The sequence below is a fragment of the Cydia strobilella genome, chromosome Z (genome assembly GCF_947568885.1).
Source record: "Cydia strobilella chromosome Z, ilCydStro3.1, whole genome shotgun sequence".
In the NCBI taxonomy this organism is placed as follows: domain Eukaryota; kingdom Metazoa; phylum Arthropoda; class Insecta; order Lepidoptera; family Tortricidae; genus Cydia; species Cydia strobilella.
Window position 1 is genome coordinate 47,339,942 of NC_086068.1, and position 486,750 is coordinate 47,826,691.

General features: G+C 37.0%; 16 protein-coding genes across 30 annotated transcripts; 7 read left to right on the top strand and 9 right to left on the bottom strand.

Moving 5' to 3' along the window:
* Positions 1-5,727: 5,727 nt before the first annotated feature.
* On the bottom strand, positions 5,728-60,859 carry LOC134754914 (aquaporin AQPcic). The gene is made up of 7 exons (XM_063691388.1): positions 60,696-60,859; positions 36,191-36,289; positions 30,635-30,756; positions 25,150-25,419; positions 16,356-16,520; positions 12,311-12,436; positions 5,728-7,943 (listed from the first exon to the last, which is right to left on the bottom strand). The coding sequence occupies exons 2-7, from the start codon at positions 36,276-36,278 to the stop codon at positions 7,902-7,904; spliced, it is 813 nt and encodes a 270-aa protein (XP_063547458.1). The 5' UTR covers positions 36,279-36,289; positions 60,696-60,859; the 3' UTR covers positions 5,728-7,901.
* A 1,623-nt stretch (positions 60,860-62,482) lies between these two features.
* On the bottom strand, positions 62,483-79,668 carry LOC134754764 (RE1-silencing transcription factor-like). Of its 4 annotated transcripts, none has more exons than XM_063691103.1 (24): positions 75,815-76,007; positions 74,121-74,244; positions 73,900-74,039; positions 73,475-73,557; positions 73,137-73,248; positions 72,150-72,370; positions 71,916-72,019; positions 71,674-71,752; positions 71,433-71,488; positions 71,263-71,305; positions 70,312-70,451; positions 69,896-69,959; positions 69,171-69,280; positions 68,961-69,049; positions 68,254-68,665; positions 68,000-68,100; positions 67,837-67,915; positions 67,231-67,385; positions 66,230-66,371; positions 65,857-65,931; positions 65,589-65,649; positions 65,238-65,350; positions 64,605-64,689; positions 62,483-64,096 (listed from the first exon to the last, which is right to left on the bottom strand). In XM_063691103.1, the coding sequence occupies exons 1-24, from the start codon at positions 75,958-75,960 to the stop codon at positions 64,038-64,040; spliced, it is 2,793 nt and encodes a 930-aa protein (XP_063547173.1). In that variant the 5' UTR covers positions 75,961-76,007; the 3' UTR covers positions 62,483-64,037. The 4 variants fall into 4 exon arrangements, with proteins under 4 accessions (XP_063547173.1, XP_063547171.1, XP_063547175.1 ...); XM_063691101.1 differs by lacking the exons at positions 73,475-73,557; positions 73,900-74,039; positions 74,121-74,244; positions 75,815-76,007 and adding exons at positions 76,422-76,503; positions 76,737-76,868; positions 76,999-77,169; positions 79,413-79,668 and having other exon boundaries at positions 62,487-64,096; XM_063691105.1 differs by lacking the exons at positions 73,475-73,557; positions 73,900-74,039; positions 74,121-74,244; positions 75,815-76,007 and adding exons at positions 76,422-76,503; positions 76,737-76,868; positions 76,999-77,169; positions 79,413-79,668 and having other exon boundaries at positions 62,487-64,096; positions 64,593-64,689.
* A 14,402-nt stretch (positions 79,669-94,070) lies between these two features.
* Positions 94,071-112,459, top strand: LOC134754850 (multiple C2 and transmembrane domain-containing protein-like). Its single transcript, XM_063691295.1, has 14 exons — positions 94,071-94,432; positions 94,606-94,705; positions 94,855-94,991; positions 95,070-95,216; positions 95,677-95,842; positions 96,078-96,241; positions 96,583-96,802; positions 97,057-97,202; positions 102,250-102,395; positions 103,117-103,184; positions 106,194-106,297; positions 106,894-107,003; positions 107,280-107,377; positions 111,975-112,459. Exons 1-14 carry the CDS (start codon positions 94,314-94,316, stop codon positions 112,101-112,103), a joined length of 1,854 nt encoding a protein of 617 aa, XP_063547365.1. The 5' UTR covers positions 94,071-94,313; the 3' UTR covers positions 112,104-112,459.
* On the bottom strand, positions 112,406-184,369 carry LOC134754841 (multiple C2 and transmembrane domain-containing protein-like). 6 transcript variants are annotated; one of them, XM_063691277.1, is made up of 14 exons: positions 184,083-184,369; positions 139,551-139,683; positions 137,740-137,873; positions 137,012-137,155; positions 133,084-133,267; positions 124,809-125,005; positions 124,336-124,555; positions 122,390-122,535; positions 121,731-121,876; positions 121,286-121,356; positions 115,629-115,732; positions 114,861-114,970; positions 114,400-114,497; positions 112,406-112,703 (listed from the first exon to the last, which is right to left on the bottom strand). In XM_063691277.1, the coding sequence occupies exons 1-14, from the start codon at positions 184,085-184,087 to the stop codon at positions 112,632-112,634; spliced, it is 1,764 nt and encodes a 587-aa protein (XP_063547347.1). In that variant the 5' UTR covers positions 184,088-184,369; the 3' UTR covers positions 112,406-112,631. The 6 variants fall into 6 exon arrangements, with proteins under 6 accessions (XP_063547347.1, XP_063547348.1, XP_063547343.1 ...); XM_063691278.1 differs by lacking the exon at positions 184,083-184,369 and adding an exon at positions 159,913-160,096; XM_063691273.1 differs by lacking the exon at positions 184,083-184,369 and adding an exon at positions 159,239-159,590 and having other exon boundaries at positions 112,406-112,700.
* Positions 172,554-174,296, bottom strand: LOC134755254 (neuronal membrane glycoprotein M6-a). Its single transcript, XM_063691770.1, has one exon. It carries the CDS (start codon positions 174,162-174,164, stop codon positions 173,421-173,423), a length of 744 nt encoding a protein of 247 aa, XP_063547840.1. The 5' UTR covers positions 174,165-174,296; the 3' UTR covers positions 172,554-173,420.
* Positions 174,648-188,198, top strand: LOC134754938 (probable Golgi SNAP receptor complex member 2). The gene is made up of 4 exons (XM_063691420.1): positions 174,648-174,998; positions 175,708-175,813; positions 179,742-179,931; positions 184,700-188,198. The coding sequence occupies exons 1-4, from the start codon at positions 174,865-174,867 to the stop codon at positions 184,906-184,908; spliced, it is 639 nt and encodes a 212-aa protein (XP_063547490.1). The 5' UTR covers positions 174,648-174,864; the 3' UTR covers positions 184,909-188,198.
* Positions 188,199-188,917: 719 nt separating this feature from the next.
* LOC134754969 (EF-hand domain-containing protein 1-like) lies at positions 188,918-274,053 on the bottom strand. The gene is made up of 16 exons (XM_063691464.1): positions 273,964-274,053; positions 267,930-268,118; positions 264,236-264,452; positions 255,870-256,025; positions 240,449-240,612; positions 227,282-227,378; positions 225,205-225,292; positions 222,609-222,759; positions 206,345-206,414; positions 204,690-204,806; positions 202,945-203,167; positions 199,408-199,568; positions 198,086-198,294; positions 196,761-196,968; positions 191,315-191,467; positions 188,918-189,270 (listed from the first exon to the last, which is right to left on the bottom strand). Exons 2-16 carry the CDS (start codon positions 268,115-268,117, stop codon positions 188,995-188,997), a joined length of 2,478 nt encoding a protein of 825 aa, XP_063547534.1. The 5' UTR covers position 268,118; positions 273,964-274,053; the 3' UTR covers positions 188,918-188,994.
* On the top strand, positions 251,540-445,501 carry LOC134754840 (uncharacterized). The gene is made up of 11 exons (XM_063691271.1): positions 251,540-251,698; positions 276,432-276,675; positions 284,224-284,446; positions 293,696-293,829; positions 295,063-295,264; positions 296,736-296,867; positions 297,709-297,983; positions 412,438-412,612; positions 413,463-413,578; positions 417,145-417,259; positions 444,943-445,501. Exons 2-11 carry the CDS (start codon positions 276,460-276,462, stop codon positions 445,446-445,448), a joined length of 2,094 nt encoding a protein of 697 aa, XP_063547341.1. The 5' UTR covers positions 251,540-251,698; positions 276,432-276,459; the 3' UTR covers positions 445,449-445,501.
* LOC134754895 (CD82 antigen-like) lies at positions 302,494-401,812 on the bottom strand. 6 transcript variants are annotated; one of them, XM_063691362.1, is made up of 5 exons: positions 401,328-401,810; positions 372,522-372,593; positions 339,039-339,079; positions 312,245-312,337; positions 302,494-306,688 (listed from the first exon to the last, which is right to left on the bottom strand). In XM_063691362.1, the coding sequence occupies exon 5, from the start codon at positions 306,616-306,618 to the stop codon at positions 305,515-305,517; it is 1,104 nt and encodes a 367-aa protein (XP_063547432.1). In that variant the 5' UTR covers positions 306,619-306,688; positions 312,245-312,337; positions 339,039-339,079; positions 372,522-372,593; positions 401,328-401,810; the 3' UTR covers positions 302,494-305,514. The 6 variants fall into 6 exon arrangements, with proteins under 6 accessions (XP_063547432.1, XP_063547429.1, XP_063547435.1 ...); XM_063691359.1 differs by lacking the exon at positions 312,245-312,337 and having other exon boundaries at positions 401,328-401,812; XM_063691365.1 differs by lacking the exon at positions 372,522-372,593 and having other exon boundaries at positions 339,068-339,079.
* LOC134754122 (leucine-rich repeat-containing protein 74A-like) lies at positions 347,545-349,284 on the top strand. Its single transcript, XM_063690201.1, has one exon. The coding sequence runs from the start codon at positions 347,618-347,620 to the stop codon at positions 349,268-349,270; it is 1,653 nt and encodes a 550-aa protein (XP_063546271.1). The 5' UTR covers positions 347,545-347,617; the 3' UTR covers positions 349,271-349,284.
* Positions 418,213-425,356, bottom strand: LOC134754927 (uncharacterized). 2 transcript variants are annotated; one of them, XR_010128985.1, is made up of 6 exons: positions 425,196-425,356; positions 424,493-424,701; positions 424,082-424,277; positions 423,620-423,748; positions 420,653-422,643; positions 418,213-420,274 (listed from the first exon to the last, which is right to left on the bottom strand). XR_010128985.1 is itself a non-coding variant. In XM_063691407.1 (5 exons), exons 1-5 carry the CDS (start codon positions 425,227-425,229, stop codon positions 422,480-422,482), a joined length of 732 nt encoding a protein of 243 aa, XP_063547477.1. In that variant the 5' UTR covers positions 425,230-425,356; the 3' UTR covers positions 418,213-422,479. The 2 variants fall into 2 exon arrangements, 1 of the variants encoding a protein (XP_063547477.1); XM_063691407.1 differs by having other exon boundaries at positions 418,213-422,643.
* LOC134754935 (uncharacterized) lies at positions 428,059-444,701 on the bottom strand. The gene is made up of 6 exons (XM_063691415.1): positions 444,417-444,701; positions 434,111-434,249; positions 433,672-433,811; positions 433,069-433,224; positions 432,891-432,977; positions 428,059-429,234 (listed from the first exon to the last, which is right to left on the bottom strand). Exons 2-6 carry the CDS (start codon positions 434,242-434,244, stop codon positions 429,083-429,085), a joined length of 669 nt encoding a protein of 222 aa, XP_063547485.1. The 5' UTR covers positions 434,245-434,249; positions 444,417-444,701; the 3' UTR covers positions 428,059-429,082.
* Positions 445,502-445,702: 201 nt separating the features above from the next.
* Positions 445,703-447,929, bottom strand: LOC134755250 (uncharacterized). The gene is made up of 3 exons (XM_063691767.1): positions 447,709-447,929; positions 447,163-447,438; positions 445,703-446,739 (listed from the first exon to the last, which is right to left on the bottom strand). The coding sequence occupies exons 1-3, from the start codon at positions 447,848-447,850 to the stop codon at positions 446,471-446,473; spliced, it is 687 nt and encodes a 228-aa protein (XP_063547837.1). The 5' UTR covers positions 447,851-447,929; the 3' UTR covers positions 445,703-446,470.
* Positions 447,930-450,074: 2,145 nt separating this feature from the next.
* Positions 450,075-451,907, top strand: LOC134753932 (transcription termination factor 5, mitochondrial-like). Its single transcript, XM_063689910.1, has one exon. The coding sequence runs from the start codon at positions 450,308-450,310 to the stop codon at positions 451,856-451,858; it is 1,551 nt and encodes a 516-aa protein (XP_063545980.1). The 5' UTR covers positions 450,075-450,307; the 3' UTR covers positions 451,859-451,907.
* Positions 451,908-459,094: 7,187 nt separating this feature from the next.
* On the top strand, positions 459,095-479,058 carry LOC134754861 (succinate--CoA ligase [ADP-forming] subunit beta, mitochondrial). Its single transcript, XM_063691308.1, has 10 exons — positions 459,095-459,240; positions 468,149-468,337; positions 468,994-469,064; positions 471,640-471,802; positions 472,963-473,103; positions 473,501-473,627; positions 473,952-474,095; positions 475,912-476,039; positions 476,841-476,993; positions 477,371-479,058. Exons 1-10 carry the CDS (start codon positions 459,175-459,177, stop codon positions 477,548-477,550), a joined length of 1,362 nt encoding a protein of 453 aa, XP_063547378.1. The 5' UTR covers positions 459,095-459,174; the 3' UTR covers positions 477,551-479,058.
* A 1,555-nt stretch (positions 479,059-480,613) lies between these two features.
* LOC134754816 (uncharacterized protein K02A2.6-like) lies at positions 480,614-484,939 on the top strand. Its single transcript, XM_063691203.1, has one exon. It carries the CDS (start codon positions 480,812-480,814, stop codon positions 484,817-484,819), a length of 4,008 nt encoding a protein of 1,335 aa, XP_063547273.1. The 5' UTR covers positions 480,614-480,811; the 3' UTR covers positions 484,820-484,939.
* Positions 484,940-486,750: the final 1,811 nt, after the last annotated feature.

The following is a 486,750-nucleotide window of genomic DNA, read 5'->3' on the forward strand; positions in this document are numbered from 1 at the left end:
TCAGCCAATCCTGGCAACTATGTGTTGTGCCTTAACTTCTAATACTCTTAATAGTTTGCCATCTTAGGCCTTAACAATTAAGTCACTAGTTTATAATTTATAATATATACTTTTTATACTGAAAAAAATAGTTTAGTATATCTGTAGATAGAACATCAATCCACGTAGATAATGTTATGAAATGGTTAATTGGTTAACAATCAGTTCACGCTTATTTGCTTTAGTAAACACAAAGAGAATAGTGTATAGAGGGTTATTGTCGTAGTAAATTTTGTAGTCATAGTAAATTTACTGCCATCTATCGACAGTTCGACACATTAAAACTAATAATGAAAATGAATAAAAAAATCAAAAATATAAATATATACGGACAAATGATTTTTTATTTTTCTTTCACTGATATGTTTTCAAATTGTTAAAATCAATCGGTGTCGCCATCTACGCGAGCATAGGCCAAACTTATCTTATACGGAGTTACATATATCTTTGGTGAACATCACACGTATGGTGGATAGCTGATGTTGGTAACCAATCATTATCTAATAGAGACCTAACGTTACTTAAGTATTACTACTTGGCTTTTATAGGTTTATATTGTAAATAATTATTAAGTAGGTACTATAAGTACATAGTTTGTTGATGTAAAATGTATCTCAAAGAACACTTATTTTAATGTTTGTTTATTCATTTATATTTTTGTTATGTGCCGATTCTATGTTTACTCAGAAAATATTTAGTCATTCGTTTAATTTTTGGGGACAATAAGGGGGCGTCTATTAATTACGTGAGGGGTTTTGAGGATGTTTGTCCTCCCCTTCCCCCCCTGGTGAGATGTCGTGAAATTTGTCTCGACCCCCTCCCTCCCCCCCTAATCTCATGTGAGATCTTTTAAATAGGGATGTTGACAATTTTTTAGAACTGTTTTGAATTTATAGATAGACACGTAATTATTATAAAAAAACTGTCAGTCATAGCGTGTAGATCAAAAACTGTAGTAGGTATTTAATTTTCTCTCTTTGTAAAATATATTATTACGTACATATATAAGCTAAAATGATGAATAACAAGGTTTACAAGTGTTATGCAGTGCCTATGTATAAAATAACAATTAACAATCAAGACACTAGAGTTGTTAGTTATTCGTATTCGCCTTTTGATTAAAATACATAGTACATTTTATGGCGAGTGCGACGTGTGTCAATACTCACGATTCCCCCGAGATGTCTATTATGAGCCGTAGGCGAATAAAAGACAAGGGACGAGTAAATAATAATACTTTCACACATTGTTACCATAAACGACGGTTTTTAATACATTTGTGATTTTTTTTTACAACAAAACAAATATTTGTTACATGATATACACTTACAGTTACGAATTTTACAAATACAAATACACATAATTTATTGAAAAAAAAGTATTGTACACAGGTTTATCTTAAAGACTAATAGTTGTTAGTAGAGGAAAGTGGGTTACAAATGCCTGAACTAGGAGTTCCTGTGTTTCAGGCAGCGAAGGATAAAATTAATCAATTTTTAATTATTCACTTAATTATAAATTACTTATTAAATTACACAATAAAAGTCTGATCACCTTAACAAATTTTTGCCTTGAACTTGAATGATATTGTTAATTCTGCACTATACCTATATATTACGTTCAGCGATGATAAATACATTGCAGAAATTAATCACAATAACTGATTTTATACAAAAACACTTAAGGTTACAATTTAAGATTAATTAAATTTTGAGTGCAAATAGCGGACGCCGGTTTAACTTTTAAAATTTTATTTTTTTCTGTTTCAAACAACGCGGCAATGATAGTTCCATTCTGCCAAATTATGAAAAATATTTTTAGTGAAATATCGTACTATACATTTTATTTATTTAATAACAAATAATACGTACTTTCTATCGTGTAATAATATTTTTTGTACGTAATAAATGTCTAATGGCGAAATAAAAAATACATACAGCTTTTGAACATCTAAACTCTTTGTTAACGGTTTGGTGATTACGGTCAGGTTTGACAACTTGTCTGTGGGACTTTCTCACGCCGTGATACGTCACGCGCTCCGATTGGCGTTTGCAGTCACGTGATACTGGGCATTATTTTAAATATTTTTAATTCTTATACCTTTAAACGAGCAATTCTTGTATTTATGTATATATTTCTGGGATCTCGGAAACGGCTCTAAAGATTTCGATGATAATTGCTATATGGGGGTTTTCGGGGGCGTAAGAGCGATCTAGGTCTTATCTCTGAGAAAACGCTCATTTTTGAGTTTTTATATGTTTTGTTTTTCGAGCGAAGCTAGGTACCCCAGATATTTTTTAATTAATTTGTTACGCATATTAACACTTACAAAATAAGATTTTCATCATTCTAATATTCCCTGCTATGGTAAAAACATAACATGTTATATATTCGCGATTCATGTCAACATCCCTATTTTGTATTTTGAGTATAAATGCGTTTGATTTATTAAACAAACCACAAATTGCTTTACTATTTTTATTAAGAGTTGTAAAGACGACGGGGACCAAATCTTTAATATATCAATAGTAAATAATTTAATTATGTATTCATGGTATTTAATGTATAAAATAATTTTGTCAGATTATGGCATACTTTAGTGTACTAATGTACGATTCCCACCGAACGGGCGGAGTCGGCGCACTTGAGCCCCTGAAGTCCTCACGTAATTAATGGACGCCCCCTAAAACGTCAAGTACCTAAGTGATACAGGACCTTGATCATAATTTATTTTATACTATTTTTAAGAGTGCAACATATTATAGGTATTTAAAATTAGACCTTTACAATAGTTACAATACAATATGTACTACATTAGAACAATAATTGATTATAATATTTTGTGTAACATCTCCAGCAGAATTCATTTCCATTAAAATAATAAATGTTGTATTGACGAAAAAAAATTAAAAACTGATAAATTGGACAACTAATATTAATTTGGCGTCATGATGAAACGAAATAAATACCATACCTAATCTTCTTTTGCGCCTAGTCAATTTCAGAAGATTCGGCAAAATAACTGATTTTGCAGTAAATTCTCCTCTCTAAAAACTGCTCCTTTTGTGTGGCTTTAAGAAGAGGGAAGTGTGTCAATCCTCTGACTTCATCATCAAACCATAACGCTTAGCAAAGCCTAGGCCTAGGGTGACTGCTATAGTTATTGGCCACTACTTACATAGCAATTTGCCACTCTTAACAATAAGGCTTCAGTTGGTTTGATTATTTCTGCTTTTGTTAGGAGTGGCCAATTAGGTACTATGATGTGGCCAATAGCAGCCACCCCAGGCGGTATTTAGCTAAATAGAGTAAAGTGAAGTTTGCGGGTGTGTATTTAATTAGATTTCCGCGTTATTGTACCTATAAATGTAATCCTGGTCTCGGACATGCGTGCATTAGTTACGTTCGTTCGTCGAACATTCAGGTCTAGGCCGCAAACACCTACCACCAGTTTGACACTGACATATTTGCAAGCGTGGGCGTAACTTACTTTCTATGCATCTAGCTCGTACTCGCATATATATTAGTGCGAGCGAGATGTAAATTTTTACTTGTTCCAATTCATGACTACTTATTGATGAGTGTTAATATTAGTTTCCTTTAAACGTCGTAATCAACATAAAAACCTACTGTTAATGTAAGAATACGAAAAATATGCATATTTCATATACTTACCTTTTCATCATTATAAGTATTATAACACGTTTATTTTTTAATTTTCAAAATCGGTTCAGAAATGACGGAGTTATGGAGTAACAAACATTTAAAAAAATTCCTTTGAAATCTTGATGTCGGTTAAAAATAGGAAAAAAATTAAATTTGCGTCCATGTTCGCTAGTACCATAGAAAAACCTGGATGTTAATATTAAACATAAGAAAAATAAAGAAGGGGCTTCTTTGGTGCAGGTACCTTATTATTATTATTATATTATGCATACAATACTAACTTGCGGTGTATCCGTGAGTTTAATCTTAATAAAAATAAAGCAAGGCAAACATGTGCCTGTAATAGTGTATATTCAAATATTTTAACTTCTTTAATTCACGCTTTGCAACACAAGCAGTCGCTTGTAAAAATGTTTTCTCAAACATGCTATGTAATATTGATATTACGTTCTTTATATTAGGCTGGGAAGTATCACGACTCCGGCGCGGCTAGACGAGGGGCCTGTAATGAAATTTCATACAAAGTTGCAGGCCTAGGCCGGGAAGTGGCTCTTTTTTAATTTCCATTTCACATATATTTGTGACACAGCATCATGGCATTCAGCCAAAAAAAAAAACTGTAACCAATATTTGCTTATGGTTCGGAATGACATTCTGCCAATACCCCTTAAAAAAAACAATAAACGATAATTAATATATTTTGCAGTTTTATTTGTATCGAATTTACAAACAATATATAAATAAAACATTATTAACAAATTCCAATAATATTGAATTGCAAATTTACCTACAAATACAGATTTAAAATATAGTTGGTCAAACCAGTTTGTCAGTAAATAAGAACAAAAAAACTATACTCATCCATTTCTTTTGGGTGCTAGTACCAGTGTAAGACAAAGATAGTATGATTATCTCTGTCTATGTTTGAAATGAGACAGTCCTTTGACAAACTATATTTCATTTAAATATTAGCGGTAAAAATGTCTACTCAAACACGCGTTGGTGTTTTTTTAATCGTTTTGGAGGTAAAGTTGAACATTTTTCATTGTGTATCTGTAATTCTATTTTATTGGATTTATTGTGCGTTGTGTATTGTATTATTTTATATGAGTTCCGACGAAAATATTAAATAAATACCTGTTAATTATACTCCATGTTTAAGGCAACGATGTATGTGAAGCATAATATCAACATAAAAAACGATGTAATCTTAGTTATGTGGCTAAAACTACAGTCAGAAGGATGCAAGGCGAAAAATCAAAGATACATAAATATACCTTTGAACATTTGTGTAATAAATTGATTAACTACATGTGTAAAATATACGACACGTGTGATAAAGATAGGTACAGGTGGTAGTTATATTTTGTGCCTAGTTTACTTTTAGTTTCTTTAGAATTAAAACTTTGATTTCGTGGAGATTTCTTTATTTATTTCATTGCATGTTTGAGCAAAGCACTATATAGGTACATACATCGGCGTGAAAAGGGGTTGTCGGCCTCATAACTATCCGGCCTCACTACGTTCGGCCGTATATATGCATTTGGCCGGCAACCCCTTACTTCCCGGCCTCTGTAGTAATGTACTATTAAATTTGACTAATAAAATGAAACCACTGGATAGGTAAAATATAGGTAGTTATTTTATTCAAAATTATTTGCTAGACATCATTGTTAAACTGGTACACACGTATAAAATCGACTGTTAAACTTCACTAGTCTAGGCGGGAAGGAATTTCACAGAAATTCTAGTAAGTTGACCGTACCCTTTGACCGCCACAGCCGGCTATAACAGACAAAGGTGACAGTATAAAATTAACCTTAATACATTCTAATAAAGTTTACTATTGCGTGTTATATAAATTAGACGTGGCGGTCAAAAGGGAGATGAATATCCCGGAACCTGAACACATGCAGAGTTGGTACAGTCGAGTTCATAAATATGTGTACATATTTTCACCTTATTGCAGTGGATTAAGGAGTAGAAATGTATACATATTTATGAACTCGACTGTACAATAAGTACAGACGACACTGAGTAATCTCGAATATTACATTGATAAGAATACTTCAAATATTTCACAATGGAAAAATCATCTCTTTAATACTTATATACACTTATCGTACTGTAATGTTATACAATTTCGAACATAGTATGTTTTAAACATACACGGAAGAGATTTAATATTATATAAAAATAGATGATAACTTACACGTGCATCTATTATTTTATATAAGAAGGAAACTTTTCATTCACTTCATACTTCTTCATATTGTATCAGAAGATTCTCATACTCGGTACAAAGTTTAAAATAGGGTGACTGCTATAGTTATTAGCGACTACATAGTAAGTGGCCACTCCTAACGAGTCGAAAAGAAACAAGCCAATGGCCTTATTGTTAAGAGTGGCCAATTACTATGTAGTGGCTAATAACTATAGCAGTCGCCTCTACTAGCACCATTATTATAATGTTCACTGGAAAATTGTTTTATATAGTAAGTGCTAATAGAGGTAGTAACAATAAAATTGAACAATTTAATAATCACTTTAAGGTACAAATAGATCTTACTTAGCTACATTAATAGTAAATACGTATTGGTGCATTGTTCCTACTATTGAATTATGAATGAATTCAGAGGGAATTGAAACACTTTTGCTTAAGAGCCCATAAACGTGCTCACTAGCGCCACTGCTAAATAATTGTGGTTATTTAAATTTAACGGTAGATATTTAAAAAAGGGGGCGCTATGTACTGTTTTTTGTATTTAAGTACCTTTTGAATATATCAAACTAGTTATTTATGTTGCAGGATTCGTCGATCTATAAACTCAAAACAAAAACGGCCGTTTCAACTTTGGACGCATATATTGGCGAATCCAGCAACGTAAAAACTATAAAAATGTATTCAAAAGGTTCAAAATACAGTTCTTAGCAGTCCCCCTTTTTTAAATATCTATCGCTAAATTTAAATAATCACAATGAGGGCTAACGCGTATGAATTCGCCGCTAGGGGCGCTAGTGTAGATGGTGGTCTCCGCCATCCATAACTTAGTTATTATTCTGAGGTCTCCGCAAAGTTCGAAATGTCAAATGTCACTTGTCACTTCAATGACTGACAGCTGTTCTTTAGTCTTTTGGACCACCATCAACAGAGGCGCCAACTGGTGAGCAAAAAAACGATAGGCCTCATTATTTACCAGTGGCGCTAGTGAGCACGTTGATTTGATGTTAGTCCTTGTCTGAGATTTGTTGGGCTCCAGAATGTTTGTTGGGTGTTCGTTGGGAATTCTGTAATCCAGTGCTGAATACACTTGCTTGTTTTTTGCTGATTTAAGTAAATCAATTCGTGGAAGGTTGTACCTAATTATATGTAGGTAGGTACATATATGATGTGCAAGTTAGAGCTCCGCAGATATAGAGCTTAACGAGTTATAAGGTGACTTGGAAGACAATCACACTGATTATAATTATTTCTACCCTCTTGCCTCCCAAAAAGGTCTTCCATTCTACCAATTATTGAATATTTTTTTCAGAAAAATTAAAATCGTGTTTTTTTATTGGTGTGTGCGGCTACAGAATACAAATGCAGATTGTAAAGATAAAATTACTTAATTTAATATAAATAAGTTTATGTGAACTTGGAAAAATGCTAAAGACAGTGTTGTAGCGGTGTAAATAAAAGTATTTTCGTTGCGTGCCAGTTTCGCTTAATTTCATTGGGTTGATACACAGACATATATCTAAATAGACGTCGCACATAGCCAGATTTATATAAAAACTAAGCGTGTCAATTTTAGTGTAGACAGCACCCATGTGCAACAATTTGTATTTTGATTGATTATTTTGTGTTAAGATTATAATTCGAATCTCGAGTGACTAACAAATTCGAGAATACACACAGAAAAAGCTACTAGGATTGAGTGCAAACTATTCTTTATAACGTCTCTATTAACGTCTAAAACGGTTAGAACCAGATTTCAATTTATTCCGAATCTGTGCAATGTGTCGTATAGAACATTATTTTGCGTGTGCGTGTGGTCTAGTCAGCTATACGTCTGCGGGTAGAGCAGTCGGCTTCAATATTGGTGTCGGTAGTAGGGTTGTGTTTCGCTGGGGACGGTGACGCCGACGCCGACGCCGACGCCGAGCGCGGGGCGCGCGCGCGGGGGGCGAGGCCGCGCGAGCGACTCGCGGCTTCAGGCAAGCTCCTCCGCCTTGCCGCCGTCCAGCCGCTTCAGCTGCACAAAACACACATTATTGAACTACAAGTGCCTATGTACTTAATAAATTGATACAGGTGCAACACAGTTCACAATAACCTCCTAAAGCCCAGCCATACAAATGAAAACCAAAAATTTGCCACTGAAATTTGAACCTATGCAGGGAATAGAGTTGATTTTTGTTTGTTCTAAAATTTAACGAAACAAAAGATGCAACTGTTCCAAATGGAAATGCTTTAAATTTCATCGAACTGAAAAAGTAAAATAGGTAGGAACCTGGGCCTTAGGAGGATAATGATTTACTAACAATTGGTATAACGCTACTTAAGGCGGCGGTAAGGCGGTTACGGTTATCACACTGGATGCGATTCGCACGTCGTTCCTATGTTTGAGCGAGACAACGCTATGCGCTTATTATAGCGACGTCCCGCTCGCACATCGGAGCGACGTACGAATCGCATCCAGCCAGTGTGATAAGTTGATAACCGGCAAGCAGGGACATTATTAGGGACGCGTTTTGACTGCATAATATCATATCGACATGGAGTTGAATGGGCTTGCGACGTGGTCGTGATACCGCGACGTTTGCTATTTGTAATTTTGTAGTTTAATTCCAAACAAAAAAATCAATGATTCATTAATGTTACTATTATACACTTTTATTGACGTAACAAAATGTGACCATTACAATTATGTTAAAAGTTATCATCAAGACAAATTGAATAAAGTGAATCAATTAGTCGGCTGTAAACGTAGCATGGCATGAGTTTATTTTATAATAGATTGTAATTGGCCATGGCATAGTAATAGTTGAATCAAGTGCTTTTTAATTATTGGTATAAATTGGTAGGTACCAATGATAGTTTTTAAAACTTGAACTTAAACTTAGTAATACATTATCTAATTTCAAAAAGAAGAAGAATTTAACCCAGTTCACTGGGCACACAAATTTGTCTACCTACTTATATACGAAGCTATCGACAATTGGCATGATGACAGCCACAAATAATCATGGAAATAATGGTTTCAAAGAAACTGTTAATATGATTCTATAAAATGGCCCAATTTCAGTATAACATTAGGATTATTAATATTTTCAATAAAATAAAAGTGCAAAATTCTCCAATCGGCCATTTTGACTGATACCAATCAGAAGCGAGCCAAACCGTGACGTCACCATTCCATGAACTTTTTCTTTGAACAGCATAGACAACCTCATTGGCTTGGCTTTATCTACGGCATCATACGTGCTGTAGCTATTTTTTCAATTTGTTTTGTTGTTAAACCGTAAAATATAGCGGCTTCATATAATATAATTAATATTTATTTTGCTACAGATGAGCCAAAATAGTGTGTAATGTGATGAAGATAAACCGACAAAAAACGGGGAACTAGGTGCGAAGGCCTGAACAATATGCGAAATCGACGCCACACTTACGTTCGCGCCTTCGCGCCGTGATTCGCGCATGAGTGTGGAGGGCCCTTTAAAACTTATGAGTATAGCTGAAATGTGCTTTTCGGAACCAATACAAGTGCACCGACAATATTAAAAGGGATTTCAAAATTTGTCATCATGCCAATTAGGTGCAAATTACGAGCTAGTTCCCTAAAGGTCCCCGTAGCAATGTACCTCTAGCGCGCCGTTCACAAACCGCTCGCGCACTGCACCCGAGCATTAGTTAGCGAGCAGCTCGCAAGCAGGTACAGTCGCGGCGCTTTCGCCAAATCTGGGGCCAATTTCATGAAAACGTAACTTGTAATACGAGCTGGACCCGACGGCAGCTGTCATGTCAGAGAACTGTATTTTTTCATACAAAGCACTTCAATGACGTTGACAGTCGGTTTGGTGCAATGTCTAAATTGTGCAAGTGCAGTCTTGTTGCCTCTAAAGGCCTACACGAGAACTTACGCTCTGCTCCACTGTCCAAGCAGTGGCAGCGGCTGTGGTGGCGGCGGGCAGGCGTCCAGCGCGCTTGCAATACAAGTCATTCAGTTATACATATACATACATAAAATATACATTGTGGAACTAAAATATTAAACTTTATACCTATATATTTTTTTAATTGATTTGATTGCCGCAATGTTTTTGTGCGAGACAAATCTTGGAAGTTAAATTACCCATAGATCCATATTTGACATTTGATTCAGCTTAATTTCGGTGTAAGTAAGTACCTACTTACAATTAAAACCGGCGACAAGTTTGAGTTCGTTAGAATCGTCTCAATGTATTCTTGATGACTTTAAACGCTTCTATGAAAGCTAATAAGAGCTTATTTCAAACCTTTATTTTGTACTTTAAGTAAAAAAAAGTATAACCATAAAAACCACCCAGCAACTCCCACATAGATGAATGTTTAGAGATGAATCCAACTACCCCTTATAAATACGCCTCATGTACTCATAAAGCTGGTTTGGCTACATTGTGTGTTATTTAAAGAAATATGTATACATATTTATAGGTACATTATACAATCATACATACGTACAGTCGGATAATATTGCAAGTATTTATTTCCACTGTGTTATAGATTTACCGCAAAGGTAGTTAACAGGCTCAAATTACTAGTGTAGAGTTAGAAATACTACGATTATACCTACAATTTAAAATGGTTTAGTGGAAATTCCCATACAAAGCGACACGTTTTCAATGCTCTTGACTTGACTTATCAAGTCAAATTGTATGGGGTACCTACGAGTAGAATAAACAATTGACTGTATTATACCTACAGGAAAGTTTATGAGTGTTTATGTTGATTTGAAAAGCTATGGTGGTAATAAAGTATTGGAAAGCGAGGGTGTGCCCCGGGGAGCGCCGCCGCCGCGGCCCTGGCCTCGAGCTGGCCGTCTAATTCACGCCCGATGCTTATTGATATTCACGCCACGCCAATGGCTTCTTCTAACGACTTCAATTTATGTTATTAGCCATTTATCACCTGGGTAGGTCGACTGATGTCACGCAGGTTTTTCTAATTTACTTTCTCTAATTGCAATACTTAGAAATGTATTCCCTTGATAATAATGGCTAATATATACATTCATTTCATAATAATGTTAATAATGTATTTTGCACATAACATGTAAAATTAACTCTACTGAGGTATATTTGTATCTTAGATCAGGGATGTTGCGAATATTCGCATCCGCGGAACTTCTGCATTATTTTCAACATCCGCATCCGCATCCGCATAAAATTGATGCGGAGCTTAATGCGGACGCGGATGTGGAACAGGTAGGTGCAAGAACGTCTTAGCGGCGTAAGTGCTAGGTAATTTCGTCATTAGCCAATAGGAATCTCGTTTCGTTTTTGTGATTCGTCGATCGTGCACTTTAGCCTATGACGGACAGCGACAAGTAAATAATTTTGTGATGACGCACCGATCATTGATCAGTAAACCGGCATAAAAGCCCGTAGATTATCTAGTTCTAAATCAGTGTTTCATTATTCACCCCTCTGTCCTCTCACCCCTGAGCTAAGTCGAGAGATAACCCGAGGTCCCGTCTGGACTAAGGGAAATCGTATGCTGTCCCACTCGTCCCGACGCGTGTGACAACATTACAATTTGTTTTATTTGGACTTTAGTATAGGAACCTATATTCTTGTTCAAATACTGTTTCGTTTTTTTTTTAAATAAAAATGACTAAAGTGTAATATTTGACGTTTGTTATGTGCCTAATCTCGACATCCGCATTCGCATCCGCGTCCGCGAATGTGAGCCTTTAAAATCCGCATCTGCGTCCGCATATGTCAAAAAATCGGCATCCGCAACATCCCTGGTATAGATATCTATGTGCCAAAGTTTTATATCAGCTGTAGGGCCCTCGAAATATTCATAATTATTAGCCATGATAAATCTCTTAAAATTCTACATTATTACAAAATATAACTTGAAATTCTAACACATTATGTCTGCGATGCGTTCCACAACCTTGCGGTGTCAAGGTCCCGGCCGCGGTTACGCCGGAACATGACACCTTCGTTCGGTCCCAACTCTACCTTGGCGTAGGTCGCTAGACGCTAGGTGTTCAGTTGAGTCTTCTAATAAAATAATTAAAATTCACACTGTGGCCAAATTTCAACTTTTCAACCCTTGGGTTGGGTTGGGTTGGGTGGAAACAGGACTTCACTCGTACATATACTTTAAGATCCCAGCGTTGTCAGGTAAGGTCAGGTTTTGGAGACCAGTCCGCGTGGTTCTTAAGGGTTTTGGGAGAGCTGTGATTACTCAAATTACTTATATGTATTTAAAGAATTCAAAACGTTAAATTGGACCGGTCCGTCAGCCGACAAAACCCTTAAGAACAGAGAACGTAACAGTCGAGAAAAACGCTCCGATCGGATAAATTTTTTGGCAGTCCAGGCTTATAAGTTGATAGGTAAGTACCTCCTTTTCATCGGCAGCGACGGGGCGGTACCGCGGCGGCGGGGAGTCCACGGGCGGCGCGGAGAAGCCGTGCACGTACAGCAGCGCGGCCGCGACGCCTCCCGCGACAGGCCCGGCCCAATACACCTGGAAGTCAAAAAAGTCATTTTCAATATCGTTACAACGTTAAAAGTAGTCGCTCCGGTCGATGTTATGCAATTATTAGTCACGGAGAGATTTCGTTTTGGTATATCTACGACCAGACCAGATTCTGTGGGTTTTTAGGGTTTCGTACCAAAAAGGTACAAAAGAAACCCTTATGGTGCGACTCTGTCCGTCTGTCTGTCACATTGCTAAATATCTCGAGAATTGCTCGAGAACTACTGAAGCTATCGATTTGAAATTTGGAATAGATATGAACAGCGCTAACCTTAACATTAACATTGGAAGTGTAATTATTTTATTTTATTTTTATTAATTATGAAAAATGCCTAATATAAAGAGGGGGCAAATAGTCAAAGTCTAGTTACTAGGTCGAGTGGGATATCATAATATTTGAAAGAGCTCGAATTGAACATTAGAAAACTATTTTTTTATTTGATGTTTTTTTTAATACCTACCTTATTGCTTATTTTTAACAAAGACATACAAAAATATTCTATATTCTAGTCATAGTATTAAAATATGCATATGTATTGCTTTTAGGTACATTAATACAATTGTCATGCTTAAACAATTAGTAATTATTTTATTCTACTTAATATTATCAGGTTTAAGAATCTTTATTCTCAAGAAGATATAACAAACCTTCATTTAAATGAGAAATTATATATGTATATTATACTTAAATTATCACTTAAAGTGAATATTTTAGTGTACACTGAGTACCGACCAATTTATTTTTTAATTTGTATTAAGGCACCACTGAGTAATGTTGTGATAGTCAGCAAACGAGCAGACGAGCCGCCTGATGGGAAGCAGTCATCGTCGCCCATGGACATAAGCAACATCACAGGAGCCACTTAAGCATTGCCGACCCTTGAGAACCCTAAATACCCGCTTCTTGAAGAATCCCATGTCGTAGCACAAAGGAAATACCTCAGGAGGCAACTTATTCCACATTATGCACCGTCTGGGAAGAAACGAGCGAGATGCCCGCTTATTCTTGGTATGCCATGTGTCTAAGAAGTGAGGATGAGCTTTGCTCCTTTGGCGGGAGGTGCGGTGATAGAAACGAGACGATGGCACCAGATCAAACAGTTCCTCGGAACATTCCCCATTGTACAGACGGTAGAACATGCAAAGAGAGCCATCGTCTCTCCGAAGACTAAGAGGTTCTAAGCCGTCAGTAAGTTCGGGATTTGCGACAATACGAACTGCCCGCCGTTGGATGGAGTCAAGGGGAAGGAGCTGGTATTGTGGAGCGCCAGACCAGAGATGAGAACAGTACTCCATATGGGGTCGAACCTGCGCTTTATATAACAAAAGTCGGTGACCCGGTGTGAAGTACTGTCTGGCTCTGTTAAGCACCCCAAGCTTTTTGGAGGCCAGTTTGGCTTTTTGTTCCAGATGACTACGAAACTGGACTTCGTTCGTAATGTCGACACCAAGTATCCCGATACTTTTAGCGGTGGTAAGGGGAATGCCCTGAAACTTTGGCGCCGTGACAAATGGGGTTTTTTTGGCGGAATACGCGCAGACTTGTGTCTTACTGGGGTTGAACTGGACGAGGTTACGTCTACCCCATTCGGAGACCTGTTCAAGGGACGTCTCGATCTCAGACACAAGTCGCTTCCTGCACTCCGACACCTGCTCAGGAGGGGCTTTTGCACGACCTGTATAACAGCTATCGCCAGTGCTGTCATCTGCATAGCAATGAATATTGTTAGTTAATAACATATCATTAAGAAGGAACAGGGTAGGCGATAGTACAGATCCTTGGGGTACTCCAGCGTTTATGGGCTTATAATCCGAGCATATTCCGTCAGTGACGACTGAAATGCTACGCCCAGATAGAAAGCTGGAGACCCATGCGCACAACCCCTTAGGAAGCCCGTACGAGGGAAGTTTGGAAAGAAGTGCCTTATGCCAAACCCTGTCGAAGGCCTTTGCGATATCCAGGCTAACAGTTAAATGCAATAATACTTGAGCCTATAAAATAACGTAAAAACTATCTCGTCTCAGGCGCTCAATGCAACTACATAAATGTGGACTTAACTTTTAAAATTCGTTGTCTCAAAGTTCTACCATGATGAGGGCACAGAGGTGCTCTGTCAGTGACTCCTTCTTCTCTTTTCCTTTTGTAGATTTATTGTCGCCTGGAGGAACTCTTTTTCTATTTTTAGGTAGTGTTTTTCCGCGTCTGCATAACTCAGGCACGCCTGATCTATCTTCATCCTTAGCACTGACACATCCTGTGAAAACTGCCCGTCTAGCACTTGCAGTTCCTTCTTTATCTTTTCCAGTCTTAATACTTCTTCTGCTGTTTGTTTGTGGTCCTGTCAGCCAAAGCCTTTGCCAGCATTTCTTTCCGCTTCTTATCCTCCATAATCTTCTGTTTCAGCTGCAATTCCTCCAACTTCACACTGTGAGCCGCCAGGTCATTTTTCATAGTGAAAAAAATACCCCCCCCCCGTTATCTCCGAAGTTTATAACATAATCATAAATATTACAGAAAATATAATCACACTATCGTAAAAACTTTTTTTTAATTATCAAAAAGCATTTTCTAATTTAATTTGCAATTTAAGCCCATTTGCGGGTGTTTGTTATACTTGAAATGTCTATGAGATTACACTAAAAATACCTTCTTTCAAATAAAACAAAAATTGTTGAAATCGGTTCACATGATAAAGAATTAAGTATCCTTGAAAAACCAACATACATACATGCAGGTCGCGCAAATTAGTTAGCCAATTTGCCGATAGATGGCGCTGTACACAATTATGCTTAGTATACTCAAAGAGGATATAATCAGGGGGTGTCACTGCGCAGTTTAGGATGGTTTAGGTATATTTGGCCGGCGCACCGCCCGGGCAGGCGTATGGCAGTGGGCTGCGGGAGCTGCCGCTCCCGCAAAATTGAAAATACGCAATGGCTTCGAAACCTAAATCCCGATCTAATCTGTATAAAAGATAATGTTCTGTTTACGGATGTCTGAATAAACAGAAAAACAAGGAAGCAGAAAAAACATTTTTTTTAATTTCCGGCTATATTGACCGACATATTTTCAAAGGAATAAGTACTTCTGTGGCATACCTACTTCCGTGAGAATCAGACATACTATCTCCGGCTAAAAATTTTATGTTTGCAGAATCAACGTTTGTAATTCCTACATATTTATCTTAAATATAATAAATCAGTAGGTATAGGTACAAAAACTTGTCAAGTGACAACCCCGTGCCGACACTCGCAGCTCGGTCATAAAACTGCGGCGCTCAAAGAAGATTCACGGTTCGTGCGCGGTTATAAGTTTCAATTTTGCTTGCAGGCAGTGAGTGTAGGTATAATTTTGTACCTAAATCTGGCTTTTGTGAAGGAGTGAATTTTCTGTACGGTAGTACTATTAGTTATTCTGTGATATAATAGGATAGAGCGGTACGGTCATAGTAAATTTTGTAGCCACAGTAAATTCACTGCCATCTATCGGCACACGATTACAACTAAAAATAAAAATATCAAAAAATGTATTTATATATGGACAAAGATAGATATCTCTTTGATATGGATAAAATGCAATATTTGCATTGATTATTTTTATATTATTTTAACCCATGTTCTTTCACTGATATGCGGTAAAATTGTTAAATAACAAACGAAACCGTCAACGCCCTCTATACGGGAGTAGGCCAAAGGTAGTGGTGCCATCTGATTGAGAATCAAATTTCGAGGCACGTTTATCCTTAGACTTTATCCATCTATTACGGAGTTATATCTATCTTTGGTATACTTCTGGTCAAGTCTTTCGTGATTCTATTTACATGAGAAAATTGAAAGTTTGTACGGAACCCTCGGTGCGCGAGTTAAACGAACTCGCACTTGACCGGTTTTTTATTTGTTATCTTACCCAGTGGTTGGCCCAGTCGTTGGCGACGAGCGCGGAGCCGAAGGAGCGCGCGGGGTTCATGGCGGAGCCGGTGTAGTCAACGGCCAGCAGGTGGCCCAGCGTCACGGTGAGGCCGATCGCCAGCGGCGCCGTCGGCTTGCCGTCCGGTTTGTTCGGATCGCACACCTAAACATGAAGGTTCACTTATAATATAATCGTCTCATTTAAGTCAAAGCGAATGTACTGATTAATGGGGTTGGCATCTGTCAAAGGTTTGCAGAGATGGCGCCATCATAGCTTGCCCCTTTTTCTATGAGATTTGGCTTAAAGGGCTGGCATCCAGAGGATTAAAAAAACAAAAATTTGACACAATTCTAGGGATTGACAGGGCAAGCTATGCTGGCGCCATCTGCTAATTATTTCGACTGGTCAACCCCATTGTTTGTGTCCGTTGCAGAATTTTCAATGCTATAAAGTCAGCGTGAAAGCATTTTGAATGATAGCGTCGGTACCTAGGTATATTAAATATGTATCAGGTAGTGGCGTGGACGCGGTTTTGCTTGGCTGTTGATATAGGTATGCTGCATGTATTTATATAAATTAGAATCCTAAGCTATTGTGGAACTACATATTGTACATTGTGACATAGGTAGGGTTCCGTACCAAGAAGGTAATGTTTTTGCCAAAAAAATTAAAATAAAACCCGAAACAGTTAGTTTGCGTTGCTTTATATCACAGAGTTCCCATGGCCACCTCCTGTCTCCATCATCAGATCAGCTCCATATATTATTATTATAGACTCTCGCTCGGGAATCGTGAACCCCACACGACAGATTCCAGGGTTCGATCTTCCCCGAAAACTATGGTGCCGCCTTAACAGACTCAGAACGGGCCACGGTCGCTGCAATTACTTCTTAAACAAGTGGGGATGGAAGGATTCAGCCTTGTGTGAATGCGGCGAGGACATCCAAACCATACAACATATAATTGAACGCTGCCCTCTGCACTCATACACTGGAGCTAGAGAAGACCTGCTGCAACTCACACCCGATGCAGCAGCGTGGCTCAACTGCTTAAATGTTGACCTATAACTTTTTAGATTTTTATTCTTTTGGACCCGTTTTATCATTTCGTGATAAAACTGTAAAATTGTATCTATGTAAAGTGTAATTGCCTATTTTGTAAAAAAAAATGCCATACGACTAATTAAATAAATCATAATATGGCATTGTCATCCGATGCAAGATTTCAGCTCAATCGGAAATCGGGAAGTGGGTCAAATCTAGCTTCCAAGATTCGACCCACACTAACAAATGAATGACATACATACATACTAAGTAACAGGGCAAGTTAAATAAAAGCTTGTAAAAAGTAACCCTTATGGTGCGACTCTATCCGTCTGAAATTTGGATGAGTTATGATATGAACAAGGCTAACCCAGACGAAGTAAGTGTTTTTTTACAAGCTTTGTTTAGTTTGACGTGTCCCGTTGTCTGTCTGTGTGTGGGTCTGTAATCGAACCTTGCAAGTTAAATGGCCCTGTAGTGACCCTGCCTATAAAGCAGGAGGTCCCGCCGACCGTCCCGGGTTCAAATCCTGTTACTATAAACGTCGTAATCAACATAAAAACCTACTGTTAATGTAAGAATACGAAAAATATGCATATTTCATATTTTATTACTTACCTCTTCATAATTATAAGTATTATTAACACGTTTATTTATTAATGTTGAAAAACCGTTCTTAATAAGTTGTCTGAATGGAACGGAACGCCTGTCAAAGAAGAGGCGTATTTTCTTACTGCAAGAATGTTTTAAGTTTCCAAAGGCAACATTCGGTATTGTTTTTATAAATATACGATATACAAATAATCGTACATAACGATATTTAGGTAATAATAGTACAATGTTTTAATATTTACAATTTTTTCTATCTTATAGAACATGCATTTGAAAAAAAAACTTTAATTGAAGTGGGTTCAATAATAATAACAAAATCTATTCCAGTCGAATAAAAGTTAGAAAAACACCTCTTCATAATGTCAATGTCAATGATGTCAGTGTCACAGAATTAATAATATAAAAGTTTCGAATTCCATTCCTTACTTGTTGCTTTTCTTATTTTTTCGCAACTGTATTAAAAAAACGTCGTTCGATACACGTGCGGATATGTCATTCTCGGTACTCGTGGGGTAATGACATACTTTCCGCACTAGCATTGAAATGTACCATTTTACGATGTCGATAAATTTTGTCGTATTTTAATTAATCACTAGCACTGGTGCACTTTTGCCCCCGTCAATCCGGTGTTAATAAATAAATAAAAATAATGATATACAACAAATTGTGTCAAAATATTTTCAATGAGGAAAATGAGGACTACTTACGTTTGTATGAAACGGCGATTTCGCGCTGGTCCTTCGTCTGAAGTATATAGTATAATATTTATATATATGTCGTCGTCTAGTACCTACCCACAGCACAAGCCTTATTGAGCTTACTGTGGGGCTAGGTCGATTCCTGGTTTTCCCATAATATTTATATATGTATACATAAAAATATACATATAAAGGCGCGGTTCGCGCCAATTGTTCTCATGTTTATCTTTGATACCTAATCATAAAACTACTATTAACTGACGCCATTGATTGTAGTAGTAATCAACACAGTATCATTGATATTCTTTGCGGTTTTTATATACCTAGTAATGACTCATTTATCTGCTAGATAGTTCTTTGTAATACGTCGGAAAACCATTTTATCTCGAATGATTCAGCGAGTGAGGCTTCCAAGTAAATTACCAAGTTCAGTAAGGGGAAGGGGTGTACCGAAAAAAAAAACTGTAAAATTCTAATGAAAAAAAAAAAACTGATGCAATTGATAAGGATTATTGGAATTTAGGATTACTAGAATAAACTTTAAGCTACTTTTAATTTAAATCATTATCAGTTTTTTAGGGTTCCGTACCCAAAGGGTAAAAACGGGACCCTATTACTAAGACTCCGTTGTCCGTCTGTCTGTCACCAGGCATTCTCATCTCATGAACCGTGATAGCTAGACAGTTGAAATTTTCGCAGATGATGTATTTCTGTTGCCGCTATAACAACAAATACTAAAAAGTACGGAACCCTCGGTGGGCAAGATTGTGATAAGAAGCTTTTTCCTATCGCATTCAGTGGCAGCTTTTTACGGAGCTGTTTTTCATATTTGCCTGCACCATCCCAACACCTGCTGGAGTTGTTAAAGTTTTTTGGCTATTTTATTTCTCTCTTTTAATACACTCTTGATTTGAGCCCATGAATAGTCAAGAGAACGGCATTGCAGGACGTATGGTGGTCTTACTTTGCTCATCGTCTATTACAAAATGCGACTTTTGTACCAAGGAAATTATATGATTTTCGACTTGGCCCGAAAATAAATAACGCAAATTTTCGGTTACTTTAGCAATCCTAACTTTTGTATTACGAATCTATATACTATGTTTCTGTATAGTTCGTTTCACTTAAGCCGCATATGTACCCCAATTTGTCACTTGTTCATAGAGGCCTGCCGCTTCGAGACCTCTGTTCAAGAGACAACGTACAATAGTTATTTGTTATACAAGGGTGCAAAGTTGTATTTTACCCGCGAGTGTGGAATTGAAACACGAGCAAGCGAATTCTAAAATAGAATCCTGAGCGTAGCGAGTGTTTTAACACACGAGAAGTAAAATACATTTGCACCCGTGTGTAACACAAAACTTTTCCCCTCTCTATAGCGAGGAAAGTGCAACATCCACAGGCGTTAGATTCATCAACTGGAATCACTCATTTTTTTTACGATATTATAACAAAAAACTCTGGAAATTCTGTACCCACTTTTACGTGAGAAGTTTTTAAGTAAAATTTTTTTTGACAATGTTGACATTTCTGACGTATGAAATGTCAATGATGCGTTTTGAAATTGCATCGACTTAACTTGTGCGTTCAGAATTATATTTAACATAATTATTAAAAAACAACCGTTTATTATGGAATTTTAAGGTTTATGACTTAAAATCATTAAATAAAGCTAAATCTGGTATTTTTTATTAGATTCTCAAACCATTTATTTAATGATAATTAATATCGAACGAACCATTATTTTTTACGTTTTACGTTTTGTTATCTGTCAAGCTACTTAAACACGCTCCATCCAAGGTCAAATTACTTTCCCCACTAGTGGATAAAATGCGTTTTTCCCTGCTTGTTTTAAAGGATAAAAGACGGCTTTCCGAGCTAGTGAGGGGAAAAATGATTTATTTATATTATGAAATACACGAAACTTCGAGGTAATTTTAAATGTATCGAAAGCAAGCATGGAGGATGTTGAAAATTTTTCTTGCCATTTGGAAAATATTAAATTTCAGTGATCTCTTCTATTCACTGGTGTAACGTCGCATGGCGTAAAACCAAAATTATTCGCTGTACTCCCTTTTTGGCAAAAATTTTTTCGCCGAATTTCACTTGGCAACCAACTTTTCGCCAAAGTTTCATTTGACAAACCAATCGTTGGCATAACCTTACTTCGCAACCATTTCATTTCCCAACCCCATAGTTGGGAAATGAAAATGACGTACTAGGTTGGGTTAGGTTAGGTTGGATTATGTAAAGTTGGAAAATGAAATTCGCCCAAATGAGATTTCTGCGAAAAGTTAGTTGGTAAGTGAAATTCGGCATTACAATTTTCGGCGAAAAGGCAGAGAACCGAATTATTCATATTGGAATATATAATATAATAATAGGACTTTTAACTGCGATTAGAAAGCTGTCGTCATCTTGCTAGGAATGCTTGGAAATAAAATTATAGGCGTTTGACTTTTACAGTTTTTTTTCGGCACAGGCCTTAGATCAATATCCGGAACAGGATTGTAACTATTGAAAGGCCATGTATCAATAATACACATACCTACAGTAAATATGTGTCCAAGAAACCCCGTTTAAATAAAAAGGAGCAAATGCAATGGAATTGCTGACGAGAAAGGCCAGGGGGCCTAGCCAAGATGATAATCTTTTCTGTTAAGCCCTATGGTTGACTGGTAGATAATGCCTATAATAGCATTAAGTCCGCCTGTTGTACACTTTTTATGTGCAATAAAGTTTAAAATAAATGTGTCATTCTCAACCAAAAGGGTACTTATTGTCGCTTACTGTCCTTATTGACAAATAAGGTGCTATTTCCATGAAGATTGAATTTGAAATCAACCTTATCGACTTATTTAGTTGAAAATGTCACGAATAAATAAATAATCGTACACGCCGAACGAAAAGAAAAAATATATCGGGATGACAGATGCTACGAAAAGTCACACGACGAGTTCCAATTGGCTATGGATGGTATAGAAAGGATCGCAATCTCTTATGGCAGAATTGTTGTAAAAGTGACCGCGTTAAGCTTTAAATAATAGTTCCTAATCTCTCCGGTGGCGCTAGTTAGGCTCTGGGACATTAGTATAACCAAATTACGTAGGTTGTTTTTGGTAGTATTTCGGTGTATGGTGGCGCCGCCTAATTACTGTTTTTTGATGGACACTTTTCATACATAGAGATTTGGCTCCTTTATACAGTCTCCATGCAATTGGCGTTATAGTCTATCATCGATTGTCATGTTGGCTAGGCCCCAGCCCCAGGGGAGTCTGAACAGACTAATGAGTCGGTAATCGGTTTTATGTTATTTATGTTATGTAGCTACGTCCAAGGAGAATAAAAAAAAACAGTGCTATTACTTTTATATATAGGCACCTATAGACCGACAAGCGAAAAATATCGTAGTCAATCACGCGACGACAAGAACGCAAAGGAATGAGGCTTCTGGTATATTTTCTTGACATCCTATTAAGTTGTTATCCTCTCTAAGAATTCTGTCGAATTTGTCGCCATATATTCATTAACGGCCACTTGCGCCATCCTACTAACCCGGGGTTAACTCGCATTCGATATGAAAAATAGAGTGTTTAACTCGGGTAAAAGGCACCATTTCCGTCTCGGGCTATTGGCGCTCTCACTGTGTTAGAGCGCCAAACTACCTCGACAGGAATGGGTGCCTTTCAACCCTTGGTTAACAATCTACTATAATGAGAATGTCTATTTATGTGGTAGTGAGAAACACAAGCATGCCCTGCCCGCGGCCCACGTTGGTGTTTTTTATAAAACAGTGAATAGGCAAAGTACTCATGGCATGACGTAGACGTTATAAAATAATTATAATCATTAGGTGCTATTTTAAAAGGCACGTAGCCCGCAGGCGCGAGGATTCGACGTTGAATAATTACCTGCTGGTAGGTAGGTAGATAACGTTTTGTCATTGAGCCGGTAATGAGGTACTTAGTGGATTTTTACACAACCAAAATCAATATAAATTCATGTTACGCCATTTAACTCTATACAGTTGATGATTTAATCACTTTAGGTACCTACACCTACAGTCAGCATCAAAAACAGCGGATCAAACTACGCGTCTAGTCATTCTCTAACTGGTTGTCGGTAAAGTCGGCTTACGGACGATAATTTTGCATGATAACGTCATAAGAAAACATTGATGAAAAATTGCATACTTTTATTTATGAATTGGATTGAATTATTATCACTAAATTATCATTATTTTGTATAATACAAAGAAGGAGATAATTGAAAAATACAAATTTTTCGATAAATTAACATTTGAGATGGAGACCACCGAGAAATAGAAGTTACCATAGAGATCTGTCCACAACGTGGCCGTAACGTGTAACAGATTCCTACTATTGAATGCGAACTGTAGTGATATGATATGGCTGCCTACCCTACCTCCATTTGGAACAGTATTCGAGGGTGGCAGATATTTTAGACGCGTTGTTTCATCCGCTACTATTGATGCTAACTGTACCTACATACCATAACGACGATATTTTATTTCCATTTACTATTTATGTAAATATATACCTACTTAATGTCCTTTTTTATTGTGTCCAAAGATTTAGAATTTAGAAAAACAACAATGCAATAAATATTGCTACAAATTTGGAGGTCGTAGTCGTACCTACCTATTATGACTGCAGTATCTATATATAATCCGTGTTCGTGACTAAATGATGGTAACTATGATTAATAGGGTGCCCTATTGATTTTCCCACAAAAAATACGCCGATTTTTGTTTCGCCGACAACGATTCGCCGACGGGTTCTTTGGTCGAGTAACGGTTGGCAGAATCTCATTACGCATTATAGTCGTTTGCAAGAGTATTCAATAAGCAGATCATTGATACGCATATTTACTATTCGTAGAATAATCATTTAGAAACTGTCACAATTACCTGAGAAACCATTGGTCAAAACACAATAAGTCGAATGTTCATTTGGCATTAATATTGATTAGCAGGACCTCCCAGCGATTACTCCGGCACGACCGGCACCCGTGGACGGAATTGAGTAATTCTTTTTTTGTTTGAAAGAAGTTACCTCCGAGATATTCCCATAATTGATTCTGCGAGGTTCTGATCTGATGATAGAATCCATAAGAAATTGAGCTAGGAAACTCCTCAATTTTTAAAGGCACGTATGGTGATTTCGATGTTTTCTAAAGTAACTCAAGCATTTCCTCCCGAAAATCACCGATTTGATGCAGTTCAACTGTAGCTTTACCACGAGTTTGAGATGTAGTGTGTTCGTTAGCGAATACTACATATTCGCTAACGTCTTCGTAACTTACTTTTTATACATACATAACGCATATAAGTACTTAAAAAAGGATCATATTTTATTTCATCCTTTTTGAAGTCGGTTTTCTTTTTTTTGTAAAAAGTTTTTATTTCAAAAATAACGATGTATAAAATGTGAAAAGGTTATTCGACTAAACATTGCTTAAACGAAAAAATTACTCTGCCAAATGAAAATCTTCCAGTAATAGTTCTGCTAATTTACACAGAAGCCAACTGAACTGTATGTGAACCAAGAGTCTGCGTAACGTTAGTCGACCAAAAGTTACATCTACAAATAAATCTCACTCTGCGAACCGATGTTCAGCGAATCGTTGTCTGCGAATCGATAATCTGCTAAAAATTGCTCGGAGAATCATTAGGTACCCGATTAATAGATCGAGTAGAAAAACCCATCATGTCGACAATTCGTCCAGCTCTAGGTTTTGTCCTAAGTAGATTATCTGGGGGCACGGTAGAGCCCTCGCCAAGACGAGCAGAGCGAAGCTACATTTTCTCGAAGCGCTTCGTCGTTTTTTTGAACCCCTCATACCCCATAACTTAGGTTTGGATTATACTAGGTAAACAAAATTCTCGGGATATGATGTCATTAGTGGACTTATTAAGCATAAAAAAATTCAATTACATAGCTAGCTTAGATTTTATTTATATCTAAAAAACCCCGATTTGATCATCAAAACCTTTAGGCTACTTCCTGAAATCCTAGGAAGCTGATATTTGGTATGTAAGATAGTTTTTATATGGGGAGGGATTAGGGGATGGAAGATTGTCATAAGCAACTTACTACAAAAATAAATGAAATGCCACCAAAAACATTTTCATGTAAAATATTGGCAAGACGAAACCATAAGGCTCGCACTGTCAAAAAATTATCACTGCTATCAGATGTCTTGTAGAGGAGCTTGCAGTGCGAGCCTTATGTTTTCGTCTTTGCAACATTTTACATGAAAATGTTTTTGGTGGGATTTTCTATTTCTACTTATAGACATTACAGATTGTTACAGGCATGGGCTCTGTGAAGCAAGTTGACTCTGGGTTTTTACAGATGGGTGATGTCTGAAATACTGTCTTAAATTAAATACAATTTATAACAAATAACTACTTACTCCACATACAACGAAGACGAGTATGAAGCCTAGGAAGAACTCTATGCCGAAGCCCTGAAGCGGAGTAACGTCGTCGCCGAGGGCGGTGACTCCGAGCTTGCCCGCGGCGCGCTCCGGCGTGAGCGCCTTCAGCAGACCGGAGCCGGCGGCGGCGCCCGCGCACTGCGCGATCACGTACAGCACCGCCCTCGTCGGTTTCACCCGGCCCGCCGACGCTAGGCCCGCCGTTACCGCCGGGTTCACGTGCCCTCCCGAGACGTGACCTATCGCCTGCACACAATCATCATATTAAGTTTAAGATTGGTAAGCTACAAGAGATAAAGCCATTGTCGACGCTGCTACTTGTTAGAATGCGTCAAGTAGGAAAGGTCTCAAAAAATAGAAAAATAAACTAAAAAACCGGCCAAGTGCGAGTCGGACTCGCGCACACACACGTAGGGTTACGTACCATTACGAAAAAACGGCAATAAAATTACGTCTGTTGTATGGGAGCCCCACTTAAATATGTATTTATTTTATTCTGTTTTTAGTATTTGTTGTTATAGCGGCAACAGATATAACATCATCAGTGAAAATTTCAACTGTCTAGCTATCACGGTTCATGAGATAGGTACAGCCTGGTGACGGACGGACGGACAGCGAAGTTTTAGTAATACTGTTACGTTTTTACCCTTTGGGTACGGAACCCTAAAAAAAAGTAAAACCGACTTCAAAAAGGATAAAAAGGATAAAATAAAATATCAAGCCGTTTTATATGCTCTAGCAACTGATACGTTTGATGTCGGTGCCCAGCCAAATTGTAAAAGCTTCAACACGCCGTCAACCAGAATGCCAACCCTGGTGTAGTTCGATGAGAAAGAAAGAATCAGTATTGTAACTATTTGGCTTGGCACCGACTTCAAACGTATCGATTTGTAGCGCATAAACGGGATGATATTTTTTATTATCCTTTTTGAAGTCGGTTATACTTTTTTTTAAAGATTAATTTTATTTCTCCTTTTTTAATTTTTCTTACGAGTCATGCATCATTCTACAAAACTCGTTCCTGTGGCCAAACTGTCATATCATTCAACATTTTTGCGCTTTGATCTGAAGCCATCATGATTTTTCTGTTGAACCTCATGGAACCTATCATCAGAACTAGACCTTGACACAAATGTTCCTTCTGAACTTACTTGCTTAACAAACATAACGAAGAGGCAAACTCGCCAAAAGTGATATATGCGTTGTTAAAGAGGTCCCGTTCTGGTCACCATCAGCAGTTCCACTACATCAAATAGCACTGTGTTCGATGAAAATGCTTGGTTTATTGATGAAAATACTAAAATCGATATAATGTATTACGCCTACATGATTTCAGGAGATCCCTGGATTCCTCATGGATCTCATTTTGACAAAGACGGGACCAACTAGGGACTATATCCATTTAAACAAAAATAGGTGGCAAGACTCGGGACGAGTGAAGAATGACATTTCCGCACGTGTATCGAACGACGTTTTTTAATACAGTTGCGAAAAGATATGAAAAATAACAAGTAGGGAATTCGAAACTTTTATATTATTAATTCTGTGACATCATTGACATTGACATTGTGAAGAGGTGTTTATACGATAATTTTGGAGGTGCCAGAGTAAAACCAACCTAAAGGTAAGGCACATTGCCTCTGATTTGTGCCTTACAAGGCGGGATGTTACAAAGTACCTACCTACCGATCTAGAATGATTATTGATTATCTATTCCAAGTTTTGTGTTCGCTTGTATACCTTACCGTAGACGTAAACGGCACACGGTTTTAGTTAACATGGATGTTGAAGGGAAGGCAAATCGTGGACGTCAACTACCACCCACGGTAATTTAAAAGTGACGGCATCTACTTATTTAGGTGAACTCCCCAGCTTTGTCGTGACGGAAGAACGTGCCGTGACCGTGGGCGATCATGGTAAAGTATAAAAAGCGACTAATGAAGTCTGAACAGAAGAAGAACTTCCAACAATGCCAGTCAACCTGCTAACAGAGGCTTAAAACTACTGTACACACTAAGTCAACACAATTATCGCCTTAGCTTAGCTCTCGGTGCATAGATATACGACTAAAGCAAGCAGAGTTAAATCAGATGCTTTAGAGAGAGTAAACGTTATCTTATACATCTGTTTGCGATTACTGTTAAACATTAGCAAATGTCGCTGGCGCGTGGCTTCGTTCAGTAAATTATTACAACATGATTTATCTTATCTATGATGCTGTTGATATTTTTTGATCGATATTGTTTTAAGGAGAAGTTTTTTGGACGGATTTATATCGAGATATGAGCCAAATATTATGTAGTTGGTTAGTCAAATTCAACGGAATAGTACATACTTTCCCTTTTTTATAGTCACACGTTGGAACTCGTATTTCAAAAAGTGAAATACCACTAAGCGCCACTTGCACTATCCCACTAACTCGGGGTTAAGCGGTTAAACCGTTAACCCAGTGTCAAATTGTACTGGTAACCATGGTAACTCCAGGTTTAACCGGTCAACCCCGGGTTAGTGGGATGGTGCAAGTGGCGCTAAGACGAAACATTCTGATTAATACCGGGTATTCAGAAAGACTCACCGGAACATACCACCACCGAACACTACATTTACATTTTTATAGCTTTCCGGTATTTGAGAGAGCAAATTTCAATAGAATCGAAGAGGAGTGAAGTACCTAACCTAATACATTGGGCTTTTCTGTACCCTACAATTTTAATATTTCCGATAACTACGTCGAAACCGGAATGTACTCGTACATCACAATCAGAAATTAGGCTCCAGTGTCTTTCGGGCTTAAAACTAATAAGTGTTCCGTCTGTCAAAACAAAGTTTTGGACGGCACTAAAAAAAAAAAACATGTATATATATAGACAGTGTGGAAAGAATTAATCCAGGGCCCATGGGCCCTGGAGGGAAGTGCTTTAAAACCTTAAGTTAGCTTATTTTGCTCAAAAGAAACAATATTTTATTTTTTTAAAGAAACAAAACTGCATTCAAAAATTTTTTAGAAATTCGCTTGTTTCACCCGGGAATCGAACAGACTATAAATTAAAAAAAAAATAAACACGCTATTTTATTCTACTATTCGATATATCCAAGAAACATTAGGCCTTACACTCGTCTGTCGTATAAAATATCCATAAAATCGAATATTTAGTATTCAAAAATGTTGAGACAAGCAAAATTAAAAAAAGAAATGAAAAATCTTTGAATGCAATTTTGTTAATTTTCAAAGATAAAAGTATGTTTCCTTTAAGCAAAATGAGCTAACTTAAGGTTTTGAGGTACTTTCCCTCCAGGGCCCATTTATTCTTTCCACACTGTATATCTATATACCTATATGTACCTATGGATAAATGTTTTTTTTAGAACGCCATGTTTTGACTTTTGACCCATGTTCTTTCACTGATATGTGTTAATATTGTAAAATATCAAACGGCGTCGCCATCTACACGAGTATAGGCCAAAGGTAAGGTTCGTTTCGAGCATAATTTTTTCTTGATTCTCGATACTTACACACTATAACTTTTCCAACACACTTGCTCAAAACGACGTTTTTATTCCACCTATTTTTGGCTCATAATCCTAAATATTAAACACGCGTGCTTTTTAGTATATTATAACACTCGTGCTTTTTCATTATATTATCCGACTGGGTTAAGAAGGTAACTGATTGCTAATAATATGCATGGAAACGGAGCCTTCTTAATCTGGTCGAGTGATACATTTTTTTTAACCAACTATTAGGTTTCAAATGTTAGTTTAAAGAGGTTTTATCTCACCAAACATAATTTATAGATTAAATTATCTCATAAATTACATTAATGAATAAACTTAACATTTTATCGATTTGATCTCCATCCGTCGGTTAGAAATACGAAAATATTAGCGTTTTTACATTTTTTTAATTGGCTGTTTGTCGATTTCAGTCGATTTCGTTCGCGCCTTTGCCTTGCGCGCGCAATGGAGTCGTGCGTAAAAAAATAATAACGCGCCAGCCATTTTCCGTATTTGTCATAAAATTGGAATACTTTTGCATGTTTTTAGTTTATATATTGTCGAAAATGTCATTTTCAAGCATTGAAAATATTTTGAAAATGAAGAACACATAAAATTGACGCTGCCAGTAATACTAATAGAGGCAAGAGCCGAGCCTTTTACCATCAAAATCGGGTGAAAAATAATTGGCGGCATATGAAACTTTTATACAATGGAAAATCAGCAAAACAGCCCAGTCTTTCTTGGAAAACGTGTTGGTAGCTTACTATAATGAACTGGCGAATAAGTGCCTACAAGCCCAGCACGCTTTGGTGCAATTATTCGATGTTAAAACTGTAAGCCACCATTTTGAAAATTGTACTTTTACTGTTTTGACAAAATAAATCTAATTTATAAGTTTCGTTTTTTCCTTGCAAGTGTGTCGAAAAACGTCGTATGATACGCGTGTGCATTGGTCATTACACACATCGGCTTTCTTATTGCACAATATCGCCTAGGTGTGTAATGACCAACTTAGCACACTTGTATCATAATGTACTATTAACCGTCGGCGTCTAGTCAGCGCTATGAAATGTGGTCCTAACTGTTCATTGATGATATGCACAATGCGTTGAAAAGTCCAATGTACCTATATTAAAGTAGACATAACACATGTTATGTTATCATGACCATTTTAAAATATTTCCGATATCACAGGATATCAGAAGCAAAAGTCGAATATGGCTCCAGGTTTCAAAGGTGTGATATTTCTCGTGCATTGCGTTGACAAAACGACTTGATTATTAGAAAGAACAATAGTAGTGGGTGTAAAACCGGTAGTTTCAAGTGGGCTAAATAACGGTTATATTATACAAGGTGTTTTAGAAACCCAATATATACCTACGTTTGAGGGCATAAGCGGTAGGTAGGTAGTACGGAATATTGACTTAGAAGTGCCTGGCGGGCGATTTTTGAATTTCGATCGCTCGATTTCGTCACTGGAAAATTGGAGGAAAACGGCGAAATGCTGATTTCCAATCTAGTGGTATTGACACTATTGACCACTCGTTTAGTAGAATTTAAATACCTAGTAGTGGAGATATTATTGAACGAAATACACGAAATCTAGCGGTCGAAATTCAAAGATCGGCCCCTTGATTCTATTTTAAGACAAAGATTTCTTTAAGACTGAAAGGTTATTTTGACTTCACCAGATTGGCAAGGCTTTCTTTATGCTCTGAGAAAAAGTTCATTTTATTCTGTTATGAGATCTGAACTAGGTACTGTTAGAGCATTTGCATCTTGTCCGGTCCGATATCGGGTCAAACGTTGTGAGAAGACTTAAACTTTGTAGGCAGTCACGGACTTTAATTGGTGAGCCATTTAGGTTTCCATCTAATTTGGTTGTCATTACTAACGGTATGAAATGTCCAATGTAAAGTAATCCCTAAAGGGCTCAACAATTAAAGTCAGTGAGTGTACTCACTGAGACGATGGCGAAGACCGCGAGACCGAAGGCGAGCGCGATGAGCACGATGTCTGTCGCAGTGTTCGACTGCGCGATGTTCACGCAGGCGCCGCAGCCGAACAGGTTGAGGATCAGGTTTCCTGTACAATATAACTTTATAGAGTTACACCAGACTGTGCAAGTGTTATTTATACGTCATTATTTCATACAAGTTTGACGTTTAAAATATACCACTTGCAGTGCAGTGTCTGGGCTATCTAAATCACTGCCAACTTAGCTCGATCTAACTCTATCATATAAACAAATCTTAATTTCATGAAACACATGTAAGAATACCTCATGATTTCTATGTATAATAAATTAATAATGATAACCATGAGAGAACATATTATACATATTATGGTCGTAATAGATATAAGTATCTGAGCACTTTGAAAATGAGCGAAAATTTCATCATTAGACCCTTCATCTTTATCGATTGAGTTACGTTTGATCATATGATACGAGTAAGAATCTAGACAGATGAGATGAATTTATTTCTCTTCTATGTTTTTAAAACATAGGAATGTCGCTTCTATGAAACTACCTGTCGATTTTGTACGGTCAGCCCCCAAAGCACTGCCCACCGACCATTTTTTTTTGTTAGGAGGGAAAAATGCATTACGCATACCACCCGGGTGCGGGGGGTGACCCGAGTGGTTATGTGGGACTCCCGTCTAGGCTAATGAGGCCCACGGTGCACGGTGTACCCACTAAAAAAAACCCCATATGCCGCCTCGCCGCCCTATTGGTGGGGTTACAGGAACGCTTGCGCTTGTCATCCGCGACCCCACCGGCGGTACCCGCCCACGAGCGCGGCTCCTTCGCGAATGCCCGAAGGCCCTTCACGCTAGGCGCGCCAGATAACTTAGACGCGCCTTCCTCCTCGGCGTCCATTCTGTATTGTAGCGGACCCCCCCCGAGCCCGCCACAAGGAAGCCACAGCGACAGATCAGGTCTTTGGTTCTGCCGCAAAACCACAACTCGGCTGTAGAGGACAGGGAGAACGGCACATCGTAACACCGACACTCCTCTTCCTCTGCAGCCCCACCAACGCCGCTACAGCGGAACGGCCCCGCCAAGTTCGCAGGGGATAGGGAGAGTGGCGCATCGAAATACCATCACTCCTCTTCCCCTGCGATCCCACCTCGGCCGCCGAGGATAGGGAGAACGGCTTACCACAATACCGACACTCCTCTTCCTCGACGGTCCACCTTCGGCGCATCACAAGCGGGCTTAACCAGCCCACTTGGAGCGTCCTCCTCGGGCCAGCCCGCGCCTCAAACAGGCCGGCCCTGGTTGCCTCTTCGCTTCACCGTGGGTGACCAAGCCACAAAAGGAGATATACATATAATCTCCATATATAGAACAAGTATTGTTCTATATTCATTATACATAAATTTTAAACTGTTGCAGATATTTTTGAACGCGAACTGTCCAGATATACTTATCTCTAATCTGTTTGGAAAAGTAACCGAGGGTGGCAGATACTTTTGGCGCGTTGTTTTACATATATGCTACTGTAATGGATGCTGACTGTACCTACAAACAATTGATACAATATTATAAACTGCAATAGATATCATACACTATAAAGAAAAAGTAACCAAGTCCACATGTCGAAATAAACCATCCATAACCAAATATTTCATAAAATAGTTTGATTTGTTTCCTATTTGAATTGATACAATATTATTATCAATTAGACTTCTATAAACAAAGAAAATTGCGATACAATTTGTATTTTCTTAACAATTATAAGGCGCTTCACCACACGCAACAGCGATACCTAAGTATTATTAATACTTCTATTATTTAGTGAATATCACCAGAAATATATGTACCTATAAGGTAAACGCAGCTATCAACGACCCATCGAAAATCTGCAGGTATTACCGATCTATTTAAGTAATTAGATATGTTTTCGTTGCCAGAACCATTTCAGCGGTAGGTAGGTAAACTTCCACAAGCGTTTGTTCCTTGGGTACCAGATAGTTTAACGTTATTTTTAAGTAGTAGTTCGAAAAAAAGATAAAATATGCAAATCACGACGCGGGTGGCGTGGACGCAGGTTATGTCATACTGGCGCTTATACTTTCAAGTAAGTACATGACTTTTCTGTTTTAAGACATTTATTTAAATAATTGACTACTGTACTTTACTTTTTATTACTAAATGTATTCATTCAATTGTAAATTCTTGTTTTTACATCACAATTTGTCTAAAAAAAGACTTAAAACCATAAAACTTTAAATTAAACTAGGACGGTGATAGCTTCACAACTTTTAGTTGTAGCAGCTATCAACGATCCGTAAGTCGGTAACAGCCACAACGTTATATTTAATTTTTCATTCTTTTATATTATTATAACATACCAACACAAGTATTTTTTATGAACCCGTTTAAACTCAAACAATTAGTCTTTTTAAAAATCTATTACCGACTTACAAGTTGTTATCTAGTTTTCTTATTTCAGCGTTGTAAAATTACCCACAGCTATGATATTATTGAAGGACCGATGTTGTGTAGTAACAACATTCATGTGAAACTTTTTATTACTTGAAACTGCGTATATGTGCTTATATTTTTTTATGTTACATAATTACAAACTGGTTTGTAGTCACAAGGTCAATTAAATAAAAATAATATTTTTTTATGAGTCGGTAATGCATTTTATGTTCCACATATTTTATCACCGACTCATAGGAATCGGTAATAGCAACCATAAGCAACTATTACCGACCGACCCGACCGTAGATATATACGAGTAATTTCATATCATACTTACTTTTGTGACATGATAGGTACCTATTATTATAAATACACACACTCAAACTGACCCAGATCTATCTCCCCAAAGCGTGGAAGTTCCTAGAAAATTCTGGATTTTTTTTGTTCATATTGAAAATAGGAATTTTTTATGTTCCTATAAAAATATTAAAAATACTTAGAAACTTTTAAAATAATACAATATGGAAACTATGTCACCACACCAGCCTAGATATATACGTCTCACTGCTGGGCACATACCTTCTCTTATAACGATCGGTAATAGCTGCTTAAAAATCGTTAATAGCTTCACAGCCATTATTATGGGTCGGTAATAGCAACAATCGAATCTTTAAAAAAATATTTTTTACATCATAATCCTTTATTTAGTTTAGGTACAGGTAGGTTAGTAATTATCTTTCCACCTCAACAGCTCGAACATGCCTACTTTCGTCACTCCCTGGAGTGACGAAAGTGCGACTTTCCTCACTCCAGGGAGTGAAACAAAGTAGCTTTTTAATTTAGTGTAGGCCATGAACTGCCACTTCATACTTCTATTACAATTTTTATTTTATTATTTGTTTCTCTGTATTATGTGGAATATTCTGTGTAATTCGAAATACATTTTAACCTTTAATATGTTCTCACTACCTAGGTGAAAAATTATGTGTGCAACACGAGAGCAAAGTTATTTTACATCTCGTGTTTTCGAGTCCCTCGCTACGCTCAAGATTCTAACTTAGAATCACTCGCTTCGCCCGTGATTCAATTATAGAATCTTTCGCTTTCTCGGGACTCAAAATAAACACTCGCAAGAAAAACCAGCTTTCCTCTCTTGTTGCACAAATAACTATTTTCTACTCGTCGAGTATAACCTGTGTATTACAACTTCATATGCAACACTACAACCTTACTCTTTTCAACGTTGGATAGTCTATGGCACTTCCGACTTAAGCGTAAGAATTTTATCAATACGGTTTAGTCAATTATAAAAATTTTGAAAATAGAACTTCATACATTTCGATAAAATATTTCTTGTTTAAGGAGACTCGATTCAATGCAAATTAGCTTAGCATACACGCTGCTGCGTCGCATCTGCTTTGTGATTGGTTGGCCAACAGAAACATTTTATTATATGTTGTAGTAGAAACAATTGCTTCATAAGTCAGAAACGCGCATGTGACACCCTTCATATAGCAACATCCATACCCTACGAAAACCGCTTAGCGTTGCTTGTTAGTCTGCATAGGCTACGGTGACCAAATCGAGAAAAAAACTGTCTTAAAATTAAATTTAGCTTGAGCAGGTACCAGGGCCTCATGAGTTACGAGGAGGTGTCGTTGACCAACCCGCCGGGGGCTGGTATCGTATGAAGGTATCGCGGGCTGCGGCAGCTCGCGTATCTTAGCTGTATACTTTTGGTTTGTTTACCTATATGATTCTACCAGTTAAAAGTATTATTTTTTTGTCTCGTAGAAAAAGTATTGTATACAATAGTGATATAATCAAGCTATCTATTATATCACGATTGTATAAAATACTATTTATAAATATAATATTAGCATATAAAAATGGAAAAGTATACAGGTTTATACTTAAAAACTATGGTCGATTCTAAAATTGCCTTAAGGGGGGCGTTAATAGCTGCATTTACCTTAAATTCTCAAAAACTACTCAAGCAAAGTCGATTAGGGAGGTACTTAATAGTAGTCAAACTTCAAAGGCAAGGTAGCTTTTTATAGATTGTCCATTATCATCGCAATTGACAAGTTATTTGTTCTACAAGGGGCCAAAGTTGTTGTTTAACCCCTCGTGCTAATATTGATACCCGAGCAAGTGAAAGATTCTAAAATTGAACCACGAGCGTAGCGAGTGGTTCGAATAATTAAATCTTGAGCGTTGCGGGGGTTTCAAGGCACGAGGGTGAAACAAATTTTGCCACCGAGTGAAACACAACATTTTTCACCACACCCACACAAGAAAAAGACTAATTGTAAAATATCAAACAAAATCAAAGCAAATCGATTTAAAATGAATGTTATTAAATATTTTGACAGCAAACATAAGAAAACAACTCAAAATTTTCATTTGATTACTTTGCCTCACATGTGAATAAAATGCAACTTTCTTATCAGTTTTTGAATAATCGAGAGAGCCTTACCAGCTGGCGTGGTGAAAATAACTATTTCATCACACTTGCTCGAAAAGATTTTATTTCATGCAGGTGAAATAAAGGACAAAGGCCTAAGACATTGCTCCCTTGGGAATTATGGATTGTGGAAAAAATGCTAAACTCCCTAGGAAGTTTAATAGGCCGTATTACCCACCAATATTTCATTAGGTAAATTAATATTTTTCTTTATGTTTAAAAATAGGTATTTAATTTGATTAATTTAATAGCCGTTTTTAAATATTTTTACACAATTTTCAGTCGTAGCTGAATACCGGATGGATCTGTGCCTTCGAAGCTTAACCTGTCAAAAAATGGGAATATGGCGGACGAATTTTTGAAATGTCACCGTATTTAAGAATGATTTCGCTAATATTTAGTTTTTTCTCCGCAAGTGTCATTAAAAACATTGTGTGTAATTCCGGGGTTAAGAATATTGCAAACTCGGGCCTTTAATTCACTCCTGCCTGCGGCTGTCGTGAATTAATCCCCTCGTTTCCAATATTGCACTTACCCCTCAGTGCACAATGTATTAATATTTTAAGTATGCGGCATTAATATCTAGGAATGTATTTGTATCTCTATGTTTTGTTTACCTATGAACTCGGCCAATAGCGCCCTGCTGATGCCCGCTGCTCCTCCCGCCAACTCGTCAAAGCCGAGCTTCGTGCCCAACTCACCCATGACTGTTTACGCTGTAAAAATTAAAAATATTACTATCTTTTTTGTTAAATGGTCTATAAACCCATCCCGTGGATCGAGCGGAGCTTTCAACAAAATGTAGACGCTGTTAATGATATGCTCTGTTTATGCAGGAAACGCGTAAATTAGTTTGTGATTAAATACGCTGATAAGTAGGTATGATTCTCGACGCCCCTTCATTACTCGAAAGGTTTACGACATAGTCCGCTAGTTTAGTAAATCAGTTAACATTCGTTTGTTACGACGATTAACATTATTCAGTGAATTCGTCCGCGAGTTCGTTGTGTGGACAACAAAGAGCGTCGGTGATTCGGCGATAATTCACCCGTCTAGTGTAATGAGTGGCTAATGGCCGAATAGGTACGAGTAGTTTTGTGGTGGGACGCGAATTATTCTAATTAGTACAGGGTTCACGCTCCGAATGCGCCCCATCATCCCGCCGAGCGCCATAATGATTCACGCGACATTGCTCGCGTGACAGTTTAGGAAATGGGAAATCTAATTTCCGCATTGGTAATTTTGACGTTTATACATTTTTGATATGGGACCTAAATTTAATTGGTGGTGGCCATTTCATGTTCCTGTGTAAGCATAATTATAGAGCGCTGTGTAGGTAGGTATAATGATAGATATTCATATTCTACAATACTTAACTAATTAACTAATTTCTGTTTGGCCCAGTGGTTGACTGGTAGAGAATGCCTCAACACATTAAGTCCGCCTTTTGTACTTGTTCTTGTGCATTAAAGTTTAAAATAAATAAATAATAAATAATACTAATTGTACCTATGAATAAAACAAATTACGATGTACAGTCAACCATCGGAAACTTGGCCACTGTAGAATCATTTATAATTGATAGATACTTTTTAAACTATTATGTTTAAGGTACCTGAGGGTAATAATAAGGCCTGGCGGGTTATAAGGCCTTGCCACTTGCCAAAATCATGTTTAAAATGTGCGGACCCGACCATGGCCTTGTCAGGTGACACTTAGTTGACGATCAGAAGCAAAAAATTCATACTTTCTGGCTAGTTAAGTAGTCACCCGGCCGCCAGTGTTGCGTAATTGTGGCACTATTCACATATATGGTCCCGAAAAAAATGTATGTAGTTTCTGTACTAATACTACGCTTATCAATGGCAATTTACAATCATTTACTTTCTTATTTTTTTTTTATATTGTGCTAAACGTGTGAATAACATGTGACAATCCCATTATTTTTTATCCTTGTTTGTTTAAGAAACGATATTGGCATGAACGTCGAATAATCCACATACATTATTGGTGGGTAATACGGCCTACAATAATTACCTTTTCCCCTCACTAGCTCGGAAAGCCGTCTTTTATCCTTTAAAACAAGCGGGGAAAAACGCATTTTATCCACTAGTGGGGAAAGTAATTTGACCTTGGATGGAGCGTGTTTAAGTAGCTTGACAGATAACAAAACGTAAAACTCTCATAATAATGGTTCGTTCGATATTAATTATCATTAAATAAATGGTTTGAGAATCTAATAAAAACTACCAGATTTAGCCTTATTTAATGATTTTAAGTCATAAACCTTAAAATTCCATAATAAAGGTTTGTTTTTTAATAATTATGTTGAATATAATTCTGAACGCACAAGTTAAGTCGATGCAATTTCAAAACGCATCATTGACATTTCATACGTCAGAAATGTCAACATTGTCAACGAAAATTTTACTTAATAACTTCTCACGTAAAAGTACAGAATTTCCAGAGTTTTTTGTTATAATATCGTAAAAAAATGAGTGATTCCAGTTGATGAAGATGATCTAACGCCTGTGGATGTTCCACTTTCCTCGCTATAGTGAGGGGAAAAGTTTTGTGTTACACACGGGTGCAAATGTATTTTACTTCTCGTGTGTTAAAACACTCGCTACGCTCAGGATTCTATTTTAGAACCACTCGCTTCGCTCGTGGTTCAACTATAGAATCCTTTCCCTTGCTCGTGTTTCAATTCCACACTCGCGGGTAAAATACAACTTTGCACCCTTGTATAACAAATAACTATTAAGCCTTATTATCCTATATGGGGAATGACAGGCTAACATGAGCCATGGAAAAAATAAATATTATTGTTTTTTATTTACCAATTTGCTATATTTTATTATAATTTTCGTTTATATGGATCGATTATAAAGTATATCTCTAAGACTGATTATTATTATAAAGTTTACTTACGAAATTGTACTTATAAATTTGGGTGTTAATTCAGGATTATTTCACCCAATTTCCACATAAACTGTTATTTAAGCCTAATTAAATCTCATGTGCTAAATACATGACGGCTATTATAATTATTTCAGTTGTTAACCTTAAGCCGTGTGTGCGTCCCCTATTAACAGTAGGTACCCACTGCGCGTACGGCTGCACATAAATAGGAACTCGCCGATACTCCGCGCTTTGGCCCTACTGAATACGCTCCTGGCATCAGCACCAGTGTGACCTGCTGGCGTGGCGATGGGCGGATGTGTGTCATGAGTGCTGAGATTTTGCGAGTTGATGGATAATAGGCAGTCAAGTGTTAATAAATGTTAGTTTTAAATTATAGTATGTACCTATTATGTAGTTTCACAGCGTATAACTTACACAAGTTTATCGGGCCTTCCTCAGAATTAATTTAAATACTTAATCTACCTATAGTTATACCATTGGGCCTGCTGTCTAGGCGGTTAGCCCTGGCCGCGACCCTACGTCTTACCATAAGGGGAAAAGTTTTGTGTTACACACGGGTGCAAATGTATTTTACTTCTCGTGTGTTAAAACACTCGCTACGCTCAGGATTCTATTTTAGAACCACTCGCTTCGCTCGTGGTTCAACTATAGAATCCTTTCCCTTGCTCGTGTTTCAATTCCACACTCGCGGGTAAAATACAACTTTGCACCCTTGTATAACAAATAACTATTAAGCCTTATTATCCTATATGGGGAATGACAGGCTAACATGAGCCATGGAAAAAATAAATATTATTGTTTTTTATTTACCAATTTGCTATATTTTATTATAATTTTCGTTTATATGGATCGATTATAAAGTATATCTCTAAGACTGATTATTGTTACGAAAAGTTACTTTACTTACGAAATTGTACTTATAAATTTGGGTGTTAATTCAGGATTATTTCACCCAATTTCCACATAAACTGTTATTTAAGCCTAATTAAATCTCATGTGCTAAATACATGACGGCTATTATAATTATTTCAGTTGTTAACCTTAAGCCGTGTGTGCGTCCCCTATTAACAGTAGGTACCCACTGCGCGTACGGCTGCACATAAATAGGAACTCGCCGATACTCCGCGCTTTGGCCCTACTGAATACGCTCCTGGCATCAGCACCAGTGTGACCTGCTGGCGTGGCGATGGGCGGATGTGTGTCATGAGTGCTGAGATTTTGCGAGTTGATGGATAATAGGCAGTCAAGTGTTAATAAATGTTAGTTTTAAATTATAGTATGTACCTATTATGTAGTTTCACAGCGTATAACTTACACAAGTTTATCGGGCCTTCCTCAGAATTAATTTAAATACTTAATCTACCTATAGTTATACCATTGGGCCTGCTGTCTAGGCGGTTAGCCCTGGCCGCGACCCTACGTCTTACCATAAAAGCAAACTACACATTGTTGGTAGGAGCACATTACGACAAGCATTAGTAACCAATATCCATATACGAAACTAATATGAATAGTATTTTTTGCCATTGGCCGGGACCTGGACGACCAGTCGTCGCCTTCGATACTTATTGAGCAGTACGACACGAGTCACTTCATTTACGTTACCTTGTTTGCTCATGGCTCAAATATACGTAGTTGTCGCTAATATTTTATGAAAACATTGGTAATAAGAACATAGCGCCTTTTTCGTTTTCTAGTCTTCTATACATTTGAAGAAATTCCATGCCTGTATTTGTGTTAATTATTTAAATTGTTAAATTCACCGAACAACTGAAGTTTGAGTCTAAAAATGGTAGTTATGGTCGTATGCATTGTTATAATGGAACTGTATTTTATATGATAAGCCAATCAATTCTCCAACAAGTAATATGCTTGAAATTATGTAAATCTTGGTTATATATTATATAATCCGTAGCGACATTTTACACTCAATAACATTTAAATGTTAAACTAAATAGGTAAGAAAGGGTGTAATGGAGCTATCTACTACTTTTTAAAGTTGTTAACTATCCTCGAAGCGAATGCCCATGAGACATAACTATTACTTGTATTATCACTTCAATCACCTGCTTTTATACCTGTCTACCCCTTAATTCATATTTACGGAGGTGACAAGCTGGGTGACAATGAAAGTTAATGTAGAAACATTCCAGACACAATAATTGTTCCAATACCTCCATGTTTTTTGACCTAAATATATCGTTGTGGCTCAAATATTATGATTAGATATGTAGTTACAGATAAAATAAAGTTAACGATGTCGATATCGACATGTGGGAACATTAGCTGTAGGAGGTTCAAGGACTATTCATGAACAAATATTTGAGTGAAATGGAAAGTAGGTACCTAACTCGCTTCAGAGCAACTTTTTTTATCTAGGTATTTTAAATCAGTAAAGCGACTTATCTATTTACTCTTATATCTATTGAAAAACATATCATTTAGATTTAGATTTAGATTTAGATTTATTTATTTCATAATATTAAATTACATTATAAATTATTTTAACTTAATCTATACGAATAAAAAAACAAAACAAAACATAAAAATATAAACATTATAATGTATGTAAAGTAATGCAGTATGTTAGGTAAGTATATGGTTAATTTCCTGAGGGCTAGGGACTAATTTAATATGTCGGCCCTTACACGTCACGTTTGGAACCGTAGGTACTTAGTTGTTTGTTTAGAATTTCATTTTAACTTCCTTGATTTCATAATTAAACGCGAGCGTGTGTTTATAATACATTTGCGTATCGCGTACGCGTATGTGCTGAATTTAATTTGCCCGTGAACATCAAAATGACACACACGTTACGGGGTTTGTAATATGTGCGTTTTAATGTTTATCTCTGAGGAATTCGTACATATACCTACTGTACATGTACATACAGTGGAACCTTGATAGCACAAATTGCAAGGGAACTGCGAATACTGAGAGAGGTTTTGTAAGTTCTGATTCGAATTAAAGTTGTTCTGCGGAGTCTGTGGTGAATGAAAACAGAGGAAACCGGACTAACCGAATAAGACCTAGTTTCTCCTCACCTCCTGACTCAGAGATGGAAGATCATATGTCAGCATTGTCAGCCAATGACGTAAACATCAGCGGCTGCGTCACAGAATAAATAATACTTAGTTCTACGTTCTGTGTCAATTATTGCGATTAGTTAGTTAGTCAAAGGCAACGGAGCTTCTTAGGGATGCAACCGGGAGGAGTAGGTATATACATGTATATATATATATATATATATATATAGTATAGTCGCACCAGTAGGTACGTTTAAGTTTTTCTGTTGCTTTAACTTGTGTGCGTGTGTGTGTGTGTCTAGGTGTATGAATATGTATGAGATCGTGTGAGTGCAGGTGATGATGATGTACCTATTTTTCGGAACTTCATATACATATATAGGTACTGTAAAGCATAGTAGGTATGTATCGTATTTTTCTTACACAATAGGTGTTTTTCTTATACAATAGGTCCTGTAAAGCATAATATCATATTTTTCTTACACTTAATTGCATGCTAACATATAGATAGGTAGGCAGTCATTATTTTCTAATGTTATACCAGAAATAATAAAATCTGATAAGTAGGTACTTTAAACTCAATATATCAGAGCCTCTTGTCACCTGGTAGTTTAGTATTTTAAGCCACTCAGTTAATATTTTTTACACTTATACAGTTGTAAGTTGTACATATTTAGTACTCTGGTTATTTTATTGTACACATATGCAGATTGCGCTCCAAATTGTCTCTTAGCAAATACATTATATAAATTATTGTATCATTGCAATGCCCTACCATGGCCCGTATGAGTATGACTCTAGACTGAATGTACAGCGAGCTACAACATTGATCGGGCAAGTCATGAATACACTTTTGCAGCTCGCTGTACTTTGTTATTAAGATAAGTAAATAAGTTTTTTTTTTTTTTTAATGAAATGGGAGGCAAACGAGCAGACGGATCACCTGATGGTAAGCGATTACCGCCGCCCATGGACACCCGCAACACCAGAGGGGTTGTAAGTGCGTTGCCGGCCTTTAAGATGGGAATACGCTCTTTTCTTGAAGGTTTGAAGGTCATATCGGTCCGGAAATACCGCAGGCGACAGTTCATCTGTACTACACTATGGTTGCATTAAATGGTTATGACTATGAGTATGAAAACTTGCGTGGGCTAAATCTAGGACAGCTTTGACCACGTGCCTGTATTTCTTGCAGTCATAACTGTAGTCTATAACGTTTATGATTTGTGTACGGAACGCGTCTGTTGACGCCACTGCAAGCCTTGGACAGATCGTAATAGTGCATAGATATTCAGTGACAACATGCCAACAAATAGATGTGCTATAACTTTATGAGCAGAGCGGGATAGCGAAGAGGTTGCTACAAAGTCTTCATTTTTCCTGACGTCTTACAGGCCTACTGAATGTTTATTTGTTTCTGTAATACTCATTTATGTAGATACAGTGAGCAGCAGAAGTTGCTAAGCGGGCGAGGTGTTCCAAATTACCTAGACATGAAGTCGCGTCAGGATAATTTTGAACACCTCGCCCGCTTAGCAACTTCTGCTGCTGACTGGACCTACTTCCATGCCTGTCATTACCCCATTCATTCGGACAGCTACTAGGATATAGCGGGACTAAAAAAGTCCGCAGGTAAATGTGTAAAAATGTACGTATTGTACTAAAGTCCGTTTGGGATCTATCATAGGATTTTTCATGACGACCGTGTAATAAATAGTAACATCAAAGACCTATATGTAACACTTAGATTGAAGACATTACCTATAAATAATATCGAACACCCCTATGATACTTATTTGTTGAAAGGAAGACTCAGGGTTGGACCAAGGCAATAATAAAGTAGATTCCTAAGATACGTTTGTATAGATTAGAGAATATAACTTATCAACGTTATTAGACTTATTGCTATTTAAATATATTAAATATATGAAAAGTTAGGTCTTATTATTGATTTCTATAAATAATCCGTATCTCTATTAATTCACTAGATACATAAGTATTTACCAATAGGCTCAGGTACACCATTGACGTGGAATGAGACCGACTACGAAGTGGTTCATTAAGATCCATAAGATCCCTCGTGACAAAGCAAATTAGACTGGTAAAGCAGATAGGTAGCACGACGCACTAATAATCAGATTAAGGGCCAGTTGCACCAACCACAATTAACAGACTGATTAACGTCAAGCAGCAGAGAACTATGAAACTTTCCATACAATAAAATTTAGCGAACGGTAAAACTCTGACAGACGGTTTGGTGCAACCAACCCTAATTTGGAATTACATCGGTTGCAGTTGAATGGAGCACTAAGTAGGTGTATTCCAAGTAAAAGGTGTAGCGCTTTATCTAACATGGGGCAAGTAGTCTTTTGGGGATACCTACAACGTAACAAATCCTTGATTTGCAACGTCCCAAAGGGCAAAGCGTTGACTAAACGTGTTACTGTCAGCCTTCGTGACTCCATAATTGTCAGATGCGCAGTACCAGCGGCCTTTACCTGCATGCAATCATTACCCATTGCTGTAGCGAGAATTATTTATTAATTATTCATTACCGTGTAGACCTGGTGAAACCCATGCAGCCTGCGAGGCCTTATGACATGCACCGGACACATTGTGAGCGAATAGGAAATGATACAATCATTAATGCTAAAGGCATGCAATAATTGCATATAAATGGAAACTACATGTAACGCGGGTTAATCTACATTTTCCACGAAGGTTACTTAGTCATAAAAATATCCATGCCCCGCAAGAATATCACTAGAACTAATTGTAACAAGAATATTTTATTAAACCGGTTTGTAATTTTGCGCATGTTTTCTATTAAGATCAACGTATTAACTAAGAAAATATTGTCACTGAATATTGTATTGGGTTTTTATATTAAATGCACTGTTATAAAGACTGCGGGAGGATGGTTTCTTTTCTTAGTTTAAAAGTAAAGCAACTTTTCGTTAGTTTCGGTATATAAATTATGTAAGTACTCGTATTATGTTCTTATTGAGTTTATACGAGTAAGTGGAATAATGAAAGGTCACTACATTTTATCATTTTATATTTAAAAGTAGATCTCGTAGAAAAAAAATTGTACCTAATAATATTAAGTCAGTATTTATATCTTTTTTAATAACATTTTTTTCTACTTCTTCAGTGGCATGACTACGGTTAGGTACAATCAGCATCAAAAGAAACGGATCAGACTACGCGTCAAAAGTATTTATTTTATAATAGCTTAACAAAAACATATAAGTATCCTTGTATATAGCACAATTAGACTGTGACAGATACTGTAGATCGCGAACTGTAGAGATACCTACATCTACTATAAATACCAGGGAGTTCTGTTATTGGCTATGCTTAAGTTCTCATGTTTTTTGTATATTATTTGATGTAAACGCTGTTGAACTTCTCAATAAATAAATATCTCTATTTGGAAAAAAATGCAGAATGGCAGGTAATACTTATACTTAAGGGGCCCACTGACTATCAGTCCGCCGGACGATATCGGCCTGTTATTTGTTCGGAACTGTCAAATTTTTGTTCTAACTGACAGGCCATTATCGTCCGGCGGACTGATAGTCAGTGGGCCCCTTTACTTATGTTATGGAGCGTTCGTTGTTTCATCCGTTACTATTGATGCTGACTGTACGACGAAACTAAGTGTTCCGATAGTTATAGTAAACTGACGGTTTAGCGCAACTAAGTATTCCATAATTAACTTATCAAGAGTATCGAGTTTATTTGTCCTTTGAGATTTGTCACCATTGTTTCACATAGTAGCATTGTCCTATTTAAATAAAGTGTTAAGTGACTGATACGACAGACATAGGAAGCTAGAAATGGCATGTGGAAATAAGGTAATGGCCGGCTTCCCTCGGAGGAGGCGCGGGCGGCGCGGCGGACCGGACTCGTAAGATCATGCTCATAAATGCTTCCAAAAATAGATCCAGACGTACCTTGTTTAAAGAAAGGAGAATTACATATGTACGTGCACAGTTAAGGATATTGACCGAAGCAGCGCTTAAGGAGATTGTGAATGGAATTTCAAGTCAGCTTCCATTGAGTGTTATGCCAAATGTCTCACCTCACCGTTATTTCTCGTTTTTGTCAAAATAAAAGTACCTACACAATAATGGTAATTGTCGTTAGGATATTAATTTTATTGAATGCTGGATGTTTTGTTTCCGCGTAGTGTCCCACGCAGGATCCTGCGGCAGGCACGCCGAGGCACGACATAGCGATGCTCTTAGAGTCCTCGTCAAGACATGCTCAAAGCTCGCTGCTACAAAATTACTATTCACTCGTTGGTATCGAAAGCATTATAAATTTAATAAGTAAGTATGTATATTTAGAATAAGTAAACATCCATAACATACTTACTTATTAAATTTATAATGCTTTCGATACCAACGAGTGAATAGTAATTTTGTAGCAGCGAGCTTTGAGCATATGATATACGTATATTATATATATACGTATATAATAAGTGTACAGGAGTGTAAAGGTTTTTAAAGGGTCGGCAACGCGCGTGTAAAATCTCCGGTGTTGCAGGCGTCCATAGGCTACGGTAACCGCTTACCATCAGGCGGGCCGTATGCTTGATTGCCACCGACGTGGTATAAAAAAAATAAAAAAATATCATATGCTCTCTATAGTCTCTTTTCTCACACGCAATTGACAACGCAAAAGTGATTAATTCACCATACATATACAAGATACAAGGTGCCCACGAGGAACCCGAAAAATTTTACGACGCATTAGAGGCCAAAAAAAAATGTTAATTGTAGGTCGTTTTTTTTTTGTATGTACATTTGTACATATAATGTAAATGCTATTGGTAAAACCACAGTCTATAAAACAATACAGTCATTCGACGAAGGCGTCTAGACAGGGCAATGTGCGGGGTGCGAGGGGCGAGAGCTGGGTGGCGCGCACCCGAGCTGCATATATCGCCATTGTTGGTAGCTCGGTACTACTTACAGAGCTAGCGTGTCTTATTATTTGTCACATATTATTTTGGTCAGTTCTTGTGCGGTGTCGGCATTTACGTAAACATCAAAGGCGTCTTTGTAAAACCTACTTTTCTAAAGTGCTACTTGCCAATTTTTGACATCTGTCAATAAGGATATTCCCATATTGGCAAGCTAATCCCATAGTGGCAAGTTGGCAACATTCCTCACTAAAAAGGCGGTTTGCACAAAGTAACAATAAAAATATGTTTTTAAAACTGGTTTTTACTCTGAAACGAGGCGAATCCCCTTTAAAAATTTCTCGGGTTCCTCGTGGGCATGTTGTATACATATATATGTAGCTATGTATATTTTAATATACCACTCAATTCTAACAATCCAAACCTATTAACCTAAAGCACAGCTAGAGTGATCAAAGATTCGTTTTCCGTTATTGACATCCCAGGCAGCGGAGCTATTATCTCGGACAATAAGTGACGCCCTGGGGCTACGCTCGCGTCGGAATTAAATAGTACAACAGCTAAAAAGATAATTAAGAGTATCGTAATTCCACGAAAAAGGTTATGAACGATGCTGGCGTTATATTGTAAATTGAGATGTACAAAGTAAATAGATGGTTAACCAAGGGATGAAATGGTGCCTTTCACCCGAGTTAAACACTACTTTTCATTTCGAATACGAGGAAAGTAAAATACATACATGTGCATTTAAAACAAACATGGCTAAGTATAAACTACAGTAGTCTTTCTTGAGGGCACTTTCCATTAACAATTTAGGTAAAAAATATATTTATTTATGAAATGGGGAGTTTATTATCAGAATGGAAATTGTACAACAAATCCATTTTAAACCAATTTTTTATTGCTTATCGTAAAAAAGTTAAAAAGGTACTTTGAAAGTACAGTGCTCTAGGGCAGGAACGTATCGTTTTCTGCACACTTTTTAAAACAACAACGACCCACTTTCAGAGCATGACACAAGAAAAAGGATTTTATTCTATAAACTCGAATAATTTATTGTTTATAACTATTATTGCTTTCTAAAACAATTGAAAGACATATATATAGGTACATAACATATGCTACATAAAACAAAGGCGGGGTAGTTATGAGGTGTTTGCTTAGGTACTTTGTGACTTAATGAAACCTTAGACCCCAACGTAGGCAACGTAGTCCAGAATAATAGCCATAATAGCTTCTCCCTATCCGCCTGAGACAAGCGGCAAACCTGTAAAACGGCATATACGTGCAACGCTTGATACCGCTTATCAGCAAGTGTTCCAGTTAGTTTAGCGAAATGAGATGGAAATCTGATTCTTTACGCACCGCTTACAACCTTGCTCATGACAAGCGGAGTCGGATATTTCTTATACATTTACATAACACTAGGTACATACTTCAAGTAGGTATGTACTCAATCCAATACACATTACTTGACGGTTATTATGGTACCTACTCTAAATATAAACGAATACAAGCGAATACTTTCTCAAAGGAATTTCGCACTGACATAGGTAGTAAACTGACATGCGTAGATATATTATGTAACCTACCTACCTAGTTTAAACACATTTTCCAATAGATTAACAGCCATAATTGAAAAAAACTTCAATACTTACGTCTTATCATTATTTAACCTAACATTTAAAGTCTGGATTAACCAACTATCAAATTATTTGCCCATTGATAATAAAACTCGGCAGAAGGGAATCAAATTAGGTAAATAGTAGGAAAAAAAAACCGGACAAGTGCGAGTCGTACTCGCCCACCGAGGGGTCCGTACAAATTTAACTCATTTATATTTTTTTATATTTAACAAATTTATAGTTTTCAGATTTTTCTCTGTACTTGTAGTGTAAGACGATATTACTTGCCAAATTTCATAGTTCTAAGTCAATGGGAAGTACCCTATAAATTTAGATTCCCTTGAGAGTGTCGAAGTATACGTTTTGGTACCTTTTCTACGTTAACTTAGAAGTTAGATTATTTCACAGCTTAGACCTGAGTATACATTACAGACAGACAGACCGACGGACGGACGGATGGACAGACAACAAAGTGATCCTATTAGGGTTCCGTTTTTCCGTTTTGAGGTACGGAAGTTACAAACCCTAATAAATATGCCTCATTTTTTGAAATTAAGTAATTTTTATACCACACTTAAGTTCATTGACATTAGGTAGGTATGCATTGCATTGGTCACCATCCCTGAAGTACTTTAATCTGTCCTCATAATAAATAATAAGGACAGATTCAAGCGACTAATCAAAACCATTGGTCCATTTTAAGTTCCTAATTACTTCTATGATAATTTTATCCACTATGTCGTGTAAAATAACAAAAAATAGGGGTATATTATAGGTACAATGAGGGCTTTCGTTTTTTTTTGCTCCTCTGTTGGCGCCTCTGTTGATGGTGGTCCAAAAGACTAAAGAACAGCTGTCAGTCATTGAAGTGACATTTGACATTTCGAACTTTGCGAAGACCACCATCCACACTAGCGCCCCTAGCGGCGAATTCATACGCGTTAGCCCTCATTGCGTGTATCTACTTTTACAATGCTAAAATATAGTTCAATTAGTGGCGTAGGTAGAGATGTCTGAGTACACCGGCCGAACTTGAGGCCCGCAGTGTCAATTATCCGAAGCTTTTTTGTTTCTTGAGCATAAATGATCACGCGGCCAACGTACCAACATAATTGTATCCCAGAACCGAGGAGGAAAACGACGGGGTTATGCTCTGGAGAGTCCGTGACTCAGTTATTAAAAAAAAAAACTTCGGTATATCGTTTCGTTCAAATGGGCCGGATAAGAAAAGGACGGAGTATATACAAATTCGACTTCCATTAATTTTTTGTTGATCGTCAGACACGCTCTCTAAGCACAATGGTGGAGCCTGCTTGTAGGAATGCTACGCCCACCTTTCGACTTGAGTTTCCCACTTGAGATTTTGACATAGATAGGTTGATGTGTGATAAATTACTATCTAACCCGAAGTTTTGATACCGAAATTAGAAGTCGAAGAAAAGTCTTATGGGTACCGGTACCTATATACTGACACAATATTTTTTAGAGTTCCGTAGTCAACTAGGAACCCTTATAGTTTCGTCATGTCCGTCTGTCTGTCCGTCCGCGGCTTAGCTCACTGACCATTTGCACTAGAAAGCTGCAATTTGGCATGGGTATATAAATTAATCACGCCAACCAAATGGTAAAATAAAAAAAACTGGCCAAGTGCGAGTCGGACTCGCGTTCCAAGAGTTCCGTACATTACACAATTTAAACCATGTATTTTTAGAGTTCCGTACCTCAAAAGGAAAAAATGGAACCCTTATAGGACCACTCGTGCGTCTGTCTGTCTGTCCGTATGTCACAGCCTATTTTCTCCGAAACTACTGGACCAATTAATTAAGTTGAAATTTATTTATCCAACCGGTACCATTTAAAACAAATAAGGTTATTGAAATTAATTAATTAATTCAAGGACCATTTTATTGTTAAAGTGAATATTTTCGGAAATAATCGCTCAGAAACAAACAAAAATTGTCCCCTTCTTCCTCTCTAACTTTTAATCCGTGGGTCCAAAAAAACATGAAACTAAAGCTTAGTAAAAACTGTCCATAAAAACTATAGCGAACAGCGAACATGATCGATTGAGCCGTTTTTGAATTTATGCAAACAAGTTTTCCCTTGTTAGTAAAAAGATGTACTTACCTACCTACTTAATTACAAGTGCAGCGAAGGTACCTAGTCCCTTTGCTTGTAATGTAACTTATGTACGAGTACAAGCTGCAAAATTACGTGGACACATTATAAAGGGAGTTTTAGTACTTATACATAAAGTGGCCATGCACTTTTACAGCTGGGTGTTCAATTCATGATACCAACTAATAGCAGTCTATTGTGATGGACTGATGGACAAGGTAACCACGGAACCCTACGTTGAGCAATGAGCATGGCCCGACATGCTCTTGACCGGTTTTTAGGGTTCCGTACCTCAAAAGGAAAAAACGGAACCTTTATAGGATCACTGTCCGTTCGTCCGTCCTTCCGTCTGTCTATCTGTCAAGACCCTTTATATCGAGAACGCGTGGAGGTATCGAGTTAAAATAAAAACCATATACTCAAATCTACAGTCCATTGAAGCTGTAAAAAAATCGAACTACTAAGTTAACGTAAAAAAAAGATACGGCTATTTATGCCGCACAAAACGTATATTTTGACACTCAAGGGAATCAATATTCAACGACGAAAGATCATATAAAAACTCTTGGTAGAATTAATTCTTAACCCATTCGATAAAAACCAGGTACATAATTTAGACAGTCTTGCATTTTTAAATTCAGTTCTATTTCTGTGTGAGCTTTTATTACAATACTGGTATCATCGGCATAAAAATACTGCGTTCCACCAGTGAGGCATTGTAGTAAATCATTGATAATTCGTGGTGCTATTATCAATACAGCTTATACGTATGATTCTGTATGCTGTAAGTGATTCAAGTTAAATAATTATACAACATGACTTAATAGCATGTTGTACTTCTCATTCCATTCAATAGAAGGCAAGCCTTTGATAAAATAATTGTATGGTGAATTAATTATTACTGGCAATTAAATCGCAATCTTTTAAGGAAAACGAAAAGTCATATGCGAAATGTTTGTTACCTAATTTGGATTTTAGATGATTCTAGTTAGCCAGACACTTTGATTTAAATAGGTCGTCTTTGGGAACATCGCCTATCTAGAATACCTAATTGCAGCGAAAGGAATCTGCATTAGATCCTTTAAGATGTCAACGCTGTGAATCCTTACACCTTTACTGTTATGGGGTTGGCGGCGCTCATGCGACACCATTAGAGTTGCAGGTTGTTCAAACGGGCCGTTTGCCTCCATCACGGCTCACGGCATAAAAAATGAGAGAATCGGCATGAATCACTGAGGTATCTACGATTCTACGCGCTCAGTAGCCAGTGTTTTTTGCTGGTCTCCACTCCTGTAACTGGTTGCGCTTCCAATGTCAAGGCTGTCTGTCACGATCTCACTCAATTGAATATGACGATGCGGTAATACGTAATTTTGTAGTCGACCGTAATTTTTGACTAGGTATGTGTTGTTGTCGACAATGGAAAGCATTTTGGCTGGTTGGAGATACGAGTATGTTTGTGAAGTATCTCCAACCAGTCAAAAGTTATATCTTTAGTGAAGGATTTGATTCGATAGTTGATTCCAATACAAATGTAAGTATGCGAGCAGGTTATATCTAAATATGTAATGTTTGAAACGCGTTTGGCATGTTGTTTAACCTTATGCATGTGTGTGGTGGTCAACAATCATGTCGTTCAAACCCCGGTCGTAACGTATAGAACAGAAAAACACGTTCTCGAAAAAACGCAAAAAAATTACTAATACCTAATTTGGTCAGGATCATACACAAACGAGAGGTTAAACAGTATCGTATCCTCTTTATTAGAATTTATAGGATAAAGTAAAAACAGACTGTTCTTTCACGCAGCGTTTAAGTTTGTACCTAAGTAAGGTAGGTACACTCAGCGTCAAATACTTTGTAGCAACCAAAGTACTCAAATAGGTCGGTACACCATATATTTAGTACCGAACTATTTGGCTACTTTAAATGCTACAGAGTATTTGACAATGAGTATACTATGAGGTAGGTACACTTCTTGCTCATAAGTTATCTGAACAGGTAGTACTATGTTCATGCAGCTTGCGTGACCTGCACTAATTATCACTTAGATGCCTTAGATCATTAGCTTTTTTATGACTACGCTTGTTTTATGCACAGTAATTCTTATTATTAACCGGGTATCAACACAAACAAAGCAACATGACAAACTAAATCGTTATTTGCTAATTATTCTTTTATTTATCATTAATTTGTAATAGGGTAGGTAACCATACAAATAAAGTAAATAATTTATTCATAACAATGCGATCATGCATGATCAATCAACGGTGAGAAATTTCTGGTGATAAGTTATTACGAAAATAAGCAGGAAATGAGTGTCGATACAATGACGTTTTTTTCTTATTGTTCGTGAGTGATAAATTATGGGGGTTCAAGGACAGTCTTATAAAATACCTAAATGAAAAAGCGACGCTAACATCGCCGGAAGTCCGGTCCGCATTTCCATATCGTATTTCACGGCTCGGACCGCCGGCTCGCCTTCGCTGCAGATTATATATTACTATTACGTAATTTTTGCACCGTTTTGGGTTATTTATAAGAATAACCTTTTGCCCTATCGCCTAAAGTGAAACGTTATGTACTATGTACATATTTGCACGAAAACATCGTAAGTCATAACTCACACTTAGAATGTGGTTACGTAGCAGAACATTTAGTGTTTTTATGCAATTTTTTTTTGAGGTAGAGACAAAAATGTGATACGGTTTTCTATAAATTACGCTTCAAGGTAGACGTATGTCTACCTACGTCTACCTACGTTGGTACGCATGTACCAAAAATACAGATGATATGACTGATTTTAAATAGGTACCTAAATATTGCCAGCTGGTCAAAGAAAATATGCCTTATCTTGAATGGTAGGTACGTAGCTACATCGTTCAAGTGGCGGTAATTACTATCTAGTGTAAACAGGCTTAATCTTTGTTTTATTGCTAAATAGTTATCACCACACAAGCTAATGGTTATTTTTATGACACTCAGAGATGACAACGTCAATCTCACGTCAGGGATACGCTAATCAAGGTATAGGGGAAAGAAAATTATGCATCTTTTGTTTGCTTTAGCAACCTTGGACTCTTATCAAAGTTTCAGACATGTTTCAGATTATTCATTCTTAGAACACATTTTATTTGAAAATACTTAGTTCTTGATTCTTAGCCGTCCGTGTGATGGGCGACTCGAATAGTACGTCAGATTGGCTACGCTACGCCTGTAGTACTTGGGTTATTGGAGCGGTTTTGTTCGTCTCGGTGTAATTGTCATGTAAGACAAATGTACTCAGAAGCCGCCCGCCATTGCGTGCCAGGGCCAATCGTCACTCCGACATGAATACTTGCCAGCAGCTACATGACATGCCGATGCCGCATGGCTATCATTTCTGCATTGTTGTAATAGATATGAAAGCGGGTGAATTTTATGGTCTTAACAATATGGGACAGATAGTTGCATTCCTATGGCGTTGATAAAGCATCAAGTACAACAGTACAAAAGTAGGTACCTAAATTAATTCAAAAGCTGGGCTGCTGTACTGAAGGTTGCGTCTTTTCGTTACTTACTCAGTTGCAATAAGAGAATTATTAATTTAAAAAACCGGTCAAGTGCGAGTCGGACTCGCTCACCGAGGGTTCCGTACTAATTTAATTATTTTTTTATTATTGTTTATTTTTTTACAAATTTACAGTTTTCAGATTTTTCCCTATACCTACTGGTAGTGTAAGACGATATAACTTGTACTTGCCGAATTTCATAGTTCTAGGTCAACGGGGAGATCCCTACAAATTTTGATTCCCTTGAGTGTCGAAATATAGGTACGTTTTTTGCGGCATAAACGGCCGTATTTTTTTTGTTAAATTGACTTAGAAAGTTTGATTTTTTCACGGCTTCAAGGGACTGTTGACTTTAGTATATGGTTTCAATTTCAACTCGATACCTTCACGCGTTCACGAGATAAAGGGTCTTGACAGATAGACAGACGAACGGACGGACAACAAAGTGATCCTATAAGGGTTCCGTTTATTTCTTTTGAATAATGCCAAGATCAGATTTACGTTATACTTATTTTATGTAACTAAGTAGGTATTATTATATAACATGGATGAGTCGAAGTGTAGTGCCGTTCCCGGGAACGGCACTACTCTGACGCCGCGCCGATGGGTAGGTATTGTGAGGGGCGGCGGCGTGAAATACCTATTCGAGTACTACACATTGTTCCGCCAGCTCATGGCTAATCAATTATCACGCTTTGGACATTAAAAATGTAACACCACTGCGATAATTACAACAAGATTGCCGATATAACTTTTGATTTTCACGTCTCAATGCCAGCCCTAGTTAGGTACGCGGTGCAAAGTAAAGTTTACAATGCCAATATGTATTTATTACACATACAATATACATCCATGTAAGGATATGCCTCGGTTGATATAACAATTATTAGATTTCTGAGAAAATGTGTAGGTACTTCGGATTGTGTTCAGGTTCAGTCCAGGCTCCTAGATATATATTATAGGCATTACAAGGCCGCAGAGTTGGGGCGGATTTGGAAACAATAATGGCGTTACACGTTAGAAGTTCGCAAATTGCAGGCATCTTTCACTGTCACTCTAATTACGCATTAAAAGGAGTAAAAGAAAAAGATGCACGCAATTGGCGAACTTCGGTGTTCGTGGTGGGCCCTCTGAGGTTGTCCATAGTGATTCAAATTCAACACGGACGTTACGGGACGATAGTGTTGGTCAAGTTTTTTTATTCAGTAATCAATAATATAATTTAAGTGTATTGTTTTTTTATAATGTTTCTGATTTTTGGTGTAAATTTAATGTTATAGTGTTAGTTAGTATTAACTCTATAATATATGATATGTATATGATAGTTATTAGGATATGTTTAAAAATGCTTGTTTTTTGATGTTTCGAATTTAGGTAGGTAGTTTACATTAGTTTTCCATATTACACTATGGTTATGGCTATGGACACACCATTAAAACACAATTAAAAAAAATCTTAAATATTTGTATTATTTATAAGGAAGGCGTACTTTTGTAGAGTAATTTCGGTCAATACCTACTTCATTTAAAGAGCAGACCTGTCACCGCGCCCACAGGTTATATAAGAAATCTCCTTTACAATGCATGTGCTCGAAATGTGTGTTTCCTACGGAGCCATATCATGCGGAAAGTAATACTTTTCCGCACTAGTGCTTTTTGTTTTCAATTTTTTTTACAGTACATATTATATACATATTACTAGTGCGGAAAAGAACACTTTTCGTGCATATGTCGAAAGTTTAAAGGGCCATATGTATTGTAAAATGTTGTACGATACACGTGCGAATAGGTAATTCGCAACTCGTGTCGATTTAAAACACTCCTTTTAATAATTAAACTTATTTGCCATGATATGTTTTTTTATTCACTCGCACAATATAGTAAAACATTGTATGATACACGTGCGTAAAGATGATTTCCGACTCGTATTCCTTTATACACTCGCTCGCTTTGCTCGCTCGTGAATAAAATTCCACTCGTCGGAAGTCATACACTTTCCGCACTTGTTGCATAAATAGCTATTTTCATTTCTCATGCTCTGAAAGAGGTGACCCTTTGTTTGATTGTTGTTCTAAAAGTTGTGCAGAAAATAATACGTTTCTACACTAGAGCATTTTAAGTTTCAAGTACGATTTATTTTTTATTTTTACGATAAGCAATCGAAATTTAGGTATTAAATGGATTTGTTATACAATTTCATTCAGATAATTCCATAAATAACGATACTTTTGCCTAAATTGTTAATTGAAAGTACCCTCAAGAAATACTTTAATTTATACTTCATTCACTATGAGTCATGTTTAAAAAAAACACATGCATTTTACTTTCTTCGTATTCGATATGAAAAGTAGTGTTTAACTCGGGTGAAAGGCATCATTTCATCCCTTGGTTAACAATCTACTATTACATCCCTAAACGCGCCGCGGTTTTCTGCTTAGCCTTAATTTACTGGTAGGTTTTTTATTTTGTGCAATAAATGTCAAATAAGTAAATAAATCGGTTACCAAAAACAAAATGTTATGTATATAAACGGCAAGTATACGAGTATAAATAGCATGCAGGTACTCTCATGTGTAGCTTTTGTTTGAAAAGTTGAATAAACCTAGTTCCATAGACATGTTCAAAAGGTACTTCAATACAAAATACAGTACGTAGCGGTCCCCTTGGTTATATTTCTATTTAAATAATTACAATCATTTAGCAGTGGCGCTAGTGGGCACGTTGATGGGTACTTAAACATCTAAATATATATGTATATATGTTTTAGGGTTTCGTACATCAAAAGGAAAAATGGAACCCTTATAGGATCACTTTGTTTTCCGTCCATCCGTCCGTCCGTCTGTCAAGATCCTTTATCTCGGGAACGCGTAAAGGTATCGAGTTGAAATTGAAACCATATACTAAGGTCTACAGTCCCGTAAAGCCGTGAAAAAATCAAACTTCTAAGTTAACGTAAAAAAAAGATACGGCCGTTTATGCCGCAAAAAACGTAAATTTCGATACAAGGAATCAAAATTTATAGGGTAGGTAGTAGGTACTTCCCGTCTCCCTTCCTTCCCGTTGACCTAGAACTATGAAATTTGGCAAGTAATATCGTCTTACACTAGTCAAGTCCGGCTAGCACTTGTCCGTTTTTAGGGTTCCGTACCCAAAGGGTAAAAACGGGACCCTATTACTAAGACTCCGCTGTCCGTCCGTCTGTCACCAGGCTGTGTCTCATGAACCGTGATAGCTAGACAGTTCAAATTTTCACAGATGATGTATTTCTGTTGCCGCTATAACAACAAATACTAAAAACAGAATAAAATTAATATTTAAGTGGGGCTCCCATACAACAAACGTGATTTTATAGCAGTTTTTTGCGTAATAGTACGGAACCCTTCGTGCGCGAGTCCGACTCGCACTTGGCCGGTTTTTTAAGTTTGATTTCTGAACTACTCGTAAGTAGCAGCTCACAAAATACACATGTATTCCAAATGTTACGAGTAAAATGGCTGTGACATACGGACCGACGGACATGATGGAATATAGGGTTTTGTTTTTGGTTACGGACCTTAAAAACGGTCGTAAAGTGACAAACGCGCAACTATGGAACCCTACACTGAGCCCGAGATGGTATTCTCCGATTTTTTAAACCTCGTACCTAATTATATACACTAAGTACACAAGGCTAGTTAAAAAAAATTTTGGTGCGCTAACTTGACTAACAAAAGGAAAAAAATAGAAACATATATATTATTTGCTATTGTCCTCCCCAGGGACAAGTGGGAATTAATGTATTCCTATTTGTTCACGTCAGGGACAAATGGATTAATTCCTCCAATGGGTCCGGCCTCGTGCTCGTGACGCTTTTACAAATAATTATGAAAATTAATTATTGCACATTAACATCAGCACGTAACGTATATTTTTAGGTTCTGTCAGCGACGCCAAAACTTTTAGGGTCGGTAAATGTCAGCGCAGCGGCTGGAAAACTTACGAAAGTCAAAGATAGATAGATATAACTCTTATTATATCCTCTTTGCGAAAGTTATTGGCGCTCTGACAGTACGGGGTAAAAACATGTCAAGTAAAAAAAATCTTACCTATATTTGCACTTCCGGCGAGTTTTCATTGAATAGTAAGGCTATATTACCATCAGTTTGGCACTGACAGAAACGCCATCGAGAACGTAATTTACTTGCGCTCGCACTAATATGTGAGTACGAGCGAGATTCATAGAAAGTAAATTACATTCTCGATGGCGTTTATCTCGGTGCCAAACTGATGGTAGCCGTATAGGTATCTACTAATAAAATAAAACAATCTGTAAATTGTTAAGTATGAGGAGATAATATTTTACAGATCTCATCTGTGTATTAGAAATATTTCTGTTCGATAACGGCAGAGTAGGTAGGTAATTATTTACGTATTTTTGTATGTAGGTTTACCTCAGAACTCCGTCATTTCTGAACCGATTAGGAAAATTGTTTTTTTTAATATAGTTGCTCAAAAAGTGCTACTTTTCGTGGCTGTTTAGCGTGCGGAAAGTTGGTTTTCGCGAAATAGTGCTTTTTACTTTTCCAATTTTTTTTAATTTTTACTTGTTCCAATTGATGACTACTTATTGATGAGTGTTAATATTAGTTTCCTTTAAACGTCGTAATCAACATAAAAACCTACTGTTAATGTAAGAATACGAAAAATATGCATATTTCATATTTTATTACTTACCTCTTCATCATTATAAGTATTATAACACGTTTATTTTTTAATGTTGAAAAACCGTTCTTAATAAGTTGTCTGAATGGAACGGAACGCCTGTCAAAGAAGAGGCGTATTTTCTTACTGCAAGAATGTTTTAAGTTTCCAAAGGCAACATTCGATATTGTTTTTATAAATATACGATACACAAATAATCGTAAATAACAATATTTAGGTAATAATAGTACAATGTTTTAATATTTACAATTGTTTCTGTCTTATAGAACATGCATTTGAAAAAAAAACATAATATATAATAATAACAAAATCTATTCTAGTCGAATAAAAGCTAGAAAATCACCTCTTCATAATGTCAATGATGTCAGTGTCACAGAATTAATAATATAAAAGTTTCGAATTCCATTCCTTACTTGTTGCTTTTCTTATTTTTTCGCAACTGTATTAAAAAACGTCGTCCGATACACGTGAGGATATGTCATTCTTCACTCGTCCCGAGTCTTGCCACTCGCCTAATACGGCTCGTGGCAAGATATCTCGGTGCTCCTGAAGTAATGACATACTTTCCGCACTAGCATCGAAATGTACTATTACAATGCATGTGCTCGAAAAGTGCGTTTCCTACGGAGCCATATCATGCGGAAAGTACTACTTTTCCGCACTAGTGCTTTTTGTTTTCAATTTTTTTTACAGTACTTATGGTGCTACTTTCTCGCACTAGTGCGCAAAAAGGACCTTTCGTGCATATGTCGAAAGTTTAAAGGGCCGTATGTACTGTAAAACGTTGTACGATACACGTGCGAATAGGTAATTCGCAACTCGTGTCGATTTAAAACACTCCTTTTAATAATTAAACTTATTTGCCATGATATGTTTTTTTATTTACTCGCACAATGCATAGTAAAACATTGTATGATACACGTGCGTAAAGATGATTTTCGACTCGTATTCCTTTATACACTCGCTCGCTTTGCTCGCTCGTGAATAAAATTCCACTCGTCGGAAATCATACACTTTCCGCACTTATTGCATACGAGTATAGTCCCAAGTTGGTCCCGTCATTGTCAAAACCTAGTTCTGATGATGGGTTCCATGAGTAACCTAGGGAACTCCTCAAATCGTATAGGGATACATATAGAAATTTTAGTACATATTTTCATCAACAAACTAAGCATTTTCATCCAAAAACGTTCCATTTGATGAAGAGGAACTGCTTAGGATGACCATAACGGGACTACGGATATTTCACCATTGGCTATTCGTTATGTTTGTTTTTAAGCAAGTAAGTTTTGAAGGAACATGTGTGTTAAGGTCTAGTTCTTATGATGGATTCTATGAGTACCAACTCCTAAAATGTTGATGGCTTCAGAATTAGACCTTGAAATCTGCAAAAATGCGGCACGGCACCGACTTCAAACGTATCAGTCGCTAGCGCATTTAAAACGGAATTATACTTTAATTTATCCCTATTTGAAGTTGGTTTAACTTTTTTTTAAGTGTACTTTACACCACCTTTTATGAATGTACGAGTATATAGGTACAGTGCAGTGTATTTTGGAGATAAAAATATTAGTACATAGGTATATGCAGTGTAAATTATTATTAGGTAACTTACAAATACGTTCGCAAGATTGCAGAAGGAGAATCTTAAGGGCGGTCTTAGACAAGCGTTTTTTTCTGCGCGTGTACGGTCGTTTCGGCGTTACGCGCTTACACGCCCGATATATTTCGCTAAATTTGGTCTATACGCGTCTACACGCGCTTCCAAAAACGAGCTTAAAGGCGCGTATTAAAACGCTAGTCTCAAACCATCCTAAAACACTTCGCGTTAAATGCATCTTAACGTCGTAAGGGCCAACAGGTCCACTCATAGCGACCCAAGTCATTTTTGAAATGGATATGCTTATAGGTATGTAAATAAAATATGAAGTATTTTAAATAAAAACTCAAATACAATTTTACTCTGTACTTCATAGCGACAATAAATTTTTTGCTACTTGCCTTTGGTTTTCCATATACCAACTTGAATGTATTTTATTTGGCAACAGGTATGCTCAAAAGATACTTGGCCTATCATTGCGTAGAGTTATCTTATCTAACCCAATTACACACTGTCACATTTCTAAATAAATACAAACATAACGAGAACTAGGTAAGCGGTACTCGTAGTAAATATGAAAAAATTATCCTAAACCAAATTAATATAAATGGCAGCTTAAAAAAGGTATAATTTTGATGACTTACCTAAAACACGAACAATGAAGTGTCGTCTAAATACCTTCAGCTAGGCAGGCAAATATAACCACCAAAATATTTTTTTACACGCACGTTTTGAGTTAAAATTTTCTTGCGTGTATTTATTTCAAAAGTTGTATTAGCGTCCATCTACCCCAACCGTTTGTCGCGAGTTTTTGATGTCGTTTGAGCGGCACATTTGAAGAAGCCGCGTTCATGGGTGATAGCTTTATAATCGTCGACAGTAGCGCCACCCATCGCAAGTACTGGAAACAAGGTTGTCTCTTTAAAGTCCACGCCATCTATTGTGAAATAGATGTATATTCTATGGTACGTTATTTTTGGGTACCATATACATGCAAAGACCAAAGAGAAAACGGAACCCTGCGGTTCGTAGGCACCCCAAAAGACACAGTTTTACTTTTTTAGATAAATTACATTTTAGAGTCGTAAGTCTGTACATCAAAGGATATAGCTACGTGTGGCAGTGCCACCATAAACGTACTAAATATTATTATTTTTATAGAATATTGACGTTACACTTTATTTACATAGTTCCGACCCTACTACTAGCATTATTAAATATAGTTGGTCAAACCAAATTGTCAGTAAATTAGAACAAAAAAAACTATACTCATCCTTTTCATTCAGGTGCTACACCTACTTAAGTGCTACTAGTGTAAGACAAAGATGATGAGTATGATTCTCTCTGTCTATATTTGAAATGAGACAGTCTTTTGATAAACTATAGCATCGTGTATTCCAAATGCGGGGAACGCGGTGTTGTATATGTAGTTGGTGGTACGTGTTTTCTATTTACTGTCTTGTGTTTACTGCCTATGTATATCTTAATTATTTTGCATGTTGTGAGAGCATATTAATATACCGGTACGGTAAGGAATTGACATGAACCCTAAGTGAATTTTTGCGTCTGCACGTGATATAGGTATTTGGCTACTTTAGTAATCATTAAATATTTGCTAACTGTACACGTCATCTTCCTAGCGTTGTCCTGGCTTTTGCCACGCCTCATGAGAGCCTGGGGTCCGCTGTGGCAACTAATCCCAATAATGGGGTTGGCAACTGTCAAAGGTTTGAAGAGATGGCGCCATCATAACTTGCCCCTTTTTCTATGAGATTTGGATTAAAGGGCTGGCATCCAGGGTATTAAAAAAACAAAAATTTGACACAATTCTAGGGATTGACAGGGCAAGCTATGCTGGCGCCATCTACTAATTATTTCGACCGGCAAACCCTTTTGGCTAGCTTTCTACCCAGAGGAAACTAAACATTCATGGGATTAGCCCGGTTTCCTCACGATGTTTTCCTTCATTAAAAGCGATAAATATGTAAATACATAGAAAACACCCATGACTCAAAAACAAATCTCGGTGTTCGTGATACAAATAAATGACCGTACGGTGATTTGAACCCAGGACCATCGGTTTCATAGGCGGGGTCACTGTCACTACCGTATCAGGCCAGACAGGTCTTGAACCTTTATTTATTTTACAAATAAAATAAAAAGTCTAGACTGAATTTTTAGTCTTAGCTGTATAAACCAAAAACGAAGTACTAACTTTATTTGCTAACTATTATGTTTTATGAGACTGAAATATCAAGTTGAGCATTATTATTTATTTCACTCAAAGTAGCCATTGGACTGCTCTTGCCTGCCAAAGGGTCCCTAAAACAAGGTTTCTTCCATATTTCGAGATAGATATTTGAGCACAGCCTTAGGAAAAACAAATAATACATATTGTTGCAGCATGCACCTTTATTTTATATTTTATCGTCATCCTTACTAGAGTTACACCAAAAAAAGTCTGCAGCGATTTTGATAGCACACGCAGTGCAAGTGCTATTTATACGTCATAATTTCATAGACGTTTGACGTTTAAAATAACACCTGCACTGCGTATGCTATCAAAATTGCTGCATACTTTTCTTGGTCTAACTCTATCTAAACAAATGAATGTACATAATATAAAGTACAAAACAAAAATATTACATGTTTCACATTAATTTAAATAATTAGGTATTTTGCATTAATATGGATCATCCTTAGTTTACTCGATTACAGACAACATAATCATAATATTTATTAATAATATAAATGACATTTAGCGGCGCGGGGCCTCACGAGACGAGGCCGGGGCGCTGTCTGCTTGCGAGCGCAAGTATATTGCCGCTTGAAAGACTTGTACTTACAACAATAGGCTAGATGACAAATTTTTATTAATGATATCAATCGATCAGTGTTATTTTTAGGATCAAATGTCTATATGGGACCCATTGCATTAAAGCAATACAAAAGTCAGAAATGATAGTCTAAGCCCGACAGTCGTACTTCACTCGCGAAACGCTTCTAACAAAACGATAAGTGAACGTGACGTCAAGTTCACCAAAGTTCACTGAGAGCCCATTTTGAATGTATGGACAACATAAAAAAATTGCGTTTTTGTCGGTGAAATATTGCGTTTATGTATATTGCCTTACAATATTTTTTTGTGATAAATTGCTCATTTGCTATCTATGTTACTAGATTTTGTAATAAAATTCAACATGTGTCATCATCCCTACTGATGAACATTACTTATTTTCTGTTGAGACCATCAAGGTACTCGTATATGTATCGGTATAACTTAGTCGACATATTTATAAAAAATCATAATTAAAAATAGCCGATTATATCGATCTATATTATGATTGAAATCCTACTGCGAGCAAGGAAAATACGTTATCTGCCTCTCTATCGCTCTTAGAGCGGTAGAAAGGCAGATAACGAGAATTCGATTTTAATGGCAGGCGATTTCGATTTTAGAGGCTCTGTTCACGAAAACTGTCCAAGTGTCAACATGAACAACCGCATTACTATCGCAAAACGAAAAGAACTAAATAATGCAATAAATACTGAACCATAAGTCGTGTCATTAAAAAGTAGCCGTGAGATTACTTGATGATGCATAAGTTATTCTATAAGAAATCATGTGTGTAGTAGTAATAATGATCTTCCACAAGTATATAAGATCTTTACGGTTCTTGATTATGTTATTTAGTATTTAACATTTAGCGTACATAATTACACGTATAAAACATTCTTGTTCAAATACGTTCTTCAAAATAAGATTCACACAGTCTAAAAGGGTATTTTTAAACAAAAATACTTCCGTAAACTTAACTAATTATTATATAAAGTAACATAATCTAAGCGTCTAACCTAATAAGATGCAAATTCATTATTTAGAATCACATCGAGAGTGGTAGTAGAGTAGATACACAGTAATTCTTTGCTAGAGCTGATGATACGCTTAAGAAGACATTAATTATTTCGATCTTTTAGAGAAGTTATTATCCTTCGTCGGCTTCAAAATTACACCGCGTTGGAGTGGCTGACACTTTTCGAATCGCTGAAACAAATAATACAATTATAATAACTGTACGTATAACAATCAACATAAACATACAAAATAATAGTACTAACGTCCAAAGCAAACCCGAAGTATGACAGAATAATAACCCGAATCAAGGCTTCCTTCAGTCGCATACCACGTATTCACGCGGCATGGCAACATTTTGTTGGATGTTGATGTGTGCTTTATAATTGTGCATCACCGAGAAAACTGCAGATTCCAGCCTCGTTTTATTGAATTGGCCGCATGGAGCATCCCGCCAGCCTGGCATACTTAACGACGGGAACTAAACGAGCACAATGTAATAACAATATGGTCGTGGTCTATAATTTCAAGGAGCACGAATATTTATGTTCTAATCTTTGTTATTAATATTATTGTATGGACACATTTCTTCGACACATTTTAAACTGAAATCTGTCGATTACATACACGATGGCGTCGGTAATCGTGATTTTCTGGTAAATACAAAACATACCCCAACTAAACTCACCGCGTCACTCACCTCCTTGGCTAACCAGCCCTGACCGGAGGACAGCCGGCTCGCCGCCCGGCAGCTTGATGCCCTGCTTCAGCACCATGGTCCCGTCCTGCAAGTGCATCAACATTAACAAACGCTTTAAAGCGCTACACTATGTCCATATGTATTTTTATAGTATGAACGCCGGTAGCTTTGCAGTAAAACGATTGGCTCCCAATATTGAGGTCGTACTAGTTTCTTGAAAATCATGTATGAAATAAAATTATTTAATAGTTGCTTTTCGGTGAAGGAAAACATTGTATGGTATAACCCGAGGGGCAATTAGTTCGATCACCACACGGGGTTTTACGGTGCTTCCCTCTGGGTTGGAATTGAAAGATCAGGTGGCAGTAGCTTTATTAGGTTGCTAATGCAGACAGCGGCCCTTTTTAGACACAATCTGGAAAGCGCTGAGATTAGGCGGAGGTCTATCCACAGGTCATTAAAACACTATCGTTAGGTCCTTTTCGCCGCCATTGACTTGATACAAAGTCAGTACCTTACCTACATTTAGTGCCCCACACGCCACGAGTTGATATGTTATGCGGGTTGTCTATATGATGACACTTTATTACTTCACTGACGTGGCGGCGAAATGGTTAACCATTATTGTATTACCTTTAACTCCAACAGCCCTTTCTTGGCCATCGCTTCCACTTCCGCCTTGGTCATAACGATCTTCTGCACCTTCACCATTTTCTTTCCAATTTGCATTTGACACAGGTCACCTGCTGAATATATTATGCTTGAATATTTTACTTTAACACAGTGATTACTATTTGAAACGTTTGAACGCCACGCGTGAAAGTTGATATTAAACTGTAACCTGCGCCTGTAGCAATCTTTGGAGGTCAAAAGATTAAAAATCAGACAGTTTATAAGTAAACGTCTAATGGGTTTTCGGTGTAATAAATCATTTTCTTATATAACTTAATTTCTTATTATAATTATAATATTAATTCGACTTACGTCTGGCATTAAGTGGCAGCGGCAAAGGCTTAACTCCCGGTGGTAAGGCTTTTACAGGCACCTGGAACATATAAAGTGTTACAATACATACAATACCCAGGATTCTGAATTCTTATTACTTATGCAGATATGTAATTTAAATATAACGCACAACAATAAAGAATGTTGTAAGACATTCATTGTTTTATAAATGTATTATAATAACATCATTTTCAACATTGTGTTCCCCGTTTAGACCGAGGTTGAGCATGTTTATGAAGCGACTTACTTTTTTCAATGGTTGTCCGGTGGGTGACATTAGAGTATTCGCTTGCGGCTCGGCGCTCGCTGGCGGCGTCGTTGCCTACCATAGAAGGATGTTTTTAAAATATGGAATGTTTTGTACAGTCACCTGCAATAATATGTTACACAAAGAATGCCGCAGAAGTATCTGACACGATCTTAGAGAGTGTCAGATACTTCTGCGACCTTCGAAGAGTAACTGCAGGTGACTACAATGCTTTTATTCTTAATTTGTGATAGACTGATGTTTTTATGTTCACCTTGTTATATAATTCATAAAGTTAATATTACAAGCATCACAGGAAGGGGCGGCGTCTCATAAAAAATACTTTATCAAGCACAAACTAGCTCCGACATACCTGTACCGGAGTGGTTTGGGGTTCTGTAGGAATCTCATTATTCGTAACTTCAGGTTCTTTGGTGGGTTCCTCTGGTTTCTTCTCGGGTTCCTTGACCGTTGGGGGGTCTACTTCTGCGTCCTCACAGCTTTCCTTTGGAGTCCTGTAAGACAAAACTTTGATAGAAGAATAAACACAACCTGGAAGAAATACTGGGCACAAAAAGAAATTCTCAAAGGCAATTACAATCTTAACATGAAAAAGATCATAATGGACTCCTGCATTCTTCCTAGCTTGACATATGCATGCCAAACATGGGTTTACACGGAAAGAGCGAAGAACAAAATTCTATCTTGCCAGCATGCAATGGAAAGAAGTATTTTAAATTTAAGAAGAATACAAAAAACAAGAAATATAGACATCCGCAAGAGAACAAAGATAACAGATGCCCTGCAGTTTAGTCTGAAACAAAAGTGGAGGTGGGCAGGTCATGTAGCAAGATATCAGGATCAAAGGTGGACAAATCTTGTAACAAAATGGCCAGGCCCAGCTGGAAAGAGAAGAGCGGGAAGGCAAAGAAAAAGATGGGCAGATGACATTGTACAGGCTGCGGGAAAAAAATGGATGGATGTTGCCACCGACAAAGAGAGGTGGAGACAGATGGAGGAGGCTTATACCCTTGGGGACCACTAATGTGGGACAAAGCTAAATAATAATAATAATAAGACAAAACTTGATAAGTAAATTGTGCCAAAAACATGAATTCATCAAAACGCCATGCAGTACAGACACTTGCAATAATAATTGGTGTAACAAAGCGTGCAAAATTATTCATATAAATTGTATTATATGTCTTATAACAAGGAGGTTTGACATATTTCTGTGCATGGAAAGGAATTAAAATTAGTAAATGTAGCATTTTAAACCTTCCAAGAATTACAAGTATGAACTTGCTCTGTATTGTCGTTTTTCCTATACTATTTCACTTGTAAAATATGTAGGTACAGTTGTTGTAAACTCACGCGTCCTTGCGCGGGCGCCCTCGTCGCCGCGCGACGGGTGTGGCGGCCGGCGTGCTCGCGGCGGCGGCGGCGGAGGAGGCGGGGGCGGTGGCGGGGGCGGGAGTCGCCGACTTTTGCCGCTTCGGCAGACTCTTGCGCGCGGGCGACTCTTGACTCTGTGTTACATTGCAGTTCTTTATCTTTTTATTAACATAACGGAAAGCTTAATTTGTTAGAGGGCAATCATAGTAAACGCCCTGGCGCCCTGTTCAAAACTCGCAGAAGGCAGGATGGAACTTTAAAATTCATGACATATTTTTATTATTCAAACGAGTAAGGCGTTTAGCACACTGGTTCAGATTTGCATGTCGCTATAATACGCGCATAGCGTTGTCTCGCTGAAACATCGGAGCGACGTGCGATCGGATCCAGTGTGCTAAGCGCCTATCTCGTCAGTACTTATATATTGGTGCGAGCGTGATGATCTCCTAAAAATAGCAAATCAGTAACAGATTTTTATAATTCGGCTCCTTATATTTTATAAAACGGACCCCTGGAAAACTGCTTTGATGGGATCAATATGTAGGTACTGTATATTTGCCAGTTAAAGGCGAAAAAATGTCATACATCAGGCTCTGGTCCAACGAATTCCTCTTCCATATCCGAAACTTCTTCATCATCATCCGCGTCTCGAATAATTCGTGTTCTGTAATTTTAAAATACATATAATAGATTAATTTCAAGATGATAAATGCTCATTAAATACAGTTCCATTATCTCCAATGTTTACCTGTCCCGGATCATGCTGGCATAGTTCTTAATTTTCGATGGTCTAGTTGACCGACGCACTGAGCTGTCTTCAGAGCCGCTCGTGTCGCCGTTCTTGACGGTCTACAACATATTTACAGTATATTAGTTATCAATAACTCATGAATATGTTATTCTGAGTTACGATACAATCATCTTTAACGTATGACTCTGTCTACACATCAAGCGTGTTTACCATGCAATAATCAATACGCCTTAAAGCATGCGATAACTAACCTTGTCTTCGCTCTTGGCGGGAGCGCTCTTTTCGGTCTTGGTGCTGGAGCTAGCTTCGTTTTTGCTGGAGCTAGGTACGTCCTCCTTCGTAACTTTACCCTTGGCCTCTTTACTGGCGCCTTTGTCTTCTTTCTGGGCTATATTCTTGTCGGTCACTTTGGTTTTCTCGGGCGGGTTTTCATCTTCCCTGCTTGTCTTCTTGTCACTGTTGTCCTTGGCGGGTTCGTCGCGGTCCCCGACGGTTTTGTCGTCCTTGGTGCTGGAGACGTTCTTCTCGTCCTTCGAGCTCGTGACAGCGTTCTTGGCCACGGCCTCCTTAGGCTCCTTGTTGAGAATGCGGCGCTCCGCGGGCTTCTTTTCCACTGATGTCGTAAGCTTGGGCGTAGCTTGTGCTTTCTTGTCGTCGCCAGATCTAAAATCGAGTCAGTATATTATCGATTAATTCAAATCTATTCTCTTAATATGATTTCACTAAGTGATTTGTTGTTGTTGTTCTACTTACTCAGTTATCCATGTGGTTTCTCTGCTAAAAGATACTACTTATATTATTTTGCTCTGTCAAAAATATTGCAAAATAACATTGTTTCTCCGAATGTATCGTTTGCAAAATGCATTGTTTACATGATGTTAAAAACTATAAGATGCAAACGATGCAAGTCGAGAACATAAAAATATTTGTAAGGGAACAAGTCTGCTCATATACTAACCTTAGTTTTGGTGTGGAGGTATGAACGGGTTGCCGTTTGCTCTTCACTTCCCCTGCTTTTGTCGGCTTGCCTTCTACTCTTGTAGTTGTCTAAAACATGGTTATATACAGTAGTGACAACTATAAAACTATTTACATGTTGGTAATATTGGCAAATTTTCGCGTTTACTAGTACACATACAATAAATAAATAAAATAGAACAGGGCCTACCCTTTTGAGCTCTTGTAATTCCTTCTCCAGAATGCGGAGAGACTTGTCGCTGGAGCCGGCGTTGTTGGTGGTGCTGTCAACCTTCGCGGCCCTCTCTTTCTTCTGGGGGACTTCATATGTACAATTCTTTAGTGACTCAATTTATATATAACAATATAACCCTTTGTCCGCCTAAGACGACCACAAACGTGCACGGTTACCGTTTTCTATTAACCTTCATGCATACCAGTGAAATTTACTATCAAGTGTTATATAAAATAGTCATGGTGTTCAAAGGCACGTCACATATCAGGCTCTGACAATATGTCAACGGTTGCGTTTAGTTTCCACGACTCTTTTCATACATATTGTATGGGTCGCGGTAATAAGACTGCACACTTATTTCATGAGAATGACCCATCAAATCAATGTATAAACGTGGGAATATTTTACTTGTCAAAAAATATTTTATGATACAAGCTTTAATCGCTGACTGTACTTATCATTCAACTGTTTTTCATAAACCCAAATACATAGAGGTTGCGTCGTTTTATCACAAAGTTCCTCTGGCAACCTTCGCTCTTCTTTATCAGATAAATTTAATTATACCATAATATTGTATGTATTGTCACCCAACTTACTTAATAGAAAGTAGGTCTAATTCAACTAGCATGATTTTATTACGAACAACCGGACAGGTGAAACTAAATAAAAGCTTGTTAAAAAACTTAAAAGAAAGGACTTACCAACAGATTCTTCTTTTACACCTGCCTTGCGTTTCATTGCCTCAGCCTTGCGCAAAATGCTTATCTGTAGGAATATTACACATATTTGGATCAAATCACATTTTAATTATGAGAAGAGAACATGTTTAGAGTTAGACCAAGCTAAGTTGGTAGCGATTTTGATAGCTCAGACTGTGCAAGTGTTATTTTTAACGTCAAACTTGTATGAATTTATGATGATGAAATAACACTTGCACAGTCTGAGCTAGCAAAATCGCTGCCAACGTAGCTTTGTTCTAACTAGGATATTTTATAGGTGTAACTAGAGGTTTCTTTGTGTTCAATGATACCTCGCAGGTTTTTCCTTATTAATGGGATGCGTGTGTGTCGGTACGGTACGGTACATTGAAGAATGAACAAGTAAGCAAGTGCCGTACCTTCTCGTCGGCGGCGGGCAGGCGCGAGGAGGTGGCCTCGGACTTGGTGGCGGGCGGCGGGCGCCAGGCGGGCTCGCGCGGCGCCTCCGCGCCCTCCACCGCGTCGCTGTCTGTGTACACACTCACACCTGAACCTGATGGTGTACCGACTTAGTCAATTTCAACTATTGATATTGTATTCTGGAGAAGCATTTGTCAGTAGAAAAGGTGCGAAATGAGAAACGTATATATCGCGCATACATTTTTTTCTACTGACAAAATGGGTTTACCAGACTATGGAGACGACCGAGTCGCAATTTTGCGTTTGGATCAATCAACAGTTTCTTGTAGCTCTTTGCTAGTCTTATTTTTATGATCTAATAAATGATATAATCCCGAAGCGAAACTTTGGTCCCGATAACTGACAATAAATCACAGAATGTTGGCCTTTTTACCCTGAAAATGGATGTATGGTTGAGGCCGACATTATATAATTGTACCATCGTCGACACAATTGATTTATCCATTCGTTAATCTTATTGCAATGACTTCAAGTGTACCAATCGCCAATAAGGGCTAACGCGTATGAATTCGCCGCTAGGGGTGCTAGTGTAGATGGTGGTCTTCGCAAAGGTTAAAAATTTCAAATGTCACTTCAATGACTGACAGCTGTTCTTTAGTCTTTTGGACCACCATCAACAGAGGCGCCAACTGGTGAGCAAAAAAAACGATAGCCCTCATTGAGTATGTTGCTAATAGTACAAAATAAAGATACTGGTACGTATGTTTTCGTCATAATGACTTCATCTGTATCAAAATTTCCCATGAGATGAGACAGAATATTGAGAAAAAGTCGATTGACTAACTGCAATCCCGTTTCCAGATTTATATAGCAAGGGGATTTTGCATAAGCGCTTTACATATAATATACATTTGATATAATAAATGCAATTTGATGTTACTTGCCTTCAGAGTTAGTAGTAATGATTTGTCCAACTTCAATTTTTTTCTTGAGCTGCAAAACAAATACCTTTAAATAAACGTTTTCTTATTTCAATGTCCTACAAATCACATAGGTACCTACTTGTTTTAGTCATGATTCTAGTGACTAATGAAATTGGACTTATTGGACATAAACATACCATATAGCCATCCGCTTTCTTTATTTCTACCACCATGTGGTCGCCTTCCTCTTTAACTGTGAAAAAAATATTTTGATTGTTATGTATACCTGGATATTATTTATAATTAGTATAATTACAAAGTTTACAGGAAAAAGTGTAAAATCTTTTGGAGTCTACCGCGAGATTCGTGTTTCGTGTGTCGTGTTATCTGAAAAATAAACATTATAAATGGTAGATGTAGGTATATTAGGTATATTACCATTGAGTCCGTTGTCATCGTCGTCATCGTCGACGTCCGCGTCCATCGCGTCCGCCTCCAGCGACGACTCATCCATCTCCTGCACGTGCAAACTTTGTTTAAAGCGTGGCCGCGAAAACTATTCACTTCGAGACCCCTATTCTTAATGAATAACTAATGTATCGACATCACAGAAATTCATACGGCGTTTAAAAAAAAAACGATAATAGGTATTGAATGTAATATAAATAGCGATGTTATACCTTGCCAGGCCAAGCTTCGTCGTCGTGCGCCGCGCTCATGTGCGCGTCCAGCTTCTCCTTCGACGTGAACACCAACTCGCAGTAGTCGCACATGAACTCTATTCCTGTCCCAACAAATATGTACCGCGTTAAAGATAGTTCAAACAACACTGGCACGAACTCGAGGAATATCATATTATTGAGTAGTGAAGGGAACTATTATACCGTCCATCATTTAAGAGTGTAGTTAGGTACCATTGACGTGGGTCCTGATGTGCGTGGTGACGGCGTCCACGTTCTCGAACTTCTCCTGGCAGAGCGGGCACGTGAGGTTCTGCGTGGCGTGGATGGCAGAATGGTAGTACAGCTCGTCCTGAGTGCGGAAGCTCTCGGTGCACTGCTTGCACCGGAACTCCGCATCGTCGCCGCGCCCGAGCGCTTGCCGCACCAGCTCCTCGTGTTTCAAGCGGAGATGCCTGCGACCATAGAGTAACTGATACTAGAGCGTTACTGTCATAGTAAGTTTTGTAACCCCAGTGAATTCACTGCCATCTGTCGACACACTTTAAAACTAAAAATGAAGATTTATAAAAATACGATAGAATGTATTTAAATATAGATAAATGATTTTTTTTATTTGCATTAATTATTTTTATGATTTTGACCCATGTTCTTTCACTGATATGCGTTAAAATTGTTAAATAACAAACGAAACCGTCAACGCCATCTATACGACTGTAAGGCAAAACTAGTAGCGCCCTCTGAACGAGAATCAAATTTTCTTGATTTTCGAGGCACGTTTTTTCCTTAGACTGTATCCATCTATTACGGAGTTATATCTATCTTTGCTGCGACACATTTCTCTTAGGGCAACTAGTATTGTGAATATTTTTGTTTTTAGTTTGTAATATAAAAACAAACTTTCTTGCGGGTCGGATCGGTCATTCGGGCTCTGAGGAATACGGGGTTACATCGTAGTTGAGGTAATGCACATAGAAGCACGTCATAATATATTGGACTAATAGAGTAATGTTTTATTGTTCGAATTTAAATTGTCGTGAGTGATACTAACATTAAGCAAATTTTACCGTTTAACTCACATACCTATCACTTGCGCGAGTTACACCCTAAAATTACACAATACCTACGTAATAATTATTGTTTCCATTAGTACGCTTTTTAACCGTATTACCCCCAACTTAATTAGAGTCCATACAGAAGAGGTATGTCACAATCACGCACCTGGTGTAATGATGCGACTTTACGAAGCTCTTGTTGCAGTATTTGCACGGGTACGCCCGGTCGCCGGCGTGTGCCCTCACGTGCCGTGATAATTTAGACACGGACGTAAATCCTGGAAATGACATAAACAATGTTTATTCAAAGTAAGCGGAACAGACTCAAGGTCTGGAAGTCAGCAGGGATACCAATAGGAAACCTTTAAATTGTAATACCATGCCGACTTCCAGATAGTTTAGTAAATAAATTGCGCATGTTCATAGCTTCAACTTTGCTAAAAAAAAATGAGTGGGATGAGGTGAGGTGCCCTATGCAGTTACGCACTCTACTTCAAGACTCACGCTGGGGGCAATACTCGCAAGAGAATTGTTTGTTCCCGTGCACGACGTCCTGGTGCCGGACCAGAGTGTTCCTTTTGTGAAACCTAGAAACAAGCAACACGGTGATAATGCATTTGTAATTATACTTACAGTGGTTATATATATATCAATGACAACGACAACGCTCATTTCTCTCATGTACTAAGTGTGTGCTGAACTAATAGACTACGATATTTCTCGATTCTTTTTCATGAATGCAAGACTATCTCAGCGCGTTAGCCACCTGGCACTTTCTTAAACACATTTTTGTTAGTAAAACTCTCCCTAAAGAGAATAGTAACCAAATTCTGTATTGTTAACACCAGACATGACATTCATTCGGTAGTTTCATAGGCATAGTTCCTGTACTGAATGAATAAAGGTAAACAATACGTTAATAATCTTACTTTCTGTCACATATTGTGCAGACATGTTGCCGATTTGCATAGCCCTCGTGCCTTTTTTTGTGGGCTTCCAGTTCCACGGTGGACAGGAATGTGGCGGGGCAGTTTTCGCACAAATGTAGCGGTAAATTAGAATGCATCATCTGAAAACGACCACGATAGTTCATTTACTAGAGGCTAAAATATGGTTAGGTACAATAAATCGGCGAACCATATAGTTTTACCTTTTCGTGCCTTTTAAGCAAAATAAGCCGTTTGAATTTTTTATCGCAAGCAACACATTGGAACGGCATTTCATTGGAATGCCGTAGTTTGTGTGTTAGTAAGTCATATTTGGAGAAAAATTTACTGAAACAAAATAAAAACTTTGAAAATGTTTGGTTTCTGCTGAGTATTTTCAAAGTAGGTAACATAAATAACGTAAGTATTTATTACAAAACAGTATAAAACAGATATCTAGATGTTGCTGTCATAGTGCCATAGCAACAAGACCAATAGTGGAAGCAGCTCGACCCCAATTTCAAAGAAAAGCCGCAAATCGATGTACAGGTTAGCCGTTTGGCACACGCATACTAGAGGTCAAAACAAATTTTTTTGACCCGCAGTTCCTAAAAAAAATTCCCTTAGGAGGGGAGTGGTGAAACATTACTTTTTTTGTATGGTTTTTTTTTTTTTTCAAAAACCTATCGTGTGTAGTATCATACGAAAGGGCTTTTTGAGGCGATTCTAAAAATATACCACATCGTTACATTTCAGCCATGTTAATTTAATTAAAACAAAAAGAATTTTCAAAACATACCAAGTTTGGGTTCCTCCAGATACGATATGGATGATTTATTTTGTACAATATACCACAAATGATACGTGATATCCTCATATTCAACCCCAAGATAGCAATTTTGAAAATAATATCATTAACAATTTTTTTTTTAATTTTTCAATTTTACAAACTGACACAGTTCTACTTCAATACCTATTTTACGAGACTTATGGAACCGTAAAGTAGATACGGTACATATTAATCATAAAATGATACGTAATATCCATATATCCATGCAACGGGAAATACCTTTTTAACCCTTTAACTGCGCCTTTTCATCATAGACTATTGGCGAAACAGTCTTTAGGTTACTTTTCGCTCATGTCGTCGCAAATATGGACATATTTGGTATCAGTGTGATGTCCTGAACACAAATATATGAGACGAGAAGCGCGAAAGTGGTGGGGGTAGTTGCTGTGACGTCAAAAAGTCGGCAGTACAAAGTTTTTTACTTTTTTTTTAATCATACCATGTGAAAGGGTTTTGTGAGTAGATCACAAATATATAACATACTGTAACATTTTCACTACTTCGTCTAACAAATTATTAGAAAACGTTCAAAAATTTCACAATCCACAGTTGACTTTAAACTGCTCTAATTTGAAAATGACTGAATGGATCATTCCAAAATATATACCAAGTGACTGTGAATATCCTATATATAACGTTAAAAACTAATTAACCAGATATAACCAAAAATAAGAAAAGTACATCAAGTTTAAAAAAGTATAATTTTCTGTTACATTAAACTGCAACTATTATTAAAACAAACAAAATACCGGGCTATTTACATATATTTTTGAAATGGTCTTTTCACTAGCTTTCATTTGATACCCATATTGCTATAGCAAGAAAAAAAGACAAATCCCTTTTTTTATTAGCGGGCGCCATTTTCAAAATTTATATAGCCCATATGAGATGTGGTTGAATTCGTCAGAATTGTGTTAGTGACATAGGCTATTTAAATTTTGAAAATGGCGCCCGCTAATGAAAAAGGGAGGGGAAGGTTGTTTTTTTTTCTTTAGCGTACCTACTCGTACATCTTTTATCGGACAAAAGGTATGTTAATCGTTTCAGGTAGAATACGAAAAGACTTACGCATCGCACTGTTCGCATTGTACATTTCTGGCGCGGTGCTTCCTGGCCTTGTGTATGTCGAGCAGCTGGTGCAGCGAGTAGCTGCTGTCGCACTCGTCGCACGGCCACGAGCCCAGCCCGCTCGACCGCCGGCGCACGCGCACCATCACACCCTTCCTTACCGCTGTCTCCCACCAACACGTTTATTTTACCCAATGTATAACACACTTTAAACACATTCAAATGTCATCATATTTTACACAGCTTCACATTTCACATACTAATTAGATAATAAATAGAAAAAAACAAATGTATAGACATTCTATAATTATGTCCACAATGTAAATTACCATGTAAATTATATTTTGATTGTCAATGGGGTGATAAGGGCGAAAAAATATCTACGGCCAATCCAATAAAAAATAATTTTTATTTGAATTGAACCACAACTCAAAATTAATGCTGGCTAATCATGCTGAAAAAAACAATGCTAGAGAACACAAAAGAATAACATGATGGAAAATATTGAAAGCTATGAACACACGCAGATATAAATTAAAAAAAGTATGAAAATAATTACAGAAACAAGTAAAATATGTGCGATCACGAGCTGAGGAGAATGACTTACCTGCTTTTTTAACAGATGCACTTTCTTTGTCTCCACTAGGTGTTACTTTGATACGCTCGGATCCATCACGAGAAGCATTAATCTGTCAAAATATGTTATGTTTAACATACAATGCACAACTGATATAAGAGATTTAGTTTAAGCTATGCTGAAAAATTATAGCTTAAACTAAATCTCTTGGCCATTTATTTATTCTACCCTTAGGGTATATACATATAATGCACTAAAAGTAAATCTGTGTTATTTTGAAAATCTACCTAGAAGTTGAGGAAAAGCTTAAATGAATGTTAATTGTGTATATGGAGAAAAAGTAACCTTTATGTTGAATGTCTCTTCATCTTCATTATCATTTTCGAACATATCTTGAGATGTAACTGCGATTGTCGCTCCTCCTTCTACTACAGTGTTAATTGTCCTAGACGCTGTTCTTTTCGTCAGTTGAAATATCTGTAAGACAAGAATTATATTACACATTAAATCCAGGGTCAAATTAAAGTACAGTATTTTTGTATAACACCTTTGCAACTATCTGTTGTATACAGAAGTATGTCACAACAGATTTTTCAGTTTAGCTTACCTTCATAAGTGGAGAAGGCCAATTGACAGAACTGATAGGGACCCCATTTTGGACAAACTGAAGGCACGACTCATCGGCCCGCCGACAAATTTGTTTGAAGTCATAGCAAATGTCCATGAAGACCCTGCAGCGCTCGCAGATGTAGGAGGGCATTTTATCTGATGGAAATACCTGTGGAAAAAGTACGAATTTATATTTGAAAAAAAAAAAAGTGCAATACCATATTTATTTATTCAATGAATTTGAATTTGAAATAGCCTTTATTCCTGACTCATAGTTTTTACATTTTACAATTATATTAGTATATGTATCTATATTTTATTTATTTATGCTATTTTTTTTGCTTCTTCTTTGTCAGGCTGTCTTTGACATAGGCCTCCTCCAAGCGGCGCCACTCCTCGCGGTGTTTTGAGAGTCTTATTCAATACTTGTTACTTAAAAACCTTGGAAAGAAGAAAATCTCAAATTGTGTCATGTTTTAAAGCAGGCAATATTAGGTTTATGGAGGTTTTGTTAGTGCATTGGTTTGTTGGATATGTTAAGCTTTTTTAGGGCTCCATACCTCAAAAGGAAAAAACGTATACCTGAAACTACTGGGTCTAAAATTTTGAAAGAAATACACAAAATAGTTCTTTATGACAGGATTAGAAATGTGCAGTTAAGCGTGAGTTGGACTTAATTACTTAGTTTTTGATCTAACCCCTAAGGGATTTTTAAAGACACGTTTCACATAAAAAAATACATTGTTACAAATTGTGTAATGTACGGAACCCATGGAACGCGAGTCCGACTCGCACTTGGCATTTGATAGTATATAATAATATATTTTTACTAGTGTAAAAAGGAGGGTAAGTTTTATTTTGACACCAAAAATAAACTATTTGTATTCTATTCTAAAAGTGGACACAGACTAAAATATCAAAGTGAAGCAAGCCCAGTTCTGGATCTCATAAACTAAGACGGAGACACACCAGAGAAAGAAAGAAATAACCTAATAAAAAATTAAACTGGATGCCATGAATACAAATCAATCACATAGCCATTGCATTTGAGCATAAAGTGTGTCTTTTCCTACCAGAATATCAAAGTTCAGCAAGATCCAAAAAATAGATCTTAAACTAAAGCAGAGATACACCAGAGAGAAATGTTCCGAACAAACATTTGAAATGGATGCCATGAATAAAAGTAAATCACATATCTATTGATTTTGAGCCTAAAGTGTGTGTTACCCAGAACTTAGTTTGCCAGTTTTTCATATAAAGTTTTGCTTTGCTGTTTTCAGGTTTTTGTAAATATATACTGAACTGGCATTCTTTGCCACGGCATAGCCACAAAGTATTTTTAAAATTATATGGTAATTTCAAACTCCCCTCTTCATCCTATTACAGGAGTCGGCAAACTTTTGAGAAGAACAGCCAACTGCAGTAGAAAACACAAGTTTTAAGAATCTCAAAGAGCAGTAAATGTTGTTTTCAGTGGTCTAAAAACTCCAAATGTGATTTGTTTGGTCCCTTGAAGAGCTGCAATCATACCTCCAAAGAGCTGCATTCGGCTTGCGAGCCGCGGTTTGCCGACTCCTATCCTATTACATTCGCAGATGCATCCTAATGGATGGCTTAGTGGTTACTAGAGTTGCCATAACATATACTAGTTTTAAATTAAACACTGCCAAGCACCCATTTTCAATATAAAATGAACCTACCCAGCGAGTTATTGGCTATGAATGTATTAAGTAACAGCAATCTAACTTTCTCACTAGGAGGACAAACTAAACCAGGATGAAAAATGGTAATTGTAAGTATAGTTTACAACCTGTTTAATTAGTTGGTAGGCCCTGTGCTCTATTTATTATCCATTTGAATGCTCAAGTAAATTATTACTATCAGATTAGTTTGGATCAGGTTAAATTGAATTAAATATATATTTTAGGTAAGCATGATCCATCCTAGTGAGATTGTGGTCAAATGCTCTTTTTGTAATAAATAATAATAAAAAAAAAACAATCCTTACATATAAGAATTTGTTTAATTTTTAAGTTTAATTAAGCAATGACAAAATTAAGATTTGTATTCCGAAATTAGATAAATATTATAAAATATTTGTAAGAGTACATTTCGCTAGATGGCGGTTAGGATGCACCAAGCAACTTACTTCATAAAAGCTTGCTCTATGTTAATCAATACTTTGAGCAATAGTAAAATATAAAGTAAAACTTCGTTTTCATATGTCTATATCTAATATTAAATAAACTATACGCGTATGCAAGCTCAGATCAAATGCTTTTATAAAGCGTGCAACGCCATTTCAATGTCGGTAAACTAACCCAGCAATTTCATTGCGGCGTCTAGTCAACTAAGCTGTACGCTGAATTTTATAATCTAGAGAACAATTTAATAAAAAAATCCTGTATTTACCTCTATAGAAACGCATGCCATAATTTTCAAAGGAAGGGTCACCAATATGGGGTCCCGACTTCGATCATATAAACTGGTCAATGATGAGTCCTGAGTTAAACAAAATCTACACAGTTTTTTGTCACTTAAAGATTCCTTTCTTTTCTCCATTTTTGTTTAATTCTAATGCTTCAATACTACATAAAAATGCTTTTAGCACAAATGCACTTCACGAAAACCAACGCAAAATGGAAAACTATAACGTCTATAACAAACCACTGAAACCACAAACCACAGACAAATATCGAAACGCTAAGCGCTTGCCATGCCGCTTAAGCGCTTAGCGCCACCTAGGGATTCACTATTGCATTCTTAGTTCTGCTACTCAACAAGAGATGGCACTTTTATAAAATAAAATAAAAAACCTCTCCACAGATAAAACATAAGTTTATACTACAGACATATTTTATAGACAGAAGTAGTTTGTTATAGACGCGCCACCGAGCGACCTAAGAGAAAGAATATTCATATAAAATGGGGTTGGCCGTTCGAAATAATTAGCAGATGGCGCTAGCATAGCTTGCCCTGTCAATCCCTAGAATTGTGTCAAATTTTTGTTTTTTTAATGCCCTGGATGCCAGCCCTTTAAGCCAAATCTCATAGAAAAAGGGGCAAGCTATGATGGCGCCATCTCTGCAAACCTTTGACAGTTGCCAACCCCATTTGGGCAGCATAGGATTTTTTCTCTTTCACTCTTATAATTTTCGGTATTTCGCCATCGCCTCCTACCTATGATGCCACTCGGTCGGTGATAAGGACAAAGCATGGCACTATTTTCTCTTTCCTCTTATAGGAATCGCAATAAAACTATCTTTCTCTATCAAAGAGTGTCAGGTGGTGTCGGGCCCTTGGTTTGAAACAAGACAGTCCTTTGACAAACTATGCGCAGTCAAAGCGCTAGTGTGGATGGTGGTCTTCGCAAAGTTCGAAATGTCAAATGTCACTTGTCACTTCAATGACTGACACTCAGAATAATGACTAAAGCATAGAAGTCGGGCAAAAATGCTTCGCAAATATGTATACCCGTACTTTACTTCCTTACGAATTAGATAATGTGCCGAAAAGAGATGCATATATGCTTGTTATTTCTCATTTACGTACGGTGTCATAAGTTTGATAATTTGCTAGGGATGTAACTGTGTCGACTTTTTATATCGATAAATTATGCATAAGTTTATGTGCCGTGTAAAAGAATAATCACGAAATTGGCAAATTGATAATAGTCTGGCTAATGAAAGTTGAACCTGAAAAAACGCGGCAATTTCAAGAAATCTGTAGCAGGCGGCTCGTTGAAATGAAATGCGTGGAATACAAGGATCGCATAACTTTTATACTTTTTATAATTTTCATATTCTAAAAATCATTAAAAAGTATAAAAATTATGCAATCCTTGGAATCAAAGAGCCGCCTGATATGAGGATTAATGCATGTACCTAATATAGCTTTTATCTCATTTGCAGTCTACCACGCAGAACCGTCTAACTATACCTCTCGTTTTTTTATCATTAGAAAGAAGGCGAGCGATCTTAACGTGTCGTTTTATCGAAAAACACTTTGAAAATAAGTCACAACAAATATAATATACGATCATTTACATACTTTTAATAAATAAATAATAATAAATAAAAAAATTAAATCATTTATTTCGACCAACTTAGGATCATATCACATTACATTGGGACATTACATTAAATAATAAAATTATAAAATTATAGCAGTTAAAATTAACATTAAAATTAAATTAATTAATAAAATCATAAATATTACTTAAAATCTAACCTAAATAATAATGCCCGGTCGAGCCTTAGGAAGGCTTGGACACCAGCACGTGAATCATCTGACAGTGATTCAAGTACTGGCAATCAAACCTCTCCGCAAACGCCCTCAAGATGCCGCTGGAACTAGCCCGCACTCTGCGCACCAGGGATGTGCAGCGTTTCCTCATTGTAGCGTAAAAACAGTCTACCCTGGCCTCCGCGAACATCCCCGACGCACTACAAAAACGAGGTAGTCCCATCAGCATCCTGAAGGCGTTGTTATATTGTATACGAAGAGCGTTGTACTGTTTTTGCGTATAGCACGCCCACAGACTTGCAGTGTAAAAGGTAGTACAGAATGCTCTAAAAAGAATCTTTTTCACCTCAATGGAGCAACTAACAAATCTGCGGGCCACCATATTCGCTCTAACACACAACGCTCTCCGTTCTCTTTCTATGTCAGCATCATCTTTCAAGTCAGAGGTTACTACATGCCCAAGGTATTTGAATCGGTTCACCCTATTCAGTGGAGTTCCGCTTAACTTAATAGGTGGCACTGGTGGTAGTTCTTTACCTCTAACTTAAAAGACCATGCATTCACTCTTTTTGACATTATACGTCAAACCGTGACTGAGTGCATATCTCTCACATATGCTTATTAGCTTCGCCAGGCCACAAGGAGAGGCACTCAGCAGCACCATGTCGTCTGCATAGCTTATATTATTCAGACAAGTATCGCCAATGTGGCATCCGACAGTAGTGCTGCTGAGCTCCTCCACAAGTGCATTTATATACAGGTTAAAGAGCTTGGGCGAGGTCACCCCTCCCTGCCTCACGCCACACTCCAACCTGTATGGCTCCGAATAAGCGCTCGACCATCGTACTACATTCCTCTGGTTAAGGTACCAGTATTCAAACATTCTACGAAGCTCAACCGGCATTTTCGTGTTCTCTAACTTCCGCCAGAGGACGTTTTGCTTTTGCTTTCATAAGTAAAATATTGCTATATTTATAAAAAAACTTGTCAATAAAAAGACACGTGGAAATGGTTTACCGTTTTTTCTAATGCTAAGATAAGTATAGTTTCTAGTCATGTACAGTCAGCTGCAGAGAAAAGGCACCCCCCTGCATACAAAGTTCTGTAAATTAGTATGGACGTGGGGTACCTTTTCTCTGCAGCTGACTGTACGAAATAGGAAATGAAAAAAAAAACGTTCGTGTAATATATTTTTTTTTATTTAATAATAGGGAATATTACGCGAAACTCGTAGGTGGCGCCACTACCACAATCTGAGGGTCTATCGCGAAACAAGAAAATCGAACTTTCGTTATCTAACATCTCTGTCACTCTTGCGTATTCGAGCGATAAAGAGGCAGCTAGATAACGAAATTTCGGATTCGAGTGTTCCGGTAGGTCCCCTGAAAACTTGTCAAAAACCTGTTAAAGGTACAGTATGAATAAGTTACTCTACGGTGCACTAAAAAAGCTAGTGCTGCACTCTGGTGGCAGAACATTGCAGTAATATCCCCTATTCCTCGTCCTTTGGAAATCTGAAATAAAAAGTTGAGTTTTTGTGACCAACAATATTAATAAAAGGAACATTCATCAATGATCATTAATGTCTTTTTTATTAGGGCTCCGTACCCAAAGGGTAAAAACGGGACCCTATTACTTCGCTGTCCGTCTGTCTGTCACCAGGCTGTATCTCATGAACCGTGATAGCTAGACAGTTGAAATTTTCACAGATGATGTATTTCTGTTGCCGCTATAACAACAAATACTAAAAAGTACGGTCACCTTGGTGCGCGCGTCCGACCCGCACTTGACCGGTTTTTAGTATTAAACTATAGTCCGGCAAACACAATCTGTCAGTAAGTAAGAACAAAGAAAACTATAGGTACAGTCGAAGGCAAAAATATCGATCCAGACAAATGGCTTAAAAATATGTGAACACGATTTTATTGTCTGAGCGTACACATATTTTTAAGACTTTGGGAATATGGGAATGTATATATATTTATGCCCTTGACTGTACTCATCAATTAAAATGAGACAGTCCTGGGCCAAACTATAAGAAAGCTGTAAATGTCGATAGGTTATTGATCTGAGGTCGATACATCACTATGCCAAAAATATAACCTTTCATACTTAGCAGAAAAGTTCGAAAATATATGCAAAAATCTATATAGACTTGAATGCAAGTAATAATTACATAAACAACATATCGATTTCTATGTTTAGGGTCAGGTACTATAAATTAATTTCTTCAAAATTGAACAAAACTAACCGATTAAAGGTTATCGGTTCGTGCGTATTTTCTTTTCTTCCTGTATGCGATTTACAGCCCTCGATCACACAAGACATTATCACAAAGGGAACTTCAAACCATTACAAATAAAAACTCAGCACGTTTTCCAACAATCTTTCAGGAATAGCAACAATATAATTAAAATAAACCAAGATGACCGCTGAAACATCCCGAAATATTTCAACTAAAATAATAAGACTATGTCAAGTTGTTACAGTTGTCACCTACCTGTGAAATAACGAACATATATTTTATTTGGCTGGATTATATTATAGAACCACATAGGACCATTTGACATTTCCCTCAGTTTATCTTATGACAATACTGAAAAAAACGAAAGAACTTGCGGATTGTCGTCTCACTCACTCATAGACAAAAAGTAATAACGTGTTGTGAATACGATATCTTTTACCAAGCTTTTATTTTTGCCCGGCTTCTTTGCTTTAGTCATTATTCTGAGGACTGACAGCTGTTCTTTAGTCTTTTGGACCACCATCAACAGAGGCACCAACTGGTGAGCAAAAAAACGATAGCCCTCATTTAGTTAAAACATTTTATCAAGCGTTGTTGGATTTCGACTGTAAGCCTTAATCATTAAATCGAATTTAGCGTGCGGACAGATTCAAGCGCTTTTTTAAGTGAGACCCATAAGTGAGAGTGAGAAAGAGATATTTCTTTCTCGTACCTTTTTAGGGTTCCGTACCTCAAAAGCAAAAACCGGAACCCTTATAGGATCACTCGTGCATCTGTCTGTCTGTCTGTCTGTCCGTCTGTCATAGCCTATTTTCTCCGAAACTACTGGACCAATTAAGTTGAAATTTGGTACACATATGTAAGTTTGTGACCTAAAGACGGACATGTAACGTAAACACCACTTTTGGGGGTAAATGAGAAAATTAAAAAATAAAATTTTTCAAACTACATCGTGTTACATATCAAATGAAAGAGCTCATTGTGAGAATCTCAAATATATATTTTTTTATAATTTTAGGATAAACAATTTAGAAGTTATTCAAGAAAATAGGCAAAAAAATGACCAATCCTCCCCTTTATCTCCGAAACTACTGGGTCTAAAATTTTGAAAAAAATACACAAAATAGATCTTTACCTATAGATTACAGGAAAACCTATTAGAAATTGCAGTCAAGCGTGAGTCGGCCTTAATTACTTTGTTTTTGATCCGGGGTTTTTTAAAAACATTTCACCCTTGGAACGCGAGTCTGACTCGAACTTGGCCGGTTTTTAATTTATATCTGCGTGTGTTCATAGCTTTCAATATTTTCCATCATGTTATTCTTTTGCGTTCTTTAGCATTGTTTTTTGCAGCATGATTAGCCAGCATTAATTTTGAGTTGTGGTTCAATTCAAATAAAAAATATTTTTTATTGGATTGGCCGTAGATATTTTTTCGCCCTTATCACCCCTCATTGACAATCAAAATATAATTTACATGGTGGACATATAGAATGTCTATACATTCTATACACGTAGGGTGGAGAGTGAGAAAGAGATATTTCTTTCTCGCTCACACTAATGGTGCGGCTCACCGTGACCATGGTGCGGTGCGGTGCGGTAGTGTGTTAGGGCTATTTATCCTTTAATCATACATGGTATATAGGTTATAGGTTTTCGCGGGCTTGGTTTCCGCAACTCGACGTCATATAATGCGCCTATTTTGCGTGATGGGTTGACGGCACTACTCCTGCCAACCCAACTCCTCCAGGAAGCCTAGCAGACCCTTGATGTTGCCGACGACTTCTGGGAGAGACCCCGGCGAGCCGAGGTATTGTGCCCGGTATTCTGCCACCCCTGAACATTCGAGGATGACGTGGGCGGCTGTCTCTTCTGCCTCCATGCATGCCCTGCAAAGGGGGCTATCTGTAACACGCATGGTTAGTAAGTGCTTGTTAAGTGGGGCGTGGCCAGTTATAGCTCCAGTTAATAGCCGGAGCTGTGGCCTCTTCAGCAGTCGCAGTCCGTGACAGACCTGGGTTGATCGTCGGGAGGGCTTCCTTCGCCTGTCTGCAAGTACCTAGGTTAGTCCAGTAGTGTTGGTGTTTTACCTTGGTGTTGTGTCGCAGCATGTTCCGGAGCCAGGCATATGGCAGAGGTAGGATTGGCTCCGGTCCTGCCACCTTCAGTTCCGAGCCTACTCTTGCTAATATGTCGGCTGCATCGTTACCTCGCGAGTTGCTGTGTCCTTTAATCCACTGCAGAGTTACGCTATTAGTGGTACATACCTCTGACAGAGCTTTGTGGCATTCGTAGATTAGCCCTGAGGTCAAAGTATAACTTTGCAGGGCTTGTAGTACCGACCGACTATCGGAGCGTATGCGGATGGGGTAGTCCAGTACTTTCCTTGAGACGATTGCGTGTGCTGCCACTATGATGCCCATACATTCTGCCTGGAAGACTGTGTTATGTGTACCAAGTGGTGTCGAGATGTGTATGTTTAGGTCCTCTGAGAATGCCCCAGCGCCAGTGCCTGGCCTTGTCTTTGATCCATCCGTGAAGATTCTCAGCTCCCTTGGGTTGAGTCCCTCACGGGGTTTTTCGTATAATTGTATTTTGTACTTTTTGTCGAAGACGAATTGCCTGGGTATCCTGTCAGTCACCGCCTCAATTAGCGGTTCCTTACCTATGGCCTCGTAGAGGATCTCGGTGTGTGGCACCCTAGGCGGTCTCCAGAGATTAGATTTTTTGAGACGTACCGCCGCAGCTAACGCTTCCTGTTGTATGAAGATGTGCAGCGGCGGCAGGCCCAGTAGGGCTTCCAGGGCCGCAGTTGGTGTTGTCCTCATGCAGCCCGTGGCCGCCATACAGGCCAGCCTCTGGAGTCGTTGTAGTCTAGCTTCCACTGTGGATAGTTTGGTGCGTGGCCACCATACTATCGCGCCGTAGCTTATTATTGGTCGTATGATTGCCTGGTAAAGCCATAGAGTTATCCTGGGAGTTAGTCCCCAGGTTTTACCCACCATTCTACGACATTGCCAGAATGCGATTGTAGCTTTGTCAATTTTGCCGTATTACTCCAATTTAATTTGCTGTCGAGTATTACCCCTAAATACTTTACCTCTGCAGATAGTTGGAGTTCTGTATTGAACAGTTTGGGAAGGCGGTAGTTTCCCAAATTGCGTTTGTTGGTGAACATAACCAGCTCCGTCTTGCGTGGATTGACTGTGAGTTCGTTGTTATTGCACCAGCGCTCCACGATGGCTAGTGCAGAGCGGGTAACCTCGCATACCGTACCTGAATGGTTGCCGCTCGTTAGTATCACTATGTCGTCGGCATAGCCGATTGTGTAGTAGTGATTGTTGTTTAGTGTAGTGATCAGGTCGTTCACCACTAGGTTCCATAGAAGTGGTGATAGGACTCCGCCTTGGGGGCATCCCTTTGCCACTAGTGCCTGTTGTGTCTCACCTGTCCCGAGTTTGATGACTCTCTGGCTCAACATGTTGTTTATCCATTTGGTCATAACTGCATTCGCTCCGTGCCTTACCAGTGCTGCTGTTATGCTGCTAAACCTGGTCCTGTCGAAAGCTCCCTCTATATCAATGAAGGTTCCTAAGCACATGGACCTGCTTTTAATCGCCACCTCGATTTTGCTTACCACTGCATGAAGTGCCGACTCGGTCGAATTGCCAGGGCTGTAGGCATGTTGGTTGGGATGTAGGGGCACATTACTCAGCACCCTCTCCCTCAGATACCTGTCACACAACCTCTCCAAGGTTTTCAGCATGAAGGAGGTCAGGCTGATGGGCCTAAAGGATTTAGGATCTGAGTAGTCGCTTTTACCTGGCTTTGGTATGAAGATAACTTTGACCTCTCTCCATCGTTTCGGCACGTATCTGTGAGTCAGGCAGGCGCGCAGAACGGTGGTCAGCCTCAGGGTGAGATGTTCCCCGTCCCATTTAAGTAGCGCAGGGAAGATCCCGTCCATTCCTGAAGACTTGAAGGAGTCAAAGCTGTTTATGGCCCACTGCGTGCGCTGCAGGCTGATTACCTCGTGTGTCTGTAGCCACTCGTCCTCTGTCGGAGTAGTCTCCTCTTCCTCCATACTCACTGGGTGCGATATAACGCAGTCCGGGAAGTGTGTTTGCACCAGGACCCGCTCCGCTTCCTCCGGTGAGTTGGTGAGAGAGTTGTCTGGCTTACGCAGGGATCCTAAGGTAATAGTCGAGTTGGTGGAGAGGACCTTCCTTACCCTGTTAGCTTGCATGGTGGTCTCAATGTCAGTACAGAACTTGCGCCATGGGTTTGTGCTTCTGTACCTGAGACGTTTTTTGTACGTGGCCTTGGTGGACTTGTAGTTATCCCAGTCCTCGTCAGCGCCAGTTCTCATAGCTCTGTTTAGTTGCCTCCTCATCTTGCGCCTGAGTCTCTCCAGCTCAGGTCCCCACCAGTTGTTCTTCCTTCCGCTACCTGTCGGTGGGGTGGATAATGGGCATGCTTGATGGTAGCAATCCAGGATAGTGTTCGTGAGGATGTCTACCTGTTCTTCTATTCTCGCTGTGCCTACCAAATTGAGGGGACCCTCCTGCTGTTCCAATGCTGCGCTTAAACGCAGGGTGTAGAGGTCGCGATTTGTCCTGCGTGGGTCCCGCCTGGGTACTGCTGAGAGTGTTTTTACCTGAATGTCAAATCGAATCCACCTGTGGTCTGAGCACGATACCTCCTCCGATACATGCCAGTCCGAGACGAGTTTCAATGCTTCTTCGGTCGCTAGGGTCAGATCAATGATTGTTCTGCTCCGCCTGTTTATGAATGTCGGTTGTGAACCTGTGTTAAGGAGGTTGAGGTTTGTAGTGAATAGGTACTCGACGAGCTTCTTACCTCTCTCGTTACCTGTCTCCATGCCCCATAGGGGGTGGTGTGCGTTTGAGTCGGTAGCCACGATGAGTTCGAGCCCCGCCTCTTCGCAGTAGTTGACCAGCCTTGCCATGTCGTGAGGTGGTGGGTCGTCCGCCTCCGGCATGTACACAGAGGCTACGACCATCTCCTGCAGGCTGGAGTCTTGCGCCCCGTGCAGCCTTATGGCACACAGGTCTCTGGAACAGAAGCTCGTTAGAGGTTGCGCATGTATATCCTTAGTTGTGTATATGCAGGCCCGGGGGTTGTCCGGACCCGAGTAGACTGTTAGCTTACCTCCTTAGTTACGGAGCCCGCAGACAGAGCCTCTTCTGACCCACGGCTCCTGCATCAGAATTACGGCTGTGGTGTTGACCTCCAACCACTTCCGGATCTGTGCCGTCGCCGTTTCGCTGTGGCGGAGGTTGGCTTGGAGGAACATGCATGGTATAGTTTGTCAAGGGACTGTCTCATTTCGGGCGTAGACGGAGAGAGTCATGCTGTCTTTGTCTTGCACTGGTGCTTGCGCCCAGAAGAAGGGGATGAGTGTAGTTTTTTTTGTTCTTACTTACTGACAAGATTTGCTTTACCAACTATAGGATCCTATAGATGAGCTATACGCGTGCGTCCGTGAGGGACAGAACATACGCAATGCGACAAAATGATTGGTCGGGTTATTTGTTGCCCATAAACCATACTAGATTTACGGTAAGGGTCAAACAAGTAACTGTCAAATTTTTTTTTGTGACACACTTTTATTGCTGACTGTACTTCTTCTCTTTTGCATGTCTATCGAGTACTTCTTAAGACCTTTCTAATGAGCCTAAACTTGATGTGTTTGTGTTTTTCCATCGAGGAGTTCCTTTGGCTATCTACCGACTGCATCATCAGAACACTTCCATGTTAACATATTATTGCATTGTCACCGGAATTACGATAGTACTCCAAATTTCAACTGAATCAGATACCGGGAAGTGGTTCCAATTTTAGGTTCAAGATTGAAGCACTATATATATATATACAAAGGTATATACGCAGTGAAGCTAAATAAAAGTGTGTAAAAAATGTTAGACTGTGACAAGGACAAACAATAATAGCGCTTTCTCTGCTACTCCTACTGAAGGATACATAAGACTATCCCGTTCGGTCATTTCCCCCCACTCCTCATGACCGATCCAGTTATACTAGATTCATGGCAGGATGGTTGTTGAGACGATAGTATCACACGAGACGCGAAGTTAGTTATAGTACGGTGGTTTTTGGTCTAGAAGTCTTCTGGAAATCGATTTTCGTTCATGTCGTCGCAAATACGGACATATTTGGTATCAGTGCATTCAATGTGGTGTCCTGAATACAAATATATGAGATGACAAGCGCGAAACTGGTGGGGGTAGTTGCTGTGACGTCAAAAAGTCGGCAGTACAAAGTTTTTTACTTTTTCTTTTTAATCATACCATGTCGGATATCCAATGAAAGGGCTTTGTGAGTAGATCACAAATATATAACATACTGTAACATTTTTCACTACTTCGTCTAACAAATTATTAGAAAACGTTAAAAATTTCACAATCTACAGTTGACTTTGAACTGTTCTAAATTGAAAATGACTGAATGGATCATTCCAAAATACATACTAAGTGACTGTGAATATCCTGTATATAACGTAAAAAAATAATTAACCAGATATAAACAAAAATAAAGAAAAGTACATCAAGTTGAAAAAAAGTATAATTTTCTGTTAAAATTATTAAAACCAACTAAAAACCAGACATATATTTTTGGAATGGTCTTTTCACTAGCTTTCATTTGGTACCCATATTGCTATAGTAAGAAAAAAACACCCCCCCTTTTTTTTCATTAGCGGGCGCCATTTTCAAAATTTATATAGCTAGTGAAAAAACCATTTCAAAAATATATGTTTGTTTTTTGTTTGTTTTAATAATAGTTGCAGTTTAGTGTAACAGAAAATTATACTTTTTTCGACTTGATGTACTTTTCTTATTTTTGGTTATATCTGGTTAATTATTTTTTAACGTTACATAGAGAATATTCACAGTCACTTGGTATGTATTTTGGAATTATCCATTCAGTCATTTTCAATTTAGAGCAGTTCAAAGTCAACTGTGGATTGTAAAATTTTTGAACGTTTTCTAATAATTTGTTAGACGAAGTAGTGAAAATGTTACAGTATGTTATATATTTATGATCTACTCACAAAGCCCTTTCATTTGATACCCCACATGGTATGATAAAAAAAAAGTAAAAAACTTTGTACTGCCGACATTTTGACGTCACAGCAACTACCCCCACCACTTTCGGGCTTGTCATCTCATATATTTGTGTTCAGGACATCACACTGAATGCACTGATACCAAATATGTTCATATTTGCGACGACATGAGCGAAAAGTAACCTAAAGCCTGTTTCGCCAAGCCACTTTTAGACGGACTTAAGACGACTTCGTTAAATGTGCCATAAAGCATGAAATTTTACGAATTTTACAAGTACCTATGTATCAGTCAGGGTTTTCACTACTTTTCAACTGCTGTTTTGACGTTTTACAAATATTAACACGAAGCCAATAGACATTGTAATGACTAAATATGTAATTGCGCTAGTTTTCGTCCAGCTCTAGTTTTCGTCCACTTGATGAAACTTGAATAAGACTCCTGTACACCATGGCCCAGTGTAGGCCAGTCCAAGGGACGCATTTATGCGTTAGAGGGAGCAAGTGATATTGCTATCTCATTCCACCGCATAGCTGCGTCCCTTGGACTGGCCTACGCTAGGCCATGGTGTAGATTTAGATGTAGTGTAGGGACGCCCGGCCCATTTCCCTGTAGTTGGAGCTGCAGGTTACTGTCCCGGCGGCGTTCCCACACTATTCTCCTCAAATCTTCTTGTTTTACTGCAGAACAGAAGGACATCTTTAAGTTCGACATAATTTAGTTCGTTTTCTTCTAGTGTGTCTCTACCGAATGTATTATGCGGTGCCGCATACATAGTACATTCTGCTAGTAAGTGCAAGCTAGTTTCCTCCCTACCACAGTGTGGACAGGAGGCGTCTGCACTGATTCTCATTATCTTAAGGTGTCTGTTGAGAGTATTATTATGACCTGTAATAATACCTGTTAGTAGTCTCAAGACTGCTCTTACCTAGTTTCAAAAGATACCTGGTTCTCCTGTGATCTATACCTTTAATCATCATCTTCGACTGTCTGCATCCAGTTTCTTCTACCCATTCTCTCTGTGCTTCCATCTCTTTTAAATACCTTCTCGATGACTCCCTTCGTGACATCCGCTGACATAGGCAGAGCCGGTTCCGGACCTATATATTCCGTCTCCGCCCCTATGCTCGCTAGCTCGTCCGCTTTCTCATTTCCTGTCACTCCCTGGTGTCCTGGTACCCATGCCACCATGACATTTCTATACTTGCCTAACGAGTTCAGCTCCTCTCTGGGCCATGGTGTACATGAGCCATAACACAAACCTACCTTGCCGCACAAAGTTGGACTTATTGCAATCCTTAATCTCTAAACAATAGATGTATCTCCATAAAAATGATATTTCGCAAGTTGCGGGTTAAAAATGAAATATATTATTAGCCTGGACAGAAACTAGCCTCAAAGCCAAATAAATATGTAACTCCGTATAAGTAGTCTAAGGAAAAAACGTGCCTCGGAAATCAAGAAAAAGTTATTCTCGAATAGATGGCGCCACACCAGGAGATGCCAACTTTGACATGCGAAAAAAACATCTTTAAGTTAGTATGTGTTATATTAGTTTGTATTGCTTATAATATATGTATTGGCTATTTTAGGTTAGTATTACTTGACCTTAAATAATATTTACGGTTTATTTTATAAAAAAATATAGTTTGAAAAGTAGTGTTATTTTAGTTTCCGTCCACCTATGAGCTAGTTTTCGTCCACAAATGTGCTAGTTTTCGACCACTGCATTATTGAGTTAAAAATCGATTATACATTTCCCCCCTTATTCATATAGGCCAGGAAATGAATGCGCAAAAGAAATAGAGGGAAATGCTTGGAACACAATTTTTGCATTCGTAACTTTATTTGGACTAGTTAGGATGTGAACATATCAAAAGTCCCCGGCCGTAATCCTGGTGCTGGGGGGGAGAGTGGGGTTTGAAGGTTCCATTTTTCGGTTTTTCTATTATATCTCGGAAACTATGCGTCTGAGCGACATGGCCACCTATACAAAATGAAAAGTGATTTACTTTGTTACAAGTTTTATTTCGTCAAGTTTTTCGATATCTTGTATAGTTTTTGAGATATCCGCTCTTGAAGGTTTATTTAGGGCTCTCACTTTTATCTTGATTGTCTACATCAGTGAAGCTGCTAGGCCGGGTTTGGTATCGTTTTCGTATAAATCGGGGGTGCTGAATTCATTTATGGTATCAATATTGACACCATTCCTAAGCAAAACCAAAATTTAAAAAAATGTTTTTTTTTTTAACATCTTCACGCTTAAACCGCGGAACCGATTTCGTAGAAATTTGGTATAGAGATGGTTTAAGTCCCGGGACAGTACATAGGATAGATTTTATAAGCACAATCATCTTTTGAGGGGGTGTGAAAAGTGGGGTGGAAATTTGTATGGGAAATCAATAACCGCTGAACCTATTTAAATAATATTTGGGATGGTCCACATGTTTGATTTAGTTGAAAATGATACCAAACATGACTTCAAACCTAAATTTAAGCAGTATTAACCTCGGGAATTCAACTTCGGCGGAGAAGGTGAATTCCCCTCACACCAAATTTCACCCCTTCAAAGTATGATTTTTGAGATAAAAAATATCCTGTCTCGGGACTTAAAACATATATTTATCAAATTTCAACTAAGTATATCGGTTCAGCGGTTTAAGCGTGAAGAGGAGTTGAAAAAAAGTTATTTTTTTAAAGTTTATATGTTTTTACTTCGGAAGGGTGTCAATGTTGATACTATAAATGAATTTAGCACCCTCAATTAATACGAAAACGTTACCAAACCCGGCCTAGCAGCTTCACTGATGTAGATAATCAAGATAAAAATGAGAGCCCTAAATAAACCTTCAAGAGCGGATATCTCAAAAACTATACAAGATATCGAAAAAGTTGACTTAATAAACCTTGTAACAAATTAAATCACTTTTCATTTTGTAAGTGGCGATGTCGTCCAGACGCATAATTTCCGAGATATAAACGATAAACCGAAAAATGGAACCTTCAAACCCCTCTCTCCCCCCAGCACCAGGGTTACGGCCGGGGACTTTTGATATGTTCACATCCTAACTAGTCCAAACAAAGCTACGAATACGAAGTAAAAAATTGTGTTCCTAGCATTTCCCTCTATACCTTCTTATTGCTTGGCCTAATAAACGTCTACTAAAGTTGACAAGACGCTAATAGTCGTTTGGCCCTTTCCATCATAACAATACGTCGGAAAGGGACAAACGATTATTAGCGGCTTGTTTAATTTTGCCACAATGTTATTAAGTAATAAGGTTATTTTTACCATTTCCAGGGCAGGCTTTAAGCCATCAGGCAGGCCGTATGCTTGTTTGACACCGACGTAATATTAAAAAAAGTTACGTAGTGACGCTGCCGTTTGGTCTACCTCTGCTGGTTTGTTGCTGATATGAGATAACTTTGCATGTCATGGCTGCATTGTACCTATTTTACGAATTAATAAATTATTAATATGTTGTTTTGAATATCCCTCAGTGATAAATTTTGACATCATACTGATAAATTATGGATATTTTGTTTAAAGTTGGTATCAATTACTCGATTAGCTGCTATTCTTATCAGTCGTTGCTTAAATATAAACATATATTAACTCATTAAAACACTCGATTGACACGTATTACACAAGACGGACGCTTTATTTTAATGTGTCGCTCACTGATTATTAGATAGTAGAGTTAACACTAGATCCGGGACATGGACCAGGAAGTTTCCGCGACCCCTAATGGAAGTTTACGGCACCGGCTGTCGGATGTTACCAGTCAAGATAGCGACAGTGGCATAGTCTATCGAAATACACATAGACCATTCAACATGTAATTACCAATAAACTAACTACCCGACTTAGTATCATTATTTTTTGAGTAATAAATTAATAATATAATAAACAAGTCGCAATATTTTTTTTTTTGGCTATAAATATTAACGTTGGTACTTACACGTTTTATGTTCTTGTTATTGTCCATGTTGAGGTTTATTTTATCGGTAGGTGGCGTCCAAGTACTTATTTAAACGCGGTAGCCCCGAATATTAGGACAATCAGGAAGAGATCTGCCTCATCAGTGGGAAGCGTTTCTAACTATGGAAAGGTAAATGTTTTACTTTGTTTATACTCATTGCTCTAATTTACTGATGTTATAAGGGTCACGTACAATAAGACCACCTTTTATCTGTGCACGGGAAGCCTGAATTTCAGTACTCGGTTGTGGTTGTGCTCATAATTAGTCAATTATTCCAGGACTCGTCATCGTCAGTTGATTATGGCAGAGAGTTCGGTAAAAAGAGGAGATGGAACACGCTGGTTACAGTTATGGTCGTGCAAGCTAGAGCTCTACCAAAAACTTCGGACAAAAGTTCGATGTACTGTAAAATCAGGTAGTAACAAAATATTATAGCCGTAGTTTTGATAAGAATATGACGTAATTGAACTAATTGATGACTTTACATTGACAGATTGGGGACCGAAATACATAAAACAAAGCCCGTTGCTAGATCGCAGCAGCCTGAATGGAAGGAACGGTTTCAACTCCATATTTACAGAGACCACTTGTTAAAGGTCTCCTTATGGGACAAAGACAAACAGAAGAGTTTTATGGGCAGGTACTTATATATATTAATATTATAAACTTGGTTCTTGTAGCTTTTCTTGTGTATGCAATTTAGTAACTGAACGAATTTATACAGGGTGTGCGTACTATACTATGGGTACTATATTAATCATCAAAAGTTTGTGGGAGTGTCAAAAGGAGGAGTCTTTTTGTATTCGCTACTGTTACCGGCCTTTCCGCCTATGATAGTTTCTGACCTATCCGCGGTATACGCGGTAAGGTCGGCAAACTTTTTTGTCAAGAAGAGCCAAACGCAGTAGAAATCACCAGTTATAGGTATCTCAAAGAGTCCCAAATGTTTTCAGTGGTTTTATTAAACTAAAGTGTTAATGTTTTGGGACGCTCGAAAAGCCGCAATCGTGCCTTCAAAGAGTCGCATGCGGTTTAAACCCTGTAATAGGATACTTAGTTAGGTATTTCAAAAAATCAGCACCTATTTATTATGTGTGCAGCTGTGTGGTGGATTTGACGACGTTGGACAAGGAGAGGACACATGAACTGCGCCTGGAGTTGGACGATGGCTTCGGTGAAATCCATTTATGTGTTACAATGTGCACCGTTCGCGACGACCCCTTGACTACTGAAGCTGTTTCAGGTGTCTCGTTGAAATATAAAAGCGTGAGTGCATTTTGAGCTCCGCACATGCTTATAGTAGCTGAGGCGTTAAGGCCAACTAACCCCGCACTTTTGTACGTTCTATGTTCGTTAGAAACCTAACCTAATATGATGAGAACATGTAAAATTCATACACTTTTTATTAAAGGCTCTGTACAGAAGACACTGTATAAGATTATCTAAAACGACTTCACTTAAAATGATACATACTCACCGGTTTATAATAATGTTATTCCAGAACGTTCTGAAACTAGTAGGGCAACTGCACGTGACTGCCGTAGCAGCAAGGGGCTTGAGCTCCAAACCAAATGCATATTGCACCTTGGAATTACACAATCAGAGAGTGCAAACACACAGTATACATTCTAGTAGCGAGCCTGTATGGAACAAAAGATATACATTGTGAGTACCTATACCTAAATAATATATTGTGTTGCCTCAAATTTGTCGATCAATTAGCACTGGCGGGATTTTGTCATGACACTATTCTCTATCTGAAAAATGTATCCCACCGCACACATCCGCCGTAAAACCATTAGAAAAATCAATTAATTGTTTACCGTACTTTCCCGGAAGAATATATTTAGTGTGAAGATAGTTCTGATTTTTGCCCCACCAACATACAGCCTATATGAATTTGGAAGTATGTAACTAATAGCGCGAGTTGTGGTTGATTTTTCCAATGGTTGTTACGCCTGTTATGCGTAATGGAAGAAATAGCTGATATTTTTTTTATTTTACAGTGACGTGTACGATATGACCTCAACACTGGATGTTAAAATAAAAGACAACTCGCTCAAAAGCTCCTTTGGTATCGAGCACCTAGGCAAAGTATCCATACCGTTATTTAGGATAACGAATGGCGAATTGCGATGGTTCGCGCTTAAAGATAAGAATAAAAGAAACAGTGCTAAAGGAAATCATCCAAGGGTCCTATTGCAGATGTCTATAGTTTGGAGTCCCGTGAGTTTACTTTCAACATTAACTTGATTCGCTTTAGGCGCTCTACCATATACATTAATGTAATGTACTGCAAATTGGTTGCGAATTTCAATTGTGGACTGTACTGCGGAAGTGTAAATCAATAAATTAATATACAATAATACTTCTGGCAGCATAAACATAGTATAATTACAACAAATTACCTACTTATTTTTCAATTATTTAGGTATTATATGTATGTCCAAGTATTACAAAATTTGTATTTTTTTTCTCAGATTAAAGCAGCGCTAAAGTTATTTTCTCCTAAGGAAGTGAAATATATAGAAAAACCAAGAAAACTGGACATCGATGTTGTGTATAAGAATGTAATTTTCATACAAGATGTGTTTGATTTTCTGCACATAGTCGACGATGCATATAAGTAAGTGACCTATTTACTTTTTTTTATTAGTACATGTGCTTTAATTACTACTTACTACGTATGCTTGCGATTTGTATGCATAGCCCACACTTGCTGCTTGAGCGAGTTCTGGTTTACCATAAGCAAACTAAGATTTTTCAAGGGTTTGAACACAATCTGTGATACATAACTACAAATTAAATATATCTAATACTATTTTCGAACTAACAAACTCGTATACTGTCTAGTTTATTTCCACTTTCTCGATGGTATTAAATATTGTAGATATAATGTTCAAATTATTTAAAACTATTAGAAACAATACTAAAAGTAACATTGTTATTTTTGTCGTTTCTTGTAATGAAGTAGAAATTTCCTAAACCCATTTTAATACCTTTTTGGAGTAAATCAGTAGAGTTTATTTATTTCAAGTGCACAGTTCGATCGACATATTAGTGACTAGTTTGATAGATCGATTAGCTGTCTGATAATTATATCATGACCTTACGTCAACCCAATTTAATTTGTTTATGTGTATTAAAATTGTAAACAATAAGATAAGGTTAGCTGAGAGGAGAGAGTAATGAGCTACGCTGTTGTAATTGCTTATTCTTTTTTCTACCTTTTATATAATGGAAATGATGTGGTGTGGTTTCTAAAGTTTTTGCCATATTTAGTACTTCAAACATCCTAGCATGCATAATTATTGTTATATAATTATTGTTATTCTAATTTATATAGTAATATTTAAAACTGTAGTACTTGTTTCGTTTATATTCCCTAAATTATTTGGGCAATTTGACACTAGAATATTTTTTATACCCTTTTAAGAAGAAAGCTTTCTTATAACAAGTTCGGTTCAATATACAGATTAGTCCCACTTTTGTCAAAACGCAGTTCTCATGATGGGATCCATGAGGAATCGAGGGAACTCCTCAAATGTGAAAGGCATACATATAGTTATTTTTATATTTTTATCAACAAGTCCAGCATTTCCATTTAAAAAAAGTGACATTTGATGAAGTGGAACTGCTGATGATGATCAGAATGGAACTTCAATGACACATTGACTTGGACCTGGACTCGGACCCGGACCCGGGTCTGGACATGGACCCCAACTCGGACCCGGACCCAGACCGAACTCGGACCCAGACTTTAACCCGGACCCCGACTCGGACCCGGACCCAGACCGAACTCGGGCCCAAACTTGGACCCGGACAGCCGGACACGGACTCTGATCTGAACCCAGACCCGGACCCGGAAATGCTACTAGAAAAGTGGGTTAGGTGGTTGGGTGTATTTGAACTGCGATTCTCACAAAACAGAACTGCTATCAGAATAAAAACCGGCCAAGTGCGAGTCGGACTCGCGTTCCAAGGGTTCCGTACATTACACAATTTAAACAATGTATTTTTTATGTGAAACGTGAGTGAAATGTCTTTAAAAAACCCGTAGGGGTCGGATCAAAAACTAGGTAATTAATTCCGACTCAGGCTTGACTGCAATTTCTAATAGGTTTTCCTGTAATTTATAGGTAAAGATCTATTTTGTATTTTTTTCAAAATTTTAGACCCAGTAGTTTCGGAAATAAAGGGGGGGGGGGGTGGTTTATCCTAAAATTATAAAAAAAAATATTTGAGATTATTTAGGTAAGAACTGTTACCCTTATAGAAGCGAAATGCTATCAGAAAAGTGGGTTAGGTTAGGTTAGAACTGCGACCCTTACAGAAACGAAATGCTACTAGAAAAGTGGGTGGTTTTACCTCCTTTTCTACATAATTAGGCAAAAGATGCTGTCTTTTTCATTTCATTGTCTGGAATCTAAGAGTGGACCATCAACAATAAGTAAACTTTCAGCGGCATCCCCCATTGAAGTCGGTTTCTTTTTCCTAAATTTTTTTTTATTACTTATTTATTTATTAAAGTATCGTTCTCTAAACCAAACAATTTTTGATCTAGTTAAATCATTATATTTAAAGATTTTGAACCGACTTCAAAATTCCTATTTTTTATAAAATGTTTGTTACCTCAAAACTGTCACTAGGTATAGTCGTAACGTAATTAATTTTGATGGCATTTCAAACTGTTTTATGAAGTCGTTTTTTTATATTAAACAAAATTTACATTATTTTGCCAATGAATCATTGTATAAGTATAATGCCAAAGTAAGTGGCAGGTATCACGCATTATCCCTACTAATAATCCCTTCATGCTTTAACCACTGAAACGGTGTTCATGACATTTGGCATGGAGATAGTTTTAGTCTCTAGGCTCGAGGCTCGAGGAAGGACATAGCATCGTTTTTATCAAGCTCCATCATCATTCCGCGAAGACGAGGGCAGTACATAGCTGGGTATACATATAAAGGTGTTATGATCCAAATTTCGAAATATTGACGAAACCTTCAATAAGTTCAATGTAATTGAGAACAGGATTTGTTTCAAAGTCCAAAGAGTAGGTATTCTAACGATACAGTGTTATCATTGTACTGGGAAGGTCGAGCAGATAAGTAAGCTATATATCATTATAAGTAGATTTAAATTCATATTATTCTTCTACTTTACAATATTAATCTTGTTGTAAAGTGTCGTAAAATTAGGACTATACCACATGAAAATAAAATAAAACAGTGCAATAAATACCTAGGCATTATAGGTAACCCTGAAAGTTCTTAGAAAAGGCCATTTATATAATACCGGGTGTGGCCTGTAACACGAGCTAATAATTTAAACATAAATTATAGGTACTGCTCAAACGATGAAACTTTTGTTCAATAACTTTTAATCGTTGCATAGCAGGTACTTGGAATTGTGTCTTGGTTTAATTTTGCGGGAAGCAATTTTCGTAATGTTAAGCTTGGATAATGGTGCCTACGGGAATTTCACTTCTTTATTTAGTTTGTTTGTTTTGTGAAAAACTTATACTAGTAAAATTACTCTTAGTTATTTTAGTGTTTTTTCTATGGGATCTTTTGCTATTTGTGGAGCCAGATCATTGCTTGGACTGACAGTTTGTCCAACTAAACATCCATTACACCTGGCGGTGTTAAAGGTAATGGGTGGTTAGGAGTTTAAGTTCCAGGCTTGAGAGGGCCTGGCATCTCTTCTTTACCAACATAAGAGATGAACTATCTCCCAGGTCTCAAAGCTCAGCTGTTAGATGGAAGTGAGGGCATCACGTGCGTGCCATTCGGAGTAATCTGAGCTCACTAAAGTCGGCAGTAATTGAGATCTGGTCCCCTATTAAATATATTTATATATTTCGGTGCTCTGGCGCATGCTAGTGCTGATTGCGGGGAAGGATTCTGTCGTGACTATTATTATAGCTAACTCGTGAGTAAATGTCAAAAAACGTTTACACAAACGCCCCAAGCGGATACTGGATCAACTAACCTTTACGTATGTGTGCGTGGTACACATGCATACTAATAAAAACTATGGCGCCTTTTTCCTTGACCTTTAACAGTGAACTACAATGAGGTTTCTATTATTTCACCTTATTGCAAAGCAATCACGTGAATAATAAATACACCTCATTGTAGTGCACTGTACACGGTCAAGGAAAAAGGCGCCAATATGTAATATCTATTCACATTCAGTGACGATTTACTATACCAGTCTTTTATAAATGGTATCACGAAACAATATTTTAGTCGCAAAAGTAAAAACGCGATGTGTAAAAATGTCGTTTATTTCGCATGTCGCATGCATAACAAACCAAAAGATATTTTCTACGGGTAGCACTTATAGTAAATTAGTTCGAAATAATATAAATCCACTGTTAAAACTGGGACGTAAATAATGTAACTAGTTAGCACGAGCCACGAAGCATTGACGCGTTTCGGAGTAATATTGTTAAGTCGAAGAGGCAAAATCGTTTCTTTCTCCCAGGCGCAACAACAATTTATAGTGATTATACTTAAATTATTAATTAAAATTCAAAAAAATTTAATTTTCTGTGTGACTTTTATAGTTTGACGGTTACTATGACTTTTTTTTAATGTTTCGTTTCACGTAGGGAAATTTTTTAAACATTTTTTCGTGAAACTATTTAGTAACTTGGTGTTAATAAAAACGATTATATTATGTTCATATAAATTAAATTATATTAAAACTATTAAAACAATGTGAGGTACCTTAATAACAAAAAAAAATTAAACGTGTTATACTTGAAACTAAATCCCTTATGGCAGAATTGTTGAAAAAGTGACCGCTTTCAGCTTTAAATAATAGTTCCTAATCTCTCCGGTGGCGCTAGTTAGGCTCTGGGACATGAGTATAACATGAACCAACAAATAACCCGACCAAATTACGTAGGTTGTTTTTGGTAGTATTTCGGTGTATGGTGGCGCCGCCTAATTACTGTTTTTTGATGGACACTTTTCATACATAGAGATTTGGCTCCTTTATATAGTCTCCATGCTTGAAACGGAATTTGTGTTAAAAATGCAGTTTTTTATTTATTTTTAACAATTGCATGCGAGTTTCTTAAGCCACCACAGATAAAGGAGTAAACATGTTTTTCCGCGGTGACACCATCTAGTTGATCTATATGGAACCATCAGGTGAGGAAATTTTGTTGGAAAGTTGATGCCGACGGCGCCGTTTTAAGTATGGATGGTATAGAAAGGATGCCAATCTCTTATGGCAGAATCGTTGCAAAAGTGACCGCTTTCAGCTTTAAATAATGTTTTAATAATTTAATAGTTCCTAATCTCTCCGGTGGCGCTAGTTAGGCTCTGGGATATGAGTATAACATGAACCATATAAGGCAACAAATAACCCCGACCAAATTACGTAGGTTGTTTTTGGTAGTATTTCGGTATGGTGGCGCCGCCTAATTACTGTTTTTTGATAGACACTTTTCATACATAGAGATTTGGCCATATACTACTCTTTGGATTTGGCTCCTTTATATAGTCTCCATGCTTTTAAGTTTCGCCCCCCGTCGTTAACTGTCAACATGTATACCTGTATCTATGCACATTTCCTTTCAGTCATGGAGACTACTTTCAGTTCTGATGAAACCTTATACATCATGTCCGTGAACAATAATATTTCCTTTACAGGCGGTTTTTAGAATGGGACAATCAAGAGCTATCACTGCTGGTGCTGGTCGGTTGGCTGGTCTTCTGGTTCTACTTCAGGCCCTGGACTATCCCGCTGCTTCTATTGGCCCCATTTGTACTCCAATTAATCGTAGGCCGAACTTCAGGTATTCCTTTGCATCTGTGCAGTTAGACCAAGCTGAAGTTGGCAGCGAATTTGATAGCCCACACATGGCCCACACCGTGTAAGTGTTATTTAAACGTCATAATTTCATAGAAGTTTGACGTTTAAAACAACAATTGCACAGTCTGGGGCCCAGACTGGGCTATCAGATTCACTGCCAACTTAGCTTGGTCTAACTCTAGCTAGTTTTAAGGGCCTTAGCAAAAAGTCCATGTATTTTATGTATGCATGTAAAACAATTAGCCTGTGAACGTAGTAGACATATGTTTATCTCTAATTTGATAATAATTCCAGGATGGCAGATACTTATGGAGCGTTGTCTGATCCGCTACTATTGGTGTAGACTGTAGTTAGCATAAATAATATTTATCTATTTAATATTAGATCTAAACGAGCCTGGATCTAAATGCACTACATTTGGCAACCTGTTCGTAACAATTCGTGGTAGAGTTATTTTATCCGTAAACGACAACTTGTGGGGACATATTTACAAGCTTTTTTTCTGATTTTGACCAGTTTCTGATGTCCAAATACGTAATCTGAAATTTAGAACGGTAAAAAATTACCTACTTAATGTTTATTACATTCCCTTGCCGACTAATTAGGCTGAAACGAAACGAACATTTTCAACCACATTGGGGAAATAATGCTTAGGTATCTGTCACAATGTGATGTTTATTTTTACCGATTTTTGTTATTTTTAGATGATAAAGTATTGGTAACGTCGTATAGGGAGTGCGGAGATGCAAGCTTGATGAACACTAGTGAAAGGGTAAGTAGAATGGTGACAATAGTCAAAACCTTTTGATAATTGTTAAGGTGCCGTAAGTTCAGAGAGCGGAGTTTTTGAAAGATCATACTTACCGCTTTTTTAAATCACAATACGGGTAGCCAAATATTTAACTAGCAATCTTGAGGATTTTCTCTAGTGACTTCATCGATGCGAATCCTGATTATTTGACTTTCGATTGATAGGAAAAAAGCACGAATATACATATAGGTCTAAAACGCACTTTAAATAATTGTAACAATTTATGCACAAAAGCTAAAAATATGAAAATTGCTTCTAAACATGGACAATTTAATTTTTGAGGAAACTCGTCGATTAGGTATATTTTTTTTGGTTACCGCGGTCCCGAGCACGCACATCCATTACGCTCACGCTCAGTGAGAGTGAGAGAAGAACACGAACCTAGGAATCTACGGGGCCTTAAGTGTTTGTGAGATGAGAATGTTATCGAATGTGACAGATATCGGATGTAGGATCCTACATCCGTGTAGTCAGGCCGAGGGGCGCGCCCGGGCGCCGTCTTTAGCGGTCACGCACACTAGAACGAGCTTAATGCCTACACATACGCACAGAAACAAATATTATCGGTCCGACAGCTACGGGGGGCTCCGACATGGCTGAATTTATCGGAGGCGTTTTTCCAATATCGGATGTCAGAAGGCGCCGTGTGAAAATGCTTTTACGGTTGTTATGCGTAGTAGAGCAGGAGGGCCGGATTTAGAGGTGTGGAGGCACCGGGGCAACAAAGGAGTGGAGGCCCTGGCCCCAAATAATTTTCCTATCCTTTCCTAAGTCTCTATTGTGAGGGCCCCTCTTTTGTATAGGCGCGGGGCAGTTGCCCCGGTTGCTCTCCCCTAAATCCGGCCCTGTAGAGCAGCGCAGAGATACGATGAGCAATATGAGCATGACAGCAGGAGTCCAATTAGACTCAAGAAAGTGGCAGAAGATTATGTGATAACGTAACTATTTACTACGTCATCCTCATCTTCTATATATGTATACATCGTTCGGGTCGAATAATTGGACCCCTCAGTTTAGTCTTTTCTTATCTTATAGGTGTCTTGTGTGGAGAGTAGTAGTGAATGTATTATACGAATGGGTGAATGTGTTTTGAAGTGCACTGTATTTTAAATCCAATACAGTGCACTTTAACATTGAAGTAACTTTTCGTGAAGTTTGCTGTTAAACTTTGCTATCGCTACAAAAAAATATGTTAATTTTAAAATTCCGCTATTTGGCTCATGAAGAATGAGATTGATAGCGCTAAAATATTAGAATAGAGAAATCTAGAATAGAAAAATATTAGAATAGTAACTAGGTAAATTTATAATAAATTTTCACACTTTCTAAAGCAGTGTCCAGGCGGAACAAATTTTCACACAATTAGATTGACAATTTTAATTGTGTGGTCTGAACGCAAAAATGAAATTCGAAGGCATTGGCTCAGCAATATTAGGCGTGGCTTACTCCGCGATTTCGTCGCGCCGCTACAAGTACATGCGGCCCACACCAATTTTGGTGTCTAGCAGTGGTTGCCGCGCACCGCTACGGAATGGACGCCTGCTCGCGCTTGCGCTTTACGCGTTAATGCGCAATAAAATATCTGTCCTGAATTTTGACATTTGCGGCAGTAATGTCGCGCTGCAATATTTCTGCAGTAATGCTGCCGACTGCATTACTGCCGAAACTATCAAATTGAATATTCTTTATATAAAATGACCTTTTTGATATTATGCTGTCGACTGCATTACTGCCGCAATTGTCAAAATCGATGTCACTGCCCGGATTTTTGACATTTGCGGCAGTAATGTCGCGCTGTAATACTGCCCCAGGAATGCTGGTGTAAAATGTCATAATGGCAATTTATCGAGAAATTTATGACATTTGACGTTTCCTGCAGTATTGTCGCGCCGCAGCCGACTGCATTACTACTTCAAATGTCAAAAACAATGTCCCTGCCCGTATTTTTTAATTTGCGGCAGTAATGTCGCGCTGCAATACTGCCGCAGTAGTGCAGCTGCGGTCGGAATCCAAACGTCGCCTTTAGTTATGATTGCTGAGTGTGTTAAACTATGTTATACGAAATACATATAATATTAGGTGACGGTACTAGATTCGGACGGAGCCAACCTTTGCGGTAATCACGCCCAAGCCACACCTTTCGAAAGAGCTCGGTCCAATCGGCAACGTTTAGGCAAGTTCACCTAAATGAAGTGACAGTGAACCTTCTGTACTTAGTACTATTATTTATTCTTTGCCAATATCACTATGTATTATGTAATTGTGTACGTATGGACGGTAGATGAGTGTGACAATCAAATTGCCAATTTAATTTCTGATCAATTGGCAATAGATATAGTATTGTCCCGTGTGGACTCCCACTGAAAACCGTCCGATACGAGTACAACAACATTAGTATGGATTTTTCTTAACTATGGAATCAATCTGAACAGCAGGGGTATCTTCTCCCTAGTAGATTTTTGTATTTGAAAAGTGTCAAAAACCCGTCTCTCCTAAACCCGGAGAAACTGAAAATTTAGATGAATGCAAGGGAAGGGATAGCAGATAAAGCAAACAAAGCAAGTTGAATAAGGTTTTTACAAGCTTTTTATTAACTTGCAATATACCTATATAATATGTTTGTTAGGGTCCAATCTTGCAAGTTAAATTCAACCCAGTTCCCAACTTCCAATGAAGCTGAAAATTTGCATGTACATATGTAAGTCGGATGACAATGCAATATTATGGTACCATCGAGCTGATCTGATGATGGAGACACGAGGTAGCCATAGGAACTCTGTGATAAAACAACGCACCCTAATTGTGTTTGGGGTTTTTAAAATTGTCTCGATGAGCGTTTAGTTGCCTGTGGAAAGAGAAGTACAGTCAGCGATAAAAGCTTGTACCAAAAATGAAATTTTTGCCAAAAACTTATTATAGAAATAGTCAACAAGGATCATTCCATATGACAAACCTGTTTATTTTTTTCAGCATGACAAAAGTTTACCAGGAAAAATTAAGACTTTACCGAAAGTGTCTATAAAAATTATTGACAACATAGAACTAGTGGTATCGTTTGCGGAAAGAATTTACAAGTAAGTATATAGGTCAGTATAGTTACAGTGATGATAATATTAAGCAGAGCTTACTTACTGATTTTGATAATTTTAACTTTGAATTCTCAGCGTAAACCATATCACATAGGGAAAAGAAAATCCATATTCGAACCTTTAGTAGGTTATGTGTGTCACGGTCAGTATTCATCCCTGGCATTGTTGGTTGGCCCCAAATGGATGAAAGAAGGTGTTGAAAATATTGAAATAATATAATATTAGGGTCGGCAACGCGCGTGTAATATCCCTGGTGTTGCAGGCGTCCATAGGCTACGGTAACTGCTTACCATCAGGCGGGCCGTATGCTTGATTGCCACCGACGTGGTATAAAAAATATATAATTCGGCAACCCGTCTTTGACATCGGACTCTGGATAACAGCATTAACAGCCAGACGAGAGACCCATATCTAATGTGTCGAATGCTGAATTATTTTTTCAGTCTAAAAAAAAATTTAACGTCTAAACAATAATAATAATTGAAATAATGTGTATTATTTGCTAAAAGCCTGAAATAAACGATATTCTATATATTTAATTTTTTATTTAAACCAAAACTAAGGAATCCCATTTTTTTCAGTCTAGCTACGTTTAAGGTGCCATTCCTGAGCTACGTCACAATGGTTTTACTTTGTGGGGCGTCCTTTGCTGTATATTTTATTCCAATAAATTACATGATGATAGTCTTTGGTAAGTATAATAATTGAAAAAAAAAGTCTAGCAATCAGGTGCACTACTATATATACCAACCTAATTACATCTTCCCTAATATATACTTAGGTACTTTACCCAGTTTACGAGTATCATATACATAACGGTTTAAACTTATTTTCAACACCTTTCCGAATTGATTCCTTAATTGGCACGATTAACCCTGTTTTAAGACAAAAAGGTGATCAATTTTGCAGATATTGGCTGCCAATAATAGTTTATAAGTACTTACGTATTCCTTTTTATATTTCACAGGCACATACAAATTCTTCAGAAAACATTTGAATCCTAGTAGAAAACCGAACAACGATTTGGTTGACTTTATTTCAAGGATACCGGACAACGAGATATGGGTAAATAATTAAATATTGTCCGACTAGCAGGTTACTGTTACCTTACTGGTTTGATAAGCTAAGAAAGAGAAACAGTGGGGAAAGAAAGACGCTTATAGGGAATTCACATACTGTTCCTTCTGTCCCGAGCACATTCAGCTATGGTCCTATAAATATTTAAAAAAATTAAATTGCGATTGAAATTTCACTAATCGTTTCAAGACTTATTTAGCAACAACGAACCACTTCGCTCAATTTTGTATTTTGAATTATATTTAAAACAGACGATGCAGGACCGTATTTATTTACGGAAATACGACAAAGTCAATAGGCGCCTATATAATAGTATTTTATCCACATCGATATCATAACCTCCCTATCCGCCAAGACGAGCAAAGCGAAGCCCAAGGGCACTACCTACTTGTTCTAGAAGCCCTTCGTCGTTTTTTTGAACCCTCATAACGGGTTTGGATTATACCAGATAAACAAAATTCTTAGATATAATATCAATAGTGGACTTTAGATTTTATTCATATCTAAAAAACCCCTTTTTCGTCACACTCACTCACTCACTGATGGTGATCATCAAAACTTCTAGGGCAGCGGTTCCTAACCTGGGGGTAATTACCCCCGTGGGGGTAAAACTGGCATTTTACGGGGGTACCTATCTATAAGAAAAAATATTAATGATTATGGAGGGGTAAAATCGAGTTCCCTAGTTAGTCAAAGGGGTCACAGTACTAAAAAGATTAGGAACCACTGCTCTAGGGTACTTCCTGAAGTCCTAGGATGCATTGGTACGTAAGATAGTCTTAGTACACAAACAACAAACAAATTCAAAAACTTGAAATTTTTTGCCCCTAAGAGGGTGAAAAGGGGGGTGGAATTTTGTATGGGGAATCAATAACCGCTGAACGGTTACCTAATAATTCTCCGAATAATTTTTAGCAGATTATCGATTCGCAGACAACGATTCGCCGAACATCGGTTCGCAGAGTGATTTATTTGTAGATGCAAAGATATAACTCCGTAATAGATGAAACAGTCTAAGGAAAAAACGTGCCTCAAAAATCAAGAAAATTTGATTCTCGTTCAGAGGGCGCTACTAGTTTTGGCCAACTGTCGTATAGATGGCGTTGACGGTTTCGTTTGTTATTTAACAATTTTAACGCATATCAGTGACAGAACATGGGTCAAAATTATAAAAATAATTAATGCAAATAAAAAAAATCATTGATTCATATTTAAATACATTTTATCGTATTTTTATAAATCTTTATTTTTAGTTTTAAAGTGTGTCGACAGATGGCAGTGAATTTACTGGGGTTACAAAATTTACTATGACAGTACCGCTCTAGTATAAGTTACTCTATGGTAGATGTAACTTTTGGTCGACTAACGTTGCGCAGACTCTTGGTTCATATACTGTTCAGTTCGCTTCTGTGTAAATTAACAGAACTATTATTGGACGATTTTCATTTGGCAGAGTAATCTTTTCGTTTAAGCAATGTTTAGTCCAATAACACATTTTATACATCGTTATTTTCGAAATAAAAACTTCTTACAAAAAAACCGACTTCAAAAAGGATGAAATAAAATATAATCTTTTTTAAGTATGCATATACGTATGTTAAGTATATGTATAAAAAGAAAGTTACGAAGACGTTAGCGAATATGTAGTGCCAAACTCGTGGTAAGGCTACAGTTGCACTACATCAAATTGGTGGTTTTCGGGAGGAAATGCTTTAGTTACTTTAGAAAAAAACGAAATCACTATACACGTGCCTTTAATATTTGAAAGTTCCCTCAATTCCTCATGGCTCCTAATCATCAGATCAGAACCAGATTAAGAGGCCGGTGTCGATTTTAGAGCAAAAATGTAAAATTGATAGATTTAGTCGTTGAAATTATACACGTTTTGTTACGTAATATCTAAATAACAAGTATTGGTTTCTATTAGCACGTCTTCTCATCTTGCCTTTTAATAATGAGGTCGCGAGCGTGCGTCACCGGTAATATATGAAGAGAAGGGGCATTTTTTTAAAATTCATCAAAAAATTATAGTGGTAAATTATACAAATTGATGTATAAGAATAGTTTCAGCAAATGCTGTAGATTGTTTAAGTATCAAAATTACGTTGAAATTAAGTCGATTTTCAGAGATATTGTCACTTGTTTTGAAGTAATTTCTGGAGAAAATTGAATTCGTTTAACTTTCATTTCCTCGAATTCTAAGTCATATAACAAAAATGTAATCTGATAAAGGTTAAGTACAGAATATGTGTAATACAAATTTACCATTTTTAGCAGTCCAAACTTTACGAAATTTACAAATAAGAGCGAGAAAATCAGTGCTTTACGCGCGTTTACCTAAACGTCCATCAGAAAAAAAATCATTACTAATTTAGTGTCTGTTTTCAAAAAAAATATCAGATAAAAGGCAAGATAAGAAGACGTGCTAATAGAAACCAGTACTTGTTATTTCAATTAGGTAACAAAATGTGTACAATTTCACCGACTAAATCTATCAATTTAACATTTTTGCGACTAAAATCGACACCGGCCTCTTAATATGGGACCACCTTGAAGGTACCTCCTTTCAAACAGAACCAAAAAAAAAGACAAATCGAACCACGGGTCTCGGAGTAAGTAATCGGTGAACATACTTAAAAACCGGACAAGTGCGAGTCGGACTCGCCCACCGAGGGTTCCGTACTTTTTAGTGTTTGTTGTTATAGCGGCAACAGAAATACATCATCTGTGAAAATTTCGACTGTCTATTAGCTATCACGGTTGATGAGATACAGCCTGGTGACAGACAGACTGACGGACAGAGGAGTCTTAGTAATAGGGTCCCGTTTTTACCCTTGGGGTACGGAACCCTAAAACACACCGAATTTTTAACCTAAATATGCACAAAAGCATAGCATAGGTATAGGTCAAATTAAAACTTATACAATATAGGTTTTAATTTTATGGCAACTTCTGTTAGTGAACATAAGTAGACAATTAAATGTATCAAAACCATCTTTATCAGACTCAAACTAAAAGTTATTGTGTAGGTTAGTTATGTCCTAGAGTAGCCATAAATAAGAGAGAAGTTCTGCTAATCAATATTAATGCCAAATGAACATTCGACCTATTGTGTTTCGACCAATGGTTTCTCGGGTAATTATGACAGTTTCCAAATGATTATTTTACGAATAGTAAATATGCATATCAATTGCTCTCTTGCAAACCACTATTATGCGTAATGAGATTCTGCCAATCGTTACTCGGCCAAAGAACCCGTCGGCAAATCGTTGTCGGCGAAACAAAAATCGGCGTTTTTTTTTCGGCATGTCAATAGGGCACCAGGGAAGAGATCCCTCAAAGGGATAAGTTCGCCTTTGTACATCTTATTATTTGTACCATGTAATTTTTAATATGTATATTTGTACAATAAAGAGTTTACTACTACTACTACTACTACAATTTACTCATAATATGTCCCATAATTCTTATTTTAATCCGTCTACATTATGTATTGAAGAGGGTGAGCAATTGATAAGCATATTTACTATTCGTAGAATAATCATCTGGAAACTGTCTTAATTACCCGAGAAACCATTGGTCGAAACACAATAGGTCGAATGTTCATTTGGCATTAATATTGATTAGCAGAACTTCTCTCTTATTTATGGCTAGACTAGGACATGCCTACACAATAACTTTTAGTTTGAGTCTGATAAAGATGGTTTTGATACATTTAATTGTTTTCTTATGTTCACTAACAAAAGTTACCATAAAATTAAAACCTATATTGTATAGGTTTTAATTTAACCTATACCTATGCTATGCTTTTCTTCATATTTAGGTTAAAAATTGATTAAAACCTAAACTAGAAGCAATTACGGTATTTAGTTTTATTTAATATTTAGTTTTTTATGACACAAGCTTACAACGGCAGCAGGATAGATGTGATTCTTAGTCAGTCAACTAACAAGAAGATATATTTTAAATGAAAAAACATATAAACTTAATAATTTTAATATTTTTTATAAATCATCATCTGTATAAGCCAACAATCTGTTTCTAATTATTAATCTAGTCTAGGTATACCTATAGATTTGACATACAAAATGTTTTTCTTTTCAACACACCAACTTGTAAATGTTATTTTTATTCTACAAAAAATCAATTCTAGTTATTATAAAATATGCATTTTTACTACCAGATTGGCAAAGTAATTTGAAGTGTTGTGCTTTGAAACTCTGAAACGTTCAAGATTCCGCTTTTTGAACCTAACTCAATTTTGGAATCTTAACGATTGCTCTAACTTTAACGATGTATAAAATGTGAAACGTTATTCGACTAAACATTGCTTAAACGAAAAGATTACTCTGCCAAATGAAAATCGTCCAATAATAGTTCTGCTAATTTACACAGAAGCGAACTGAACTATATGTGAACCAAGAGTCTGCGTAACGTTAGTCGACCAAAAGTTACATCTACAAATAAATCACTCTGCGAACCGATGTTTGGCGAATCGTTGTCTGCGAATCGATAATCTGCTAAAAATTATTCGGAGAATCATTAGGTAACCAAATCACCGATTGATTTCTTGTATGGTTTGCAGAAAGACTGGAAAGAATTAAGCGTCCCGGAGCCTATGCAGCGAAGCAGCGAGCGAAGCAGCGGACAAAACAAGCTTGTGAGGAGCGTCAGCGGCCCGGGCCCGACCACCGACCTAGACCCCCCCCTATGACTCGCACTAACAAACATTTAGATCAATTATTTATACCAGACATCTATACATTTAGTCAATAAAAAATACTGTATAGCTGTATAGTGTGTGTGTGTTAAAGATTTAAAGCAGTTATTGTTAGTCACTAACTCCAGTAAAATAACTAGTGGTTTTGATAGTATCTAATAGTAATAAAACACACTTTAGGTACCTATCTTAGTAGTATTGGCTAAATGTACTGGCAGGCTTAGTTCAATACACTGTAAATAATTTTAAAGGTATGTAGAAGGTACTTTAGCGTATAAATGAAATAAATTACTAAATAACGTCATGAAAATTTATTTACTTAATCCATTAAACTAAAATCACAATTTGCATTACACCTATATTCGGCTAATGTAGACCTAGACGGCTCTGTGTTACGATATAATGTCGCCGACCGACAATCTTCAGCCTTTTACAATCTTGCACCTCTCCTAAGTCTATATATGGCACCATATATTTATACTCGTACGTAGAGCAGAGCGGACGCCGGCCGCCCTCAAGCTATCACCGCCTCTTCATTATGGAACCTTGTCTGTTAAAATTTGGCTCAGGAACTTTCAGCTCTCGCCACTCCTTCTGTAAAAGATTTCAACGAGGGATTAAATAATACTACGGCAGATAGTTACATTGTGGGAAACAGGACGGCTTTGTGCGACAGCACAGAATAAATAATAGTACGTACAGAAGGTTCACTGTATAACAAAACCCCTGTTTAGGTATATTGAATTTGCCTAAACGTTGCTGAATCGAGCTCTTTCGAAAGGCGTGGTATGGGCGTGGCTACCGCTACGGTTGGCATCGTTCGAAGCGCGTACCGTCACTTATTATTATGTTACGTTTAACGTACTAGTTTAACAGATTTTGAAATTTCCTGCAGTAATATTGCATTCGACTGCAGTACGACAATACTGCAGACTGCATTACTGCCGCAAAATCAAAATCGAAGTCGCTGTCAGGTTTTTGACATTTGCGGTAGTAATGAATTCGGCAGTCGGCAGCAGTATTGCAGCGCGACATTACTGCCTTACTGTTGCAAATGTCAAAATTGATGTCACTGCCAGGATCTTTGACATTGCGGCAGTAATGCAGTCGGCAGTATTGTTGGGCTGCAATATTACTGCTCCAGTCGACTGCGTTACTGCAAGAAATGTCAAATACATAGGTCATTACCTAATACAAAATGTATCAAATTTGGATGTATAAAAATGTATTAAAAATTATCCGTTTCGTAGCGGTGCGCGGCAACCACTGCTAGACACCAAAATTGGTGTGGGCCGCATGCAGAATAATGCAGATGTACTTGTAGCGGCACGGCGAAATCGCTGAATAAGCCACGCCTGGCGAACTATATTACCAATATCGGCTCGCCTCTCTTAAAATTTACCTGAATTATACTGATTGACAGTACTATAAAAAATAGTGGTGAATTTCCTACAAAAATTTGAGCCGTCAGGTAGGTACAGTCACGGACTTTAATTGTTGAGCCATTTAGGGTTCACTTTACATTGGACATTTCATACCGTTTAGTATTGACAACCAAATTAGCTTGAACCCTGAATGGATCAACAATTAAACTCTGCGACCGTACCTACTAAAAATGACATCAATGGATAGTGAGTGTGGGGAATGGGTCTAGTGTACACGGTGTTTCATGACCCACTGAAAACCTAAAAACAGTTTGTTCAGAATCGATAGGAGAATCGATTGCGCTATATTTTAATGGGGGTAATTTTTTTTTTACATGCTCAGTCTACAAGTTTGTAATGCAACAATATCAATAACTAGCATTTGACACGTTATTTGTCAATGAGCAACACTCTTAACTGGCCATTGGTAAACCTTATCTCGTTGCAGTAAGGTATGCAAATGGTCAGTTAACAGGCTTTACGATGGTAAAGAACTAGCAATTGTTTGATGTCACTAAAAAGACGAAGTATCTTGTGTAGAAATTACCAATCGAATAGAATTGTTAAGAAAACTAAACAATGAATATTTATTTTTAATATTTATCGGAATACAGAATGAATACTCAAGATGTTTAAAATAAAAAAAATCTGTTGGGGTGTCTCAGGTTTTCAGTGGCTCAAGTAACACCGTGTATAGTGTTTAGATTTCAAACAGTCCCCTTACGGCTTATCCTTTGTCTATTGTTAAATGAAACCGCACGTGCTACTTACTAGCATAAAAAAATGGTAGGGCCGTTTTAACCGGTTATACCCTATTAATATCTATGCTATAGTCGGAGTACTGTTGTTCTAAAACTTCTTATTACCAATTCTTTGTCATCAGGCACCCGAGACAAGAAGTCGAGAAGATCGTTGTTAGGAACTCTTTCTGGATTGAGCAGCTTCCGCGTGAACTTATACACACCTGTAACAGGAGAACAAATTAAAACCACACCCACAACTAATTTAAACATCAGTTTAATGATACATAAATACTTGCAACTATTCGTAAACCGTATTTTTTGCCCAGGGTGCTAAATGTTGCCATAAATCAAATCAATGTAAATTTCAAATAGTTCACATGGTAGTCAAACTACGACGTACAGTAGTAGGCAGCGCGCAAAAGTGTATACCCATTTTATGAATGGAATTCATTCACAAAGAGGATATGCACTTTTGCAGTTTGCTGTACCTTGAAACTGTCCTTTCCCTCCATCAGAATAATTTTCATTGCTATGTTATAGGTATGTATTTTGTCCATGATTTTATAATGGTCAACTTTACTTACCTAAAACCATGAATAAGTAATTGACTGGTACGAGGTACAGAGCCAGTGACGTCGAGATCAGCAATATCATCGCCAGGTAGCTTAAATACGGGACGCTAAAGAATATTAAGCTGCAAAAGAAAATATACTTAAATATAGCTAATTTTATTTTTAATGTTTTAATTGCACTTTCACACTATCAATAAGTCTAACATACATTAATATTTCAAAGTTTTTATCACATTCCTAGTTTCAAAGTATTTATTATATTGCTAAGTTCAAAGTATTTATCGTATTGCAAATTTCAAAGTATTTGTCATATTGCTAATTTCAAAGTATATATCATATTGCCAATTTAAACGTATTTATCATATTGCTAATTTCTAAAATTTATTAGCAAGCTCACTGCGGTGTGTTAATTAATGAGTTAAGCTAATTGCCGCAGTGAACGTGTTTAGTTAGATCCGGCTTAATGCAATATTCAAATCAATTATAACTTATATTTATTTTTAAACTAAAAGCGCTGGTGGCCTAACGACTTTCAATCCGGAGGTTGCGGGTTCAAACCTCGGCTCGTACCAATGAGTTTTACAGAACTTATGTACGAAATATCATTTGATATTTACCAGTCGCTTTTCGGAGAAGGAAAACATCATGAGGAAACCGGACTAATTAGGTAATATGTTCCATATTTCCATTTTGGCTACAGAACCCCGAAAAAATGCATTATTGCGCATAATGAAAGTGATAAGAAAATCGAACTGATAACGAAAGTGATATAAATCATACTTTTTCATTCTCTCGATAAGTGACACTATGTAGTCGATGCTGTTCTTGGTAGTGAACGTGAGATCTTGCAGCTCGTACAATCGCGCCTTTATCGTCATCTCATCCTAGAACACGACAATTATTATCATATTCTTATGTAATAACCTTTTTTGGGTTCCGTACTCAAAGGGTAAAAACGGGACTCTATTACTAAGACTCCGCTGTCCGTCTGTCCGTCTATCCACCTGTCCGTCTGTCTGTCACTAGGCTGTATCTCATGAACCGTGTTAGCTAGACAGTTGAAATTTTCACAGATGATATATTTCTGTTACAACAACAAATACTAAAAAGTACGGAACCCTCGGTGGGCGAGTCCGACTCGCACTTGTCCGGTTTTTTTACTTAATTAAATATACGGAGGTACTACAATACAAATACGAGTACTAAACTAAATTAATAAGCAGCTTAAATCTAAAATAGGCCCTTGAGTCATTGTACCAAGGATGCTGACGGGATAGGTTACCTATGCTTTTAGATTTCATTTTTTAAGGCAAAATTTGCCCACGCAAAATTAGCACGGTTGGCTGTGCATAGAGGGGTGCTGGCTGGTGCCTACACTTATGTAAGTTATGTATGGTAGCGAAAGTTGGGTATGGCAGAAGAGGCATCAGAGCAGTGGAAATGAGAGCGTTGAGAAGTGTGTGTGGTGTGAGATTACAAGACAGAATTAGGAACAGTGTGATAAGGGAAAAGTGTGGACTGAACGAAGGTGTAGTGACAAAAATTGAGAAAGGTATGTTGAGATGGTTTGGACAAGTGGAAAGAATGAGTGAAAGAATAACCTTCTTTCACTCATTTTTTCCACGTGTCCACAAAGAGAGTGTAAATATAAGGGAGAGGTAGAAACGGGAGTTGGAATTGGCAGACCTCGGCGGACTTTCTCTGATTATATCGGGGAAATCCTGAAGAAAGCCCAGGTCAAGAGCACCCTAAACCGGCGAGCGTATATGAGGAATGTTATGAAAGTGAAAGAAGAGAAAGAGGTATGGCAGGATCGTAGCAAGTGGAAATCCGTGATCTCTGCCTACCCCTCTGGGAAATAGGCGTGACTATATGTATGTATGTAAAATTAAAATAACAGTTTAAGGTAAAGGCGCAATACCGTGGTATTTTGAAATTTTTGGAATGATTCCAAAAAAATGAAGGATATCCAAGCTTATTCATTGCTTCTTAACGACCGAGAATATATTTTTTATTGTAGTGTTTATTAAACTTTCACGTTCGTAACTTTTAAGACTCATTTTAGTTTATTATATTAAAAAAAAAATTGAAACCAAAATGCGCGCGTCCTCTGTTACCATGGTAATGACAGGCTGTGATTCTATTACCGCGAATACAGATTCCATTACCGATGGTATAAAAAGTAGCCATTTTCTACCATCGGTAATAGGAACCCGACTCAAGATACCGGAGGTTAAAAAATATTGCTATTGCAATAAAAGCTATTGGTCACTGACCCCATCAGCTGATGAGTTATTGTAGGTCTTTCGTAATAGGTATTATGTTGTTCATAGGTTCCAGATAAATCTGAATTTAAATAACAGATTTTGCTGTAATATTTGTTCATCTCCTTTCACTATTCATATGATCATAAAAATATAATATTGTCTTCGGTTACCGCGATAGTTACTCATGAAATAAAACTATGAAAACGGATTATATCGCGTATATTGAATTTATAATATATCCCGACGTTTCGAACCCTTTACAGCGTTCGTGGTCAACGGGTGACTGAGGAAAAATTACAAAGTGCAAAGTGTAAATTTTGCATGTACAACCAGCCTTAAAGTTTATAGCCTTAAAGTATATAGTTCATTATTTTTTTCACCTCAGCAGCTCGAACAAGCCTACTTTCGTCACTCCCCGGAGTGAGGAAAGTGCGACTTTCCTCACTCCAGGGAGTGAAACAATGTAGCTTTTTAATTTAGTGAAGGCCATGAACTTCATACTTTTATTAATTTTTTTTATGGTATGGTATGGTATCGTATCGTATGGTATGGTATGGTATGGTATGGTATGGTATGGTATGGTATGGTATGGTATGGTATGGTATGGTATGGTCCATATTAGAATACTTTTTTTTCTGTTTATTCTGTGTAATTCGAAATACATTTTTACCTTTAATATGTACTCACTACTGAGGTGAAAAATTACGTGTGCAACACGAGAGCAAAGTTATTTTACATCTCGTGTTTTTGAGTCCCTCGCTACGCTAAAGATTCTACCTTAGAATCACGCGCTTCGCTCGTGATTCAATTATAGAATCTTTCGCTTTTTCGGGACTCAAAATAAACACTCGCAAGAAAAACCAACTTTCCTCTCTTGTTGCACAAATAACTATAGTATGTGGGTATTTTTGCACTTTGTAATTTTTCCTCAGTCACCCGTTGACCACGAACGCTGTAAAGGGTTCGAAACGTCGGGATGTATTATAAATTCAATATACGCGATATAATCCGTTTTCATAGTTTTATTTCATAAGAAATATGTCAAAATACTATGTTTCATTATGTATAATTTATGACAATGCTGTAAAGCCTGATAACTAAGTCTTGATTTTGTAAAATAAATATGTATTTACGGTATCCTTAATGTGATTTATATTTAGAAAGGACTAAAATACCAATCTTCTCCTACTCGGTAATAGATACTTCTTTAAGAACCTATTACCAACTCAATGAAAATATTGAATGGGTCGGTAATAGATTCCCATACATCCTTAGTACCGAGGATTATGTGATCATACTATCAGTAATAGACTTAACTTAACTTGGAGTATTGTAAAACCTAATTCCGACCCATAAAAACAATAACAAATCAAAAAAAATACTACAACCTTAGTATAAAACGAAAATTACATGAGTGGCAAGTAAATACAGTTAATTATCTTAATATTAATAAAAATGACGAAATAAGGGTTTCTATAGAAACTAACAAGTTCAGTACTGAAGTTTTTATAAAAAACCGGACAAGTGCGAGTCGGACTCACCCACCGAAAGTTCCGTACTTTTTAGTATTTGTTGTTATAGCGGCAACAGAAATACATCATCTGTGAAAATTTCAACTAGCTATCACGGTTCATGAGATACAGCCTGGTGACAGACAGACAGACAGACGGACAGAGAAGTCTTAGTAATAGGGTCCCGTTTTTACTCTTTGGGTACGGAACCCTAAAAAACGAAGGGTTGGTTGAATACTTTCTATACCACGGAAATAGTTCTTTAAACGCGTGAATGGAATAAAACTGGAATGACTATAATAGTTATTTACGATACAAGTGCGGAAAAGGAAATTCGAAACGAGTGGCGATAAATTAAACCACGATCGCAGGGAGTGTTTTAAATCGACACGAGTTGCGAATTACCTATTGGCACGTGTATCGTACAACGTTTTACAGTACATATGACCCTTTAAACCTTCGACATATGCACGAAAAGTGCTCTTTTACGCAATAGTGCGACAAATTAGTACTGTAAAATAGTTTATAAACAATGTCACATAATAAAAATAAAGCATAAAGATGCAAAATTACCACTTTGCCTATAACCGTGGTACACCACGGAATTAGGACCCACATCAAAAAATAGCGCCTATCTCAGCTGTATTTTATTTTACATTTTAAACGTATTTCCAAGCCAACGATTATTTAACGGGTACTCAGAAGTCATGAAGAAAGCTATATAGAACCATTTAACAACCATAATATTAAATAGTTCAATTGCCATAACTATTCGTAAAATACAATAAGATTTAAGCTCCCTTACATTAGGGGCCACTCGTTTGTATGGCATGACCTCTTCTTTCGCTGGAGCATTCCACGAAATTGTCTACCGTTGTCCCGTACGAACGCGAATTTTCTCAGGATTTGCAGGTATAAGAGTTTCCTTTTCTGTGACAAATGGTCAAAAATATGCACAGAAAAATAATCATCTGCTTTAAAAGCCGAAAAAAAGTCGCAATACAGGAAATAAAATGCGTTTGTACGGGACAGCCCGTGGAATGCTCCCGCTACCGTTGCGGAAATTGAAGAATTATCTTCTTTGTTTCATTTACACACGCTACCACCAATAGGTCAGTTTGTAAACTAAATAGGCAGCCTTCGTTTGTGTACAATATTATTTTTTAGAAATTCGGTCGGTTTGCTCATAAAATGCATATTTTAAAATACCACGGTGATAGGCCCCGAATTTGACACCCATGGTAATATTGGTAATAGGCGCCTTTACCTTAGTTCACTCTAAAAATAAGTAAAAGAGTTTGTGATACTGTAGCGTACTTTTACCCAGTGTCGTAAGAAAGGGAAAGTGCGCTCATGGCAGAGGTGTCTCTAACATTTATTGGCTAGACCAAGATAAGTCTGTAACGATTTTGATAGCACACGCAGTGCTAGTGCTTTTTTAAACGTCAAACTTCTATGAATTTATGACGTATAAATAATATTGGTTTTATGAAAATACATGGTAAAAACAAGGTCCAATTTATTTTCTTTTTTTCTATGAATGGAAATATATTCATCACAACATATTTTGAAGGCGCGCGTTACATCTCTCTTAAATACTCATTTATTCTAAAAATTATTGTTGACTTTTGATAACAATTATTTGATTGATTTGACTTATCGAACGAGCGAGCGAAGCGAAGTGATTTGAAGTTCTTATATAGAGGATAGTTTGACAATAACTTAATTACATTTGTTGTAATTTAAATGAAATTGGGTAAATGTGTAGTTGAGGGCATGCTATTTTAGGCATTAAACGCACGCGGTTTTCCATCCTTTGCCTATCGACTAAGTAGGTGCAATCAATAGATGTATCTTTTTGGCGAACTACTAGTTAATAAATAAAAGAAATCTTTTTTAATCCTGAATCATGAACACTGCTATATTACTCTCGTTAGCAATTTTGGCCATTCATACATATGGCTGATATGGCCATACACACACTTTAATCAGGGGACGAACTCCGATATCGCAAATAAAATCTATTATAACATTTATAACATATCGCCAGGTGTTTTTTTGTAACTTGTGGGTTGTGGGGTTCATTCTATTCGGTTAGTGAAAGTTGGTCGTCAGCCAGTATGACTACACATTTACTTTGCAACGCTTAAGGTTAAAAGAAACATCTTGATCAAAAACTCATCATGCTACTTGTAATCACTTGTAATTAACCGGTCAATTCGAACAACGTGATAATTAGATTATTTTAAAATGGATTTTTTATTTTATTTTAAATAATCTAATATGTTTGTCTTACGGGAGTTTTATAGTTAAAACGTGATAATTACTTGATAAGAGACCAATACGAGATCTAATAGATACGTTATAGTTTAGTTCTCAACTAGTTATCTTTAGCAGTTCGATTCGAGAAACCAATTGTCATTTCACGCTACAATTATTGTGAGGTTGTGGGATATCCATTAGATATTCATTGTATGTCTAAGTAATATCTTAAGCAAATCTTAAAGAGATCGTTCAAGAGGACATTCGGAATCGCGGAAATGTCAAATATGACATGACTTTCTTACATATCTCGGTATCGTTTCTGTTTCATATCTAGTGGATATCTAGTTGATATCTAGATCATTGTTCGAATTGGCCCATAAATCCTTATCCATACCTTTTGCGTATCTATTTCTTCATCTGATAAATCGTCATCTGACGTATAAACCGGAACTAGGGCATTGTTATCTGTAACAAATAAATGCATACGGATGATAATAACGGGATTTAGATAACGTAGTTATGCTTGGACTATCTAAGGGAATGCGACGTATTAAGAAATTACGCAGGAGCCCGCAATCTCGTATTTAGGTATGTAAAAAAATTGTATCCCGTTGTAAAATGAATACTTACACAGTAGTGTGCGCCGCCAAGTTAGAGATTTCGTGCGAGACTAAAATTGGATCGTAAGAAAAATCCTGTATTGTAATTGCGTTTTAGATTAATAAATAATAAAACAGTAAACACTGTTTATATAAAATGGAAAACTAAATGTATTTAAAGGTAGTGACGTTGGCATTGCTGATAATTGTAGAGATTTAACAATAAATAGAGAAACTGACTGCAACTTCGGTAGCCAGTCCACTGGTAGACGAAGGCCGCCAGCAACAACAGCGGCAGCATCCACGCCTGGAAGCAGTACCAGAAGCCCAGCCACACGGCCAGCGCCACCACCGACCGCTCGCGGTTCTCCCATTCGAACAAAACTCTACAAACAACAATAATCAGTGGCGTAACGTAAACAAGTAAACAGATGAGGCTTGTGCCATCCAGGATAATACGCCGGATAGCTCTTCATTTTGTCACCATTTTTAAACAACATTTGGGTCTTACCAAAGGTTTCAGTCTTTCTAAGCTTCCAATATATTATAATAATTTTAATATATTATGCACAGGAGCGCGAAAAAGGCACACTACCTTGACGCGTATTTGTAACGCTATGGAAGGTCTACCCACGCTCACCTCGCGTTCAATGCGAGTATGTATAGGTATATGTACGAAAAGTAGGTACCTACAATGTCATGCATATCACGCTAAATCTGTCCAGTCTTTCCTCTTTTATAAGCAAAAATGTGTGCATATAATTTTAAACAGTTTTATCGCTTAGCTACGTCTGCGGCTGACACATATTGTGCCACGCCTATTAAATGTAAAGTAAAAATAGGAAATTCATGAATGAGCATGCTTATTTTAAAATGAATTCTGCAGTAAATGAACTTACTTGTACTGTTCGTTTCCGAGGTAAATTATATGGAAGATATCTTTGATAAATACTAAATTATTGTATATCAATGGAATGTCAAATTTGGCCGGCTTCTGTATATATTTTGTTTCCTTGGGGCTTAATACTCGCATAGATGCTTTGATCTGAAAAGAAAGAATAAAACAAATGAAAACATATCCCGATCACTACGTCTTGTAAAACAAAGTCCCCCTCCGCGTCTCTGTTCGTATGTATGTATGTTCGCGATAAAGTCGAAAGCTACTGAACAGATTTTTATGCGGTTTTCACCTAGCAATAGAGTGATTCTTGAGGAAGGTGTAGAAAATGTTTAGGTTTTGTATAACCCGTGCGAACTCGAGGCGGGTCGCAAGTACATTAATATAATGATTGTCCTATCCGATTCCTATTCGAATTCGATAAATTTTGACAATGTGTAATAATAATTTTATATTTTGTAAAAGAATGAAAGTGCAGTGCAAACCAGTTGAAAAAAAAACCGGCCAAGTGCGAGTCGGACTCGCGCACTGAGGGTTCCATACTTTTTAGTATTTGTTGTTATAGCGGCAACAGAAATACATCATCTGTGAAAATTCCAACTGTCTAGCTATCACGGTTCATGAGATACAGCCTGGTGACAGACAGACGGACAGACGTACAAACGGACAGCGGAGTTTTAGTAATAGGGTCTCGTTTTTACCCTTTGGGTACGGAACCCTAAAAAAGGAAAATACGGTCCGATATGTTGTGTTAATTAAAGAAATAAATCTAACGAAACCTAAATAATTATATTTTCAACACACTTGCTCAAAACGACGTTTTTATTCCACCGATTTTTGTCTTATAATCTTAGATATTAAACACGCGTGCTTTTTCAGTATATTATAACACTTGCTTTTTTAAAAACTGTAATAGATGTCATATATTAAAGAAAAAGTGACGAAGCCCTCCAGTGGTGAAGGCCGGATGTTTTTAATTTATATATAGTAGTGTGACTACTTAAAAACACAAATCAAATATTTAATAAAATAATTTGATTTGTTCCCAAATTTGTTCACTTGCTTTTTTATTATATTATCCGACTGAGTTAAGAAGGTAACTGATTGCTAATAATATGCATGGAAACGGAGCCTTCTTAATTTGGTCGAGTAATAAAAAAATTACACCAACTATTAGGTTTCAAATGTTAGTTCAAAGAGATATTATCTCACCAAACATAATTTATAGATAAAATTATCTCGTAAATTACATAAATGAATAAACATAACATTTTATCGATTTGATCGCCATCCGTCGGTTAGAAATACGAAAATATTAGCTTTTTTTTAAAAAACATTTTAATTGGCTGTTTGTCGATTTCGTTCGCGCCTTTGCCTTGCGCATTGGAATTGTGCGTAAAATAATAACGCGCCAGCCATTTTCCGTATTTGTCATAAAATTGGAATAGTTTTGCATATTTTTAGTTTAATGGTATTTCTAGGTTAAATGATATTTTGGAACATACCATACCACTTTTACTGTTTTGACAAAAAAAATCGAATTTATAAGTTTTGTTTTTCCTGGCAAGTGTGTTGAAAAACGTCGTATGAAACGCATGTGCATTGGTCATTACACACATCGGCTTTCTTATTGCGATTCTTACAATATCGCCTCGTGTGTAATGACCAACTTAGCACACTTGTATCATAATGTACGTATTACATACTCGTATTTTTAGGTAATACCAGGTGGAAATAGATATTAATGACGTGTATTTTCTGGAATTGCGGTACCTAGCCTAATTATATGTATATGTATTTGACAGTTTACAGTAATACTTAGTTTAAAACTTGGGTTCGGGTGTATTTTCCTTACCCAGCACTACCATAAGTCAATACAGTCACAGATAATGAAAATAATGTTCTTTATTAAATACCTATATTTTTACAGATAATAGGTTTGCTTACCGGATTCCACGCTATAGACATTTCTAGAAGAATCCTTGGGCAGTTTCCTTTAGCGCTTGCCATTTTGGAGCGGTTTTTCAGTGCGTACCATCTCTTCTCGTCATTGTTGATCCGTAAAAGAGGAATCGAGATCTTTCCCAGCGTTTCACCCTTCATGCTATTGATGAAAGATTCGTCATATACTGTGATATCTAATGTAGAGGTTATGTCATTTACGCCACTGAAAAATACAGATAGGCACCATAGTAAATAATTTTTTTAATAATTATAGGCTCGTGAAATCCAAGGAAATACAAAAATAATAAAATAATAATAGAACTGGGGTTAAAGATGTGGTTTCTAAAGGATAACAATTTAACGTCATACGCAGTAGGCGTCGGCCTTGCAGTTGATCCCGTCGTCGCCACGTGGCCCACTTCGTTGCAGACGGCTCCAGGTGTGGCTAACTCATATAAAAATCCTAAGATACTTACAAAGTGTAACTCTTGTTCCACATGGGTTCGGAGGTGCCGGCCACAGTGTGCGTCTGGACACGGGCGTTGTCAAGCTCTAGAACGCAGTAGGCGTCGGCCTTGCCGCTGATGCCCAGCGCGCTGAGCCCCCGCGCCCCGTACACCGTCACCGATACTTGGCCCACTTCGGTCCAGTCGTTGTCCAGGCGGTACCAGGTCTGGAAATACCACTAATAAACTAAAGAAATAATACTAATACGTTGTGCGAGATAGCTGCCAGCTCTTCGGTCACCAGTGAAGTCGAGCAGTCTTTTCGATAGCTCTTTTAAAAGTTGTATATAGAGCATTAGGACCCCACAGGCCAAGGGTTTCAACCCCTAAATGGCATAAAAATATACCCGGGGCCGAGACCCCTGTACTTTTGGGCTTTAAACTTTTTGCTTGGTTACTGGTTACGGTGAGGTGGGAAGGAGCCACCGGGCCAGTCTATTTAAATCCCTAGAGCCTTAGATTTGTGCAGCCGTTAATGACATACCTAGTTACGACACAGTTATGATACTTACAAATAATGGCGCCCACATTACTTTAGTAGGCATAACGATAACGATGCGCAAGAGCAGTCAATGCTCCATGGTAATGTCGTTTAAATTGACCGCAGTGCGAGATATCATAAACTCGTTAAAAATAGGTAATTCGTAGCTGCATTCTCGCATGGAAATTTTACGTCCCAGTGCTCGACATGCTAATATCCAAAAGATGTCACCCTTTTGTCACTATTGATAATGAGATTGACGAGCGCTCGAACGTCTACCTTAAATAAATACATACAATTGAAAACTTGTTTACTTATATATGTTCGCTCATTGTAGAGCATTCATAAAAATTTTTTTGAAGTATTAATTTGATGTGCATGTAGGAGTTACCTATAACGCAGCGTACTACGTACGAGTAGGCAAACAACACGCGAACGCGAAGCGGCGCGGCGCGGGGTGAATCAATCCTTTGATACCTATAGAAGTGTCCTACGTTACGTGGGCGATCTCGTTGCGAAATATTGCCTTACCTTATTAGGCCCTAATCTGCGTCGCACATCGGCACATACGAGTATAACGTGCCTCTTTTCTTTTTAATTGATTTTCAACTAGGTATGAATAATTTTCTTACGAAATTATAATTTTAACCGTAAAATAATTCTAATATAACAGCCTCATTCCATATTTGTCTCTGTGTACCCACATACGATTATTTTCTGAATTAGCTTCATGTCTATGGATGGTATAGAACTCATGTCACTGCAAAGTCATTGTGTTGCAAAAAAACTACTTTGATCTGACGTCCGAGAGTCCACAGGTTAATGATAACGATACCTATTCTTTATTTATTTTTATACGTTATTGGAGATACGATGCGAACTCATGTGCGTATATTTATCCTTCGTTTACGTCAGAACACAAAAAAGGCTAAGAGAACCTGATCTCAGTATAAGGCACATTTTTATCATGAGTAACGCAAGGTTGTTGAATCTTTTTATAAAGTAATTTCATGTGACGCCGCCGCGGCCGCTGCGAAGGGCGAGTATGTAAATAGGAAGTTACCTATACCTATAGGACTGAGGTTATAGGTATATGGTAAATGAATAGTTAGCCAACATTGTCACTGTGTTTTTCCTACATTGGATCCGCGATTGAGTCACGATGGAATATAAGAGACATTACGTTATTTTGTTCTCTCGTGTCAGGTTCTCCTGTACCTACTTGGTACAGATAAATAGTAGATTGTTAACCAAGGGATGAAAGGCAGTCATTTCTGCCGAGGTATTTTTGGCGCTCGAACGCAGTGAGAGCGCCAATAGTCCGAGGCTGAAATGATGCCTTTCACCCGAGTTAAACACTCTACTTTTCATTTCGAATACGAGGAAAGTAAAATGCATGTCTTTTTTAAAACATGACCAAGTATAATTTTTTATAGTATTTTTAGGTACCCTACCTTCAGTTAACAATTTAGGCAAAAGTGTCTCTATTTATAGAATGGAGAGTCAAATATCAGAATGGAAATTGTATAACAAATCCATTTAAATTCAAATTTCAATTGCTTATCGTAAAAAAATTCAAAAAATCGTACTTCGAACGTAAAATGCTCTAGTGCAGACATGTATCATTTTCTGCACACCTTTTAGAACAACAATGACCCTCTTTCAGAGCATGAGAAATGAAAAAATATTTAATAAAACGCATTCATCAATTTCATCATGCAATTTTAATATTTTGCATGGTTTACAGAGCTATAAGAACTTGGACAACAGCACGACTTTTTTCACTGAGTTGTGTTAGATATTGCAGATGACTCAAAAAAAGTCGTAGCACGGTACACTTATCACCATGCCTGTCACGTTCTAACAAGTATGTGAGTGCGAAAGTGACGGACTTAGTGATAAGGGAAACCATGCTGCGCGGGCTGGGAAAAATATAAACGATAAACGCTTTCATTTACGTGTTTTTATTTTTTTCAGGTAGGTACCGAATTCAGTCAGTCAGTCAGGGAATAATTGATTAATCGTTTGCCCATTAAATTTAATAAACAAATTAATTATAACAGATATTTTTAAGCAATCTAATTTAGGAGACTTGATAACGCTCACACTCGCTCTTCAAGCCCTATCAGATCAGATATTTCAGGGATATTCCGATTCTATTCATTCATGCCACTAATCGTCACCAAAATGAAGTTCTGTAAGCAAAGGCTCGGCAGCTTCTTGTATTGCATGCTATCTATATGGTTTCAACGAACATTTCAGAACCCGTTGAGTACGAGACAATATCAATGTATTAAAAGTTTTAAATTTGGATGGTGACTGCAGCAGCATTACTGTTACAACGACTGCCACACCGTTCACGGGAGCGATGTCAGTGTCAATGTTCTTGATAAATTGCGTTGATATCGTTGCCGCATCCGTCTCAATTAGAACATTCAATCAGTCACTCATTTTATCAAGAATATTGACAGTAATAGCGTCCGCGTCAACGCTGCAGCAGTTAAGTTGCAACAGTAACGCTGCTGTAATCACCATCCGATTCGATAGTAACCTAGCGTCCACAACTATTATAAAGTTCATTTATAATAATAATAGCTAAGCTCGTGTCACCTTGAACTTGACAAATCGAAGTATCGAACTTTGTATCGCTTATTCACTGCTTTTTTAGGCTTCCGTACCTCAAAAGGAAAAAACGGAACTCTTATAGGTTAGGAGGATATAACCAAACGGAGTAGCCATTAACAGGCATTCCCCTCTGTCGAAAATAGTCGGCCAATGGTCATACACAATGTATGGACTGACGTTTATCTGACATGGCTATTTTGACGTTACATTTGTCGTTCCCCTCCCCCGCAAAAATTGGCAGACTTTTTTGTACAGCAAATTACAGACGTGGCGGCTCCGTTTGGTTATATTATATCCTCCTAGCTTATAGGATCACTCGTGCGTCTGTCTGTCTGTCTGTCTGTGCGTCTGTCACGGCCTATTTTCTCCGAAACTACTGGACCAATTAAGTTAAAATTTGCTAATACATGTAAGTGTGTGACCCAGAGACATGTAACGTAAACAAATAAATTTTAAAAATGGAAGCCACTTTTGAGAAATGTAAATGAGAAAATTATAAAATAAAGTTTTTCAAACTGTATTGTGTTACATATCAAATGAAAGAGCTCATTGTGAGAATCTCAAATATAGTATATTTTTTTATAATTTTAGGATAAACAGTTTAGAAGTTATTCAAGAAAATAGGCCAAAATTGACCAAAAAACTACTGGGTCTAAAATTTTGAAAAAAATACACAAAATTGTTCTTTACCTATAGATTACAGGAAAAACTATTAGAAATGTGCAGTCAAGCGTGAGTCGGACTTAATTACTTAGTTTTGATCCGACCCCTACGGGTTTTAAATTACGGACGACCGGTCTGGCCTAGTGGGTACTGTGGGTAGTGACCCTGCCTGTGAAGCCGATGGTCCTAGGTTCGCGGTAAGGGCATATATTTGTGTGGTGAACACAAATATTTGTTCCTGAGTCATGGGTGTTTTCTATGTATATAAGTATGTATTTATCTATATAAGTATGTATATCGTCGCCTAGCACCCATAGTACAAGCTTTGCTTAGTTTGGGGCTAGGTTGATCTGTGTAAAGATGTCCCCTAATATTTATTTATTTATTAAATAATAAATAACTGAACTGTATAAACCTGAATCTAATCTAATCATCTAATCTAAAAATAAATAAAACTAATCATAAATAAAATAAATTACTTATAATCTTTAATAGAAAAAAAAACCGACATCAAAATAGTTTGAAATGTCATGGATTGGGGAGGATTATTTTTTTTATTACTATAACAATATGGGTACCAAATGGAAGCTAGTGAAAAGCCCATTTCAAAAATATATATAAACAATGGTTTTTTTTTGCAGTTTAATGTAACAGAAAATTATACTTTTATGTACAATGTTTCAATTTGAGTTACGTTTCTTATTTTTTGATATATCTGGTTAATTATTTTTAGACATTATATAGGTAGAGGATATTCACAGTGGTTTGGTGTAACATTTTGAATAATCCATTCAGTCATTTCCAATTTAGAGCAGTTCAAAGTGTGTGTTACTTATATTAGTTATATTTTAGTTACTTATCTAGTAACTTATATTTTACTTTAGTTTTTATTTATTGACATAAAAACTCTTTGCCGTTTAAGCCATGACAATTATCGATAGTTTGTAAGAAATAATTATAATTAACGGATAAACCAAGCTGTTTTTCTTGAATAATAATGCTATAAGTAAAAAATTTCCAGTTTGTTGACCGATACTTATATGTTGATTACTTCAGACATAACGAGACAAAACATATTAATCTTCATAAGGCCATTGTAAGTATGTAAACAACATCAACATGTAAATTAACTTAATAATATCTGTGCCTCAATATATTCCTGTTTTTTATAAAATTTCCATTTGTAGATGTAGATGGTAATATCGTAAGGTTATGTTCATTAGAATCTGTGGAGTGAACTCCCTTCGGTTACTGGTAAAAGTGGTAACGCACATCCTGGGGTTGCAGGTGTATAAAGGCAGCAGTGACCGCTTCCATGAGGCGGGCAGTGTGCTTGTTTGTCACTAACGTGGTATAAGCGTGTTAGTGGATGAGTAGGAGATGACTGTGTAAAGAAATGACCATTCGATAATATAGTTAAATTTTCGTTACAACGAAAATTTAATTATTTGCTCTTGTAGGTAGGTACCTATTTAGCAGATAACCTAAACAAATTCATACAACAAGTGAGTCTAGACCTTAAAAGTATTTAATGTTAGTATTGGGATGTCTCCCAACAGTTTAAATTAGATTAAATTCATACAGCATTGATAATATCTAGATAAAGTTAATTGTTTTTGTACTCATGTGTTGTATTTTTTTTATGCTATCGTGTGTATCGTGTGTGTCAAAAGGGAGGCAAAACTCACAGTTACACACCCTATATGTACTCATCAAACAGTTATCCAACTTAAAGGCCATTTTTGGAATGGTTTATTTCCTTACTATTTTGTCCTGTCTGTATAAATAATGACCCTCCCTATAAATTGCAAGAATAGTTCATTTCTCCAATTTTCGGAATACGACACACCAAAGATTGACAGCGACAATTTTTTTTTCACCTCAGCAGCTCGAACAAGCCTACTTTCGTTTCGAAACAATGTAGCTTTTTAATTTAGTGAAGGCCATGAACTTCATACTTTTATTACATTTTTTTTACGGTACGGTACGGTACGGTCCGGTCCGGTCTCGTCTCGTCTCGTCTCGTATCGTCTCGTATCGTATCTTATCGTATCGTACATATTATAATACTTTTTTTTCTGTTTATTCTGTGTAATTCGAAATACATTTTAACCTTTAATATGTTCTCACTACTGAGGTGAAAAATTATGTGTGCAACACGAGAGCAAAGTTATTTTACATCTCGTGTTTTTGAGTCCCTCGCTACGCTCAAGATTCTACCTTAGAATCACTCGCTTCGCTCGTGATTCAATTATAGAATCTTTCGCTTTCTCGGGACTCAAAATAAACACTCGCAAGAAAAACCAACTTTCCTCTCTTGTTGCACAAATAACTATTAAAATTTTACGTAAGTATCTTATTACACTAATTAGATTCATAGTTTAGCTGTTTGATTTTACCTAGTTATATTTTAATATATTGTGTAAACCAAAGATATAGATGTAAGAAATAGATATAAGTAAAAATATTTTCCCCTCACTAGCTCGGAAAGTTGTCTTTTATCCTTTAAAACAAGCGCGTAAAAAGGCATTTTATACACTAGTGGGAAAAGTAATTTGACCTTGGTTGGAACGTGTTTAAGTAGCTTGACAGATAATAAAACTTAAAACGCTCATAATAATGGTTCGTTCGATATTAATTGTCTATAAAAAAATGGTTTGAGAATCTAATAAAAAATATCAAATTTAGCTTTATTTAATAATTTTATGTCATAAACCTTAAAATTTCATAACAAATGTTTATTTTTTAATAATGATGTTAAATATAATTCTGAACGCACAAGTTGAGTCTATGCAATTTCAAATTAACGCATCATTGACATTTCATACGACAGAAATGTCAACATTGTCAACAAATTTTTTACTTAAAAACTTCTCACGTAACAATACAAAATCTTCAGTTTTTTGTTATAATAACGTAAAAAAATGAGTGACTCCAGTGATGAAGATGATCTAACGCCTGTGGATGTTGCACTTTCCTCGCTATAGTGAGGTGAAAAGTTTTGTGTTACATACGGGTGCAAATATATTTTCATGTCTCATGCTCTGAAAGTGGGTCGTTGTTGTTCTAAAAAGTGCGCAGAAAGTGATACGTTTCTGCTCTAGTGCAGAAAAGTGTTGTACTCCTCTTCGTCCCCGTCCCACGAGCATCACGAGAAACAAAATTGAAAAATAGTGTCTTTATTTCCCCGCCTGGAACAATTGGAAATTGTTCTAATTTTACTAATCCCGCATTGAATCGTTTTTTATCAAAAATGATGTAAGTAAATTGTTGAAATAAATTATTCTTGATTTCTTTTGTTGAATTGTATTTACTCGATATCATAAGGCGGGAACCAAAAGGAATACACCAAAAATATTTTTTTAAACCATACACTTGCGTAGATGAGCAAAGGCAGTATCTTATACAGCCACAGTTAAACGTTTGTACGATATTAAATGGGTTTTTAAAGTCTTTTATCACTATATTCGTGAAAATAAAATTAAATATAAGATAAAATTTGCTTATTTTATTCATTAAATTGTTATTTAATATTGAAATTTCTTTATATACTTTTATTATGTTGGCTAAATGACTGGGATGCCATTAACTATTGGGAGTTTTACAACGAAAAAGTAAAAAATTAAAAAGTAAGAGGCAATCCCGCTGATTTTGATACTAAATTAACCAAATCATTTTAAAATTACTGCAGTTTGTTAAGATATGTGTGTTTCCGTAAATATTGCAATCTAAATATTTTTCGCTAGGGGTTATTTATCTTCACACGTGAAAAGTCTCCGATTGCAAGTAAGTCCTTAGGAAAAAAATAATGGCCGCAGGTCTATTAGGTACTTTAGTTACTGATTTTGCAAAATTGCCTTGTCTTGTTTTGTTTCCTCGCATTCGATATGAAAAGTAGAGTGTTTAACTCGAGTGAAAGGCACTATTTCCATCTCGGACTATTGGCGCTCTCACTGCGTTCGAGCGCCAAACAACCTCGACGGGAATGGGTGCCTTTCAACTCTTGGTTAACAATCTACTATTTACTTCTCGTGTGTTGAAACACTCGCGGGTAAAATACAACTTTGCACCCTTGTATAACAAATAACTATTGTAAACCGACTTCACGGTAGAATACGAGTATGTTATTATTATTATTTTTTTTATTCAGTATAACAATAAACATTGTGTTTGAATTTCTATTATAAATAACTTAACCTAATTAAAAATTAACATTAAATAGTTAAAATTAATAATTATGATAGAACTTGCATTAATTCTAACTTAAGATCAGATCAATGTACAATATTCTGACAAATAAATACATTTCATTTAAATTCATTAAGTACTGTTTTATTTTAATACCATGATTGATTGATTCATCATTTATTTGTCAAAAGTGGGCTTACAAAGAGGTTTTAAAACCATTGACAATATGTAAGCATGTCGAACTATTTCACCAAATGTTTAGTAAGTATTAAAAATGAACGCGCTTACATATTTGTTTTGGGGCGGCGTGACGTGGTGCACGCAGCGCGTGGTGGGCACGCTGTCGAGCGGGACGCCCCTGGCCGGCCCGCTTAGCGTGACAAGCAGGTGCAGGGTACCGTAGCCGCACTCCAGCTCGTGCCAGAGCTCGTGGGTGCGCTCACGCTCCAGCCGCGAGAGGTCGATGCTACATCTGTACGGCAGACGCTACAGTTATTTGTGATAAGTACATATTTGGAAATAAGGCGATAACGTACATACACAAAACGCTTGCGAAAGCGTGTTGTCTTTTTCTTTTATGACATTTTCTATAAAATTTTACTAATAAATCAAAGCATAACAATAGCATTTGGTTATGTGCTATATTTCGGCTCGACAAGGACTAGTAGTCAATTATACACGAAAATATAAAAATATCTTTTACACCGTGTTTTTATTGAATTCCGCTAACTTCAGGGTAGTACACTTAGTACGTTTAAAGAAACTAAATGCCATTTAATTAAAAAAAAAACGTTTTTTTGGTTTCATTTTTTATAATAAGTAATTAAATGTAGCACAATAATTATAGCGTTGTTGTAATACAGGCATTATTATGTAACCAAACAAGTGAAAACTGTGACATATCAATGTCATTTCGAACATCGATCATCGGAGATAGTACTTAAGGAGCCCACTGATTATCAGTCCGCCATACGATATCGGCCTGTCAGTTAGAAAAAAACCGGCCAAGTGCGTGTCGGACTCGCGTTCCAAGGGTTTCGTACATAACACAATTTAAACAATGTATTTTTATGTGAAATGTCTTTAAAAAACCCGTAGGGGTCGGATCGAAAACTAAGAATTAAGTCCGACTCACGCTTGACTGCACATTTCTAATAGGTTTTCCGGTGATCTATAGGTAAAGATCTATTTTGTTTTTTGTTTTTTTCAAAAATTTTGACCCAGTAGTTTCGGAGATAAAGGGGGGGGGGGGGAATGGACATTTTTTGTCTATTTTCTGGAATAACTATTTATCTTACAATTATAAAAAAAAAATATTTGAGATTCTCACAATGAGCTCTTTCATTTGATATGTAACACGATATAGTTTAACAAACTTTATTTTTTAATTTTCTCATTTACCCCCCAAAAGTGGCCCCCGTGGGTAAAATTAATTTGTTTACGTTACATGTCCATCTTTGGGTCACAAACTTACATATGTGTACCAAATTTCAACTTAATTGGTCCAGTAGTTCGGGAGAAAATAGGCTGTGACAGACGGACAGACAGACATACAGACAGACGGACGCACGAGTGATCCTATAAGGGTTCCGTTTTTTCCTTTTGAGGTACGGAACCCTAAAAAAATTACCGAACAACTGACAGGCCGATATCGTCCGGCGGACTGGTAATCAGTGGGCCCCTTTACGTTTAGTAGCAATTGTACAAACTCATATTAAACACTAATCAATATGTAAACAGGCCCTAAGGCAAGTGTACACGCTCGTAGGGGCCTTATCAGTTATTAGATAAAAATAAATTATTGATTATCTCCGAAATGGAGTTAATCAGAACACCGGTGTCTTTGAGAAAATAACTTTATTTAGTTCAGAAATGCACCCTTCAAATTAACGCAAATAAAAGAAAAACACGGTGTATAAATAACATCATTGTCAATTTTTCGAAATAATTTCAATACTCAACACTCAATATTATTAATTTATTAGATTAGTGACCAAAGGTAGGAATTGTTATTGTTATACGTCGTTTAGACTCGATTGATATATTATTTATGTAGCGTACCTATTGTTAGATGTTCATAATAATAATCAGGTTAGGCACAGACAGTTTTGCAAGCGGATAACAGATATCCGATGTAAATTAATTGCAACAACTTCGCAGCTGCAAAGGCTACCTACTCTCAATTCCTGTGGTGTATCGATTTACTTCAAATCCTTAGTATGGTATTTGTTTAAGTTGGCTCAGTATATTCATGTATATTCTTAGTACCCAATAGAGGTCAGTGGATAATGATGTTGCATTTGCATAATTGTGAGAAAAGTAGTTTTCTTTCTATTTAGACTTGAAATAATATTATCTAAATCACGAATGTAAGTACCTCTTTATTTTGGTAGCGTTTTTTAGTGTTCCGTGCAAAACTTTGTTTTGACAAACTGAACACCTTTTTTTTAAATACTACATTAGTAGAAGAAATCGACTCGATACGGAAATAAGATTTTTTATAATTATCAGTTTATTTGTAGGTCTAAGATTTGTCGATCACTATTCACTCGTCGGCCAATAACTGAATCAGGCATGGGCATGACCGGCTGGGAAATGACCGAACGGGATAGTCTTATGTATCTTTCAAAGCGCTATTATTGTTTGTCCTTATCAGTGTCACATTTTTTTAATTCCCCACCGTAAATTTAGTATGGTTTATGGTGGGTAACAAATAACCCGACCAAATTACGTAGGTTGTTTTTGGTGTGTTGTCAGGAATGTTAAAATGTGTTTTTAATTTTGTCGCATTGAGTAATTAGTATGTTCTCCTCGTCACGGGCGCACGCGTATAGCTCATCTATAGGATCCTACCATCTATGTCGTCGGCAATAGGGTAGGTTTTTAACTGTATTTAAAATAAATTATTTCACACCATGCATGAAACAAAGTACTAGATAATTAGAAAAACCAAGATAGCAGTTATTTTTAAACACAAGTTCTATTTAATAAATCGGATAGAAATATAAAAACTGGCTAAGTGCGAGTCGGACTCGCGCACGAAGGGTTCCGTACCATTACGCAAAGAAACGCCAAAAAAATCACGTTTGTTGTTTGGGAGCCCCACTTAAATATTTATTTTACTGTTTTTAGTATTTGTTGTTATAGCGGCAACAGAAATACATCATCTGTGAAAGTTTTAACTGTCTAGCTATCACGGTTCATGAGATACAGCCTGGTGACAGACAGATAGACAGACAGACAGCGGAGTCTTAGTAATAGGGTCCCGTTTTTACCCTTTGACCCTAAATAGTAGGTGAGTTGACCGTGACGCCATTGTGTAATGTTTCATATAAATTTCATATTAGCAAATCATTTTACCAGTTCTAAAAAAGAAACTGATTTGACTAGTAGGAGAATACCCTATAGGACAGCTACCTTACATTCGATCTGACTGGACTCTTTACATTCTAGGTACATCGTTGAAGTAGGAAATGTATAGGTATTAATAATTTACCTGTGTGAGTCTACTTGTGTGTGTCCAATGTATTCGTTATAAGGATGCTACAATGTAGAAAGTCGAAAATACCTTCGAGGTTTTATATCACAAATGTATCTGTTTATGCAAACGAAACAAGTTATTTAGTTAGTAACTAATTAATTACATCATTTCTGTCTCTGTTAACTAGAGATCAAGACCAACGACGGTTGTTAAACACTAACCAAATACAGACATGAATACGTCGTGTAACAAGCATCCGAAAACTCAAGTATTTCGAAACCTAGACCTAAACACAGCTGTCTGGTTAGCTGTGTTTTTATATCCGAGATACTAAAATGACAGTTAGATTGCCCAATTGAAGTACTATTCAATAATCCTGCTTTTGTACCAAATTTGTACTAAAATTGCCCCATTAGGGAGTTTAGGGACAAAAGGGGTACTAGAACTATCATTTTTGTATCGGGGATATAAAAATAAGGTTTACAGATACAAACATGCGCATTTATAGCTGTCGCTTTAGCAATTAACAGTGTTTTACATACATTTCGCATCAGGTACAAGTCCTAAATGCTTTTGTCACAAACAAAATATGGTTGTCCACCTCAGTGTTAATTAATGCTTATAATTTATCAAGAAGTCGCGAGTTCCGTATTGAAATAAGGTGTATTGGGGTTATTCAGATTGTGCGAGTATCGCTTAAGTTAGGAGATTTTTTTGTAAATGAAGGAAACTTACCGGCCCATAAAATTCTTTTGTTTTCCTTTGTGCCACACTGTTACCTCCAACTGGTTGTTATCGTACTGGTACAGGTCGAACCTCTCACACCAAGTTGGCTTAGATTTTGGAACTTGCTTAGATTTGTGAGTTTCATTACCTAATCTGTAACAAAATTTTATGCTAAGGATTTCACTCTTGGTTGCACCATCAATCTATGCAAAATATGAAAAATAGCATCTAGAAGTAACACATTTAACTTGGCTTCTATGCTACTTCATTGAGAATAACCTCATAATATGCCAAAAATAGTCTAGTCAGTTAGGCTATTGAGCATCTCAAATATATACCTACTCATGAAAAACAATGTATCCTCATTTCTTTGTTACTTAGTCAGGTTGGAAACAGAAGGTACAATGCTTTCAAAATTTACTTTCGCAAGTTTTGTGGGTGACGAATCTGCGTGACCCCAGGGTTTGTAACAAACGGCGTGTCCAATCTGTTTTTATGCAATGACCAAGACGGAAAATCAACAGTTTTTTTCACGATAATAGCTGTTTTTTTCCTAAAATTTGTCCAATCTTTCCAAGGACCGTATAGGTAGCGGGGCATGAAGTCTCGTTGCCCACCAATTTTAAGACCTTTTGTGTCAGAAATTGAAGTTTTTGACACTGCTGCTAGTAACGCGTTTTACTACTTTGAAGATTGTATTTATCTCCATCACATCAATATTACAAGTGGTTACTTACTTAAACTTGCAATATAATCCATTGGGGCCGCTAGCGGGCCCATAAGGTAAGTCTTTGGCGTCGACTAATGTTACATTAACAGTAGATTTCCACGATCTTCTGAGAATGTCAAACCTTCTGTTTTTCCATACATACTGTAACAAGATAAAAAAATATGAAATAAAAATTAGGTACACTATGAGTACCTAATATAAAACTTTCAAGCAGGGGAGACATGTAGGTGGAGGCAGCTTACGTGTCGAGCCAACAGTGGCAGAGAGGCTACGCCCGGGTATTGTGTTCGATAAATAAATTTTTGAAAAATCGTAGCGCTTATTCAATATTGCTAAAAATATGAATCGCAATCTTGAGGCAGTTGAGGCCTGTCTCTAGTAACTTAACCGATTCGAAACCTGAACTTTCGCTCGAAAGAAAACATCACGAAATTGCTTTTACAATGTTATTTTTGATCAAACTCATTGATTACTTTTTTTTTTACAATTATACCCGCGATTCCGGGCACGCACGGGCACGGCCGTCCGCTCAGAGGGCTACCGCGAACTACGTTCGACGTTTTGCCTCCCTGTCACCCTTACGTACGAGTTTACAAGTGCGACAGAGAGGCAAGTAGGCAACACGTCGAACGTGGTTCGCGGTAGGCCCTCAGTTCTCAGCGAGCTGCACTGCACCTTAACCAAAAGATCTATAATTTCAAAGATAGATATAACTCCGTAATAGATGGACACAGTCTAAGGAAAAAACGTGCCTCGAAAATCACGGAAATGTGATTCTCGATCACTAGTTTTGGTCTACTCTCGTATAGAGGGCGTTGAAGGTTTCGTTTGTTATTTATAATTTTAACGTATAACAGTGAAAGAACATGGGTCAAAATCATCGACCGAGAACCGAGAACAACACAGATCTGACATTTTCGCGTATTTTAAATATAACCGTTTAACAATATTCAAAATAATTTGTATTATATTATGTATTTAAAGATATTAAGAACTAAATTAAATGATAATACTAAAAATAAAACTAATACATAAATAAAATTAACTTAAACTTATTTAGAGAAGGACTATCCTCATCGGTTTCTCTTGCCCCGAGCAAAATAAATTATGTATATCTTACCTAACCTGACCTTATTTATATTATTCATAAAGACTAAGTAGGTATTAATTGAGACCCCATTACCATTAAATACCTATTTATTAACCTTTCATTATGCTGAAACGAGATGACCGGATCGTACCTACTCCTATTTTATTTTTAACCGACTTCAAAAAAAACAGTAGTTTTTTTGTATGTTTGTTACCTCAGAACTCCGTGTTAGTGTACCGATTTGGAAAATTATTTATTGTATAAAAGTATAAAGTTTCAGATTGTTCCCATTTTTGTCAAACTTCAGTTCTGAGTTGAATGAACTCCTCAAATACATATAGACATAGACATAGACTTAATTTATTGGTAATAAGGTATTGCAGGTCACAATTTTTTGTTACTTATTTCTACACATCTTACATCTTTATATTCTTTTTTTTTATATAGGCATACCTATAGCAATTTTTGTATTTGATAAATAAGCCAAGCATTTGCATTCACAGGTAGTTAAGTAATTTGTCTAAGTAGCTCCAGTTCTGATGATGGCTTTTATGAGGAATTGAGGGAACTCCTCTAATCTTGATAGATTCCGATCTAGACCTTGAATTACATACTTTTATACAAACTATACATTCGTTTCACTTAGCCTCCATCTCGTTCTCATCTCTATATTCAAAAGCATTCAGTATCTACCTACAGGTACAAAAGATAATAGGTATTTAATTTACCTTATGCACTTTTTTCCCATGATCCCTGAGCAGGGAAAGTCCCGAGCCGATGCGCTCCATGAACTCCGTGGAGACTGCCAGCGGTGCCGGCGCCAGCGGGTCCATCGCCAAGCCTTCCGGGACTGCAAATGACCTGCACACAAACATTACGGCACTGCAGAGTTGCACCGATCTAAAGTTTGCTCATTTGTACAGGGTCGCATGTTTTCTAATCACAACATAACGTAAATACTAAAAATGGCATACCGTCTCTGCCAGCCGGCTGAATTTAGTTAAGATTGAAAAAAAAAACTTGTTTGCCGTGCTCTTTCATGTGCTGCCTGGTTGTAAGGGGGGCTATGTCCCCCTTACAACCACTCTGACCTACGCCACTGATACTAAATTACTAATTTAATAAAATTTATTATATTATCTTCACCTGGGGTCCATCCTAATAATGTCAATCCATACCATAGCGCGAACAAAACACAAAATAAAACAAAACACTACTTGTTAAAAACCATTAATTAAACTGAGATTATATTTAAATTCAATATTCTTTGAGCACGCAAAAATACCTGCTTTACAACTTTAAGCGTGTCTGACTTATGGACGTTTCCATTTAAATGACGTATAATCATTTGATCATTTATCATTATATACTAACAGCCGCAGGCGTCGATCTTTATTCAGGTTTTTTCTTGTAGGCATTCTGGACTGCTCTTATGAAAATATAATACTATGAGTAAAACATTAAAACATGCCTGTCTTTGTTAACCCCAAAACTAAATGTGGTTGCTGGTATATATATATATATATAGGTATATATTACTAGCTTTTGCCCGCGACTTCGTGTCCGTGGAATTAGGAATTTGGGTAGCTTATTTTTTTACCCACCTGTACTTTATTGATTCCCTTTACAAACTTCTACCCCCTTTTCGCTCCCTATAGCATGCATAAACAAAAAAAGCAGCAAGAAGCAGAAGAAGAACAAGCAAAATCTATATATATATAAACGTAAAAGTCCTGACTAACTGACTGACTGACTCACTTAAATCAACGCCCAGCCCAAACCGTTGGACCTAGAGAGCTGAATTTTTCACAATAGATAGCTTTTATGACGTTAGTATCCAATAAGAAGGGGTTTTTCAAAATTCATCCCCTAAGGTGGTGAAAAAGGGGTTGAAAGTTTGTATGGAGATCAAGTATTTTTGTGAGTGTGGGACCTGAATCTTTGTATAAAGGCATATTATTAGAATACAAGAAAAGTAATTTCAGCGTTTTTAAAATTAATTCCTTAAAAGGGTTAAAAAGGGGTTGAAAGTTTGTATAGGGTCCAAATTAACTTAAAACAAAATATTAAGCTAAGTTTGAAACTTCGTAAAAAGGTATTTCATTAAAAGAGAAGAAAGCTAATTTCAGCATTTTTGAAAATTCATCCCTTAAGGTGGTGAAAAAGGGGTAGAAAGTTTGTATGGAGGTCAAACATTTTTTTAAGTGCGCGACTTGAATCTTTGCATAAAGGCATGTTATTAAAATACAAGAAAATGGATTTCAGCGATTTTAAAAATTCATCCCCTAAAATGGTTAAAAAGGGGTTGAAAGTTTGTCGTGGTCCTAATTTTGTTTTAAGCTAGGTACTTGAAACTTCATAGAAATATATATAATTAAAAGAGAAAAAAAAACTTATTTCAGCATTATTGAAAATTCATCCCCCAAGGTGGTAAAAATGGGGTTGAAAGTTTGTATGGAGATCAAATATTTTTTTGAGTGCGGGACTTGAATCTTTGTATAAAGGCATATTATTAGAATACAAGAAAAGTAATTTAAGCGTTTTTAAATATTCGTCCCCTAAAAGGATTATAAGGTTCCAAAAAAGTTATTTCAACGTTTCTAATAATTCAACCCCTAAAGGGGGTTAAAAAGGGGATGTAAGTTTATATGTGGTACAAATTTTCTTTTAAGGTAGGAACTTGAAACTTGGTAAAAAGGGCATTATATTAAAATAGACGAAAGCTGATTACTTACACCGTTTTAGAAAAGTTTGTATTAATAGTTTCGAGAGCGAATATTTTTTTTAAATAGTGGACCTGTAAATCTTCTAAGATGGTCGAGAGGGATTATATCGGGAACAAATTTTTTCAGTTAGGGTCTTGAAACTTCGTAGTTTATGAAAGACAAATTTCATGCGTTGTATAATTGACCGAAGCGTAGCGAAGGTCTACGGTTTGACTCGGGCATTTTGCTTTTGTATGTCCGGATGTTCTCCTCTACAGGTCGCAATTCTCAACCGATTCTCGTGAAATTTTGTGACCAAATTCTATGATGATATAGAATTTTTTTGTCGATCCGGTTTGGAAATTTTTCAAAATGGCGGAGTTGTGATAGCTCGCGCCTAAACAAATAGTACGTATCGATATCATAACAGTATTTTCTTTTTGAGATATGTTTACAGATTATATGTCGAAAAATGCAGAAACTTTGTATATCTGGTTTTGGCGGTATTTAGATATTTAGTTTTTACTCGAGAATGAGTAGCTGAATTTCGTCAGCTTAGGTAAGCACTATCATGGCGTGTTTTGCAAACATTCGCTTTTTTCGTTTGCACCGCGTGGTCCCTGGTTCGATCCCCAGTAATTGTATGCTGTGCTACATAACTTTTTGTATTTTTTTACACTTAAAATTGGTTTTTTATTAATTGTTTTTAATTTTTCTATTTTGAAATTGATTGATTAAGTGCGGGCTAAGCGTATTCGTTTCATTTTTACAAGCCCTGAAAAATATGTTTTTTTTTTTTGTTTTTTTTTTTGTTTTTTTAATTTTCTAGTGTTCTGAACGGCGGAGCCATAAGTTTAGTTAGCCATTACGTGCTGCTGACATAGATGGCGCTGATTTTGCGCTAGAAACGACGCATTCGGAGCTAAAATGACCCCTATCTGAAGTGTTTATTTAATAATTACTCATCAGTCCATTAACGGAATGAATGAATGTTTATTTGTATCAAACAAGCGTATATAGGTATACAGGTGTTTCATCTTTGTTTTTGGACGATCCTTGTTTTGCCATGACTGGCGTACAAATATTGTTTATATACTAACTAAATTAACTATGTACAAGATACTATAAACCTAAACTTACAGACTACGATTCTAATTTATAATTCGATACAATTGAAATCATTTGATTTCGATACAATTGAGTTCATTTGATAGATCTTTTTCCATTTTAATGAAATATTATAAAAATAGAATACGCGGTCTTATGAAAAGCTGGAAAATAGTTAAAATGTGGCATTTTTACAGAAATTTTACGACTGTTTGAGACCAGCTCCCTGTGCGAAAATTAAGGCATAAAACGCTCAAATGCGCTCATACCTACAGGCTTTACAATATAGGGTAGGGTAAGCCTGATATTATTTTATTATTTGTTTTTTATACATGGCTCCTGGGGCGCCTTTTATATTGTAAAGATTACATACAGGGGGCCTGCGGCGCCCTTTACGCTGTAAGGTCGGGCTTAGCCCGACATTCAAAGACAACTGTCAGTAAATTCGTAATGTTACAGTAAAGTAACCTAGAGGGCGTTGCGGATGGAATGTTTATTGTTAAAAAAGATCAGAAATTAAATTTAAATTCTTGTTTGAGCAATGATTGCGACTTTGACAAGGCACTTATAACCAACTGATATTTTCAGACATTAATTTTCATAATACGAAATTCTTCGCGCTCTTTCATACAGTTTGCGCCCGACCCTACAGTGTAAAGCCTGTGTGTAAGATATTGCTATATTTTGCAGTCTTTACACAATTTTGATGAAGTGTGACAGTCTCTACTGTTGAGTGTAAATATATTTCGATTTAGACGTCATATTTTTGTTGCATATGCGTAAATATCAACACGTCTTAGAAAATGTTTGAGTTTTGGAAACGATGGTGATAATTCGCAAATTCTGTACAATCACGTCATCTTATGGTGGTTAGTCGTCGGCAGGACAGCCCTAGACACATCCATCTTAAGCTATGCTCGCGAGGTCTACAGCTCACAGAGCCACTAGTTATTAACAAATGATTAACCGTCCCTACTGATATCTTTTGCTGCATAATGTTCTATATTATGCTCATGTAGAATATATAACCTCCAACATACAAATCCACGCATACGAAGTCGCGGGCAACAGCTAGTACATTTAATAAACATTATTTATTTCAATAAATTTAAAAGTCGAAAAATTACTGGGTGAGAGTAATTTTTCCACTTTTAAATTTATTCTAAGCTTAATAGCATCAATCGCAGACGTTTCTGCTTGTTAAAAATTAATTATTTATTTCTTACGAAAAGTTAAATGATAATAGTACATTGATGATTTTTGGGATAAAAACTATCCTATGTCCTTCCCCGGAACTCAAACTATCTCTATGCTAAATTTCCACTAAATCAGTTCAGCGGTTTAAGCGTGAAGAGGTAACACACAGACAGACCGACTTTCGCATTTATAATATAATTATGAATACCATGGATTAATATTAATATAAAATATGTAAAGGACTTGTACAAAACTTACTCCGATTGCAAGGAAGTAAATATCATGGCCGTGGGTCTACTAGGTACTTTAATTACTGATTTTGCTAAATTGCCTTGTCTTGTTTGGTTTCCTCGTATTCGATATGAAAAGTAGTGTTTAACTCGGGGAAAGGCATCATTTCCGTCTCGGATTATTGGCGCTCTCAGACTATTAACCCCTCGTGCGTCATCATCATCTTCCTCGCGTTGTCCCGGCATTTTTGCCACGGCTCCATGGGAGCCTGGGGTCCGCTTGGCAACTAATCCCAAGAATTGGCGTAGACACTAGTTTTTACTAAAGCGACTGCCATCTGACCGTCCAACCCTGAGGGGAAACTAGGCCTTGACCTTGTCGGGATTAGTCCGGTTTCCTCACGATGTTTTCCTTCACCGAAAAGCGACTGGTAAATATCAAATGATATTTCGTACATAAGTTCCGAAAAACTCATTGGTACGAGCTGGGGTTTGAACCCGCGACCTCCGGATTGCAAGTCGCAATTACCGCTAGGCCATCAGCGCTCATAGTAGTTATGAGGCCGACAACCCCTTTTCACGCCGATGTATGTATAGTGCTTTTCTCAAACATGTAATGAAATGAATAAAGAAATCTCCACGAAATCAGTTTTAATTCTAAACAAACTAAAAGTAAACTAGGCACAAAATATAACTACCACCTATACCTATCTTTATCACACGTGTCGTATATTTTACACATGTAGTTAATCAATTTATTACACAAATGTTCAAAGGTATATTTATGTATCTTTGATTTTTCGCCTTGCATCCTTCTGACTGTAGTTTTAGCCACATAACTAAGATTACATCGTTTTTTATGTTGATATTATGCTTCACATACATCGTTGCCTTAAACATGGAGTATAATTAACTGGTATTCATTTAATATTTTCGTCGGAACTCATATTAAATAACACAATAAACAACGCACAATAAATCCAATAAAATAGAATTACAGATACACAATAAAAAATGTTCAACTTTACCTCCAAAACGATTTAAAAAACACCAACGCGTGTTTGAGTAGACATTTTTACCGCTAATATTTAAATGAAATATAGTTTGTCAAAGGACTGTCTCATTTCAAACATAGACAGAGATAATCATACTATCTTTGTCTTACACTGGTACTAGCACCCAAAAGAAAAGGATGAGTATAGTTTTTTTGTTCTTATTTACTGACAAACTGGTTTGACCAACTATATTTTAAATCTGTATTTGTAGGTAAATTTGCAATTCAATATTATTGGAATTTGTTAATAATGTTTTATTTATATATTTTTTGTAAATTCGATACAAATAAAACTGCAAAATATATTAATTATCGTTAATTATTTTACCCCTTGGTATTGGCAGAATGTCATTCCGAACCATAAGCAAATATTGGTTATAGTTTTTTTTTTGGCTGAATGCCATGATGCTGTGTCACAAATATATGTGAAATGGAAATTAAAAAAGAGCCTCTTCCCGGCCTAGGCCTGCAACTTTATATGAAATTTCATTACAGGCCCCCCGTCTAGCCGCGCCGGAGTCGTGATACTTCCCAGCCTAATATAAAGAACGTAATATCAATATTACATAGCATGTTTGAGAAAAAACCTGTACACTCCTTATTTGAAAAACCCCATACTGTAGCCCCTATTTACAATGACAAAATAACAAGGTAAATCACTTTCTAGTTATAAGTTAACTATATTGTATAAATATTATGACATTAAAGGTATTTAAATAACAACAAAATAAACTAAATAAGTTAACTTACATGACGCACATAGGTCAGAATTTTCCACCACAAAATAACACTGCGATTCATGTTTGCTATTTATAAACAACCAGTTTTTAAATAGTCATTTCGGATCAGCTTGCCGAATATCACTTCCTATAAGAGATTAATATTCTCACATTAAGTAGGTACCTATTATAATGGATAAATATTGTTGTTTTCTCTAGATTTCACTATTTTTACGGGGTTTTTATTCGCAAATAGGTCATTCAAGTAAATGCCACCGTCTCATTTGTATATAGAACGAAAGATATTATGTAACTCCGTATAATAAAAATTAAAAATCATATTTTTTTATTCATTTTAACTTTTAGTTTTAATCCTGTGTCGTAAGATGGCAGTAAATTTACTGTGACTACAAAACTTGCTATTATACTCTATTCGATTTGCTAGGACTAGGACCCATCACAACCGCGTACGAGTATAGTTACTGTGTTTGTACTTAGTTGGGACTGTTTGAAGGCTTGAGTGGTGCATGGAGGCGAGTCGCGAACACGTTTTACCTACACGTGATATTTTAGTCGTCTATCCGGCTCACCCAAAGCGGAGTCGCATGGACATCTCGTCTATGAGCACGCGATCAATCGACTACAATCATAACTGTTACAAGTGAATCATAGCCAAATACAGTTAAATTGAGAATGAGTCCATTAGCAGACATCACTGAAAAATACCCATGACTAGCGAATTTCATCACCGTTGAACAGAATAAATTTTAACTTAGTATTATAACTTAGTAACATAATCCGGGCTTTGTAAGAGGAGCTGCAATTCGTAAGTATGGTTATGAATTAATAAATCAGCTAGAAAATAAAAGAGAGGGATTTGGTACGGTTCATATGTCCTAATACTCCTAATGCTAGCTATAACCGATTGACGGACTTAGAAAGTTCACGGAATATTAATGAGGTTACGAGGTAATTTAGTTAGGAACTTAACTTAAGTAACGATGTACCTAACTATTTTGTTCCCAGCTATTAATAGGTAATTATGGTTAAAAAGCATGATTTACACCTTGCTTATAATTAATACTTTTGTAGTTAACAGGTGTGGGTTCGGTAGCCATCACAGCGATTTTACTCGGAAATTAAAGTACGTAAGATATATTTTTGTACAATTGGGAATGGAAATTAGTGTTCTGTGTTAGGCTATTTATTTTTGTAATTGTAATTACATTGCAAAAAAAGTTGTATGGAACCTTCGATTGAATGGTCCTACATGCATGTTACATGGTCGGTTTTGCAGACAATGAACATTCTACCCATAATAATCATGAAGGATGTGAAAACGTTGTAGTGCTAGTGCTGAAGGGCTCCTCGAATTTATGACAAATTTAATAAACCTACTTTAAGTTTTTACTTATACTGTTTTAGGTACTTTTTCATAGAATGCAAGCATATGGGATTGCTGCAACTCCCATAATGAATTTGCACGAACGTTCCTCAGTGTACAACCATGTACCTACCTACCCTACTCTCAACAGATCCATTAAGGTTTAATGGAAATCTCCGTTCGCAATAGCATCCGGTACCTATTGTACAAAATAAGTAATTAGTCCTTTCCATTCAGAGATTTGCGTTAATAACACAGGATTGTTTTGGTTAGATTTAATAAATACTGCTTGATATTTAGCACAAGTCTCATGGATCATTCCAAGAAAAAAAGAGTTGTCAGGCTATATTCTTATACTTCATAATCTTTAATAGGAAGAAAAAACAGACCAAGTGCGAGTCGGACTCGCGCACGAAGGGTTCCGTACCATTACGCAAAAAACGGTAAAAAAAATCACGTTTGTGTATGGGAGCCCCACTTATATATTCATTTTATTCTGTTTTTAGTATTTTTTGTTATAGCGGCAAAATAAATACATCATCTGTGAAAATTTCAACTGTCTAGCTATCACCATGAGATACAGCCTGGTGACAGACAGACAGACGGCCAGTGGACAGAGGAGTCTTAGTAATAGGGTCCCGTTTTTACCCTTTGGGTACAGAACCCTAAAAACGGCTTCACAAAACAGTTTACATTTCACAAACAGTTGCCCCTAGATTATGTACCTACAACATTGTGCATCTCATGACAATTATAATTAGCCCCAATAAGATGTAAAATACTTATCGTAGAGGTTCTATTCTGGTCCTCTTGAGCATTTCCATTTCATCAAACAGCACTGTTTAAATGCAAATGCTTTGTTATTAGATTGAAGAGAAAAATCGCTATTAGTATGCTTTAAATGAGATTTGCGGAGTTCCCTCAATTCTTCAAGGAACCCATCATCAGAACCCGACCTTGACAAAATTGTTTCTTGAAAACACTTCATCAAATGTCACTTATACGATTTGAGGAGTTCGCTTGATTCCTCATCCCATTATCAGAACTAGATTTTTATAAAAAATGGGACCAATCTGTAAATATATACCTATCTATCTATACAAATCGGTTGAGAAATTTCGGAGCTCTGATGATGTAACAAATATTTAAAAAAAAGGTGGACAAGAGAATCCCCTCCTGTTCGAATTTTGAAATATACTAAAAGAGGAAGTTCTCTTCTATTCTCATTTAATTGTGGGGATCTTATTATTTTGGTGTTTTTATCGGTTTTGCGAAGATGACCGAGATTTTGTTTGAAAGGGTGCCTATTGTTTATCTATAGTCAAATAGTTGTTATTATTAAATCGGCAGCCTTGAGAAATTAAGATAACTAATCTAATATTTCTCTTGGAGAGCAGAAGAAAAAATCTAATTCGTCCAAGTCATCTATAATAGATACCATAGATACGTACTACTTAGTATACTTAATTTACATAAATCTAAATGAAGTCATGACTGAAAATAGCACTAATATGCATATGCACAGGACTGCACTTATATGCACTACCTACTTTAATAAATTAATTTAATATAATAATCTTTAATTATGAGAACATTATTTGCTTTTTTAAATGCAATGCTATTTATTAGGTAGAGGTACAGTCACGGACTTGGACGTGGACGGACGGTTGAGCCATTTAGGGTTACATTGGAAATTTCATACCGTTAATATTGACAACCAAATAAGCTTGAACCCTAATTGGATCAACAATTTTATTAAAGTATGGGACCGACCTACAATCGTATAAAAATACGGTAACATCATGAATATCATGATTTTTACTGTGTAAATAAAATAAATCATACTATCTTTGTCTTACACTAGACTAGCACCCAGAAGAAAAGGATGAGTAGTTCGTTTTTTGTTCTTATTTACTGACAATTTGGTTACACCAACTATAATTATTATCTCTTTTACCAAGATTGCTGCTTCCGTTGTCCATAAATAAAGCTAATAAATAACCATAATAGGTTATTTGACTAATTTTTGAAAATGGTTTTAATTGATTGTTTATGACTTAATAATTACACTACATTGATATTTCCGTGAAATTTCCTGTATTAAATATAAAATAACAATGTTAAAGTTTATTTATTTTGAACGCGCCTTAAACGCTGTTTTTGCAAAGGGGCTAATCACGTGACACGTGTGACGTCACACGCGAGTAAACTCAGTAAATGACCTTAGTAAATCTTATGGTTTATGTGCATTGAATTGATTATTTCACTGTCAAATGGTATATAAATGGTGTATAGTGCCGCAATGTTCAAGTACGACTATAAAAAATCCAGATAAATTGTTTGTTTCCGTTCCAACGAATCCCAAAAAAAGAAAAACGTGGTTAAAACTAGCGCGAAGAGACCCAAAGAGCATTTTAGCGCATACAAATGTTTTTATGTGTGAAGACCACTTCGATGTAAGTAATATTTAACTGTAAATAAATATGGTAGTTAAAGCAGCGGATTTTGTTGTATTTAGGTATTTAATGTATTACTACATAACCTCATAACATAGCTCTTTCAGCATTAGTAGGTAGTTAGTAGCATACTTTTTCTTTCAAACTAAAGTGCAGTATGGAGATACTATTCTCGTCATCGTATTCTATATATATATCGTCGTCGTATTCGTATCATCGAAATCGAAATGTTCGTAAATAAACAATTTCTACGTATACTCACACAGCTGTTTTTACATTTCTAAGTTCCGCAGCATAGTAATCCGGATTATCTTTAAAGAAAAGTGCAACCATTAATGCGTCTATGTCTGGTAGGTTGCCGCTATCAGCTTTCACATATTTCGGCTCCATTTTGAGATTCTTATGAATATTGTGCTACTAGATATACGGATAAATCGGAATATATCAGAAAACTGTGGAACAATAACTAAAATTAACTAAATACAAATAAAACTGTTAAAACACTCAAGGCAATCAAGAATGTTTACCCGCCTGTGACGTCATCCGAGCGTTGACCAATCACAGAGCGTTCACGTCCCTGATGAAATTTCAAAAAATATTAAATTTTCTTTCGTTTATTTTCCAAAAACTAAACATAATTTACATTCAAATGTAGTGAAATATACTTTATTAGTTTATTATCTTTCAGGATGACAGCAATTCGTTATATATTTTTAATGTTGTCAAATACCCTATTAAAACACGTGTAACATTAACAGTCTGGGGACTATTGAATTATGATGTCTCATATCACTCATAAATCTCATAATGATATCCTCATTCGGCGGTAGTGATATCTACATACAGTTCAAGACCAAGGTCTTGGTTTTTATACGAAACGTCAATTTCCTGTTGGGTTTAATATTTGTACTTGGGCCGTGTCGCCATCTTTCAATGCCAAGAAACGACCAAGCACAAGTCCGCTCTCTTGGACTGTACCCGCACCGATCAGAGAGCAAGCAATCGTTAATGTTACTGGCCTTAGACTAGTTACACATAGACAGATAGTCCCCATACGGCTAATCGGCCAAAAGTGAAGCCGAAACACGACACACATATAGGTATACAATAGTAGATTGTTAACCAAGGGATGAAAGGCACTCATTTCTGCCGAGGTATTTTGGTGCTCGAACGCAGTGAGAGCGCCAATAGTCCGAGGATGAAATGATGCCTTTCACCCGAGTTACACACTCTACTCTTCATTTCGAATACGAGGAAAGTAAAATGAATGTGTTTTTTTTAAAAACATAGCTAAGTATACATTTTTGTAGTATTTCTTGAGGGTACTTTCAATTAACAATTTAGGCAAAAGTATCGTCAAAGAGGATATAATAAGATAGAGCGGTACAGTCATAGCATTAGTAAATTTTGTAACCACTGTAAATTCACTGCCATCTATCGACATACTTTAAAACTAAAAATGAAGTTTTATAAAAATACGTTTAAATGTATTGAAATATGGATAAATGATTTTTTTATTTGCATTAATTTTTTTTATATGATTTTGACCCATGTTCTTTTACTGATATGTGTTAAAATTATAAATAACAAACGAAACTGTCAACGCCCTCTATACGAGAGTAGGCCAAAACTAGTGGTGCCATCTGATCGAGAATCAAAATTTCGTGATTTTCTAGGCACGTTTTTTCCTTAGACTGTGTCCATCTGTCCATCTATTACGGAGTTATATCTATCTTTGGTATCGTTATTTATCGAATAGAGAGTCAAATATCAGACTGGAAATTTTATAACAAATCAATTTAAACTCAAATTTCAATTGCTTGTCGTAAAAAAATTAAAAAAATGGTATTTCGAACGTAAAATAAACAGTAACATAAACAGTCTGGGGACTATTGAATCTCTGGCCAAATCTGCAGCTAGACGATTGGGCGTCCTCTCTAAGGTCAAGCGGTACTTCACACCGGGGCAGCTTCTTCAGCTTTAAGCAGCTCAAGTCCGGTCGTGTATGGAGTACTGCAGCCACCTTTGGGATGGATCCGCCAAATATCAGTTAGCCGCCTTAGATTCCATAGACAAACGCGCTAGGAAACTTATTGGAGATGCGGGATTGGTAGAGTAGAGGCTAAACTGCAGAGCCTTGAACACCGTAAAAAGGTAGCTTGTTTATCGGTATTCCACAGGATACATTTCGGGGAGTGTGCGATGGGATTACATAATGTAATCCCCCCATCTCCAGTCTGCCACCGTGGGACTAGACGCGGACTTGCGTTTCACCCTTACGTCGTTACTCTGCCACTGATTCGTACTAATCGCTATGCATCCAGCTTTATCATGCGAACGGCTAAGGAGTGGAATTCACTTCCTGCAAATCTATTCCCAGTTCACAATAACTTGGATCTTTTTAAATCAAGATTGAATAGACATCTTTTAGGTAAGCATGATCCACCCTAGACTGCATCGGCACTTACCATCAGGTGAGATTGCGGTCAAATGCTTGCCTTTTTGTAATAAAAAGAAAAATGCTCTAGTGCAGACACGTATCATTTACTTTATACCTTTTAGAACAACAACGACCCTCTTTAAAAGCATGAGAAATGAAAAAATATGTTGCCAGTATATATTTATTTCCCTCGAAGTAGGGAATTTTTAACATCATCCTTACACTTGGTTATTAATAATTTGGAAGTGTATAGATTTGATTTTGTAGTACTAATAGTATTTTTTAATGGTATGGTACGGTACGGTACGGTACGATACGGTACGGTACGGTACGGTACGGTATGGTCCGGTCCGGCCCGGTCCGGTCCGGTCCGGTCCGGTCCAGTCCGGTCTTGTCTCACGTCTTATCGTATCGTACATATTATAATACTTTTTTTCCTGTTTATTCTGTGTAATTCGAAATACATTTTAACCTTTAATATGTTTTCACTACTGAGGTGAAAAATTATGTGTGCAACACGAGAGCAAAGTTATTTTACATCTCGTGTTTTTGAGTCCCTCGCTACGCTCAAGATTCTACCTTAGAATCACTCGCTTCGCTCGTGATTCAATTATAGAATCTTTCGCTTTCTCGGGACTCAAAATAAACACTCGCAAGAAAAACCAACTTTCCTCTCTTGTTGCACAAATAACTAATTCTTTATTAACAAAACAAGTTATTCTTACAGTTGGGCTTACTCACTTCATGGAATTCAAACTTTCCATGAAGTGAGTAAGCCCTATATTCACTTTTTAAGTAAAAATATAACACTTGCGAAAGGCTTAATAAAATATTTTCAAGGTTTTTTGGTCACCAATATATTACCATAATAATGTCACCGATGCACCGTACTTGAAAGTTACAGAATTCTTCATTTATGATTAAAATGAAGGTGAGGTTGAACCGAGGCCGATGACTGCCTTTCTTTAAATTTTCACATTGTTTTTAGGGTTCCGTACCCAAAGGGTAAAAACGGGACGTCTGTCCGTCTGTCCAGGCTGTATCTCATGAACCGTGATAGCTAGACTGTTGAAATTTTCACAGATGATGTATTTCTGTTTCCGCTATAACAACAAATACTAAAAAGTACGGGACCCTCGGTGCGCGAGTCCGACTCGCACTTGGCCGGTTTTATTTTATTTACTAATCATGTAAACATTCATAGCAATCACACTAGATTGGAACTTGAACTACCTAGTTGACATATCGACCTCGGTCCACAGCAGCACCTTAAAACAATTCAATAGATAATAAACTAAGTACAATAATTTTGGATCAGTTATAATTTTATAATGCCAAATATTTATGGATACTTAGTTCACTCGTAATAAGACAGTACTTAATGATTAGTGTAGGTTCCACCATTGTTTTAAGGTGATAAGGTAGAATTGTGTGTACTCATCGACAATATAATTATAACTGTGATAATTAATACAAATATTGGTTGCATAAGCATTACACCTAATCCGGTAACGAATTTATTCTTGAACATAAATGATACGGACACAACACCGCACATAATATACTTACCTACAATACCTACGTTATACAAAAACACGTTTACAACTGCACAGCAATTTAAGATGATTTATTTTGATACAATTAACTGTTGTGTGATAAAAGTGCGCGATTCGGTCTTTGTTTTTTTTTACCACATCCAACGTGGCAATGATAATCACAACTAACTTCGGGGATCTCTCCACCGCGCATTTTTTTTTTCAAATTTGGATCCGTTTCTACTAACAAAGTTGGTGGCCAGAAATCTATCTTCTTCTATCTATATAATATATATAAATGCACGGGTCCTGACTGACTGACTGACTTAGTGACTCATCAACGCAGAGGCGAAACCACAAAAGCTAGAAAGTTGAAATTTGCACAACAGGATACATTTATATTGTGTACAAGAAATAAGAAGAGATTTTGAGAAATTCAACCCCCAGGGGGGTTAAAAAGGGGATGAAAGTTTGTATAGGGTTCAAGTTTTAATTTAAGCTAGGATTTTGAAACTTCGGGAAAAGATATATTATTAAAATACAAGAAAAATTACCTCAGCGTGTTTGAAAATTCATCCCCTAAGGTGGTGAAAAAGGGGTTGAAAGTTTGTATAGGGTTTCAATTTTACTTAAGCTAGGAATTTGAAACTTCGTAAAAAAGTATTTCATTAAGGGGCTACCTGAGGTTTTCATCCATTTTTGACTAGTTTTGAATCGTATCTCCTACTTTTGCACTACATATAGAATTATAAGACAAGCGGCTATCGGTTCTTCAATCTTTTATCTCCATTTTTGTCTACCGGATTATGAAAAAAATGAATACTTATTTATTAATGATTGTTATAAACATTGTCTAAAAAAACACTTTTTTCGTATCTCGATTGCTGTGAAAGATCTTACTTACACGAAATCTACATATTTGGGTTCGTCTTAGACGTCTCTAAAAATTTGTCTAAGGTTTTAATTTTAAACTAATTAACACAAAAGTTATGGCCAGAAAACGAGTTTTTTGGCCTAAAATTGTTCAACTTTGATGCCAAATATTTCGAAAACAATGAACTTTGAAGTAAATATGGGATACTATATTGCTAAAATCCGTTGCTGTTAATATGATAAGCTACAAAAAACATTAGGAAACTAAGGGATTCAAATCGAAGGTCATTGGGGCATGGGATCCCCTTAAAAGGGAAGAAAAATAATTTCGGCGTTTTTAGGTTTCCGTAGCCAAATGGCAAAAAACGGAACCCTTATACACGGTGTTTCTTGACCCACTGAAAACCTAAAAACAGATTGTTCAGAATCGATAGGAGAATCGATAGCGCTGTTTTAATGGGGGTATTTTTTTTCCCCTCACTAGCTCGGAAAGCCGTCTTTTATCCTTTAAAACAAGCGGGGAAAAACGCATTTTATCCACTAGTGGGGAAAGTAATTTGACCTTGGATGGAGCGTGTTTAAGTAGCTTTTGACAGATAACAAAACGTAAAACGCTTATAATAATGGTTCGTTCGATATTAATTATCATTAAATAAATGGTTTGAGAATTTAATAAAAAATACCAAATTTGGCTTTATTTAATGATTTTAAGTCATAAACCTTAAATTCCTTAAGAAACATTTGTTTTTTTAAATGATGTTGAATGTAATTCTGAACGCACAAGTTGAGTCGATGCAATTTCAAAACGCATCGTCAGAACACGTAAAATTGCACAACTTCCAGAGTTTTCTGTTATAATATCGTATTATCGTAAAAAAATTAGTGATTCCAGTGATGAAGATGATCAAACGCCTGTGGATGTTGCACTTTCCTCGCTATAGTGAGGGGAAAAGTTTTGTGTTACACACGGGTGCAAATGTATTTTACTTCTCGTGTGTTGAAACACTCGCTAAGCTCAGGATTCTATTTTAGAACCACTCGCTACGCTCGTGGTTCAACTATAGAATCCTTTCGCTTCCTCGTGTATCAATTCCACACTCGCGGGTAAAATACAACTTTGCACCCTTGTATAACAAATAACTATTATTTTTACATGCCCATTCTACGATTTTAATGCAACAATATCAATAACTAGCATTTGACACGTTATTTGTTAATGAGCAACACCCTTAACTGGTCATTGGTAAACCTTATCTCGTTGCAGTAAGATATGCAAATGGTCTGTTAACAGTGTTTACGATGGCAACTAGCAATTGTTTCATGTCACTAAAACGACGAAGCATCTTGTGTAGAATTACCAGTCGAATAGAATTGTTAAGAAAACGAAACAACTAATATTTTTTTTTAATATTTATCGGATTAAAGAATAAATACTCAAGATGAGTTCAAAATAAAAAAAAACTGTTGGGATGTCTCAGGATTTCAGTGGCTCAAGTGTAGATTCGTCATGTCTGTCTGTCTGTCCGTCCGTCCGTATGTCACAGCCACTTTTCTTTGAAACTATAAGAACTATACTGTTGAAACTTGGTAAGAAGATGTATTCTGTGAACCGCATTAAGATTTTCACACAAGAATAGAAAAAAGACAATAAATTTTGGGGGTTCCCCATATTGGGAACTGAAACTCAAAAAAATTTTTTTCATCAAATTCATACGTGTAAACATAAACATCTATAGATAGGTTTTCAAAAATGATATTGAGGTTTCTAATATCATTTTTTTCTGAACTGAATAGTTTGCGCGACAGACACTTCCGAATCCAAAGTGGTAAAATGTGTCCCCCCCCCCCGTAACTTCTAAAATAAGAGAATGATAAAACTGAAAAAAATATGTGTTGAACGAGATCTAGTAAGTAGTTTTTTTTTAATACGTCATAAATCGTAAACCGCAATTTACCTTTCACTCACGTTTCACATAAAAAATACATTGTTAAAATTATGTAATGTACGGAACCCTCGGTGCGCAAGTCCGACTCGCACTTGGCCAGTTTTTTTAGTTTCATCCCCTAACAGGGTTATAAAGGGGTTGAAAATTTAAATCCATTACAAATGCTTTGAAACTTCTTGGAAAGGCATAATAGCAACAAAAAAGGGGATGAAAGTATGTCTTGGGGTTCAAATTTTATTTAAAGCTAGGAGTTTGAAACTTCGTATAAAAGTATTTCATTAAAAGAGAAGAAAAGTAATTTCGGCGTTTTTTTTAATTCATCCCAGGGTTAAAACGGGGTTGAAAGTTTGAATCTATTACAAATGCTTTGAAACTTCTTAGAAAAGCGTTGTATAAGATAACAAAAAAAGTTATTTCAACGTTCTTAGAAATTCAACACCTATGTGGGTTAAAAAGGGGATGTAAGCAAGTTTTTTAGTTAGGGGCTTGAAACTTCGTAGTTTGTGAAAGACAAATTTCATGCATTGTATGTATAATTATTATCCAATGATTAACCGTCCCTACTGATATCTTTTGCTGCATAATATTCTATGCTCATGTAAAAGACTTATACAGGTTGACCATAAAATATGTGCATTCCCGTTGCCAGGGAGGTTTTGGGATTACACTGAGCAACTTTTACTATGGGACCAATCACGAAATCGTGTAAAAAAATTTACATTCCCATAGAAAATGGACCAGCCAAAATGTATAAAACAGAAATTTTTTTTTGCGATTTCGGGGTGGGTTCCTTAGTAAACGTTGCTCAGTATTATCCCAAAATCTCCCTGGCAACGGGAATGCACATATTTTTTGGCCACCCTGTATAACCACTAACATACAAATCCACTCGTACGAAGTCGCGGGCAACAGCTAGTAATTCTAATATATACTTAATATTATATAACTTTTTACTTAAATAATAACAAATAATATGTAGTTTATGTCATGCAAAATTGTATTTTACGTAATAAATGTCAAATAGTGAAATAATAGTACATTTTGATACAAGTGTGCTAAGTTGGTTATTAATCAAATTCTGGTTATTAATTTTTATTGAATTAAACAATAATTCGTACGTACTTTGAGTTTTGTTTTCCAATAAAGTATATATGAATGGCACTACTTTTGTTTAGTCTTCATCACTTCCGATATCCCCATGAATGGTATAGAGTTGAGCGTAAGGTTGGGGAACGATTTTAAAAGTTCCGTCGCCAAAAAAGTATGGACATTTTTCAGATAATCTGTGCACTGTGGACTTATAAATATGAGAATTCCTTTGGTATGGCAAACACAAAAAGTCCTCACACAAGTCTTCCGGCACTTGTATGTCCTGGCAACTCTCAATGATGCTTGATCCCATAGCTTGCTTGCGAGACCTATACAATGAATCCCTTATTTAAAAAAATGAAGGGATTTTGTCGGCATAAACTTGTGCCAACTCATTAGTCTTGTACTTGGCCATTTCATCTTTATAAATAGCAGGTACCGGTCTGTAATCAACTTGCACTTTTAGTGTTGAATGTACAGCTGTCGGGGTCAGGAATCCTGACCCGCCACCACCAATGACTCAGTAATAATTCAACCAACTAATACGCTGGCAGCTTTTTCGCTCAGCGTATTAGTTTAACTATCCAGCGAGGAAACGCTGCCAGCGTCTTCGGTACTATGCCGCAGGGGCCTTTTTTGGATTTAATATAGTTTTTATTTTAGACTTATTTAGTCTTATTAACCGACTTCAAGATTTCAAAAGGAGGAGGTTCTCAATTCGGTTGTTTTTGTTTATGCTCGCTTGGCTCGCTTTTGACGACCGGTCTGGCCTAGTGGGTAGTGACCCTGCCTGTGAAGCCGATGGTCCTGGGTTCGAATCCCGGTAAGGGCATTTATTTGTGTGATGAGCACAGATATTTTGTTCCTGAGTCTTGGGTGTTTTCTATGTATTTATGTATTTGTATATTATATATATCGTTGTCTAAGTACCCACAACACAAGCCTTCTAGAGCTTACTGTGGGACTTAGTCAATCTGTGTAAGAATGTCCTATATTTATTTATTTTATTATTTATTTATTTATTTATGCTTGTTACTTCATAACTCCGTCATTTCTGGACCGATTTTGAAAATTCTTTTTTTGATTGTAAGTATATACATACAGATTGGTCCCGTTTTTGTCAAAACGCAGTTCTGATGATGGGATCCATAAGGAACCGAGGGAACTCCTCAAATGTGAAAGGCATACATATAAATAGTGATTTTTGTATTTTCATCAACAAATCCAGCATTTACATTTACAAAAGTGACATTTGATGAAGTGGAGAACTTTTTTGAACTGCGATCCTCACAGAACCGAACTGCTATCAGAAAAGCGGGTTAGGTTAGGTTAGAACTGTGACCCTTACAGAAACGAAATGCTATCAGAATATTGGGTTGGTTAGGTTCGAACTGTGACCCTTACAGAAACGAAATGCTACTAGAAAAGTGGGTGGTTTTACCTCCTTTTATTTTTGTTAGGTATATAGGTATAATGTGTATAATGTTTTTTCCAGAATAAATGATTCAGTTGTGATTGTTCAACTTGGAAGAAAACTCATCTGGCATTGACGGAATTAAAATGGTAAAATTGATTATTTATTATTGCTTATTTTACGACTGTACTGTAATATTAATATGCATACCCTAGTAATGGGGCTGTGATCAGCGCCCCTGTATGAAAAGATGAAGTAGGTACTTACGTCAAAGTCTGCAGCATCGAGCGTTGTCGTACATTGCCGTTACTTTTCTCAAGCGCTCGTGTCTCACTTACGACAATATTGTGATTTGATTTAAAATGTAAATTATAATCATTATTCAAAGGTTTCGCTTCAGTTAACTGTTGCCCGTCAGAAGAGCCACTGTTGTCCACCGTCCGTGCCAATTTACTTCCGTTGCGTGGAGAGGGTAGATCTCTCAACTGCGGATCCGTTGTTTGTTTACAATTTTCAATGCTAACGTGAGACTCCTCGTTCGCGCTACATTCTAAATGAGATTTCGTACTGAAATGAACTTTTCTTTTAAACGACATCGCGGTTTAAATTTAAATTAATACGAAAAAGTAAACAATACACATAAGAGAACAAAACGTGTTTGTATTCTCGAGACCGTTTGTGTTTACTATCTCATCACTAAACAAAGTCAAGAATTCTATCGAAGGTTCATAAAAACAGGCAAATAATAAGGTAAAGCCAGAATGACACAATTTTTAGCTGACGACAACGTTCCGACTGAACGATTTGAGTATCCGCGGATGTACTTATCTCTCGACGTCGACTAGCCACTACTATTGTTTGATAAATACGATGACAAACTAATCAAACTGGGAGTCGTTAAAATTAAATTACTTAAATGTCGATCGTTGCACTGTGCTTACCTGTTGTCAGGCAGTCGAGCTTGTTGGAGGTGCACAGACGACTGAATCACAGACCACGAGTCAATTGAGCCGATCGACGGAGGGATTTCCACTTTGCGGTTCTCAACATCTTTGTTTTTTACGAAGGTTAATCCGTGTTCACATGTTTGTAACGAGAATAGTTTCAGTTCTCACGAAGCGCGTACAGCGTAAGAGAGTGCGCCCGCGCCGGCTGCACCGAACAACAATAAGTGACCCCAGCGCACCCGCGCGCCGCGCCGTAAACATACGTGGATTATCTATTCCAATTATTGAAATCGCGTCGAACGTGGCCATCGTAATTAATGCACTTTAAACTGCATTGCGTTAACTTGTTGAGTAATACCGATTATATGTTAAACGATTTTAATGAATTTGATCGAATTCATTGTTCTCTTCTAAGTAAAACTTAGGAGACCCATTCGACATTTTGTGACAGTAGGTACTTACTTAATATGTATCTAGCTTCTCTTCTGGTTAACATAATGGAGAATGCGGTGAGATGGGAATGGTATACGTACTCTATCCTATTGTATTTTAAGGGATCGTTAAATTTAATTACTTATAATTTTAGTTTATTTATAATTTTAGTTTTATTATTATTTTTAAGTCACATGCATCATATCAGTAAAATAATAATAATAAAAATAATGTTGCGCCTGTGAACGGGTTCCAGGGCGCTTTACATGATATTAAAGCTCTCCAAGGGGCCTCTACGTGTTGGATCTATATCCCCACGCAAGCCTATCAAAAGACTGGGATTTATAGCCCCGTGAAATCCAAGGAGATACAAATAAACAAAAACGTTTCATGAGCCCATCCTGGCCCACCGGTCGGGTAAGTTGGGGACATGATAAAGTTCCATATCAAAGACTGCTTGCTCAAAATGCTTCCAAGTAGGTAATCGTTGTATTGGGAATATGGGGATCTTTATCGACAGAACGCACATGCTGAATTCCCCGATTTGATCAGAGAAAGTCCGCCGAGGTCTACCCCTTCCAACTCCCGCTTCTACTTTTCCCTTATACACTCTCTTTGTTAGCCTTCTTTCACTCATTCTTTCCACGTGTCCAAACCATCTCAACACACCTTTCTCGATTGTTTTCACTACATCTTCGTTCAGTCCACATTTTACCCTCATCACACTGTTCCTAATTCTATCTTGCAATCTCACTCCACTGACCACACACATTTATCAGCGCTCTCATTTCCACTGCATTCACTTGGCTCTGATGCCTCTTCTGCCATACCCAACTTTCGCTACCATACATAAGTGTAGGCACCAACACTCCTCTATGCACAGCCAACCGTACTTTTTGCGACACCTGGCTGCTCATAAAAGCGTTAAGTGCCCCATTCAAGCGATCTGCAGCATTCCCTCTCCTTTCAATGTCTTTATCATGCTTACCGTCCCTAGTGAACAAGGTTCCCAGATACACAAACTCTTTCACTTGTTCCACTCTTTCTTGACCGAACAAAGTTTCACAGTTTGTCATATTTTCTTCCTTTTCAAAAACCATTACTTTCGTCTTGCTTACATTTATTTTCATTCCTTTCCTTTCAAAAGACCCATGAATTCTAGTTACCATCTCCTGCAACTCTTCACCCGATGACGCTAGCAATACCAGGTCATCAGCGTAAAGAAGACATTTGACGGGTTTATGTTTACGTTTCCTTTAGGATGACTCACGTTAGACCGGGCCGTGTCCGGGCCGGAGCTTCCGGCGCTTACTTTTCTATGACATGACAGGTGATCACGTGATGCTTTCCATAGAAAACGAAGCGCCGGAAGCTCCGGCCCGGACACGGCCCGGTCTAACGTGAGTCATCCTTAACCCACTCATTCTCAGCCATCATTCATCATTTCTCAAATCATCCAAACTACTGTCCATGAACAGATTAAATTATGAGCCACGGTGACGCTACACATCCCTGCCTAATACTTATCGATGCTAAACCACTCAGTGTACGATCCGTTTACTCTCATACAAGCACTGGAACCCTCATAGAGTGATTTCAGTGGCTGAATGAGACGGCCGCTCAATCCGTACACCGACAGTAGCGACCAAAGTTCATTCCTCACCACTCTGTCATAAGCCTTTTCCAAATCCACGAAAGCGCAATACCTTTTGACCTTTGGCTAAATGCTTTTCGCCATCGCATCGCAAGGAAAATACCTGATCCGTACATCCCATACCCTTTCGGAACCCCGCTTGTGCATCCCATACTTTCTCATCAGTTTCTTTCACCACTCTTTCAATCAATATCTTTGCATACAATTTGCCGACGACGCTGAGCGAATATCTAATTAAAGCTAATTACTCCAAACTTTCAGAAAATACGTGTTATTATTACTGTTATTTTTTGAAATAATTATTATTTAAAAAAATATGGGTCTCACTATAAGGAACGGCCGAGGTGCCCAAAAATATCTGAACACGCACCTAGCGCCTTGACAATAGAGGCGTGTTCAGATATTTGTGAGCACCTTGACCGCTCCGATATATCTTATGGCGACTGTACTACTCCTAAAAATACGTGTGATATTTATGATACCTCATTGCATTCCGAATGATGTATAGAAAAATGTATTCGAAGCGTTTGCTCATATTAACACCCAAAAAATTTCAAAAGTTAGACAAAAAAAGGCGGAAATAAGAAAATATTTCTTTTTTCAAAAAGCTAAATAGAATATTATTATAAAAAAACTTGCAAAACTGTATCTCCAAAATGCAAGTAGGTACCTACGTCCTTTATTGTCATATTGTCAATTTAAAAATAAGAATAAATCAAAAGGCATATTATGAACACTTAAGAAAATTAATTGCCGTTGAAAAGAAACCATTGTTAATTTTTCAATAAGTTAGGCAATTGTTAATGAACAAAATTTTCTCGAACTTTTGCTTTATTGTAAACTAATTTTTTTTAAAAATAATTATTGTAAAAATGTTTCGCATCGTAGAGCCCCATTTATCACTTTATAAAAGTTTTGGAAAAATGTATACTTGTTATGTTATGATATTGTTTTACATAATATTGTCTTCGGTTACCGCGATAGTTACTCATGAAATAAAACTATGAAAACGGATTATATCGCGTATATTGAATTTATAATACATCCCGACGTTTCGAACTCTTTACTTTTTCTTTTTTTTTACTCTTTATTGTTTTACATGTTAAAATTTTACCGTGACTTTTAATTTTTTGTTTCCTTAATTTATTTTAAACAACGTATTAATTTTATTAAAACTTTTATGACGTGATCTTGTTAAGTAAGTGTACCTATGTATTATAAGAAGGGCTCCACGAGACGAAATATTTTTACGCCAATCTTTTTTTTAAATTTACAATAAAGACGAAAGTTCGAGAAAAAATGTGTAAATTAATAATTAGTATTACTTACCTAACATGTTAACAAAATAACATTCTTTGACGTGTCTAAAATAAAATGTTCAGCGTTGAATAAAAAGCATAAATAAAGGAGATGCAATTCTGCAAGTGGATCAAACACATTTTAGAAAAAGTTCACTTCTGTGGACAATATTATAAAAGTTAACGACTGGTACATATTTTTTCTTATTTGACTCGTAAGTAATTACCTACTGAAAAAAATTATCCCGCCTGTAGAGGGAGAGGGAGTAGCATAAAAATTAGGTAGCTTTAAATTACCTTAACTTTGCTATGTATACAGGAAGCATTGAATAATCCATACAGCTGTCTCTGCGCCAACAACGAGTTCGTAGCTTTTGGTGTCGAACCACTCGGGCTGTGGGGCAATGGAGCACGTGGGCTTCTCAAGCAGCTGAGCTCGTGAAGCAGTTGAAGGAGGCAACAGGGGACTCTCGCGCCGGCAGCTTTCTCGCGCAAAGGATTGCTATCGCGATATTCGCGATACAGCGCGAGAACGCTACCTGCGTGATAAGCACCTTGCCGAGAGGCCATGGTTTAGAAGGTAGGTTTTGGGTATTTTTAGTTTTAGTTAGGTTAAGTTTTAGTTGTTTAATTTTTTAAGTATAAGTTAAATACATTAACGTGATTACTAGACGTTAATGTATTTTTTGTATAATTGTACCTATTTATTAATTATTATAGTATACATAATATTGATTTATTGATCAAATTTGTACGGAACCCTCGGTGGGCGAGTCCGACTCGCACTTGGCCGGTTTTTTTATTCGAGACATGGCCAATGTAAGAATGCTCCTCGAGAATGGAGGGTTCAAATCAAATCATGCCTTTAAAAGTTTGTCAAAACCACGAATACCCCAATAAAAAATATGCAAATAAAATACAAAAGGATTCATCAATATATTCATGCGAACCTATAAACAGGTTGGCGACTTCTGGTCGTTTACCTGCATATTATGTAAATCTATGAAGTACATACATACTATAACATTTTGCAAATGTACTTACCATAACATTACGAGTACCTAATGATCTTATAATTTTGTTCGTCCGAAACACAAGCACACGCGATTCTTTAATAACATGCGGCGAATAAGTAACTACTTTAATCTTAAGTCACATTCTTGAACGCAAATCGGCAACTGTACGAGTACTTACTGTTTAAAAACTTGTTAACGTACGCCCGTATTGCACCCAGTGCAGGACTTGGCATTGAAAAGCCATTGGACTTTCAATGAATTTAAATGCAGCCTACCACTAATAAATACTAGCTATTCAAGCTCAATAACATTGGTAGATAGGTACTTACTTCCATGTGTAATGTAAAAAAACAAGTGTTTTAAGTGATAGGAATAAATAAAAGAGATAATATAGTTTTAACGTACCTATCCTAATTGCTAGTATTTTTATAGTAGGTACACCTTGATGCCACGGTTAGTCAGGGTCAAAGACACACCGGTTAGCCAACTGATTTAAGATCTGACTGGTACCTTTCTCTACGATCTCACTGAGCTCAGCGAACATTAGACTTCACAGTTGCAGAATAAAAAGATAGAAGATAGAACTGATACGCATTAAGACTATACTACTTTCACCTCGCTTTCAGTGGACTTGCCAATACTCACTGAAGAATACATACCTAATTAAACAGTCTCTAAACGCGTAGTGCTGTTAGTTACTTTAGATAAAATAATAGGTACGAGGGTGACTAACTCACCTATATTTATGCACCAGTTAGGTTATGTTTATTATATTTCAGGTTCCAGCAAGAAGTTTATTTTAGCTAAGTAAGTATCTGCAACGATTTTGATAGCACACGCAGTGCAAGTGTTATTTATACGTCATTATTTCATAGAAGTTTGACATTTAAAATAACACTTGCACCATAGACATAGTATATATAAAGTAGTTATAGACATGAAACCGAGCGATCAGGGTTAAAAGAAAGACATATTCATGTATTGACAGTTTCATGTATGGCAACATAATTCTTTTTCTCTTTCACTCTTATAAATTTCGGTATTTCGTCATCGCCTCCTTGCTATGATGCCATTACCCGATCATGAAAAAATGCCCGGTCGGTTATAAAGACAAAGCATGACACTATTTTCTCTTTCCTCTTATAGGAATCGCAATGCAATAAGACTATCTTTCTCTATTAAAGAGTGTCAGGCCCTTGACTTGCACTGTGTGTGCTATCAAAATCGTTGCAGACTTATCTTGGTCTAACTCTATATGAATTTACCTACCTATAGTTGCCTACCTACTTGATGCGCGCGTAAGGCGGAAATTTATCAGTAGAAATCAGAATAGCAGGTCAACAAAGGGATTTTAAAATAAAACCAATTGGGTATGTTATTGGGTTTAACCCTTTCACTGGTGCGGCGCGCGGCTGTATCAACCTTCGTGCATTCCGGCCAGGTTTATTACGATGACGCGCCGCACACAATAAACTCGGCGTTCAATGTAATTGCGTAGGTCTTTCTTCTTTTTTACTGACTATGGTTTCATACATGGGCAGATGACCGAACGGGTTGGCCTTTAAGTAGGAGTAAGTACCTAGTAGAGAAAGTGAAAATTGTCATAGTGTCAGTTATATTTTTGCCTACTTTTAAAAAGTCCTTAGTTCCACGCTTCCACGTGAAAACGGTAGACGTCTTGTTATTGTCTTGTGCTACCAAAGCTAAGCGGGCAACAAAAAACCCGACTAAATTACGTAGGTTGTTTGTGGTACCTATGTTGTCAGAAATATTAAACGTGTTTTTATCATATGGAACCTTTTTAGGGTTTCGTAGTCACTAGAAACCCTTACTTATAGTTTCGCCATGTCTGTCTGTCTGTCCGCGGCTTTGCTCCGTGATCGTTAGTGCGAGAAAGCTGCAATTTGGCATGGATACATAAATCATGCTAGGCAACAGAACGATAAAATTAAAACTACAAAAAAATTTTTTTTGCTTTAACCCAATGGTGTGGGGTGTCGTTGGTAGGTCTTTCAAAACGAATATGGGTCTCTAAAAAACAATTTTTGATAAAGTTAATATTTTCTCTAACTTTTGAACCATGAGTCCAAAAAATATGAAAAAACATCGTTTAACAAAGCTTAATAAATACTTTTAATAAAACTATAGTGGACATGATCGGTCCAGCCATTTTTGAGTCATTGCAAAAAGTCTTTTCTTCTTGTTTCGACAGAATAGTAACTACGAAACCCTACACTGAGCATGGCTCGACATGCTCTTGGCCGATTTTTATTTTTTATATGTTAATTTAAACTACCACGATTTTCACTTATAACTTTAAACTGAAACGGGACTTAATCGCGTGCACTTATATTTATTATTTGGCCTTTTTTCAATTCCAATATTAGTTTTAATTCGATTGGATTATGTCTTAATAAAAGGACATCGGAAGATCGGAACTTAGATTAATTTCGTCGCATTGCATGTTCTGTCCAAGTTCTGTCTCTCCCGAGTGCACGCGTGTGATGGCAACTCTATAGAATACTTAGTCTTACCTATACCTACCTAAATTCGTGACGCAGGTGCTTTTCCACTCGGTCGCGTTTATTTTGAAAAAAAAAACTGCTACGAATATTAATCATTTTTGTAGTCATACATTCATAATATAACTTATAAACTGAAATAAATAATATATCTTACACTAAAGAAAAAGTGACCATGTCCACCGGCGGCCGAGGCGGGAATCGCACCCGCGTCTTCAGCTTACGCGGCTAGTTAGACCAAGAAAAGTCTGCAACAAGCACAAAAGCTGTCACTCTGACGCCACGTCACCGAAGTGTCAAAACTGAAATTGAACTTTATTCACATGCACGTAGATCTATGTTGCTCTGTAGTCTGTGACGGATTAATCGGTCTTTGGCGTTGGACCTACGCTGCCGATATATCCGTCATTGGCGTCCAAAAGGTTAATTGGGACACAGAATAAGTGTACATACTGTATTAGCCCTTTTTTGATTAGGGATTATACAAAATTGAACCCTATCACTGAAATAATTTTTAATTTAAATTGCGCTGCAAAAAACACTGCTTACACAGAAAAGAAAAAGAAACAATAATTATTCACAAATCATAATATCATCTAAAAATAAATAATTAGCACATTTTAAACTGTAGAACGACGAGGATCTTCTCACAAAACCTCACATTCATCACGCACAACCACCTGTCTGCCTGCAAACAAATCACACTGAGAGCTGATGCAAGGAGCGCATTCAAAAGGAGCAAAGAACGAACCAGAGGGGAATTCCTACGCGATACAGTACGCGAAGCCGGGACTGCCAGGAGACAACGGTCACGAGGTCTGAAATCGATTCTGGTGCGTGAGGGAACGTACAGACGTACCAATTGCCCAGCCAGCTCGATACAGTTCGACTCCCCGCGCAGGATACTGCAAGCAGTAGTGAGAAGTGCAAAATTACGCCTTAACTCCAGCGAGCTGAAACCCAGTATGCCTAGCAAAAATTTGGTTGGGTATAAAAACGGAACCGTAAGAATACTTTTTGTACTCTCTCCGGAAGTAAGACATAAGATGTTTCATAAGGGTTCCAAACAACGGAGACGGACTCTATATTGCTTCTGACTAGAGTAAAGGAGCTTTATGGTACCTGTGTCATGAAAATCCCTAGAATTCCTGACTACAAACCCTAACCTCTTATAGCAGTCACGCGCTAATGACATCATGTGGTCATGAAAGTTGAGGCGGGAGTCAAGAATAACGCCTAAATCCCGAATGGAATTAACACGGGATATAGCCTCTGAATCCAGAGTATACTCGTAGAAAAGTGGATTGCGAGCTCTACTTAACGTCACGACCGCACACTGTTGTATTAAAAGTCAGCCTATTTTTGATACTCCACAGGTGAACTCTGTCTACGTCTTCCTGGAGAGATAAACAGTGATATATCTTGGACACCGTAAATAATTTTGAGGTCATCGGCATACAGTAAGCATAGGTTATAGGTTTTCGCGGGCTAGGTTTCCGCAACTCGATGTTATATATTGCGCCTATTTTGCGTGATACAATAAGCATCTGGCAGATCCAAGAACAGATGGTAAGTCATCGATCATGATTACAAAAAGCAATGGCCCTGGAATGGAACCCTGGCTGACACCGGACAGAGTCTAAAAGGTCTTTTATACAAAGCATCCGTGCTGCACGTACTGTAGCCTGTCACTGTCATAATGTTCAAAATCAGGCGGGAGATATATTCCCTCTGCCTTGTAAAAGATTAAAACACTGGTATGGTCCTCTGTGCAGTTTCAAGTGCAATCGGGCCATGGCATTTGAAATTAGGTATAAGGTAAATGAAAAATTATTTCTCCTATAGGCCTAGGCTCGCGTCCCTATTATGAACTTTCGTCAAATGTTCCTATATTTTGGTTATGACATCGAATGTGTAATTATTAATTAATAATTATTTAATAGGAATAAATTACTATTATTCTGTATTCCAACATCCAACATAGTAGATACATAGGTGGTTTAAGCGTCAACAGCTGACGAGGTGAACCCATTACAGCCGGTCGAGATCGAGATGACAATAGTTATTTTCACCTCAGCAGCTCGAACAAGCCTACTTTCGTCACTCCCTGGAGTGAGGAAAGTGCGACTTTCCTCACTCTAGGGAGTGAAGAAAGTGCGACTTTTCTCACTCCAGGGGGTGAAAAAAAAGTAGCTTTTTAATTTAGTGAAGGCCATGAACTGCCACTTCATACTTTTATAACTTTTTTTATGGTATAGTATGGTGTGGTATGGTATGGTGTGGTATGGTATGGTTTGGTATGGTGTGGTGTGGTATGATATGGTATGGTATGATATGGTATGGTGTGGTATGGTATGGTATTGTATGGTATGGTATGGTATGGTTTGGTATGGTATGGTATGGTATGGTATGGTATGGTATGGTATTATACGAGTATTACATATTATATTACTTTTTTTTCTGTTTATTCTGTGTAATTCGAAATACATTTTAACCTTTAATATGTTCTTACTACTGAGGTGAAAAATTATGTGTGCAACACGAGAGCAGTTATTTTACATCTCGTGTTTTTGAGTCCCTCGCTACGCTCAAGATTCTACCTTTTTTTTTGTTAACGGAGTGGGCGAATGCTGTTACGCACCGTCCCCCCGGCCGCGAGAAGGCCATTGATGGGGGGGTGTGTGGGACTCGCCGCTCCTGTCCCCTCTCAACTGGCGAGAGGGGAGGGAGAACCTGGCCCTACCCACTAAATCCACTCCGGCGTTTCGTATCCTCTGCCGTTTGTGAGGGCGCCATGGGATCGAGTACACTCTACCATGGCGCTCCCCGGCAGCCCCGGCTTGACGCCAGGACACCCGCACAATGGGAGGGGGATCAGAAACGCTGGATCGCTCGTGATTCAATTATATATAGAATATTTCCCTTTCACGGGACTCAAAATAAACACTCGCAAGAAAAAACAACTTTCCTCTCTTGTTGCACAAATGATATTGTAATTAAGTACTTCACAATTTCATAGCAGACTAACAAAACCAAGTCACGTTGTGTAGACGGTTATGTTATGAGGATTAATTGGTATTGACCCTTGTACTGAACGGAGTCACAGGTTATAATCTCAACTATTTTCACAATCAACAGAGACATACGTACGTAGGTGTGAAATAATATTATGCAGATTAGTATAGCATTTACCAACACTTCCTGGTTTCAATAGCTACCTACTTAGACAGGTACCTAAGCAAGGCATTGTTGTTTCTACCTAGTAGTTGACTGCGAACTGAATCTTGTAAAAATAAGGTCAAAAGCGCGCAATACGAAAACTTAGTATGTTACATACAAACATGAACGCTGAAAACAATACACTTTTTTGGACAGTCGTGTAATAAGGATGGATTACTTACTATGGCACATAGGCACATAGGGAGCCGCACAGCGCCATCTACATCGGCTGTCTTTTGAAGAAAGAAGAAGCCAGAAAGCAAAGCTAGTGTTAAATACGAATATTTTAGCTGGTGGACAATAAGTAAGGTAAAAATACAAGGTTCTAAATGTCCCTATTTTAAATTGTTTTCATTGCTGCTAAAATCCACTGCTTGATTTGGCCCACGAGGGCGCGATTTGACCAGAGATGTGCGAGGAATGTGTTTTTAAGAACCCATAGAATCACTGCATGCTGAGCGAGGAAAACAAATGAAGTCCTTCTATTGGTTCTTAACAAGACACATCCTGGTCGAAACGCAGCCTTTACTTGTAGAAGCACTAACCGTGACTATGTGCGTTTGACTATGTCCTGCTTGCGGGCCTATTTTCTTTTTTGTCCAGTGGTCGTCGTCAAGTCAATGGTTAGAAACAAACTTTTTTTTCTGTAAAGAACCTTTATTATTATAAAAATCATATTAATTAACTACTTATTACTATTGCTAACAACATATGTAAGTCTAGGCAAAATGCATACAAATATTTATAATTTACTTTAACCTAAGGAAAATACTGCCAATTTTCACAAGGAATATATCAATGTGAATCCTTATTAGGTAGATTATCAAGTGCATTGACATGATTCATGACATTACTGGACATACTTTTTTAAGTTCTATCAGTCAAAATTAGTTATTGTACAAAAAAAAAACACCATGATAGAGTTAGACCAAATAATTCTGCATCACGATTTTGATACGCACGCAGTGCAAGTGTTATTTTTAAGTCATAATTTCATAGAAGTTTGACGTTTAAAATAACACTTGCACTGCGTGTGCTATTAAAATCGTTGCACACTTATCTTGGTCTAACTCATCACTACACCTTATAAAAAAAGTCCCCCGCCGCGTCTGTTTATGTGTATGTATGTTCGCAATAAACTCAAAAACTACTGAACGGATTTTCATACGGTTTTCACCTATTAATAGAATTCTTGAGGAAGGTTTAGGTGTATAATTTGTTAAGGTTTTGTGTAACCCGTGCGAAACCGGGGCGTGTCGCTAGTCTTGTCATAAGACACGTGTGTTAAAATTTTTAGACCAACTGGCAAAATTACCTAAAGGGTTAAATTTGTAACTTATACGTATTTTCAGTTCCAATCTTTGGTTATCAGTTCAGTTCGGTATTTTAATATTTTATCGAGTTATTATTCAAGTTGGAACATATCTTAATTTAAATGTTAGATTCAAAAAGATTTATTCAAAAAGGTTTACCAGCTAAAGAGCATAAATTTCCGGTGTACGACGTACGACTACCTATGACACTGTTGGTACATTGATATAAATGTGTATTCATTACGAGAATGTATGTATGGCTATCAGTAGGTACTAGTTATTATTTGTACAAACATTACTTAGTTACATTTTAGTTCATTTAAATATCTATACTTTTCTCCAAGCTTTTTGAACAATGGATTATCTATCTTTGTGCTTGTGACATTTGTTTGGAATATTGGTTATTCTCAGCTGTTACCACCACCATTTTTAATCTCATTTGTTACCAATGGAAACAAAAAAAATCTAATAATTACCATTAATTCACTTTGGTTGTTCCCAGTGGTACCTTTTTAAGTTTGGGAATAGAGATGGGAATAAACCATTCGTTACTAGTGGCAAAGACATGAATAAAGTCTAAGGAAAAACGTGCCTCGGAAATCAAGTCATTCTCGAATAGATGGCGCCACACCTTTTGCCTATACTCGGCAAGATGGCGTTGACGACAATGTTTGATATTTAACAATTTTAACACATATCAGTGATAGAACATGGGTCAGTCATATAAAAAAGAAACATTTAGCCATATACATTTTTTGATATTTTTATACATTTTCATTTTTAGTTTTAATCATGTCGATAGATGGCAGTAAATTTACTGTGACTACAAAATTTACTATGACAATAACCCTCTATACTATCTACTCTCTTTGCTAGTGGTATCAGCTGGGATTACATGGAGTAATTGGCTGAATTTATTAAAAAAATGTATTTGATCAATTGCATTATTTTGTAAAGAAAAATCAATAATTAGTGTTACTTAAATGTAATATTATTTTGTTACATTTACTTAAGCAAGGCTATGTGCAAAGTGCATAGTTGTTGAACTAAAAGAAATTATAGTGTACTTACTGGCATAAATGTGAACTTTAATGGGCCTACGTTTTACACTATTGTACAGTAAGCTGCAGATAACTGACCCCCCCCCCCTTCCCCCCCCCCTGCATAGAAACTTGTTTGCCGTTATCTCTGAAGCTTACTGTACACTTAATGTCAACCAGACTAACAATATGAGAGGATAAAAATATCACATAACATAAACTTAAAAAAAACCAACGTTGGCCAAGAATTTAAATCTATTAGCCGGTACACAGCTGATGTAAAGTGGCCCATAGTTACAGGCGGATGCCAGTCATGTGCACATTGCCAAAAGGATAAAAAGAGAGTACTTAAATGCCAAAAGAAAAAATTGTAAAAGCACCTATTTGAATAAAATATATTATTCTAAATATATAAAAAGGTGTCCACTAAGTGTTCCTTACGATTACTAATACACTTAAGTCAATATAACATATCACTTAAAACTAGAGGAATGTAGGAAAATGGACCAAACTCAAATTGTAATCAGTCTACTTACAATACTTAAAATAGGCTGCCTAAATGGATACTTGCAGATAGCAAGAGGAAATGTTTACTGTGCAACAAGTACTGTAGGAAGTTGATCGCCAAACAATAGTGGCTCCAGCAGTAGGTAAGTTGCAACACAATTAACAATATCTCAAGAGAACACTCATTTATCTGGAAAAACTTTGAGCACAAGTAATTCAAAACATTAAGGTCAAACTTAATTACGCAAAATTGCTTTTAAGTACTATGAGTGCTAAACAACAACACATAGTCATTTTAGATATGTAAAGATGTGAACAAATATTATCTTTCAAGATGTTATATTACAATGTTTCAGGGCTAATTCACTGCTGGTCAGTCTTTCTCAATTACATAAATGTACAGGTGAACACAAAACTGTGGAATTTCCATCTTTCTTTTTATTAACGTCACATTTTAGTAGTGGCCTCCAGAGAGCGCAGGAGGGGTGCGCGGGCTATGTACTAGAAACGATCTTTAGATGCATGCATGTCAGGATTTGTCAAGTACTGCAGCTCTTGTAGTTCTTGGAACTTCTCATGATCTCTAATGTGTGCATAATTAGCAGACAGGCACATAAGGTAGTGTACTAAGCTTAGTATTACAAGAACACAGGACACCATAGCCAAAATAAACATAAATTCTGCCTTCTCCACATAATCTTTGCAAAAAAATTTCATCATTTGTGAATCGCAGATTTTCATGTCTTCTTGTTTCACATTGGAAGGGAACATGAAATCAAACTGCGTGAAGTCAATACACGTAGCCAACTTGATGTTCTCAGGTTTGGAACAGAGCTTCCAGAAGATGGTGAATAAGAATGTCGTTATGACCAGGAATCCCAACAGGACGATCCAGGTGAAGGTTAGTATGTAGGTGATGACCATGAACACCGCGCAGGAGACGCGGCCGCTGACGCGCGCGCGCCACGCCCGGTACACCTTCTGCCGCGTCGCCCCCGTCGTCAAGCAGCCGAGGCACAGCAGCATTAGCCCGAGGGCTGCCATGCACGCGCTGCCGACGACGAATATCATCTTTAATGCTTCCATCCATATCAGACGGAAGTGAAATACTTGGTCGAACATTTGTATTGATAACTGCGACCCTTTGTACATAGTGCCACAAAACACTCCCACGCCCATGCAGCACATAATGGTTGCTATAAGGGTTGCATAAGGCACCCGGGTCAGACACGCCTGACATCCCATTTTGGAGAATACACTGTCACTTATAAGTTATAATAAAGATTCTTATTTCCGTTCTTTGTCCAAATTTTACTTAAGTGATTCATCAACACAAGAGTGTTTGAGTCAAGTCAAGTCAAGAAACACTCGGAGTACAGATAAGAAAGACTTCAAATTGTCTGTGCGTGTGCTGTCTATTCATAGAGTCGTAATTTACAGAACAAAACAAGTTTCTATACTATTATTATTTTTGTTATGCTATTTTGTATTATGCATGAAAGTTACTATCGCAATACATTTAAAATTAATTAAACTAGTTAAGTGTTATTGAGAAGGAAATCAATACAAACGAATTAATAGTTGACACGTCAGTTGATTCAATATGAATTCTAAATCCAGTCAGTCATTCAATCAGTCCATTCATTCCATACTCATTCACTCAGTATCGACGCCCGACCCGACGTCAAAATGACAGATCACTTAACAGTAACACGAACACATCACGAACACGACTCTGTTCTGTTTGTGATGTTGGAGATTTCAAAATTTATCAAAATCGACTTAAAATCTTAAATAATATCGTAAAAAATTACGCTTTGAAATATATAAATTCAACTAATCAACACGTTACCTAAATAAAACCAAGAAAGGAGCACGCCTGCGATAGTTGGCCAGTGTTTGGTTAAGTTTACATGGTTACAATATTTTTTTACATTTTATTATAATGGAAACTCTCTATCATCAAACGACTCAGTTAATACAAGAAGCGTCGGACTTATTTCAACAGTTAGAGAAGGATGTGAACAATGCAGAGTCAATCGAAAATGCCATACAATTAAAAATTAATGCCATTAACGCGTAAGTATACATTGTATATAACCATATGTTGTTATTTAACAAAACCTATAAGTAATAAATATGCTCAAAAATACCTTATTTATAAATTGAAAGTGATATATTAAGTAAGATCTTAGTCTTTATTGTACAATAGAGATCAGCCCATCTAATCAATGGGCAGATTGGGCTAGAGAGCAACAGTAGGTAGTTGTCTTGCGCTTAAATTCAACATCAGTGGTTATAAAAAAGTTTACTTCTTTAAAGTTGTTCAGGTAAAATACAAATAAGAAGTATATACTTCTATAGCAGCATTCACCATAGATATTCAAAATGAAATTTTTTTTAGTCAAGTATCATAATTGGCCTAAGACAGGGGTCGCCAAACCATGGCATTATTTCTTCTTTTTTTTTTTAACCTAAGTGTCCCACTGCTGGGCAAAGGCCTCTCCCCTTGATTTCGACTTCTATTTTCTAAAATTCCTAAAATTTCACCATAAGGACTACTTTAGACAGGCCAAATTAAAAGTTGTGACTTTAAGATATCCCAGATACTGATGATTTCTACTGCAGCAGTCTCTTCTTCTTCTTCTAACAAGTATGCCGAACCTATGATGAGTCAATAATATGATGTTGAAAAACTCTGATCAATGAACTTTGATACAGGATACATTTAAGTGTACATAAATGACATGATATATAAAAATCCTAATATCTTGGAAATATATTCCAGGCACTGCGAAAAACTAGATGTGTTTGTCTTCAAAACTCCTATAAACAGCAGACCAATGGCAAAGATGCGAGTGGACCAATTGAAATATGACAACAGACATATTCAGGTATCATTAAACTAGATGTGTTTGTCTTCAAAACTCCCATAAACAGCAGACCAATGGCGAAGATGCGAGTGGACCAATTGAAATATGACAACAGACATATTCAGGTATCATTATCCTAGATGTGTTTGTCTTCAAAACTCCCATAAACAGCAGACCAATGGCAAAGATGCGAGTGGACCAATTGAAATATGGCAACAGACATATTCAGGTATCATTAAACTAGATGTGCTTGTCTTCAAAACTCCCATAAACAGCAGACCAATGGCAAAGATGCGAGTGGACCAATTGAAATATGACAACAGACATATTCAGGTATCATTAATTTATTTTTAAAGGTTAATATGGGGAAGACCGTCTACAAGCTCTTTAGTTTATTTAACTCTTGTGCTTTTAGAACAGCGGTCGGCAACCTTTAAGCAGGCAGGGGCCACATAGTAGTTAACGTAGTTGACGCGGGCCGCACTTTGTTAATATTTATGACTTTATCAGACATTGTCGTGTGTCAATATTACATACAACATAGCCAGGGAGGCTCGCGGGCCGCACATCAGAGGTTCCGGGCCGCCTGTTGCCTGCCGCTGTTCTAGAAGGACATACTCCACTTACAGAAGATCCACTTAAAGCAGAAAGAGTGAAGCTCCTCCTTTCTGACGGTGTCTGAGTGAAGTATGTATACAAATTGTTATTTTATTTAATTTTTTTATTTCATACATGGAAAACCAACAACTATAAACATTACTATAAGCTACAATAGAATTACAGAGCCAATTACAGGTTCTCACTTATAAGAATTAAGTATACAAAGATCAAATAGAATTACAATTCAGTTACACACACAAGACAAGTACCTACACTACAGCACAAGCCAGATATGAGAGTTCTTGCCCTATTCTTAGCTGTTATTTATTTTTTAATTTAGTTGTAATGTACTTTTGACGATTCAAAAGAGATTGTATAATCCTACTTGATTAAATGAAATTCTATTCTATTCTATTCTATTCTATGATGGTTCTTGACCTTTCTTGATTTCATTATTTATTATGTACTTTAGTGTAAAATGTTTGTGTCCATAACATTGAGATCAAAATATTTATTTTTAAAAAACCAAGATTTTTTCAAAAGTAAGCAAGACAGGTTGGTACACATTAATTAATGGAGTTCTAAGTTGGGTAGAGCTGCTATGTCATTGAAGCCAAGGAAGTGTTTTGTCTGATACATGATTGTGGCTCAGATGATGGAAATTATGATTTTAGATCTTAACCAGCCCATTACAACACTTCAAGTTAGTAGAAAGAATAAGACCTTGGCTTTACTTTGTAACAGTCAATGTACATATTTTTAAATATATATTATTAAACTTTTTGGGGATAGTGACTTATTTACATGGGTGCTACTTATTGGGAAAAATACTTTGTTGTTTAAAGCATATTGCATGACCAGCATGACCACGCATATTTAAAGAGATAATCCTATCTTATCATGGTCAGAAGGGAAATGGAAGTATAGATATACCCATATTACCCGTTTCTAGATTTAATTTTACATAACATTGTTAAATATATTTACCTGTTAGTTTAAGGCCAGGTATGCACTTTGCCGTGTTCGCGTATAATTTAACATTTCTTAAATTTTTCTATACTAAGGAAAGATATGCTAAATTGGCCAAATAAAAAGAGGTGTGTTGCCTGCGTCACAATTGATTTTTATAATGTACAGTGTACCTTTTGTCTCTTTTTCATGTCCACACTATTTGACATTTGGGGACCTCAAGGAATCTCAGCCATCTTGGAAAATGAGACTTCTCTGTGAAAATATGGTGTAAGGCAACATTCATCATATCAGCCCTTTATCGCCCACTGCTGAGCATAGGCCTCTTTTCCAGTACGCCACTTGTCCCGGTCCTGAGCTAATCTCATCCAGAAGTGACCTGCAATCTTCCGGATGTCGTCCACCCAACGAGCCAAAGGACGCCAGGAGCTTCTTTCAACATTATAGCTTATTAAATTCTACACAAAAAGCCCTTGATATCTTTGCGGAAAAAATACATCTTGTTATAGAAAATAATTGCTGAATCCAGATTTAGCGCTTATACCCTTTTAGGGGATATTATCTTAATAGGAAACTTGGAGGAATATGAATTTCACTTTCAGCATCCTCTCAAGTCTGCTGTATTGATTTTTCTTTAATAAAACAAGTGTAAACAGATCGTGAAGGGCAAGAGGAATCTACCGCTAGATACGTAATTTTAAAAAATCCGTCCAGTATCCTGAGCTACAGGGTGTACTGATTATCAGTATTTAATCCCATAACCCTACTTTCTGTTTAAGTCGCAGTCAAGTAAAATGTTGATATTGGGGTAGAATGTGTACATATGTATAGACAAAAGTGGAATTCATATTCCTCCAAGTTTCTTATTAAGAGAATATCCCCTGAAAGAGTATAAGCACTATATCTGGATTCAGCTATTATTTTCTATAATGAGATGTATTTTTTCCGCAAAGTTATCTAGGACTTTATGATATGCTTTAGAATTTAATAAGCTTTAATGTTGCCTTACACGATATTTTCATAGAGAACGTATATTTAGAGTAAAACGCAAATTTCTACAGGATGGTACACATTTTTCCAAGATGGCTGCGAGGTCCCTCCTCGATCCCCAAATGTAAAATAGTGTGGACATAAAAAAGAGACCTTTAATTTAATTAACATATGTACTAAATTTCATAACTGTCCAAGAGATTTCAACTTCAAGGTTAGTCTTAATCCGATTGTCCTAATGAGGGCTAACGCGTATGAATTCGCCGCTAGGGGCGCTAGTGTAGATAGTGGTCTTTTCCATAGTTCGAAATGTCACTTGTCACTTCAATGACTGACAGCTGTTCTTTAGTCTTTTGGAACACCATCAACAGAGGCGCCAACTGGTGAGCAAAAAAACGATAGCCATCATTGTATACTACATCAGTGGCTCCTGTGGAAGTATAAAAGTAATTTCGCTATAACGAACATGCTAATAACGTCTGCATTCAATATTATCCCACCAAAAACATTTTCATGTAAAATGTTGCCAAGACGAAACCATAAGGCTCGTACTGTCAAAAAGTTATCACGTCTCTTGTAGAGCCAAGCTTCTAACTCTACAAGTTCTACACCTTAGTTATAAATATGTGGCTTGGCCGTTTCGCTACCGTCACATAGGCGTAAGGGTAAAAAATTATTCACTAGTCATTATTTTTTATCATACAATAGTTCTTGTAGTAAATTTCAAGTTTTTGAATGTTTTTGTTTGTGTACTAAGACTGGCTTACATACCAAATTTCAGCTTCCTAGGACTTCAGAAAGTACCCTAAAGGTTTTGATGATCATCAGTGAGAGTGAGTCAGTGACGAAATCGTTTTTTTTTGGATATTAATAAAATCTAAAGTATAAGAGCTATGCAATTTAAATTTTTTATGCTTGATAAATACACTATTGACATCATATCCCGATAATTTTGTGTATTTGGTATAATCCAAACCCAAGTTATAAGGGTTCACAAAAACGACGAAGCGCTACAAGAAAATGTAGGTAGTGCCCTTGCGCTTCGCTTTGCTCGTCTTGGCGGGGCACTGCCGTGCCCCCAGATATGATTGTTTTAAAGTTATTTACTTACTAGTCGTTAAGGAACTCTATTGAATTGTACCAAAAAAAAATCCATTTATTTCTGTGTTTCTCAAAGATTTCATAACACGACTATCATTTTCAATAAAATAAAAAAATATTTTGAGACCCTATTGGAAGGAAAAAAGTTTTCGCGATGCCCTAATTCTCCTTTGTATGAAACCTGTTTTGTTTTTTTATTAAGGCTTTGTGAGCCCCCGCCTCCCTATAGAGCCTTAGAGACATACAATATAATTAGAGAGACATTGAGAACCAATGATTTAATTTGTAGTCGTCGCTGAACAACGCCCAGAGCAAGCGGCGGCGTCGCGAGCAGGAGCTGACGGAGCGGGAGCAATTGCTGAGCCGGCGCTTCGGGCCCGGCCACGACCACGACCACACCGTCACCGTCGACTACCTGGCGCAGGAGCACCAGTCGCTGCACAACTCGCACACGAATGTTGACCAAATGTTACACACTGGTAAGCTGTTGTACATGCGTATGTGTGCATGTGAAACAATACAATAACTGAGATGCTAATTGCGATTTCAATTATGTTCTTCCGGCCGACATTTTGCTGTGTAAATTTATGCATATATATTATCCAAATAAATAACCAGTATAGCATACTGCATTGCAAGACTTATTTATATCAAATTAATTCTTCTTAGGTATGTAAGTACATGCTTTAAAATTGTACAGAAATAAGTATGCAGTTCAGCTCTTGTCTGTAATTTTCTGTACAAAAAAGTCTGCCGATTTTTGCTGGGTAGGGGAACGTCCAATGTATATGTAACGTAAAAATAGCCATGTCAGATAAACGTCAGTCCATACATTGTGTATGACCCTTGGCAGACTATTTTCGACAGAGGGGAACGCCTGTTAATGGCTACTCCGTTTGGTTATATCCTCTAAGGTTTAGCTTATATACTCGTATGTATTATTTAAATTGTAACGTTTATCATAACACTTGCACAGTCTGGGCTATTCGTACAAGAACGCCTCTATCATAAATAGCTTAAGAGCTATACATAATATATATGTATACCTACACAACATACATTGTTTAGGGGATAGAACAATGTGACCGGGGCTATTTTTCAGTGTAGGGTTGTTACTAAACCATCGAAACACGACTACGTTCGGCCAGACATTGGCGTGCCCTGCCCACTTGGTATACTCAGCGTGTACTCTTTCTATGTACGTAATCCACCTAACCCTCCGTCGCTTAGTTGTAATACTTGTAATGCAGGCGTAAGCGCCCTATTCGCCGTAGCTACGAGTATTATTTCACGCTGAACTTTACGTGGCTTGCACTACTTGTTTTTATCATGTGACAATAGCTCCTTATTGACAGCAAAAAAGTGGTGCCTTGGCGTGGGAATGTCACATATTTTAGTTGAGGGCCGTGGGAAGGTCCTCATACAAAATATGGCGACAATATTACAAAACTCCTCGTTTATTTTATCGCAACATGTTTCGTTTCTGTGGATTTCTGTTTGCGGCCTAGGCGCTCGATTTTTCCCGTCATGCCGACTGTTCCATCGTCGGTACTGTCAAAATTGAGAATGCATAAACATTATTGTTAAGACATCTAATGGTTAAGAAGGAGTGTCGGTGTTAGGTTAGGTGTTATCTTATACCTACTTAGCGACAAGTAACGTAGAAGTTGCTTTACGGAACAAATACGAATTTAAATAAAATCTGTGAATGCAGTTATGTTTATTTTTAAAATTAAAAGAATGTTTCCTTTAAGTAAAATGAGCTAACTTAATGTTTTAAGGCACTTTTTCCCTCCGGCCCATTAATTTTTTCCACACTGTAAGTGGGTCAAACAGAAAGTTGATACTCTTAATGGTCAATAGTTACCAGCTGGTTTGCATATAAACGACGAAAAACGAGCTTATCTCACATGTTAATAGAAAAAGTACCCTTTTTTACGAGTATACAGATAAAGGTTCAATAGGAAAATTTGGCTTTACATTCTGAAGAGTGCTAAGGCTTCATGTATGTCCATGGGAAAGACGTAAACCTAATTTCTGTGTATCGCTTACATTATATCGTAAGTTACAGAAGTATGTTATGTTTGAAATTGTCTTTTTTACCTTTAATGTAGCAAGAGCGAGTGTTCAATAATATGTATAATCGATAGATATTGTTTTGTAATAATCTGTACGTACTATAGTAGGTTGGTAAATCAGGTTTTAGGTTACTTTCCGTTCATGTCATCTCGGATATGGGTGAGTATGGCATCAATGCATCCAGTTTGATGTCCTGAATACAGATATCTGAAAATATGAAATGACAAGCGCAAAAATGGTGGGGGTAGTTACTGTGACGTCATAAAGTCGGCAGTACAAAGTTTTTTACTTTTTAACCGACTTCAAGATTTCAAAAGGAGGAGGTTCTCAATTCGGTTGTGTGTAATTCTTTTTTTGATTGTAAGTATATACATACAGATTGGTCCCGTTTTTGTCAAAACGCAGTTTTGATGATGGGATCCATGAGGAATCGAGGGAACTCCTCAAATGTTAAAGGCATACATATAGTGATTTTAGTATTTTCATCAACAAATCAAGCATTTACATTTAAAAAAGTGACATTTGATGAAGGGGAACTGCTGAAGATGATCAGAACGGAACTCTTCTATGACACATAGTTCACGTTTGGCGATTTGTCCTCTTGGTTATGTTTGTTAAGCAAGGTAGGTTTTCAAGAAACATTTTTGTCAAGCTCGAGTTCTGATGATGGGATCCATGAGGAATCGAGGGAACTCCTCAAATGTGAAAGGCATACATAAAGCGATTTTTATATTTCCATCAACAAAGCCAGCATTTACATAAAAAAGTGACATTTGATGAGGTGGAACTTTTTTAAACTGCGATCCCCACAGAACCGAACTGCTATCAGAAAAGTGGGTTAGGTTAGGTTAGAACTGTGACCCTTACAGAAACGAATCGCTATCAGAATATTGAGTTAGGTTAGGTTAGAACTGTGACCCTTACAGAAACGAAATGCTACTAGAAAAGTGGGTGGTTTTACCTCCTTTTAGTTAGGCAAACGGTGCTGTCTTTCTCATTTTATTGTCTGGAGTGCACCATCAACAATAAGTAACCTCTCAACGGCATCCCCCATTAAAGTCGGTTTATTTTTTTCAAAAAATATTTCTTTTAAACAAACCATGTGGGGTACCAAATGAAAGGGCTTTGTGAGAAGATTACTACTGACTAACGCAGTGAACATTGGAGTGTGGATGCGACGCTGCATGTCTCATGTTGCCAATATTTATAATAACATTATTTTATTGTTCTAACTAAATCAATATTCAAACAGCCTTAGATGCTCAGCCAATAGCTTCGGTTTTTAAAATTCGTATAAAAAGCAAGCCTATCTTTTTTGTTTTAGAACACTAGCTTCACTCATCACTAGGTATTTTGCAATATTCCTAAATAGTTCTTCAGATTTCCGCATGTTTTTTTGCCTTTTCTGGCCTATGAGCTCAAAAAACGAACAAGAATAACATAGTGTAAGGTCTGTTTTTTTATTCCGTAGACTAAAATGACGTTTCATGTGTATGAGATGACATTTCTTAGTACCACATGAAATGTCATGTTCACGAACAAGTGACAACATATACACGTTGTAACATGAGGAAACCGAATAATTTTAACGGCGTATTCCTGATCATATTTAAAGACTAAAATGTCCTATAAACTTTTCTGTAATTCGCCTAGTTTCAGAATTAATACCAATTAAATAAAAAACAAGTTTTTATTGTTACATAGTGCAAAACACACATTTTTGATAGCGATGTTGTCACAATGGGACGTAGTCTAAGTATCCTTATTAGATGTCAAAAAATGACAAGTAACACTTTGTAGAAACTAGGTTTTACCAAAGATAGATATAACTCCGTAATAGATGGATACAGTCTAAGGTAAAAACGTGCCTCGAAAATCAAGAAAATTTGATTCTCGTTCAGAGGGCGCTACTAGTTTTGGCCTACAGTCGTATAGATGGCGTTGACGGTTTCGTTTGTTATTTAACAATTTTAACGCATATCAGTGAAAGAACATGGGTCAAAATCATAAAAATAATTAATGCAAATAAAAAAAATCATTTATCTATATTTAAATACATTCTATCGTATTTTTATAAATCTTCATTTTTAGTTTTAAAGTGTGTCGACAGATGGCAGTGAATTTACTGGGGTTACAAAATTTACTATGACAGTACCGCTCTAGTATCAGTTACTCTATGGTTTTACTGAAAAAAAAAAGTAAAAGTCCGTTTTAAGTGACAAGTTTACCAATAATATTTACTTTTTATGTACATTTAAAAAATCGAAAAAAAAAATTTTTTTTTTCTTGCGAATTTGACCTAAACTTATTAAATTTTTTCCTTCTTTTGGCCTAAGAAAAGCGTGGTTAAAATCTTTCGGTTTCCTCGTGAATACCTTGTATAACGTAAACACAAGTCATCATCATTACAAGTAGGTAGGTGGAAATGGCCTGTCAGATAATTATACACTATAAGTATATATGCACTGCAATCTCAACACACTATGTAATCAAGGATTCTGATTCTGATTCGGCTTAGGAAAAATGCGACAAAAAGAGAAATATCACTTACCACATTTTATTTGGCGTGTTCTTTTCTTTTTCTCTGGATGCAACTTTTTTTTATTGACTGCGTTACTATTATATGCTGCTGGTGTTTGTGAATCGCGCTGGGAATATAAGCTCGCGGCGTATTAGCGTGACCGCAGAGCATCTGAACACTAAGAGTCGAACAATGGTAATTTTTTACCGAAGTACGCAAAAGATGTCTGCGATAAGTCGGCGCTATTAAATATTAACGACATCAGATCTGCACCGCTACTGAGCCGCGAGCTGTGCCGCTAATAATTACTATTTCTGTGCCGCCATCCGTTAAGGTCGTTTTATGTACATCTTAAAGATTATATTACGGTTTTAATGTATTTGTCGGAATCTAATGCCTCATACATAGTATTTGTCATTTCTCTGAATATTCAACCTTGAAGTCCTTGCAAAGCGAGCTTGATGTGAGGTGCTATCGAGTCATATACGTGTATTATTGTGGAACTTGTTATGCTAATTGATTACTTAGCTTAGCCTTTTCGACCTGACTAGCTGCAGATGCGAATACTTTTAACGCTTCGAATGTAATCTGTCTGAATGTAATCATTGCATGCTGCGAAATCGTATTGATGTATGATTTATTTTCAGGTTCGAATATATTGCAGACGTTACGGTACAACAGGGATACTCTGAAAGGAGCCCACAAGAGGCTGATAGACTTGGCCAACACTCTAGGACTTTCCAATGCCACAATTTCACTCATCGAAAGGAGGGTGTCGCAAGATAAGTATATATTGTTTGGGGGAATGTTCGTCACCCTCGTTGTAATCGTTCTTGTAATTATATACTTGGCTTAAATGGAACGGTATAATTTTGTTTCTTGTTGAGAAGATCGTTGAAGTTTAAAAGAGAATTGTTACCGTAGTCAATTATTTTATGAGAGTACTGGATTGGATAGGTATTATATTGTGCACAGGAAAATCCAAAATTGCCGGTTTTATTAATTCAAATATTGTTAAATAAAATCAATACCTGCCAACGTTATTTAGCAATAACTTTTTTCACTATACATATTTTATTTTGTGTACCATCGTATAATTTAGTTACTAAAGATGCCTTTGAAAAATTGAAGTGTTGTATGTTATTTTAGATTGCGTCTAAGTGCGAAGTGCATTTATGCAGTACACTTTTTGCATAAAGGTTGTCTGATACAATGCTAGGCGTTAAACGAATCGTCCTGTTCTGAGAATTGATCTACTTCTTGTAAAAGTACTGTAGTTACTGTCATTACGGTACAGTCAAGGTATTAATTATCGACACGGACAAAGTGCCAAAAAATGTATACACGACCTTATATTAGGTATATCATTTACCTTACCGTAGGTATATTAAGGTAGCGCGTGTTCATATTTTTGGCACTTTGGCCGTATCGATATTCATTACTTTGACTGCACATGGACAGCCATAGCAAAGATAGATATATATAACTCCGTAATAGATGGATACAGTCTGAGGAAAAAACGTGCCTCGAAAAATCACGAAAATTTGATTCTCGATCAGAGGGCGCCACTAGTTTTGGCCTACTCTCGTATAGAGGGCGTTGACGGTTTCGTTTGTTATTTATAATTTTAACGCATATCAGTGAAAGAACATGGGTCAAAATCATATAAAAATAATTAATGCAAATAAAAAAATCATTTATCCATATTTAAATACATTTTAACGTATTTTTATCAATCTTTATTTTTAGTTTTAAAGTAGGTATGTCGATAGATGGCAGTGAATTTACAACGGTTACAGAATTTACTATGACAGTATCGCTCTATCTTATTATATCCTCTTTGGCCATAGTAACAGCCAAACTAATTCTTATGGTATCAAAGGTGTGGCAATACATTTGGATGCTATTTTGAATTGCATGTTGCTGACTGAGTGTTTATAAAGTGAATGTACAAGTTTCTATTAAAATCGATATCTTGTGTTATTTATGCTCTAGTTTTTATCTGACGATATAAGTTTCGAATTCCTTACTTGTTGCTTTTCTTATTTTTTCGCAACTGTATTAAAAAACGTCGTTCGATACACGTGCGGATATGTCATTCTTCGCTCGTCCCGAGTCTTGCCACTCTCCTGCGGCTCGTGGCAAGATATCTCGGTACTCGTGAAATAATGACATACTTTCCGCACTAGCATCGAAATGTACTATTTTTTAGACAATGTTTAAAAAAATCACAAATAAAAAAGTATTAATTTCTTTAAAAGTCCGGTACACAAAACAGGAGATTAAAGATTAAAGAACCGATAGCCGTTTGTCTTAGAGTCTGTGCGGAAAAAGAAGCGTCGTAGGATTTGAGGGCGTGCCGGTGCTATTTTACGGATTTTGCTATGCTGACAACACGTAATTATAGTACGACACTAAAGGTCATGATTCTTGAATCCTTTTGTTCCGGCTTTTTGCCACAGCTCACTGAAGGGACCCCGGTGTCGGCTCGGCGACCTAATCCTATGAATTAGCACAGGCACTAGTGCTAGTGCCATTTTACCTTCTACCCAAAGGTTAAAACCAACTTGTTTTTATATCTCAGATACTACAGTGATAGTTCGATGGAAATACATGCCCATAACAATTGTCGTATTAGTACAAAACTAGATAGGTTCTAATTTACTCCAATCTGCCCAGTCGAACAGTTATTTTAGCACAAACCTGGATAGGTAGATTGGGTAATCAACCTGTAATTTTAGTATCGGGGACATAAAAACAGTGAATAGGTTGGTCTTATTAGGATTATTCGAATCACGATATTTTACTTCGTCTAAAGTCACTGCAAAATATGAAATACATTTATAAAAACAATATCGAATGTTGCCTTTGGAAACTTAAAGCAGAAAGAAAAAACGCCTCTTCTTTCACAGGCGTTCCGTTCTATTCAGACAACTTATTAAGAACGGTTTTTCAATATTCAATATAAAAAAAAATGTTATAATGATGAAGAGGTAAGTAATAAAATATGAAATATGTATATTTTTCGTATTCTTACTTTAACAGTAGGTTTAAAAAAAGTTTATGAACCTACTGTTAATTTACTAATGTAGGTTTTCGTTATTTTATTAGCGATTAGCGATGTCCCGCTTGTACACCGGAGCGGTGTGCGGATCCTTATCCAATGCGCAAGACCTCATTATTAGCATGAAGTGTCAATGTCAAGTTTAGTTTATTGTGACAGACCCTCTAACGCGCACGGTTCCTATAGTCTGTTTTTTTATTCCGTAGACTAAAATGACAACCACAAATGTCAAATGTAGAAATAATGTGACCAGCTTAAAACAAACAGTGCTGATCTTTGATTTCGGTTTGTGAATAACCGAAAAATATTAAATTAATTTTAGATTCAAAATAATCAATAAATGTAATCTACTCGTTTTACATGATAGGAAAGAAACAATAAATAAAATCTACCCACTACTAATCTACTCAAACATTAAAAAAAATACATTGACGTATCGCCGACCTGACGCTACGCCATTTTGGTATTTTTGGTTTACGTATTCGACATTCGTTACTTTACTCTTAAAGTGATCGGATGTATTCAGTGCATTTCCTCTCGTCTTCATCAACAAAAAAGTACCTCCCAGTAGTTTATTTTCGGTTTGTACCGGTTGTAGCACATCACTATTTATAAGACGTAAAAAAAACTAGCAACACATGAAATGTCATTTTAGTCCACGGAATAAAAAAAAGGACGGTAGATATATGTATTGCGTAATGCACGCGAGCAATTATCGAGCCTTTCGCAAACTGCCTCATTTGCGGCGCTTTTATTACGGCAGATCTATATACTTGTAGGTAAAAAACTTAAGTATATTCCTCTTGCATGCAGTTGTGTACAGTTTAAGAAAACACACAATACAGGACTTGACATTGAAAACTTTAAGCAGACAGGATTAATCAAACTTATTAGTTAATTCGTTTTCATAACTTACGTTATGTAAGAAATTCCCAATCCGAATACTTCACTGCTACATACAAGAAGAGCTTTACCTATTTTTTTTAATATAAGGGTACGCACCTTAATTTAAATTAATATTGTTATTATCTATTCTATGTAATCTTGAAAATAAGTATGCAAATATATTTTATGATAATAAATTATATTTCATTTCATAACCCCGCTTAAAAAATACGTCTGTAACAACACGTTCTTAGGACACAGCGACCATGCACGCACAAAGAGAACCGGACGTGCATATGCCATTGTTACTACTTAGGTCTTTTAGTTAATCATTTGCGGGTGCATTTCGCTCTTACTTGTCCGTACAGGCGAGTTTGTAAATATGTATACGTATCTGCACTCCATTGCAATAAGGTAAAAAAATGTATACACATTTATTAACTCGACTGTTCATGTATTGGTGCGAGCGAGACTCATGGGCGAATGATAACAAAATGACATCATTTTGATGTCAAACAAAACAAACAAAACAGTTTGAATTGGCCTCTTGGTTCTAGAACTAATGCTATTAGCATCTAGCTCACGTAAAAAAGCCCGGTTCACATTTGTCTGACGTGTCGTGTCGTGTTGTGTTGTGTCGTGACGCATGTCGGTTTCATACATTTAATATGGTTGCGTTCACATTTGTTTGATGCACGCTGCGTTTTCCACGAAGGCCGTTTTTGTGCGATGCCTTAATGAACGTAGCGCAGAACATGTGGTCCACGTGGCATGTTCTATGTCAATCAGGAAAACCCAGGAAAGCAGAAATCTGCGTGTACCTGGGTCTGCTGGATTAAAGCAAAACGAGTGTGTGACGAGCTCTTGCCTATCCCTATCATATTAACATAGGTATATCACGGATAAATAACGTGGATAGGAATACTGGTGCATTTATTATGAAAACTTCCATGTCGTTACATCAGACTAGACTAGATTCGCTGATATGTGCAGTTACAGATGAGTGACCACCGTTTTGTCCCTTTTGTCGGGATCGCAGCAGGGCATTTTAGGTTCGACGTGCGGGCACGAGAAGGCTACGTCTTCTAGCTGGCGCGGCGCGCAGGGTCCCGCGGCTGCCGGCGGGGCTCGGCAAGTCTCCACCGGCGGCGTCGGCGCCCGCGGATGCTCCGCCACGCGGACCGCTGCCGGCGATATCTCCGGGATCTCTCGACGCATCTCCTTCGCTCGCTCGTAAGCATCCGGTGCTAACTTCATGTACTCAGGTATCTGAAAGGGACAAAACGCTTTAGGCTTAGAACGCACTGCGATTAAGAGGAAAGGGGACGGCCGCTTCTCCATACAAACGTAGTCCCCATTTCCCTCTCTGGATATTAACATTATTGAAATTATTTTGGCACAATTTGTTCTATATCAACCATAGCTAAACGTAGGGGACGTTTGACTTTATTCGATTTTTGATTATTGCAAATCAAATTTTTAAATGCTCCTTACTATTATAGTAATTAAAAATTTAAAAAAAACATAGCTGTGACTGATATTGATTTACAACAAATTATAATATTGTCTTCGGTTACCGCGATAATTACTCATGAAATAATACTATGAAAACGGATTATATCGCGTAAATTCAATATACGCGATATAATCCGTTTTCATAGTTTTATTTACAACAAATTATGTCAAAATATTTTTCATAATGTTATATCCAGAGACGAAAATGAGGACTACGTTTGTATGAAAAGGTGATTACGATTTCGCGCGGGTCCTCCACTTTCGTCTAAATTTCATGCGGCTTCAGTCTTGCAAGTGCGTGCGCTTATGAAGCATGCCGTCAGCCGTACGTTACACTTCGTACGGTTGTCCGCCGAAAAGAACCGCATGTCGTCGCTATACTTACTCAACCTCATATCTGCAACAATCATTTGATGGAAATGTCGCTTTTCTTTCATTCGGAATACGGGTGTTTTTGTCATCAAATGAGTGTTGCAGATACGAGGTTGAGTCAGATGTCTTGATTTGACCGAAACGAAGGATTCGTGTTAAAATGAAGATGAACCCTCGTAAAGTTGCATAGTTAAATATTTTACACGCTGTTTACGTTAATATTGTTTGTGCTTGAGTTTGGACAATATGTGTACCTAAGCCATCAATTAATATTATGTACAGTCAAGGGCATAAATATATATACATTCCCAGTTTCAAAAATATGTCTACGCTCTTACATCTTAGACAATAAAGTCGTGTTCACATATTTTTGGCCCATTTGTCTGGATCGATATTTTTGCCTTCGACTGTACATACTTTAGTCCTACGACAAAACATAATCAATTAATAATATATCTACATTGAATAACTTGAGTCCCCGGGAATTCGGTTCTCCATACAAACGTAGTTACGCTCTCATTTTAAAACGACTTGCTACATTGCTCTGAAACTTTGTACTTACAGGATTAAGGTATATCTAGGTCTATAATTAGTTTATGTAGCTTCAAATACAACAGTAAAATAACATAATTTTTAAGAAGAAAAAAAAACCGATTTTAATGGGGGATGCCGTTGAAAGATTAGGTATTTAGATATTGTTGATGGTGCACTCTTAGATTCCAGACAATGAAATGAAAAAGACAGCATCTTTTGCCTAATTATGTAGAACAGAAGGTAAAACCACCCACTTTTCTAGTAGGGGGTCCGAGTCCGGGTCCAAGTTTGGGTCTGGGTCCATAACGAAGAGAACAAATCGCCAAACGTAAACTATGTGTCGTTGAAGAGTTCCATTCTGATCATCATCAGCAGTTCCACTTCAACTAATGTCACTTTTTTAAATGTAAATGCTGGATTTGTTGTAGACAATACAAAAATCACTATAAGTATGCCTATCACATTTGAGGAGTTCCCTCGGTCCTCATGAATCCCATCATCAGAACTCGAGCTTGACAAAAATGTGTCTTAAAACTTAACTTGCTTAACAAACATAAAGAAGAGGACAAGAGGCTTCCTGAGGGATCAATGTTAGCAAAGATAATTGATTGTAATAAAGAGGTAGTCTAAGAAAAAAACGTGCCCCTTAGTTTGACATCTAAAACGGATGGCGGTGTACTGAGCCATGTTTTGCGGTCACTGAATTGTAAAAAGTCAATTTTTGACAATCAGAGTTACCACAAAATGTATGGAGCTATACAGCGCCATCTCGTTTACCTGTCAAATTCGAAGCACGAAATTGTCTTAGATTTTACGTATCTTACTCAATTAATGCATCTTTGATGCTAGTGAGATGATGGTACCTACACTTTATTTGAAAATTGCCGCTTACCGCTTTGCAGTCGACGCCATAGGTGCCCAGGTAACCGGGCAGGCGAGGCTTGTCGCCGGTGTCGTCATCGCCCGCACCGACCTGCGCCGCGCTGGGTACCACTTCGTACGCGCACACGTCTGCGGTGCGCCGCGCGGCGCGCTCCGCATGATCCTGGGAAATAGTTAGCTAAGTTTAAGTACAACCCAAACGCAAAATAAACAGACACTGCATAAGGAAACGTTAACGAAGAGCGTGAGTCGTGACATGGATGATGCTATTTTACTTAAATGCTGCACCGGGAACAGCCCTACTGAGTACGTGACCCATATGCTCCATCTTATAGTTGAGTGTATCTGTGAAACGACCCCAAACGTATAGAAACAAGAATAAGGTCAACCGGGGTAATTGCCAGTGCCACTATGGGGTTATTGCATCGTAGAGAAAAAGGCCAAGAACTACTTGGAGGAAAACACTAAACATAGAGGGCGTTTTACCGAATCGTATTCGAATAGTTGGCTGTTTTGAGGACTGATTGACTGACGGACTGCTGATGATCAGAAAGAAAGAAAATAAATTGATTCAGGACGCTTACAGTATTGCTTAAATGTAATACAACACTTTTATTAATCAGTCAATCAGGGCCCCTTTAGTGTGTCCTACCTCCAGTGTCAGTTTGATGTGGTACGTAAGACTATTTTTTGCTACGGGCTACCGTTTACGAGTTATTTACGGAAAACTATAATAAAAAAACAGGCCAAGTGCGAGTCGGACTCGCGCACCGAGGGTTCCGTACTTTTTAGTATTTGTTGTTATAGCGACAACAGAAATACATCATCTGTGAAAATTTCAACTGTCTAGCTATCACGGCTCATGAAATAGGTACAGCCTGGTGACAGACAGACGGACAGCGGAGTCTTAGTAATAGGGTCCCGTTTTTACCCTTTGGGTACGGAACCCAAAAAAGGGACCTTAGCCACAGAATAACTAATAGTACTACCGTACAGAAAATTCACTCCTTCACAAAAGCCAGATTTAGGTATAAAATTATTATACCTACACTCGCCGCCTACAAGCAAAATTGAAACTTATAACCGCGCACGAACCGTGAATCTTCTTTGCGCGCCGCAGTTTTATGACCGAGCTGTGAGTGTCGGCACGGGGTTGTCACTTGACAAGTTTTTGTACCTATACCTACTGATTTATTATTTTTAAGATAAATATGTAGGAATTACAAACGTTGATTCTGTAAACATATTTTTTTTTGCCGGAGATTAGTATGTCTGATTCTCACGGAAGTAGATATGCCACAATTCTTAGAAGTAGGTACTTACATAGGCTAATTAAGCTTAGGAATGCATAATTCATTTTAATTTGGCCTAAAGCGCTTTAGTTTTAATGCAAACAAAACGAATCAAAAAGTTATCAAATTTGATTACTTAGTATTTATGTTATGGTTTAAATTCACCAAAATGACTTACCTTTCAATAACGTCCAGCATTTAAAAAAATGTTTTTTCTGCTTCCTATTGTTCTTCCGTTTATTCAGACATCCGTAAACAGAACAATATCTGTTATACAGATTAGATCGCGATTTAGGTTTCGAAGCCATTGCGTATTTTCAATTTTGCGCGAGCGCCACGTGACACGACTATCGTGCGAGCCGAGCGGCAGCGGCAGCCCACTGCCATACACCTGCCCGGGCGGTGCGCCGGCCAAATATACCTAAACTGTGCGCAGTGACACCCCCCTGCCTTAGCTTAGCTTCACCTTCACCCTCACCCTCCGGTACTTTTAGTATCTTATAACTTTAAGCGAGCAATTCTTATATATACGTATATATATATATATATATACCGGGTGTTTAATGTAACAGGAGCAATAAATTAAGCTGTAGGCTGTACTCTTCAAACTGACCAACATTAGTTCAGCAACTTTTAAACTTGTGTTTTGATTTTTATTACACTAAAGTTTCTTCTAAGACGCAATGTATTGCAAAATTTGTTATGTTTAAAGGGTGACAAGCAACGTCAAACACACAGATGGCAGCGTACATTGAAAATAATATTGAATTAGTATCTAAAATTTCATAATTAAAAATAGTTGCTAAACAAATGTTGGTCAGTTTGAGGCGTACAGCCTCCAGTTTAATTTATTGCTCCTGTTACAGGAAACACCGTGTATATTTCGGGGAACTCGGAAACGGCTCTAACAATTTCGATGAAATTTGCTATATGGGGGTTTTCGGGGGTGAAAAACCGATCTAGCTAGGTCTTATCTCTGGGAAAACGCGCATTTTTGAGTTATTATATGTTTTCCGAGCAAATAAAATAAATAAAATAAAGTTTTATTTCAGGCAACACGTACATTTGTAGAGCTCGGTCTCCCAGATATTGTTGTTTAAGACACCATTCCCTACAACTATGCCAAAATTCGCTTATACGTATTATTTCTCCTATTTTTCCTTCGTTTGGTGGCCTATTAATAATACTTCACCTATGGGGTTTTCGTAAATCAGCGGATCATTTTTGTTGTCACAAATTGGGATTTCGTGTTTATTCCGTCTAGAATGAGGAGATCTTCAAACTTCATAACTGACAACAAAATAAAAATCGGCCCAATTACTCGTACGGAATAGGTAACTATTGCATTGCTCCCAATCTAATGCTGGTGCTTTCTTGTCCAAGCTAAAATCCCATTATTTTTATTATGAGAAATAAAAAAACGAGTGTGAGGGTATTACCTACAAAGCATTGAAGGCCAATAATAGTTTATTGTTAACCAAGGGTTGAAAGGCACCCATTTCTGTCGAGGTAGCTTGGCGCTCGAACGCAGTCGGAGCACCAATAGTAACTTGGGTGAAAGGCACCATTTCCGTCTTGACCACTACTTTTCATATCGAATGCGAGGAACTCAAACAAGACATGGCATTTTGCAAAATTAGTAATTAAAGTACCTAATAGACCTACAGGCATGATTTTTTTCCTTAGGACTTACTTGCAATTGGAAACTAGATACATGTGTGAACATAAATATTAACCCCTAGCGAAAAACATTTAGATTGCAATATTTACGAAAACACATATTTTAACATAGTGCATTTACTTTAAAATGATTCGTTAGTTATAGTATGAAAATCAGCGGATTGCCTCTTACTTTTGATTTTTTTACTTTTTCGTTTTAAAACTCCCAATAGTCAATGGTACCTACTCATTTAGCCAACATAATAAAAGAATTTAAATATTCAATAACAATTGAATGAATAAAAGAAGCAATTTTTATCTTATATTTAATTTTATTTTCATGTATATAGTGCTAAATAACTTTAAAATCCCATTTAATATCGTACAAGCGTTTAACTGTGGCGTCTGTGGCTGTATAACATTATGAGAAGCCGCGATTCGCGCACGAGTGTAGGGCTTTAGGTTTAAAAAAATTTCTTGGTGTTTTCCTTTTAGTTCCCGCCTTATGAAATAGAGTAAATACAATTCAACAAAAGAAATCAAAAATAATTTATTTTAACAATTTACTTACATCATTTTTGATAAAGAAAGATTCAATGCGGGATTAGTAAAATTACAACAATTACCAATTGTCCCAGGCGGGGAAATAAATACACTATTTTTCCATTTTGTTTCCACCTAGTTGCTCGTGGGGCGGGGACGCAGAGGAGTACACCACTTTTCTGCACTAGAGCAGAAACGTATCACTTTCTGCGCACAACAACGACCCACTTTCAGACATGAGATATGAAAAGTATTAATTGTAAAAATGGTAATTAAGGTCTACTTTTTTTTATTAATGTTTTAGTTCGGTTTCAAATTAATTATCTTATTATAGCTACGAGTATAAGAAACTCCTTTAGATATTTAAATCTAAATTGAGTGTTATGATAGTTGGAAGGAAATGGAAGTTTGTTTCTAAACATTAGGTCGGCTGATGCGCCGTGGAGGCATAACTTTCAGGTTGATGAGGAGCTAGCATTACGAGTTTGATAAGAGTTCGTGAAAGCCTTGGAACCGCGCGGGTGCGGGTGGATCGATGGATGATAATTTGTAACGAGGTCGTTATTAACGACGTTCACAGCTTGTTGCTGTTGCCAAGGTCAGAGAATGGCAAACCAGCATGCCCGTTTCCATTTTTAAAATACGATCTTGATTTGATTTTAGTCTCTTGTGTATTCTGCTCGCATCACATATCGAAGTACAAGCGAAATGCACTGTCAAATCGATGTCCATTAGGGTCATATTTTAATTATAGGGGTTCGCCTCCTACTTCGCTAAAATGTCACAGTAAATTAAATTTATTTCAAAACTGCCTTTAAACTCCGCTAAAACTTCACAGGGAAATTTTACACATGTTAAAGAGAAGGTCAAGGTTGTTGTGAGGTTGTGACGTAAATGGGTTCAGGACAAAGAAAACGATTAATAGGCCATGGTTATAGAAGTCGTAGTATATTCATATTTGATGACATGTAACACAGTATCTTGGATTGGTTAAATGACATTGCAAATCAAGTGCAATGGAGTAAAACTGTCAATTGGTTGAAGACAGGTTGAAGAGGAAAGGGGACGAGGTCAACTGACCGCTTCTCCGTACAAAGGTAATCTACTCCTTACTGTCCTCTCTGAATATGAACATTATAGAAAATACTTTTACGCAATTTGATGTGTAGTAACCACAACAATTTTTTTTATTATTATTACAAGACCCTTTAGTGGGTAACGGCAATGTATTTGCCGTCAGACAACTAGAAATTTCTTTTTTTTTCTCAATGAACGCGTTGTTAGTTAGTCAAAATTATAGTTTTCATTAAGCAATATACTCGTATTAACAATCTACGAAAAAAAGGAGAGCGGATAAAAGTTATTCCTTTTCTTGTAAAATGTGAATTCTTTGGCAATATCTTAAATATTTTGATATTGCCTACATACTTTTTAGTATTTGTGTTCAGGACATCACACTGAATGCACTGATACCAAATATGTCCATGTTTGCGACGACATTAGCAAAAATCGATTTCCAGAAGACTTCTAGACCAAAAACCGATGTACTAACTTGTAATCGGAGACTATATGTGTAAAGATAAATAACCCCTAGCGAAAAACATTTAGATTGGAATATTTACGAAAACACACATATTTTAACAAACTAGTAATTTTAAATTGATTTGTTGAATTTGTTCATCATGGTATGAAAATGAGCGTGATTGCCTCTTACTTTTTAATTTTTTTACTTTTCGTTCTAAAACTCCCAATAGTCAATGGCGTCCTACTCATTTAGCCAACATAATAAAGTTAGACCAAGAAAAGTCTGCAGATTTTGACAGCAGACGCAATGCCAGTGTTATTTATACGTTATAATTTCATGGAACTTTGACGTTTAAGAACTTTTTAGAACAACAACGACACACTTTGAGCATGAGATATTAAAAATAAGTTGCTTGTGAGAGTATTCGTAAGTTTTACCGGCATCTTGTATCGTTCGCAATAGTGTGGGTGGTGATTGTAGTGCGGCTGTTCGCCGGGCAGGTACTGCGGGTAGGCGGGGTGCGCGGGCTCCCGGTGCTCGTCGGCCGCGGGCCCGCTGAAGCACACCACCTTCGGCTGGTCATCGCGCGCGGCGCCCGACTTCAGTATACCCTTTAGGGGCATTATTTCGTCGCTTGTCGGTTTGCTGAAAATAAACCGAATTTCTAATTATAGTGTATGGATTTTTGAACATGCTCTTACAATTTTTTTATAAAACTTATTTCGACAGAAATGCGCTAACCCACTATTACTGTTAAACGTTTTTCTAGTTATTTAGATAGCAATCTTGAGGATTTTCGACTTTCGGGCGATATAAAAAAAATCCCGAACATAGTACTATCAAACTCTCCAACTAACTAACTATTTTTCTCTCTCTTAGGGTGTCCTAAACCTCCAGTGTTAGTTTCATGTGGTATTCTTGCGACAACCTGTATATCTATTTTGTAGAAAATTTTATATTATAGATTATTTACGTATAAGCGACTATTATTTGCTATGGGCTACCGTTTACGAGTTATTTACGAAAAACTAAAAATAAAACAACCTTAGAACAAATTATAAGTAACTTTCCCTCTTTAATATATTTTGAAATATTGATCCTAGCGAAAAAGTATACTGATTATTTTTGATAGAAAATTTTATGTAGATTACTTATGTAGTAGAACATTTTTTGCTACGGGCCACCGTTTAAGTTATTTACGAAAAACTATAAAAAGGGACCCTAAAACGCCCCCCTACCCGTTAGCTTCACCCCCACCCTCGGGTACTTTTAGTGTGTTGTTTAATACACCATTCCCTACAACTATGCCAAAATTGGCTTATACACGAATTATTTTCCCTGATTGGCAATGTTTGGTCTTCGTTTGGTGGCCTATACCATACTATCTTAGTCTTACACTAGTACTAGCACTGCACCCAAAAGAAAAGGATGTATAGTTTTTTTTTTGTTTTTATGTACTGACAATTTGGTTTGACCAACTATATGTTACTAATCAACTTTCTGTGCGTAATAGGGAACGTGCATGAACTATAGGGGCAGCACAGGTGGCCCCCTGTTTATTCACGCGAAGTGTAAATGTCAAGTTTAAGCTTCCAATGTAGCCTCTAGGATGGCATAACCTACAATGCACAAGGAAAAGTACGAGAACTGTAGAGGATAGCACTTGACTTGCTTTGTCGTGGATTGTCAATGTACGCGCCTCCAACGCGCACGGGCCCTATTAGACACTAGGCACCTACTATTATACTGTGGTGTGGTGTACCTGAGGCGGGTAGCTCTGAGGCTCTCCTCGTAAGACAGGTGGTCGGTGTTTTGCGGAGGCGTGGCGGGCCTCGGCGGTGTGGCCGAGCCCTCCACCACGTCGAGCGCGGCCAGGCAGCGCTCCATGGCGTTGGGTTCTGCCACCGCCAACTGGCCTTGTTTTAAAAGCTCAGCGCGCTTCGCTGCTGCTTCACCCTCACGTATGGCGTCCTGGAAAACATGCCAAATAATTATCATCATTTGTGGTGGTGTGGTTCATCATTAGTGTCAAAAGGTCCTCTACGTGTTGCCTTCGGCTCCTCCTCCCCTCAGATGTCCGGAACACCATTGTTCCGTGATGGATAAATATATATATATCGTTATTTCCCTTTAGTACCGTTTGCTAACTAAAAATTGGTAACCAGCTTCGAAACGGGAAAGAAATACCAGTTCGTTACTGGCTTGAAATTGGGACTTTTCCATTACCGATTTGTAACCACGTTTGGTAACCAGCTTCGAAACGGGAAAAATAAATACCGGGTTGTAAGTGGTTACGAAATGGGACTTTTGAATTACTGATTCGTAGCCATGGTTGTTGGAGTTAGCTGGAGTTCGTCGGACTGTTTCTTTCCAAACGGAGCATTCGGGCATTTGTAGCTACCTAATGAAACTAACCTACCATGATTGTAAAATTGTTATGGAATAAATTATCTTATCTTATCTTACCTACCTATTGAATTAATGTAATTTTAGATTCTCATTTTGTAGCCAGTTACAAAACTTATTTACCAAACGGTACCACTCTGGCCCAATTCGTAACTGGCTACATACAGGAAATTTTAGATTCCTGTTTTGTAGCTAATTACCAAATTTAGTTACCAAACGGTAACACGCTGGCCCAATACGTACCCGGCTTCAGACTTCTGTAGCTGGTTACAAAATTTTGGTTACCAAACGGTACTAAAGGGCAGTTAAGTTCCCTTATATTTCGCTTCCTGGACAAGCCCTAATCGTCGCCGCCCAAACTTTGGGATTATAATTTATATTTAACCGACCGACCTTAATATATAAATTAAATAACCAGTTGATGAAATTAACTGAAAAAATTTGCAGAAGCTACTTATAGTCGTATGTCATTGGCACATTTTTACACTATCTCGTAGCTATAGCTTCAAAGTTTTTAGGTAAGTATTTAAGGTTAAATAATGTCACGTGACATATTCTTATAAGCGCTGTTAAACTATACACACTGTGTAGGTAGATATACAACCTTTCTTTTGGAGATGAAACTTAAAATTGAAGCTTATTGTATGTATGTCGCACACTGGATTGTTTAATACTGACCTGTAGTTCGTCCTTTAGGTTACCCTCGCGCAAATGGTAGTTGCGCACGTTGTCTATCACCTCCGGCGGGAACTTTTCGGGGTTGGCGCTCATGTATCGGTACACGAACAAGTCGCAGCCGACGATCTTGAACCGGTGCTTGAACACCGGTACAATGGCGCCTGTGACGTCCATCATCAAAAATAATCTGTAGCGATTCTTGTAGAATATTAATCTGTCGTATTTTTTCCTAAGTAATACCTATTATTAAATTCCCAAGCAAACTAGGCAATATCGAATATGTAAAAAATCTTCTCTGGATACTACAGTGTTCCAAATATTAAAGACCGATACATATCAAGCCAGAAGGTTGAGAGGACACTCTAAAAAACTTGTCAAACCTCCGTGTGCTAGCAACCCTAGGAAACACTTCTTGCCGAATCGTGTGGTAAATGATTCCGGTTCGTTACAGCCAAATTACTACATAGTATAAAACAGTCGCTTCCTGCTGTCTGTCTGTCCCTATGTATACTTAGATCTTTAAAACTACGCAACGGATTATGATAGGTTTTTTATAGATAGTGATTCAAGAGGAAGGTTTATATGTACTTGGGTGTCCAAGAAGAGACAAATTTATTTTCAAAATATGTAATTTAACGTAACCATTGAAAGTAATGATTTTGGTTGAAACTAGTCACAAAGTTAATTAAATTATTAGATTGATACCGAATTCTCTCCCACGACAATTTTTTTTTTTAGATTGTTCGCGGCCAGCCACATTACGGCTGTTCAGGATTTTGCATCCGTCTCGTTTGGCCAAAGTACTTCGTAAAAAAATTGGCTTTTGGTATAATTTTTTGGTCCTAAGTCACATCTATACGACTGAATGGAAATTAATGAATGGTTGTACGGAAATATTTCCTTCATGAACATCATTGGGCTTTAGCCGGAACATAGGTTCAATCGTCAATAAATCGTTGAGTATTTTTTTCAGCTAACTTTTATAAACTTATTGGTTACTTTTTTTGGCATGTTCCTCTTTGTCCTTTACATATCTAGAAGCAGTTTGTTGCACATATAGTTTTAAACGTAGTTCGTTCTTTTTACATTCTGGCGACAGACGACTTTGATAGTTTTAATTTATCCGCTGCCACTCTGACGGACGTTAAAGGAGTCTTATCAAAAATAGATTTAGCTGGGTTAATATTTCGAGCTACCGTGATTGTCCTATTTCTAACCGGAATCTTATTAAAACTAATCTCGCCCGTTTCTTCTTAAAGTCTTATTATTATGTATACCTATACTAGATACTAGTTTGTCTAGCTTTTACTTGAAGAAAGTGTTTTACTATATCCTTTTTAATATGAGACTCGTAAAATTGGCAATTCTGAATAATCCTATTAGCAAGTGCTTCATATTCTGATCATTCATTTTGAAAAGCTAATATGCAATAACCTGCATCGAGGTGGTCAGCACCTGCGCTACAAGGACGTGCTCAAACGGCATCTGACGAGCGCTTGCGCCATCGACCCTGAGCGTTGGGAGGAGCTTGCTGGAAGAAGGTCATCTTGGCGTCTCACCAGTCTAGACATAAAACGCCAGTTGCGGAAAGAAAAACCTAAGCCCTCCTACGTGTACACGTTCAACGCAGCTGGCCAACTTTATTGTCACGCGTGCAATAGAGCATTTAAGAACAAGTTTGGCCTGGCCAGCCACATTAGGGCTCACGCTAGACAACGTTATTTGGGGTCGCCGTCGTCGAAAACGATGAGGAGGACTATATGCAATAACGAAATTCCCGCTTTAAATGACAGATAACGAAATCGTAGATGCAACGACACCAAAACATTTCTTTTGTTTTAATAATACTTTTGGCTAGTAAGACTTTGAAAGTTGTCTCTTTACTTCTGGGACAGCCTTTATATACATCAGCAGGGGGTGCAATACCCGTGCGAAGCCGGGGCGGGTCGCTAGATCATAATAACGTGTTCCTAGAATATCAGAATGCCAAAACAGATTATTCTTATAATATAACATTTAAAACTATCGCGGTTTGAACACAAATTAAATCGCATTTACAAACGGGTCTATCGCTAATTTTAATAGGGAAGATGGTTTTAACTTATCGGCAACTTGGGGACCAGTGATCCAGAACTTCCAGAAGTTAAAGCCAAGGGATCTATCTTCGGATGTGTGCGCGGATGTTGTGAGTGTTGCGTGTCGGACTATTGACAATAATTAACATTTATGTGTAGTGGGTGGTTTATTGAAAATGTGATGTCTACCTCAAACTTTAAATGCACTTTTCGTGGGGTAGTCACACAAATCTCTGTTTTGACATTTTGCTGGGACGTCAGTTAGCCGCGACCACGACCAGTGAAACCTGTGTCGAAACGTCGGTAAATAAAGGTAACAAAATAAATTCGCGATAGACCCGTTTGTAAATGCGATTTAATTTGTATTCTTATAATGTCTAAAGCTCAAAATGACTTACGCGTAATTCTTAAATTACCGCGTATCCTTAATATGACTATAATTCATTTAGACTCTATCGCGTTATGATAGATTTTTAATTCTACCATTTCCCCAATTGTCTAAAACTTGACTTGATCATGTTTTAATGAATTTTCAATTATACCATTTCCCAAAATGTCTAAATCCCTAATTAACTAAGTAAATACAAAAACGTCACATTGACAAAATATCTAAATCTCAGTATCTATGGAAAATATTTAAAATTATGTTTAAGTTTACAGTTTTTAAGCAATGAGTAATTAAATTAATTATGAACGGCATCCCCATTTTCGTCTTATTATTTACTATGCAAAACAAACGAAACTTTAATAGAGAAGATTGCTTTTCTCTACCACCAGCTTGGGATCCTGTAATCCATCTGATAAAGGAACAAGCGAAACATAGACTGTGAGACCTTTGTGTTAGATGATGTTAGAGATTCTGAATATAATATGTTTTGAAAAGATGTGTCCCCGCCGAGTTTCTTGCCGGTCCCATATTGGGATACCTTCCTACAATTTAGGAGGGAATTAAATCTTCTCGGGTCAGAGGTGTAGGGTTAGAGCCATGGGCGTACCCAGCAGATTTTAAGGGGTGGGGCAGAAATAGGGTAAGCACGGTCGACGACAAATGGGGAACCGGCGTTACTCACGTCCGCAGGAACTGCCACTATTACCCTGCACGCGTGTCCCCTAGGTTGCGCTAATCAAGTAACAAACTGGCTTCTGCACTTGTTATAACCAAAAATAACCTCACAGCACGATAATCGAGTCGCTCAACCGCGTTATTAGACCGATGTATTGATTTCCACTGTGCCCAACTGCAGTACAAAACAACAAACTCAGCAGTTACAATAACAGAGAACTCAAATAAATAAAAATCTGCATGAATGTGGTTAGGAGTAACAGTAACGGATCATGGACTGAAATTCTCTACTATGTAACAAGCTTTATAAAATGAGTAAAAAGTAAAAGTAAGTTAAACATTTATTACATTTGTTAAACTTAATTTAATAGGTCAGTTAACCCAATAACCAAGACTTACCAATATAAAATCGTTCCGGCGTAAAGTAGGTGGGAAAACTGGGGTCCGATTCAGGTGTCTGCAAGAGCATAGCCTTAAGGAACTTTCCCTCCCTTATGCCAGAGTTGCGGCGCGGGATTTCTCCGATCTTGATCTTGCCATCGGCCAGGCTGTAAGATAGCACAAACTGGCGCCCTTTGTCTTCTGGATGGATCCACTCCAGCTCGCACAGGTACCGGAGGTTCTGAAGTCAATTTTTTTACCCCCATTATTTTCGCTTAGGTATTAGGTATTATTAAGCTGAAATTTGGTATACTTCCTAAACTTTGATGACAATATTACCAAGGCAGTGGCAGTAATATGCGAACAATGGGCTGATATGGGAGCCTAGCCAAGATGCCAATCGTTTGCGCTGTAGCGAACATAAAGCTAATGTCTCTCTGTCGCACTTAATATGTAAGTCATAGAAATTACCTGCTTAGTACCTACTAATATTTGTGGCGTTTCATGCCTAAAGAGTCCTTATACTCCATGTGCAAAAGGACCCTTCTCTGATGAAAAGCCACATTTATGCATGCTCTATGAAAAACATCTACTACGAAGCTGTCGCTAGAAATTGCCAATTTACATTTTATATAGAATAAATGCAGCGCTTTTCACAAAAAATACATTATGAAATAAACAGTACAAAAGAATTCGCTTGCAGCTATTTAAATGAGATGAGTGCAGAGATTGCGTAGGTATGAGTAAGCTTTGTAGAAAATGTAGAAGTTCAAGGGCAATGGAAACCAGCTTATAATTAGGTAGGTGAAGCAAACTTTTTGCAGTGTATATAATACATTATATACACTGCAAAAGGTTCGCTGATTCGTTTTTAGCGTTTTCAGTTACTTTGAACTTGTGCTCGGGGACGAAGAAGCTGAGACTGTTTTCGTATCAAGCTGAATTATAGGGTGGAATCCGCGACATGATCTGAATTTATATATGGGAAACATCAGTATTGATGTAAATGATTTTAGGTAGGAGCGACTAACATTTTTAGCAATACTAAATTAACCACTACAGACCTTTACAACATCCTTAGTACATTACTTATGGTCCTGTAGGTACTTTTAATATCTACCTTTCTGAGATTCGGTCTGTTATGTCAACTTACATTGTTTATTAATTTAGTATTTAGATTAAGTATAGACACTAGTTTTGTTTTATTTTACTTTATTCCTATTTCATAATTGGGTCGATAAGTCGATATAGTGATATATACAATAATCGAAGTCGGAATACTTAGGCAATTTCTGATTACGTGTATTAGATAGGGTAAGGTCGGTATATTTCACCCGGTAGATTCCTATACTATTACCGTGGCTGTTGCGACTTCAAATTAGTAGAGATGGCAAAGTATCTTTCCAACTTTCAGGTAAAGGTATGTATATACAGTACCCATAAGGCCTCATACTCACGAGCGCTTTTCTAACGCGCGTTAAAAAAGCGCCTGAATCTGCCCGCACGCTAATTCGATTTAAAGACCAAGGCTTAAAGTTGAAAATCCAACAACGGTTGATAAAAAGCGCTACCGCCATGTCATTCAAACGCTTTTTTAACGCGCGTTGAAAAAGCGCTCGTGAGAATGAGGCCTAAGTGCAGTAATTACAAAACGTTTTTCTACTACAGCAGTATATAATACACAATTTGGTATCCCATAGACATGTAACATTTAATTAATAGTTTGCAACTTTTTTTAAATAATTAAGAGAGGCGGGACTTACCTTATTGGCGTTAAGGTTATATTTGATGACGTCCTTATGAGGAGGCTTTGGAAGCAGCCCGAAGCAGTTTTGCAGGGAGTCCTCCGGAGTGCCGATTCCAGTGTGCGGCGGGTAAACCTACGAAGACAAAAATCTACTAAATACAGTAACATATACATCAACTACCTTTATTATTTCGTATATGTATAATTTCAGTTCATTCGAATCGCCTATAAAGAGTTCGAACACGAGGTTCGAGGAAGCGAAACAGCACTACGCTTGTAATTCTGAATAGAAAGAACAAGTAGGTACATGAATTAACGATTTTTAGAAAGGTCCGCTTACACTGGTCGGCCAGTTCCATGACTAGGTCCATTTCTCGAACGGTATTAGACTATAGTAGATTGTTAACCAAGGGTTGAACGGCAACCATCTTTGTCGAGGTAGTTTGGCGCTCGAACGCAGTGAGAGCGCCAATAGTCCGAGACGGAAATGGTGCCTTTCACCCGAGTTAAACGCTACTTTTCATATCGAATGCGAGGAAACAAGACAAGGCAATTTTGCAAAATCAGTAATTAAAGTACCTAATACACCTACGGCCATGTTTTTTTCCTTAGGACGCAATCGGAAACTTTTCATGTGTGAAGATAAATAACCCCTAGCGAAAAACATTTAGATTGAACTGCAATTTTAACTGTAATTTTAAAATTATTTGTTAATTATAACACGAAAATCAGCGGAATTGCCTCTTACTTTTTAATTTTTTACTTTTTCGTTCTAAAACTCACAAATAGTCAATGGCATCCCAGTCATTTAAAAGCCAACATAATAAAAGTATTTAAAAAATGTGAATATTAAATTACAATTTAATGAATAAAATAAGCAATTTATCTTATATTTTATTTTTATGAATATAGTGCTATTTAAATAACTTTAAAACCCATTTAATATCGTACAAACGTTTAACTGTGGCTGTGTATAAGATTCTGTCTTGCTCATTTTCGCAAGTGTAAGGACTGTAAGGTTTAAAAAAAAATATTTTTGGTATATTCCTTTTGGTTCCCTCCTTATGAAATCGAGTAAATACAATTCAACAAAAGAAATCAAGAACAATTTTTTCTTAACAATTTACTTACATCATTTTTGATAAAAAAAGATTCAATGCGGGATTAGTAAAATTAGAACAATTACCAATTGTTCCAGGCGGGGAAATAAAGACACTATTTTTCAATATTGTTTCCACCCAGTTGCTCGTGGGATGGGTACGCAGAGGAGTACACCACTTTTCTGCACTAGAGCAGAAACGTATTACTTTCTGCGCACTTTTTAGAACAACAACGACCCACTTTCAGAGCATATGAAAATATTATTAGTGCACGAACTGTCAAATCGTATGGGTTACCATGGCAACACACTAATATTATTAGACTAATACCGTTTGAGAAATGGTCCCCTGCTTGCTTGCTTGTAACTTGTAGTAGGTACCTATTAGGTACAAGTATAAAACTCACTCACTCACAAAAATAAAAGGTTTTAAATTATACGGCGTGCCTAGTGGACACCTTGTAAAATAAGCAGTTATAACTATAAATATTATAATAGGTATTTGAAAAAAAAAGTGATTATTAATAGCGTAGAAATTGAAAAAGAGTGATAATGATGAGACGACTAGTTACCTTGACGAACTCCTTTGTTTTCTTCTCTAGAATCACCACGCGCGGCGGTTGTTCTATGTTCAACATCGTTCTAATTATAAACATACATAGCAATTAGTACAGTCTACAAAAGGTTAATCAACAGCCTTAACAACCTCCCATTATTCCTAGAGGTAATTCTGCTGCATTCATCCATTTCCTTACTTGAATAATACGCTTCACTTGTAACTAAATATAAATCTTTTGAGCCTATTTCAACCTACTTTTACTTCATTTCGATATGAAATTTGTAAGTAGGTAGGTATGGTGACCCTAAGTATATAATTATATTATGAGGCAGAAGGTAGACAGTGCAACTCTTCAGTAGGCTCTAATGAACCTCCCTTATTGAGCTCACAAGATTTATTTTGACGAGAACAACATTTAGGAGCTTACAGTACAATGTGTCACACTCATATCACAAATCCTCTATGATGCGTTCAAACAACGCAATTTAAATTACGGCCAGCATAAAGATAAACTGTGTTGTTAGACAATAGTAGATTGTTAACCAAGGGATGAAAGGCACTCATTTCTGCCTAGGTATTTTGGCGCTCGAACGCAGTGAGAGCGCCAATAGTCCGAGGCTGAAATGATGCCTTTCACCCGAGTTAAACACTACTTTTCATTTCGAATACGTGGAAAGGTAAAATGCAGGTGTTTTTTTTAAACATGACCAAGTATAAATTTTTATAGTATTTCTTAAGGGTACTTTCAGTTAACAATTTAGGCAAAAGTATCGTTATTTATGGAATGGAGAGTCAAATATCAGAATGTAAATTGTATAACAAATCCATTTAAACTCAAATTTTGCTTATCGTAAAAAAATTAAAAAAATCTAACTTCGAACATAAAATGCTCTAGTGCAGACACGTATCATTTTCTGCACACGTTTTAGAACAACAATAGTCTTTCAGAGCATGAGAAATGAAAAAATCTTATCTGTGAAAATGTTATTATTGCGTACCTAATATCAAAGATATATATATATATAATATATATATATATATATATATAATATAACTCCGTAATAGATGGATACAGTCTAAGGAAAAAACGTGCCCCGAAATCACGAAAATTTGATTCTCGATCAGATGTCGCTACTACCTTTGGCCTACTCTCGTATAGAGGGCGTTGATGGTTTCGTATGTTATTTAACAATTTTAACGCATATCAGTGAAAGAACATGGGTCAAAATAATAAAAATAATTAATGCAAATAAAAATAATCATTTATCCATATTTAAATACATTTTATCTTATTTTTATAAATCTTCATTTTTAGTTTTAAAGTGTGTCGATAGATGGCAGTGAATTTACTGTGGTTACAAAATTTACTATGATAGTACCGCTCTATAATATTATATCTAATATTATTGCTAATATTAACATCTTATAATTAATCCATTTTATAATGATATTCAAATTTCGAACATCTCTGAAAAATAAGCGACTTTGTTTTGACCTCGATTTTTATAGGTATCAGTCGAAATGAAGGGTTTATTCGAAATGAAATGTCATCGCTAACAATATTGACAAATCTCGCATGATATCGATTTTATGTTATGGAACGAACGTAAATATGGCCATCATATGGCAGCTGGCGCCGACTTTAGTTTATCTCTGAATTCAAAATAACTACGGTTTCGTGTCATGCCTAAAAAAAGGTTTCATTAACCGCCATTTAAAAGTCAGTTTAACTTGTCGCCAATTTTTTTTGTTTGTTTTGCTGTTTAGAAACTATTTTCGTATAAAATGAGCTATCAAACATCGCTCGCTGAATCAGTGTATAATGAGCGAGCGATATTTCGGAGTCGCTACAGCTACACTTGAGATCCGCAACATCATACAGAGCAATGCCGCAATTAATAAATGCGGTTCCATGAACGAGTCATGAGACCTATTAATATGTGTGAAGATAAAACAGTGTATGTAACTCTTACACTCTAAGAGTTACATCTAACACTTAGAGGATATAACCAGGGGCGTATTTACCCTAGGGCCAAGGGGGCCATGGCCCGGGGCGGCACTGCGGGGGGGGGGGGGGGGGGGGGGCGGCGCAGGCCGCCGCTGGCTTTCAGTTTCGGGTGCCTCAGTGGCGCCCCAATAAAAAAAAATTGTGGTGTTACTGATACTAGACATACTTTAATTTCGTTGTCTATTGCCAGTATTGCCACATCAAAATTTTTACAGCGCGTTTGCGCCCCTTTTCCTTCTACCTTAATTCTTTACCCTCGCGGATTGTCGACGAGTTCTCATGATGTCGCCCTGTGACGTCGCTCTTCACATCGCCCTAAGGCCGCGAGCTTCCGTTAATGCTTTTTGGCCCTGGTCTGCAACAAACGCCGTAGGTCGCGTCCCGCGTCCGGCGTGACGCTGTACGCGACGTACGAATGCTTACTATGGAAATGCACTATAGTGGTCTCTCTCACACGCCAGACGCCGCGGCGGCGTACGGCGTTTGTATCAGACCAGGGCCTAACGCTGCATGCTTGACGTCGGCATTAACGCCGAGAGCGACGTCTAGACGCCGGCCATTGCGTCAGCAATCGCTATACTTCCTACGGTAAATAAAGGCATCGTGTACAACGTCCGTACCTCTGGTGCACGGCGTCCAGATGCTGACGCCGACGTCAACCGAAAACCGTACACTATTAGCACTATAATTATTGAGTATAGTATTCAGAGGCGACCTGGGAGTTGGCGAACGGGTCAGTCGGAGCCTAGCACAAAAAACAAAGCGCGTTATTTTAGTGGGTACTAAATTTCGCATCATTCATTTAGTGGTTAATTACTCAGCAAAACACTGATCAATATACCCAAAAATCATATTGAAAGAGAACTTATAATACCTAGTGGTATTGAATAAAATTAGAGTTCAGACACGATACGACATGGTTAGTTGTTTCAAAGGTGAACCGCAAGGCAGGAGACCGAGATACTGGACAGCAGAGCCCGAAGGGAAACATAAGGTGTATAGTTAAAAAACAAACAGACGGACCGCAAGCAGGGTATTGAACTAAAGACCCTAGGATGCCGAAGGGAGCGCACCACGTAAGGCCGAGATGCTGCAGAGCCGCTATTATAGGTACGACCCAATTTACAGTGTTATTACTAGTGGCTCTGTGAGCTGCAAACCTCGCGTTAAGCTTAGAAAATGTAAAAGTGAAAAATACTTCGTTCGTTGAGTCGTTATCACGGTCAACTCACAATGGTCTTAAGCGCCATATAGATAGACGCTTTTGGCGCTTTTAAGTCCTTTATGCCAATTTCCGCATTTTGAAAAAAATCCTTAAACTGGATCGACAAAAAAATCTATTTAATCATAGAATTTATAAATATGTAACAACAATTAGTACCTACCTAAAATGTAAAATTATTTAAGAATAGATATTATGTAATTTATTGACTTGTAAAATGACTGCCTTTTACCAATAAAACATCTGAATCTGAATCTGGTCACAAAATTTTACGAGAATAAGTTAAGAATTGCGACCTGGCCTTATTACGAAGACCTTCATAAAAATTATGGCGGACTAAAAGGTCAGGTTGCGAGCCCTGAAAAGCTTAAAAGTCGCGCTTTCCAGAAGACCCGAAGAATTCCTAAATTTCCAGCAAGTCGCGCCTCGTTTTAATTTGAGCGAACGCCAAAGGTCGAGTAGCAGGAGAGCCGAGATCACATTGGTTCCAAGTTCCAAGCCAATTCCAATAGCTCTCCTCTCATCCAGCTCGGTCTTCGACCTTGCATGGACGCTCTTTATGCGGAGCTCGGCCTTTGGTGTCACTATAACGTGGTCATTGTTCCAATCCCAAACATTGATTTTTCCCACCTCGACCTTTGGCTTTGCGAGCGCCGCAATTGGACGATCCGGGACTTCAGCACTCTGCAGAGCTCATCTTGGCCATAGGTTTTTGTCCCAGCTCAGCTCCACCAGTGCTTTAAGCTCTGTTCTTCTGCAGTTCGGCCTTCAGCCTCACAGAGCAGCACACCGCTATCGGACGCTCCGGGTCTCCGGCCTTATGCAGAGCTCGGCCGTCGGCATCGCTTACAATTGGCTATAGGTTCGATTCCAAGCTCTGCAGAAAGGCACTGCGGAAAAATTATGCTTTTGTGTTTGTTTCATGGGTCATGGGGGGCGGCAGAGGCCCAATGGCCCGGGGCGCCAAATATGTAAATACGCCTCTGGATATAACCAAACGGAGACGCCTTGTCTGTAGTTTTTAGAGTTCCGTACGAAAAGGGTACAATAAGAACCCTTATGGTGGGACTCTGTCCGTCTGTCAGTCTGTCTGTCATATTGCTAAATATTTCGAGAACTACTTAAGCTATCGATTCGAAATTTGGAATAGTTATGAACAGCGCTAATCTTAAGACATTGGAAGTGTATTTTCTTTATTAATTATGAAAAATTCCCAATATAAAGAGGGGGCAAAAGTCAAAGTCTAGTTACTAGGTCGAGTGGGATATCATTTGAAAGAGCTCGAATTGAACATTACAAAACTATTTATCATTTGTTTTTCATAGTAAAAAAAATGGACTTATGAAGGCAAATGTGAAAAAATATACCATCCCCCCCCCCTCCCCCTTATCTCCGAAGTTTACCAACGAAAATTTTTACATAATAATAAAATTATCATAAATATTACAGAAAAAATATAATAACACCTCTATTTAAAATTTTTTTTTTTAATTATCAAAAAACATTTTCTAATTTAATTTGCATTTTAAGCCCTTTTTCGGGTGTTTGTTATACTTGAAATGTGTATGAAATTACACTAAAATAACTGCTTTCAAATAAAACAAAAATTGTTGAAATCGGTTCACATGATAAAGAATTAAGTATCCTTGAAAAACCAACATACATACAGGTCGCGCAAATTAGTAAGCCAATTTGCCGATAGATGGCGCTGTACACAATTACACTTAGTATAATTCTGGTCAAGTCTTTCGTAATTCTATTTGCATGAGAAAATAAAAAGTTTGTACGGAACCCTCGGTGCGCTAGTAAAACGACGTCTTGACCGGTTTTTTTGGTACAATGAAGTCTACCGATTTTTGCGGGGGAGGGGAACGTCAAATGTATACGTAACGTAAAAATAGCCATGTCAGGATAAACGTCAGTCCATACATTGAGTATGCCATTGGCCGACTATTTTCGACAGAGGGGAACGCCTGTTAATGGTTACTCCGTTTGCTTATATCCTCTAAGATGTAACTGCTACATAATTACAATGCTTAATTATGTAGCATTCACAAACTTCTATTATGCGCCAACTTATTCGTTTAACATAAGTATTTAAATAGTAGATTGTTAACCAAGGGTTGAAAGGCACCCATTTCTGTCGAGGTAGTTTGGCCCTCTAACGCAGTGTGAGTGCCACTTGTCCGAGACGGAAATGCTACTTTTCATATCGAATGCGAGGAAACCAAACAAGACAAGGCATTCTTGCGAAATCAGTCTTAATTAAAGTACCTAATAGACAATAGACCTATGGCAATGATTTTTTTTCCTTAGGACTTTACATGTGTGAAGACTGTGAAGATACATAACCCCTAGCGAAAATCATTTAGATTGCAATATTTACGAAAACACATATATTTTATCAAGCTGCAGTAATTTTAGATTTCTTAGAATGATTTGTTCATTATAGTACGAAAATCAGCGGGATTACCTTTTACTTGTAAATTTTTTACTTTTTCGTTCTAAAACTCCCAATAGTCAATGGCACCCTACTCACTTAGCCAACATAATAAAAGTATTTTAAAGAATTTAAATATTAAATAACAATTTAATAAATAAAATAAGCAATTTTATCTTATATTTAATTTTATTTTCATGAATATAGTTCTAAATAACTTTAAAACCCTTTTTATAGTTGGTCAAACCAAATTGTCAGTAAATAAGAACAAAAAAAAATATACTCATCCTTTTCTTGTGGGTAGCACCCACTAGTGTAAGACAAAGATAGTATAGATTCTCTCTGTCTATGTTTGAAATGAGACAGTCCTTTGACAAACTATAATATCGTACCAGTGCTGTATAAGATTCTGCCTTTGCTTATTTACGCAAGTGTAAGGTTTAAAAAAAAATTACAGTACATATGGTGCTACTGCTACTTTCTCGCACTAGTGCGTAAAAGAGCACTTTTCGTGCATATGTCAAAAGTTTAAAAGGCCATATGTACTGTAAAACGTTGTACGATACACGTGCGAATAGGTAATTCGCAACACGTGTCGATTTAAAACACTCCTTTTAATAATTAAACTTATTTGCCATGATATGTTTTTTTATTTACTCGCACAATGCATAGTAAAACATTGTATGATACACGTGCGTAAAGATGATTTCCGACTCGTATTCCTTTATACACACGCTCGCTTTGCTCGCTCGTGAATAAAATTCCACTCGTCGGAAATCATACACTTTCCGCACTTGTTGCATAAATAGCTATTTTGCTTATTCCTTTTGGTTCCCCGCCTTATGAAATCAAGTAAATATCGAGAAAAGAAATCAAAATCAAGAATAATTTATTTTAACAATTTACTACATAATTTTTGATACAAAAAGATTAAATACGGGATTAGTAAAATTTGAACCATTACTAATTGTTCCAGGCGGGGAAATAAAGACACTATTTTTCCATTTTGTTTTCACCTTGCTCGTGGGGTGGGGACGCAGAGGAGTACACCACTTTTCTACACTAGAACAGAAACGTATCACAATCTGCGCACTTTTTAGAACAGCGACGACCCACTTTCAGAGCATGAGATATGAAAAATAAAAATGCACTTAAAATTGGATAATCAACACATATATTAAGGCAGCTCTCAATCACGATTTTAGAGATGATCCGTTCCGATGTCCTTAATTTTCATGAAAAAAATAAATCACTATTTTTGTATATTGTTTCACCAGCTATATTAAGTAATTACATTTGCTTGCAAAGGACAACACGTGTCAATTATGTTTGTCGATCAATTTACTTTGTACATGTGGTCGTTAATAAACACTTAATAAATTAATAATGCAACATGTAGCAAACGACGTGGGACCGGACAGATTGTCGTGCATAGGTTAAAGCATCGATTGATCAAGTTGGGCAGATTATATTGTATACCAGTAGTGAGGTTTTTAAAATTAAGAACATATTTATTCTTGCCGTGACAGGAAAAATAAATCAATAAAACTTTTTCAAAAGTTGACTATTGCAGAGACATTTCAACATATCCCTGTATATCGTAGGTACACTAAAATAAGTAATAGGTTAATAGGTAGGTTTGTTATAAACTGATCGGCGACTGGCCCTAGTCACACCTGATGGAAAGTAAAGACAGGGCCTAAGATGGAGTTCACCGATTCAGTAATATCCTATTCACTCTTGTTTTAAAAAGACCGAGGTCAAGGTCATATTGATCAGGGAATACAGGGAGCACATTCCATTCTTTAGACGTCAAAAAAAAGAAGGCAAATCGTTTCGTGCGAACAAATGGAACGTTTACCACGAACGGGTGCATTCGCCCCCCGCGCCTGGATGTCCGATGATGGAAAGGGGAAGGTGGGATCAGGTCGTGCAAGTCTTGTGCGCGCTCCCCGGAATGTATCCGACCGAATACCGATAGGCAAGCGACTCGACGGCAATGTTAAGGCTCTGTAATTTGACTTGACAGATTGGTCATCGCTTAAAAGTCGTTGAGCCCGGCGCTCTATCGAATCCAGGGCTGCAACCTGATATAATACGAGTATACCTAATCTTGCCTCTAGCTATAATACATAAAATGCCTATTCCTTGATTCAAAATAGTCGCTGTATCCAAGATCGGTCATAAGGATCATAATCATAGTAACTTTGGTCTGACACACTCGCAACTCACAAATCATAGTTTAGAAATTAGGGATGTACCGGCTAGTCGCCTACTACCCGGCCACATTTGTAGTCGGCGGTTAGTCGGCGACTAGTCGGCAAAAATGCCGAAAAACGGCCCATTATTTGTTACAGAAAAACAGGACATAAACAAAATAAACAGCCAATATTAATCAAATGTGTTGTACCCATTTTACTCAAATGCGTATTTAGGGGGAAAAATGTGCTTTTGTTCATATTAAATTCATATGTAGGTAGTTATGTATGTATATCATCGCAGTCCGTTTTGTAGAAGGTTACAATTACAAAACCGTTATAATTATTACAGTAGGTAGTAATTAGTATTATTTATATTACTTGAGGTATCTTTAATTAAGCTGCTAATATCTGGGAGACCGAGCTTTGCTCGGAAAACATATAAAACTCAAAAATGCGCATTATCTCAGAGATAAGACCTTGCTAGATCGATTTTTGGCCCCCGAAAACACCCATATAGCAAATTTCATCGAAATCGTTAGAGCCTTTTTGAGATCCCCGAAATATGTATAGATAGATATATACAAGAATTGTTCGTTTAAAGGTATAAGATTCCGGACCTACTGAGATGTCATTGTCAACCTCAAAAAAAAACGAGTTTCTTAAGAAAAGTCTATGTTGCTTAAACACTAACACTAACATAGCCATTTTATGGATATACTATGTCCGATATAAACAATTTAAAAAATTTTTTTAAGTGCTAACGGCAACAGAGAGAGAAAGTTTTGCTGGGAGTTTCCCTACAAGAACGAATTAAGAATGAGATAATCCACATGGGAATTATTAATGTTGCTTAGTTTGTGTGATTGCGGAGCACATTGCTCGTAGCGTCAATGGCCATTGGGGAAGGGATTTGTTACTACGAGAAATAAACTCCTGGGAAGGTCCCAAACAAGGTGTACTGCTGGTCGGGGTAATGCCACAAATAGTCGAATTGGGACACCATACGACTAGACATCAGGGCTTTGAACCAGCATGGAACATCTTTCAGTTGATATTGTAAATAGCTCGACGTCTCAAGGTGCAAAACAATTGTTTTTCTAATGCCCCGAACAAACAAAACTACTGCAGTAGCGCCAGTAGCCATACGAATGTAACCTTTATCGGGAAGTTACGATTATGAACTTGGCCGACTAATAGGCCATCTGAGCGCCGATTAGTCGGCTAGTCGGCCCAAACCATAGTCGGTACATCACTATTAGAAATCTAATATTTGATATTTTTATATAAATTATGTAAGGGTTATATTTATGACACTGTATTTATTGTAATATTTCCTGATACGAGTACTGTAACATGGATGTGTTAACAAAATGACGTAGATTCGCGACCATCAGTATTGGTTCTCACGACCGTAGTGGGAACCTCCACGTGCCTGCAATAACATTGTTCCCTTGGCAATGAAATTCTATTCTTGGTAATTATACCATTCTGTAAAGCAGTGATTTTAGCTTTAGTAATTAACCGACTATGTAACTTGTTTATGTGCAATAAAGTGACATACATACATACATAATATGTACATACTGTTAATTTAATAATGAAATTTTCTGATGTGATATTTTAGTCTCAAACCTAAATCTGTTAAACAAAAGGCATTGTTTCTTTTATGCAGTGCGCCTAGCTTCCGAATCCCCACCGAGTGAAAGGAACGAGCCAGCCCGGCCTTCACTACTTGTACTTAAGAGCATCGTCACTTTTTCTTTAATATGTGACATCTATTTCAGTTTATAATTTATATATACATATGTAGTAGTGTGACCAAACAACGGTCACGTGACGTGACAAGGTGACGCGCTCAGACACAATGGCACGCAATGGCCGATCGCTCGCACAAAAGAATCAATGGCTTTTGTTTAACAGATTATACGTTATACGTGCAAATCTAAAATCTAAATCTAAATGGGTATTTCGAACACATACAGAAAGACAGGTGTTTGTATGGAAACATTAAGCAAATCTTACCTATAAATTTAAAAAAAACACCCACGATGTAAAAGCTGCACTGCACGGGTGAAGAGTGATCACAGAGATACATCAGTGTCATAACAAACACAAACACTATAAAAGAGTATAAAAGATAAAATGGATGGACTCGAATATTATGGCATTAACGCAAACGAGCTTACTCCGCTGAACATCGGTTGACGTCGGGATTTCATTGTCGATCTTATAGCCGGAACTACCTAGTCTACCTACTTAGGGTATTAAGTATCTGCATTTTAACTAACGTGAGGGGGGGCCTAGGCCCTTGAATCATTTAGCAATGTCACTATTTCTAGTTCTGAATTTAAGTAGGTGGGGACTTATTTCGGCCTGCCAAATGTAAATAAATAAATAAGGCGAAATGAAACATTAATTAATAGGGTGCGTTGGAGAGATTAGAGTTAAAAGCTAACTATGCTATGGTAAATGTTATACACTAAATTGAATATGGCTCAGCCAAAAAACCGTCCGTATGCCGACGCATGACGGGCGACTTTTCATCTTAGCCCGCATGAAAAACCCGTTCAATCTTAGCCCAACGCAACCTGCTCAATTGCTTTTGTGCGACATTAACCCTTTACCAGGCCGCGAAGAACAAGCGTGTTTTATTAAGTAAGTACTTTATATAGGTTTGCAACCGTATTGAACGTCTTGTATAAAATGTATTTAGAAAAGTCGGATATGTTCCTGTAAACCAGAAAAAAAACGTGGGATATTCAATTGAGCGTAATTGTATTCTTTACCAGGCAAAGGGTGATCTGCCAGTGCCACCCACCTAGTATATCATTTACCATAGCATAGTTAGCTTTTAACTCTAAATCTCCTAAGAGGACAAGTCTATATAGGGAACTTTTAAGACTACGCAAACTCCCAATTTATAGGATGAACACAATAAGAATTTTATTACTAACCGGGCCATTGGCGGAATAGTTCCCACGTATAGTCAACTTTAACATGGCAATGGGATAGTGTCATCCCACATCCTAATTCTGATCATATTACAAAAATGCATGAATGTTTAGCAAAGTATGAGATTATATAACCTTATAACACTCAAAATCTACAAAATATCAAAAATTTGTCCGACCTATCTGCTTTTATTTCTCTGAAATTAAGTAAAGTGTTCTGTTATTACTAGTCAAGTAAATTCAAACGACTGCCAAAGAAACATTATTGGATTTAGAAGTATGTTGTGAATGAGGATATTTTCATATAGGTATAATGCTTTGTAGGAGATGGGTACACTACATAATTCCGAAAAATTTTATGCCGAAGTTTAGAAATTCGAATTTTATTATTCCGATTTTTACATGCTCGACCCATCAAAATACCAACTGTCGTAATTACAAATGAAAATCACGAAGATTTATATTTCCGTAAAGCCGAAAAGCCGAATTTTGTAAATTCCGAACCACATAATTCCGATTATAACAATTCCGATGATGACAAACACGGAATTTAACGTTTACAATTTTTGAAATCACGAATTCCGTTTTGCCATTATTCCGAAATTTTAAATTCCGAACCACATATTTCCGATTATAACAATTCCGACATTGACAAACGCCGAATTTAACATTTACGATTTTTGAAATCACGAATTCCGAATTGCCATTATTCCGATTTAACGTGATTCCTATTTTAAATATCCCAATTTTGTAATTTCCGAATAACGATATTCCGAATTTATTGTTAAATACCTACGTCGTTAAAGTTCTAACCTAACCCACTTCTGGCAACAGTTCGTTTTCTTGGGGATCGCAGTTCTAACCTTATTGTCGATGGCGCTTACGCCGCACAGCATTGTATTTATATCGGAGCATGGTTTATAATGGCGTAAGCGCCATCGACAATAAGGTCCCTTTTTATACCCCCGTCCCCATACGGCTAATCGGCCAAAAGTGAAGCCGAAACACGATTAATGTGTGCGTGGAACGCTCGTGTTTTACGCTCAGCAACACACACATATATACAAAAACCGGCCAAGTGCGAGTCGGACTCGCGCACCGAGGGTTCCGTACTTTTTAGTATTTGGTGTTATAGCGGCAACAGAAATACATCATCTATGAAAATTTCAACTATCTAGCTATCACGGTTCATGAGATACAGCCTGGTGACAGACAGACAGACGGACATGCTCGCACGACGTCATCTTCCAGAACGTTATTTGGGTTTAATACATCGTAGAAAGTATCATCATCCATATTATGTTTTTAGATGTGAAGAAGTAGGGAAATTTTAACATCATCCTTGCGAGGTTTAGACTAGCAAGAACTTGCATGCAATTTACGTTACATTGCCGACTACTAAAGTAAACTGCATTCAACATGTTTGATCAGACACCGCAATGTAATGAAAATTGCATGCAAGTTCTTGCTAGTCTAAACCTCGCTGTACACTTGGTTATTAATAATTTGGAAGTGTGTAGATTTGATTTTGTAGAAAAAGCTTTTTATGTTTCTTTTAGGGATTTTTTGCATTTCTGTACTTTGTGAAATATGGTTTCAATAAATAAGCAGATACGTTTTTACTATTTTTTTATTTAACAAATGTGCATAAAATAATAAAAATCATTGTGTTTCTTTAGGAAACCACGATGCAAGTGAAACTTTTTTTTCGTATTGTAGGCATTTAACTGAAAGTTTCCGAAATTTAAATCTAAAACGAACATTACACAAAATAAAAATAAGAAAAAAACTGAATAAATAATTAATCTTATTTGATTAAAAACATTAATTTTTAAAACAAAAGAATGAATACTGTTTAAATATATAATTTTCTATAATTATACAAGGAACTTCAATTCAGTGTATTCATTTTATTTAACCTTGAGTACTGCGAGGGCCGTTCGAATACAATGACACGAGTGCGATGTAACGTCGCACTTGAAATGGCTTCACGAGGGATGTACGGTACGGACTAGGAATCTATGCCTTAGTTCGGTGGTTTTTGGTCTAGAAGTCGATTTTCGCCTATGTCGTCGCAAATATGGACATATTTGGTATCAGTGCATTCAGTGTGATGTTCTGAATACAAATATATGAGATGACAAGCGCGAAAGTCGTGGGGGTAGTTGCTGTGACGTCAAAAAGTCGGCAGTACTGTTTTTTTACTTTTTTTTTTAATCATACCATGTGGGGTATCAAATGAAAGGGCTTTCTGAGTAGATTACAAATATATAACATACTGTAACATTTTCACTACTTCGTCTAACAAATTATTAGAAAACGTTCAAAAATTTCACAATCCACAGTTGACTTTGAACTGCTCTAAATTGAAAATGACTGAATGGATCATTCTAAAATACATACCAAGTGACTGTGAATATCCTCTAAATAAAAAATGATTAACCAGATATAACCAAAAATAAGAAAAGTACATCAAGTTGAAACAAAGTATAATTTTCTGTTACAATAAACTGCAACTATTATTAAAACAAACAAAAATCCAGACTGTGTATTTGATCAGCAACTATTTCAAAATCAGTTCGCAATTAATGTCTTAATGAGCTGCTCTAAATTGATTTGGTTGGCAAATTAATTATTTAATCGGCAATTCGGCAGCAAAGATAGATATAATTCCGTAATAGATGGATACAGTCTAAGGAAAAAACGTGGCTCGAAAATCACGAAAATCTGATTCTCGATCAGATAGCGCCAGTACCTTTGGCCTACTCGCGTATAGCGGGCGTTGACAGTTTCGTTTGTTATTTAACAATTTTAACGCATATAAGTAAAAAACATGGGTCAAAATCATATAAAAATAATTAATGCAAATAAAAAAAAACATTTATCCATATTTAAATAAATTTTATCGTAAATCTTCATTATTAGTTTTAAAGTGTGTCGATAGAGGGCAGTGAATTTACTGTGGTTACAAAATTTACTATGACAGTACCGCTCTATCCTATTATATCCTCTTTGATCGGCAGTAAGCGATCCACCATTAATCAAATTTTGTTAAGCAGTCAGTGGGTAAGCGGATTACTTCATTTTGGATTACAATTTAACTGATCCGCAAAAATTTGTTTTAACCTAACCTAACCCACTTTTCTAGTAGCAGTTTGTTTTTGTGAATGTCGCAGTTCTAACCTAACCTAACCCACTTTTCTAGTAGCAGTTGTTTTCTGTGAAGGTCGCAGTTCTAACCTAACCCACTTTTCTAGAAGCTAATATCTTCCATTTTACACCTATAATACTCTCAAAGTACCAAAACGGATAAATATCACCATCAAATACGTTAGAACACCGCAATGTGACTGCTAATAATCATCGAATGAAATGCACGCACACGATTCCGCTCCACCTGCAACCCTGCCGATTTTTCAAATCAAACGCAACCCATCTTATTATATCAGATTACCATTTGTTTAATATGCATACGTCTCAATTAAACTGTTAACCAATTTTTAAATCTTGCTGACCAAATAATAATTTTGCAGCTCAACTATTTATTAAGCAGATGGATATTGGTTTATAATGTTGACCGTTTGTGAATTATTTGCTAAACAAGAGTTGCAGCTCGATTTTTATTTATTGCCGGAGATCAGTTTTAAAAATGGCTGATCATTTAATTACTTCCCTAATATGTACTTTCTATATCATTTTGATATATATACTTTTCGGGTAGCAGTTCGGATTCGGACCTGTATGGGTCGCAATTCTAACCTAAACTAACCAAATTTTTGCTGAGGCGGATGCGGATGCGAATATCCGCAACAACCCTGATATGGAAGCCAAGAAAATAGTGTTCGAAGGTGTGTGGTATTCAATGAAATGTACCTAACGCTTCGTTTTATAGATAGCTCAACACATACCTTAATTTCATTCTTTTAGAACCGTGGAACCTACAGGGTGCGTAGACAGCATGCCAATCGTTTACGCTCCGTTGGCGAACGAAACGCAACTGTTACTGTCCTACTAATATGGAATAGAAGAGCGATTAGAGAGAGTTTGTGTTGCTACTAACACAGTAACACACCAACTAAACGTGTGCATTGCACTAGTAAACTAATTAAATTAACATATAATAAAATAAAATTGGTTCTTAAGTTACGTAGGTACCTAATACCGTAAAATGGGGTGAGTAGAGACAAAACTGATATTCAAACCTCGATAACATTTTATTTTTACATATGCAAACTGAATGGTGTATATAATAAGTGTTCCGGACGTTTGTATTTTAGTTTTGTATTTTATTTTGGGAAGTTCCATTTCATAACTTTGACGATACAGGAAATCCCACCTCACTCCGTAGTCCCTCGTAATCGGGGTGAGATGGGATTTCATACAAAGGTGATTTTAGAAGATTGTCGGATCGATTTTTTTTATTATGAGTATTACTATAGCTCCATTGTAAATTGAAATACATTATTTTTGTAGCAGTAGCCTTAAAATCCCATCTCACCCCCTTTCATCTCTTCTCTCCCCATTCATAATCCAACTCTCCCCGCGAACCCTACTCACCCCCTTTTACGGTACTTGATGCTCACTAGATGCAGATTCAAACGGATAAATTTTCATTAAAATCGATGTAGATAATGTCGGCACTCGGCACCCAGTCGCGGGCTTTTTATATTATATTGTTATAAAGGAAAATTAGCGTAGGTACTTAGCTGTAGCCGGGTTATATAATGTCCATTCTGACGTTACATTTTTTATTATCTCTATTTATTCGATTTTGCTTCTTATCAAAGAAGTTATATGTATAGTAGTAACTGACATTGTCAATCTGATCTGGTTTAAATTTACGAAACGAATATCTCAATAAAGGAATACAAAAGTCAATCAAATTAATTAGGCACAATATTTACATTTATTATTATTTATTATTATTGTATTATAGGACATTGTTACACAAATTGACCAAGTCCCACGGTAAGCTCAATAAAGCTTGTGTTGTAGGTACTTAGACAGCGATATATATACACGTAATATATAAATACTTAAAAAAAACACCCATGACTCGGAACATATATCCGGGTTCATCACTGAATAGTGAATAAATGCCCTTACCAGGATTTGAACCCAGGACCATCGGCTTCACAGGCAGGGTCACTACCCACTAGGCAGACAGGTCGTAAGTACGTAACATGTGATATGAACAGACAAGGAAAGCTAGATAAAATTTGTTATTTCTCTGTCTTTTTACAATGGAACGCTTTCTCAGTCTCAGAAGGCCAGTAGTTAATACCAAACTAAAAATGGCACCTTTAAAAAAACATTAGGGGTCACTGACCTGCCCTAATAAATTGAGGTAGTGTGCGAGAAGTATGTTGGTGTGTGTGTAATGGAGTAATTTGACAGAATCAGAAAATTTACCCTCTGCTACGGACTCTTAGGTAGAAATAAAAATATACGTTACTGATAATATCTCCTGGTAAACGGATCGCAGTCGCTGATGAGAAAACGACGACCGAGTACGAAAACCGTCTCTCCCACAATTAGGTCACTCGGGGAGTAATACTCGGTCACCTCTTCGTCGGTCACCTCCATCACAATGGACGGAAATGATACTGAAATCAAATTGCAATATTTTTGAACCATATTCATAAACTGGAAAATATGTCATAGGGTCATTGCGCTAGTTTACGTCCAGATCTAATTTTCAACCACTTGACGAAATTTGAATATAAACATACATTGCTGCACATTTAACTTATTGCAATGCTTAATGTCTATTAACAATATATCTATCTACATAAAAATGATACTTTGCAAGTAGCAAATTAAAAATCAAATATATTATTTGCTAATCCGTCAAGTGGACGAAAACTAGAGCATGGACGGAAAGTAGCGCAATGACCCTAATGTCAAAAGTGACGAAGGCCTCCAGTGCCCGAAGCCAGTTTCGAACCGGCATCTACAGTTTTCGCGGTTGAGACCCCGTCAAATGCCCCTTCCATCTATATTTCAGTGTATAGGAGAAACTACTATTATATGTATATATAATAAATCTGCTAGCACGATTACATTTTACTATAGATACATACTCGTCTTAGGTATTTTAACTGTGTGATTCCACCGGTTACGGTTCAAAATACACAAACGCGCTACCAATACAATTTAGTAGTACTTAGTACTAATCACTTTATTGTACACAACACAGGTTTACATGTCATTTACAGAAACTAAGGTACAAAGGCGAACTTATCCCTATAAGGGATCTCTTCCAGCTAACATTCGAGTAGATGAGGGGAAAATTCAAATTAGACAAACTAACGGAATGCACAATAACATTATATAACTAACCAAATTGTCCAAAAGTAAATAAAATACATAAATAACATTATAAAATAATATACATACTATATATATCTTCTAGGTATGACCGAAACAAAACGGACAATTTGTATTGAATTTTGAGAAAACTTTTCTAGCAAATTTTTATTTAAGTAGAAATAGGTACCTTACCTACATAATAAAAAATCCAAAATCTAACTTACAACTTTTAATACTCATACCGATACTCATACGATACACGATATCATAAATATACACCATCCTCATTGTTACATCATTGTACATCCTACCTAGTGTATCTGGTCTAATTTACTGCACTACAAAAATAACTTTGTATAGTAGACAAACTTAATATTGCGTGCAAAAATAACTATGCAATGCATACACTTTGTAAAGTAGACAAACTTAATTTTGCGTGCAAAAATAACTTTGTATTAATTTTGCGTGTAAGTGACATACTTACTTTCTAGATCGCCTGGCAAGGTATAAGACCCGACCAAATGTTCTGGCTTAATTTTAATACTATTTAGATACTTTACTTTAACCTGTAAAAATAACAGATTGCCTCAAGAACATATTTTTAAATTTTTTAAAAAAATATTTTGCACGCGTCTGGGAAGGTCAAAGACCCGACCTTATTTTCTGGCTTATTTTTTTATGACTAACTAGTAAATCTAAATAGTGATCTAAATTAGATACTAAGTTTCACCTGTAAAAATACAGATTGCCTCAAGAACCTTATTTGGGCCCAGCTTGCCTCAAGGACCTACTCTAAAATGTCTACCAGCTCTCCGTCTAAGTCTAGCTTAAGTATACTGTCGTTTGCTTTGTGCACAAGTTTTTAATGAAGGCCGGTCTATTCATTCTTAAAGAGATCCAGGGAAGTTATGAAGACACTTCTGCAAGTTGTTCACTCATTTCTAGATTAAGAGATTCTTAAGATCGGCGTTTGAAAACTTCACTTACAACCTTTTCAACATTATTATCGCCACCGTATTGTGCTCATCTTTAACCAAAGATAGATATAACTCCGTAATAGATGGATACAGTCTTAAGGAAAAAACGTGCCTCGAAAATCAAGAAAATTTGATTCTCGTTCAGAGGGCGCTACTAGCTTTGGCCAACTGTCGTATAGATGGCGTTGACGGTTTCGTTTGTTATTTAACAATTTTAACGCATATCAGTGAAAGAACATGGGTCAAAATCATAAAAATAATTAATGCAAATAAAAAAAATCATTTATCTATATTTAAATACATTTTATCGTATTTTTATAAATATTTATTTTTAGTTTTAAAGTGTGTCGACAGATGGCAGTGAATTTACTGGGGTTCCAAAATTTACTAAGACAGTACCGCTCTAGTATAAGTTACTCTATGTCTTTAACATTTCATGAACATTCTAGGAGTCTTTGTCATTAAATTAGTGGTATTGAACATATACTGGTAATGGAGTTTTACTTATTATTTACGTATTTATATCCCCAGACGAGCACCTGACCACCGTATATTAACCTTTTGAACGCTTTATGTCATAAACAAAAACGTCACTGTCACGCCAAGATAACGTGCGCAAGCGAGCGAATGTAAACTTTACTTGAAAGTGTCAAGTTTACTTTGACAGCGTCCGCCATAACCCATATAGTGGTCCTTGGCGCTGTGGGCACGACTAGTAACGACCACTTAGAGGTTCTTGGCGTTCAAAGGGTCAAAACTCACCTGGCCTCTCCTTCCACTTCTTGGGCAATTTTCGTTTTTTCAGTAGCAGAGGGAAAGGCTCCTTTCCACCACGCCCATCATGCAGCTCCTGTAATTAGGTGCGGAATCTGTAAGAAACTGCATTTTTAAGAAATGCAACTCGATACATAATATAAGTAATAAGTAATCTAGCTATATTAGGGATTGCATAATATTTTTATTTGTGCACAACATTTTTCATTTATACAATTTATACAATGAAAAAAATATTAGTTAAATGATTAGTCAACCCATTTCGTTCAGCGACAAAATTAAAACGTAATTAATTTATCAGTGTGTCGCGTTCAAACACATTTGACTGATGTTATCTAATGGTATTAATGTAAATTTTGCATGCTAGTATTTAATTTTCCCTTTTACAACGAACGCTTTCATTATTCATGCGGGTTTAAGCTTCACTGCCGCTGGTGTAATGTTCTGTTCTCGAGATTGTGCACGGAACAATAAGTAAGTAGCGTGTTTAAGACAAATGGGTCTACGAGCTTCTTACCTCCTTACTAAATACATACTCTACTCAAGGCGTTGAATTTTGACGATGTTTACCGTGGATTAATGCTAAGTATAAAGGGTTTCTTATTACAGGCAAAAGATGTCTTCTCATACGAAGTGGTCTCTAATCTATATAGACTAATAACAGACATAATAGGCAAAACACCCACCATCAATATTGTAATAAATCGAATCGAATGTCATTGTCATGATATTGCTCTATTTAACTCTATTAGATATCATTGTAGGATTGCATTCGATTCTTGTCATGGGCATATAATACGAATTGATTATCACGCAGCGTCATACGTAGGCGAACAACACGCGAACGCAAAGCGAAGCGATGCGGCGAGGGTGAATCAATCCTTTGATAGGTACCTATAGAATTTAAGTGTCCTACGTGGGTGATCTTGTTGCGGCGCGGTTTACGTCGCGAACGTCGAGCGGCGCGGCGCGGCGAAACAAACCGTTGTTGCATATGGAAGTGTCCTAGGTGAGCGATCTTGAGGTGATGGCGAAGCGGTGCGGTGCGGTGCGGTGTGGTGCGGCGCGGCGCGGCGCAGAGCGGGCGCGATCAATCCATTTGATTTTTAGACGTGAATACGACGCGGCAAGAGGCGTGGCGCATGTAGAAATACCGGATTCTTAAGGCTGGCGTCCACTAGACTCGCCGAGGCGAATCGAATCGAATCGCAATAATTCGCCTCCTATATTTTCTAATGAAATGCTTAATTTGTTCTCATTATCACAGTCAAACGGTCTTAAGTGCCATAGACCCTACTGGCACTTATCCTTTATATCAATTTACACCATTTTGAGCATTAAAAAAAATGTGTCCTGTCTTGGAGGATATAACCAACCAACAAATTAAGCATTTCATATTTTTCATTTTTAAAGCTTATGAAGCTTATCGCGACGTCTACAGTTCTCAGGGCCACTAGTTATTTTATTTATATTTCTTAAATTTTACGACAATTGCTGTAGCACATAATACAAAAATCAACTTTATTATATAGGAATAAGGTCGATATCTTTTTAGCATCAAACTCCGCGCCATCGTTGAATCCGCGCCCACGTTAGACAAGGCCGTCGCATCGAGCCGCTTCGCTTCGCGTTCGCGCCTAGATCGCTCACCTAGGACACTTCTATACGTATCGACGGTTTGTTTCTTCCTCGCCGCGTCGCGTCGCGCCGCGCCGCATTGCTTGGCGTTCGCGAGATAGTTGTTCGCTTATCAGACGCTGCGTTATCCACGCGTGCAAACTGATTTCAGTGGCAGGAAATAGTGTATGTAACTGTACATAATAATGCATTAAACACACGTGTGGTCATTTTAAGAAATTCACTTCGTTCGTTTCTTAAACCCACACTGTAGCAGTCACATAAACTATTTAAAAGACAACAAGACAATTTTAAACAGTTTTATGAACTTTCTGGAGGCAATTAAAGAAAGTTTTACTACGCATTTCTCTTAAAGCTCTATATTTGTAATAAACTTCGTTGGATTGTTATTTCTTACATAACAGCTACCCTTGGATGAGACAATTACCTTAATAGAAATCGTATCATCTTGAAGGAAGTACAACAGTTTATAGTGGGTTAGCTCTCCGTTTTCGGCATCTCTATTGTCCCAATACACGTCGAAACTGAAAAAGAATAGGTATTTTCACTTCTCATGCTCGTAAAGTTCGACTTAAAGTCGTGCGTAGACGACATAAATTTGCTTATTATGTTCTAGAGCATAAAGTAAACTCATCTATTACGACCCTTATTGACTTAGCAATAAAGTCCAAAATCTGCCATACAAACTGCCAGCCCTGACGGGGCGCCCCCGACCGGCTCGCTCCCGACCGGCGTGCCCCGCGCCCCTGACACAACCGACTACAATTTACTTTAGTCTTGAATAAATGTGGTAAAATAACCTAAAATATTAGATATTTTTGTATATTTTACTCACACTCGAAGTGAAAAGCAGTGTATAACTCAGGCATAAATGTCCATTTTTATGCCCTACTTGTACAATCTACTATTATTATCCCGCGGTATCAGTAAAACTAAGGTCTGCTTAAAACGTCACACGCGACTGACAGTAGTAGTGTGCTTGGCCTGCTTGACCGGCGTGTGGTCAACGGCGGGCGACTGACACGTATCATACAAAGTTTTAATACAAACAGCATTAATTAAAATGCACTAAACTCATAAGTAGCTCACCACTACCTACTTTGGAAATTCAACTATATTATTTACAAGACACGCCGCGGCGGGTGGACGGTGGACGCCGTTATAGCTAATATGTTTGAATGCCAGTCGCAATCCGCGTCATCCGCCTTCGTCCTCCTCATAGTCCCCTCCCCACCTCGTTGTAAATACTGCATATTACACTCAGACTATGCACTTCCTTCACATTTGTGTGGGGTATCAAAAATGAAACCAGATTAAATATAGCATTTAGTTTATACACTGCAGTGTATATACTACGGTCCAAAATATACTACAGTTTAAGGCCGTCGTTCCATCGGTTTGCCGCTATCACTTTCACATTTCGCAAGAACGAACGGGAAAGACCATGCGCGTCAAGTGTCAATTTTGATCGAATTTTGTCGATTTTTATTTATTTTAAAAACGTTGCTTTACAATATCGAAATTTAGACCTGTACCAATAACTTCTGAGGTTATAAGAATATTAATGTTGCTTATTTTTTATATATAGTTTCCAGACCATATACTAAACCTAAAAATAATATTTTGTGTCATCCTAGGTATTTGCTTAGGTAGAAATTTAGGTATTTCTTTTTTCAATCAGCATTCTGTAAAAAAAATATTCGAGACGAAATTCTTTGTTTCCCTGTAAAGGAAAAGTGGCTTCCGACGTACACACGCATTTTGTGTCATTTTCATCCACGGGTATAATGGCATTTAATAAATACCTAATATTGATCCTAAAACGCCTAAAAAAATATTAGAGTCGGTAAGTGAAGTGTTGTACTTTACAGAACATTGTTATATGTTATTCAAACAAATCTGTGTCAAATTCATCCACCGCTTTTATTAAAAAAAAATTTTTTTCTAATTAACAACCTGTATCTGCCACAAAAAAAATTCATATTATTAAGTTTACGTCTATAATATTATAATACCACATTGAGACATCATTCATAATTTGGGTCATTTTGATCCACGGTTTTTTTACTATCTGGCAAAATAAAACTCAATTGAGCAAGAAGGGCGTGCGCGGGGAAGGGTACCTACGCGGGTGGGGTGCTTATTATACTTGCCGCAATATCAGCTGGCGACTGAGATCTTAATACTATCTCCTTTACCCTTGTTAAGTTAAGACCAACCAAGAGATGGCATTATGAGCTGTCTCGCCACTTAGTTTTGCGATACAGTGTATTTATTTCATTCGGAGGCATAATTACATTGTCTTATCAATCTTACCGTAGTAGGTATATAAATATAATTAAAAATAAACTGTAGGCTGCACTCCTCATACTGACCAACATTTGTGACGTTCCTAATCAAAAGGTACCACTTTCTCTGACAGGTTATTTGTATAAAGATATAATCAAATTTCGTCTTTATGGTAAACGACAAAGTGGTACCTACCTTTTGATTGAGAATGTCACATCAGCGACTTAAAAATTACTTTTGTTTCGATTTTTAGTAGACTTTTTAAGTTTATTTTAAGACGCAATTTATTGTGATTTTTGTTATGTTTAAGCGTGGCAAGCAACATTAATTACATTGATGATGATGTTCATTAAATACAATATTTTTTCATACTATACTGAACTGTCACCCTATACATGAGAATGAACAGCGCCCTCTTGACAATGATCATATATTACTGGTCAGGCTTTAATATGTGTCATAATTTAGTAAAGTCCCCTTTGTGGATTCTAAGTTTCCGAGTTACAGCAGTTTAGTGAAAGCGTTTTTTTTTTTAAATATAAATTAAGGGTTGAATAAAGAGGAAAGAAAATTTGATTATTTTTGCGCTACGACGCACGGTTTAGGAGATACAGCCCTATAAAGTTTTTTTTATTGTTTTTTTCTTTTTTACATTGTGTTTTTTGTATATTACTTTGGGGTTTCATAAAGGGGAACGAAAATTTAATTATTTTTGCGCTACGACGCATGGTTTAGAAGATCAAGCCCTATAAAAAAAAAACTTTTTTTTTGCGTTTTTTTTGTATAAATTAATGGTTACATAAAGGGGACCGAAAAGTTGATTATTTTTGCGCTACGACGCACGGTTTAGGAGATACAGCCCTATATAGATTTTTTTCTTTTTCTTTTTTATGTTTTTAAATCTTAATTAAGGGCTTCTTAAGGGGAACGAAAATTTGATTATTTTTCGCTACTATGCACGGTTTAGGAGATACATCCCTAAAGTTTTTTTTCTTTTTTTTGTCATTGCGTTTTTTGTTATTATTTTGGGGTTTCATAAAAGGGAACGAAAATTTTATTATTTTTGCGCTACGACGCACGGTTTAGGAGATACAGCCCTAAAATGATTTTTTTCTCTTTTTCTTTTTTGCGTTTTTAAATCATAATTAGGGGCTTCTTAAAGGGGAACGGATATTGATTATTTTTGCGCTACGATGCACGGTTTAGGAGATACAGCCCTATAAAGTTTTTTTGTTATTATTTTTTTCTTTCTTTTTTTTTGTTTTTGTATATTATATTGGAGCTTCATAAAGGGGAACGAAAATTTTATTATTTTTGCGCTACGACGCATGGTTTAGGAGATACAGCCCTATAAAGATTTTTTTTTTAAATTTTGCGTTTTTTTAAATATAAATTATGAGTTGCATAAAGGGGAACGAAAATTTTATTGTTTTTGCGGTACCACGCACGGTTTAGGAGATACAGCTCTATAAAGTTTTTTTTCCTGGTTTTTTTTTTTGTTTTTTTTAAAGTATTAATTACGGGTTTCTTAAAGGGGTTTTTTAAATTATTTTTGCGCTACGACGCATGGTTTAAGAGATACAGCCCTATAATGTTTTTTTTTTTAAATTTTGCGTTTTTTTTTAAATATAAATTATGGGTTGCATAAAGGGGAACGAAAATTTTATTATTTTTGCGCTACGACGCATGGTTTAGGAGATACAGCCCTATAAAGATTTTTTTATTGTTTTTTTTCTTTTTTTCTTTTTTACATTGTGTTTTTTGTATATTACTTAGGGGTTTCATAAAGGGGAACGAAAATTTTATTATTTTTGTGCTATGACACATGGTTTAGGAGATACAGCCCTATAAAGATTTTTTTTAAAATTTTGCGTTTTTTTAAATATAAATTATGGGTTGCATAAAGGGGAACGAAAATTTTATTGTTTTTGCGGTACCACGCACGGTTTAGGAGATACAGCTCTATAAAGTTTTTTTTCCTGGTTTTTTTTGTTTTTTTTTTAAGTAATTATTACGGGTTTCTTAAAGGGGTTTTTTAAATTATTTTTGCGCTACGACGCATGGTTTAAGAGATACAGCCCTATAATGATTTTTTTTTTAAATTTTGCGTTTTTTTTTAAATATAAATTATGGGTTGCATAAAGGGGAACGAAAATTTTATTATTTCTGCGCTACGACGCATGGTTTAGGAAATACAGCCCTATAAAGATTTTTTTTTAAATTTTGCGTTTTTTTTAAATATAAATTATGGGTTGCATAAAGGGGAACGAAAATTTTATTGTTTTTGCGGTACCACGCACGGTTTAGGAGATACAGCTCTATAAAGTTTTTTTTCCTGGTTTTTTGTTTTTTTTTTAAAGTATTAATTACGGGTTTCTTAAAGGGGTTTTTTTAAATTATTTTTGCACTACGACGCATGGTTTAAGAGATAATGATATGTTTTTTTTTTAATTTTGCGTTTTTTTTTTAAATATAAATTATGGGTTGCATAAAGGGGAACGAAAATTGTATTATTTTTGCGCCACCACGCACGGTTTAGGAGATATTATATCTATATATATAGCTATAATAGCTCTATAAAGTTTTTTTTCCTGGTTTTTTTTTAAAGTTTTAATTAAGGGTTTCTTAAAGGGGAACGAAAATTTGATTATTTTTGTGCTACGATGCACGGTTTAGGAGATGCAGCCCTATAAAGATTTTTTTTGTTGTTTTTTTTTTCATTGTGTTTTTTGTATATTATTTTGGGGTTCCGTAAAGGGGAACGAAAATTTTGTTCTTTTTGCGCTACCACGCACGGTTTAGGAGATATAGCTCTATAAAGATTTTTTCCTGTTTTTTTTTGTTTTTTTTTAAGTATTAATTAAGGGATCCTTAAAGGGGAACGAAAAATTGATTATTTTTGCGCTACGATGCACGATATAGGAGATACAGCTAATACAGCCCTATAAAGATTTTGTTTCTTTTTTTTATTGTATTTTTCATGTATTACTTTTGGGTTACATAAAGGGGAACGAAAATTTTATTATTTTTGCGCTACGACGCATGGTTTAGGAGATACAGTCCTATATATTTTTTTACAATGCATGTGCTCGAAAAGTGCGTTTCCTACGGAGCCATATCGTGCGGAAAGTACTGCTTTTCCGCACTAGTGCTTTTTGTTTTCAATTTTTTTTACAGTACATATGGTGCTACTTTCTCGCACTAGTGCGGAAAAGAGCACTTACCGTGCATATGTCGAAAGTTTAAAGGGCCATATGTACTGTAAAACGTACGATACACGTGCGAATAAGTAATTCGCAACTCGTGTCGATTTAAAACACTCCTTTTAATAATTAAACTTATTTGCCATGACATGTTTTTTTATTTACTCGCACAATGCATAGTAAAACATTGTATGATACACGTGCGTAAAGATGATTTCCGCACTTGTTGCATAAATAGCAATTTTTTTATCAAAGAATGAAAGAAAGTCACGGTATTAATAACCAAATTTTACTTTAGTGGTACCTTTTCCCTATCACTGTCACAAATGTATGTGGCGTTCACGTATATTTTTAAGATTTCCCTGCGCAATGTTGCCAGCTCGCTCGCAAATCAAACATGTACTTACAGTTCTTTTGCATAATGGTGACATTGTACAATATCTATGAGTTTTAAATAGGTAAAAGATAATTCGACGCATTCTTTGCTTGCTTGTTGCTTGTTGTTGTGTTGTTTGCGTAACTTCTTTGAATAAGTTGCGTTAATTTGGCGCACAGGCGAAGTAAACATGCGTTGCGTACGGCAAGGTCACGCCGCGGCCCCACCCTGCACGGCCTCCGTTGCCCATTCAGACCGCCCGCTAGCTTCGTTTGAACGCAAATAATATTTTTGTAATATTTGTTTATGCAGTGGATGCAAGTGACACAAATTCATACATCTTATTTATCTTGCATTTCAAATTAATAAGATGTAAACTCTAATATCTTTAATATTCTTTTGTAACGGTGACAGCCTGTTACAACAAAATCATCAAATATCTTATGAAGCTATGCCTTAACCCTTAAATGCATAATGATGTATATATGCATCGTATATTTGATGGTCCGTGGCTCAATATGCAGCTATCCAAAATCACATTTATTACTTTTATACAGCATGACACATCTATTTCAATTTATTAAAAAGTTATACAAAAAATCATACATTTAAGGGTTAATAAGACACAAAATCATTTAATGGACCTATTTAAACGATTAAATTCGACCTAAGTAATTTTTTTTAACTCTAATTTTTTTTTGTGTCATTTAGAATATTATGACATAGTATCAGATTGCAGTGGACGTAATTGACACAAACTATGTTTTCACACTAAAAACACTATCCTAAATGCAACACAGTTACATGTGTTCTCTCGAATATTTTTTTCTCCAAGATAATTCAAAATAAAAAATAATTACCACAAAATAACAAATTACTAGAAAAGCAAATTATATATATGACACAAAACAAAATGTAAGATTTACATCTTAACAAAGTATTCATAAGCGAAAACAGAATTGACTTTAATATTTTTATAACCTAGGGGTCAAAATATAGCCAGCGGTACAGGTCTAATTCGAAAGCGGTCAAATTACTATTTAAGTTAAGATTGTTTTATCTTCTTTTTAGGGTTCCGCAGCCAAATGGCAAAAAATGGAACCCTTATAGATTCGTCATGTCTGTCTGTCTGTCTGTCCGTCCGTATGTCACAGCCACTTTTCTCTGAATCTATAAGAACTATACTGATGAAACTTGGTAAGTAGATGTATTCTGTGAACCGCATTAAGATTTTCATACAAAAATAAAAAATAAAACAATAAATTTTAGGGGAACTTGGAACTGAAACTCAAAAATTTTTTTTCATCAATCCTATACGTGTGGGGTATCTATGGATAGGTCTTCAAAAATGATATTGAGGTTTCTAATATCATTTTTTTTCTAAACTGAATAGTTTGCGCGAGACACTTCCAAAGTGGTCAAATGTGTATGTCCCCCCCCCCCCCTGTAACTTCTACAATAAGAGAATGATAAAACGGAAAAAAATATATGATGTACATTACCATGCAAACTCACCGAAAATTGGTTTGAACGAGATCTGGTAAGTAGTTTTTTTTAATACGTCATAAATCGTAAACCGCAATTTACCTTTCACTCACATTTCGCATAAAAAATACATTGTTAAAATTATGTAATGTACGGATCCCTCGGTGCGCGAGTCCGACTCGCACTTGGCCGGTTTTTTTTGTTTAGTGTCACATAATAAATAACCGAGTAAAGTTGGATTAAAAGTCCTAGCTAGAGGTTACTTTGGGAAATAATTGTATCGAGCGAAGTGTCATAATTCGTGTATCGGAAGCAAAAAATATAATACTCACTCGAGTTTACTTTTGGTTATTTAGTAATGTTCATTTTATGAATTATTCTACAATTTCAAATTTGTTAAAAGGGAAGAGATGTGGTGTTCAGTAATAAATAAATACATCAGATGCGTTGGCAACACTAGCGAGTGTCAGTACTGTCATGGCGGAACGGTGTTTCAAGCGCACTGTGTGGATAAATAATAAAAATTTTTGTTTGAATGTATATAGTTCGTAGTTGGTCCCGTTTTTGTAAAAACCCAGTTTTGATGAAGGGATCCATTAGGACTCCAGGGAACTCCTCAAATCTTATAGGCATACATAATATATCGGTTTTACTATTTTCATCAACAAACCAAGCACTTTCATCCAAAACAGTACCATTTGATGAAGTGGAACTACTGATGATGACCAGAACGGGACTCTTTAACAACGCATATGTATTTCAATTTTGGCGATATAAGTCCTCTTCGTTATATTTGTTAAGCACAATTAAGTAAGTTCTGAAGGAATATTTAATTGTGTTAAAGTCTAGTTCTGATGATGGGTTCCATGAGGTCCAACTCCTCAAATCTTGATAGCTTAGATCCAGACCTTGAAACTTATCCGAAGTGCAAAATTTTTTAGTGACAGTTTGGCCAAACAAATGAACAAACACTAAAAATTGAAAAATAAAATTAATCTTAAAAAAAAAGTAAAACCGACTTCAAACGGGAAAAAATAAAATATTATCTCGTTTTATATTCGCTAGCAAACTGATACGTTTGAAGTCGGTGCCAAGCTAAATAGTTACAATACTGGTTCTTTTGTTCTTATCAAACTATACCAAGGGTTGGCATTCCATTTGACGGCAACTTGACGCTTTTAAGATTTGGCTTGGCACCGACTTCAAACATATCAGTTTGCTGGCGCATATAAAACGAGACAATATTTTATTTTTTCCCGTTTGAAGTCGGTTTTACTTTTTTTTTAAGATTATTTTTTTATTTATCTGTAGCGTGTAATTTGTGCGTGTAATCTTCCCTAGATGTATTTCTGAGTAATGAGCTATTTTGCAGTTCTTAGAGTATTAAGAGTGCGAGAGAGAGGAAGAGATTGGTGACCCAAGGGATGGTGAGCTTCGATGGCCTGTCTAGGTGTAGCTTCGCGTTGGGCCGTAGATCAGGGGAAACTAAGCGAGACACGGCTTCGTGGAGGCCTAAGCCAGGTCCGAGAAGAACTGAAAACCGGAGCCTCACAGCGAGGGGAGTTGCTGGAGAGTAGAGCTCGGGCAAGCACGAATAAAATATCAACTGTGTGTTAATAAGAAAACGGGCTTGAGCTTCGAGACTCAGTTGCAAGAGGGCTAAATTAGATAATGACTAGCGCCAACAAGACGTTTCACATATGCCTACATTGGTACCAGCCTACACCTTTTTTCAAAAAATCCAGTGTGTCTATATGTGCTGATAATTTAAAAACTTGACGAGTTGAATAGTTACAGTTGCGAAATAATCAATTAATCACGTACATACGTAGGTACTGAGTAGGGCACTGACCTTGGCCTGGGCGAACGCTCGAAGAAGACAAGTGTCCTCAAACGTGTGTTATATTAATCCGGTACACGTGATGACATGCCGGCGCTAACCCTTTGTACCGGCGCGGCGTTCACAGAGCAGCTTATATCATATTGCACCACACGCTTATGCTCGCTTTAATAGTTTCACTAATTGCTTCTGATATTAAGTCAACAATTTACTAATTACTAATATATAGTATACAATACATATTTAAAATTTGAATGTAAGTTTTACTTAATTTACCGTACAGCTATTTAGTATTTACAGGTGTTTTTTTTTTTCAAGTTGTCATAATATATTTTTCCTGACCGTCCCACTCCGTCCAATTCAATCCCTGTTAAAGATCAGAGAGGTAGGTACCCAATTTTTTTCCAGTTTTATATTTTTATAATGAGTTCTAAATTTTATTGTTATTTAATTTTACTTGTCAACGTGATTAATATAATGTTATATGATCTGTGCCCTTGCCAAATTACTTCTATTCTATCTAGAACAAACGATCACGGTGGGCTAAGATGCGGACGGACAGACGGACAGACATACGCACTTGACAAAACTATAAGGTCTCCTAGTTCCCTGACAAAAAAGTCAGGCAACTATAAAATGGTGGATTATACGTCAGCTATTTTCACGAACGTCTTCCTGAGAAGTAACTTTATACAGCATTCAACATTTATTTAGCTCCAATTATAAATTCACATTGTACCTCAATATGGTATAAATTAAAAGACAAAATTACAACTGCGCCATGTGTTATAACCAATTTCAGAACCATCGCTAGTGAATATATATCAACACGTTTATAGAAAACCCGCGCAATCGAATAGGTCCATCATTATTAGAGGTAATTGGGAATGTTCATTTAGTGTATGCATAAACACCAACCAACATCTATCCTCTCACTCTCACATGCGTAATGAGTAATGCTTATGCCTTTTTCATTCCGTCGGTGTTCAAAATTAACAGTAATGACAAAATAAGAAGTGGCCTGGAATTAAAATTGGTTGACTGTCAATAGTTGTTCCCATTTTCATATTAGGCATTAAACATCCGTCATTCAAAATCAACGCTGTTCGAATAATGGTAACCTGATTAACCTGAACCTGACTGTTCCAAACGAAGTTAATTGACATTAATAACAACGGAGACTAAACTCGGGGCTTAGAGGATTTCAGATGCAGTTGCACTACTACTATACAGATGCCAGCTCGGCAAGCCGATTACATTTATGATGACTTGATTGAATTTGTTGGATTTGTGAATACTGTTAGGAAATAAATACTTATACCATGCTTTTACGTCTTTGTGTGAAAACAGGTGCCATTCTATGTCTCTTTTTATTATTATGTATATATTTCGATGATTTTAAGTTTTAACTCTCTGGAGGTGCGTAGAGACTGCGTGCGCTTGGTTACTGCGTGTAAGGTGCTCCACAATAAAATTAACAGCACGGAACTGCACAATATTATTAACATTATTTTGTTGTACCTCCTAACAAATCTCGATGGCAAGTATATATGCAGCTGTGGGATGGAACAGGACCGCGCGCGACCGTCGCGCGTCGCCAGTCACCGCTGTGCGACATACTACACTTACTGAACGGACTCCTGCGCACGGATCAACAAGTGGACATCTTCGTTGATCATAGGCCTAAGCTAACGTCCAGGTGCCTCGCCTACTGTGAGAGTGAAGTAAATGACCGTATGACAGTGTATATGACTGGGTAACCGATAATGTAGTAGTAGTAGTAGTAAATCACTTTATTGTACAAAACAAAAATTGATAACATGAAATTCATATAAATTTAATAATGTATTAACAAAATGTGATATAAATATCTAGACATACTTAATTACATTTTGCTAATGTAGCAATTAATTAGCATAGTACTTAGCAAAGTAATTAGCATAGTAGCAAGTGTAATAGGTGTAAACCGTTCTTGTGAATATAAATAAATAAATAGAGTGCCCATGCCAATGTACTGGTACCGCGTCGAGCACTCGTACGTTTACCTTAATATGTATGCATTAAAATGGTTTATTTTGATATGATCCACTAGTCAAGGTCTATATAAATAATAGAGTTAGGTACTTTGTATCTTAATAATGTGTTCATGTAAAAAAAACTTTACGGGATAGGCCTTAGGACTTAGGCGAGTCATTTTCTGAACGCGATTGTTTTTGTGTCCGAGATGAAAATCGGAAGGTAGCATCAGATAATACTTACTATTTATTTTTCCATAAAGAAGTCACACTTCCACACCGAGGCCAACATGAATTCACTGATTCATTTGTTTTTAGGATAGGGTAAGATGGTTGACACTGGATCACCCCATTTTCTAATGCCTGTGTCTCGAGTAATAACAGTGATACATATTTGATTAATGAACTATTTGTAGACATACTTCAAAATCTAAATTTCAAACAATTTAGAGCCAGTAACGCTTTTAACGAAAATTGGGAATTGACTCACTGTGCAACAGGGGGTGGAGTGCCCTGAATCACCCGGTGGGCTACAGTAAGTAAATCAAAGATGGAAAGCGTCTGCTAAATTCTTGGACTCGTTGGTTTTTATGCTCAAACGACTTGCGATCTTCTTGAAAGTATACATTTGATCATTGAATAGACTAAGTAAATAAGTAAAAAAATATTGATATTATAAATTTTCTAATTTCAGATGAGGAAAAATCCTAATTAGACAAGTCCATAAAACAAAGTTTTTCTACTTAGAAAACTTCTCCAGGCAGTTTTAAAACAAAATTATGGGACCCCTCATTTTACCGAATTTTTTTTGACCAAATTTCGTTTCCCAACCAAATTTTACCAACTGCACGTTTGTCAACTCAATCTTTCCCATATAAACATTTGACAAACTTACAATCCGACAAATGATCATTTCCCTAACTGTTACTTAGCAACTTTTATAAGACCAACTGTTTTTTCCCACATGTTTTACTTGGACTATAAATGTTTGCTCTAATTTATTTTTGTCAAATAAATGACTGGACAAAATTATTTTGTCCAAAGATATCTTTACTCAAAAAATGTTTGTTCAAATAACTGTATTGCAAAACCACTACTTGACAAATTATGTCTATCCAAAACTTTGTGTTATAAAAAATGTGTAAACAGTAAATTTAAGTAGCAGAGGCAAGATAGGTGCGACGACGAGCGAAGCGAGGAGGAGTGTATTAAGTTGACCGCGATCAACCAGAAAGGACATGTTATTGTACCTACTATTGTTAGTTACAACCTCACCTATCTTCATAATTATTGATCCTAGAGAAAAATGTTACATAACAAAACATACTTCATTTGATATTTCTTACACGACAAAATAATAAAAATTTGGTGTTATGTTGGCAAAAAAAAATACACTGAAATTTTCGAAGTCCCAAGAGCGGCCCCCCCTTTGCTATACTCTTACCCCTTAATGTCTAAACAATATATCTATCTACATAAAAATTATATTTCGCAAGTAGCAAATTAAAAATGAAATATATTATTTGCTAATTCGTCAAGTGGACGAAAACTAGAGCATGGCTGGAAACTAGCGCAATGACCCTAAGTAATTGACAAAATACAATAGTTTGTCACGTTTTGTTTTTATATTCTTTGGTAAGTACTCATTTCGAGTAATTAAAATTTGTTCAAATAAAAATTGGCAAAAAAAAATTAACTTACATTTGTCATATTTTGTTATGGTTTTTGTATTCTTTGGAACTAATAATTTCGAGTAATTAAAATTTGGTAAAATAAATGTTGGCAAAGTAAGGAAATGTCCAAATAATTTTTTGGATAACGTTCTCTTGGGAAATATCTATTTGCGACTTGTTAAGTTGGGAAATGATTAGTTGGGTTTTAAATTTTTGGGAAAGATAGTTTGGGATATGAAAATTTGGCAAGAAATGTTTGCATTGTCAGTGTTCCTTTAGCGAGCTTTGACCCACTGTCAACCTGATTCGGTCGATTTACTGTCGACCCAGGCCTCAATTTCAAAATAAAGATATAAACTAATGCCATATAGGAGAAGAGAACCAATCCCGTTTTTACCCTTTGGGTACGGAACCCTAAAACAGTACTAAAAAGTAACATTCAGCGGTCGTAGAAGGACGGTTGTTGATAATTATGTGTATCAACTGTCTAGAATGTGTTGCAACACTTACATAATAGACAGACCAAGATAAGTCTGCAGCGATTTTGATAGCACACAGTGCAAGTGTTATTTATATGTACTTACGTCTTTATTTCATAAAAATTTAACACTTGCACTGCGTGTGCTATCAAAATCGCTGCAGACTTATCTTGGTCTGTCTATTTTGTGTTGGTCTAACTTTAATAGGATCTAAGGACAACTGAGTCAACTCACGCGAGCACTTTCCCGTCGTACTCGAGGAAGCGTCGCAGCCGGTCTTCCTTCTTGGCCTCCCGGTGCGGCGGCGGCACGGTCTTCCAGCGCTCCCTCTGCGTGTACTGGTCCACTGGGAGCTCTTCCTCTTTCGATAATTCTATCCCCTGGGATTCTAACCATTCCTGTTGAAAAAGTTTTTTTTTTAAATAAGTAGGGTATAGCGGGGCATGTTATGCAGTCGGGTAAGTTTAGCAGTTGAAATACATGGACCCCCAGGCCAGCAATTTCAATTACAAAAAGATAGGAATGGTGACTGAAGATGAACACATTGACCTATCGCAATTTCCTACATATGTTGCGCACGAGATGGTTAGATAAATGATTTATTTCTTTTTGCACTTATAAGTTAAAACATTGAGGTAAGTATAAGTGCCTAGATTTGCGAGAACAAATGCTACAGGAATTTTGAGTCCTAAGTTACCTAATTTATGTGTTTATTGATAAAAATACCAATAACACAACTTATATAATTTATTATAATTTATACTTATTGTAAGAAAACAAGGGGCTAGTTGTGCAATTTGTGATGGGGCTAAGTAGTTGAACAACGGAAATAATGGAATTATTCATGAATATTATTTAGCTGATTAATGGAAAAGAGAACGCCAAAACACGATTTTAATAGTAATAAATACAGTGAAATTTTAAACATCAGCCATATTTATTTATATAGCTGCGTAGTGACAATATAAGAACTTTTATTATTAGACCAATATCAAAATCGCGAAAAAAAAAAAGCTGTCCCATACAAATCCGCGGCATCACAACAGCTGGAATGTATGAAACAGACAAATATTTTTTTCGCGATTTCGACATTAGGTTATACCTAAATAGTGATCGGTAACAACGTTTTAATTTCATGGCAGCGTTGTTGAGTTAAGGGAATTTGAAAAGTAAAATTCGTCTCAAATTATTAATTAAAGTTATTAACTTTAAATGAACCTTAATTGACCGACTGCTTCAAAAATGTTATTTTCTTTTACTTTAACTCGACCACGCTGCCATGAAATTAAAAACTTGTTATTGTTACCGATCACTACCTATAAATCATTGACATATGTATACAGTCACTACGCAGAGTATGGCTGGTGGTTAAAATTTTAGCCTGTATATATAGCTTATTAATAAATGTGCAGAAACTCGTTACTCAAACAACTTTTAATTTCCTCGCTCAATTCTCCCCATGCTCAACTTACTATCTAGGAAAGTTGAGCATAAGTATTTGACATTTGTTAATTACATAATATATTGAAAATTTTGCTGTTTACAAACAAGAATTTGTGTGATACTGATAACGTTTAGTCCCAAATAAATGTTATATCGACTTCAGTAGTTTTAAATCCTAACAAAAACATAGGTGTGATCAAGCCAAGTTCAATATTAAGAATATGTGTCATTGTTAACTCGCCGACAAAATAATTGAGATCTATATGGGTGCCAAGTTATGTGCTGTGTAGAAAATCCTGAAATTATAATAAAGCATTTGACTTGGCTAGTTTTTACCAACAAATCAAATTTTAGAAAAGTAACATAGTCAAACAATAATAGCCTATACGTAAAAACTCGCCAAGACAAATCCTTTATAACTTCAGGATTTTCTACACAGCGCAGAACTTGGCACCAATATAGATCTCAATTCTTTTGTCGGCGTGTCAACAATGACACATATTCTTAATATTGAACTTGGCTTTTATTTCATATATATGTTTTTGTTGTGATATTATTACTTTATTTACAGAAATTACTATAGTATTCATCATAAAATCAGTTTTGCCCAAGCTGAAAAGGAGACCCTCGCTAACGCGCGGTCAATTGTCAAAAATTTTCAGTTTTTTGACTTTTTCTTTTGTAAACGCCTAATAGTCTACATTTACACCAAATATCAAGTTTCTAGGTCATCTAGAAGTGGGTTAGATTTTGATCCATAAGTCTTAAATAATCTAATAATTCTCAATATATGATTTTTTTCCATCGATTTATAAATAATTTTCAGTTTTTAGATTTTTCCCTCTATATACACCTAAAAGTCTACCTTGATGCCAAATTTCAAGTTTCTAAGTCATCTGGAAGTGGGTTAGGTTTTTGACATATCAGTCACAAAAATGCCGGTTACGTTATTTTATCAATAACTGTTTGAGCTACGTTTATGAAATTTTGTATTTTAGACAAACTAAGGGCCTTGAATAAATGTGCCAAATTTAATAGGTTTCAAGATGTGAAGGGGTCAAAAGTAGCTCGAAATGGTTCGTGTAATATTACACACGGTTGCTGCGTCGCCAGTTTCTTTTTCTTTGAACATGGCTGGACACGCTGACGCGTGTCTAGATTTTTTGGGAGAAAATACAACTATCAAAATTATTTTGAGCCTCTTATCACTTGGCTAAGAGCAGTTTCCGCCTCGGACCACATTTCCCTGATTTCCCCGTTCCACTCTGACCAGTCGCATACCATCGACATTGCCGCACGACAGTGCTAGGCACTGGCTCACTGACTAGTGACTAACACTTAAGTTTCTCCACAAACTTTTTTGTATTAGTAAATCTAGGCTAAGATACGAAGCTACGAAGTTAAAAATTGTGTTCCTTGCATTTCCCTCTATACCTTTTTTTGGGCATTTATTTCCTGGCCTATAAGAACAGCAACCCATTTGCACAGATCACGGGGGCTCATTCCTTGATATCGGACTTGTACATCAATGTGTATACCTAACCTATAGCAAAGATAGATATAACTCCGTAATAGATGGATACAGTCTAAGGAAAAAACGTGCCTCGAAAATCAAGAAGGCGTTCAGAGGGCGCTACTAGCTTTGGCCAACTGTCGTATAGATGGCGTTGACGGTTTCGTTTGTTATTTAACAATTTTAGCACATATCAGTGAAAGAACATGGGTCAAAATCATAAAAGCAATTAATGCAAATAAAAAAAAACATTTATCTATATTTAAATACATTTTATCGTATATTTATAAATATTTATTTTTAGTTTTAAAGTGTGTCGACAGATGGCATTGAATTTACTGGGGTTACAAAATTTACTATGACAGTACCGCTCTAGTATAAGTTACTCTATGCCTATAGCAACGTACCTACCTGAAGTAGTATAATTATATTATAATAGTAGTAATTAATTATGTGATGATAATAATTTATTTTCTGATGTTGACATGTAATATTTTAAGAATATTATGAATTAATGAGTACGAGTATCAAAGTAACCTCAACAATATAAAAATTCCATAGAATACTCGTGGAAACGGTGTATATTTTCATTGCTTAAATGCATCCTTTTTGTCTTTTAGGAGAACCTATTTTCGCTCGAGTCGGAATTATATTCACGTACGACATATCTTCGGCTGTTAGAATGTCTTTAATTGATTACAGGCGCCTATTAGTTATTAGGAAGGCGGAGAACGGTACAGAATGGAGAGCCTTGGTGCACAAAATAACGACCTCATTTCATCGCGACCCTCAGACATGTGCTCATGTGGACGAGGAAGAAGAAGAATTGCTTAAGGGTCGGTTGCACCAAACCGACTGTCACCGTCAAAATGTTAGCTAAACGTTATTGGATGGGATTTTCATACTTCTCTGTTGAGTGATGTCGATCAGTCTGTTAAGTGTGTTTGGTGCAACTGGACCCACTGGCTGCGTCTCACGTAGGCGATCACTCGCAAACGAGAAGCGAAGCGAAGCCAAGGCGTTCGCGTTCGCAACGAGATCGCCCACGTAGGACACTTCTGTAGGTATCAAACTCACATCAAATAATTTGTGGTTATCAAACAACATAATAAAATTACAAACACAATATAACATTAGGTTGCATGTGACTTTGACCATTATATATTACACAGTAAGTAACTAAGTTTTTTTGTCCACTGTCTTCTGACAGTCTTTACCAAATTCTCCTGTTAAAAACATTTTATTATTTTTAATTAGATACTCGTAAGCTAAATTATACCTTATTAAATTATCTTTTCATATCTCATGCTCTGAAAGTGGGTCGTTGTTGTTCTAAAAAGTGCGCAGAAAAAATATAATATAAAAATTGCTTATTTAATTCCTTAAATTGTTATATAATATTTAAATTTCTTTAAATACTTGTATTATGTTGGCTAAATGACTGGGATGCCATTGACTATCGGGAGTTTTAGAACAAAAAAGTAAAAAATTAAAAAGTAAATAAGAGGCAATCCCGCTGATTTTGATACTATAATAACCAAATCATTTTAAAATTACTGCAGTTTATTTAAATATGTGAGTTCTCGTAAATATTGCAATCTAAATGTTTTTCACTAGGGGTTATTTATCTTCACACATGAAAAGTCTCCGATTGCAAGTAAGTCCTTAGGAAAAAAATCATGGCCGCAGGTCTATTAGGTAGTACGTTACTGATTTTGCAAAATTGCCTTGTCTTGTTTTGTTTCCTCGCATTCGATATGAAAAGTAGAGTGTTTAACTCGAGTGAAAGGCACTATTTCCGTCTCGGACTATTGGCGCTCTCACTGCGTTCGAGCGCCAAACTACCTCGACAGAAATGGGTGCCTTTCAACTCTTGGTTAACAATATACTATTTCACAATAGCTAACATTTTTCTAACTATATTCAGATTGAGATAATTCTGTTTTAACTTTGGTGAATTTGACTTTTTGACGAAAAACTGCCTCTCATACAAAAACGTCTTTCAGTGCCTGGAGTAGAAAGTGTTCCTGACTACCTCAAGTAGAAAAGAGTTTCAAAAAGTATTTTTTGGTAAGGTGACATCCTAACGTGCATAAAACAGCTGTAAAAATATAAACACAATTGTAGCTCTGTAGCAGGAAGGGAGTGAAGTTTGTCAAAAAACCCTGGACAAAAAATTCAAGATAATAATGTATGAAAACAACCAATCCTTCAATGAAACAGAACTGATTAGCGTGACAGAAAAATGTAAATAAAGTTCACTTTTTCTTCATAGTAAATGTATGAAAACAGTTTTCTTTAATTTCTGGCTTTTTTGTACATTACCGAAAATTGACCCCCAAGGAAACTATTGATACTGGATAGAAATGAAATCGATTGACATAAAAAAAATACATGTAAAAAAACTTTTTTCATTTTCATACAAATTGTATGGGGAAAGTTTTTCTCGATTTATGGCTTTTCCCCATACAAGCTTTTGATCCTGGACAGGAATGGGATCGATTGGCATCAAAAAAAAAGTTTGTCAAAAATGACCATTTTCTCGCACCCTGTATGTTTTTTCTAAAATCTGTAAAAGCCAATCTTCATTAATTTGAAAACGAAGGAAGGTCTTCTACGACCATTTTCGCCTAGCAACACGGGATCTGGTAGCTGCCCTCACTGACCCAAAATCTATTTCCACCCTGTATTCGCCGGAAACTCACCACACGCCCATACATTGTAATATGATTGTATTTTTATTATACTCGTATGGCCCTATATATACAGATTATTAAAATAAAATAACTGCTTGAATATGTCCATTCCGTAAAAATATATATCAGATCATGCATGGCCGGGTCTTATCGTGTACAGTCTTTAGTTTTTCTTACGGGTTACCAAGTCGCAAATTCAGTTGTGCTAGACAATTTTGCTGAACAGGTATACTGTTTTCCAAGTTACATTCCGAAGAAGCCCGGTGTCCGTTTTGTTAACCTTTTCCCAAGTATTGGCATAGGCACTAGTTTTTACGAAAGCCACTGACATCTAACATCTCATCTTCAAAGCCAAAGAGGAAATTATACATGCTACGAGTATAGAACACGACCACAAACACGGTTGCAACAGTCGACAAGCCGCGACTGCGTGCAGGGGCACCAGGCCACCAAAGAACGCGGGTCACGCACACGACAATAAACACATCTCGTAAGTCCCCGCCCCCGGCCTTGACGACGGCTTTATTCTAAAAGCCATTCGAACGAAGGTTTTACGACGACCATTCGTTTCGCATTATTGCTCTGTTATTGCATAGGAACCACGCTTTGAATCTTAACTTGAATTGATTATCTCTTACGTACTTTTTATGATAATTTTTATTTTTGGGGATTTAAACTTTTGCATAAAGCCACTCAAGTCTTAAACGTGTATTGTAAGAGACCCACATCAAATTTCTGACGTTCGTAACAACTCTTACTACCTAAATTTGTAACGACTTGTCTTATTAAAGTTTGAGTTATGAGACTGTGCTTTAAAGCACTTCAGTATATTGAGTCGTGAGTCGTAAACTCGTGACTCTCGTGAGTCGATAAACAAACACCGCAAATACGGTTGCAGTGCAGCACTTGCAGCAGACGATACACGGGACTTTAAATACTCGAGTCTTCACTTAATAACAATTATGTACTTTATTAGAATAATCTATGACAGTTAACATGCCGTTAATATTAATTTTATAACCACAAAATTTATATAAATATTAATTGTATATGTGAACATAATGTTTTACTTTTGCCTAAAACAATATAACATTAGAATATTATCATAGGTAGGTATTGCAGATTGTAGTAGGGTAAGTAAGCGCCTTGAGTATGCACTTTTGTCTCAGGCGATGCCGCTTGGCACGATTGTTCCTTAGGTCAAACAAAGCCGATTTGATCCGGTAGCCACGAGATCGTACCGTGCCTACCCCCCAAAAAGGGAGGGGGAAAGGGTCGGCTCCCCAGGTCCCATCTATACATATTTCTTCCTGTTTTTAGCAACTAGGGCAAGTAATATATCATTTACGTATAATTTAGGGACGAGGAATTCATTTTCGAAACAATTATTATACCTTTCCATACAAAATAAAAACCGGCCAAGTGCGAGTCGGACTCGCGCACCGAGGGTTCCGTACATTACACAATTTAAACAATGTATTTTTTATATGAAACATGAGTTTAAGGTAAATTGCGGATTACGATTTATGACGTATTCAAAAAAACTAGTTACTAGATCTCGTTCAAACCAATTTTCGGTGGAAGTTTGCATGGTAATGTACATCATATATTTTTTTTAGTTTTATCATTCTCTTATTTTAGAAGTTACAGGGGGGACACACATTTTACCACTTTGGAAGTGTCTCTCGCGCAAACTATTCAGTTTAGAAAAAAATGATATTAGAAACCTCAATATCATTTTTGAAGACCTATCCATAGATATCCCACTATCCACACGTATGGGTTTGATGAAAAAAAAAATTGCGTTTCAGTTCTAAGTATGTATACCCCCAAATTTTATTGTTTTTTTTCTATTTTTGTGTGAAAATCTTAATGCGGTTCACAGAATACATCTACTTAACAAGTTTCAACAGCATAGTTCTTATAGTTAGTTTATCATTCTCTTATTTTAGAAGTTACAGGGGGGGGGGGGACACATTTTACCACTTTGGAAGTGTCTCTCGCGCAAACTATTCAGTTTAGAAAAAAATGATATTCGAAACCTCAATATCATTTTTGAAGACCTATCCATAGATACCCCACACGTACGGGTTTGATGAAAAAAAAATTATTTATGGGGAACCCCAAAAATTTATTGTTTTTTTTTCTAATTTTGTGTGAAAATCTTAATGCGGTTCACAGAATAAATCTACTTACCAAGTTTCAATAGTATAGTTCTTATAGTTTCGGAAAAAAGTGGCTGTGACATACGGACGGACAGACAGACAGACAGACATGACGAATCCATAAGGGTTCCGTTTTTTGCCATTTGGCTACGGAACCCTTATGATTAAAAAGAAAAATGACAAATTAGTACCTTAAAAGGGCAAACACGCATGGAAAAATCATTAAAACATTATATTTTTACTTTTAAAATGCCAAATTCAGTGTTTTTGTACACATTTTTAATCTTTGACTTTGGCCTTAGTTCCATTTGTATGGAAATCGTCACCGTCACGCGCTATATATTTTTTTCTTTCACGAAAACAATGTATAACAGTATAAATACCTACTTTAAAGTAATATTTTCTAAAGTGAAGAATAAATGGGCTACATTGTCAAATTTTTTATTTAGTACAAATCGCCAAACTTGTAATAGCCAAAATTGTCAGAAAAAATTACATAACATTTTCATTTTTTGCACAAAAATCTTTTTTTGTATGAAAAGGTATAACAATTATTTTAAAAATGAATTCCTCATCCCTAAATTATCCTAAAATGATATATATATATATAACTTGCCCTAGTTGCTAAGACCTGGACGAATTAGACCTGGGGAGTAGAGTACATAGTGTATTAGTGAAATATATAATATTTTATTGGCTTTCGTTTAATACCCCACACGTGTATGTGCAATACATAGTTTGGGTGCAAAATGAAATATTCGCAACGAGGCGGGAGTCATTATGATCACGTCATTCCGCTGAAGTAGATGGCTGGCGCCGCTGTCTCCCGGCAGTTTTGGAGACCCAGTACCATGCCCAACAACATACTAAAATTTGGTAGCGGTTTCCGGATCTAAACTATCTCTTCGACCGTTTCCAATAAGGCATAGTACTACACGGGACAAGTAAATAATAACACTTTCACACATACATTGAACGACATTTTAAATACATTTGAGAAAAAAACACTATAAAACAAATATTGGTTACATGAGTATTACACTTACAGTTACGAATTTTCCCTTGAACTTGAATGATATTTTTTTTTACATATAGAAGAAATAGTATATAATAAGAAAGCCGATGTGTGTAATGACCAATGCACACGCGTTTCATACGACGTTTTTCAACACACTTGCGAGGTAGAAAAATAAACTTTCATATTAATCAAACTATAATTGTTAAAACAGTTAGTAAAAGTCTAAAATCTGTCATACTGCCGGCCGCCCCTCGCCCCGGCTGCGGGCGGCGGGCGGGCCGGGCCGGGCCGCGGCAGGCGGTCGGGGGGCGCCGGTGCCCGCCAGTCCGACCAATTAAAGAAGGCTCCGTTTTCATGCATATTATTAGCAATTATTAGCAGTTACCTTCTTAACTTAGTCGGATAATATGTGCCGTTTTCAACCAAAAGGGTACTTATTGTCGCTTGTCAATACGGCGCTATTTCCTTAAAGCTTCAATTTGAAATCAACCTTATCGACAACCGACAATGTGGTACCTTTTAGTTAAAAACGTCACATATAATGAACAAGCACGAGTGTTATAATATGTTTAATATCTAGGATTATGAGCCAAAAATCGGAGGTAATAAAAACAACAAATTTTTTATAGAAAATAGCGGGCGCCGGTTTTACTTTTTTTCCTCTGTTAATTATTTTCATTCCATTCCATTCAGCCAAATAATTTAAAAGTTTTTTAGTGAAATATCGTATTATGTAACTTATTATATCGTGTAACATAACTTTTTGTACGTAATAAATGTCTAATGATAAAATAAAAATATGTAGTTTTTGAACATCCAAACTCTTTGGTGCGGACGTATCGATTACGAATACGAAATTGAAATAGTACATTTCGATGCTAGTGCGGAAAGTATGTCATTACTTCACGAGTACCGAGAGCCTACGGCTCGTGGCAAGACTCGGGACGAGTGACGAATGACATTTCCGCACGTGTATCGATCAACGTTTTTTAATACAATTGCGAAAAAATTATAAAAACAACAAGTAAGGAATAAAAACTTTGGAAACTTAAAACACCTCTTAGTAGGTAGTAAAAGTAAGAAAAAAAACGCCTCTTCTTTGACAGGCGTTTTGGCAGCTATTCCTACCTCTACCTTCCATAGCTATTCCGTTCAATATTCAATATTAAAAAATAAACGTGTTATAATGATGATGAGGTAAGTAATTAAATCATGAAGTATGTATATTATTCGTATTATTACATTAACAGTAGGTTTTTATGTTGATTACGACGTTTAAAGGAAACTAATATTAACACTCATCAATAAGTAGTCATGAATTCTGACCGTGATCGATACGTCCACACCAAAGAGTGGATGTTCAAAAACTGTATATATTTTTATTTTGCCATTAGACATTAGGAATTACGTACAAAAAGTTATGTTACAAGGTAATTTAATTTTATGATTATTTTAATGAATTGAATATATTATGTAAATCCAATTATGACATGTAATATGAAATATTATTATAAATAAATGAGTATGAGTATAAAGTAAATGTTTATTTGTTATTATATCAATAAAACGTTACATTTTATTGATATAATAACAATTTTTTTTTTTAATAATGGACTTGTAAATCTTCTAAGAGGGTCGAGAGGGATTATATCGGGAACAATTTCAGTTTGGGTCTTGAAACTTCGTAGTTTGTGAAAGACCAATTTCATGCGTTGTATAATTATTACCAATTGATTAACCGTCCCTACCGATATATTTTGCTGCATAATGTTTTATATTATGGTCATGTAGAATATATAACCACCAACATACAAATCCACGCGTACGAAGTCGTGGGCAACAGCTAGTAACTGCCTTAATTTAAATCCAAAGTCCATAAACATTACAGACTCACATTTGTACATAATATTTAATTACTGAAACGTTGGTTCAAACTATAGCCGGTCAAGCAAATCTTGTCAGTAGAAAAAGGCGGCAAATTTAAAAAATGTAGGCTCATAAAAGACATCTCGCGACTCGTAAATAATAACACACTTTCCACATTTGGATTGAAATGTACTATTTTATAAGTACATGTTGAAATAATAGTGAAAGACGGCGCATTCAATTTCAGTGCGTTTGCATAAACAATTCAATCTCGTGATTTCAAAGTTTTAATTTGGCCTGACTGCAATATTTACAATGGTTTTCGCCTTTCGATTACGGACTAATTACAACACGGACTAATTTATAACAATATTATTAGAATCCATTAATTTGTTACACTGTAATATACTACATTAAATACATACCTGCGTCTACCATACAAGAAAATGCTCTTGCTTATTAATACACCATTGTAAGAACCGATATCAGTGCAAAAAATTTAACTGTATTGGTTCTTGCTATCGTCGTCTCCCCAGCCCCTGTATTGAGAACTCAAACAGTAAACACCCACCCGAAAGAACTTCAAACAATAGAAACCACGCAGCACATACCACGTTTTGTCACGAGTGGCGCAGGTAATAACGAAGCGTCTCCGGCATCGCACAGCGTAATAATAATTCCACGCGGGGCTCTGGATAGTTTTAGTACTTAAATCAGCTCGGAATCCAAATCAAACTTATCAACAAACAACAGTCCTCAAATCAAAGACAATCAACCGAGAAGGTAAGTTTAATACATTCATTTAATCTAGAATACGGCATGTTTTATTTTATAGGTTATATTGATCTACGTGTTTAAATTTCATATTATAATTAAGAAATTTCTAGTTTACTAGGTTTTCTTAAATATGTCTGCAAATAGGGTAGTCTTTGTCAGATGTCTATTAACACTGCCGAATTGTCAATTTAGGATTTTTAATAGAAGTTTGTTAGATATTTCTGTAAATAATGTTAAGCGAAACATGTTTCTGGTATACCTACGTATCGAGCCCGGCGAGAGCGGAGCGGACGGACAGGCGACAACAATACGAGAGCGCGCGCGGACAAGGTCAACCTTATGATATCGACTTGATAAAAATATGTTCTCTACTCTCACGTAGATTGTTATGCTATATATTATATGTATACTATGCACTATAATGAATATTTATTATCTTAATAAATCTTAAAAACAACTACAATTTTGAAGTTAGATCATACAAATTCAAACCAATAAACGGCAGCCAATGTTTAATTATGTAATAGTAGGTATTACCCTGATTTTACCTTGATCTTCGGTTTTAATTGAATATTAATATTAATAACTAGCCTATGCCTGCGACTTCTTCTGCGTATATATCTTTAAAGTACCCCAACGTTACCATGCGTTAAATACAAAATATCACATAGATATGTACATATAGGTAAATTAGGTAATTTAATATTAGTAGGTACTTAGGGTATACCTCAACGGAGTCAAAAGAGTCAATAACAAATTTATCTACACACATATCAATATCATAGAGCCCTCTATGATGCGTTCAAAAACCGCAAATTATGACCTGCATAAAGATAAACTATTTTGTTACAACAAATGTTTGGTCTGTGAAAATGTCATTATATTATTGCATAATTTAATTACAACATTAATATCGATTTTGTAATTACATTCAAATTTCGAACAACTTCGAAAAACCAAGCCATTTGATTTGACCCCTACAGTGTAATGTAGTGTAGTGTAGGCCTTCAGTGTTTTATTTTGCCTCAAATTGTACCACCACTATTTATTAATAGTATTAATTTAATACTATTAATCTTATTACTAGTTATTACATATACAGGGTGGTTAAAAAATAAGTGCATTCCCATTGCCAGGGAGGTTTTGGGATTATACTGAGCAATTTTTACTATGGGACCAACCACGAAATCGCGAAAAATTTTTTTACCCTCCCATAGAAAATGGACCAGCCAAAATGTATGAAACAGCCGAAAATTGTTTCGCTATTTCGGGGTTGGTCCCATAGTAAAAGTTGCCGAGTATAATCCCAAAACCTCCCTGGCAACGGGAATGCACTTATTTTTTAGCCACCGTGTATAGTACTTAATCTGCATTGAAACTCCCACAGTTCTATCTACTATGCTTACAAAGATTTCCAAAAAATCGAGAAACAGCCATAGTAACTATCGTTTTCTAGGGTTCCGTACCTCAAAAGGAAAAAAAACGGAACCCTTATATGCGTCCGTCCGTCTGTGCGTCCGTCCGTCCGTTTATCTGTCAATACCCTTTATCAAGGGAACGCGTGGAGGTATCGAGTTGAAATTTAAACCATATACTTACTTAAGTCTACGGTCCTTATAAGCTGTGAAAAAATCAAACTTCTAAGTTAACGTACCTAAGTATATTCCGACACTTTCAAGGAAATCAAAATTTAAAGGGACCGTTGACATAGAACTATGAAATTGTGCAAGTAATATCGTCTTACACTATAAGTACCTACAGGGAAAAATCTCAAAACTGTAAATATGTAAAAAAATAAAAAATATATAAATAAAATAAGAAATAAGTTAAATTGTTTCGGAACCCTCGGTGGGCCAGTTCGACACGCACCTACACGTACTAGTACACGTACACGTAATAGTATCGTGTGCCATAATCGTAAGTACACTCTATTACGAACTCCAAATTAGTCGTAGAGAAAAAGCAAAATCAGTCATATTTTCGGAAATAGTTACTTTATATTGTAGATTAATATCAAGTATAAGGACCTAGCCAAGATGCCAATCGTTTGCGTAATCCCAATTAAATTGCAAACAATTTAATTACATGGAATTAAATTAGTAATTAAATTACACAAGTAATTAATGTAATTAAATTGCAAACAATTTATAATTACATGGAATTTAATTAGTAATTAAATTACACAAATAATTAATTACGTACAACAAGTTCATAGGCATGGTTACTGGTGTTACTACCGACGAGGCTAGAAGGCCGTTATGAATGGTGTGGTATATGGAATTTTGAGAGACAAAATCAGGGACTATGAGACGCTGTTGTATGCGGCAAATAGTATTTTATCACAAAATCTGGTTTACGAATCAGCGCTGTAAAATAGCACTTTATTATCTATGTATTTCACAAACGTGCTGTGGTGTTGCGAATTCATAAGAATAATAAGGTGGTAGTCAGCGTTCAAGTGTTACGACTTGCGATCACTGCACTGCAACCTCAACTTATTGCGATGTAGGTAGTCGGGGTCGGGTCAACCGCAACTACACGAAATCTTGCAGTCCGTTTATGGCGGTGCTAATTTTGCGAAATGTCTGGCTATGACAGTTAAACCCACATAAACACACCAGGGTGAAATGTAGCAATAGCGAACAATGTATAGTAATACAATAACGACTATTAATAAGTTCACAAATCATTTTTTTTTCTTTTCCTTACGTTCATCTGCCATCGGCTTCCTTAGCCATAATCAGATTGTATGTACTATATACAGTGTTGCCAAAAAAATATTTTTTTCCCAGGTGGTGGTCCATTAACCACCATTCCTTTTATGTGGGTTATTCTCTATGGTCCAGTTCCAAGATCTGCCACCTTTTGAGTCTTGTGATGTTATTGGTGTTGATTAGTAGGTCTCTGGCGAGTTCATTCTCATGATTTGTTAGTCTTTCTTTATATTTCTTTGAGAAGCTATTTACTTCCTCTTTGATTGTTGGTATATGTAGGTAGTCATGTATATCCGTATTTCGGGCAAACCAGGATGCGAAAGATAATGTTCTGAGAACGATATTCTGGAATCTTTGAAGGATCTTAAGGTTAGAATTGCTGGCTGATCCCCAGAGTTGTATATATACCATACGTCCATATAGGTTTTATAATGCATTTGTATACCAAAAGTTTGTTGCTTAGTGTCAGAGGGGACTGTCTCAAATCAAATATCAAATAAATAAGTCATAGTTACTAAGTTGTCGAAATAAATGAATTTATTCTTATTCTTATAGTTATAGTCATAGAGTAAAACTATCTATATATATTTAGCCATGCCTTTGAGGGGTCGCTTTTACTTTACACTTTAAAAAAAATGGCGGTTTATCTACATCATACATTTTTTCTACTGTATATACTACCTATATTCAACTTTAGCCTCCTCAGGCCCAAGGTCCTACCTAGGTATAGTACTCATCAGTTCGATGAAATTTAAACCCTATTCAATTGGAACAGTCGCTTTTGCTTTCTTTCGTTCAATTTTCTAACAACGCAAAATCAGCTCTATTTCCTACACTATAGGTTTAAATTTCAGTGGCAAAATTTGGGATTTTCATTTGTATGGAACTTAGGTTAGAAAGCGTCTCAGTTACAAAGTTTTCCTTTGCCATTCTTTTTATTCACGCGTCGGATTCTCACATCGACATAGCGATACGAGTGTAATAACTGCTGGATAAATTTGCCCATATTAACGGCATACATTACGCAAGTGAATGTTTTTCTTGTAAATGACCGGCGTGCAAAGGAATTTCCCACTTGGGAACCTAACAATTTTTTTCCAATAGCGCTGATTTTATTTTTGGCACGGTATTCGTACCTACCTCGTATGTAGAAAATCAAAGTCAGTTGTACAAACTTACCTTGGTGAATAAATCGCAAGAGATGGTGTGGAAAACCTTTCCGAACATGCAAATATCTTTGCCGACATCCAAATCCTTCCAATGCCAAAACTCGCCGAGATCATTTTTAGGTATTTTGCCGCGCATTACGCAAGTGAATGTTTTTCTTGTAAATGACCGGCGTGCAAAGGAATTTCCCACTTGGGAACCTAACAATTTTTTTCCAATAGCGCTGATTTTATTTTTGGCACGGTATTCGTACCTACCTCGTATGTAGAAAATCAAAGTCAGTTGTACAAACTTACCTTGGTGAATAAATCGCAAGAGATGGTGTGGAAAACCTTTCCGAACATGCAAATATCTTTGCCGACATCCAAATCCTTCCAATGCCAAAACTCGCCGAGATCATTTTTAGGTATTTTGCCGCGTTTTATCATCCTTCCTTGCCATAAACCCGAATTCTGGAACAAGAATTACGCAATTATTTAGTTTATGAGAGATGATCCAAGAAGCGGATTGAATGATTACGTGAGTTACCTCATTTGACCATAATTTCTAGAATCAATGGTATTAAGAGGATCTATTGAAAATGCGAAGTGGAATACAAGTAAGGATCTATTCGGGCATTTATTTCTACCACTTGCCGACTACTGGCACGATCCAATATAAAGTCCATCCACCAGACCTGCGCAAGGTAGCGGAGCTGTGTGAGGATTTAAAGCGAAGCAAAGGTGTAAAACAATGTGAGCGTTTGCGCCAGATATGGGCGAGGTAGCTAAGCGAAGCACGAATAAATAGCTAAGTTGTGAAACTGTGTGAAGATGAGTGGTAGAGGATAGAAAATTCCTCGATGGCCAGAGCTAGAGCAGTAGGACTTGGCATCGTTCATCGCTTGCTCGCGTCCCTCGGAACTCTTATTTCTTATGGCCTCCGCTAAGCCCACTGTGACCGGGGCGATTATTGAAATGCTATTTTTGAAATACAAGCGATAGAAATTTAGAATCTAGTGGTATTGATTGACCACTCGTTTTCAATTCTATTAGTAGAACTTAAATACCTAGTAGTGGAGATATTATTAAAGGAAAAACACGAAATCGAGCTAATCGAGGCTAGTAAAATTAAAAGAATTCGTATTGGATGAGTTTTCAGTCGCACAGGTGTGCCACAATGACGGTTTGTGTCCGTGTCCATTACTCAGTTAGGTTAGGTACTGATGGTTATACGGCCCCTGCGAGTGGGCATCGCGTGGCGCACAATAGTAGATTGTGTCACAAGGGAGCAAAATGACATATTTACGGCGAGGGCGTACAATTGAATCCTAAACGAAGCGAAGGATTCTATAATAGAATCCTGAGCGTAGCGAGGGATTCTAACATAGAATCCTGAGCGTAGTGAGGGATTCAAGTGTTAACGCCCAAGGTGAAAATAATTTTGCTACCATGTGACACATACTGCTTTTCACATCAACTATGAGGAAATTACATACATATATTAGGTTTCAAAACATTATTATTTTAAGCTAAGATCGATACGGACAAAGTGCCAAAAATATGTATACCGACCTTAGTATAGGTACATACTTCTGGCACTTTGTCCGTATCGATATTCTCAGACGTGACTGTACTGACAAATTAAAAGTACCTACAACTCATAATTATGTACCTAAATATATTTTCAAAGACACAGCAAACAACTAAAATGATACAATGAAAATCAAGTACATTATTTTTGTAGATTTTTCTGATAACAAATTAGCTCTTACCCCATTGAACCAAATCTTCGGAAGAACACTATGAAGACTGAGATCACTTATATTTATTATTATTAGTGTCGTTACCGGGATGCTGCTTAAAACATCTGACACAGATGAAAAGGCCTATTATTATTGATTTAAACTAAGTATTTACAAATTTATACAGAATACAGAACCGCATAATGCTTTGTGAAATATTTATACATTTTTTTTTTAATTTAAACTCTTTAAATTGCATAGACAAGTATGGCTGCGTTTAAGGAGACCTAAAATGTCAAAAAAAAAATTAAATTATTACACTAAAGTTTTTTTACGTTTCTTTGTAAATATTACGCTAATTAATTAATTAATTTAATTTAAATATGATATTAATTAATTTAAAATACGTTAATTACATTTATTGTTTACAATTACAACAAAATATTATTTAAGTTAGAAAAATTGTATGCACGTAATCGATTATAAAGAAATTGTAATCGATTATATGCATACTAATTTCATGTCTTTGTGTCAATATTTCATACTGGCAACAAAATGTCCTTGAACAGAAAAGTGCCACTTTGATCCCTCCTAGCAGGGAAGAAAAGTTCCCTTTTCGAATAGGTGATGTGAAAAGACTATTAGAAGCTCGCAATGCTCGCATTCAGACGCAGACAAATGCGAGCACATTTTGTTAACGAAGCTTTTACTTACAAACCTGATGTTCTGGCTCCGTTGTATGTTGTATCGCATCATATACAGTGTGGAAAAAATTAATGTGCCCTGGAGGGAAAGTGCCTTAGTCGACGTCAAAGATATGTGTACACTTTTGCACCTTGCTCCTTTGCATTACGGCGAAAAATGTAAACATATCTCTGTCGTCGTCGGCTATACATATAATATACATGTACGAGCATTGCGCTTCTTTTTTATGTCATAATATTACTTTCTGCATCAATGATATCATTGATTTCTTTAACAATTCATAGTTGGGCAGTTAAAGCATGGAAGTGATATCGTAATAAACGAGAAATAATTTAATAATCAGTTTGAATATATTTTTACATTTCGTCGCCATTTTACAGATTGTCGTATACAGTAGGGATCAAACAATTAGTTAGCGATATTGACCCTTACGTATGTTCAGTGAATTTATGCTAAATATGATGCTACTTGCAAATGCACAGATGCTCCTATTTAATTTAATGAAAGAGCCTTGCTGCTAATATGTAGGTGAACGAAAACTATCCACGTATATCAGTCTACCTACCTACTGCTTAGTTCACCGAAAGTGACCGAATCCATTATGCGTTATATATTTAGTGTATATTGCCCTATATTCCGCAGCCGGGTTGAGGACAGGATACGCGATGTTTAGAAATATATGTGATATATACATATAATAGAAAATCCAGGTATAAGTAAATATATTCTTCATATGTACCACGTTTTACTATAGTCAAATTCAATCACACGACTATCGTTAGTTTGAATATTTGAGTAGGTACTCGGCTTAACCAGTCAGTTGTTGCTGCTATTTGTGGAACTTTTAGGTATTGCGAAAGTACAAGGACATCATGCGCATAATAAAGTAGAAAAACCGTCACCGTTTGGATAAAGTAAAAAAAAGCAAAATCTAATTGCTTCATAAATACAGCAGCTACCTACGTGTTTATTATTTAAAATTGAGTGAACTACATATTTCGGTAGCGCAATAATCTAATTATGTACGATATGCAGTGTGGAAAGAATGAATGGGCCCTAGAGGGAATGTGCCTTAAAAGCTTAAGTTAGCTCATTTTGCTTAAAGGAAACATTCTTTTATTTTTTTAAATAAACAAAACTGCATTCAAAGATTTTTTGGACATTCGCTTGTTTCACCCGGGAATCGAACCGACTAAAAATTAAAAAAAATAACACGCTATTTTATTCTACCATACGATACAGTTAATGTTAATGATAACATTTCTCCAAGAAACATTAGGTCTTAGACTCGTCTGTCGTACAAAATATCCATAAAATCGAATATTTATTATTCAAGAACATTTTTAGACAAAATAAAAAAAATCTTAAAATATAGTTTTGTTTATTTTCAAAAATAAAAGAATGTTTCCTTTAAGCAAAATGAGCTCCAGGGCCAGGGCCATTCATTCTTTCCACACTGTATATACTGCTTGTGGCCGATTCTGATATAATTTAACAATTTACCAGTTTACCCACCACAATTCTACTGTCCGCGCGCCAATTCCGTGCATTCCGTGCAGTGCAAGTATAATAGGTAAAGAGAGCTCACTTGAAGCATTTTATGGAAACTCATTTGAAAACACCATCTCTGACTTGCCCCCGAAACTAAGTATGTTTTTTTTTTTTTTTAATTTATTTATTCACTTTAAATATTCATACAACTTTTAGGTATATAATAATATTATACTATTATATATATATAAAACTAATCTATACACATCAAATCTCTGCATCTATTTTATACATTACTCTAGACTTAGGTAGTATTTTTTTAGTCTTGGCATACATCTGCCGTGGTTTTCAACAATGTTAATGAGATCATACAGTACATTTTTAGGTAAGGTGTTTAGTATACATGGGAGTAGAAAGTCAGTTACTCTTTTACCGTATACATTGTTACTTTTTGGAGTTGTATATGCAGGTAGATAATCTAAGGTACGCAAATTACTGGAGCGAGTATTTTTATCTAATGATGGTATAATTTCACACTCCTTTGTAACTAAGGACAAGCAAAACCTATCAAAAACGTTAATAACTTTGCAATGTTTAAATAGACCCTTTTTATCATTTTTATACTTTCCTTTAATTTTATTTGGTACAATTGTTTTTAAAAGTGCTGATTGTAGGTTATATATGTAGGTTATGTATGTGTGCGTGTACAACTACATATACATACGTACGTGTACTTTCATCCTACATAATATTAGGTCTACTTGGGCGGTTCACAAGTCAATTTTTTATTTGATTTGGTTTGTAACTTATGAAAAATTTTTGTATTACAAGGTATCAAACAAAACATGTACTTGTAAACCACCCAAGTAGACCTAACATTATGCAGAAAAGGTTTTAAAGAGTGGAATTAATTTAACAAAAACAAAGTAAAGTAAGTATTTTTATTGCTTTCAATTTGGCATACAAAGATAGTACCTAATAAGAGCAGGTGTGTTAAGACCTATCTTAACAAGTAGCAGATAAGTAGGTATTAGCATACCTAAGTACCTACTTACCTAATCTAGACAGATTAAGTCTCTCAATCGTCCTATGATATGTAAAGGTGACATCTACCGAAACTATTGTGTACTAGTATAAATGCTCAATAAGCTGTTAGCTATGTCAATGTATGTAATAGTTCCTAACCAATCCGTAGTGTCATAGAGTGGCGCTGTACTTAACTATATAAGCTTCTACATGTATGTAGATAAACTCACTTTTTCTAACCAGCCTTCTGTAAACATTAAATTTAGATATCAGTATTCCCTGCTTTCATTTGGTCGCCATTACCTCCAACGCTGAACAAGGTGTAAGTACCAAGTTGGTACCAAGTAGGTTAAGACGATTCTCGCTGATTTGGCCTTGAGCGTCTGGGCAAAATGTACCCGCTTCACCCCGCACTCCGCTCACTGCGATCGTACGTGAATTTTGACTCGCGGCACGGCAACGAGGTTCAAAGAATAATAAGACAGTCCAGAGGCGCGCCGATTACTCGTATTTGTGTATCTTTTGACTGCAAAGACTGCTTTGCAGCTATTTTGTCCTTTGACTATGAGTAGATTATGCATTTAGTGGAGGTTGAAAATTATAAGAATAATATATTAATTAATAGTGCGTTTATAGGTTTTTTTATCTCTTTAATAAATTAATAAATATAAATAATGCCATTAATAGTTAACTTGTAAACTAAGTACTACATTTTTAGAATTGATACCTTACTATTAAACTATTGTTTTTTCGAGTAGTTGGTTGATAAATAAAATAGGTAATCAATTTCAAACTATTAGTTATAGTCGGAACTATTTTTTTCCTGTGACTTATAGTTTTTTCGTAAAAAACACTACTACATGCCGTTTTGCTACTAGGTATTTTTGCCTATTTCTACTAAACGGCAATTCGATTAAAATTATCTTTAAACTAAAAAATGTTTTAACAGTTCTGTAAATACAATGTTTTAACACCCCCTGGCACTGACTAAAATACCGACTTGGTTTCACATTACATCTCAAAACTTTTTTGTAGTTGAAGAATTGCGTTGCGACTGCGAGACTTGCATCTTTTACATGTAATGTTTTTGATGGGATCTCATCTCTTTTTGTAGGCAGTCCTTGTTTTCGGGTACTACTTCTTGTACGCCAGCTACCACTTTTCTCAAAGCTCATACCCATCCCACACTATAGGTACTCGTACTGATACCTATACAATACTCATGGCCATACCAAACTATAACTCGTACAATACTCATACCCTTACCCATCCCACACCATACCCGCACTCATACCTATACGATATTCATATGGTAAGGATATGGTTCATCATACATAGCCGTTAACCGCTATACGAGTTTTCGTGCGGGAGGCGATGACTGACGAAGTTTGCGCCTGGCTCGCGGTCCATAATTTGACAGCTTACGGAATTCGATATTGTAAGGCAACGTTTTTGAAATAAATAAAATTCGATCAAAATTGAAACTTGGCGCGCATGGTCTTTCCCGTTCTTTCTTGCGAAATGTGACAGTGATAGCGGCAAACCGATGGAACGGCCTTAATTATTAATTCTGCGTAAGATTTGGAGAAGGATCGAGAACAGGTGAGCTAGACCTAGCAGGGCAGGCCACAGCATCAGCACAGACGACGCGCGGCCCGCTTCGGAAGGATGCAGGATGCAGACGGTCGTCATAATGGGATTGTCGCTCATTTGCCGAGAATATTCCTTTACCTACCCTACCGCTTAGCTCCCCATTCATCATATTGTTAGTGTCAGTTTGTATAACAATAACTCCTTATATCACACAAATTAATCATATAATCCGTCTTTTTGTCAGACAAATACGTAATTGTCACACGAGATATGAGGTTTATAAAGCGTTACAGATACTTATTAAATATGAATGATATACTTACGTACTTTTATGTCCAGTTGAACCTTTGTAATTAAATAAGATTTACTTTTACAAATAAATAAAAAAATATTAAGGTTTCGTTTAAGTAAAATTGCAACTATAAAAAATAGATAATAATAAACTTCTCATTGGATTACTAGTCACGTTCACATTTATCAGTGTTCAGTGTTCAGTGTTCAGTGCCCTCGAAAGGGCTCTTATTTTGTTCACAATAAGAGTTAAGACCAACGAAAACAATCCACTTTGTACGGAATTATTTTACAAGCTTTTTATTAACTTGCAATGTACCTATGTATATATTTATGTATGTTTAACTAGTACGGGTACGGTTCAAATCTTGCGAGGTAAATTTGACCCACTTCCCGGATTCCGATGAAGCTGAAAATTTGCATACATATACTGTAAGTCGGGTGACAATGCAATATTATGGTTCAACCCCCCATAGAAGTTTATATGCAGGTGTCACCTTTTCTCTGCAGCTGACCGTACCATCGAGCTGATCGGAACTCTGTGATAAAACAACGCAATCTAATCTGTTTGGGATTTTTAGTATTGTCTCAATAAGTATGAGTTGCCTGTGGAAAGAAAAGTACAGTCAGCGATAAAAGCTTGTACCAAAAATGATTTTTTTGCCAAAAACTTATTATATAATATAAATAATATTGTCTTCGGTTACCGCGATAGTTACTCATGAAATAAAACTATGAAAACGGAATATATCGCGTATATTATATATCTTATTATAACTTATTATATGTATATTGAGATTATTCTTGTGTGTATTTGCCTACTACTATATTTGGTGCCTAACTGCCTACATTAATTCAATAAAACCGGCATAGATATTACATTATTTCTATGCACACGTATGGGTAAATATCAGGTATGCATCAACATTTTCATTACAATGAAAACATTTTATACTTATTGACCTTAAGGGTAGTTTGTCATTTCGCCTTTGAGGTTGATAATTTCGACATAAGTAATGTAATATAAAACACAATTCGTACGCAACACTGGCATATGGAATAGTAGCATGTCGAAGTGAAACATTATCTTTAATTATTTCCTTCGCTACAGGCAGTATTTTACAGTTAGGGTCGGTCACATCGCAAAATTTCAACAAATCAGAGCGAGTTGGTGAAAATTTAATAAACGCCGGCACGGTTTACGTTTGATTATTTATTTACGCCGTCAATCACTTGGCGTCGGGCATATAAACCCGCGGCGAAAATGGAGCGCGCGGTACTCATCCGGCAAAGCTAGCCCTGGCCGTGGCCGTGGCCAATTACGAGCCACCCGAAATGATTCGATTAGAAGAGCAGTTTTGAAACTGTGTGAGATCTTACTTTATTTTCCCCCGAATACTTACTTCCATATAGAGGAGCTTTTTAATATCGATCTGGCCAAAGACCTATGTAACTCCGTAAGCACAGAATAAATAATAGTACTACAAAACCGAAGCTTGACAGCGGTTCAGGGTCGAATCATGCTATCCCTTTCTAATATAAGGCACTATCCCTTTCGGTTATTTAGGGTTGTCAAAATTCAAGTCATTATCTTATCTGTGGTCGTGCACGCAAAGGTACGTCAAGTTGTGCCAACCCTAATAATTGCTCGGAGCAATGCTGAGCCGAACGGAGGCGAGTTTGCCCGAAGCGAGGAGTTTCGCACCCCTGTCTAAAGTTATATTTTTCCCCTAATTTTAATTTTCCTATTGACTGCTATTTTATTGCACACAACTGTCGGTTGGTTACATACATAAATAAACAAGTGCAAATAAAGAACTTCATAAAAGTTACCTTGACGCGCGGCTCCATGACTGTAATGGTATCGTCTTCGATGAAGTACACGATGTTGACGACTCGCACTCGAAAGGCCTCGTTGGGGTTTTCATAGACGGGCTGCTTAAAGAAGGCGGTGAAGTTCAAGCACCGCTTGTCGTAGTGCACCCAGTGCGGCACCACGGCCGGCAGCGCGGGCTGCTTCACTCGCCCGTAAGTCAGCGACGGGTCGTAGCTAAGGGCATCAAAGACATATCACTATATACTCGCACATGCGCGTCAGATGAAAACCACTACATTTAACTCTAGTACAAATCCCAGTCTATGCAATAGAACATTATTGTTATAGTATTTGCAACATAGCATGCGTACGGTGAGATAGCTGTCATCTCCATATAATTTAAAACCTTAATAAAACGCATAATAGCTGTCACCGTACCCACGCTTTGTGAAAAATACTATACCTTAGTCACTAAGGTTTAGTGAAACGATCGTATTCCGAATACATAGGAATTTCGAGTTGAGGTGGGATTTAACTTTGTTTCGTGAGTTTTGTACAGCAACAGTCAAATGAATACGAGCAGATTAACAAGATACCTACAGAAATACGAGACTAGCATAAAAACTTTTTTTTCCCCTCACTAGCTCGGAAAGCAGTCTATTATCCTTTAAAACAAGCGGGGAAAAACGCATTTTATCCACTAGTGGGGAAAGTAATTTGACCTTGGATGGAGCGTGTTTAAGTAGCTTGACAGATAACAAAACGTAAAACGCTCATAATAATGGTTCGTTCGATATTAATTATCATTAAATAAATGGTTTGAGAATTTAATAAAAAATACCAAATTTAGCTTTATTTAATAATTTTAAGTCATAAACCTTAAAATTCCATAAGAAACGTTAGACTTTTTATAATTATGTTAAATATAATTCTGAACGCACAAGTTGAGTCGATGCAATTTCAAAACGCATCGTTGACATTTCATACGTCAGAACAGAAATGTCAACATTGTCAACAAAATTTTTACTGTTCTTCTCACCGACTCACGTAAAAATCAGAATTTCTAGTGTTTTTTGTTATAATATCGTAAAAAAATTAGTGATTCCAGTGATGAAGATGATCTAACGACTGTGGATGTTGCACTTTCCTCGCTATAGTGAGGAGAAAAGTTTTGTGTTACACACGGGTGCAAATGTATTTTACTTCTCGTGTGTTGAAACACTCGCTACGCTCAGGATTCTATTTTAGAACCACTCGCTTCGCTCGTGGTTCAACTATAGAATCCTTTTGCTTGCTCATGTTTCAATTCCACACTCGCGGGTAAAATACAACTTTGCACCCTTCTATAACAAATAACTATTTTTAATTTCTTGTCAGGTCGTTTCAAAGCTTGAGACCACTTGTATATTCCACAATATTAGTCGCCCAAACACTTTTTTATGAATTGGATCCTTTCTGGTAGCGGATAATAATCACTTAGCGATATCTGATGGGTTCCGGTATTAAAAATAGGGAAACATATTCATAATACATATATTGAAGCAGCTAAAATATATTTAGAAGAATGTGGTTTAATGCGCTCATCCGAAATAGTTATTTGTTATACAAGGGTGCAAAGTTGTATTTTACAGTGCAACATCCACAGGCGTTAGATCATCTTCATCACTGGAATCACTAATTTTTTTACGATATTATAACAGAAAACTCTGGAAGGAAACTGTGTATTTTTACGTACATAAGTCGGAGTCGATGAGAAAAGTTTTAAAGTAAAATGTTTGTTGACAATGTTGACATTTCTGACGATGCGTTTTGAAATTGCATCGACTCGAGATACAGCCTGGTGACAGACAGACAGACGGACAGACGGACAGAGGAGTCTTAGTAATAGGTACCGTTTTTACCCCTTGGGTACGGAACCCTAAACACAATGTTTCTTATGGAATTTTAAGGTTTATGACTTAAAATCATTAAATAAAGCTAAATTGGGTAATTTTTATGAAGTTGTCAAACCGTTTATTTATGATAATTAATATCAAACGAACCATTATTATGAGCGTTTTACTTATCTGTCAAAAGTTACTCAAATTATTTTCCCCACTAGTGGATAAAATGTGTTTTTACCCGCTTGTTTTAAAGGATAATAGTTATTTGTTATGCAAGGTTATTTGGCGTGAGTGTTGAACCATGAGCGAAGCGAATGGTCTAAAGATGGATTCCTGAGCGTAGCGAGGTTTTCAAGACGATAAATAATCATATTGATGGCACGGCCGTACCATCCTTTTCTCGAAGCCACTCAGGCCATTTTCAACGTCCTGTAATTTTGTAATAGCTAAAGTTAGAACCCTGAATTTTCAGTGACGTATAGAGCATAACATGATTTAGATATATTCTCAATAACATGTAATTTGAACATGTCAAAGTTCCTTAGTTTTGTCACTGACACACTCACTCACGATCATCATAATTCTAAGGTACTTCTAGCAGACCCACAAGCTCCAAATTTGAAACGTAATTAGTTTTTAGCGTATTAAGCCAATAAAAACTTTAAAATACTGCAATATCAGTCACGTTTTAAAGATTTAATAACTGCACAAGTAAGTTTGTAATCCTATATAAATATATGGGATAACAAAGTTACGTTTGCAGTGCCTACAATTAGTAGGTTAAGTATAGGTACACTACGTTGTACGATGTGAGTATGAATTAAGATGTGTATAATTATGATATGTGTATACATAGCATGAGTATGGTATGGGTATGAGTACACGAAAAGAAGGACTGCCTACAAAAAGAGATGAAATCCCATCAAAAACATTACATGTAAAAAGATGCAAGTCTCGCAACGCAGTTCTTCTACTACAAAAAAGTTTTGAGATGTAATGTGAAACCAAGTCGGTTATTTTAGTCAGTGCCAGGGGGTGTTAAAACCGTAACAAGATTAGATACCTTTATTTTTTTAATACATACATATAATGACTTGGCAATCGCACACAATGCTTTACTTGTATGTGTATTGCTCAAAATGCATGTCATTAGGGCTAGCGCTATGTTCAAAAAGGATTATTTTAAATAGTTGACGAATTATCCTTATGTCATGCACTATGTAGCCGTGAAATTGCCAAGTCATTATAAGTATGTATTAAAAAATAAAGGTATCTAATCTTGTTACGGTTTTAACACCCCCTGGCACTAACTAAAATAACCGACTTGGTTTCACATTACATCTCAAAACTTTTTTGTAGTATCTTTTTACATGTAATGTTTTTCATGATTTAATTTTGCCCTCTATTTAACATATCAAATTTAAGACATAACACACTCAAATCCAAACAAAATAAACGAAAGAGAAAAGCACACATATTCATCGTGTTCGAAATTCAAATGACTTGAACGCTGGCGGATAAAATGGGGTTTTGCACGCAGATTTCGTGCTATAAACTGAGGTTTTTCGAGCGAGTGAGGGGAAAAGGAATATTCATCTAAAAACCAAACGTATGGTGGTTTATATTGTACGGGTTACACAAAACCTAAACAAATTATATACGTACACGAATTGATAGGTGACCGAAACCGCATGAAAATCCGTTCAGTAGTTTTTGAGTTTATCGCCAACATACATACACACAGACAGACGAGACGGGGGACTTTGTTTTATAAAGTGTAGTGATTATTTTTCGTCGCCTTTGGGTAGCGGAATGCTTGGAAACTCACTTGACGGAGTCCTCGGGCAGGGCGAAGGCATTGCTGTCGACGTCGGTGGCCTCGCCGCCAGGCGCTCGCACCGACGTGTCCGGGAACCGATGACCCTGGTAAAAGCGCAGCGAGCTGCGCATGTGGTGCTGGATCTTCGTGGGGTCCGAGAACGTTAGTCCCGGCAGCTTCGGCAGTCCCCATGCCATTCTATATTTATTTATGAAGTAATTAATTTATTGACCGTATTAGTTATTGACCGCGAGTGAATATACAATACGCTTCTTTTATAGAGCGTGAGCGACTCATTGGTGGCGCTTTCAGACTCCTAATTATAAGGTTTTATTTAACTTGTCATGTTAGTATGTATTTTAGTTAGCGCCACTTGCACCATCCCACTAACCCGGGGTTAACCGGTTAAACCGTTAACCCCGGGTTAGTGGAATCATGCAAGTGGCGGTAGGTGTGTTAGTGTGGGTTAAATCTTGGAAGCAAAATTAGACCTAGCTATATAGAGTTAAAATAAGCAAAATAAAACTATAGAGCAACTGTTGTCATGCTATGAGGAAGTAGTTGTTGGCGTACCGCAAGGAAGCGTACTTGGGTCGCTTTTATTCCTTATATATTTAAACGACTTTCCCACTATAGCGGACCAATTGTGTGTTCTTTTTGCCGACGACGTTACCATATTTTTCTCTTGTGATCGTTCGAATATTACTCTTCAAAGGGATATAAATGTAGCTCTCACGAAAATTATAAATTGGCTCAACCAATTAATTCTCAAATTAAATGTAAATAAAACCAAGCTTATTCAGTTTAGGAACTATGGGACCTCTCCTGTCTCTCTAAGTTTATCGGAATCAGGAACCACTATAGAGGAAGTAAACAGTATAAAATTTCTAGGTGTACACGTTGATTCTCATTTAAATTGGAAGATTCACATCGAGCAAATAAACAAGAAAATATCTAAAAACTGTTACGCTACTATATACATATACTATCAGAGAATTGCTCTGAAAATATAGTTATTAGTGCCTATACTATGGTAACGTGTATCCGCTATTAACCTACGGAGTTATTTTCTGGGGTAATTCTGTGGATGTGAATAAAACATTTATACTACAAAAAAGATGCTTAAAAATAATTTATCCCATGAATCTTAGGGACTCACTTCGGGACGTTTTCCGAGAGAAACGCTTCCTTACATTGACAGGAATCTACATTTTAGAAGTAAGCTTATTTGTAAAAAGCAGCCTAATTACTTTACAGCTCACTCTGCAACTAAGTGCAATGCTAGGACTCAATATAAATATAACATTGTACTACCAAAAACAAACAAATCCATATACAAAAAGAGCACTTTTGTAACAGCTGTTCGAGTATTTAATAACCTTCCAGCTGATATCAAGGCACTTAAAGGTAACCGATTCAGGGTAAGGTTGAAAAACTGGCTACTAGAAAAAACATTTTATAGTTTGAAAGAATATTTTGAATATTAATTGGAATGTAATTAATTTGTAATTATCTTTGCATGTTATTTTAAGTTTAGTTCATAAGTTACTTAAGTATTGCATACCCGAAATGGGTAACTGTTGAAATAAATTGTATCATGATTACCATCTACAAATGTATAGGTACACAGTACTGCAATAAATCATTCTTATTCTTATTCTTATTCCTATTTCTCTATTTCCGGTTAAGCTGAAAATTTGCATACCATATGTTAGTCGTGTGCCAATGCAATATTATGGAGTATTATTAGTTATTCTGTGATTATGGTACCGTCGAGCTCATCTGATGATGGACACAGGAGGTGGCCATAGGAACTCTGCGATGAAACACGGCGACGAAAACTGCGTAACCTAATTGTGTTTGGGGTTTTTATAATATTCTCGTAAAGGGGCCCACTTACCAGTCCGCCGGACGATATCGGCCTGTCAGTTGTTGTTGTGTTGTACGAGAAATGAATTTAATAATATAATATTACAGGATATGTCTACAATGTATAAAGACGCGCGAGGTTTGAGAATTGTATATGGTAGCAGTACAACTTAAAATGCAGTATGATACGCCTCCTTACACCTACCTATAGGTACACTCACTGGTGTTAAGTTTTAACGGGACGAACGATCATCTATAGTCGGCAAGCGATGAAAAAACAGTCGACTTTCGAAGTATAAACCAGTTACATAGTTAACTGAAATAGATGTCATGTACGAATGAAACAGTGACCAAGGCCCAGGGCAGAGCTGGTCAGGTCAGATGCCAGTTTCATAGTCGTCATAGTACGGCTTGAATATATTTAAATACTTAAGTGCAAAATTGAACCCCTTCCAAACAGCGTCAATTGCCTCCCTTGTGTAATTTTAGCGTAGCCGGCAATGCATATTTAAGAGGCATCTGAGTAAGAATTCCGGCGTTTCAGCTATTTAAAGATGGGAACTTAGCAGCTGCAGCGAAGGCTGTGGCTCCGGCATGCAGCCATGCTGCCACTACTGGCCAACTTGCCGCCTCCTCTTTTGTTCACCAGACCTTGAGCTATGGCGTAGGTAAAGCTTGAACACGACAAAACGTGGGCACACATTTTTGCGTATAATTTTTGACACGGGTGAATTAATTTAATTTGTTTGCTTAAATTAAAATCGCTATAGCATGAGGAACATATGATATATGATACCACAATAGTTGTTGAGATATATAGGAGCCAGGAATACTGGAATAACTAATTAAAAAGGCCAATGCACGTCTGTTCGTATTCAAAGATATATTCGAAGACAAGTTACAACTATCACCAAATTATGATATTGAATTATTTATAAAAATCTTAACCTTAACCGCGAGTTCAATGACCGAGCGATCAGCTGTGATACGTGTCTATGTATTTACCTGCGGTACTATACATGTACATATATCACAGTTGTCAATTCTATAATTCGGAATTCGTTTTCATGATAACGAGCTTTAACCAATGACGGCGCCAAATCACTTTGCCTTGGAAAATTCGATTAGGCTAAAGAAATTTGTGAAAATATTAATATATCAAGAATCGATTGCTTGTTGTACGTTTAAAAAATATTGCGGAGACGTTAATGAAAGGAAAGACAACCAGAAAGCAGAAAAACACGAGATTCAAATGAGAAAAAAAAAAGAAACTAGGAACATACAGCGTTCTTACTTAAAGACCGAAACCTATGTTTTATTATGTTGCAAAAAAGGTAAAACTTTGTCAAATGTATGCACAAAAAGTGAAGTCAAGTTAGGTTAAGAGCTAGCAAGAGCATATCTGCACCCAAAATAGTGGTGCTAAATGATATTTGTATGCAAAATGTAGGATATAAAAACGTTAGATAATTTTTAACGTATTTGAGCGTGTTAAGTGTCAGAAGATGGATTTTATAGAAATGCAGACTTCAAACATAACACAGAATAAACACTTTGACTTGTATGAGTTGCTAATACATTCCAGAAGATTGCAAGATAAAAATAATGCTATGTATCCCCATTATTTATTGGTTGCTTATGCGAATCAAGCATAAGGGACATTGACCATAGAAATATATGCAAGAAACATTTGCGAAAATGACTTACACCTATTATAAAGAAATCACAGCTCACAGTTACTATTTTGGTAGCATTCATCGTGTTGTCACTACACTATAACTGTGACGAAGGGGTATTAACACGATAGACATACTGACAACGCCAAAAAGGTACTTTTGGCGGATGGTTCTAAATTAAGGCGGATGGCAATGGACTGAGTCCATTATAAAGGAACATTTGAAAAAGTCACCTGTTAAAGTTATATTATCAACTAATTCGCAAATAACTCGGGCTTGGACTACTTAAACATACGGTAATCATGTCGTGCAAAGTGCCAGTGTCCTGGTCATCAAAAAGTCTGTAACATGTCAAATCCTGAGGCTGAAATGAAATTATAATATATTAGCATGATAAAATACCACCGGAGAACGACGAGTGGTCTGGCCTAGTGGGTAGTGACCCTGCCTGTGAAGCCGATGGTCCTGGGTTCGAATCCCGGTAAGGGCATTTATTTGTGTGATGAGCACAGATATTTGTTCCTGACTTTCCTGAGTCATGGGTGTTTTCTATGTGTTTAAGTATTTATATGTTATATATATCGTTGTCTGAGTACCCATAACACAAGCCTTCTTGGGCTTACCGTGGGACTTAGTCAATCTGTGTAAGAATGTCCTATAATATTTATTTATTTTATTTTATTTATTTAATAAATATAATATTTCGAACTATATTCAATATATATTTTGCTCCAGTAGACCTTTGTTTTCTATTTATTTGTAATTTTATGTGCCAAAATTTTGGCGAGTTCAAGCTCTACACGTCTATTTTCCGCGAACGCTAAATAATTATATCCTTAGATTCTGTTAATATTTAATGTGGAATAATATGGTATAGAATACATGTTGTGATGTATATTAAATGTCACGCAGATTTTTGTCCTTTCGTACCATTGAACTATTATTACTAACGTATATAACCGGCACTGCAAACCAGTGTTTTGCGCCATGAGTTTCTGCCGTTTTGGCATCAAACCAATGAAGCGGAGCGTGAACCTCGCGACCTAAACGCGTAAGCGCCATGAATTTTACGGCGCTTACGACGTATTGGTCGCGTGGTACAGGTGTGATTGCGACTATAGCTCTATAGTAACAATAACTCAGTGTTTCGTACGTAGGTAGGTATAAGTAGTACTTTTCAAACTGGAAGAGGAAACTTTTCAAATTGATAGGTGTCATCTCCATACAATGGGGGTTACCGCGTTTAATTTCGCCGCTAGGGGCGCTAGTGTAGATGAAGGTCTTTCAAAATGTCAAATGCATAGAAGTTTTGGGGGTTTCAAGCTTTTTTTATCGGGTATTTTCACTCCTTATTCATAATTGTGTTAAATCTTTGTCTAATCTTTGATTAATCATGGTAAACAATAGATATAGCTTAATAAATGTTAGTGGTTTAAAAAAGTGCCAACTAAAATATTATGCAAAATTAAACAGGTTGAAAAAATGGCACATTTAGACGTTAAAATAAAAAATACCTTTTCATTTCTCATGCTCTGAAAGAGGGTCATTGTTGTTCTAAAAGGTGCGTGTCTGCACAAGAGCATTTTACGTTCAAAGTAAAATTTTTTTTTTTACGATAAGCAATTCAAATTTGAGTTTAAATGGATTTGAAATACAACTTACATTCTGATATTTGACCTTCCATTCCATAAATAACGATACTTTTGTCTGAATTGTTAATTGAAAGTATTCTCAAGAAATACTATAAAAATGTATACTCAGTCATATTTTTAAAAAAAAACACATGCATTTTACTTTCCTCGTATTCGAAATGAAAATTAGAGTGTTTAAATTAGGGTGAAATGCATCATTTCTGCCGAGGTATTTTGGCGCTCGGACGCAGTGAGATTCCTTGGTTAACAATCTACTATTGTGTATATTAGAACGTATTGATTTTATAAAAATAAGCATAGAGGTATTTTGAGATCTGTTTTTCTGGACCTATATCTACAGTGGCGCCAACTGGTGAGCACAAAAACGGTAGCCCTCGTTTATAACCTAAAATGCGAAATGTCGCAAAATTGTATTGAATTAAGAATAAGAAATATTTATTAGCGCAAAAAAAACATAATACATAAAATATTCATTTAAGCGAAACAGAACAGAATTGTGCTCAGCTTAATGTCCCTAAGTGAATCCTAGGACACACTACGTGACGCTGATTATCAGTGAAGCCTGGTAAAACTAAAACTAGGTGGCACAAATATCCAAGAAAGCATAACAAAATAAATAATCACCGCGTTGAATTGACATCTCTCGGCGCACCATTCCAATTTGAAAAATACTATAAGTAGCTATAATTAGATTTGTTTCGGCACAAGGTTAAAACGCATTTTCCAATATTCAGATCATTCTTCTACCTAGCGTTATCGCGGCCTCTGCCAGAAAATATTCAGATCATTAACTACATTTTAAATACATCGCGATTGTGTTAAACATTATACGATACTTACTTTTACTTTATTTTAAAATCCTTGAATATGAACAATTTCCGCACGAGTAAAAACTTATAAATATTTAGAGAAAGCGTGGTATAAAACAATACTTCAGAATGAATGACAATCAACAACGTCGCTAGGTAACAGCATCAAAAGCCCGCGTTAGCGTCAATCGCGTCCCGTTACCATCCGCCCTAGCGAGGGGCTAGCTAAGCGACGCGACTGATGGGGTATAATCAAAGAGTAGTATAATGGTATAATCTTAAACCCAAAGAGTAGTATAATATATAGGAGACTTAAACCCTCGCAGTGTAGTCTGCGCGTAAAGAGAAGAGTCGTGGCAGAAACGGGAACTAACATTATCAATTTTATATGGCAATCAAACCTTTGACACCTGTCTTGTAAAAAGTAGACTGCTGTCATTGTGTATTTTTATCTCAGAATAATAACTAAAGGGGACTTCCGGTTCGAGCGCCATCTTGATAGTTAGCATCGTGATTAATTACTTTGTTTTTTGCTTATTAATATTGTTTAAAGTGTAATATCGATAGCTTATTATACAGTAAACTAATGTGGTAGTGTGCAGTGAATGGAGAATTAATTTTGAAGCGCGTTTAACCACCATCTTGGAGTCAACGGCCGGTAGTCCACGTGCTTCTTGTAAAGACTAGCTATCGATTTACAAGAGCTAACAAATCACCGTACACTGTCTTGTACAACCGTACAATTTTTGTCGTTTGTAAACCTCTCAATACCTTGATACTGGCGAAATAGTCCCACTGGGCTGAAGCCATAATTTTAAAAGAAGAAGAAGAACTAAAGCATTTTTATATGGCAATCAAACCTTTGACACCTGTCTTGTAAAAAGTAGACTTCTGTCATTGTGTATTTTTATCTCAGAATAATAACTAAAGCATTTTCATTTACAAAAACTGCAAGTAAACAATACTTTCAAAACAGGATAAAACCATGATAAAACCGGACAGTTAGTTGACAACGGAGTGTCCACTCGCGGGTAGTTCGCATTGCAATATTTATTGTGTAAAAGTCACATGTAGGGGAGATGCGGATAAGACGGGGACATGAGGTAAGACGGGGCCACCCACACATAGACGAAACTATACGTCACACTAACGCATCGTAATGGCCGACGGGACGCCCCTCCCGCGCGGCCATCTGTCCGATGTCGGCAGCGAGTAAGAGTGCGTGCGTTTGTTCAGTGCAGGTCAAAACGTGTTTACCGATGTTATCGATCTATTATTTGGGAGCTCAATAACTTGTTATAAAACCGTAAGTAATAGAGCCTGTTTAACGTGGATTTTTTAACGCATTTGTGATTGTATTAATTATCGTGTGGCGTAACTCAAAATGCTTGAAGTTTGGTGTGGTTTTTTTTTACTAATATTTTTGGTAAACAATGGTGGCGAAGGCAAGACGGGGCAAATTATGCGAGGCATGATGGGGCTTAATAATTCCTACCTAAAATCGTCGGAAACCTGGGTTGGGTGTCAGCAGTGTGGACGATGGGCCCACACAGCTTGTGCTGGAGTCGACGACGAAGATTTGGAAGATGTCTTGATATGTATTTCTGTCAAGAGAATTAAGTCCCCATCTTACCCTTTGTCCCTATATTGTCCCTTTTTTTAGTATCCCGTCTTGCCCTACATGTGGGGTAAGATGGTGTATTTGCCATTTTTGTTAATTGTTTTTTTTTTAAATTTGTATGATTAGTTAGCAAGTCTAAAGCTGTGCCAAATAAAACTATAATAAGTAATTAATGTTTGATTAATAAATAACTCAGATATTATTTTAAATACCCTGATTTTTTACTTCTTTACCTTAGCGTCCCCGTCTTATCCGCATCTCCCCTACCAAGAAGTGTTTACCTACATCTATGGTGGTACTAAGTATTCCTTTACTTTATCCACCTCCTGGTAAACTACCTGAACATTTTTTCGGTATATATCTACAATAAAACATATAAACTGTATACTGTATATTAAATAGACACTGGTAGATATACCATAGATGTCGTATACCATAATCCAGTCAAGGTCTTACCATAACATGCCAATCTGCATCTACCTACATAAAATATGTATAGGTATTTAGATTTAGACATTTTTTTACGTAGACACATTACAAGTTGATTTCAAATTGTTAATGCGTGAGTACCTACCGTCATCAACCAAACTTGCATTGCTAGAAATGAGATTGAACAAGAAACGTAGTGACGCCCTTTACGTGCATGTGAAGGAAGCATATTGGTACAGACTTTTTGGCAGTCACAGGACCTTTGGGACAATAAACCTATCGTTGACGGATTGTATAATTAGCTGGTTTGTGTAATCAATGCGTAACATATAAAATACCTTCAGAAAACCGTTTGCACAATCGTCGCCTAAGTAGGTATTAGGGATGAGGTAAATTTGTAAATAATTGTCCTTATGTAGGTATGTCAGTTGACATCTTAAATATTTTAATTACAGTTCAGACTCACAGTTGAGTCTTTGCGCAATGTATCTACGGAGCAACATAATGAGTGTTACCCGTGTTGGGCACGGCCTACGCTGGCTCTCGTCGAGGGCCCTGGCCTACTCTGAAGAGGTGCTCCACGCCCAGACTGCCGGCAGCCCAATTGTAGCCCTGGAATCCACCATCATTACTCACGGCATGCCCTACCCACAGAATCTGGAAACAGCGGTGGCCGTAGAAACTATTATAAGAGAAAAGGTAAAAATTATTTATATTTATAACCGATTTCCATTAGTCCATATTATGTCCACGCAGCGTCTTTTGGTCTTACGTAAGCGAACAGCTCACGAACGCGAAGCGAAGCGATGCGGCGCGACGCGGCGCCGCGGCCCTTTTATGAAACAAACCGTTGATACGTACGTATGGAAGTACCCTAGCTGAGCGATCTTGGCGCGAACAGGAAGCGAAGCGGCGCGGCGCGATGCGACGGCCTTGTCCGACGTGGGCGCGGATTCAACGCGTGATAGTAGAATAATTAGAAAGGGTTCTATAGTTTGATGCTAGAAAGATATCGGCCTTATTACTATTTAATAAAGTTGATTTTTGTATTGTCCTAAAATTTAAGAAATAACGATAAAATAACTAGTGGCTCTGTGAGCTGTAGACCTCGCGATAAGGTTACATACTTACATTACATGACAGTACCGTACAGTACAGTACAGTGCCGTAGCTACAAAATACCGTACAGTACATACAGGACAGGACAGGACAGGACAATGCAATACAATACATTATTATATTTATTATTCTTTTATTTATTTTCCTTCTTAGGTAAGGATTTTTCCATCCATACTAATATTATAAATGCGAAAGTCTGTCTGTCTGTGTGTTACCTCTTCACGCTTAAACCGCTGAACCGATTCAGTTGAAATCCATACTAATATTATAAATGCGAAAGTCTGTCTGTCTGTCTGTCTGTGTGTTACCTCTTCACGCTTAAACCGCTGAACCGATTCAGTTGAAATTGACATAGAGATAGTTTGAGTCCCGGAGAAGGACATATGATACTTTTTTCCCGGAAATCATCCTTTACGAGGGTGAAAATTATCTCACTTCTCAGTGAGGTAATTGATGCATCGCCTGACAATGATGTAACTATTATGCTCAAATTGAATTTACATTTTAGCAAGGCGTTAGAAGTTATAATTGTCCCTCAAATAAGGATAAAAGGAAGTTGGTATAGGGAATCAATAAAAACCGGCCAAATGCGAGTCGGACTCGCGCACGAAGGGTTCCGCAACCATTACGCAACCGTACCATTACGCAAAAAACGGCAAAAAAATCACGGTTGTTGTATGGGAGCCCCCCTTAAATATTCATTTTATTCTGTTTTTAGTATTTGTTATAGCGGCAACAGAAATACACCATCTGTGAAAATTTCAACTGTCTAGCTATCACGGTTCATGAGATACAGCCTGGTGACAGACGGACAGACAGACGGATAGACGGACAGACGGACAGCGGAGTCTTAGTAATAGGGTCCCGTTTTTACCCTTTGGGTACGGATGTATATAAAAGTAAAATATAAAAACACATAAAAAATTATAAAAAATACATATAAACACATAATAAAAAAACCTAACCTAGAGTGCCGCCAGAAGCAAGGCAGGGCGCGCCGTGTCCAAAATTACCGCTTTCTGCATCTGACCCCTGATCCTGATCTCTAGGTGTTGGTCGAGACTCTTCGCTATGAGACCGTTATTCGCTGGCACGACTATAGGAACAATGATCTTCGGGTCAACATCCCACATGGCGGTTATCTCGTGAGCCAAGAGATATATGTACATTATTATTATTCTCTTTATTTATTATTTTTCTTATGTTAGGTTTTTTATAATATGCATATAAAAGTAAAATATAAAAACACTTAGAAAACAATACAAAATACATATAAACAAATTATAAAAAACCTAACCTAGGGTGCCGCCAGCAGCGGGGCAGGGCCCAAGCTGCCGGTGGTCAGGGCCGCAGAGAGAGGAACCGGCGGACTATCCGCGCCGTGTCCAAGATCACCGCCTTCTGCATCTGACCCTTGATCCAACCACCTAGCGAGAGTCTCTCAAGGTGTTGGTCGAGACTCTTCGCTATGAGACCGTTCTCTGAAACGACTATCGGGACAATGATCGTCGAATCAACATCCCACATGGCGGTTATCTCGTGAGCCAAGTCTAGGTACTTACTGGACTTGTCCTTCTCGGCTTTCACGAGATTCTCATCATGGGGGATGGTGATGTCGACGAGCACGGCCCGGCGCTGCGATCGATCTATTATCACAATGTCAGGCTTATTGGCTACAATAGTCCTGTCAGTGATGATAGATCGATCCCAATAGAGCGTGGCACGACCATTCTCGAGAACTGGCACAGGTAAATACTTGTAGTACGGTACTTCGCAGTCCACAAGGCCGTTTAGAAGAGCAAGCTGCTGGTGAATAATCCTGGCTACGAGATTATGTCTGTGCAAGTACTCGCCGTTAGCAAGATGAGAACAACCGGAAATGATATGCCTGAGTGACTCTCCGGGACGGCGGCATGCCCGACAAATGTCGACCGTACCGTCCTTCAGGATATATTTCCGATAGTTGTTCGTCATCATAACTTCGTCCGCAATTGCACAGGCAAAACCCTCGGTTTCTCCGAAGAGGTCCCCGAATCGTAACCAGTTCACCGACGCGAGCAGGTCTACATCGGGTCCCGTGAGGGCCTTGTAGAACCGCCCATGTAGCACCTTACTCTCCCATACCGCCTTGCGGCCCACAGCACTTTGTACCACAGGTTTGTGCCAGTTCTCGTTTGCCAAGGAGAGCGGCGTGAAGTTCCTGTCCACTGCCACCACATCACGATGCATCCCACACTCGTTGTTAAGGAAATAATTCCTGAGATTGCACACCTCGCGGTTGTGGAGATCTTTGGCGTTAAGGAAGCCTCGACCTCCACACTTCCGTGAGATGTACAATCTCATAACTGACGAGCGTGGGTGTAGCATACGGTGTGTGGTGAGTAGTAGACGGACCCTCCGATCCAGGGCGTCCAGCTCGGTCTGAGTCCACCTTAGTATGCCAAAGGAGTATATGAGTATGGGCATTACCCAGGCGTTGAAGGCGCGCACTTTATTGCCTCCTGACAAAAGACTGTTAAGGACTTTTGTGAGACGACTGAAAAAGCGCTCCTTCACCGACCGTCTAATACCCTCGCCCTCAATACCCAACGACTGTGACATACCAAGGTATTTATAGGTTTCTGATTCAGAGATAGATCTGAAAGACATTGTCTCAGAAAGTTGTAAATTTGTTGAATTTACAACCTCCCCCAGCTGTACATGCATAACCGCACACTTATCGACACCAAACTCCATTCTGATGGCGGTACTGAAAACTTCTGTGGTTTTCAATAGCACCATCAAGTCTTGGTTATTTGGCGCAAATAGCTTGAGGTCATCCATGTACAGAAGGTGAGAAATGACTTCACCCTCTCTCCGAAGCTGGCAACCTAACCCTGAATCCTTCAGCAGGGTGCTGAGGGGATTCAGAGCTAGGCAGAACCACAGGGGACTCAGACTGTCACCCTGAAATATTCCTCGCTCGATCCTTATAAAGTCCTGCGGGCCAGGGCGGTCATCCCCACCTCCTGGTTGACGAAGGACTGTGATCCACTGCCTCATACACGCACTTAGGAAGGATATTAAAGCTGCATCAAGTTTATACAGCTCCAATACCCTTCTCAGCCATGAGTGAGGCACCGAATCATAGGCCTTCTTATAGTCAATCCAGGCGGCCGAGAGGGCCCCCCTGTTCCGCCGAACTTGCTGGCATATGGTCATGTCTATGAGGAGGAGCTCTTTAGTACCACGGGACCCAACCCTACATCCATTTTGAGCGGAGGCCAAAATGTTGTTAGCGACAATGTGCGCGTTAATTTTTGCTCTCAAAATGGATGTAAGGAGCTTGTAAAGTGTAGGCAAGCACGTGATGGGTCTGTAGTTCCTTGCTTCCGTGGTACTACCGGACTTGTGGAGCAGGAAGGTTACACCAGTTGTTAGGGAATGTGGTAAGGAACCGAGCTCTAGGGCTTGTTGGAACTGCGTTGCCAACCGTGCGTGCGAGCATCGAAACCATTTTAGCCAGAAGTTGTGCAATCCGTCCGGTCCAGGACTTTTCCAGTTCTGGGTCGTACGGATGGCACAACTTACGTCATCGGGGCTGATGGTGATAGCCCCCATAGGTTCCATGTTCTCGCTCTCACGTTCGACAACGTCTATCCAACCGCCCTCCGTGTGTTCTACAGGCACTGACCAGATGCTACGCCAGAAATCAGTCATGGCAGTAGCATCCGGTAGCCGCACGTCGGACACACGAGAGTCGGCTTCCTCCCACCTTCGGTACACCTTCCTTTGGTCACTTTGAAAAAGACGATTCTGCTGGAATCGATCCACACGCTTTCTGTAGCGGCGAATACGGTTTGCCCATGCATAGACTTTCTGCTTTAGAAAGTCGATGCGCTCTGTGACATTGGCCATGTAGTCGCGGGGCCTGACATCCGTCCCCGCGAACGCCTGGTTCACAAAGCACATTACTCGGGGGCGGTTGTTGCCCCCCCTAAAGCAGATCAGCTTTGCAATGAGAGTCCTAAACGAGCTGATACGTCGCTCGATCCGCGCTTGCCATGCAGGGACACCTCCGGCGGTCCTAGGTGCACGTTCAGCGTCCGGAAACTTGACTCGAGCAACTCGGCACGCCGCGATGGCTCCGCAGTACATGATCGAGTGCGTATCATCTAAATCTTTACTAGTCCGTAAATGTGGCTCTAGTAAAGCGTTTAGGGCTCCCACTAGCGCTAGATTGCGTCTATTTATAGGCAGACGTGGTAATCGTGGCCTAGAGTTGGTTGTGGCGCGATATTGCGTAATCGCCTCTTCCAAAGTTCTCCTCAGTTGCTCATTGGCAGATGTACTCACGCTCTGACTCACAAAATCCCCCTCGTCGGTACTAAAATCAACCCGCGGCGCCCCCGGTGCCAGGTCGGGTGCGGGCACCGGATCCGGCGACGTGGCGGGCAGATCTCGTACCGAGGTGGAGTCCGCGCGAGCAGAGAGAGCCTCCTGGCGAAGCTGATCAAGTGTCGCGTCATCCAACCGCTTTAACCGTTGAATGACGCGCACCTGGTCCGATAGTCGCTGCTCCGATACGGTGATGGTAGGTTCAAGTGCCTGAAACAGAGGCAGCATCCTTGAACGATACGCGGACAGCCGGGTTCCCCCCTCTGTAACCCCATAGTAGGCGCGCATGACGTTCTCATTCATGGATTGAGTCCATCGCATGCGACGCACTACACCACCGGCAGCGGGAGCCGTGGGCGGGGCAGGATGTCCCGCAGGCCCCAAGCGTGCCGGCAGCGGTGGCCGCCCTCGTCGCGCAGGTGGTCGTGGCGGCGGCGGCGGCGGCGGCCCGCACTCGTCGCTCGACTCGCTGGTGTCGGGCGCGGTATTTATTATTATTATTTATACATTACAAATAAAATAAAAAATAAGATACGATGGAATCTAGTGTAAAAATAAAAAAATAATTATTTGAGTCATTATCACAGCGAACTCACAATGGTCTTAAGTGCCTTAGACCCTACTAGCACTTAGGTCCTTTACGAGTCTCAATTTCCACCATTTTGAACATTAAAAAATAAACAAACGACAAAAAAAACTATCTCGGTTAAAAAATACGACCTGCAGAGGAGAACTTCCGGACAATCTGAAACGGAGACCTTCGTTAACGCTCTGTCAAAAAACTAAACCAGTCAGTGGCTCTGACCTCGCGATTAGCTTAAAAAATAAAAATGTAATAATGAAAAATAATTACTTTGTCGAGTCATTATCACAGCGAACTCACAATAGTCGTAAGTGTCACAGACGCTACTAGCGTTTTAGTCCTTTATGCCAATTTCCGCGAGTTTGAGTATTTTTTTATTATCAACTCAAATAAATGTCATATACTAAGAAAAAGTGACCAAGGCCTCCAGTGCCCCAGGCTAGACTCGAACCAGCGTCCTCTGCTATCGCGGCAGGTGCCTGTGCCATTTGTGTGTAATTTATTTTTATTTTTTTGTCTATAGATTACAGGAAAACCTATAATGAAATCAAATGTGAGTTGACTAATCAAATTCGGTATTTCGACATGCCTCATATCCTCTAGCCGCGTCGTATTCGTATCTAAAAATCAAATTGATTGATCGCGCCCGCTTCGCGCCGCGCCGCGCCGCTTCGTCTTCGCGTCAAGATCGCTCACCCAGAACACTTCCATATTATGTACATCTAGCGCGACTAAGTGTGGACTCGCGCGCGAGAACGCAACAGACCGCCTGAGCTTGACTTCAGTAAACTTGTCGTTACTTAGATACTGCAAGATTATTTCCAAAATATCATTTCATTTCATTTAGTACCTAAAGTAAATAAGATATGGTACAGGTAACTATTATTTTGTACCCCTGGTGTTCGAAACTACTGGGTGCTGGGGGTCAAAGGCTATTGCCTTTATTAGGGAAGTGGGACGGCGCATTAGGGAGAGGGGATCCGACGCCCGCGCGGGTTCGTACCTGGTGCAAAGGTTCTCCATCGCAATTCAACGTGGTAACGCGGCTAGTGTGATGGGCACCTTTGCGCCAGGGACAACTCGGGGGGGGACTTTTTGACTAGGCTTAAGTTTAGTCTTAAGTTGTTATTTAATTGTTTTTTTTTTGTTATTTTGACATTAATTGAATAAATAAAAATAAAATAACCAATAAGTTATTAATCTTTTGTAGTTTTTAACAGACTTCAAGATTTAAAAGGAGGAGGTTCTCAAGTCTTTTTTGGACCGATTTTAAAAATTCTTTTTTTGATTGTAAGTATATACAGTATACAGATTGGTCCCGTTTTTGTCAAAAAGCAGTTCTGATGATGGGATCCATGAGGAATCGAGGGAACTCCTCAAATGTTAAAGGCATACATATAGTGATTTTAGTATTTTCTTTAACAAATCAAGCACTTACATTTAAAAAAGTAACATTTGATGAAGTGGAACTGCTGATGATGATCAGAACGGAACTCTTCAATGACGCATAGTTCACGTTTGGCGATTTGTCCTCTTCGTTATGTTTGTTAAGCAAGTTAGGTTTTCAAGAAACATTTTTGTCAAGGTCGAGTTCTGATGATGGGATCCATGAGGAATCGAGGGAACTCCTCAAATATGAAAGGCATACATATAGTGATTTTTGATTTGAACTGCGATTAACACATAACAGAACTGCTATCAGAAAAGTAGGTTAGGTTAGGTTAGAGCTGTGAGCCTTACAGAAACGAAATGCTACCAGAAAAGTAGGTTAGGTTAGGTTAGAACTGCGACCCTTACAAAAACGAAATGCTACTAGAAAAGTGGGTCGGTTTACCTCCTTTTCTACATAATTAGGCAAAGGATGCTGTCTTTTTCATTTCATTGTCTGGAATCTAAGAATGCTTTCAGCGGCATCCCCCATTAAAGTCGGTTTTTTTTTCTTAAAAATTATATATACAATATTTCAATGACCGATGTCGTTGTGGTTCATCGATTATTTTTATTTAGTATACATGGATGAAATGCAGGGATGAAATGAAGAGATACAATAAATACATAAATATCTAGGTTTTACAAAAAGATTATTTGTGATGTAGGAACTTTAACATTTACAATTTCACACTTCACCTTCACGAAAATGCATTACTAAATATATCCATAAATTACAGGGGGCTGTGCCAGCCACGGTGGCCATTCTGAAAGGTCAACTGACCGTCGGCCTGTCTCGGGAGCAGCTGGAATATCTGGCCCGCGCGAAGGGCGTGGTGAAGGCCTCGCGCCGGGACTTGGCGCCCGTGGCGGCGGCGGGCCTCGACGGCGCCACCACCGTCGCCGGCACCCTCGTCGCGGCAGACCTGGCCGATATACCTGTATTTGTAACCGGTGGCATTGGTAAGGCTTTTCAGATTATTATCATTATCACTCCATTTCTTGGAATAGAGAGGATCGCAGATATATGAGCAAGGGACAGATGGAAGACTGTAAAAGAGCGAGACAGGTATTCAAAAACGATTTAAACATTCAGAATTTTTAGGTATTATCTAATTTTGCACCATCCCTATTACGACTAAAATGATTGTGCCGAAGCAGTTCATTAACAAATTGTGAGTCTAGGCATTTTGGGATAGTCCATGGCTTAAAAAAAACACAAATAGGTGCCTATGGGTAAATAAGACATAGGTTTTAGTACTACGAAAAGATTTTTTTTTTTTCTAATTATTCCTTACTACCAGAGGATGGCGGCCGGCGTCAGCATCGAGCGTGTATGCTCGAAACGTGCGCCTCAGCGTGGCCCTCGGTCGGGCAGTCGGGCAAAAGGGAGTGCAGATAAGAACATTTTTAGAAACTGACTGACTGACTCGCTTGTATGCCCGCTCGTGTCCCGACAAATACCAATAATTTATAAACAATGCGGGCAAAGGTAAAAGCATGGTAAATTGGTAATATCTTAAACCAACTTGAATAAGATTTACATTGAAACCAACACGATCCGCTTTGAGCTATGAATATGAATATACGAGGAGACACAGCTGCTATTTAGGTACTGAATATTCTTTCTACGTTTCCACAGGTATGCGAGGGTATTAAATGTATGAGCATTTGCGCCAATATGCGTCCAGTGCCTAATATACAGTGTGACGGCTAAAGTGGCCAAATATATAGTAACACACTTTTGCTACTAAAGAAATAGGGATGTGTTCCGATATATATGGCCATCACAATTTAATTAGATGCTGACTGTGCAGTAACGCGTGATTAAAGATAAGCGCGTGAAGCGCGTCCAAAGTCTAATTCGCAATTCTAAATAGACGTGTGCGCTGCGCCGGCGCGCCGCCGCCACCGGGCTTTTTTGCCACGCCGCCGATAAATGATCGACGTGAAATCGGCGTGACCTTGAGTGTTGTTAAGGAGCTCCCTGGCGCCAATGACCTTCGATCTGAATCCCTGAGTTTGCTAATGTTTTTTGTAGCTTTTCATATTAACAGCAACGTCTTTAAGCAATATAGTATCCCAATATTTACTTCAAAGTTCATTGTCTTCGAGATAAAGTTGAACAATTTTAGGCCAAAAAACCGGTTGAATAGTTGAAATATCATTCGTGTACGAACACACTCATACTCAAAACAAATACCGTACTTTCAAAGCAAGAACTTACTCGTACACTTAAGATTTTCAGAAATACACGATTTTAGGGTTTCGTATCCAAAGGGTAAAAACGGGACCCTATTACTAAGACTCAACTGTCCGTCTGTCCGTCTGTCTGTCCGTCCGTCTTATCTGTCTGTCCATCTGTCTGTCTGTCACCAGGCTGTATCTCATGAACCGTGATAGCTAGACATTCGAAGTAAGTTGCCGCTGTGGGCTTAATGGTTAACGTCCGCCATAACATAATGCTATGGAGGCAAGTATTATGATTTAAAATTCGGTGTGATATTCAACCCAAAAGTGCCTTCTGTTCTGCAGGTGTGAATTAATGTGCCGTAGCAAGGAATTTGTTAATTAGATCGTCCATTCGTCGCTCGCACCCCGCCGCGCTTTTACTGCGCTAATAATTGAATGTGCTACGTGAACGTCAGATCAATTCACGCGTGCCCTATTTCGTCAATATCCAGTTACAATTTATCGGGAATATATTTAGGAATTTCAATGTATGCGTACGAATGATTTCTGAAAATGTCTGGAAATATAGTTGACAGCTTATACTTTGTTATGGACACTATAAGCTGGTTCACATAGAGGTTAAACAACCTAGGAGAGGACAGACCGCCCTACCTAACTCCACACTCCAGTCGATATTCATCCGAGTGAACACCGGCCCACCTGACAGAGTTCACCTGGTTTCCGTACCAAAATTTCAGGATCTCGACCAACTCCTCGGGCACACAGGTCTCGTTTGGCAACTTTTGCCAAATTATATCATACGAGACCAGATCGAAGGCCTTCGATAAATCTAAGAAGCAGGCGTTCACTGGTGTATCCCTGCAAGTATAGTAATGGACAGTGCTTTTCAGACACATAATAGCCGACTCAGTGGAAAGTCCTAGTCTAAACCTGAACTGTGCGTCATTCAATTTAATATGTTTTGCTAAGTGTCTGTCAAGCACAAGCTGTCCAGCACTTTTGCTACAACGGTCGCCAATGATATTGGTCTATTATAGTTTTTCACATCTGACACATCACCTGTCTTGTTTTTAATAAGTGGTACCACAATTATCCTCATTATGTCTGATGGTAAATAAGAATGACTGAGACATAAGTTGAATAGTATTGTGATTACTCGTGGCAGATGTATGCCAGCGTTTTGCAAGTGCTCAATGCTGAGCACATTATTACCCGGCGACTTACCCCTCTTCATACTTTTAATCGCCACCTGTACATCATACTCCGTGAAACGCACATCAGTCGACATGAGGGGCTCAGCCTTGGGCTGATTTACAGACCTACCTAATGGCGATGTCACTTTTTTTTTTTTTTTATGTGATGTTCAGCAAACGAGCAGACGAGCCGCCTGATGGGAAGCAGTCATCGTCGCCCATGGACGTAAGCAACATCACAGGAGCCACTTAAGCATTGCCGACCCTTGAGAACCCTAAATACCCGCTTCTTGAAGAATCCCATGTCGTAGCACAAAGGAAATACCTCAGGAGGCAACTCATTCCACATTCTGCACGTTCTGGGAAGAAACGAGCGGGATGCCCGCTTATTCATGGTGTGCCATGTGTCTAAGAAGTGAGGATGAGCTTTGCTCCTTTGGCGGGAGGTGCGGTGATAGAAACGAGACGATGGCACCAGATCAAAAAGTTCTTCGGAACATTCCCCATTGTACAGATGGTAGAACATGCAAAGAGAGCCAACGTCTCTCCGAAGACTAAGAGGTTATAAGCCGTCAGTAAGTTCGGAATTGCCGACAATACGAACTGCCCGACGTTGGATGGAGTCAAGGGGAAGGAGCTGGTATTGTGGAGCGCCAGACCAGAGATGAGAACAGTACTCCATATGGGGTCGAACCTGCGCTTTATATAACAAAAGTCGGTGACCCGGTGTGAAGTACTGTTTGGCTCTGTTAAGCACCCCAAGCTTTAAAAGCTCACTTTAAAATGATCCTTAAATAAGTTGGCAATATCAACGGGTGAGCACAGACCTTCGACGCTCCCAGGAACATTCGGCTTGGGATTCATACGATTTGTCTCCTTCCAATTTTTTTTTGTAGTTTTTAAGGCGGTTCCCTAAGCCAGAAGGCGAAAAATCTCCTTATATGATCATGTTTTTCAAAGAGGCGTTGATATTCGTAGACGTGGAAAAAATATATGTAGTTATTGGCTATATTATCTTTAATATCATAGCTTCCCAAAGTAACCTCCTACTCGGACTTTTAATCCAAATTTACTGGGTTATTTATTATTTAAACAAAAAAAGAATAAAAACAATCTTAACTTAAGTAGTAATTTCATAGCTTTCGAATTTCGATATTGTAAGGTAACGTTTTTAAAATAAATAAAAATCGACAAAATTTGATCAAAATTTACACTTGGCGCGCATGATCTTTCCCGTTCTTTCTTGCGAAATGTGACAGTGACAGCAGCAAACCGATGGAACGGCCTTAACTTTTTACTCGAATGGTGCGAAGCAAGTATATCCATTTTAATTTGCTGTTAGTTGTTTGGCACCATTTGAGCTTCGCTTTAAACACCTTCCGGGTCTCACACATATACGTGTATATTGGTCCGTTGGAAGGTTTGCCAAACCGCATCCACTCAAGAAACCCAAGCCTCGCCTCCCTATGTGCATCTCGTACATGCTTATTCCAACCCGTTACATAGAATTTTCTCCTACTATAGGTACTATCGGCAAAGCCAGCCACCGATGCATTACTTAATGTTTTAATAATGTCTTTATATAACAGATCTATTTAATGCCTGTGGCTCACCTGACTCACCTCACAGCATCGAGAGTCCGTACAATCATAGAGTAACTTATACTAGAGCGGTACTGTCATAGTAAATTTTGTAACCCCAGTAAATTCACTGCCATCTGTCGACACACACTTTAAAACTAAAAATGAAGATTTATAAAAATACGATAAAATGTATTTAAATATGGATAAATGATTTTTTTATTTGCATTAATTATTTTTATGATTTTGACCCATGTTCTTTCACTGATATGCGTTAAAATTGTTAAATAACAAACGAAACCGTCAACGCCATCTATACGACTGTAGGCCAAAGCTAGTAGCGCCCTCTGAACGAGAATCAAATTTTCTTGATTTTCATGGCACGTTTTTTCCTTAGACTGTATCCATCTATTACGGAGTTATATCTATCTTTGGTACAATTTAACAATGCCAACGGACACTGCATGTTGCTCAGCTGCTTGTCACATAAGTTTTATAGTATGCTATTTGGTCGGCATCCCTTTCTCCCCAGCGTATTTTGTTCGTAACATTACAGGCTATTTCCACTCGTTTTAAGAAGCTCGAGATTATACTTGATTGCTAGGGGAAAGTGTTCCGACCACAATACGTCATGCAATACGCTGATGTCAACAATACTCTGCCAAGCTGACTCAGTTACTAATAAGAAGCGTTAGGTAAGCCAACATTACTATTTGCACAAAACTGACAACCAAGGTCGTGTACAATAGTTATTTGTTATACAAGGGTGCAAAGTTGTATTTTACCCGCGAGTGTAGAATTGAAACACGAGCAAGCGAAAGGATTGTATAGGTGAACCACGAGCGAAGCGAGTGGTTCTAAAATAGAATCCTGAGCGTAGCTAGTGTTTCAACACACGAGAAGTAAAATACATTTGCGCCCGTGTATAACACAAAACTTTGCACCTCACTATAGCGAGGAAAATGCAACATCCACGGGTGTTAGATAATCTTCATCACTGGAAGTTGTGTATTTTTACGCGAGTCGGTGAGAAAAGTTTTTTAGTAAAAAAATTGTTGACAATGTTGACATTTCTGACGTATGAAATGTCAACGATGCGTTTTGAAATTGCATCGACTCAACTTGTGCGTTCAGAATTATATTTAACATCATTATAAAAAAACAAACGTTTCTTATGGAATTTTAAGGTTTATGACTTAAAATCATTAAATAAAGCTAAATTTGGTATTTTTCATTAGATTCTCAAACCATTTACGTAATGATAATTAATATCGAACGAATCATTATCATAAACGATTTACGTTTTGTTATCTGTCAAGCTACTGAAACACGCTCCATCCAAGGTCAAATTACTTTCCCCACTAGTGGATAAAACGCGTTTTTCCCCGCTTGTATTGAAGGATAAAAGACAACTTTTCGAGCTAGTGAGGGGAAAATATATTTTTGGAATGTTGGCTTGTAATTATGTTTGTGAACTCAACCGTACGTAGGTATATAATTTTTCAAAAAAACATATGTATTTCCTAAAGTACACAATATCGCTGATCGTTTTATAAGATAAATCGATAGCTTAAAACGAGTTATTTTATCAGTCCTTCGCGTATTTGGTTTTGGGGACGCCCCGTATAATTCACATTCGGGTCGCATTCTCCGCATTATGCCCAGGTGACACGGGGTTTATTTTACGAGACAACATAGCAAGATAAGATAACAGTGCGCTCTCCTTCTACTTCTACAAAATTTGTTGCAGTTTGTATCTAAATAACCAGGATTTTATTTCTGTACCTACTTTCGTAGTTTACATATACATAGGTTACGCACGCACGACCTATTTCTGCACACTTCTATTCTGAGGCTATTCTATTAGATTTGATAGATCGTAGTTTATTTTATAACTTCGGTTGACTTGTAGAAACAGCATTGTAGGTATTGTGACTATACCTACTTAATTGGCTTATCAAATCTCGTACGCGGTACTCAATTGAAAAGCTATATAATTATGAACCGATTGCAAAACATACTATTAGCATCCCATACAACCATTTTCGGTTGCCGTTAAGACACGGTGAAGACACATTTTGCGTCGACTCCAGAATGGGGAAGAGTCGACGCAGACACATTTTGGTCAGAAAGTGTCGTCGCCGTGTGCACACTAGTTTACGACTAGTTATCCCAAAATCATTCGTTCATTTTGTTCGTTTCAAATGGAAACTGTCAGATGGAAAATACTTAAATAAAAATAAGTGACGTACATTAAAACGCCATCGCTAAAAAGGATTAACAAGACAAGTATTTATTGCTTTCATTTATATTGCAATAGGGCTTAAATTATTATGGTAAATTAAACTGCTCTAGTGATTTGATTTTTTTTTATACCACGTCGGTGGCAATCAAGCATACGGCCCGACTGATGGTAAGCAGTTACCGTAGCCTATGGACGCCTGCAACACCGGAGATATTACACGCGCGTTGCCGACCCTAATACTCCACTCCCTCGTTGAGCTCTGGCAACCTTACTCACCGGCAGGAACACAACACTATGAGTAGGGTCTAGTGTTATTTGGCTGCGGTTTTCTGTAAGGTGGAGGTACTTCCCCAGTTGGGCTCTGCTCTAAATCTGGAATGACATCCGCTGTTCTGTGCCCTACCACACAAAGCGAGATATCATTCACAGTGCCCTATGTCATTAGTCATTAACTAAGTGTAATTTTATCAACGCGCCACGACATTATTTTAGTTTAGCCAACAATTAAATTATTTACTTCTCAGTGCATGTGTTCATAACCACAGTATTTGATGCATTTTAGTACTCCGATGCGTATACTATACTTAAATTATAAAAATAACGCTTTACATACTACTAAACTTGTTAATTATGATGTAAAAATATGGTTTAAGGCTGAGAAAAATTCCAGTCACAAAGTGGTCGCAATGTTACGACTCTGTGTAGACACATGTCGGTGCGTGACCAAAAGTAGTAACAAAGTTACTGCATTTGCAAAATGGCTCCTTGTGTTTATTTGTTTTCAGATATTCTCAAAGCCATGCCGTGGTTAGTAGTGTTGACGGAGGAAAATAAAAAAAAGATGATTTCGTTAGTACCCAGTTGTTGGGTTCTCGACAACGATATATTGTCGCCTAGCTGTTGCCCGCGACTTCGTACGCGTGGATTTGTATGTTGGTGGTTATATATTCTACTGCATGAGCATAGAACATTATCACAGTATTACAATATCCCTATAGTAGCGCGACGAATGTACTTACGCAGAGCAACGAAGGGGAACTCGCGGGGAGGCGGGCGGTGCGGGCCGCGTACCACAAACACGCTTAGTTTGTGGTACCGAGCGCGAAGGGCAGACGCGGGCGTGTTTTTGCTTCAATTATCATCACTATATAATTATTAGTAATAATTATACATATTCTATAATGGTGCGCACAAACTGTTCTGTGTACGGATGTAATTCGACATCGAAATCCCAGAAGGATTTAAAGTTTCATAGATTTTCCCGCGACGAGGGGTAGGTTTTTTTATTTGTGTAATAAGTTGGAACTAAATACCAAAACACCATCTAGTAATCTAGTAATTACCTACTACATTACTATGCGAATACACTATATATTTAAATTTTATAATATAATAGAAAATTAATAACATCCGAAAAAAATGTGTCCCGTAAATATCTAGCAGTGCAACATATGTGCCATTTTCAACCTAAAGGGTACTTATTGTCGCTTGTCAGTAAGGCGCTATTTCCATATAGCTTCAATTAGAAATCAACCTTATCAACAAGCGATAATACCTTTTGGTTAAAAACTTCACATATATAAATATATATTTATGAATAAATAATTATATTACATTTGTAATAATCACAATTATTTTGAATGTACATATGAATAAATGATTAATTGATTACATTAGAATAGTAATAATCACAATTGTTTTATTTCCCATTTTGTGACAACCCTAGCATATTTGCATGTGACAGCGTAAGAACCTACACTAGCGGCGGCATCGCGCGACATCAAAGGCGCAACGCTACTGTAGGGAATAATAATTGTAATACTGTGACATTATGCAGAAAAAGCATAGGGACAGTGACGGTTAATCATTTGTTAATAATTATACAACGCATGAGATTTGTCTGTCACAAACTACGAAGTTTCAACTGAAAAAAATTTTTTTTCTATATAATCCCTCTCAACCCCCTTAGAATATTTTTAAGTCCATTATTTAAAATAAATGTTCGCTCCCGATACAGTTTTCAAAAACGGTGAAATTAGTTTTCGATTTTAATATATGTACCCAATGCCCTTTTACCAAGTTTTAAGTTCCTAGCTTAAAAGAAAACTTGTACCTTCCCTTTTTAACCCCTTGGGGGTTGAATTTTTAAGAACGTTGAAATAACTTTTTTGTAATCTTATATAATGCCTTTCTAAGAAGTTACAAAGCATTTGTAATGGACTCAAACTTTCAACCCCCTTTTAACTCTTTTAGGGGATGAATATTTTAAAACGCTAAAATTATTTTTCTTGTATTCTAATAAGTAATATTACTAAAAGAGTTAAAAGGGGATTGAAATTATGCCTTTATACAAAGATTCAAGTCCAGCACTAAAATTTTTTTTGATCTGCAAACTTTCATTTCAACCCCTTTTTCTCCACCTTGGGGGATGGTTTTCAAAACTACTGAAACTAGTTTTCTTCTATTTTAATAAAATATCTTTATTCTGTACATTTTTTTATATTCCCACTTTTCTGTAAAATGTTGACAAGTGTTTATATGGTTATCATTATATAATTATGTCATCACTTGGATTGCTCATGATGACTTACTAGCATTACGAGCACACGAGACACTAATGGTACAGTTTGACAAACCTTAGTTTTCAAGAGGTATTTTATATTGTCATTTGTTGTCACAATGTTTCGAAACAGTTCGGTAACCGTTATGACACATTGTGTACAGATTTGGTCACAAACTGAACGCAAAGTGCACACAATGTTTCGACACCTTGTTACCGGAAATTGTACACACGGCGACCACACTTAGTTACTGAAACAACTCTGGTCACATTGTGTGCACACTGTTACCACACTAAGTAACCAAAACTGAACACAGTCGCAAAGTGTAATAATTGTTACGACACCGTTTCGACACATCTGACATTTAGTTACTACTTTGATGATTCTGCGACCGGAATGGTTATATTGTATTAGGTACATAATAGTTGTATGGGTGACAGGAGGCGTGCACCGCGAGGGCGAGAACACGCTGGACGTGTCGGCGGACCTGACGGAGCTGGGCCGCTGCCGCGCCGCGGTCGTCTGCAGCGGCGTCAAGTCCATCCTCGACATCGGGAAGACGCTCGAATACCTGGTCAGTTGTACATCTCCTGCCTTCAGCGTAGGGTACCTATTCACTACTAAATTATATTCAGTATAATTAACACACCCTATTCGCGCCTACATTTTTTTTGTAGTCTATGTTTGTAGGTAGGACGATTATAATCTAGTACACTGATATTTAACTTCGAGTACGTAGGTATAAAAGTTTTATAAGGGCATAGCGCATTGTAGCATGTATCATCCCACACACATAATTAACTAAAACTAAAATAATTAGTGATGCACCGAATACGAATACGAATATTCGTATTTGCCGAATATCACTGGTATAATGAATATTCGTATTCGCCGAATATTAGAACACTCAATGCCAGGGACCCGCCACGCGAGTTCTCTGTTCCCTGCGTAGCGGAAAATAAACGTTATCGGCTACGGACGCAGCGCGTAGCCTGCGCTGGCAGTAAATGCGTTACAACGGTATTCGTACTTTTTATTCATAGTTTATTTCAATTTCGTACACGTACACCGTACACGTACACGAAAAGTCACACTTTAAAAACATCGGAGATAGGAAGGTTTGAATTTTTGTTGTATCATTGATCAACAAGTTACCCTATACCTATGTCCAATCTACGTGTCCGATAATATGTGTGTGTGGAATTAGTGTGCCACTAGAGGGAAAAATGGCATTTTGTGCACTGATATCAAATTACATAGTTACGTAATTAATAAGAAAACTTTTGCGAGCTGAAAAAAATATTTATTCAGAAATCATTTTCAACAACTGGCTTTTTTATACTTACCAATTTTTCCCTACTTCTCACCGACTTAAAACCATGAGGTTGGATAAGAAGGAGTTTTAAAGCACAAATAAACTATAAATTCCGAATTTCTTGTACATATACGTATACTTCTTTGATGACAAAGTTATATTTGCAGTTGGTAGTCATGTCGGTGTATGGAGCCAACTGCAAGGTAAAGTTTGTACTTCAAACAACTAACATTGGTGTTCGTAAAATTCTAAAACTGATATACGTATTCATAAAAGTACTATTGGTTGCATCACTAAGAATAATCTTAAAAGTCTAAAGAGGGATAGAACTCAGTAAGTATGTATATTTCAGAGAACGTATATGTAATGCACCAAGACAACCCTTGAAGTATATTACTTAAAATTAAATAATCCTAGAGAACTACAATTGAACAGGGCCACTACTAAATAAAGCTGGTTGAAACGTTGAAACCAGGTTATTATGCGTATCAGGAAACTCAAGGCGTTTGTGTGTGCGCGTTTGGAGAAACTGACGCGTTTCCGGCATTCTACACACGGCGTTCGGGTCACCGAGCACCGTACCGCACACCCTCAGCCGCGCACGCCGCGCGCGTGCTGGCCGCGGCGCGGTCTCTGTGTCTTGAGTCCGGTATCGTCATCGCCGTACCTGTGCCGGAGGAACATGCTATGGATGGTGCGTACAATCACAGATATCAGGAGCCTGTTTAATAAATGTTACAAATTGTAAATTGTATTTGACAGGTTACAATTCTACAAGTTCCTGTTCAATAAAAAATATGACTTACAAATTTGTCATGGTGGAAAACTTACATAATTGTACAATTGTGTCTACAATTTTACATAATTTGGTTCAATAAACATTTTCACTTCACAGGTACAATTTTACAATTTTGTATGGAAAACTACTTTATTGAACACATAATAGTAATCACAAGTTTACATATTTTGTAAATTGTAGTATAATTCTGACAGGTACTCTCATGATGTGTAAAAACTTGATGAGGTGTGCCGGACAATCTAAATAAGAATAAAAAATGATTCTAACAACTAGTGACAGCAATAGTGACCATAGTGATAATGAACGAAGATGAAGAGTTTTTCGTAAAAGGATACATTTTGCTTTTAATGCATGCAAACACTCAAATACGTTAACTGTTCAGCTATCTCTTTCCACTTGTTGATTTTCATTTCGTGAGTTAGTTTTTCACTAAATAATATTCTATTATTGTCGTATATGAGAGACAAAATTGTCATTTTCTTATCGTTGTCCATGATTTAAAATAGGTAAACCGATTCAATAAGAAATGTATTGCGTGAGATACCTACTAAAATTCTAAATTAAAAAGAATGATGTCTACCCTCGTTTATTAAATACTTGTGGCAAAAACTTACATTTTATGTAAATTGTACCTTACTATTACAATTTTGTAAACACAATATTGTCATCAAAAGCTACAGGCATTTTTAACATATGTAAACGTTTATTAAACAGCGTTTATAACTGTGAAAATAGTAAGTTATTTATTTGTATTTTTTTACTTATTTGTAGGGTTTATTAAACAGCACTTGTAAGTAAAATTTGACAAATATGTCACTTTTTTACAAAATTGTCGAATTGTAATGTTTATAAAATGGGGCCCTGATATAAGTATTATACATATTTATCATATAATGATATACCTACTTAATATATGTGAGTTACGACAATACTCAGCAGCGCCGACATGATACCATATAATAGGTAAGTAAGTAAAGAAAGGCCACATTATTACCCTAAAAACCTAGTACAGTTATCTGTGAAGTTTTTATCACAAATTTGATGATAAATAAATAAAAAATAACTATTCTTATCTTACTTAACTAGGTACTCATTTGTAAGCTGTGCACCTATGCAAGCCAACAAATGACACCAACCGTAATGAGCAAAGTAACAGATCTCTGTAGGATGTTACATATGTATGCCTAGTGCACTGGGGCAACATATGGGACCAATAGGAAGGATCATTTCTAAACTACGTTCACAAACGTATGTACTTTCTGTTTATGCTACGAAAACTTTAGACCTACAACGTAACCTGTAACGTTTTCGTAAAATATGGTAAAGTTTTTTTAACGTTTTACTACTTAAATATTTTATTTCACAGAATCGGTTATAAATGAAGCAATTACCCTCGCTTTACAAGAAGCCAAAAGAAAAGGCATCCATGGGAAGGACGTAACTCCTTACATTTTGGCGGCTGTCTCAGAAGCAACAGGGGGCAAGTCTCTCGATACCAGTATCCTTTACTTTCGTACATTTATGGGAAAATACCAAATAAGGAAATTCTCTTTTCTCAAAAATGGACGGCAAAGTTGACGTTGCCGGTTAAAAAGTAGGTCGCGAAGTGCGTTGTTTATGGTCAGTCAAAAAATTAAAAAGTTAAAAACATTGCAGTCTCGATTTCGGGACTGCAATGTTGCATACAAATTCCATTATTTGTCGAGTTCCAAACTTTTTAAAAGTTGAAGTGGCCATATCAAATGCAGGCATAGATCCATTAAACAGCCAAACAGATAATCAGTACTTATTATTATAATGTGTCTCAAATAGGTTGGCGTATTTTCAGCAGAAAAATACACTTTTATTTTTAATTAAAAAAATAAAACGGCGGCAAAGCAAATCTTACTACTTTTTTCTGTGAAAATATATACATAAGGACGTTGCTTTTGTATAATTTTTCTATTATATTTGTATTTATTGCGCCATTTTTGAGAAAAGCACTATATATGGCTGGGCTGGAAGGCTACTTCCGAGCCTCGACAATAATGTACTATTTAACAGTATACAAATATAGAATCGTATGAAAGTTATATTTCGAACCGTCGTCTACACCCCTTGCATGACCTACAGACAAAAGCCGTTAAGTTATTTTAGTTCTGTACAGACTTTTAAGTCATATGAAAATGAAAGGACATAGAACCGAAGTGATCATGAAATAAGTGTAGAACATTAAACATGTTTAATTAGAATTTGGCCGGCTTAGCCTCATACATTAAACCTTAATATAGAACGCCAGCGACCTTAAAATGATAGTAGTGAAGCTAATAGCCACAATCTCTTTCCTTAACGACTCACAGACATGGCCCTCATAAAGAACAACGCTAAAGTTGGCGCCGATATTGCCGTTGAGTTTAACAAACTCAAGAATGTCGACAATTTAGCGAACAATTTGAACATTGGATTCTCAAGGCGTGTAGATAATTCGGCCGGCTCTCGATCGTTCCACAGCTCGTGCAGGTCGCGCGGAAGCGCGCCGCTATCGCCAAGCGAGCCCGCTACGTCCGAGCCTGTGCTCGTCATCGGCGGGGCCAACGTCGACAGGACCTACAGAGTAGCAGAAGATTACATCAAGGTTAGTGACTGCAACAAACATTATATTTATAGTCAATTCTGACCAAACCAATTGTATTCCGTGTAAATTTTATGCTCAATAAAAACTATTACTCCTTAACGCCTTTAACGTTAGCCGTTTTTGTTAATTAGGGCCTATGTCTAATCAAATGGGGTTAGTGATGTAGTTAATTTGAAACTCAACTGGGGTGTTCGAAAAAAATACAGTAAAATTCCATTTAATTATCATATTCCGAGATCACTGGTTTATTACCTACTTACCAAAGATCTAAAAAAAGTTGTACTAAATAATTATTAAAAAAACGAATTTTTAAAATCGAATTTAAACTGCTGTGAGACATGCTAACATGTCGCGCGAATGACTAAAACAAGTGAGTCTAAACCGTGAAATTATTTAGTGAATTTTTAAAATACGGGGATTATACTAATCTTGTAGGAACGATGTTTCCTACAGGGTTTATTCAGGGAATGTAGAATGCGAATGGCAGTGCTTTAATAGTAGTTTATGCAACTGATACATAATGAGAGGCCTTAAAACACAAGTGTGGTTTTATAAAACGAGCGTCAGCGAGTTTCATAATAGAATCACACGAGTGTTTTAAGGCCTAACTATGTACAGTTGCATACACTACTTTATATACACACATATCATAAGTACTCTAAGATGGGTTCAGAAGCCGTAGGGAAATGACCTGCATTGCTACCAGTGCTACCTGTAAAATATCTATAGACTCTAGATATTAAAATAATGCAATTAAAAATATATTTGAACAAATACAGAAACAAACTACTTACTCATATTTTCAACTAAAATGTAAATTACAAACAACTTTTCACAATTCTACTTTCGTAACAGCAAAAAACCAACAAACAAATGACAACAGTAATGGCGGCAATTCGATCCTCCGTCAAGACGATTTTTTTTTTATTATAGACAAACGAATGAAGTCCCTACTCTCATGTCACTCGAGCTCAAATGTCGTGCGGTTTATATTAAAAAAACATACTGAATTGACGTTTCGTATCGATAACTGTTTTAATATCTATGAATACTAGAATAGAGACCCACTTAAGTTCCGGCAGCTGTTCCAAATTTAAACTCATAACCTTACAAAAATCTATAATGTAATAACATTAAAGTACAGATTTTACCTACTACCACAGATAAGAAAGTTCTCATAGTAAAATCTGTTGTAATAATGCTGGTCATTTCCTACGGTTTCTGAACGCATTTTAGAGCACTAACGATATGTGCGTAGATAAAGGAAGTTATTGGTTTAAACTGTAAACTACCCTTGTTTATGAAATGTATGTACCTATCTCTCAAGTTGTTTACATCCATTTTACATCTGACATGGTAACCACACTGTTGTTGATGTTCTCCTGTTCAACATGTTTTTCTGTTTGTTTTGCTTTTATCGTCTTTGTATTCTTATATGTGTGTCTCAATAAATTATTATTATTTTTATTCATATTCTTACTTCTCGAAATATACTTTTACGAATGTAAAAGAAAATGAAAAAATTGCTACCTATTTTTCCCGGAACTGGAATCTATAACCTAGTGCCTGGAAAAATGTTGGTCTAAGATACAAGGTCATCTTGTATAACAACTTCATAGGTATAATTAGGTATAGGTATAATAAGTAACTAGCTGTTGCCCGCTACTTCGTACGCGTGGATTTGTATGTTGGTGGATATATATTTCACATGAGCATAGAACATTATGCAGCAAAAGATATCAGTAGGGACGGTTAATCATTTGTTAATAATTATACAACGCTTGAAATTGGTCTTTCATAAACTACTTATGAAGTTTCAAGCCCCTAACTGTAAAAACTTGTTCTCGATATAATCCCTCGCAACTCTCTTAGAAGATTTTCAAGTAGTGTTATGGATTTAAGCTTTGAGGCGTAAACTACAAGACTTGAATCGCGACTGCTGAGCCTTGAAGCCTCGAACCTTAAAGCCTCGGAACCTTAACGACTCGAACTAAGAGTTCGTGTTGCTGCTTACGAGCAAAGAAACCTCGAGTCTTTTGGCCTCAAGCTTTAAAGCCTCCTAAGTTTTGAAGGTTTAAGTCTCTAAGGTTTTTAGCAGTAAAGGTCTGGAGCAAAAAGTAAAAGCTTTTAACAAATAAAATCAACCTATGCTATAGGGTAGGGTGAAATTTAATACGTTTTTGTGAAATAGGGAAAAACAGAAAAAGATAATTATGACTTATCGCGTGTTTAGAGTTCCGTATAGTCAACTAGGAACCCTTATAGTTTCGCCATGTCTGTCCGTTCGTCTCTCTGTCAGTCCGCGGGTTGGCTCAGTGACAAGTACTAGAATTTTACCTTCTTATTCCTCTGTCCGCAATAATCGCAATATTAACGAAGTCCACAAAGAGTGTGGTGGTATTTTTGGTTATAAATTCTGCAGAAACCGATATGTTTTATTGTATCTTAGTTGTTTAGTTTGCGTTTATGAATTAGTCAATAGCGGTTCAAGTAATCACCCAGTCTTAATTAAGTAATAAATATGTTTTTAAATAATTTTATTTTTATTTCTTATGACTCACTCATATAGGACGGAACGGAACGGGAAAATTTTAAAATATAGTTTCATAGAAAATGTATATGTATACGCAACGGAATCACGGTTCTAATGGACACCCTATATACGTTGCAGGCAGTAAATGCGTTAACTGATGTTAAGTTACTCTTCCGATATAGATAGGTATATCGTAAATTCTCTACACAAAAATAATTTCTGCAAAGAGAGCTCAACGTATGAGCTCTAAGCTTGACACAAGCTTTTAAGGTTCGGGGGCTTGAGCTTAAGTTTAAGAGCTAGAGTTCCCTATGAGGCCCGAGTCTTAAAGACTTCATTTTGACAAGTCATAAAAACTTTGAGTCGTTAATGTTCTAAACCGCTTTGTGAGCAAACCTTTAACGCTCTAGCTTTCAAAGCTTGAGCCTTAAAGGTTCGCGAGTCGTTAAGGTTCAAAAGTCTTAAAGACTAGTCTTTTAACAACACTATTTTTAAGTCCACCATTTTTTTTAAATGTTTGCTCCTGATGCAAACTTTATTACTTAATACAAACTTTTCAAAAACGGTGAAATCAGTTTTCGCGGAGTTTTCGTCTATTTTAATATAATACTCTTTTACCAAGTTTCAAGTTCCTAGCTTAAAATAAAACTTGGACCACATAGAAACTTACATCCCCCTTTTAACCTTCTTAGCGGTTGAATTTTTAAGAACCTTGAAATAACTTTTTTATTTAATCATACAATGCCTTTCTAAGAAGTTTCAATGTATTTGTAATGGATTCAGACTTTCAACCCCTTTTTAACCCTTTCAGGGGATGTATATTTAAAAACGCTTAAATTACTTTCCATTATTCTAATATTATGCCATTATACTAAGATTGAAGTCCCGCACTCAAAAAAAGGTTTCATCTCCATACAAACTTTCACCCTTTTTTACCACCTTGGGGGATGAATTTTCATAAATGCTGAAATTAGTTTTCTTCTCTTTTAATTAAATATCTTTCTACTAAGTTTTAAGTACCTACCTAGCTTAAAATAAAATTAGGACCCCTACAAACTTTCAACCCCTTTTTAACCACTTTAGAGGTTAGATTTTTGAAAACACTGAAATTATTTTTCTCATATACAAAGATTCAAGTCTGCACTCTAAAAAATTTTTGACCTTCATACAAACTTTCAACCCCTTTTTCACCACCTTATGGGATGAATTTTCAAACACGCTAAAATCAGTTTTCATCTCTTTTAATGAAATACCTTTTTACGAAGTTTCAAATTCCTAGCTTAAAATAAAATTCGAACCCTATACAAATTTTCAACCACTTTTTAACCGTTTTAAGGGATGAATTTTTAAAATAGCTGAATTTTTCTTGTATTTTAATAATATGCCCTTAAACAAAGATTCAAATCCCGCACTCACAAAAATATTTGATCTCCAATATCTCCATACAAACTTTCAACACCTTTTTCACCCCTTAGGGGATGAATTTCTTAAAATCGCTTCTTATCTCTTGTAGACATTATAAATGTAAACTGGTGTGCAAATTTCAACTTTCTAGCTTTTGTAGTTTCGGCTCTGCGTTGATGAATCGTCAGTCAGGATACACGTATTTTTATATATATATATAATTTTGTAATTCCCAATCAAAAGGGTACTTATTGTCGGTTGTCAATAAGGCGCTATTTCCATATAGCTTCAGCTTGAAATCAACCTTATTGACAAGCGACAATGTGCTACCTTTTGGTTGAAAATGTCACATATATAGATTAACGTGGTATGACTGAAAGTATGCTCCTTTTATAACTGGGTGTATAAAAAAACACCTTCCATTTTAATTTCTGGTTGTTGTGATGCCTTAATGAATGGAGTGAACTTTTTATTCTACTGGTATAAAATAAAATACACAACCTGTAATAGAACTAAGTAGGTAATTAATGAAAATGTAAATAGGTTAATATGTTTAATAATACAACGAAGCTGTTTAACAAACTGTTTATTAATGCTTTATTATGGTAGTATTAGCTCTCAGTCGCCTAGCGCGTACCTTCGGAAAGTTGGTACAACCCTACTGTACAACTCAAAACAGAACAAGCATCATTGCCTGAAAACGTTTCACACTCTATCGTCACAATAAATAGCTACAACAACATTCTGCACTGTAAACGTATTTGTTCCATTGGTAATCAGGTCAATAGGTGTTCAAAATCCAGTAGGGATAATCAAAACTTATTAATTAACTAAGTAAACAGGGTTTTCATAGCAAAAGCTAACTACAAAATTGGTGTGATGATGATTATGGGTTAGGTAGATTAGCAAAAACAAGAAAGCAGTAGAGCAAATGTCTGAAAAAATTGATAGCTGGGTGCTCGCGGCTGGCCCTCGCCACGTAGTGCAGGTAGGTAGCACGTCAGAGACGAGTCGTACGTCGCACTTATAACAGATTTTTTTCGATGAAAATAACATCAATTATACGATTCTATAAGCCAAGGCACATGTCATTATACCGTTTTTGGAAGAGATGTAGGATTTAGATTGGATCCTAGCTACAAATTATTCAACTTTCCGAATATACCATTTATAATAAGATTGGTTGGTACATTCATATAAATGACACCAATATTAAAAAACTATTTTTTTTCTGCTCAAATTCTCAAAATACTATACTCTAAGCAAACATAATACATAATTTCGTAATCATTATAATGTATATCTATAAAGTTATTTCATAATAGGTAGTTAGACGCAAACAATTGCGTTTTTCGACGCGAAGTACCGGTCCAGTCCGGTGCGCTAACGCTGTGTCTTACGTAAGCGAACAACTCGCAAACGCGAAGAGAAGCGGCGCGGCGCGGTGCGGCGGGCCCACGGCGTTCGCGTTCGCAACGAGATCGCCTACGTAGGACCCTTCTATAGGTATCCAAGCATTAATTCACCCCGCGCCGCATCGCTTCGCTTCGCGTTCGCGTGTTGTTCGCCTACGTAGTACGCTGCGTAAGGCCCGTCGCCGAGTCGCAGACGCGTCCGCCGGCTTACATACCTACACTTCGTTTCGACGCAAAGTACCGGTCCGGTGCGCTAAGGCCCGCCGCCGAGACGCAGACGCGTCTGCCGGCTTACGTACCTACACCTAGCTTCTCTTTTTGTATTTAAGTACGCTCCTTAATATTTGCAACACGTTTCATATAAGGTCCAGATTTTTTAACCACATTGTAAACAGACATTTAATTCTGACACAGCCTTATTTAACATACCTACTCGAACTCACGTCAAGATTTAGCCCTTCAAAAATATGTAAGTTTGTAGGTTTCTGTTATGATGTACCGACATCGTACGTAACTTTCTCTGCCAAAAAAAAGTTTGTTCTTTCAACACTTTAAAAGCATAATCGTAGGCACTACGTCTTTTAAGCTCATATCAGTACTATTTTTTAATCTGTCCATGCACATTTACTCGCATACTACGCATGTACAAATTATGATAATTTATTTACATAAATAGAGTCTGGGACGTGCGCGTGCGGCGCGAGCGCATGCCCGCTCTCCCGTTCCTGCTGGTAATAAGTAAGCTCTCGTCATTACATCTAGGCTCGTCATACAAACGCACATGGCTATTACGTTTAAGTACGCATGGAGAGCGCCCGGACACATTTAGCCGCGCATTTTTTTACAAGTTTTAATAATGAGGTTGTATTACCTATATTTTATAAGTCTTTTGTGATAGATCTTTTAAACATAAAATGGTTACCCGACAATGGGCTTTCAATTATCTTTAAATAAAATTGGGTATTGATGAAAAAAACAAGAAGGGTGTCAGGTTTGTGTTGAGTTTGCTGATGTATGTGTAGATTGAGGTGAGAGGGCGGTGTATGGCTTGCTGGATGCGCCGAGCGCCGACCACTGCGAGGTCGTGTTCTACGGTAAGCGGTGCGGTCCGGCCGCTGCGTACTGTCTACACTCTACGCGGCCGCGGACGCTGTACGGATATTCGTGCATCATCATATTCATTTGTAACATTTCACTAAGGGCTATAGAAACATTATTGTCTATGTAGTAGAAAATTTGCTAATTGTTTCGTATTTGGTTATTTTGTTCGTTGAAAATCTCCTTGTGGAATCAATAAGTTATTAAGGTGGTAAAGCTGAGATATCAAAGTATCGAATCTAATCCATGCAAATGTCTTACGCCTTTATTATATTATTTATTAAAATAATGTGATATTCACTTAACTACAAGAAAGTAATGTGACAAAATTCTACATAATAGATACAAATAAGTACCCAAAAGTTAACCTATTGCTAAACACAATATTTTCTTCAGTACATAAGTTACACAATATTTCTTCGGCCGAGAGAAATAGGTTATGCGTTGCTGTTGACGCTTGATCTGCGCTCTTCTGATCGCCCTTATTTTGTCAGCGGTTCTATGATACTAACGATATAGTTTCACCATTATTATTGAATGGGTATTAATGACGCATTATAAAGTGACTCATAATTTATGTTTTTCATTATGAATCTTGAAACACAAATACAAACTGTCAAGCATAAATATAGGAACTAAACACAAGCTTTGCTCGTAGGTTCAAACTCACCAATATATATATAATTATACGATATACTACTGTCATTCCACACTTGTCCTTTCGTTTGTTCACAACGCCCTTCTTCCGAAAACACTTCACTGGCGGAGTGTCATCATTTAGTCTGGATTTTATCTAGGTACCACTATAAACTTGCAAAAGTTACTGAAAATTTCGGCACTCGACATAAAAAGGAAAAGAGAGCGATTAGAAGTGGATTCGGGCGGGTCGGCAAGCGCATTAGAGCAGTCACAGCTCGAACTCGGAGCGGGTGTGGCGGCGCATGTCAAGACGAACGCGGGCTCCAGCGCGGCGCGCGCGCGAGCCCTCCGCCGCGTGCGCCGCCAGCAGCTCCGCCTCGCACCCGCTCGCCGGAAACGAGCGCCAGCGCCGCCCGAACAGCCGCTCCAGGTAACATCTTAGTCAGATCCGAGTTGCCGCACTGTCTGCCGCCAACGGTCTGTACTCTCCTTGTGCCAACTCGCGCATCTCACAATTGTTGTTCCCGTTAATAGTTTTCGACGCCAAAGGATCGTCGTGCGTGCCGCGCCGCGAGCACGTGTCCGACAGGCGTCCGAGCAGCGCGTCGCGTTCACCTGCTCGCTCGGGACTACCACCATGCGCCCGCACGCCGCCGTTCGCATTCACGGCGTTTACTATCACCGTCTGTGACAATGGCCCGCCATGGATCGGGCTGCCATCTAGAAGTTCACCGGCTCCGAGCTCGCTTCGAATAAGTCTAATTTTTTGGATCATCTCTTTTATCTCGTATCGTAAAATTCCAAGAAAACATAACTTCAAAAACGCGATCACACAGTAACCTAGCACAAACAACGCGTCCGCAGTTCGTCGAGTCCAATTCTGTAATCGGTCCGCGCACGCCGCAGTGTGTGGGACGCAATGGGCGGGCGTGAAAGTGGCGAGCGACGTGCTGGACGTGGCGACAAACAGTGCAGGCGTCGTGGCTGGCGTGTGCGCCGGCATGCGGCAACAGCTTGCGGGCAGTGATGTGCGGTTCAGGTGCGCGAAGTCGGCCGGTCCAGTCACCCCGCAGCAGCGCTGTTCTCTTTGAAGGCGATCCCAGGCTTCCGTAAATTCCGCATCTGTTTCGTAATCTCTAAGCAGACGTAACTTTAGTTGGGGACGCAATTCTCGACAGACTCGCTCAAATCGGAAAGCCCAGTAAACACCGATGGCGGCGTCACCGACAAGCAGCGCCAGAAGAGCAAACCAATATGCGTTAAGCAATCGCTCAGAGAGACGAAGCGCCGCGACACATCCGAGCATCTGCAGTAGACCTGTTTGCACAGGTAACGCCGCGTAGCCATACAGGAACCCTGGTTGTGCGGCGTTAAGGCCAGGGACCAGAGCGCGGCGGTAGTCTGCGAGAGCGCGCCCAGCGGCCGCACAGAAGGCCAACGAACCCAGAAGCAGCGCGCCGTTGCACGCATATATCCAGATGCGGTAATAGCGCATGGCGCGATGCGCGGATGGGTGGGCGGGGCGCGCGGGCGGCGGCAGCGTCATGGTGGCGGACGCCGCGTCATCATGCCGCCCGCCGCGCCCGCGCCGCCGCCACGCGCCGCGCCCCACGCCTCTGAAACAATCATTTAAATTACATTCAGCCCTTGTAGGTAGGACTGTTTTAAACAGATCGACCTAGTCAAACCGTAATCAATAAGGATTGTGTTGTGGGTACTAGACGACGATATATATAATAAACAGATATATATATATATAGAACCCTAAAAATGACAACATTGAAAAATGCCAAATTATTAATAAGTCTTCTTCTTCAGTCGGTCCCTCAATACTGAGGATCGTGACATCATGTCCTACTTAAGTAAAAATGTTAAAGTATAATGTAGTCTAAGTATAAAAATGTCAAGATTCACTGCTTTATTTTGACCGCAGAGCTCTTATTTGTGTGCAGTTGCATTCATATGAGTCATTCCTATAATAAATATGTCCCCGCCTCATGTATGGCAGCGGTCACGTGGGGTGGGGACAAATGGGAATACACCGTGCGGTTATGGGAAAAATGGAAAAATGACCACCCTTAAGGCGTTGAGGGAAGGGATGGAAAAATTCGCATACATCTGGTAGGCCTCCGTGGCTCAGTTGGCACTGACAGAAGCGATTGGACCGGTGTTCCAATGGTCGCAGGTTCGAGTCCTGCCGGTGTAAATTTTTCCATTTTTCCTTTAATTTAAAAATTGATAGGGTACTTCCCGTTGACCTAAAACTATGAAATTTGGCAAGTAATTAGCCTTACACTACAAATACAGGGAAAAATCTGAAAATTGTAAATTTGTTAAAAAAAGTTAAATCTGTACGGAACCCTCGGTGGGCGAGTCCGACTCGCACCTGGTAGGTTTTTTTCTTACAGACATTAGTCGCCTAATGCCAGCGGCGGCGAAGTCGTCGCGGCAATAGAAAAATACACTGAAAAAATATCAACTGTTTACTTATAAGTTATAAGTACGACTAGGTATTCTATAACGGTTCTTTCACACATCTATCGAAAAGGAAAAACATAAATAAGAAACTAAATGTCGGTGAAATCTACTGTCACGTTATCCCATTAGCATATTACCTATTATATATTGTACCTAATTATGGTGCCTCCCTCCAGTATAAAAGAAAGTATCAGTTTATTGCACCAGGTGCTCGCTGCCTCCGTTCTGAAATGGCAGTTCGCTGCCAGTAAGTATGCGAGAACTTGCTTGTCGGATTTTCAGACCCCGAACGTATGCAAATTCAATTTTATTCATAACAGGGTGTAATCCGTCTTGGCTCGGGGCCCGGCGCGCGGCGCCCCGTGTTCGAGACTCCAAATTCACCTTTGTAATTCTCGCATTCTGCTAATGTCGCCTAAACTATTCGCGGATATTATTCTCTACCTACCCAGTACCCACCCACCTACCTAGGTAGGCTGATACCTGCGCTACGTGGTGTTCCAAATTCTGTTGTATTGTAAATCTTTGGATAGCAAAATTTTGACCTTAGCCCAAGGTTCAGAACAGTCACTATTGTATAATAATACTTTTATACATATTATGTGCTATTGTTACAATAAAATAATAAGTGCGCTATAAAATCGTGTCGTTTGTGAATTTCAATTTTATTAGTTTTATTACCAATTGATTAACAAAGCTATTATAGATAATTTTTGGGTATTGTAGTCAACTAGGAACCCTTATACTTTCGCCATGGAACATGCCCATCTGTCTGTCTGTCTGTTAGTCTGTCCGTCCGCGGCTTAGTTCCTGAGCTGAAGTAATCGTTAGTAGCCTTACTAAGAAAGCAATCTGGCATTTCTTTTTTTAGGGTTCCGTATAGCTCAAAAGTAAAAAATGGAACCTTTACAGGATCAATTTGTTGTCTGTCTGTCTGTCTGTTAAGACCCTTTATCTCCGGAGCGCGTGGAGGTATCGAGTTGAAATTAAAACCATATAGTCAGGTCTACAGTCCTTTTATGAAAAAATCAAGCTTCTAAGTTGATGTAAGAAAAAGATACGGCCGTTTATGCCGCAAAAAAGTATGATAATAAATAAAAATAAAATTTGGCAAGTACATAATATCGTCTCATACTACTGAAAACTATACATTTGTAACTAAAGTAATTAAATCATAAAAAATATAGATGTACCTACAAATTTGTACGTAACCCTCGGTGGGCGAGACCGACTCGCATGTTGCGGGGCATTCTACAAGCGGATTCTGATAAAGTAAATATAAATAAATAAGCGTTACGGATGTTAAAAGAAGGATTGTTCACTGTTTTTCTATTCTTTAGCAACTCCAATAACGAATTGATGAAAATTGAACTATTTATTCGATATCGCCATATGCTTAAACTTGCTAATAATATTTGATAGACAAAGTGTAAATAGTAGTAAATGGGCCTTTGAATGCTAAGAAGTCATGCGTTGTTGCACTTAGAAAGCTTTGGAGTACACTCTCAAAGTAACCTTCATGCTGCTAAGGTTTATATTTGCTAGCTTGTACCAGTCACGTTGGTGTGTGCGTCTCATTTTTGGTTATTTCATTCATTTCATCATTTCAATTTTAGTAATTGACCGAAGCGTAGCGAAGGTTTATGGTTTGACTCGCGCATTTTGCTTTTGTATGTCCGGATGTTCTCCTCTACAGGTTGCAATTCTCAACCGATTCTCGTGAAATTTTGTGACCAAATTCTATGATCAAATAGAATTTTTTTGTCGAACCGGTTTTTGGAATTTTTTCAAAATGGCGGAGTGGTGATAGCTCGCGCCCAAACAAATAGCCGTATCGATATCATAACAGTATTTTCTTTTAGAGATATGTTTACAGATTAAATGGCAAAAAATGCAGAAATGTTGTATTGCTGGTTTTGGCGGTATTTAGATGTTTAGTTTTTACTCGAGAAAGAGTAGCCGTATTTCGTCAGCTTATATAAGAACTAGCGTGGCGTGTTTTGCAAACAGTCGCTTTTTTCGTTTGCAACGGGTGGTCCCTGGTTCGATCCCCGGTAATTGTAGGTATGCTGCTGCATAAACTTTGAGGTTTAGGTAGTATAGATTCGTTTGTCTGAGCGGGTTTATGGAGCCAATTATTCAATAATATTATTAAAAAATTCAATTAAAATTGAGAAAATTTTGCCCAACGCCTGTCCATGTAAGTGATCATCCATGTTTAAACAAGATGGTGAAGTTAAGTTTAATAATAACTAACAAAGATGTCACTTTAACACAGGTGACCTAGCTAAGTAGTGCCTAATTTGCTCGATATGTGGTGACATCGTGAGGTCGAAATGGGCCGATTTTTAGGGTTCCTTATCCAAAGGGTAAAAACGGGACCCTATTACTTACTAAGACTCCTCTGTCCTCTCCGTCTGCATGTCACCAGGCTGTGTCTAATGAACCGTGATAGCTAGACAATTTAAATTTTCATAAATGATGTATTTCTGTTGCCGCTATAGGAACAAATACTAAAACGTACGGAACCCTCGGTGGGCGAATCCGACCCGCACTTGTGCGGTTTTTAGAGTTTCGAGCGCTTGATTTCGTGTGGCTCCCTTCAATATATCTCCACTACTAAGCATTTCAATACTTTTAGAAATGCAAAAATCAGCCAGGTATACAGGGTGGTTTGGGTCAGTGAGGGCAATGATTTTATAAAAATAAGCAAAGAAGAATTTTGAGATCTGTTTTTCTGGACCTACATTTACAGTGGCGCCAACTGGTGAGCACAAAAACGGTAGCCCTCATTCATTACTTACTAACAACAGTAGTACATTACCTAATAGTAATAACTTTATCTGACAAAATTCTGCTGACCAGTCGGCAGTACCTTTTTCAACTTTTGTCTAAATAACTGGTTATTCATTATTAATTATAAGTAGGTATACGTAACAATTCATTAAATGACTAATTTTAATAAAAATGAGTACGAACGATAATCGCTATAATCTTCGGTGTAAACCGTACCGATTTTATTAGACTTAAACTTGATGTTTTAGTAGCTAGGTATAAGTTTAAAGTCTTCAAGCTTATTAATACTTGAACTAGTTCTCATGAGTATCAAATTACAAGTATAATGAATGGCTGACTGTATTTTAGAGTATCACATCAGCAACAACAGGGCAAACATCAAATGACTTCGATAATAACATATGTATAAACATATGTAACAAAACATCGAGGCACTTCATTGTATATTTCACGTGATTTTACCTCGGGAGATAGGCGTACATAACCAATATTGGCATTTTTATAGCGGTTAGCGCTGAAAGCCTTACCCTTTCAAAGCTGTCTTGAAATAGGACAAATAATTTATTGTACAGTGATCAAGTCAACACAGCTGCATACAGAAGTACATAGTTAAGTTTTTTTTTCTTAGTTTGCTCGTTAATTTTTTAGGGGCCGTGCTTTTGCGACTGACTTTTTTTATATTGTAATTGTATAATAAATAATACCTATATGTTTTACTTCAGAGTGCACTTCGTTTATAAATTATTTTACAGTACATCTGATGCTACATTACGATACTAGCTGCTATAATAATCACATTACGTAACTACGTCGAAAATTAAAAGGGCTCGATTTAAAACATCCTTCGGTCGTGTTTTAAATTCGCCACGCGTTGCGAATTAACTATTTTTCGCACTTGTATCGTAAATAACTATTATCTACATCCATAATTATCATAACCTCCCTATAATATGTATATTCAGACACGATAAGTTAACGGCCTATATCAACTAACCAGTATTTGTGGGTGCATCGTAATTTTCACTTTAATGTATCGATAACCGATACCTTAATTACATTCAAATTTAGAACATTTTTGAGAACCAATGAAATTTAATTTACCCTCTATTCTAATTTCAAACGTTTTATTCGAAATGAAGTTCCAGTTGAAAACAATTTTGATAAATCTCGCATGTTACTTGATGTCAAACGATATGGCAGTCGGCCCCCTACTCTAGTTTGTCTCTCATTTAAAAAAAACTACGGATGCGTAAAATGCGCCAAAAGATAGAATTCGTTTGTTCGTTCGTAAATACCTATAAAATTACTGTTTTGTTGAAGCTTATGATATTGATGTACATAGATAAAGCAGTGTATGTAGTGTATTTCATTCGTTTCATAAACCCACACTCGTATTTTAATGCTTTTATTATGTAGCAGTCACATAAACTAAATACCATTAGTTTATTTCGTTTTAAAAATAAGGTTGTTAAATTTGTGCAATGTCTAATGAATTAAATAATTTCAATTATTAATTAAGTTAATCAATCATACACTTACATACATGTTACCATTTATTCTAAATAATTTAAATACACTTATGTACATCATTGTACACCTATGATTTTAGTATCAATTCATGTAAATTATTATATTTAGAAGTATCTAATTACAAGAACGATCGATCAAATAATAGATAGGTAGTCTGCGTAGTATAAGTAACTACCTATATTTTAAATTCTTACGTACTTAATTTTGCAATTTCAACCAGCCCTAACCGAAGAAGTGAAGTCTTGCTCTCATTACTGTTAGTTACTTTGTTTAAGTTAAACAATTTTATTGTCTATTCTATTAGCATAAATCGTCTATCCCATCTCCGTGTGTGTAAAACATAGGTAGGTGAAGGTAAATATACTTACAATCCGCCACCCGTGCCTTGGGCGAGGATCCTCGTTAGTCACAGAACCGGTCGCACGACTCTCTGCAGCGCGCCTAGCACGCCTGTCCGCGGCCTAGAACAATAACGGAACAATATCCACCGATTACTGACACTACACTGCCAACCAAACTAGACTAACTAGACAAGGTGAAAGCTTGGATTAATTTTCGGTTATATTAACTTGATGTTATCATGTAACTAATTAGCAATGACACTAGTTTATTAACCCTTATGCATGATTTTTTCTTTTTACCTGGAATTAATATATGTCTTACATAATTGTTTACTGATTCTAGGAAAAATAAAAATAAAAATTAAAACATCGATTTTCACTGCTTAACCAGTATTAGAAGTTACATAGGGTAAATAATAATTTATGTAAATTTATACAATTATTGGTAAAAGATATATCAAAAATCTTACTACCATTAGAAATTTATACTATTTGTAATATACCTATAATAAAGATTTTAAATATAAATAATTACAAACCCCGAAAAAACCGCCTAAATTACATACTAAAAATCATCAAATTTTTCCAATTTTCCGCCATTTCGTGTTAAAAGAAATGTAATTTTTTTAAACTTAAATACTGCGCAAATTTGAATAAAACAACGGAAAGCGTATTAATTTACAATCAAAATAATTATACAGGACCAAATAGATTTTACCTAATTATGCATAAAATTATATGTTTTTTGTTGTGTACATACATACATCACTATGCATTCAAGGGTTAAGTAACGAACTAATGATATGTAGGTACATATGATAAATTTCACTCGATAGATAATCGAATCGATATTCGTAGTTCAATATTAGTGGGTGGGTCCACTAATATTGAACTTAAAGGTACTGATTGTTGTTCATATATGCCTAAGGCGAGTGGCGTCAATATTAACAACATGACAATGTTGTCAGTTGACAACATTATCAGTAACACACTTATCTTATACACATAGCGAATAAATACCAACAATCACATAATAATGATACACTAGTGTAATGTCATAATACGAGTTTATATAAAAAAAGTGACAAAGGCTTCCAGTGTTCTGTGCCAGTTAGGAACCGGCGTGAGATTGTTGGAGGGTCTCTGACAGCTTCTAAACATATGTTTCAGACCTACTCTGTGTTGACTTTATTTGTTACTTCTTAGTTTGCGGTTTTTGGAAAAAATAATCGATCGATACCTTACCATGGAATAGTTAAACAGTGGTTTTGTGAATGTGAATTGTTTTTTTAGACTAGGGGTTCGAAACTGTTATTGCAAGTAAGTTTAGTAAAACATAATTGGTATTAGTTGTGCGAGATACAACCCTTTACAGCCACCAACAAGCTGGTCTAGTCATACATGTCTTTTGAACGATATTTAATTAAGTAGATACGTAAATACAAGTTGACAGTAGAGTAGGTATTAATTGTGTATCTCCAGCAAAGTGATGCGCTGGAGAGGGGTCTGACATTTCACGGCGTTACGTCTAATAAACCACGCACCCACCGTTCCGAACGCTTTCAATGGGCAATCGCTTTATAGGTCACACGAATACAAACTTCTCAAAAGATAACCTTTAAAGCTGCCTTCCTAAACAAAACCAATACCTTGCTTTTAGGCTTTTAGAGCCAGGCGCAAATTTCGTCAGTCATCTCCTCCCGGGCGAAAACTCGTATAGCGGTTAACGGCTATGTATGATGAACCCTCGTGAACGTCAGCTGCCGCTCAGTTGGTGGGCTGAGGAATGGTAGCCATCGAAACGCGTAACACGGTCTTTCCACCGCGATACAACCGGCTGACGATTTGTTTTATTAACAATAGCATCTAAACTATCATCTGACAAAGTATCAAACGGGAGGCGATGACGCCGATGACTGAAAAGAATTTTCTTTTTTAGATGTTCATGTGACCAGCTGACGGTTTTTCCACAGCGATACAATCAACTGACGATTTTGTTTATTCACAATAGCATCTAAACTATCATCTGACAAAGTATCAAGCGGGAAGCGATGGCAAAAAAAATTAATAGACTTTATTTGCTGCCATTCCTCAACCCAACAACGGAGCGGCAGCTGACGTTCACGAGGGTTCATCATACATAGCTGGTAGCCGCTATACGAGTTTTCGCCCGGGAGGCGATTGGTCATGGAAATCTCTTCCTGGCCCGCGGTCTATTTCTGCCTCGAATATTCCGCGAAGTAATTCTTTAAGATAAAAATATTGAATTTTTTGAAACCTTATTACGTGGTAAACGTAGTAGGTACTCGTATCCTAATAGGTACTTGTGCATGAATTCGTTCGTATTTTTACTTACCTAACCTAACCTAACCTTATAAAAAATCAACAGGCAAAGATACCGTCAGCAAAAAATCTCAAATCAACCACTAAAGATAAACAAAAACATAAAATTATAAGTAATAAAATGAAGCGTGTAAAAATAAAATGATCCTAACCATATTGTCCGTTCACTCCGGTTGGGGCGGGGACAGCACAGGCCGCACTCGCAGATCAAATTGAACTAAGAATTGGGACGCCCGCTTTGCCCCTATTTCCTTATTGATTAGCATTGGTAGCCTTATGCTTGATGAGAAAGCCAAAACAACTCGCTGCCTTTCGTTGGAAATATAAAGCATTTCTATTAAATGGATTACATCTTCATATTATACAATTTCAAATAGTTACTTATGTCATTTGTTGAGATGTGAGATCTGAGATGAAAGAAGCTATATTCTTAAATACCATAGTATATGTTGTTTCCAAACATAAAACAAAGCATAACAAACATATACAACATAAACAGAGTGTAGTGAGTACCTATCGATGAAACAATTCTAAAATAAGTTGGTCGTGTGTGTATTTTTTTTAAATCGTGGATTCAGTTAAAGGTTTTTAAAATTGTGCAATGAATTACGAGTATTTATTCATTTTGGAAATGGAAATTAATCGTTTAAGTTAGCGGCGTGCCCAGCACGAATACACCGGGACCCCGAGAGGTAACTTTTAACTGATTGTTATTACAAAACGTTGTTCGGAAATTAAACATTTAAGTTAGCGGCGTGCCCAGCACGAATTCACCGGGACCCTAAGATTTAGACTTTTAACTGATTGTTATTACAAAACGTTGTTCGGAAATTAATCGTTTAAATTAGCGGCGTGCCCAGCACGAATACACCGGGACCCCGAGAGGTAACTTTTAACTGATTGTTATTACAAAACGTTGTTCGGAAATTAAACGTTTAAGTTAGCGGCGTGCCCAGCACGAATACACCGGGACCCCGAGAGGTAACTTTTAACTGACTGTTATTACAAAACGTTGTTCGAAAATTAATCGTTTAAATTAGCGGCGTACCCAGCACGAATACACCGGGACCCCGAGAGGTAACTTTTAATTGATTGTTATTACAAAACGTTGTTCGGAAATTAAACGTTTAAGTTAGCGGCGTGCCCAGCACGAATACACCGGGACCCCGAGAGGTAACTTTTAACTGATTGTTATTACAAAACGTTGTTCGGAAATTAAACGTTTAAGTTAGCGGCGTGCCCAGCACGAATACACCGGGACCCCGAGAGGTAACTTTTAACTGATTGTTATTACAAAACGTTGTTCGAAAATTAATCGTTTAAGTTAGCGGCATGCCCAGCACGAATACACCCCGAGAGGTAACTTTTAACTGATTGTTATTACAAAACGTTGTTCGAAAATTAATCGTTTAAGTTAGCGGCGTGCCCAGCACGAATACACCGGGACCCCGAGAGGTAACTTTTAATTGATTGTTATTACAAAACGTTGTTCGGAAATTAATCGTTTAAGTTAGCGGCATGCCCAGCACGAATACACCCCGAGAGGTAACTTTTAACTGATTGTTATTACAAAACGTTGTTCGAAAATTAATCGTTTAAGTTAGCGGCGTGCCCAGCACGAATACACCGGGACCCCGAGAGGTAACTTTTAATTGATTGTTATTACAAAACGTTGTTCGGAAATTAAACGTTTAAGTTAGCGGCGTGCCCAGCACGAATACACCGGGACCCCGAGAGGTAACTTTTAACTGATTGTTATTACAAAACGTTGTTCGGAAATTAAACGTTTAAGTTAGCGGCGTGCCCAGCACGAATACACCGGGACCCCGAGAGGTAACTTTTAACTGATTGTTATTACAAAACGTTGTTCGAAAATTAATCGTTTAAGTTAGCGGCATGCCCAGCACGAATACACCCCGAGAGGTAACTTTTAACTGATTGTTATTACAAAACGTTGTTCGAAAATTAATCGTTTAAGTTAGCGGCGTGCCCAGCACGAATACACCGGGACCCCGAGAGGTAACTTTTAATTGATTGTTATTACAAAACGTTGTTCGGAAATTAATCGTTTAAGTTAGCGGCGTACCCAGCACGAATACACCGGGACCCCGAGAGGTAACTTTTAACTGATTGTTATTACAAAACGTTGTTCGAAAATTAATCGTTTAAGTTAGCGGCGTGCCCAGCACGAATACACCCCGAGAGGTAACTTTTAATTGATTGTTATTACAAAATCTTCGACGGCATGGTTCTGTCTGCGAAGTCAGGAATGTACTCTCTCTCTCTTCCGGAAATCGTTTTTTCCAGATCACGATTTTTGCGATTCGCAATTTTTACAATTTATTTTTTTCTCAATAGCTTCGTTTCCCGAAAGCATTTCTAACCATTCGCATATTTTCCTATTAATTTTATTTTCCAGTTGCTTTTTTTCTGTTACGTTTTCGAATCATTCGCATATTTCCCACTTTTCTTACGTTACGTTTTCTAACCATTCGCATAATTTAGATATGTATTCTTATTATCAGAGATAGATATAACTCTGTAATAGATGTATTTTTTTGTAAATCAGTATCGTACAATAAAATAAGTCGGTTCCGGTCGGCACTGATTTGCTGGCAGTTCACCTAACACTCGCTTTGCTCGTCGTCGCACCTATCTATTTTCTGTCTTCCTTGATTGTAAACAAATGAAATATATAGTGGAAAATTTTTCAAATGGTTAGAAAACCTAACAGGAAAATAAGCTATTGAAAAATAAAATAAAATGGGAAAATATGCGAATGGTTAGAAAACGTATGGTGCCTTACAACATAATTTGCTAGTTGGGCGTAACAGGAAAATAACATTAATGGGAAAATATGAGAATGGTTAGAAATTCTTTCGGGAAATGAAGCTGTTGAATGTAGTAATGTTTAGTTTTTAGAGTTGCCCAATTTCACAATAGATGTCGTTGTTCTATCGGCTGCTTCGCACTGTTAAGATTTTTCCACAGCCCCGTATATAGTAAATTTGGTTTCGGAATAAATGAGTATTAAGATTTCAAGTGAAGTGTTTCATTACAAAAGGTAGGAAGTGCAGTGCAGTATAGTGAGTGAACAGAAGCTATTGAGAAAAAATAAAATGGTAAATAATGCGAATGGCAAAAATCGCGATCTGGAAAAATCGATTTCCGGAAGAGAGAGTACACGCTCTTTCTGCGACGGTGGCCACACTAGTGACATTAAGTATTAACAAAGATAGATATAACTCCGTAATAGATGGATACAGTTTCAGGAAAAAACGTGCCTCGAAAATCACGAAAATTTTATTCTCGATCAGATGGCGCCACTAGTTTTGGCCTACTCTCGTATAGAGGGCGTTGATGATTTCGTTTGTTATTTATAATTTTAACGCATATCAGTGAAAGAACATGGGTCAAAAACATATAAAAATAATTAATGCAAATAAAAAAATCATTTATCCATATTTAAATACATTTTAACGTATTTTTATAAATCTACATTTTTAGTTTTAAAGTATGTCGATAGATGGCAGTGAATTTACAGTGGTTACAAAATTTACTATGACAGTACCGCTCTATCTTATTATATCCTCTTTTGTATTAAGGACCTAAGTATTCGAACTTTAAAACTATCAACTTGATTTGTTATTACTCTCAATGCTTATTGGTGCGCTCGAAATGCACTACGGCTTTGAATCGCTTATACATATATGTTTTTCTCACTTTTACGCATTACACACATAATAAATAAGTGTAATCCTATACCTCATGAGCAACACTACCAGGTTGCATTCTTCACCATTTTATACAACAAAAAAAAGGTGGAAGCAACTAAACTAAATGGTAGCGCTCCCATACTGAATTAGTGACAGCGAGTTGTTTAAATATTTTAGTCATCTAGTAAATAGTTAGTAGTCGGACAAAAACGGGAAGTACGTAGGCATAATCATAAAGTACCTACCTAGTCCGTGATTTATTGTTCAATTAAAAAATTAAATCCCAAATTCCCCTAAAGATTATTTACTGTACTTTGCAACATTTATCGAACAACATGCATACAATAAGTGCATCTACAATCTACATCTACTATGTAGGTACCTAGTAGTGATCTGAAATAGAGGTTTTTTTTAGTAACTAGTGCTTATACTTAATCAAAGCAATATCGGAACAGGGAAGAAGGCAACCGCTTAAAGCAACAAAAACCAAATTGAAATGTTTTGTTCAAGCAAGGGGAGCATGTAACAATGAGTGGGAGCTGGCAGCGACAGTGGTTGGCAACATGCCAGCTTTATTACTATTGCCTTACAAACACCAGGAAAGGAACCACGTAAAAGTGAGTTCGGAATGCGTAACAATTATGCATTATCATAGATCAGTCAGTCTTCAGTGGTTTGCTTTGAGTGAGTGCTATGTAAGCAAATTTTTTTATGTGGTGCGCTGCACGCGGTCCAAATCCGGGAAGGCGCCCTCATACACTGAATGAGTCAGGCATAGTCCGACGTATGTGGTGCGCCGCACGCGGTCCAAATCCGAATTTTTTTGAAATTTTTACATAATAATAACATTATTATAAATATTACAGGAAAAATAAAATCGCACCTCTATCTTAAAAACTTTTTTTTTATTGACTAAAAACATTTTCTAATTTAATTTGCAATTTAAGCCCATTTGCGGGTGTTTGATACTTGAAATGTCAATGAGATTACACTAAAAATACCTTCTTTCAAATATATATATATTTTTTTTTTTTTAATTTATTTAGGAAACAAACAGTCACATACAGATAAGTTTAAACTTGCAGATATACAATAAGACCTACCTATATAGTTCCATTAATTATAACATACTGATATTGATAACAAGTAGAAACAGGGCTTGTTCGGCACTGCCTATAAATAGGAAGGTACACAGAAGTAACAATTGGATACACAACTAATAAAGTACCTAAGTATTAAACATGCTTACAAACATACATACGTTACATAAGACTATAGAACAATTACAATTTTTTTTTTAAAGCAAAGTTACACTGCTATGGAAAAAGTAAGCTCCGCAGACCACTACTATATTTACCGAAAGACAATGAGAAGATATCTAGATTTATGAAATTAACACTGTAATCATGACAGGCTCGTCTAAAAAAAGTATTTTTGGCGAAATTAGATCTACAAAAATCGATATGGAATGTTTGGGGGTGGCGCGAGGGAATACGAGACAATTTAAAGACAATTTTTTCAAGAAGAGTGGAAGAATCAGTAAGGCCATTTAAGAGTTTATACAGAAACATTTGGTCTATATAAACACGTCGTGTATCTAGTGGCCCTAGACTACGACGGTGTGTGCTATTCTCTGACATATTCAGACCGTGGCGGAAATTGAGCGACTTTAACAACTTTTTTTGGATTCTTTCAATTCTTTTTATGTGAACGGTATATTGAGGGGTCCAGACGACGCTACCGAACTCTAAAATGCTGCGAACGTAAGAGGAGTATAATACTTTTAGGGTGTTTGGATCTTTAAATGGTTGAGATAGTCTGAGTATCAGGCCCAGTTTCTTGTAGGCCCTCTCGGAGATGTGGTCTATGTGTGAAATGAAGTTAAGCTTAGAATCCAAAATAATACCAAGATCTCGGACCTTGGTGATTCTATTTATGATCTTTCCTGAGAAACTATAATTGAAAAGAAGGGGACTTTGTTTATGAGTGAAAGTAATACAGTTGCATTTATCAGGGTTCAGAAGCAATTGGTTATAACCGCAATATGCGGCAAAGCTATCAAGATCGCGTTGCATGTCCAGGCAGTCGTTCTTTGTTTTTATGATTTTGAAATTTTTTGTATCGTCTGCATAAACTAGATGTCTTGAACTAGAAAACGATGAACCCATGTCGTTTACATATATGATAAATAAAAGCGGTCCTAAATGAGAGCCTTGAGGGACCCCTGAATCAATGGTTAAGTATCTGGAAGTATAGCCTCTTAGTGATACTGCCTGGCATCGGTTCTGGATGTAGGATTCAATCCACCTGTAGAGGTCTCCGTGTATACCGAGTTCGTATAATTTGTGTAATAACATAGTGTGATTAATTTTATCAAAAGCTTTTGAGAAATCGGTATACACGGCGTCAACCTGATGACCGTTGCCAATAGCGTTCAAAATAAAATCAGTGAAGGTAATAAGATTGGTGTCAACACTACGGCCACGAAGAAAACCGTGTTGGTCAGGGGAAATTATACGAATGATACAATTTGTCAATTCGGATGCAACTATTTTTTCTAATATTTTGCCAAAAATGCATAATTTAGATATGGGTCTATACTGTGTAACATCATGTTTATCTCCGCTTTTATGTATTGGTGTTATTAAAGCCGTAAATATAGCAAAAACTACCCGTTGACCACGAACGCTGTAAAGGGTTTGAAACGTCGGGATGTATTATAAATTCAATATACGCGATATAATCCGTTTTCATAGTTTTATTTCATAAAGCAAAAACTGTTGAAATCGGTTCACATGATAAAGAATTAAGTATCCTTGAAAACCCATCATACACACAGGTCGCGCAAATTAGTTAGTCAATTTGCCGATAGATGGCGCTGTACACAATTACGCTTAGTATACATACTTCTGGTCAAGTCATTCGTGATTCTATTTACATGAGGAAATTGAAAGTTTGTACGGAACTCTCGGTGCGCGAGTTAAACGAACTCGCACTTGACCGGTTTTTATATATATGTACATACATTGCTGAGAGGCGTAAAGATATTGAACTCTTAATAGACATAATAATATGCAAATGAAATTGGCGCGGGTCAATGTGTCAAGGTCTGCGGGGTGCGTCTTATACAGAGGGGGAATTCGGGAAAGCGTATGATTCGTGCATATTTAAAATAGCGAGTTCGAAATTCAACCTGTTTTTGACAGATAATTTTCAACACTAAAGGCCTGTTTCACAATGTCCAAGTAAAGTATTGGATAGCTAATTAACAAATAAATTAACTGCCAGATAAAATTTCCTACAAAAAAAGCATTTTATCCAGCAGATAAAGCTTATTTAGAGATTGTGAAACGCCAGCGATGATTTTATTCGTCAGATAAGTGGCAAGTAGCTTATTCAGGACTTTAATTGGACATTGTGAAATAGGCCCTAAAACGTCTAAATCAGTTGTAGGCCAAGCAATAAGAAGGTATAGAGGGAAATACTGGAACACAATTTTTAACTTCGTATCTTTGTTTGGACTAGTTGGATGCTGAACCCACCCGTGTCAACCCACAAAAACTTAAAAAAATAGATTTTTAATGCCATATTGTAGCTGGTCCGCTCGACTTTATTTTGCAAAAATGACCTTAGTGATTTGAAATGTATAAATATTCCAAAAGAAGGAAAAAAGGTTAACACAAATCCGTTAACACGTGTTGCCTGATTTACATTAATGCGTGTAGTACCTTAACAGTTAAGTCTTACTTAACTTATTTGTCGTAGAAACGGGGTTTGGGGTCGCAAAAAAATTTTAGTGGTCATAAAGGGTCGTGACACCATAAAGTTTGAAAAACACTGCCTTAACTTATTGCAGTAATGGGCAGAACGCCAAAATGTCAATAATGTCTTAAGAGAGGTTATTACTGCAGAAATCACATTCCATTAATTCTGTTTTACCAGAAGCGCTATGAAGGTAACTATTGCAAAAAATTGTGTTTATAATAAGTAATTTACGAATTTAGTGCACAAATCTGTTATTTGTTGCGTTTTCAAGAGGTAATACTAATGCTAATCGAAATAAGGTATTTATAAAGCGTTAAGCATTTTATTTTTCAGGTAAGTTTGCTGAAATAAATTATACAAAACCGCAAAATGCTGTAGTTTTTCTTAGCAATTCATTTTAAATGTCAATATCAACCATTTGAATGTTTGCACATTCGTAAAATAATGTTATTTTTATACGTATATTGATTTTAAATAACTTGTTACAGTTGAATCATTCTTGCAAATCGAAAAAAATATTGCAAAACAAAATTTAAGTTATACTTATATTAAGTTAGTATTTAACAACAACGAGTTATGTGCTATAACAGTCATGTTAATTATAAGTTAAGACAGATTTACACAACTAGCAATAATGTGTTAAGTATAATGACACATTCTTTAGAAAGTTTCACGTCATGATGCAAATCGCAATAAACAAAAAAGGGATTATTGCGACAAATTTATATTTATTTCGAATATTATAATTATAAATAACTAGTATTCATTGTATTTAAATTGACAAATACAACAGTTTGAACAAAATCTTTAATATTTAGAACAAACACTCAAAAACCACGAAAAAATCTTTAGACGCCATTTTCTCAAAATGTTGCTTATGTGGGTTAACACATTGTTGCTTTTCAGCATCAAGTTAGGAGGTGAACATATCAGAAGTCCCCGGCCGTAACCCTGGTGCCGGGGGGAGAGGGGCGTTTGAAGGTCCACTTTTTCGGTTTTTCACTTATATCTTGAAAACTTTGCGTCTTAGCGACATGACTACTTAAACAACCTATGTACTGTCCCAAACTCAAACCATCTCTATGCAAAATTTCAACGAAATCGGTTCAGTGGTTTAAGCGTGAAGAGGATTGAAAAAAAAAACATTTTTTTTTAAATTTTGTTTTTACTTAGGCATGGTGTCAATGTTGATACCATAAATGAATTCAGCACCCCCGATTTATACGAAAACGATACCAAACCCGGCCTAGCAGCTTCACTAATGTAGATAATTAAGATAAACATGAGGGTTCTAAATAAATCTTCAAGGCCGGATATCTCAAAAACTATACAAGATGTCGATCGAAAAACTTATTAAAACCTGTAACAAATTAAATCACTTTTCACTTTGTATAAGAGTCTTCAAAAGCACCAGGGTTACGGCCGCCGGGCACTTTTGGTATGTTCACCTCCTAACTAGTCCAAACAAAGCTACGAAGTCAAAAATTGTATTCCAAGGATTTCCCTCTATAACTTTTTTTAACATTCTATATATACCATAAAACTATATTTTATACCATCATCAAATAACAATGGTAGCTCTAGCGTAGCGCTGTAATAGCTATACCTAAAATACCTTTATGTAAGTAACATATTAGAAACCTTGACTTAGAAACGCACTACCTAGTAGCTACTTACTTACTTAGTAGCGCTGAGTCAACTTAGAGTTTGGTTTTTGTCCAAGTGAATTTAAGCATTTGACGCCTACGAGCGCTGCTTACTGTGCTTGCAGTGCTACTGAGCGGGTAGTGGATAGATGACACAGATTAGATGTCTTTATTTCTGTACTCTTATACGTATCGGCCTTGTATTGATTGCCCCATATACTCGCAAAAATGTATATGTATATTATGTATTTTATTTACTTTTATACTTATTAAGTTACATACCTACATAATACATGTCATATAAATGTATTTTTTATTACATTCCGCCAATAAACGAAGTTAGATGATTGTATGGAAAGGTAGGTATATAGTATTTCATTGAAGAAGAAAGCGTCATAAAAACCCATACTGAGAGTTTCTTTGGTTATTAATTTGTGAAGGATACACCTCACACCAATACAAAATAAAGTAGAGCGAGTGATAACAAAATGACATTAATTTATCTGAACGGTCTCTAATTTAATTATAAAACCGGTCAAGTGCGAGTTGGACTCGCGCACCGAGGGTTCCCCGTTTTTACCCTTTGGGTACGGAACCCTAAAAATGTAAGTTGTTCAACCGGTTCGAGCATGTGGCTGTACGGCGTAGCGGCGTAGCAGCGTAGCGGCGTAGCAACGTAGCGCGATGCCCGCCGCGAGAGCAGACCGTATTTTCACTGGTCTGATAAACCACTTTAATTTAATAATTCTACACCCACATGTAAATCGTAATAAATTTGGTAAATGAGCCATACACGGATTTAAAAATTCAAAGTTGTTACTCTTGGTATCATCATATCACACAGGTTTAAAATTAGCACCCTCTTATACGGATAATGGTCTATGGAGCTCTTAACTTTGTATGGGCTATGTTTACAGGAAATATGCGAATCTGATTGATGTGTTTGGCGTTATTTTAATGTGCAAAATATCATTAAGATTCGGATTCATTGATTCAAGTTACGATCGGCATTCTGCATTTCATACTGTTGTGTTTATTTACTTACATAAATTTGTGAATCTATTTGTAAAGTTATTTGAGTCACGTTTAAACGTGTCCTTCGATGCCAAAAATAGAATAGGTCGCAATTAATTAGACTTGTTCGGGCGCGCGGCACGGCGCCGGCACCCGTGAAACTTTCACTATAAATGGAATTTATTGTCTGCCTGATAACCGATAACGTTATTTTAATTGACCCTATTAATAACCCACTTAATTAATTATTTTATTAAACTGCGCAAGTAGATAGTCCAATTAATTTGTGTAAGAAGTTTATTTAACGCAGAACTAAACTAATAAGAAACGTAGTAGGTGCAAACAAACAGTAAAATTGAAACACTCGGTGAATCGTTTCTATTTTTGTGCACAGACCGTGGAAACAGGATCGACTTGAGTCGCTACACTGCTCTATGCAGTGCATGTGCAGCATACCTACCAGTAGGCGGTGTGTTGGAATAGAATATGTATGTAAAAGTTGAAAGGTCGGCTATTTAAAACAACGCTCGGAGCCGACCCCTCGCCAGGCACGGTAGGCAGAGGTAAGGAAATGAATGTTCATGTATCAAAAAGTGACCGTAAAAAACAGTAAATAGGCGGCGACACCATACATTGAAGTACCTTACACTTACTAGACCATACACCTAGTATTTTATATAGATGTGCACCCGTGCGACCGTGAGGGACAGAACATACGCAAACTGACAAAATTAAAAACACGTTTTAACATTCCTGACAACATACCAGAAACAACCTACGTAATTTGGTCGGGTTATTTGCTGCCCCTCCCCCATTTTATCTCTACATTATTATACCTCTATGGTTCATGTCATAGAGTCTCCTATATATTACAATACTCTTTGGTCTCAGAGCCTACCTATCGCCACCGGAGAGATTAGGAACTATTATTTACAGCTGAAAGCTGGTCACTTTTGCAACAGTTCTGCCATAAGAGATTGACATCCTTTCTATACCATCCATAGTTCCAAACAATAAATACTAGCAGGACTGACTTTGCAATCCTTTGACATTGACACAACACCGACATACTCATCCATGTTTTTGGTAAACATGATAAAAACGTACGTAAACGCGGGTTACTTGACCATAATTTTCACTGTACCTTTAAACATTTCCTATCACGATGTTCGAGATACAAACATTGAAATCTTATAAATAAAGATACGACAGAGTTCTAATTAATTGGAATACCTACGAGAATTATTGAAGTAAAACGTAAAACTTCTTTAGGCGCGACTAGAGGGTAACTCAGATTTTTTTTCTGAAGAAAGTAACTCTCAGTAGTGACGCACGCACAATAGGACACACGTCGAAGTGCCCACATAGCGATAAACATCATCGTCTAATAAGTTTTACTTCAATCGCACGTTAACATTACACGCACACACTTTTCTTATTTTTTTATTTTAAATTATTGAGCCAAAGCACAGAATAAGTAATAGTACTACCGTACAGAACAGACTAGTACTCCCTAATATGCATATACAGTTATGAAAAATAAAAGTTGTTATGCAATGTGCGTTAAAATATTTAACAGACTGCCTGATGAGCTTAAGAGAGCTTCCTACAAAACCGAAGTTTGACAGCAATTCAGGGACGAATCATGCTGTCCCTTTCTTATGTATGGTACTATCCCTTTCGGCTTTTTAGGGTTGTCAAAATTCAGGGTATTATCTTATCTGCGTGGTCGTACACGCAAAGGGACGTCAAGTTGTGCCAACCCTAATAATTGCTCGGAGCAATGCTGAGCCAAACGGAGCCGAAAAAGGCCGAACGCTCTAGTTTCCTACCCTTCGCCAAAGTTTAACTCAAGGTGGACTATTTTATCCTTGGATATTTATTTTATAGTCAAGTCAATAGTCAATAGTCAATATATTCTTTATTCAAATAGGCCTAGCAACAAGCATTTTTAAAATGTCAAGTTTTAAATATTACCTTAATCTAAATATCAGAGCAATTTATTGATACAGTTATTATTACCTATTCTTAAAAACATTGAATTATTATAGATATGTCAAACTTAATAATAATAATTCACAAAAGGATCGTCAAAGACCAAAATTGTATAAAAAAATACTAGTCTAGAAACTTTCTAGAATAAAAATCTAAATGTCAAAAAATACGGATTACCTAATATAGGTATTCATTGAATTATCAATTTCATTTTATATTAACATAATAATAAATAATTAATTATTTTCAATCACAATCCCACGGTGTTTCATCATTCATGTAGTCTTGTGTGCTATAATAGGCTTTAGAGATAAGTTTACGATTTACATATTTTTTAAATTTATTAACAGATAATTCAGTGATGATATTTGGAATTTTATTATAAAATCTTACACAGTTACCCATGAATGATTTTTTTAATTTTATGGAGCCGAGTGAAGGGTACTGCAAGCTTATGCTTATTTCTAGTATTAATGTTATGTATGTCACAGTTTTTCTTAAAACTAGCAATGTTTTTATGTACATACAGAATATTCTCATAAATGTATTGACAGTGCACTGTCATTATGTCAATTTCCTTAAATTTATCTCTAAGTGAGTCTCTATGGTTCATTTTATATATTACTCGAATAGCCCTCTTCTGCAGAACAAAAATAGTATTTATCTCTGAAGCACCACCCCACAGTAAAATACCATATGACATAATGCTATGGAAGTAACTAAAATATACTAATCGAGCTGTTTTCACATCAGTTAACTGACGGATTTTGCTCACTGCAAAAGCTGCAGAACTCAGTCTATTCGAAAGAGTATCAATATGACGACTCCACTGGAGTTTAGAATCTAAAGTTGTACCAAGAAAAACTGTACTATCAACCAATTCCAATTCCTCGTCCTTCACAATGACACTTGTTTGCACATGCCTTACGTTACTACTAGTGACAAACTTAATACATTTAGCCTTTTTCTCATTTAACAATAAGTTATTAACATTGAACTAATTTACTACTTCTGAAATAGCATCGTTTACATCACTGTAAGCTTGTTGCTGTCGTTTGACTTTGAAAATAAGTGAGGTATCGTCTGCAAACAATACTATATCATGGTGGGTCTTTACAAGGTATGGCAGGTCATTAATGTAGATAAGGAACAGGAACGGCCCCAATATTGATCCCGGCGGTACACCCATAGAGACCAATGACCCCGGTGATCGTTGTCCATTCACATCGACCCTTTGTATTCTACCGTGTAAGTAGGACTTAATTAAATTCAGTGCCGATCCTCTTACTCCATAAAAGTGCAGTTTCCTGATCAATGTTTCATGACAGACGCAATCGAAGGCCTTGGATAAATCACAGAAGATACCCAAAGCATCCTGCGACTCCTCCCAGGCATCGAAGATCTGTTTAATTAGCTCAACACCGGCGTCGGTTGTTGAGCGACCCCGTGTAAAACCAAATTGTTTGTTATGCATTAAATTATTGATGTTAAAATGTTTCAATAACTGAGACAATACTAATTTTTCAAAATTTTTACTGAATGTCGGTAACACTGATATCGGTCTAAAGTTAGTGGGGTCGGATGTGCTACCTGATATAAATAAAGGAGTGACTTTACTGTTTCATTAGATCAGGAAACTCACCGCAATCAACACTGTTATTAAATATAACTACCAAGTCAGGCGCTACAACTTCTAATTAAGCTTATTATTAAGGATTTGACAGCATGGACAGATACTCCCCAGAGGTCACTAGTTTTTTTGACATTAATTGATTTAAACGCCTTTATTATATCTGAGGCACTCACATGTTCAAAATGAAGGTCTCTACTATATTCTGGGACATTATCTTCTAACAATGTAACGGCAGACGAGGGTGATGAATTTAAGTCCTTGGTTGTGGAAACTGGTACCTCGGTGAAGAATTTTTCAAATTCTGTTGCTGCATCTAAACTGGAGTCTACAATTTTATCATCAATTTTCAGTTTAAGATCATTCATTATTTGTGTTGATCTACCAGTCTCCACATTAATTACTTTCCACGTTGTTTTAATGATATCGGAGCTATTTTTTATTTTTTGGCTTAAATAATTACGCTTAGCAATATGGCAATCTATTTTAAATTTCTTCGAATATTGTTTGACATGTTCCTTAAATTCGTCACTTGTATTAAACCGCCGTTCCTCATACAAGGCATACAATGCACGTCTTCGTTGATGTAGCTCTGCAGTAGCCCACTCACTAAAAACTGATGCGATGCTGATGCGTCACTAACCATGACCGATTTTGAAGTAAATATCGCATTAAAATTTTCCATAAAAGTGTGAAAGAATGAATTATACATATTATTCGGACTCATGTTGGAAGACAGAAAGGGTAGCGCCTGAATTAAATTTTGTTTCATTCTTTCCACGCGGTCAGAGGTTACTGGTACAAAAGTTATTTGTTTTCTCAAGGTATTTTTCCTTACAGTCTCAAACACAACTAATTGGCCTAAGTGGTCTGATTCTAAATTGCTGATTACATTTTTAGTGGTAAGAAAAATGACAGTGAAAATATTATCTATACAGGTGGCACTAGTGGCAGTCACTCTAGTAGGCTCCATAAAATGTGGTTGAGATTAGATGATTTGTAAAGATTCAACAATCTACAAGTTACTGTTGAATTTTCCAAAATATTTACATTAAAGTCGCCGCATATAAGTAATTTCTTACTAGAAGGTGATATTTTAAGTAGGACAGATTCCATTATGCTTTCAAATATTTCAAAATTACTTAAAGGCGGCCTATACACACAGACAACAATAAATTGCTCCAATTCTACTGCACTTAGTTCTATAGTCCGTTCAACAGACATGGATACAATGTCCTTACGTTCCTTAAATTTTAACTTACTATTTAATATAATTAACGACCCACCAAGTATGGAACTAAGTCTGGTGAACGAACTTCCCACCTGGTGGTTGTTAAATTGAGGCATTCATTCATTATTAGTTAACCAATGTTCAGTTATACCAAAGAGGATATAATAAGATAGAGCGGTACTGTCATAGTAAATTTTGTAACCACTGTAAATTCACTGCCATCTATCGACATACTTTGAAACTAAAAATGAAGATTCATAAAAATACGTTAAAATGTATTTGAATATGGATAAATGATGTTTTTATATGCATTAATTATTTTTATATGATTTTGACCCATGTTCTTTCACTGATATGCGTTAAAATTATAAATAACAAACGAAACGGTCAACGCCCTCTATACGAGAGTAGGCCAAAACTAGTGGCGCCATCTGATCGAGAATCAAATTTTCGTGATTTTTGAGGCACGTTTTTTCCTTAGACTGTATCCATCTATTATGGAGTTATATCTATCTTTGGTTATACATAAAATATCAATATTAAAGTCATTCAAAAAAAGTTAAATCTGTAAATCTTTTCCTAATACATTGAATGTTTTGATGCACCAGGTGGATATACTTTCCATTTTTGCAGTATTTTTCATTAGATTTACTACAAACTAAATTGCCAGAGACAGATTCTTTTGTCTTAAGAGCTAATTTAAATTATTGGTTATGACTGGAACCAAAACCAAGTTCATACCGGACTGCTCAATAGAAGCAGGATTAACTGCCAAATTTTTGGCAGAAATGTCAAACAAATATGATAGCGATAAAGCTATTTGTCTTTTATAATAATTTGAAAGGTATAACTTACCTTTAGTCCAAAAAACCATAGGCATATGGTATTTGCTAACAAATTTGTTAGTGTCAATTATACTAAACTTACTACTATATGTACAAAGATTATATAGAGATATATTCAACTTATGTCTAGTGTTATTTTCTTGATGTCTTACTAAAAACACAAAGGTACATCACTACTCGAGGGTATCACGGCGGCTTGGTTTCGCGCTGTCAGTAGCAGTTAGCTCTTCTTTCACAGTGAGGAGAGGACGCTAATCGCTGCTGGAGTTCTGAGATATTGGCGTAAGTATATCATTCCCTGGCTTTGGTTCACTGTGGTTTTCATTCCCCTGTATTTTGATATAAAATGTATTATTTAACTTTGGCATACAGTGTTTAGTCACATGAAAAGTACATTAATGTTTACATATATATATCATAATCATAACGGTTTCAGAGCAGTTGATCAAAAACATACTTATTTCTACTCCCCTGGTGCTCATTCCCTTGGCATTTGGACTGGAGTATAAAGTAAAATCAACGTGTACAGTATACGTTCCCAGATACATGTATAGTTACCACATACTGATACTTCGACGTAAATTTAACATCTGTCACTTTTGAAAAAGAAGTTTCCACATTATCATTTTCACTAATTTTACCTTCGGATGGTTAAATGGACACTGGCACGCTAAAAACTTCGCAAAAAATGCAAAGAGGTCAAGAATCGCTAGTTAGTAGGACATAGAGTTGAACCAAGAAAAGTCTGCAAAGATTTTGACAGCACATGCAGTGCAGGTGTTATTTTAAACGTCAAACTTCTATGAAATTATGACGTAGAAAAATAACACTGGCATTTTACTTCTAGGTACTATGATTTTAATTAAAACTGGAACTCCTACATGATAAGTAGAAGAAAAGAAAGATCAATCAATCTTTCTTTTTAAAGCCGGCTTAATTTATTAATCCTCATTTGATCAATTGTTTATCAATCCCCAGGCGGCAGGCGGCATGTGGTGACGAAAATAAAGATTGTGATAATACTGATAATACATACAACCGTGGGAGACCGTATCTTTATTTTCAATGTAAATCTAAATTGTCAGTCACCGCTTTTGGAAATTTGTATAGTACTCGTATGGATAACATATGAATACTATCTTTAGCGCCAAGCATTTGTAAGCAAAAATAAATAATTAGAGTCCTACCAATTAAAAAATCGGATTAGTTTCAATGAAAAAAAAATATGACAAGTAAATTTTATTTTTGCCTAACATAGGCATGGGTTAACGTCAATAACAGAACAGATTGCGTACGTATTAAGTTTAATAGTAATAGCTACAATTATTAGTACGAGTCCCTAAACTACTGGGACGTCAGACGAAGCAATCATTTTTAACGTTATCAGTCAACTCAGGATACGTCGATCTCGACAATCGCTTTTAGCAACAGGAAATTAGTTTTCAACTCGCGTCGCGCTCGGCTGGTCTCCCGCCCGTCCTCCAGCCGCCGTACGCCGCCCACGCGACCTGCAGCCTTTACGACCTGGACCTAGACGAATATTTTACAACATTTAAGGCCCCGTGGGTTCAGGTTCTTCTCTCACTCTCACTGAGCGTAAACGTGAGCGAGACGGCTCGGCTGTGCGTGCCCGGGATCGCGGATATCATGTTTTTGAATTTTAACTATTTGTAAGATTTAACAAAAAAAATGCGGTTTTTAGCTATTGTGCAAAAAAGTCAAAAAATCAGGTTTCGATTCGATGAATTAGTTACTAAAGAAAGACCTCAAGATCACTAATTAACTATTTTTAAAGCGCTAAGATTTTACAATAATAACTCAGCTGGCTCAACACACTGCACTGCACCTTAATAAGCACGCGCCAGCGTAAACATGTAACACAACATACACTCGGGAATAACAAAACGCTTACTTTGTAAGCTTAAAAATTTCTGTATATGTACCTATACGTCACCGTAAAAACCCGTTTTTAGTGAAAACGTGTTTTCCCTAGTTAAAACTAGTTTTCCGTGTCGCCTCAGTGAAAACTAGTTTTAACTGGGATTTTTCAGTCAACTAATTTTACTTAGCACAAAAGACAAGATTTCGCAAAGATCTGCGGCCCGAAGCCTCACAAACGATAAGGCCGCCCCTGTTCAATCATGTGAATTCTTCGAAGAGGCGTAACGACTGTGGTCAGCATCTGAATGAGTAAAAGTTGGAGGATACCTAAAAGCTCGGCACCGTATCGCCACCGCCCCAACTCGAGCAGTTGTTGCTTAGTTTCTTTGAAACTCCATAATGTACCTAACGCACATTTATCGACATCAGAACAGGGCGCGTAGCCAACGTGCCAATCGTTAACGCTCCGTAGCGTATCGTAGTCGTCTCTACCACCCTTCCAAACTAGTGCGACAGTGACAGTTGCGTTTCCTTCCCTACGGAGCGTTAACGATAGCGCGTTGGCTACGCGCCCTGTTTTGATGTCGATAAGTGCGCGTTAGGTACATTGCACCCAGCATCGCCTCGCCTCCGAACAAAAACTGTGCGTAGACAACTTGCAGTAACCAGGCTTACATCTCAGTCACCGCGCTTGCTTCTTGCCGCGCCGTGCCTACATCTCCGAGGCGTTGCGTTTAGTTGAGTTACTTCCAGAGTTGATCATAAAATGGCACTTTTTGACGAACAAACGAGGTGAGTTACGAAAGAGGTGGGTTACAAATTATATTTTTCAAGAAAAAAAAAGCGGAACGAAAAGTGTTAAGAGATTCAAGTTCATGAGAGTGGTGGAAGAGAGAGAGAGATTCTTTGTTTGTGAAAACACAGATAGGTACAATGATCTTACACATGTTTCGTAGTCTTACCATGCTCTGCCAAAAGTGGCGTAACAAATACTATACATTTAAACATAAAACATGCATTATTTCAAAACTTAGAACATGGTCACAAAATAGAAGATAAATAGATACTCTAAATCGAAGTAAGATTTGTAAAATAAAATGATCGCAGTGTGGAATTTAATCTCTTCCGGAATGTGCGACTTGAGTACGACATTAGGAGAATTCCTGCCTGACACATGCCACTGAAAATTCAAACTGTCATCAGAATAAAAGGCGAATGTATTGATAGAGAACATATAGATTGCATAGTAGCGGATATATTTCGGAGTGTTCCGCCTTTGCTAAGCAGATGAAACTTGAATATCAAGTAGATGTTGGTTCCTATAAAAAAAACCGGACAAGTGCGAGTCAGATTCGCCCACCGAGGGTTCCGTACTTTTTAGTATTTGTTATAGCGGCAACAGAAATACATCATCTGTGGAAATTTTAACTGTCTAGTTATTACGGTTCATGAGATACAGCCTGGTGACAGACAGACATAAGAATAGGGTCCCGTTTTTACCCTTTGGGGACGGAACCCCAAAAAGGTGTGTACCAAAAGCCGAACTCGTTATTCCGGGTGATATTTTTTATTTTTTTGCGAAGGAAAAACCTTAGGAGGCTCTTATTTTTTTCGACAATACCTTTATTAAGTCACGACAATATTTAGAATGCGTCACTTACATACTTTAGGAGAAAAAAACAGTATGAGGGTGGGTTGATAAAAAACCGAATCCACAATTAAGTATCAAAATTATGATAAAAATTTCTTCTGTATCATAATTTGCAGTCTTTTTCAATAAGTAGGTATCAAAAAAAAGTGTTAATTTGTTTTTCAAAAAATATTGAGATGTCGAGTGAGTCAGTTTTCCATTTTTCGTGAAATTTTCATTTCATTTCATTTCATTTCGTGAAAATTGAGAAAACCCAGGATCGAGTTGTCATACAGTTTTATGTTTTAAAAGAAAAAACGGGAACCCAGATTAAGACTGAGTTGCATCGTGTAATAGAATAGGGGACCCTTCACCTTCTTTTAGTGCCGTGGGTAGATGATTTCATACGAAGACGACAAAGCGTCAAACACGTGTTCCGGAGTTAGATATTAAATGAGGTGTCTATCCCAGAAACGACCAAATAAAGTATATAAATATTGTATTAAAAGCCCGTCAACAACTACCTAGGGAAACAGCAGAGATTACAAACAACTCGCCGGAATAAGTTTTTAATATTTTACTAGAGTATTTGTCAAAAAGAAGCTTTGTGCATGTTGGCTGCCGCTGCAGCCCTTAAATATGATGACTCGCCGATTCACACGGCTATCGTTGCGACGGCAAAAATCAAAGTTTTGCTTCGAATTAATACTCCATTTGCCACATTTGCAGGATTTGGACCCCCGCAACTTACGTACCGTAAGGTCGGGGTACTTTAGCCCCCAAGGTTACTTTGTTCAGCCATGAATACCTATTTTATTGAATTGATAAATTCTTAAAGAGATTATCTGTTTTTGAGTAAGCGTTTAGTGTCCTTTTAAGAATTTATTAATTCAATAAATGGGTTTTCATGGGTGGACAAAGTAACCTTGTAAGGGCTAAATTACCCCAACCTTACGGTATGTGTCCAAATTTCATTAAGTGGCTAAACCAATTGTTTTTGTGATAGTTTTACGTAGGTTTAGTATTTTTCTAGTAAATAATATTTTGAGTACATATACATATAATCAATAATACTAAAGCGCAATTTTTTTTAGTAAGAATAAATATAGTTTGTATTCGGGGAAATGCTTTCCTCAAATACTTACCGATAAATAAACAAAATTCAACTCAAGGTAGGTATGTCAGACCGAAAGCGACATGAAAGTTCAAGATAAAATAAAATAAACTATTTGTTTCAGTCGACGACTTGCCAATCAATCTTGTTAGATACCTAGTTTGCGCAGCCCAACCGATCCCTAAAGCACATTTGTTATTTAAACCCAACTGACGGTCAGATGTGATAAAAATATAAGTTAATGACTATAGACACGGAACTATAAACATTCCCAATAACTATTTCATCCTTTTTTTATCAGTTGGAATAAGTTTAAAATTGAGTAGAGTGTCTTTTATGTGTTTTCTATAACTAGATCACCTGTTTATGACCCAATGCCATTTGTTTTATTTATTTTATTTGTATTTACAGAACTTTGGTCTAGCAGGTTTTTGTACATATATTCAGGTGATGACTAATAGCACGAAACGTATGGTCGAGGTAGAGAGGCAGATTTTACAATATGTCAACGAATATATATACTTGGGCCAGTTAGTCAGCGACAGAGACAAGAAAGTTGAGCGCCGTGTTCAAAATGCATGGATAAGCTACTGGTCCATGAAGGAGCTAATGAAGGGCGACCTTCCAATGTCACTAAAGTATAAACTCGTTGACATGTGTATTCTGCCTGTCCTAACCTACGGTGCCCATACATGGTCGCTCACCGAGTCAGAAGTCCAAATTGAAGGTTTGCCATCGAGCAATGGAGCGCAGCATTCTAGGTGTCACAAGGACGTATCGCATCCGAAACACTACATTGCGCTCCAAAACACGCATAGCTGACGTGGGGGAGAAGACCGCCAGGCTGAAGTGGGACTGGACGGGTCACGTCTGCCGCATGCATCCGGATAGGTGGGCAGGTATAGCCACCAAGTGGATGCCGCAAAAGAAGCGTGGACGTGGCAGGCCCAGACGGAGATGGCGAGACGACTAAGACACCTTCATCAGTAACTGGCCGGAAAAAGCACAACAACGGGAGTTGTGGAGCTAAAGGGGAGAGGCCTTTGCGCAGCAGTGGGACACTATAACGGGCTAAGAAATAAAAAACAAATGTACCTACGTATAAAAAAGTAATAAATAGATACGTTCCCTCCAACATGATATTGTCGATTTTTAGAAGCAATTTTCCTATTTTCAGCTTTAGCTATGTTTATCAAATAAATAATTTGGATTTTGGAATTTTATGCATAATTTGTTACAAATTTTTAAAATGCATTTTAGACCTAGGTATGTTCGTGATTTTTTTCTATCGAGCGAAAGTCAAAAACTCAGTATTCGAATCAATACAGTCCCTCGAGAAAGGCCTCAATATTGCTAATTAAATTTATGGTAGCCGTATTATGATCCATTAATTAAAGCAACAAGTACCACTTTTTTTTAAATGCGTTTTCTGAACCTACTGCACCTTAAAATATTTGTTTTCATCACACTTGCTCGAAAAAGATCTTATTTCATGCAGGTGTACTAAAGGACAAAGGCCTATATTGTTCCCGCGGGAGTTATTGATTCTGAAAAAAAAGCTATAACTCACTCGTGAGTTATAGCTAAAACTCATTTATACCTCAAGTAGGTATAAATGAGTTTTACTTTGAAAATACTGTTTGTAATATTTTTTTTGTTTATGCTTTAAAATATTTAATTTGATTAATTTAATAGCCGTTTTATAGTTATTCGTGCAACAAGAGAGGAAAGTTTATTTTTCTTGCGTTCTCAAAAACACGAGATGTAAAATAACTTTGCTCACGTGTGACATATATAATTTTTCACCTCAGTAGTGAGAAAATATTAAAGGTTAAAATGTACTTCGAATTTGTAATAGACCCCGAAGTATGAAGTGGCCTTCACTAAATTAAAAAGCTACTTTGTTTCACTCCCTGGAGTGACGAAAGTCGCACTTTCCTGAGCTGTCACGAGCTGCTGAGGTGAAAAATATTTTTTTCACAATTTTCAATTGTGTCTAAATGCCGATGAGTCTGTGCCTTCGATGCCTAAATTGCAAAAAAATTTCAAAATGGCGGATGAATGTTTGAAATGTGACCGTATTTAAGAATGCTTTCACTTAAAATTTAATTTTTTTCTTCGCAAGTGTGATGAAAAACATTGTGTATAACTCCGGGGATAAGAATATTGTTACTCGAGTCTTTAATTCACTAATGCTGGCTGTCGTGAATATACAGACTCGTACAATATTTCACTTACCCCTCACGTTGCACTATTGTATGCATTGTATATGTGTTTGTGACAAAACGATTCAGTTGATATTGGCTGCAGTTGGTTGCTGCGCTCTCATTATGGGAATTGTGTTATCTAATAAACGAATTAATTTCTGTACAAATCAGTATTTTAATATTGTTGTCCTACTTATTCCCCCATTTTTATATATGTGATATAGCTTTATATTACTTTCTTTTGACTGTATACCTAAACGTAAAAATGTGGCCACCGTTTGCCGTTTAGTTGATTAAGACCAAAAATTGAGACTCAGTAGGACAACAGTAGGGGTATGCTTGTTTGCCACCGATGTGGTATAAAAAAAACAACACTATTAATATACTGATTTATACATAAATCAATTCGTTTATTAAAAAACACAATTCCCCTAGTGAGAGCGCCACTGGACGGTCGACGCATTCTTACTCGTATAACTTCAATACACATACTATAACAAATTAAAAGAAATCGTAATTCATGAGTGCATATTACGCCACAATAGGCATGCAAAATATTAATCTTACACTAAAATTATAATTAGCCTATCTTCTTAGCTAACTAATAGGTATACATTTAAACTTATTACAAATCACAAATTAATATATTATATATTATACATTAATAATCGACACATTGTGAAACATATAAATAAAAGTTCAAAATTACAATTAAAATAAATGAAACAGCCATGACGATAAATTATTATATTCATTCGTATATTTTTTCGAAAAATTCCGTTAAGGAATAGAAAGGTCTACTGATTAAAAATGATTTTAAATTCTGTTTAAATTTATCTAAATTACTGCATTCTGTGGTGTCGTTATTTAAAGCATTGTATATTTTTATTCCATTATATTCTGGGCTTCTCTTAAAGTGTACGTAATTATTACATTTTGGTAACTCAATACTAGTGTTACTCCTTAATGCATGCATCTTGTTTTCACCTTTGTACCTGTATTTAAATTTATTTTTATGAATATGTGTGCAAATTAAGTAGATATAAAGCGATATTACAGTCATAATTTGGTGTTTTATAAAAAGAGGGCGACAGTGTTCTCTAGGTTTTGCTTTTCCAATACTTCTAACAGCTTTCTTTTGTAAAATAAGTATTGCATTTACGTGAACACTGCTTCCCCAAACCTCCAGACCGTACCTTAAAATACTCTCAAAATAGGCGAAGTATACCGTCTTAAGGACTGCTGAAGTAAGAGTTTTGGATAAACTTTTAAGAGTATAGCAAGCACTAGCTAATCTTTTTCGTGTGGAGTCTATGTGATTAGACCATCTCAGTTGCTCGTCCAGTTCAACTCCCAGAAACTTTGTATTATCTGCTTTTACTATGGGAAGCGGCAACTCATAAGGTATACTATTGGTATGTCTAGAGAAAGTTAGGTAGTTTGTTTTATCAGTATTTAGTTTGAGACCGTTACTCTCGAACCAAAGAACAAGCTCAGACCAAGTTTCACTAATTTGGGATTTTAACATATTTAAGTCATGATTTTGAAGAATAATACTAGTGTCGTCTGCATAAAGGTAAGTTTTGCCATAAGTTAAATTTTTTGGGAGATCATTTATAAAAATAATCTTCTGATATACCTACCTAAAGTTAACAATTAGTAAGCGTATAAGCAATAAACACTTTTTGATGCGAAAGCAACCTAGAACGATGACTGTGCGTGCATAGCTTAGCCCTACATTACAGTACAGGTGCAATCCCAACCATCTCAGAACAGACATGCACAGAGCTGCTGCAAAGCTTACTTAGGTGGCATGTTGAAGTTCTCCTATACCCTGGAAACAGCCTGGAAATAAAGAAAATCACGAATAAGTATATATGAATAAATATCGAGTGCCTATCTTTGATACAAAGACATCAGCTGCCTGATTCAATTTAACAACATAGATCGAGTTATTAAAATTAAAACCATAAGCACCTATATATCACCACCAGTAGGGCTAAGATGGTCAGTTTGGTCATCATGCCGGCGGCGGTAGCACGGTTCGCACTCGCATACTTGTTAAAACGTGACAGGCATGGTGACAATTGATAAAAAAAAGAACCATGCTGCGCCCGCTGTCACGTTCTAACAAGTATGTAAGTGCGAAAGTGACCCATGACATGACATGACAAGTGATAAAAATGCGACCATGATACCGCCGCAGCAATATTATTTGGTTAAAAAAAAGTAAATTTATATTAATTATATTGATAAATTCGAGATTATTTTATTCTCCTAAAGGATGACTCACACAGCCCACGCTAGAACCGTCCGGTCTCGGGCCGAGGCGCCCGACATTTCTTTTTCTATGACAGTGATCACGTGACGTTTTCTATAGAAAACTGAATGTTGGACATCCCGGCCCGGGCCTGGACCGTTGTAACGTGAGTCATCCTTTATTCATATCGACAGTGAATAGTGTATGTATGCCCGTTTACTATCATATTAGTAGGTATAGAAGTTTGCAAAAAAACAAGTTACTGTAATTACTGAGTATCTGTAAATAATAAATGCTTTTAGCACTGGGTCATTCATTAGGTCATCAACAACATGAATGTGGCTCTACAGCTACACTGTACGATATATTAACAACCGATAAGATCAGTGATTGATGAGCTCGCTGTGCAGGCGATAATTTTCATAATACCGCAGTTTATCTCTTTCCCGTGTTAATTTCTAAATACCGGTAACCTTCAAATGCTTTCAGAAACAGATAATGCAGGCCTCAATGATTTAAGAGCATAATTAAAGTACACTACCCGATCATTACCCGATCTATCGGAATCTAGGAGGATATAATATAACCAAACAGAGTAGCCATTAACAGGCTTTTCCCTCTGTCGATAGTCGGCCAATGGTCATACACAATGTATGGACTGACGTTTATCTGACATGGCTATTTTGACGTTACGTATACATTTGACGTTCCCCTCCCCCGCAAAAATTGGCAGACTTTTTGTACAGCAAATTACAGACGTGGCAACTCCGTTTGGTTATATCCTCCTAGATCGGAATACCTAAGCTATGGCAAAAACCCACTGTAATAGAGATATACACTTTTTAAAACTTACGAAACATTTGACAATACATGCACTTGTACACCGTCGGAATTGCCACGAGGGTCATTACTCATTAGTTCATATATCACGTTATAGCTATTCACTATAAATAGGTGACAGAAAGGAACATTGCGGTGTTAGAGATGCGCTTGAAGAGTATATTTTTCTTAGGGCTAAGCTGCGCTGCATCCTCAAATTGTATGGTCGGCCTTTAGTGAATCCATGAAGGTACCTACAAATCCTACAAACGCGGCGTCAATCAAACTACAAGATAGGCCAAATCTAATGTTGCTCACGCTCAAATGAACTTGAGAGAGAGAGATGAGAACATAGGTACATATTTATGTCAGTACAAATACCTAAGCATTTTCTCAGAAGTCGGTAAGTGAATAACACCTCTATGAGCGTTCCTACAGTTTTCCGTAGTCATGTTTGCATAAAGTCCGATCATGACGAAGCCTCCTCTCGAGCGGCATAATGACTGGCAACCACTGTGGGGTCGACTACCGAGCAGATAACTTATTATTCAATATCGGACCGTTTCGGACACGCATTGTGCTCACTGAATACATCTAGATAAGGAACGAACAAATTTGAAAACCAATAGGTTTATAAAAAATTACGTTAGCAGCGAATATGTACAGTGAGCTGCAGAAATAACTGACCCCCCCCCCCTGCATAGAAATTTGTTTGCACGGGGGGTAACTATCTCGGCAGCCGAATGTACAGTACCTTCATCAATGTATAATACTTAAACCTACCAATGAATTCCATTCATAAAGTGGGTAAGCACTTTTGTAGCTGTGTGTACATACGCTATTTATTATAACAATTAGGATTTATCATAAAAACGCAGGAAATGCTTGAAGATTAGCTTGCAGTTGGGACCCCCTAATTCTCCTTCAAAAGGTATGTATTGAGGATATCACAAGGGGTAACCACATCCATTTGTAATTATTCAAATTTTATTAAGTATAGGTACGTACTCGTACTTTATGTAGTCCGGATAGTATGGGATCGAGCATTAGAAATTCAATTATGGATAAATTATTAATATTATGTCACTTAAAATGGAAATTTATGGTAGAACACCAATGGTTCAACGGACGAGAATGTGAAATATGTCGATATAAGAAGTTTCATACAAAAGTTTCTCTAATATAAAATTATGACTAACAAAATGCCCACATTTGTGTTTTCGACACCGATGACTTAAGTACACAACTTTTGTTAGAAATCTCAATCAATCAATCAATCAAAATATTTATTGTTGGTCATGAGTTACAGAGATGTTATTCTAATGTACAATGGTCTTCATGTCCTGCCTCAGAGAGGCGTACAATATGGAAACTTAATTCTAAATGAGATCATTTATGTAAATATATTAGCTTAAGCTACACATTACAAAATTGGTTAACATAGCGTTTTATATTATTCTGTTAAAAAATCGGAGATGCTGTAAAAACATTTCTCCACAAGCCATTGAAAAAGTTTTCTTTTGAACTCCATAGGCATCAACTTCTTTAGGTGGATTGGTAATTTATTATATATTTTTGGACACATAACCATAACACTCTTTGAAAAAAATGCCGAAGTGGATGTAGGATATCCAATATCATAACCATATTTTGACTGAAGACGTGGTCTTGGATTTCTACTTTCAAACATAATTGGGTTATCTCGCATTTGAGTAAACTTTATCTTGCATTTAACGTTGTTAAGATACATTATTAAAATACATGAAAATTCATGAAAAATAACCATGTTGTTTTTATTTAATACGACATTGAAAACAAATTAGTAGGGTAAGTAACGACAGTAAATGTATGGAGGAGTATGCACTTTAGTCTCAGGCGATGCCGCTTGGCACGATTGTTCCTTAGGTCAAACAAAGCTGATTTGGCTATTGTGGCTACCACGAGATCGTACCGTGCCTCCCGCCCCCCCCCCTCTCCCAAAAGAGGGGGGAGGGGTGACTCCCCAGGTATAATTCGTCCAGGTCTTAGCAACTAGGGCAAGTTATATATCATTTTCGTATAATTAAGGGACGAGGAATTTATTTTTATACCGTTTCATACAAACAAAGATAGATAGAACTCCGTAATAGATGGATACAGTCTAAGGAAAAAACGTACCTTGAAATTTGATTCTCAATCAGATGGCGCCCCTACCTTTGGCCTACTCTCGTATCTTAGAGGGCGTTGACGGTTTCGTTTGTTATTTAACAATTTTACCGCATATCAGTGAAAGAACATGGGTCAAAATAATATAAAAATAATCAATGCAAATATTGTATTTAAAAAAATGATTTATCCATATATAAATACATTTTTTGATATTTTTATTTTTAGTTTTAATCGTGTGTCGATAGATGGCAGTGAATTTACTGTGGCTACAAAATTTACTATGACCAAAGATAGATATAACTCCGTAATAGATGGATACAGTCTAAGGAAAAAACGTGCCTCGAAAATCACGAAAATTTGATTCTCGATCAGATGGCGCCACTAGTTTTGGCCTACTCTCGTATAGAGAGTGTTGACGGTTTCGTTTGTTATTTATAATTTTAACGCATATCCGTTAAAGAACATAGGTCAAAAACATATAAAAATATTTAATGCAAATAAAAAAATCATTTATTTAAATACATTTTAATCTATTTTTATAAATCTTCATTTTTAGTTTTAAAGTATGCCGATAGATGGCAGTGAATTTACAGTGGTTACAAAATTTACTATGACAGTACCGCTCTATCTTATATCCTCTTTGCTATGACGGTACCGCTCTATCCTATTATATCCTCTTTGATACAAATAAATGATTTTTGTGCAAACAATGAAAATGTTATGTAATTTTTTGTGACAATTTTGGCTGTTACAATCATAGTGTGGCGATTTACACTAAATAAAAAATTGGACCACGTTGCCCATTTATTCTTCATTCTGGAATACATCATTTCAAAAGAGGCATTCATACATTTTCTTGTAGGAAAAAAATAATACGTACAAATGGAACTATGGCCAAAGTCAAAGTCAAAAACGTACGTAAATACATAATATTTACGTACAGCCACCTGTGATAATATGTTACACGACGAAGGCCGCAAAAATATCTGACAGGATCTTATTTGTAGAGCTTAAAAATAAAAGTTTGTCACATATTTTTGCGGCCTTCGAAGAGTAAAATATTATTGCAGGTGACTGTACGTACATTACGTACGTAGTATTTTACCCTATTAGGTATAGGCACATGTGTTATCTATCGCAGATAAAGATTTTTACTTTAAGCGAGGTTTAGACTAGCAAGAAAATGCATGCAATTTTCATTACATTGCGGTAACTGATAAAAATTTTGTATGCAGTTTACCTTAGTATTCAGCAATGTAATGTAAATTGCATGCAAGTTCTTGGTAGTCTAAACCTCGCTTTAGAAAAATAAAAACAATAGGCTTTTAACCAAAGAGTATAGTAAGTGTATAGAAAAAGAGAGCCCTCTTCAAGCATTTTATGGAAACTCATTTGAAAGCGCCATCTCCGATTTGCATCCGTAACTAACTATGTATGTGTGCGTGCACATTTACATATGCATCCGTATTGTGTACTTTCGTCCTACATAATAATATTAGGTCTACTTGGGCGGTTTACAAGTCAATCGTTTTTGTTTAAAAGATATCAAACAAAATAACTGTACATAATATTATTATATTAGAACGAAAGTACGCAATAGGGTATTTGACTGTATTTAAAATAAATTATTTTACACCATGCATGAAATTAAGCACCAGAAGATTAATAGAGAAACGTAGACAGCAGTTATTTTTAGGCACAATTTCTATTTTAAAACCCATATAAAACTATAAAGTAGGTAATTTGATTGTGACGTCACATGCTAGTGTTTCATATAAATCTCATAGTAGCAAAATCGTTTTGACAATTCGAAAAAACAAACTGATTTGACTAGTAGTCAAATACCCTATTACGAAGTACAAAATCAAAGAACATAAGTAGACCTAATATTTTGTAGAAAAGGGTTTAAAAAAAACAAAATAATTTATTTTATTTTAATCGAATAGCATAAAAAGTCACAAATATATCGAAAATATAACAGGTATGTCACAAGCTTATATCCAAGGTTCTCAGCCAAGGTTCAAGGTTCGATGACCTGATCTCACTTACTTCTGACGAAGCTCAATGGCTGAGGTGAGAACCTTGGATCAAAATAATTAAAAAACATACACTGTACTTCATAGTAAAACACGTATGTTTATACAACTATAGGTATACAAAATAGTAAAAGACTAGGTGTAAAAACTTGCAGCATCTGATTCTCTCTGGAACTATTCTTCTTTTTACCTTTGTTCATCTATGTGTACAAAGCTGCAAGCTGCATTAGACTCGTCTTCTGTAACTTGTGCCTGATGCTGACTTGCCTGATTCTCAAGCTTCTCAACTGAGCATTCCTTCTTTGACCTTAACATCCAACTGGACTTGATTTTAAGATATTCCAGATGTGTAGTGTCTAAGTAGGATCTTTCAATTTCCGGTAATTTTTCGCCGCGCTTTGAAGCTCCGTACACATTTCGCTTCAGATATTCTTTAAAATAAACACATGAGAAATGTAATGATGTCGTGATTCGGGTCCTTCTTGTAGCTGGTGAAATTCAGGCATAGGTCGTATGTTTTGTCTACGCACGTATCTTCATAGATACAGTATATCTCGTCTTACTTAGCGGAATCAAATCGGACAAATATGTCATCGGACAAATATGTCGTAAACAAAATTAAAATAAGCCTAAAGGTTTTTATCATAGCTAGCCTTTTCATCGCTGGTTGCAATGAGCGCCAAGGATAGTATTTTCTTCTTACCTTCGAGGATATCTAGGCCTTCCGGCATTACCTTGAGCACCGATAAAATTTTAAACCTCCAGGTTTTGTAACATTGAAACTATTGGGATTCTAATTACCCTATTTGAATTTTACTCGTGTTTTATGCTGCTTGCTTGCTTGCTCCGATTTTACTTTGCTCTGCTATGCACTTTAAAATTAATAGAGAAATAATAAGTTTGTATCAATCATATTTCTGTTTACGATATTAATTTTTTCTAACCAAAGAATATAAATAGTATATGTATAGTAAAAGAGAGCCAACTCGCGAGTAAATGTCAAAAAACGTCTACACAAACGCCCCAAGCGGATACTGGATCAACTAACCTTTACGTATGTGTGCGTGGCACACATGCATACTAATAAAAACTATGGCGCCTTTTTTTCTTGACCGTTTACAGTGAACTACAATGAGGTTTCCATTATTTCACCTTATTGCAATCACGTGAAAAATGAATACACCTCATTGTAGTGCACTGTACACGGTCAAGGAAAAAGGCGCCAATATGTAATACCTATTCACATTCAGTGACGATTTACTATACCAGTCTTTTATAAATGGTATCACGAAACAATATTTTAGTCGCAAGAGTAAAAACACGATGTGTAAAAATGTCGTTTATTTTTCATTACTTGCATGCATAACAAACCAAAAGATATTTTCTACGGGTAGCACTTATAGTAAATTAGTTCGAAATAATAAAAATCCACTATTAAAACTGGGACGCAAATAATGTAACTAGTTAGCACGAGCCACGAAGCATTGACGCGTTTCGGAGTAATATTGTTTTATTTCGCAAAGTCGAAGAGGCAAAATCGTTTCTTTCTCCCAGGCGCACTCATTTTCAACAATTTATAGTGATTATACTTAAATTATTAATTAAAATTCAAAAAATTTAAATTTTCTGTTTTGACTTTTATAGTTTGACGGTTACTATGACTTTTTTTAATGTTTCGTTTCACGTAGGGCACTTGGTGAAATGAAACTATTTAGTTACTTTTTGTTAATAAAAACGATTATATTATGTTCATATAAATTAAATTATATTAAAACTATTTAAAAAATGTGAGGTCCATTAATAACAAAAAAAATTAATCGTGTTATACTTGAAACGGAATTTGTGTTAAAAATGCAGTTTTTTATTTATTTTTAACAATTATGGCCTGGATGCGAGTTTCTTAAGCCACCACAGATAAAGGAGTAAACATGTTTTTCCGCGGTGACACCATCTAGTTGATCTATATGGAACCATCAGGTGAGGAAATTTTGTTGGAAAGTTGATGCAGACGGCGCTGGCTTCCATGTATAAGGTACCCCCCTTTTAAGTTTCGCCCCCCTGTTTCTGACAGTAAATAACCGTTGCCAGGTAACAACATTATGAATAAAGAAACGTGTTGACGTACGCGATCATATTCTTTGATATGCAACCTTCTTAATGTTGTATTCATGCCTTTAAATTGTATCAATTTTATAGTGAAATCTGGTGACGTAGTTTGCATAATAGTAAGTCAACTTTACGCAAAAGTAGGTAGTCGATCCAATTAATAGAAATCGCCTCCATCTTTACTAATGTTAACTACATTTCTATGTGTCGCCCCCCGGCTAGGCCCTATTGCATGGAGACTATATAAAGGAGCCAAATCTCTATGTATCATAGAGTAACTGATACTAGAGCGTTACTGTCATAGTAAATTTTGTAACCCCAGTAAATTCACTGCCATCTGTCGACACACTTTAAAACTAAAAATGAAGATTTATAAAAATACGATAGAATGTATTTAAATATAGATAAATGATTTTTTTTATTTGCATTAATTATTTTATTTTGACCCATGTTCTTTCACTGATATGCGTTAAAATTGTTAAATAACAAACGAAACCGTCAACGCCATCTATACGACTGTAGGCCAAAACTAGTAGCGCCCTCTGAACGAGAATCAAATTTTCTTGATTTTCGAGGCACGTTTTTTCCTTAGACTGTATCCTTCTATTACGGAGTTGTATCTATATTTGCTATGTATGAAAAGTGTCCATCAAAAAACAGTAATTAGGCGGCGCCATCATACACCGAAATACTACCAAAGACAACCTACGTAATTTGGTCGGGTTATTTGTTGCCTTATATGGTTCATGTCCCAGAGCCTAACTAGCGCCACCGAAGAGATTAGGAACTATTATTTAAAGCTGAAAGCGGTCACTTTTGCAACAATTCTGCCATAAGAGATTGGCATCCTTTCTATACCATCCATACCCTATTGCTTGAGCTTGACATCTATGACGTGTATGTCAAATGTGACGCATACATTTTCCTTTTTCATACTTTTTCACACAATTTGTTAGTATTTTGGCTACAAGATATTTTGTTTTGTGTTTTCGTTCATTTATTTCATAAGAAAAGATGTCTTACGACGGTTCAGGCGAGGAAGAACAACCTGAAACCGAGATAATATTCGAAGCTCGGAGAGACTCGAGCTCCGAAGAACCTCCCATGTCCGAGTGGTCTTCGCTTATCATGAAAATTGAAGAAGAAAACTTGAAGAAGAAACAGTATGAGCAAGGACTGTATGATCCTGGTAGCGGCGAGATATGTGCCGCCTACGTCTCACAGTCCGATAGCGCAGTTCTCCGTCACCCCTACTACAACTACCCAAGTATCCCCGACCCTGGCGTCATTAATGCACTACTCGAACCCCCGCCAAAAAAAATATACCCTAGCGATGGCCAAGAATACTACTTAGCAATTTGCAAGACCACAAACCAATGTCCTGTGAGAATATTTCACAGAAACTTGGTACATACACATATTAATTTGAGTTACTACGAGGTCAATCCCAACGGAGTCCGCGCCATGGCCATGGCCTTGGAGAAGAATACTTTTGTCACACATTTTGATCTAACTGACAACTGGCTAAACGATGATGCCTGCTTTCATCTGGGCCAGATGCTGGGAAATAATTCTACGCTTACCAGCTTAAATTTACGCGGGTGCCGCATTGGATTTAGTGGGATTCGCAGAATATGCGAAGGTCTTACAACGAATAGGGCACTGAGAGTGCTAAACGTCAGTCACTGCCAAATCGGCGACGAAGGACTCGAGCAACTCGCTCACGTCATAATGCTTCTTTCGGATATATATGAACTAGACTTGTCACATAATGCGATTTCCGGAAAAGGTTGTCTACATTTGGCCGAAGCACTAGAGACGCAAAACAAACTTACGTCAATAAATTTATCTCACAACAATCTGTATTCGTTCCAGTCCGGCCTCTGTAGCGTACTTGAGCTTCTAGGGCAAAATCCGGAATTTGAGTACTTAAATTTATCCTGGAACTCACTAAGTGGACAAAAAATAGCAACTAGTATTAGAAACGTATTTCAATCCAAACTCTTACGCCACGTAGATCTTAATAACAACAAGTTATGCGACACGCCGATTATAACAAAGTTAATAGCCTGGTTTGCTAAGCCGAAGAAGATGAAGTGTTTCGATTTGTCATATAATCCTCTTACCCTAGCGGATGCTGAGCTAGTTATCCATAAGTTTCAACAGAGCAAAATACAAGCCCTTAATTTAGAGGGTGTTAATGTCAACAAACTGTTTGTAGATGTATTAAAAACCATTCAAGCAACAAGGAAAGATGTCGTTGTTTCGCACGGGTACGTGCAAGGTGGCTTTAAGTCCACTGGGCCGGATACGAGAGAGCTCGTATTGAATAGAATTGAATATATAGGGAAAAAAAATAAGAAACGTCAGGTGGATATAGCTGTCGTGATTCTACAGTTTGTTAAAGAAAAAATCATGTTTCTCGAACCAAAAGATTTGAACTACAAATTGAAGCAATTAGGAGTAGTTTTGGACGACGATCTCTTAAACGCAGTTCAGGAACTTTGGCCGGGGGAGCCAACGAAAAAAGGTGCCAAGACGATAGCCTTTAAGCCACTAGCGGATTATATTAAAAGAAAGTGGCCGGACAGAAAGGCACCGCCTACACCGCCCCCCGAGCCTGAACCAGAGCCAGTCGCAAAGAAAGGCAAGAAAAAAGGAAAATGATGGAAAATATCAGTGCCTTAGCAGTACTTCAATGCTAACCTTATTTGTTCTGTGATCGACAGATGATTCGGTCCAGACATTTTTAATAGCTACCTATATTCCATTGAGAAAGTAATTTTTTCGTGTTAGTGATTTCATTTTATTATTCATTTTTAAGAATTATTTACTTAAGTCTTGCTGAGTACTATGTTTATAAGTGTCTTTATTCATTAAAATGTTCTTTTTTTTTGTTAAGCAGAAGACAATTTTATTAAAATGACTAAAAGGAACTCCCACTTGTATCAAGCTACACACTTTGCACAAAATAGGTTGTATACCTGTGTCTCGCATTAGAATGTATGAGAAGATAGAACCTCCTGCAGCGCCTTAGGAGATCAAGTAGTCGGTATTCTGGCTTCAGCCTAGGCTGAAGTTTTAAGGCATTATTTATAAACGGTTGTCGAAACCGTTGATAATCGCGTGTCCCTGTCCGTCATTTTTAACCGACTTCAAAAAAGGAGGAGGCTATCAATCCGACCGTTTTTTATTTATTTAATAAATTTTGTATATACATAAGTACCTATACTTATATTGACCGGGATATAGACCGTGATTACCTTTTGTATTATTTGTGAGCTCCCGATATTTCGACGCAGTTACTTGCATCATGTTCACGGGTGACTGAAGATAGCGGGTGGGTGTCAAAGTTGTGTAGACAGCGCTCTGTCTACCCTCATTCTTGCGCGTCGGCTGCGTTCACTTTCAACGTTACCAACGGTCGCATTCACACTTGTTGGTGGTTGGTGTGTACTCATAAGTACCTATGTTACCTCAGAACATCGTCATTTCTGAACCGATTTGGAATAGTACATTTCGATGCTAGTGCGGAAAGTATGTCATGGAGCGACGACCTGGTGAAGGTCGCGGGAATTCGGTGGTTGCGAGCGGCACAGGATCGGTCGGAGTGGCGAGCCTTGGGGGAGGCCTATGTCCAGTAGTGGACGTCTATCGGCTGACATGATGATGATGATTTGTACAAAAATTAATTCGTTTAATAGATAACACAATTCCCATAATGAGAGCGCAGCAACCAACTGCAGCCAATATCAACTGAATCGTTTTGTCACAAACACACATACAATGCATACAATAGTGCAACGTGGGGGGTAAGTGAAATATTGTACGAGTCTGTATATTCACGACAGCCAGCATTAGTGAATTAAAGACTCGAGTAACAATATTCTTATCCCCGGAGTTATACACAATGTTTTTCATCACACTTGCGAAGAAAAAAATTAAATTTTAAGCGAAAGCATTCTTAAATACGGTCACATTTCAAACATTCATCCGCCATTTTGAAATTTTTTGGCAGTTTAGGCATTGAAGGCACAGACCCATCGGCATTCAGCCACAATTGAAAATTGTGAAAAAAATATTTTTGACCTCAGCAGCTCGTGACATCTCAGGAAAGTGCGACTTTTGTCATTCCAGGGAGTGAGGAAAGTGCGACTTTGCGAGTGAAACAAAGTAGCTTTTTAATTTAGTGAAGGCCACTTCATACTTCGGGGTCTATTACAAATTCGAAGTACATTTTAACCTTTAATATTTTCTCACTACTGAGGTGAAATAGTACATTTCGATGCTAGTGCGGAAAGTATGTATCACTTCACGAGCACCGAGATATCTTGCCACGAACCGTAGGCGAGTGGCAAGACTCGGGGCGAGTGAGGAATGACATTTCCGCACGTGTATCGAACGACTTTTTTAATACAGTTGCGAAAAAATAAGAAAAGCAACAAGTAAGGAACGGAATTCGAAACTTTTATATTATTAATTCTGTGACATCATTGACATTGACATTGACATTATGAAGAAGTGTTTTTCTAGCTTTTATTCGACTAGAATTGATTTTGTTATTATTATTGAACCCACTTCAATGAAAGTTTTTTTTTTCAAATGCATGTTCTATAAGACAGAAACAATTGTAAATATTAAAACATTGTACTATTATTACCTAAATATCGTTATTTATCACTAGACTTATATTGACCGGGATATAGACCGTGATTACCTTTTACCGTGAACATGATGCATGTAACTGCGTCGAAATATCGGGAGCTCACAAATAATACAAAAGGTAATCACGGTCTATATCCCGGTCAATATAAGTCTAGTGAAACTAACCGTGAATCATTCAAAACTCTAATCGTTATTTATGATTATATGTGTATCGTATATTTATAAAAAACAATATCGAATGTTGCCTTTGGAAACTTAAAACATTCTTGCATTAATAAAATACGCTTCTTCTTTGACAGGCGTTCCGTTCCATTCAGACAACTTATTAAGAACGGTTTTTCAACATTAAAAAATAAACGTGTTATAATACTTATAATGATGAAGAGGTAAGTAATAAAATATGAAATATGCATATTTTTCGTATTCTTACATTAACAATAGGTTTTTATGTTGATTACCACGTTTAAAGGAAACTAATATTAACACAAGTAAAAATTTAAAAAAATTGGAAAGGAAAAAGCACTAGTTCGCGAAAACCAACTTTCCGCACGCTAAACAGCCACGAAAAGTAACACTTTTTGAGCAACTGTATTAAAAATAGTTATTTGTGCAACAAGAGAGGAAAGTTGGTTTTTCTTGCGAGTGTTTATTTTGAGTCCCGAGAAAGCGAAAGATTCTATAATTGAATCACGAGCGAAGCGAGTGATTCTAAGGTAGAATCTTGAGCGTAGCGAGGGACTCAAAAACACGAGATGTAAAATAACTTTGCTCTCGTGTTGCACACATAATTTTTCACCTCAGTAGTGAGAACATATTAAAGGTTAAAATGTATTTCGAATTACACAGAATAAACAGAAAAAAAAAGTATTATAATATGTACGATACGGGACCGGACCGGATCGGACCGGACCGGACCGTACCGTACCGTACCGGACCGGACCGTACCGTACCGGACCGGACCGTACCGTACCGGATCGGACCGGACCGTACCGTACCATACCATAAAAAAAATGTTAAAAAGTACAAGGCCTTCACTAAATTAAAAAGCTACATTGTTTCACTCCCTGGAGTGAGGAAAGTCGCACTTTCAACAAAGTACCTTTTTAATTTAGTGAAGGCCATGAACTGGCACTTCACACTTTAATTTTATTTTTTTTGTTTCTGTATTATTCTGTGTAATTCCAAATACATTTTAACCTTTAATATGTTCTCACTACTGAGGTGAAAAATTATGTGTGCAACACGAGAGCAAAGTTATTTTACATCTCGTGTTTTTGAGTCCCTCGCTACGCTCAAGATTCTACCTTAGAATCTTTCGCTTTCTCGGGACTCAAAATAAACACTCGCAAGAAAAACCAACTTTCCTCTCTTGCTGCACAAATAACTATTTTTGTTTGAATGTTAGGTAGTGCCAAGTTGGGTCGTTTTTGTCAAAACCTAGTTCCGATGATGGGATCCGTGAGGAATGTAGGGCACGACTCAAATCTTAAAGGCATATACATAGCGATTTGATGAAGTGGAACTGCTGATAATGACCAGAACAGGACTTTTTAACAAGGCATATTTCACTTTTGGCGATTTGCCCTCTTCATTATGTTTGTTAAGCAAATAAGTTCTGAAGGAACATTTCTATTAAGATCTTTTTCTGATGATGGGTTTAGATTGAAACTTAATACGTACCCGAAGCGCAAAAATGTTTAGTTTGTATGGGGCCCAATCCGCCAAATACATTCCATGAATCGTCTCTTTCCGAACAGACTCTAGTGACATGATAGTTTGGTCAGACAGGAACGAGTCTTACAGAATGATGCACTCATAAGAAAAATTTAAAACTAAAAATGGGAAAATAAAATTAATTTAAAAAAAGTAAACCCAACTTCAAAAAGGATAAAATAAAATATTATCCCGATTTATATATTTATATACAACTGAAACGTTTGAGGTCGGTGCCAAGCCAGATTTTAAAAGAGTCTACACCCCGTCAAATCGAATGCTAACCCACAACAACTGGTGTAGTTTGATAAGAAAGAAAGAACCAGTATTGTAACTATTTGGCTTGCCACCAGTTTGTAAGAGGTAGCTAAGCTAATATCAAGCTTCTAGCGATGAATACATTTTCTGTATTGTTTAGGAGCTAATTCCAATATTACCTATTAGTAGTGCAGTGTTCGTATATTTAGACATTCCATTTTTAAAAGTGTAAAATAACGTAGGATTTGCAAGTTTGTTATTTATTTACTTAGTTAAAACCAACTTAAAACAGTGAAACGGTTATTATTAATCATACGATTAATCTGTCCACTTATTATCGAAATATCATGAATCATGATATATTTATGTTTTTAAACATTGATCATAAAAGGATTACTTAGGCATATACAATTTACGTGCCAAAAGTATCTAACTATATTGTCAAAACGACTCTAAAATCTTACATTCAAATTTAAACCCTGGTGTAAGAACCTAATAGTTTTTAATTTTTGATATTTGTTTCGCGGTTACATATTTTTAAAGTGGTAAAAGTGTTGTTAAGATGTTTTTTTGTCCTAACAAGACCAGCATCGATCAGGGGGTTTATGGAATTAGCAGGCCTAAAAGCGAATACTACTATTAAGTTTGCGAGAAAGTACTTACGGTCAAGTGTGATAATTTGTTTATTTGTTTATTAGGATCACCAACAGAAGATACAATTTACATACTAGTATTAACTTACAAAAAGGGCACATTTTTTATTGATCCCCACTTACAGGCAACTTGCTCCGAAATAATAAATGAAGGAGCTTGAATAATAATACTACTAATAATAATAATAAAACTAAAGCTATGTGGGGGCTTATAAAACAGCATACCTCTTCCACAAATACCATTACTCCTTCAATAGAGAAATTAACCTATGAATGTAAAACTATTAATGAACCACAGCGAATAGCTAAGACTTTTAATAGATTTTTCACTAGTCAGCAATCCCATTCCATGTCCAGTGTTCAGGACTACAAATTAATGACTGATAAGGTATGTAATAGTATGTTTGTAGTGCCCGTTGATGCGCATGAAATAAGGAAAATAGTACGATCCTTAAAAAATAAAAATAAATCGACTAATTAAATCTTGTATTGACTACATAGTATATCCTCTTGTGTATATTATTAATCTTATGCTAAGTACAGGTATATTTCCAAATTCCCTAAAAGTAGCACTTATAAAACCAATACATAAAAAAGGTGCTATGGATAACATAAATAATTATAGACCTATATAGCCCTGTTGTCTAGCTTCTCTAAAATTTTTGAAAAAGTAACTTATACAAGACTAGATAATTATTTGAGTTCTATAAAAATTTTGAATCCATGCCAATATGGTTTTCAAAAACAGAAATCTACTTCTCTGGCAATTTTAAAAATACCTATAGTTTAAGGGCATATGGGATAGAATCAATGATAAGCAACCTTGTATATCTTTGCTGTTAGACATGTCTAAAGCTTTTGACTGCATAGTACATGATATACTTTTGAAGCAATTAGACAACATTGGAGTGCGAGGTCATGTACTTAAATTATTTGAATCCTATTTAAAATAACAGACAACAAGCTGCAATGGTCATCAATTATTGCAAAGAACTCAAAACTATAGTTAGTACTCTTTCGGCTTTTGAAACTACTAATTTAGGAGTACCTCAGGGTAGTGTGCTGGGGCCTCTTTTGTTTTTAGTGTATGTTAACGAGTTTCCTAAAATTGTTGACGAGTTGTGCGTGTTGTTCGCGGATGATGCCACTATACTATTTTCAGGGGATATACACAACATACCTCATATGGAACAAAATATTAACTCAACACTTAAAAAAGTAATAAATTGGCTTCACTCACTAAATCTTAAAGTCGACTTAGATAAAACTAAATATATCCAGTTTAGGAATTATAAAACAACTCTCATACAATTAAATATTACAGAAGGGGGAACGACATTAGAAGAAGTTAGTAATATACGTTTCCTGGGTGTTACTATTGATACTTTCCTTAACTGGAAAGAGCATATTGCACGAATTAATAATTTAATTTCTAGCCAATGTTATGCTTTGTCAATTTTATCGGGCACTTGCTCCGAAATCATAGTTAGAAACTCTTACTATGGCAATGTTTTTCCCCTGCTGACCTACGGAATTATTTTTTGGGGAAATTCTGTAGATGTGCAAAGTCCTTTTCTTTTACAAAAGAGATGCGTACGTACTATATACCGTATGAATACCGAGGAATCACTTCGAAATGTATTTAAAGACAACCGGATACTCACTCTTACGGGTATTTATGTACTTGAACTCTGTCTTTTCGTTAAGAATAATTTTGAATATTTCGCTAAAAAGTCTTCATTAAGAGACAATCTAAGAGAAAAGTACAAGTATAACCTAATATATCCAAAGGCAAATAACACGTTGTACTGCAAAAGCGCCTTCTATACTTCCATACGTGTATTTAATGCCCTACCTATATTAAAATTTTAAATGATAACAAATTTAAGTACCAGTTAAAAAGGTTTTTACAGACAATGTATATTATAGTTTAAAGGAATTTTTCGAAGCGATGGAAACAGCAAGTGATTTGTATTAGATGCTAAGACCAGATGTTACATGTATATAGTTGTTAATTATTTTTAAGGCTATAAATTGTATGCTCGAAACGAGCAACTGTTGATACCTTTTGATATAATGAACACCTTTATGTACCTACACAGTTTACAATAAATAAATTACTTACTTACTTACTTACTAATCAATAGAACTAAGGCTAACATGGAGCTGATCTGACGATGCAGTCGAAAGGTAACCAAAGGAACTCCTCAATGGGAGAACACAAACATATCGAGTGTAGGCTCATTACAAAGGTCTCGAGAAGTAGATAGAAGGTCACGAGAAATAGAAGTGCGTGTTATAAAAATAATTGACAGTACTATTATATACTCCAAACAATTTTCAGGATCCAAATAATAGCGTACCTACGTACCTACCGAACCGCTTTAAACATTACACTATTAAGTAAATTCGGTTAGCGACGAACACGACATTTTAGTAATATATTTACTTACATGTATAATAGTAGTAATTTTTCTGCAAATTGAGTTTTCACTGTTCGGGGCGAACTTTTTGTAAATAGAGATGTGTCTCTATAATGTAAAACTAAAGAGGCAGATTTCATTTCATTTCATTTCATTTCATTTCATTTATTTATTTGCCATAAATAGTATGCACACATAGAATGGTACATTTTTATAACGTGTTGTTTTGTCTCAATACAATTTTACCAGATCGGTGTAGCATAAATAAAAATAAAATATTTACAATAATAAACTAGCATGCGATTCATTTTATCTTACATTAAATTTTACAAAGTACTCGTTAAGGCTATACGGACACAGCTCAATAAGATATTTCTTTAGACTAGGGAAAAAAAGATTTTGGTCGGTATAAGGCGTTGTAAATGTTTGCCGCAACATGCCTATGGCATCTCAGGAACATTGCTGTTTCACCAACAGGAGCCTGAACGTCATGACTCATGAGCAAATATTTTATTTAGCCCATCCCATCACTATTAAAATTGGTTCTCAGCGGATATAAACCAGGATATCGCCGCACAAGCTTACAGAATTCCATAATATACAGCGCGGACAGTGGGTAAACCTAATTGCTTAAATAATTCTCTACACGACACTCGATTTGACATAATTCCACTCAAAATCTTCTTCTTCCTCGGTTCCTCATAACTGAGGGTCGCGCGCGACCACACGAGGTCGTTATTTTGTGCACCAAGGCTCTCCATTCTGCACGATTTTCCGCCTGTCTGATAATAGGCGCCTGTGTAGATCCCTAACGAAAGCGTTACAGTGTCTACGGGTTGGCGGATGTCCACTGCCCCGTCCTCCATCCACCATGCCAACCATAATGCGCCTTTCAAGGTTATCTGGCTCCCGTCTGGCCACGTGTCCAAAGTAGCTAAGGATCCGCTGCAGGCAAATGCCTGATAAACGGCACTAGATTTTCAATTCCGTCAGGATTGGCGCATTATGCGGTGCGCCGTTCAAGCCATACAACCATTTTCAGTCGCAGATTATTGAAAGTAGTTACAATTAGAAAAGTGTCGCAACTGTTACGACACAACGTGACAGTGACAGGTTTGGTTTTTATGTGCGGTAACAGTGTACACACAATGTGACCAAAATGCCTTTTAGTAATTAATAATTATGCGTAGTCAATGTGTCCACACTTTACGGAAACAATTGTGTCGAATCATTTGTTTTCATAATTCAGTGGCTTATTCATGCCACAAAAGCTTATGTTTATCATTAATATTTGTTCCTTTACTATTGCACAGGATTCTGAGGACTGGAATATTAAAAATATGTTAATAAAATTCATTAAATGTTTGTTTACAATCGTTAAATTTTAATTATTTTGGAGGCGCGTTGGCAAATATATAATCTTTGATAAAATAACACGATGTATTTCTTTTTGCAATTCTTTTGCATCCAGTAATTAACAAAATATGACAATATATAAACCTAAAAATAAAGTACTTGACATTATCTTATCAACAGCAATGGCGTGGCCTTTCCATTGTAATACGTTAATATTTAGTTTCACGTCAACTGGATTTTATATCATATTTTATTGAAATTATTTTAACAGCGGCGACAGCAAGTAAGTGAATGAATGAATGATTTGTGCTGCAAGTGGTTACAATCTGGTAACAATGTTACGACACTGCGATGTAACATAGTAACTAAATACGACTGTGTCGACTCGTCCCCATTTTATTTACTCGTGTCAACCAACATACGGCGTAACAAAAATGTTACCAGAATATTTGAGTGTCGAAACATGTAGTAATTGCGGCTAATAATTTTTAAGAAAAAAAAACCGACTTCAATGGGGGATGCCGTTGAAAGGTTACTTATTGTTGATGATGCACTCCAGACAATGAAATGAAAAAGACAGCATCTTTTGCCTAACTAAAAGGAGGTAAAACCACCCACTTTTCTAGTAGCATTACGTTTCTGTAAGGGTCACAGTTCTAACCTAACCTAACCCACTTTTCTGATAGCAGTTCGGTTCTGTGAGGATCGCAGTTCAAAAAAAAGTTCAGGTCCAAGTTTGGGTCTGGGTCCATAACGAGGACAATAAATCGCCAAACGTGAACTATGTGTCGTTGAAGAGTTCCATTCTGATCATCATCAGCAGTTCCACTTCATCAAATGTCACTTTTTTATGTAAATGCTGGATTTGTTGATGAAAATACAAAAATCACTATATGTATGCCTTTCACATTTAAGGAGTTCCCTCGGCTCCTTATGGATCCCATCATCAGAACTCGAGCTTGACAAAAATGTGTCTTAAAAACCTAACTTGCTTAAGAAACATAACGAAGAGGACAAATCGCCAAACGTGAACTATGCGTCATGAAAGAGTTCCGTTCTGATTATCATCAGCAGTTCCACTTCATCAAATGTCACTTTTTTAAATGTAAATGCTTGATTTGTTGTTAAAAATCCTAAAATCACGATATGTATGCCTTTAACATTTGAGGAGTTCCCTCGATTCCTCATGGATCCCATCATCAGAACTGCGTTTTGACAAAAACGGGACTGATCTGTATATATATACTTACAATGAAAAAAAGAATTTTCAAAATCGGTCCAGAAATGACGGAGTTATGGAGTAACAAACATAAAAAAAAACAACTGAATTGAGAACCTCCTCCTTTTCTTGAAGTCGGTTAAAAATGGTTGTATAGGAAGGAATACCCAACATCTTGCGCCAACGCCACATATCAAATGCGTCAATTCTACTCCGAGAACACGCTTTCAGACTCCAGGTTTCCGAACCATACAGGAATATAGAGAAGACCAGGGTGTGCATTAGCTTGGTTTAGATTGCTTTGCTGAATTGCTGATTCCTCTGTTCCTCCAGATCTTCCCTAACCGCTTAACCGCAGATTTTGCGATCTGAGCTCTATCTGATCACCTCTCGCTCACAATCGCCGTCCGAGGCAACACAGCCTGTTTCTGTACGAGTACACTAAACTAATAATTAAGAACATTTTAGGTATTTATTAATATTTGTATAATTTTTGACATTGTATTTCTGTATTTTTGACCTGTGTAAAATTGTGAATAAAATATATATTACATTAAGAACTTACCTCTTCATAATTCATAACATTTTTGTACCTAGCATGTTTACTTAACCTTTTTAGTTAACAAAATAAGCGTCGTTTGGTTATAACAAAACTTTCCGTTAGGTACTTACATTATTCTAACCTTGTTAAATCCAAAACTCCGATCGGAATCTTTTCGAACATAAATCATGTCCGCAAGGTGCGAATGTGTACTCGGGTATGCACGAGTGGTGGCGCGGATCCGGCAGTCGCCGACCCCCGACCCCCACACCCACCCCTCCACATACCCCCAGTGCCCCTGGGAATGGCACCACTGTTTACGAGACACATACGGATCACTTCTATTTTTATATCCCAAGTTTCTCGTGCTACTTCGAATTTGTTTGAAACGACAAGATTTTTGTCAAAAATTTCATTTTTGATGCAAGCTTTTATCGCTGACTATACTTTTTTTTCAACTGGCAACTAATACTCATCGAAACAATGCTAACAAATCCAAACACAATTAGGTTACATTATTTTATCACAGAGTTCGTATTGCCACCTCCTGTGTCCATCATCAGATCAGCTCGATGGTAATACCATGATATTGCATCGTCACCCGACTTACATAAATACAAACACATAATATGTACCTATGTAAAGTTTCAGCTCGGACTTTCGGCAGGACTTGAACCCGCAACCTCCGCAATCCGGGCGTTGCTCTTTTATAAGAGCAACGCCCAGATTGTAAGCAATTGAGCTACGGAAGCCTACCAGAACCTTGCAAATCTTTCCATTCCATCCCTTATGTATTAGTAAAATAAACTAATGGTACTAAAATATTTTGGCAAAAATAAGTGCCTTTCATCCCTTGGTTAACAATCTACTATTATCGCTAGGAATACTCTTGTGAAATTTCGAATAAAAAGGGACGCTTTTTTATTTATTCCAACTGGAAATTATAACTAGGCAAGATGTGATCTTAATAAGTACCTAATGAAGTAGTATAAGGTTAATAATATAATATGTAAACATTTATCAAATTTAAGCACAACATACCAGCTGTAATCTGCTGTACCAAAGATGCATCTTGACTGTACAAGATGATAGCCCAAAGAAAAATCATCCTCCAGTTTGACAGCTGCAGTAGATGAGGCCGTACGGCGTGCTTTTTTGTAGTAGTATAGTGAATTATTTATTAAACGTCAACTTTCGCAACGCAATCAAGAGTTACAGCCTCGTTACAGCATAGTGTATGAAACCGTACAGCGCTATCTGCATTAGCTGACATATTCGAGGCACGAATAATAATACTAATCTTGTACAATCAATTAATCTTTCGCGACTCCTATCAATACGTTTTCCAATAAAAGCCCTTGAATACCAGAAATATAATGAGGGAGTACTTAATATCCACTATCCCTCGTACTCGTAGATTATGAAACTTTGACAAGCAATTATCGTGTTATATATAGATCCGTGAAGCCTGTAATCAATTTTTCGGTTGTTAACTCGTGATAAAACTGCGTTGCTGTTTTATTAAATAGATAACTCGAGTGTTTGCATGCATGTACTTATCAAACTACTAAAATATCTACTCAAAATAATATCCCGATATTTTTACGTAACATTAGGAAATTAAATCACTTCTCATGCGAACGTGTCATAAATCAATACTAGTTAGATACGGTTCATGGAAACGAAATCTTCGAGCTTGCACAAATAAAGTATAATAAATTCGCTAAAACGGCTAAATGTGAATTTTCAACCACTGTCGCTTGTACTCTCGCAACACTGTACCGTGCCCACAGATCTAAAATAATGCTTACGCATCATTAATGCAAAAGATACAGACTATACAGTGACTATAACGAAAAAAAACTTAACCACTTTTGAGATTCAATTAATAGCGGCCGCTTAAATGTAGGAGATGCGATGGGATTGGGGATGCATATCTTATAGTATGCATAGAGTAAGCTGGTCTAGGAGTCATCATCATATACTTAAGAGTAAGTCTCTTGTCGGTGGAGCAATTTCCATGTTTCGCGGTCCTCTGCCTTCTCTTTGAGTACGAGTAGGAGTACGCACGTAAAATTCAAAAAATTCAAAAAATAAATAATGATAAGTAGATAATCTAATTTGCCATTATTCCATGTATAATTTAATAATCTTCCATAAAGTGACATAAAAAGTAGCAAAACTAAGATTAATTAAGTTTTCTAATAATAATAATAACAATTAACAAAAATGGGAATTGCGTAATAATCTTCACGATTTTTACTCATTATTATTCACAACGACGGGACTATCGCGTAAAATAAGTTTTAAATTTACCTCCGACGTTTCAAGGACGGCGTTGTCCCCGTGGTCTCGGAGAAGACTGGCTAAAGTTGACATCAACATCTTCTAGGCGCGCGAGTTTTTCGAACTACCCGCACTTGGTCTTATTTATTAACTTGAACGTTTTGCGCACTAGGGATGTCACCGGTTCGACACACAACACTCACAATATTCGATCCCCTTCTCCGAAACCACGGGGACAACGCCGTCCTCGAAACGTCGGAGGTAAATTTAAAACTTATTTTACGCGATTAAGTCCCGTCATTGTGAATAATAATGCGTAATCTTACAACTCATTGGATAAGAGTACGCGTTTGCGCCGATAAGAATACGCGGGTCAAAAACTACATTATTATACTAGCAGAGGTCACAAAATAATTTTCATTGACCCTCACAGCTTTTCAAAGCCTTAGGTCCTTTAGAAGGGACTTTGAAGACTATTTTTCCACTTCATGTAGCACTTTCTCTTAGGTAAAAGCCCCCTCGACCGTAGAAATAAATCCAGCACATGTTAGAGGGACAATATCACCGAGCGGTACAAAAGGTAATGCAACTTTAAACTAACACGGGACTTAATTGCGTATAAAACTTACGTATATGTGGTCAGCCGCGATATGCTCCTTGACCCTTTCCGCTATAGTGTGTTTGGTTTCCCCAATAGTTTAAATCAATATATAGGTATAGTATGTATAGATAATGTATAGGTAATCAATATAAGCTTTTACTTAACTTGCATTGTATGTATGTATCTATGTAGCTATCTATCTATGTTTGTCTGTACGGATCAGATCTTGCAAGTTAAATTTGACCCACTTCCCGGTTTCCGATGACGCTGAAAATTTGCATACACGTAAATTATTTTATGAAATAATTTAATTTGTGTTTTTTAGATAGTCACACTATTATATATAAATTATAAACTGAAATAAATATCATACACTAAATAAAGTGACCAAGTCCACCGGTGGCTGAGGCGGGAATCGAACCCGCGTCTTCAGCTTACGCGGATAACGTCCTGGACTCCTGACCACTAGCCGGCCGGCCGGCGGGTGACCGGGGTGGTTATTCAGTATAAGTTGACTACAAAACCGGGTCGTTGACCCCGATCCGTATGCTACGTTCATTCGTTATCGTGGTGTAAAGTCGTAGGATACTCGTACAAGATAACAAACCCTGTGACAATATGCAAAGCATGCCGGATGGTCTAGACTAGATCCTCAAACTACATAGTACGTACCCTATACACAAAACATGCAACTTGGTTCCTTCGTGAAAATTTTCCACTCTGCTTTAAAATTTAAGTGCGAGAAACTAATATTTACATCTGCTAGCTAAAACTAAGGCAGCAACAGTAAGAAGTTTTAAAGAATAAGCGAAGTACCTATATATCAAAGTAATTAATGATGGAACCGTTATGAATATGTGAATAACTCACCACTCTCATAAGCTGCCGTTAGCCCCAAATGCACATTGCTCCAGCTTCCCAGTGATTTATTGTGGGTTTACCCACATCACTGTTTAGTGTTAATTAGTGTCTCGCCACTAAATAGATAGCATACGATCGATATGACAGACTAGGGGACTGATTCTGTTATAACGATTTGATATGGTTTTCAACTAGTTTTGATACGACCTTGAGTCTTGGCGTCAGGATCTCATTAGATCCTAAATGATTGGAACAAAGAGACTGCAAACTGAAGGGCGACGCGCCCATTATAGTTATAGAGTAGTTGCTACAGACAAAATGCCTGATGTTTCGAGGCGTAAGGTGCAACGTGCAACCACCCTGTGAGTGCAACAAAATACGACAAGAATACCTCATTGTGCGATCATTTGGTGCCGCAATCAAAGTATGTAAATAAATACTACTCGTGAAATAAACAAAATTCTAACGTTATTTATCACAAGTAGGTAACTAAAACTAAATTTTATAAAAAAAACTAAGTTAAAGTTAAGATTTAGTATCCTTTCCGAAGAATTTCGTATATTCGTACATACCCCCGCCTGTTCCTATCTCTCTCGCACGCGCGTAATTACATTGCTGTCCCGCCTATGATGGCGGCAGTCAATGACACTGTACGAGAGGGACAACAATATAAATTATGCACGTGCGATAGAGATAGGAGCAGGCGCGTACGATGTACGAAATTCTTCGTGTTTAGCGTCTTTACTTTATTATCCATCAATACCTTCATCTGATGTCATATCGATATAAAATATTGACGCATATCACAGCACTATTTACAGCGATTTCTGTCACTTCAGACAATAACATGTCAAATATACTGACGCGGTTGATTCCTATAGAAACCATAGACTTGGCCATATCTATCTGTACCCTATACCTAAGTCTGTCACACACTCTACTCACACTAAAGACTGGTCCTCTGTGTATTAGAAAGTCTTTATTGTTAGTGGTAGGTCCTACTCGTAAGAAAGCTAAGGTACACGTCCCAGTGGTCGACAATGTCGAGTCGAGTCGACATGCTAATAACGTAGGTTTAAAGATGACATGTATACTGGGATAGTGACGAGCACTCTGGCGTCTACCTTAATTCAATTCGTAATACTTGAGAAAATAATCCAGTACAGATTTTTACGAAATTCATTCAAGCCGTGAATTGAGCTCTAAAGCAATAGCAGTTGGTTTGGTTTAATTACTCTAGTTTCACGTTAATTGCTCACGAATCTGTGTGATCTGCAATCGTGAAAATGGATTTAGCGTGGGGTGGCACGGCGCACGTCGCACGGCATGCACCGCGCTATCGCCCCAAGATACCGCGTCACTGGCCCGGGCCCGCCTCACCGCCGCTCGACACGCGATCACACCCGTCTCATTAATATGGTTGTTAAACATACCTAGTGTGTACAATACAAACTATTGGTTTATTCAGCCGCGTCAACTGATTTAGCTCATTTAACCAATCGAGTTACTAATGGTTAGGAGTACGGCGAGATAACCAATTAATTTAGCTTTAGCTCGTTCACTTTGAATTGGAATGTTGCATCATGTCGTTTTGTAGCTTTCTAATTGGAAGTCAGCATTTGCGAAAATGAAGATGCTTACACGTCAAATATACCTCCATAGTAGACATAACTATACCTTAAAGTTTACCAAACGCTAAACAATAAATAACATAGTAAATATTAGGGCGGGATTTAGTTTTAGAGAAGTTTTATTTTATTATTATTTATCTGATTGTTGTCATAAGCAAATACCTATACGGGCAAAGTGAATAAAATGATTTGAAGACGCCTGTATTCTTGTGCGATCACCGAGGGTGTGGAGATCAATTTGGATACTTTTTTTATTTTTGTTTATGTTTGTTGCTGACTCGTGTAGTTTACGTGTTACAGTTAGTTTGTTGAATTGGTAACGGTTGGAAAGTTCGTGCCACTCTATCTGGGCCGGTTTTGATGAGAGTTCGCGAACGTCGAGCTGTATATATACCCACACAGCAAGTATGAGGGTTCTACCATCCGGATTAACTGCACTCTATATACTGACGAGGACTTATTTCAAACTAACGGCGTTAAATTCGTATACATATAACGATTATTAATAGTTATTATATAACCTCGTAAGTCCCCGTGTACGTTTACAAGACAAACAATTTTAATTAGTTTTAGAATTTATTATAAATGCGTGTGTCCTGACTGATTCATCGACGCAGAGCCGAAACTACAAAAGCTAGAAAGTTGAAATTTGCACACTAGGTTTCATTTATAAAGTGTACAAGAGATACGAAGCGATTTTGAAACATTTAACCCCTAAGGAGTTGAACGCTAGGAACTTGAAACTTTGTGAAAAGATATTATATTCAAATAAAAGTAATTTCAAAGTTTTTGCAAATTCATCCCTAAAGGGGGTTAAAAGGGGGATGAAAATTTGTATAGGGACCTAGTATTATTTTAAAATAAGAACTTCGTAAAAAGGCTTTATATTAAAATAAAATAAAAGTAATTTCAGCGTTTTTGTAATTTTTTAAACACAAAATATTTTTTGTAAAACTACGAGTAAAAGGGTTAAAAAGGGGTTTGAAAGTGTGTTTCGGGAAATAAATCCACGCGGACGAAGTCGTGGACAACAGCGAGTCTTATATAAATAAAAGAAACTTCAAAATTCAAAAGTACTAAAATTGCCCTGAATCTTACGAATTTAACATAGTAGGTATATGTAATAGAATCTGGATTTAGGGATAGATTGCATTTTGTGTGCCTACATACAAAAAAGGGGGTTATTTTAGTTTTCGATTTAAAGCGACAAAGCCGTAGTCGTAGGTATATATGTCATACACGGTGACCACAAACCACAAATTACTGCACATAACAGTTAATTGTCTCCTCAAATTAATTCAAGTAATCTAGGGTGAGATTACACTTCAACAAAAACGCTACAAAATTATTTCTGTTAACGATAACGATTAGAGTAGATTTGTAAATGCAATGATCGAAAATATGAATGCTTGAAATGATCTGAATATGACTTTTTAGAGTTGTTGTTTAACTCATCGTGGTAATATTGATACCCGAGTAAGCGAAAGATTTCAAAATTAATTGGTTCGAAAACGAATGGATCTTGAGCATTGCAAGTGTAACAAGACACGAGTGTTAATAAACAAACTTTGCCACCGAGTGAAAACCAATTGTTTTCATCACACCATGGCGAGGTAAATACTAACTGTAAAACATTACAAATCCAATTATCAAATGAACGCTATTAAATAATTATGAATAAAAATCATCACTTAAAACCAGCGAATATGAGGAAACAACTCAATATTTGCATCAATTTACTTTGCCCTCTTGTGGATAAAATGTAACTTTTTCTCATGTTTTTTAAGAAGAAAGAGAGACTTTATGAGGTAATGTGGTGAAAAAACATCTTCATCTTTTAGTCGACAAATTAAAACTTGTGGCTAACCAAGGCAAAGTCAATATTAAAATACCTACTATTCTTATCAAAAAGCCTTCTAAACTAGTATATTTTGTTTTAATAATAGGGTATTCCACAATTTTTTATAAAGGTGTCAGTCGATCAGGTTTGTTTTAAGGATCAAATGTCCGTATGAGACCCATAGTCTTAGCAATACAATAGTCACAAATGATGGTCAAAGTCGGGCACCCGCACTTTACTGACGAAACGCTTTTAACAAATTGGCATTACATCGTGACGTCAGCATGTAACGTCGCTATTGCTTAGAAGCCGTGGAAAATAAGGTAATTGCGATTTTGTCGGTGAAATGTAGCGTTTATGTATATATTGTTGCTCTACAATATATTTTTTAATAAAATGTAAGGAATTGAATGGTCCCATTATTTTTTACCTATTTTGAAATTTTTATTTTTTAAACTAAAGTATTTATTTATTATTCCCATATATTTTTTAATTTTCATTTTTTGTGATAAATTGCTCATTTTCTATCTATTTAACTAGATTTGGCTGAAAGGCAGATTTTTTAAGATATTAAAAGTCCAGTAACTTGAAAACCAATGAATTGAGACCCCTTGTTGACTAGGCTTAAATCATTACAAATGAGGTCAGAACCCCTTTCGAGGAATAGGTCGAGTAACCAGTCACCCTGTAAGTTATAACAACTTCCCGAGTGTCTTAATGTCTATGACCCGTAAACCAGATACCATTGATACAATAATGTTTTAGTGATAACAGATAACACACATATAAAATATCAAATACACGGGAAATGCTATTTATTAATTTTTGCCATTCTTTAAATAGAAAACAACTTTAATATATTAAGATGTAGGTACCCAACCACAACAAAGCACAAAGATGGGTTAAGTTAATCCGGATAGGGAAGGTTTACTTCACCGCGGATGAAACCGGGTGCAAATTCAAGTAGGTACCTATGACATTTAGGAGGTCACCGGCACAACCAGGGCGGATCACGTGGATAAAAACCTATCTCCGATATCGCCAGTCCGTGCCTTATCTTCGCCGAACCTGCCTGGCAGCCCCGCTCACCTTTAGCTTTGGACTAAACGATCAGGTTTATCTACGTGCGCTGATCTAAAAGTTTCTAGCTGCTCTAGATTGCAAATTAAAACAGCTTTTTTATTTTGTTCCATAAACTAAGTTTTCATATGTATCTATTCAATTTGTATCGAGCGGTTACATTTTTTGGGCACCAAAGGACGAATAAAATATTGAAGTTTTGGTGATTGTGTGTATAGTTTTCTAAGGGCCACTTGCACCATTCACTAACCCGGGGTTAACCGGCAAAAACTGGAGATACCATGGTTACCAGTACAATTTGACACTTTTTTAGAATTGTGCACCGGAACCTTGAAGGCCATAAACCACTCAGGAAATTACCTCAAAACAGCTGCCCCGGAGATGACACCCACCAGATAACAACAACTATTGTAGTTCATGGAATAAAGAAATCAATCATAATTAATTATCTAAACATATTTCAATCTTTATTGTATTTATAAATTTAATTTAAATTGTAATGAAATTAAATAAATTTTGCAACAGCAACACTATCTGCTGAAGATTGTTCCTATTGGATTATCAGTTGTCACTGATATTGTTACCAGATCAATAATTTTAATGACATACAAAAAAACTATATTATATTCGAGACAATTTTAAAAAACCGGACAAGTGCGAGTCGGGGTCGCTCACCGAGGGTTCCGTACTTTTAGTATTTGTTGTTATAACTGTAGTGTGTGTTTATGTTATTGTTATTGCCGCTGTTTGTTATTAAACTGTTTCAATATCGGCTAGACGTAGTCATTAGTAATAAGTGTAATAACATTGATTTTCCAATATATGTTTCACTTACGTAAAAGCCCATCGACGTGCTCACTAGCGCCACTGGCAAATAATTGTGATTATTTAAATTTAACGATAAATATTTAAAAAAAGGGGGGGGTATTTTAATTTGATGTACTGTATTTTGTAGTTAAGTGCCTTTTGAATACATTATAATGGTTTTTACGTTGCTGGATTCGTCAATCTATGCGTCCAATGTTAAAACGGCCGTTTTTGTTTTGAGTTCATAGATCGACGAATCCAGCAACATAATAACTGGTTTGATGTATTCAAAAGGTACTTAAATACAAAATACAGTACATAGCGGCCTATTTTATAAATATCTATCGTTAAATTTAAATAATCACAATTATTTAGCAGCGGCGCTAGTGAGCACGTCGATGGGCTCTTAAGTGATGGCGGAGTACCGCTTAATGATGTACAAAAATCATGAACACGATGAATAGAGTACCTAATATAAAACACATATGTGCATTACATGATTTTTATGTTTTCGTTCTTGTGGGTTAAGGTAAAATATTTGGAAAACAAAACTATTAAAACGTGCAGTAGATAATTTTAGCCCGTAATCGTTAAAATCATAAATAACAAACGAAACCGTCATCGCCCTCTATACGAGAGTAGGCCAAAACTAGTGGCGCCATCTGATCGAGAATCAAATTTTCGTGATTTTCGAGGCACGTTTTTTCCTTAGACTGTATCCATCTATAACGAAGTTACTCGTATATCTATCTTTGATATCACTTATTAGTCAAATATAGGCACTTACCTACCGGAGGTTGAACTTTACGTAGGGTAGGACGGGGACAATTGAAACACGTTATGATTGAATCGAGTCAAATTTCTTGAAAATTACAATAGGTACCTGTGCATGTGACGCAATACTCAGCTATGCGGTCAGTCATTCTTAAATTCTGGACCAATAGCGCTCAAGCCCGCGAGCAACGCAGTAGTCTCGAGGAGCCGTTCGAAAATTTCGCGGTATAAAGTGAAGGACCTGTGCTCGCATACTGTTTCGTTTATTTTTTTTTACTTAAATGTATTTTAACTACTTGAATTCTTTTGGTGTTTCGGATGGGACTTATGGAATATCTTACTTCTTTTTTTTTTAATAATACATGCTTTGTGAAAAAGGGAGTGACAGTGATTTTATTATGGTCATGATTGAAACATTGTTATAATTGAAACTTTTGACTTTTGTATGAAACACAATATCTTGTTGTTGCATTAAAACACGTTTGATTAAGCTATATGTATAAGGTAATCACAACAAAGAAGTCTATAGTCTTACAAAAAAATTTTGCATCCCTTTCTTTGATCAAGATCTTGAGACGCCGATAAATTGTGAAATGTTTGTAATTTATTTGCGAACTTTAGTTGATCTCATTGAATACCGTGATAGTTATTTAAAAAAAAATAGAAATAACAAATTGTTTTTCATTTTGCCGAATATATTAAGGTGTTTCAAACTTCCCCACATAGTGTTTCAATTAACAACAACAACCTATGGGTACAATTGAAACACTCTTCCACATTCTCTTAAATTCCCTATCATTACGTAACCATGGGCGATAGGCATTTCAAACACATTTTATTTTAAAAATATATAAATAACCTTTAATTCAAACGTCTCCGTCCTACTCTATGAATGTATATAGGTAGTATATGCTACTATATGAAAGTTTACTCATAGGTTGAACTAGAATGGTTTGTAATCCTCAAGACTGAAACCTCGGTACTATCAGGAATATAAGCCCTGTACAATGACAATGACTACACGAAGCTCACACGTAACAGGCTATCGGCTCTAATAGCTGAGGCTTAACCCTATCAAGATGTGCTAACGGAAGCAGTACACGCCGCCTCTTGGCTGCTGTTCGTCACCAACGTATTCTGTCCTAGATCTTCCAATCCATCATAATACATATAATATACTCTTACATACAACGATGGCTTGTGTCATGTGCTCATTTGACGGATATTCTGTCTTAATTTTAGTCAGTTATTTTAAATTATGTCGCATTACAAGAAACGAAAATGACGAATGAATGGAATTCCACGCAACACAAATCAGAATGCTTAAAACCTGACTGGACGTTTTCTAAAATAAATAAATCTTTAGTTAGTTTCGAATTATAAGTTTACTATAGCTTTGGCGTGGAAATGTAGGAATCGTGCAATAGTGCTAACCACCAATAGTTTTTGTTAATATGTAGCTACTGGTGAGAACCTGTAATTGGCTTTTTGTATCATATTTATAAAACCTATAGACCGGTTAACAGCTGTTGGATCTCCGAATAATAATAAATAAATAAATAAATATTGAAAACCTGATTCTTTCAAATCTGGACATTCTTGGGCTCATTCTACTCAGAATCGACACCATTCTTCATCCTGCCATTAAAAAAAGATTTCCCAAAATGTCCATTCCATTACGTCGTGTTTTAGTGTGTACTTTTTTTGTATGAGCGTGACGTACAATTTTCATACAAATTTTTGGGACTTTTTATCATCAGGATTGAATATGCTATTTATTCTGAGTTGAAATAACCCAAAAACACCAGGATCTGTGAGAATCAGGTGTTTAATATTTATTTTAGAAAACTCCTGACTGATTTTTGATACATATTTTAAGCTAACATTAATTTTATCAGTTTAAAGGATATTAGGACCTACAAACCGAAGACAGTACTATAAGTTATTCTGTGCCGATGACACCGTCATCGGAACTCAAAAATAAGGTATAAACAATTTCAAATAAAATAAAAAAAACCGGACAGACTATATATGTTGCTGGTCCAGTAGTATACAGCAAGCTGCCAGTCTCTATCGCAGAAGCGTTAACGCTTAGTTCCTTTAAAACAAGGCTAAAAAACTAGCTAGTCAAGCAAAGCTTTTATAGTTTTAAAGAATTTATAGATTATAAGGAATAGTTAATAGTATAATATGTATAATAAATTATAAAGAATAGTGTAATATCGAATTGTTTAATAATGGAATTTATCGAATCGTAATATTAAATTGATAATGAAGTGATCTGATGTGTAGAAATAAGTTAGAAAATTGTGACCTATTACCATTAAATTATGTCTATGTCTACCTACACAAACATAATGTTAATATTTGACAGTCTACACAAAGCAAATGTTACAAGAGCCCTTATAAAGTCCTTAGCGAATGCCATTAGCACCTTGGTAACTGTCCATTTCGCAAGTTATTGATGCTAGAGCGAAGCATGTGCCACGCACCTTGCGGTGTCACGTAGTCACGTAGATAGGTACGTACCTATACGTAAGCAGTGGCTAACTATTTAACTGCTATCCTGTCAATGCATATACATATCAAACGATAAGTGACATACTAAGTATATGTACATGTATACTTATAGTAGTCGTAAAATTGTATCTTTTATTTTATTGTAAGGTTTCGAATGATATTTCATCTTTTGGACCGAAACTTTAAGGTCTTGTATTTTTAGTATTACAGACTGCTCATTTTTTATCCCACTAACTAGCTAGTTTATGTTCATAAAATTAAACATACTGTGTCAAGAACCTACTTGTTTAGGTATAGCCTCTTCTACTAAACAAAACACGTCTCAAAAATTCGTGAATATAAACGATCCTTTACATTTAAAATCCAAATGTTTTAAAATAACCTGTGTTAATTTGCCCTTTACCTGTCCACAAATACCGCGCGGATTGCGAAGGCGTGAATTATTGTTCAACCACCGTCACATCATTAATGCTATAAATCCGTTACGAGTATAAACACCAATGCTTTGTATGCCCATCCAAATCAGAGTAAATAATCTTAAAAACGCTCCTATGTTCAAATGAATGCATTAAAGATACTCTCCTGCATACAATATTTTTAGCGTATGCACACGAGTATTTAGTATGACCACTAAAATGATTTTAATGAGTACTTAGCTTAATTAAGAGTATCACACGGCACGGCGCTTACCGTTCAGCGAAGTGCACCGAGGTTTGACTAGCCACGCCATGGCTCAAAGTTCGTCCGAATAGGACGGCAACTCTGCAAAAATCACAAATCCCAATTAGTTCCCCCTTGTCACCACTTTAACACACGATATTCACTTCGCTTCGCAGAATCAATTTACAACCAAAGCATGCTCAGAATATGATAAACAAAGCAAATTCATCGAGCATTCCGAAACCCATCAGGCAACGCCGCTACGCCGTAGCTTGTAACACATTTTGTTCGTTGATAGTTTCCTGTAGTCTGTAGACCTCTGACGTGCTAATGACTTTAACAGGCCAATCCGAGTTTTAGTTATCCGATCTATTTCCAATACGATACTGATCTGTCGGTGTCAAAAGTAGTTTTTTAGTCGAAGAAATATCACTTTTGACCCTGACAGACAGATCAGTATCATATTGGAAACAGGTCGAATAACTAAAACTCGAATTGGCCTGTAAGTTTTAAAATATATACCTAATTTTGAAATTACATTGGTTTGATATCTGACCAATGTTTATTGTTTTTTTTTAGAATTTTACTTTATATTCCATGTTATTTTTAATTTTGTAAATATCTGTTATTTAAACATAATGTATAGGTATATTGTAAATGATTGTACTAATGTAACAACCGTACGGTACACTGGCAAGTCAGTTAGAAATTGTAATTTGTTGCGAGAAAATAGATATGGTATTTAATCGAATGAGTTTTCGAATGTGACGTATGTTAATTATGATTGATAGTAGCGGACTAGCACCGCGAGACCGCGAGATGCATTGCGAATAATGTCAAATCATATCTAGTTGACGGTTTAAATAACGTTCGAATATGCCTCAATAGACTTCAATGGATAGAACGAAAATGCTTACGAAACATTTTCAATACGTGACTATTTCCGTACAAGTTTAATATAAAACGGGCAGTGCACCGAGGAATTGTTCGGATTAATCCCTGCCGCTTCTTTCCGCCATCGTCCTACGCGACAACATTACCATCCTCACCACTTAGATGTTCGACATTCCTCAACAATACTGTGCGTTTTTCCAGATACTATATGCCTCGCACAGTACAGCTAAACTGCAGAATGAACTGTCGCCTGCGGTATTTCCGGACCGACACGATCTTCAAACCTTCAATAAAAGAACGTACTCCCATCTTATTCCGGCAACGCACTTATAACCCCTCTGGTGTTGCGGGTGTCCATGGGCGGCGGTGATCGCTTACCATTAGGTCTCATTCTCACGAGCGCTTTTTCAACGCGCGTTAAAAAAGCGTTTGAATGACACAAATGGAAACACGATGGCGGTAGCGCTTTTTATCACGCGTTGTTGGATTTTTTAACTTTAAGCCTTGGTCTTTGAATCGAATTTAGCGTGCGAGCAGATTCAAGCTCTTTTTTAACGCGCGTTGAAAAAACGCTCGTGATTATGAGGCCTTAGGCGATCCGTCTGCTCGTTTATTATTATACGATAATAATAAATAAAAAAGGTTTCGATTAGCATTATTTATTAACGATTATCATCTTGGCTATCCCCCCCAGATACAGATAAAACGACTAATCAATATGCCACCAACTCCTATGTATGTATCATCATCCACACTGGCAACTATCAATGTATATATATATATACCTAAAAATTATTGCATTGGCATTAGGTCTGACATTGATCAGTTAAGTTGGTTAAGGGTGTTCCTGTTAATGCTGTTAATACAGGCTGGCACGCATATCAATGGACGGAAGTCGTCAGGCCAGGGAACTTCCGGTGGTATGGAACTCCAGCCAGACGCACGCAATATACCCACCCTTCCGGTCAACAAAAACACCTTATAAGTATTATGCATCGATGGCATGGCGATCGATAACCCAGAAATAATCTCGAAACAAAGATCGTTTGAACTTTTAAAATTTGGTTGTTATCGATTTGACATTACTCGCAATACATCTCATACACACTAATCAAAATCACAGAGCGTAATGTTTTACGAAACCTCCGCTATATAACGATCTACAAGTATAATACAAATCAGTTGATTTAATTATTTAAATAATTATAATCAAGTATAAATAATCAGACGGGCCATATAATTTTCTTTGGATTAAAACACGAATTATTTAATGTAATTACTACGCTGCGAACTGGCTGCGAAGCTTTCTTATAACAGCAATAACATTAAAATGGACAGTGAAGTTTTTTTTATTGCTTCTTTTAGTTCCTCTTTATGGGTGAGTGTAGTCTGCATATTGCCTCGGCAATAGCCCTATTGGTCCGGTACCGGTAGGGGCCGCATCACTCGCACGGCTACAGTCCTCTAGACGGAGAGCTAGCCCTGGAAAACGATCAACGATTTCAAGAACAACGAAACTAATAAGTTTGTTATAAAAGTAGTATCCTTGTCACTAGGCGTCTAGCAGTTCATCGGTGGGGTGGAGATGGAGGTCGCGTAGCAACAGGGGGTCAAATCCAGTTAAGACTTTAATAACAACAAAATGTCCTTCTTATTTTCGTAATCGAATTAGAAAGCAGAGTGCGAATTCAAGCATAGGCTCGCTAATATTGGCTCAACTAAAATTAGCTGTTTATTTTGTTGTTATAAGTACAATTTACTATTTGGAATAACATGTTATGTAATAACACGTTTTATATTGAATAAAGGTTAAGTAGGTAATTTGTTTGAGGGGAAGTAAGGTTTTCACGAGCCTTCCGGTAAAGTGGCTCACGCAATACGCGGAATACGCCTACTTTTCGGCAATGAGTTTTGTTTGGACGTCGTTCGAATTTCCCCTTTAAAATCTGTTTAGTCGCTCGCAACGCACCGCATCTCGTTCGCAGCAATGTATTAGTACGAGCGACATTGACATCAGTTTCTAAGTTCTAATCGGCCTCTTGTCACCCTAATTGGTCGTTTTTCATATTATAATCTACCTTAAAAAATTATATAACCTTGTGTGACACATGAAATCAAGTTCGGTCCATCCGAGTCCGTCTAAGCTAACTTTGCACCGATTTGAATAGAACACTGAGGACGCGTCAATGATAAGGGTTGACGACCTGTCTGGCCTAGTGGGTCTCGATGGTCCCGGGTTCAAATCCTGGTAAGGGCATTTATTCGTGTGATGAGCATGGATATTTGTTCCTGAGTCTTGGGTGTTTTGTATGTATTAAGTATTTATAAATATGTACAGGTATATCTAAGTACTCACAACACTTACTGCGGGAATTAGTCAATTTGTGTAATAATGTCCTAAAATATTTATTTATTCTTATTTTCATAGAAATGTGTAATTAATGTTGACATTGACACACTTTGTGATTGCAAATGGCATTAAGAGTTATCTTGGTCCGACTCTATAACTTTTCCATAATTTTTTGACCTCTTAAAGAGAGAGATATATAAAAAAGAATTGAAAGTATATGAATAAGCAATTGTATACTTGTGCTTAAACTTTTTGGAAGGTACCTTTTGTTGCGTACGAATACCTATTAAGAACGATTTAGCTTACTAGCTCCCAACTTTTTTTTTAAATTACTGATGGTAGTACCAACGGCCCTCGCTTGGGATACGGATACGGGCGACCGTTGAATATTGGAACTGCACATGAAGGCTCCCGCTTAAGATACGGACATTGAGTTAGGTACGAGTAAATCAATGTTTATTATTACAGGTGTATTATTGTTATTACCGTGTTAAATACAATAATATTTTGTATTTCATTATCGGCTTACTTTAAGTTAACTAAGAATAATTTCCGATATTCTGAAATTGTTTCAGAACATCGGAAGACCGGATTTATATACGGCAATAAAATATTTAGTGCCTCGGGCACTTTATTGACAACACTGCAAATACGAGTACGAGTAGCAAACGGGCAACCATTTGCTGAGCGCGTTATCCACTGAGCGCAGAAATGAAAAACCGACGGTTGACAGTTTGGCGATGCGTTTTTGTTTTGTTTATTTTACATTTAGTCTTCCTAATACTTTTTTATCCGCTGACAGCGCCTGCCCCGCCGAGGCGATGTGCAATCGTCCCATTGCACGGGCACAGACCGTATAAGTTATGATTTTTGAAACAAATTGACATACCTAATTATAGAACGCTGGATTCAAGGCTCTCATAGCATTCGCAAACAAACTATTTAAAAACACTGATTTAAACTTTAACGATTTTTACTGCGATGCTTACGACGTTGCCAGTAAAATAAATTAGTACCACTAAAAATCTGGAACATGGCGTAGGCCAAATAAAATCTTGTCACGGTATACTGACCGCCATAATGATATGAAATTTAATTTGGTTGGAAATTACTATAAAATGGCAGTAGATAGAGTCTGCTCGGAAAGAGAAGAGTCGTGGAATGTATTGGGCCCCGTACATTCCACGACTCTTCTCTTTGAATTATTTCGTTGGAAGGGCACTCGTTTTTCATAACACAAAAGTAATTTTGAAAGTGTCAGTGCCGGCACATCGAGGAAAAAGGAATAAAAGTACTGAGGTTTGCGATTTGTCATGAAACGGAGATCGTGGCCGAGTGCTGGGAAAGTATTTTGGACGATAATCTTTTGTAACACTCTTTCTTTCTCTCTATTACACTATCATTAAATAGTGTCAAACAATATGCATTTATTACCAGCAAGTAAAAAGAAATTTGAAGCAACATTGTTAGGTCTATCAGTCAGACGGTGGTCAAGAAAAAAATCTGAAAAAGAAAGTTTATCTAGTAGAAGGTAGCTTAGTTATTGGATAAAGAGGGGGCGTAAAGTCGGGAAATTAGAAGGGAATAAAAGATATGGCGTGTGCGAGCGAGTAAAACCCACTGCCTTTAACTATGTAACAGAGTCACATAAACTACTATTGGCATGCATAGATTTAACAAATAATGTGAGTACTTGCTAAATTAATGTTTTCCGATTCATATTTTATAACATGTCGCTTGTACAATGGGCTGTGCTCTGAAGAATTGTTTAACATGATGCCAACGGCCGCTTTCTATCACCACACCGCACCGCTCGCCGTCGGCAGGGTGTTCATCCTCACACCCTAGAACTTAATAAATGGTCGCGTACTGTGCGGTTTAAGAGGAATTTCCGTCCGCGGACGCTTCGGCGGCGGAATGAGCTCCCTCCCGAGGTTTTCCCGAGGGGCTACATTATGGGGTTCTTCAAAAAAGGAGTGTAAAGGTTTTGAAAGGGTCGGCAACGCCGCGCATGTAATATCTCTGGTGTTGCAGGCGTCCATAGGCTACGGTAACGGCTTACCATCAGGCGGGCCGTATGCTTGATTGCCACCGACGTGGTATTAAAAAAACTTTTTGTCAGTCCAAATTTTAGTAGTAGTAGTAAAACTCTTTATTGTACAAAAAGAAACATAAAACAAGAGAAAAACGCATCATTTGTACAAAGGCGAACTTATCCCTTTCAGGGATCTCTTCCAGTTAACCTTTGAGCAATTGAGGGAGAATTGGAGAACGGTAGACATCGAAGCTGTACTAAACGGCATAAAAGAAAATATTTAATTTCTATAATATGTGTCTCCATAAGAGTCAGAGGCACGAGACGACATATCAAAGCGTTCGAAGGCTTTACCGTCTCCTCCATGTCCTATTGTATACGTCGAAATAAAATGTCTTTTGTTTGGTTCTTGATTAGGTAGTTGTTGCCAATTAAATGTTTTATCAAATAAGTTAGGGCCACTACGCGTTACAGGGTTAGCCAACTACATAACTCGGAGTTAACCGTTTATACAGTACAGTTTGACCGAGTACCTATAAAAGGTTAACTCCGAGTTAGTTAGCTAACCCTGTAACGCGCTAGTGGCCCGTAGTGAAATATAAGTACAATATTTTTAAAAGAGCCGATTTTAGCATTAACAATTTTAACAAACGTTGATTGTAAGATGAGAGTTTGTCAATTGTTGTTTGTGAAATGATGTAAGATGTTGGTAGGTATGTGCATATTGTTCGTGTCTTATGTCGTAGATATGTACATCGCAGAATCGAAACTGCTGAGTCAAATTTAGTGACAAGTTAGGTACTACATTCATTGATCTCCTTAGGAGGCTTGTTTTAAGAAAAACCGTAATTAGTTAGGTCAGGTAGATAGTTTAGGTCAGGGCAGAAAAGAGTACTTATTCTTTCAAAAATTTATGCTTGGATTTAGATTTAGATTTATTTATTTCATAATATTAAATTACAATAAATTATTTTTACACTAATCTATACGAATTTATATTATGATCGTCAAGTGGAAAATAACAATTGATTATAATTATACAAAAACAATACACAATTATAAACCATTTGAATAAGCAATCGATTAATTAATTAATTAAATTTTTAACAATGTCAAATAAAATAAAATGAGAAAAACAATGTCAATACGGCTAAGCAAGATATCTTATAATGATCGTCAAAATAAAATGAAATACACGTCAATAGAAAAATTAATAAATTAAGGAATAATAAATATTACATTAAATTTGTTGTTTGCCTAAGTACACGTACCTGCCCATTTTATTAATAAATACTTATCCTTTACTTAAGTGAGCATACACGGGCCGATTTGTGGTATTTTCAATGATATATTTATTTATTTGCTTAATCATGTACATTTTATTTAAAAACGTACAAACTTAATATAAATAAATCAGAATTAAATAATTAACCTATAAAACTTAAAAACCTTAACTTTTAAATTTTCAATTATATTAGTAACTAGCGACCCGCCCCGGTTTCGCACGGGTAGTTCAACAAATTTACACAAAACCTTTACAAATTATACATATAAACCTTCCTCTTGAATCTCTCTATTAAAAAACCCGCATCAAAATCCGTTGTGTAGTTTTAAATATCTAAGCATACATATGGACAGACGGACAGACAGCGGAAAGCGACTCTGTTTTATATTATGTAGTGATGTCACTATTCCAGAAATTAACTGGTTATATATTACTATAATATGTTACACGATTACACAACCTTAGCTCAATTTATAGTCTACGTCTTACCTGGACGTACGTCATCCTAAAAATCACTTTCGCCTGGCTCGCATAAGTGTAAACAGAATGACACAAAATGTCCAAAGAACGTACTAGTCAGAACAAACTGGCTCTGCACAGACTTTGCAGTGCCAGATCGTGGGAGTAAATGTAGTTTGGTCACTTCTAAGTCTGTGCAGAGTTGGCTTAGACGGACACTAAATAAAATATCAATCAAAGTATCAGTATTCGCATAAGCACCTTTTCAAAGAACAACACAAGTCACACAAAATAGCAGTGCGGAAAAGTTTAAATATAATTAGATACTTAGTTTAATTATAAAGTAGGTACCCACCTATAAACAATTTTCAGAGTAGAACAGTGTGATATTCCTACATGCTTTAACATATCCTAATAAATAAATAAATATCATTTAATTCAGACTAAAAGTCTAATACCTATACGACTTTAAATCCACGCAAGATCATTTTTGCATGTCCCGAAGCGCCGAAATTACTGAGCAGGTTTGCATGATGTATGAGATAACCAATCAATTCCTCGTGGTTTTAGGTAGGAACTGTCATTCGCGCGCGTTATATTCATTTCAGAACTGTAATTCAGACGTAACTAATTTGTTTTAGTAATTTTTTGACTCGACAAAACGTAGGGCAGATTGTAAATCGTTTAACCGGGTAACAGCGACATGATACACGCAACGTGATGTTGAGAAATTCAAGAGGAATATGCTACGACAGCGTGTGAAGAATTTATAAAGCTTAAGGCGACACAGAAAACGCCCAGTCCATAGTAAATGATGCTCCAAAGGCATCCAAGTGAACTACTAAGACTACAATGCTCTGCGAAGTTGAAGCGGGCATTAATTAAGAGCCGTCTCGGGTTTCGCGGACTCGCACGCTGCTCGTCGCAGGCCTAAATTAACGAGGCCAAACGCCCGCGCGCAAACAAGGCCGTCCATCCGCACACTAAACTTTTATTAGATAAGTATACCTACATTCCAACTGACAAATTGTAAAACAGCTCCAAAACACGGCAATATAAGCTGCAGGTTATGAAAATCGCTGGTTCTGATTAAGTCATCATCATATTTAATTCTGTGATATACTAAAGTAGGTATATCTTGTAGGTAAAAGTAACTATCATAGACCAACCTAGTCCAAACTAAGAACTAAGAATGGATTGGACCAGCCGACAATAGGTATGCCTATACCTATAGGTACGTAAATGCTCCAACGGGAAAAACAACAATAACAAATGACAGGATTTCAGCCTACCTTCTAAATGAGACTTTTAGTAAAAAATACTTTCAAGAATATTAATGCTACGAGAACGAATACATATCCTATCCTCTAAAATTCTAATAGGGTATTTGACTCTATTTAAAATAAATTATTTTCTTCTTCTTCCTCGCGTTATCCCGGCATTTTTGCCACGGCTCATGGGAGCCTGGGGTCCGCTTTGACAACTAATCCCAAGAATTGACGTAAACACTAGTTTTTACGAAAGCGACTGCCATCTGACCTTCCAACCCAGAGGGGAAACTAAGCCTTATTGGGATTAGTCCGGTTTCCTCACGATGTTTTCCTTCACCGAAAATCAACTGGTAAATATCAAATGATATTTCTTTTCGACATAAGTTCCGAAAAACTCATTGGTACGAGCCGGGGTTTGAACCCGCGACCTCCGGATTGATATTTAAAATAAATTACTTTCAGTACATATGGTGCTACTTTACCGCACTAGTGCGATAATTAACACATTACGCTACTATGACGAAAATTTAAAGGGCCATATGTACTGTAAAACATTGTACGATACATGTGCGAATAGGTAATTAGCAACTCTTGTCGATTTATCGCCACTCGTTTCGATTTTCCTATTTTTCGCACTTGTATCGTAATGTACTATTACACCATGCATAAAAAGCACCAGAAGATTAAAACAAAAACGTAGACAGCAGTTATTTTTAGACACAATTTTTAGTTTAAAACCCGTACAAACCTATAAAGAGTAGGTAATTGGATTGTGTCGTCACATGCTAGTTTTTCATATAAATTCCATAGTAGCAAAATTGTTTTGACAGTTCGAAAAAAGAAACTGATTTGACTAATTATAGTAGTCAGATACTCTATTAAGTGTACCTGTGCTTAATCTGTGCCAAATATTAGTAGAAGTTGGTACTTACTAATAGCTGGAGTTTGGTTTAACATGTAGTTGATAAGGGTGGATGATAGCTAAGCCTGCAAAATGAAACGTGTGCACACTAAAAATATAGTTTCCTTTTACTGGCGCTTTACCATAAAAGACGACGTAGCCTTTGGCATAATTATCGGCAAGAGGAGATAAAACATGCCCGAGTTGCTCACTGAACACGTCTTTCTCGGGTAGTTTCAATTTAACGCACACCAGGCGGTCTATTATTGGTTGCATAACGATCAGCACAGTAAAAGATAAAACTTTTGTCACTGTCACGCAAAAGAACTCTAGACCTTGATATTAGTTTAACAATAATACCGTCTCATTTGTCAATGAAACTATTTTTTTAGGAATATGGGTAGATGAAAATTTAAGTTGGAAAAAGTATGTTGATTCTCTTTGTAACAAGCTTAGCAGCTTTGCTTATGCGCTTCGAGGACTGATACGAATTTCCACAAAAAAAGCTGCATTGCAATCTTATTACGCATTTTTTCAGTCGAACATTACTTAGGAATGGTGTCAATGTTGATACCATAAATGAATTCAGCACCCCCGATTTATCCGAAAACAATACCAAACCCGGTCTAGCAGCATCACTGATGTAGATAATCAAGATAAAAATGAGCCCTAAATAAACCTTCAAGAGCGGATATCTCAAAAACTATACAAGATATCGAAAAACTTGACTGAATAAAACTTGTAACAAATTAAATCTCTTTTCAGTTTGTATAACTATGTCGCTCAGACGCATAGTTTCCGAGATATAATCGAAAAACCTTCAAACCCCCCTCTCCCCCCGGCACCAGGGTTACGGCCGGGGACTTTTGATATGTTCACCTCCTAACTAGTCCAAACAAAGCTACGAAGTCAAAAATTGTGTTCCAAGCATTTCTCTCTAGGTATAACTTTTTTAGAGCATTCATTTCCGCCTACAAATATTGTGGTCGATTTGTGTAAGTGCCTTATCAAATATCAAAAAAGTGCGCCCAAAATCGGAATGATGTCATGTGTCGCTTAAAGTATTGAATTCAGAAATAATATATGATTGCGGAAATAATTCGTTTTCCCTTTAAGTGAAATCAGAAAGAATAAATAAATAAAAAATGGAATTGCGTATGATTGAGCATACAGTTGTACATTATTACATACCGTCAACAGTGGTGAATAGGGATGACGGGGTGAATAGGAATAGAAACCGCGAATGGCATTTACCTAAGTTTTTCTTTAACTACCCTCACCAATTGTACCTTCAAAAACGACTATTATTTTCAATCCAATACAATACAATTTGTGTAAATAATTTTAAAGAAATTATCAGGTAAATGTCATTCCCGGTTTTTGTCCCTATTCACCTCGGTTGACGGTATACTTTTATTCTAATAAAAATGTATTTGTCTATTTTGGCCGTCGACGTCGCTACGTATGTATTTGATATTGACTGTACCCACTTGCAGTCTAGACTACCCATACTTACATCACTACATAGTATAAAACAGAGTCGCTTTCCGCTGCCTGTATGTCTATCCCTATGTATGCTTAGATCTTTAAAACTACGCAACGGATTTTGATAAGGTTTTTTTTAATAGATAGAGAGATTCAAGAGGAAGGTTTATATGTATAATTTGTAAAGGTTTTGTGTAAATTAGTTGAACTACCCGTGCGATGCCGGGGCGGTTCGCTAGTATGCATATATATAAGGAAGTGAGTGTTAATATTCCCAGGTTTTTAAAATGTGGAAGTTCTAGTTGAACTCATTTGATGGGATACCACTCGTACCCAGAATTAGAAAGAGTACCTATACTGACAGTTGCGGGCGTGTATTTATTTCATGAGATCACCGGGTTATAATCGTATACTTTTTATGACTTGAAAGTTACGTTTATGTGACGCCATACCTTCTCAATTAAATTTTTACGTCTGAATAAAAATAGTACATTATTGTCGAGGCGGAGAATGAAGACATTTGCTGGCCGGAGTATTAATTTCGTCGACCTTGGGAGTTCATTAATTTTTTTACGAAATGCCAAACTTATGCATCATTTTTTGAGAAAGTACTGTATATAATATAAGTATAGGCCACATACCTTACTAATGTACCAGACGAGTATTCTAGACGAGTTCCTCTGGTTAGCATTTAACACTTTTTATTTCGTTTTAACATCTTTTAATTCCGAATATATTAAGGTGTTTCGTTTGAAACACCTTAATATATTCGGCAAAATGAAAGACAATTTGTTATTTCTTTTTATTTTAATAACTATCGCGGTATTCCATGAGATCAACTAAAGTTCGCAAAGAAATTACAAACATTTCACAATTTATCTGCGTCTGAAGATTTTGATCAAAGAAAGGGATGCAAAAAATTCAATTAAAACAATGTTTCAATCACCATAATAAAATCACTTTCACTCCCTTTTTCACAAAGCATGTATTATTATGAAAAAAAAAGAAGTCTAAATATCAATAATCAACTATTTGTAAGACTTGTGAAAAATGCAGGGACGTTAAAAACGTTTCAACCGTCCCCAAGTACGTTGTTTCAACCGTCCCTACGTCACATGGTTTACTTCTAGGACCAATATTCTTCACAAACAACACTCCATCGCTGTTTAATGGCAGTTAAAATATTTCATAATTCCCATCCAAAACACCATAAGAATTCAAGTAGTCAAATAACATAAGTTTAAAAAATTCAACGAAAAAGTATGCGAGCAAAAAAGTAAAAAAAAAGCAAAAAGTAGGTCCGTCACATTATACTGCGAGATTTTTGAACGGCTCCTCAATACTACTGCGTTGCTTGCGGGCTCGAGCGCTATTGGTCCAGGATTCAAGAATGACTGACCGCATAGCCTGAGTATTGCGTCACATGTCACATACACAGGTATTGTAATTTTCAAGAAATTTGACTTGTTTTAATCATAAACTGTTTCAATTGTCCCCGTCCTACCCTACTATTAATTAATACCTGACTCTTGTACAATCTTACTGTCCACGTTACACACGTACCAACACAGGCATTCAACCTTAACCTGAATCAGAGGATCTAGTTATGATAGTTTTCCATCACATACGTTACTCTATAATACTATAGACAATAGTATAGAATAGCAATTTATTGAGATTGTAACAGCGACCGAGTTTATTAAAAATGCCAGTTACCGGTCGTTCGCTTTTGAATATATTGAAAACCGCTCCGTTTATACTATAGGTTTTATTTTATATTCTGTTTCTGTCACTCGTGTAATTGCCGTTGACCACTTTCCCCAGTGAGTTTCCCCCACTAAATAATAAATAGATATACTGCATTAATAACAATAATAACAGGTCCTGCACCATAGCAAGAGGATTATAAGTGGCTGCTTCTGGCTACCTATTTGTTGTTTGTTTACGATATTTACACCAACACAAACTAAGTATTTATGAATTCACGGTAGATATAATGATGAGGAACTAAATACCTACATTTTTTAACTTTTATTGGCTTAAAAAAGCATTTTAACCGACGTCAGGATTAAAAAGAGGATTTCACCAATTCGTTGGGGTCTTTTTTTAGTACGTTCGCCGTTTTATCTAATTTTTTTTATAACTTCAGAGTTGGTCCCATTGTCATAAGATCAGGTTGATATGATGATGGGGTCCTAGACAAAGCGGACAAGAAAAACTCCTAAAATTACAGGTGTAGTACAGTGACTTGAGTATTTTTTTATATTAGATTTAGATTTATTTATTTCAGGATAAAAATTACACTATAAACTTGCATCAATGTCAAAATCTAGTATTAGTTACTACTAGTATCTAGTGCTTTGCTCTTTGTCTGTGGATAACCTACATCACTAATAGTCAAATACTATAAAATAAATGGCTTTGTAACACGTAAATATCAATCAAACATACACGAGTAATGTCCTACCCATTGGTAAAAGATTTTTTTAGTGGAGCTTTACACTATTTGAAGAATCGGTGTGTCTCAAGGTCCTATCTTCAGTGGTTTTAGTGGTTTAAGTTGAAATTTGGTACACATATGTAAGTTTGTGACCCAAAGACTGCAACGTAAACAAATTAATTTTAAACTAGGGGGCCACTTTTGAGAAATGAGAAAATTAAAAAATAAAGATTTTCTAACTATACTGTGTTACATATCAAATGAAAGAGCTCATTGTAAGTATATCAAATGTATTTTTTTATAATTTTAGGATAAACAGTTTAGAAGTTATTCAAGAAAATAGGCAAAAAATGACCATTCCCCCGTTATCTCTAAAAACTGTCTAAAATTTTGAAAAAAATACACAAAATAGTTCTTTACCTATAGATGACAGGAAAACCATTAGAAATGTGCAGTCAAGCGTGAGTCGGACTTAATTACTTAGTTTTTGATCCGACCCCTACGGGTTTTTTAAGACATTTCACTCACGTTTTACATAAAAAATACATTGTTTAAATTGTGTAATGTACGGAACCTTTGGAACGAGAGTTCGACACGCACTTGGCCGGTTTTTTTCGTAATGGTACGGAACCCATCGTGCGCGAGTAAGACTCGTACTTGGCCGGCTTCTTTAATATATGACATCTATTTTAGTTTATAAGGTATAATATAACTTAGTTCCTCTTTACTCCAAGTTCGAGTTCAAAGCGTCTCCGTTTCGGCTTGGGCAAAAATTCTTTCGTATGTTGTTTTACTCTACACGTAGCATTTATCAAACCGATTTCGTGAAATTTTGTTAACATGTTTGATAACTGTATGGATTTTCTTGCCGCTCCAGTCATTTTCAAAATGGCGAGGTCTACATTTCACAGATCTACTGTTTTATTTTCTAGTCTCTACTGTCGGGTTGATCCTAAAACTGGCTTCGTGATAAGACACCGGACCCGGGTATAATACATATTATCAGCACAGACCGAAATCCTCGCCAGCGGTGGCACTCCCTCGCCCATTTCCGTGTTAATATCAGGCCCATTAATTAACATTCATATTTTGTCATAATTGCTACATTCTTGCTATAATTTGACCGTAGCAGAGAATATTTATTATTATCCTGCCTTATATACTTTCCGCACTGCGTTTTCTTTTATTTCTTATTACCGATTGTTTATTATTGATGTGGTTTGTGGCTATGGTTATATTATTATAATCATTAATGAAGCTGACCTCGTCCCGTTTTTTTCTTAGACTCTATGTATATTATTTGAATAGGTAGGAAAATGATCGGTTGTCGGGTGTCTTTATTTTGTTAACGTTATTAGGTCCCTAGTTAAGTTAAAAATATCAGTGAATGTGTTTGTTACAAACTGACTGTAGGTAATACATTACAGTTACAATATAGCTTAATGGCAATGCATTACCGAGCTGCGACAGCGGGCGGCGGCGGCGGCGGCGGCGGCGGCGTGGCACCTCGCCAGACCACATCCCACTCACTCCGTTTCAGTAATTCGCCACAATGCATGCATGCACTGCACATTATACCTAATTATCCTTCACTGGTTGGTCACCGTCCTGTCATAAGCGGAACCCTATTACGTTATTATGCGAGATCCGTTAACAAAAATAAAATATCACCAGATTAGAAAAGTCTAATGTTACGGAGTCGTTTGATTAGAGCAACTAATACTAAAAAATATTTAACTAAATACTTAGTCCACTTTAAAAATGTAAATGTAAACAAGGTTGGTTTACCAATAAAACATTTTTTTTATGTTACCGAATCAGTTTATGGACATTTCTAAGTAGGTCAAATTGTAAAAAAAGAGGTTAAGTTGTGTGGAAGTGACTAACAGCAAGCGCTCGCTCCGTCACGCTTAGGTCAATTTGGCACGAACGCTTTAACTTGTCGGACTTTACTGAAATTTGTAGGTATTTATTTTTATTCCAACTTCTTGTTTTAAAAAACGGTTCTTCGCGACTTCTACATTTAGTGGCTTGTCTAGTGTACCTACTCGTGGACGTTATAAAATGGTATACCGGTATCTTATACCTACTACCTATTATGCAAGTTCCACATGACTGAATACATCGTTCAATAATAAATGCTATTTATCGCGATTTTTCTGAATCATTCAGGGAGTGAAATTGTGTTGACTAATTATAATTATTGTGGATTTGAATTGGTAACCTATTCAATTAATTCTAATGTTGACGTATGTCAGTAACACGTTATTTTTAATTTTCCTAGGAACAGTTATAACCTCATATGCGCTAGTTGTCATTCATTCAGGGTTGGGCAGTATTTGAAATCCCACCAAAAACATTTCATGTAAAGTGTTGCCAAGACTAGGCGCATAAAGCTTTCACGCTAAAAAGCTATCAGATCCCGTAGTAGGTACCAAGACTTTAACTCTGTAAGTCCTAACTTTATAAGCTCTAACTATATACAGCCAACATCTTGGAGAAACAGTACGGCTTGGCCGTTTCGTTGTTGTCATTATGGACAAATTGGACAATCCCTTAATGACACTTTCAGAACTTGAAAGACTTGTGTTACTACTTTGTACAACAAGTCCACCGAGAGAGTGTTTATGTGACTGCAACGAAACGGCCAAGCCGTACTGTTTATCCGAAATTTTGGCTGTATACAGTTAGATTTTATAAAGTTAGGACTTACAGAGTTAAAGTCTTGGTACCTACTACGGGATCTGATAGCTTTTTAGTGTAAAAGCTTTATGCGCCTAGTCTTGGCAACACTTTACATGAAATGTTTTTGGTGGGATTTCATTCATTTTTGTAAGAGTTGATATACCAGCTAGAAATGACATATTCGTTTATAGAACCTACGATAATACAGGGTCATATAAACAGGCATAATTTTAAAACATTTTAACATTAGGTTTTTATAAAAGTTACGTATTGTTAGCGCCATTTATGTAGGGCCTATATAAATTATAAGTCAGGAATTTTATGTATTATAAATTGTAAATTTCTAGAAATTTTAAAGCATTATTAACATAATCGGAATTATTTTTAATGACCTAAGCGTTAGCGAACGTCTCCGATCCGCTATCCGTTTCAGTTGGGCAAAAATATTTTCTAGTCTCCGGCTGTCCTCCTGTACAAGTCGTACGTTTAACGCGAATTTTTTTAAACAGAATTTATTGAAAAACTATTAAAATCGCTCCCTTGTCACACGCGAGTCAAGAGGTCAAGAAACCGGTATATAAATGAGCTCTCCGAATATGCTTAGCATAGCATACATAGTAAAGGATCTTACGGTCGCGTTACACTGGTGTTTCGAGATCTCTACATTCTCTACACGCATACAAGTCGCCAATAGTTGAGAACTCTTTGATGATACTGTGACATCCGAAAACAAAAAGTCGTATGTGCCTGTAAAATTCCTATTAAGTACACAGAAAAAAATGAACCAAGAAAAAAAATCTTGAACGAAAATTTTAAGGAAGACCGACATAATCTTGAACTAAGAAAAAAGTTTTTGGCTCGAGAATTTATTTCTTGACTAAAGAATTTTTTTTCTTAGACCAAGAACTTTTTTTTGGTTAAAGACAATTTCGGTCTTCCTTTAAATTTTCTTGATTCAAGAATTTTTTGCTTGGTTTTATCAACTTTTTTTTCTGTGTATGATATGATATTTGCCTTTCGCCATAACATTAGACTTTTGCATAGCTAAATATTGAGAATAATTTATAAAAGAATATACTCTATTTTACTCACGTTACATACGTAAATAATGAATAATGATCAAACTTTTTTTGTGTTACAATAATACTATATTATAAAATATAATACTTTCCGATTATTGGAAATACCTCCACGGAAAATTTTATTTCTGCAGCTTAATACTGCACAATCCGGCAATTTTAATTTAATTAACAATACTTTGTTACATGAGAATACGATTCACATGAACGTCGTCAATCGAGTATGTAATGTAGTTTATAAAATAACAAACATAGTTTGCTCACAAAATACACATATGTTCCAAAATAGCTGTTACATACGAACAGACAGACGGAAGACCGGACGGACAGACGGACAAAACAAAACTGTAAGGGTTCAGTTTTTGCCATTTTGGCTACTGAAGGCCGAATGCCCGGAGCATATGACAGGTACGCGCTTCCCACAACGTCTCCAAGTATCTCCATGGCGGACGGTTTGCCCAAAGGTCGAGTTCCGCGAAGATATATAAGGTCAGAAGCGTCCAAGAGAGGCGCTTCTGTAGTGTTCAAACACAAAACTTTAGTACCTACAAGTGTCGAACTGCATGCATGGTTCTTGCAACTTCCAGAAATACCTACTTGCGAAGTGCTCGCCAGCGGCCTTCGCATTCAGACAATTTAACTGCTAATCAGGCTCGATAAAAGATTTTTTGTGTCAATACAGTTTTACGTTTTTTTTTTCTTATCTTTCTATGTTCGCGAGGTTCTACAGCTCACAGCACCTCCCTTGTGTTTAAAGTTCATCATCTTCCTCGCATTATCCCGGTATTTTTAGCCACGCCACGGCACAGCCTGGGGTCCGCTTGGCAACTAATCCCAAGATTACGGTTATGCGTAGGGACTAATTTTTACGAAATCGACTGCCATCTGACCTTCCAACCCAGAGGGAAAACTAATGCAGAGGGAAAACTAGGCCTTATTAGGATTAGTCCCGTTTCCTCACGATGTTTTACTCCATGGAAAAGCGAATGATAAATATAATTTCGTACATAAGTTTCGAAAACTTACGAGCCGGGGTTTGAACCCGCGACCTTCGGATACATGCCAAATTTCAGCATTCTAAGACTTCAGGAAGTAGTCTGTATTTTCTATGACGCGAATTTCATGTGTTTCGGACAGTGAAAATTAAGGTACTATAAAATGCGATGGCTACCGGTATCCTGCTCCCTTGAGGACTAGCAAAAGTAACTTATTTAAGAATGCCTTTAAGAATCGAGCAAGAATAATGACGTCTTCATCGTCGTTGCACGACACATGGCAGGCCGGTATCATCAAGGATACAATTATAATAAGTCAGCTTTTTAATAATAAGCGAAAAGAGCTAAGTGCCTTGAACGCTATTATGATTGATATTAGGAGAGTACTTATTCATAAAATTTAATACAAACCCGTGCTCCTGCGCTCCAGTCGAAATAATGTTTCGATTGACTGAATACGTTCATTCACTAACAAGACTGAACTTACCTTACAATTAGTTACACACATGATTTTTTGGGGGATGTCAATCGATTCTACTTCCCGTGGGTTTTGCAGGTAAGATAGCAATCTATGGTACGTTTCCTAAAAACTTCCAATTTGCGAATATAAATTGAGGCGCATACTGCGATTCAAAACGCCCCCGCCCCATACAAAAAGCGCTTAGCTTGTTTTGCAGCCCGCACGGTTGCGCCAAAATGCATGGAAAGATTCATGTAAATTAAGTTCGTTATTTACGCCGTAAAAATGCGTTTAAATATAAGTTGCCATAGGTACACGTTATATGTTATATCTCGTTATAATATAACATAAGTACTAATAAAAATGTTTATTATTTATTAGGCGATTAAAAAGATGTTGAAATATTACGGTTTTAAACTCGAATATTACAAAAATGTTACAAAAAATTGCGGATATCATATTTATTATAAATTATTTTTCATGCACGTAGCTCATAGCCTACCAGATAGATCTGACGCCTGGCGTGTATGATGTGAATTAGGCATAGATGTAGATCTTTAGAGAAAGATTTCCGACAAACAACTATTATGCCTAATGCCTGCCATACGTATATTCCTAGGTAATACTTAAAGGAAATAAGTTTATGCAAGGAAATTCCTTCTTCAATTCATAAAAACCTGTAAAAAGTATTGGCAGATGTTTCAATAAAATTCATGTAATGTATTTTTGTATTTTGTATTTCAAATACCTGTCACCAAAGTATTTTGTATTTTATATTTCAAATACAATTTAAAATGTATTTTGTAATTTGTATTTCAAATATAATGAAGCCAGTATTTTGTCCAATGCCAAACCCTGCATTCATTGCACCATATCCACGTGTGTAACTGAACTAAAAACTTTTCTTGTAAATTACGCTGCGTCTTACGTAGATAAGCGAACAACTCGCGAACGAGACGCGAAGCGGCGCGGCGGACCCACGGCGTTCGCGTTCGCAACGAGAGTTCCTACGTATATTTCTATATATGAGTATCAAAGGATTGATTAACCTCGCGCCGCGTCGCATCGCTTCGTGTTCGCGTGTTGTTCACCTACGTAGTACGTTACAGTTAAGATCAAGAAAATTTAAGTAGTTATTTCAGGCATGAGCTGCTACTTCCATTTAACTAGTTCACATTAAGTCTGTCTCTCTATAAGAACTAGTTGAGATTGTTCAGAAGCGTTATTATAATACAATGCAGCATCCAAGTATTCACTGAAGCCAAATGTGCATTTTTGAAAGTAGCGATGAAAAATAATAGGTATCTGAATAGATCGTAGAGCCATGGCAGGAGGCCAAAACCACCAGTCAGGACTTAATGTGGTGTGAACTTTTGACAGTGCCAAATGAACTCTAGAAAACCTATCAATAAAATCAATGCTGAAAGACTACAAGAAGACGGTCTTGGGTAAGAGCACGATAGACTTAACTTACTACGTACAGCTATTTGGAACATACAAAACATAAGCTGCACTCCAATTGTTTTTTACCATGGCGTGGCATTATTAGATAACAAATTTTAGAAATTTATTTAAAAAATCAACAATTAGAATATATATTAGTTTAGTTTAGTTTATTTATCACATTTATACAATTTTCACACAGGTAAAATATACGTACATTTCAGCTTGTACTACTTGTCGTATAATGATCGGTTTTTTTTTAATAATAATAATAATAATTAGAATTGAACATAAGTATAAATGAAGTTACAATTAATATTAACAAAACAATGCAAATAGAAATAAATTAAAAACGCTAAAATGTCACAATAGTAAAAAATAAAAATATAGAACAATATCAATACAAGAACACGAGAAAACAATGTAAATGATGTCAATATTTAAAAATAAATAATAAGTCTAAAATATAATAAAATAATAAAAAGGATTATTAAATAGGTCTAGTACTGTATAGTACGCATCAATGTCAAATAACTATATAACAAATTAATTAATCAATCAAAGCATGTTCAATATTTATTTAATTATTTGTATATATTCTTTTACGGAGTAAAGTTCCTTTTCCAACAAAAGGTTCTTCAGTCTGCGTCTAAACGTTTCTTCGTTAGTCTCATTTTTCAAGTCGGCAGGTAGGTGTTCATAGTATGTCGGCCCTATGACTCGTGCGTTTTTTGCTTGCAGTACTGTGCGACGCGGCACTGTCCGGAGTTTACCCGTACTATTAGGTTATATGAGAGCCCCACGCCATACTACCTACATAAGGTAAGGTGGGGTATGACTATCACTTGTATGGAATCCTCATACTGTTTGTCTTGCCCCGAGCAAAATAAACTATGTTAGTCTTATTCGACCTTACCTTAAATATTACTTATCAAATATAATGAAGTATATGCATGGAGCAAAGATATTTTATGAGAATAATAATACCTATAAATTGAATACAGGCATCCCTAGTGAGTCATTGTGCCGTTCCTCAACTAAGCACGTAAAGTTTAAAAAAAATTTTACCTCCACAATTCGAGGCGAATTTTACTTTATTTAGTAACAATAACTTCATTAATAAATAAATCTCAGTCACGAACGGGTAGGAATTAAACTGTTCCCAGTTATTATCGGAAAATTAAATTAGTTTCGGCATCATGACATGACCTAGGAAAGAAACGAATCACTTTCAACTCACTCACTCTAGACTATACCTAAAAAGCATACTTTAAACAATTCCTAATAAGTGTTTACTTACATTCACTTCTGTATCGAATCATTTTTAATGGTAAATTTCATTTTATGATGGAAATGAAAGGGATTCATTGGTGTATTCTACGAGTAAGTAAGTAAATGACAAACTTGCGTGCCACGTAAGCTCTTCAAATATACAATTACAGACATAGGCAAAATAATAGAGCATGAATACGTTATTTCATTATATTATGTATAATTTATGATTTTTATACTGGGGGAATAACAAATTAAGATAAATATTTTAAATATTCCGAACTTAAAATCGTATAATTATTTAACGGGTGTCCATTCGCAATTGGCCTGTTTTAAAAAAAACTACACTCGGTTGCAAAAAATTTAACAATTTCTGATTGTTTAACATTATTTCAATTTCTGTTAAAACTGTAAACGTGACCGCGAAACATTTAATACCATATGATAGATACGCTTTTCCTCCATATATTCATATCTGTGGCAAATTATTACAAATTATTACTATTAAATATTAACTTTTGAAAATACGTACGGTATTGTTGAATGTATCTTACAGTACCTACATAGCTACACAATGATGGATTACTAGGTAGGTTCTTCCTATTTATGAAAATAATCTTAGGAGACTGACTTTTCTATTTATTAATTATTATAAATTCTGCTTCGTAGGCATTTAATAACCTAGCTGGGTTTGTGCTAGCAAATCGCGTGGCTTACAGCGACTAGCGAGAACCACACGCGTGCTATGGCTTGTGGCAGCTTTGGACTAATCTTGAATCTTTGTTCTAGCCAAGCATCTTGCTTTACTTGCTGCGAACAATGAATCTCGAAATTGCGTTATCTAACCTCTCTAACGCTATTGCATATTTGAGCGATTGGCCTCTTGCAAGCGAGGCGCCTTGTGTCAGTGTGCACGTAAATAGATAAAAACTCACATACATACAAACATGAACGCTGAAAACATTACACTCTCTTTTTTGGGCAGTCGTGTAAAAAGTGACAAAATTGACAGCAACTTCTAGACCGCTAGCCAGGAACAGATTTCCATGACCAATCGCCTCCCGGGCGATAACTCGTATGGTGGTTAACGGCTATGTATGATTTATATATAAACCCTCGTGGACGTCAGCTGCAACGGAGTGCCGTTGGTGGTATGAGGAATAGCGCCTCCCGTTTGATACATACTTTGTCAAGATGATAGTTTAGATGCTATTGTGAGTAAAAAAATCTTCAGCCGATTGTATCGCGGTGGTAAGGCCGTGGTCGCATAAACATGTAAAAAAATTACGTGCCATACCGGTCATAGGCGTTTCAATAAACGCCTCCGTTTCCACGCAAACCCAAACTTGGACCCAAACTTGGACCCGGTCATGGACCCGGACCCGGATCTGGACATGGTCCTGGACCTAACCTGAACCAGGACCCGGACTTAGACCCGGACCCGAACCCAGACCCGAACCCGGACCCGTAAATGCTACTAGAAAAGTGGGTTAGATTATGTTTTAACTGCGATCCTCACAGAACCGAACTGCTATTAGAAAATTGGGTTAGGTTAGAACTGCGATTCTCACAGAAACGAAATGCTACTAGAAAAGTGGGTGGTTTTACCTCCTTTTCTACATAATTAGGCAAAAGATGCCGTCTTTATCATTTCATTGTATGGAATCGTGCACCACCATCAATAATTTTTCACCGGCATCCCACATGGAAGTCGGTTTTTTTTTTCTTAAAAAAAATTTCATTCATCATCTAAAATGTGACGAAGTATCAACCGGGAGGCGATGACTGACTAAATTTTTTAGCCTGGCCCGCGGTTTTGGACAGAACATGTGTGCCTACTAATGTACCAATCATGTTTACGTTGTGAAGATTGCCTACTCTTGGTTGATTAATTTGAGTTTTGGATTATTAGACGTTTACTTTACCGTACCTACATAAAAGAAATATTATCAGCAACATCAGTAAAAATCAATAAAAATCGTTTGAAAACAGGCTGTTAAGCTTCAAAACGACATATGTACTTACAAACACTAAAATGCAGTGGTCGAGTGCAAATCGTCGACCAGCCATTAACACTGCAGCTTAGGGTTTGAACTACATATGCTACGAGTACCTACTGTATGTATTGAAGTGTTCTCCACTCTCAACGGTTCTTAGAACGCGGCCTTGCCATTTAAAGTATCGACTATTCTCTCAATAGTCGTCCTATTGGTCACAGTCGCACACAATTCAGGCGGCACAAACCACAAACATTGATTTTATCCGTCAATGTTGTTTATCAATAACCTGTCTGAGAAACTTCCAGATTGGATTAATTTTGTTATATTTGTAGAGCAGTAAGGTATACATAAGTACCTATAAGTAGTATTGGCATCGCAATCCTCCAGCATCCCCAGCTCGAGAGGCCGCGAGAGGAAGCATGGATGCATGAATAAATAACACCCGGGAGCAGACTCACTCCTTTCCGCGCCAACTTTATCTATATTTCACTAAATACGAGTATGTACCTACGCACATAGACACAATTTAGAGCTGCTCTAGTTCTATCGTGTGAAATATTAGATTGAGATCATAGCATTATTAAGCAAGTACATACTTACCTACCTTATAATATTTATAAGATATTGAGAAGTTTATTCCGAACTGTACTCGCATTGTATTTATGTAATTCAAAGGTTCACAAGCTCTTTGTTCGGTTTGAAACCTCACATCAAATTAAATACCTAAACAGGGAGAAATTGAAACCGGGGATGACTATTTATGACTTCTAGTTCTAATTAAACTTCTAACTACTTCACTCAGCAAGCTTCGTAGCCTAAACGCGGTGCTCGAAATGCAAAGTTCGAGATTATGTCACCAGTGCATAATAGTACATTTCGATGCTAGTGTGGAAAGTATGTCATTTCTTCACGAGTACCGAGATATCGAGCGAAGAATGACATTTCCGCACGTGTATCGAACGACGTTTTTTAATACAGTTGCGAAAAAATAAGAAAAACAACAAGTAAGGAATTTTCGCAGTGAAAACTTTTGACAATATGAAGAGGTGTTTTTTTTAGCTTTTATTCGACTAGAATGGATTTTGTTATTATCATTGAATCCACTTCAATGAAAGTTTTTTTTTTCAAATGCATGCATAATACAGAAACAATTGTAAATATAAAACATTGTACTATTATTACCTAAGTATCCTTATTTACGATTATTTGTGTATCGTATGTTTATAAACACAATATCGAATGTTTTAGGTGGCTACATTACATGTATAGGTATATGTACTTTTCGTTCGAGTTTTTTATTATACCTAAATATGATTAAAAATTCGTAAAAAATAAAACAAAAGGGGAATAAATGTGGTTGAAATACATCAGATTGTGTCAAAATCTATTCAATAATGTTAAGTAGGTATCCACAGAGGAAAATTAGAACTACGTTCGTATGGAAAGGCGATTTCGCCCAATCGTCTACTTCGCCAAATCGTTTTAATTACCTACTTAGATCCGTAATTAACATAATTTGGATAGCATTGTCTCTATACGAATGCATGTTATGAAAGTTTATGATTTTTTTGCTAATCTTTATTCTTATTTATATCTATATTTCTATGTATATAGTAGGTATATAGGTACAGGGTATGCAGCAACCTTTATAAATTGCTATCTCGACTATCCCCAGGCTCATAATTAGTTAGAGAGGTTTTCTCTCCAAGGCCGCGCGGCTCTGGCGAGGGACTACGATGGAATAATAAAAATGAACTTTACTGCAATATTTTCTTAATGCAAGCCGCGATACGCTTAGAGATACTTCAAAGGATAATGCCAAGGTTGCACCGCACCGCTTGCACTTGACCCGCTGTAAGCCCGAGAAATCATGCTCAGAACAGATAATACTCTATTGATTTAGTTTCAGTTTCAATACTCGTACTTTCTATCTAGTTATACAGCACTTTTTATGTATGCAGGCGGATTTAATGTTACAGTTGAAATGCAAAGAGAACCGTTAACATTAAGAAAATATTAAATCAATGAAAGAGCACACTAAAATAGTACATTTGCACGTGTATCGAACGACGTAAAACAACAAGTAATGAATAAAAACTTGGGAAACTTAAAACATGCTTGCAGTAAGAAATAACGCCTCTTCTTTGACAGGCGTTTCGGCAGCTATTCCTACCTCTACCTTGCATAACTATTTCGTTCAATTCAGATAACTTATTAAGAACAGTTTTTCAATATTCAATATTAAAAAATAAACGTGTTATAATGATGAAGAGGTAAGTAAAAAAATATACTTTTCCCCTCACTAGCTCGGAAAGTTGTCGTTAATCCTTCAATACAAGCGGGAAAAAACGCGTTTTATCCACTAGTGGGGAAAGTAATTTGACCTTGGATGGGGCGTGTTTAAGTAGCTTGACAGATAACAAAACGTAAAACGCTCATGATAATGGTTCGTTCGATATTAATTATCATTAAATAAATGGTTTGAGAATCTAATAAAAAATACCTAATTTAGCTTTATTTAATGATTTTATAATATATATAATAAACCTTAAAATTCCATAAGAAACGTTTGTTTTTTTATAATGATGTTAAATATAATTCTGAACGCACAAGTTGAATCGATGCAATTTCAAAACGCATCGTTGACATTTCATACATCAGAAATGTCAACATTGTCAACAATTTTTTTACTTAAAACCTTTTCTCATCGACGCGCGTAAAAATACACAACTTCCAGAGTTTTCTGTTATAATATCGTAAAGAAATAAGTGATTCCAGTGATGAAGATCATCTAACGCCTGTGTATGTTGCACTTTCCTTGCTATAGTGAGGTGAAAAGTTTTATGCTACACACGGGCGCAAATGTATTTTACTTCTCGTGTGTTGAAACACTCGCGGGTAAAATACAACTTTGCACTCTTGTATAACAAATAACTATTTCGTATTCTTACATTAACAGTAGGTTTTTATGTAGATTACGACGTTTAAAGAAAACTAATATTAACACTCATCAATAAGAAGTCGTGAATTGGAACAAGTATAAATTAAAAAAAAATGGAAAAGTAAAAAGCACTAGTTCGCGAAAACCGACTTTCCGCACGCTAAACAGCTACGTAAAGTAGCACTTTTTGAGCAACTGTATTAAAAAGAATAATTATGTGCGGTAAATATGTATGTTTTAATACCAAATGTATTTTTTATTAAAAAAAATATCTTGTCAACAAATAACGGTGCGAATATAAATATAGCATACTAGCAAAGTTATTTGCCTAAGTTAGTAAGAACGACGCTTATCAAGACGAAGTTAAAAATCGATTCTGTACCTATAATTCTACGCATATAATTGCATTGATTGCAAGGTATGCATTAAAATTTAATTACAGAAAATTTAAGTGCTACCTGCTAGTGGAGAAAATCCATCTTCGTATTTGTCTACCTTTTACATCACCAATCAGCCGTCATAGAAAATGACGTGTAGGACGCATCGGCCCGGACCCGACCCGGTCTAGCGGGTTATCCTTTATCCTAGAGAGTTATTAGAGCAGATCATAGATAGTTTAGGGAAACCAGCCCTTACTTAACCGACTGGATCCGCAACTATCGATTATCTTATCTCATTAGTCTCACACAGAATATCGTATGAAGATCGACGTGCTTTGCGCTACCCCAAATGTAATAGTTATTTGTGCAACAAGAGAGGAAAGTTGGTTTTAACTTTGCTCTCGTGTTGCACATATAGTTTTTCACCTCAGTAGTGAGAACATATTAAAGGTTAAAATGTATTTCGAATTACACAGAATAATACAGAAACAAAAAAAAACGAATTTGTAATAGAAGTATGAAGTGGCAGTTCATGCCCTTCACTAAATTAAAAAGCTACTTTGTTTCACTCCCTGGAGTAAGGAAAGTCGCACTTTCCTCACTCCAGGGAGTGAGGAAAGTAGGCTTGTCCGAGCTGCTGAGATGAAAATGTCTATTGTTTTCTTCAAAATTGCCGAATGTCCCTTTGCATCGATCGTAATTCACAGTCAGCCCCCTGGGCGAAGTTAAGTTTCCAACAAGCACAAAACAGCCTCGCCAGGGCCGTTTGTTTTCCATTGTTGGCCCTGTTGGCATCATAAATATTTAATGAATTCGATTCATTCGCCTTCAAAGAATAGCAGAAACTATTTTCTTATCGATGATCTAGATCAAGACAAAACGGCACCCACTCGTTTATAGTACTTAGGTATTACGAGTAGGTACAACACAACACTATCTAAGTATTAAGCTACCTTAAATACGACAAGTTTTGGTGATCTTATTCCCTAAATAATTTATTTTTAATTTATATATAATTAAATAATGTACATATAATAAAATGATTTCAAAAATTTGATTAAGATATTGATTGTCACATATGTAAGTGTTATTTTTATTAAATTTAGATTTAGATTAAGACTGTTTTTTTTTTTTATTAAAAATATTTTTAGTACTAAATACATATTAGAATTTAAAACCGAAAGTTCAGCGTAGGATGTAAGAACTCAAATTAATATTGTTTTCAATCTGACTCCACGAGACAGGCATAGCCTAGTGTGGCAGTCATAGGGTAAGAAAAACTTGTACACTTTTTGGCAAATAAACTAATTTTTTTTTGAATATTTATATCAAGTAAAAGAATTTACTATATGTAATTTTGGATTTCGTATGTAACATTTTAATAATTTGCATAATACTTTAATGTCAAGTATAATGAGTAAATATTAAGTATATTGCTAGACCCTTACAGGATTCATGTATGAAGTAGTTTTAAGAACTGTATACTAATATGAGTGCAATAAACAATTCTGATTCTGTATCTATACTTGTACTTAAGTACTCGTCACATAGGACAAGATAAAAAACCTAGAATGTAAGTTAAAAGGTAAACCAAGAAATTAGGTATTATTATAATCATAAGAAAAGCTTAAAGGAAACGTTATACCAGGTATACCAACGGATTTATTTAACCTCTACGTTATTATATATGATAGTCTAATGAATACATCTAGTCTGTACTTTATGCACCGTAGGTACGTTAAAGTGACCTAATTATTACAAAGTTGGTGACAACGGTTAAGTATGAAACTAAAAATAAATAAGTGCAATGCAAATTATAATTTATATAACAGCGTTTTAATCGAGTTTAATTACTATTAAAATGGACCGAATAACACTCAACCTTTCTTTATTAAAATTAGCATTTTCAATAAAAATTAACCATCAAAATTCTAGATGATTGTTGTTGTAAATTAAAATGTCATATGGTGTTGTTATAGTGTCACTTTTTGCATAAGTATCGAAAGTAAACCTATTTCAATGGCGTACTTAACAAATGAAATTTGCAGCTGTTATCCACGCCCCTCATACTCGTATGTCGAACTTTATATAACCCGCACAGAGCGCTACCACAAATACAGATAGGTACCTACTAAATGACAATACTGATACACTTATAAGCTGCAACCAAAATACTTAATGTTATTATTATTACTGACGATGAAAATAGGTTAGTACCTGTTTTTACAAATCGCTATTCATTATTTATTATTGAGTGTAAATAAACACCATATTTATATGACATGATAACCATATGATTTCATAAAGATTCATTACCGAATGATAAATATGCATTTACGCAATAGTTAAGTATTTTCTCTTAACACATAGAAGACATGTCGCACATAAAACATAAATTATTTATATTATTTAGTTAATTATTATAACTCTCTATAAATATTATTAACTAAAAATACTTTACCCTGTAGCATGACGTAGACGTGGCACCGCCCAATTTATTCGTCAAACATGAATTTTGTGCCACAAAACATGTTAGTAAAGTCACACTGAATAGAATCGTTCAACGGTCCAATGTCTGTGACGAAAAACCGAAATAACAAGAACGTTTTCAAATAAGTTCAGCGTAACGATCGCGGTCACGTGCATCAATGCACGTGCGTTGTCATTCGCGTGAATGAATAAAGTGTTATCTGTATGCAGTTTTCCGCGAGGCAATGTGGCAAGCGACTGCGAGTCGCTGCCGGCGAGTCACTCTCCGCCTAGCTGTCAGGGATTGGGGGGTGCGGCGGGGCGCAGGGCGCCGCGGGGCGCCGAGGGGGCGCAAGCTAGCGGAGCGACGAGCGACGAGCGCGAGCGGCAGCGGCTAACAGCGACGGGCGTGCGCGTCTTGCCTCCCGGCGGACTGAACTGTAGGGCTTCAGTGGCGCTAGGGCGGCGCGCCCACGCTCGATACCGCCGCCTTCCTATCGCCCTCCCACGTTGCAACTACATTATTACAACAGATATATTTCTTATATGCATTCATTTTATTTCGTTTTGACCACGACTACAACAGTAAACAATCCTGTTTACTGTATTGTTAAGTACAAACGTGCTAATTCACGCTACAAAAATAGAACTAACTACTTACTTACATCCTGCATTGGATAATATCTAAAAATATATGTTGCTTTTTTATTACCTACTTTAAAGTAATGCGATAATTATGTAATAGGGTAACCACATAACAACTTCACTAGTTTATGTCACGAGCAGTGACATTATTAATATGGACGTGCGTTAAGACATTGTTTAACTTTCAAAACAAGAAAATGACAATTCTTTAGACAGTTAATGAGCAATCTACCTTTAACACAGTAAACAGTACAAAGATGTATTGTTTACGATATACCATTGACATTACTAATTATTAAGACTTCCAAATTGTAATTCATATTTAAATATGAGTATATTTTAATGAATAGAATAACACTGTATTTGATAGAAAAAATAGACTTTTTATTACAACACGGCTGTTAACGATCTGACGTCAGCACTGTCAGCAGTTACCACCATTCAGTAACGAGGCGATTCGTGTACGCTACAGAAATGTACGCGGCCAAGAGCATGTCGGGCCATGCTCAGTGTACATTTCCGCAGTTGCCCGTCCGAATTGAAAGGGATTTGTTTACCAAAAAACTATGGACATAATAAGCAAAAGGGAGTAGGTATCTTCCCTTCAAATAAGTAGTTTCATTGAAAATTCATCCCTTAAGGTGCAGTAGGCTCAGAAAACGTTTTAAAAAAGTCCTAGCGCTTTTTTGAATCACAATACGACTGCCATAAATTTAATTAGCAATATTGAGGGTTTCCTCGAGGTACTGATCGGATCGGACGTATCGATCCGTATTCTGTACCCCTAGTGTCAATTTCATTCGATAGCGTGACGTGACGCACGCGTTTGCGTTAAGTGTCATTTTGTATGAGATTTTTAGTTTTTAAAACGTCCCGCTTGGCGCGCTGTACAAAATCCCATATAAAAATAAACATAACGCAAATGCGACCGCTATTGAATGAAATTTACACTAGGGGTTCTGAGTATTTGACTTTCGCTCGATAGAAAAAAACCGGTCAAGTGCGAGTTCGTTTAACTCGCGCACCGAGGGTTCCGTACAAACTTTCAATTTTCTCATGTAAATAGAATCACGAAAGACTTTTGACCAGAAGTATGTATACTAATCGTAATTGTGTACAGCGCCATCTATCGGCAAATTGGCTAACTAATTTGCGCGACCTGTATGTATGTTGGTTTTTAAGGATACTTAATTCTTTATCATGTGAACCTATTTCAACAATGTTTGTTTTATATGAAAGAAGGTATTTTTAGTGTAATCTCATCTCATAGACATTTCAAGTATGAATGGACAAATGGGCAAATAGGCTGAAATTGTAAATTAAATTAGAAAATATTTTTTGATAATTCAAAAAAAAAGTTTTTAAGATAGAGGTGTGATTATATTTTTCCTGTAACATTTATGATAATGTAAAAATTTGTAATGTATGATGTGTAAAAATGTCAAAAATTTTCGTTGGAAAACTTCGGAGATAAGGGGGGAGGGGCGAATGGTATTTTTTCACATTTTCCTTCATAAGTCAATTTTTTTTCACTACTAACTAGACTTTGACTTTTTGCCCCCTCTTTATATTGGGCATTTCTCATAATTAATTTAAAAAAAATTACACTTCCAATGTGTTAAGATTAGCGCTGTTCACAACTATTCCAAATTTCAAATCGATAGCTTCAGTAGTTCTCGAGATATTTAGCAATGTGACAGACAGACAGACGGACAGAGTCGCACCATAAGGGTTCCTTCTGTACCTTTTTGGTACAGAACCCTAAAAATTACGAACGTGGGTATAAAATGCACTTCAAAAATGTGTAACAAATTATGTACAAAAGCTAAAAACATGAAAATTGTTTCTAAAAACTATCATGTTTGAGGGAACGTATCGATTGCTTTTTTTTATTTAAACGTACAAAAATTTAAATACTATAAAAATATATCCGCGCTCCCGGGCCTGCACTTCTATCTCGCTCAACGAACTAACTGGGCCTTAAGGTGAAAAGGCGGTTGAAAGTTTGTAACGGAAATTATATTGGTATACAAGAAAAACAATGTCAGCTATTTGGAAAATTCGTCTTCTAAGGAGGGTTGTCACGTTCATAGAATTTCCACATTTTCACACAAAGTTAAATAGGTCTATGAATCTACTCTTTAAAGTTTTTGACAAACCGCGAGCTCTCAGTTCGGGGCGAACTACAAGTTATACAAGTACCTGCGAAGGTCACCAATTATCCACTGCTGTACTGTTATAATAAATAATAATAATAAAACATATATATTTTCACCTCACAAAGGATACATTTAACGATATTACGTTTTAAATAGAGTAAAGGACAACTTAGATTTATAATATCCTTTGTGAGAGACTGGAGTCTGAAGTCTGGAGCCTGGAGTGTGTGTGTGTGTTAGAAAAGTAGGGGATTGAAAAAGTATTTGTGTGTCACAAGATGGTAAATATGCCATTTAATGTTATTTTACAAGATCCTCCAATTCATCGTAGGTTAGTCATCAGCCAGGTTGTAAGTTTGGACTTACATTCTTTGAGTGTTAATTTATAAATATCAGTAATTTTGTTAATTCGATTATACAATTTAGGACTCAGGTAGTGGAAATGACGACCAGAATGCTTCATTCTATAATTATGCACTGTTATAACTAATAACATCAACAATATCAACATTCACTACAGAATAATTCTAATAATAATAAGAATTCACTTCATCAACATTCTGTTTGCAGAAATCGCGAAGCGTCTGGTTGACGTAACTGGTGACCGAAGAGCTGGCGGCTTTCTCGCACAACGTATCAGCATTGCGATACAGCGGGGAAATGCCGCCAGCATCCTTGGTACAATGCCTCAAGGGCCTATTTTAGATTTAAGCTAGTTATTAATTTCGTTTACGTAGTACCACTGTATATATCTTGTATGTAAATGACATTCACTTAACTTTGGAATAAGGTTTAAAGATTGTCAATGAACAGTGTACCAGAGTGGACGATGGAGCTTTTCCATGACATTATTGTAATTAATCTGTCGACGATTAGTAAAGCGAAACTCGTCAACAACCTCGTTAATTTGTAATTCGACACGAATATTTTTTAGGGTTCCGTACCAAAAAGGTACCAAGGAACCCTTATGATGGGACTGTCTGTCCGTCCGTCCCTCCGTCTATCACATTGCTAAATATCTCTAGAACTACTTAAGCTATCGATTTGAAAAATGGAATAGTCATGAATAAGGCTAACCCAGACGCATTGAAAGTGTTATTTTTTTTATTAACTATGCGCTGGCAGCCTAGTGGTAAGAGCGTGCGTCTTGCAATCCGGAGGTCGCGGGTTCAAACCCCGGCTCGTACCAATGAGTTTTTCGGAACTTGTGTACGAAATATCATTTGATGTTTACCAGACGCTTTTCGGTGAAGGAAAACACCGTGAAGGAAACCGGACTAATCCCAATAATGAATCATCATGTTTTTTTTTATTAACAATGGAAAATGCCGAATATGAAAGGGGGGCAAAATTCAAAGTCTGGTTAATAGGTCAAGTGGGGTATCGCTTGAAAGAACTCAAATTGTACATTCCAAAACTATTTCTTATCATTTATATAGTGAAAAAAAATTTTTTTTGAAGGAAATGGTAAAAAAATACCATTACCCCTCCCTTATCTCCGAAGTTACATAACATTGATATTATCATAAATATTACAGGAAAAATATAATCACAGTTCTGCCTTGATAACTTTTTTTATTAACAAAAAACATTTCCGAACTAAATTTGCAATTTAACCACCTTTGCGGGCGTTTATTATACTTGAAATTTCTATGAGATTGCACTACGAGTACAAACACCTTCTTTCAAATGAAACAAAAACTGTTGCAATCGGTTCACATGATAAAGAATCCCTGAAAAACCAACATACATACATACAGGTCGCGCAAATTAGTTAGCTAATTCGCCGATAGATGGCGCTGTAAACAATTAAGCTTAATACCTATACACAGTCACAATAGAACACTGTTTGGTCGACGTGACACTCAAAGGCCCACAACGCCCCAATAATAAATAGTACCTATACTTTTATTAAAAAGTCATTACAGTTACATGTCCTCATGTAAGTATAATCTCATCTCATGTTACTACATGAGATATGTAATTAAGTTTGTACGGAACCCTCGGTGCGCGAGTTAAACGAACTCGCACTTGACCGGTTTTTTTTATATTGGTTTAGCTCTCTTGTCCACTTTTGCATATATAGGTAAATCATACAATCTCCTTTTCATTCAATTTATTAATGCCTTTAGAAGCAACTTCAAATTTTATGAGTAAAAGGTTCTCAATTGAGTCGAATGTTTTTACTTATTTTTATTTTTGAACGTCGTTTGGATATTTATTTTTTATTACAAAGATAACTAGCTGAAGTACCCTGCTTCGCTCAGGGAGTTGACGTGAGATTGTGTGGTAGTTGTAATGAAAGGATAAACTTTAAAATATAAGGGGTACAATTTTTTTATTAAAATCATATCTTACCTACTATTTCTATTTACAATACTTGTTTATTAACAACATGTCATTTCGTTGTAAGTATATGTATAAGCCCTGAGGTATATAGCTATGTATTTCCCGAACATTCCACAACTTTCTAGAATATTCCGGGATGTTCCCGAACATTCGAACCCCACGACGAATCTAGTTTTATATACCCCTATCTATAGGTAACTCCATCCATACAAAAAAGACGAATGATCCACAATGTTCCAGAATATTCCACAACATTCTAGTGTTCTGGAATGTTCCACAATGATCTGGGATGTTCCCGAACATTTCGGAATATTTTGGAATGCTCTCGAATACTCTCGAATGTTTTAGACTGTTATAGAAATGCGAAACTTTCAGCCATTATATCTTTAAAACTACGCCCTTCAGATAAAAAACTTGAGGTAAGGAACCTTCTTCATGGAAATACATAAAAAGGCTACGAATAGTCCTCAATGTTCTAGAATATGCCCGAACATGGCATGGAATATTCTCGAATACTCTTGAATGTTCTGAACCCTTCTAGAAATGTTTGAAATATTTTTTTTGTACATTTTATCACAATCTATTCTGAACTTTCATTTATTAACTTAAGGTTTAAAATTCAAAAACAAAGCAAGTTTCTGGTAGGCTAGAGGGCGAAACTTTCAGCCCTTATATCTTCAAAAGCACACTGTTCAGGTAACAGGTAACACGGGAAACTTCTTCATGGACGGGAGATAGAGGTAGAGGGTTACCAGTTACCACACCGTATAACTCCCATGACCGTACCGGGACTCGTTTCTGAGTTTTAGCGGCACGCACATTGTACACTTTCTTTTATAATATAATAATATATTGATTATGCTTCCATATTAGAGTTAGACCAAACAAAACCTGCAGAAATTTTGAGAGCGCACGCAGTGCCAGTGGTATTTATTAATACGTCATAATTTAATAGAAGTTTGACGTTTAAAATAACACCTGCACTGCGTGGGCTTTCAAAATCTCTGCAGACAACTTTTGTCAAAATCTACTTCTGGTGATTGGAGCCGTCAGACCCGTAAGGTTGAAGTAATGGAACTTATCAAATCATTTAGGCTTACATACTTTTACCATTTACAAATCACGCATTTGCACATTTCCTGTATAGGATAGAAATTTTCTATAGGTAATGTCAGTATTGAGGGAGGAAATTGGGGACAATGGTTTTATGTAGAGGCGGTCGTCCACTATCCTCTTAAATCCCGGAGACCAATTCGAGCTTTAAAAATTTCCTCTCGATCTGTGTCTACTCGTCACTAATATAAGTGCGTGCGAGATGTATCTGAGTGTTATTAATTTCTGTAATAACATCAATATAACATTAAGAATCCAATAATAGGCCTATGCATTTTTTATTTTTGCTCATAAGTACCTGCAGTCCTTCGAGGAAACCTTGCCGGAGCCGTTGAAATCAATGTAATCATATGGGTCCATTTCGAACTAATCTAGAACTAAATACTTTATATAATCAGGATTGAACTTCACTTCAGGTAAGTTCGTTTCTAACGACATGCAAATAATAAATTCGAACGCCGCTCCTCTCTCTCTCGGCAAGCTTGCGCGTTGCGCTACGCCGTAGTCCTTATATTAGCGCGCTTCCCGCCGTACCAATATTCCCTTCGTAGAGGTACCTGTGAACTTATTTAGCGCTGAATATTTCCGTCTACTTTAACAATTAGATATAGCTTTCATCTTATTTTGATATGAGTTTGAGTCGTGTCGAGAAGTATCTCACGCGGACGAATAAGTGCGAGCGAGTTGCCTTATAAGAGGACTCTGATTGCTCGTACCTATTGGTTTAAATAAGTAGGTAAATAACAGATTGTTATCAGAATCTAGTAATTGTGCAAGCTTCGAAAAGTAACTAAAATACTTCTTAAACTAATTTTACAAGCAGAGCCTCCGTTTCATTGTACCTATGTTAACTAGTGAAGCGAGCCAGGTTAATATGATAAGCTCTTTGGCATTTATTATAGAGCTGTTAATTATTGAACTTAGCTGACTTGTTACAGTGTTAAAAATAGTTGAGCCGAGGACATCGCCGAACTTACTACTTACATAGAAAATATTTACTTATATATATAAACATATATATATATATATATATATATATATATATATATATATATATATATATATTATTTATTAAAGCTTTATTTATTCCATAATTTTTAACAGTTTTATTTATATTATTTGACATGAATGATAGTTTTACATGGACCCCGTTTGGGTAAAAGCCTCCTCCAACCCATGCCATTTTTCTCGGTCTTTGGCTGACTCCATCCAGCTTGCACCTGCGACCTGCGACCTTATGAATATCTTTGTGGCTTGCCTGATTTACTTATACAAATAAATGGCCTACATATGTAATACCCATGTTCGCAGGCATGGTCACTACCATTCCATTCACTACCGGTCCATTTGTTTTCACGTACATTTTAATGAATCTGCAATGAGCGAGCGTATAATCTAAGTAGATTAGGGTAGGCAGGCTAAAAACTATAGATATATCGCTATACAGCAATATAAATTATAGTAGTGCAAAAACAAGTGGTTGGCAGAACACGGGAGCATATTGCAGGTCGCGTGAGACGCTGTGATACGATCGTCGCCGACGATGGCTGCCGACGGCGTCGTGCGCTGCGTGGTGGCGCGCACGCGGGTCACTCGTGATCTTTGCCCAACCAGTATAATAAGGTGGGCATGAAACTACTAAGAATAATCTTTAATAATAACCGACTTCACAAAACATTTTGAAATGTCATTAATTTTGTTTACGGCCATAGTGCATCTCATAACAATTACCCCATTTAACCCCAAGCGGCATTTAGAATGACTTTAGCTAGCTGCAAGAAAAATTATCTGCATAATGACATTTGGCAAGACAGTTATACATTTTCAGGTTATTTATTTGCGTGTAAAATTAGCTCTGTACTTTAACATAGCCATGTCTAAAGGCCACGTATGAGTTGAGCATATTATTCATCTCGGTATATGACAAATTTGATAATGTGAATGGTCGCTGGAGTTTTTTATTCACTCATGTTCGGCGAGTGATTGGAATGACGCCTTTGCTACCTCACCACTTCGTTCACCACATGTCGCCATTCAATCCCGACAAGAAACTACCAACATTAATATGCAAACATTTATTTCCCTAGGCACGTTCTGTGCTAAAAATATATTATCACCACTGCTTATTAAAGAAGCTAAGGATGTACGGTGCACGCCATCGTCATTAATTTCGTTAATGTCTTTGTTCTAATATACCTGCTGGAACACACTATACTACGCCTTAGCTCAAAAATATGAAAACACGGCCCCATCCGGAGGATAAAAATAATGTAATTTGGCATTAAATCTATCTTTGATTGGCTCGTAGAAGAGCAAGCTTTTATATACTTTTTGAGTGACAGGTGCCAGAGATACGCACATTAGATTAAGAAATATTGTTATACCTAATTTTGGTATTTATATTTTATTTGTAGTAAACTTATTCTAATTCTAATGGTACAGTTTTTAATGTATAGTTGTGTACACACGATGTACGAACGATGTCCGTCCGCATGTTGCGGTCTACCATTTAACTAAGGCGGTTGGTAAGAAGTTATTAAGGTCAGCTACAGACTGGTTGAAGGCTTGGCTGCATGAAGCTAATAGAGCCCGTTATCGATTATAGTCGCAAAAATGTAAAATTGATAGATTTAGTCGCTGAAATTGTACACCTTTTGATACGTAATAACGTAATAGAAATAACAAGCATTACCATGTCTTCTCATCTTGGCGTTTTACAGATACATTTTTTGTAAACAGGCTCACTAAATTAGTAATGATTTTATTTCTGACCGTCTAGCATGAGTTGAGTTCTCGCGCGCGAGAGACTTGAAGTCGCGCAAGATGTATGGAGTCGCGCGCGAGAACACAACTCATGCTAGCAGGTCTGATGGACGTTTAGGTAAACGCGCGTAAACCATTGATTTTGTCGCTCTTATTTGTAAACTTCGTAAAGTTTGGACAGCTAAAAATTATAATTTTGTATTACACATATCCTGTGCTCCACCTTTTACAGATTACATTTTTATTATTATGATGACATTAGTGTAAATGAAAGTTAGATGAAGTCAATTTTCTCCAGAAATAACTTCAAAACAAGTGACAATTTCTCTGAAAATCAAGAGCGGTATTCGACATGCGTTAAGTGACGTTTCGTGTTGAACTTCAGTTGAATGGAAGAAATCGTGTGTTGTCAAATAGGTAAATTTGACATTAGCAATCCACAGTTAGGTGACAACGAAACCAAACCGAACCACGCAGAGTTCAGAGCCATTTTAAACCGTATAGTAGTAAGAAAACAAAGTTGATTTTTGTTGCATAATTTTTTCAATGAATGAGTTTTGGTGTACAACCAAATGATACTTTCCACAGTTGATGAACAAATGATTCATTCCACTGTTGAACTGATGTTGAAGCCGAAACTGACAGTTGTGCATCTCGAATAGGGCCCCAACTTAATTTCAACGTAATTTTGATACTTCAACAAGAATGTTGTAGATACAACATTTGCTGAAACTGTTCTTATACATCAATTTGTATAATTTACCACCATAATTTTTGATGAATTTTTAAAAACTGTCCCTTCTCTTCATATTTATATTACCGATGACGCACGCTCGCGAACTACTAAAAGGCAAGATGAGAAGACGTGCCAATAGAAACCAATACTTGTTATTTAGATATTACGTAACAAAAAGTGTATAATTTCAACGAAAATCGTTACCGGGCTCTTAGGTTAGTAAAAATGTATAAACTACTTTTAGTCCCAATATTCCGCTACTTTCTACTACCTCACTACGTCTTAACCAACCGCCTGAAATATAAGTGGTGGTGGTGGTGGTAGTGGTATAGAAAGCATCACAACATTAAATAAGTCTACTAATTTATTGGGTATTCAAGATCAAAAAAGTATATTACATAACATAAACGAAAAGTCCTTGTTTTAGTTATTTCAGTTAATGTATAAGCGATTCGATGTGCTACGCCGCGTAGCACCGGGCCGCGAATGCTGGGTTAAATGTATTAGTATTACCAATGAAGTTATCGTAGCTGTTATACTCGTATGTATCTACTCTTACGTGCCCGTTTTATAGGAGCGGACTGAAATGGACCATTAAGCTCAGTATTTTCCTGAGATTATCCGGATGATATACGTAGTTGCACTTACATTGCCATTTAATCCAACGAATAGGTATTTGCTTTTTTATCGCAGATTAGTAAAAATTTGGGCTTGGGCTCGTACTCGTTTGACTCGTGAAAGTGAAAAAAGCTACAACGTCCCTATGATGTTGCTACTTTTGTTATTTTACCTACTAGTGGGGATATCATAGCGATATGTCGGATCGTAATATTTGATAGTTATCGTGAGTGACGATTTTTATGCAGTCAAATAGAAGCCGATTCGATAAAAACTACTTGCCTTTAATATGATTTCTTGTTGACGGCCTATAAAGAATAAATAACAGATTCGTTCCTTATAAAATATATACTTTCTTTCGAATTCAATACAAAAGTAGGTATTTGTCGTAGGATTAAGCCAATGTAAAATGATACTAACTACTTATTTAGCGACACAGAACTGGGGATCAGTTTAAGCTGGGTCTAAAAACGAGTTCGATTAATATTAGTCTAAACATGGTAAGTACTTGCAGCCAGGAGGCCATTTCTCGAATTATCATACGATTTGACAGTTCGCGGACTAATAATATTAGTCTAATATCGTTCGAGAAATGGGCCCCAGATGGCGACTTGCAACTTGACGTGGACACTTGGATACACGATAAACCCTCCGTGCGAGCCTCATACTTGCACTTGACCGGTTATTAACAATATTAAGACCTATCATATTATTAACAGTTGGATGGCAGTACGCACCCCTGCGCGACGGCACAGTGCGGCGGAGGCGTCGCGCGCAACATGGCAGAGGCGCTGTGGCGTCTGCGCGGCGGGCGCGCGCGCCTGCTCACCGCCGTCGGCGACGATGCTGACGGCCACTACCTTACCCGGATCGCACCAGGACTGCTTCTGGACGGTAAAGCCTCAAGAGCCTTTTTTTGTCCTTTCCTGGTCCGTCCTAAGGAACCCGGGGTTTGCCTGACTAAATAATAAATGTGGAGATCGCATCATCGCTAATTGGACGATAAGCGACGAGCAATATTTGTCTTTCCGCAATTCACCTATCGGTTCGCCATTTCATGTCGACGTAACCTATTCTCCTACTGTCTTCGTGACACGACGACATACTCGTATCAGTTAGATAGAAAGAAATACTACACAAATAACGGGATTCGAACCCAGGACCAACAGCTTTGCAGGCTTGCTAGTTATTAGGGTTCCGTGCCCAAAGGATAAAAATGGGACCCTATTACTAAGACTGCACTGTCCGTCTGTCTGTATGTCTAACACCAGGCTGTATCTCATGAACCGTGATAGCTAGAACAGTTGAAATTTTCACAGATGATGTATTTCTGTTGCCACTATAACAACAACTACTAAAAAGTAGGGAACCCTCGGTGGGCGAGTCCGACTCGCACTCGTCCGGTTTTTTAAAATCAAGTGGTGAATCAAACCTTTATGAATTAGGTCGGTTTCCTAACAACGAATGTCTTCATCAAAGAGTTGGTAATAAATATCGAATGGTATTTGTATCAGGTTTGTGGGTAAACTCGTTCAGCTATCACTGCTTGCAAGTACCGATCACTATAGACACAAATATGTCGAATTAAATCTTATTTCCCTATATCTTAGGCGACCGACTGACGTCGTTGCACGATTCGTTCTCAATATGGCGTGCATTCGTGCCGCACGAACACGGTGAGGTGCATTTTAAATCACCGCCTAGTGATATATTACTTGAGCACGCTATCCTTCCTGGCCCGCAGGATGCGTGGTGCGAGGTGCCCGAACGCCGACATACGCCGCCATCATGGACGCCCGAGGAGAGTGTCAACTAGGACTTGGGGACATGGCTCTCCATAATCACATCTCTATCGAACTCGTAAGTCTTTAAACAATTACTACATTGTCAGAAGCGCAATTCTTCTCGATTCTGGCTCGTGAGTCGTGCTTGAGAAAGATAAACTTTTATTAAGTACTTATAGGTAAAAAACTTAGCTAAAGCCCCTTTTGCTTGTGTGAGTAATGTGTATTGATAGACGTTCCATATTTGAAATTTGTGACGTAATGTTTGCAGATTCATTATTTGCTTAGTTAAAAAGTTTGTTATTTTTTTTATTCAACATTTAGGATTTAGAATAAGTTTTAATAAAAAAATGATGCGAAGTTGCATGGGGACAAGCGGAGAAATCAATCGTATTCTCCATAGAATCCATAGGTCACTGGTTTACCTACTTTAAAACATATTTTACGCTACTCCGTTTCGTGGTAAAATTATTGTTTTTATATTTTTTTGGGCGCTGTTGGGCACCCGTTGGTGAAATTAGTGTTCCCTACAGTATATCTATCAAAACTATCTCGTTTTGCCAACCCTTATTTTTAATGAATTCCAACATCAATAACGAGGTTTGTTGATTAATTTAGTTCACTCATTATTTATTTTTTATTGAGATTAATGAGAAATAATTGTCAATGCTAAGTAATATATTTAACGCGTTTTTGTAAACTGTACACAACTACATGCAAGAGGGGCTTGAGCTAACTTTTTTTACCTACCTACAGTAATTCGGCGGAAAGTGGCGATGTCACCCACCCCAGCAAGCTGTCAAGTTTTAGTACTTAGGGTAGTGGCACCAATAGACCAACTTTTTAGTTTTTTTATCCTATATGATAGAACGCGTTTCCAGTAGCTAATTTTTAGGGTTCCGTACCCAAGGGGTAAAAACGGTATTACTAAGACTCCGCTGTCCGTCTGTCTGTCCGTCAGTCTGTCACCAGGCTGTATCTCATGAACCGTGATAACTAGACAGTTGAAATTTTCACAGATGATGTAAGGGCCTACACACAATTAGACGTTACGACGACGTGCCGTAGCACGTTGCGGCGTCGTGTAACGTTGCGACGTCGTGACGTGCAAATCTACGGCGTGTAACGTAAAAAATCACGTCACGGCGTTGTGCCGTGGCACATTGCCGCAACGTGCGACGTCACGACGTCGTGTCGCAGGCCGTCGATACGTTGCCGTCGAAATTTGAAAAATATGCCGCAGTTGATCAAGAGCCATATGGACCGCACCAGACTTGTCTTCATCCTGCTGCTATTAAGAAGTCGCCTAAAGAAGAGGCAGAAACAGAAAATACTGGGTCCAACCATTTCTTTCTATCATGAATGATGGAAATCACTTTAAGAGAAAGTATAGTGCGGCGCAGGATTATAACGTTAGTTTTAACGTCACGACATCGTGACGTCGCACGTTGCGGCAACGTGCCACGGCACGACGCCGTGACGTGATTTTTTACGTTATACGCCGTAGATTTGCACGTCACGACGTCGCAACGTTATACGACGCCGCAACGTGCCACGGCACGTCGTCGTAACGTCTAATTGTGTGTACAAAAACTGTGGAAACCATAGTCTAGAATGTATACGAAGCAAAATCATATCAATATATGTATGTATTATTCTATTACGCATCTTATACGCATCTAAAGGTTTATGTTTTAAAGCGGTCATCTTAATAAGATTTCCATACAAACGATGTTTTTGGCGCGAAGCAAGGTGTACGCGGCGACCGCTCACGACCGCATACGTAGATTCCGCGTCTTAGAACTGAAATGTTAGCCTCGGGGAAGTTACAGTTTTTGTGAAAAATACTACTAAGCATGTAAAGTACGTCAGGATTCATCTTCTGGGGGTCGGTCATCTACCCTATTCTATATTTGAAGTAACGGCAAGTTAAAGTGGCTGTGGTTTAACTTTGTGATATCACGGTCATGGCACAGGATTCACGATTTCACGTGTTGTCACAATATCAACTTAAACACCGCTTCAGTTTCCATGTAACTATGTATAATCTATATTTTTGATAACCTGTAAATAGGTACCTATTTACTGTAGATAGTAGGGATATACTACCTATACATATATGAGACGGTAGGTACCTACTTTCAAATAGCAATGTCGGTTGTGTAGGTAATTCCACGGATGTAGATTAACTTCATGGGTAATTCACGTAGTTAACCGTGCTGGCCCGGGGTTGCCAGGTAGTCTCTACAGTATTACAGCATCAGTGCAAACTGCACAAACAATTCGTTGATAAATTGTGTCTACAAATTGTACAATTGAATTATCGCAACACACAAAACATTACTGTAGATACCGCGACGTAGTTTGAGAGCTAGTAAAGTTGCTATCAATGCTGTGTTCAGGCTCGGAACTCGGAACTCTGAAGCTGCTTGTAGTTCAGTACAACGTAAAATAATATAATAATATGTCGGTGACCGAGACAACTTGGGTGAACGAATTATCCCGGGAATGAAATCTAACTAGAATTATTTAAATCTTCTCAAGGCGCTTATTTGGAAATTTTAATCGAAGTCGTCTTTTTAATAACAATAGACCAATAAAATGGAATGCGATTTTGACTCCAATGTATCGGCGTCATTCGTAATGCTCGTAAGGCCGGTCTTTACGAAGTAATATGTATGTCTATTTTATTTAGCGCCTTTTAAAAATAATGAAGACTAAAAAACTTCGTTTATTTCATACAAATTAAATATTGAAAAATTGAAATGGAAATCGAAATTGAATGGTTTATTTTTGGTATATTGTCGTCAATGCACGCGATCAGTGTAACTGACGTTGCTTGTCACGCTTAAAGGGGCCCACTGACTATCAGTCCGCCGGACGATATCGGCCTGTCAGTTAGAACAAAAATTTGACAGCTCCGAACAACTGACAGGCCGATATCGTCCGGCGGACTGATAGTCTGTGGGCCCCTTAAACAAAACAAAATTCGCAAATAAGTACATTGCCTCTTAGAATAAACTTTACAGTGTGCTAAAATAGTAGATTGTTAACCAAGGGATGAAAGGCACTTATTTCTGCCGAGATATTTTGGCGCTCGAACGCAGTGAGAGTGCCAATAGTCCGAGGCAGAAATGATGCCTTTCGCCCGAGTTAAACACTACTTTTCATTTCGAATAGGAGGAAAGTAAAATGCATGTGTTTTTTTAAGAACATGACTAAGTATACATTTTTATAGTATTTCTTGAGGCTACTTTCAATTAACAATTTAGGCAAAAGTATCGTTATTTATGGAATGGAGAGTCAAATATCAAAATGGAAATTGTATAACAAATCCATTTAAACTCAAATTTCAATTGCTTATCGTAAAATAATTAAAAAAAATCGTACTTCTAACGTAAAATGCTCTAGTGCAGACACGTATCATTTTCTGCACACCTTTTAGAACAACAATGACCCTCATTCAGAGCATGAGAAATGAAAATAAAAATACTTTATTTATAAAAATAGCTGAACAAATATTGGTCAGCGAGTACAGCCTACACTTTGATTTTTTTGCTCGTGTTACAGGCCACACCCTGTAAATGCCTATTATTAAGTAGGCAGGTACCTACATTATGTTGATCTGAATGATGTTTGTAGGTGAAGAGACACATGGATATTTTGGAAAAGGCGCCGGTCGTAATCGTAGACGGAAATGCGCCACAATCCACCATCAAGTACGTGATTCAACATTGCAGCAAAATAAACAAACCAGGTAAGTGTACATTTAACACAAGAAACGGCTAGAATACCCGGGGGAAATAAATAAAAATAATGAACCATCATAGACTACAAACTTTAAGGCTGGTTGTACATGCAAAATCGGTTCATAAGGCTAGTTATACAATACAACTATTTTCAAGTAAAGATATATATATATACGCGATAAAAACTACGCCGGCTCCAACCCTACACCTCGGACCAGAGAAGATTTAATTCCCTCCTAAATTGTAGGAGGGTATCCCAATATGGGACCGGCAACAAACTCGCATCAGTTTTATTTCATGAGTAGGTAACTATCGCGGTAACCGAAGACAATATTATAATAAAATGAATATTTAAGTGTGGCTCCCATACAACAAACGTGATTTTTTTTTACCAAATCTTTAAAACGTGAGGGATATTTCAGTATTTTTAAGTTTTTATTGGCTTAATACACTAAAAACTAATTACGTTTCAAATTTGGAGCTTGTGGGTCTGCTAGAAGTACCTTATAATTATGATGATCGTGAGTGAGTGTGTCAGTGACAAAACTAAGGAACTTTGACATGCAATAATTCTTAAACTACATGTTTAAATTACATGTTATTGAGGGTATATCTAAATCATGTTATTTATGCTCTATACGTCACTGAAAATTCAGGGTTCTAGCTTTAGCTATCACAAAATTACAGAACGTTGAACATGGCCTGAGTGGCTTCGAGAAAAGGATGGTACGGCCGTGCCCCTTTGTTTTGCTCGACTTGGCGGGGGCACTCCCGTGCCCCCAGATTGAGAAGATTTCGAGGGCACCTTATAAGTTAAGATCCATCAAGCCGTTAACGCTGCAAGGTGCGTCTAAGTAATGGACATACATACTCGTGCATGTACTCGCCAACACATAACTCCATTTTTCGTCGCATAATTAAATACCACCACAATTAAATACTATAAGAAATTAAAATTCAATTGTGCAGAAATATATTTTATTAATGTATTAATTAAGTTTACAATACTTAAAAACACAAATGAGGAGTGTCTTTTCAAAGGGGCTTATTTTTGTATGGTATTCATAGATAAATTAGCCCTTTTGAAAAGACTCCACAAATAACGCTATACTTGGACGGATCTATAATTAAATTGGATTTGATCCACGATAACAAAAAGAAATTAAGATCAAGTTAAACAATCAATCGATTAAAGTCAGGTGAACACAGACTGATTTGAGTGATTTATGAATTTTTTCGATTTGGTTTTCTATCAAGCAAACTTTAGACTTCTTAGCAACGTCAATAGTTTAAGAGACCGGTGTCGATTTTAGTCGCAAAAATGTAAAATTGATAGATTTAGTCGTTGAAATTGTACACCTTTTGTTATTGTTACGTAATTGAAATAACAAGTACTGGTTTCTATTAGAACGTCTTCTTATTATGCCTTTTATCAGATCAATTTTTTGAAAAGATACTCACTAAATTAGTAATGATTTTTTTTCTGATGGACGTTTAGGTAAACGCGCGTAAAGCACTGATTTTGTCGCTCCTATTTGTAAATTTCGTAGTTTGGACTGCTAAAAATGGTAAATTTGTATTACACATATTCTGTACTTGACCTTTATCAGATTACATTTTTGTTATATGACTTAAGAGTTCGAGGAAATGAAAGTTAAACGAATTCAATTTTCTCCAGAAATTACTTCAAAACAAGTGACAATTTCTCTGAAAATCGACTTAATTTCAACGTAATTTTGATACTTAAACAATCTACAACATTTGCTGAAATTATTCTTATACATTAATTTGTATAATTTACCACCATAATTTTTTGACGAATTTTTAAAAACTGCCCCTTCCGTTCATATATTACCGGTGACGCACGCTCGCGACCTCATTATTAAAAGGCAAGATGAGAAGACGTGCTAATCGAAACGAATACTTGTTATTTAGATAATTTTACATTTTTTGCTCCAAAATCGACACCGGCCTCTTAACTCTTCAATGCATGATTTTTTCTTTTTGCCCGAAATTAATACATGTGTCACATAATTGTTTACTGATTCTGGGAAAAATTATAAATAAAATTAATTTTTCACTGCTAAATCAGTGTTAGAAAATACATAGGGTCAATCATAATTTATGTAAATATACAATATTGGTAAAAGATATATAAAAAAAATCTTACTACCATCAGATTACACTATTTGTGATATACCTATAATACAGATATTAAATATTAAATAAATGCAAACCCCAACAAACGGCCTAAATCACATACTGAAAAACCATCAACATTTCAAATTTTCCGCCATTTTGTCTTAAAACAAATGTAATTTTTTTAACTAAAATACTGCGCAAATTCGAATTAATAATCGGAAAGTGTATTAATTTACTATCAAAATAATTATACAGAAACAAATCGATTTTATCTAATGTTTTTGTTGTGTAGGCTGCATCCATTACTATGCATTGAAGGGTTCTATTCTAAATTAGTGAATAGTATTTTTGACATATCCTGGGTAATGTGAATAATACTATAGTGGTTGTTCGATCGGTACTAGACTCTGACGACGCTAGGTTTTCATGCCAAGTGCTATGTCTAGTGTAGTCCTCACTACTCACTAGTATAGGGATATCAGGATATGTATAAATTCTTACTGCCAAGTTTGTGCAAAGCTAGCGTCGTCAGTCAGAGCAAAGTTCTGTCGGAAGATAATAGAATCGACAGTAACAAAAATCGGCCTTTGTCTATTTCATCTTAATTTGGGACTTTTTTAAACGACTGTTTGATGTTTGAATGTTCCAAGTGTTCCAACAACAAATTGTAAAACAAGTCCTCCAACTGTGAATCAAATCCAGCTAAACATAATTTAACTAACAAGGCACATCAAAAATCTTGAATAAGGACCACAAATATATTTTAGCGAATTTAATTACGGTTACAGACGGATTAGCGCAAGCGGCCCTGAATGTCTGAGACAAGACTAATTACTTAATTACTCGTAACATAATAAAATCCTTAAACTAAAACTCATTATCTACATCAAAGAGGATATAATAAGATAGAGCGGTACTGTCATAGTAAATTTTGTAACCACTGTAAATTCATTGCCATCTATCGACATACTTTAAAACTAAAAATGAAGATTTATAAAAATACGTTAAATTGTATTTAAATACAGATAAATGATTTTTTTACTTGCATTTTTAATTTTTATATGATTTTGACCCATGTTCTTTCACTGATATGCGTTAAAATTATAAATAACAAACGAAACCGTCAACGCCCTCTATACGAGAGTAGGCCAAAACTAGTGGCGCCATCTGATCGAGAATAAAATTTTCGTGATTTTCGAGGCACGTTTTATCCTTAGACTGTATCCATCTATTACGGAGTTATATCTATCTTTGTCTACATATTTTGAAATGCGAGTTGAGTAGATATGCAACATACTTCTGGAGTATTTCATTCTGCACCATATAAATCATTGTAATCAAACAATGTGACTTTATCTCTTCATTATTTTGGTGAAAGTCAAAATGTATAATGTAATTGTCATATCACCACCGACTAAGGCTCATATATGGGACGATACGAGGTCAAATTTGACTATCAAGTTTAGTGAAGTCAGACATCACATCACCAACGTGAGTTGCTCAGTCAATATCTGTCCTGTGTAAGTGTTAGCTTCCATTTGAAGCGGACAAAGAAACATTGTATCATATGCCCTTATACGCCAGTAAACAAATAAACATACAAAATATCCTAAACCCAGACTTGAATACATGTATCGTTTATCTTAGTGAACATGCTTACTCTATAAAAATGCTAATCTTTAACGGACGGCATTGAGATTCAAAATAAGAATCGGAATCATACAGTATACCTATACAGTAGTAATGTTTCAGTCATACAAAATATCTTATTAGTTATTACATTTTTTAAAATTGAAACAAATGTTTTTAACAAACTTTGCTCGAAGTTCTTAAGAATATTATTCTAATTTGAAACTTAATACAATACTAAATATGAATACATTTCTTTAAAACGTCAATTTCTTCTTCAGAAATTTTTATTTTTTGAGATTAGAATAACAAATAAAGAAAATACTTAGTATAGAATATATATTTTCAAATTGTAAATGGCGCTTTCGGATTTGTCTATTTAGGTCACAATCACAACCTATACAACATAATCTTGAATAAAGAATATAATGCACATCTAGGTTAACAGAGTTGACGCCAGAGAAAACGTTCGATATTACATAAAGCGACAGGAATATTAAAAATGAGATTGTAATAATGATCTGTCATTATTACTATTAACCTATTAACATTGTATCAACCAAATCAACACAACAAATCATGTAACAAGGTAATAAATAACCCATTCAGAACTGTAATTTATTTTATTAAATTTTTGCTATTCGAGGGTATTTTATAATTAACTAAAACGGGACTCAATCTTACAAATAAGCCTACAAATTAAGTCCGTCAAAAGAAAATATTTCTCCATAGTCACGAGGGCAATGTCGAAACGTCCGAGATAATATTCACCCTTATTATTCTTGATCAAGTCCCGTTTTGGCTGAGTAATAATAATATGTAGAAATCGTGTAAGAGTGAATCAGTATATTGTGATACAACTTTGTTGCACTTTTATTACAGTAAATTTGAGACAGTTTGTATCTAACACGTAATCTAAACGATATCGTTCTATTGACTAAACTTTATATGACCTTCAGAATATGGTGAAGAGTAAGAAAGATGTGGGCAATAATTCATAATACCATACTGATAAAACTTCATGAAATCCGCAATACTCTCAACAAAAGGAGTCCATAAGAAAACCTTATTTACTTAGCAAATAGCAAAACAAGAATAAGCAATACACAAATATTAATGTAGTCAATAAGAACAATGGGGTCCTCAAGTAGCTCTGCTATAGTGCCTATTGGGATTTGGGTTTATCAAACACTGGTTTCCAAATTGGTACTGTTGAATTTAAACAATAGTTTATTACTTCTCCAACAAAATTAAACAATAATACTCGGTATATTGTCTAAACTAAATTGTCGAAATTTTGGACGATTTTTAAGTTACTGGAATTTTATTTACGTCATAAATCAGTCATAACTAGTCATGGTTGCAGAATTTACCCGATGCCAAATGATTATTGACTACATTTGTACCTTTTCATGTAGGGAGAAATGGGTGACAGGCTATGCAGTGCATGTGAAGAACTAGTTATTCCAGCCGATCTGTCGCTGGTGCTGCAGCTGGTCGCGCAGCTGATGCAGCGCGTGCTCGGGCTGGCTATGCTGCATCTGCGCCACGAGGTTGCGCGCCTCCAGTCGCAGCTCGTACAGCTTCTTTGACTCCATGTACAGCAGAACCGCCGCCACGCCTGCAAAAATCACTTGCTTTCTTGAGATGGAGTGAAAATATCCAATTACCTCCTTATTTGTATTGTTCATTCGGACACAGATTCTTGGGGAGGGTTGCACCACGAATAGTCTACTAACTGATTAAAGTTAAAAGAAGCGCCGGCAGGTGTAACGTATGCGGAATAAAATGTTACTTTTAATTTAACGTCTACATATTTGTCAATCAATCTACTTAATAAGTCTCATAAAGTTAAACCAAGTTAATTAGTCACGAAGCGTCATCACCAATATGGCGCTTGACCGGGAGTTTGAGGATTTGTTTGGATGATTGCAGGTGGATTGGTGTGGTGCAACTGCAACCGGCTGTCACTTCAATAATGTTGAGAGGGGCAAACTAGATGGATAATCGGACTGTGTATACTTATCGTAGGTTTGCCACAGTGTACCAAAATCTAGGTATTCTGTTTTAATGCTTCAAGCATGCAGTATTTCTGTGCTAATTAGTCATTTTCGGGTAGTTCTGACTTAATTTGAGCAGAGTAGTCTAATAATTTAGAGTAGTTTATCTTACAAAAAACATGCTGAGCGGACCACACGCAAAAAGGAAGTAGATATACATGCCAAATGGACAGAGCCAGCCCGAAGGTTTAATTCTTTTTAAAAATTGACCTTAAAGTTAGTTCAACTCTCCTTGATGTTCAACTGTGATAATGATTACAAAAAAAAGGTTAACCAGCATTAAAATGGTTGCTTGGACTAGAAATTCAAATGTTAACTCCTATTTATTCAGTGAATTTTTCCCCAATTCTGACTCCTTTTGGCTTGAACTTGGTGCATGGAGATGGTGAAAGCACAGCCTCTGGGCCCTCAAGAGGTGCCAAGAATCAATAGTTGTAAGGTGCAAAATGTCGACTGATCTTATGTGAGTTCCCATAGCTTGTTGAATGTGAGACATAACTATATTTTTAATTATCCCTAAAGAACAAAGTGACTTACCGAAAAATACGAACGCTACTACAGCAAAGGCATATGACCATGAGACAACATGGAAAGAGGGATACATCAGCCAGTCCCGGCGGTAACAGTTTCCTCCAAACACTGCTACTGCCAAGAACAAGAACACACCTGCAAATAAAAACAATTCATTTATTTCCTTACTTACATAAAAATGTTACCTTTTTTATTATTATAATGATCACAAATGCTGATAAAACAAAAGATCTAATTACACTGTTACAGCAATATAAACAAAAATATTTTTATTACCTACTTCCATTTTGTTGTTAGTAAACAAATAATTCAACAATTGTAACATACTTATTCATATAATATAGCATAAATAAATTACAACAAAGGACTACTTTATACATAACACCTCTATGTTAATTTACACATGTTTGACAAATAAATTATCTTTATCTTTAAGTTAAAAAAGTTACTCTCGACTAAAATACTTACTTGACGCAGCAACAAAGAGAAATGAGAGTGAGACAAAAATCCATTCATATTGTAGCACTGTGCGCAGAGGCCAGCGCACAGTAACACAAGCCAGGAGGACTTGTGCGCTTAGTGAGAATATGAGTGCCAATGTGACAAATGCTTGCACGGCCATGAGCCAGCTGGGCAGCAGGTACTCGCGGATCACATAGTACTCCTAAAATAAAAAACAACAAACAATTACTAACATTTTTAAAGATTGTTGAGTACTGGGATCAGACAATTTTATTTAGCTAACACAGCCAAAAATTTGATATTTTAAAAGCCCACTTTTCTGTAGGTCATTTTGTAGCTGCATGTATAGGTAATCAATATTTTTCTAAAAAATCACTTATGGGCACAATCTGCTTTCATTCAATCAAAAACACCAACCTGACTAAAAATATAGTGACAGCCCATGAAAAGTTTGTCCAGTTGGTACTGTGGCAGACGGAAGCGATCAAAACAATACTCCCACAAGCCCATGCGCTTGAAGGAATCAAACATCTCCGGATATGACTCTATCCAGTATGGGCTCGCAAACGAGAACAGCAGGAACAGCCCGGCAACATAAGTGACTGTTGCCCCAATTAGAGTGGCATCTAAAACATAATCAGACATAAAAGAAACTGAGAGGTTGTGTGTTAGGTTACTGAGCTTACTCATCATAATAGAAATATGACACAGGATAAAAGACGCAAACTATGCGTTTTAAATGCATCCATGCTTTGTATAATTGAAATATTTATATAAAATAGGCATGACAATCCTATTGGAAGTTACAGCATGCTGAATGTCCATACTTATGGCCTTTGGGGGTCTTAAGTATGAATATTCAGCATAAACTTCGATATTCTTGGGGAATTATTATAGATCTCGCGGCTTGTGAAGATTATAATAGAAACAATAACGGGGTCAGTGGCTGATATCAAAATTAATCGGTTATCCATTAATATATAGAACTTAAGAGGATCGTGTTATTAAACTATATTTAATATAATGTATTATACGTAAGTAAGGATAAAAATCAATTCATAATTGATAAATCGAGTACATAACAAACGAACACATCGGTGGGCGTGCCCGGTATACTTACTCGACGCCTTCGGATATTCGTTGTCGGCGGTCATATTGCAAGTTTAGACTTCACAGTAACTATTAAAATTATATTTATTAATACATTATTTTGTACAGCGACTACAGCGGGCATGAAGATTAATTTGTATTACAATACAAAGCAAAGCGTCTACTGTAAACGATATTATAAACTTCCAAATTGTACCACAGACAAACTAAACAATGTGGAAGTGTGGAAGGAAACGAGTGAAACGACTGATAGCAGCGGTTGAAAGTTTACAAGGCTGCCTCTCTGTCGTCGCACTTGTAATTTTTTACCTAAGTGTGACAGGGAGGCAATACGACAAACGTGGTTCTCAGTAGGCCCTCTGGGGCCCGTTTCACAAAAGCTTGTAACTTGTAATACAAGTGGAAGTCCCTTTCTAACAAAAGCTGTCAAAAAGTGACATCCGCTTGTATTACAAGTTACAAGCTTTTGATAAACGGGCCCCAGTGCCCTGTTTATGTTAAGCTTGTAACTTGTAATACAAGTGGAAGTCCCTTTCTAACAAAAGCTGTCAACTGGGGCCCGTTTATCAAAAGCTTGTAGCTTGTAATACAAATGGGAGTCCCTTTTTGACAGCTTTTGTTAGAAAGGGACTTCCACTTGTATTACAAGCTACAAGCTTTTGATAAACGGGCCCCAGGTCTGGTTTTTGTAGTCTGTCAAGCGGTGTTGGCCGAACGTTAATTGCAATTAACCATTAACCAGTATAAATTGAACCGTAAACCGTAACGGACGGTTACAGTTTCAATGATTAATTGCATTAACGTTTCGGCTAACACTGCTGTCAAGCTATTTCCGTCAGTAGGTAAAAGCGGCAAATTTAAAAAATGTAGGCGCGAAGGTATGGCTAAGTGTTATCGTCCCACAGCAAGGGCCTGACACTCTTTGATAGAGAAAGATAGTCTTATTGCGATTTCTATAAGAGGAAAGAGAAAATAGTGCCATGCTTTGTCCTTATCACCGACTGCAAGGGCCTGACACTCTTTGATAGAGAAAGATAGTCTTATTGCGATTCCTATAAGAAGAAAGAGAAAATAGTGCCATGCTTTGTCCTTATCACCGACCGGGTTTTTTTTTCATGGTCGGGTTATGGCAGCATAAATGGGCATTATGGGTTATGGTAGGTAGGCGATGGCGAAATACCGAAATTTATAAGAGTTAAGGAGAAAAAGGATTATGCTGCCATACAATAACCTGTCAATACATGAATATGTCTTTCTCTTACCCCTGGTCGCTCGGTTTCATGTCTATAACTACTATACTATGTCTATGACCGACCGGGTTATGGCAGCATAGGTAGAAGGCGATGGCGAAATACCGAAATTTATAAGAGTGAAAGAGAAAAAGGATTATGCTGCCATACATTAACCTGCTAATACATGGATATGTCTTTCTCTTACCCCTGGTCGCTCGGTTTCATGCAAAGAGTAGTATAATATATAGTAGTTTCATGTCTATAACTACTATCATCATCATCATCATCTCCTAGCCGATTTCGGCCACAGCGACTGCGTTTTACCACTGAGAGCGTCGCTGGTGCGGTCTCAGGTGACTGACATAGGCAATTTTTGCAGCGAATGTGCGACCACACTCGCTGCAGGTCAGCACCCCTCCGACATAATTGTAACGTATGGCCACAGGTGGTCTGGCCTTTAGCCGCTTTCTGGCTTTTGGCTTTATAACTACTATACTATGTCCCACAGCAAAATTGATTTCGCCCCTTTTTCCACTGACAAAGCTGTTTGACAGACTATTAGGGTTCTGTAAGTTCTAGGGGCTTACCGCGTAAAACGAATTTCGTTATGTGCCTCTCTATTGCTCTTCCATATTCGTGCGATAGAGAGGCAGATAACAAAATTTCGATTTTGTTTTTCTGTGCTACGAAACGATTTTATCATAACGACACAGCAGGCAGGCGGTACTCGACCTTTTTTTATGACGGCCACAAAGACAGTTTGCCTATACATATATTATTATACTCTTTGGTTTGCCTTGTAGCTTTTGCTCCGGGCCGGCAAGATTATGTAACTTAAGGCCTGTCCAGACGGGAAACATTTTTCGCCAATCTGGTTAACCTTCTTCACACCTACTAGGAGAGAACTGAGACACCAGCGCTCCGTTCTCCCACCTTCGTCACCGGACACGGCATTCTCCTGCCATTATGCGGTCGCGGCTGCCGCTCTCGCATTGGACTTACCTACTAGTCATTTCCGGAAGTGCCGCACTCTTATGGACGCCGTTTCATCATCATTTTATTGATGTTACGGGCCAATGATGATGATGATATTTATTTCGCTGACTTTCAAAAAGGAAAACGGTCTGTACAAAAAACCCGTGGCAGGATTACAGAGAGCCTACCGCGAACACCAAAGTTCGCAAATTGCGGGCATCTTTCTCTGTCACTCTAATTACGCCGTAATTAAAGGATCGGTTAACTAAATAAGTAGGTACAAACAGTGTTACGTACAAATATTTTATTTCAATACTTATTGTAAAAATGTATAATGTATCTGATAAAGTACAAGGCTGTAAAAGAAATTAAAGAAAACCTTATTATGTAAATAAAACAAAGAGGGTTAAACAAAAATATAAAATAAGTATAGCATTTAAAATTGGACGGCACGTCATTGGTTAATTTGGATTTTACTTAAAGCCCTCTTAGCTTGGGGGCATTGTTCAGGATTTCGCCTCTGGGTCAATGTGGAAACAATGCCTGAAGGCACTAACTGATACTAATCAATCAGCGAAATATTGAAATTAACCTTTTCGACGCCGTGTCAAACACAAAAGCTGTCATCCAGACTCCACGTCACCGAAGTGTCAAAACTAAACTTTATGCATATGCATGTAGGTCTATGTTGCTCTGTGGTCTACGACCGATTAATCGGTCTTTGGCGTTGAACCTACGGTGCGTATATAATGTACATATCGGTCATTGGCGTCCAAAAGGTTAAAGTTGGCAAGAACCGGATGGGCTAAAGATACCCTATCTCCATCTTTTTCACCCTTGTAATTTTCGAGCGATAGACAATGATAGGTAGACGATGTTCGAAATTCAAATTACGTGGCGAGTTCAGCTGAAGCTGCCCTTTATTTATGTATCCTACCAGGCTTTACCTTTAATCTAATAAGATCTACGTATTGAGTGTGTATTCATATTCGTATGCGTAACATAATCACATTTCATTGTTATCTAAGACATGTGATGTCAGTGATATAATAGCTGCTCGTTGATGCCTATCTCTACTCTATAATAACATTTATTATAAGTATTACCATGGACGGATACCTACTTACATATAAATGCGTTGGTATATTGGACGGGTGTACAAATTATTCACTTGCCTCAACCTATTCTAAATGAATAATTACACTTACCTATAACAAACATTTAAAGGCACATGTGAAAGTTAAATAACTAATAATTTTAAAACATGGAAATGAAAATCAGTCTAAGATTACATGTCTTGAATAAAACTTATAGCCTAATAGATTTGCACTGGTAAATGTGCGATATAGCGAGATTTCTAGATTATCTAGTCCGTTTTAAGACTTTTAAGATACCAAAATAAATGTTAGAAATGTGTGAGATTCGTATTTATAACGACTAAAAGGACGGAGATTTAATGTAATGTCGACCGGGATAAATGCAACTATGGGATTATTGTGTCTATTTGACTTATTTTTTATAACAACGTGAATTACAAAAGGTCCCGTCATCTAGTGATAAAAGCCTGAGCTACTTGGAAATGAAACGTAGCATAGAGGGCGTTCCGACCAATCGTATTCGAGAAAGAAAAGAACGGAGCGACGCAATAATCCATAGTTGCATTTATCTCGCTTGACCTTTTAGTAATTTGTTATGCTTTGGAATCCTGTTCCAATTCGAACTGGGCTTGCGATTCCTTGAGCTTGTTTCGCTTTTTGTGCTGGATGTTGGCCTCCGTCAAGAAGAGCGCTGCCGTGATGAGACAGCTGACGGCGCCGACCACTCCCAAGCCGAATGACCAACCTGTCAAATTCATATTAAGATATTCTTAAAAAAAAACTGAACTCAACTATTAATAATTATGAAATTAAAATATTTAAACATCCCCTACGCAATTATGCCAAATATTGCCTTACATCATTTTGGAAAAGACTTGATACTCTTCAAACTGCTGGATCGATTTCTATCAAACATAGCTAAGAACTACCGTAAGGACACTCGCTTTCACGTAAAAAAAATTGGTCCATCAGTTTGAAAGCTACGATGCCACAGACAGACACTGGCGTCAAACGTACACTTAGTACACTTGTATTGGTTCCTAAAAACTGAAATATTGTCAGGTATATTCATAAGTTTTAACATAAATAATTGCATTTTTTATAGCTACTTTAAACCTCGCGCGAAAACGCCTCGCGTCCGTTTGTGACGTCACGGTTGAGTTGGTGGTAGGGAGTAGCCAGTAGGGTGGTAGAACTGGGGCCCATTTCTCGAGCGATATTAGACTAATGGACCGCGAGCCAGGCGCAAATTTCGTCAGTCCGCCTCCCGGGCGAAAACTCGTATACCGGTTAACGGTTATGTATGATGAACCCTCGTGAACGTCAGATGCCGCGATGCCGCTCTGTTAGTGGGTTGAGGAATGGCAGCTACCGAAACGCGTAACACGGTCTTTCCACCGCGATACAAGCAACTGACGATTTGTTTTATTAACAATAGCATCTAAACTACCATCCGACAAAGTATCAAACGGGAGGCGATGATGCCGATGACTGAAAAGAATTTTCTTTTTTACATGTTCATGTGACCAGCTGACGGTCTTTCCACAGCGATACAATCGGCTGACGATTTTGTTTATTCACAATAGCATCTAAACTATCATCTGACAAAGTACCACCGGGAGGCGATGACAGTTTTTTTTTATAGACTATTTGCTGCCATACCTCAACCCACCAACGGGGCGGCAGCTGACCTTCACGAGGGTTCATCATACATAACTGTTAACCACTATACGAGTTTTCGCCCGGGAGGCGACTGGTCATGGAAGTCTGTTCCTAGCCCGTGGTCTATAAATTCTATAATATTATTAGTCCACCAACTGTCAAATCGTATGGGTTGCCATGACAACCCACTAGTAATATTAAGGGGCCTACTGACTATCAGTCCGCCGGACGATATAGGCCTGTCAGTTAGAACAAAAATTTGACAGTTCCGAACAACTGGCAGGCCCATATCGTCCGGCGGACTGATAGTCAGTGGGCCCCTTTAGCCTAATACCGGTCGAGAAATGGGCCCCTGGCAGATATTGTTTACATGAGTACTTTACGTATGAGTAGTTACGAATTTTCCCTTGAACATGAATGATATTGTTAATTCCGCACTATTTATTACAATTAGCGATGATATATAATATACATTACAAAAATTAATCACAACGACTCATTTCATACAAAATTCTCACACGGTTGCAATAAAAGATGAATTATTTGTGGTATTTCCTATAAAAAGGGACCTTATTGTCGATGGCGCTTACGCCATTATAAACGATGCTCCGATATAAATACAATGCCGTGCGACGCCGTGCGGCGTAAGCGCTATCGACAATAAGGTCCCTTATCATAGAAAATGCCCCATTTAGATACATGTATAATCTGGGTGAAAATACCGGGACGCCGGTATTACTTTTTAATTTTTCATTTCTTCTCTTTCCGACAGCCAACATGGCAATGATGGTTCCATTCAGTCAAATAATTAATCAAGCTTAATGTTTAGTTAATTATCATATTATTTAGCATCTTATTTATATAATAACATATAAATATTAACTTTATATCGTGTAATAATATTTTTTGTACGTTATAAATATTTAATGGTGAAATAATAGTAGTTTATGTGACTGCTACATAATAAAAGGCATTAAAACTCGAGTGTTGGTTTATGAAACGAACGTAGTGAGTTTCATAATAGAAACACACGAGTGTTTTAATGCCTAATTATGTACAGTTACATACACTGCTTTATCTACACACATATTATAAACTTTCTATGATATATTCACTTACCTCATATTACAGCACTAACCTCATATTTGGGGCATAGCTGCTCTCTGGCGGAATTCGCGGATATGAGGTGGCGTTTCCGAAATATCTTTATCGCACATTTTACACGAAACTTTTGCTAGAGTTACTTTAAAAACAACAAAACAAATTGTTTTTTACTTACAAACTAATTAAAAGATAAACCTGCACGTCAAATGGCGGCAAAGAAAACTTTTTTCACGCATGTCACGCATCCGTAGTTTTTTTTAAATTCAGAGACAAACTAGAGTGGGGGTCGATTGCCATATCGTTCGATACCAACTAACCATTCAACGAACATTCCGTCTTATCCGTTATAATGTAATCCTTTAATTCCGTTTCCCCGTTTTACTCGTTTGGCTGAATGCGCCAGGAGCGCGATGCCATTAATAATATATAAAAAAAAAGCGAGATTTGTCAAATTTGTATGCAATTGACATTTCATTTCGAATAAAACGTCATCTCGACTGATATTAGAATAGAGGTCAAATCAAATTTCTTTGTTTTTCAGAGATGTTCGAAATTTGAATAAAATAATATTATCGAAATCGATGTTATTATTTAGCAATAATAACATTTTCACAGATAAAAAATTTGCTGTAACAAAACAGTTTATCTTAATGTTTGCCATTATTTACGGATTTTGAAGGCAAGAGGGTTTATGATATGTGTGTAGATAAAAAAATATATAAATTGTTTGAACATCCAAACTTTTTGGTGAGGATGTAAGGATTACGGTCATATGAGGTTGTCTATGTTGCTCAAAGAAATATGTTATGGAGTGATGACGTCACGGTTTGGCTCGCTTCTGATTGGTGTTTCAGTCAAAATGGCCGATGGGAGAATTTTGCAGTTTCATTTTATTAAAAATACTAGCTATTGCCCGCGACTTCGTCTGCGTGGACTTAGTAACCCCAGCTAGAGTAAGAATAGCGCCTGGAGAAAGTCTTATAGCAATAATTCAATTTGAGCATATTATGCACACAAATTAGCAGACACTTCATTAATTATCTCAATTCCACCCGGCTTTTTACTTTCTTAAGGGATGATTTTCGGGATAAAAACTATCCTATGTCCTTCTCAGGGACTCAACCTATCTCTATGCCAAATTTCATCTAAATCGATTCAGCGGTTTAAGCGTGAAGAGGGAACACACAGACAGACAGACAGACAGACTTTCGCATTTATAATATTAGTATGGATTAATAATCCTAATGTTTATACTGAAATTGGGCAATTTTTTGAATCATATTAACATATTATATGTTTCTATGAAACTATCATTTCCATGATTCTTTGTTGCTGTCATCATGCCAATGGTCGCATAATTATTTTTTACTAAAAAATTCTCATAGCAATCATTCAATTTGAGCACATTATGCACACAAATTAGCAGGCACTTCATTGATTATCTCAATTCCACCCCGCTTTTACTTTCTAGGGATGATTTTCGGGATAAAAACTATCCTATGTCCTTCTCAGGGACTCAACCTATCTCTATGCCAAATTTCATCTAAATCGATTCAGCGGTTTAAGCTTGAAGAGGGAACACACAGACAGACAGACAGACAGACTTTCGCATTTATAATATTAGTATGGATTTACCTAAATAGTTATTTTCATGGTTCGGCATCCACCCATCCGCATTGCCCAGCGACGCAAATACAATCACTGCTATTACTCCGCAGATACCTAAAAATAAATAAACAACATTTGTTATGAATGTATGTCAACTCAATTAGGTATATACCTAAGTAAGTATAGTATAGTCATGGTATCGTACCTGAGCCCAACATGATGTATCCTATAGTCTTGATTAAGGTCACAAGTCGGTTTTGATCAGGTCCGCAGCAGAGGAAGAATATCAGCACCAGGATGGTCGATATCAGTACACCAAGGAGACACAGTGTGAAGAAAAACTGAGTTGCGATCATGAAACCTGCAAATTAGAATAGAATTAGCTGCATCGGAATGTAGGTCGAGGTAAGGGTGTGCCCAGTTGCGTACCGATGCAATGCGTGGCGGCTCTAATTATTCTAAGGGCACGTTAATACTAAGATATTGGAACAGCATGTAAAATAAGTATTTTAATTGGATGTTGCTGTCTCACTAGGCTCCTCCGTTAACGCACGATAGGGACAATCGCAATATGTATGTACCTATTATATATATATATGTGTATGTATTTTATGGAGAAATTGCTGCCTACTATCTATGTGTATGTATTTTATGGAGAAATTGCTGCCTACTATCTATGTGTATGTATTTTATGGAGAAATTGCTGCCTACTATCTAGCCTAGCCTAAGACGACTGACAGTTAACCGTCATTCAGCAGTCAACACTTTCTATTACGAATTCACAGTATCACACTACAATCACACTCACCCGGTAGTAAAAATCCTCTTATTCTATCGTAACCCGTAGTAAACGGATCGTACACCCAGCGGCATCCCACAAAGAATCTTCTCTGGTATTGGTCATACGGATCGGGAAGAGACCTAAAGCAATGACTCCATAAGCCTAATCTGAAAAAGATGAACGAATATCGTATAAAAAATGACAATTTCGTAGTGAACATGTATCACATTTAGGCAAAAGTTACATTGATGCAGTATAAATATATGCAATATAAAATATTAAAGGGCCGAAAACGCACATGTTGATTTGTTGATATCTCCGCAGTCTCAAGCGCCCACTTGCTACGCTAACAGAATAACGTTAGGCATGTTGTATGCTAAGCCGCCGATGCGGTATTAATAACAGATTTCAGTTTTTTATAGAAACTAAACTAATGATCTAAGCTAAGGCATCTAAGCTAACATACTTGTCCAGCCTGGAGCCCCTTATCCTGTAGTCGCTGACCAGCCAGTTAGGCGTGCCGAATGCCAGTGCCACCGTCACAAGGGCAATGACAAACACTCCAATGCCACAATTGCCGGCCAAACTTCTGTTCTTCATTGTTTCTGTAACAAGTTACGACGTTTAAATCACCTTGTAATTAAGCACGAAGACATAATGTTTCCTACCTATTGTTTAAATTGTCATCTCATTCATTTATCAAATGTGCACAGCTCGTTAGATCTTAGTACGGGTGAGTTATTAGTCATTTTGTGCATACCGGATAGGCACTTAAGTGTATGAGTATAATATGCAGTTGCAGTGTGCAATCCAAATCATATTCGTATCTACACTGCCATGCAAGCATGCAGCTTGTACGTTGAAATGTTGATATAATCAGAAAGAGCCAACTGGCATCATTTTAAAAATATATATTTTTATTCAAGCTCATTTATGTCAAAATGTGATTAAGTAATAGGCATGGAATTCCCGTAAATAAAAGTAACGCGGTAATCTCATAAAATGCACACCCGCCCGCTACTGTTAGTTAGTTCACTCTTTTTAATTCTGGATAGGTGTATGAGCTATACACCTATGCTGGGACACTTGAAATCACAAGGAAGAAAGGAAGTTTGGCTTCTTAGATAATAACTTATTTGTTTAATTTTAGTTTCCCATTCTGACCCTCTTGAATTGAATGGTTGAGTCCTGCATATGAATGGTTAAACCAGGTCATTTAGAGTATCAAATGTAACTTAGCGTAATCGTATCGGTTTTGCCACACTAGTGTTGAATACCTAATAGTCTTTTATGCCCAGAAGGTGTTTCGGAAACGTTGACTGTTTTGCTTTGCGTTGTTCCTCTAGAGCAGCATTTCCCAAACTATGGGTCGCGAGCGAAAATTAACCCTACTTCCAGTCTCATTTGCATTTTCCATTGCCCCTATTGGAGGTAACAAAATAATAAGTTCAATGAATGAATACGCTTAACTAGACGACTGACTAATTAGTAGGTACTTAGTATTAATTAGGTCAATTAACCAACACTTAAAAAGTGTTTAACACTTTAACCCATAAACGACAGCAGGATTACGCGAGTAGAGACAGAGACAGAAACTGGTACGAGTATATTTCAGTATTTGATGTGAATATGAACTGCGTAATAATCAGTAATCGGCACGGACACGACACGGACGGTGCCGCACCGCAGGATTCCGAACAAAAATCTTAATATCAATCATAGATTAGTATATGTTATTATCTTGTCCGAAAAAGTAATTTTATTGATTAATATTATAAATAAGATTTTTTAAGTATTTGAATAAGATTTCTACTCGGAAGCCCGCGGTGAGGCACCGTCCGTGCCGATCACTGCTAATAATAGTAATAATGCTGTATTATCGTCGACACAGTCAACTGACCAGTTCATAAATCTCATTGCAATAAGACGTACATGTCAATTCGAGTATTAGTTATTCGATCTGTTTCCGATATGATACTGATCAGCCAGTCTCAAAAGTGACAGACATTTCTTTAACCAAAAAAAGTCGCACTGACAGAAGTTAATCATTTAATGTAGATTAAGGTAGAAAACGTAACGAACGAAAAAACGTTAGTTTAAAATGTACCATACTTAAAAAAAAAAAAACAGTATCATCAAATAACTAAAACTCGAATAGGCCTGATAAGCTCTACCAATCGTCAGTTGCTGTTAGTATGTACCAGTCATTGTCTAGGCAAGCTATAGGACAAACCTTATTTAACAAGGACAGCAAGCACAACTAGTTCTCGATGTCAATGTACTTACACGCTGTAATTACACGTGGGAACTGTTGAGAATACAAATCACGCATAAACTTATTTATCGCCTACGGCCGCTTTTTTCAAACCGTCCACCATGGACCCATAGGGATTATGTCACAAAGGATAGGATAGAGCAAGAATATTCGCAGCTCAGTACAATCAGCTGCAGAATTGGCCAATAAAATGATGGTATAGTTCGTTGTAGATCGTAAGTAAATCTTTTTTCATATCTCATGCTCTGAAAGTGGGTCGTTGTTGTTCTAAAAAGTGCGCAGAAAGTGATACGTTTCCGCTCTAGTGCAGAAAAGTGTTGTTTGTTGTTGTTCCCGTCCCACGAGCCACTGGGTAGAAACAAAATTAAAAAATAGTGTCTTTATTTCCTCGCCTGGATCAATTGATAACATCTCGTGTTTTTGAGTCCCTCGCTACGCTCAAGAGTCTAACTTTCTTCTATCTTTCGCTTTCTCGGGACAAACACTCGCAAGAAAAACCAACTTTCCTCTCTTGTTGCACAAATAACTAATGTATTTCTGTTGCCGCTATAACAAAAAATACTAAAAAGTACGAAAGTTGGAGTTACTCAGAAGCACCTTATTTTTTTAACGCTTTTACGAAATACATACTTTGTAAATCTCATGAATGTAAATTTCACCACAAAATGTATGCAACACCGAGTATTAAATTTCATACATATTTTCTGGGACCCTTAGACGTTTAGAATCTTATATCATTAATATGCTACGTAATTTTCTTAGATACGTTTATAAAGTACCTACTTAATGAATTATTATATTGTTTAACCACTGCCTGTAATGAACATGTCCCATCCCTACGCTTACACGTGTAGTTTGGAACGACCAATCACAACGCCGTGAGCACCCGTCCCCCGCTTCACTATTTGGTGATTTCCGTCGCGAACAAAATGGCCAATATTAGGCTTCTATAAGCGGTTTTCTGTGGTATAACATGAACCATATAAGGCAACAAATAACCCGACCAAATTACGTAGGTTGTTTTTGGTAGTATTTCGGTGTATGGTGGCGCCGCCTAATTACTGTTTTTGATGGACACTTTTCATACATAGAGATTTGCCTCCTTTATATAGTCTCCATGTCTAATTCTCCACTGTCTAGGTGCCTGACCAGGAATATATGATCATTGTCAAGAGGGCGCTATTATTCTCATTTCTATGGCAACAGTTCAGTATAGTCTGAACAATGTGGATTGGCAACTCGTTTGACTTACATCTACTTTTATTCACCGTAATCAAAATCAGAACCCATTTATTTGGTGTCTAGACTTTTTTTTATAGTCGGTACTTCTTTTTTGCCGTATAAAATTCATGTATTTTCTTACGTATCACACATAGGTCAAATCGTCTAATTGCATCTTCTTTTTTATTTTTGGTTTGCATAAAACCTCAGGAGGTACAACCTTCTCTCGTAATCTGCTTAATCGATGCCTCCGATTTACCTAGAAATTTATATAAATTTACATATATGTATTTAATTTAGTCGTAACATACCAGATGGTGTTGCTACTATTAGCCACACCTTCAGCTCAGCTCAGCTCTATAGTTGAAAAAATATTTCGTCTATCATGTTCCTCCATTCTGGGAAGAGGCCTACATCCAAGATTGGATCACCAAAAGGCCCCATGATGATGATGATGATGCATGACCATCATCACGGTTACTAGATAACATTCCGTAACCTTACATAGGTTCCGCTACATTGTCAATTAACAAAAAGAAATTAAAAAAAAATATTGATCGTCACCAAAGCCCATAGACACATTACACATACACATTTCGATGCTAGTGCGGAAAGTATGTCATTATTCCACGAGTACCGAGATATCGTATCGTATAGAGACTCGGGACGAGTGAAGAATGACATTTCCGCACGTGTATCGAACGACGTTTTTTAATACAGTTGCGAAAAATAAGAAAAACAACAAGTAAGGAATTCGAAACTTTTATATTATTAATTCTGTGACATCATTGACATTGACAGTATGAAGAGGTGTTTTTTTAGCTGTGTGTTATTATTATTGAACCCACTTCAATGAAAGTTTTTTTTATAAATGCATTTTCTATAAGACAGAAACAATTGTAAATATAAAACATTGTACTATTATTACCCAAATATCGTTAATTACGATTATTTGTGTATTTATAAAAACAGTATTTATATAAACGATATCGAATGTTGCCTTTGGAAACTTAAAGCAGGAAGAAAAAACGCCTCTTCTTTGTCAGGCGTTCCGTTCTATTCAGACAACTTATTAAGAACGGTTTTTCAATATTCAGTATAAAAAAAATAGACGTGATATAATGATGAAGAGGTAAGTAATAAAATATGAAATATGTATATTTTTCGTATTCTTACTGTAGTAAACAGTAGGTTTTTATGTTGATTACGACGTTTAAAGGAAACTAATATTAACACTCATCAAAAGGTAGTCATGAATTGGAACAAAAATAAATTTAAAAAAATTGGAAAAGTAAAAAGCACTAGTTCGCGAAAACCAACTTTCCGCACGCTAAACAGCAACGTAAAGTAGCACTTTTTGAGCAACTGTATTAAAATATATTTTTCAAACTCAAACTCATTTTTGTTACTGTGTTTCCTCGCTTGTATAACATAACACTACAATAACTAAGTCGTAATAACCAGACTATAATGACATTTTGATTTGTTTACCTGTTAGCTCTGATGTTAATTTGGAAATGTTTCGTAGCGAAATAGTTTAATTTCCCGAACTGTTCTTTTCCAGCAGTTTATTATTTACATTATTAAAAATGTTCCGCTCCTGACTATGTATAGTTTTGGGCATTTTTGTTATTTATTATTCAACACTTAAGCATTACTCAAGTAAACCGCCACAATGACACTGACAACAGTGACAACCTATCGTTAAAATTATTGCCAGTTTAAGAAATTAGTTCCAATGAAATTCCGCAACATGGCGCATGATCATATATTTCTGGTCAGGCTTTTTAGGTACCTAAATGTTTACATCATCGCTGACCTCAGTCAATGCTCTCTTTAGACACTTAGCACAATTTCCATACAAAATTGTGTCAAAATGATGGCTAGCGCTGTATGAATAGCGATTCCATGTGAGGTTGAGTAACATTACTCCAAACGGACAAGGCTGAGATGAATAACGAGTGAGTAAAATGTTTCGCAATCTGGCTAAATGAATGGCGGAGCTGTTACTGCTTAGCGTGTCGCATACAGTCACACAACATAACATTCACCTCCAAATACAATGCCAAAAAGTTCACACACGCCGACTGTGGGAACTTTGAGATTCATAATCCGGTAGTTGGGTAGGTAATATGACGGTTGTATAGGTATAGATGTAACTCCCTCCTCACATGGGTAGGTGTTCAATGACGTCTGGGTGCAGTTTTTAGGGTTCCGTTTTGGTACACACGTAAGTTTGTGACCCAAAGACGGACATGTAACGTAAACAAATGAATTTTAAACATGGGGGCCACTTTTGGGGAATGAGAAATGAGAAAATTAAAAAAAAAGTTTTTAAAACTATATCGTGATACATATCAAATGAAAGAGCTCGTTATGAGAATCTCAAATATATTTTTTATGTAATTTTAAAATAAATAGTTTTGAAGTTATTTAAGAAAATCGCCAAAAAATTACCATCCCCCCCCCCCCCCCCCCGTTTATCTCCGAAACTACTGGGTAAATTTTGAACAAAATATACAAAATAGCTCTTTACCTATAAGATCACAGGAAAACTTATTAGAAATGTGCAGTCAAGCGTGAGTCGGACTTAATTACTTAGTTTTTGATCCGACCTCTACGGATTTTTTAAAGGCATCTCACGTTTCACATTAAAAATAGGTACATTGTTAAAAATTGTGCAATGTACGGAACCCTTGGAACGCGAGTCCGACTCGCACTTGGCCATTTTCTTTTTATACCACGTCGGTGGCAAACAAGCATACAGCCCGCCTGATGGTAAGCAGTCGCCGTAGCCTATGGACGCCTGCAACACCAGAGATATTACATGCGCGTTGCCGACCCTTTAAAAACCTGTACACTCCTTTTTAGGGTTTCATACCCAAAGGGTAAAAACGTGACACTATTACTAAGACTCCACTGTCCGTCTGTCTGTCACCAGGCTGTATCTCATGAACCGTGATAGCTAGAAAGTTGAAATTTTCACAGATGATGTATTTCTGTTGTCGCTATAACAACAAATACTAAAAAAGTACGGAACCCTCGGTGGGCGAGTCCCACTCGCACTTGGCCGGTTTTTTGTAGAACCCCATACTGTAGCGGAGCCCCTCGGGAAAACCTCGGCAGGGAGCTCATTCCACAGCCGAAGCGTCCGCGGGAGGAAATTCTTCTTAAACCGCACAGTACGCGAGACAGTAGCACATGATTGGCGCGAGAGTATCTCGCCGCGACATAGACTACCCGTCCCCCTTTAATTCATACAGTTAGTAGAAGACGGGTAGTCTAGCGGCGAGATACTGTCGCATCAATCATGTGCTCGGCCTACAGGCATACCTAGATTTTAATGACAGCAAGTGATTATGATTACCATAGTTGTAATTTTATAATGATACCTGTGACTAATATGGATATTATGTAACTAAATATGTAATATTAATAGCTAATATGTCCAGTCAAGGGCATACATATATATACATTCCCAAAGTTTAAAAATATGTGTACGCTCTTACACCTTAGAAAATAAAGTCGTGTTCACATATTTTTGAGCCATTTGTCTGGATCGATATTTTTGCCTTTGTTCAATCACAAAATCATAAACATTTGGGTTTTTAGTTTAGAATTAAAATTATTATTTTGATTGGGTTTGGATGTGAATCTTGTTTTATCATTATTGTATTGTTTTAAGAGAATTTGCATTAATCTCATAAATAAAGAGATACAAAATCAAACAAGGCCCATAGTAACCTCAATAAGGCTTTCGGGAATTTAATCAACAATAATATATCTACACCGTGTTTTTTTATTTTATTTCGGTGAATTTCAAGGATGCATTGCTGGCTGAACTTAACCCTTAAATCAAAGATAGAATAGATATAACTCCGTAATAGATGGATACAGTCTAAGGAAAAAACGTGCCTCGAAAATCAAGAAAATTTGATTCTCGATCAGAGGGCGCTACTAGCTTTGGCCTACTGTCGTATAGATGGCGTTTACGGTTTCGTTTGTTGTTTAACAATTTTAACCCATATCAGTGAAAGAACATGGGTCAAAATCATAAAAATAATTAATGCATATAAAAAAAACATTTATCCATATTTAAATACATTTTATCGTATTTTTATAAATCTTCATTTTTAGTTTTAAAGTGTGTCGACAGATGGCAGTGAATTTACTGTGATTACAAAATTTACTATGACAGTACCGCTAAATGAATGGCGGATAAGTTACTTTTTCTTTTTGCCCGAAATTAATATGTGTTACGTAATTGTTTACTAAATATGGGAAATATGCTAAAAAAATATATATTTAAAGGCGGTTTTATAGACTGCCTTTAATTATTATTTTTATACCACGTCGGTGGCAATCAAGCATACCGCCCGCCTCATGGTAAGCAGTTACCGTAGCCTATGGACGCCTGCAACACCGGAGATATTACACGCGCGTTGCCGACCCTTTAAAAACCTGTACACTCCTTTTTTGAAGAACCCCATACTGTAGCCCCTCGGGAAAACCTCGGCAGGGAGCTCATTCCACAGCCGAAGCGTACGCGGGAGGAAATTCCTCTTAAACCGCACAGTACGAGACCATTTAGGTGCTAGGGTGTGAGGATGAACACCCTGCCGATGGCGAGCGGTGCGGTGATAGAAAGCGGCCGTTGACATCATGTCAAACAATTCTTAAGAGCACAGCCCATTGTACAAGCGGTAGAACACGCATAAGGAGGCGAAGTCTCTCCTTAGACTTAAAGGTTCAATATCGCTTGTGAGTTTGGGATCGTCGACGATTCGTACAGCGCGCCTTTGGACTGAGTCGAAGGGTCCAAGCTGGCATCCAGGTGCTCCTGCCCAAAGGTGACAGCAGTGATGTGTAATGATTATATTTTAATTTATAAATAAAATGTATAAATTAAAATACTGCGTTAATTTAAGTAAAAAATCGGAAAATGGATTAGTTTTACTATTAAAATAATATATAGATTTTATCTAATTGCATAAAATTATATGTTTTTGTTGTGTAGGCTGCATCCATCACTATGCATTTAAGGGTTAAATCAAGTAACTTTCTCAAAGACCGGTATTCTAATTACCTAACTCCATTTTGGAGATAACCAATATATATTTTTTCTGATAAGGCCCCTACGAGCCTTAGGGCCTGTTTAAATATCGCCGCAATACTTACTCAACTTCGTCTCTGCAACACTCATTTGATGACAAAAACACCCGTATTCCGAATGAAAGAAAAGCCACATTTCCATCAAATGATTGTTGCAGATATGAGGTTGAGTAAGTATAGCGACGATATTGATTAGTGTTTAGTTCATACATTAGCTACTAAACTTAAGTACTATCTCGGACGATCGATGTTCGAAATGACATTGATATAATTGGTCAAGCAAATCATGTGAGTAGAAAAAGGCGCGAAATTCAAATTTTCTATGGGACGATAACCCTTCGCGCCTACAGTTTTTAGATTTGCCGCCTTTTTCTACTGATAAGATTTGCTTGTCCAACTATATGTCACAGTTTTCAATTGTTTGGTTAAATTAAATGTAAAGCCCATGTTACAACAACGCTATATGCAATGCAACGTCTAATGAAAAAAAATATTTTTTTTAAATTAACTATGCCATTTAGTTTTCTTAATCGTACTCAACCATACCCCGAAGTAAACGGAATTCAATAAAAACACGGTGTATATATAATTACTGAAGACCTTCGCTGCAGCTAGTCTGTTCGGAAAGAGAAGTGTCATGGAATGTATTGGGCCCCGTACATTCCACGACACTTCTCTTTCTGCACAGACTATTAGTTTAACTTGAACACTGGATACTTTGTATTGGTGATTTTAATCCAAAGTTGCACCTGGTGCTTTCGATATATATAAATTACACTAAAACATATCAGGTGGAACAGAATGAGGGACTTTTATGCAAACGGGGAGTTGTTTAGGCTACATACTTTATTTTTCACTTATTAATCACATTATTATTTCTAACCGTTTTTAAAATACAGTTTGTTAAGCATTAGTGCAAAAATTTGTATGTTTCAACTTTAGCAAGTGTCAATTTAAAATATAAATAACTTTGTAGGGTTGTCAGGTTGTCACTGATATAAAAATATTTCAATTTAATGATTTTGTTGTACTTTTTAATCCAGCTTTACGATTATAATAACTCGATTGTAGATCAATTAGATAACACTATTGAAAGGATAGTCTCTATAAATGTTCCACCCTGTATACCTATTTGGTTTTTAGTTTAAATGTTTATGCCCCTGTTACAATTTGAATCCAGGACCATCCACTTTGCATTTGAGGATTTATTTTGAATGTGTTAAGCCAGGTCTTAAACTATTTATTTCTTAAAGTTAAGTTAAAAGCATTGGGTTATAACATTTTCTAATGTTGTTGCATTAATTTATTAGACATGACAGTCATACACATTTCATTGTCTGCTTAACTCATTCTCATGTTTCCAGTAGACATCACAAAGTTAAGGGAATCAAAAGCTAATTTTTACACTGCACTACAGGGAGGAAACATTTTTACAGCTCTTGAGATTCAAATAAAAAAAAGTTATATATACCCGGGTATCAAGTAAGTAAGTATTAAAAGAATAAAGGTATCTAATATTCTTACAGTTTTAACACCCCCTGGTACTGACTAAAATGACCGACTTGGTTTTACATTACATCTCAAAACTTTTTTGTAGTAGAAGAACTGCGTTTCGAGACTTGCATCTTTTTACATGTAATGTTTTTGATGGGATTCATATTGACAGATACTTTGGATATCAACAATGACATGCGAGTGTGATACTACTATTCAGCTTTCTTAATAACTCACAAAAAAAAATTCACTTATCGTCTCGCGAATTTAAGTAAAGAATAATAACCAACAATGTAAAATAAACCCTAACTTATTCTGTCCTCTTAAGTGGTATCTCAAAAACAAATGAAGTTGTTAATGGAACTTTCAGATTAAGATTTTAAAGTATATGTTTGCATCCATTATCATTTGAAATTCTGCTTTTCAGCTTAGCAGGGCAGTATTTATTATGCTCAATATCTCATAAACACTTTTTTGCAATTTGCCTTTGTAATTTTAGAAAAACAAAGTTATGTTGATGTTCGTCACGTAAATGATTAGTTTACAATTGAATATATAATTTAATAGTACGTTTAATTTATAAACAAATATTATTGCGTCCGCAATAATACTTTTGTTATGTTTGTTTTACATTAGTCGTAAAATTTACGTTTTATAGGATAGGACTTACCTAGCGTCGAGCTGCAAACTTTGAACAATATACGAAACTACTTAAGTGTCACAACCACCTAACTAAAACAAAACTAAACTATCAATATATCATTACAGTATGTTTTATACGAGATAGTAGTTTTAAGTTTTTGATTTCATCGCTAGATGCCTACGCCCTGCCCCGTTCATTTGCCGACTTCTCACACTTCAGTCACTTCACAGATAGTGAATCTTGTAACGGCTTCAATACACACACAACGTAGTAACGCACTCTATAGTCTATGATTTAAAATCAACAAGCGGAAGCCTCGTCAAGCGAACTAAGCGAAGCGCCCCACCACACCACGCGATGAATGAATGGGCGTGGTGCAGGATGTTGCGCTAGCGCCTCTAGCGGAGAGACGGAAACTTGAACAGGTTACGGCATTGTTGGCGGTTTCTTTAAATTAGTATTTTAATAAAGTCAAGCGTCGTATTGTTATAATTAATATTATTCAATTGGAACTACTTATTTTAATTTTAATAAAAGTTTATTTCGTTTTCAGTGTTTTTTGAGCCGACGGATCTAAGAAAAGCAACCAAGGTTCTGCACAGCGGACTACGCATTGCCTATGCTTCACCAAATTTAAACGAGCTACGTGCAATGGCACGCTTCGTCAAGCCTTACATGCTTCCTGATTATGTTAACGGCGTAGATGAAATTTTATACTTGTCTAAAATGTTATCAAGTTTTATTGAATGCCTAATTGTAACATTAGGTTCCAAAGGTGTTATCATTGTACGAAACAAGGATGTTCACGGAAATGGACACGACACGACGGCAAAGCTCTATCCAGTTAATATAAGTGAAAATATACAAAATGTCTCTGGAGCTGGAGATTGTTTTGCTAGCGGCTTCCTTCATGGAGTTCTTTCAAATCTAAATGAACCATCTTGTGTTTCAATTGGATTTGATGCTGCTAAGAATGCTTTGCTTTCTTCTAACACTGTTCCATCTAATTTTAAGATGGCCACAGACGTCAAAGAATCAAGTTATAAAACTCTACTATAACTTAACACATTCACTGCCAGCGACCCGCTAGGCGGGTTCTCTATTCGTAGGCGGTTTTTCCCGTGTTATCGGCTACGCTGGTAGCGTGTGGTTCGCGCTGGCACTGAATGTGTTAACTTACAATTTCATGATCAGTATGATCATTATTAATATTACAGGAAAAATAATAAACATAATAATTATGTAAAAATGTTTTATTATTTACTAAACTACAAGAAGTAAATAAAATGCATTTAAACAGTCCTGCATAGATCTATGCTAAGGCACTAAATAATTATGGAAGTGAATTTTATTTCTTTACTTACATATACAGCTGCCATTACAGCATGCCCACACAACCCAAACTTATTTTAATGAAAGTTCACACGCCTACGCAAGGTCAGCTACCCTACCACACAGACACAATGTAGTATTGATAAAGAATAAACTGACTGGAGTCAGGACTCGACTCAGTTTTGTGTCGTGACAGTGGTCAGAAACAAGACAACAAAAAGAATTTTACCCCATATTATCCCCACCAGCACTATACATCTGTAGGATTATGAGTTAAAAACTTTTTTTACGTTAATTTTATTGTGTTTTGCAATCTACAACAAAGGCAAGAGAACTTTCATTTTATAATACTATGAAAAAATCTTGTAACTCATACCATTACTCAGTTGAAATGCAGTAATGTATGCAACCCATACTTACCACTATTTCTTATCCATATAGCGACCACATTGACAGAATAAGATAAGAGTTTTTTTTCAAGGTAGTCATGATATTTGACATTTATTTAAGTCACTGGAGCCAACTTATTGGGTGACTTTTTTTTTATATGTAAAAGTACAATTTTTGTACATGAGATTCTTGTAAAACATGGACGGAGTCAAATAAAAGAAAAAAAATTACATTAGTCTATAATATTGTTATTAACTAATTACTCTATACTTATGACTGTCATCAGCTCATTATGTATAATGACTAATCTACTATCTAAATGAAATTAATATGTCTATAATTAAAATTCTTACAGCCAATTAAATATCTGTGTGTCCTCCAGCATAAGCAAACTTCCTTTCATGCATTGTGTATGAGGACGGCTCACGACTTTGCATTTCATGCAGTTTCTTATACTTGTGCACCCTCGCTTCAACCAAGAACAGAATGCCTGCTGGAAACAGCATGACAACTCCAATGACGCCCATGGCATATGCCCAGCCGAGGTCATTGTGTTCCCAGTTTGGCATCCAGTCACGGCCATCACCCCTCGCTCCAAATGTCACCACAGATATAATACCAGAAAATCCTAGAACAAAAACAAACATGTAACCATGTTCAATTCTGAAAAAAATGATATCAATGTTATTTCAGGACCCCAAGATTTTTGGATTATGTTAAAAATAACTGAAATCAACAGTAGAATGTGGGAGCTTGTTTAGAAGATTAAGCTAATTAATATGACATTATATGTATAAACTTTTAATATTTTCATACCAATTATATTGACTTCAGAATATTCATAAAACTTCAACACAAATCCTATTACTTACTTACTTCATTGGCTCAGTGACTCGATTGGCTTTGTCACTCCAGCAGTATCTGAGACGCCCAGACGGACGCTTCCCGCTGGGTGACCCACATACAGTCTTCTCACAGCACGATCCTCTCCCATCCTCTCTAGGTGACCAAGCCAGCGGAGTCTTATTCGATCATAAAATATATTACAAACCTCCAATAACTAGAATTGTTCCCAGTGTCACCAAAAGAGTCAAATAGTTTTCATCATCATTGTCTTTCTGCAAATAGAGATATGCCAGAAACAGAGACACGAGCACAGCACACAGTGATACAGTGAAGAAGAACTGAGTAGCGATGAAGAATCCTGGGAGAAGTATGTCATGGATGATATAGTACTCTTCTTCAAACACCCACCAGCAGCCAGTGAACACTGTGTCATACCAGTGGTGCGGCTCTTGAAACCCATTGAAGCATACTAACCACAAACCTGAAATCCACCATTTTATTATTTCTTATCTCAATCTAAATCACGGTATAGTTAGCTGCAGCAAGTAGTATGCGAGGTGCAATGCAAGCACTACTCTTTTCTGACTGGTTGCGGTTGAACAGTTCGTGTTTTATTTGTATTGCACTGTTATGCGAGACCATCACATAAGCTGCATTTTGTTTCCAGGATGGTATTGCCAAATAAATTTTAAGTTGCTGTTTAACAATACTTTAAGTTAAGTTATGGTAACAAGTAGTCGTGAAAGCTTACCAATTTGAATAAACTTAGGGTTTTTAAGTTTGCCGTCAGTAACCAACCAGTATGGACTTACAAAGGCCAATATAATAAAGAAGGACGCTAAAGCGTAAAATCCTAGCGCAAACAAGCCAGTTTTTGACTTGGAAACCATCATAAATATTGTAATAACAGAAATACAATCAATGAATATCGAATGTCGTAAACAATTTTAATCTAACCTACGCTACGCCCTAAACTTGACATTACGTTTACCAGTTACCACAGACCAGCCAGGGCAGCCAGACCAGGCCTATTGACTTCCTTAGAAATATATGACCCACCAAAAGCTTCTATGTGTTGTCCGTTCTCAACGTTCTCAAAGAGTAGAAAAAGTTGCCAGTAATTAACATAAAAATATTTTACAACAGCAACTTTGGGCTTCGTCTATACAAGTCCGGGAACGAACAAATCAAATTATTTTATCAAAGATTTTGATTTGTATTTATAAAGTAGTCACACTAATAATAATAATAATAATAAAAGACGTTTATTCAAGAAGTTGTAACATAGGTACATAATAAAAGTACACGATAATGCCTACTATACTACTACCTATATGTAAATTATTATTTATTTTTGATATAAATTATTATCTATTTCAGTTTGTATTTGTCTATGTTTATAAAATCTACAGAGGGTTGACGTGCCTCTTGCACTTGGGTCTGGCTGGTAAGAACCATGGTATAATAATATACTCCGCCTGGTACTCTCTTCCGAGTCTCGCGAACCACGTGACTGACACAAGCCTACGTCATCGTGAACCTTTTAACAGCACAATGACGTAGGCTCGTGTCAGTCACGTGGTTCGCGAGTCTCGGGAGAGAATACCTTGTTTAATTATACAATGGTAAGAACTAATAACACAGACAAAATCTTTAATGTCGATGCTGTCATTAAAGTCATTGAACACAAAAAAATCAAAGTTTTCATATAAAACTAACGATTTATTTGCTTAAAATATTTTTATTTAGTAGTTTTAAAAATTAAAACTAATCATATGCGCGAGCAACGTATGCTAAATGCGTCCTCGCACAGACTCGGTTAAATTTAAACCGTTGTAGTAATAAATTAGAAACAATAATTATTTCAAGGTAAGAAATATATAAATCTTTAAAAAAAATAAGCGTACTACTTATTGCCAAATTCAAATATAATAATTTAATCTTACTATCACTTTAAGTCCCGCAGACGTTATATTGCGTCCGAAATTACAATCATAGTTCATCATAGATGATAGATGCAAAACCTCACATATTGTTTAAGCTCAAAGCTGGCAAATTTAGACCCCTGGTAGCAATTTTAAGCGAAGAAAGTTAGTTAATATTGTTTAATTTGCGACCGTTTTGTTTTAGAGAGTAAATCAACAGATGGCTTGAGCGTGAGATGATAGTATAACCCTGGACCGTCATATATAATATGTTTGAAAAAGCTCAAAGGGCAAGGATCTGCCGCATATCCAGACTCGTTTCCCGGTGACCAAGACCGCTGCGCTGAGGTGTGGAGTAGAAAATGTCCCATAACCGGATAGACGTAATAACAACTTTAGTTGCCATTTGCCATAATCAATGTATTTATTTTGTTTTGGACTGATAGATGTGATATGATCACAATTAACATTACCTGCAATTGTGGTGTGTGACCATATGTTCCAAATATACTCAATACTTTTATTCGGACATGAAATGTCAATATAGGTACCAAATAATAATATTTTTTTAGGTAAATATACAAAAAGCCATATTAAAAGCATTATTGTATTTGACAAGCCCACCATTTCAGTGCCAATAAGTTTTTAAATAATATTATAAACAAGTTCCACAGTTAGTTCCGTCCGATGCATAATTTTGTATAGAATACGCCTTTTTTCTGCCTATTGTATTTTTTTCTAATCAAGCTCTTTTGATCCTACGTAATAGGAATGAAAATATTTATTTATATCATATCATAATTAATAACTGTTTGTCTTTTTGTATTGTAAGAATTTCTAAATATAATAAAAATCATTATCTCTTCACATATTTATTTATTTATTTGAGATATAAATTAACCCCAACAAAAAGAAAAAAGAAAAAATACGAAAAGAAATTCCCTCGCTGGGATTGAACCCAGGACCATTACCTACCTGAATTTAATATTTAATTACTGCTAATACGCGCTGGGCTAAGCGGGTTCTCAATTTTAGTGTATGCTATAGAACCAGAGCGCCACTAGTATAAACGAGCTTTTGAAAGGGACTTTTTTTGTATGGAGTTATCGTTATCGTTCTTCTCGTAGTGAGTATTATATTTTTTGGGTTATAGTTATATACTCTTTGCATAGAGGTACAGTCGCCATCAGATATATCGGAGCGGCCAAGGTGCTCACAAATATCTGAACACGTCTCTATTGTCAAGGCGTTAGGTGCGTGTTCAGATATTTTTGAGCACCTCGGCCGCTCCGATATATCTGATGGCGACTGTACAATAACATAACCTAAAAAGTACTGTTTTGATTTAGAAATTTTGTCTTATTGTGTTAGAAAACAAGAGAAAACATCACTATGAAGATGGATATTATGTAAGAACTAAATTTAATGATTATTCAGAAATTTTACAAATTGGGTCTCCTTTATTGGAGGCCCTACTCGAACCGATATTTTTCGGCCGTAAGTAATATCGGCTCTTCCAAGCTATGTCGATACTTTGGTATCACCCAAGAACAAGCAGAATTTATATGTTTAAAACAACCGTACGTAAATAAATTAGATGAATCTAACCTGAAGTGCCTAATTGACATAGTACGTGATCTGGGATTTACAAGAAAAGTTTTAATTACGGATCCACTGTTGTTCAGTATATTGCCTATCACAATGAAATTTCGCCATAAGGTTTTGGATGAATGTGGATTTGAAAACATAACACCAAAACACATATTGACATATTTGCAATTAATTAAACGGAAAACCATAGGGCAACTAAAGAAATCTGGAGAGCTACCAACTATGTTGAATGTAGAAAATAGATTAGCAAGTTATATGACACAATGGCCTACATCTCTGACTACCTTAATATACGGAGACATTAATGAAACAACAATGTATAGTTTAAGACTGAAAATATTGCAAAGGTATCTAGAATTAATGCTAGATTTAACTGAAGATGAATTCCAAAGGGGTTTAAAAACTTACCCAACAATTAAGCATCGGCCACTAGAAATTATTAATGAAACACTCAATATACTGCAGTCAGTGGTCAAGATACCTGATAAGAAAATCAAAGCTAATTTGTATCTTGTGCATGTCGATCCTGAAAACTTAAAGAAAATAATATTCAAGTTTCGTTCTATAGGCGGCATTGATATAAAAGAAATTTTGAGGCTGCATCCTAAATTAGCCACCAAGAAATATGAGGTGATGGTAGAAACAAGGAACATTTTGCAGGAATACGGCATCACTGATGAGGCTCAGAGAAGGTGTTTTGATATATACACCCTGAGTCCAGATACTGTAAGAGTAAGACTGGAAGAAGCTAAGTCTATTCCTGAATTTCAAACATTCTTGAACCATCCTAGATTTCTCAAAATGATACACTACAAAAATACAGCAATGCACAGATTAAGAAGCTTGTATAACAATAGGAAAAAATGTTTGAGTCTTAATATACTTTCAGGTAGCTCAGTTCAATATGAGACCTTTGAAAGAGCCCCCGGAGATAGGCTGGGCAAGGGGAAGGACCTAGTATTCTGCATCTCACAATCTCTTGGAGATATGTACACTCCTACTCAAATTAGGAATATGGTCAAGAGACATCCATTCTGGATCAATGTGCCTCTGGTGCAAGTTAAATTTGTCTATCAACAGCTTTCCAGGAAGTTTGGTGTTCAAGATATTTATGAAAACTGTCCCATTCTGTTATATCCCTGGACTAAAATAAAGAAAGTGCTTGATATATTGGAGGCAAAACAAAAACCTGCTGAACCATTGTACAGCATTGAACTACTAGACTTCATAAAATTAGAGAAATCCCAAAAATTGAGTTTAGTTTTATATTATTTAGAAAAGAATCACTACTTTTCAGGTAACGGTGTCTGGACTGAAGAGAAATGTAAGAATATTGAAATGTCAAATTACCAAGATGTGACATGATCAATTGATCATGTTCTTGATCACACTGTAAATACAATGTTGAAGTAAATTGAGTTTTATTACATAGTGTTTAATATTCTCTTTGAGCACGCCTGCTGCTGCTTTGAGTCTGTAATAGGTCTGGGTTGAGCTCAGAGGACCAATGCTATAGAGGTGACAAGGGGGAGAGGGGTATGACCGAACTAGATGGTGTTACAGAACTTTCAGTAGAAGTCCATAGTTAGTCAAACCAAATTGCCAGTAAATAAGAACAAAAAAAAAATAGCCACAACTGAATACAGAACCTCCTCCTTCTATGAAATTGAAGTCGGTTAAAAACTATACTCATTCTTTTCTTTTGAGTGCTAGTACTAGAGTAAGACGAAGATAGTATGATTCTCTCTGTCTATATTTGAAATGAGACAGTCCTTTGACAATATAAAAAGTCCTAAGTGCTAAAGAAAGGATGAGGAATTTCATGCATTGACCCGCCTGTTCCTGTCTCTATCGCACGCGCCTAATTATAATGCTGTTCCGCTCGCACAGTGTCATTGACCGCCGGCATCATGAACGCGACAGCAACATAATTAGTATAATTACGCGCGTGCGATAGAGATGCACGAAATTCCTCGTGTCAAGGGTCCTTTGGTGCTTGGTGGGCAAAACAACTAGGAGGATATAATAACAGAGTAGCCATTAAGAGGCATTTCCCATTATATATACTACTCTTTGCTATGGATGGTATAGAAAGGATCGCAATCTCTTATGGCAGAATTGTTGTAAAAGTGACCGCGTTAAGCTTTAAATAATAGTTCCTAATCTCTCCGGTGGCGCTAGTTAGGCTCTGGGACATGAGTAAAACATGAACCATATAAGGCAACAAATAACCCGACCAAATTACGTAGGTTGTTTTTGGTAGTATTTCGGTGTATGGTGGCGCCGCCTAATTACTGTTTTTTGATGGCATGAATCTAGTATAACTGGATCGGTCATGAGGAGTGGGGGAAAATGACCGAACGGGATAGTCTTATGTATCTTTCAGTAGGAGTAGCAGAGAAAGCGCTGTTATTGTTTGTCCTTGTCATAGTTTCACTTTTCCACCGCTGCCACAACCGAGGTTGTGGCAAACAAATAAGTACGTGACATGTCATGTTTGTTCGTTGCTTGTTTAATTATCCTTGTTTGTTTGACATGGTGCTTTCTCTTGTGAAATATAGTGATGGTTAGCGTTTTGAATGCTTGAACTTTGATAAAATACTGGTGAATTGTTCTGTAATCGGCCGTAATAGCCGCTCTGAGCAAAAATATGAGATCATAATCTTTCACACGTAAGTACGGTATTTTACTCAGAATAATGACTAAAGCAAAGAAGCCGGGCAAAAATAAAAGCTTGGTAAAAGATATCGTATTCACAACACGTTATTACTTTTTGTCTATGAGTGAGTGAGACAACAATCCGCAAGTTCTTTCGTTTTTTTCAGTATTGTCATAAGATGAACTGAGGGAAATGTCAAATGGTCTTATGTGGTTCTATAATATAATCCAGCCAAATAAAATATATGTTCGTTATTTCACAGGTAGGTGTCAACTGTAACAACTTGACATAGTCGTATTATTTTAGTTGAAATATTTCGGGATGTTTTAGCGGTCACCTTGGTTTATTTTAATTATATTGTTGCTATTCCTGACAGATTGTTGGAAAACGTGCTGAGTTTTTATTTGTAATGGTTTGAAGTTCCCTTTGTGATAATGTCTTGTGTGATCGAGGGCTGTAAATCGCATACAGGAAGAAAAGAAAATACGCACGAACCGATAACCTTTAATCGGTGAGTTTTGTTCAATTTTGAACAAATTAATTTATAGGACCTGACCCTAAACATAGAAATCGATATGTTGTTTATGTAATTATTACTTGCATTCAAGTCTATATAGATTTTTGCATATATTTTCGAACTTTTCTGCTAAGTATGATAGGTTATATTTTTGGCATAGTGATGTATCGACCTCATCAATAACCTATCGACATTTACAGCTTTCTTATAGTTTGGCCCAGGACTGTCTCATTTTAATTGATGAGTACAGTCAAGGGCATAAATATATATACATTCCCAAAGTCTCAAAAATATGTGTACGCTTAGACAATAAAATCGTGTTCACATATTTTTAAGCCATTTGTCTGGATTGATATTTTTGCCTTCGACTGTACCTATAGTTTTCTTTGTTCTTACTTACTGACAGATTGTGTTTGCCAGACTATAGTTTAATACTAAAAACCGGTCAAGTGCGGGTCGGACGCGCGCACCAAGGGGACCGTACTTTTTAGTATTTGTTGTTATAGCGGCAACAGAAATACATCATCTCATCATCACGGTTCATGAAATACAGCCTGGTGACAGACAGTGAATGTTCCTTTTATTAATATTGTTCACAAAACTCAACTTTTTATTTCAGATTTCCAAAGGACGAGGAATAGGGGATATTACTGCAATGTTCTGCCACCAGAGTGCAGCACTAGCTTTTTTAGTGCACAGGTTTTTGACAAGTTTTCAGGGGACCTACCGGAAAACTCGAATCCGAAATTTCGTTATCTAGCTGCCTCTTTATCGCTCGAATACGCAAGAGTGACAGAGATGTTAGATAACGAAAGTTCGATTTTCTTGTTTCACGATAGACCCTCCGATTGTGATAGTGGCGCCACCTACGCCGAGTTTCGCGTAATATTCCCTATTATTAAATAAAAAAAAATATTACACGAACGTTTTTTTTTTTTTCATTTCCTATTTGGTACAGTCAGCTGCAGAGAAAAGGTACCCCACGTCCATACTAATTTACAGAACTTTGTATGCAGGGGGGGTGCCTTTTCTCTGCAGCTGACTGTACATGACTAGAAACTATACTTAGTCTTTTAGCATTAGAAAAAACGGTAAACCATTTCCACGTGTCTTTTTATTGACAAGTTTTTTTATAAATATAGCAATATTTTACTTATGAAAGCAAAAGTATGTAAATTATCGTATATTATATTTGTTGTGACTTATTTTCAAAGTGTTTTTCGATAAAACGACACGTTAAGATCGCTCGCCTTCTTTATAATGATAAAAAAACGAGAGGTATAGTTAGACGGTTCTGAGTGGTAGACTGCAAATGAGATAAAAGCTATATCCTCATATCAGGCGGCTCTTTGATTCCAAGGATTGCATAATTTTTATACTTTTTAATGATTTTTAGAATATGAAAATTATAAAAAGTATAAAAGTTATGCAATCCTTGTATTCCACGCATTTCATTTCATTTCAACGAGCCGCCTGCTACAGATTTCTTAAAATTGCCGCGTTTTTTCAGGTTCAACTTTCATTAGCCAGACTATTATCAATTTGCCAATTTCGTGATTATTCTTTTACACGGCACATAAACTTATGCATAATTTATCGATATAAAAAGTCGACACAGTTACATCCCTAGCAAATTATCAAACTTATGACACCGTACGTAAATGAGAAATAACAAGCATATATGCATCTCTTTTCGGCACATTATCTAATTCGTAAGGAAGTAAAGTACGGGTATACATATTTGCGAAGCATTTTTGCCCTACTTCTATGCTTTAGTCATTATTCTGAGGTATTTTACACCTTCCTCTTAACGCAATATGTGAGAATAACATCGTAAAATTACGTTACACTCAAAGCAATGTAGAATCAAATGATTTCAATAAAAATATCACAATTATTTACGCAAATTAACAAAACATTATTTGTAAAATTATCCGCCCAAATTACGTAGGTAGGTAGGAGTCTGAGGTCAGCCATTTTTAAACTTCTTCTTAATTTAGCTGCATAACAATCATGTTAGGGATACCAGATGAAAATATCATAATTTTATGGGTAATTTTGACCTCGAAGTTTTTTCGTACTTCTAATTCCAAAAATAAATAAACAAATGTTGTGAAGATTAAATGTGGTGTACATTAATTGGTGTGATTGCGATTTGTGATTTCTTTAAATTAAAACCCTTAATACATTTTATTTTACGTTTTATTTACTAAACATGTTTAGTTTTATACCACCTGTGTCGCGACAGTCGATCCGATCGAGTCAAGTCGGATCGGTTCGACAGTGTCGCGAAGGTTTAAATAAGATATTGTCTATGGGACAAAAGTTTGCATAACATTATGGACGGCCATTTTGCCGTTACAATAGAAGAAGAAGATAGATCTAGTACAAGTGTTATTATCAAGGAGCCAAGACAGGCGACGCGCAGAGTCGGTGACCACATGGGCTGGTTTACCTGAAAGCTAAGTGTTTACTGCTTTGTACCTATTGTCTTATACTATTGTACAATTATCTTGATTTATAACTTAATAGCCATCTTGCTGGTTGCCACGCGGTAATCCGTGGATCCAGTAAGTTTGTACCTATGAGTTCACGATGAAGGTCGTGGAAGTTCTTTGGAGCCCATCTTAGGTAAGGCGGACTAGGTAATTTATAGATTATGTAGGAGAGAGGTGGCTTCGGCTGCTGGCGTCTCCTTCGTCAGTGTGGCCGGCTCTAGGAGTTCTGTGGCTTTGGCTGCTAGGTTCTCCTTTATCCTGTGCAGGAGTGCAGAGGTGACTACGGTCGCTATGTATTCCTTTATCAGCACGAAAGGGTGGCAGCTTCGGCCGCCAGGCGCCCCCCTTATGATTATAAAGGTTCTCATATATGTTATAGTAACGAATAGATATTATGTAACTCTTATTTATGATTGATGGAAGATGCCATCATCCTTAGAAACATATAGACATAAAAGATAGAGGTTTAAACTCTCATACTTAGTGGTAGACACTTAGTGATGCGTCATTTCATATAAACCCTTTTAACCACAGATGGTGCATAAGGCAGATGAGCGAAGCAGATTATCAAGACTACAACTGGACTGTGAGGTAGGACTAACCACTCCTCAACCCTCACATACAATACCAGTTATTCCTATTGTCGCGGCGTTCTGGACTATTATGGTAGTCTTGTATATTTGCTTGTCTATAGTGTTCAATACGACAGCGTCGCGACAACCTGCGCGAATTATAGGAGGTATTTCATTGTTTATACGCCTAAAAAGGACGGCCCATTGACATTTTATTTAACAATTTTTTAATACCGTCAAACAAGCTAACTTTGCCTCCAGGGTAATCGCCCCAACGTGATATCAAATATTGGGGTAATTTTTACCAATATGGTATCCCCACGTTTATGACGTCATCTATGTCTATCCCTTACGGGCGCACGCGTATAGCTGGTCTATGTAATGCTAGGTCTATGTTTGATGGACACTTTTCATACATAGAGATTTGGCTCCTTTATACAGTCTCCATCGTCTCCATGCTCTTTGCATTTCCCTCTGTCAAAAATAGTCTACCGACCAAAGAGCATATAATCACTACGTTCTACCGACTATGGATGGTCTACCGACGGTCATACACATGTATGGACTGACGTTTATCTGACATGGCTTCATGGCATCATGGCTATGTTGACGTTACGTATACATTTGACCTGAGCACATAGACCTAGCATTACATAGACCAGCTATACGCGTGCGCCCGTAAGGGATAGACATAGATGACGTCATAAACGTGGGGATACCATATTGGTAAAAATTACCCCAATATTTGATATCACGTTGGGGCGATTACCCTGGAGGCAAAGTTAGCTTGTTTGACGGTATAAAAAAATTGTTAAACAAAATGTCAATGGGTCGTTTTTTTAGGCGTATAAACAATGAAATACCTCTTATAATTCGCGCAGGTGGTACAAAACTAAACATGTTTAGTAAATAAAACGTAAAATAAAATGTATTATGGGTTTTAATTTAAAGAAATCACAAATCGCAATCACACCAATTAATGTACACCACATTTAATCTTCACAACATTTGTTTATTTATTTTTTGGAATTAGAAGTACGAAAAAACTTCGAGGTCAAAATTACCCATAAAATTATGATATTTTCATCTGGTATCCCTAACATGATTGTTATGCAGGTAAATTAAGAAGAAGTTTAAAAATGGCTGACCTCCGACTCCTACCTATCTACGTAATTTGGGCGGATAATTTTACAAATAATGTTTTGTTAATTTGCGTAAATAATTCTGATATTTTTATTGAGATCGTTTGATTCTACATTGCTTTGAGTGTAACGTAATTTTACGATGTTATTCTCACATATTGCGTTAAGAGGAAGGTGTAAAATACCGTACTTACGTGTGAAAGGTTATGATCTCATATTTTTGCTCAGAGCGGCTATTACAGCCGATTACAGAACAATTCACCAGTATTTTATCAAAGTTCAAGCATTCAAAACGCTAACCATCACTATATTTCATAAGAGAAAGCACAATTTCATACAAAACAACAACAATTAAACAAGCAACGAACAAACATGACATGTCACGTACTTATTTGTTTGCCACAACCTCGGTTGTGGCAGCGGTGGAAAAGTGAAACTATGACAAGGACAAACAATAACAGCGCTTTCTCTGCTACTCCTACTGAAAGATACATAAGACTATCCCGTTCGGTCATTTTCCCCCACTCCTCATGACCGATCCAGTTATACTAGATTCATGCCTGAGCATTTGACGTTCCCCTCCCCGGTAAAAATTGGCAGATTTTTTTTGTACAGCAAATTACAGACGTGGCGTCTCCGTTGGTTATATCCTCCGAGGCAAACAATGACCCCTTAAGGGCCCTCCACACTAGTGCGCGAATTGCGGCGCGAACACGAGTGTGGAGTCTAGTTCGCTAATCAGCGAAATCGACTCCATACTCTCGTTCGCGACTTCGCGCCGCGTAGTCTGGAGCGCACTTCACGTAGGTAATTCTTGGTATGTTGTCAGAATTAGTAAACTTGGTTAAACGTCTTGTGCGTCTTTCTAAATTCGTCAGATTGCGTATGTTCTGAGGGCCTAGTACCGCGAACCACGTTAGACTTGTTGCCTCTCTGCCGCACTTGTAAAATCGTACGTAAGTGTGACAGGAAGGCAACACATCGAAGTCCGAAAGTCGAGTCCTTTATATGGTAAAGGAAAGTGATGCATACCCAAAAACGAAATAAATAGTAGGATTAAATAATAATGGAATGATAAATGTTATTATATTTTTATAGTAAACAAAAAACAAAAAGAAGTTCAGATTTCAAAAGAATAATAGGATTACTTTCGGTCTTCAAGCAGATTTACAGATGTGTGAAACAGAACTCGGCACTTTTCATTTAAACGTCAAACCGTTGTCGTTCTTATGTCATGTGTCACTGTCATTCCTCTCGCCTCACACTACTTCACCCATCCTCATTCCCGTAAAAATGGCGACTTTCCTTCCTCGTTCTCTTGGTCTTGCTGAAACAGTAATTCGGAATAATGGAGCAAAGGTAATTAAACCTTCAATTCTTCTAATTTACACTAAGTTTTACTGGGTTCATCTAAATCTAACTGTATTCGTAACACTTTTACGTGTCGGAGTACTAAAATCCATATTCTTCGGCCGCCTGGATTGATTTTAATTTTATTCGTCGAAGCTGACCGTAAGTTTTTCAAATATTAATAATATAGAATTACCTAACTAAGATGTAGGTTAGATTTATGTAATTACAATTTTATTTTTAAATTTGACCTTGTAGTTTCGTCTATACGGTTGTGAATCTTACGTCATCATTCGGTTTTTGATGGTTTGTTCGATTCATTTTCCGAGCAATATCTTAATGTTATTTGTGTATTGATTGATTACATACAACTCAATTGATAACTGATTTGATCATCTGTTTCTCAATACTTGTATATGCATTAAAGACCAAATTAAATCATCTTGCTTGCAGCATACATTTATTTACAAGTCATTATATTTATTTGTAAAGAATAGTACAACATATAAATATTTTTGCATGTTTAATGTTACTGTGCATTGTTCTCTGAACCTTATTGCTTGATTGTGTACAAAGGCCAAATCGTTGGGTATAGTGCAAATCCGCGTAACTAGCACTGGTAAATAAATACTGCGTATCTACAAAACAACAAACTTTATAGGAGAAGCTTAAATCGTAACTAGAGATGGGCCGAATATGGACTTTGCCGAATACGAATATTCGGTACAGATCATACCGAACCGAATATTCGGTTGGGCTAAAACTGCCTAAAACAAATTCATACAGGCCCACGATCTGCACTCCGCACGTGTTTTTGACCCTTCCCCACTGGACCGGCCGGGAATGTTTATGAAAAAAAAATGGAACCGTTTTATGTCTGACGGCAAAGTGCACCCGTGCTAGCTAGTGGACACCCTTAAAAAAGGATTTGTTTATTCGGTAAATATTTGGCAGTTCGAACCGAACTTTTCGGCCGAATACGAACATTTGAAAATACGACGAATACCAAAATAACGAATAATTACCGAATATTCGGCCCATCTCTAGTTATGAAATCCCAAATTTTTTTTCCCCTCCTCTTGATACTTAGTATGAAATTTTCATTTGGCTTCGGGTGGAAATGATTGTTCAACTTACCAACAATAATATTGCTGTAAAGGTGACCTCACTTATTTGAGTTGGTGCTATTAGTGATATAATCAGATCATACAAGTCTGAACCACACACAGCTAATAATTAGCTTTCTTTTTACTATCATCTTCAATATCCCCTGCCTGCAGACAAAAAGTAAACCGCTCTATGTAATTTTTCCAGCAGCCATGCGCCACCTCAAACTCCCAAACTTGATGCTCATTTTGCACAGTGATACCTACTTTTATGCGTTTTTCACTCAAATCACACACTTTACACTGTAATTGCACACTATTGTCCTAGTTTTTCTTGTCGCCACTAAGTTATAAGTCACAGTTTAGGGGCACAGGCATGTGTCAAAACAATCAAAATAAACGCAAGCAAAAACAAGGAAGAAGGTTGGAAGAGGCATTTGCTGAAGGGCAAGCAAACAAAGAATAGAAAAGATGGGAGATAATAAATAAAATAGAGAGTTAAAGGTAACTGTTCTTTGTTTTGTAAATAAAGCCTATTTTATTTTATTTATTTATTAGGCATGTCTCAGGTTCGCGTTGGTTGACAGACTCACGTTTCACAACTACCCCACTTTGTACCCAAATGTCAAAACCTTCCCCCATTGTCTATACTCGTAACTATATTATTTTAAAGGCTACTTTTCCTTTTTTACACAGGAAGTATTGAATCATGTGTTCTACAGGCGTTTATCAGGTAACTGAAACGTAGGAGAAAAGGTAAAAAAATAATGAAATTTAATCATGTTAGACCCGTTAATGACATTAATTATGTGTTAAAAATGGAAAAAGTATGCTACAAAATAATAAAGTTACAATGTTTTAAGCTTCGCCTGTAAAATTTGCCGTTGTTTAGATATGCAGTATTTACCAGTGCTAGTTACGCGGATTTGCACTATCCCCGACGAAATGCATAAATAAATTGTACTCTTGACTATATCAATTAATTATTAAAATGCAATATAAATTACATTGTTGGATTAATCGCCAAATTAAAAATTATTATTAATAAAAGTGGTGTTTGGTGTTATTTGGGCAAGTAATGAACTAAAGTCCAACAATATCTTTTAATTTGGCAGCTAAATCTAGCTCAAGGTAAAGTATTATACTGCTCTTGCATTCAGTTGTAAGAAATGTATGTATGCCATTTTAAGATTAATGTATTCTATATTCACTGTGTAATATGAGTATGACAGGGCCTAGGGCCACTGGTGTTCACAAAACAAATCAAATTTAGTAAACCTTTCCTTTTCTGAATTGTATGCAACTATGCATGCTTAATGCTTGTGTCACTTTGAAGGCAACACAGCAGATTTTCTATATAACTATGGTTTAGCACTGTGACTATACAACTAAATACTATTTAACCCATGGAGCCAATACGATTTATTCTGATTGATACTTTTAAATATTATTATCATTAACCAGTCATTACCTGAATTGACTGACTACTGATCATTAACTACTGAATTGATTTTAATCCTTAAATGCATGATTTTTAGGGTTCCGTACCCAAAGGGTAAATTACTAAGCTAGCTATTACTAAGACTTCACTGTCTGTCTGTCTGTCTGTCCGTCTGTCACCAGGCTGTATCTCATGAACCGTGGTAGCTAGAGAGTTGAAATTTTCACAGATAATGTATTTCTGTTGCCGCTATAACAACAAATACTAAAAACATAATAAAATAAATATTTAAGGGGGGCTCCCATACAACAAACATATTTTTTTTGCGTTTTTTTAGATAATGGTACGGATCCCTTCGTGCGCGAGTCCGACTCGCACTTGGCCAGTTTGACTAAACACAAACATGGAATGTGACAATTCCATGAAAAGGATTAGGAATATGGGCTGTGATAGGATGCAACCCAAGTTTGTGTTCCGTAAGAATTTTAATGTCAAAGTTCCAACAAGGGCTGAATGGACCGAAGGTCTTGAAGCACCAATGTCTGATGAAAATGATATCATATGGTACACAGACGGGTCCAAGACAGATTCTGGTACTGGGGCAGGCATTTATGCAAATGACTTTAGTAGTAGCATAAGCATGGGCAATTACGCCACTGTCTTCCAAGCCGAGACATACGCTATAATTGCCTGTGTACATGAGAATATAGTTAGGCAAACCCAAGGGAAGAATATCTATATACTCAGCGACAGTCAAGCTGCACTCAAAGCGCTTAAGGCGCCCAGAGTGGACTAGTCTGGTATACAATGGCATCCAAGCTCTGAACAAGCTTGGAAGGCAAAACAAAGTGCAACTGGTATGGAGCCCAGGGCACGAGGGATTCATAGGCAATGAAAATGCAGATGAACTTGCCAGAGCCGGATCTGCAAACAACCTTATAGGTCCGGAACCATTCGTGGGGCTCTCACAGGGAACCATCACAATGGCTATCAAAGACCTTACTAAGACCAAACACCATGAAGAATGGGACAGTCTGACGGGTCTACAGCACTCAAAGCTCTTTATACAAGGGGTAGACTCTGGTTGGAGCAAAAAGCTTTGGAAACTTAGCAAACGGCAACTCCAAATAATAACGGGGGTATTTACTGGCCGTTACGGGGTCAAGGGAATCCTGGCCAAGATGGGGCACGCTGACAACACCGATTGTCGTATGTGTGGCGAAGAGGAAAAGACAATAGAACACCTTATGTGTGAATGTCACGCCCTCGCCAGACAAAGAATGAAGGACTTTGGAACAGGCTATCTGGAACCAAAGGAATTCAAAACGTTACCCATAAGGTCCATCATTCGGCATATGGAGATGGTGGGGAAAGCTCTTGAGTAGCGGACGGATCTTTCCTAGGGGGTAACTGCACAAAAGATCCCTATGGGTCGTAGTGTATCCGTAAGAGCCCCCGAAATTATAAGATAAGAAGATAAGACTTCGCTGTCTGTCTGTCTGTCTGTCCGTCTGTCATCAGGCTGTATCTCATGAACCGTGATAGCTAGACAGTTGAAATTTTCACAGATAATGTATTTATGTTGCCGCTATAACAACAAATACTAAAAACAGAATAAAATAAATATTTAAGGGGGGCTCCCATACAACAAACATGATTTTTTTTGCGTTTTAATAGATAATGGTACGGATCCCTTCGTGCGCGAGTCCGACTCGCACTTGGCCGGTTTTTATTTTTGCCCGAAATGAGTATATGTGTTGTGTAATTGTTTACTGATTATGGGGAAAACGGTAAAAAAATTATAACCTCGATTTTCACTGTGAACTCAAGTGTTAGAAGTGGCATAGGCTAAATCATATTTATGTATGTAAATATATAATTTTCAGTAAGAAATATGAAAACTTTTACTACCATCAGAAAGGTACACTATTTGTGATATACCAATGATAAAGTTTTTAAATATAACATAATTACAAACCCCGAAAAAAAAGTTCAAAATGACATAGTTACTAAAAATCACCAAATTCTGGATTTTTCCAAGTTTTCCGACATTTCGTCTTAAAACGAATGTATTATTTATAAATTTGAAAACTGTGTAAATTAAAGTAAAAAAACGGATTAGTTTTACTAATGTAATAATATATAGGAACAAGTAGATTTTACAGTATACATATGGTGCTACTTTACCGCACTAGTGCGATAATTGGCACACTACGTGACTATGTCGAAAATTTGAAGGGCCATATGTACTGTAAAACGCTGTACGATACATGCGAATAGGTAATTCGCAACTCGTGTCGATTTAAATACTCCCTTCAGTCGTGTTTTAATTTTTCACCACTCGTTGCGAATTCTCTATTTTTCGCACTTGTATCGTAGTGTACTATTATGTAATTAATTACAGACAAGTATAATAAATAATAATCCATAAACCGCGCCATAGACGTTCCTACTTAACAATATCTAAGATCACGAAGTGAAGATTGTCGCAGCAGCTTATGTAATCTCGTACACTAATTTGTGTCATTCTCGGGTTATGTATATGTTTTATGTTACATCCTGCATGCTATTCCATCCTTATGTTATATAACGTAAATTCATCATTCGTATTCCCTTAAGAAATTTCTTTATTAGATCGTGAACATTTCGTTTTATAAGATAATCAGTAGCAAGTGTCTACATGTAGGTAATAGAGCTATCAGGTTAACTTTTTAACTTCACTTCAGGCTAGTAGAGTGTACGAAGTCCACCTGATATGAGCTCAACTATATCATGTTGAGCTAGCAACTGTCAACAGCCAATTCGTTATAAGTAGTTAGTTAAATAGTATACAAGTATAAACTGGTTAGAGATGCAAACATTTGGTTAGGACAATGCCTACTACTCGTTTGCTTCAAGTTGACCGCCGGCGAATGGTCGGCGACCGTTACAATGAAAACATCACAGGTAGAATTACTAGTACTGTCGACAAAAAATAATTTCGTACTTTAATTTTTGATGCTCACGTTTTTTTTAATGGAAACATTAAATATAACTAATTATACAGAAATTTTCAAACTTAAAAACTAAATCTAAGTATACTATACTACCGCTCAAAAGTGTTTAGGCACCCGCAATTTTCACCATACAATTGTATACAAAAATTATTTTCAAAATCATACTGTTCGATCGCAGGCAAATGACTCTCTTACATGTTGGATTGAATTTTTATTTATAGGTAAATATATTGAGCTTCAAATTGTTGCCAAAGGCATCCTTTAAAATTTCGAGTTTACTTTATGCAACGATTTAAAAAACCCTTATGTACTAGTTAATACAAATTAAAAAGCGTCTTGAAGCACCAATGTCTGATGAAAATTACATCATATGGTACACAGACGGGTCCAAGACAGATTCTGGTACTGGGGCAGGCATTTATGCAAATGACTTTAGTAGTAGCATAAGCATGGGCAATTACGCCACTGTCTTCCAAGCCGAGACATACGCTATAATTGCCTGTGTCCATGAGAATATAGTTAGGCAAACCCAAGGGAAGAATATCTATATACTCAGCGACAGTCAAGCTGCACTCAAAGCGCTTAAGGCGCCCAGAGTGGACTCTAGACTGGTATACAATGGCATCCAAGCTCTGAACAAGCTTGGAAGGCAAAACAAAGTGCAACTGGTATGGATCCCAGGGCACGAGGGATTCATAGGCAATGAAAATGCAGATGAACTTGCCAGAGCCGGATCTGCAAACAACCTTATAGGTCCGGAACCATTCGTGGGGCTCTCACAGGGAACCATCACAACGGCTATCAAAGACCTTACTAAGACCAAACACCAGGAAGAATGGGACAGTCTGATGGGTCTAAAGCACTCAAAGCTCTTTAGAGTTGGAGCAAAAAGCTTTGGAAACTTAGCAAACGGCAACCCCAAATAATAACGGGGGTGTTTACTGGCCATTACGGGGTCAAGGGAATCCTGGCCAAGATGGGGCACGCTGACAACACCGATTGTCGTATGTGTGGCGAAGAGGAAGAGACAATAGAACACCTTATGTGTGAATATCACGCCCTCGCCAGACAAAGAATGAAAGACTTTGGAACAGGCTGTCTGGAACCAAAGGAATTCAAAACGCTACCCATAAGGTCCATCATCATCGGCATATGCAGATGGTGGGGAAAGCTCTTGAGAAGCGGACGGATCTTTCCTAGGGGGTAACTGCACAAAAGATCCCTATGGGTCGAAGTGTATCCCGCAAGGGCCCCCGAAATTATAAGATAAGATAAGTTGACTCAGTTCTTATATAAATGATTAAACTAAAATTGCGATTAAAATTATTTTTAGTTTTAAGATTATATTCATTGTACGTATGTTAGTCTGTAAGGTATGTTTCTAAGGGCCTTTGTTGCCTGAAAAGAAAAAAAAATGATTTGATTTTGATTTAGTATATACATAGAGTTAGACCAAACTAATTTGGCAGCGATTTTGATAGCCCAGACTGTGCAAGTGTTATTTAAACGGGGTTTATTCAGTATTAATAAAGAAGAAATAAACAAACATAATAAAACGTCGGGATGTATTATAAGTTCAATATAGGCGATATAATCCGTTTTCAAAGATTTATTTCAAGATTTATTTCGGTCTCCGGTTACCGCGATAGTTACTCGCGGTAACCGAAGACCATATTATAAACGTAATAAATCTTACTATTTAAGTACAAAAAACCTATAGATAAAAAAATGGGCCCAGATCACCGTCAAAGGGCAAGGTGCCCCGAAGGCTGGCCGTATTTCCTCGCTGTATGGAGATACTAATACGCTGCGCTGTGCGAAATAGTGGCCAGCCTTCTGGTCACCAGAAGCCTCTATTAGGCGCGCCGACAAGTTTTTGTACAGCCGACGCGCACTTGGCCATCATGGTCCCACAGTTTCAACACCAACTTCGAGGCAAAGTTAAACGGTTTCACGGTACCGGGTAGCCATTATTTGCAAATTGGTGAATATAGCAGTGCTCTGTTACTGAATATGATTTTTTGTGATTACGAAGTCTCGAAGTGTCCTTGGCCACCATGCCAGGCATCCGTACAGAATGATAGGTTTTACCATCATGGTATAGATCCATCTCAGTACCTTTGGGTTTAAACCCCACGTTTTGCCATATGCCGTTCTACACATTCCAAATACCCTCAGTGCCTTGGTTATGGTAGTTTCGACATGCTTTTCCAGTTCAGTTCTTTATCTAGTGTTAAACCTAGATATTTCACTTCATCGGACATTTCCAGTACCCTTCCATAAAGCTTCAGCTGCTTCATGCCGTTAAGGGTATTTTTCCTGGTAAACGGTACTACTACTGTTTTGCCAGGATTTATGGAGAGTTGATGATGGTTGCACCACCTCTCCACTTGCTTCAGTGCTGTATTCATGATTTCCGATACCGTTTCCGGGAATTTCCCGTTTACAAGAATCACTAAATCATCTGCATACCCCACCGTGTATATTGGGCCTTTGTTTAGTTCTTCCAGCAGTGAGTTCACTACCAGGCTCCAGAGAGTCGGTGAAAGAACCCCTCCCTGTGGGCAACCCTTCGTGGCCGTGGCTAATATTTCATCTCCCATGAGGGTGGACTTTATTAGTCGGCTATTTAGCATAGTACCAATCCATCTAAAGATTGTCGGTTCTATGCCATGTTTAGATGCTGCAATGCTGATTGCCTGATACGTGGTGCGGTCAAATGCCCCCTCCACGTCTAGAATAGTGGCTAGGCATAGTTCCTTGTTCTCTATGGCCTGCTCTGCTCTGGTTGTCACCAGGTGTAGTGCCGTTTCAGTCGATTTACCCGGCTGGTACGCACATTGCAATTGGTGCAGTGGACCTGATTTGATCGCAATGGTTCATCCATGCCTTCCTTTTTGTTTTCCTCACCGCTCTGCTGTATTCAGTGAGTTTCTGCGCATAATGCTGATGCAACTCAGTCAACTTAACACGTTCACTGTCCTCATACAAAATGATATGATAAAGTCACATGTCCAAGTGTGCTTCCACTTTGAAGTTGTGAACCCATAGTGGAAGCACGGACTTCTTAAAAAAGCTTCATGACCCCACATTGGGGACATCCGGGCAGGGAACGTGTTAACTGTTCATGACCCCGCATTGGGGGCATCCGGGCAGGGAACGTGTTAACTCTTCATGACCCCGCATTGGGGGCATCCGGGCAGGGAACGTGATAACGCTTCATGATTCCGCATTGGGGCCATCCGGGCAGGGAACGTGTTAACTCTTGATGACTCCGCATTGGGGGCATCCGGGGGGCAGGGAACGTGTTAGTTAACACAGTTTTTTAGACTTTCTCCGGACTAACTAATTGATAATTGCATGTTCGTCGACAGCTGCTGGCTGCGTCGGCCCTGCCCCACAAGCAGCAGGTCCGCAACCTGAACGTGCACGAGTATGTGAGCTATACGCTGCTGCGCGACGCCGGCATCCCGGTGCCAAAGTTCAACGTCGCCAAGTCCAAGGACGACGCCCTTAAGTTCGCTAAGGAGCTCAACAGCAAGGACATCGTCCTTAAAGCTCAGGTTAGTTTAGGGTTTCAATTACTCTCCTATGTTGGACTTAACTCTTTTCCGGGCCGCGCCAATATACAAGCTTTTCCCTTGAAGCTTTGATGATTCGTTTGAAGACAAGTCACATTTCCCGAAAGTGCAGTGGAACCTTAAATCCGAATGCTAAAGTTGAAATTCTATTGACGCGTATGTGGTCAATAAATCGTACTATGCCTGGGAAAGGGTTAACTGTCATAGCCACACGGTTCATGTGCCGTGCGGCAACCGTTAGTTTGTGCGATAACTCACTTGCAAGTTTCAGTTATACATTGCCGACTACTGAGGTACAATATACAAGCGATAGATCAGATACTGCAATGTAAAGACACTCGCATGCGAGTTCTTGCGCTGATTATATAGGAACCTTTGAGTATTTCCGAAAATCATATGTGTACAGAGAATAATTAACCTTTTGAACGCTTTTCCTCAAGCGTGAAGACGTGGCCTATACGCCAATATCTCGACTAGTGTATAACGAATATAAACCTTATCTGTCAGCAGGACAATTGCTTTGACAGCGTCCGCCATGACCACTTTAGTGGTCGCTGGCGTGGCAGGCACGACAGCACGACCTATTTAGTGGCTCTTGGCGTTCAAAAAAGGTTAAATAAAAATCATAATTTGCGCAGGTCCTAGCCGGAGGACGAGGAAAGGGAGCCTTCAAGAATGGTCTCAAAGGCGGTGTCCGTATGGTTTCCACGTAAGTTTTGTTAATGTAAAAACCGGCCAAGTGCGAGTCGGACTCGCGCACGAAGGGTTCCGTACCATTACACAAAAAACTGCAAAGAAATCACGTTTGTTGTATGGGAGCCTTACTTAATTATTTATTTTATTCTATTTTTAGTATTTGTTGTTATAGCGGCAACAGAAATACATCATCTGTGAAAATTTCAACTGTAGCTATCACGGTTCATGACATACAGCCTGGTGACAGACAGACAGATGGACTGTGGAGTCTTAGTAATAGGGTCCCGTTTTTACCCTTTGGGTACGGAACCCTAAAAAGGTAGTAGTTAGTGTATCTACAATAGGTGAAAACTAGATCATGCGTGCCCAGATTTTATCGCGTACACGCAATGACCTGAAAAGCAAGGCCATACCATTCCTACTATTCATTGTGTAAGAAATGTTCTAATAATTTTTAAGACACACCTACATATGTATGCAACTATTAAAATTGTATATGTATACAGAGATGGGCCGAATATGGACTTAGCCTAATACGAATATCCGGCCGAACATTTGGTTCAACTCATACCGAACCGAATATTCGGTTGGGCTAAAACTGCCTACAATGCTGAAAACAGTTCATGCAGGTCCGCGGTCTGCTGCACTCATCACGTGTTCTTGATCCTTCCCCTTCCGACCGACCGAGAAATTTTATGAAAAGAAATTGAACCGTCTCATGCCTGAGGGCCTACCATGAACACCGAAGTTCGCAAATTGCGGGCATCTTTCTTTGTTACCCCAATTACGCCATAAATGGAGTAAAAGAGAAAGATGCCCGCGCAATTTGCGAACTTCGGTCTTCATGGTAGGCCCTCTAATCGTTTACACCCGCGCCAGCTATCGGACGCCCTTAAAAAAATTGTTTATTCGATAAATATTCGGCAGTGCGAACCGAACTATTCGGCCGAATACGAACATTGAAAAATATGCCGAATACCGAATAATTACCGAATATTCGGCCTATTTAGTTTCTATTTCATACTGTTTACAATCTGCTAAGTCGTATAAACCCACGACTGTGTTGTATCGAAACTACAATAAATCGTTTCACGTCATTGCTACAATATATTACCGTGTCATCGATAATTACGCGCCAAAACAATAAGATAACCGTCAGAAGTGTCCGAGTCGTAGGCATAACAAGATTGACCTGACCAAAGAGACAAATGCATATACTGGCGCTGCTAGACTGTTTGTTCCAGTCCAATAACAAACGCACAGATATAAATACTTCTTGAAATCTATTACTCCTGTGTCGATGATAATATACGAATTTCAAACACCTTCAACTTCAAACATTGAAGTTGCTCCGTTCAACTGTTGCCTATATTCTAAGTTTGTATAAGAAAACAAAAAAAACGGTTATCGCGTTGTAATATTAAATGTGAATTTCCTCCTTGTCATCTTTCGATTGTCCCATTCCCATAGCCGCCATGTGGGACTCTTGTCGCGCACACAGCCAATAAATACTCTATTATATTAATAAATATCTTAAGAGAATATGTGACGAGATATAATGGCATCGCCAAAGTGAATCATTACATTTAACTCGTTCGAACGAAACATGTAAACTTTCTACTTTATCCTACATGCGAAATAGTCACGTGAAACATCACTTACTGGCTAGCTACGTGTCGGCACAATTACTTAATCAAACACTACGCTCGGTGAATTTTAGCACCCATACATTTAGGTATAGTTGTTATATAAGAAAATATATTAGGATAACGCGTCTAGCCGTTCAATCGGGAGCGTCCCTGAATAGTAATTGTTTGTATTAGGTTCGATGGTCGACTTCCCGTGCGGCACTCACCACGCTAAAATGCGTTATAGACATATAGGGAATAGCGATCTTTTTAGGTCATTTTTAACTGATTGGTTGTTGACTTTGGACCTTGGACTATTCATTATCTTTACAATAGCTATACGGGACGGTTGAACGAGTATAATCGTATATGCTGCTATTTATATGTCTAATTATATATGGAATAAAATATGTCAAAGACAATAATTATGCAAACCGTATGTTTCGAAGTTCAAATTCGTACTTGAAAATATACGATTTCCATACGAAACCCGTTTTTAGCTTAATCAAAGGATAAATTTTGCTGATTCACTTCTTATTACTCGCTTTCTTTTCTTTAAGGTAGGTAACAACATCAAACATTGTTAAGTATTTTTTTTTACTTTCGATTCTGCCTTACACTTAATGACTATGAATCAGGACTGTCACGACGGGTTTATCATATTACAGTGAATTATTGATTAATTAAAGTCCACGGTTTTATGCTTTTCTTTTCAGATTCATGCTATCGAGATGCCACTGTATGTTATCATAGCAACCTTTATTTATCACATGAGTAACCGAGTACTGCTTGTTCATATATATAAAACTGTAAATTTTGTATGCGTACGTGGCTACTTGTACAAGCGACTATTTTCCTTTTAATAGTTTACATAGAATTATCAGTTTCCATTTTATGATTTGGGATAGGTTATAATAACAATCAGTAAATGCAAAAAATAAAGCAGTTATTTGTACATAGACCGGAGCAAGCCGCTGACCTCGCGAGCAAGATGCTCAACCAGTACCTGGTGACCAAGCAGACTGGCGCCGCCGGGCGCATCTGCAACATGGTCATGGTCACCGAGCGCAAGTTCCCGCGCCGCGAGTTCTACGTTGCCATCATGATGGAGCGCAGCTTCAATGTAAGTTGGCCTGCGAATTTTTCTCGACCAGTACCTGGTGACGAAGCAGACTGGCGCCGCCGGGCGCATCTGCAACATGCTCATGATCACCGAGCGCAAGTTCCCGCGCCGCGAGTTCTACGTTGCCATCATGATGGAGCGCAGATTCAATGTAAGTTGGCCTGCGAATCTTTTTCGACCAGTACCTGGTGACGAAGCAGACTGGCGCCGCCGGGCGCATTTGCCACAAGTTGCCCTTCGAAACTTTCTTTGTGCGGTCCTTCATTTGATACCACTTTACTTAAGTATTGCATGAAGATTAAGCTTTTATTATTATTATTGACTATGGGCTTTAAGAGTCCGCAGCAAGCTCGGTTCTCCATACAAACGTAGTTACGCTCTCATTTTAAAACGACTAGCTAGATTGCTCTGAAACTGTACTTACAATAGGATAAGGTATATCTATGCCTGTAATTAGCTTCAGGTACTAAAAAATACTGCGAATTTAAGTTTTTCATACAAAACTTGTTTTTGCTCTATTTCGTTTGTTTTATAAGCTGGGGCTATATAAACTAATTACCTACAGGCATAGATATACCTCATGTCATTGTATGTGCAAAGTTTCATTACAATCAAACACGTAGTTTTAAAATGAGAACGTAACTCCGTTTCTATGGGAAAGTTTCTTTAAGTTCCGCTTGGGTAAACAGTGATATTTTGTGGCAACTGGCACTCAGATCATATTAGACATTCAGATAAAAATGTCATGTATGCAAAAGTCTTTTCTGCAGTGGCCCTAAGGCTGCGTTTCAAGCAGAGATGTGCGAGGTAGCTGAACGGTGTGAGGATGCGTAGCGAGGGTGTGTAGCGGGCTCTTTTTACATCTACCTACCTCTGGCAAACACCGTCAAGTGACTGATAGTTTTTCGCTCGTGTTCGTACCTCGCAACACATTCCTCACATACATCCTTCCCTTGGTTTGTACCTGTATACAAAAAGCTTGCTCCTGAGCTGAGCTGTTTCCACTAGAGGCGCGCTGAGGATAGGTAAATGAAGTGTTTCTATTAATTAATGACAAACACATCGCTAACCATCCTCGCACATCTCTGGTGGAGATGCAGCTTTATACTTTAATGCGATTAGAACTTGTGAATGTTAGCTGTACCTACGTGGTGATGCAGGGTCCCGTGATAATCGCGTCGTCGCAAGGTGGCGTGAACATCGAGGACGTGGCGGCGGAGAACCCCGAGGCCATCACTTACGAGCCCATCGACATCATGAAGGGAATCACTGCTGACCAGATCAACCGCGTCATCGAGAAGGTACCTACCTACTGTAAAGGGGGATGACCTAACGTGGAGGGCTTTGTTAATAATTAAACATATAAAATATAGAAGAATATAATCATCTTCCTCTCGTTATCCCGGCATTTTGCCACGGCTTATGGGAGCCTGGGGTCCGCTTGACAACTAATCCTAAGAATTGACGTAGGCACTAGTTTTTACGAAAGCGACTGCCATCTGACCTTCCAACCCAGAGGGAGAACTAGGCCTTGTTAGGATTATTCCGGTTTCCTCACAATGTTTTCCTTCACCGAAACCGAGTTATTTTTATAACCAACTATTCCAACCTATTAGAACTCTTTGCATTATTATATTCTAAACAAGTAATAACTTTAGTGTAACAATATTTCCGAAATTAAAATAATTTCCTTTACAGATTGGGCTTCAAGAAAGGCAACAAGAAGCTTCTGACATGATTGCCAAAATGTATGAGCTGTTCTTGAAAAAAGACGCTCTGCTTATCGAGGTGAACCCTTACGCCGAGGACGCTCTCTCTGGCAATTGTAAGTTATTACTTTTGTGGAGACCTACTAATATCACAAATGATGGAGTTCTCATTTAAACTATCACGATTTTGCACACACATTATTATTGACCGAAGCGTTAGCGAAGGTCTCCGTTTCAGCTTGGGCAAAAATGCGATCGTATTATCCGGATGTTCTCCTCTACAGGTCGCAATTCTCAACCGATTCTTATATTAAATATATTTTTTGTCGATTAAGTTTTTGAAATTATTCAAAATGGTGGAGTGATGTGGGCTGGCGAGGTATCTCATGGAGCCACATTACTTTGACGGGACTTAGAGTAAGTTTTTATTTTATTCGCAGTCTTCTGTTTGGACGCCAAATTCCGTTTCGACGACAACGCCGACTTCAGGCAAAAGGAGCTATTCGCGCTGCGCGACACCACGCAGGAAGACGCCAAGGAGATCGAGGCCGCCAAGTTCAACCTGAACTACATTGCTCTCGACGGTAATATTATTTATATTCTTTTTTTTACTTTATTTGTGACAAAACAGTCGATCAAACAGACATAATAGAGGCCACATAATGGTCCCCAATTCAGCAATCACCGTATCATATTTAACCCTTAAATGTATAGTGATGTATTAAAAAAAAACACAACAAAAAACATAATTTTATGCATAATTAGATAAAATATGTGGTCCTGTATAATTATTTTGATCGTAAGTTTGAGTACACTTTCCGATGTTTTATTCAAATTTGCACAGTATTTAAGTATAAGAAAATACATTTCTTTCAGGACGAAATGGTGGAGAATTGTGAAAATTTGGAAAAGTTGATGACTTTTAGTATGTAATTTAGACGGTTTTTCGGGGTTTGCAATTATTTATATTTACAACCTTTATTATAGGTATATTACAAATAGTATACATTTCTAATGATAGTAAGATTTCTTATCTTTTACCAATAATTGTATAAATTTACATAAATTATGATTTACCCTATGTAAATTCCAACACTATGTTTAGCAGAGAAAATCCATGTTTAATCTTTTTTTTTATTTTTCCCAGAATCAGAAAACAATTATGTAAGGCATATATTAATTTCAGGCAAAAAGAAAAAATCATGCATTTAAGGGTTAACTTGATACCGGATTCAAATTTTAATTGGTATGGTAATTGATAACAATAAATATCACACAAGGTGCTCACGAACCTGAAAGGTTTTAACCAAGAGAAGGAAAAAATGTAATATGAATTTAGGGCAATTTTGTGTGTTCTTTTTTTGTTTGTACATAAAAAGTCAATGTGGTTGGTAAATCTCTTACAATGAATGGGTATTCTTTATTTTCCTAAAACCTAGTTTTTGCAGTGTTACTTGTCACTTTTTGATACCATCGCCATCAAAAAGACTTTTTGCATTAAGTAACAACAAAAAGATGTTTTTTTTATTGGTCAGTCAATAACTGAAACTAGGCGAATTCCAGAAAAGTTTATAAGATATTTTAGTGTTTAAATATGATCAGGAATACACTGTTAAAATATTTCGGCTTCCTCGTGAGCACGTTGTATCTATAAAACTTCTAGTATTATACATGATTGCTATCAATTACATTTTTTTATTGTGTTAAATACATAAAAAAATACACAAAATATCTGTTTTTATATTCCAGATACTAAAATGACAGTTACGTTGTGAAGATTGGGTAGCAAATTGCCCCATCAAACAGTCATTTTAGTATCAGATCTGAGGTATAAAAATATGCTTTTTGTTTTGCTACTCAACAAACATGTTGTGTTTTGGTACTCACCCGTCGATACAAAGATATATAGCAAAGATACATTGAGTAAGATGCGTAAAATCTAAGACAATTTAGTGCTTCGAATTTGATAGGTAAACGAGATGAAGCTGTACAGCTCCATACATTTTGCTGTAAATGATTGTCAAAAGTTGACGTTTGACAATTCAGTGACCGTCAAACTAAGGGGCGTGTTTTTTTCTTAGACTACCTCTCTAGTCTCTATTACAATAAATTATCTTTGATCTTAGTTTTTGTGTATCTCTCTCTGACTGTACCTCTGAAGGGTTTAAAAACTGCTTACTACCCGTTCAATTGGCATACATCGTTTTTCAGTTGGTGGAACTATAACTTTATGCCCATTAATTAAATTTCAAATGGACATTCCCGCTGCGGGATTTTGCTACGCGAAAAGCTACAGTTTGTCTTATTCGGCGTCCGCCATTATAAAAACTCTCCAAAGTGCCAGTGCCAGTGTGTCTCCAAAAAAAAAACAAAGTGAATGTTGGTTGTTTTGTTTGATAGGCACGATCGGTTGCATGGTGAACGGCGCCGGGCTGGCCATGGCTACCATGGACATCATCAAGCTGTACGGCGGCGACCCGGCCAACTTTCTCGACGTGGGCGGCGGCGCCACCGCGCAAGCCGTCTCGGTATGTACCACCAGTCCACCACTATAGCTCACACTAATGCAAATACGAGTAGATATATTAAATTGGTGTATCCCAATATTTATGGACACCTAGCATTAATAGATGTATAACTTACATAATAATTGTACTTGTTGAGAATGAGTGTTGTGATTGTTTGTATATGTATAGCTTTATTGACGTCGCTTCGTTATTTATAGCTTTATTGATGCTCATTTGTCCAATTTTTGACACGCATAGCACGTGTAGCGTTGGAACACTTTTTCACTGGTAATTAGGTCTTATTGACTTGTCCACGCGTTGATTATATTGAAGTTCCGTCTTTGGTACATTGTTGGCAGTTTATAATTAGTGTTCTATTACAATAGCTTGCCGCGACATATCATTTATTATTTATAGTTCGACCGACCGACCTTTTACTAGCAAAAGCAATATGTAAAGATTGGGGTGAATAATAACATAAATTAAAATGCATATTTTATACCTTGAGCCGTAGACTGAACGTTTTTCTTAACAACAACTAAGAAGTCCTCAATTTTAATGATGCCTCTTTTGTAAAACATGTTTTCAAATATGTGCCATTCTCAATCAAAAGGGTCAATAAAGTCGGTTGGTGGGGTTGTCGGTTGTCAATAAAGCGCTATTTCCATGTAGCTTCAATTTCAAATCAACCTTATCGACAACCAATGTGGTACCTTTTGGTTGAAAACGTCACATATATTGAGATATGCTATAAATAGTAGGCCAAAACTCGTGGTTATGACTTATTATCGTCATTGTTGATATTAAATACTCTTTTTATAGGAAGCCTTCAAGATCATTCTGTCCGACCCGAAAGTGACGGCCATCCTGGTGAACATCTTCGGCGGCATCATGCGCTGTGACGTCATCGCGGAGGGCATCATCACCGCCGCCAAGAACCTCAACATTCAGATCCCCGTCATTGTCCGACTTCAGGTAACAGGCTACGAGTACGCCGGCACACCAGGGAACAATGTTCATTTGGCGATTAGTGGGAGTTTCCTTACGATTTCACTTACAGAATCATTATATTTCGATGAAGACGAAGCAGTGTCAGGGTGACGCAGGGCACCATTTGGTTGCCCGTACCGTTGTACAGTACAAATATATAACAACTAAGGGCTAATTTTTACGTTACCATTTAACTCGTCCGATAACTATTCCAACGAATTATGAGAATGACTTGAGAATCGTGTTATCAATGGAAAAACCGGCTCAGAGATTTATATTGAGCACTTAAAATGTACGCCAAGACATTGAAGAATTTTATAAAAGAGGGTGAGCAAGTTAAGTATGTTATATTTTGTGTTCAGGGCACGAAGGTGAACGAGGCCCGCAAGCTGATCGCGGAGTCGGGTCTACGCATCGTGCCGCGCGACGACCTGGACGAGGCGGCTGCGCTGGTCGTGCAGCTCAGCGAGATCGTGTCCCTCGCCAAGAAGGCCGGAGTCGAGGTCAAATTCGACATCCCTAGATACATGCTCGAGAAGTAAAACAGTATTAGCTCGCCCAGCACTCGGCAAACGATCGACTCGTTAGTTTGCCGATGTTTGTACTCATCTATCATGTTTCACCAGTCGGCCAAAGGTCATTCGATCTGTTCCTCGTAGTATCGTCGTGTGTGAAACGCGGGATAACCTTTACGGTATATAAGTACCTTGCAGTTCGTTTGATTTTACTATATCCGGCAACATTTGCGCAGTGTCTGCGCCTAATTATTATTGAATCATCAGAAAGAGGAAAATGTAGACGTCTAATTAACGTTTTGTTTTTATCAACTGTAAAGAGTACCTATTGCCGTAATGTGACTATCTATTCTACATTAAAAAATAATGTCTCGTAAATTCCTATATTGTGTAATGTTAAAATATTACGCATTTATTTAATATTAACCATATTCCTTATTATTGTATAAGCTTCAAGAATGACCTTTGAGCACTTCAATTAGTCATACGGATACGTCTTTACCGTAAAAGTCTTGCTTGCTTCTTCGAATACATATATTGTTATATATATATACTGAACGCGATCAGTTGATTCATTGTTACTAGCGACGTTAATCATACTCTAGATATTGTTATAATTATTTTAAGAGTTACTGTAGAAGTAGTGTCATAAATATTAATATTGATTCATAGTAGATAGGTACAAATGACAAATGTTTTATTTATTTTTTGGTCCTTTTACATTTTGTTTATCTAATTTACTCGAGAATTTGATGCAATCGTGTCTAGCTTTTGCGACTTATTTATATGACGAAGATAACCACACAAATGCTTGATTGCATGAATTTTACCACTAATGATACAAAAATTTTAAACTGTAATTTTCTGTAACGATGACATATTATATAAGAAGAACATCGTGAGGCAAACGTTACAGCGAAATTATTCAGATGCGCCTTTACACATTATTATTATTTATTTAACTACAAGGCAAAACCATTAAGTTCTTTCAGGTGACCCAGTAAAAAATTGATATTAATCCTTTATTCAAATAATCATCATAATTGAGTTTAGGAAGCTTACGAAGTTTACATACAATAGGTTGTTCACCAATCATTCATAATATTAAGGTCAAGTTTACTAGTTACTTATTATATTTATTGAATGAATGTAGTAGTAGTAAAGTCGTTGTGTAGTAAAGTAAAGCTTCTGTATGTACTCGTACCGTACTTGTCGTGTCTCGCCACGTATACAGTTAGTGATGGACGGCGGCGGCGGCGACGGCGGGCCGCAGGCGCGCGCCGCGGCCGCTGCTGTCTCGGTGAGTATTGTTTATCGGCGGGAGCCCTCTAACGGCATACCGTGAAACGTGTAACATGCAATAATCAATTATTTTGTAAAATGTTTCTTTGTAAATAGATACAATTGTTAAGTTCGTGTATTTATTGGGAATAAAGTGATTGAAGTACAATGTTGTATTAACACCGTATAACACAAGTAATTATTATTTATTGGCTTGAAAGGTCACTTGTTGTAATACATTTGGTTTAGATCTGTATTGTAGTTTTTTTATCTTATTACCTGTAGGAATACCTTATTTTCATGCGATTCTATCGCAGATGCAACATTAAAGAGCCAGTATATATTTTTTAACAAGAAATACACTGTGGTTTAAGTGTTCAGTGTCTACAATGATGTGTCATGACTATGATGAAAACTAAAAGGCAGAAGATGCAGTATACGAATTTTGACTTGCAATATTAAGGGGATAAATAACTAGTATCAAAGATAGATATAACTCCGTAATAGATGGATACAGTCTAAGGACTAAGGAAAAAAGGTGCCTCGAAAATCAAGAAAATTTGATTCTCGATCCGAATTCGATTCGATTAGCCACAATACCAGCTCCTTCCCCTTGACTCCATCCAACGGCGGGCAGTTCGTATTGTCGGCAATCCCGAACTTACTGACGGCTTAAACCTCTTAGTCTTCGGGGATACGTTGGCTCTCTTTGCAATGGGGAATGTTCCGAAGAACTTTTTGATCTGGTGCCATCGTCTCGTTTCTATCACCGCACCTGCCTCCAAAGGAGCAAAGCTCATCCTCACTTCTTAGACACATGGCACACCATGAATAAGCGGGCATCCCGCTCGTTTCTTCCCAGAACGTGTAGAATGTGGAATGAGTTGCCTCCTGAGGTATTTCCTTTGTGCTACGACATGGGATTCTTCAAGAAGCGGATATTTAGGGTTCTCAAGGGTTGGCAATGCTTAAGTGGCTCCTGTGATGTTGCTTACGTCCATGAGCGACGATGACTGCTTCCCATCAGGCGGCTCGTTTGCTATCACATAAAAAAATAAAAATAAAGATGGCGCCACTACCTTTGGCCTACTTTCGTATAGATGGCGTTGACAGTTTCGTTTGTTATTTAACAATTTGAACGCATATCAGTGAAAGAACATGGGTCAAAATAATATAAAAATAGTTAATGCAAATAAAAAAAATCATTTATCCATATATAAATACATTTTTTGATATTTTTAGTTTTAATCGTGTGTTGATAGCTGGCAGTGAATTTACTGTGGGTACAAAATTTACTATGACAGTACCGCTCTATCCTAATATATCCTCTTTGCTAGTAAGGAGACGAGAATTCTGATTTAAAATGGCGCTGACCAGTTTCCCCTTACTGACTAGTAAGCACACTACTACTGTTACTGTTAGCACAGAATAAGTAAAGGTATTTCATAATTCATACAGAACGGACAGGGCACGGTCCACCCCGCCATGAATGGATTCACCTCGACCCGATTGACAGAATCTCAGTTTGATTAGCAACGCGATAACGGGGAGGAGAAAATGTCCGTGTATTATGTTATGCCGACTGCCGAGCAAACCCCTGCCCCTAGGCCAAGCAATAAGAAGGTATAGAGGGAAATGCTAGGAACATAATTTTTGACTTCAAGAGCGGATATCTCAAAAACTATACAAGACATCGAAAAACTTGACTTGATAAAACGTAACAAATTAAATCTCTTTTCATTTTGTACAAGTGGCCAAGTCGCTCAGACACATAGTTTCCGAGATATAATCGAAAAACGGAACTGTAGTATATTAGTTAAGGGTATTTGTAAAATACTGTACCTACCTACATTAATATAATAAAACAGTGTTGAACTAGCTCGCGTGTTTTACTACATGGTGACAGCGGTGGTCACTAATTAATTTAAAGTTTGCTATTATTTGGTGCGTTAGTGGCTTATTTCAGCGAGTTTTAAGTTTATTAGTGGTTGTGAAATTAAAAACACAATGGAACACGCGCGTCCTCCGGCGGAATTGCTTTTAGAAGGCGGGCCGGCTGCGCGGGCCGAGGCGTGGCGCAAGTGGAAAAAGCAATTTATGGTGTTTTTGAAAGCCTCCGGAGTGAGCAAAGAGTCTGCCGATGTCCAGGCAGGTCTGCTAGTCAACCTCATTGGATCAGCCGGCTACGAAGTATACACTGCGTTATCATTGACAGATACAGAGAGTGAGAACATCACCACGGTATTGAAAAAATTTGATGACCACTTCGGAACGAAGCCAAATATCACGGTGGCTCGGTATAAGTTTTTTGTAAGGAACCAAGAGGAAGGTGAAAGCATCGATCAATGGGTTACAGCGCTGCGAGTGTTAACTCAGACTTGCAAGTTTGGCAAGTTGACAGACGAATTAATTCGCGACAGAATCGTGTGCGGGATTAATAATAATGTTATTCGTGATAGATTATTTCGCACGGAAGATTTAACGCTCGCAAAAGCGGTGCAAATTTGTCAGGCGGCGGAGATGTCGCACGAGGAGAGTCGTTGTGTCGGTGGAGGTGCGTCAGGTGCAGCGGACGTTCGAGTAGATGCCGTGTGGGGATCTGGTGCGAGAGGAGGTGGCGGAGCGCGCGCGAGCGCCGGCGGACGGCGGCGCGCGACCACCCGGCGCGGAGCGCGGCGCGGCGGGCGGCCGCCGGCCGGCGCGGGCGCGCCGGGATCATCGCGCCGACCCTGCGCGACGTGCGGTGGAGGGTGGTGCGCTCAGGATGAGCACTGCCCAGCGTACAGTGCCTTGTGTTATGTGTGTGAGCAAAGAGGGCATTTCGCTAAAATGTGTCGTCAACGTAAAGTGATACGTGACCAGGTATGTCATTTGGCGGAGGACGATTCGGACGAGGAGGACGGTATGTTTTACGTTGATGTTGTTAACCAGGACTCTAAGTCTAAACCACCGAAAGAATGGCTCGAGTTTATGACATGTAATAACAAACGTATAACATTTAAGCTAGATACGGGGTCTATGTTAAATGTAATATCAAGGGCCGAGTACTTAAATTTGGGATTAAAATTAAGCGAATTGAAACCGGTTCTTAAGCGCGCGTACTCATATACCAAACACAATATACCTATTATAGGTAAGTGCACATTGTTGATATCTTGTAGAAATAAACAATATGAGTTAAAGTGTATCGTGACTGATTTAAATTGTCGAAATATACTGGGACTGAGAGGCTGTGTGACGTTAGGTTTGGTGCGCCGGATTGATGCTATTCAATTAGAGAATTACTGTGATCTTTTTGAGGGCCTAGGAAAATTACCCGGTAAGTATAAAATAATAGTTGACGTTAATGTTCAACCGGTAGTGTGCCCAACGAGAAAAATTCCATTAGGTTTGCGTGATAAGTTACATACTGAATTACAGCGCATGGAAAAAATAGGCGTAATAAGAAAGGTATCACACCCTACCGAATGGGTTAATGCTATTGTTTTGGTAGCGAAAAAAAACGGTGACCTTAGAGTTTGCTTGGATCCCCGACCGTTAAACCGCGCGGTGCGGCGCGCGCAGTACTCTCTGCCCACAGTGAGCGAGCTGGCCGTGCGTTTACGCGGCGCGCGCTACTTCAGCGTGCTCGACGCGCGCTCAGGGTTCTGGATGGTGCAGCTGGACGACGCCAGTGCCGACCTCTGCACATTCGCGACTCCCTTCGGTAGGTACCAATTTCTTCGTTTACCTTATGGGGTAAATTGTGCCCCTGAGGTATTTCATGCCAAGTTAAGACAATACCTAGAGGATTTAGATGGTGTTGAAAGTTTCATCGATGACGTCATTGTTTGGGGTAGTACACGAGAGGAACATGACGCTCGATTAGAGCGTTTGTTGCAAAGGTCAAAGGAAATTGGCATTAGGTTCAACAAAGAAAAATGTAAGTTTTGTGTAACGGAAATTATTTACTTAGGCCACAAATTTGATAAACAAGGAATGCGCCCAGATGATTCGAAGGTTCGTGCCATCATGGAAATGCCCTATCCTGAGGACCGGAAGGGTTTAGAAAGATTTCTTGGGGTAGTAAACTATTTATCAAAGTTTATTCAGAACTATTCCGATTCGGTGGCTATACTGCGAGGGTTGCTAAAAAAAGATTCGGAATGGATATGGGATCATAATCATTCAAATGCTGTTGACCTATTAAAAGCTAAAATAGCATCAGCACCAGTGCTGTCATTATACTCGACAGAGCTGCCGGTAGTAATTTCGGTAGATGCGAGTAGTGTGGCGGTGGGCGCGGTACTACTTCAGGGCGGGCGGCCCGTGGAGTTCGCCTCGCTCACACTCACGGACACGCAGACACGGTATGCTCAGATAGAAAAGGAAATGTTGGCCATTTGTTTTGCGGTGGAGAGGTTCAAGCAGTATATATATGGCCGTCGCGATGTGACAGTTCAGACTGATCATAAGCCCTTAGAACCTCTATTTACTAAACCTCTATCGGCGGTACCCGCGCGACTACAGCGCATGATGATGCGAATCCAGGGCTTTGAGTTCAGGGTCGAGTATACGCCCGGTAAGTACATGTACATAGCCGACACATTGTCGCGCGCGCCGCTGCCAGAGCTGATGCATGATCGCATCACTGACGAGGTCGAGTTGCAAACGTGTTTCTTAATTGAAAACGTGCAGGTTAGTAATAATAAACTAAACATAATTAAACAACAGACAGCAAAAGACGAGGAATGTAAAACGATAATACAATATATTTGCAACGGATGGCCCAAATACAGGTGGGATGTTAGCGAATGCGTTAATATGTTTTGGCCATATCGTGAGTCGTTGCAATTCATAGACGGCTTAATATTTAAAAATGATTGTGTTTACATTCCTCGCAGCTTACGCGACGAGATGCTATGTAAAATACACGAAGGGCACCTAGGTATAGATAGATGCAAGCGTCGGGCTCGAGAGGTAATGTTTTGGCCGGGCATGTCCGCCGACGTTGAACGCCGCGTACGTGCTTGCAACGCATGCGCACTGCATGCGCCTGCCCCGCGCCGTGAGCCCCTACTGCAGCATACGCTGCCGGATTTGCCTTGGTCGAAACTGGCTTCTGATATCTTTGAGTACAGGAAGAAGTACTACATAGTCTTAGTAGATTATTTTTCCAACTACGTTGAGGTAGGCATGCTCAACAATATGACTAGCAAAGTAGTTATAAATTTTATGAAGGATCAGTTTTCGCGGCACGGTATTCCTTCGGAGTTGGTGACCGATAACGGCCCCGCTTACAGCTCGTGCGAATTTAAAAAGTTTTTGCTTGATTGGGAAATAGAACATGTGACATCATCTCCGCGATATGCTCAATCTAACGGTAAAAGCGAACGAACGGTACAAACAATTAAAACCATGATAAAAAAGTGCCAAGACTCGGGGGAAGATTTTTATTTGAGCTTACTCAATTATAGATCAACTCCGAGATACAATTTAGATTCACCGGCGCAAATGTTAATGGGTAGGCGTTTACATACAAAACTACCAATTAAAACTACATTATTGCATGAACGCGTCGATAATAAACTAAATTATGAAAGATTATTGCACCAGAGGGATAACATAAAGAAAAATTACGATCGATCTGCTAAACTATTGTCACCTCTATGGCCAGGGCAAAGGGCGACACTGATTGACGGGAGCGACAAAAAACCGGTTACAGTGGTAGGCAGCGCACCGGAACCGCGGTCATTTGTAGTAGCGGATAGCCAGGGTCGGAGATACAGGCGCAACCGGCGGCAGCTGGTGGCTCGCCAGGCGGCGCCGGAGACCCAGGGGCCTGAGGGCGGCCCGAGTTCGGAACCGGTGGTAGTTAAGGCGGAAGTAGGTCAGTCAAACTCAGCTCCCGGTCCCAGCACAACGACAGTACAAAAAGAGGATAATAAATGTCAATTACCTCATATTGTTCCACCTCTAACGCGTTCTAAAACTAAGGCGTTAAAAGAAGCTGCAAAGATCGATGACCTCTTTTAATAGGTATAATAGTAGCATTCAGTCAGAGATGCACAGATGTTACAAATAAGTAGGTTAGTAAGGATCTTGCTAAATGTGTTTCATTTAATGTAATAATTGTTTTGTCCGAGATGAACCTAGTATATACCCACTATAGTAATTGATTTATTAGCGTCCTTATTTTCTATGCAATAAGACTCAAATTACATTGGTGGCTTTGCCGGTTATTTATGTTCATTTCGGACATTAAGAGTAGAGATATATATAGAAATAGATACCCATTATGGTATTTCTGTTTTGTCATGCATGGAAATATAAATTGCACAATTGCTTTTAGTATTAGGTTATTGTAGCACCGTATTAATGAAACTTAGCTAGTGCCCTGTTAATTTGATTATATTTGTGTTTATTGTAAAATAAGATGTAACTGCAGGCTAATCTTTTGACGCCATGTATAAAATAAAATAAAACACTTTCTTTTATATAATACATATACACACATATATATATATTTACGTTTTTGTTTGCCAAAAGGGATGAGATGTAGTATATTAGTTAAGGGTATTTGTAAAATACTGTACCTACCTACATTAATATAATAAAACAGTGTTGAACTAGCTCGCGTGTTTTACTACAGGAACCTTCAAACCCCCCTTTCCTCCCCAGCACCAGGGTTACGGCCGGGGACTTTTGATATGTTCACCTAACTAGTCCAAACAAAGCTACGAAGTCAAAAATTGTGTTCCAAGCATTTCCCTCTATAACTTTTTTTGGGCATTCATTACCTATATATCCTATTCTATATATCAATATTGTAATTAATTGAAAATCAGGGTTGGCAAAAGTATCTACCGTGGGGAACCCTAACTACGCCGTTGGTGCTCAACATCGCCCAAATAGTTAAAAAGAAAAAAAGTGTAGAAAAGGAGTAGGTACCCATTTATGCGGACAATGGTTCAATGAGAAAATCTGGGGGCACGGTAGTGCCCCCGCCAAGTCGAGCAAAACAAAGAGGCACGGCCGTACCATCCTTTTCTCGAAGCCACTCAGGCCATTTTCAACGTTCTGTAATTTTGTGATAGTTTAAGATAGAACCCTGAATTTTAAGTAACGTATAGTGCAATTCATGATTTAGATATATTCTCAATAACATGTAATTTTAATATGTAGTTTAAGAATTATTGCATGTCAAAGTTCCTTAGTTTTGTCACTGACACACTCACTCACGATCATCATAATTCTAAGGTACTTCTAGCATACCCACAAGCTCCAAATTTGAAACGTAACTAGTTTTTAGCGTATTAGGCCAATAAAAACGTAAAAATACTGCATTATCAGTCACGTTTTAAAGATTTAATAACTGCACAAGTAAGTTTGTAATCCTATATAAATATATGCGTTAACAAAGTTACGTTTGCAGTTCCTACAATTAGTAGGTTAAGTATAAGGTACGTTACGTTGTACGATGTGAGTATGAATGAAGATGAGTATAATTATGATATGTGTATACATAGTATGAGCATGCTATGGGTATGAGTACACGAAAAAAAGGACTGCCTACAAAAAGAGATGAGATCCCATCAAAAACATAACATGTAAAAAGATGCAAGTCTCGCAACGCAATTCTTCTACTACAAAAAAGTTTTGAGATGTAATGTGAAACCAAGTCGGTATTTTAGTCAGTGCCAGGGGATGTTAAAATCGTATCAATATTAGATATCTTTATTTTTTAATACATATAATGACAAACTCAAAACGTTTTTGTAGTAGAAGAATTCCGTTGCGAGACTTGCATCTTTTTACATGTAATGTTTTTGATGGGATTAGGCTTTATCCCCTAAAGAAATACGTGAACCTAATGAAGACTGTAATCGTAAAAAAAAACATATCCTTATATATGCCAATTCGAAAGAAACATTAAGCACAGACTACAGACTTTTTTGGGTTCCTGA

Coding starts and splice junctions, on each gene's coding strand:
- LOC134754914 (XM_063691388.1), bottom strand. CDS start 36,278: ATGGGTGAGTTGGGCACGAAGCTCGGCTTTGACGAGTTGGCGGGAGGA. Junction 16,521..25,149: donor TCGTCTTCGTTGTATGTGGA/GTAAGTAGTTAT, acceptor CTTCATGTTTAG/GTGTGCGATCCGAACAAACC. Junction 12,437..16,355: donor ACGACTGGGCCAACCACTGG/GTAAGATAACAA, acceptor TTTGACTTCCAG/GTGTATTGGGCCGGGCCTGT.
- LOC134754764 (XM_063691101.1), bottom strand. CDS start 79,562: ATGGAGAAAAGAAAGGAATCTTTAAGTGACAAAAAACTGTGTAGATTT. Junction 77,170..79,412: donor TGGCATGCGTTTCTATAGAG/GTAAATACAGGA, acceptor CTTTTTCCACAG/GTATTTCCATCAGATAAAAT. Junction 69,050..69,170: donor AATTACAAGAGCTCAAAAGG/GTAGGCCCTGTT, acceptor ACCATGTTTTAG/ACAACTACAAGAGTAGAAGG.
- LOC134754850 (XM_063691295.1), top strand. CDS start 94,314: ATGGACCAGGAAGTTTCCGCGACCCCTAATGGAAGTTTACGGCACCGG. Junction 96,242..96,582: donor TGGAACAAAAGATATACATT/GTGAGTACCTAT, acceptor TTTATTTTACAG/TGACGTGTACGATATGACCT. Junction 106,298..106,893: donor TTTGCGGAAAGAATTTACAA/GTAAGTATATAG, acceptor CATTTTTTTCAG/TCTAGCTACGTTTAAGGTGC.
- LOC134754841 (XM_063691272.1), bottom strand. CDS start 159,567: ATGTCGTTTAAAAGAAAAGTTCATTTCAGTACGAAATCTCATTTAGAA. Junction 139,684..159,238: donor TCGATGCTGCAGACTTTGAC/GTAAGTACCTAC, acceptor GTTTGTGTGCAG/GTCATTTGCAGTCCCGGAAG. Junction 121,357..121,730: donor GACTGGCTACCGAAGTTGCA/GTCAGTTTCTCT, acceptor TATTTGTTACAG/ATAACAATGCCCTAGTTCCG.
- LOC134755254 (XM_063691770.1), bottom strand. CDS start 174,164: ATGGGATGTCAGGCGTGTCTGACCCGGGTGCCTTATGCAACCCTTATA.
- LOC134754938 (XM_063691420.1), top strand. CDS start 174,865: ATGGAAACTCTCTATCATCAAACGACTCAGTTAATACAAGAAGCGTCG. Junction 175,814..179,741: donor ATGACAACAGACATATTCAG/GTATCATTAAAC, acceptor TTTAATTTGTAG/TCGTCGCTGAACAACGCCCA. Junction 179,932..184,699: donor TGACCAAATGTTACACACTG/GTAAGCTGTTGT, acceptor ATTTATTTTCAG/GTTCGAATATATTGCAGACG.
- LOC134754969 (XM_063691464.1), bottom strand. CDS start 268,117: ATGGCATGGGGACTGCCGAAGCTGCCGGGACTAACGTTCTCGGACCCC. Junction 240,613..255,869: donor CTTGCGATTTATTCACCAAG/GTAAGTTTGTAC, acceptor CTTTTTCAACAG/GAATGGTTAGAATCCCAGGG. Junction 189,271..191,314: donor ATGGCGTCGACTGCAAAGCG/GTAAGCGGCAAT, acceptor TGTCCCTTTCAG/ATACCTGAGTACATGAAGTT.
- LOC134754840 (XM_063691271.1), top strand. CDS start 276,460: ATGTATCTACGGAGCAACATAATGAGTGTTACCCGTGTTGGGCACGGC. Junction 296,868..297,708: donor GGGCAAGTCTCTCGATACCA/GTATCCTTTACT, acceptor AACGACTCACAG/ACATGGCCCTCATAAAGAAC. Junction 417,260..444,942: donor CAGCAAAATAAACAAACCAG/GTAAGTGTACAT, acceptor TTTCGTTTTCAG/TGTTTTTTGAGCCGACGGAT.
- LOC134754122 (XM_063690201.1), top strand. CDS start 347,618: ATGTCTTACGACGGTTCAGGCGAGGAAGAACAACCTGAAACCGAGATA.
- LOC134754927 (XM_063691407.1), bottom strand. CDS start 425,229: ATGACCGCCGACAACGAATATCCGAAGGCGTCGA. Junction 424,278..424,492: donor GTCACTATATTTTTAGTCAG/GTTGGTGTTTTT, acceptor TTTTTATTTTAG/GAGTACTATGTGATCCGCGA. Junction 422,644..423,619: donor AGTAGCGTTCGTATTTTTCG/GTAAGTCACTTT, acceptor TGATTTTTGCAG/GCGTGGCGGCGGTTCTGCTG.
- LOC134754935 (XM_063691415.1), bottom strand. CDS start 434,244: ATGAAGAACAGAAGTTTGGCCGGCAATTGTGGCATTGGAGTGTTTGTC. Junction 433,225..433,671: donor AAGAGGATTTTTACTACCGG/GTGAGTGTGATT, acceptor TCTAATTTGCAG/GTTTCATGATCGCAACTCAG. Junction 429,235..432,890: donor CCATGAAAATAACTATTTAG/GTAAATCCATAC, acceptor TGAATTTGACAG/GTTGGTCATTCGGCTTGGGA.
- LOC134755250 (XM_063691767.1), bottom strand. CDS start 447,850: ATGATGGTTTCCAAGTCAAAAACTGGCTTGTTTGCGCTAGGATTTTAC. Junction 447,439..447,708: donor CCCTAAGTTTATTCAAATTG/GTAAGCTTTCAC, acceptor GGTGGATTTCAG/GTTTGTGGTTAGTATGCTTC. Junction 446,740..447,162: donor AACAATTCTAGTTATTGGAG/GTTTGTAATATA, acceptor TTTTTGTTCTAG/GATTTTCTGGTATTATATCT.
- LOC134753932 (XM_063689910.1), top strand. CDS start 450,308: ATGATTATTCAGAAATTTTACAAATTGGGTCTCCTTTATTGGAGGCCC.
- LOC134754861 (XM_063691308.1), top strand. CDS start 459,175: ATGGCGACTTTCCTTCCTCGTTCTCTTGGTCTTGCTGAAACAGTAATT. Junction 469,065..471,639: donor GGTGTCCGTATGGTTTCCAC/GTAAGTTTTGTT, acceptor ATTTGTACATAG/ACCGGAGCAAGCCGCTGACC. Junction 476,994..477,370: donor CCGTCATTGTCCGACTTCAG/GTAACAGGCTAC, acceptor TTTTGTGTTCAG/GGCACGAAGGTGAACGAGGC.
- LOC134754816 (XM_063691203.1), top strand. CDS start 480,812: ATGGAACACGCGCGTCCTCCGGCGGAATTGCTTTTAGAAGGCGGGCCG.